Source organism: Trichosurus vulpecula, chromosome 4, assembly GCF_011100635.1.
Source record: "Trichosurus vulpecula isolate mTriVul1 chromosome 4, mTriVul1.pri, whole genome shotgun sequence".
Lineage (NCBI taxonomy): Eukaryota > Metazoa > Chordata > Mammalia > Diprotodontia > Phalangeridae > Trichosurus > Trichosurus vulpecula.
In genome coordinates, this window is record NC_050576.1 from 212,049,011 (window position 1) to 212,608,922 (window position 559,912).

At 39.0% G+C, this 559,912-nt stretch overlaps 3 protein-coding genes and 1 non-coding gene across 6 annotated transcripts; 2 read left to right on the forward strand and 2 right to left on the reverse strand.

Moving 5' to 3' along the window:
• Positions 1 to 21,514: 21,514 nt before the first annotated feature.
• PSMD12 (proteasome 26S subunit, non-ATPase 12) lies at positions 21,515 to 47,882 on the reverse strand. The gene is made up of 11 exons (XM_036756903.1): positions 47,612 to 47,882; positions 39,696 to 39,755; positions 39,483 to 39,611; positions 34,013 to 34,120; positions 30,483 to 30,587; positions 29,258 to 29,407; positions 29,022 to 29,156; positions 27,847 to 27,959; positions 27,087 to 27,261; positions 24,248 to 24,325; positions 21,515 to 22,396 (listed from the first exon to the last, which is right to left on the reverse strand). The coding sequence occupies exons 1-11, from the start codon at positions 47,717 to 47,719 to the stop codon at positions 22,187 to 22,189; spliced, it is 1,371 nt and encodes a 456-aa protein (XP_036612798.1). The 5' UTR covers positions 47,720 to 47,882; the 3' UTR covers positions 21,515 to 22,186.
• Positions 47,883 to 65,556: 17,674 nt separating this feature from the next.
• PITPNC1 (phosphatidylinositol transfer protein cytoplasmic 1) lies at positions 65,557 to 429,318 on the forward strand. Of its 2 annotated transcripts, XM_036756453.1 has the most exons (10): positions 65,557 to 65,860; positions 221,723 to 221,871; positions 238,296 to 238,384; positions 241,808 to 241,815; positions 268,894 to 268,965; positions 343,970 to 344,065; positions 390,200 to 390,355; positions 395,574 to 395,637; positions 416,694 to 416,812; positions 428,973 to 429,054. In XM_036756453.1, the coding sequence occupies exons 1-10, from the start codon at positions 65,813 to 65,815 to the stop codon at positions 428,976 to 428,978; spliced, it is 807 nt and encodes a 268-aa protein (XP_036612348.1). In that variant the 5' UTR covers positions 65,557 to 65,812; the 3' UTR covers positions 428,979 to 429,054. The 2 variants fall into 2 exon arrangements, with proteins under 2 accessions (XP_036612348.1, XP_036612347.1); XM_036756452.1 differs by lacking the exon at positions 416,694 to 416,812 and having other exon boundaries at positions 428,973 to 429,318.
• LOC118849264 lies at positions 172,245 to 172,352 on the reverse strand. The gene has a single exon (XR_005010316.1). It is a non-coding gene; the product is annotated as a U6 spliceosomal RNA (small nuclear RNA).
• A 19,711-nt stretch (positions 429,319 to 449,029) lies between the features above and the next one.
• On the forward strand, positions 449,030 to 485,421 carry NOL11 (nucleolar protein 11). Of its 2 annotated transcripts, none has more exons than XM_036757197.1 (18): positions 449,030 to 449,202; positions 453,974 to 454,087; positions 454,361 to 454,417; positions 455,835 to 455,983; positions 458,117 to 458,174; positions 458,415 to 458,556; positions 459,929 to 460,117; positions 462,237 to 462,313; positions 464,389 to 464,512; positions 464,921 to 465,030; positions 477,780 to 477,854; positions 479,614 to 479,798; positions 479,931 to 480,056; positions 480,319 to 480,543; positions 481,351 to 481,429; positions 481,766 to 481,858; positions 483,961 to 484,068; positions 484,248 to 485,421. In XM_036757197.1, exons 1-18 carry the CDS (start codon positions 449,062 to 449,064, stop codon positions 484,359 to 484,361), a joined length of 2,166 nt encoding a protein of 721 aa, XP_036613092.1. In that variant the 5' UTR covers positions 449,030 to 449,061; the 3' UTR covers positions 484,362 to 485,421. The 2 variants fall into 2 exon arrangements, with proteins under 2 accessions (XP_036613092.1, XP_036613093.1); XM_036757198.1 differs by having other exon boundaries at positions 449,121 to 449,202; positions 453,974 to 454,062.
• The last annotated feature ends 74,491 nt before the right edge of the window (positions 485,422 to 559,912 follow it).

Below are 559,912 nucleotides of genomic sequence, written 5' to 3' on the forward strand. Positions count from 1 at the left end.
GCCATAAGAAATGGGGATGATGCAGACTTCATAACAACCTGGAAAAACCTACAGGACATAATGCTGAGTGAGCGGAGCAGAGCCAGGAGAACGTTGTGCACAGCCACAGATATATGGATTCCGTGAGGACCAACCCTGACAAACTGCGCTTTTCTCAGCAACCTAAAGGGCAAGGATAACTCCAGGGGACTCACGATGGAGAATGCTATCTTCATCGAGAAAAAGAACTGCGAAGTTTGAATACAGACTGAGGCACACTACATGCTCGCCTTTTCTGCTTCTCTTTTGTTTTTGTTTTTGGGTTTTTTTTTTTTTTTGGTTCTGTTTCTTCTTTCTCGTGATTCATTCCATTGGTCAAAGTTCTTCTCCACGACTTGACTAGTGCATAAATTAATTCAATGCGAAGTTATACATGACAGTTATATGAGACTCCATGCCGTCTTGGGGAGGGAGGGGGGAGGGAGGGGAGAAAAACTGGAACTCAAAACTATGTAGAACCGTGCGTGGTAAACTAAAAATAAAGAAAGAAATTTATAAAAAAAAAAAATCAGTTCACATGAATCTGTATCAGTAAGGCAAGATTCATGACCTCGAGGATGACCATGAACATGCCTGAATGGTTCGAAATTAAGAAATAGAAGAAATTTGCTAGGTAGAAGGCAGAAGAAGTATAACATTTATTTAGACACGAGAGAATCCAATCCCAGAGCCAGTAATTCCAATTCCATGTAGTAGCAATAATATTCCAAAATTAGTAAGCCCACCTCAATGTAGCAGCAAGGAAATTATAACACAATATTATAGCAAGGAGCCAAGGCATCCTGTAACCATGCCCCTTGCCAGGGCCTTCCTGTAAACAATCACTCATGAATCCTCTCTGCTCAGCACTCTCTTCTGCACCTCTGTAGACTGAGTTCCTGCTCCTTCTAGGCGGGCTGAATTCCAATTCCTGTAGCTCTCACTGCCTCAATGTCCTCTTGATGTCTGCTTCTGAATCCTGTTGCTCTCAGTTCTGCTGCTCTGAGTTCTGGCCTCTCTTTTTATACAGTCCTAGCCTGAATCTGATTGACTAGAACTCAGCACACATACCACTGGCTCTGGTCTTAGGAACTCCCCTGAGGGCCCTGAGGGCTTCACACCCACTTTGGCTTAACTAGCAGAAGAGTGTGGGCTTGGGGCCTCACATCTAGTTAGTGAAAGTGCCTGCCTCTAATTACGTCTCTCTTTGTTGGCCCCACCTGAGGCCTATTCAATGGGTGAGAAAGACCTTTCATTTACTGATTAGCCTTACGGAATCTTTCCAGGTTTTTCTGAAATCCACCTGCTCATCATTTCTTTTGGCACGATAGTATTCCATTGCATTCATATAACACAACTTGTTCAGCCATTCCCCAACTGATGGGCATCGCCTCAATTGCCAATTCTTTGCCACCACAAAAAGAGTTGCTATAAATATTTTTGTACCATATGGGTCTTTTCACCTTTTTTTATGATCTTTTTGGGATACAGACCTAGCATTGAGGTTTTAGGGATGCTCAAGACCCCAAAATATCAACATGCTGGGTCCTGCCCAAATGAATTTGACCCAAGCTTTCTTTCAGCCAAAGAGAAAAACAAAGTTTATTAAAGATTCACCATATTGGTAGACTCTTGGGGAGCCTGAGCATTGGTTAGACTCTTAAGGAGTCTGAGCCTTTGTGATGCTTGTATTGACAAGCGGGTCAGATTGAATCTCAGCTACATTGAATCTGAGCACCTTGATGGAGGGAAGATGAGATATATACAGAAAGCTTGTCGGAGGGATCTAGGGGTGGTTGAGTAGTCTGGGGTGGTGGGAGGAGGAGTTTAGGGGGGATCTTGATGGGACTGGGGTAACTGGGGGGACCAGGGTGAGGTTAGACTCCAGGAATGGGAATAAGGGTGGAAAATAGCGGAAGGCTACCTGGAGATGACTGACAATGGAGGGCTACCCCAAATGGGTATAGATATTTTGATAGGATCAAGGGTGGGAAGTAGCCGGGGGCAATCCAGAACAGACAATGTGAGGTTACAGACTTGGGCATGAAAAGCTAGATCAGGTGGGAAGATTCAAGGAGAGCTCACGGGGCTTCACAGAGCCTATACCCCATCACTAGTAGTAGTATTGCTAGATCAAAGGGTATGCAGTTTTATAGTCCTTTGGGCATAGTTCCAAATTGTTCTCCAGAATGGTTGCATCAGTTCACAACTCCACCAACAATGTATTAGTGTTCCAATTTTCCCGCATCTCCAACGTTTATTGTTTTCTTTTTTTGTCATATTAGCCGATCTCAGTCACAATCCTAGAAAAAAAAAACTATCTACACTGAATGTTTCCAGTTCCTCTCCTCTCATTCCTTTTAAAAACCTCTGCAATCTGGCATCTGACCTCAACATTCAACTGAAATCACTCTCCCCAAAATTACCAGTGATCTCTTTTTTTTTCTACAGTACACATTTTATTGTTACCCGACTAATTAAAACTTGCAGAGAATAAAATATTTCAATGTTTGTTCTGAATCTGAAAAAGTAATGAAACTATACACATTTAACTAGGAGTAAAATATAGTCTTAAAAGCTCTCCTCCACTAAGTTATCTCCCATGTATCTATTAAGATCTTACATGTTTCCTTGATAAATGAACCCACAGAGAAAACACTGTACAGTAATCTTCTGATTATTACTGTCATTCAAGGCACAAAACTGGAAGAGAGTTATGCTCAGTGGTGGAAGTGATATTTCAGCTCCCTTTTTTATAGATTAGTGGGTTTTTTTCCTTAAAAGTTATTGAAACCATTCTCTAAATATCATTGCATCAGGCAATCAAAGGATTGAACTATCTACATCACTTTCTGATTGCAGATCTCTTAATGGCCAAATCTAAAGACCTCCTCTCAGTCCTCATACTTTTTGACTTCTCTGCACCATCTGACACTGCAGACCATCAAGCTACTTGCTTCTCTCTAGGTTTTGGTAATGCTGCTCTCCAGATTTCCCTACTTATCTACTAACCACACCACTTTCATTCCTATGTCAAATTGATTGAATCTGACCTGGTGCTCATTCCCAGACCCAGGAATTGCCTTAGGCTGACTAGATGTTATCACTTCCAGCCTCTGATTATTTTGTAAATGTCCCAAATTCTCCTCTCCGCAGATTCCAAAGCTTTCTCTAAGGACTTTCCCTTGTTATGCAAAACAATTTACCTTGTAAAACTGCCCCAACCCCTCCCACCTGCACCTGGGCCATCGCCTCCATTTATACCATATATAAACCCTGTTCCCTCCTCAGGGGCACTTGCTGTGTGGTACCCTGAGCTGCACCTCACTTGCCCCATAAAAGACTTCGATTTTTGCTATATTGGCTGTTTTCTCTCGAATTCAGGTCAACAGTCATCAAGTCATCATCCATGTTATGTCTACTAACTCTGGCTATACCCTAAGGGCTTCCCTCTTCCTTCTCTATTCTTTTATTTACAGGGCAGTAGGTGGTGCAGTGCTAGAGCTCCAGCCCTGTAGTAAAGAGGACATGAATTCAAATCTGACCTCAGACACTTAGTTGTGTGACCCTGGGCAAGTCACTTAACCCTGTTTGACTCAGTTCCTCATGAGTAACATGAATTGCAGAAAGAAATGGCAAACCACTCCAGGATCTTTGAGAGGAAAACCTCAAATAGGGTCACGAAGAGATAGACAGGATTAAAACGACTCAACAACAACATTCTTCACTTGGTGATGTCATCAGTTATGATAAGTTCAATTATTTCTATCCAGATGACTTCTCAGATCTGTCTATGCAGTCAGTCTCTCTCCTGAGCTTTAGTCCTGCTTCCCCCAATTACTTGACAGACATTTCAAATAGATGTCCCAGAAACATCTCAAACTTAACAATCTCAAACTTAATAAAATTCTACCTTTCTCCCAAAGCTCAGAGAGGGCAATGGTTGTTTTGCTTTTGTCTTTATATCCTCAGCATTTAGTACAATGTACACAATAGGCTTATCACATAGTAGGTGCTTGTTGATTGATTCTATTTTGTATAAATGATGTGATTTAAGGATGCTGGTGTTGTACCAGAAGCGAGCGAGACATGCCACTGAGTATAAGTTTTAAATGGAGAATTTATTAGCCGGCAGCCATCGGGGCTGCAACCCAAATCAATGGCCCCGTGTTGGGGTGATGATGTGACTTATATAGGATTTTTGTGGGGGTACAGTGATTAATTATCTCCTGGAACCTACAGGACAGGTCACAGGGTGGGGGGAACAGGAACAAAGGTCCTAGCTGATCAAAAGATTCAGTCAGGTTATCCTTAAGTGGGATAATCTTATTGACATTCCTTGGTGGAGTCACAGAGCCCCAGGGATATCTGCTACACAGAAAGGGTCGGCCAGGTTATCCTTCAGTGGGATGATCCTATCTATTGACATTCCTTGGAGGAGTCACAGAGCCCCGGGGGGGGGGGGGGTGCTCGTCAGTAGCTAGGGGTTTCTCAGGGGTTCCTAATTTTTCCAGTATTACAGTGGGACCCCAAGAGTATTAGGGTACAAGGTGGCATGGGAAAATTCAGGGACTGGATTTCTTTCACAGACATGGTATTTTCCTTTTAGGGTTCAAGTCCCATCACTCCATCATTGTAACTGCTGATAAATGTCTTAAGAACCTTTAGAGACTTCTCTTTGAATCTCTCAGCACCACACCACCTATACTTGGAGCCATTGTTTATAGCAAATGTAGAAGATTTGAATGCTGTGAATAAGTTCACTTAGCTTGGCAGTGTGCTTTCGAGGGATGTACACATGGATAATGAGGTTGACACAGGCATTGCCAGAGCTAGCTCAGCATTTGGGAGGCTCCAAAGGAAAGTGTAGGAGAAAAGAGGAATTATATTGACTACCAAACTGAAGGTCTACAGAGCCATTATGATGAGGGCACAGTCTCTGGGAACCCCTTGAACCCTTGAACTCTCCTTGAATCTTCCCACTCGACCTGGCCTTGGCCTGAGGCTATAACCATTAAGCCCAAATGCCTACCTTGCCCAGTCCTCTATTGTCCAGCTGTTTCCCACCCTTAATCCTGTTTCCCATCCTTAATCCTGATCAAAATATCTATACCCTAGCTCTGTTACCCTAGCCCTTTATGGTCTGTCATTTCCGTATAGCCTTCAGCTATTTCCCCCACCCTAGAGTCTAACCTCATCCCAGTCCCTTCAAGCTCCTCCTTAGACTCCTCAGCAAGTCCCTCCCTAGACCCCTCCTCTGGTCACCCCAGACCACCCCTCAATCCCTCCCACAACCTTTGTGTATATAATCTCCATCTTGCCTCCATGAAGGTGGTCAGATCCAATCTAGCTCAGATTGGTCTGGCCTGCTTTCCTTACAGGCGTGGCAAGGGGTGGGATGTCTTGGGGGCAGGCCTATGTGGCTAACTCTTAATAAACTTTATCTTTTCCCTTGGCTGAGAAAGCTTGAGTTGAATTCTTTTGGCAGAACCCGGTGTGTTGGTACTTTGGGGTGTTGAGCACCTCTCACCCCAAACCCTCATCATTTATGCTGATCTTGTATGCCTGTGAAAATCCAGACAGCATACCAGCGCCATGCCAGGAAACTGAATTGCTTCCATTTGAATTATCAGATAAAAGTGCTTCATAAAGAGAAAGCATATTGTTGTTGTGCATCCTTCATTCTAATAGAGGATCAATGACATCACAAGGGACATGTTTTGGCTTGCAAGTGAATTGGATTTAAGTGAGGCAGAGCTGTGCAAAGTCATCAGCCCCAGTCTCTCCTACAGAGCCATAGAAGGCTAGTGGCAAGACAGAAGTCGAGATGACCGGCAACGGCCCAGATACAGCGGGCGACCTTGATTTTTCTAAGTTAAGGTCTTTCCCAGGCCTCAGTTTGTCTGAGACAATGCCCATTCAATGACTAAATGGCAGGACATAGGTCAAGATGACTGGTCATGGCCCACGAAACATACTTTAGAGCTGAAAGGGACCATAGAGGTCTAGATCTGCTCCATCCCTCTCATTCTACAGATAAGAAAACAGATCCAGAAAAGTGGAGTAATTTGCCCAAGTTCCTGTAGGGAGTAAGTGACAAAGTCAATTCCTTTGACTAAATCCAGTATGTCATTTATTCAACCACATCCATCCCCTTCATTCTGCTCATGTGGTTACCATTCCAATTCAGACCTTTTTCACTTTTTGCCTGGACCATTGCAGTAGCTCTCCCTGCACTGTTTTTCCCTTCTTCAATCCAATCTTCCCATGGCTGCCAAAGTAATATTCCTAAAGCACAATTCAGACCATGTCATTTTCTTATTCAATAAACTTCAGTGAATCAAATATAAAACTCCTTTTTTTCCCCCTGGCATTTAAAGCTGTTCATGGACTGGCTCCACTGGTTTTTATCCTTATTACATTTTACTCCTCTTCACACTCTACCCTCCCACCAAAAAGGCCTTCTTGCTGTTCTTCACAAGGACGTTCCATCTTTGATATTCCTAACTTTGAGTGAAAAAAAAAATCCACAGCTGTGAACATTTAGCACTTTATACTATTCTCATTAATCTTCCATGCCTGGAACTCATTTTCTCCTCACTTCTGAGAGTTCTTAGGTTCCTTTGAAGCACAGAACAGATGCCATCTCTTACCTGCGAACTTCCCTATTCCTCCTCCCTATCAGTTGCTAATGCTGACCTCCCACAAGTTACCTCATATCTACTTTACCTATACTTTTAGCATTCCCTCTAGGGTTACTTCCTCAAATGAATACTCATATTCAGAAGCTGTAGTCCAAGGAGGACAATTTCGACTACTGATCTCTCTAAGGGTTCTACGGATAACTGTGATAGGCTGTGGTTCTAGAGCTGTTGGTTCTGAGCCCCCACTGGTGTGCTCCATCCACATCAACAATCAACTTCTATTAAATTTTAGAAAATGGATTTCCTGAGAGGGTATAGCAAGAACATTTGGTAGAAATCACTGTTCCCCCAAACCAGAGCCATATGCCCCCTTGCACAATAAGGTCACTAGATAGAATGGGCTCAGGCTTAAAATTCAAAAGTAGGAATGCACATGAATGTAGAACACATGAAGCAGAGGAATACCTTGCAATGCCTGGCACTCTGAATTTTCTCACATTATGGAATCCTTGCCAAGTTTCCCTGGGTAAGCAGCATAGCTAGTATCTGAGAGTCTGTGCTTCTGCTAAGTCCATGGCCAGCATTAATTGCAGAATGTTATTCCTTGAAGCTGTTTGCCACTTCCACTCTAGTGATCACAGCTAGTTCCACCATTCAGTTATGATGAAACTTCTAATGAGACATTTGGATTTGTCAAACTCAGAAAGAACTTCTGGCAATGGCCCAGATACAGTGGGTGACCTTGATCTTTCTAGATACTTTTCAGAACACTTATCTGCCTAAGATTAGAAAAAATGAATGAAAGAGGCAGAGGCATCCATGTGCTCATAACCAGGGCTGAGTGGACAATAGTGCTGCCACCCAGTGGTGTGCGGGCAAATATTTAATAACCAACTCTCCAGAAAAAAAAATGTATGTGACATACTTTTAAATTAAATCTACATTATTAACATTTTTCTCTGTGACTTTCTCAAGTTCAGATAATTAGCAAAATAGTAGCTCAGTTTCCGATTTGTAGTATTGTGATGCCAATCAGTGATTAAAGATCTTTCCAGCCCATTCAATAGGCCTCAGGTGGGCCCAACAAAGGGAGGCTTGATTAGAGGCAGGCCCACACCTTTGTGATGCCAATCAGTGATAAAAGACCTTTCCCATCCACCCAATGGACCTCAGGTAGGGCCAATTTAGGGAAGCTTGATTATAGGTTTGTTTGTAGGCAGGCCTACTCCCTTTAATTACTAGGCACTAAGCCTCAGGCCCACACCCTTTTGCTCATTGGGCATGAAGCCCTCAGGCCCTAAAAAGAGTATACAGACCCAGAAGGTAGCCATTGAGAACACAGAATTCAGAAGTCGGAAGTCAGAATTGAGAATTCAGAATCCAGCCAAAGAGGAGAAGTAAGAACTCCAAGATAACAGAGCTTCAGAAAGAGTACAGAACAGAGAGTGGAGTAGAAACCAGGAAACTTTGGAGACCTGAGAACTGATGGGGGAGAGAACTCAGGCAAGCAGATAGTTAGGATTCATGAGTATTCAGAGGGAGGCCTTAGCAGGGAGGAAGATTGTAGGATGACTTGGTTCCTTGCTATAATACTGTGTTATAATTTTCTCATTGCTACATTGAGGTGGGCTTACTGGTTTTGGAATATAATTACTGTTATATTGAATTGGAGTTATTGGTTTTGGGATTTGATCCTCTGGTGTCTAAATAAATGTTATACTTCCTCTGCCTTCTACCTAGAGAGTTTTTCATACTTTATGATTCCAAACCATACAGACATGTTCATGGTTATCCTTGAGGTCATAAATCTTGCCTTACTGATACAAATATTTGCAGATTTCCAAGGTATAAACATTCACATTGAAAATGTAATTATTAGGGGCAGCTAAGTGGCGCAGTGAGTAGAGCACTGGCCCTGGAATCAGGAGGACCTGAGTTCAAGTCCAACCTCAGACACTTGACACATGTACTAGCTGTGTGACCTTGGGCAAGTCACTAACTCCAATTGCCTTGCCTTCCCTGCTCCAAAAAAAAAAATACAAAAATTCCTAAAAAGAAAATGTAATTATTAGTTCTCTTGAGCCAGTTTGAACTGGCTCCAGCATACCACTGCTGCCACCCCTCCACCACCTTATTCTTGGGTTTATCTCAAAGTAGTCTTGCTTCCTTCAAAGCCATAAAGGAATGTGAAGGGTGAAATCTGAAATAACTGAGGAAACAAAGTTTTGAGCTTCTGAGCATATCAATTTATTAAGCAATGCATGCCAACTGCATAACAAATCAGGACCAAAACTCCTCATCTTGCCACTGGACCATGAATATAGGAAGAGACAAATTTTTATCCATTAAAAGAAAACAATTAACAGGATATAAACAAGGATACAAGATTAAGTAATCCTATTTCTTTTCTTTTCTTTTCTTTTCTTTTTTTTTTGCTTTTTGGCAGGGCAATTATTTTATTTTTGGAGGGGAGAAGGCAGGGCAATTGGGGTTAAGTGACTTGCCCAAGGTCACACAGCTAGTACATGTGTCAAGTGTCTGAGGTTGGATTTGAACTCAGGTCCTCCTGACTCCAGGGCCGGTGCTCTACTCACTGTGCCACCTAGCTGCCCCAGTAATCCTATTTCTTATTGGAGGAAAGATTAGTGACTTTCCAAGTTTGGAAGGGGAGAATGAGCAGGTGCAATTCCTTGAAATCAGAAAAAGAGGTATCCTACTCCCCCCAAGTGTTTGTATTCAAAGGAACATGGAGACAGTAACGGATTGACCAGTACAGGGCCAGTTTTCAGATAAGACATAGGGGTTGCTTGAGATGTATAACTGTGATAAAACACCTTGCATCGATGTTCAGAGCTCACTAGGTTTCTGGTCAGTATAACCTAGAACCTAAGTTAAGAGTCTCTAAGTAACAGGTAGAGCTAATGCAGCTTCCCAGTCATGCAGGGCTAAGTTCGAACAATGAAATAGTTTTCTAATAATTCCCATATTTGAATAAAGTTTTCTTACAATTCAGAAATTGCACCAGACCCATAATTAAATAGAAAGGGAAATGAACTAGATCTAGAATTGAGTCACAAGATGGAGTCAGTGTGGTTCACTCAATTCCCACAATTCCCACAAGAAAGAAATTGATAGAGGGGCAGACTACCTGTTTTTTATACTCATCACTCCCTTCCAGGCATACTATGGTCTTTGCATACAGGCCTTCTTTGCTGTTCCTTGTACGTAGCTCTCCATCACCTTTCTCTATGCCATTATATTGGTTGCCCCCCATTCAGTTCTGCTTGAGAAATCTCTGAATCTTCAATTCTCCAAAAGCCAGTAGAAGACGTTTTGGTGGTATACATTCTAAGCCCCTTAGTCATGCATGGCCAAACACTGGCTCCCCAGAGTTTCCCATGATGGACTGAAAACAAGAAGTGAAGATCTACTCAATGTTCCAAGACTTGGTTCCCCAGTCTCTCTCTCCCCACTGCCCCCCACTCCCCCCACCCCATTTCACTCTTTATCTGATTAAAAACTTGCTATTCTTAACCAATCAGCTGGAGAACATTTTGAACTGACCGTCCATATCATCAATTCCAAGAATGCTTTGCAAAACCAGTTGCAATAGATTGGTACAGGAAAACATTAACTACAGATCAAACAATTACCTCAGTGTCCCAGGTAATCACCACAGGTTGCTGCATACAGCAAATACACATTAATTATACATGCAAAAGGGGTAGCACAATGTGAAGCATGCTGGAAGAGGCTGCTCCAGTGACTCAAAGCTTAAATTATATGTAGAAGATACACATATTACAACAGTACATGTATATATGCGAAATAAAATCAAATATCCATAGCAGCAAATAAACTTAAATTAATAACATAGTCCTACAAAATAAGCAAAATAGCAAAACTATGTGACCATAAGCAAAGTTAACAAACAAAATAGAGATATAATATAGGCATGATATCAATACAGAGCAAATAAGCATAATAAAAAATAAACAAAAACATCCTTAACCTTTCAGTAATTAATACATGCATCAACACAACTAATATTAATATAGAAGCATTCAAACAAGCAAAGATCGTCTTAGAAAATGGTCTGTCTTTTAAAGGAAACACATTTTGAAATGCTGTCCAAACTACTGTCTAAAACAAAAGAGAAAAAATTATGTTTCACATCTAGCGCATCCCTCAGTATATACCTATGTACATCTAGGTTGTCTCTTTCCATAGAATGTAAACTTTTTGAAGACAGGTATATTTCATTTTAGTCTTTGTACCTCCAGCCCACCTCAAATAATACCTGACACATAATAAATGCTTGATGATTGATCAACCAACATCACTCAGTCAATAGCAGAACTAGGTCAAGAACTTTAGTGTTCTTTCCATTACCACAGACCAATGGGACCACGTTACAGAAAGCCTTGAGTATCAATCAACATGAAGAATGTGGATGTGATCTTATGTGAGGACAATATATGCATTTTGAAGGTGAGGACCGTTTTGTTTTTTTCTTTCTATTCCCAGCAGAGTTCCTGGCACATAGTGTCTTCTTAATAATATATACATGTTGAACTGAATTAAAATCTGATGGGCCCTGAAGATGTGATACCTCCCTAACTTTTTGCAGATGTCGCAGAATCCGTAGGCATGGAATACTACATATAAAGTCAGCTTATTTCTACTTTTTGACTGTGCAGAATTTTCTCTCTTTTTTCTTTTTATTTAATTATTTGTTATAAGAGATGGCTCTCTGGGAGAGGAAAGGGAGAAAGAGGGAAAAAATTAGATAGCAACATAAGACATCAATAAAAATTTATTTTAAAACAGAAAAAATCTGATGGGCAAATAAGACTTTTTTTTTGAGGGGGGAAGGCAGGGAAATTGGGGCTAAGTGACTTGCCCAAGGTCACACAGCTAGTAAGTGTGTCAAGTGTCTGAGGCCGGCTTTGAACTCAGGTCTATCCTGACTCCAGGGCTGGTGCTCTACTCACTGCACCACCTAGCTGCCCCCAAATAAGATATTTTAAATTAGTGAATACAGGTATAACATGACTTTTAGCTTATGTAAGCTAATCTTTGATTAATATCTTATTGTCGAAAAGGACCTCAAAAGATCATCCTGTCTATCTCCTGCAGATAGGTAAAGATATTCTTAGCCCCATTCTGCATATGTATCTGAGTACCAGAGAGGTTAAATGACTTCTCTGGTGTTACATAGGGACTAAGTAATGAAGGGAACTAGAACCCTGGTCTCCTGCCTCCAAAGAAAGTATTTTTTTCAAAGACAGAGTAATTGTTTCATCTCGATCAGGTCCTTATATTTTTATCCAAGTGAAAAGAACCAAGAGATACATACTAAAAACACCAAGCCAATTCAATGCTTCCAGGGGCACATGAATGAAAAATGACGACAGTTTTCAACAGTGAGTATAATTTCCTGTTGAATCTCCAGGACACCAAGAGAACAATCTTGACAGCTAAGTCAACTCTGATAAAATATCTATAAATATTTATCAAAGCCTCTACTTTTGTTTTGAAAAAAAAATTAGAGATTCACAGTGAAAGCACCAATAATAAGAATTTCTGCATGAAAAAATCCTCCAGCCATAAATCATATGGTATGACTACCATCAGTTACCAAGTAACTGATGAAACTAACATTTTAATAAGAATTAAAAACCCTTTCCCCACAAAGAGCATCTAAATGCAACATCATATAAAAGACATATGGCCCTGCCATCACATACACAAATAGCATGAGGATTTTTTAAAAACCAGGAAGAAAGTCAGGGGTGGTTATGTTGTAGAAATATAAATTCCTTACAAAAAAAAGGCAAATAGGTTGTGTTCATTTTCATCTTGTGCAATTTCTTGAACAATAATTGAATTTGTTTAGGATAAGTAGCTTAACTTCAACATCTAATTTGCATGAAGGTATCAAATATGAAAGATCACTTTTAGATGATCCACAAATTCATTCTTAATAGCCTGTAATGTATTTTGAGGTTTTCTGACAATAGGCACATCAGAAGTAAATTATTTTTAGCCCTAGAAAGGTAGATAAGAAGAAAGAAAGAAAGGAATGTCAATGAAAAATTTTTACAAAAAATATACACAAGAAAGCAGAAGGGGATTGAGAAATGGGGCAGAAATATTCCAGTTTTATTCAACCAGCCTTTAATTAAGTGTCTACTGGGGATATTAAGACAAAAAAAAATCCTTGCTTTCAAGGAGCTTATAACTAAGTATTAGATAACTCGAGGAAGGAGGGAGCAACTAAAAGCAAGGAGGATGAGGAAATATTTCCCTACTTGCAGGAACCAATGCAGAAAGAAGCAAGAAGACAATTCACACAATGATAATCATGGAAAGGAAAAGCACCTTTGCAAGAATCAGAACTTCCATCAATTCAGTGACTCATCTTGGTTGTGAAGCTTACTTTGGTCCCCTCAGCAGAGGCAGTGGGTTATGGAAACAGAATGAAGCATATTGGTTTGTTATAAGTATATTTCTTAGTTATAAGGAAGGATTACATAAAGCCAGGGTAAGGGAATCATTAGGAAGTGATGCAGTGTTTTTTTAAAAAGCATCAACAAAGCATATATTCCTTCAAAAAGGGTCTACAATCAGTGCCTCCACTTTCTCTCTTCTAAGGCTCCTGTAGTTTGATTTCTGACCTCATTACTCAATTGAAACTGCTTGTTTTTGCTGATGATTTCTTAATTGCCAAAGTTAATAACCACTTATGGATATTCTCTTATCTCTGAGTTTGGGGGATATGGCTCTCTCAGTTCTATTTCTTGAACTGCTCAGTTTTCTTTGTTGTATTCGTATCACACTCATTATAAGATTCTGGCCTGGGTCCTTTTCTTTTCTCTCTCCCTAAATTGTTTCTCTTGGCGACCTCATCAACTTCCATCAACTTCAATTATCTCTATGCAGATGACTTCCCAGATCTATGAATCCAGCTCTAGTCTCCCTCCATATCGTTTCACCAACAGGCAAACAGACAGTTTGAACTGGATCTCCCCATAGGCATCTCAAACTCAACATGTCCAAAACAGAACCCATTATTAATGCCAAGGGATAATTGGGACCATCCACCTCCATCAGCCCCTACTGGGGAACTAGAGAGTATCTTCTTCCCCATCCCGATGGACAGGAGGAAGACTTATTCAGTCATTTTTCAGTCATGTCTGACTCTTCATGACCTCATTCGGCAAAGATACTGGAGTGGTTTACCATTTCCTTGTCTAGCTCATTTTACAGATGAGGAAACTGAGGCAAACAGGGTTAAGTTACTTGCCCAAAATCACATAGCTAGCAAGAGGCCAGATTTGAACTCAGGAAGATGAGTCTTCCTGACTCAGACCTGGCGCTCTATCCACTGTGCCACCTAACTGCTCAGTAGGAAGATAGACCAGCAATATTTGTTGCCAGGAAGTGGAGCCATGGGTTTATCCCTTCCCCAACCAAACTTTATTACCTCATAGTCCTGTTTCCACCCAGTATAGTAGTCCTACCATCAGGTGGATACTAATCCCCAGGTCCCTACCTCTTTTGGTGATTTACTGGCCCCTCTCCACTTTAATCCTTAAACTCAGTATTCTCTTGGTGATCTGCCTGGCCCCTACTTCTGAAGATCTTCTGGACCTTGTCATCTGTTCTGCTACTCTCCCTGCCCAAGTACTACCTGGCCTTTCTATCGGCCATGAACTGAACATAGACATGAACCCTTCTTTATGTGTTGTCTCCCCAGTTAGAATGAAAGCTCTTTAAGAGCAGGGAAAATCTTGGCTTCCTGTTTGTATCCCCGGCATTTGCACTTTCCTATTCCATTCTATTCCAAGGGCCCTACCATCCTTCCAGTCACCCAGGTTTGAAACATGAGTGTCATCTTTGATTCTTCCCTGTCACTCACTCCACATAACCAATCCATGGCCAACATTTGCCCTTTTTATTCCAACTTCTCTCATAGACATCTCTTCCTCTCCACTTACTTAGCTCCCACCCAGACCTTATCTTCTCTAAAACATTGCAATAGCCCTCTACTTGGTCTATCTCTCTCCATAGAATGTAAGCCCTCTACTTGGTCTATCTCTCTAAGCCACCAAAGTGATTTTCCTAAAGTGAAGAAATGACTATGTCATCTCCTTAATCAAGAAGCTTCACAGTGCTATGTCTAGGATTGAATATAAATTCCTGTTTGGCATAAAAACCTCTTCACAACCTTCTTTTATTTTTCCAGCCTTGTTATCCATTACTCCCCTCCATGCACTCTGTGACATATCCATAAAGACATTCTTATTCTTCACGATGCTCTGTCTTCCATATCTTTGCACAGGCTGGTTTCCTTCAAGATTCAGCTTAAGTTCCACCTTCTCCATAAAAATCCACTTCATCCTCCCTGCCCCTACCCCAAATGGTATCCTCCTTCCCCAAATCATCTTCTATTAATTTTGCATGTATTCTGTACACTCATATATGTTCATATTCTCTCTTCTAGTAGAATATAAAGTCTTTGAGGGCAGGGACTACTTCAGTTGTTTCTGTATTCCCAATACAGCACAGTGCCTGGCACAGGAGGTGGCACATGAGCTGATTCTAGGAAAGCAAGGGATGGTAAGAGGTAGAGGTGATGAGGAAATCTGTTCTAGGCATGAAGGATGGCCTATGCAAAGCTAAGAGATGGAATGCCACATCTGGGGAAAAGTAGGCAAATTTGGTTGCAATTTGTAGTTTATGAAAAGGAATGATGTGAAACGAGTCTAGAAATAAATTTTTGAAATAAGCTTTTATGCATTTCACAAATCAAAATGCCTGAAGGATGAGCTCTTTAGCACTTTAAACTACAATGTTACAATGTTGAATATTCAGAGGTAGGATATAGGAAAAAAATTTACAAACTTCCTGAAGAATCCATTAGTTTTCAAGAAATTCAATTTAATTCAATGAGGATTGTGTCCACTATTCTTAGTGCTGGGGATGTAACAAGACAAAAATTATAGTGCCTATACTCAAAAAAGTTATATTCTAAAGAGGAAAATAGCACATTCATATGAAGTTAAACACAAAATATATACAAATAACATGAGAGAAAAGGGATAGGCACAGATCTAGCTACAGTTAACATAGAAAGAGGGTTCCAGGGGCAGCTGGGGGTGCAGTGAGTAGAGCCCCGGTCCTGGAGTCAGGAGGACCTGCATTCAAATTCAGCCTCAGACATTTGACACACTGTGTGACCTTGGCCAAGTCACTTAACCCCAATTGCCCTGCCTTCCCCCCTCAAAAAAAACACACACACCAAAAAAAAAAAAAAAAAAAAGAGGGTTGCAGAGATCCCAATGGAAGAGGTAGGGTAGCATAGGAGAGAATCATGAGGAATATGACTGAGCCCAGAGCAGAGGCCGGGAAGGGAACTTTAGCCTAGAGCCTGGAGTCAAAGAACAGCACATTGTCATATCTTTCACAGTAGACATGGTCATGTAGATTCGGTTACCAAAAAGATGGATAATGTGGGGGTGGATGGCCAGACTCAATGGTTCTGAAAGCATTAATTTTTCCTTTCTTTTCAAAGGCAATGCCTAACCATTCTAATTTAAATGTTGTTTTGGTTTTTATGCCCAGATGTAAGATTTGGAAATTCTCTCAAAAGCAGGTTAGCAACTTAATCTTCTATTATTATACTTTACATTATAACTTAGTCTTAGTGAGTTGCCTGGGGTCAAAGAAGTCAAAGACTCGCTCCTGTTAGCACAGTAAGTATGGGCAAGCAGGGGTGGGGAACCTGCGGCTGGAGGCCACATGTGGCCCTATATCTAGGTTCTCCGGTGCGGCCCTTTGACTGAATCCAAACTTCCCAGAACAAATCTTTTTATGGAGCCACATTTGAAGACCTAGAGGGCCACATGCGGCCTCGAAGACACAGGTTCCCCACCGCTGGACTAGAGGAAAGACTTAAACCCTTTCTTAAAAGTAGGGTTCATGAAGGCAATGTTTGTACATTTTCCACAGTGCTTAACATACCATCAGCCTTTGTCAAATGTCAAATAATGGCAATGCCATAATTAAGACCATTTAGAAACAAATGCCAAAACTTGGGTGTTTTCATGCCATTTTCCTGCTTGTCTGTAGAAAGATGTGCCCCTAGCAATGAATATCACCATTATTTTGAATGGCCAAATGTAGTTTCTGAAACACTTAATCCAGATGTCTTTCCACTTATGCGTGGATATGTACTCATTTTGAATGACTTCCATTGTTTTTACAGACATATTTCACGACCTTTGAGTTTCATTGTTCTAGAAAACTGAAAAATTAATTCATGACCATATGCTACCAACTACCAAGATGATAGTCTTACTTCCCGTTGTTGGAGTGCCAGAGAAATATGCAACGGAAGGAGCATCAGTTTGGAGACTTGGATTTGAATCCTGATTTTGCTGTCTACTGGCTGTGTAATCATGGGGAAATCACTTAACCTTTGTGCAGCTTTCCTCAGCCACACAATGGAGAAAATATTTGTACTATGGTAAGACCTTTGTAAACCTTAAAGGGCTATAGGTATGTAAGTAGGTATGGTCTGGGCAATGTATAATTCATACAGTTCATACTTGAAAGGTTAGTTTCATTTTGGGTTGAGGTGTGTGTGTGTGTTTTTTAATAGGTTAAAAGTACAAGGTTCCAGGAAGCTAAAATTCGATTTAGAGTTTGAATATTAGCTGTGTGACCCTGGGCAAATCACTTCACACTGAGCTTCAGGTTCCTCATTTGTAAAATGAAGATAACAACGCAAGTACTTCTTTGTAAATTTTAATAGTGGAGAATGGAACAAAACATTTATCTCCTTTTCAAGAGCTTTATAAAGACTCTAGCAAATTACTCCATGCTCCCTATATAGAAATCTGGACTAACATTCACCTGCCACTGAATACTATCTTTTCAAGTAACGTGCTGCAATCTATTCAGTTTAAAGTCAAGGTATGTCAAATACATTCCAAAAGATACAGAAGGATGAAGTAGAGGGTTGGCTTTGAAATCAATGGACTTGAATCCAAATCACGGATCTGTCATTTATTCTGTCACCTTAGGCAAATTACTTAGCTTGGTTAGGCCTTAGTTTCTTCATTTGTAAAATGAGAGGACTGAGCTTGGATGACTGCAGAAATTCTCTCTGGTTTTAAATGTAAGACACATGGGAACAAGTTCCAGAAATGAGTGATAATACAACAATGGCTCAACTTGGATGGACAATAAGCAAAAATGGAATTTTAAATTTTGTGGATTTTTAAAGTGCACAACACTACAGCAACCAAAACATTAGCTTCATTTATGATTTTGAAATATTTTTGGTATCTTAAAATATTTCTTGCCAAAAGCAACATTATGCCTTTATACAAATTAAAAAAGATCATCAAAAAATTTGGTGACAAAATATTTTAAACTATATTCTTTTAAAACCAATAAACTTGGAATAAACCAACTACAAACATTTCTAAAGCCCAAAAGAATGATTTAGTTTTGAAGGGTAGCTTTTTAACATGCATAAGATGTAAAAAAACTAAAATAAGTAAGTCAGGTAAAGCATCAGCAATCATTGCACATACCAAAAAGTAAAGATCAATTTTCCTATCTCTGCAACACCCAATGCCCACAGAAGCCAGTCTGTACACACAGTTCCTAACTAGCTGAACTTTATCTATTTCTTCTAAGTAGAAAGAACAAGAAACAGGGAAATCAGTAGACCTTGGTAGGTTCCTGTCCTGGTTTGACGAATAACTAGTTATGTGACCTTAGGTGAATCACCTGGTTTCTCTGGGCCTTAGTTTTCTCACTTCTTGGGGCTAGAGGTGGTGTTGGACTAGAACAGGGGTTTTTAGCTTTTTGTGTGTTGTGAACATTTCTGGCAGTCTGTTGAAGCCCCCCCCCTTCTCAGAATGTTTTTAAATGCATAGACTGAAATATGTAAGATTCAAAAAGGAAACCAATTATTCTGAAATATAGTCTGTAGACAGGTTAACTGTGATCTAGCAGTGGGTCTAATAGCTATAGTAATTTCAAAACAGTGATGAGTATAAATGTTATTTTTAGATAGTAGCAACTAATGTGATATGGAAATTTGTGATTTCTATTGACAAAGTCACAGGTACTGCTAAGTGCTAACTACTGTTTTTTTTAAATCTATATTCATAATTGAAAGAAATGCTATAAATTTCAGCTGAGGTTAGTGAAAGCAAAGTACTTTTTTTCTCATCGAAGTTCATGGGCCTCCTGAAATCTATCCATCTGATTGAGATATCACCAAAGCTCTGAAAAACTCTAAAATACTATGATGCTTTGGTTCTTTATAGAACAAATACAAGGAGACTAATACAAAGGCATAGGAAAATGATGAGGGAGGGGTTGATTTAGTCATATTTTCTTAAGTAAATATTAATCAATTTCAAAGGTACAGTATGGCTTGGACCCCAGGACAAGAACTGGTCTCAATCACAGCTGCTAGCCCATTCTTAAGCCTACAAAAAATGACCAGCACAAAAATCTCAGACTAAAAGGGAGCCTGCACTTTTGTCATTCTGAACCAGCAGTGCTTCCCAGCTGGCTGACAGAGGTTGAGTCCAGTAGCAGTCTACTGTTGCTCAGAGCCAAACCCAGGTCAGAAACTTGCAGAGCTCAGACCAGGGAGGCAGTGGTAAGATGTTGTCCTCAATCAGACCATTTGGGGAGCACTGAAAACTTTTAGGTCACCAGCCTGAACTGTGCCTGAAATCCTGAAATAATACCCGAAGCAGCAACAAGATCAGCTCAGACCCTCCCCTAAGAAGTGTGCAGAGCCTAACATCAAGTCTGAAGTTGGAAGAATGAACCAACAAAAAAAGAATACCCATCATAAAAAGCCATTATGGGGGCATGGATATTCAAGACACAATTCAGATGACAATGACTCCAAAATATCCACAAGCAAAGCCTCAAGGAATAACATAGCTTGGACACAATTTCAACTAGATTTCCTGGGAGAGCTGAGAGTTAAAAAAAATTTTTTTTTAATAAATGAGTGCTAGAGGAAAATATCAGAAAAGAAAAAGGGAATTATAATTTGGGCACAAGAAGCAGGAAAACTTGCCCAAGTAACAAACACCCTGAAAATCAAAATGAAGCAAACTTGACCTTAGATCATCAAACTTAGGCAATCCTCACTAAGTTTGTAGAGGCCTATGACCAGAAGACTGGTCACCAAATAATAAGTCTTATTAAGCAATGCAAGGAAAACTGAGTTGTGACATGTATCACTGTAAGGAGTCAGCAAGGATCTTTTAAAGTACTGAGATAAAAAGAATACATTCACATATTGAGACTCATCTGATTTAATTGTTAAAATCTGGTGGAGATAGGAGGACTGGTGTTCCTGTCCAGGAGACTCAAGATGACTTTATTCATCTTTATTTATCAAATGAAACCACTTGGGGGAAAAAAAAACACAGATGAGTCTTGAAAGCTGCAAAAAATTTTTCTTATGGGCAAAAATACTGAACACAAAAGCTATCTGAAATAATAGGATTCTAAATATGAAAGCTATGTTACTTTATTTCAATTAGAAATAATTTTGACTTTTTAAACCATTTATTATTTTATCTACCATATTTTTCCTCTTCACACATTGGAATTTCTTCAATGATCTGAAAACATTTAAAACATGAATTTTTAAATTTAACATGTGGAACATTTGGGTAGATAAGGATAACTTTAAAATAAGTTATCTGTCAGCAGGTATAAAGAAAGTGGCAATTATTATCAGGGAGGCATTTGTTAAAGTTTAAAATTCTGAAAAAGTACAAGTTATTAACTGGTATATTAACTGAAGAGCTAATAGATCAAGTACTTTGTCCATATTTTAAAAAGAAGCTTTTTTCCCTATCTGTGAATGTTATTGATAAAAGACAAGGCATCTAACATATAAGAAAGCTTTAATTTTCTCTTGGAACTTTTAAAACATTTAATTTTCCTAATGTGTGCTAAATAGCTCTTTAATATATAGCAAACACACAGAGGAGGTGACAAATACATTCATGATCTTAATTGATTATTGTTTAGAGAGGAAAAAATAACAGTAGTTAAGCACTTACAAATAATATGGGATGTGGGCACTAGGAATATTAGTAAATAGCAAGAAATTAAGATGTGTAAAAAGCATCAGTTTGAGGATAAACAATGTTAAGATTATAAGAGAACAGTACTATAAAAAAAAATTTACAGCAGCATCTGGCCTTACATGGACCAAATTTTGGCAAATTCCATGGGAAGTCCCTTTACCATAAGAATGGAACATGCAAAAAGAGTGTCTGTGTGAGCTTCAACTGCAAGTACAAAACGCCCAAGGCCAAAAGATGTTGCACTTTCTATCCTTTTCACTCAAGAAATCTACGAAATGATTAATACTGACTTTATTTTTAGTGCCAGTGTGAATTCTTGATGTACTGGAGCTTGCCATCTTTTGTGAATTTTAAGTGATAACAGATGTTACAATAGTGACAAATGCATACACTTTTCAACAAAATAGAGTACTTCATTATATTCACACTGAGAACACTAATGTGATTGCAATCTTAAAATTATATAGTCCAGGATTATCTAAAAATGTCTAAATAGAAAATGAATATAAAATACTTCTTCTAGAAAAATCAACTTCTTTAAATGTTAATCTGGGATATTAAAAAACACAAAAATAGTGCCTAATTTGAACCCCTAAAAGGAAAAATATCCAAGACCAACAAACAAAAACAATCTGTTAACATTAAAAGTAATTCAGTAAGGTAAGATTTAACACGACTCAAGCTGTGTGAACATGCCAATACCATCATATGATTTATTAATTTCAAACAACTGGTCAAGACAATGTAAGAGAAGAGTCCAATTGACTGAATGGTAAATCTAGTTGGTGCTTAGGGATACAGTCAAGGAGGTCTTTAATTGCTGAATACAGGCTTAATTAAGGAGCCCAGCACAACTATAAATCTTACATTCATGTAAGCCACTTTAAAAACATTACCTGTATTGTATATTAATTCAACCTAATGAGTTTGCCAGATGATACATTTTACTTTATAAAAACACTTGCCAAATCATTATCACAATTAATTTTCAGAAATAGAAGAAACCATGGAAAGTTTAAAAAAATGCATATACTATTTTTTATTATGGTTGTTAGCTCGATGAAAACAAATGATAAACTGCTAAAAGGATTTTTAACAATAGAAAAAGATTTTTGAGTAAGTTACAACACAATTTTGATTAAACAATACAGTTGTATTATATTCTTGCACCAAATGCAAAAGCAAAGTTAAACAATTAGAAATCAAGGATATGATGTTCAAATAATGTCTCACATATTTTTACTCATGTTTTAAATTTCAGACTAGGGAGTGGGGAATAAGAGGGAAAATACCCAACAGGTACACTGTAATAATAGTCTTTATGCCCTCCAATTGTAATGCTTTTTTAAAAGCTTTAGGGTATCGAGTCCCTCATTGTAGATTATGTATCATCTCCTCTTTTGCTATGAGGTGTGTGGTTTTGTTAACTAGAGACATTAGTGAGTTCAGTTTCTGAGACCAGTCATTTAGTAAGTTATTTGGGTCCTTCGGTCTCTGGAAGTTGATAATTCCTGCCAACCTGTCTACTTTGGCAAAGATGGTCTTATTGACTACTAAGTTTGAAAGAAATGCTTCTGATTCCTGCAAAGAAAAAAGCAAACTTGATTATTACAAGCATGTAAATAAACAAAACTCAACAAAAACAATTCAAAAACTGACACAGATAAGAATAGAGTAGGGATTCATTATCACTAATAAACAAATGCCAAAATCCTAAGTCAGTATTTTAAATAAGAATATAGACAATCTCTATTCTCACGACTTAACCATGAAAATTCTAGGGACTTTATAGTTGATGCAGCTGAAATCCCAACAGGGGTAACCCTTCTCTCTTCCTGAAAGATGGCCATCTATTACTTGCTCATATACTTCAGGTGATTACTACTTCATGAAGCAACTCATTTCACTGCTTGATAGCCCAAATTCTTTAAAAAAATAAAAATTCTTCCTTCTCCTGAGCTGAAAAATTCCTCTTCATATCTACCCTTTGGTAGTTCTAGTACTGCCCTCTATGGCAAGGTAGAAAAAGTGAAATCTTGCTTCCCACATGAGAGCTTTTCAAATATTTCATAATAGTTATGTTTCTCCCTAAGTCCATTCTCCTCTGCACCAGCAGAAAAAAGTCCTTGGTTTCTTCAATTGTTCTTAGGACACAGTTTCCAGTTGCTTCACCATACTGGCTGCCCTCTTACAGATATTTTTTTTTGATGACTGTCAACATTCCTCTCAATATGTGATGCCCTGAATTGGATAGATGCTACTCCATTTGGCTTGACTCATACATACTATCATTACTCTTAACTTCTCTTGATTTTCTATTAATGTAACCTATCATCAAATTAGCTTTTTAAAAAGAAAGACACTCCCCCAAGGTATTTATTGATGGAAATGATAACATTTTTAGGGATAACATTTGGGGGAGTGGGGAGAAACATTTGGTGAGAATAAAGTAGAATTAGACTGTCAGAAATTAACTTTTTTAATAACCACTTAATTTATCCATTCATGTTCACTGACTATCAACTAAAACACCTGGGTTATTTTGACAAAACTACTAGTAACCTAGGCTTTTCAGTCTATACTTGCACAATTTATTGTATTAGCATAAATCAGAATATCAAATATGTGGCTCACATGAGGTCCAAAACACTTCTGAGTGGAGCCCAAATCATATTAAAATGTAATTGGAAAATATTTAACAAAATAAATAAAAATTTAATAAAAAATAGGTAGCATTAACATGGCATTTTTGTTAGCCAATATGCACCCCAAATGGGATCTCTGTATAATTTAGTGGACCTCATTTCTATTTGAGTTTGACAGCATTGATCTAAATCACAACTACAATTTTTTAACCATTTCTGTCTTTATTTAGACTTCAATTAATAAGCACTTAGCTGAAGTAAAATGAATTTGTTATATTGTTTGTATTATTCACCTATTATGGTTACATGATATATAATAAACTAAAATTTCTGAACCAACTTCACTTTCATGTCACTTAATACATTAAAACTTACTATGCCTAAGCAGCAATTTTAAATACAATAAACAATTCCCACAAGAGTCATTTTAATATTTAGGTTAATCTTTGACTACAAGTCATCTCAGAAAATTTTCCTTAACTCAAACTTAATATATAAACGGTCAAGTTTTAATTTAAAATTCAAATTATATTGGATGTTATTTAGTAAGTGTTATACAGTAGAAAGAACACTTGAAGTCAGAAGACCTGGGTTTAATCCTGGCTCTCCACTTACTACCTGGTATGACCTTCTATAAATCATTTAAGCTCTCTAGTCCTCAGTTACCTCATCTGTAAAACGAAGGGATTAGGACAGACAACTTCTAAGATATCTTGCCAATAAACCTGTGAGCCGATGATTCTCAATATAAACAGGAATAGCCTAAATGGGAATAGTTAGTACTTACATCAACAGAAAGATCCAGAAGTTGAGCCATCCTCTTCATTGTTATCCTGGTATAATACTTGGCCATTATCCTAATATTCTGAGGCCAGGGTAGAAATGGGGACAAAGGAAATCAGTTCTTAGGATTACACGGATAAAAATGAATCAAGCCACATCTACATTATAATGGTTAAAAACCAGCTTTTAAGTATGGGGAAACTTTATGTCTCATATTATTTTAAACCACTTAAAATCTTTATTTTGGAAAATTCAACAGTAGTAATGTTACTTTAAGCTCTATTTTAAATGTACATTCAGATAAATTAAAATGACAATCATGTTCTAGGGGAGAAAGCCTTAAGTCTAGCATAATGAAACCAAATAATAAAATTTTAATTGTAGGAACTAAAATACCTAAGTGTTTATTTACAAGCCATTGTAAAGAACTTCAAATACAACTCCTTGTCAACTTCACATCTATCAAGCAAAAAGCATAAGTGCCTATCAGACATTACGCTACGACATACACAGTAAAAACATTATCTTTCTATTCCTGAAAGTTAGAAGTAATCAGATCTGTTAATAAAAAACTTTGATAGTAGAAAAAATAAGTCCTTTTATGAATATCAGGAATCTGAAGATGAATTATGGTCCCCAAAATGTCAATTAAAAAAAACAGTTATTGATATCCAAAAATTGATCTGAAATGAACAAAACTTCCTCCTTGAAAAAGTCCCAAACTATAGTGGTAAGGCATATTACTTGAGACAAGAATTTTGATATGATTTATTTTATAATAGCAAATATCATACATATGTGTTTGTACTAACACTAAGGTGACTCCTAATGCCTGACCTGGACCAGATAAAACTGGATTGAGCTGATTTCTCCACTTATAAGTTAGTTTTTTTCTGTCAGTTTAGTACTAATACACAGGTGTTTAAGTCAAGAGTTTAAAAGCATCTATTCAAATCTACAATGAATGGAACAGTCACACCAAATCACTGAGGAAAGGGTGGCCAAAACATAAAATAATGCCAGGAACCAACAAACTACTGATCAAAACAGCCTAATTAATCCTCAGAAAACAAGTAAAGACTTTCAGGGGAACCAGGCAGCTGGAGGGGTTATTACTGATTCCTTTATAATGCAGTATAAACTTCGTGAAGTTGGAAGACTATCCAGAAGACTAATGAACCACCTAGTCACTGCCATGAAGAAAAACTGCTTATTATGGGCAAGACAACACAAAGACAGAACTAATTAAGACTGGGGGAAAAAAACTGATCACTGATGAAACTTGCTTTTTCATTCATGGCTATAAATACTTAAAACCACTGTTAGAAGTCATAGATATAAGCCTATAAGACCTAGGCATCTTCATTAGATTATAAAACATCCACCCCAAACAATATTTTGGGCATTTCTGATTTCCAGCGTGACAGGAAGTTGTCACCATTTAGGGAATGATAAGCTGATAAATACGCTGAAAAGCAGAATTGTTCCATAATTACAGAAATTTCCAAAAAGAGATGGAATATTTCAACATGACCTTGCACCATGCCATATATCACAAAAGATTAAAATTTGTCCAAGAGATAGAGATTATAACATGCTTCACTGGTGTGAGAACTCACTTGACTTAAAGCCTACTGAAAACCCATGGGCTATAACCAAGGCTGTATTTGGAAAATTGGACTGTTCAGAGGTATGCTTAATATGCAAAGTAATAAAAGTGTGGTTTCATGGAAGAATCAAAAATAGTGCTACAAAAAAGGATGAAACATTGCATATTTTAAAGCGGTAAAAAATTTTATAAAGTTTACTGTTTAAGTAATTTGTTCCAATTAATATGCACACCATTGTGCCTCTTTACTGTTATTTTAAAATAACCTGACAATTAAAATTTCCTTTCCCATTTCATTTGCAAGTTTTCCCATTTCATCACTCAAGTTTTTTTTTTTGAAGGTCACATAATCACTTCTCCATTACTGTCTTTAGAGTCCAAGGGATAAATTTCCAAAACATTTACTTAATTGTACTATGTACTTGATACTATACTATTCTATGGGCTGAAAATACAAAAAAGTGAAAAAAAAAAACTATACAATTCCTGGCTTTCTAGACCTTAGTATCCTGTAAGGGGCATAAAAAATGTGCCTAAGCCAGAATGATAAAGGTCTAACTAAATATCATACAAAACATTCAAAATGGAAAATAATAAATGGAGGAAAGACATATACAAAAATGAGCCTGATGGAATAATTCAATTTGTAGCAGCACAAAGGACATCAAAGTTTTTGGCTAAAGTATACTATGGTTCTAAGTGGCAGTGAGAAAGAAAGTCCATCACTTGCACCCAAAATCCATATCTACGGACAGAGATATAGTCCTATCTATCTATATCTGTATCTATCTCTCTAAATAGCCATTTTAAAGAAATATACCTCGATTTTAAATTATGTAGTTTTGAGATTCTGGAAGAATTCCCTCTCAAAAGTTACTAAAACAGTTTTAGGTTTTGAAGAGCCAAAAATAGAAGAAATATAAAACAGTTGAAATTAATATAAGTATGATCTCAGGAATGACAGATCATTTGAACATACAATAAACTTTAATACATTAGTATCACACAAGATGAGGCTCCTAAAATTATAACAGAAGTGAAAGCATTGTCATCCACTAAAAACTTATTACACTCAAAAAACTAAGTATTTTAGCAGAAACTTAGTAAGAGAGAACAGAGGATGAGCTAATGACTCATTTTCTCTAAGATCACACCAAAAAAATTAAAATTCATTGGGTAAGAATTAAAAGTCACCAAATCTATTACATAGGTTGAAAAAATTGCCATTACTTACATGTTCCACAACCCTGTTTTTCAAGTCCTTCCATCTTTTTTCACCTTCCTCAGTATAACCAAAAACATCTGTCGCTGGACTCTCAAGAGAACCTTCTCTTAATTCCTTTCCATAATCCTCAACTAGTGTGGTCCAACGCATCAATTCCATAGTAGTAAAAAGCTTTAAAAGATCCCTGTTGACAATTTGAAATGTTTATCATTTTAAACCACAAAAAATTACCTTATTTTGACTAAGGGCAAGCCCTCTAGTTTTAATAGTATAACAAACTAAGAAACAATCCAGAGCATTCTACTCATTTGGTTTTTATCAAAAGAAAATATAAATTGTTACTTATTTTCCCTGACCTATTAGTATTCTTTCAATGCTTCTATGAATAGTTTTTCCCTATACAGTAATTGGCCATAACCCTTTCACTCATCAGTTTTCCTGTATCAACCATTACTATAAATGCAATAGATATTAAAGTTAAACCTTAGGTTTACAGAAAAAAAATCTATTTTTATAGATCTCTAGAAGGGTGTATTTCAGCACATCACAAACTCTTTAAAAATATTAACTGCAAAATTTTAACTAGCTAAATAAAAGTTCCTAAAGAATTTTCTTATTAGCTGCGTGAGGGCAAGTCACTTAACCCTGACTGCATCCCTCTCCCTCCCAAAGCCATCACTTAAAAAAACAAAAACAAAAACATATCAAAACAATGTTCCACTAAATAGGATGTGTTAAGGCACAGTATTTTGTCATAAAATGTACTTACTTATACTTGGGAATTTCTTCTAACTTTTTGTCACTGCTTATTCGGTGAACCAAATCTGACTGTTCATTGTCAAAGGGGGACAGAATAACATAAAGAACTACACTCTTCAGAGCCTAGAAAAAGTAATGAATTTAAATCCATAGGTTATATACAAGTTAAACTATGCCATAGGTTACGTGCTAAATATGCATAATTCCACATATATACAAAGTCAAATGACCACATGACTAAGTAAGAATTGAAATTCTGGAATGGCATTTAGAGATTATCATAACTCTAGTTTTTATGCCCTTTTGTCCCTGAAGTTTAATATTTAGTTCCAAGAGATCATTATTTAGTGTGCTCTTTTTCAAACAGCAGCTGCCTGTAATAGATTTTGTGACACATCTATTGGATTTATCACAGGACCCGACTGGTTCACTTTAGAATTGTGAGGAAAAGTTTCTTTAAAAAACTTAACTGTGTAAACAATATTGTAGAGGACATACACAATTTAAGAACATTTTTAAAAGGCAACTTCAAAGAAATTAGTTATATATAAATGGATGCTGCCAATTACAATTTGATGAAAGTTATGCTAGCAACTGAGTTACTATATATTGAATAATAAAATTTTATTTCTTAAAAGCAGTCCATCAGCTCCAAAAGACTCATGATGGAAAGAGCTATGCACATCCACAGAAAGAATTATGGAGTCTGAATGCAGATTGAGGCAAATTATTCGCTCTCTTTTTTTCTTCCTTCTTTTTTGGTTTTGTTTCTCCTTTTCTCATGATTAATTCCATTGATTTTAATTCTTCTTTACAACTGGACTATCATGTAAATAAGCTCAATGTGAGGGTATATGAAGAACTTACACTGGATTACATGTCATCTTGTGGGGGAGAGGGGAGGAGAGTGAGGGAAAGAAAATTTGGAACCCAAAAACTTGTGGATCTGAGTGTTGTAAACTAAAAATAAAAAAATAAATTTATAATTTAAAAAAAAGTAGTCCATGATGTAGACTGGCCATTAGATATGTTAGTCTGAATCAGAAACTAACAAAGATTTACACATGCAAATCACTACTAGATAATTGCAGAAAAAGCAAAGAAAGGTTAAAATGTCTTCTAAATAAACTAAAGATTCTAACATTTTCCAACATGTAGAAATACAATTTCACATAATATTCTTACTTGCTGCCACTTTTCACTTTCAGCCTGGATACAAGGAGTATCATATATAGCTCTGTAGTGCTTACAGATGGACAAATAGGAACCTTCATGTTGATCCAGTTGAATCATTAAATTATAGTATTTCAACTTTAACTTCTGGAAAAAAAACAAAAACACCCATAAAGATTTCATGGGCTGTTCTGTTGAAGACATTTTAAAGTTAAGAACGTAAATAGGGGCAAAGGAAAATAACTTACTTCTGTATTTTCTTCTTGAAAGAATTTGGTGTTAATTTTTTTACTGATAATCTGAGTACGAATGTAATCCTTCACAGCTAGGCAAAGCCTCATTTGTTCCAAGATAAATTCCACTCTCTCTTTCTTTTCCATGGACCCATAGGTTTCCACCTGGGAGAGGAAGTAATTTGCAGATAAATCTCTAACTACTTGGTAACATTTCTAAACAATAAATACTTAGTGATATTTTTAAAAGATATAATTAAATGAAGGAACAGATATAAAAATAATTGTCCTCAGCAAATAATATTTAGGGAAAGCTCCTCAAATATAAGAAACTGTGTAGGGTACTGTATAAAATTAAATCATTCATGGTTAGCTATAGCTACTTATACTCTAAAACATGACAACAAAGATATTTATGTAATTTGTACATTTGGCTCTTGTGACCTTCACATCTACATAAAAACAGTTATTCAGACAAATGAATTGATATAGTTGACAAGGCATCTAGCATTTGAAAAGCCTTATTCAAGCAACAGTATTTACATTAATGAAATTGTCAGAATTATCTAAATCATCCATGATTAAACAAACTTTTAACGTGGACATCTGGTTTATGTGATTACTACAACTTCCCTGTGTGTCTGTTCTTTGGTTCAACAATTATTTAATTAAATTCTAAATATGTGCATTTATGGAGATACCAAGATAAACGAGACATGGTCCATCAAGGACCTTTAAAATCACTGTGTTGATAAATGTATAATTTATCAGAACCACATGATAAACAACTGGATAGGAAAAGTACCTACTGCTGGATTAAGATTCCTTTCCATTTTGAGGTCTTATGCCACATACTGAATTTAATCAATTTTAGATGATAGTTAAAATACCAAGCTAATAATCATTACAATTTAAAACATAGATTCTAAAGGAAGAAACTGCATTACCTGTCACTTAAATCATCTATTCCACTTATGTAGAATTAAATGTTCAAGTAATTGCAGCACTAAGGTTAATTTGTTACATTTGAAGTCTCTCTTCAAAACTTGCTTGGCAGCTAGAATTTGGTTGAAGTGTAATTGCACACTTTACTGCTACTTGATTAAATCTCACGCCTTGTTGCAAATCAATCTTATTGTTGGTAGCTAAGAGGCTTACACTTTAACATAGGCTACCTCTATTAAGAAAATACTGATTTCTGCAGATGAGGATTTGTGCACTCCAAGACATAACTCATTACCTGCAGCTCTTGCAAAATGGATGCTGCCTCTTTGACTTCACCACTTTGTTCTTTGATTGTTGCTAGTGTTTTAGTCAATCGAGCACGTTCGATTTCCACATAAATCTAGAAATACAAGGAATATCTGCTGAATAAAAAATTTTCCCACAGAAATGAGCTAAAACTTCAAAATGCCTAAATTAGCCTATTATCTAAAATGAGTATAATAACATTCAACTTGATGATAAAATCATCTTATTAGTTATATCCCTTCTCATAAAGCAACTATAAAAAAAAGGCTTAAAAGAGAATGCACCTTGATGAATACTTTCAAAAGTCTTATACTTTTATAATTAAAGTCATATAATTGTTTTGGGTCTCCCAAAACATCATCAGCAATAAAAGTTCATTAAATACAATAATTTTGGTTGTTTTCAAATACGTCTCACTTCTTGCGCTTCAATACCAGCTTGAATAGATCTGTGAATCTTAACAATGTTGGTATTTCCTTCACTGGAAGAGACTGACGCATGCCTTATTTCATGGTTTTTGTCTGTTTCCTATAGAAGTTCCCTGAAGTGCTAGAGACCTTTGGAATGGTCATCTGCCATTTTTTTGCTCTCAGGAAATTATTATTAGCACACCATTTTTTCTAATCCTATATTTCCTCGATGATATCCCTTCTGCACTCTTTACATGATAGTCTCCACTAGAAATGTATTTGATCCTACTAGAGCCCACTGTAAGCCTCTCTGTTGCCCTCTGGAACACTACCATTTTTAACTCTAATTTAGAGATTATAGTATCCCAAGGTTTACAACTATCACTGAGAAAATGTTATAAAGATGAGCTTTAATTTGAAATTTTGAAAAAAGGAATCACTCAGCTGTTAGAGCTTTTTTTGGGGGTGGGGGTGGGGTGGGGCGGTGGTAATCAAGGCTAAATGACTTGCCCAGGGTCACACAGCTAGTAAGTGTCTGGGGCCACATTTGAACTCAGGTCCTCCTGACTCCAGGGTGGGTGCTCTTTCCACTGTACCACCTAACCTACCTGCCCCTTGGCTATTCATAGTTTTTAATCAGTGATCCCACTAATAGGTTGAGATCCCAAATATGCCAAAGTTACAACACAATGGGTGGTCACAGAATGGTGACTGGTCAAACAAACTATGGAATATGAACTACAAGAACAAGTATGAAGAATCCAAAAAAAACACGGAAAGACATATGAAGACACATAAATGGAGGCTGAATGAAATAAGCAGAGCTAGAACGATATAAAGAATGACTATGATAAGATAATGTAAACACTAACAGGAAGCTGAACTCACTGCAATTACTGAAGCTGGTCCTGGGAAACAGATGAACAAATATACTTCTCTGTGCTTAGTAGAGAGGAAAGGGAATATGGGTATAGAAAGTTGCTCATGCCATGAGATATTCTGTTTGTTGCTTTTGTTTAACTGATTTTGTTTCAGGGAAGGGTTTGATGGGGAAGGACAGCTTAAAAATACAACACATAAGAAATAAAAACAAAAAAATGGGTTTTTGTGCTGGGGAACATTATGGGATCATGAAACTGCACCACACAATTTTTTATATGCAATCCAAACTTCTTTCTTCATGGAGGCAGTGGATAGAGCAGACTCAAGTTCAAATCCAGTCTTAGACACTTATTAGCTATGTGGCCCTGAGCAGGTCACTTTACCTGTTTGTTTCCTCAACTGTAAAATGGGGATAATAATAGCCCCTACCTCGCAGATTGGTTGTGAGGAAAAAATGAGATGTTTCCGTAAGGCACTTAGCACAGTGACTGGCATACAGTAGATGTTTAATAAAAGCTCGTTCCTGTTCTCCTTCCCCTCTTGCCCTTCCTACTATTCAATTCTGGTTAGAACTCATTGTTTGATTCTCAACGCACCTATCCTAGATTTATGTTCTTAAGTACTACTTCAATAGTTCAGCTACCATAGTTTAGACCAGGGCTGTCTAAAATGCAGCCCGCAGGACATATGCCCATAGTGTGATTTATCCGGCCGGCCTACAAGCATAGGAATTCACATAAATGCTTTAGTAAACTGCAGAGGTCTCACTAAAATGGCAAATCAAAATATATTGTCTATTGTGTCAATAAAAACCTGGTTTAGACAATATTAATTTTTAAATCTATTTAGTTTTTCCTGTACAGATTGTTAGGCCAAAAGCCTAATGCAAAGTGGGCAACCTGTGGCCTTGAGGTCACGTATGGCCTTCTAGGTTCTTGAGCGTGGCCTTCTGAGTCCAAGTTTTACAGAACAAATCTTTTTATTAAGGGGATTTGTTCTGTGAATTATGGATTCAGTAAAAGGGCCATACCTGAGAACCTAGAGGGCCACATGTGGCCTCAAGGACACAGGTTCCCCATCCTTGGCCTAATCTTTTCACCTTTTCAAATACTATTTGGATCAAAATTATTAAGAGCATAGAAAACAAATATTTCTTTGATACTCTGAAGGTCTGGAATCTCACCAGGGAAGGTACTGGTATTCTCTCAACACATATCTTGGTTGGACTAGATCAGCGCTTCTTAAACTGTGGGTCTCGATAGGGTCATGTAACTGAATGTGGGAGGCATGAATAATTTGTCAACAGTAAAAGGGTTCTGAATGCACCACAACCAAAACTTAATTCAAAATCAAACATGTAATGAATCTGAGGCATTTCTGGCAGCACTTGCCCATGTTGCATTGCACAACTTCATTGCAGGCTTAGTTCTGAACATAAAACATGTGCATGTTGCACTGAGCATGCCGTCACACAATGCCAACAAATGCTACCAGAAACACCTTGGTTCAGATTTGAAACTGCTGTATGTTATGAACTGCAGCATTTTTACTATACATACAAAACTGTTAAATGAATTTTGGCTTGGCTAATATTAGGACAGAATTTCCAACAATTTCTGACATGGCCCATGACATTACTTCTGCCATTTTGTACAACGTATTTATGCGAAGCGAAGTTCTCAGCAATGACGATTATAAAATCAAAATACTGATCAACTCTGAAAAACGTTGAAGATGTTCTATGTCCTGCAGTTCAAATATTCTGCCAAGATTTAATTCTCTATGTAAAAATAAACAAGCACAGCCATCTCATTAGTATGCAGCTTTGCTTTCATCTTTAATAAATGGTATCAAAGAGTTTTTTTAAAATAAATTTCTTTATGACTTATTATCAGCAAATGTTTGATTTGTATACTTATTTTATATACCTATATATCTGGGGTTGCATAAAAATTTCTCAGGTGAAAGGGGGTCTCAAGTGGAAAAAGTTTAAGATGGCCTATTAAGTTATTTTCAGAACACCAACAGGAAAATACTTGGTTGAGTATTTATCCTCAACTAGCCAGGTGAATCAGCAGGGATGACTAATTAATCTTCATTTTATTATTTCCACCTACAAAGATGGGATCACACTTAGAATCTTTGTATACAAAAGTTCCTCAACTATAAATAAGATATTAGAAATCATTATATATCTGCCATATATCAATTTATGCCACTAGTTTACCTTTCCTTCTGTCACCATTCGAAGAGTGTCAATTAATCGAAGTTTGATGGGAAGATCTGTGATTTCCTCAACATAAATGCAACATTGTTGAACCATTTTTGCAACTGCCTATATGACAAAAAAAGTTTGTGTAACTAAAATTAAATCAAAATAAAGGAAAGATGTTTATTTTACTAATTAAAGTAACACAGCAAAAATCAGAATCTGAAAAATTTCAAAAGTGTTCCAGACTTGAACATAGCCAGAAATACACACATATATAGCAAAGCAGCAATTCTCAAGTACCCAGTAAAAAAAAACAAAACAACAAAAAAAAAAACCCCCACAGCTGAGAAGAACCAGAGATCTAAAGATTATAGCTAATGCTCTGAATGATTAGTTTGCTACAAGGAAAGAAGTACTCTGATTATTTACATTTATGAAATACATTATGGTTATACAATACACATAGATTATGGATGAGGGGAGTCAATGATGAGACAGACGACTTCTATAGTCTCAGGAGGGAAGGTGAGAGGAACCTAAGAGCCAACTGTATGTGCCTCAAGAGCCTTTCAATGCATTATCACGATGACTAATGACAGTAATTAAGATTTTAGATTCAGAGGAAGACTTGCAACCATGAGATGAAACTGAGACCAGCATAAGTCAAACATGACTTGCTTAAAGTGACAGGGCTGGAATTCAACCCTAGCTATTTTGAATCTAAATCCAGGGCTCTTTCCATTACACCATACTTAATGCCACTACAACATTCACAATGATGACATTAAGTTATCAAGAACAGATTAAATTATATTCAGTTTAAGATTAGGTTCTGTTTAGGATAGCAGAAACACAAAGAGTACATTTTAGAAAGGCTTATCAAAAAGTTCTGAAATGCCAGTACTTAATGAGTTCATTTTTAGACACCCAAAAAAGACTCAAGGACTCATTCACATTCTAAGATTTTACTGTAGTTTTCATATTCTCTTTCAATAAATGCAAAGTATTCTGGGACATATTCCATATTCCCTTGACACTGTAAATTATAAATGATTTCTAGGGAAATATAATTTGATTAAATAAAATTTATGCAAGAATGAGAAATCATACTGGCATGAAAAAACCCACAAAAATCAATATCCTAATGAGAAGAAAAATTTGCTGCTTCTGTGAAAGGCACTGAAGGTAAGTAATTAGGAAGGTTATGGTCTGGGTGAGTTTCATATTCCTGGGTACTGAGTAATAATTAAAAGTCATAACTTTTTAGAAATCTAAAAAATGGTTGCTAGTAAACCTTTAATATTAAGCTTTGCTGAAGCAAAAAATACGATTTTCATTGATATATAAATACAAAAGAAGTTGAATGACATTACAAACCCCTCATTATCTTATTCTACAGCTGGGATGGTATAAAACAGTCCAGTTTAATGGAAAGAATATTCAATTAAGACACAGAAGATCTTAGTTTCTGCTATGCCACTAACAAGCTACATAATTAACTCAAATGCTTCTTCCTCAATGAGGTCTTCTCTGATCATTTCAGCCTGAAGTAGTTTCTACTGTACTCTATAACATATTTCTTTGTTCTAGAAAGAATTGTGAGTCCGGAGACCTAAAATTTGAATACCAGGTCTAACACCAGCTAGTGTATGTCATTTCACTTTTCTGGGCTCAGTGTCTTCTTTCAAAAATGAAGGGTGTGGACTGGATAATTTCTCATTTCTCTCTTCTAAGTCTAACTGTGAAACCACACTTCCTTGCATAAGGGCTTTACCTCTACTACAACATACTGATAGTTTCCTTCTACATGTTTATATTGCTTCCCAATGCCTAGCCCAGGGTTTTTCATGTAATAATTTCTCTGGACCTCAATTTCTCCACCTGAAAAACAGAGGAATTGTATTACATTATCATTAAGGTCTCTCTTAGTTCTAGATTTCCAAAAGATTAAGGTCTAATCTTTTGGTGATACAACTGCCTAGGTTCTTCAAGTTCTCAAACTGTTTTACCAATAAAAACCCTAGATGCTGAGAAGGTGGCCTTCTATTGCTTTCACGGGCTTCTCCACCACCTCTAATGTGAACCAGGGTTCTGTGTGATGGAACCAGGTCTACCAGCTAAAGGGAATTAAGAAAAAGGTTCAATTCACATTGATAAATTTAATATAAAATGTGTAATTAATTTGGATACCCTGATAGTACTAAGGAGCCTACCAGAGTCCTAACACAAAAAGTTTAAACTAATTTCATATTCATATGTACAAGACTATCTCAATCAAAACAATAGGAATTATTAACACTGAATTTTATTTTTACCAGAACTTGAATATCAAAGGAATTCCCAGTGATGAAACTCTCTCCATCAATGCAGAAGAGCATCTCCTCTGCAACTTCCAGTGCTATAGAATTGCTAGGGGCCTTGAGAAGTGAAGTGACTTATTCAGGGTCACAACAGTGCATTTTAAATGCTGCTCAAGACTATAAGAAGAGGCCAAATGCTTGTGAACATCATAGAGGGCTCATGACTATGTATTTTGAATACTTTAAGAATAGAGTTATCAGTAGGTGCTGGATATGGCAACAATCAATTACAAAAAATGTCTTAATAGACAGGAAATGAGGTTACTAATATAGGAGGGATTTCTGAATTAGTTGTCTCTGTACAGCAAACGAAAACCAATTATCAGAAAAACAAAACTAATGCAGCCAAAATTAGAAGGAAACTGGGAAAAAAAATTCTTGCAAGTTTCTCTGATAAAAGTCCTCATTTCTCAAATATATAGTGAATTGAGCCAAATTTATATAAAAAAAATAAGATCCATTTCTCAGCTGATAAACTGTCACAGGATATGAATGGGCAATTTTTAGAAGAAATCAAAGCTATCAATAGTCACATAAAAAAATGCTCTAAATCACCACTGATTAGAGAAATGCAAGTTAAAAGAACTCTGATGTACCACCGCACATCTATCAAATTGGTTAACATGAAAGAAAAGGAAAAGGACAAATGCTGGAAGGAATGGTGAAAAAATTGGGACACTAGTGTACTGTTGGCATAATTGTGAACAATAACCAAAGAGATATAAAACTGTGCATAGCCTTTGATCCAGCAATACCACTAGTAGGTCTGTATCCCAAAGAGATCAAAGAAAAGGGAAAAAGACCTATTTGAACAAAAGTATTCATAGTAGCTCTATTTGTGGTGGCAAAGAATATGGAATCTAAGGAACAATCATCAATTAGGGAATGGCTGAACAAGTTGTGGTATATGATTATGATAGAATACTACTGTGCTATAAGAAATGATAAGCAGAATGGTTTCAGAAAAAACCTGAGGAGACGTATATGAATTGATGCAAAGTGAAGTGAGCAGAACCAGAACACTGTGCACAGTAACACAATATTGTAATGATGAACAGCTGTAAAAGATGCAAATACATAGTCACGAGCCCTCTATGATGCTTACAAGCATTTGTACAAACACTTCTACTCTGATCAAGACAATGAACCAAGACAATTCCAAAGGACCCCCATGTTGAAAGACTGCTTTCCACCTCCAGAGAACTGATGAAATCTGAATGCAGAGTGAAGTATAGTTTTTTAAACTTTATTTTTCTTGTTTTATTTTTTCTGTGTTTTCTTTTCCAACATGGATGATAAGAAAATATTTTTGCATGACTTCACATGTATAATCGATATGAAATTGCTTGCTTTCTCAAGCAGGGAGGACAGAATCTGGAACTCAAAATTTTAAAAACTGTATGTTAAATTTTTTTAAACACATGATTAGGAAATATTTTTAAAATAAATAAAAATATATTAAAAAAAGAAATGGATCTCTTTCTCTAAATACTGACTTAGAAAACCTCAAATTAACATTATCTGTGTGGTTTTATATTTTTATTTATTTTGATGAACTCTACCCAATTAATGTGATTCAGGCCACTTGGGCTCCTAGGATCATTACTTTGACTCTTATGCACTAGATCAAGGCTGTCCAACCTTAGGTTTTTATTGAAACAATAGACAATACATTTTCATTTGCCATTTTGGTGAGAGCTCTGCAGTAGCTCAGCTTCATTTACTAAAGCACTTATGTAAATTTCTATGCTTGTAGGCGGGCCACATGCGGCAGGCTGCATTTTGTATAGCCCTACATTAGACCATGCTGTTACCCATTAATGAATAATCCATACAACTCAGTTATCTAAATAAAATGGTCATCTTGACTATTTATAATTATTGATCCATTACTCTGAGAAAACCATTATGATTGGTTACAGAGCTAGAAAGGATGCTAAGGGTCATCTAAGCCCAACCTCTACTCAGAATATAAGTGGGCTGCTCTAGACCTGGAAATACATCAATGGTCTCTTAATTTTGGAATTAAAGAGTGTAAACCCTAGAGATCACCTAGCCTATCTCTTTCATTTTTATATAACTGATCCAGCAAGGTTAAGGGATTTTCCCAAGATCACAGAGCCACCCAGTGGCAAACCTGTGCCTACAACCAAGTCTGCCTGACTGCCAGAGCATTATGACGTCCACCTTTTATTTAAGCTCCATACCCTGACTGTTACTGTAGTTGTTCAACTCCATGGACGCTGTACATGGGGCTTTCTTGGAAAAGATCCTGGAATGTTTTGCCACTTTCTTCTCTAGTGTTTCCCCATTTTACAGATGAGAAACTGAGACAAATAGGGGTTTAGTGACTTGCCCAGCTAGTAAGTGTCAAGAGTCTGGATTAGAGAGGAGAAGAAGATGTGAATGGACAATGAACTGAGTCTAGAAATAAAGAGGAGAATGTGGGCTGAATTGCATTTAGGAACTTATATGGTATTTTTGATTACTCAAGCTATTTCCTAAAACCAATGCCTTATCTTTTTTAACACCAGTACACCTTTGGTCATTCTGTATTTCTGTGAATCAATGAATACCCATCTTTGAAAAATTAAAGTTGTGAGTTATACAAACAGCAATGGAAAGATGTGTGTTGTGCATAGATTCAATGCAATATATTACCAAGAGAGAACTATGCATCTAAATCAATTTAAGTAACATCATCTTACAAGATGTACTACCAGAAGAGATGTATTGATCACATAGAAGTATGAAGAAAGATAAGTCAACTAGTCCACTGGTGTGCCACACTGATACCCATGTAATGGGAGAACATGGATAAAAGTTACAAGGACAAAGAGTAAATACCCTGAGATAAACTACTGAAGGGAATATCCATGTCAGTAAAGTTAGAGATTTGTCAAATTAGAGCAACAAGCAAGGAGCAGTTACTGAAGGTTTCTGAACAGAGAACTGAGTATTCATAAACAACTTCTTCATTAAGGAGAAAATCAAGAATAGTAACTAAAGCAACTATTAAAATATTATACTTACAAGCAGGTTAGGGCAAATGATCTCTGTACAGAGATCAAACTTCTCTGTACATGCTGGATTGTTTTTTTTCCTTAAAGGAAACACAAAATTACCTGTTTTAATTGGCTCCTCCTTTTTGACAAAAGGATAATATTTTCATTAAGGAAATCCCATTCTTTAGCTTCATAGCACATCTTCACTACTGCAACCAAAATTCGAGATGTAGATACCATATCAGAAGCCTGCAGAAATGGAAATAATTTGTGAATATAAAAAACTTAAGTAAAATCAATGATAAACTGTGATTTCTGATGCAATCTACTCACAGTACGAGTCTGTTTTTCCAAAGACAGAAGTGTTTCAATTACTTCTTGAAGTCTTCCTTCCTAAGGCAACAAAAATCCAGAACAAAAAAAAAAATGTATAAAATGGTTTTAGCCAAACGAGGAGTAGATACCTCTATTCATAATTTTTTCAAATGGCCCACTGAAGAAATTCTCATTTTCATAATGAATTTTCTCCTCAATAGAATACTACTGTGCTATAAGAAATGATGAGAGGAACGGTTTCAGAAAAACATGGCAAGACTTATAAGAACTGATGCAAAGTGAAGATCATTGTACATAGCAATATTGTAATGATGATCAACTGTGAAAGACTTAGCTACTGTGATCAACTCAATGATCCAAGACAATTCCAAAGGATTATTGATTAAAAAAAATGCTATCCATCTCCAGAGAGAGAAGTAATGAACTCTAAGTGCAAACTGAAGTCTAATTTTTTTTTCTTGCTTTTTGTGCAACATGGCTAATACAGAAACGCTCCGCATATGTAACTGACATCACATTGCTTGTATTCTCAGTGGGCAGGGGCGGGGTTGTGGGGAATTTGAAACTCAATTTTTTTTAATGTCAAAAATAAATATATCTTTTAAAATGCCCATTCATATCCTTTGGCCATTTGTTGATTGGGGAATGACTCTTGTTTTTATCTATTTAATTTCCTATATATCTTGGATGAGACCTTTATCAGAGGCAATTGCTGCAAAGAATTTTTTCTTAGTTAACTCACTTCAAAATGGATTGATTTAATTTCTGCAAAAACTTTTGTAATCAAAATTGTCAATTTTATCTCCTATGACCCTCTCTCATCCCTTCCTGTAGAGAACTCCCCCCTTAGGCACAGCTGTTAAAGTTATCTCCTTCCCTGGTCCTCTAATTTGTTTAAATCTAAGTTACATATTCATTTATATGGTGTGAGAAGTTGTTGTAAAAATAATTTCTACCAGACTGCCTTCCAGTTTTCCAGCAGTTTTTGTTGAATAGTGCGTCCTCACCTCAATAGTCTTGGATTACTCTGCTATGTTCGTTCAATAGTTTCAGAAATCTTGTGTACCTAACCTGATCCACTCATCAACTTTTCTATTTATAAACCAAATAGTTCTAATGAACAACACTTGGCAGTATAATTTGAAGCAGAAAGAAACAAAAGAGAATAAACATTTATATAACACCTACAATGTGTCAACTACTATGCAAAGCACTCATTTTATGAGCATTATCTCATTTAATCTGGTACTGCTCGGTCCCCTTCCTTCCCACTTACTTCCATTATCATCCTTGAGATTCTTGGCCTTTGTCTTTCCAGAAGAAGTTTAATATTTTCTAGTTCTACAAAGTAACTTTTTGATGTTTTGACTGGTATGGCATTAAATATATAAATTAATTTAGGTAGTATTATCATTTTCATTTTATTGGTACAGCCTAACCATGGGCAGTTAATAGTTCTCTGGTTATATCTGTCTTAACTTACAAAAAGTGTTTATTGTTGTTCAGTCGTTTTAGTCATGTCCAACTCTTTGTGACCCCATTTTGGGGTTTTCTTGGCAAAGATACTAGAGTGGTTTGCCATTTTCTTTTCCAGTTCATTTTACAGATGAGGAAACTGAGGTAAACAGGGCTAAGTGACAGGTGAGAGTCACACAGCTAGTGTCTGAGGCCAGATTTGAACTCAGGAAAATGAGTCTTCATGACTCCAGGCCTGGATCTCTATCCACTGTACCTCTAGCTGCCCAATATTTGAACTCAAGTCTTCCTGACTCCAGGTCTGGCGCTCTATCCACTACACCATCTAGCTTTGTAGTTACATTCATGTAAACCCCTGTGCTTGTTGGTAGATTACCATCTATTTTCTACATTCTATAGTTGTTCTGAACGGAATTTCTTTTTCTATCACTTCTTGCTGGGTTTTATTGGCAACATATAAGAAAGGGTGATTTCTGTGGGTTTACTTTTGTACCTCTCACTTTACTGAGTTATTGTTTCTATTAATTTTTAGTTGAACACCTAGAGTTCTCAAAGTATATTGTATCATTCGCAAAAAGCAATAATTTGTTTCTTCTTTGCCTGTGCCAATTTCTTTTTCTTGTCTTATGGCTAAAGCTATTGTTTCTGGAACTGCATTAATTAATAAGCAGTGACTTGTTTTACCCTGATCTCATCAGAAAGACCTCTAGTGTTTCTCCATTGTAGGTAATGTTAGCTTTTTGTTTTAGAGAGATACTATTATCCACTGGAATGGTCCCTTTATTTCTATGCTTTTAATATTTTTAACATAAAATGATGCTGGACATTGTCAAAAGCCTTATTTGCATCTATTGATACAATCGTGATTTTAAAAATTGTTTTTATTATTAATATTGTCTATTATGTTTATAGCTTTCCTAATATTAGATCAACCTTTCATTCCTAATACAAATCCAATATAGTTATAGTGTATAACCTCTTAGATAGTGTAACTTATTTGCTAATATCTTTTTCAAGTTTTTTTGCATGTATATTAATTAGGAAAATTGGTCTTGAGTTTTCTAATTTGTAGCAACTTTGAAGAAATTAAAAATACAAGTATACCGATATTAAAATCAATTTACAAAGTTTCTGAGAAATGCCAAATTTAAACTAAAGCCTACAGAAAGATACTGGAAATAAGGAAAATGTAACTCTTTCACTAGGCTCATTTTATGCCAAATGAATTATGCCTATTTTAAAAAAAATTTTCCCTTTAAATGTCCTTAATCTCAGGTTATATATAGAAATAAATATACCCACTTTGTTTCATGTGTTCTAATTATGGAAATTATGTAGCACAGAACAAAGAACATAGTAATAAAATTGTAGGGGCCACACATATGAATAATAGGAAGTCAGACCTAAATTGAATCATGTACGGGTAAGTGAGAATTTTGTAAAATCTAAAATAACACTAATAGGACATTTTGTGGGGCTACTGAAGCTCATTAAAAAACTATTTGCATAATCAGGAACTTTTTGCACACATCTGTGCAAAAATAAAAATAATAAAACACCTTATCTAGAGTCTAGAAACAAAATTAATTTTTATTGGTCAAAGTATTAAAAAAGTGTGGTTGACCTGCAAAAGGTCATAAAAGATGCATTTTAGATGATTACTAAAAGACTATAGAATCCATAAAAACTTACATTTCATTTCCCACATTCCAAGAAAACTACGTATGTTATTTCAAATGAAGATGTTATATAACAAACTTGGGCCACCATTTAAATTTTTTAAAGTAGCCTTGGTTAGTGAACATCTAGAGAAACAAATACTACTCACAAAGAACCAATCTGGCATCAAAAATAGGTTCATGTGAAGCTAACCTTGTTTCCCTTTTGATGGAGTTTTAAAGAGATAAATTAGGGAAATGTAAAAATAGGTAGATTTCAGCAAAAGCATTTGATTAAAGGCTTTCTTGGGACAAAAGCTGGACAAAAGTATGATTAGGTGGATTGGAACTATTCATTTAGGAGTGTATTCCAGACATGACAGCCATTTGTCTGAAGGAAGAGAGGTAGGCAATGGAATGCTCTGTGTAGGGAAGTATAGCAGGCCAATTTGACAAGGATGTGTGGAAGGGAATAATATGAAGTAAGACTAAAAAGGCAGGAAGGAGCAAGAATTTAGAGCAGTTTTTTGGGCTGTCTAGTAAAGTCCATGTATCCTTTTCTCAATAATGTTTTTCAATGTGCAAAGTAAAACACATAGATTACAGAGCAAACCAGTTATATCAAAATAGTTATAAGGTCACAGACCCTAGGTTTAGAAAACTTTTTAGAAGCAATATAGCTTATTCAGGAGTTTTGAGGAGGAGAGTCATGTCTTGTGTTTTAGGAATATCGATTTAACAGGTGTACAAAAGACAGAAGAGGAAGGAATAGCCAAAGAAGGGGACAAGGAAACTGAATGGAGATTTCTCTCCAGGAAAGAAGTTTTGAAGGTCTGAACTAGAGTGACATCCTTTTGGGGAAAGAGAAGAGGATAATGAATATATGCTGTACTAGCAGAATCAACAAAATTTGGCAATTGATTGGATATAGGAACTGAAGAAAGGTATGAGTCAAGGATGATTCCAAGATTGTTAATCTTGATGACTGGAAAAACAGTAGTACCATTCAATTCAATTTAGTTATATTTAACAACTGATTGAGGATCTACTATGTTCCAGGCACCATGCAGGGTACTGGAAATACAAAGACAGAAATTAAACAGTCCCTCTTCAAAGACCTTATAACCTACTGAAGAAACAACATACACATAGACAGTATGTACCTAAAAATAAAGTAATGTAGGTAGATAGAAAAGCACTAACAATGCAGGGGAGGAATCAGGAAAAGACTCTTAGTAAGATATGGCACCTGAGCTTTGCTTTCAAAGGAAACTGAGGATTCAACAAGGCAAAGATAAAGAGCAAGAGTATTCTAGGCATCGGGAAGCATACTGTGTACAAAGGTTGAAATTGGATGGAATGCTGTGTTTGGGGAACAGCAAGCAAGTTAGGTTACTGACTCATAGATGGGAATAACGTGCTATCATTCTGAAAGGTTTGGGTGGACAAGGAGAAGTGTCTATTTGATTCTAGAGACAAGAGGAAGCCACTATAGGGTTTTGAGTTTCAGGAACATCACTTTGGCAGCTGTGTGGACAGGGGAGGGTAAAGACTTGAGGCAAGGAGACTGTTAGAAGTCTATTGCCATATCCCAAGCAAAAAGTGATCAGGACCTGAAACGGGGCTGTGGCTGTGTAACTGGAGAGAAGGGAAGAGATGCTGTGGAGGTATGATTAATAAGACGCCTCCGCTGACTGGATGCGGAGATGAAGGAGAGTTGAGAGATGAGTATGACTCCAGAGTCGCCAATCTGGAACACCCTAAAGAAGGGTGGCAGCTTGGACAGAAATAGGGAAGCAGGTTTGGAGAGGAAGGTATAATGAGTTCTGTTTATGATGAGTAAAAATGCCCATAGGAAGTAGGCTGTGATGAAGACTGAAGCTCACAGAAAAAGGAGGGCTGGATATGCAGTTTTGGGAGTCACTGGGACAGAGATAAATGAATTTGCAGGAAGGAGGAGATCCATCACCAGGAGAGTGTAGAAAAAGAAGAGTGTCCAGGACACAGCTTTAGGGAATGATCACACTTAAGTGGCTTTTTTTTTGGGGGGGGGGGGGGAGGGGAAATGACAATGATGATCCAGTTCAGTGAAAGGAGAACTGAGAGGGAGAACAATATCTTAGAAGCCAAGGTCAATAGTGTTAAAAGTGCAGAGAGGTCAAGATGTATAAGAATTTGGAAAAGACCATTGAATTTAGCAGTCAAGAGAGGGTTGGTAATTAAAAAAAACCCAACAAACCCATTTCAATCAAATGGGGGGGGGGCAGGGCTTAATACAGATTGCAAGGGATTTAGAAGGGAATGGAAGGTGTTCAAGGGTAGGCAAGCAGTACAGACAACTTTCTGAGAAAGCTAGGTGATGTATTAGAATGCTGGGCCTGGAATCTCAAAGACCTGAGTTCAACCACAGCCTCAGACTCCAACTAGCTGTGTGACCCTAACAAAGCCACTTAATTTCTGTCTGCCTCAGTTTCCTCATCATAAAATGAGGATAATGGTACATACCTCTCAAAGTTGTTGAGAGGATTAAATGAGATATCACAAGTATTAAACTATTTGCAAAGTGGTTAGCACAGTGCCTGTCACATGAATGTTTATTCCCTTCTTTTCCCTTTCTTTCTAGAAGTATGGCTGTGAAAGAGGAGATATATAGGGCAATAGTTTGAGGCTATGCCAGGGTCAAATAAAAGGTTTTTTTTAAGAATAGGAATGATCTGGGCATGTTTAGCTATTATTATTACTGTTACAGGGGAACAGTAAATGAGAAAAGACTGGAGATAGAAGAAAGTGAATGATACTAGGGGTAAGCTCTTGGCAGACATAGGAGGGAAAAGGATAAAGATTTGCAAGGTTAGACTTGGCAAGGAGAAGGGACACTTTTTGTCATTCTGAAGCAAAGAGAGGATAAGACATGGTAATAAGAGGTTTTGAAATACGGAGTAGCAGAGAAGAGTAAACTTTCAATGGAAACCTATTTCCTCAGGAAAGCAGAAAGTGAGATTCTCTGCTGAATGAGAAGGGAGAAGGGTGGTATAGAAGGCCTGTAGAGAAAGGTTTAGAACAATCACCATGGAAAATGTGATAGTCAATCAGAGAAGAATACAAGGATTTCTGTGCAGCAGTAAGGGCTAAGCAGAGATCATCACTCAATGTAAATACATAGTGAATCGACTCGGTAGACTTTCTTCAGGAGCTTTTGACACCATGAGTCAGAACTGAGAAAGAAAATGGTGGGAGGAATACAAGGTTAGGGTTCGGCAAAGTGAAAGACTAAGATGAAGAAAGGCTGTGAATGTGGTGCTGAAGAGTGTGACAAGGCTTCAGACTGGGTGATAAAGAGGGATGGAGGTTGCTGAGTGATGGTGGCAAATTGACAACCTCAAAAGAGAATGTGGGGAAGGAAAAACATACCTACTGTTCCCTCTTGGCCTACTGCTTTGGGAGGCTTTGAAAGAAGGGATAACCAGTACGAGAGAGAGTAGCCAAGGATACAGTGTCTTTTGGGGAGAGCCAAATTTCCAACAGTATGAGAGGAAAAGAATGTGAAAATAAGCAATCTTGGATAAAGGGATGTTTGTAAACTGTAAAACAAAAGGGTGAGAATGTAGACAAGGGTAGGATTGAAGTGGATAAGAGATTTCTCCTCCCTATGGGGAGAAATATAAGGGGAGAGGACTTAACCCAGCATATACAGGAGTAGGGGGAGGGAAAGATAGTGGGAAGCTGGCAACTTGCCCACCATAAGAAGATAAACGGCCAGCTGATATTTCAAAGGGAACAAAGTAAACCAAAACAGGAGTTATAAACTGGGAGAGCACCAAAGGGTAGAGGAACAGGTAATAATGAGCGCTAAGAACTGAAAGCCAGGAAGTAATAAAGTAGGGAGAGCTAGTCTTGGAGTCAGGAGAGCCTGGGTGCAAAGCTTGCTAGGGGACACATGGGCAAGTTATTGAACCCCTCAGTGTCCCAGGCAACCCAGGAAGTTCCACATACAGGTGAAATCACACTACATGACACTTAAAACTACATACACTTATAAATACTTCTATATGTGAGTAAAACCACCTACGATCACTACACTCATACCAGATTTATGTTATGGGACGTAAGGGAAACCTAGAGGTTCTTGGTCTATAGCATCTGTTACAACCTACATATCCTTTTTGACAGCTCTGTTAAGTACCTGAAGGTCCCAGCATTCTACCTTCGGCAGTTAAATTGTGTTTTTTCATTGCTCGTGTTTTTTTCCTTCCCAGTTTTTAAAGTAGTCATTTTGGAGTAAGCAGTATAGGAAGGGGCTTGGGAAGTGGTGGTGTAGGCTAATGGGGTCATTTGGGGGGATATTCTATCCTTCAAGGTTCTTACAGACAGGTCCGGGAAACGTTCAGTCACAACACCTTTCAGTGACAAGCGGCTGAACTGGATGACTCCAGATCCCCTCGAATGGGTGACTTTATGCCCCACAAAGAGCAAAGAGTGCTCCCGAAGGGCCTGGACGCTGAAGGGGCCTCCCCAGATCGCACGCACAAAACAAACACCAGCGACCACGGGGCTGATACAAACTGGGGACGGGGAAGGGGGGACTTGTGTACACAGCGGCGTACTTCCCGCGAGGGGTCGGGAGGTGGAGGTGGGTGAGGAGTGGTCTTTCGTCCACCTCCTCCTATGCCAACCCCGGGTTTCCTGGCCTGTGGAAGGCCTGGGGCCTAGGCCAAGCACAGCGCCGTGACTCAGCCCCTGCCGTCCGCCAAATGCTAGTCCGGCTTCCCCCCCTCTCACCTTGGCCATACTCTCGCACTCAGGCAGGCGCTGGTCCACCGTAGCGCTGTAGTCCACCTCCATCTTCACGATGCGCCCATCTGCCCGCTCTGCTCCGCCGTCCGCCATGGTCGCTACCCAAGCCTCAGAGCCTCCTCGGATGCCGAAACCGCCGCCGCCGCCTCCGCCGCTCCACTGGCCCCAAACAGGCTCCGCCGCCTTTCCACAGCCAGTCACGTAAGGTATTCGTACAGGCGCGGAGACGGACGCCCCTTCGGAGGCCCCCCCGAAGGACCCCTCCGCTCAGACAGGCGTTGCGGCGGACACCACGAAGGGGCGGGGCCAGCTCCCGAGATGCTGCGGGACCCCGCCCAGGGATGCTGGCTCTTCTATCGCTGTTGTATTCTTTCTCAGGACGGTGCTGCGTTTTCTTCTCAGCTGCCCCTACATTAACCTACATTAACCTGTCAAACAGTCTTTAGAGATCATCCTTCTTGTGCCTTGTGCCTGACCAAGGAAGGGCCAACGGATAACAACAATAAAATATAATGTCTACAGAGCATTTTAAGGTTTACAAAGCTCTTTACATACATTATCTCAAATTTTTTTTTTAAGTTATGGACACAGTTCAGGATTTTGTCAGGAAGATTTGGGTGTCTGTCTTGTTAGACTCTACTATATCCTGGGCAAATCTCTTGACCTGAGTTTCCCTGTTAAAATGTTGTAAGCCTCATTTCATGAGTGGGGAAACTCAGGAAACCCCCGGAAAAAAGCACAAGAGAGACACCTAAATCTTTCTGACAAAGTTCTGATCGCTGTCCACGATTTAAATATATGCATATGTATATATGTTATCTTTAACTTAAACAGCCCTCTGCCCCTCACCAAAAAAAGGCAGCATTTCCAAACATAGAGCTGAACACCTTTATCCACAAGGAATGCTACTGCCTCTGAATCTTTAATCAAAAAAAATCCACCTCAGTTTAGTCGTGTAGTAACCATAAAAAAAAGACTGCTCCTACATTTCTCCACCATAAACCCACGTTACTGGCAAGAACAAAAGAATGTGCTATTTGAAACGCACTACTGGAGGCGGCTTTTCTTGTGGCCTTAGTATTCTGGCATCTGTGAGCTGTCAAGGTTAGGGGAAGATGATATTCAGGAAGTTTATGTGTGATGTGCTACAAGACAGCTGACTGCAATGGTTTTAGAGTTAAGACCCGCTTTTAAATTCTGATCCAACCCCTGGCTACCTGTGTGACTTAAGCAAACTATTTCACTCTCTGGTTCTCAGTTTTCCTCATCTATAAAATAAGAGAGGACCTTTAAGGACCCTTCCAGATCTCAAATCCTATGATTTTTGGAGCTTTTTTCAAATATGTGTTGTCAATAGCAGTAATTCATTCTCTCTCTCTCTCTCTCTCTCTCTCTCTCTCTCTCTCTCTCTCTCTTTCCCTTCTACTTGTCACCCCCCACATACTACTACTGGTAAATTCTAAAACAATAACTACTTTTTTTTTAAGGTGAATAGAAGGCCAACAAGCTAAGTCTCTACAGCAATAGTTAGCCAAGAGGTAGTATTTCCAGATCCATCTGTGTTAACATCAATTGATAATACTGAATCAAAAGATACTTTGTCATGATAGCACTATATCATAAAATACAACTATAGCGATTTTCTTAAAACTCAGAAGTTCATTTTAAAAGACAATGCCTTCTTTGTTTATAAAAAGAACTGGAGAGTTAAAGAGTGTCAGTTGAATACTGAAAAAAGTTTTTTCTTAAAGGAATGTGGAGGAACGTTGCAGGTGCAATGTTCCTAAAACAAAGACTCCATAACTAGTGATATGTCCTTGAAAAAAGAGTTCAATAACCATAGTGACACATGGTATTTTTATAGCATTTTTTTTAACCTAGGCATTATCACAAAGGGATAAGCTATTTGGCAAAAACTCATGCCTTTTGATTTGGGCCAAAATTACTGATCCACTGCTCTGTTAATTCCTTTGAAGAGCCTGGAGGCAGAAAAAAGTAAGACTTGAATTTATTTATTACTGAAATGTTAACTTTTTAAAACTATACCCCTGGGTACAAAGCCCCCAGGATTCTTTATGTGAAGCAATTTGATTAGACCACATCATTGTCAGTACAGTTTTATTGTATGTGAATTTTACTACACAGCCAAAAGCAATTACACTTTGAAAGGAGTTCTTTATGTATTTATCAGACTCTTGATAAATAGGTTCTACTTAAAAGAACTGCCTTTGGGACATGTTTTGTGAAGTTTTCCTTCTTTTTAGAAAAACTTATTTTTATCTTATTTTTACTGATACATTTTGGTTTTATATCACCTGCATTTCTGAATATATCTCCCCTTCTACTACCCCCAGCCATTCTTTGTAAGAAAGATTAAAGGAAGAGGAGTTCAACCAAACTAACCACTTGAGTAGGTTTCTTGATAAAGGCTTAGACATTTGTGTAATAATTTTACAATGTCAGCCATATAAATATTTTTTAAAAATTATGTTCATGGGGGTGGAGCCAAGATGGTGGCTAGAAAGCAGGGACATGCCTAAAGCTCTCCCCCAGGACCCTCCAAACACCTATAAAAATGGCTCTGAACAAATTCTAGAACTGCAGAGCCCACGAAATAGCAGAGGGAAGCAGGGCTCCAGCCCAGGACAGCCTGGATGGTCGCTGGGTAAGATCTATCATACTGCGCTGGGAGTGGAGCAGAGCACAGCCCAGCATGGGCTGCCCAGACCAACCAGACCAGGAGCTGGGCAGAACAGACCCTAGCACCCTGAATCAGTGAGCTGTGGCAGTTACCAGAGACAACAGAGAAGGTTAGTGGTAAAAAAACTGTGGGGACAGAGTGAAAGGAGTTTGCAGTTAAGCCACGGCCCTGGGGGCAGCTGAGGTGGTGCAGCCACAGAGCTACAGCTGCAGTTGCTTCCAGCCCCAGGCCTACCTGGTGGGAGGAATTAAGTGGCAGTACTGAGCAGTAGTGCAGAGCCTGCTGAGATCTGAGTCACGGTCTGGCTTGGCGGTTCTTGGGGGAGGAGGAGCACTGGTGTGACAGAGCTTGCTGTGTAGAAAAAGCTCTGAAAACAACAGCACAGCCCCTCAAGCTTGGGACAAAGTACTCTCTACTCTACAAGCAGTCATACCCTGATGAAAAACTCAAGGGTCAAGTAGTTGGCTGGGAACATGGCCAGGGAGTGAAAACGGACTCAGATTCAGACTCAGACTTTAGAATCTTTCTTTGGTGACAAAGAAGACAAAAACATACAGCCAGAAGAAGTCAACAAAGAGCCTATATCAAAAGCCTCCAAGAAAAACACGAACTGGTCTCAGGCCATGGAAGAGCTCAAAAAGGATTTGGAAAAGCAAGTTAGAGAAGTAGAGGAAAAATTGGGAAAAGAAATGAGAGTGATGTGGGAAAACCATGAAAAACAAGTGATTGACTTGCTAACGGAGACCCCCAAAAATAATGAAGAAAATAAAACCTTAAAAAATAGATTAACCCAAATGGCAAAAGAGCTCCAAAAAGCCAATGAGGAGAAGAATGCCTTGAAAGGCAGAATTAGCCAAATGGAAAAGGAGGTCCAAAAGACCACTGAACAAAATACTACCTTAAGAATTAGATTGGAGCAAGGGGAAGCTAGTGACTTTATGAGAAATCAAGATATTATAAAACAGAACCAAAGGAATGAAAAATGGAAGATAATGTGAAATATCTCGTTGGAAAAACCACTGACCAGGAAAATAGATCCAGGAGAGATAATTTAAAAATTATAGGACTACCTGAAAGCCATGATCAAAAAAAGAGCCTAGATATCATCTTTCAAGAAATTATCAAGGAGAACTGCCCTGATATTCTAGAGCTAGAGGGTAAAATAGAAATTGAAAGAATTCACTGATCGCCTCCTCAAATAGATCCCAAAAAGAAAACTCCTAGGAATATTGTCACCAAACTCCAGAGCTCCCAGATCAAGGAGAAAATACTGCAAGCAGCCAGAAAGAAACAATTTGAGTATTGTGAAAACATAATCAGAATAACCCAAGATCTGACAGCTTCTACATTAAGAGATCGAAGGGCTTGGAATATGATATTCCAGAGGTCAATGGAGCTAGGATTAAAACCAAGAATCACCTACCCAGCAAAACTGAGTATCATGCTCCAAGGAAAAATAGGGATTTTCAATAAAATAGAGGACTTTCAAGCTTTCTCAGTGAAAAGACCAGAGCTGAATAGAAAATTTGACTTTCAAACACAAGAATCAAGAGAAGCATGAAAAGGTAAACAAGAAAGAGAAATCACAAAGGGACTTACTAAAGTTGAACTGCTTTGTTTGCATTCCTACATAGAAAGATGATGCATGTAATTCATGAGACCTCGGTATTAGGGTAGCTGAAGGGAATATACATATACATATACACATATATATGTGTATACACACACACACACACACACATATATATATATACATATATATATATATATACACACAGAGGACATGGAGTGAGCTGAATATGAGGGGATGATATCTAAAAAAATAAAATCAAATTAAGGGATGAGAGAGGAATATGTTGAGAGAGGGAGAAAGGGACAGATAGAATGGGGCAAATTAGCTCACATAAAAGTGGCAAGAAAAAGCAGTTCTGTAGGAAGGGAAGAGGGGGCAGGTGAGGGGCAATGAGTGAATCTCGCTCTCATCAAATTTGCCCTGAGGAGGAAATAACATACACACTCAATTGGGTATCTTACCCCACAGGAAAGGAGGAAGGAGATAAAAAGGGGGGATGATAGAAGGGAGGACAGATAGGTGGAGGAGGTAATCAAAAGCAAATACTTTTGAAAAGGCACAGGATCAAGGGAGAATGTTGAACAAAGGGGGATAGGATAGGAAGGAGCAAAATGTAGTTAGTCTTTCACAACATGAGTATTGTGGAAGGGTTTTACATAATGATACACATGTGGTCTATGTTGAATTGCTTGCCTTCTTAGGGAGGGTGGGTGGGGAGGGAAGAGGGAAGAGAATTTGGAACTCAAAGTTTTAAAAGCAGGTGTTCAAAAAAAAGTTTTTGCATGCAACTAGGAAATAAGATATACAGGCAATGGGGCACAGAAATCTATCTTGCCCTACAAGAAAGTAAGGGAAAAGGGGATGGGGGGGAGTGGGGTGACAGAAGGGAGGGCTGACTGGGAAACGGGGCAATCAGAATATTTGCCATCTTGGAGTGGGGGGGAGGGTAGAAATGGGGAGAAAATTTGTTATTCAAACTCTTGTGAAAATCAATGCTGAAAACTAAAAATATTAAATAAAAAAAAAAGAAAAAAGATTATGTTCACAACATGCAATGTTACCATTATAAAAACCAGAGGAAAACAATTAGTATACAGTAAACAACAGATTAGTTGATGTTTGGCAAAACACTGCCAAGAAAAACATTTGACATGCTAAAGACAGTTAGCACTACGTTGATGTGTTTAGGGTGACTTGTCCGAAATTTCCCCTTGGAGGTAGTAGAAAATGGAATATGTGTGATGTAAAAGATGATGAAGATATTTCTCTCCCTATGATTTTATATAGCATGTTCTTGGCCCTGATTTTGACAAACATAAAGTTTGAGTGCTCATAAAAGAATAAACTAACATTTAGATAACAGTAACTGATATTTGTGATGATGTATAAGGTGTAAGTGGGCAGAATTCTGGACCTGGAGTTCAGAAGGAATAGAGCAGATCTGTGATTTCATTGGCATGGGGAACTGTCAGGTGAGGGGACTCTAGCAATGTAGACCAATAACTTCTTTGCAACTTATAGTCTTAAGAGAATTGCCTAGAGTTCTGAAACTTGTCTTAGTGACTTGCCTAAGATCACACATCCAGCATTTGTCAAAGGTAGGACTTGAACTCAGGTCTTTCCTGTCTTCAATAGCTGTTCTCTATACATGACACCATGTTGCCTCTCAGGAAGAAAGCTGGGTTCAATCCCAGCTCTGACATTTACTAGCTCTATGATCATATGCAAGTAACTTAACATCTCAGCCTCCATTTCCTTAATGGGGATGTTATTTGTGGTCACAATATTTTAGAATTTAAATGAAATTATGTCTATGAATTGCTTTGCAAACTTTAAGTGCTATGTCAATTACAAAATAATTAAATTCTGTCTTTTAAAAGTTGTCAAAAATTCATTTATATGAAGTATATAATGCATTGCATTATAACATCATCATCATCAACTAGAGCTTAAAGACTTATGGTATCTTCTAGATGGGACTGCAAAAGAATATACATATTTTACAGTGCCTTATGGAACTTTTACAGAAATTAACCATGGATTTAGTGCACAGAGATACTGTAAATAAATGTAAAAAGACAGAAATAGTAAATATATCCTTTATAGGACATAATGCAATAAAAATAGTAATTGGTTCGCACAACAAACACCACAAACCACAGACCACAAACAAAAGATGCAGACCTTAATGGAGACTAAACATTATCCTCAAAAACAATTTTATTCTATACTCTACATGGTATAGTGAAAAACACCTGGAATCTGGAAGTCAGGGGACCTTGGTTTGAATCCTAACTGCTAGTTACTACTCATGTGACCTCAGACAAGTCCCTTCAACTCTTTGGGTCCTGTTTTCCTTATTTGTAAAGTAAGAGAACTTGATTAGATGACTGATTTTTGAGGACTCTTGTAGTCTTTTTTTTTTTAAGCTTCAGTTTTTTTTTTAATATATTTAGTTTTCAGCATTGATTTTCACAAGAGTTTGAATTACAAATTTTCTCCCCATTTCTACCCTCCCCCCCTCCAAGATGGCATATATTCTGGTTGCCCTGTTCCCCAGTCAGCCCTCCCTTCTGTCACCGCACTCCCCTCCCATCCCCTTTTCCCTTCCTTTCTTGTAGGGCAAGATAAATTTCTACGCCCCATTGCCTGTGTATCTTATTTTCTAGTTGCACACAAAAACTTTTTTTTGTTTTTGTTTTTGAACATCTGTTTTTAAAACTTTGAGTTCCAAATTCTCTTCCCTCTTCCCTTCCCACCCACCCTCCCTAAGAAGTTAAGCATTTCAACATAGGCCACATGTGTATCATTATGCATAACCCTTCCACAATACTCATGTTGTGAAAGACTAACTATATTTTGCTCCTTCCTAATCTATCCCCCTTTATTGAACTTTCTCCCTTGACCCTGTCCCCTTTAGAAAGTGTTTGTTTTTGATTACCTCCACCCCCATCTGCCCTCCCTTCTATAAGCCCCTCTTTTTTATCTTCTTCGTACTTCTTTCCTGTGGGGTAAGATACCCAATTGAGTACATATGGTATTCCCTCCTCAGGTCAAATCTGATGAGAGCAAGATTCACTCATTCCCCCCTCACCTGCCTTCTCTTCTCTACCTACAGAACTGCTTTTTCTTGTCACTTTTATGCGAGATAATTTACCCCATTCTATCTATCCCTATCTCCCTCTCTCAATATATTCCTCTCTTATCCCTTAATTTGATTTTATTTCTTTTAGATATCTTCCCTTCATCTTCAACTCACTCTGTGACCGCTCTCTCTCTCTCTCTCTCTCTCTCTCTATATATATATATATATATATGTATATATATATACATACATATATACATACATACCACATTCACTTATACATATATATACATAAACATATATATATATATGTATATATATATATATGCATATTCCCTAATACTGAGGTCTCATGAATCATACACATCATCTTTCCATGTAGGAATGTAAACAAAACAGTTCAACTTTAGTAAGTCCCTTGCAATTTCTTTTTCTTATTCTTTTTCTTGATTACCTTTTCATGCTTCTCTTGATTCTTGTGTTTGAAAGTCAAATTTTCTATTCAGTTCTGGTCTTTTCACTGAGAAAGCTTGAAAGTCCTCTATTTTATTGAAAATCCCTATTTTTCCTTGGAGCATGATACTCAGTTTTGCTGGGTAGGTGATTCTTGGTTTTAATCCTAGCTCCATTGACCTCTGGAATATCGTATTCCAAGCCCTTCGATCTCTTAATGTAGAAGCTGCCAGATCTTGGATTATTCTGATTGTGTTTTCACAATACTCAAATTGTTTCTTTCTGGCTGCTTGCAGTATTTTCTCCTTGATCTGGGAGCTCTGGAATTTGGTGACAATATTCCTAGGAGATTTCTTTTTGGGATATATTTGAGGAGGCGATCGATTGGTGCTTTCAATTTCTATTTTGCCCTGTGGCTCTAGAATATCAGGGCAATTCTCCTTGATAATTTCTTGAAAGATGATATCTAGGCTCTTTTTTTGATCATGGCTTTCAGGTAGTCCTATAATTCCAATGAGATATTTCACATTATCTTCCATTTTTCATTCCTTTGGTTCTGTTTTATAATATCTTGATTTCTCATAAAGTCACTAGCTTCCCCTTGCTCCAATCTAATTCTTAAGGTAGTATTTTGTTCAGTGGTCTTTTGGACCTCCTTTTCCATTTGGCTAATTCTGCCTTTCAAGGCATTTTTCTCCTCATTGGCTTTTTGGAGCTCTTTTGCCATTTGAGTTAGTCTATTTTTTAAGGTGTTGTTTTCTTCAGTATATTTTTCAGTATTTTTTTGGGTCTCCTTTAGCAAGTCATTGACTTGTTTTTCATGGTTTTCTCGTATTCTTCTCATTTCTCTTCCCAATTTTTCCTCTACTTCTCTAACTTGCTTTTCCAAATCCTTTTTGAGCTCTTCCATGGCCTGAGACCAGTTCATGTTTTTCTTGGAGGCTTTTGTTGTATGCTCTTTGACTTTATGAACTTCTTCTGTCTGTATGTTTTGGTCTTCTTTGTCACCAAAGAAAGAATCCAAAGTCTGAGACTGAATCTGAGTGCGTTTTCGCTGCCTGGCCATATTCCCAACCAACTAACTTGACCCTTGAGTTTTTCATCAGGGTATGACTGCTTGTAGACTAAAGAGTTCTATGTTCCATGCTTCGGGGGATGCGCCAGCTCTGCCATACCAGCACTCCTCCTTCCCTAAGAACCCCCAACCCGGACTGGACTTAGATCTTCAGCAGGCTTTTCACTCTTGCTCTGATCTGCTACTTAATTCCTCCCACCAGGTGGGCCTGGGGCTGGAAGCAACTGCAGCTGTAGTTCTGTAGCTGCCCCACCTCTGCTGCCCCCGGGGTGGTAGCCGAACCTCGAACTCCTTCCACTCCTGCAGCTTTTCCCACTAACCTTCTCTGTTGTCTTTGGTGTTTGTGGGTTGAGAAGTCTGGTGACTGCTGCAGTTCACTGATTCAGGGCGCTAGGGCACGCTCCGCCCAGCTCCTGGTCTGGTTTGTCCGCGCCGCTGGGCTCTGCTCCACTCCGCTCTGCTCCCAGCTCCCTGCGGGGTAGACCTCACCCAGAGACCATCCAGGCTGTCTTGGGCTGTAGCCCTGCTTCCCTTTGCTGTTTTGTGGGTTCTGCAGTTCTAGAATTGGTTCAGAGCCATTTTTTATAGGTTTTTGGAGGGACTCGGCGGGGAGCTCACGCTAGTCCCTGCTTTCCAGCCGCCATCTTTGCCTCTTGTAGTCTTAAAACTATAATTTTATGATAGGTGTCCTAGGCCTTACAGTGAATGGAAAAGGAATGTAGGTCTGTGCCCTCAAAAAGCTTATTGCTAACATTGAGTCTAATCAAGTAGAAAAATGTGATATAGACAGTAAATGTTATAGATGATCAAGAAGGGGAAAGTTTAATAGTGACTGTTTAGGAAGCCTTCATGGCTTGAGATGGAGCCGTGTAGAACAGGTATTATTCAGATTAGTGGAGACCTCCTTCTCGTCAAACCTTTGCCCCCTTCTCTTATTGCTGCTCATGTGTGCTAAACTCTAACCCCAGAGTACCCACTGCTATTCAAATGCTGCTGACCAGTGCCAGAGGGTGTAACATAACCATGCAGCTACCCACTTCAAATTTCTGTTATCTAATACAGACTGGCCCTTCATTGCTGCACAGCAATCTCTTCATCTCTGATTGGTCCCATAGTCCCCCATCTTTGTACTGAAGGAAGGGAGGACATTTTCTCTCTTTTCTCCAGACCAAGTTTGGTCATGGTAGGTACATGGCATTCAGTTTCATTTTATTGTTCATTTATATATGTAAAGAGGGGGTGCAAATTTAGTGAATCTTTCAAATCATCCCACCCTCCCTAAAGTAAGACATGAACTCCTCCTGCTACCCCCAACAGAGGACCTAATGAACTTTGGAACTCTCATGGTTCAGAAGACTTCTATCTTCCCATCACCATCCTGTCAGAGTCCTTGAATAAGCTGACAGCCAAAGACAGACTGATTGAAGATTAAAGGCTCTACAAAGAGCCTAGCAAAAAAGTTGCATTGGAAACATTTTGAGGACTCCAGCAAAAGGACTTCCAGGAGCTATGTCACCCCTTCGCCACATTTGTTCTATAAGCAATGAAGCCACTTTCCTCTGTGTTCTTTATGTACTTGGAGAAGACTGTGTCACAGACCTTTGTGGGGATATTTGTACCAACTGGACAACCTTAGTAAATATCCCTTTCTAAAAAGCTAATTAAGTCAGGCTGACTAACTGATAATCAACTAACAATCATGACAGGACGAGCACCGATGGAGGCTCACCAGCCTCACTAGAAATGCAACACCTGCCTCCCCCAACTGCTTAGGGCTACCCCTGGCCTCTGAGGGAACAAGTAGAAGGCTTATTCTGGGTCTCTAATCCTCAAGTGAGAATGGAGGATTTACATGCACTACACATAGTAGTCCTTCTGTATATTGTTTCCCAGGTACTGCTTATTTCATGCTCCATCAGTCCATCTTTCCCCAAAGTCTTCATATCTGTCATTTCTTACTGTTCAGTGGTAGGCCATGACATTCCTGTACCACAATGTGCTTAGTCATTCTTTAGTCAGTGGGAACACCTATGTTATGCCTAGTTCTTTGCTACTACAAAATGTAGTGGTGCTGTGAAAATATGGTATCTATGCTAGCTTTCTTTCTCTATCTTCCCTTCGGGAAGGCTTCAAACCCTAAAGAGACACATATACTCTAAGGGACAGATAGTACAGATTATTCAGATGGACTACCCCACAGCAGATCATCACTTACCTTCTGGTGTTATGTTGAATAGAGGTTGATTTGTTCTCCTTCGAGGAATCTACTGGCTAAGGACCAAAACAAGGCATAATTCCTCTTAATAGTTGTCCAGTACCAATAGAAAAGTACAGGTTCTTCTTTTGGGAACCATGTGGTAAAAGCAGAAATGGAAATAAAGGTTCTTACTAATCTTTTTTTTTTAAAGAAAGAAACCAACCCCAGAGAGGAATCTAGTGTCTCTTCTAATCTCTTTTCTTCTTATTATTGTTTTTGGGTTCCCAACCAGTGCACAGACACTGTTTCCACTATCATGGAAAAAAAAAACAACCCCCCCGCCAACTATTCACAATTTTAGAGTACATCAGAAAAATGCTTCATTGATAGCACAAGTTCTGGCAGGGAGAGAGACTGGTTGCCCCACAGAGAAAAATCCACCATTTAAGTGAGCTCTGATTGCAAGCCATTTTCTATCAGAATATATACTATAGGATGCAGAGAAAAATGAAGGGCAGTTAGTCCAGATCACAAGCTGTCTGCAGTTTGATTTGGAAGTGGGACAGCACAGCTAGTTGTGGTTCAAGAGAAAGAACAAAGGCGATGATCTGCTAATCGGCCATTGGCCTTGGATGCTTTTGTTTTTTTCTGTTTGTCCTCACAGGCCCTTTGTGTTTCAGTTGTGTGGGACTCTTGGTAACCCCGTTTACAGTTTTCTTGGCAAAGATACTGGGGTGATTTGCCATTTCCTTCCCTAGCTCCTTTTACATGTGAAGAAATTGAGGCAAACAGGGTTAAATGACTTGCCCAGGGTCACACAGCTGATGTCTGAGGCCAGATTTGAACTCAGGAAGAGTCAGGTTTCAGAGCTGGTGCTCTATCCAGTGCGCCACCTAGCTGCCCCGGGATAGAGGAAAAATCTAAATACAGAAGAGCTTATATGACTATTCATTTTACACAGAAAGTGAGGTTAATTTTAAGTTGAAATCATTCATATTGAAGGGAAAAATATAGCCCCACTTCTTTGAACCCACAGGTGTGTGCCTAGAAAAACAATCTCTGGGCCAAAGGGTATGGACATTTTAGTCACTATTTTAAAACATTACTTATAATTGTTTTTGAAAATGGTTGGACCAATCGATAACTCCCAACAGCATATTGGTGTACTTGTCCTCCTGCAGGTCCTCAGGAAGACCTAAGTTCAAATCTGGCCTCAGACATTTACTAGCTGTTCGATCTTGGCCAAATCACTTAAACTCTGCCTCAGTTTCCTCAATTATAAAGTGGGAATAATCAAAGCACCTACCTTTCAGGGTTGTTATGAGGATCAAATAAGATAACATTTGTGAAAAGTGCTTAGTACAGTGCCTGGCATATTGTAGGCACTATATAAATGCTTATTCCCTTCCCAATATTGACTATTTCCATATTTTGTCATTTCTGCTGATTTGAAGGGCAGGAATTGTTTTGATTTGAAATTTCTCTTACTGGTGGTTTGGAGCAATCTTTCAATTCTTAAAAAAAAAATTATTTATTTATTTTAGGTTTACAACATTCAGTTCCACAAGCTTTTGGGTTTTAAATTTTCTCCCCCTTCCTCCCCTTCTCCAAGACCACATGCCATCTGATATAGGCTTCACAAATACATTCATATTAAACATATTTTCACATTAGTCATGTTGTAAAGAAGAATTATTACCAATGGAACAAGAAAGGAGAAACAAAACAAAACAAAAAAGAGAGAGAGAGCAAACAGCATGCTTCAATCTGCATCCAGACTCCGTAATTCTTTCTCTGGTTGTGGATAACATTTTCCATCATGAGCCTTTTGGAGTTGTCTTAGAACCTTGCATTGCTGAGAAGAGCCAAGTCTATCAAAGTTAGTCATCACAAAGTGTAGCTGTAACTGTGAACAATGTTCTGGTTCTGTTCACTTCATTCAGCATCAGTTCATGTAAGTCTTTCCAGGTTTTTCTGAGGTCCACCTGCTTACCATTTCTTGTAGCACAATAGTATTCCGTTACATTCATATACCACGATTCGTTCAGCCATTCCCCAATTGATGGGCATCCCTTCAATTTCCAGTTCTTTGCCACCACAAAAAGAACCGCTATAAATATTTTTGTACATTTGGGTCCTTTTCCCATTTGTATGATCTCTTTGGGATACAGCCCTAGAAATGATATTGCTGGATCAAAGGGTACCTGCAATTCTGATAATTGTATTTTCATACCTTTTGACTACTTACTACTGGGGAAATGGCTCTCAGTTTTACCTGATTGGATTAATTCCCTTTATATTTTAGATATCAGAGCCTTACCAGAGATATTTAATGAAAGAAAAATTCCTCCAATTGATAGTTTACTTTCTTATTAGCACTCATTTTGTTTGTGCAAAAGATTTTTAATTTCATGCAATTGAAAAGGTCTATTTTATCTCCCTATCTCCCAGCCGTAGTTGTGGCTTCTGAACTAAAGAGCAAGGTAATTTTATAATCCATTTTACATGTGGGAAAATTGAGGCAGACAGTAAGGTTATCAGTTTTGGCAATGGTTATAGACACATTAACACTGGAATAGACCCCACAGATCCTGTTGTCCAGTCTTTTGGTGCTCTGCAATAGATTTCAATGATGCCTCTAGAAAGAAAGCTAGGTGCCAGAAGTGAAGGCATTATATTTGTTTTCTAGTGGAAGAGAGGAAGGGAGGGAGGGAACAAGGAAGGAAGGAAGGAAGGAAAAGAAGGAAGGAAGAAGGAAAAGAAAGAAAACAGCTTAGATTCTTTCCATATCATAACCTTCTAATGTTATTTTTCAGCACTGCGGTGTCAAATTTAGATTTTCTACCTTGAGCAATGTGACTTAGCTCTAATTTAGTTGCTGTGAATATTTCCAAATCCGGGGGACATTTATGTGAAAAATAAAGTTTTCACTTAAATGAAAAATGTAAAGAACCATGGATAACAGGTGCTATATTCTTCTGGCAGACTCTGGATCACATAAACATAACAATAAATTCTTGTTAATCATATATAGAACCTGTATCATGAGCCCATTATTATTACATAGGAGAATTAATATGCCAATATTCAAATATTCAGATGACTGAGGTCTTGTTGATTTGGATGTGCTCACCCATGAGACAGATCATAAATCACCCATGCCTGAGTATCCTTGGTACTCTTGTCCATTACCTCCCATAAGTTTGACATGGGTGGTGGTGGTGAGGGTGGTGGTAGTGGTGAGGGTGGTTGATACAACATGCCAGGGGCCTTCTTTGTGTTCTCCTGATACCCTAAGGAAGTCAGTGGAACATTTCACCTGTCCAACGGCTAGCTTTTGCTCTCATCACGTGACCAGCAAACCTTCCTTACCGATCAGGCCTAAAGCTTGTTCAAGGTTTAAAAAAATGCAGTAAGCATTAGCATAGCTTAAAAACTGCAATTAAATTAGTTACCACTACTAATAAAAATTAATAAATAATCACTATACTAAACGAGAGGCTAACAGTGTCAATTAGAAAGAATAAAAGCCCTCAGCTCTTCTTGTAGGATCAGCATAGCCAGAAAATAATTCCCTAGAGAGAAACAACAAGCAAGGTGAAGCTTCTGTACTAATTCCCCCCACCGGGCTGCACTTTGTATACCTCAGGCAGCAAAGAGCAAAATAGCCTCTTTGCCACGCTCAAAAGACCAGCCTAGCTTATATTTAACAAAAAAAAAGTGTTTCTCCTTTCACAGCACAGTTAACTGATGGCATCCTTTACTCCAGCTCTTCTTTGAAGTTTTTAATTTGTAATATGTTGTAGCCTGCTTATAACCATTGTTTCTCTACTTTCTTCTATGTGGTACATATCTATTCCAGTTACCTGGCTACTATGATTTCTATGATTTGAACCACCACAAGAACACTAGTATTAAAAAATGGACCTTTGTTTCTGGGAGAAATCTGGGGTCTACTTCTGAGATCCACCCTAGCTCAGGATGAAGAGGCTCCAGGAACAGGGTGGCTTCCTGGTGATCGAGTCTTTGGCCATGGGAACCCATGAAACAAAAGAAAAATATAAAGTGATCCTTATCTCCTGGTGCAGCAGTCTTCTTTTGTTTTTGCATCAATCATGACACTGACAGAAAAAAGGACAGATGATGCTAAGAAATTGGCTCCTTATAGTTAATTATTCATTGATCATGATTAAACATAACATGTAGAAGCCATCTATATTATGGCCTATACAGTTGGGATGTTTGCAGTATTTTAAGTGACTTAATATCTTCCTAATTAAAATTCATATTTAGTGGTTCATTCTACACAGGGGATGTCAGTGGAAAACTCAGTGGGTCCATCCAGTAACTTTTCAGAAAAAACAAGCTTTCAAATACCAGACAAATGAAAAACAGATTTCAGCAGCTACATGCTGCTTCCTGAGTAACTGAAGAATGTGCCTCTTGTGGTTAAAATAAGGGATCTATTTAATATGGATGAAATACCAACACTCCAGGCATTTTCATTGACATTTCACTGTGACTTTTTGAACTTAAAATGCTGACATGAAAACCTATTTTGGTTGTTCTGCAAAGCCTGTAGTTTGATTGCCAAAGTGTAGAAGAATAGGTATGAGTCTCTCCCTTCCTCCTAGCTGTTATGCCTCAGGATCTTCAATACAATTTATCATTTTAAAGTTTTATTTATATATCACTTTATTTCCCAATATGTCTCTCCCTCTTTCCACCTGGAGAGTCATGCCTAAAAATAAACAATTAAAGGTGGGGGTGGGGTGGGGGGGGAGAAGAATAGCATTTCTTGAAAGTTAACCAACACATCAATCAAATCTGGCAGTACATGCAGTGTTCCACATTAATAATTCCTCCTTTCTGCAAAGAAAGCTACATCCTCATTCTTTCTTCTTCAGGGCCAAAGGCAGCCTGTTACAAAGCCAGTTTTGATTTTTTGTTGCTTTACTTTCCGTTTACATGGTTCTAATCAATGCATAGTTGTTTTCCTGGTTCTGTCTGTTTCACTTTACATCCGTTTATGTCTTCTCAGCCTTCCCTTTATTTTTCATATTCGTCTTTCCCCTGTGCGCATAATATTCCATTGCATTCAGGTACCACAATCTGTTTAGCGTTTTCTCAATGAGTTTTTACTTTATTAACAGTTGTTACTAAGAAGAGGCAGCTAGGTGGCGCAGCAGAGCTTGGAGTCAGGAAGGCATCCATTCAAATCCTGCCTCTGGCATTCATAGTTTTGTGACTGTAGCCAAGTCATCTAATCTTTCGACCTCAGTTTCCTCATCTGTAAATGGATTCAAAGCCCTACCTTCTAATTCTAAATCTACAATAAATGAAAAAGTGCTCGCAAAACAGTTTAATTCATGTTCATTTCCCAAATAACTCATTCCACTTTTTTCTCCTTCCAAATAATTTTCCTTACTATAGTGAGAATCAACTTGCTAAAGCAGGGCTCAAATCCATATTTTCTCAGTAGTCTCAAGGGAGACGAGGTAGGTAAAGTATTTTTTCAAACTTTAAAGTGTTATATAAATGTCAGTACAAATGAAGCCCAAGCTCTTTAGCCTGGCATTCAAAGCCCTCCATTAATTTGGACCCAATCTATATCTTTAGTTTTCTGTCTCCAGGACCCACTCTATGCTAGTCCCTTTTCGTCCCTTAATTTGGCACCGCTCCATGGAATGGATTAGTTTAGCAAACCACATTCCTAGTTGGAGCAGTGAAAATGCTAGTTCTGGGACCTGGGAAGAGATGAGAATTCTACCTAAGGATATTATATCCTCCAGAAGCTTTCCCAGAGTAGATCCACAAAAAAAATCAGAGTTTTCGGAAACGTTCACCTTGGGCCCAGCTCTGTGATCCAATGGGCGAAGAGCCAGGGAAGACTCAAGAATAATACAGTCTTGCCCCCACGCCCCCTCCCCGCTCCCAGCCTAGTTCTTCAGCGGCGGGGCAGCTCTGCCTCAGGTCGCTGGCAGCAGCCTCCGAGTGACAAGCTGTTTGGTTTTAATCCTCCACATTCTTTGCTGTACCATACCCGCTTTGGCCGGATGGGGCTATCCTCCCCGCTGCTGCTGATGTCAGACACACGCTCGCTCTCCCACTTAGCCGGGGCAGGAGCGTACTGCAGGCTGCAGCGGGGACTCTCCAGCCCGAGTCCAGGTGGATACAAACTCCCAGGCACGCACCGAGCCCCAGGAAGGGAGAAGGGGGGAGGGGGAGGCGTGGAAAAAAAAAGGCAGCTCCTTCCCGCCCTCCCCTTCTCCAGAAGCAGAGGTTGGGGGAACATAGGAGCAAAGCAATGCTGAGCGGGGATTGTTCCTTCTTTCTACCCCAGCGTTAGCTAAACCGGGAGTTGCTTGGGGTGGGGTGGGGGGGGGACTGGAAATCTTGTTTACCGCCCGAGGAGGAAAATATATCAAGCCTTTGTCTGGTGGAGTCAGCATCTCTCCTCTCTCTTCAGCTGCAATGGGCTCCTGGTGACATTAACATTTGGGAAGACTGGGGGAAAAGGGGTGGGGGGCGGGAGGCGGTGGATTGGTGGATTTTGTTTTTGGAGGGGAAGGGGGGGAGCTTTGTGCATTAATTTAAATTCGAAAATTTTGTATTTCCTTCCCCCTCCTCCCCCGGTGTCGGGCAGGTCTCGATCTCAATCGCCCCCTTTAGCTGCCCGGGCTGCTAATCCCGAGCTATTTCGAGCGGGTCTTCCTCCTTTTGTGATTTTGGCCACATCTCGTTGTGAGGGAGGGGGGGACCTCTTAGGGGGGGAAAAAGGGAGGGGGAAACCCACGAACCCAAACCTTGACTTGCTCTCGGCGTGAGGAGGAAGGAAGCAGCAGCAGCGGCAGCAGCAGCAGCTCCGAACGGTCGGGGGGTGTTGTTTTCTGCTCCGGGCAGCGCTTGGGTGTCTGTATGCTGGCACTCGGTCTCGACCGTGTTTGAGAAAGCTGGTTTGCCTGGGGGGCTGCCCCCCCCAGTGCCCGCTTCGGGGGGCCTGCCTCGCCTCGGAGAGGGTGCAGATAGAACTCGAACTCGCCCGCCCGGCCGTCCCTTCCGAGGTTCGCCGCTCTGCACCAACCCCCGGGACGGCAGGAATATGCTCTTGAAGGAGTACCGGATATGCATGCCTCTGACCGTGGACGAGGTAAGTGCAGCTGGCCGGGGAGAGGGGGGATGGGGGTACACCGGGGTCGCGATTTCATCCACACACACCCCTTTCTCCTCCTGTCCTAAAACCCTGCAGCTCCCTCAATCTTTCCTATATAGTGTATTCCACATTGTCCTCCGTGGTCGCTCTCAGGAAGGCCGTGACCATTGCAAAAGATGAAAGATAGAAAGAAGAAAAAAGCCAGTAAAGAAATCCTGTTTAAACACCACCCCAGAAAGGGGGGGGGCAAGTTTGGAGTGGAAGAGAAAGGAATTCTGCTGTTTTCACTTGTCACCGTAAGGGTGTGTCGGGAGGGAAGGTCTGAGGCGCTTCCTTGCTCAAAAAAGGTCTTACGTAGGTGATGACTTGGGTGGAGGGGAAGAGGGGCAGGAATACACTTGGACTGTGCATTGAAAAAGCTTCCCCCCCCACCCCCCTTGCTCCGAAGTGTAGACGGGCACCCCCTTTGTCTGTAATTAAAAATCAAAACAAAAAACGAAAACGAAAACCAACGCCTCCCCAATCCATCCCAAAACAAAAACAAGATACTACCACCACTACTCAAGTTCTCAGCTCCAGGCTCCTGGAAATCTGAACCGTAAGGCGCACCAGTCAGCCTCCTGTCTACATTCCCTCTCTAAAATGTGAGCAGTCTCACACCCTCCAGGTGCTCCCGGACGTGCCCCAGTGGGGGAGCCCTTTCTCTTCTCTCTCTGTGCCCTGGTGGTTCTGGAGAAGCTGGCATTCCTTACACTCATTCAGCGAAGGAGCAGGAAAACCTTTGGAAGATTTCCTACCTTAATCCCCCTCCCCCTAACCCCCTTTGCTTCTCTTCCTTCTTTTCAAAAAAAAAAATCCTGGAAAAAACTGGGGAGCACAGATCGCTGTGTGTAGCCTCCAGTCACTTAAGCCTGGAAATAGTGTTGCATGGGAAACTTTCCCTCCCTCATCGCTTCTGACCTGGGGAGTTTTGTTCTGTAGGAATTCCAGGTGATTTCAGGGGGGTCCAGCTGGGCCACAGGATGGCGCCCCCAGTACACAGCTTTTCTTCCTGCCTGCGGTATCTGCACTTTCCCCTCCTGGGTCCTGCTGCAGTCTTGTGGTAGTGGAGGTGCTGGCTGACATTCTTCTGCCAAATTGTCATTCCACCCAAAAAACAACCAAGCCTCTCTTTATTCAGAAAACGATGGGCGGATGCACTGAGTATCTGGATCAACCACACGGACTCTTGTCTTCCTTTCTTTCCTTACTCCTTTCTGTCTTTTGATCATTTCCCAGCTGGTTAGCATCTGGGCATGGGAATCGGGGAAACTTAAGTAAGACAACTTTTATAAATTGTTAGGAGCTTTAGAAAGTTTGGGAGAAGCACCAATACAAACTAGTGATTTGAATGGTTTTTCTAATGTGAATGGATTTCCTTGCATGCATTCATTCATTCAATTCAACAAATATTGATTGTGTTTAAATGTGTGTCTACTAGTACAAATCAGCTTGTTGGGCCCTGGATGAGAAAGAGAGGCTGGTGTGGTTTACTGAAAGACTATTGACTACTAGCTAGGAATCCAGGCTCTCTCTCCATCTCTGTCACTAATTAGTCATGCCACTGTTGGCAAGTCACAGCATATTTCTGGACTTCAGGAAGTGGGGTTCAGGATGATACCCAAGGTCTGATGTTTCTTGTCTAGATGTTCACAAATAACTACAGTATGTATCGTCACATTCATGCTACAGTCATAGTTAACCTCAGAGGGTGGGTTGACTTTGGCTGGGGTCCTCAAGGAAGTTTAATGGGAAGAGGTAGCATGTAGTCTTTGAAGAATAGCTGAGGATTTTGATGGGCAGAGAGGGCATTCCAGAGAGAGGGAAATTCATAAGAAAAGCCTTGAAAGCAGGAAGGTAGGAAGCTTGTTTAAGGAACAGTGAGTAGGTCAGTGATTAGGAAAGCCTTGTTTAAATTAATGAATGGACTGGAGTTTGGATAGGGGAGGAGTGGGAGAAAAAAGGATGGATTTTCTTTCCATCTCTACACTATCCCACCAAGACTAATTGAGTTGGTTGAAGTTATGCCATTTCTAGAAAGTTAGTTAATTATCTGATTTGTGGTGAACCTGTGTAACCCTTCATTTTGATATCTTTAATACTGCTTGGAATAGTATGAAGAGTGCAGAAAATTACTGTAGTTGAGTGTGTGTGTGTGTGTGTGATAGATAGATAGATAGAGAGAGAGAGAGAGAGAGAGAGAGAGAGAGAAAACAAAAAAAAAAACCAATTATAAATGACCTGGACAAAGTTAAAAAAATTTTTTAGATGATAACTTGGCATGTTCAAAGATGACTCCAAGAGTGCTTAGTAAAATTTTTTTCACCTTTTGCTATCTTGAAATAAATGCCCAGGGCCATTTTGGGGTAAGCAGTTATTTTATATAGGTGGAGGCCTTTTTTACATGCTAATTAGCAAGGTGAAAGGAACCCCTCCTTTAATGATAGATAATTAATTTGGCCTATATAAAATATGATTCATTATTTGTTAGAGGTCAGATTTTAAAGTAGCTTGCTTCTTTGTCTTTCAGAGTTTTATGGGTAATTTAAAATTTCAAATGTTCCAAGCTGCAAGGGGGTCCAGAGAGTAATATGTAATTCAGGACTTCATTTTATTTAGGAGAGCTGGTATGTACAGAGGGATGAAACTTATGGAAAGTCACCTGACTATTCTCTTGCCGGGGCTGGACTAGAATTTAGGTCTTTGACAACTAGTGCCAATTGTTTGTTCACTCCATCCATATTGTAGTGACATTAGGTAGGTAGCTAAGTGAATAAAGTTCTACACCCGGAATCAGGAAGACCAGTTCAAATCCAGCCTCAGACACTAAACTAGCTGTATGACTCTGGGCAAGTCATTTAATCTGCCTGCCTCAGTTACCCCATCTGTAAAATAGGCATAATAATAAAAGCACTTATCTCTTAGGGTTGTTGTGAGGCTCTGATATTAATTTGTAAAGTTCTTTGCTATATAAATGCTAGCTATATTTAGAAATGTGATATGTGTTTTCCTAAAGAAAAGATATTTACACAGGTGTGTTGTAGACCCCTTTGGAATGCAGACTGATTTCTCCTTCAGCTCTTGATTTAACTTGTTCTTGTATTTGCCCTAAAATGTGATGCTGAAATTCAAACCCCTATTTAACCAACAGTTGGGAATAGTGCTCATATTTTCAGAACCAAACAGACTGTTCTGGTGAGCTATTGATATTGAATGTAATAGAGGCAAGATTCTTAAGGAAGAAAAATTCAGAGTTCCTGACCTCTGCCAGATCAGTGGACCTTTGTATTAACAGGATTAATTTTGATGCCTGCTATTTCTCCAGCCCCATTTTTTCATAGTAAGTGCTTAATACTTCTAGGAAAGAAGGCTGAGTAGCTAGAGAAAAGGAAGCACAAGGAATCTAGGTTGTATTTCTATTTCTAATTTTTGAATATAAAGAGAATGTAAGAAGTTGATGGAATTACAAGAAGTCACATCTTAACTAATTAGCTTGAATAAGAAGCTCTCTTAATGAAATACTCTCATGTTAGCATTTTCACCCCTAAAGTAAGAATGTCGATCCTTATGTTCTTTGTATAGAATTGAAAGGGAGAATTCTCAATGACTTGATTTGATGATTGAGATTATAACATTTTAGAGGTAGGAGAGACTTTAGAGATCAGTTAGGTCCAATTTTCAGATGAAAACTAACCCAAAGAATATGTGACGTGCCCAAAATCATGTAGCATTAGTGGCAATGTGGATAATAGAATCCAAGTCTTCTTGCCAAGTTTTTATTTTATACCTGATTGGCTGTATCTGTCTCCCTGAAAGAATCAAGAATATTTTAATACCCCCAGATAAACAAATCCTTTTTCTTTTTTGCCTCCTTATCTTTTTAACTGTATTTCTTTAAGTCTTGGTAAATTTTAATTTATGTACTCAGGAGCCTTTAGGAAAATGATGTACTAACTGAAAAGATGGAAACTTCAATTCACTTAGTCTAGCTTGGGCCCTGTAACAACAATCTTGCTATTGGCAGCTGTTGAGGCGTAAGACCCACCAAGACCAGCAACAAGAGCTGCCAGCCCAGGTTCTTTTGATCTGCTTTATTAAGGAAAGTAACTTTAAGGGATTAACAATCTCACTTTAATCCAACATACAAATATAACTCACTTAGTTCAGGAGGAAAAGCCAGCAACCTGAACTTCAGAGCAAATACAAACAAATTACAAACATACATTATAAACAGACCAAATACAAACCAACATCTGGGTTAGCAAAGCCGGGGGCAGTTACAACAACTTGCCCAGAGTCACGTGCCAATCTTCCGGTGAGTGAGAGCCCCAAAGGGAAAAACACCAGCCTCTGGGTTTATGTATTCTGTTCGGTGTCAAAGGGCATCACGATGTGCCCCTCAAACCCATGTGACCTAAAAGCATCTGGCTTCAGAAACACGGGACTCAAACCCATGTGCTTTCCCTTGAAGCAAGGAGATCATCAAAGACTCCTGATCCCATCAAAGAATTTACAAAGGCCAGACTCTTCAAGGGCACTTGATTAAATACCTGCTAAAAGAGAAAACAGTAGAAGAAAGTCCCACCTTAATTACTGATACAGGCCCTCAGAGAGACTTGGCTTGCTGAGACTTCTGACAACAGATTTGAAATCAGGGGTAGTACTATTCTCTATGTGGGGTCAGATCACTCACATGTCATAATATAATAATAGCATTTATATAGTGCTTTCAGGTTTGCAAAGCATGTTACAAATATGGCCTCGTGCTCTTCACAACAATCCTGGGAAGGAGGTTCTATTATTGCCCCCACTTTACAGATGGGGAAGCTGTCAAGTGATGTGCAAGGGTCACACAGCTATTTAAGTGTCTGAAGTCACATTTGACTTCAGGTCCACTTCTCTATTTACTTGGGCCACCTAACTGGAGAAAGTTACTGTCAGTGTAGTACTCTTTCTTTTTTTGGGGGGGGGGGAGGGGGGAAGGCAGGGCAATTGGGGTTAAGCAGCTTGCCCAAGGTCACACAACTAGTAAGTGTGTCAAGTGTCTGAGGCCCGATTTGCACTCAGGTCCTCCTGACTCCAGGGCCAGTGCCCTACTCACTGTGCCACCCAACTGCCCCCGTAGTGCTTTCCCAGAAGCAACTTCCCAAGCTTGAATTTTCACTCATAGGTTGGGCTATCTCATAGTGAGTTGTTATTTTAGGCTCTTGTGGTACCCCTGTGGGCCTATACTTCTAAAACTGAGAGTTTTAAAGTATAGTTCATGAGTCTCCACTGGCATGTTTCCCATTAACAATCAGTGAGTAGACACAATTAGCTCTTAGCAAAGGCATTTACTGAGAAGATATAGTAAAAAAAACAGTAGCCACAAAACATTCTGCCCCAGAAAGCTGGAGTGCACTTATGTTTCCATTAAACCCATCCTTTAATAAAATTTAGGCGTAAGTTGACAAATGAAAGAGTTGTTTTAGTTTAATGTTGGTATTACCTCAGCTTTACTTGTAAAATGTAATACCACTGAATATAAAGGTTGTTGTTTGGTCATTCATGACCCCATTTGGGGTTTTCTTGGCAAAGATACTGGAGCGGTTTGCCTTTTCCTTGTCCAGCTCATTTTACAGATGAGAAACTGAGGGAAGCAGGGTTAAGTGACTTGCTTAGGGTCACACAGCTCACTCAGTATCTAAAGCCATCCTTGAACTCAGGAAGATGAGTCTTCCTGATTCTCAATCTTGTGCCACCCAGCTGCCCAAATATGAAGGACAGAAGCATAATTTAATTTGACAAATATTTGTTAAGCATCCACTATTTGCTAGGCAAATATTTTACTGGGCAGTTCCTGCCTTTGGGAAGCTTTTATTCTCATTAGGGGGATATGACCTCTAAAATCCCGCCGTCTACAAGAATCCTTTCTCATCCCCCTTGCCTTTCCTCTATTGATTATTTATAGTTTTTCCTTCACGTAGCTTTTCTATACATAGTTGTCTGTACGCTATCTGTCCCATTAGATTGTGAGCTCCTGGAGAGCCGCATCTGACTTTTTGTCTTTCTTTGTATCCCACTATGGAAGTAGGTACTTTATAAATCTTTATTGGCTATTATACTACTACACACAGTTTTAATTAAACTTTTCTTATTATGAATTTAACAAATATCAACACTTCCATATGCAAAGAACAGAAAAAGAAGATTATATGGGAAACTATTAGTCTATTATGCGCAGCTTATTTTTCCAAGTATAAATTTAATTTAGCATAATTGCCCTGCTTGCCTCTATCTCCTGCGGAATTTCATTCTGCTTTCTTCAGTGTGTTTTAAAAACATTTTGCCGAGGTTCTTTTCTCCATTTTTTTTTGCATCATTATCACTACTATCACCCTGCCTCTATTCCATCTACCCTTCCTTGGAACAAATAAATACAGGCACGCATCATTTTATTGCGCTTCGAAGATACTATCTTTTTTACAAATTGAAGATTTGTGGCAATCCTGCCTCAAGCAAGTGTTTCAGTGCCATTTTTCCAACGGCATGTGCTCATTTCATGTCTCTGTCACATCTTGGTAATTCTCAACAATATTTCAGACTTTCATCATTATTATTATTATATCTGTCACGGTGATCTGTGATCAATGGTCTTTGGTGTTACTATTGTCATTGTTTTGGGGTGCCAGGAACCACACCCATACAAGATGGTGAACTTAATATATAAATGAGGCTTGTTATGACTGCTCCATCCACTGCCCTTTCCTCCATCTCTCTCTCCCTCTTCTTGAGCCCCCCTATTCCCTGAAACATAATATTCAAATTAGGCCAGTTAATAACCCTACAATGGCCTCTAAGTCTTCAAGTGAAAGGAAGATTCAATCCATGTGGCAAACTTCATTGTTATTTTATTTTAAGAAATTACCACAGCTACCCCAGCCTTCAGCAACCACCACCCTGATCAGTCAGCAGCTATCCACATAGAGGCAAGACCCTCCACCAGCAAAAAGATTACAACTAGTGGCAGCTAGGTGGCGCAGTGAGTAGAGCACTGGCCTTGGAATCAGGAGGACCGAAGTTCAAGTTTGGCCTCAGACACTTGACACACTTTACTAGCAGGGTTACCTTGGGCAAGTCGCTTAACCCCAATTGTCTGGCCTTCCCCCCTGCCAAAAAAAAAATTACAACTCGCTGAAAGCTCAGATGATGGTTAGCATTTTTTAGCAATGAAGCATTTTTAAATTAAGGTATATATATATATATATATATATATATATAGACATAGATATAGTATTTTTAGATATAATATTATTACACACTTAATAGTCTACAGTATAGTATAAACATAACTTTTATATAGACTGGGAAACCAAGAAATTCCTGTGACTTACTTTATTGTGGTGGTCTGGAACCAAACACACAATATCTGGATGATATGCCTGTATAATCAAGCAAAACAAATACGCACGTTGGCCGTGTCTCAGTATTTTAATCCAGATAGAAAGCACCACTGCAGCATCAGTTTTCTGGGATCCTGATTGGTCGTTGTATTCATCATAGTCTTAAGTCCTTCACAGCTGTTGTACTTTTCAGTGTTGTAGTCCTTGTATAAATTATGCTGGTTCTGCTCGCTTCATTTGTCATCAGTACATCCAAATCTTATCAAGATTCTTTGAATCAGTACCTTTTGCCATTTCTTATGTCAATAATGTTCCATTACGTTCATATGCCATAATATTTTCAGCCATTCCCCAACAGATAGGCCCTCCTTAATTTCCAGTATTTTGCTACAACAGAAAAAACTTCTATAAATATTTTTGTTCACAGGGCCTTGTTAGTCTTTTTTTGACTTATTTGGATTACCTGCCACTAATGGTCTTTTGGGACCACTTTTAGATATAGTGCCAAATTGCTCTCCAGAACAGTTTTGTACCAAATCATAAGTCCACCAACAGCACATTAGTGCACTAGGCTTCGCCTCTCAAATAGTTGTCTCTTTTTCATTTTTGGTAATCTGATGGGTAAAGGATGGGTGGAACTTCAGGTATCTTAATTTGCAGTTTTCTTGTTATTGGAACTTTTACATTTCATTAAAGCTAGCTTGCTTTTCTTCTTTTGAATACTTCCTGGTTATAACCTTTGAACATTTGTGTATTAGGCTGTGGCTCTAGTACTTATATATTTGTATCAATTCCCTATATCAGTCAACCAATCAATGATAAACATTTATTAAGCATCTGTCATGTGCCAGGCACTGTGCTAAATGCTAGGGATACGAAAAGAGGCAAAAGACACTCCTTGGCCTCAAGGAAAATATATATCTTGCGTACCAGACCTTTATTAGAGAAATTTGTTGCAAATATTTTTTTTCCCATTGTAATTCCCACCTCAGATTAATGTAATCATAGAATGTCCAGAATGTGATCACAAGATGTAAAGTAGGTATTAAGGAATTTTCCTACAGTCACACAACAAGGTCTTAATCAACTGGAGAGCTTTATAGGACCTTGGCCATTGGATGAAGGAGAGTGATACCCCACGGGAAACATCATGTGACTTGTTGAGACAATCACTCACACCCCTGGGGCCCTTTCAAGTTCTGCCCTTTAAAAATATTAAGTCCTGCCCTTTAAAGACAATTTGAAAGATGCCATTCATTCCATAGAAGAGTTTCATTTTGAGAGTTGGAGGCAGTTTTGGGAGACCTCTGCACCTGAACCAAGGGTGGGAAAGGGATGGGAAGAGATTTCCTTCCTTTTCCCCTTCTTCCTCCCTCTCACCCAGCTCTGTTCACTGTGTTAGCAGAGTTGCTGGGTTAGTAGGAAATAGTACATCCACATACCTGAGGACAGATACAGAGGTGGAGAGACAGTCACCCAAGGGTGGATGAAGCTTCAGGCAGCATTACCCCTCTGTCTATGGACTCAACCCTTGGAGCCCAGCAAAGCAGCCTGCCTGGGAGAGATCATAGTCAGAGGGAGCTTGGGAAGGGCTCTACCAAGAGAGAAAGGGCTGCTAGGATCAGATTTGTGAGTTTACCCTTGCCACATGTGTGGCCTCCCTGTTCCAACAGCTTCAGCCCCCATTTACTAGAGCTTTCGCCCGCTTTTGACTCCCTTGGTGTCGCCCCTGAGCATCTACAGGTTTCTCTATGTTTAATGGTGCCCTCACGGACTAGCTGGAGGGGTTTCCTTTTGTTTCTCTTTGGTCTTTTAAATGTTATTAGTAAATATTATTATTTTATTATTAAAGAGTATTACATTAGTAAATATGATTATTATTGTTCTAGCTGGTGACCTTTTAAATCTTGAGAATCTATATTTCATAGTAGATAAAGTGCTTCACTTGGAATCAGGAAGACCTGAGTTCGAATGCTGTCTGAGATACCAACTGTATAAACCTGGGCAAGTTGCTTTAACCACTGTCTGCCTGTTTCCTCACCTGTAAAGTGGGAATGATGATAATAGCACTACCTCACAGAATCAAATCAGATAATATTTTAAAGCAATATGCAAACTTTATTTGTTGTTCAGTCATTTCACATATGTCTCACTCTTGGCGAGCCCTTTTGGGGTTTTCTTGGGAAAGATACTGGAGTGGTTTGCCATTTCTGCTGGAGTGGGACAGTGAGGTGGTGTAAGTGGATAGAGGACCAGGCCCGGAGCCAGGAAGATCTGAGTTCAAATCCAGCCTCAAATATTTATTAGCTGTGTGACCCTGGGCAAGTCACTTAACCCCGTTTGCCTCAGTTCTTCCTCTGTGAAATGAGTTGGAAAAGGAAATGGCAAACCACTCCAGGATCTTTGCCAAGACTATTGATGAATTAGTGGCCATATGCCTGTCTTTAATAGAGAAAATAACTAGAAATGTATGCTTTATTAACAGAGGGTTACTAGGGCCATCTTTTGTATATAAGGACAATACAATTTACCCTTATGATTTGATTGTGACTGTCTGTCATATTAGATACTGTATCCTTTTTTAAAAAAAAAGCAAATTGTTCTTAATTAAAATGGTAATTAAAGCTAGATAATAATTAGTTATTGTTTTTTTCTATTTTTCCCTACAAAGCCATTTTGTAAGATCCTAGGCCTCTGAGGAATCAATTTACAAACTATTTTTGGATTGTGCTTGTGTCACTTAAATGCAAAGAAAAAGGAGAATATCCATTTCAGAATGAATTTCTCCTCATCGTAGGAAATTCTGTTCTTTTATAGCAGCTTTGAAAAATCTAGCTCTGTGCCTAGTAATGCTTGCCCAGACAGCATGTGTGTACGTGTATCTGGTGGTGGGGGCTCTTTGTGTGTGTTTTTATAGCTTAGAAAGTGTGCTTAGTGACAGGCCCTAAAGGCTTTTTCTTTGGGGAGTGAATGCCATTTTCCTTGAGTGGAAAAGTACATCCAGGTTCACTGCTTTCAGTGCCTGAGTGAGGTCACAGGTGCCCTTGTCTGACCTATATGGACTTATCCTTGTTTTTAGTTTTTGGAGGAAGTTTTATGTGTGTTCCAGCTGATTTAAGAAATTGACTTGAAAGTTGGCTGGGGCTTGGGCAAAGCCAAGCAAAGGCTGAGGCTGTCAATATACAAGCGATGAACATCATGCACTTGAGTCTGTTTTTTCCAACTTGACTACTTTAGCCAATTTGGAAAAAAAAAAACCAAACCATACACAAGAAACACAAAAACCCCTTAAGATCAGAGCCTGCCTATAAATAACATTCTCTACATTGACGTTGAAGACCAGAAAGGACACAGAAATCTCAGTGGGTAATTTTTGTGAGTGGCCTGGGAAGATGCAGCCTGCAAATAAGAAAATTGGAAAAGTGTCTGTTGATTGGAAACAGCGACTTTTACCTTCATTCTATTATACAATTTTGCATAATATAAACCGTCTTCCAGGTTCCATCCTGGAACTTCTTCTTTCTGAATACTGTTACCCTTAGTAACTTCATCTTTTCTAATTGTTTCAATTATCACCTGTCTCTGATCTATATTTCTGCCACTGACATCTCCCCAGAGCTCCAGTCCTATATTTTCCACCACTTGCTGTATCTATTTGAGTGTCTAACCAGTACTTCCTAATCAACTTTTTAATACTGAACTCATTTTCATATCTTACTCCTTCTACTTTATTTAAAAAACAAAATGAACTCACTTAAGTTCAAAGTTCTAAGATGCCAGAAGGGTCCATGGGAGGGGGCCTGAACTTGGCCTGTTTCCTAATCTGTGAAACAAGAATAATATTTTATAGAGACCATTTCTTAGGGTAGTTGAGGCTCAAATGAGATAATGTATACAGAGTGCCTTGTTGTTCATTCATTTCAGTCACATCCAACCCTTCATGACCCTATTTGGGGTTTTCTTGGCAAAGATACTAGAGTGGTTTGCCATTTCCTTCTCCAGATCATTTTATAGGTGAGGAACTGAGGCAAACAGGTTAAGTGACTTGTTCAGTTGACAGATTAAGGTCACACAGCTAGGAAGTGTCTGAGTCTGGATTTGAACTCAGAAAAATGAGTCTTCCTGACTCCAGGCACAGCCCTCTATCCACTAAGCTACTTAGATGCCCCATAAGTATCAGATATTTTCACCTAGATTGTTGTAGCTGACCTCTATATATGGTCTTTATGCTTTCAATCTCCCCGTTTCCCATCTGTCTTTCATACTGCTACCTATCTGTTATGCCCATGCCTTTTTACTCAAAAGCCTTTGGTGCCTATTTCTTCCTTTCTAAGTAAAGAGAAACTTCCAACCCTAGGTGTAGGATTCAAGGGCTTCCATACTTAATTGCTCAGCTATATCATGGCTTATACTCCCCTTCAAAAACTCTTCATCATAACCAACGGAATTTCCCTCCTTTCCCAGTTCTTGTCTTCCTTTCTTTCATCTTGTTCACATAGTTCCTACTGCCTGTCCTCTCTGCCCCCTTCCTTCCCATTTTCTCTGTTGATATTTCTCCTTTCCTTCAAGAGTGAGCCCAAATCCTATATTGTCTTCCCTGATTCTCCTCAGGTGAAAATGAACCCTCCCTCTTCAAATTTCTCATGGTACTTTTCCTGTTCCCTTTCATTTCACTTATCTTGCTCTCCTTGTGTCAAATTAGATTGTGTACATTAGATTGTAATCTCTTTGAGAAGAGGCCTTATTTCTATCTTTGTATCCCTAGTACCTATCACAGTATTTCATCCTTGGTAAACACATCATAAATGTCTATACAACTTTACCCAGTCACCTGCTAAAAGACTCCTACCTAGAAGTCCTCCTTCTGTACCTCTCTTCTATTGTTGAGAGAAAAAGATGGAGCTTTTTGAGAATCTGTGGATTCAAAAGTAGAAGGGAAGAGACTTCAAGCAATAGGAAATTTTGAGGAGCTGAACTTGGGCTTATATTTCCAGGCAGGGATTCTGTCTGTTAGTATCTCCTCAACCCCCGAATAGCTTACCCTCAAACTGGGTAAATTTTTTCCCCTTCACTTAATAAAACTGCCTGAAATTCTGCAAATAAGATTCACTTGGCTCACAGCCATCCTATGTTGATGCTTGGCATCTGTCATCTCATTAATGGGAGAATTCTTTTTACTGGTATATATTATCATTACTTTCTGCTTTCTCATCCTATGTAATTCTTGTCTTAGGCTCTACATAAATCCTTCATAAAGGATTCTCCTAATTTACTGAGAGCTTGTCTTGAGAGTGATTAAAAAAAAACTCTTCAAAACTATATATATACATATATATATCATTAGTACTAGTGTAATGCTTGGGCTGTCCAACTCACCTCAGTTGTAGAGGAGGGTCTTTTCTGAAGGAGACTTGAAAGTTTTTAGAGAAAATCAGTGGTTCCTAAAGGAACAGAAGTGAGGCTTCAGCAGAGGAGAAAAAGCAGTCTGAGGTGGAGAAGGGAAGATTTGACCTTTGCCAGGAGGTGGGACAGCTAGATGGTACAGTGGATAGAGCACCAGACCTCGAGTCAGAAATACCTGAGTTCAAATCCAGTCTCAGACATTTCCTAGCTGTGTGACCCTGGGCAAGTCCCTTTTTGCCTTAGTTTCCTCATCTGTAAAATGAGCTGGAGAGGGAAATGGTAAACCACTCCAGTATCCTGGCCAAGAAAACCCCAAATGGGGTCACAAAGAGTTGGACGTGACTGAACAACAAGAAAGGAGGTTGGAGATTAGGAGAAAATGCTTGGATGTGTTGAATATGCAACCATTTTTTGATTGCTTCTGGTTCTTGTGTGACCTAGTCTGTTCCAATAAGTCATTTAAAAAAAAAAAACAAAGAACAGTACCAAATAGTTTTTTGCTGGTTACTGTTTTGTAGTGTAAGAGAATTGGACCTTGAAGACCCAGGGTCTAATCATAGGAAAAAGGCTGATAGTGAGGTATTAAATTAATTCTAAAAATTCAGCCATGTCGATTGGTTCTTTTTTTTGTGAGGTGGGAATAAGACAAGTGGTTGAATTAAAAATGGTACTGTGCCTTAGGAATAGGTTATATTCACCCCTGGGTGACCTTTGAAATAGGTCTATTAATGCACTATTGGTGGAGTTAAGAATTGGCCTAGCCATTCTGTGAAGCAATTTTGAACTCTTCCTAAAAAGTTATTAAACAATGCATACTTTGTGACCCAGTGATAATGCTAATAGGCATATATACTCTAAGGTGATCAAGAGGAAACTACCCTTATCTACAAAAATACTTATAGCAGTTCTTTTTTGAAATGGCAAAGACTTGGAAACTTAGGGGGTGCCTATCAATTAAAAATGAATGAACAAATTGTGTACTCTATGTGAATGTATGGAATGTTATGAACAGGATGGTTTCAGAGAAACCTGGGAAGACTTTTATGAACTGATGCCAAGTGAAGTTAGCAGAACAATTTATATGATAAAAAATTATAAAGTCAAACTACTTTGAAAGTCTTAGTAACGCTGATCTTTGCAGTGACCAGCCATGATTTCAGAGGAGCAATAATGAATTACTACCTATGTCTTGATAGGGAGGTGATGGACCCAAGATATAGAATGAGACATACGTTTTTCCACATGGCCAACGCAGAAACTTTTTTTTGGCTGTGCATATTTGTTAGAAGAGTTTGGGTTTTCTTTTCTTAGTTTTTCTTCCTTTTTTTTCCTAACAGGAGGGAGAGATGAGAGGGAGAGAAAATATATGCTTGTTAAAGTGAAAAAAAAAAGTCTAGGTGGAAGTAGGCTGAGAAGAGAGACATAGAACATGATGACCTCCAAACTTCCACTCCTTAATTTTGTCCTGGGTTTATCACCCTTGCAAAGGCTCCACCCTCTTTCTTCCCTTTTCCTATCTCAACCCCTTGCTGAATCAGCTGGGCTAGAAATGTGGGTTGGGGCCAGTTTGTTTAGGGCTTTAAAAGCTCAGCAGAGGATTTTATATGTTAGCCTAGAAGCATTAGGAAGCCTGTAGCGTTGAGTGAGTAGGGGAAATGCATGATCACATCTGTGCTTAAGAAAGTCACTGATAACAATGTGTAAGATGGACCAGAGTGATTAGAGACCTGAAATAGGGACACCAATTTGGAGGCTGTTGGAATAATCCAGGCAAGAGGTAAAGAAAGCCTGAGCTAAGGTGGGAATTATGTGAGTAGAAAAGGCATCGGATGTGAGAGATGTGTTGAAGGTAGAAGTGGCAAGATTTGACAACTGATTGGCTTCCTGCAAGTCCCTACTACAGGAAACCTTCCCTTACCTCTCTTAATTCCAGTGTCATCTCTCTTTCAGTTATTTCCTATTTATCCTGTATCTAGCTCACTTTGTATGTATTTGTTACATGTTGTCTCTCCTATTAGATCATAAGCTTCTTGAGGACAAGGATTGTTTTTTGCCTCTTTTTGTATCCCTAGCTCTTAGCCCAGTGCCTGGCACATAGTAGATGCTTAATAAATGTTTACTGAATTGGATTGATTAGGGAGGGTAAGGAGTCAAGTCTAATGCTGATATTACGAACCTGAGATACTGGATGTATGGTAGTGCTTTTGACAGAAATAGGAAGGTTGGAAGAAGGGAAGGTTTATGAGGAAATGAGTACTATTTCAGACATGTTGAGTTTAAGATGCCCCTAGGGTGTACAGTTTGCAATGTCCAATAAGCAATTGGTGTAATTGGCTCTGTACAGCAGTTCAAGGGAGAAACTGGGGTTTAAATGGGAATGTGTGTGTGTGTGTGTGTGTACATATATATATATATACACACACATATGTGTGTGTACAGACACAGACATAGACACTAGTTAACCTTTGGGATCTGATAAGATTGCCAAGAGAAGATAGAGGGAGAAGAGAAGGTGTAGCACAGAACCTTGGGAAACAGCTACACTTGAGAAGCGCTGTTTAAACAGGAGTCCAGAGAATAATGTTGTGAAAACCCAGAGAAGAGAGAATATCTAGAAGGAAAGAGGGTTCCACAGTGTCAGATGCAGCAGACTGGTTGACAAAGATTAGGATTAAGAAAAGACCATTAGATGTGGCAATTAAGAGAATATTAGAATTTTGGAGAGAATAGTTTCAGGTGAGTGATTAAGGTGAGAAGCCAGTTTGCAAAGTGCTGAGGAATGAGAGTGGGGAGAATATTTAAGTGAGGGTAGACCAGAGAGGTGTCAAACACAGGCCATCAGGCTGCAACAAAACTCAGGCCCAGAAGCAGATTAAAATGTAATTGTACAATATTTAACAAAATAAGCAAAAATACGAAAAAACATAGATAATGTTAACTTGTAGTTTTCTAAGTCAACATATGGCCTTTAGGGATTGCTAGATTTGATTTAGTGGCCCTTGTTTCTATTTGAATTTGACTTTACTGATATAAACAGCTTTTTTCAAGGAGTTTGGCTGAGAAAGAGAAGACAGATATAAGATGATAGCTTGTGGGTGTGTAAGGTTTTTAAAGATGGAGGAGACCAGCATTTTGAATTTAATTTATTCTTTTCTTCCTCCTCTCTCTCTCTCTTTTCCTCTACTTTGTGCAAGTGCAGGGAATGCTTGTAACAAATATACATAGTCAAGCAGAAACAATTCCCCACCTTGGCCGCGTCCAAAGAAATATATTCTCATGTCTCATTTTGCACCCTAAGTCTGTTACTTCTCTCTTAGAGCAAGATTCATCATTGATCCTCTGGAACCGTGGTTGGTTATTTTGTCGACCGAGTTCTTCAGTCTTTCAAAGTTCTAGGTTTGTTTAAAAGGAGTAGGGGAGGAACCAATTGATGGAAAGAGGTTGAGGATTTGAGAAAGGAGTGGGGTTAATGATTGAGGATGCAGTGTGCTGGAGAACTAGAGAAATCATGAGATGAAGTTCACATGTAGAGGCAAGGCAAGGCAGGAAGCATTTAGTAATCACTATGTGGCAGGCATTGTGCTAAGTTCTGGAATATAATAAATACAAGCCAAAAAGAAAGCCAGCCTTGATCTCAAGGAGGTTACTTTTTGATGGGGGAGGATAATACACAAAAGGGAGCTGAAGAGCACAGGGGAGGAGGGGGTGAGGGAATATAGGCTGGGTCATAGTATTAGTGAAATCCAGAAAGTCAGTGGTAGAGCCTGGAAAAGAATGAAAGTTGGCCAGCCTGGATTCTCCAAAATGGAGGCTCTGGGAGGAACTCATCAGTGGGAACATGGCGGGTAGAAGAGTTGACTGGTCTTGACAAGTAGAAGGACAACCTCTCTTTCAGAGACTTTATCCAAAATGACCAAAGCCCTGGGAAGAGGTGGAAGCAAGAACTTTTCATGATTGAGTTATCATTGTTATAAAAATGCTCTTTATTGACCGGCAAATACTGAATCTAAAGCTCATTAAGATTTTGACATCAACTACTAATGTGAGTCATTCTGCTTTTTTTCTTTGTCTAAAGAGGGCTATTCTTAAATTGAGTCTCCCTTCTTCCCTCCCCTCTTTGACCTAGGCAGGAAGTAAATCTTATCTCCAAATTGGTGACTAACACATGAACATGGTAAAATTCATAAAATGACTCCTCTTCCCTTTCACCTTTCCTTTTTTTCCTTTCAAATTTGGGTGAATCATGACCTTCTGGCATTCTTAGTACTGCTGAGTAAAGGAACAGCCATAATCTCTTAATTCCTCTTGGGTTCTTTTGATTGTCATCAGGAGATTGTTTTATCCAACCTCTCCTTTCCCAAGCCTGAATCATTCAGATAAATAAGGCTGACCAAACATTTATTTGATGACAACCTATGTCTGAGTAGCCTGTGGGCAGCTAACCTTCCAAGAATTCCTTATTTACTATGCAGTTTTGCTCATAACGTTCATTGGATTAGGGCCAGATACCAAACATCTGAGAAATCATTAATAGCCTGAGAAATCATTGTAGTAGCCCAGTGTTTCTATGGTTTTATACAGCTTCAACAATCCGGCATTTGTGTGGGGAGGAAGGTGCCTTGACTGGTGAATGGAACTAAGTCATTCCTCTTTTAGATTGTCCTCTGCCTTTGTGTGGGTGGGATATATTCCTTCTCAGTCCAAGCCTTCAGTGGTGACTCTCCCATCATTCTACCTCTCCTGGGACGTGATTGAGGCAGCTAAGTGGCCCTGTGCTAAGAGCGCTGGATCTGGAGTCCAGAAGATTGGAGTTCACATTTGACCTCAGATCTTACCTGGTGTCTGCCTCTGTCTGCCTCAGTTTCATTCTTCTTCAGTTGTTTTTCAGTAGTGTGTCTCATGCCTGACTCTGCGTGACCCCATTTGGGGTTTTCTTAGCAAAGATACTGGAGTGCCCATTTCCTTCTCCAGCTCATTTGGCAGATGAAGAAACAGAGGCAAACAGGGTTAAGTGACTTCCACAGCTCTGAGGCCATATTTGAACTCAGGAAGATGAGTCTTCCTGACTCCAGACCTGGTACTCTATCTACTCTGCCACCTAGCTGCCTCAGTTTCCTTAACTGTAAATGGGGATAATAACTGCACCTAAGGTCCTGGTTTATTGTAAGTAGCAAATGAGATAACACTTGAAAAGCCCTTAGCATGGTGCCTAGCTAGTAGTAGGTGCTTAATTAATGCTTATTTCCTTCCTTCTTTCCTTTTAAATATGCCTTGGCTAAAAAAGGAAGGTGCCTGAGGCAACTTCCTCTCAAAAGCTAACTCCCGCCTGCTTACACATCTTTTCTCATCAGGATTGCTGACTAACTCATTTGCATCTAGATGTGGATTAGGATTCTTTTATTATTCCCTACTTTTGGGAAGCTATAAACATATGAATCAATGTAATCATTTTTGTTCATCTTGATCCTCCTGCTGGGAAATTTCCAGCATTTAGACCAGGGGTTTTTAACCTTTTTGGGCATGACCCCTTGGGTAAGCCTGGTGAAGTCTATGGACCCCTTCTTAAAATAATGCTTTTAGGGGCAGTGAGTAGAGCACCGGCCCTGGAATCAGGAGGACCTGAGTTCAAATGCGGCCTCAGACACTTGACACATGTACTAGCTGTGTGACCTTGGGCAAGTCACTTAACCCCAGTTGTCCTGCCCCCAAAAAATGCTTTTAAATGCATAAAATAAAATACATAAGATTACAAAGGAATCATGGTATATTGAAATGCAGTTATAAATTTTTTAAAAATGGTCATAGCCCTTAAGTAGCAATGAGTAGAGAATTTCTTTCCCTCTATTGACTAAACCACACTCTGGTCTCAACTCCACAGGCAGGGCGTCTAAAGTCTAAACTCACCATGCTGCAAACTCAAGCCTAGACTGAAGCCATTTCCTTCTGCCTCCTTTTCCCATTTGATTTGAGGGCTGGAGGCTAGAGTACCAAACTCCTCCCAATGCCTGCCTATATAGATAGTTGAAAATAGGCCTTTTTTGCTCACTCCACTTTTTATCTGTGATCTAACTGGTTTCAACTCAATGGAACCAGATGGCCCTGCACAGGGTACCTGCTGGTCTATCACCCTCCCCCTTCATGTCTTGTCTCCCCTCATTAGATTGTAAGCTCCTTCAGGGCAGGGAGCTGTTTCTTTTTTTAATTGTATCCTCAGCACTTAGTATTGGTCTTGGCGCTTAGTAGGCATTTAATACATGTTTATTGGATTGGATGGTTGGATGTGTTTGTGTATGTAGTTTATAGTGTAGTAGGCATATGATAAATGTTTATTGGATTGGATGGTTGGATGTATTTGTGTATATATAGTCTATATCCATATGTGTCTGTCGTTATAAAATTTCCTGATCTGTTGTCTTGTTTGCATTACCACTTAAGGCCTCTCTCTCAGCTCCATTTGCCCCAAGAACACACAAATAAGTAATGCAGTGAATGGCCATATTTTTCAAGGGAAAAATGGGGGGCAGAAAGCAAAGCAAACTTTAGGGATGAAGGGTTCAGGATACAAAGTTCAGTGCTCTCTTGGGTGAGCATAGGAATAGGAGAAAAATGAGGAATGAGGAAAGTAAAGAGTCACCAGTTTTGTTCTCAGCAACAGGGAGGGCGACAGCCAGGGGCTCGCCACCTAGGGTAAATGTTTAATAAGCTGATCTTTGGACCCACTTTAAAGTTTATTAACACTTTCTTAAGTCTACCAAACAATAAGCAAAACAATAAATCAAGCCTTGGTTTGTAGCCTCTGCAGAGATGTAAATACTCATGCTGAAAGTTAACAATTGACCCTTTGGCTCCAGCTGGCTCTAACACACCCCTGGGCCATACCTAGTTTACGTCAGTTCTGAATGGAATCTGTATAGCTTAGTCCTGGCATCCCAGCCTCCTCTCCCCTGCCAGCTCCCTCTAGGTAGGGGCAGTGGCTTCGGCCAAGGTGACCCTTAACCCTACCCTTTGTGTCTTGTCTCTCACCTGGGTTGTTTCTCCTCTACTCCCTTTCTTAGGAAATGGGAGGAGTTGAGCTCTCTAGGGGCTCAAGAAGATAAACATTGTGGAATTCCTGTCTGCCCACATCCGGTTACATTCACATATAAGAAAATGTGACTCAGACTGTGAGAGAGATATTTTATGTAGTCTAATTTCTGAGTTAATTCCCTTTTTAGTTTTGCTGATTGTTTTGGCTTAACAGAGGAAACAGACTTTTCTAGTATTAACCAGAGAATGCAGCCAGCTATATTTTCTTATGTCATTGTTAGTGTTGAGAACTCTAGTCCAGGGGTTCTTGACTTTTTTTGGGTCATGCATCCCATGGGGGGTCCATGGACCCCTTCTCAGAATAATATATTTATTTTGTTTTATTTATTTATTTTTTTGGGCAGGGCAAATTGGGTTAAGTGACTTGCCCAAGGTCACACAGCTAGTACATGTATCAAGTGTCTGAGGTCGAATTTGAACTCAGGTCCTCCAAGCTCCAGGGCCCATGCTCTACTCACTGTGCCACCTAGCTGCCCCAGAATAATATATTTAAATGCATAGGATTACATAGAAAATCAAAGGTTAGTGTGAAAATAAAGATATAATTTTTTCCCATCTAAGTTCTTGGACCACTTCTACTCCCATTTATCAGTGGACCCTTAGGGGTCCATGGATCTCAGGTTAAGAGCACCTAGCATAGTCTGTCCCCTTTCCCTAAAATGTTTTTAATCATACACACACACACACACACACACACACACACACACACACACATAATTGCTGTTTTTAAAGTGTCATGCTCAGACTTTCCTAAAGGGGTTTTTAAAGGACTCATTGGTAACTAGAAAGCTGGCATTGGTATTATGCATTGTTGTTTCTCTGAAATTCCACCATCTTTCTGTCTTGCACGTGAAGGGCGAGTCAAGTGCCCTGGCTCACTTGGGCTTCCTTATCTGATCTAGTCACATTGTCTTATGCCAGAAGACCTTGGTTGAACCTGACCTTTCAGTAAGCTTACCATTATATACTCTCATAAAGCAATCAGGCTCACTGATGTGTCATGGCAGCACTCATGTTCCAGGAAGATACTGAAGAGATGAATTTTGTTTATAAACCCTGTGTTTTGGGGCATCTGTTGCTGTTATTCATTTCAGCTGTGTTCACAGTATCTAGAATTTTGGAGCTGGAAAAGTCCTGGCAGGATTTATCCCAATGCCCTCATTGTTCAGAGGAAGAAACTGAGACCCAGAAGGAAGTTACTTTTCCAAGGTCACCATAAGTATTCTGGAACTAGGAGCTAACTCCTGGGTTTCAGGCAGAGGCTGCCTCCCTCCCTCTTCCATCATACTACCCATTGGCTCAAGGGAATGGCAGACAAAGCTTCCTCACCAGTTGGACTTTCTTGAGTAAGAAAGTCACATTCATTTTTGAAAGTAGCTTTGTGATTTATGTATCAAAAGAGAATGGGGCAGCTATGTGGCACAGTGGATAGAGCACCTACCCTAGAGTCAGGGCTAGACCTAAGTTCAAATCCTCAGCCTCAGACACTAACTAGCTAATATGACCCTGGGCAAGTCACCTAAGCCCAACTGCCTCAACCCTACCATTCCCCCCATCCCCCACCCCCCAAAAAAGAGAGAGCATCTCCTTTCTATTTTGAGGTTGGTCCTATTAAGTGCACTAAAGGACATTGACTTTTAAAGACATTATCAAGCTGAGAAGTTGTTTTTGCAGTGTATTGAATTCAGTTCAACACCTGCATCTTTGTAAATACTGCCTATTTTTAACCAGGACCTTGTTTTAATCACATTCAGATGACATCTTAAAACTTTAAGCTCTTCCTGCACTTAGGGAAATTTATCCTTTTTAGCGTTAGAGATATGTGGTCAGATGGTAAAGTAACTGGAGCTATTTTAATAAACATACCAAAAAACCTCATCTCTCCAACCTAGGGCTCTCCTTCAAAATAGTCACTTTCTGAGGCTGCTATCGCTCAAAATATTTTTGGAATCTCTTCCAGAGGCACTTTACAAGCTACTAAAATGCTTATGATCTCATCCTTGTGGCCACTGCCTCTGCAGGTAGAGATCACAACCTACCTGTGCATTCTCATCCTGTATGATTCTTGTCTATGTGCTCCCATAAATCTTCCAGAGCCAATCCATGCATTGTGCTGGAGTGCTTCCTTTTTATCTTTTAATGTTTTGTGGGGCCGAAATGCTATTACACTCTACTCTTGCTGTGTGACCAACCCATCTCCTTTTCCCACCATATGTGTCTTGGATGGAGAGGTCTTTTATGCCACTTCTTGTGTGCAAGGTGTTGATAATAGGTGGCAGCCTCCTTAAATATTCCCATGTGTTTCCTTTGCCTTTTGTATAATTAAATATTCCTTTGCCTTTTGTACCACCAGCCATTTTGCCTATCGACTATTCGACCGAAGGTCATAGAACATCACTGGGAGAATATTAGTATTAAGAAATGGGCTTTGGTCTCAGAGAGTAGCTTGAGATCTTTGCAAATGCTTTATAATTTTCCAGATAAAGCCCAGACCGCTTCTTTCTTCCTTTCCTGTTCAGTTTTAGGCCCAGTTCCTTGTCTATCCACGATGCCTGTCCTAACATTTCTCTCTTTCTCTGTCTCTCTGTCTCTCTCTTCCTCTCTGTCTCTGTCTCTGTCTTCCTTCCCCCTAACTAAATGGATTTCCCATCCTACCGAATATAATAATTTTATCACTAGGCATTCTTTATCCATTTAGATTTTTATGTGTGGATCTCTTTTGAGTGGCTATGGGGATTTCATTGAAGACATCTTATATTCTGAGACTTGATGTAATCAGTAACTCCTGACCCAGAGGAATAATCCACCAGTCACCTTCTGAAAGAAGCCCCAAAATGAGACTCCCAAGAATACGATAGTCAAAATTTAGATCTTCCTGGTCAAATAAAAAAAATAATACAAGCGCCCAGGAAAAAAGAAAGTTCAGTAATAGGGAACCACAGTCACTATCACACAAGATTTAATGGCTGCCGCTTTAAAGAAGTGAAAATATAGAAGACAACATCCAAAAGATAAAAGATAATAGCCTAATAACGAAGAATAATGCAGAAAAACTGAATATTATACCACAAAGGAAAAATTGAACCTTTAATGAAACAGAGGACTTTGAAACATTTCTGATGAAAAGATTAGGAGTGCGCAGAAACTTTGAAATATAAATATAAAAGAGAAAGAAAGAAGGGAAATATTAATGAACAATCAGAAGGCTTTATAAGGATGAAATGTTTGTATTCTAATGGGCTGTCAGGAGATGATACCCCTAAGAACTGCAGTGTCCTTGTTGTTTGGTCTTTGAAACCCCATTTGACGTTTTTCTTGACAAAGACACTGAAGTGGTTTGCCACTTCCTTCTCCAGCTCATTTTACAGATGAGAAAACTGAGGCAAATAGGGTTAAGTGAGTTGCCCAGGGTCACACTTATGAAAATTAGGCTTCCTGACTCCAGGCCTGGAACTCTACCAACTTTGCCACCTAGCTGCCCTGTGTCCTAGAAGGAATCAAGTAATATGGAAGTCTGGGAGTGATTTTATGTTTTGATGATCTTAAAAGAAGAAAGGAAATGGAGAAAAGGGTACATTAGGGAAGAAAAGGGGAGGAGGGGCAGGGGCAGAATTTCTTACCTCACAAAATCGAGTAGAAGTCTATATAAATAAGGAATGTGTAGGCAGAGTGGGTATCACTTGAACCTCACCTTGAATTGATGCTGAGTGAACAGAACATTGTCAAAACAATTTTGAAAAACATAAGAATTCTGATCAGTGCAGTTATAAACCGTAATGACAGAGGACCAAGGATTTAGAATGTTGCTTACTTCCTGAGAGAGGTGATGGAATAGATACGCAGAGTGAGACACACATTTTTGGACCTGGACAGTCTTAGATTTTTTTTTTTACTTGACTATGCATAGTTGTTGGAAGGGTTTTGTTTTTCCTTTTTCTTTTTTAGAGGAAGGAGAAAGAGAGGGCAGTTACTAATAAAAAAAATTAATTGAATCAATTAATTAAATAAAAATATTGTTTGTGCAAGGGATGTGTGTGTGTGTGTATGTGTGAGAGAGAAAAAGAGAATTTAAGCACAATACAGTGGGTATAGTGGTATGATATGTAGTGTGAAGATTTAGTCAGAATAAGTGGGTTCAGATCTTGACTTGCCGCTTTACCAGCTGCGTGCCCTTGGACCAATCAATTAACCTCTCTGATCCTTAGGTTCCTTATCTTTAAAAGGTGGGAGCTAAACTAGATAACACCTTCCGTCCCTAAATCCTATAATACCAGCAGATGCTCGCCCAAGGTGTTCACGAGTCCGGTACAGAATCCAAATGGAGGAGAAATTCACTATAGATAGTAACGTCCTCCAGATGCTCTTATTTGCATATGACATTTTACTTACGAGCTGCACAGACATATACAAATCAGTCTTGTTACTATATAATCATGCTTTGTTTTGACCAAAAATACATTTCCCAGTTTTATCTCTGTTTTATTCACTAGCTTTGGTTCTAAATGATTTATGGGCTGTTCAAAAAAAAATCATAATCACCCACAGTGGATGAACATTTGTCACCAGTGAATGCATTTTTTTTATTTAAGGAAAATGCTGCTAATTGCTGTCAAAAGAATTGAGAGGAGTTCCCAAACTGTTTTGAGTTGTGGCAGCATTATTGGTCTATAAGCAGAGGCATTGTGGTGTAGTGTAAGACAGAGAGCTGAATTTGAAGGCAGTCACCTAGTACAAGAGGTGTGGGTCTCAATTTTCTCATTGGTAAAATGAAGAGTTTGGTTTAGATCAGACTTCTTAAATCTTTTTTTTTTGTATGTATCTTGACAAATTGGTGAAACCTATGGACCCTCAATAATGTTTTTAAATGCACAAAATAAAATGTATATGATTACAAAGGAAACCAAAGTTTTCCAAAGGTTGGAAAAAATAAAGTTGTAAATTTTTTCCCGTCCAAGTTCCTGGATGCCCCCTCACCCCCTACCCCCCAATTCTGGATTAGATAATCTCTAAAGTACTTCTCTGCTCTAAATTTGTGATCCTTTTAAGGGCATAGGACTCACTTGAAAATGTCATCTGTTTTCAGTATCGTCTAGTTACTCAGAAAGAAAAATGAACCAATATGTTATAGAAATATTTTCTATAAAAAGAGTTTCCTGTTAAAGTGGAGGCCAGGAAATTCACAGCCCCTTCTCACTTTTAACCCCCAATTCCCCCCTATACTAATCAGGGACAAACCAGTATTATGTTGCTGTTCAGCCTTGTTGGACTGTTCATGACCCCTTTTGGAGTTTTCTTGACAAAGATACCGAAATGGTTTGCCATTTCTTTTGCCAGCTCATTTTACAGATGAGGAAACTGAGGCAAACAGGGTTAAATGACTCCCCCAGAGTCAAACAGCTAGTGTCTGGATTCGAGTCTGGATTTGAACTTAGGTCTTCCTGACTCCAGGCCCAGTGTTCTATCCACAGCATCACCTAGCTGCCCTGCAAAAATCAGCATTATAGGGCATTTATTAATCTATTCTCTTCTGAAAATTTGTTAAAATTTAATAATCAGAATAATTTATGGTTTACAAAGCACATTCATGTGCATAATTTCATTTGACCTTCAAAGTAGCCCTGTAGGGTAGGCAGGACAGTTATTTTGCCATTTTTACAGTAATGGCACTGGACTTCAGAGATGTTAAGTAATTTATCCAAAGTCACACAAAGCAGAGACTCAAAGCCAGTTGTTCCGATTCCCAAGCTCAGTATTCTTTACCTTTTGTACCTCATTTCCTCTTGTGGGGAGAGCGGTGGGAGCTGGGGAAGGTGTGAGAAATGTTTATCTCTGGATTGATTTGGACTGATTTCTGTCCTCAAACTTCCTAAAGTTTATCTAAGGTAAGAAGAATACAGTTCACATTAGCTATACATTGGTCAATGAATAACATAATTATCTCTGTTTATGTCTTTTTCAAAAAGTAAAAATTTTATTGATGTCTTTTGTTTTTATTATCACGTAGTTTTTCCTAGGATCCCTCCTCATACCTCTACCAGAGAGCCATCCCATAAAATAAATAGTACTTTTTAAAGAAAGGAAAAAGAAGAGGGGGGAAAAATCAATACAACTGATCAGTACACTGAAAAAGTCTCAAAGTATGTGCAGTGTAGGGCTAGATGGGTGGGGTGTCTTCTCAGTGTATATGTCCTCTAATGAAAATTCACAGAAAAACTTTCTGCCCACCCACCTTGATAGTCACAAAATATCTATTAGCTCAACTCCGTAGCACAACGGAGCCTGCCATTTTTGCAAGTTATTGCCCTGGCACTATTATAGGGAAGGGAGGGGGAGTTGAGAAAAATGGAAGCATCACTGTTTCCACTTCCATTCCAGTCTGAGAACTATTTTCCACTGTTGACAAGTGTCGTATCTTTTTTGGGAATGGGGAGAGGAGGGGAAACCCTAGTCCTGCCTTTGGTAGGAAAGCTGCTTAAGATCTTTCTGTACCTTTTGACTTTGAAGAGGCCAAAGAGGAGCAGCTGTTGGGAGACAAATTCACATGTGACTGACTGTTCAGAATAGGACACTGGGGAGGTTCCAGGGCTAGGATTTGTGCCCCATACCCCTTTTGTGGCGTTGTTTAGAACGTGGGACATTTGTCAAACAGGCAATTGTTGTCTATAGTTTGTTTATGAGTTAGTTCTTTGGAGAACCCATTTTTCCGTAGACAGCAGTGAATGAATGTTATGAATGTTTTCCAGAGTAGCCCCACCTAAAGCCTATTTAGCTTCTGATGTATCTGAAATATTATGCATCTTGGATGAAAAATTATAAGAAACTGTATTATTGCCATGCTAATAATCAAAAGAGAAAATAATAATAAAATAAAATTTAAAAATCAAATATGAAGTCATTTTTTCCTTATATTAGCTAGTCAGTGGTCAAGGGGAAGATAGTTTAATTAGAAGAGGTAAAGGATACAGGTGGAGATTCCAAAGAGGCCTTTTGGGAGTATTGAAAGTTTTGGTGGTTGATTACTCTTGTTTTTTCTTAGGAGGAATTTCTCTTCAAAACTCAGAGATTTCCTTAGATATATGTGTATGTGTATGTATACATGTGGAAATATTATTATATACATATGTATCTATATATGCACACCTATACATATATACTCACATATATATGTATGCATGTGTATATATATATATATATATATACACATATGTGTGCGTGCGTGTGTGTGTGTGTGTGTGTGTGTGTGTGCGTGCATGTCTAGCACTTACCCTAGTCTTGTGATGATCTTTCATGATTAGGGTCTTTTTCTCAGCTCATAAATGGTACTAAAGAATGAGGGAAGTCATCTCTTATGGTAAAACAGGTAAGGGTTGGAAAAGAGAGGGTAAGAGAAGGGTGAGAATATGTCTGTAGGTGCCATAGAGAGATTGCTGACAGTAGAGTTAGCTGGGAGAGGGTGAGGAACAAAAAAAGTATTGTGGAAAAGAGATTTGGGGTCTGCACAGTTACTTGTACTATCAGTCAAGATAGCAGTGGTGCTGAGAAAGTAAAGATGGTGGGTGTAGAAAGCCTTTGGGATAGGTATAGAGAGGGTGAAGTGCAGCCATTTATTTGTATTCTACACCCCCCCACCCCCCAAGAAAAGCTCCTTGAGGCCAGTGATTGCTTTTTACCTTGTTTTTGGAAATCCCAACGCATGAGGCCACCAGACAAGATTTTCCTAGGGCTGAAGTTTGTTATTCAGTAGGTATCTTATTTTAAGTGACCCTCAAAGGGTAGGTGGTATCCAAGTAACATTAGTACCCTTCTGATACATTCAAATATAAAGTTCTTTTTGTTACAACTTGCAGCAATTTAGCACTTTAAAAAAACCCCAATAGTTAAGTCCCAGCACCCACTGAAATTGTTGTGGGTTTTATTTCTTGTGAGTTTTGTACTTTTGTGCTATTTTTCCATTGTAGCTGTTATGAGGATAAAGCAGAGGGTAAAAGTGGTTTTTTAGATGTTTGACAAGGGCCGAGGAAATCAACCACACCGTTCGGTCACTGTAGATAGGTTTTTAAGCAACAAAATGTGGTTATATATTTTTTTCACTTACGTGCAAGGGCTTTAATTGATAGATGCTTTCAAAATTGTTTATGTAGTTTGTGAAGAAAATTGTGCCCAAATTGGAAAGTCCCTATTTTGGGATTGTGTTGGGTAAAAACTTGGGCATAAATTGTTTGTTTAATTAGCTTTTTAAACAGTATAATTTAAGATAGGGGCTTGGCTTATGATTTCATTCTCCTGCATAAAGAAACTCCCTCTATAACAATACAGATAAGCACCTTCTCTGCAGTGGCCAATGTGTATCAGAAGGGGGACTTAAAACTGACTCCTTGTGGCTTTTGGGCCAACTATATCTACATTCTTCCTCTCAGTGTGACTTACAGCTTTACAAAGATGGAAGTTACTCATGTGCCCAGGAATGTGAGAAATAATTCATTTGGACCCCTACTAGAGTTAATACCAATCAGTATTAATCAATTTGATATGATTCCATAGGGGTAGTGATTATAAGTTCTGCATATTAGGCCCCAGAGCTGTGAGGTGCAGATTGTAAAGTCACTTGCTTAATCATAGGAAGCTAACTAGAAGCCGTCTACTCTTGTTTTACCTCATTTTGGTGACCAAACCCAGGGTGGTAGAGGGGACTCAATGACATGCAAGTCCCCCAATTTACTTTTTTTTTTTTTTACCTCTGCACCATTCTCTTTTGTCCATCATGAGCAGGTGACCATCTTATGACCACTTAGTGGAGATACCCCTTGCTTTGCCTGACTTGAGACCCCCCTGCTTATGTACCATTTTTAACTGGTGCATCATTTTTTTGGCCCTCATAGCAAGATGGGATTTTGTACTTTGTATAGCCTCTTTAGTATGTTCGGGTATCAAGTCTGGTGTCAAATCTTATTAAAAATAAGGCCCTGAAAGAAGGGGTGATGACTCAGATTGTGAGGAACATCTGAGGTCCACTTCATTAGAGGGGACCACGGACCCTTTATTTATTTATTCATTAAATTTTATTTTTTATATATATAATTTATTTATGTTTGGTTTTCAACATTCACTTCCATGAGATTTTGAGTTTTAAGTTTTCTCTCCCTTCTTCTCCTCCCCCCTCCCCAAGATAGCATGCAATCTCATATAGGTTCTATTTATACTTTCATATTAAACATATTTTCACATTAGTCATGATGTAAAGAAGAATTAAAACTAATGGGACGAACCACAGGAAAGAAGAAACAAAACAAAACAACAAAAGAAAAGAAGAGCAAATAGTATGCTTTGATCTGCATTTAGACTCCAAAGTTCTTTCTCTGGATGTGAATAGCATTTTCCATCATGAGCCTTTCAGAGTTGTCTTAGGTCCTTGCATTGCTGAGAAGAGCCAAGTCTGTCAAAGTTAGTCATAGCACAATGTTGCTGCTACTGTCTACAATGTTCTCCCAGTTCTGCTCATTTCACTCAGCATCAGTTCATATAAGGTTTTCCAGGATTTTCTGAAGTCTGCCGGCTCATCATTTCTTGTAGCACAATAGTATTCCATTACATTCATATACCACAACTTTTTCAGTCATTCCCCAGTTGGTGGACATCCTCTTGATTTCCAGTTCTTTGCCACCACAAAAAGAACTGCTATAAATATTTTTATACGTGTGGGTCCTTTTCCTGTTTTTATGATCTCTTTGGGATATGAACCTAGAAGTGGTATTGCTGGGTCAAAGGGTATAAGGTATACATAGTTTTATAACCCTTTGGGCATAGTTACAAATTGCTCTCCAGAATGGTTGGATCAGTTCTCAACTCCATTAGCAATGCGTTAATGTCTCCAACATTTATCATTTTCCTGTTTTATCTTGTTAGCCAATCTGATAGGTGTGACATGGCACCTCAGAGTCGTTTTGATTTGCATTTCTCTAATCAATAGTGATTTAGAGCATTTTTTCATATAACTATAGATAGTTTTAATTTCTTCCTCTGAAAACTGCCTGTCCATATCCTTTGACCATTTATTAATTGAAGAATGATTTATATTCTTATAAATTCAACTCAGTTCTCTATATATTTTGGAAATGAGGCCTTTGTGAGAGACACTGGCTATAAAAATTGTTTCCCAGCTTTCTGCTTCCTTTCTAATCTTGGTTGCATTGGCTTTGTTTGTGCAAAATCTTTTCAATTTAATGTAATCAAAATCATCCATTTTGCATTTCATAATGTTCTCTATCTGGTTTGGCCATAAATTCTTCCCTTCTTCATGGACCCTTTAATAAAGTGCCATTGGCTCAGAGCTCTGCCTCAGTCTCTTTTATTGTAGGTTGGACAATTTTAATCCCCACATTATTGGTACCTGAGATGGGACTATCATGCGTGGACCTCAACCCCTTTAGGCCAGCTCCTACAAGGGACCCCAAAAGGAAGTGCACACTGGGAGGAATTCTTGCTAATGGCTCCTCCATGGACACTGACCCTCAGAGGCTGGACTCTCCTTGCTATCTGTACCCAAATTCTCTGAGTCTGAGGTTAGGTCTCTTTAAGCTGAGTCTATCTTGATTTACCCTAAATTCATTTTCTTTAAGAAGGGTCCTTGATTGGGCTAAGAGGGACTGTTACTAATATATCTAAATTTATAAGCTCTGGAGCACTCATTCTATTTTTATCAAAATTATGTGAGCATAATTTTAACTTTTTATACATAGGCTACTGGTTTTTTTCCTCCATTTTTCTTACTTTCATTTTGTTAAGACTAAGGAGATTCAGTAGTGGAATTGCTAGTTCCTCATTTTCAGCCAGCTAGCCATCTAGCTAACTTTAAAACTTCCTGTTGGCAGGGTTAAAATAATTTTTTTTGCCTTTAAATCCTTTTATTAAAAATGAGCTATTACATTATTGTTGTCATTAGTATAGAAATCTCTCAAAGTAATTGAGGGGGAACTCATTTCAGCAGCTTACAGTGGGGTGAGGAATCCATCTAGTCTCTGGATAGGTAGGATTTGGGGGACTGATTCCCCACTTGAGTGCTCTGACAACAGTAAGCTGTCAAGGCATGTGACCATCCAGGGAGCAGTCCCATCCTCTTCTGACCTGAGAAGAAGGCTCATTTTAGTTTTACAGAGATGAGGAAAGGAAAAACGTTATTTTCACTTATATTTACTTAGGATTGAGTCAGTCACTGATGATCAAAGCTAAATTTTTAGGAAGTTTTAAAGGAAAGTAGATATACATTTTGCTGAATATTCACTTATAAAGGACCTTTAGGCCCTAGTTAACTGGTCTTAGGACCCTAGAGGGTAAGCCCAGAAATTAAGAATTGGAAGTTTTTTGGAGCATTTTCCAAAAAGAATCCCTGAAGATTTTAGTGTTAGCTATAGGAAAAGGACTTCCATTTAGGTGGAACTCAGGCAGATAGAAGATTGCCTCCCAGAATCCGTAATCGGAGGGGGTCATCTCTGGCGTTTTCAGTGGGGATCTTACAATGAGGAACTTGTGCAGAGTGAGTTGTTTTTGAGTCTATTTGCCTATCAGTTACAAAAAAAAAAATGTGATTCTAACATTCTAATTGCCCCAAAGCTCTTAAATTGGTATGAAAAGTGCATTTGTAATCACTAAAGAACCAAAAAAGGGTTTACTAGAGGAATTAAGCAAGTAGAAGAAGGAAAGAGTAGTGTTGCATAAGGAAATAAGAAAAGTTAAGAATGAGTAGATAGAGTCTGTTTGCACTGACATAGTGTAAATTCAGAGTTTGAAAGTAAAGGGTCTTGGAGTTTTGAAAAGGAGATTTCAGAAAGGATCTTAATCCCAGAGAAATAGAAAAGATTTAGGAATATTTTTTAAAGCACTGCCTCTTTGACAGCTGCTTCATGTCTCCTTTTCCCAGTCAATATAACATTACAAAACAAGTAGAAATTTAGCAAACAGATATTAACTGATTGATAGGGAAAGGATTGTTTCCTTGGTCTGGTTTCACTAGTTATACTAAAGGATCAGTAGCTTAGAAAATTTAGAGGAATTGATTTAGGTCTTTGGGTAATTCAAAGAAATAAAAAGCAGGAATGAGCAGTTGGGAGTGTCACCATGAATTTTAAGCTAATTAAGAATAATGGAACCTTGTGCAAAATGAAGTTTGGTTACTGCCACTAGTCATTATAAATCAAAATTGATTGGACCAAAAATATTGTGATGGTAGTAAATTAGAGAATCTAATCAGTCCATGTATGTACAAAGGAGACAATAACTATCTACACTTATCTCCCAGGGTTGTTGGGAGAAATATATAGCTTTGTAAGTGCTTGGTACAGTACCTGGCTTGTGTAAAGGATGAGCACTATACTGTTTAGACCTTGTAGGAATACAGTTGAAAAAAATGCCATCCTATTTATAGGTACTTTTTCTAATGGACATGGAATGTTAACAAAATTGAGAAATTATAGACTAAACATTTTAAAATATTATTAAAAACAGGCTTAAGCAATTTTCAAGACACAGTAAAAGCCTGGCACATAGTAGGCACTACATAAACTACTATGATTAGCATGAAAATGCCAGTGTAATAAGATGAATGACTTTCTATGACTTGATAAATTTGACAGGTATTTAACTAAATTATTATCACCTGATTGGTGATGTTTTTAATACAAAAAGGCTAAGAAAAGCTGTTAAAGCAAGTTTCTTCCTCATTTCAATCTGAATAGTTACATTATAAATATCTGTTATATGATTATTAGAGTATATCCTATTTGCAAAAATCTAGAAAATAATAATAATAGTAAATGACTTACCGTTGGAAGAAAAACATGACAAAATCCTCTTAGGAGATCTTTGTCTGTGAGGTTCCTTAGGATGTACTGCCAGGGTATTGTGAAACTCTGCAGCACTGCCATTTGAGCAACTAAGGCCTCTCCCACCCAAAGTGGAGAACTGAAACTCTTGAAAAATAAGTGGGTGTCATTTGGGATCATTTGGAAACATATAATTATATCTTTTAATGCTATTATTGACTATCTATGAACTTGTGGTGAAGAAGTAGAAATAGCAAAATGATGCTGACCAGGTCTCTTGGGTCTGAGTGGATTGAAGAAGGGAAGCCACTCCTCCCCAGAACTTCTGTCACCACATAAACATTTTTAGTTCATAAGGGGGGAGGTCATTGTGGCTCACAACGGATAATAGATTCAATGAAGCAAGAGTAGGTTACTCCAGACACGACCCCAGTGGCAACTTGCATGACAGCCAGTTTTCCAACTTGTGTAGCTTTTAATTAGCTTGAGTTTCAAGTGACATTCACTGGTGGCCACCCTCTAGCTTGTACCTCATTTTGAGCCCAAGTATGTCTCACTTGCCTACATGGACACTGCTGGGGGAATCTCATCCCATTGTATTCTAGAAACGGTCTGATGTTCACCTTTGGCTTTATCTGTGGACCAAGGGGAAGGAATGATGGTTGTGACTAGATGAAATTTGTGAATGATAGTTGTGACTAGATGAAATTTGTGATTAGTTAAAAAATTTTAGATGAAATTTTGAGGCTAATACATGAAAAAAAGAAACCCTAACAACAATTATTTAGCCCTAAGCTGTAAATAGTGAAGTCTTGCTGTTTGAGGAAGAGACTCTTGGGACTTTAGTTTGCTGTTATTCTAAATCTTGAATCTAGGTATAAGTGTCTGATTTCGCATAAGACTGCTGGTTCATCATTCAAAGGAAATGCCATTTGCCCCTGCAGTTTGAGGACTGCCACATGTGAATGTCTGTCCCTGGGAAAATTGAGAGAACAACCTTGTGATGGTGAAGGTAAGGACTCTCTTGACCTATCCCCATCTTGGTAAATAAGACATTTTCCCACCTGGTTAATTCTGAGCCTGGCTATGACATCCTGTCTTACAATTGGCTGCCTATGACTCATACCTGAAATTAAATAGAACTAATGCTGCCGTGTCCCTGCCTTTCTCCTCACATAGTAAATTCCTTTGATAAGGGCAAGTATGAAAAAAAGAAGATGAACCGTATTGGTGATTTTGAATTAAGTTATACATATTAGTATAGTGAGGAATCTATTTGAATCACAAATAATAAAGACCATGAAGCCTTACAATTGGTGGGTTATTTAATTTATAAGAGATCACCCTTTAACATTCTTTCATTATGATAATATGATTAGTGGGAGATGTTACTTAGTGAAAAATGTGACACAATTTTCAAAATAGGATTAAGAATTTTAAATGTAAAAATTGTTTGAAACATCTGTCTAATAATATTAAGAGAGACAAAGACTCATTTTCCAATTCAGGCCCTCATGCTGCAACAATTAAGATTCTCTGAAGTTTCGGGTGAATTGTGTATTCTTACTATAACAATTCTTCTTATAGCTGTATTTTGTATTGAGTTTGAGTTAAGTCTTGGCACCTGAGACACAGATCTAAAAGGAAGAAGCCCCTTCAAAGCTGACCTAAGAAGGTGGCTTGTTCTAGAAATATAAAATTACAGACCTTGAACTTTTTTCATCTACATCAAGGACATGTGATTCTTAATAACTGAATCTGCCATTTTATTTGGCACTTGCTATTAGACCTCATGGGACTGTAATTGATATTATTTTGGGTCTGATTCTAGGTATGATTATCAAGGAATCCTAGTAGGCCAGTAACCCTATGGGGTTGACATTCATGAATGGAGTGGATTGATGGAATGGTGGAGTTCTCACGGCGAAGGCTGGGAGAATGACTCTTGGCATGGGCTGAGATAGGCTTCTCCTGACTCAGTCATACCCAGTATGACATTTCCTCTTAAATGGAGAATATCCTGCCTTTTGAGCCTGTCTCAATACAGTTGGCTCTTTGTATGACTCTAGCCTGGAATTAACATGAAGTTAGGGAAGCATTTTCCCCCTACTATGCAATGTCTCTATTTTTTTCCCCCTGTGGCACATTTCTGTAATCTTGGCAGGTTATCAGTATAAATGCAATATTAAATCCTTATTTCATAGGTTAATACCGGAGCACATCTGAGCTTTTATAATAAGATGCAGGTATAAGATTTGAGCTATTTAGCCTAAAATTTTAGTTCTTCCTAAAATTAATGTAAGAATAATTGGGTATTGATAGAACAATTTATGGGACCAAACTGTTCTATTAATTATGAAGCCTAAAACAGAAATATCTTCAGTTTTGGTTTTAAAAAAAAAGAATGATAGAATACCTTGTGTTACCTAAATGGAAAAAGCCAATTTTATTTGGGTTTATTATTACCACTTGAATGTTTGTGCATGTCTTGAAAGGCAAACATGTTTTATTATAAATAACTTATTTGATCTGTACTGTCTTGAAATGTATTTATACATCCCATCCCAGAACTTTTTCTGATGGTTGCAGTTATTTTGGCAACTTTTAAATGAATTCAGTTGTGTATCAGGGGTCATCATCATAAAAAAAGCATTCCATTTATAATTCCCTAGCAAAATCTTTTCCTCCCAGAGGAGGGATGAGCAGCTAAAAGAGAATAGCTAGAAAGGAAAATAGTTAGAGTGAAAGTTTTCAGTTGGTTTTAATAGATAGTTGTAACAAGATTAGGTTCTTATATAATTATGTAAAATTTGGGTTCACAATTTAAAAAAATTTTTGGTTCTTATTTGAATTTACCAATCTAAAAATGCAAATTCTCTGGTCTAGTGATGTTCATATTAGTGCTATTAAGGTTTGAGCTAGCCCTCACTACCTGACCACGTTATTATAATAGTAAACTAGAACTGTATTAAGAGCTATTATTCTGTCAGAGATTTTTATGTTTGTTTTTATTTTTTTGGAGGGGGGAAGGGAAGGCAATTGGGGTTAAGTGACTTGCCCAAGGTCACCCAGCTAGTAAGTGTCAAATGTCAAAGGCTGGATTTGAACTCAGGTCCTCCTGACTCCAGAGCTGGTGCACTATTTACTGCACCACCTAGCTGCCCCTGTCAGAGATTTTTAAAAGAGAAGGGTGTCTCTGCAAGAGATCTGAACTGGAGAAGCAAATCCACCAGAAGCTGCTCTGAAGTCCCATTCATTCCAGTATTTTAAAAGATTGCTTCGAAGAAACCATATAGCCCCATATGCCACTTCAACAATAATTATTTTATAATTCTTGCTACTTGCCTTAGTTGTGCTGCATGTCAAAAAGTGGGACCATAAGGGGTATACATAAGGTTGTATCTTCTATAGAGCATCATGAAATTTTAATGAGAATCCTTGACTCTAATCTTCTACCATCCACATCCTTTCACATTCTGCTTTCTGTTCCAGTAAGCTCAACATTTTCATCATTATCATCCTCTAGACAAATGATTCCAAATCTACCTGTTCCTGAACCTGCAGTGATTACAACTTTGAATCCTTGTTTTCAGCCTCCTACTTCCTCTTTTCCTCCACAACCACCCATGACTGATAGTTCCTTTGTTCATGGACCTCAGCCTATTCCTTATTTTCCTCCATTCCTTATGTTACAGCCGTTTAGATCTGTTTGTGTTATTTGCAGGGATGTTGCCTCTCTTTGCCATAATGAGGTGGCTATTTGTCAAAATTGCTTGAATCGTTTTCATAAATTCAAAAAGATTCCCAGAATCCGTGTGTAGAGCAAACAGTGCTTGTGCTGATGCTCTTGAACAAATGCCCTGTGGTCCTCTGACTTACATATCTTGTAGCGCATATTTTACTAGAAAGTACCTGTCCTTCATAGTTCTTGGTCAGTGAGAGAGTCACCTCAAAGACATTTATTGTATATTTAGCATATGGTGAGTTAATATTCAATCAAATGGAACATTATCAGTATGTTATAAGTTGTGCCTGTTTCCCTCTTCCCTAATGTCACCTTCGCACCTCAGTAAGGGGACTGTCCCCTTCTGGTTTTGCATTATGCATGGAGGACTGCCCTCCATGCATTTAGATTGTAAGGATCCAAAGAAAGACTGGGGTCTTTCTGTGGATCAAAGGGGGAGAATGTCGATCATTGTACAATATTGCTGTTACTATGTGCAATGTTCTTCTGGTTCTACTCACTTCACTTTGCATCAGTTCATATAAGTCTTCCCAGGTTTTTCTGAAACCCTTCTGCTTGTCATTTGTTGTAGCAAGATGGCATTCCAGGATAATCATATACCACAACTTGTTCAGCCGCTCCCCAGTTGATGGGCATCCTCTCAATTTCCAATTCTTTGTATGAAGTGATCCTTAAAAATGAGGGAAGCTGCATAGTTTTAGATTCCAAGATTCAATGATGACTTATCAACTTTATCATCAAATTTTGAGGTGACTGGAATGGAAGGGAGAGTAGCCAATAGAATAAAAAAAACCATGAGGGCAGGGCCTGTTTCATTTTTTGTCCTTGTACCTCCAGAATCTAGTCTAGCCCCTAGCACATACTTATTTATATGTAGTTTCCCCTGTTAGAATGTGTACTTCCTGAGAGCAGAGATTTTTTTTTTTGGCTTTCTTTGTATCCCTACTGCATACTTAACACTGTCTGGCACGTAGTGAATGTTAATAATACTTGTTTACTGATCCCCCTTAAGGACAAAATGAGGCATTTGTTTGGCTTGGCCATGTCCTGCTCCCACTTTTACTGTAGTCAAAAATTGATTGAGACTTACTAGGTCCAAGTCAACAGGGCTACAAAGGTGGAAGAACCGCATCGTCCTTACCTGCAAGAACCTTTCAGTCTAAGGGGAGATGAAACACACACACAAATAATAGTAATACAAGACAGAATTTGGTAAGGGCAAAAGTGAGGTCTACACAAAGAGTTTTAAGAAATTCAATGAATCATAGAGAAAATTTTCACGGTGGATGGTGAGGGCATCGATTAGCGAAGGTTACATGAAGGAAGTGGTACCTGAACTGGACCTTGAAGGAAGGGAATTTCTCTTTCTTCAATGCAAACATGTGCATAGAGTTTAATTCATCACCTCTCATCTTGACTATTGCAATAACTTCCTAACTGATCTCTCTGCCTTTAGTGTCCCGCCTCTAGCCTATCATCCACTCAGTTGCCAAAGTGATTTTCCGAAAGTACAGGTTTGATCATTTCATTCCTCCACTCAATAAACACCAATGGCTTCCTATTGCCTCCAGGATCAAATAGGCTATTACCTACCCTCCTATACCCTACAATTCTCCTATACTAGCTGTGTGACTTTGGGCAAGCCACTTAACCCCAATTGCCTTGCCTTCCCCCCTTCCCCCCAAAAAACCATACTCTACAATCCAGCCAGACTGCTCTTCTTGCTGTTCCTCACATACTGACATTCTGTCTTCCATTATTACATTGGTTGCTTCTTCCTCCTCTCTTACCTCACCCCGCAACTCCCCCCTCCCATATCTGGAACACCCTGCCTTCCTATCTCAACCTCTTAGAATTTCCTGTTTCTTTAAAAATTGAGGTCAAGTACCACTGCAGTCTTTGCTGATCCTCTCAGCTACTTAGGCCGTTCCCCATAAATTTATCCTGGTGTCTAATTATTTTTATATATAGTTATAAGTATTTTAGAGACATCTTGAATGGATTCTCAAGAGCCCATTGTTAAATTTGTTTTGTTGATTGTCTGTGCTTAAAACAGTGATTGAGAAAATGGTAATAATGCAGATTGAACTTAAAACCATGCTGTGTTTACATTTTCCCCCCTAGAGAGCCAGTTGTTAAACATTTACCAGAACGCTTCAGGCTATATATGTAAATATTGTCTCCTCCAAAATAGTGTAAGTTCATCCAATAGAAAGTTCTCAAGGGCAGGAGGAGCATCTTGTCTTTGATTCCCAATTCCTAGCACCTGTGCCTGGCACTTAGTGGGCCCTTAATTATACATACATGTATATATTTACATACATATATACACACATATGTGTGTATGCACAAACACACTGATTGGTTCCTGGGATGGTTGGAGAAAGCAGGAAAAGGTAGAGAACAACTCAACCAGCAATTTGGCTGGTGCAGAGAATGTATAATGGGAAGCAAGACTAGATGGGTACATTGGAAACTGACTGCTGGGGCCTCTGAATGCCAGGCTAATTAATTTGTATTTTAGCCAGTAGTCAGTGTGGAAACCTCTAACACTGTTTTTGAGCAGGGAAGCAGAATTAGAGGGGAATTAGCAGGTGATCTAGCCCAAGCCATATTTGACTAAACATACCTTCTACATTGTTATTGGCACAAAGTCAATTGAAATTTTGCTTGAAAACCTTCAGGGTAGAATCTATTACATTCTAAAGCAGACAGTGCATTCTCCTTTTGGATGTCCTGATCACTAGGAAATCTTGCCTTATATTGAACCTAATGGATTTGGAGCAGGGAAAAAGCTTAGAGGTCATCTAATCCAACCCCTTTACTTTAAAGATGAGGAAACTGGGGCCAAAAAAGCTGAAGGGACTTGCCCAGGTTCACGTAGGCACTAAATGTCTCAGCCAACTCTGACCCTAGAGCCAGCTCTTTCTACCATCTTCATTCTGCTTTCTGGGGCCAAGCAAACTAGGTCTAATTCCTCCTCTACTTGAAAACACTACTTGAGGACTGCTGTGTCCTGCCTCTCTCCCCCATCTGTCTTCTCTTTGCTAAACTTTCCAGGTTCTTCCATCCATGCTTGTACACCATATATAGTCTCTAGTCTTCCTGCTATGCTGGTTACTTTCTTCTGGTTGTCAGTGTCCCTTTTTAAAAAGAAATCTTGCTGTTTCTGTCTTAACCACGACCACTCCCATGTGATCCCCTCTCTCTGCTTATACAGCTCCCACCTTAGTTCAGACCCTTATCACCTCTCCTAGATTCTTGCCACAGTCTTCTAATTGGTCTGTCTGCCTCAAGTCTCTTAACATTCTAGTCCTTCCTACACAGCTGCCAAAGTAAGTTTCTTTAGCATAGGTCTTACCAGGTGTCTCTCATATTCATTAATCTCCAGTGGCTTCATAATGTTTTTAGATAAAACAGACTCCTCTGAAGCCCTACATGACCTGGCCACAAACTATCTTTCCCAACATTATGCCCATTTCTCCTCCATACTTTCCAATCCAGCCAAATTGGCTCTCTCCGTTCCTCCCATACAGCCTTCCGTGTCCTGTCTGTTTTTACGCTGGCTGTCACCCAGACCTGGAATGCTCTCCTTCCTTCCTTGTACTTCATCTTCCTTTAGGATGGAGCTAAAGTATCATCTTCTATCTACATGAAGCCCATATTCATGCCCTGAACTTCTAGCATCCTCCTACCCAAACCATCTTGTATTAGCTATTTCATATACCTTTGTATTTAATCACTTTATATTTATGCTGCCATAAGCTCATTGTGAGTAGGGATCATTTCACTCTTTGTCTTTGCTTTTCCAGTGTCAAGTCCTGACATGAAGTAAGTGCTTAATAACTCTTGTTGATTGATTTTTAAAATGTGGTATGAAGAACTAAAGACAGTACTCCAGCTGTCTAACCCAGGGCTGACCTAGAGTTTGATGACACTGCTCTAGACACTCTTAATGGAGTCTAAGAGCTGCATTAGGGATGCCAAATCCTACTATGACTTATGTTGAGTTTTTAGTTCATGGAAACTTTGTACTTGAAAGATATTCTTTTGTCAGTTGTGTCATTCTGGATCTGAGAGGGGATAAAATTAGAAGCAGTAGGAGGTCCAAAAGGGATAATGAGGGCTTGAACAGGAACAACCATATTATAGAGGTATAATGCATAGATCTTAACAACTAATTGGATATGGGGGGGTGAATAGACTAAGTCAAAGGTCAGAGGATCATAACTGGAAGGAACCTCAAAAACTATCTAGTACAGCCCTCTCATTTTAAAAATGAGAAAACTGGAGTCCATAGAAGCCAAGTAATTTTTCAGAGGTCACATAGTATTGGAGGTAGAATTTGAACTGAGTTCCTCAGACTCTAGAACCAGTCGCTTTTCCACTGTATCACGTTGCCCTCTCAAGAACATATAAGGATTCAAGTTCTGTGTTGTTAGGGAAAGATAGTAGTGCTGTCATTAGAAATAGGAAAGGGAATGTAAGGGAATTGTAGAAGGGAGAGGGCAATGAATTTGAACCTTCATTATTATAACGTGTCATTCATATTATTACATGGCTCCTTTGTGCCCTTGAGAGTGTAATTTTCTTGCACTAAAAATAAGTGTATTTTAGGGGCAGCTAGGTGGTGCAGTGGATAGAGCACCAGCCCTGGAGTCAGAAAGACCTGAGTTCAAATCTGGCCTCAGACAGTTACTAGCTGTATGACTGTGGGCTAGTCACTTAACTCCAGTTGCCCCCCCACCCCCCGCCACATATTGATTTTTTAAAAAAAGTATTCCTTCCTGTCAATTGAGGAATGGCTGAACTAGTTGTGGTATATGAATGTAATGGAATACCATTGTTCTATAAGAAATGATGAGCAGGTGGATTTCAGAAAAACCTGAAAAGACTTATATGAACTGATGTTGAGTGAAGTAAGCAGAACCAGAACATTGTACACAGTAATAGTAACACTGTGCGATGATCAGCTATCATTGACTTAGTTCTTCTCAGCAATACAATGATCCAAGATAATCCCAAGAGATTCGTGATGGAAAATGCTATCCACATCCCGAGAAAGAATTATGGAGTCTGAATGCAGATTGAAGCATATTATTTTCACTTTTTTTTGAGGCTTTTCCCTTTTGTTCTGTTTCTACTTTCATAACATGACTAATGTGGAAATATGTTTCCATGATTGCACATGTATAACCTTTATCAGATTGCTCGCTTTCTTGGGCGGGGAGGGGAGAGAGGGAGGAAGAAAAATTTGGAACTCAACATTTTATAGAAATTAATATTGAAAGCTATCATTACATGTAATTGGAAAAAATAAAATACTATTTACCAAAAAATAAAAAGCATTCCTTGTCTTCAGGTATGAAGACAATCTATGCTTCCTTACTGTTGTTTTTGCTGTGGTTAGGAGGTTCTTTTCTGCGAGAGCTAATACAAGGTGAAATGTTCTGAACAATCTGTCCAAAACGACACCAGTAGGAATTATGGGGTTTGGTTTTCAGCTATCCTCCTAACTGATCACCTGGTACATGAAATTGCTAGTATCTTTCTCTAAGCAAGAATTTGGATTTGTGCCCATATGCCCTAATGCTAGTGCTTTGCTGCCATTCTGGGCTGTCCCCTATTTCTCATTTGGTGGGTTTGTTTTATTTTTAATTTGAATGGCGGGTTCCTCAGCCTCTTTATTTCTACTGTATCTTTGATGTACAAACTGATGACTTATTGAAGCTATCTTATAGAACAGGTTTAAAAAAGTCAAATTTGAGATATGGTGTCTGAGTTCTTAATAGCTGGTATGGGCCTTAGGGGTTTTATAAATGAGCCAGGTAAACAGTTGTTCTTCCATGGTGTCTGACTCTTCATGACCCCAGTAGGGGTTTTCTCAGGAAAGATATTGGAGTAGTTTACCACTTCCTTCTCCAGCCCATTTTATAGATAAGGGAATTGAGGCAAACAGAATTAAGTGACTTGCCCAAGGTCACACAGCTAGTAAGTTTCTGAGACCAGATTTGAACTCGGGAAGATAAGTTTTTCTGACTCCAGGCTCCAGAGTGCTTAGAAGCAATAGGCTTTTTATCACGTCTCTAACTCAAGGTGATGCTAAGAGTCCAAGTCCAAACCCCTGGGTGGAGGAGCAAGAGCATGAGGGGAACACTAGCAACTGGGGTAGGTCATCTAGGTTGCTAGGGCATTAGGTGGGCAGGTTTTCTGTCCAGTGGGGATGAAGGAGTGAGTGGCCAGCCACATTTCTTTGGAGAGGCTGCTCTTAGACACTGCATATACAGTCTATCAAGCTCTCCATCATCTTTCCTAGTTGGTTGGATGCCTGAATTATACTCGTTTTCAGGCAATACACTGAAACAGCCAGAGGCCATGGATTTCACTGAGAGGGAGTGATATTTCAGTCTGGCCAGCTAGTTGGTTTTCCCTGTCTGATGTCACAGGTGCTGTTAGCCATCCGCTAATCTGAGAAACATTGCTGAAACAAATTGGGATAACAAGCATAGGCTGTGAAAGGGCAAAGGGGTATTCAATCATTTTCAGTCATGTCCAACTCTTGGTGACCTCATTTGGGGTTTTCTTGGCAAAGATAGTGGAATGGTTTGCCATTTCCTTCTGCACCTCATTTTACAGATGAGTTAAGTGACTTGCCCAGGGTCACACAGCTATAAGTGTCTGAGGCTGAATTTGAACTTAGGAAGATGAATCTTACTGATTCCAAGTCCAGTGCCCTACCTACTGCACCATGTAGGTGCATACCCCAGGGTAGAGTTGCCATTTTCTTTAAATTTTCTTTTTTATTATTATGAATTTGACAAGCATGAATATTTCCTTATGCAAAGAAGAACAAAAAGAGAGGATTGTAAATGAAAGTATAAATCTCCATTACAACAGCTTGTTTTTGTAATGGCATGTACAGTATTAAATTAGACATGTTAATCCCAACATTGTCTTGCTTGTCTGTGTCTCCTTCTGAACTTTCTTCTCCTCTCTTTGGTGTATTTTTCTTTTTTTGGTGTTTTGTTGAATCTTTTTTTCTTCTTATTTGGTATTCCTATAATTACTCCCTTCCCTTCCCAACTATCCCCTCCTGCCAAAAAATAAAAGGCATCCTTTTTAGCTATAAATATTGACAAGCAAAACATATCCACACATTGACCATGTCTGAAAATGTACATCTCATTCTGCACCTTGGATTCATCGCTTCTTTGCCAAGAGTGGGGAAGCGTGCCTCATCATCCATCTTCGGGAGTCATTATTGGGCATTACATTAATCATACTTTTTAAGGCTTTCAACAGTTATTTGCCTTTAAAATATTGTAGTTATTGTACATAAATTGGTTTCCTGGTTTACTCTGCAACACTTTATACAAGTACTCCCTGGTTTCTCTGGAGCTGATCCTTTTTGTTATTTCTTATAGGAATAGGATAATACATTTAGATCTGAAAGGGAATCTGTGAGTCCATGAAATCCAAACCCATTTTATAGACAAGAAAAATTAGGCTACGATGGTTATGTGACTTGCCAGGATTCACATAATTAGTAAGTGTCTGAGGCAGTATTTGCATTCAGATCTTCCCAGATCCAAACCCAGTGCTTTATCCACTTAGCTGTCATATAGTACGATTGTATGTTACCATATTCATATGCTATAACTTGTTTAGCCATTCCCAAGTTGATGGATGCTGACTTTGTTTCCAGTTCTTTGTTATAATAACAAGAAAGTGAAGCTGTATAGGTCATTTCCCTCTTTCTTTGGTTCCTTTTGGGGTATAGGCCTAGTGGTGGTATCAACATGTTGAAAGGAATGCATAGTTTAGATACTTGTTGGCTCCAGTTCTGTGGTAGGAGGAATGTCTGCTACTGTCCTCTGCCTTTCCTCAGAAAGTCATTAAGACCGTCTTTGGAAATGGATTGCCTCAATTGTCTAGAGGTCTCTTTCCTAAGCCTTCTGACTGGTAGAATAGGAGCATGACCAACATCGAGAAGCTATGCTCTAATGAATAAAATGAGTAACCTTTTCCAGCCATGGAAAAGTAAACCTTGTCTTATTAACCACTAAATATTCCACAGGTATCTCCTTTATTCCAGTCTTGACCTGAGCTGTCAGATGGTCCTGAGCCTGGCCTGGCCCACTACAACTACCAAATGGCTTTTCTGAATGATTGGATTAATTCAGAACACTCCCAAAAATGCATTAGTGTGCCTCACCTCCCAAAGCCCTTCCTACAGTTTTTTTTTTTGTCATCTTTGAAAAGGGTGAGGTTGTTAAGCAACAGGATGGAATATGCTATATGAACATGTAGGTGGTGAAGCGGATAAAGCCCTGAACTTGGAGTCAGAAAGAACTGAGTTCTGATCTGGCTGCAGACACTTATGAACTGTGTGACCTTTGGCAAATCACTTATTCTCAGTTTCCTCAACTGCAAAATGGGGTTGATGATAGCACCTACATTGCAGGACTATCGTGAGGATCAAATGAGGATCAAAAAAATATTTGTAAAGCACTTGGCACAATGCCTGGCACATAGGTATTCAATAAATGTTTCTCAAATCTAAATGTCCAGAGCAGGGACAGTCTGGTACCAGTGAGCCTTTTGGGTCTCAAGGCTTTTTTTTTTAACCATTATAAAGGGAAGGGGACAATTAATTATTTTTCCTTTTCCCACAGGAGGGATCATCCCAGAAAAGAAAACATTTCTCTTTTCTTTCTGCTAATTAAATGCCATTTTTTTTTGTCCAGCCATCAGAAGTACCCTTATTTCTAATATGTCATATTTGATAGGATGATAGAGCTAGAAGGAGACTTTTTTGGAGGCAGTGATGTAGTGGAAGGAGTCAAAAGCTTGACTTCAATTCCCATCTCTGATGCTTACCACCTGTGTGGCCTTGGACAAATCACTGAATTTCCCTGGGACTCATTTTCCTCACCGAAAAAGTGAAGAGTTTGGATTGAACGGTCTCTAAGGCCCTTCTCAGCTCTGGAGCTATGGTCCTTTGTCTTGTTCACCCCCTTCATTTTGAGGAGGTGGAAACTCAGTCTGAGTGATGTGCTCAAGGTCAGTAGAAGACCCACAGTATGAAGCCCCCTCCTCTTACTACCCATCGCATGTACTTTTCAGTGCATTGTTCTTCATAGTTGGTTTAAAATTCTGGTATTGGGGTATAGTGGATAGTCTCTTCACCTTGGAGTCTGGAGAGGTCTGCATTTGAATCTTACCTTACCTTGTATGATCCTTGGCAAGTAGCCTAATTTCGCTGTGCTTCATTTACCTTCATTTGTAAAAAGTGCAGAATTATAATTCTTAAAACCTCTATAACCCATCTCAATCAATCAGCAAGTACCTACTGTGTGCTAAGACCTTAGGACACAAGCACAAAGAATGAGCCGACCCTCTCATATTCTATCGGGAGAGACAGAATACTCATATATAAATACATACAGGATAAACATACATCTGAAATATGTATCATTGGGGCTGAATTTTTTTTTGACTGAGGAGGGAAACTTCACACTCCCTCTTGAATGGCCCCTAAAAAGGCTGGAGCCTTTTCCTATTTCTCCCCTCAGAGGAGACTTTCTCTCTAGTGCCTGCTAACCCTTGGGTGTGAGGGGTTTTCTTAAGCCTATTCAGGAAGAACAAAGGGACATATGAGGTAAATACCTCAGCTGACTCTGAGGAAAACAATTCTTCCTCCTTATCAAACATGCCACAATTTCAGACTGCTTACCCATGGCTCAGGCTTTGGCTGGGGTCAAAGGTCTGTATCCATTTGGTCTTTACCTTGCTTTAGGGATGTTATGGAATATAAATCAGTAAGATTCTCTTTTCATTTTTAGCTTGAGAGCCCTGAATTGTAAAAGTTTCAGCAATCTCAGACAGTCTATTTTCTCTGGCTCCTTCTCTTTCTCTCTCTATGATATGCTAGCCACCTTCCCCTCTTCACCCCGTTACCAGTAATGAAACACCTACAAATCAGAAATTGCTGTGGTCTACCACACTCTTTATCTCGCGCCCCCTCTCAATGCTAATTGAACAAGTATTTAAAAATTTTAAAGGCAGGTAAGCCTGGATTCAGCATTTGATCTCCTGAGCTGGAGAATGGGGAGGAGGGACAGGCAAATCGCCCTCTGCATGGAAAGTTCTTCTGCGTGGAAAATTCTCCAAAGACCCCATCCTCTTGGACATTCCAACCAGCCCCTCATACCACCCCGCCTCTTTCTGGGACCAGGATGTTCTTCCCGCTGTGGTGGGTGGAAACAGCAATGGCTGATCCCTGGTGGCTGCTCAAGCCCCAGCTGCTTCACATCTGCTCCAGTCTTTCTCTGTTCCACTATGAGAGGACTCTCCATCTTCTCTAAGCAAGTCACTTTCTTCTTATTGCTTCCTGTGAGATTTCTACTACCTTCATCTCTCTGGATAAGGGCAGAGGGGAGCTGTCCTTTCCTGGGTCTAATGTGGGAAAATGCCAGAATCTTTTGTCACCCCCCACACCGCCGTGGACATATTCTTTATGCAAAATACAAGAAGAATAAAATAGGAACTAAATAGATAGTTACACTTAAGTGTAAGAGAGTTGGGGAGAGGGGGAAGGCATTAGCCATTGGTGAGGCAGGAACAGTTTTATGTAGAAAGTAGAATTTAGGTTGCTTCTTGAAGGGAGAGAGGGATTCAGTGAGGTAGAGGTAGAGAGGGAATAGATTTTAAGCATGGGAGACAGCCACTGTGAAGTCACAGAGCAGGTGCCATACATGAGGAACAAAGAAAAGGCCTAGAGTTGCAGAGTATGTGAAAGAGGGTAGGATATAATGAATATGAAATGATAGGTTGGGGCTAGGTTGAGAAAGGCTTTTATTCTAGAGGCAATAGGGAGCCACTGGAGTTTATTGAGTAGGCTAGCAACATGTTTAGATCTACACCTTAAGGAAAATCACTTTAGTAATCAATTTAGTAGAAAGATGGATTAGAGTGACGAGAGAGTGGAGGTGGCGAGACTGATCAGGAGGCCATTGCAATAATGTATTTGAGGAGTGGTTAGGACCTCAACTAAGATAGTGATTATTTGGGAGATGTAGTGGAGGTAGAAATGGTAAGATTAACAATTAATTTTTATATATATTATATGTGTGTGTGTGTGTATATATATATATATATATATATATAAATTTGTAATTATGAACAGAGCTGAGGACAATGAGATAATGTATGTAAAGCACTTTATAATAATAACTAGCATTTCTATAGCATTTTAAGGTTTGAAAGATTCTTTGTAAACATTGTTTCATCTTATTCTCACAACTGCCTTGGAAATTAGGTGCAGTTATTATCCCCATTTTACAGATGAGAAAATCGAGCGACTTGCCAAGAGTCACAGAGCTAGTAAGTGTCCAAGGCTGGATTTGAATTCATGCTATCTCGATTCCAAGTACAGCTTTCCTTATGTAGTGTTTACATGTCAGCTGCCGGTACTAAATGTCATTCGAATAGGCCCAGTCCCTGAACAAGGCAGGGATTGACACTTTCATACACCCTAAATTCCCTTTCAAGTGCCAAAAAGATATACACTCTGGATTGAGGATAGTAGATTATGACTGATGCAGTCCTTAAAGACTTGGAGCAAGCCCCCTAATAGTGTGGCAGTGCCTCTTCCGTGGAGAAGTCAAGGGGCTGGAGGGGAGAGAGGGGAAGAGAGTGGCAAGACTGGGCCGCAGCTGCCTCTCAGTGCCCCTGGTACAGCTACGGCTGCAGGAGTGGCAGTTGTCATGACAGCAAGCTTTAACAAGAGAGAATACTGAGATGAAAGGCGGAGGGCCTGTATAGCTCGTCCCTGGTTCCTTTACAACAACCGTGGTAAAGCTCCCACCTCTCAATAGTCTACTTCCTTTTCCTCATTTTTTTAAAAAGTATTTTCACTTTCTGTATTGGCCGCATGTTTTCAGAAGGAAACCTTTTTCTCTAACGTCTTTTAGCGAGCGCGTGACCTTAGAGGGATTAAAAGTAGGGCATGGTACACTGGTTCACAGAGACAAGGACATTTTCTTTCTAAAATTTTGGGCTGCCTCTCCACCCCTATGGCAGGGGGCTCGAGTCGAATAAAATAGATTTTTATTAATAAACATTATAACTTTGCAAAGGCATGGGAAAGATTAAGTGAATCCTGACAATGTCCAGGGGCTAAATAAAGATCATGAGTCAGCAGTCTTAGGGGTGAGGAGGTTTACTGAGAGCTGAGTTGCTTTTCCCAGAGGCAGTTGCCTTAGTGACCTCAGCCAAACATCCTTCCTATTGTTCTGTTTCCTGAGGCAGGTTGGCCCTTATCCACCCTCCCAGGGAGGTGGAGTGAAGGTATTGACCAAGGCCACCAGGGAATGAATACCTGAAGAGAGGAGTTTGGGAAAGAGTGTTTTTGACCATTTGAAGGGGTAGAGGATCACCTGAGAGAGCTGAGAGGGGCTAGCCAAATTTCCTGCTTCAGCCAAGGGCCTTTAACTACCAGCCACTGTTGTACTAGGAATGCTTTTTCTAAGGTCCATTATACTGTTCCTACAAAGATTAAACGACCTCATGAGAAATTCCAAGGCATTTGTCCCATAGACTGAGCACAGTTCATAGGAATCAAGCCAGATGCTCATGGTTTAGTTAGTTTCCATGACTGCATGGGCTGATCTTTGCTGATCTTAATTTTATTCTCAAACTCCCTGATGTTTATGTTTCTATGGTTATATATGTCTTATTTGGTAGGGGATTAATAACAATAATAGTAATAGGCATGTTACCGTAAAGATTTCTATTGGAAATTGATACACTTAAATAAAAGCCTGACAGGTGGTTATGTTTTATGAGGTTGTTTGTGACACATTTTTGAAGCAGGTTTATTACAAATATTACAATTGTTGCCTCATTTCAACACTTTACTCCTAATACTTCTTCCGCTCTTCCCCTGTTCATTCCTTCACTGATCGTGTTTTGTTTTAAAGCAGTGGTATGCCAGTTTCCTGTAGTACTCCAAAGTTAGGGGGAGGGATGGGCCAATGCTCTTTATTAAGAGAGGCACTTCCTTTCCTTATTTTGTGTAATTGGAAACTACTTCCTAAAAATAACGCTCCTTTTTATAACTTGATTCTTTTTATAGCTATTGTCCTCCTTATTTATATGATTGACCTTCTCTTTCTTACTTTGCTATCTTGGCAGATTATATGTTTTTCCAATGAATAATTATTACTGTCAGGTCTAATCCTCAGTGAATGTGGTAAGAGCAGTTATTTTCACTTAATTTCTTGTGGTTTTTTAAAAAAAGTATTTATACACACAAACACATTTATACACGTGTGTTTGCACATCATAAGTACATACAATGTGCATGCATATACCATATGTGACATATGTTGCAAGTATATGATGTATGCATGTATATGTAACCAGATAGGTGTGTGGTATATATGTCATATGTATATGATGTATATATATCACATATGTGTGCGTTGTTTTGACACAGGACACTTTGCAGAAAACGACTTCAAACTTTTGTGAATTTAATTGAGAAGGAATTTAATATGAATTTAATCAAATTGTATATTGCAATATACAAAGAACAAAAAAGAAAATTTTGTGTGAAACTATGAACTTCTGTTAGATACAGTTTATTTTAAGTGGATTTTAAATTTAACACAGTAGTCATAGAACTTGTTACTTCTTTGTGTTGCCTTCTGAATTCACTTATGCTATTTTTAAAGTGTTTCATGTATGTTTTGCTTTCTTTTCTTTATCACTGTTGCTACTCCCTGCCCCATTATAGAAACCCTGCCTTGTATCGAGTAAAACAAATTCACACATTGGCTTTATCTGTAAATGTATGTCTCTTTCTGCACCTTTAGCCAAGGAAGCATATTTTATCATTAGTCTCTGAAGTTACAACTGGTCACTGCATCGATCAGATTTCTGAAGTCTTTTAAAATTGCTTTCTTTATTTTATTGTGGTCACCTTGTAAAGTATTCTGATTCCACTCACTGTACTCTCCAAGAGTCTTTGGATTGACTGTGGATTGATCTAACACTATGCTACTGTTTTTTCTTTTGCTTCTGTATGTTGTATACCTGAGCTATTCTTCTCATTTTTAACCAGTATCAAATAGTTTTAATGAATTATGCTTTGCAACATGTCTCTCAACCTCAATCAGTGTAACTAACAAGATGATCTAAACCCTGATATTCTTTATTGGGTGAGAATGCATCTTTGATAGAGTTCAGAATCAGTTGACAATCAAAAGAAGAAACTAGGTGTGAACAATTCTTAGATACTTCTATTAAATCAATCAAAAAATGGACATTAATTAAGTACCTACTATGTCCCAGGCACTGTGAGAAGTGCTGAGGATACAAAAAAGGACAAAAGATAGATTCTTCCTTCAAGGAACTTGTAATTTAATGGGAGAGATATTATGTAAACAAATATATACAAAGCAAGGCATAACTGGGATGAATAGGAAATAACTAAAAGAGAGAAGGCACTGGAATTAAGAGTATTTGGGAAAGGCATCTTGTAGAAGGTAGAATTTTAATTGGGATTTAAAGGAAGCCAGGTAGGTCAGTAGTCAGAGTGGGGGAAGAAAAGTGTTCTCCAAACATGGGAGACAGGCAGAGGAAATGTCTGGAGCCCAGAGATGGAGTGTCTTATTTGTGGAACAGCTAGGAGGCCTGTATTACTAGATGGAAGAGTGTACATGTCAGGGAGTAAAGCATAAGAAGATTGGAAAGGTAGTAGGGGGCTAGGTTATAAAAGACTTTGAAGGTCAATCAGAGCATTTTGTATTTGCCCTGGAGGCAATTGGAAGACACTATAGTTTATTGATTAGGTCGTTGACATGATTGGATCTGTGCTTTAGGAAAATCTCTTTAGTGGCTGAATGGAAGATGCGTTAGAGTGGGGAGACGTTTGAGGCAGACAGACCCATCAGCAGGTTATTGCAATAATCAAAGCTTGAGATGATGAGGGTCTGCACTAGAGTGTGGCAGTGTCAAAGGAGAGAAGCGTCATGTTTGAGAGATGTTGTAGACGTGAAATTGATAGGCCTTGGCACCATATTGGATATGGGGTTGGGGGGAGTATGTGTGGAAGGGTGAAGAGATAGTGAGGAGTCAAAAATGATTCCTACATTGTAAACCCGAGGAAATGGGAGGATGATATTGCCCTCTACAGTAATAAGGGAAAGTAGGAGAGGGGAAGGATTTAGAGGAAAAGATAATGAGTTATATTCTGGACATATTGAATTTAAGATGTCTACTGGATATCCAGTTTTAGATATTTAAAAGGCAGTTGAAGATGAAAGACCGGAGGTCAGCAGAGAGATTGGGGCAGGAAAGGTAGATTTGAGAATCATCAGCATAGAGATGGTACTTAAATCAGTGGGAGCTGACAAGAGGGAGAAAAGAAGAGGGCCCAGGACAGAATCCTGTGGGACGCCTATGGTTAGAGGAGTATCCAGCAAAGGAGGCAGAAAAGGAGTGGTCAGGTAGGTAGGAGGAAAACCGAGAGGGTAGTGTCCTGAAAACTTAGAGAGATGTTAGAGCAGCCAAGTGTCAGAGGCTGGAGAGAGGTCAAGCAGAATGAGGATTGAGAAAGGGCCACTAATCTGGCAACTAAGAGATCATTAGTAACTTTGGAGAGAATAGTTTTGGTGAAATGATACGGTCAGAGCTGGAATTGTAAGGGTTTTAAAAAGAGAGGAGAAGAGGGAAAGTGGAGAAACCTATTGTAGATGGCCCTTTTGAGGAGTAGTTGCAAAGGACAGAAGAGATAGAGGACCATAGTTAGCAGGGATGAGGTTCAAGTGAGGGTTTTTTTAGGTTAGGGGAGACAAAGACATGTTTATAAGCAGTAGAAAATGAGACAGTAGAGAAGGAGAGATTGAAAATAAGTAATAGAGTGAGGATGACAAAGTGGGTAATCTGTTAGAGGAGATGGGATAGAACAGGATCACTTGAACAGGTCAGAGGGGTTAGCCTTGATAAGGAGTAAAGACACTTCATCAAGTGTTCCAAGTACTGCTGAATGTTTTTGGCAATATTTAGAAAAGCTGATGTAAATTTTATTTATTTTATTTTATATTTTTTATTTTATTTTATATCCTTTTAAAATTTGATTTTATATCCTTTTACTTTGTTAAAGTTATTGTTTAAATTATTTTTTCTTTAAATCTTTAGGTTTCTCTAAGCAGATCATTGTATCATCTGTAAAACTTAACAGTTTTGTGTCCTCTTTGCCTATGCTTATTTTCTCTTTTTGTTTTTCTTGTTTTATTGCTGTATCAAACATTTTTAGCATGATGTCAAATAATAGCTATGATAATTGGCATCCTTGCTTTACACCCAATCTTATTGGAAAGGCATCTAGTAGTTATCCATTGCATAGAACTTTGGCTCTTGTTTTTAGAGAGGTGTCATTTACTATATTAAAAAAATTTCCATGTAGTCCTATGCTTTTTACTGTTTTTAACAGAAAAGGATATTATATTTTGTCAAAATTAACAGCGTGTGGAAATAAGTCCTCAATTAGTTTGAGAGCATTATAGAGCCTTGGTCATTGGATGAAGGCAGTTAACAGTACATAGAAAACATCTTGTGACTGACTGAGAGAATTAGTCATAGCTTACATATTAAAAAAAAAAAGCAAACATTCAGTGATTGAAGATTCTGAGCTTGGGAGTGCTTTGCCGAATCAGATCCCTTTGCTTGTACCAGAAGGCAGCAAGATTTGGAGATGGCCTTTTCTTCTGTCCAACTCCCATCATACCATTGGAGCATATAAAGACACCTGAGGAGAGATGAGAATGTAGGAAGAAGGTAATATTAAGGAGGAGGTACCTTCAGGAAGCATAATTCATCTTGCTTGAAAAAGTGCTGGCTAAGGAAGGACTGGAGGAGACCAGCCCAGTAACACATGTACCCATAGGAGCATACTCAGGACTTTACAAAGAGAGAAAATACTTCCAGGCCATATGGTACCATAAGTTGTCAGTTCCCTTTTGCTACATATATATCCTCCACAAGGGCTGTACTACCAATGTATTCTTAAGTTTAAACCTGCTCTACTTTGGACACTGAGTGTATTTGTGGGAGAGTGCACACCACAGACCTTTGGAGGAATGTTTGCAGCACCTCTTCTTACTATACCATCTTAGTAAATGCCTTTGCTAAAGTGGTTAACACACTGGTGGGAACTCATGAGTGATAGTAACAGGATTAGCCACATCTAGAGTTACCCCTAGAATTTGGGAGTGGTTGTTATCCAGCCCCTTTGGGACCCAACTGATGAGTGTGAGTAGTTAGGGAAATATCTTAGAGTGAGTGTCATATGCATCTTAGGACAGATGGACTAGAAATTGGGTCTAGAATTGAATAGGTTGAGACAAGAAGGCTGCTCCCTTCAGGAGATTATAGATCTTTAATTACACTAAATTTCTCCCAGACACAAAGATCTAACTTTTTACCACCAGTATTCTACTGGGGTGGTATGGCTGAATCAGCTTCAGTCTCTGAAGAAGTGAAAAGAACAGAAGGCAGGGCAGTGGAGAAGGGTGTACAGCAGGTGTGAGCAGAACTATGAAGAACTGGAATAAGGGGAAAGAACCTTGATATTCAAAATAATTGTAATGTACTGGATAGAATGTTGGACTTTAAGTCAGGAAGATTTGGATTCTTCAAATCCTGCCTCTGACACATACAGGCTATGTATGTGATCATGTGTAAAATAGCTTAAAATCCCTGAGCCCCTGTTTCCATATCTATAAAAAAGGCAATAATAATGACTGTGGTACCAACCTCATAGGACTGCTTCAAAGATTATGTGAGATGCTTAGGCATTTCAGAATTGGGAGTACTACCGATATTATACAGATTTGTATATATATATATATATATATATATATATATATATGCATATATATGTATGTATGTCTTTGGAAACTCTAAGGTACTGTATAAATATCAGGTTATTATTGCCAACTTAAAAATTTTAGCAATTGAAATTCTTCTTGGAAGAAAAGTGAGTAATTTTCTTCCAGGAAACGTAGTGATGTTATTACATGAGCTTGTAGCTGTTTCTGTCATGTATCTTGAGGGAAATTTTGATTGCCTTTAGAATGGATGGTGTCTATGTTTCTGTTCTCTTCCAGCAAGCAGTTTTTGTTGCCATTAAATGGATATTCAGAAATTAAGACACAGTAGAATTTGGATGAAAGTTTGCCATAATCTGAAGATTGATTTTAAATCCGTACTTGAAAAAAGTACATCACTATCAATGGAAGCACATTTCTCTTTCTAAGGGGATTCATTAATTGTGCTCTAATCCCTTCTGTTTCCCAAGTGCAAACACTTGGGAAGAAAGATGAAACAGTAAAGTTTCAAAATCTATTTTTGGAGCACTGAGAGTAAACTACTTTTAATATTTTAGTTGCTAATTATAAATATCAGATTTCTTAAAGAAAGCTCATATTAAGTACACTAAAGACTTTATTGAGGATGTTATAAGAGGAAACCAATTAAATGCTTCCCCCCCCTCTAATGTAGTATTGGGCGGCAGTATATGATTTAGATTTGAATTTACTTGAGAATGATGACCATATCTTCTTCTGTATTACCCCACAAGGCCTAATCATGTAAGTACCCTGGGTGTGATAGGTGCTTAAATGATGTTGACTAGGAGTTTATAGTTTGATTTAAAAGCGGGTTTAATTATTTGTTTTAGTTTGAATAGAAGGGAAAAGACGTGTGTGTGTGTGTGTGTGTGTGTGTGTGTGTGTGTTTTCATTCATTCTTTTTTATTTATGCCTCTTGGAGAACAGGAAGTACCTTGAAGCAAATAATGTTACTCATGAACTAATTTTGCCTTTTCAGTTCTTATTTTTTCAGATGTTTTATTGATAAGCATTGTTTTAAATAAGTATGAGTCCAACAGGTCATTATATAGATTATGTCTACATAGTAATGTCCCTTTGAAACACTTGTTCTTTAGTTGCAGTTTAAAAAAAAAACCTTTTGGTAACTATTTCAATAAAATTGGTTTCCCTTGTTTCTTAGAAGGAGTGGGGTAAAATACTTTCTATCTGTATTTTTGCAGACAGTTTAGGTAATGTTGGAATTAATTGCTTTCTGAATGTTTGATAGAACTCCTTTTATAAATCCACCTGTGCTCTGTGTTTATTGTTTGCTGTATTACTGTTTCTAAGATTGAGTCATTTAAATTTTCTATTTTCTTGGATTGTCAATCTGAATATTTTGTATTTATACTTTTGTAAAAATTCATCTGCTTTATTTAGATTTTCTGGGTTTTGAGACATATTGTTGGCTAGTCTTGGACATATAATTGGCTAAAATAGTTTCTAATAATTTCCTTGATTTCTTCTTTATCTTCTGTCAATTCTCATTTTTGATTATGGAAATTTCATTTTTCTAGCTTCTTTTTAATTCGGATTAGCTAATGTTCTGCCTTTAAAAAAATTAGTGCCCCATTTTATTTATCACTTAAATGGCCTTTTTCTTTTTTAATGCTGTTTATCATATATTCATCTTTAGGAATTCCTTTTTTTTTGGTGGGGGGAGGTTATTTGGTTTTTAAAAATTTGTTGTCCATCTCTTTTTTAAATTATATACTCAATTCAGTGATCTTTTCTTTCTTTTTTCTGTATTTGAAAGTATTTTGAGATAAAAGTTTCCCCTAAAGACTGCTTTGACTGTATACCAAATTGTTTTAGTTCTCCGTGATTTTCACCCATTTACTTTTAATATTATGTTATTTTTGTCTTCTTTTGAATCTGGATTTTTATAGGTTTCCTTTATTGTTCTGTAATGTTTATTTCATTCTCATCAGTAAAGGATGTGTTGAATAGTTCTTTTTTCCCCATTTATGTGAGTTTTTTTATGCCCCCAGCATATGGCCAGTTTTTGTAACATGCAAAACTGACAAATGTGGATATCATTATGAGTCTCATTCGTTAGTTCCCACAGGTCTGTCTAATTTAGCTTTACTAAAATTCTACTTAGTTACTTAACTTTGTTTGTCTTTCTGTCAGATTTGTTTTGATCTGAAAGGGACACATTTTAGTTCCCAGCAATGATTGCTTTACAATTTATTTCTCCTTGTAATTTGATTAACTATCCTTTAAATGTAAGATGTTCTTCTGACAATATGTCATTAGGTAGAGATAGCATTGATATTGTTTCATTATCCTTAATTTCTTTAAATATAATGAAGTTTTGACCGTCACATTTCTAGGTGCATTGAATTTGGGGCAGTTTTATAAGTTGACATATTCCATGTGTATGGATTTTTTTTGGTGGTGGTTCATGGTTTTTAGGGAGTCTTGTAATTTGTAAATTCTCCCTTCTAATTTTGTTTTTCAGGTCAGTTTTTGTTAGTAGATACTTGAGTGATATTTAACATGGGATTGTAATTTTTCAGTCTTTGGATTTGGTCCTAATATTTCTTGTTATATTATTGAATTTTTCAATTGTTTTACTCTATTTTTCAGGGTATCCATTACTTGGGTAAGGTTTTCTACTTTTTCTTCTAAGTTTTGTAATCTCCTTCCAAATACTTTTAATTCATTCTTTATCTCTTCTTAAAACTCTTTTTCATGCCTTCCATCTATTTTTTGTAGTCTTTGTAGCCATCGTGTTTTTTTCTGATTATAGCAGAATTATTTCCTTCTTCCAGAATTTTGTGTCGGAATTATCTTAACCCATAATATTTCTTTATTGTATTCTTTTTCTTCTGTTTTCTCATTGTGGTAGCAGCAATAACTTAGGCCTTGCCACATAGCCTGGGCTAGTTTTTCCCTGAATAGTGGGAACTGACCTCAAGACTTAATTGGTCTTAGGAACTGAGGCTTGGACTATTGGTGTACTTTCCTGCTGTTTTAAGTACAAAAGGTAGCCCGTAAGGATTTAGAAGCTCCTTGTTTGAAACTGGTATGCCAACATGAACAATACAAAGTCAGAGAATCTGTGTTCAGTTGAATCATGCTGTCCATGGCAGTTAAATAAACCTTTAATTAACCCATCATCATTCTCACTACTGTAAGCACTGTATAGTGCTTAAAACAAAACTTGAAGTCTCCTGAGAAAAATCTTTTAAAAATTATGCTATATCTTAGCTATGGAATTAGAAGGATTGGGTTTCTAATTACCTTAGATTGCTTCAACCTGAGTCCATTTCTGTGAACTCAAAGATAACTCTTCTTAAGCAGGAACTATTTGTGAATGGAATTTTTTTTTATCACAAAGAACTTTTGTTCTGTTGAGGAGATAACATGTACATAAATACATGCCAGATAATACCAGGTCATTTTTAGGGAAAGCCCTAGGAATTGAAGAGGAGAAATCAAGAAAAATTTTAATGTAGAAAGTATCACTTGAGCTGAGCTTTGAAGGAAGCAAGAGATTCTAAGAAACAGAAGTGAGGAAGGAGTGCATGGGACAGACCTTGCAAGGGCACATATTATAAATTGAATGACTTGTGAGAAGAATAGCAAGAATGCCAGTTTGGTTGGACCTTAAAATGCATGAATAGGGAGTGAGGTATGTGTAATAAGACTGGAAAGGTCCATTACAGTACAGCCAGTTTGTGAAGTAGTTTAAACGCCAAACAAGATTTGTTCCTAGCGGTAATATGGAACCACTGGTGTTTATTGAGCAAGGGAGTTAAGTAGCATGGTCATACCAGTTTCTTATGAATAACACTTTGCTTGTTGTGTGCAGGAAGATCATAGAATTGGAAATTTGGGGAAAGAAGGGACCTCAGAGATCATTTAGTCCAACTCCATAATTTTACTTGTGAGAAAAGTGAAGGTCAGTGAGATTTACTGAACTTTTCCAAAGTCACTTGGGCAGTAGATGATTCTGAGGTCACAAGTATACACAACCTAGATGCTACGTAGTGCCATTTACAGAAATAGAGAAGTCAGGAGAATTCATAGGTTTTTGGGGAAAGATGAGCAGTTTAATTAGACCTGTTGAGTTTAAAGGGCTGTAGAACATCCCATGAAAGAACCACTCCAGAATCAGAGGACCTGGGTTCAAATCCTGCCCCTGACACTTCTTTGCCCTTGGACAATTCACTTAACCCTTATGATCTGTAGTTGCCTCCACAGTAAAATGTAGCAGCAGATTAGATATCCTCTGAGAGCCCTTCAGCTCTAGGTCTTTTATCTTGAAAATATGGGATTGGAACTTGGGAAGAAGGCCAGGACAAGGCAGGGGTGTATTTTTGTGCATAATAAAGAGGGGGGTGATAACAGAATCCTAGTGAGCCGAAGAAAAAAGGCTAGTACCGAACCTGAGGTGAAGGGGAGGGGTGTGCCTTGTACTAAGGACAATACTATCATAAACTACAAAGAACAGAGATGTGTGTATATGAACATATATTCATTCCAACTAACCAAAACAGAGATTTGCTTGATTTGCTTGTCTCAATTTTTTTTTTAATTTTAAAATACAGAGACTAGAATTTTTCTTGCTCTTTATTTATAGATTTAAATTACAAAGAAGACCTTGAGATTCTGAGATGATCCGGTTTGCCTGGCATATATTAAGATAATCTCATGTGATGTGAGAGGCAGCTTTTGGCCACGTTTATGACTTTCCACTTAACTCGGAAAGTGACAGAAATTTATATTGTTCCTACCCTTGGCTACATCACTAACTGTCCCTTTAGTGAACACTAGAATTAACCGCCCTTTCTTTTGTTGTTGGTTATTTTGTATTGGTTTGGCCTCCAGTTAAACCACAATTAGGTTTTCTTTCTCTGATCTCTCAACTGCATTGCAAACTTCCCATCCATGTCTTTTCACCACAGTGGTAGTAGAATTGAGCTGCAAGAAAATAGCTTTTATAAAATCCCAGAAAATTAGATTTGGAAAGGTCCTTGGAGATCAACCAGTACGACTCTTTATATTGGATAGAGGGAAACTGATACCAGTAGAGTAACAAATTGTCAAAGGTAGTTCTTTGTCAAAGCTAGTTTGAAGAGCTAAGTCCTTTGAGAACAGGGACTATTTTTCTGTTTTTGTCATTATATTCCAAGTTTTTGCACTCTGTGCATTATTTTTTTTAAGTTGTTTTGGGGACCTGTTGGAAGAATTAAGTGGTGTAGGTGTGGGGGACTCCCTGGGTTGATAATTGATAATTGACATATTCATGGTTTCATAGCTGTAGTATGTGTCAGAGGCACATATATCATAAGATCATAGGTTTAAGGCTGGAAGGGACCTTACAAGCCACTGAGTCCAACCTCCTCATTTTACAGATGAGGAAACTGAGGCACAGAAAGGTTAGGTGACTCATCCAGCCTCATACCTCATAAATGTCCAAGGCAGGATTTGAACTTAGGTCTTCCTCACTCCATGTTTTACCATCTAACCACTGTCCCATGCTGCCTCTCACTTAGTAAGCACTTAATAAATATTTGTTGAACTGAATTGTTTGAGATAGTAACCCAGGTCCCCCGACCTCCCTAATTGAGTGTTCTTTCCCATATCCTATGCTTGTTTTCCTGTATTGTTTATTTTTAGTGGCAAAAAAAAAACCCAAAACAAACCCAAACCAAAACTCCTGAGTAAGTCAGTAATTTTCTTGTTTCCAAGTTGCGGGATTTACTGGAGATATTAATAAGGACTTGGACTTTGGACAGAATACCAAGAATAAGGAATAGAAATACTTAAAATAGATATTCTAGGCCTTGTGATTAATTATATGGTAATTTGTGAAACTGAACCGGTTACCATTGCTTTGCATATCATAGATTTGTTCCTTGCCACAATAATATCTCAGGCTCATAAAAGTACAGAATGTCCAGAAGTCTATTGCTCAGTACACATAACCTATTTTATGCTTCTTTATATGTCTAACATAAATCACCAAGAAAATCTTTTTTGATTTAAATGTTTCTTGATTAATATAAACCTTTATGTATATGTACATACACATATTCTTTTTAAAAAAGTTTTATTGATGCCTTTGTATTTATATCATAATTATTTCCCCTGAAGCACCCTCCCCTTTGCACCTTTCCTCTTAACAAATAAAAAGAAAGAGAAACAGCCAATCGACACATCTACCTACCTCTTGGAAGGCATCCATTGCATTCCATATCCACAGTTCCTTTCCCTCCCTCAGTGAGATCAGGAGAGTGTGTTTTCATGATCGGTTTCCAAGGAAACTGATTACTCATTATAGTTTATGAGTTTGGAGTGCTTTGCTTACGTTAGTATAGTCATTATATCTATCTTTCCCTTGGTTCTGCTTTTTTTGACGCTGTAACATTTCATGTGAGTCTTCCCACGTTTCTCTGAATTTTTCATTTATGCATGCAGTAGTATCCCACAATTTGTTCAACCTTTTCTAATCAATGGATGTCTGCTTTGTTTTTTTTTTTCTTTTTGCTACCATTAAGAGTGATGCTATGAGTATTTAGTTATATGTATTTTTCTACAAAATGTTTTGTTTTACCAGGGTCCTTTATTCTTGAACCCCTTACTGATTTGTCCTATTAGGAGTAATACCTTACCAAACCCCAATTCTTGATTACCCCCTATTATGAGCTTCCTCTGCTGTCTCATATCTATTTCATACAGTTCTGGAAGAAGTCACGTAACCACACTGACTCGGTTTACTTACCTCTTTATTATCTGGACGCTCATATTTATACAACAAACCTTTTATTCTTACCGAATTGGTTCTCTAAAATAGTAGTTCTTGGCTGGGGAGGGGAAAAAGGTAGGGTAAGGGGAAAGATGGAAACTTAAAAAAATATGTTTTGATAACTATTTCAATCTCATTTGTTTCTTTTGTAATCTCATATGTTTTAAGGAATGCATTTAAGGACACTATTCTGAGAAGGGGTCCATAGGCCTCACGAGAGTGCCAAAGGGATCCGTTTCACAAAATAGGTTAGGAAATATTGCTCCATGTTGTTCTCTTCAGAAGCTGTTCCAAATCTTCTTTTCTCCCCCAGGATCTTTCTCTGTCATACCACCCCTCTCCACACCCTCTAAGCTGAGAACCTAGCTTCAGACTTTAAGAGAAAATAGAGACTGTAATAGAGGCTAGTGAACTTGCTAGTGAACTCTCAATATATCTCACAACTCCCTAACACAATCTTCCATTCTCTCCTCTTTTATTCTAGTTTTCGTTGAAGAGGTGGCCCTTTTCCTAGGCCAGGCTAACATCTTTGATTGTATTCTTGATCCCATCCCATCTCCACATTAATGTTTATCCCCATAATCATCTCCTTTCTTTCCGGATCTTTTAAATTTCCTTATCCGCTGACTCCTCCCTACTGGCTATTAACACGCTCCAGTCTCCCCATACTTAATAAACCCTCACTTAACTTTGCTGTCTCCTCAAGCCTGCATTTATTTGCATCCCTTTCACTGCCAAAGTTCTGAGGGGAAAAAACAACTGAACTTAAAATACTCTCTTGCTTCGTACTTACCAGAGATCTCTTAATTCCTAAATCCAACAACATTTTCTTAGTTCTCATCTTTCTCAATTTTTCTGTAATGTCTGTACCAAATTCTCCTTTGCTGGCTCATCATCATCCATGACACTGTCACAATTGTGGATACCTTTGTGCTGGATTTATATTGCAAAGTCTAATTTTTGACCATTTCTCTTGTCCCCTCTCCTCTTTCAGGGTATCATGCTTCCCCAGAGTGGGATGCCCTACATTTCGGAAAACTCTGTACCCTACCATGCTTCTTTTCTTTAATTATTTTAACTTCAATCAATTATTGTACCAGATTGTAATATGATGATGCCCTCAGGAACTTTTGATGTCTCTGGGACTGTTGGGCTGTAAGCTTAAATATCCCCAGGCAATGCTTGTTGAATTCTTGTCCTTGCTTTTTATAGTTTTTCTCTCTCTTTCTTTCTCGTCACTTCTGGCTCCTGTCAAGTTTGCCTGGCAGTAGCAGCCCCTCTCTCTGCTTCTGATTTGCTATTTTCAGTCTGCTGTGGGCTTCAAAATCAGATTTCCAAGCTTGTTAGAATTATGTCTAAAGTAAATAGGCTCTGAGAGAGGACCTGGGGAACTCTTTCATGATTAAAGTCCATGAATTTTAATGCAGAGACTTGTGACATCCATTCTGACAGATCAGGCCTTTTTATTTTCCTTCCTTGTCGACTGTGTTACATTTTTTTAGTTGAGCTATGAAATGAACTATGCTGGGATAGGTGAGCTGAACCAAGAAGGTGAAAGCCATCTGCATGCTTGTTCATGACTTTCATGTTCTTTGTCATCTATTGACACTAGGAGTCTTGACGGGGAGAGAGAGAGAGAGAGGGAATGAGGTTCTAGGATACCATTTCAGTTGAATTGTATTAAAATTCTACCAGAAACTTGTTCCCATCGCATACATGGATTTCATTTGAGGTATACAGTATGTATGTACATTAACTTACTAAAGTTCTTATTTCCAATTAAATTTATTGGTCATACCCTCCATAATACACTGGCCATAAAACCTTGGTGGTGCCCTGTTGGGAACAGAAATGATTATTTCTCGGTGCATCCAAGGAAATATTAAAGCTTTTAAGCTTTGACTATGCCCTTGTCTGCAAAACTTCTTAGTTGTCTTTTAAGGATTAAAGTAGTCCCTTGGAGTGTGAGTGAATAAAGTATAGTTTTCACAGGAAATATGTTAGTGGAGCAGGTACCATCTTGGCCTTTTTCTTCATAGCTGTGTTACAGTTTGTTTATCATTAATAGGATTTCTTTTTACACTCAGGTAGTCTGGCCTTACTGGGCCTCCCCTACCCAGGGAAGAAGGTACTACAGCTCTATAAGTAATACAAAAGAAACTCTACCCTTTAGTTTTCTTTAGTTAGTTTACTCATGACTGGTATGTTTAAAAGGCTCCTAGGGGCAGGAGTGTGGTGCGGTGGGAGTGTTTCTACATTTGTTCTCTGAATGTAAAAGAGTTACTACCTCTAACCTCTCTTGTCATTCAGACCTAGCCTGTAGTTCTGGAGAGGGGCCACATTTTCCTAAAACCACTCTCTCAAAGTCCAGGACAGATAGCTGAGAATTTGTGTATTTAAGGATGTTGATTGACATGTGAATTCTTGCACCCTTTTTGTGTGAACCACAATAATCAGTCAACAGGTTTATTAAGTGTTTTCATTCAGTCATTTCAGTTGTGTCTGACTCTTCCATGACCCCATTTGGGGTTTTCTTGGCAAAGATCCTGGGGTGGTTTGCCATTTCCTTCTCTAGTTCACTTTACAAATGAGGAACTGAAGCAAACAGGGTTAAATAACTTACTCCACGGCGCCACCTAGGTGCCCTATTTATTAAGCACCTCTTATAGTCCAAGAAGTTTGCCAGGTGCTGGTTGTTAGGGGTATAAAGATAGAAAAGACACAGCACCTGTTGTCTCTGAGTTTACATTCTGTGGTAAATGACATGCCCTCCCATTGGATCACCTCAATTAAGGTAATCAAAGAAGGCCCAAACATCTCAGTGGAATCCATCAAACAGTGGATATGATTAGGTTTTAGTTTTTAAATGCCCTCTAATCCCTTCATGGGGTGCGAACACCCTTGATTGGGAACTGAGAAGTCAAATGGCAGGTTTGGCTATCCAAACAAGCTAACTAAACCTCTGGGGATTTTAAATAGGTGGAATAAGTGTAGTAGTTGGTCAGTCTAGAAGTGGGAGGGACGTGGGGCCTCAAGGCCACATGTGTCCATCAGGTACAGCCCTTTGACCTTCACAGAATGTTCTCCACCCCAGTCTAGAAATAGAAGAATTCCTGTGTTGAAATCACTAGTTAGATAATTGAAGCCAGCAGACCCTGAGAGGGAATCACTCTTGGGGGTAGGAGACTTTTAGACTTTCTCTCCTGCCCTCCTTCCATTCTTGCTACTGTCTCTCATATTGACTATGAAGTTGGAGAGACTTTGCTCTAAAGTCAGTGCCTAGTAGAGAAACAATTAGGAATAGATTAATATGGAGAAACAGCCCCAAAGAGGGAGGCAGCTTCAAGGAGCATGACCCTTTTGTCACATTTGTTCCTTATGTATTATAAATTAGAATGCACTCTTCCCCTGGACAGGGTGTGTAATTGTGGGAGAGTGCACCCCAAGCTTTTAGGGAGAATATTTTGTACCAACTGTTCTTGATACCTCGCTGTTGAGGTTGTTTAGGGATGCTCAGGACCCCAAAATAGCAACACTCCGGGTCCTGCCTGAATGAATTCCACCCAAGCTTTTTTACAGCCAAAGAAAAGCAAAGTTTATTAAAGATTCTTCATATTGGGTAGATTCTTAAGAAATCTGAACATTGTCTAGACTCTTATGGAATCTGAGCCTCTGTTATACTTGCATTGACAAGCAGGCCAGATTGAATCTGAGCCCCTTCATGGAGGCAAGATAAGACTTATATACTGAAAGATTGTGGGAAGGATCTAGTCAAGTAGTCTGGGGTGATGGGAGGAGGGGTCCAAGGAGGATCTTGAGGAGGAGTCTAAGGGGAGAATCTTGATGGGACTGGGGTGACTGGAGGTCAGACTCCTGGAATCAAGAGAATGGGATTGATAGGATCAAAGATGGGAAGTAGCCTAAAGTAACCAAGATTTGGGCATTTTTCGCTAATGAAAGGCTTATGGCCTCAAGGGAATGCCAGATCAAGTGGGAAGATTCAAGGAGAGTACCCCCATCTCTGCCATACTGGTACCATACCAATCGTAATAAATGCTTTTGATAAAAAGCTGATTAATTCTACTGCTGACAGTTAATGGAAAGTTTAGGAAACTGTATTTTTCAGGAAACTCTATTAATATTATTTAAACCTACCTTTGAATAGCTAGAAATTGTCTGACCCAAAAGCTTTACTGTAAAGGTCATGACAACCTCAGAGGAACTCTCTGGAAAGCTAGATGGCTGGGGGGAATGCTTGAATCCCACCCAAGTCAGGTTTCTGTTCCTTGCTTGTGTTTTCGGTTCCCCAAAGTTGAATGTTTATGCTTAGATCTCAATTGACCTTAATTTGAACGTTTAGGCTTACTGATATGCATCTCAATAGACCTTGGCTGGGAATTGCCCTCTCTACCAAATAGCTTAATTGCTATTCAAGTGCTATTCCTAGCTAAACCCTATATGATTCCTATAAATTTCCAAGAAACTAGACTAGGAGCCTTCTTCCTAGATTTCTTCCTCCACCAAACGACCAAATAAATCTCTTTCTAAAATTATTTCAGATTTTGGGGTTTGTGTTGTCATGACTAACAAGAAATACTTCAATGGAGAGGAGTCTACAGTGTTAGAAGTATACCTACCCACAAGGTTACCCCTAGAATCTTGATTGCAGTGACAGCTCTTCTCTGTAGACCCCAGTCCTCAAATATAAGTTCGAGTTTCAGGAATGGCCCTGGAGGAGGTGCTGAATAACAATTCACCCGATGGAAACAATAAAGACAATATAATTTTGGGAGAGATGTTCCTAAGCTTCTTGAGTCTGAAAGGAAGAAAGGCAAGAAGGTCTGCTTGTTGAGACATCTGAGCCTAGGGAAGTATGGGAAGACAGGTTACTGGGGATACAATGCTTCACTTGAGGTCAGGAAGACCTGAGTTCGAATGTGGCTTCAGACACTCTAGGTAAACCACTTAACTCTGTCTACCTTAATTTCCTCATCTGTAAAATCCGAATAATTATAGTAAGAGTAGTATGCTGCTGGGTTGAATCTCTCCATTGTGCCTTATACCCAATACCATTTTTTTATCCTTAACTCTGTATGTGTCTGCCTCCCTTAATAGACTGTAAGCCCTTTGGGTACTGGGGCTGCATTTTAAATCTATGCATCTCCTAAGGCATGATGCCTTTCGCTTTTGTGGGTTCTTTTGGTCTGGATCTATGATCTGAGCACTGTAAGGACTCTCCCATGAGGAAACTCCCCCAGCAGCTATGCTACGGCTTATAGCCTTAGAGAGTTAATGGATTTGTCCCACATAGACCCATCTGGAGCCCTGGTCTTCCTGATTTTGAGGCCAGCTCTGTTCTCTGAGCCAGAATGCCTTGCCCCTTCTAAGTACTTAGTATTTGAATTGAATTGCATATGTAATTGATGTGTCTAGTTCATGACATGTTCAGTCACAGTAGGATGAATGATGTTCAGAAAAAGCCTTATTTGCTGTTGCTGTGGCTAACAGTTTCTAAATCAGGGGTTCTCAACCTTTTTTTGTGTCATAGATCCAATGGTTATGCTGGTAAATGTTTAACAACCAGCTCTCTAGGAAAAAAAATATACACAAAAATTTAAACTGCATTATTAACATTTTTCCATATTTTCTTTTATCTAGATGGTCAACAAAATAATACATCAGACCCTGGGGTTTGTAACTGTTAGATGATTTCTGAGGTGTTAATGCTCACTCTGAAAATTTAACAACCTTCTCTTTCATGAAACCTACTCTTTGATAGCCTATGGACCCCTTCTTTGACCTATGTTTTAAAATGCATCAATAAAATACATAAGATTACAAAGGAAGCCAACTGTATTGAACTATATTGAAATATATAAAAATATTTTAAAAAACAAAAAAATAATACATCTTGTTGTCACAGAAACACCCAGACCTCATAATTTGCACAAGTTGCAGTGACTTTTCTCCTGGCAGCTACATTTTCAGAGAAATAAATTTCTGCAAAAGTAATCCAATTTTTATAGCTACAAATACACGTACAAGTTTTTCTTTTCTTTTAATGGTGTTTAAATTCTTCTTTGGTGTGTCCTACAAAAACCTGTTCTGTAGTTGACTGAGCATGCTCAGAGGAGGAGTCCTGAGGCACGTTTGTCAAAAGCTGGAAACCTTAGTGGATTCTATGTTTTGAATGGAAGCATTCCAGAATTGCCAATCTTTATAGGTAAAGCTAGTCTGCTCCCAGTCCCTTAATTGCTATCTGGTATGTGGATTGTCTAAACTCTGTTGCTTCCCTTCCCATTCCCTTCTGTTTCTCACCTGTTCTTTTGTTTCCTGCTTATTAGCATCTCAAAACACCCTAAGATAGGTAGGAAAAGGGGAAAAATGATCACAATCTTAAAAAAAAGTTGTATAGAGCTGATAGCAAATGGGGATTATTGACTGAAATGGGATTTTCCTGTGGATTTCATTTTCTGTGCTTCCCAGTCTTCTCTAACTACAGCTAATTATGAACTGGCTTCTGAGGGTAGACAGTGCCATCAGGGAGAATATGAAAGGGTCAGTTGATCAACACTGTATAGTAGTAAAGGTCTAATCCTTTTCTCCGAGATTCAGGAATAATCAACCAGGTAGGAGGCTTTTATTCATTTTAACAGGGTTAGCTCTTGCTCTGTCTTAACTTCACAGGATATCTATGTCCTGGCCTGCACTTTGAATGTTCACACATCAATTCAGTGACTCAATAACTGGTTTCCTGTTTAGTCACAGCTTCTGGCCACAATTTTCCCTGTTGTTCCCTCTGTCATATGTCTTAACCATAATCCCAGGGTACCTAGAGATTTGTAGAACTTGGGTCTAGTGCTTTTGTTAAGGTCTGCTCTGACACTCAGTGCCTACGTGCAGGCTTTGTAATCACCTGATTATTTCCTTTTGATAACCTTTCACTTGTAATCTCCATGTTATGACCAAATCCTATCTCTAATTGTTGAATACAGAAAGGACCCATGTTCTTAAATTCAATTCAAAGTACATTTTGCTGAGCATATAAGTGCAAGGTACCAGGCTAGGCACTGAAGGGGCTACAAAGATGGACCTTTGTTCTCAAAGAGCTTTCATTAAGATATACCCGCAAGTATAATATAAGTAAAGAGTGAAACTACAAAATAAAGCTATATACTGCTCTTAATAATTCACAGGAAAGAGGAATCACTCCTGATTTAGGGGACCAGGGAAAGTTACATGAAGGGATATAGCACTTGAGCTGGGTCTGGAAGAGTGCATAGGATATCAACAGGAAGAGATATGAGTAGAAGGGAAGAGATTCCAAGTATGGAAAATAGCACAAGTGAAGACAAGAAGAGTTGGCTCTGGGCAAGACATGGTTTAGAAATGGTAGGTATGCTGGTTGGGAGGGGCATAGGGTATAGAAAGCAGAATACTGAGAGATAAGGCAAGAGAGGTAGATTGGAGCCAGATTGTGAAGGATATTGAATGCCAGGCTAAGAAAATTTGAGGCATTATTGGGTAGGTAATAGGGAACTTTTGAATATTTTTGAGCTGGGAACCAGGGAGACCTGTGTATTCATCTAGCTGATAAGGAGAATGGTGGCACCAATAATTGCACCTAGAAAGATGAGATTAGCAGATTTCAGGAGGAGGAGAGGGAGTTCAGTTTTGGACATGTTGAGTTTCAGGTGTGACCAGACAAAAGGGCAGTAAGTTGAACGCAGAACTAAACAGGAAGAAGTGACTGGGCTGGATTACACTCGGGCTATTGTAAAGTTTCTTCATGATCTTGAGTTTCTCCTGGGAACAAAGGCTCTTGAAAAAAAATACCAATAGTCTACTCGGATTACTCTCTATGGCAAGGAGATATGGAAAAAATTCCTGAGGAGTTGAAAATTAAGATCAAATAGAAGGCAGGGCAGAGGTACACATTGAGTGTGAGTAGGCTATTGCCTATTGCCAGTGCAGGACTTCAAATAGCAAGAAGAGTTGTGATCAAGGAAATGTCTGATAGGAAGGAAAGATGGTATAGTTGTGTGGTAAAGGCAAGGGGCGACAGCTGAACAGGCTGAATATTCTTCTGGTGTTCTTGGGATGTTAAGAGAAAATGAGGAAGGCCTCCCTACTTGGGTGCTGTCCTGAGCCCTCATCAATTCTCTCTTTATATTATTTCATATGATGATCTCATGATCTCATAATCCTCAGATATGTTTATTCAGCTCTAACCTTTCTTGACCTCTGGTCACACATCTTGCTGGACATCTTGAACTGGATGCCCTGTAGACATCCTAAACTCAGCATTTTAAAAACTAAACTCATTTTGTCTAGCCCCTCCTTCCCCTTCCCTCCCTAGCTCAATACTCTCTTCTTCCTAATTTCTTTATGACTGTCAGTGGTACTACCACCTTCCCAGTCACTTAGGCTTCCTGTCTTCTTTGTTTGACTCCTCACTCCCTCAAAATTCAGTTGGTGTAATTAGTCAATCAAGAAACACTTATTAAGTGCCTACTATATTGTCAGGTACTGTGCTAAGTGCTAGGGATACAAAGAGAGCAAAAGACAATTCTCATCTCTCAAGGAGCTTACAGTATAAATAGGGAGACAACATGCAAACAAATCTATATAAAGCAAGCTATAATCAGGATGAATAGGAAATAATTAACTGAAGGAAGGCACTAGAATTATTAGGGGTTGGGAAAGGCTTCATATAGAAGATATTTTAGTTGGAACTTAGTTGCCAAAGTCCTGTTGATTCTACCTCTACAATATTTCTTGTGCTCCCTTCTTTCCTCTGATGCTGCCATCACCCTGTTGCAGGTCCTCATCACTTCAGCATGCCTTGACTACTACAGTAGCCTTCTGGTCGATCTCTCTGTTTCCTCTTTCCCCCCTCCAGCCCTTTCTCCTCTAGCAAAGTGATCTTCCTGTAAGTGCAGTCTGACCCATGTCACCTCTCCTTATTCAATATATTCAAATTGACTTCCTGATACCTCCAGGGTCAAATATGATATCCTCTATTTGGCTCTTAAAATCTTTTATAATTTGGCCCCTGCCGTAATGTTAATGGGATATGAAGATCTTCCCACCCATGTGGAACCCATTAAGGGAAACTTGCTTAGGGGAGGCTTGCTTGTAGGAAGGCTTTCACACCTTTTGGTACTGATTTGATTAGGCACTGAGTCAGGAGGGTTGTGATGCCTTTGGGTTCTGAGAAGTGTATATATACTCTGAGTTGGTGTTTTGCTTTGGGGGTTCGCTTATGAGAAAGATCTTTTGATTCCCTGGTTGAGACTCTGAGTAGCCGTATGTTCAGAGCTTCCCGACTGCTCAGATGTAAAGGCTCTCTCAACCCAGTGGTGTATGTAAAGTGTGTAGGGTATTTCTTTGGTTCAAGCAGTTAAGAGCCATGTCTGTTGGTCTTTATGCTAGGGTGCTTGCTTTCACACCTGCCTGCCTTTCCAGTTTTCTCACTCTTTACTTTCCCTCTGTATGTTTTATTTACCAGTGATACTCCATCTCCCTACTCTACATTTTCATTGGCTCTTCCCCATGCCTGGAATGCTCTCCCTCCTGGCTTCCTTCAAGCCTGACCTGTAACTCCCCCTATTATAAGAAGTCTTTCCCAGTTGCCTCTCAATGCTAGTGCCTTTCCTTGCAGATTGCTTCTAATTTATCCTGTATGATATTTTGTATATAGAGAGTTGTGAATTCCTTGGTGGCGGGAACTATTTCCATCTTTCTGTGTACCCCTGGCATTTGGTACAGTGCCTGGTATATAGTAATTAATGCTAGTTGACTTTCTGTGACTTGGGTGTGCCCCCTGTGTCTAACTTATGGAAGGACATGGACCAGAATTCCATAGAATGGGCAGATATGAATAGATTGTGATCTATAGCACAATAAATCGACCCATTTGAGTATTTGAGGAAGACCTGAGTATGGTTGAGGGTGGAAAAAGGAACAAGGAGAGAGGGTAAGAGTGATGACAGAAAAAGAAGTGATGATTAATAAAATAAGGTCATCGAAGACGTAGGAGGAGGTGGGATCAAGGATATTGGCTGAGGAGGAGGAGAACTAAGGGAATTCACATTAGAGAGCCTTAATCTCCTTAGGAAAGCAGGAAAAATAATTTTCCATTTAATTCAGCAAGAATTTAAGTGCCTACTATAAATGAGGCACTAGGGATATGAGACAAAAATACATCAAATATGTCGCCTCAGCATGGCCCAATGCACAGAGAGCCAGCCGTGGAGTTAGGTCATCACAGTGCTCTTGTCTCCTAGGCTTCAGAGACTTGGTAATGTGCAGACCTGCACAACTTGGCAGTCAGTAGGGGCCAAAATTAAAATAGGGCTAAACTTCTTCAGGCGGCAGGTAAGTTTTTAGCTGCTCACTTTCCAAGTAAAGGTATAATTAAATGGTTAAACTATTTTGTAAATAAACATTTTTATAAAGGGAAGTTTCAATTAATATTGATTAATTATATTTATTACTTAAGATTTTTATCATGAAATCACATTAATGTTTAAAAAATTAGTTTGCTAAGCAGTACAAATTTTAATACATTTTTCAGGTTTTCTGTTTACATTTACTAACTATGGAAAACAGAGTGAAAAGATAAGGCTCTCTTCTCTTAGACTAGAGACAGACTGAAGATGGTTGGTTGTTGCAGGTCATATGACAAAAAGGAGAGAGTGCCCAGTAGCAACCTACTCACCAAGTTACATGACAGGCACAATGGTGATTAGTGGAAGGAGGGTTAAGCGGGGCAGGGACAAAGCACTTGTTAGAGCTTTACTTTCTTTTACGTTCTTTCCATTTTTTGTGGACTGCCTGAATCGGGCCATATGTTGTACAGGCCTGTAATAATGCCATACTCTTTTTCTCCCTTAACTTTTCCCTAGGTTTCCCACCATCCTCCTCATTTTGTCCTTTGTGAGGGAGAAAGGAAGAAAGGAGGGTTAGCAGGTTTCATTATTCAATTAATTATTTAATTACATACTACTATGAATACAGGATACAATGACCAATAGAAGAAAAGAGCCAAGCCTTGAAGGAAACTAGGGATTCCAAGAGGTCGAGGTACATTTCAGGTGTGGGGGATGGCCTGTGCCAAAGCATAATCAGGTAATGTAGTACATGGGGAACACCATTTGACTGGATTGGAGAGTACATACAGGCAAATGTAATGTGAGATAAATTTGGAAAGGTAAGTTGGTTTCAAATTGCGAAGGGTTCTAAATGCCAGAGGAGTTACTACTTGATCCTAGAGGCAACAGGGAGCCCCCAGATCTTCTTGAATAGGGGAGTGGTCATGATCATTCTTTTGCTTTAGGAATATCACTTTAGCAGCTCTGTGAATTATGTATTGGAGAAGTGAGAACCAGAGGCACAGTGACCAATAAGGAGGTTATTCTGGTAGTCCAGGAATAGATCCTGAAAAAGATGGTGCCCAAGTCTGTGGAAGGAAAGGTATAGATCGGAGAGATGTTGGGATGGAATTGGCCAGCCTTGGCAAGTGATTGGATATGTAGGAGAATGAAAATTCATGGATAGCTTTGAGGAGGTGAAGCTTTGTGACTGAAAGCAATGTAGATGACTGGAGAAAAATAAAGGAACTATGAAAAGGGGGGTGGATTTGAGGGGCAAGACTGTTTTGTTTTGGACATGTTGAGTTTTCATTGTATAAAGGACATCTAGTCAGAAATGTCCAGTAGGTAGTTGGTAGTGTAGGATTTGTTTGGTTGTTGTTCTTAGTTCTCGAAGAGGACCAAAATGACATCACTGTTCTTGAGTTAAGATTCATGTGTCTGACTCTACCACACAAATATTGTCTATGTGAACACTTGGGATGGATACTCCAAACTTGTGCATCTTGTGTTTCCTTTAAGCTATTTCAATTCTGTTTTGCACATAGGACACAGCACCTTCTCTGATGTGGGCACGCCGCGCTGAGCAGTCCTGTGGCAATGTCTCCCATGTCACACGATCAATTCCAAAGTTCTTGAGAGTGTCCTTTATCGCTTCTTCTGACCACCACGTGAAAGCTTGCCCTGTGTGCGTTCTCCATAAAATAGTCTTTTTGGCAAGTGGATGCTTTGCATTCAAACAATGTGGCTAGCCCATTGGAGCTGGGCTCTCTGAAGCAGAGTTTGAATGCTTGGCAGTTTAGTTCAAGCAAGGACCTTGGTGTCTGGTACCTTATCCTGCCAGGTGATCTTCGGAATCTTCCTAAGACAATTCAAATGGAAGCGATTCAGTTTCCTGGCATGGCACTGGTAGACTGTTCAGGTTTCACAGGCATACAACAATGAAGTCAGCACCACAGCGCTGTAGACCTTCAGTTTGGTAGTCAGTCTAATACCTCTTCTCTCCCATACTTTCCTTTGGAGTCTCCCAAACATTGAGCTAGCTCTGGCAATGTGTGTGTCAACCTCATCAACAATGTGTACATCCCTGGAAAGTACACTACCAAGCTAAGTGAACTTATCCACAGCCCATTCAAAACTTCTCCATTTGATGTAACTGATGGTCCATGTATGGATAGTGAGGTGGTGGCTGATGGAGCACCTGTATTTTCTTGGTGTTAATTGTTAGGACAAAATTAGCACAACCAGCAGAGAATTGATCCATACTTTGTTGTATCTCAGCTTCAGAGGCTGCATTGAGTGCACAATCATCAGCAAACAGAAAATCATGCACCAACGCTCCCTCCACTTTGGTCTTGGCTTGTAGCCTTTTCAAGTTGAAGAATTTACCATCAGTGCCATCGCTGACCTTGATGCCGTGTTCATCCTCATTGAAAGCATTTGACAACATGGCTGAAAACATCATGATAAACAGCATGGGAGCAAGCACACAGCCTTGTTTCACTCCATTGGTGACTGGGAAGGCATGAGAGCATTGTCCATTATCTAGAACCCGGGCAAGCCTGCCATCATGAAATTGATGTACAATGCTGATGAACTTCTCTGGGCAACCAAATTTTGACATAATTTTCCATAAGCTCTCATGACTAACAGTATCAAAGGCCTTCGTCAGATCTACAAACGTTGTATATAGACCTTTGGTTCTACTCCTGGCATTTCTTCTGGAGTTGTTGGGCAGCAAACACCATATCAACTGTTCCTTGGCCCTTTCTGAAGCTACACTGGCTCTCAAGTAGATGACCATCTTCCGGGTGAAGGATCAGCCTATTAAGGGGGACTCTGGCAAGAATATGGCCAGCAATGACTAACTTAGAGACCCCCCCCTCCCCGCCCCGATGTGATTGTCACAGGACAATCTATTTCCTTTACCTTTATAGAGATGGACAATGGAGGCATCCTTGAACTCCTGGGGGATAACCTCCTCTTGCCATATAACCTGAAAAATTTTCATCAGCTTTTGTATGAGCAATGGACCCCCTACCTTGTAAATCTCAGCTGGAATAGAATCAGCACCAGGTGCTTTGCCACATGAAAGGAACCTAATGGCATTCAGAATTTCTTCTTCAGTTGGATTTTCAGCTAGGGAGAGATTGACTTCAATCTGAGGTAAATGGTCAATGGCTTCAACATTGATTAATGATGGTATGTTGAGAACACTATGGAAGTGTTCAGTCCATCATGTCCTTATCACTAATCAATGTGGATCCGTCAGCACTGAGTAGTTGAGATGCACCATAGGTCTTTGGCCCATATATATCCTTCAGGGCATCATAAAAGCACTTTGGATTATTACTATTGGCATAAAACTGAATTTCATGTGCCTTCTTCCTGAGCCAAGAATCCTGCATCTCTCTAAGCTTTGCTTGTACTTTACTTTTGATGGAATCAGATGCTGCCTTCTTAGAGATGGATGAGCTATCCTGCTGGTAAACCCTGCGGAATTCCCGTTTTTCATTTAGCAGCTTCTGAATTTCCCCATCATTTTCATCAAACCAGTCTTGGTGTTTGCAGGTGTTCTGACCCAGATAAGCAAATGCAGTGCTATACACCAAATTTCTGAAAGCTGCCCACTCCTTTTCTGTTCCACTGTAGCCAACTGTGTACTGGCTTAATTTTCCCTCCAAGTTGGCAACAAACTGTTCCTGCTTAGAGAAGAGATCTAATTTGTTGACATTAATTCTTCTGGTAGTCATTTGGCCTTGAGCGTGCTGCTTTTGCTGAACGCACATATTAAGCTTGGAAAGGATAAGTCTGTGACCAGTTCAGCACTTTCCACCACGCTTTGCCTTCATCATTCTCATATCCTGTCTGTCTCTTCTCCTTACAATCACATGGTCTATTAAATGCCTTGAACTCTTTGCACATTGATGATAAGTGTCTCCAGGTCTTCATAAAATTTTTCTTTGGCCTCATCAGGGTTCAATAGGTACTGATGAGGTGGCATGATGTTTTCCTGCAAGTGGCAATTGCACTGTCATGAGCCTGTCGTTCACTCCTTTTGGCAGGCATACAAGCTTGTTGACTAGATTAGTTTTGATTGCAAAACCCACGCCTGCTTCATGGCGTTCCCCTTCACTGTGGCCACTCCAGAAGAAGGTGTGTCCAGCTCTGACTTCAGTAAGCTGGCCTTCATTTGCCAGCCTTGTTTCCCTCAGGGCTGTTGTTTGGATGCAATACTATCTGAGTTCTCTTGCAACAAGAGCTGTTCATCTTTCAGATCTACTGGATTTTGTGTTGTCTATAAGTGTGCGCACATTCCATGTACCGATGGTGAGTGGCATCACCTTTGCAGACATTTTTGTACCTTTTTTTGTGTTTTGACTGCAGAATGGGATTCCCCACCTGCTTTGGTAATCAGGCCAGGGTTGGGTAAGCAGACAATTTTTAGGGCACCTTTGCTAGCCCCTTCCTCACACCAGGTGAGCAGTGTGATCCTTAAAATGCTGTGCAGCCACCCCAAATCCTGCTGCAACTTCCAGTAAGAAATGACTCTATGGCCTGGGCCACCTGTGTGTAGGATTGTGACTACAGCTCCCAGTGTATCTGCATCTGCTGCTTCATCACTTGCCTGTTTCCACAGGACTTTGAGATAGGTATAATGGTAAAATGGTATGGGTGATGTCTTTTAATTTGGGCATAAATTAGATTTAAGTGAGGCAGAGTTTCACGAAGTCATCAGCCTCACTCTCTCCTCCAGAGTCATCACAGTCCAGTGGCAGGGCAGAATCAAGATGACTGGTGGTGGCACAAGATGCAGTGGATGACATCTTAGACATCTAACCAAGCTCTATGCGCTCCACTGCACCTGCTTCAGCTGCCTTCATGGCCGTTGGAACAAATTGTTCTAATCTGTCCATTCTGCCAGGAAGTCTTCACATGCTTAAAGTGGACACCCCCCTGACTCGCTGTATTAACAAGGCAATAAACACAACATAGATGATAATTGTCAAAATACCTATGTGGTTCTATATCACAAAATATAAGAGATTCTCCACATAGAAGGTAGAAGAAGTAAACCATTTATTCAGACACCAGAGAACCAGATTTTGAAACCAATAGCCCAATACATCACAGCAGCAAAGAATTCAATACATAATATCATAGCATGGAGCCTTGCCATCCCCAACCATCCACACCACTGCTGGGACCTTCCCACAAATACACTCACAGCCACCATGCGTCTGCTCTTTCCCTCAGCTCTAACTGCTCTCTCAGCGTTTCCTGTGGCATACTTTCCTTTTCTTCTCAGTAAGCTCGTCCCACCATATATAACTTAGGCTTCCTGTGATGTAAGTAGGTCAATGGCCTATTAATGGGTGGGAAAGATCTTCAAATCTAAATTGTCATCACACTCACCAATGGGTTTGAGACCCCTTGGTTACCCTCAACTTGGTTCAGCTTATCTGCTGAAACGGTTTACCGGGGTGTGGCCTCTGCGCATGCCACAGCTTCTTGGAGCCATAGGTGAGAGTTGGGTGAAACAGGTGGACACCAAATGTGGAAAGCAACCTTGAAAAGGGGGTTCAGCAGCCATCACACCAGAGGTACCAGTCCTCCCTGAACACACCCTACACCCCTAATGTAGGACTAAAGCTCAGTAGAAAGACTAGGTCTAAATGTATAGATCTGAGAGTCATATGCATAAAGATGACAATTGAACCTGATGAGAGAGCTTATGAGAGAGAGAGAGAGAGAGAGAGAGAGCGTGAAAGTATGGAGAGCAGAGGAATTCTCAGCTAAAATGCTAAACTTAAGTGAAGTCATTTGTTACTGGTGGCAAGCATTCTGCACCTAGAATTGTGTATCAAAACAAATGTTCATTTATTTTTCACAGCTTGCCTTTTAGCAATGGTATTGTCATCGCTCATTAGAGATAGGTAAGCAGTTAAAGGTGATGAGATCTTTTCAATTTAGGTCACTGTACTTAGGAAGGCAACCTCTTATATTTCTGAGCCAAAGCTTTTGCCGCCTTCTGCCTTAAGCTTTGTAAAAAGTGAAAATTTTACCAGTATAGTCATCACTTGTCAAATTAAAAATTCTCTCCTCTCTTCCACTTCAGTATCTAACACAATATGGCATCCCTCAAGTTTGGCCTGGTTATGTTTAGGCAAACAAGTAGATAGATGTTCTTGGTTATCAGTGACTTGAAAGACCATTGAATTAAGAGTCAGAACATCTGGGTTCTAGTCCCAGTTCCACTGCATATTCTGGGATCTTAGGTAAGTCAGCTTAGGTAAGTCAACAACAACTGGCTTTTGGTTTCCTGGGCTATGAAATGAGCTACTCAGATTACCATAGGTGATTGTTGAGGTTCCTTCCAGCTTTAACCCTATGATTCTCTCTCTATGGGCACAGGATCCATTTTGCTCAGGTAGCAATCACATGTGACCGATTTGTCCATTGGGAAAATTCCTGCAGATCTGAAGAGCATGTTATGGGATGGAATATTCCCTTTAGCTAGAGAGCACAGCACCCTAAATCACTTTTAGAATTGGGAAGGGGGGCAGGTAGGTGGCACAGTGAGTAGAACACCAGCCCTGGAGTCAGGAGGACCTGAGTTCAAATCCCATCTCAGGCACTTGACACTTACTAGCTGTGTGACCTTGGGCAAGTCACTTAACCCTAATTGCCCTGCCTTCCTCCCTCCAAAAAAAAATGTCAAAAAGAATTGGGAAGGGACTTAGAAACCATTGGCTTCAACTTTCTTATTTTCTAGTTGAAGAAACTGAGGCCCAGAGAAATAAAAGGACTTTGTCCAAGGTCACAGAGTATATAAGTGGTAGAATCTTCTGATTCCTGGTTCATTCATTCAAGCAACAATCCTTTGATTAAGTACTTATTATGTTTGAAGTTCTTATTTGCTCTTTCTGCTACACATATTCTTCTATGGTTACTTGGTAAGATCTTAACTACTTTAATAGTATGTTGTTTGCTTTCAAACAAACACAATTTGGATGGTGGTAGATTGCCTCATTTGGGGTTTAGGGGGAAGGAGAGGAAGGAAACATAGTTCCCTCCCCTTTGGCTGTGTTCTCAGAGTCTGGGACCCTCCATTTAAATGAAATGCATAAACCTGGTCCTTTGGCAAAGGGCAGGAGTGGTATTTGTTTCTCTTTCCTTCCTCTGTGGACTTTAGATTTGTTGATCTGGAAAAAGAAATACCCTGCAGTAGATGCTCTTTGCATCTGTGCTAAGCTAGAAAAAATAATTACTTGTAGCAAAGAGTGAGAGTGGGGGATGGTGTTGGTGGAGAGGATGAGCCAGTTTTGTGTATTAGAAGCAAATTAATGTTTTATATATAATCTCCTAAGTTACAAGAAGGCTAATGATTTAGTTGTTTCAGACTGTAATTATATTAAATGAGATAGGTTTCCCATGCTCTAATTATGTATACATATAGATGTGTACTCCTGATGCCTAACATTTATATGTTCAGAGGCTCCAATACTCATGAATTAATCCAGCTTTGCAAACACCTTTCCTCCTGCAGCAAGTAGTTTATATCAGATGAGTAAAAGCATGCTAATTTATTTTGACTTTCCACTTAACCTCTGGGAGGGAAGAATGAGAAAATGTTTTTGTAACCAGATGCATTTTTGGCATTTATTCACAAGACTGCCTAAACGCTCTCCATATTAGGCATTTGGAATAGTTTGATTTTTGAGTCAAATTCTCTCATGCCTGCCCCCAGCTGTGCCTAAGGTATACTTAGTGGAGATTCCATTTACTTTTTCAGTTCACTGAAGTACCAGATAATTTTTCTGTGTGTTTCTATTTGTTTAAAAAGTAGTGTGTCCTCATAGTCTGAAGAATGAAGATAGCTTCTGGAGAGCCTTCTTCTACAGCCAAAGAAAACTTTTGATCCTGTAAGAAACTGCTTAAACTGTAATGTTACATGTGATGGCTGTTATTTCCCACAAAGGAACTATTCTGATTCTTACCTGCCCCACTCCTACCCCATTTGCTAATACACTTTCAAACCCCAGAAATGACTTTGTCTTTATTCTGCATATAATTCATATTTATTTGTCTATACTTCCCTCATCCTCCCAACAAATAGAATTTAAACTACTGTAGGGTAGGGACATTTTTTTTTCTATTTTTAACAGCTAGTACAGTGCCTTGCACATAGTAAGTGCTTAATAAATGCTTGTTTGTTGGATTAATGGAAAATTATGAGTATTTGATATATACATATATGCATATATTAAAATCAATTATATAGAGAATATATACATGTGTGCTTGCTTTCTCTCACATACACACACACCCAGAGGCTAAATAATGAACTACATGCATGTTGTCCAAAGATCAGCCCACCTAAGTTCAGAGCCTTATCACCATGTTGGTTGCAGAGTAATGAATTTTTGGGCTAGAGAAATCCCAGAAGACTTATCTATTAAGTTGTAGAAAGATTGTAATTGATGCTGATATATCTTTGAAGTAAACTTACAAATATGAGAGATAATATAAGCCTCTGTTATGGCCATGTACTCTCTTTTATTCTCTAGTAGCATAATTCTTCATCTGAATGAAATATAAGATCTTTTGAGTGGCTAGCATAATAGTTACTCATGAAGGCATTTTAGTCTGATAGCACTCCCAGAATGTCCAGCCTTTCCGGATGGACCTCATCTATATTTCAATAGATTTCTAAGTGGGAAAAACATTTTCCTTTTGTTTACTTTATTTGGTTTCTTAGTCCTGAAGAACTCATGGTGCTGAACTCTAAGGATTGTAGAAGTTAAAAAAAAAGAAAGAATGTGAAATAGAAAAATGTTTATGATACAACTAGCAAAATAAAAACCTTGGATTAGCATTTACTCGTGCAGTGAATGTATCCTCAAGAGTGAAGATAAGAAGACGCATATAATCATACGTGCATCCAAATAAAATGTTCATCATAGAGACTCCTCTGAGTTAATCATTGTCTTAGCTGGTTATGACCTAGTGTACTCTTTTCAGTCCCAATGTTTATTGAATTTGAAATGATACATATATTGCAACTGGGGCTTCTTACCCAACTTCCTGAGATTTCCATTGAGGGAACTGACGTGTGAGCCAGCTTGATGAAATTCATTCTCCAGGCACCAAAGAGGCATCTGTAGCCTGTACAATTTAAGGGAATTTAATGAAGCCAGATTATAAGGGGCTGAAGAGAGAGTTGATCATCAGGAAGTAAAAGCCTGTGTTGTAAACAACTGCATTGCCCAAGAAATTTTGTAGTTAAGAGGAAGAAAAGTTGCAGGAAAACTGGATGAGATAGAGAACATCCATACACGTGGTTCCAACTCCCAGTTTATTGCCTTCATGAAGCTGTGACTCTGGCCAAGATTCTTTGTTCAGTACTAATGGGAAACGGAGAATAGCAATAAGAACAAGAAAAATCAGTATGTCCTAAGTTTATAGAACCTTGAAAATGAGGCTAGGGAGAGGATCTGAGATTTTAAAATCTCTCTTGTTTAAAGACTTTTACTGTCTAACTTCCAATGGTTTATGGAAGTATGGAGGGTTAGAAACATTGTGGCAAAGGAGCTCTAAGAAGGAAAGGACTATTTAGATACTTCTATATTCTTGTTTCCAAAGCAGACAATGTAAGGTGATCAGTCATTTAGCAGGCATTTTTTTTCCAATTTATTTATTTTTGGTTTTCAATATTCACTTCCATAGGATTTTGAGTTCTAAGTTTCCTCTCTCTCTCCTGTCCTCTCCCCAAGATGGTGTGTAATCTGATAAAGGCTATACATATACATTCATATTAAGCATATTTTCACATTAATAATGTTGTAAAGAAGAATTAGAACCAATGGGAGAAACCACGAGAAAGAAGGAACAAAGAAAGAGAGAGAGAGAGAGAGAGAGACCAAGGAAATAGTATGCTTCAATCTGCATTCAGACTCTATAGTTCCTTTTCTGGATGTGGATAGCAATTTCCATCATCAGTCTTTTGGAGTTGTCTTAGATCATTGCATTGCTGAGAATAGCTAAGTCTATCAAAGTTAGTCATTGTATAAAGTGGCTGTAACTGTGTACGTTTTCCTGGTTCTGCTCACTTCACTTTGTGTTGATACTTAAACCGGAAGAGCCAAAACAGAGAAAGAAAATTATAGACCAACTTCCCTAATGAATATAGATGCAAAAATTTTAAATAAAATATTAGCAAAGAGATTATAGCAACTTATCATGAGGATAATACACTATGTTCAGGTAGGATTTATACCAGGAGTGCAGGGCTGCTTCAATGTTAGGAAAGCTATCAGCATAATTGACCATATCAACAACAAAACTAACAGAAATCATATAGAAATCATATCTCAGTAGATGGAGAAAAAGTTTTTGACAAAATACAGCATCCATTCCTATTAAAAACAATAGATAGTATAGGAATAAATGGAGTCTTCTTTAAAATAAGCAGCATGTACCTAAAACCATCAACAAGCACCACATGTAATGAGGATAAGCATAGAAGCTAGAAGCAATTCCAGTAAGATTGGGGGTGAAACAAGGATGTCCATTATCACTATTGTTATTCAGTATTGTACTAGAAATGTTAGCTTTAGCAACATGAAAAGAAAAAGAAATTGAAGGAATTAGAATAGGCAAAGAAGACACAAAGCTGCCTCTCTTTGCAGATGATATGATATACTTAGAGAATTCTAGAGAATTAAGTAAAAAACTGCTTGAAATAATAAACTTTAGCAAAGTTGCAGGATATAAAATAAACCCACATAAATCATTGACATTTCTATATATTACTAACAAAGCCCAACAGCAAGAGATAGAAAGAGAAATTCCATTTAAAGTTACCGTAGACAATATAAAATATTTGGGAACTATATGAACACAATTACAAAACACAATACAAATAAAGTCGGATCTAAATAATTGGAAAAATATCGATTGTTCATGGTTAGGCCGAGCTAATATAATAAATATAATATAATATAATAAAAATGACAATTTTACCTAAGTTAATTTACTTATTCAGTGCCATACCAGTCAAACTACCAAAAAATTATTTTTATAGAGCTAGAAAAAAGAATAACAAAATTCATCTGGAAGAACAAAAGGTCCAGAATATCAAGGGAATTAATGAAAAGAAACACAAGGGAAGGTGGCCTAGCCATACCAGACCTTAAATTGTATTATATAGCAGCAATCATCAAAACTACTTGGTACAGACTAAGAAATAGCATGGTGGATCAGTGGAATAGGTTAGGTACACAAGACATAGTGGTCAATGACTATAGTAATCTACTATTTGATAAACCCAAAGACTCGAACTTCTGGGATAAAAAAATCACTATTTAACTGGGAAAACTGGAAAATAGTATGGCAGAAACTAGGCATAGACCAACATCTTATACTGTATACCAAGATAAAGTCAAAATGGGTACATGATTTAGATATAAAGGCTGATACTATAAGGAAATTACAAGAGCAAAGAATAGTTTAACTATCAGATTTATGGAGAATTGAAGAATTTATGACCAAGCAGGCATTTATTTAGCATCTGTGCTGTACTGGGAACTGTGATAGGGTTATAAATACAAAAAAGAAAACATCCCTAGTGTTGAGCAGATTGCATTTTTAAATATAATATTGTTTTCCCCCAATTATGTATTAAAACAATTTTTAAACTTTTTTAAAAAAAGTTTTGAATTCCAAATTCTATCCCTACTTCTCTCCTTCCCTCCACTCCCTCCTCCCTGAGATGGTAAGCAATCTGATATAGTTTACACATGTGCAATCATGTAAAACATTTCCATATTAGTCATTTTGTACAAGAAGACAAGGAGATTGCATTCTAATGGCGGGAGATAACAAGGAAGTACATAAGTATGTACAGAGGAAATACAAGGTATTTAACTCCAGGGCATCTATGTGGTATAGTAGGTTCAGTGCCAGTCATCTTCCTGAGAGTTCTCTGCCCTCAGACACTTACCCCTACCATAATAATGATAAGTTACCATTTATATAGCACTACAGGGGCAGCTAGGTGGTCCAGTGGATAGAGTCCTGGGCCTAAAGTCAGGAATTCCTGAGTTCAAATCTGTCCTCAGACACTAGCTGGATGATCCTGGGCAAGTCACTTAACCCTGTTTGTCTTAGTTTCCTCATCTGTAAAAATGAGCTAGAGGAGGAAATGGCAAACCACTCCAGTATCTTTGCCAAGGAAACCCCAAATGGGGTTATGAAGAGTTGGACATGACTGAAATGATCCACCAACAGCAACAATTTAACTCCGAGGTCATTTTGGAGGGATAACACTAGTATATGCTGGGGTCAGAAAAAGCCTCATATTTGAACAGGCATTATAGACCTTTTTTGGGTCATGGATCCTTTGGCAGTCTAGTGAAGTCTATGGACCCCTTCTAAGAATAATCTTTTTAAATGCATAAAATAAAATACATTAAATGATAAAGGGAACCAGTTATCTTGAAGTAAAAATGTAATTTTTTTTCCTTTGAAGTTCATGGAGATTTACCTATATAGTCCTTGAGAGTTCATGGATCTCCAGGTTAAGAACCACTGATATACACTATTGATTAGAGAAATGCAAATTAAAACAACTCTTAGGTACCACATCACATCTGTCAGATTGGCTAACATGACAAAACAGGAAAATGATAAGTGCTGGAGAAGATGTGGGAGATTGGATCACTAAGGCATTGTTGGTGGAGTTGTGAGCTGATCCAGCCATTTTGGAGAGCAATTTGGAACTATGCCCACAGGGCTATAAAAATGTGCATACCTTTTGACTCAGCAATACTGCACTTCTAGGGTTATATCCCAAAGAGATCATACAAATGGGAAAAGGACTTACATGCACAAAAATATTTATAGCAGCTCTTTTTTGGTGGCAAAGAATTGGAAATTGAGGGGATGCCCATCAATTGGGGAATGGCTGAACAAGCTGTGGTATATGAATGTAATGGAATACTATTGTGCTATAAGAAATAATGAGCAGGAGGACTTCAGAAAAACCTGCAAAGACTTGTATGAATTGATGCTGAGTGAGGGGAACAGAACCAGGAGAACATTATACACAGTTATAGCCACATTGTGCAATGACTAACTTTGATAGACTTGGCTGTTCTCAGCAATGCAAGGTTCTAAGACAACTCCCAAAGACTCCAGAGAAAGAATTACAGAGTCTGGATGCAGATTGAAGAATACTTTATTTGCTTTCTCTCTCTCTCGTTTTGTTTCTTTTTTTCTCATGGTTCATCCCATTAGTTATAATTCTTCTTTGCAACATGACTAATGTGAAAATATGTTTTAATGTGATTGTATATGTAGAGCCTATATTGGATTGCATGCTGTCTTGGAGAAGGGAGGAGGGGGAAAGGTGGGGAGGGAGGGGGTGAAAATTTAGAACTTAAAACTTGTGGAACTGAATGTTGTAAACTAAAAATGAATAAATAATTTTTAAAAAAATTTTAAAAAAAGAACCACTGATATAGAAAGTGAAACTTGAGCTTCATCTTGAAGGAACAGAGAGAATTCCATGAGGCAGAAGTATGGAGGGTATGCATTCCAGACATAGGAGATAGTTTACGCACAGGCACAGAGATGAGAGTATGAAGAAGAGAAAAAAGGCCAGTTGGGCTGGATCACTGTGGCAAAACAGAAGTGATGTACAATGTACAATGGTGTACATTGAGTTTGGAAAGATAGTTTGAGGCCATATTGTAAAGAGCTTTAAAAGCTCAACAGAAGACTTTGAATTTTTACTAATGGTGGAATATGTTCATGTGAGTGTAAATGTATAGCCTATATCAAATTGCATGCCGTCTTGGGGAAGGGGGAGGGGGCAAATATAGAACTCAAAATCTTATAAAAGTGAATGTTGAAAACTAAAAATAAATATTATTTAAAAAAGAAAAACAAAGGAGAGTTTGTATTTAATCTTGTAGTTAATAGAGAGATCCTAGTTTTTATTGAGTATGTTTTTGACGTGCTTAAATCCATATTTATGGAAAATAATTGTCAGTGCTGTGTAGGATGGACTGCAGTGGGGAGAGACTTGAGGCAGGGACACTAATTAGGAGGTTATTGCAGTATCCTAGGAAGGAAGTGATGAGGGTCTGAGCTAAAGTGGTAGCTTTGTGAGTACAGCAAAGGGGTTGAATGCAAGAAATGTAGAAGTAGAACCAGCATTTGGCAACTGATTGGATGTGTGGGGTGAAGTGAAGAGTTAAGGATAATGCTAAGATTATGAACCTGGAATACTGAAAAAATGGTGATACCTTTGATAGAAATGGAAATTTAGAAGAGAGGTTTTTGAGGAAAGGATAATTACTTTTGTTTTGAATGTGTTGAGTCTAATGTGTCTCCAGAATATCCTGTTTGAAATATCCAGTGGGCAATTGGTGATACAGGACTGAAGGAAGATCAGGGATGAGACTGGGGGTGGAGATCTGTAAGTCATTGGAGTAGAGATAATTAAAACCCATGAGATTGGATGAGGTCATCAAGAGAGAGAGAGAGAGAGAGTGTAGAGAAAGAAGAGAAGGGGACCTAGGGCAAAGCACTGGGGGAACACTCACAAGTAGAGGATACGATATGGATGATGGAACAACATAGGAGACAGAGGGGCATTTAGACAAGTAGAAAGAAAACCAGGAGACTATTTTGTGTCATGAAAACACAGAAGTAAGTATCCTTGAGAGGGTAGTCAAATAGTGTCAAATGCAGCAATTAGGTTTAGAAGGATGAGGATGGAGAAAAAAAAACACAACAGATTTGGCAACTATAAGATTATTGACAACTTTGGAGAGAACAGTTTGTTTTAATAGATGCTGTTAGAAGTCAGAGTGCAAAGAGTTGAGAATTGAGTGAGAGGGAATGGAAACAATGCATATAGATTGCTTTTTCTAGGAATTTAGCTGAGAAAGGGAGAAGAGATATAGGATGATAGCTTGAGGGAACAGGATGGACTAGTGAAGGTTTTTTCTGGATGAAGAGAGAAGGTGCATTTGTAGGTAGTAGGGAAGCCACTGGTTGATAGGAAGAAATTGACATTCAAGGAAGGGGGGATGGGAGGATAATTGAAATTGCAATTTTCTCTTATTTCTGTTCGGCATTGAAGGAGGCAGGTAGTGGTAATAATCCAGAGCTGAGGTTTGGTGAGTAATTTGTTGCAATAGGACAAGGGAGAAATGGACTCGAGAGTAGATGACAGTGTAGAGTTAAATTGGTTGAAGATTGGAAAAGAACTAAAGTGAAGTCAGAGTAGGGGTGATGGCCTGAGAAAGTACCAAGGGGAGAAGGGATTGGATGTCTCAAAGAAGGCAAAGAATTAGGTGTGGGTGAGGGAAGCCACAAGAAGAGATGGAGTGAGAGAACGTTAATGGTCAGATCCAGTGTGTGACCATCCTTAGGTATGGCTAAGGTTGAGTGAAGAATGAGAGATTTAAGGAAACTGAGGAATTTAAAGGAAGCTTGAGGGAACATCAATATAGATACTGAAGTCTTCCTGTATAAGGGCAGATTGGGAGGAGAGAAGGGTGGTGAGCCAGGTGCTGTACTTCTTGAGAAAGGAGGGAGAATGACCTAGTAGCCATTATACAATGTCATAGTGATCTTATGGATAAACCCTAATAGAGGTCAACTTGATCTTTTAAAAAATTGTCCTCAGAAAAACTATGTAAACTCAATAAGCAGGGCTGTTTTAGATCAAGGAAGGAACACAGTTAGGAGATGTTGACACAGGTTGGGATTGAGTGGGAAATACTTATTTTGCAGCTGAGTCTGTAATGGCCAGTGTATGTCCCAGGATACTTGAAAGATGTAAATATGGGGAAATTCTGGTGACCTGGATCATGACCCCTAATAATAGAAGGGGACTCATGCAATCCACAGATACTCTCTAAAACAGGGTTCTAAGTTAAAGGCAGCTGTTTAGGGCAACCAGGGATGGCATACAAAATCACTTGGCCTGTGAGACACAGAAGAGACCAGTAAAGCAATTCTGAGCCCTGTTTGTCATCAGGCTCTAAAATTTAACGTAGCGAACAAGCTTTGAAGCCCTACTTGTATGTGAGGCGCTGTGGTAGAATATTAAAAGACAAAGATGAAATTCTGCTATTCAGAGCTGTAAGTTCACAAATAATCTTGTTGCTTTGAGGCAAGAGGAAAGCTGCCATCTTAGAATCCCTGAGTGACTTGATTTCAGAAAAGGAGAGGGCTGCATTTCCTTAGGAATGGCTATTAGTGTGCTTGGCATTTGATAAATTTGGTCACATATACCCTTGCTTCTTTCCTAGTTTTGCTCCACAAATAGGGATCTAATCAATACTACCATTGATGTTGGAAAGGTCATGAAAATTGAGTACTCTATGCCTCTACTCACAATCACCGTGACTCTCCAGACCAGATTTCCTTTCCCTAACCACCACTTCTTTATGTGTGAAGTCTCCTCATCCCAAGTTTCTCCCCACTCTACTCCATCTTCCACTTAGCTGGAAGTTATCTCCCTAAAGCACAGATCTGACCATGTCACCCCTACCTCCTTCTCATTCAACAAATGCTATCAGTTCCCTGTTACCTGTAGGTTCAAATATAAAATTTTCTGTTTCACTTTTAAATCCCTTGATAACTTGGTCACTTCTTTCTAAGTCTCCTTATACTTCTCCCCCTAGCCTCCTTGCTGTTCCTTAAACAGGACACTTCATTTCCTGATTGTGTATTTTTACTGTCTATACCCCATGTCTGGAAATCTTTGTCACCTGGTCTCTACCTCCTGGCTTCCTTCAGGTCCCAGCTAAAATTCTACCTTTTGCAAGATCCTAACTTCTCCCTGCCTCATCCCCTGCCCCAAAAGGTTGAATAGTATTGGTAAGGTTCAGATTTGTTTAGAGGGAAGGCTCTTATCTAATTTGCTACTTCTTTCCGACCTCTAAGGCTTGTTGAGCTCCTAATAGTTGGGGGAAAAGGAGGGAATGGATTCTCAGGAGGTAAGAATAGGGTTTGGAATTTTGCAAACCCAATGAATGAATGAATGAAGCATTAAGAACTTTCCATAGCAGTAAAATAGGAAAGCAAGACAGCCCCTGTTCTGAAGGGGCTGACATTCTAATGGTGGTAGGAGTAGAAGACAACACACAGAGGATTTACCTGCAAGTTCGATGGAAAGACCCCGTGGTCTGTAGGATGCAGCGGCAAAACAGATGGATTCATGTTATTTTTGCTGATAAAGGCATATTGTTTTTCTGATGTGGAACCACTTGACATTGTCAAAGAAATCTAGTAGTTGTGGTTGCTGAGGAAATGGTGGCTGCAGTACTGGACGAAGCCACTGGAAGTTGCCTGACTGTGTACCCTCAAAGGTCAATTCCCTGGTAGTCTGATGGGTCCTGCTTACCCCAGGGCTATTGGGTTCAGGGTCCTGGTCTGTCTCCCCTGGGGTCTTATGGGTAGTAGTAGTTTGACTTATGCAAGACATGTTACATCTTATTTCCTGCTCAGGGTGCCTCATGGCTTTAGTTGGGCCGGTTTGTCTGCCCTGTGGGTTGGCAGTAGGTATGATGGCCTGCCCCTTCTTTACAGAGGTTCCTCCCTGGGGAGCTGGGCTAGGCTTAGAAGGGGTCTAAAGGGTATTCCTATACCTTTATAGCATGAACCCATCATAGATGACTACCTAGTCATATCACATATGCCCAAGTCACATCTAGGCCAGATGCATAAGACAAGGAATTCCCTGTTTTCACTTTGTATTAGGAGGCCCTACCTTTCTTCTTCCTTTCTTATCCTAGGGTCCATGAATTTAATGTGGACTCCAGGTTAAGAACCCCTGCAATAACGCTGAGTAGTCGGAGTTTAGAGAGGTATTGTGTGTGTGTGTGTGTGTGTGTGTGTGTGTGTGTGTGTGTGTATGTATGTATGTATATGAATTTTTTAAAGAAAAGATTATTTCAATATGAAAATAATAATATAATTATATTCAAAAACATTATTCTGAGAAGGGGTCTCTAGGTTTCATCAGATTGCCAAAGGGTTTGAGGAAGGAAGAAAGGAAAGAAACAAATATTTATTAAATACCTGCTATGTGCCAGGCACTGTGGTAAACTTTACAAAATATTATCTCATTCGATCCTCATAAAAACCTTGGGAGTTAGGTTTATCATTCTCATTTTACAATTGAGGCAACTTGAAGCAGACAGATTAAATGACTTGTCTAGGGTCACACAGCTATAGAAAGCATCTGGGGGCAAGATCCCTTGGGCCATGACACCACAAAAGACTAAGAATGTCTGAGCTATTCCTCCCAAAGAACCAGATCAGGTGGATGTCATTCTCACTTTACTGTGAGCTACTTGCTTAGAGTCATTCAAAGGCTTTTGAACTTAGGCTAATTCTCTCAGGGGCATCCTCATTCTTGTAGTTACCTAAGTTTGCAACCTCTGGGTCACTTCTGACCTCTCTTTTTTTCTCTGGACTTACCTACTATGAATCAGCTGCCTTCTCCTTCTGACTCTGCTGATCTCCTCCCTTTAGTGAGTTCTTTTCAGAACCTCCAGTTTTGAGGAAGGAGACATATCCTTCATTCTCTGGACTTCATCATACCTCCTTTTGAGTACCTGTCCCTCAATCCCCTACTTTTTAGTTCCTTTTTACATATTGTCTTTCCCTTCTTAAAATGTAGGATCCTTGAGGGCAGAAACTATCTTTGTTTTTCCTGTATTTGTGTCTTCTTAGCATAGTTTTTGGCACATAGTAAGCTTGTAATATATGCTTGTTGACTTGCGTAGGGTCACACATCCGAGTTTGTAATAGATGTAGCCCTAGAATCCCAACCAGTGCCCCAATCTCTGGAACCCCTTAAATTGACCACTGGGAAACGGTATTTAAGACATCTGTTTGTTTGGATTCTTTTTTCCCTAGCCTTCAGACATCATTCATAGCCTTGTTGAATGTGGTATTGGTGCTCCTTTCCATCTGCCCCCTAAGCTTTGTCTGTGTGCCAGCCTTCGCTCCGAGCAATGAGAGCTCCCAGGGCTGATTCTCACCAGCCCTCAACACCCTCCCCACTTCAAAAGCCATAACTAAAACACTAGCAGTCATGGCTTGTTAGCATAGCTGCAGATTTCTGCTGCACGTCAGCAGAATCCATGGTCTGCCTCCGGGTACTTCCTGTTGGCAGAGGTGGTCCTGTTCTTGCTAGATTGAGATTCTATTAAATTAGGAGAGCATAAAAGTTGTTTTGTTCAGCACCTGAGGCTCTGGGTATGTTTAAAAAAAATTCTTTTTAGAAATTTCTGGTCTAGAGAATCCTGGTGTTGTGGAGGAGCTAGGCATTACTTTGGAAATGGAAGGTGCTCAAAGCATTTTTTTGTTCAATCGAATTTGGATTAAACTGTGAAGAGGGGTAATTGGGCATCTGTGAAGCACTTAGCCTCTCTCTAGCTGTGCTTTGGTTTCACCTGGGAGCTCTCTTAACAGTGACTTGGCAACTAGATGGCCCATCCATCAAGGAGTAAATGAAAAAAAATAACCCTCTGGTAGATTTACATAACTCTCTTTTTTGTTTGTTTTTTGTTTGTTTTGGCAGGGCACTTGGGGTTAAGTGACTTGCCCAAGGTCACACAGCTAGTACATGTGTCAAGTGTTTGCGGTTGGATTTGAACTCAGGTCCTCCTTACTCTGGGGCCGGTGCTCTACTCACTGCGCCACCTAGCTGCCCCTACATAACTCTTCTTATGGAAAGAAAAAAAATTCTGTTCATTTCAACAATGACATGCTGTACCGAAGCTAGCCTGAGCTTCTTTAAATTTGTATTTTGGGTAGCCCCTGAGAAGGGGACATGGAAGCCCCAATCTATACTTAGTAGAAGAAAAAAGAGAGACTCGGCATTTTTCCACACATCACCATCAACAGTAAACACTCTGGTTAAGAATTAGGAAGCATATAGTACACCAAAGGGCCATTCAGAAACATGAGGAGTTTGATTTTTTTTTCTTCCTTTACACTCTCTTGTCCCGTATCCCTTTCAAGTCCCTTCTCTCCCTTCCCTTCCTTTCCCCCTCCACCAAACAAGCAGAAAAGCAAGGGAGGTTTGTCTCATTTTCTACATCCCTGCAAAATACTGTATATTTAAAGGTTGCCTGAGTACTTTTGTAGCTTTCCTTTTTGTAGATTTGTCTGAAAGAACTTGAACTTTGGAGAGACTTCAGGACTAATTTATGCAGAGAGACCATTCATTTGGTGCTACTTTTATGAAAACCTTGCCAGTTAATTTGCCATTCCACAGGATTTAGAAACTCTGAAAGGACCATAGGTGGAATTTGCAGCTTTCTTTGGTTTTATTTTTAATTTGGCATTTCTTAATCTCCTCTGCCTCCCCATTTCCTGACCTCTTCTTTGCTCCTTAAAACAGAAGTGTTTTTCTGGCCACCTTCCCAATGCAACACTAGCAACTGTGGGTACCATGAATGGTAGCCAACATCAGATTACCTCAGGGCCCGTCAGGCAGTCATCATTTAGCTATTCACCGGGGCCACATGGAGAAATAGGGTTTTCTTTAAGTCTGTGATTTTCCCAACCAACGTCAGCATTTGGAGGACTCCTCAGAATTGAACTCTCAAGGGGAATAAAATAGGTCCTCATCATCAGTCTCTTCACTGACACCTGCTAAGAGTTGTTTGTGGCTCAGCCATGCTTTCCAAACCTCTTCTTCCTATGAAGGGGTGTAGAAGCTATTGTTTGTTCCTACTAGAAATACTTTGTAAAATTTTCTGACACATTTTCTGACATTGTATCTCTTTTCTAGGATACTTAAGAAATAAGTTTTTCTAGGACCTGGTGCCTTTCTCAGGTAGAGTAGGTGTTATGGAATTAGATAGCTGAATGTTACTTTCACTAGGTGAGTGTTACTTTCACAGCTTCCGCTCCCTGCCCACCAACATAATGGCACCCTTCCTCATATTTTTTAACATTTGTGTGGATACCAGTAGAACGCACAAATTGTCTATGAATTGTCCTTCCTTCTCGTTACACGATCAGGCCAGCTTTTATTCCCTCATCATTCCTTTCTCTGATGATATCGTATGCTACTTTTAATCACATTAAAAGCTAATTTAGAAAAAAAAAAGCTTTTTTTTAATCAACAAGAAAGTGCTAACGTAATCTTATGATCAAGCCAGGAGATTTGAAAAGAAATGAGGCAATATACTCATAGCTTACAATGGAATGATCTTTGGTGACTTTTCTTGAAAATTAGCTTTTGAGAACCATGAGCTAAGGGCATTTTCACTTTTTAAAAAAATTTGAAAGTATGCTCCTGCTTTAAGCCATGATTTTTTTGCAAAGAGGAAAAGAGCAAATGGGAGCCTCTTGCTATTAAAGAAAACAAACCAGAGATTGCATTTTCTGCAGACTATTCTGATAATCTCTTGTCTCGTCTTATTTGTATTTTATGGGTAGGTGCATATTTATCCGTGTTAGTAGTTAAAAGAAAACTATTGAGTTATGTTGGATAACTTACCCTCCGTTCTCCATCTCTGTGTTTTTGTACCAGCTGTGCGTCATGTCTGGAATATACTCCTTCAGTAACATGTCTTAAAATCTCAAATTTCCTTCAAGACTCAGCTCAAGAGCTACCTTCATAAAACCTTTCCTGAATCCCCAGTGCCTTTCCTCCTACATTATCTTGTGTTTATTTTCTATAAGCCTATATAAGTATAGTCTACGTAAGATACAGTTGACCTCTGCCTCAGCAGGTGAATGTTAAGAACCCTTGTTTTCCAGAGTTGTTTTGTATCCCTTGAGTATTTTATCAATAAATAATTCTGATTTAGTTATTAAAAAAATAAGCAATCTATCCTTAACATTCCCGTGTTTAAGCAGTAGCATGATTTTATTTTATTTAGGCAATTGGAGTTAAGTAACATGTCCAGCATCACACAGCTAGTAAATGTCTGAGGCCAGATTTGAACTCAGGTCCTCCTCACTTCAGGGCCGCTGCTCTATCCACTGAGCCACCTAGCTGAGTTTCTTAGTAGCCTCTTTTTCACTTTCTGATTTGGCAATGGGCACATTCACTGCTATGTACAATTTCAGGGAAGAATGAGAGGTGCAAGTTTATATCTGCAAAAAGGAGGAAGGTGTTCTTTAAAGTATTGGTGAATCCACCCCAGAAAGTGCTAAAGTAACTTCTCAAGTGCCCGATAGAGGATTTGAAAAAATGGAAAAGCAGCTAAGTTTGTGGGTAAATGAGATAGTGGTCATCCCTTCCTCTTGCTAGCAATCCCATGAGCAAACATCCAGGCCTGGAATGGCAGAGATGCCTGTGGTGGGATCCCAAGCACAGACCACCAGGGACGAACTCCAAGGTGTGTGCTTTTCATTGGGGAACAGTTCAATACAGAGCAGAAAGGCACATTAGAAATAGCACATAGAGATTCCCTTTTTACCTTTGAGTTCTTCTGACATCACTGCCCCTGCCCCTCCTAGTCCTTTCTGGAGTTGCCCTCTTCTCTTTTATGTGGGTTATTTCATGGTTACTGTGTTAGGAAAAATGCATATTCTCAGGATTAATGTTTTATTGTAAAGGATTATATGCAGAAAACTATTTTCAACGATTTCTAGCAAAAGATGATGGATGTTAGTGTTTGGGGGAACCTAACTCCCTATTTTCCATAGATTTAGTATATCAGCATTTGTGTTTTTGACTTTGGGGCTATTTATTAGGAAAATTTGTTGCTTAGTCGTTTCAGTCATGTTTGACTCTTTGTGACTGTTTTTGGGGTTTGACAAAGATACTGGAGTTGTTTGCCATTTCTTAGCAGAGTAGGTAGGTGGGTCAGTGGCTAAAGCACTGCCTGGAGTAGGAAGACTCATCTTCCAGAGTTCAAATCTAGCCTCAGTCACTTACTAGCTGTGTGACTTTAGGCAAATCGCTAAACTCTATTTTCCTCATGTATAGGAAACTCTAGTTTCCTCATGTATAAAATGAGCTGGAGAAGGAAATGGCAAACAACTCTACTATCTGGCTGATTGGATATGAGCATATGAACAATCACCCATTTCCTTTGTGTCGTACATCCTGAATTGCATATATGTATATGTGTTTAAATATCCTAAGGTAAGAAAGCTTGTACTTTAAGATTTGCGTCACATATGTGGGAAGTTTGCTGTAATGTGGGCACTTTCATTTGATGGTGTTTGTTCACATTTCACTGGTTTGCCACAGTGTGTTTTGGTAATGTTTATTCCTGCTTGATGAGTCATTCAGAGTCACATAAGCAACAGATGTCAAAGAACTCAAGATAAACTTTACCTGAGTTTCTTATTTTTATAAAGTAGCAGTTTTGTTGAACAGATAATTGTCATCTCAGCTGACTGAGATATGTCAGCAGGAAGTAGGGTCCTCCATTGCTCCCCCCCTTCCCCATTGTCCACATCGCCAGCCAGGAATTATACTACACTATACGTTCCTCAGATGGTGAGCTTGACATCATTCTGGAAACTGTCGTCATCTTACTTGTCCTTTCTACACATCTTTTGGCCAAGTGTGGCTATGACAACAGGTAGGGAAAGAGGAACCTATTGAGAAGGGTTACAATGAGATAGATTGATGAAGAAACTAATGCAGCTTTGTAAATAACTGCTAGTAAGTAATTTATGGTGAGCTGTGTGGCCCAATGGATAGAGTACTGGGTCTGGAGTCAGTCAGATCTGGCCTCAGAGATGTATTAGTTGTATGACCCTGGATAAGTCACTTAAGTCTGTTTTGCCTCTGTTTCCTCATCTGTAAAATGAGCTGGAGAAGGAAATGGAAAACCACTCCAAGTCCCATCATGAAAAGTCTGACACAGCTGAACAACAACAAACCCTAACCTGAGACCAAGGGGGACTCAAGGTTCAATATTATAGTTATACTGTTTCTCCAAGAAATTTAAAAATAGTGTAGTCTTTATATGAAAACCAAATCATGCAAATACTTGGTATACTTGGATTTATTTTAAAGCTTGTGCAAATTTATATAAATAGCATTTTCCAAGTTAACAAAAGAAATGTCTCCGTTGAAATCGTTATTACAAATTGGGTCCACTGAAATGTAACATGGAGTACTTCATCTTCAGTTATGATATGAGCTAGTACTCTTGTAAAACCTCTGAATTAGTATGTGTTTTGTTTTGTAGCCAGCATTAGCCAGTATCTAGAAGGGGAAAAAAAAAGCAGGCAGAGTCTGAAAGAAGTAAGGATGAAGACCTGTAAGAATTTTGATAAAATATGAAAATCTCCTGTTAATCATTGCCATTAGAAGCATAATTCTTGTTACATTGTGATGTCAATCAACAGTCAAAAAAAGCATTTATTAAGTGCTGGGAATACATGTAAGAGCAGAAAGACAGTCTGTGTTCTCAAGGAGCTCTACTGTGGGAAGACAGTGGATAAAGGGAAGCTGAAAAATGGAGGGAGGGGAGACAAAAGTACCAGGAAGGGCATGGCAGAGAAAGTCTAGGTTGGATGCCTAGGGAGGAGTGAGATATGGATGGCCTGGGTAGCCCCCTTAAATGGCAGTTTGGGGAGAAGCCTTCCAATCATAGGGAGGGGTTCCAAGGGCAAGAGGTTACTTCCAGTGGACTGGAGTGAGTTTCCAGGATGAAGAGGTTTCTGGGACATGGTAGAGAAAGTCTACTGCCTGCAGAACAATGATGAAGTGATATGTGTGAAGAGCTAATGGAAAATGAAGATTAGCTGCATTTTCATGTGTACTGTTAGGATGGTTAGGTTTTTATATTAAATCTTATCTGCCATGCTGTGAACTTTGTGCCTGGAAAATGCCAGTGGTCACTTCTGGGTTTTTCTATTGGCTATGGGACTGACTCTTGGCCAGTCAATCAAAATCCTTTCAGGTGAAAGTATTATGGGATTACACAGTAGTATTGTTCATCTAAATAGTATTTGTTTAGTTTTTATAAGGAAAAGATGAATCCTGATGTCACTATTCAGGCTCCAGGACTTGAAATATGGCTTCTAAGTCTCTGTCAGTATATTGGATTAGTCAGGAGGATAGATGCTTATTGTAGAAGATTCTCCAAAAATGTTATTTTATCATGAAAATGTAAGTACTTCAATTGAATTTATAAGCAATATAAAAGACTCCCTCTTGGGTGCTGCCTCCTGGATTTATTAAATAAAATATCAAAAGTCACAAATGATTAAACTGAAACTTTAGCTTGTAAGAGAGTTATTAAGCAGTAAATTCTATCACAGGAGGCTTTTATTTTCTTCACTGAGTTGTACCAAGAAAATTATCCTCTTACATAATTTATGGCCATGGCACTGGGGACTTTCTCAGCATCTTGGCAGCATTAAGGACATCCTATCATTTTGTTTGTGTCATGTATAAAATAACTACTCAATATTAAGTTTTGATCATGAATAACATCTTTTAATTGTTGTTAAAGAATTACATCCCTCCCCCCCTCACATTTGGAGGGAGAAAAACGCATTCCTACACATGTGCTGGAATGCCCAGCACAGTTTTCAAGTCAGGTGAGAAACTGTACCTCCCTTTACATTCAATTCAACAGACATTTATTATATAGTGGAAGGTACCATCATAGGTCTGGTAATATAAAGGTGAAAATTATGTAGTTCCTGCTCTTGGAGAGCTACCTGCATATTACTCCCTTTCATGCACCCTATGTTCCAAACACATTGGCCTCCTTGTTTTTCCCTGAATTTGGCATCCCATTTCTCATCTCACTGCCTCCATACAGGGCTGTTCCTCAGACTGGAATATATTTTTTTCCTCACCTCCATATCTTAGAATACCAAGCTTCTTTTGAGGCTCAGGTCCTTTCTCATCTTATAGGAAAGATTTTCCTTATCCCCTTGGTTTTTAGTGCCTTATTTCTCTTCATTAAGTCACTATATATATATATGTATGTGTATATATTATATATATGCATATATATACACATTATACTTATGTGTATATATCTATATGTGTGTACACACAGACATATATATTTATATATTATATATGTATATATTTGTATAGTATTATCTATGTCTAGGTTGTATTTCTTCCAAAAGGGAATAGAAGCTTCTTGAGGCCAGGAATTATTTTTATTTTATCTTTGTATCCACTGTACCCAATCCTTCTAGTTACCCAAGTTTGCAACTGCAACTCCTTACTCTCACCTGTCTCCGATTTCCAACCAGTTGCTGTAAGGTAGATTTTAGTGTGTATAAGGTGGATTTTTGTTATTATTTGTTATAGTTTAGTTCCCAGTATCCATAGCCAAAATAATCTCTTGTTCCCAGGTGTTACACATGAGGTCTCACAATCATGGTTCAAAACATCTCCACCACACTTGCGCAGCATTATGTAATGATAAATAATATAAACACTTGTGCTTAAATTGTAAATGTCCACGGCTACTGCTCAGTGAGATACAAGGATGAGGTAACATAAAATTAGAGGCTATTGATGGCAATATGCCTTCTTTGTCTGATGCCCTATAAAACAGGTGGGTACTGGTAAGTGAGTGGGAAACCCTTTGGGTTGAACATACAAGCTGGAATGCTGTGTGTACCTGGATTGGCTCCCTGTAAGGCTTGGGGGGAAATCTGTGTTTGCTTCAGCTGGCCCCCATCAAGGCTTGAGGGGAGTTAAGGGAATATACAAGCTGTGCCTGTCTTGATTGACCCTATTGAGATGTGAGAAGGTGATTAGGGAATGCTGTAGGAATGTTCCCATTATCAGAAGCTCTTGTGAGAAGAATAGACTAGAATAAAGTAAGATTATTAACCTCTCCAAAGCTGTCTTCCCATCTGACCAGATCAAGAGTGAACCTGTGCTAGCAGTCAACGTGTGTGGTAGTGCTATCTGTCTTACGGTTGCCAAATTTTGTCATTTCTAACTCTACAGCATCTCTTGCATAGATCCCCTTCTCCCCATTCAAACAGCTCACACTCTAATTCAGGCCATAATTCATTAGCTCTCTCCTGGACTGTTTATGGTAGGTAGCACCCTAGTGGGTCTTGCTGTCTGAAGTCTCCCCTCACTTCAATCCATCCATTTCCACAGTCACCAAAGTGATTTTCCGAAAGCGTAGGTCTGACCATCTCACTTCCTACTCACTAAAACTCAAGGGGCTTTCTTTTTTGGGGTGTGGGGGAGGGTAGTAAGTGGTATCAGGTTTGGGGTTTTCCTGGCAAAGATATTGGAGTGGTTTGCCATTTCCTTCTCCGGCTCATTTTACAGATGAAGAAACTGCGGCAAACAGGGTTAAATGACTTGTACAGCTAGTAGTGTCTGAGGTCACATTTGAACTCTGGTCTTCCTGATTCCAGGCCCTGGTGCTCTATCCACTTCACCATCTAGCTGCCCCAACTCCAGGGGCTTTCAGTGGCCTCTAGGACTAAATACAAACCTCTTTGTTTGACTTTGAAAGACTTGGGAACTCTGATCAATACAATGACCTGCCACAATCTGAGGATCATCATAAAACATGCCACCCACCTTCAGTAGAGAGGTGATGAATTGAGAGTGCAGATTGAAGTGGATGTGAGTGAGTGAGAGTGTGTGTGTGTGTGTGTGTGTGTATGTATGTATGTATACAGTGGTTCAGCCTACTTTCTAGTAAGTTCTGACTAAGGTGAATCACATCATTTTTCATATATTTTATCCATTTTGCCCATAAATTTTTTTTTTTGGCCACTAAGTAGATTTAGAGAAAGTTCAGGGCTTTATGTTCTCAAGACATTTGGCATCTGCCTCTGTGTGTGTGTGTGTGTGTGTGTGTGTGTGTGTGTGTGTACACACATACATATACACACATAAATAGATGTAATTTTTATTTTATGTGTATATGTATATATATATTTTTTGACATGGATAATGTGGCCATTAGTTTGCTTGACTATACATGTTTGTAATGAGTTCTGATTTTTTTTTTTTTGCTTTCCAAATGGGGAAGGGGGAAGTAGGAGGGAGAGAATTTAGAGCTGAATTTTAAAAAATAAACTCCTTTGTTTGACACTTAAATCTTTTCATAACCTGGCCTGTCTCCACCTTTCCAGTCTTCTTACATTTCATTACCTTCCTTGTGCTCTATGGCATAATTGTGTTGGCCAACTTATTGTCCCTCATACACGGAGGCTCTTTCTTCTGTCACTTCTGTCGCCTAAAATGTACACCCTTTTCCCTTCCACCTCTTGGAATCCCTCATTTCTTTCAAGACTCAGCCCCACTGTGACCTTTTTATGAGGTTTTTCCTGATTCCCTCAGCTTCTCATACCCTTTCACCCTCCTAGTCTAATACTCATGTTGTATGTATCCTGTATCTAGAACTATATATGTATAATATGTGGAAGCTCCATGAGGGAAGGGACTGCTTCATTTTTTGTCTTTGTATCACCAGGGCTTGGCACAAAGCCTGGCATATTAGATGTTTAGTACGTGCATATGGATTGGTCATATATAAGAAACGTTTAATGTTTGTTGGATTGGGTTAGGTGTAATTTAACAAGGATGATACAAATGAACATTATGCAATATGGAGAGTGTGATGGGGGTAAAGAAGAGATCCCAACAAAGCGTTTTAAGGAAATTTGAGGAAAAGGAGAGCTTTTCAACTTAGAAGGGGATAGTGGTGGTCAGTGAAGGTTTTGTAAAGAAGGGGGCACTTGAGTTAAATCTCAGAGGAAAGAGGAAGGTTTTTTATAGTATGCAGGGATATGGATTGAAATGCATTCCTGGCATAATGGTCAGTAAGCCTGTACAAAGGCGATAGCCAAAGCTGAAGTTCCATTTTGCCTGGGGCTCAGAATTTTTGAAAGGGAGTGTTGTTGTTATTCAGTCATGTTGGCCTCTTGGTGACCCCTTTTGAGGTTTTCTTGGCAATGATTTTGGAGTGGGTTGCCATTTCCTTCTCCCGTTCATTTTATAGAGGAGAAACTGGACCAATCAGGGTTAAGTGACTTGTCCAGAGTCACACAGCTAGTAAGTGTCTGAGGTCAAATTTGAACACAGGAAGATGAGTCTTCCTGATTCCAGGCCTGGCACTCTATCCACTTCCACTGCACCGTCTAGCTAACCTTTAAAAGGGAGGAGTGTGAAATATGTCTTGAAAGTCAGAAAGACTTTTATCTTCTAGTCACTGGGGAGATATTAAAGATTTCAGAGAAGTGAGTGACATAGTGGGAAGATTATTTTGGCATTTAAGCTGAGGACAGTTTAGAAGCTGGAAGACCAGTATAGGTAAGAGGTGACTCGGACCTGATCTAGAGTAGTGGCAGTATGGCTGGAGGAGAAGGTGGGCTTAGAGAGAAGTCAATGACGTAGAGTTGATAGAGCTTGGAGGTTAATTGTTTAGATGTTGGAAGGGATATATGGTGTGTCTAAACTTCCATGTAACACTGAGCACTTCACAGAAGTTCTGAGAATTGCATTGATGATTCCTCTGTCCACATATTCAAGAACTGTACTCTTTTCTTTTACTTTTTTTTTTTTTGCCAGAAATGATGGAGTATGGAAGAATAGCCTTTGATGTCTAGAAAACTGTCATCCCCTTCATGAAGGGAAAGAATGGTATAAAGGAAAAAGGAAAGTGTCCCTCTGGGCCTTGGCATGAGGTGTAACTGATTGAGGGGCAGCCTCTTTGTTTTAAAGTAGCAAGATTAGACTGTGATGTTACTGCCTGTCTTTATCCATCTTCACACTGTGATGCAAAAATGGCTCTAAAAATATTTATAAATAACTTTTTAAAATCGAGTTCCAAAATCTCCCCCTCCCTCAAGGTCCTCTCCTACCCACTGAGAAGGCAAGAAATATATCAGTTATACATGTGAAATCATGCAAAACATATTTCCATATTAGTCATATCACAAAAAAACAAGGAAAATAACAGAGAGAAAATTATACTTCACTTTGTACCAAGAGTTCAACAGTTGTTTCTCTCGAGGTATATAGCGTTTTTCATCATCAGTACTTTGGAATTGTCTTGGATCATTGTATTAGTCTAAAAATTCCAGTTTCTTAAAGAGTACCAAAATGACATGATCTAGGCCAACAATGTTGTTCGTTCCACATGCAATAGGGGTTCTTAATCTTGGTTTTTTTTTTATGTCATGGACTCCATTGGCAGTCTGGTGAAACCTATGGACCCCTTCTCAGAATGTTTTCTAAAAGATTGAAAGAAATGCTAAATTTAATTTAGATCCTGGTAAAATATAAAGACATCATTGTTTTTTCCATACAAGTTCACAGATCCCATGAAACCTATCCCCAGATTAATTATAATAGTTATAATAGTCTTTAAACGTGAAATCCCTGATAGAGTTAAACACACGTCTTGAGCTAGTTCCAACTAAAGTGAGCCTTAGCATTGCTTGTGTATTTTATCCATTTCTAAGCATGACTCAGCCATAAAACTTTTTTTTTTTTGGCCACTAAGCAGATTTAGAGAACATTGGAGGCTTTATGTTCTCAAGAATTTACATAATCACTGCAAATCTGTATTGCTTTTTTGGGGAGTGGGGGAGAATCTGCCTGAACTCATTAAAAAAAGGTGGAACTGGCTCAACCAATGTGGAACACCTGGCATGGATTTTTGGTTCCTCTACAGACTTCTAGAAAAGAGAAAGCTTACTGTGACTTATCAAATGTCAGTCTTTGTGATGAGTCAGCACATCAGGATTTCAGTGCCTTTCTAGGTCAAGACCACGTGTTCCCTTGGTGGTGCTAGACCAAGACTAAAGTGGTGACATTATTGTGAATGACAGTACTTTAGATTTAGGTTACTGGCTAGAGCTTAGTTTTTCTCTATTTGGAGGAGACCTGTCTCTAGGGCATAAGTGACTTTCCACCAGAGGAGGAAAGTTTCTTCAGGCTGTGTGTGTGTGTGTGTGTGTGTGTGTGTATTTATATCTCCTGTGTATAAAGTGGTTCTTTCTCTCTCCCCACCCCCGTGTGTGTGTGTGTGTGTGTGTGTGTGTGTGTGTGTAAAACACACACATCCAATATATATAAGTCTAGTAAAATACAGCGTATTGAACAAAAGAGATTAGAGTAGTATTTGGAAAATACTGTGCAATTTTTTTTTAAAGTACATTTTCCCCAAGGTGTCCCTAATAAAGCATATTCTGAGTACCTCAGATGAAAGTTTTAGATTACTAAGAAGAATGAAAGAATAGTTGCCGGCTGAATTTTCTTCTTAAGGGTTTTCTTTACTCCTGAAGTATAAAGCACAAAAATGAAGGAAAGATGAAAGACAAAGCTGTTTTTTAAAAGCCCGGATCTGTCAGGGGAAAAAAATAGGTGAGAGATTTCTCAACAACAACAGCAACAAAGAATGGTACTACTTCTCTGGAAATTGAAAAGTGCATCACTGCTGAAGAAGTTATTTGAGAACTAATGGTTAAGTTATTTGAGAAGTAATATTGAGAATGACCAGTTGGGTCATTCCAAGGAATGTGTGTTGTCTGTGATCTTTATTGATGGCTATTTCAGGTTGTGTATCTTCACATGCATTTACTCTAGGGAAGGTGGTAGCCATGGTATTTAACATGATTTGAAAGCCCTGCCCTATGACGTGGTTCCATATTGGGAAATAGAAGATTTTGTAATATTTTAAGATATCATGTTTACAATTCATCCTTGCTGCCTTTCACTCACTGACCTTTCTCTGTGTGGGGTAAGTAAAGGTAGAATACAGAGGCCTCCCTTTTAGAAGCGGGAAAACCAAGAACTGAGAACCTAACAGATTAGCTTGAGATTCCGGGACAGGAATACTTAAGCAGAGGTAGAACTGTACCTTTCTACTTTCACGTTCATTTTGTTTCGTCTTTGCACCAGGTTGAATGGGGAAAATGGTTTTATCTCTGGACCTGAGCGCATCAGTTGGGCAACTCAGACAGTGACTGGCCTCCAAGGGCCTGGCCAAGGAGTCGAATGGGAAAAAAACCCCATTATATGCAGTTATGGTATTTTCTGTGGGGTACTTGGCCTTTGCACATCTATTTGTGACTGTAGCACCAGCTAACTACTCCAAGCTGAGCCATATTTTCTTAATCCTTTTCTTCCAATGTAGTTTATTTCATTTTCAATTTATAGAATAAAACAAGCATTTCCATAACATAGTGTAATAAAAAAAGATGATTGCACATGAAACTGCAAATCTATTATGTACAACTTGCTATTCCTTTTAAATATATAATGAAGTTACCATGTAAATTTCTTTTTTCTTCTTTTTTCTCCCCCCATGGCTATGATTAGACACAAATATGTATAAATATGTAAAACCATTTTATGCCTATTTCTATTTATCAATTTTTTCTCTGGATGCAGATAGCATCTTCCTCTATATGTCCTTTGTAGTTAATTTGGATATTTTACAATTGTCAGAGTGACTTAGTCCCTCAAAGTTGTCCCTGAAACAATATTGCTGTTACTGTATACTGCTTGTTTTGCTCTTCAGTATTTTGTGTAAGTCCATCTATCCATGGTTTTGTTTTTTTTTTTTTGGAGGGGAGAAGGCAGGGCAATTGGAGTTAAGGGGTTAAGTGACTTGCCCAAGGTCACACAGCTAGTAAGTGTGTCAAGTGTCTTGACACAGATCCTCCTGACTCCAGAGCCAGTGCTCTATTCACTGCACCACCTAGCTGCCCTGATCGATGTTTTTCTAAGATAGATTGAGCTCGTCATTTCTTTATAGCACAATAGTATTCCATCACAATCATATACAACTTGTTCTGCTATTCCCCAATTGATGGACATCCCCATAATTTTCAGTTCTATGGCATAATATCATTTGAAACTATCCATGTTGGAAGATAAACTACAGCCTATGAAAAATACCCAAATTCTGGAGGGATGGATAAAAGGACTCTTTTTTGTTTGTTTGTTTTAAATGAAGAAGACAGGACATCTAGTGGAAAGAATACTATTCTAAGAGTCTGAGGACTTGAATTCTTACCTCAGATCAGTTATTTCGGAGCTTTGTCAAAACCTTAACCCTGTAGGTCTCTATTTTCTCATCAGGGAAACAAAGGGAATGGGCCAGATGGTTATGGAATAATAGGTATAAAACTGGAAGGGACCTTAGAAGTCATCTAATATTCCCTTCTTCATCTTACAAATGAAAAAACTGAGGTCCAGAAAAGTTATTAAAGGAACTGCCCAAAGTCGTGCAAGTTATAAGTAGCAAATCTCATCTCCAAATCCAGGTTTTCTTATTTTAAACTTAAACTTAACCCACCATAGTAATTTAGTTGTTTATGCTACTCAGTCATCTTTACCTTATGCTGCCTTATTTTTTAATGCATGTTTTTTTGGTGTGTGCTTTATTTCAACAAGGTTATAAGCCCTCAAAGGGCAGAACTGTGTTTTATGCATCTCTGTATTTCCAGTGCTTATTACAAATATGTGTCCAGTACATTTTGCTGTATTTAATGAATGCAATGGGAGGGAATGGGGTACGTGTATTTGGATGGGAGGGAAAATTTTCCACAGGATTGAGGGGACAGAAGAGGATGAGGAAGGTGACCTCTGTCTCATCTCTGAACTATTCGTTCCTAGGTATAGGAGAGCAGGAGATGGCCTGGATGATTGAGTCTGGGATCCAGGCTGGGAGAGAGGCTGAGTCTGGGATAAAGTGCTATTTAGCATTACAAGTAGAGATCAGACTGAGTGTCTAGAGTTTTCAGGGGGATCAGAAGAGATGGGAAACTGAGTAAAAAGGGGGGTCAGTAGTTGGAGGAGGTGTATAAATAGATTCAGGACCTTTTCTCTTCCTTACTCCCCTTTACTTCTTCCTTTCTCAGAAATCTTCTTGGGTTTGTGGATGTGGGAGTGGATAGTCTGCCATCAAAAGTTTTGGAATGGACATGCAGAATAGAGTGTAAGAAGAAAAGAATAACCAAAGGGTAGAAACTGAATGCCTACAGCCCAAATTACAGTTGTGTTCATGACACTAGGAAAACAGCATAGGACACTTCTCAGGAGCCTCTGGCACACAGGAGAATTTGGGTGATGTTAACAGATCTACCAGAAAGCAGCTAGATAGAGTCAATAGAGTGCTGGCCTTGGAGTAAGGAAGACCTGAGTTCATATCTGACCTCAGATACTTGTACTAGTTCTGTGACCCTGGGCAAGCCACTTAGCCCTGTTTGCCTCAGTTTCTCATCTGTAAAATGTGCTGAAGAAGGAAATGGCAAACCTGTCCAGTATCTTTGCCAAGAAAACCCCAAAAGAGGTCATGAAGAGTCGGACATGACTAATAACGACTAAACATTAACGACAGATCTGCCAGATGTGAGAGCTGACCTGAGTCAGGACTGCACAGTTCATTTTGGAAAACACACTCTGGGTCATCTGGTCATAGTGTCTGCATGTCTGAAGTTGAAGACACCAAAAGTGGAGCACACTCCAAATGCCCATGTTCATTCATTAGGATGGTCTAAGGATATTAGCCCTTTGATTTTTCTGTGGGCTGTGAATTGTTATAAACAATTTCTTCATTTTGGTTAGGGGGAATGAGAAAAGAAAAAAAAAAGACTCCTAAATGGCTATGTAGTTTCTGTACACATCAGTAGGGATATATTTAGGACAGGAAGATAATAAAGAGGCCAGCAAAAGCTTTTTATATGTCAAATGACATTTCAGAAAATACCTGTTTTAGTTATGGGTCATAAACAGGTATCTTTCTGTTTTTGTTTTGTTTGCAATATATATATTCCTGAAAAGTTTGATGTAAGCTGATTCTTTTGAAAATCGAGTCATCTTAAGCACATCAGGAGATTTGGACTTTTTTTTAAAATATGGAATGCTTCACGAATTTGCACGTCATCCTTGCACAGGGGGCCATGCTAATCTTCTCTGTAGTGTTGCAATTTTAGTATATGTGCTGCTGAAGTAACCACAAAATCTGGACTTTTAAAAAAGGAACTTCTGGGTAGTGTTTTGAAATGAAAAGAATGCTAGATTTAGAGTCAGAGGACCCCTTTGTGAAGCCTGCATGTAAATTCATTTATCTAGTAGGCATTTGTTAAGCGTGACCTATGTCCAAGGTACTGTGCTAAGATACTACAAGATAGAAAAGACCCTGACCTCAAGGAGTTTGTGTTCTACTGGGGATGGGAACCAAGGGAAACAACACAGATGAAATAAATTTAGAGAGTGCCAGAAAATTGAGATCAGGATAGGCCTCAAATAGGAGGTAACCCTCAACCTAAGCCTTGAAAGGCTTTTAAGAGACAAAAGTGAGGAAAGAGTGCGTTCCAAGCATGGGAAATAGGAACATGGAGAGGAGGTGAAACATTATGAATGAGGGATAAGAAGATGGCCAATTTGACTGGACTACAGAGTGCAGGAAGGGAAGTAATATGGAATGATTCTAGAAAGACCAGTTGGAGCTAAGTTGTGAAGGGCTTTAAATGCCAAAGATAGGAGTTCGTATTTGATCCTAGAGGTAATAGAGAGCCACTGGAGTTTATTGAACAGGGAAGGGAATGACAAAGCTCTGTGCCTCAAGGATATTACTTTGACAGTCATGCAAAGGATGGATAGGGGAGGGGAGAGCCTTGAAGCAGGGAGACCAACTATGATGCAGCTGCAATAGTCCAGATAAGATGTAATGATGATCTGAACTTGGGTGGTGGCCCATCACTGGAGAGAAGGAGAGAGATAGGAGAGGTATTGTGGACGTACAATTGACAAGACTTGGCAGCTGATTGGATAGATGAGGTGAGGAAGTGGGAATTATCAAAGATGATTCTGAAGGTATAACCTTAGGTGATTGGGTGGATAATGGTGCCTTTGACAAAAAAACAGGGGAATTTGAGAAATGGGTGGGTTTGGGGAGATATTTAATGCTGTTTTGAACACATTGAATTTGAGTTGCCCATGGGGAAAATCCAGTTGGAACTATCTAATAGACAGTTGGTGATGGGGGACTGAAGCTCAGAAGAAAGGCTAAGGCTGAATATATAGAACTGAACATCTTAAACTCACGGGAGCAGATGAGCTCTCCAAGTGACATAGTAAAATGAAGTGGGCCTAGGATAGAGCCTAGGGAGTGTACCCACAGTTAGTGCATAGAAAGAATATAGAGGAATATAGATCCCAACAGGGGATATTGAGAAGGCATTCAGACAATGTCATGAAAGCTCCCATATGGAAAAGTATCCATGAGGTGGATAGTCAACATTGTCAGATGTTATAAAGAGGCCAAGAAGGTTAAGGATTGAGGCAAGTCCCTTGGATTTGGCAAACAAGGGGTCATCATGAGGATAACTCATTTTTAAAGAACTTGAGCATGTTCTAAGTGCATACCCTACAGTTCTGTGAGGTAGTTAGAATAAGTACTATTTATTCCAGTTTTACAGATGAGTAAATTGTGGCCCAGACTGAATCAGTGACTCGCCTAGAGTCATTCATCCAAACAAACATTGAAACCAAGATAGGAATCCACGTCTCCCAACCTGAAGTCTCGCGTTCTTTCCCCTGTACAATTTGACACATAGGCACTTAATAAATGTTTCCTGATTTAAACTGAAGTCAGTTTCTCCTAAGAGGGAGGAAATGAAGTAGGACAGGTGATCATACTTATGCCATTTATCCTTACTTGGTTTTTAGGAGGAAAGTACTGTTTGAATGTCAGCTACTATTGTTATTTAAGATTTAATGGTTAAATCCAATATTGGTGGGAATTGCTGATTGAAAGGATACTGTTATAATTCCTGATATCTTTGCAAATGAAATAGATTTGTTTTATAATAAAACAAATTTTATGAGAGCACCATTGTCCTAGTAAGAAAATCACCTGAGTAAATTAACATTTTCCAGAGATGGGACAGGTGTTCGTTCTTACCTGAGTTATTTTTCTTTTCACAAGACTGGCCTTTTTTTTTCCTCTCTCATCCTTTTGAATTTCTGCATTAAGGTTTGGTCTTAATGCTTGCAGCCAAACAGTCTGCAAAAAGTCTATATTGTAATAGATGTTGCCTGAGTTAATTATCACTCCTCTTGTTCGTGTCAGGGTGTATAGACACTCTGCTGTACTCTAATGCCCTTGGACCGTTCTCTCTGGTTAGGTTTATCTTACTTTCTGATTTAGAAGCTGAGTTTGTGCTTGCCGTCTAAGATGACACTATTGATTCACTTTCAGCACTTCTCATGTGTTCATGCCAGACTACCGATATTGTATTGCCTAGTGTCTCTGGTGACCAAGGTCATGTCTTTGCAAAATGGTTGGCCGATTTAGAGTTCACTGCAGAATCTGTGGCCACTGGCAGACGTTTTTTCTCCCCAGTGAAGCTAGAAAGATTGAATTTATGACTTCCTTCCTTCCTTCCTTCCTCCCTCCCTTCTTTCCTTCCTTCCTTCCTTCCTTCCTTCCTCCCTTCCTCCCTTCTTTCCTTCCTTCTTTCCTTCCTTCCTCCTCTTCTCCTTCCCTCCTCACTTCCTCTTCCGTCCCTTCCTCCCCTCCTCCCTTCCTTTCCTCTCCTCCCATTTCACCTAGGCCAGAAGTGCAGAAGTTACTCACAGCCTAATCCCCACTACTGAGCTTTAATCTGCTTTGTTTTCTACTAGGCCTGGTTGGAGGAGCTGACCATATTCATGTTAGATTTAGTGCAGACACCCCATGATCATAGCCTGGTGTAGCTCAGAATTCTCAAGCTCACAAGATCCACTAGCCCAAGCCTCTTGGGGAAGTAGAATTACAGGTGTGTAGCCACCGAGCCTGGTTCTACTGTGAATTTTCAATGCCTGTTTAATTCTGGTCTTTTCACCTGTGACGAGAAAGCTGTTTACCTGTGGTGCAGACGTACTGAGATATGATTCAGCCCTTTGCATTTACATGTATTAATCAATATAAATTCTGTTTTAAGAAAAGAAAGAATGTTATTTTGGGCATCTGCTGACATTTCTAGTTGACAGAATCTTAATTAGGCATTTTTTGAATTCCAGTGATTCATGTTTCTATTTTATTATTAATTATAATTGCTTCAGTATTGTACTTTTTTTTTTAGTCAGAAAGCACTTTGCATGCATTGATCAGCACAGCAACCCTGTGAGTAAAAATAATATTATTTCCAATTTACAGATTAGGAAATTGAAGCCTAGAAAAATCAAGTGATTTCTTAACCACCAATAAGTATCAGAACTGAAGCTACACGCTGGCTTTCTCATTTGAAGTCCAATACTCTTTTCATGCTACTTCCTTAACTATTAAACTTTGAACATGGCCCCTCGACCAAAAACCAAACAAACTTAAGAACATGGAGTTTCTGTTCCTCTGATAGTCTCATACCCAAATACATATATAGAGAAATGTACACCGATGCTGTTACATCAAGCATCAACTCTTTATTAGTTATCGAGTACTGCTGCTAATACGGCAGGAGCTTCACATTTTCTAAAGGTAGAATTATATCACCATATCATGGAATTGAATTATTTACTACGATTTCTAATTTATCCTTTCAATACCTTATTTGTACGTAACTGTTTGTATGTTGCGTCCCCTATTAAGTTACAAAATCCTTGAGGGTAGGGACATTTTTTTGTTTTTTTTTTTCTTTTTGTACTTAGTGTTTAGCACAGTACCCCACAAACAGTGATTAAGAAATGAATTCGATTTGACCTTTTTTTGTTGTTCAGTTGTTTTCAGTTTTGACTTTGAGTTTCAGTCTGACTCTTCTTGACCCCATTTGGGGTTTCCTTGGAGTGGTCTGTCATTTTCTTCTCCAACTCATTACACATGAGGAAACTGAGGCAAACCGGGTTAAGTGACTTGCCCAGGGTTACACAGCTAGTGTATTGTAACTTGACCTTCTGGGCCTCAGAAAATACCCTATTAATATAGTGATTTTTGCCTTTTGGTTATAACTCTGAATTTGTAGGGTTATTAGGTGAGTGACAATAGCTTTCTTGATTTTAATATGAACTTTTATCTAGACAAAGTTCTGAAAAATTGTATCCTTTTCCATAGCCAAGTCTTTTTTTTAAAGAATGGAATGCTATCTTTATTGTATGTTCTTGAAATTGAGTTGTAACTGGTGGTGAAATGTCTTCAGTTCTCTATATTCCAATGTTCTAATTATCTTATTTTTTTAATTAGATTTTTTATTTTTTGTTTACAAATCTTAGTTCTACATGTTCTTGAGTTTCAAATTTTCTTTCCTTCCCTCCCCTTCCCCCAAGATGGCATGCAGTCCAGTATAGATTCTACATAAACCTTCGTATTAAACTGATTTGCACAATAGTCAAGTTGCAAAGAAGAATTGTGACCAATGGAATGAATCATGAGAGAGAAGAAACAAAACCAAAAAAGAAGAGAAAAAAAGAGAGCAAATACTTTGCCTCAATCTGCATTCATACTCCACAGTTCTTTCTCTGAATATAGCTAGCTTTTTCCATCATGAGTCCTTTGGAGTTGTCTTTGAATCTTGTATTGCTTTGAAGAGCCAAGTCTATCAAAGTTAGTCATCACAGAATCAATATACCTGTGGTTGTGTACAATGTTCTCCTGGTTCTGCTTCTCTCATTCAGCATCATAATGTAGGTCTTTCCAGGTTATTATGAAGTCCATATCTTCCCCCTTTCTTATAGCACAATAGTATTCCATTACATTCATATACCACAACTTGTTCAGCCATTCCCCAATTGAAGGACATCCCCTTGGTTTCCAATTCTTTGCTGCCACAAAAAGAGCTGCTATAAATATTTTTGTACATATGGGTCCCTTTCCCACTTGTGTGATCTCTTTGGGATATAGCCCTAGAAGTGGTATTGCTGGGTCAAAGGGTATACACATTTTTATAGCCCTTTGGGCATGGTTCCAAATTGCTTGAAAGGCTTATCTATCATGTAGAAGACTAGTTAGGTTTGTTCTGCCCGGCACTAGAGGGCAGAATCAGGAGGTGGGGTGGAAGTTGTAGGTGGTCATCTTTTATCTTGATATAAAAGAAACCTCCTGCCAACTGGAATAGTCCCAAAGTGGGATAGCCGTGCTGGAATGCTGATAAGTTCTCCGTCACTAGAGGCATTCAAGTAGAGGCTCAATTATAAGTTTAAGTTGGACTAGATAATTCCTGAGATCCCTTTCTTCTTTGAGATTCTGTGATTCCATATAAATTTAGGACACAATTTTTCTTTCTCCATCTCCAGTTGAAGTTTTTCTTATACTTAAAAAAAAACTAAAAAAGATGTTATATAAGTGCGTGTGTGTGTGTGTGTGTGTGTGTGTGTGTGTGTTCACACCAGCAGATGGGAACTGAGATCTGAAAGCAAAATGTTTCTCGAAGGTGTGGAGAACATTTCTGGAATGATGCCAAGTGTAATTCTTGCCCTGCAGAGGACAGAAAGCTTTGTTGTAAAATTTGGATTGGCAGAGAGCAAATTTTAAAAATAATTCCCTTTATTCAAAAAGTAACAAAAACAAAAAACAAACTTATGATAACCTCAAGTCAGCCCTTTGGAGACAGAAAGAGTGAAGGAATCGACAAAGAAAAAAACCCAAACCCAACCCTTTTCATTCCTTATATCCTTTAATTCTTGTCTTACTGTACCTAATTATAGATTCTTAGTAAAACAGTTAAATCTCCAAAGCTAATTATCTGTAAACTCACATTGTGTCAAGGTTGACTTTCCTGACTTGAAGCTTCTGTCTCTTATACCTAGAGGTAAAGCCTTATCCTTACTTGTTTTAGGCAGGTGCTGTGGCTTAGTACAGTCTTTGGCCAGTAATCATCACAAGTAAATTCCTTGTGGGAAAGACAGGTTGGAGCCTCAACTTTCTCCCACCCTCCAAAGAATGACAAGAGGAACGGGCCTGTATCTGATACCTGTGTTTCTCAATCACAGACACATAGCTTCTTGGGCTTTGAACTCTATGAAAGGAACTCCTAAAGAATTTTATCTGCTGGTAAGGTGGGCCAGAAGCAGGAGAATAATCTGCAGAGTAGATAGAGAGCAGGGACATTTTTTTTCCCTTTTTGTACTTAGTGCTTAGCACAGTATCTCACAAATAGTGATTCAAGAAATGAATTTCATTTGACCTTTTTTTGTTGTTCTGTCGTTTTCAGTTGTGTTTGACTCTTCTTGACCCCATTTGGGGTTTTCTTGGAGTGGTCTGCCATTTTCTTCTCCAACTCATTTTACCCATGAGGAAACTGAGGCAAGCAGGGTTAAGTGACTTGCCCAGGGTTATACAGCTAGTGTTTTGTAACTTGACCTTCTGGGCCTCAGAAAATATCGTATTAACATAGTGATTTTTTTTTTGCTTTTTGCCTATAACCCTGAATTTGTAGAGCTATCAGGTGAGTGACAGTAGCTTTCCCAACTTCGAGTATGAACTTTTATCTAGACAAAAACATAATAGCTAATATTTATATACTGCTCGTTATCGTCAACCCTACCAGAACCCGGCCTCTGACCTGTGGGTAGCGGAGCTGAACAGAGGAGGCTAGGGACAGGAGAGTCAGGAATAAGCCAACAATTTAATTTCAAAGTGGGGAAAATAACTTGCAAGCAAGGGCATATGTGCCAGAGCCGTGCCCCTCGTTGGGAGTTGGGGGGGACCCATGTTAGTGTAGGCAGATCTTAATTCTTATACCTACGGCTATGGGGTGAGCTATAGCCCTGACAATGGCGGGGGGGTAACAGCAAATAATGTGACAGGGCCTCATGACCAGAACACGGATACAGCAGGAGCTTGTCTAAGCTCAGAGAATACTTGGTGCTGGTCAAAGCGATACAATAATTATATGAAACAATTCTGGGATTTTGCTGTGGCTGAGATCAGCTGGAGGGTGAGAGCAGAGAATTATTATTATACCAGTCTCAGGGCACAGCTTGCTTGCTGGGCCTTAGCTGTGGAAAACTGGGCATCTCCTAATATCTTGACACTATGTAAGGGATGTTGTGCTAAGTGCTTTACGATTACTGTATCATTTGATCCTTATAGCAACCTTGGGAGGTTATTCCCATTTTACAAATAAGGAAACTGAGACAGGTAGAGGTTAAGTGACTTGCCCAGGATCACACAGCCAGTAAGGTTTTGAACTCAGATCTTCCTGACTCCAAGCCTCCTTCTCTATCCACTGCACCATCTTTGAAAGATTTGGCAACTCCAATCAACATAATGACCAACAATGACTCCAAAAGACTAGCGATAAACTTAGAGTACAAATAGAGATGTAATCTTTTTTGGACATGACTGAATAAGTAATTGATTTTGCTTGACAAAGTGATTTCTATCAGTTTATTCATAAGTAAGAAGGCCCCCCCCCCCCCGCCCCAAGTCAGCATGGGTATAGGAACTTCCCTATGAATTCCTCCTCTATCTCAGTCTGAGTAGCAAATATATCTGTGTTGTGAACTTATTATGGCTTCCCCAAAACTAATTGGACTGATCTCTAGATCCACCAGCATCAGCCATCACTGGGGCTGACTTTGAAAGCCCTGCATTGAATTAGTGATACCAGAAGGAATTAAAAACAGCTTATATCAGTAGCGTGTTTGACCATGCCTTTTACCTCTGCCCTCAGTGTTTAGCCTTTCGCTATGATTTTATCTAGTACTTACTAGTGGAATATAGAATATCTTTTCTCCCAAGTTCATGCCCTAACTTTTTAGGAATTGCCTGACCAATCCCATTATTCCTCAGGCTTCTGCCATGGTTCACTGAAGATTAATTGTACACAAATGATGTCATTCACTATAGTTTATAATAGTAAAAGAAGATGCTAACATACTTTTCCCCCTTTAGTGTCAACATGGCAAACTCAGAGAAAGGAAAAGCCTTGTAAGAAATAACTAGGCAAGCAATATTAATTCATACAATGGTCATGTGCAAAATATATAAACCTCTGTTTCTTGAGTCTATCATCTCTTTCAGGAGATTGGTAATATCCATCATAAGTCTTCTGGATACATGGGTTGCATTGATCACAGTTCTTAATTTTTCAAATTTGGTTTCCTTTCATTGTTGTTTTCTTTGTATAATTTTTTTCTCATTTCACTCTGCCTCAATTTATACTAGACAAGGTCCTTTGAAATCATCTCTCTTTGTTTCTTGTGGTTCAGTAATATTCTATCAAATTCGCATACCACGATTTTTCAGCCATTCTTCCTCTGATAGGCATCCCTTTGATTCTGGTTCTTCCTTCTTTTCTTCTTTCCTCTTTCCTCCATTCCTTCCTTCCTTCCAATTTATTCCCTCATCTTTTAAACAGTAATAACTTCACAACCTTCTTCACAGGGTTATTGTGAAGATCAAATCTAATAATGTCATGGGCATTGGAAATATAATTTATTATGCAGAACAGCATAGGTCTTGTCTAAAGCAGCTAAAGAGGTATAAGAGGGCAATAATTACTTTCATATTCCAGGAACCAACAACCAGATGTGTAGAGAGATAGAGAAGTCATGTAATAGCTCAGCTTAAGGGCTATAAGGAAGTGGTTGAAAAATTCATAAAGAAGAGACTGCTTTCTAGGAATAATAATTGCTAACCTCTTTAGTGCTTTAAGGTTTGCAAAGGAGTGGAGTCCTTTGATTCTCTGAGGGTAGATGCTGTTATTATCTTTATTTTAGAGATGGGGAAATCCAAGAGAGGTTAAGTGGTTTTCCCAGGGTCACACAGCTGTTTGAAGCCAGCTCTGAGCCTAAGTTTTCCTGGCTCCAGCACACCACTACCTCTCCCATGGAAAGACATTTTACTTCCAGAAGGAAGACTTTAAAAACACATTTCAGCAAAAAACAAAACAAAACAAAAACATGCCTCTACTGCTGAGGGGCTCTGAATGGCACAATGGGGCCTCACGTTCCCTAATTTTCCCCTTCTCTTCCCTTTGTCGCCATCCCCACCCCACAAAAACAAAAAAAAAACCATAACAAAACCTTAGCAGCTTAGACAATTCCCAGATATAATTTTAATGACATGGAAAGCAGTGGAATACCATGGAAAGAATACAGGATTTGGAACTGGAGGGCCAGGTTGGAATCTTGGCCTGCCATTTTCTACCTGTGTGATCTTGGATGAATCACTAAATTCTCCAAGCCTTTCCTCATCTTTACAATGGGCAGGTTAAACTAGAATAGGACGAGGTTCCTTTCGACTTATAATCTGTATATGAGCTTGTGATTTCTAGAGTCAGAGGGAATTTTAAAAACAGTTATATCTCCGAGAAGTGGAGCAGTCTAAAGAATATTGGATTTGGACTCCAAAAACCTGGATTTGAGTCCCAGATCAGCTGATTGACTACTTGTGTTACTTGGGAAAAGTCACTTTTTCCTTGGGCCTCTGAGATCCAGGGTCCCTTCCACATCTAACTCTTGTAGTTGTCAAATGATTTTGCTAAGGTCATACAAGTAGCAAGCAGTAGAATGAGGACTTGAAACCACTTCCTCTGAAGCACTTTTTTATCTAACTAAATTTCTCAGGTCATTTGATGCAGCAGGCGCTGGGTTTGCAGAAGCATCCTGCTCAGGCCCATGTGCAGCCCCATCTGTAGATTGAGACCCTCTTCTTTTCCAATCAGTCACAGTTCTGAGCCTTTCCTTAGATTTCATTCTCTTCAAGACTATATGTGGAGCTAAGAACTGTGGAAAGGAGTGTGTCTTCAGATTCAGATTTGTTCCTAAGAGCCACCCTGGGGGATTAAAAAAAAATACCAGACCTCTCCATTAAGAAATTTAATTACTGTTTGAAAAATTAACTGAAGTGGAGACCTGCCACAGTTGTTACAGCTGTGTTTCAGTCAATGACTCAAGTAATAAGAATAAAGAAACATAGATTTACAGCTAGAAGGGGACCTCTGAAGTCATCTATTGCAGCCTCTTATTTTTAAAGATAAGGAAACTGAGGCCCACAGATATTAAATGATTTTGCTATTGTCTTACAAGTAGCAAGTGTTAGAATGAGGATTTCAAACCACTTCCTCTGAAGCATTTTCTTATCTTACTAGTGACCTTAATAAATAATACTTTTCAGTTTTTCCCTTACCTTCCTCTACCCTGCCTTCTTTTTTTTTTGTGTGTGTGTCTAGGCAGTCAGGGTTAAGTGACTTGCCCAGGGTCACACAACTCATCATAAGTGTCAAGTGTCTAAACTGAATTTGAACTCAGGTCCTCCTGACTCCAAGGCTGGTCCTGTATCCATTGTGCCACGTAGCTGAACCCCCCCTTCTTTTCCTCATGTTTTTTCTCCCCTCCTCTTTCTTTCCTCTCCTCTGTAATAAAAACCACACTGGCATACTCAGAATAGTGGCTAGTGCAGGTTCTCTTGTCTGGTTTACTAGGAAAGACAGCTGTTTCAGGCATCAACAGTCTTCTTCAATTAAACAGAAAAAATACAGAGAAGAGAAATAAAGACCAACAGACTGAATCAAAACTTTATATCCACCACTGAATCAAGAGAGCCTTTACCTCTGAGGAGTCAGGGAGCTCTGAACATTCGGCCACTCAGAGTATCGACCAGGGAATCACAGCATCTTTCTCATAAGTGAGCCCCCAAAGCAAAGGTCACCTCTCAGAATATATACTCTTTAGGTTCAGTACCTAATTAGAAATTAACCAAAGATGTGTAAATCTTTCTACAAGCAAGCTTCCCTTAATGGGCTCCACATGAGGCCTGTTGATGAGTGGGGAAGATCTTATTCCCCGTTAACCTTACATCCTCCTTCAAACCCCGCCCCCCAACTCCCAATAGCTGAGTTTTTGTGAATGTATGAGGGTCAATGAATATATATTGAATGAATGAATGAATAAAGCATTTATTGAGTGTTTACTGTGGCCTAAGAACTGTGCTAAATAATTAGAATAAAAATGCCAAAGTGAAGACAGTTCTGCCCTGAAGGGACAATGGAAGAGAAAGCACTTACAGGGAGTGATGGTAAAGGAGAGATATTTTGACTTGGAAAGTTGCAGAGATAGGGCAGCATATTGGTATATTGGCACAACCTTTCCATGACATAGTTGATTCGATTATGATTTTCAGAATAGGATTATGATATGGCGACTGATGTCCAGGGAATGAAGTGAATTGTGGCTAGTGCCAGTGGTTAGTGGGCAACTGAGACATTTGTCAATTAGCATAAGTGAGGTCAGCGTATGATTTTCATCTTTTTTTTTTAAATTACTGCTGCTGTTAGGTTTTTTTTCCTAGAGACTTCTTTGAGAATAGCCTCCTTCCTCCTTAATTTTCCATTCTCTATATTAAACATATATAAATAAACTAGAACAGTTATGAGGTTTCTCCACACAGTGTTAAATGTTGGAATGTAAGGGTTAATCCTACCCTAGGATTTTGCATAACCACTGCTATTTAGTTCTTCAGAATGATTGGATACACAGATGCATGAGAATCTGGCTCTAATTTGGAGGAGATCTCTATTCTCTTGATGACAGATTTCAAGCACTCATGCATCCTACTCGAGTCATCAAGAATATCAGCTACATCAGGGGCTCTTAAACTTTTTGCATGTGTCGTGGACCCCCTTGGCAATTTGATGATGCCCATAAGCCTAAGGATACCTTCTCAAAATAACGTTTTTTTAAATCCATAAAATTACAAAGGAAATCAATTATTGTAATGCTGTTATTAAAAATTTTTATACCCAAGCTTATGAATCCTAGGTTAAGAACTAGATAATTTTGCAGATATTATGGGACTGGAGTTTTTATAAGAAGCCTAAGTAAATAATTGAATATACCAAACATTTCATAGGCGTCTACTATGTGCAAAATATTATTCTGACACTTAGAATTCCTATTAAATATGATCAGTCTCTAGTGTAGATGAGGAAACAATTTCCTGGCATTTAAACCCAATTTGTCTGAGCCTAAGTTCAGTCCTTCCTCCCTGTTCCCTGCTTCCCCTGCCCCCTCCTCTTCTTATAAATGGATAATGTAGTGCTCTGTAACTTAAAGTTTGTAAAAGTCTTACTGAAATAGAATTTAATTCATTAAAAAAGCTCTTTGCCAGCTGCATTATAGCACAACATTAGTCAAAAATAAGAAGCCAGACAGATTTCTATATGTTTTTAGGTGAGTTAGTGGAAAGAGTACTGATTTTTGAGTCAGAGGAACCAGGTTTAAGTTTTGCCTCCTGTGTTTACTACCTAGGGCATTTCACTTAACCACCATGGGCCTCAGTTTCTTCATTTGTAAAATGGGGAGAAGGGGTTTGAATTACATAGTCTCTGAGAGTCTTTCCAGCTCTAGAAAAGATTACTGTGTAATATTTTTCAGACAGCACAACAGAAAAAAAAATTTTTCTTATGAAAGTTACAAACTTACATGCTATGTTTAATTCATCAGCTGTGTTCACAATTCACAAACCCAAGCCATCTGGCTGCTTCTTCCTAGATCTGGGTGATTTCTTTAGAGATTCAAAAAAGGAGGTCAGTCATTGAAGTGCAGCATACCAGAATTGAATTACGTATTTTATTTGTTTAATTCTCTTTAGTTGCTGACTGGAGCTCTTAAGAGTTACAGGAGGGCTGAGCTACTGGAGCTTGTGTCTACCTGTGCTTTCAGGAAGGAATTGTAGAAAGGCATAAAAGTCTAATTTTAATAACAGTTAATGATAATACCTTGCATTAACATAGAGCTTTAAGGCTTGCAAAGCAGTTTATATATTGTAAACCTGCTGAGTGTGGTCTAAGAAAGACAAAGAGAATTAGGCTGTATGTGTGTTTATTCTCTCAGAGTGGGTGGGCATACATTTGCATGGGAGCTGCAGTTGTAACTGAGCTCCCTTTGGGGTTAGGCTGCGCAGTTTATGTACCCTTTCAACAGGGACTGCTCTTACTCAAGAATTTCACCCCTGGACTGAGAAAATATCTCTATACCAGACCACTCCCAGTCTTGGACTATCTAAACAAAGAATCTACACCCAAGCTTGTGTAGAACTCTGTGGGCTTCCCCAGTTTAGATTAAATTTCTTGCAGGCTTTGGTGGTAAATGAGCAGGAAAAGGAGAGTCAATGCAATCTCATTATCAGTAATGTCCTTCTCAAGAAAAACTCAATGTAAAGTCAGGACTTTGGAAAGGGGTGGGAGTGGGGTGGGGGGTAGGGGTGGGGAGAGGGGTAGCTCTGAATCTCCCTAAGTGGTTATTAATAATCAGTTTGTTATAGTAGTTTAGAGGGATTTCTGGGTTTAACAAGTGAATTTGCAAGGATCTCAGGTATGTCTTGAGGGATGTTCAGTTTGCCTCGTTGGCTGATTCTGATTTCCAGGTTAGTTTGGCCTCCTGGTTAGTAAGGAAGCTCAAGCAGACCAACATAGTTAAGTCATTAACCATTTGATTTTCACAATTCCCACAATATATTTGATCCTCACATCAACTCTGTGAGATAGGTACTATTATAATCTCCATTTTACAGATGAAGAAACTGAGGCACAGACTTTTCCAGGGTAACATTGCTAGTAAGAGTCTGAAGCGATTTGTCCTCAGGTCTTCCTGACTCTAAGTCCCCTAGTTGTTTCCACTTTTCCACCTACCTGCTCAATTGTAATTGTTTGTGCTCAGGTAAGGAGCTGCGGTTTCACCTGTCACCACTATAGCTCCTTGGGTTTTGCTAACAGATTTAGTCAAGGTGGAGTTATGAGGTGGCCCTTCCCTCTCATGGACTTAAAAGGGAGAAGGATAGTGAAAAATTGAATGCAGTAAGGGAACATTCCGGAAATGTCTATCTGCAGAGATATCAACAATAATACTTTAAAAATATTATTTTCAGTGTTTAATTTGTGTAAATTTTTTTTGGAGTATCTAAGCCTTTTCCCTCTTCTACTCCAAGGTCCACCCTTATAAAAAAGGACAAAAAAGAAAGTTTTAAAAAAAGGCACTTTAGCAAAATTCAACTGAGTGTGACCTCTGCAATGAAGGAAGGGAGTTGTTTCTTCTCATGCTTTCTCTGGGGATAAGCATGGTCCTTATAATTATACAGCATTCAGATCCTCTTTTTTCCTTTCCATTTTCATCCTTGTAGCCATTGTATTTTTTTTTTGTCATTTTTTCCCTGGTTCTGTGTACTTCACTCTGTGTCAGTTCATATGTCTTCCTGGGCTTTTCTGAATTCTTCCTATTCAGTGTATCTTACACAGTAACTAATATTCTCTTGCCTCCATTTGAAGTAATAACATTTAAATTTGAACCAGTCTCCAACCCTGGAAACCCCGTGTTGTGTGTTTCCTCCATCCTTATTCTGTGGTACCAAAATTGGGGTTAAATGACTTGCCCAAGGTCACACAGCTAGTAAGTGTGTCAAGTGTCTGAAGCCCGATTTAAACTCAGGTCTCCTGACTCCAGGGCTGGTACTCTACTCATTGTGCCACCTAGCTGCCCCACTGGTATCTCTTTTGATATATTCTTAGAATGTTAGAGCTAGCTAGACTATAGAGACCATCTAGTCTAATGCTATCATTTTATAGATAATTCCAATATTTCAAGTATGGTAGAATGGTGATAGAAACTACATAGAATTGGGAGGGGAAACATATTAATATGTAAAACCAAATCTTACTGGCACATTGAAGTACTTCAGTTTGCCTTCATTGCATGGTATTACAGCCTCCAACTTAAACTTTATTGTAAAAATGGAATTTATTTACAAACTGAGCACCCTACTTCAAACAGTTAAAATCAGATTTCTCTGACTTCTAATTTTAGAAGGAATCAAGCTGACCTTCAATTTGCAGTTGCTAACTGAAGCCCTGTTACCTGGGTGACTAGATTTACAATATGTCAGTATGCAAATAACATCTGCCCACAAGGAAAGAGAAGGACCTTGTCTGGGGGATGTCAATTAGTCTGGGAAAAATTCTTTATTTGGTATTACAGTGGGAGAGGCATCTAAAGGTAGGGGAGAGATGGGAAAGGAAACCTGGAGAAAAGGTTTTGATGTTTGAGTTTTATAGCTTTCTTCTTTTAGGTAGGTCTGAGGGGGCCATATGATTGGGAGCAGTGCATAGGCCAGTCTCGGAGTCAGGAGGACTTGGGTTTGAGTCTTGCCCCTGACATAGATTCCTGTGTAAGCATAGCACCTCTCTGTTCCTTAGGTAAATGTAATCTATCAATCAGCAAGCATTTATTAAGAGTTTACTATCTGCTAGACCCTCAGCTAAGCCCTGAGAATATAAAAGAAATAGCAAAAACATCCCCAAGTCCCTGGGAGGTTACATTTCAAAGTAGAAGACAACATATGCATCAGTCCTTACATGTAAGGTCAATGCAGAGTAACTTTTGAGGGGAAGATGCTGGCAATTGGGGGACAGGATTGACCTCTTGCCGGAGGTAGCATTTGAACTTGGTCATAATCTGATTATAAATTACAAATGAGTTTCCAGTCAAGGGAGTTCTCACACTGGAAGTCCCTACACCAGACACAGGTCCAGCCAAAAAACCCCAAACCAATCCAAAGAGAAGGTATGTAGACCTAGAAGACGCAGACTTTCATCCCTTGAAATCAGAGTCTCTATAGTCAAACATTCTCGTATTTAGTAACCAGAAATGGCTCATGTGTGATTTAGAATGGTTCTTTTTCCTTCTTGTAAAGTTATTAAAAGGGGAGCAAAAACCACTTAGCTATTTTCTAGATAAGTTGGAAGAGTTTAAGGAAGCCTTCAAAAATTGGATTCTTCCTTTGCCTGTTAGCATTTGTAATCCAAGTACCAATTGATAAGAAGTTTGGTTTTTTTTCCCTAGTACAACATGAACTAGATATCAGGAATTAGGCCTCCAGAATAGTGGAGAGGATTTTCTATCTCATTCTGTTGCCCATCTGGTTCGTGGCATAATCTGTAGGAATTTTCTTCTGCACTGGAGTGTGTGTACATCACTATGCCTACACATGCTCTCAGGCTAAGGTTTAGAGTTAAATTTGGAAAAATTCAAATCCGGAGGCAGCAAACTTCTGAAATCCTTTTTCGTTAATTGGTGTCTGTCACATCAGCTATCAGCTGTAGGAATATCTTTCACTCTTCTATTGTGTTCTTTTCAGGAGTCTAATTTTATTTTTTACTTCAAAGTAAGGGTCTCCTAGCAAATTGATAAAGATGCTCTTGGGCTCATTAAACTGACTGTTGAAATGCTTGAATGTTGAAATTTTATAATATCTGGCATGTGATTTCTAGGACCCCTTCTTGTTATGTGTAGAAGGATCTATTTGCTTCTTAGTTTTGTAGCTGCAAATCCTGTCTTTGGGGAATTTAAATGAAGCTATAATGTTTGTTATAGAATATTTACAGATTTGTGTAAAAAGTTAAAGTCTTTTTAGGATCTTTGTTTATTGTAAGTTTATTCTTCCTCTCCTATAGAAACTGAATTAGTTTTCCTGTTATAGAATACTGAAAGGGGGGGGAAAAACCATAAACACCTTTATAAAACCTTTGATTTTCCACATTAGAGAACAACTAGGATCATTCTTCTCCTCCTAGGCAGGGAATTTAAGAGGCAGAAATTCCTGGGAAGATTTATGTCCATATTAGTTGTCCAGGACACTGCAAGAGCTAATTGTCCTCAATTTGTTTTACTTCCACCCCAAGGTCTTCTCCTCCTCACTCAAAAATAACTTAATAAATAAGACTATACCAGCATCATGGATAAAAATCCAAAAGGCTGTACCAGCATCATTGATAAAAATCCTCTACATTTTCCTTGTTTAGAAATCTTTCTCAAAATTATCATGAGCTTGGTAACTATCAGCAAATATGATTATTTCCCCATACAGAGAAAAGTAGAAAAAAAGAACTGCAAAAGAAATTATGAATACCTGCAACGCACAGCTTGTTGTTTTTTAAAGTGTAGTTCAAATTTAACGTGTTTGTTTCGATGTTACCCTGCTTGTTTATGTCTCCTGAATTTCCTTCTGCTCTTTTCTTGTATTTTTCAAATGATTCATTTACCTTTTGCTTTCTTCTCATTCTCTTTTGGTATTATTCTCACTTTTCCTCTCACTTTCTCCCTAATGCCTCAGCCCCACCCCCTCTGGAGTTAAGATTGAACATGGAATTGATCATAGTTCTTAAATCTTCCACAAGTGTTTTTCCTTACATCTTTGTAGCTAGGTGAGTTCAAATACGATTTCACTCACTAGCTGTGATGTATAGTGCTTACTATAAGCAGGACTAGTGCAAAGTGCTAGGAATACAAATACAAGCCCAAAAGAAAGACAGTCTTGTCCTCAAGAAGCTTATATTCTAATTGGGGAAGATAGCACTTAAAAGGAAGCTGAGAAGGGTGGAGCAGGGCTGAGCAGGTAGCTGAGTGGGGGCAGAGTGGAGAAAATCCTGAGTGTCAGTTGTGCAGCTTGGAAAAGAATGAAGACATAGCTAGCCTGGATACTTTCTTTAACATGGAGATTCTGGGAGGAACCAGCCAATCAGAGGAAGGGGCCACAGGGGTGGCAAGTACTCCCCCTTTGAGAAGTCCAAGGATGGAGTAAACTTTCAGGGTAAGGAAGCTTCAGTGGCATGGTAGATAGAGTCCAGAGTTAGAAGTGGAATCTAGATATGAATGAAGACATGGCTGATCTGGGCATTTACTTTAAAGTTGACTTATTTAACTATGTTATGTTCAAATATCACAATTTCCCCAATCATTCCTCAGGGGACAGGTACCCACTCTGTTTCCAGTTCTTTGCTACCAAAAAAAAAAAAACCCCAAAATGTCATTATAAATTGAGTCTATAATATGGGCAACATGCCACACCCATAACACCCTACCTCTCCGAAGAAGGGAAGGAGAAACATTTTCTCATTTCAAAAACAAGCTGGATCATTATAATTACATAGCATACAGTTTAGGATTTTTTGTATTCTTTCCATTTACATAGGCATCATTGTCTATATATCTTCCTATGTTTCTCTGAATTCTTCCTATTCATTGTTTTTTCATTATATGGTGTCAACCTTCAGAGATTGGTCTAAGAAAGACACACAGGATTAGGTCGTATCACTGTTTATTTCTCTCAAAATGGGCAGCATGCATGCCTCCATGCATAGGAGCCACTTTAGAGCTGAGCTCCCTTTGGGCTTAGGGTGCACATTTTATAAACCCTTTCAACAGGGGTTGCTGTCACTGTATCATCATTTCACCCTTACTTCCAGCTATAGCAGACCACTCCCAGACATACCAGAACACTCCCAGCCTTGGAGTATGTAGACAACCTGTCTAAAATCTGGCTCCACCCAAGAGCTGGAGTAGAACTCGGAGAGCTTCCCTACCTTAGATTAAATTACTTGCAAGCTTGAGTGGGGGCTGACCAAGATAAGGAGAATCCATGCAGTCTCATTATCAGTAAAGTCCTTCTGAAGAAAAGCTGAACTTAAATTCAGGATTTTTGGAAGAAGGGGTGGAGGAAGCTCTAAATCTCCAAGATATTGATTATTAATAATCATTTTCATAATGGTAATATTCAATTTACATTACTATACAACAGTTGCCCAAATGATAGAAATTTTATTTCCAGTTTTTTGTTTTTGTTTTTTTTTTTACTACTGGAAAAAGTGCTGTCAGTATTTTGGTATATATATATATATATATATATATATATATACCAATATACTTCCAAAAGTCATATATATATATATATATATGACTTTTATTCCTGTTTTTGATATCCTTGGGAGATATGCCTAAAAATGGGATCTCTGAGTCAAAGAGTATTGGCATTTTAATCCTTTTTTTTTTTAAAGCATAATTCCACATTTGTTTCCAAAATGACTAGATCCCTTCAGACTAGCGAAGTACTATTACAGCATTCTGATTTGAGGTTTGAATCTGCAAGGCTTTGCCTTCCCCACCTAGCTGCATCCTTATCCATTCTTTTAAAAAGTGTAGACATAAACTCTATTTAGTATTATTTAGCCATCTATTAAATATTGGTGCACTATGTGCTTCATTTTTATTAAGGCACCTAAAAAATCTAGTTTTGGATGGGTGTAAAGGAAGAATGAGAAGAAGGAATTCATAGAATTTAGATTCATATCATCTTCATTCCTTCTTTACCTGTTCTTGGTATTTCTGCTATGAGGCTTTCTCATTGTCAGAGGCCTGATTTTCTCTGTAGTGAATGTTATTTGTCCTTCATTTTTGAAAAGAACCAATGATATCACAAGAGTGATGTCTTGACTTGTTCATGAATTGGATTTAAGTGAGGCAGAATTGCACAAAGTCACCAGCATTACTTAATGCCTTAGAAGAAGGAGATCTCAGCAAGCAGCTGAACTTCCGAGGCAGGCACTTTTCATCAAGGATGTTTTTCCCTTGTTCTCTACCACTCCTCCCCACCTTGATAGACAGACAGTAGTAGAAATTACCCTTGGTTTGGAGTCCTATTACATTCAGTAGAGTGGATTGAAATGTGAGATTTGGTGATCCTCCCTGGGAATATAGCCAATTTACCATACTTTGCCTGATTTCATATACTAGTCCAAGAGAATTGGAATTTGCCTTGATCATTTACTCTTCCCTTTCTGTTATTTACTTGATTTTGCCAAGGAAGAGGTAGACTCAATTTACTGTTTCTAGGGAGAAAGGTAAATCATTCTCTTTGATTATTTCATCCTATGTACTGATTCCTATAACCTTTTAAGTTCTGTTCAAGTAAAACCCTCCCTGAAGAGTAGGATGGAAAATGTACCCTGAGATATCCCAGATTTAGACCATTGGGCATAACTTAGGCCCTAAGAAATTCGTTTGTTTATTTATTTTTTTTGGAGAATGAGTCTCCCTGTCTCACTCAGGTTGGAAGAACTGTGGCAATGGCCACTCATGGACTAATCCCAGTAGTGGTTGGCACATGAGCTCTGACTTTGACTGTTTCTGACCTGGCCAGTTCACTCCACCTTAGGCAGCTAGGACACATTCTCTCCCTTCTCTCTCTCTCTCTCTCTCTCTCTCTCTCTCTCTCTCTCTCTCTCTCTCTCATACTCTCTCTCTCTCTTACTCTCTCTCTCTTTCTCTCTCTTTCTCATTGTCTCTCTGTCTCTCTCCATTTCCCCTCCTCCCCCTTATTGATCCCAGACTTACTACAGATGAGATCTCCCAGTACCAGGGATTACACCACCCTGCTCTGCTCTAAGGAGTCTTTATAGAGGACTTTAATGGAAAAAGGGTCTGGGCCAACCAGGTAAGAGAATGCCTGTCCTAACTTGAGGTACTGAGGTTAGGCATTGAAGTCACATGTCAGCATAGCAACTACATGTATATCAGGTCAGCAGTTCTGAGAGAGGCAGCCTAAAGTAAGCATAGTATTATTGCTAAATAATTATTTATTATTATTAAAGAAGTGCCAGCTGTATGGTGTTGGATAAATCACTCCACCCTCTCTGTGCCCTATCTAATCTCCTCATCTGCAGAACGGAGAGGTTGAATTAGGTGATCTATAAAGCCTCTTCCAGATATGGTGTGGGGAAAAGAACACTGGCCTTGAAGTCAGGACGCCTGATCCCACTAACTAGCCATGTCATCTTAGGCACATAAAAACAACAGCAATGATATTAATTATAAACATAAGCTTTACTGACATTATTCCATTATCTGGAATCAGTTACCTTCTTTGAACCTCACTTTATTATCCGTAAAATAGAATCATAGACTTGTCCTGCCTACCTCAAAGAGTTGGTGCAAGGTGACAATTATTTGTATATCCAATCAATCACTATTTTCTTAAGGATTGGTGCTTTCAGCTTTGCAAAGCACTCTGCAAATATTATCTCATTTTATCTTAACAACCTTGGGAGAAAGAGACCATTCATTATCCCCAGTTTATAGACGAGGGAACTGAGACACAGGGATTTGCCTATGGTCATATGGGGGGTGGGGAGGGAGAGTGTTTGACCTGAGCTCTTCCTAAGTCCCCTTCTCTGTCCGCTGCACTACCTAGCTACTATTTCATCATTATGAATATTTTCTCCACTAACCTAGATAACAAATTAACAAATGGTCTCTCTGAATTGTTATTATCGAAAAACTCTTGCAGACGGTTAGCCTCCCTGAATTTAGCTGAGTTGGTCTTAGCAGGACTATCTTTTTTTTATTTGTATCCTTTGTCCTTAGCGCAGTGCATGACACAAAACAGGTGCTTAATAAATGTTTATTTGTTGTATTGTATCATTAGGATCATAAATAAGATGGTAGAAGGGACCTTAGAGGTTCACTAGGCCATTCAGACTCTTCATTTTTTTTTTTTTGATGAGTTAACCGTAAGGCCCAGCGTGTCAGTTTAAGTGACATGTATTATGTGTCAAAGGTGGAATTTGAACCAGGACACCCATCCCTTCCCAATTCAAAATCCATATTTCTTATATTGCCCTCTCTGAAAATAGCCATCAAGTCTGGCACCTCATCTACAATTGATCAATAATAATAGTACGGATAGATAACTCTTTGTGATTGGGAAAACATTTCCCACGTATTATTCCATTTTATCCTATGCTATTCTTCTTCTTCTTTTATAGTTGAGGAAACTGAGGCAAACATGAGTTAGATGACTTCCCCAGGGTCACAAGGCTAGGAAATTCTCTGAGTCAGAATTTGAACTGAGGTCCTCTAAACTCCAGATCCAGCGCGGTGCCAGTTGGCTGCCTACAGCTCCTGCCACTTATTAAGAACTTGCTACGTGGGAGGCACTGTGCCTGAAGCCTTTTAAAGCTTGTTGGCTTCGATTCCAAGAACCCTAGATCACCTCTATATCATCAAGAACTGTCAGGGCAGGAGGATCCTCCCCTATTCAGGTCTTCAGGATGCCTCATTTCTGACTCTGGTATTGTGTGTGAGCTTTAAGCAAGAATCTTTCTCCAAATTCTTTCAATACGATGAACTAGTGGCTTGAGCACAGCTATTTTGTTGTATTGGCAAACCTTATAGCAGTTACTTATTTGAAACATTTTGACAATAGTACATTTTATTCTGTAGCATTTCGTATACCTTGGAGAAATCTGTCAAGTTACAGGATACATATGTGTGTTGGGGGTGGGATGGGGTGGTATAGTGTGAGTGAGTGGGGAAATGTTTTAAAAAGAGAATAATTCATTTATCAAATGACAAAATAAATTTCTCATTTTGTTTTTGTTTTTGGTATTTGAAAGAAATACCTCCCTCATTAGTGAGCATGGACCCTAGGGCAGCATTAACTTAGGTGTCAGCACTTATTTGGAAAGTTTGATGACGTTGAAGCATTCTCTGAGATCTTGTTGTTCCAGGAATGAGGTGGCTTGAATAATTTTTCTATATATTATCAACGCTCATTATCTAATTCTGCACAAAGTAGCCAGTTGCTTTGCATCCAGGTAACTTTTTCTCTCCTATCCTTCCAACCCCTGAAGATATTTGTGCAATGTTTATACCTTCCCTCTATGCTATTCTTCATTTTCTTAAAACAGAATGAATAGGCACAGTAGATCTCATAAAGAAGGGCCCACTTAGCTCTATAAAATCATTTCTGCTGGGGCAACAAAGGTGTTCTCTTTCCCTCCCCCCACTTAACCCTCTTCTCCCCACTGCTGTTCATTTTACTTCCCTTGGAAAGATAACTGGCCATGAGGGCAAGGTTAGTGAGAACAGGACATCTTTCTGTGCTGACTTTGTCCTTGGAAGGAGCCAGGCCACAGTGCATTTCCTGGAATAACTCACTTTCCAGAGGGTTGGGTTTTCTTGGTCTTGTGATTGGCTACATGTTTACATTCTGTAGTAAACACAGGGGCCTTTGATTGCTTTCTAAAGGTCATACCAGTCACCCTTTGTCTATGGATTGAGGTTGGTTTCACATTTCAAGCAGTTTGGTGGCTCTAATGCCTATGTAAAGCTTTCTGGGGCCTGTAGAGCTCTTTCCCTTTTCTTCCTTCCCCCTTCCCTCCCCCTCCCTTCCCTCCCTCCTCCCCATTCTCTTCCCCTTTCCCTCTCTTCTCTATCTTCTTTCTCTCCCTTTCCCTCTCTTCCTTCCCCATTTCATTCTCTCTCTCCTCTCCTTTTCCTTGTCCCTTCCCTCTCCTCTCTCTTTTCCCTTCTTTCTTCCCTCTTTCCTCTCCCTTCCCCTTCTTTCTCTCCTCTCCTCCCTCCCCCTCCCCTTCCCCTTCTCTTCCTATTTCACTCAGGTTGGAAGAGCCACTACTACTGATTCCCCATAAGAGCTTTGACCTCCTCTATTCCTGACCTGAGCTGGTTCCTCCCCTCCTTAGGCAACTTGGTGGCCTCTCCCCCTTCTTCCCATGGCTTACCATGTTGATGCAAAACTTAGTGTGGACACTCAGTTTTGAGCCCACTGCAGCTTAGAATTCCAGAGCTTAGGAGGTTCTCCTGGTTCTTAGGAGCCTTAACCTCCTCCCCAGGAGCTGAGATGACAGGTGTATGATGCTGCCATGCCAGGCCAGTAGTTAGATTCTTAAAAGCCATTTAGAGATTGTCCCTGTTTCTACTCCCACTCACAGATTCTTCTTTAGTCAGGGATAGACCAGAATGGACAGGATTCTTAGAACTGAGACGATCTCAAAGACTTGCTTGTCTAGAACAAGGGAAGTCATTCTGTTCACAGCTTTAGTTGATGCTCATATTGCTGTACATGAGTACTATATAATTTACCATTATGGCTTTCCAATTTGTAAGAAGTCTTCAGGAGCATATATCTATTCCAAAGGCAAGCATGTTTTAGAAGATGTGCAGAAGCGATGGTCAGCCATGATAGACTTAGCCCTTCTCAACAATACAGTGATCTAAGACAATTCCAAAGGACTCATGATAGAAGATGCTATCCACATCCAGTGAAAGAACTAGGGTAGGCTGAGTGTAGATCAAAGCATACTATTTTCACTTTCTTTGTGTCTTTTTTTTCGTGTTTTTTCCCCTTTTGTTCTGTTTCTTCTTTCACATCATCACTAACATGGAAACATATTTAACATGATTACACAGGTTTAACCTTTATCAGATTATTGCCATTTTGAGGAGAGGGGAGAGGAGTGAAGGAGGGAGAAAAATTTGGAAGTCAAAATCTTATAAAAATGAATGTTGAAAGCTATCTTTACATGTAATTAGAAAAAATAAAATACTATTTACATTAAAAAAAGAAGAAGCACAAAAATGTATCCGGCTTGCTTTTAGTTTTCCTATATTTCATGTAACTATTGTACTCAGGGGCTCAGTTTAGTGAATTTGTCTCATCATGCTAAGTATACTTAGAGGAACTTGTGTACTCCTCTGGTTACCAAGGGATTGCCACTCACTACCAGAATAAAATTTAGCCCAGAGCTTCTTTTCCTAGCAGAAGTGAACTCTTCTGTCTGTTTATCTCTCCTTTGAACTTACAGGATGTCAGGCCCTCTGTATGCATGACTTTTGTATTCATTTTCAATCAAAGAAAGATCTTTGAATTAAACATTAATAACTCATCTGCATCTGAAATCATTCTACCTTTCTCTTCATTCCCACACCATAGCACACATAGCTAGTGCGTCATCCAGGGACCTCAAAGGGCTGCATATAAACATCGAAGGGGAAAGATAAAAATGTAGTGATGCATTCACTGATATACCAAAATATGAGCTGCAGGTTTGTATTTTCTTCGTGGGATCGGATATTGGTTTTGGTAGTTTATTGATTTGGCAGGGAAAGATCTGATAGAACACGGAAAATCTTTGTACTTCTCTTTTAATCATAGTCCAAGTTGAGAAACTGGAGGCCCTGCCTGCCCATTGAATTACAAAGCTGAAATGGACCTTGAAGGGTCATCTGGCCCATTCTCCTGCCTGATAGATGAAAATTTGAACTAGTATCAATTTCCAGGGAAAAAAATAAGTATGTTGCAATCACTCCTGGCTTAAATTCATTATCTAATAGAACCTTAGATGGGTGAATAGTCAGTCCGGTCAACAAGCACTTATTAAGTGCCTACTATGTACCAGTAATTGTATCATCTCTGTGATATGTGGCAATCATATTCATCAAGGAACTCTTTCCTTATCAGCACACTACTAGAGTTGAAGTGATCAGGAAATAATTTATAGTCTGTTAATCTCCCTTTTTATCCTTTTATAGCCCCTACCCACATACAACATGTCACAGTTGGGAGACATCATTTGAGGAGATTGATAACTTGGATATGCAACCAGTAAAGGTATTAAAAGTAGGAAAAAAGTCAAGTCACCTGGTAGCACATTGTGTCAGGATTCTGGTCCTTGAGGTTCTGTCTTCTTTAATAGAAGCAGCAACAATGATAGCAGTGACTACAGCCATAAGAGTAAGGTAGCAACTTGTCTGAATGCCATCCCGGAAGATGAGAATGAGATACTCATAACTGACAATATACAGCATTTGCTTTGAATGTTGCAAAATACTTTGTGTACCTTGTCTTTTATGAGGTTCGTATTCCGGGTACTCCAGGTACCATACTCATTAATTGTTCATTAAATATTAATAACTCATCTGCAGCGGAAATCATTTTACCTTCCTCTTCATTCTGGCACCATAACACATCTAGTGTGTCGTCTGGGGACCTCAAAGTCCTTTGAAGGGAGAAGATAAAAATATAATGCATTCACTCATATAATAAAATACAAGCTATAAATTGTATCTATGAGGGAATCGAGGCTAGAGAGGTTAAGTGATGTGCTCAGTCACACAGCTTGTGACTATGCAGCTAGGGGTAGAGTGCCAGGCCTAGAGTCAGGAAGACTTATCTCCCTGAGTTCAGCTCAGACACTTATTAGGTATGTGACCCTTGGGCAAGTCATTTAACCTTATTTGCCTCAGTTTCCTCATCTGTAAAATGAGCTGGAGAAGGAAATGGCAAACCAGTCTGGCAAGTCATTTAACCCTATTTGCCTCAGTTTCCTCATCTGTAAAATGAGCCAGAGAAGGAAATGGCAAACCAGTCTAGTGTCTTTGCCAAGAAAACCCCAAATGGAGTCACCAAGAGTCAGACACTCCTGAAAAATAACAAATGCAGCTTATAAGTTTCAGAGGCAGAATTTGAACCCTAGGCCTTCTTCACTTCAAATCCAGACCTCTGTCTTCTGAGCTGAGCTGCCTCATTGCATGAGGCTGCCTTTCCGGTACCCTTTATTAAAGGATACTTTAAATTCTTTTACCTTGCTGTTGGATAGCTACTCTCACTAGTGACTAATCCTTCCATTTCCTGTGGTCTCTATGATTTTACCTCTAGTTATCTTTTTTTTTTTTTTTGGTGGCAGCTGGGGTTAAGTGACTTGCCCGGGGTGATACAGCTAGTAAGTGTCTGAGGCCAAATTTAAACTCAGATCCTCCTGATTCCAGGCCTGATGGTCTATCCACTGTGTTACCTAGCTGTCTCTCTTCCCCACTCCCACCCCAAGTGACTTTAAATTGAAGTTTTCCCTTTCATCATTTAGTTTCATTATTTCCTCTTAGCCCAGCTGACTCAATATGGACTCATGGCTCACTATGCTTATCTGTCAATCAATCAACAAGCATTTATTAAGCACTGACTGTGTGTCAGGAATTATATTAGGCATTGTGGATACAAAGCCAAAATTGAAACAGCACCTGATCTCAAGAACTTACATTATTCTGGGGAAGAAAATTGAAACAGCCCTTGATCTCAAGGATTTACATTATTCTGGACCAAGAATATAGAAAAGTATAATAGGATATCTACAAAGGAAATATAAGGTAATTTTGGAAGGGTGGGCTCTAGGACCTGGAGGATGTCTGCATGTAGAAGGTGAGCTGAATCCTGAAGGAAACAGATTTTAAGAGATGGAGGTGAAGGTAATGCATTCCAGGGGGGATAGTGAATGGAAAGGAAGAGATGAATTGCTACATTTGAGGAACAATCAGAAGACCTGTTTGACAGGATTATATTGTGTTTGGAGGGGGAGTGATGTGTAATGAGGCTGAAAATATAGTTTGGGGACAGGTTGTGAAGAACTTTAACTATCACACTGGGGAGCTTGTATTTGAACCTAGAGGCATTAGGGAGTCTCTGGAGTTTATTGAGTAATGGAGAGACGCGGTCAGCCTTGCACTTTTGGAAGAGCTCTTTGGCAACTATGTGGAAAATTAATTGCACGGATTGCAATAGGAAGACACTTGAGACAGGGAGGCTAATTAGAAAGCTATTGCAGTAGCCTAGGAGAAAGGTGAGCATGAATTAGGGGAGTAGATGGATGAGTACCAAAAATGAGGCATATGAAAGGATGGCTGTGGAGGTAGAGGTTACAAAATTTGACAGCTGATTGGATATGATGGGGATAATGCTGGGCTTGTGACTCTGGGTGATGAGAAATTCAAAAAAAGGGTAGGTTTAGGCCAAAAGATAGTGAGTCCCATTTTGGACATACTGAGTTTCACATTTGTATGGGGCAGTCAGATTGAAAGGTCTATTAGGTTGTTAGTGATGTGGGGCTAGAGCTCGGACACTAGGGCTAGATATACAGATCTGAGAGTCATCTTCATATAGGTAACAGGAGCAGATGAGGCTACCACGTGACAAGTAGTAGCCAGAAGGCCTATGACAGAAACTTGGGTTATATACACAGCCAGGGTGTATGATTGGATAGAGTGCCTGCCAGGCCTGCAGTCAGATAGACTCATTGTCCTGAGTTCAAATCTATGCTTAGACACTTACTAGCTGTGTGACCCTGGGCAAGTCACTTAACCCTGTTTGCCTTAGTTTCCTCACCTGTAAAATGAGCTGGAGAAGGAAAATGGCAAACCACTCCAGTATCTTTGGCAAGAAAACCTCCAAATGGGATCACAAAGAGTCGGACACAACTGAAAAACGATTGAAAATCAACAAAAGAGTACTTGATGTGGATAGTAAAGCAGCAAAGATTGAGAAGGATCGGTGAGACAAGAAGGAGGAGAACCTAGAGACAGCATTATACGTGAAAACCCAGAGAAAAGAGACCATTCAAGAGACCATTCAATAGAACAGTCAACAGTGTCAGACGTTACGAGGTAAAGAAGAGGTTAAAGTTAATGTTAAGAGGTTAAGAAGGATGAGGACTGCAAAAAGGCCATCAAATTTGGCAACCAATCTGTGGATCTGGCTACACCTTAAGTTTCTTCAGGGACCTCAGTTGACTGACACTAAGGGCTTCATGTGGATCCCACACAACTCAGACCTTCTCTCTGTTATTCACTCAGACTCTGACAGTAAGTGAGGCCATTCTGCATTTTGTTCCTACTTGACTCAGCACATTGGAATATATTCCCTAAACGAAGGTTCGTCAACCATATAAATCTTTGTTTTGTTTTTAAAATTTACCAGTAACATACAGAAAGTCTATGGGGATTTGAATTCAGGAAGAAGATAAGGATTGCTCCCTATGGAAATGATATGATACCAAGTCACTCTAAAGTACTTTTGGAAAATATCAGAGGTGAATGCCATATGATGACCTCTGATAAAATTTTCTACTAAAGAAATAGGTAATCTTAGGGCACATTGTAATCAGTCAATCAGCAAGCATTGATTAAGTGCCTCCTATATGCCAAGCACTGCAGTAGGGGTGGGAATACAAATATGAAGGATGAAACAATCAAACCCTGCTCTCATGGACCTTGAATTCTATTATAATAAGTTCATAAATAAATATACACTGAATAATTATAGAGAGAATAAATAAAATAAATGGGCACTAACAGTTGGAGGTGGACAATCAGACAAGGCTTCTTGGGAAAGGTGAGCTGAGTCTTGAAGGAAGATAGAGATTCTTTAAGGCAGAGATGAGAAAGAAGTGTATTCCAATATGCAGGAATGGCCATTGCAAATGATAAGGTCATTGTTAGTCTCTGGGAATATAGCAGATGCTTAATTCTTATAGATTTCAACAACCTCTAAGTTTTACGAAGATAGAGAAATGGATTAAGTGAATGTTGTCATGGAGCTATTATTAGATATGGCTGCTAGACACACCAGGAAGAAAATCCTAGTTGAATAACACCTTGTCTGTCTCATCGCCTCCATGGGAGATCAGGCCATATTCCCTTTCCCCAGAAGATGAGATTCTCTAATCTTGCCTAAACCTCTGCTGTATTGGACCAGCTCCAGGGCAGACTGAATTCTCTAGGACAGGGGTAGGGAACCTGGGGCCTTGATACCACATGTGGCCTTCTAGGTCCTTGGGTGTGGCCTTTTGACTGAGTCTAAGTTTTACAGAATAAATCCTTTTATTAAGGGGATTTGTTCTGTGAAGTTTGGGTTCAGTCATTTGAGGACCTAGAGGGTCACATGTGGCCTTGAGGCCCCAGGTTCCCCATCCTGGCCCTAGGACAATCCTAGAACCTAGAACCAAATTCCTGAAAGTCCATTAGGTATAATGAATGTCCTGGAACCCCATTCAATTTAGGTGGAGCTGAACTAGAATTAGGCATGAGGAGAAGAGGGGTAAGCCCTGAGCATCTGCATGAGGGCAATATTTGCCTTGCTCTGGTAATACACATTGAAACTACCATCTTTTTCTTAGCTTCCTAAGAAGAGATTATTAAATTCTGGTCTCAGAGAATTTATTTCTTGGATGAAACTGCTGTTTGAGCTCTTGGGAGTGGAGTATTATGTACTGCTTTCCTGGCCCCGCCCATGGGTTAGGACCATCCTGGCCCTGTGGCTTGGGTCAGATGGGGGCAGATGGAAAGATGCTGATATCTAGAGCAAAGTGCAAGATGCAAGCTGAGGGCAGGTCAAGGCCAAGGAATACTTATCAAAAGATAACAAGAATATGAAGGTCAAGACAAGAGGAGCATCTCCAGTCCAGACATATTGGTTCTGGGGCATTTTTATTCAATGGTCCAAGGGTGTGGTATTCAAAACAGAACTGAGCTCATCCCCAAGGTTTCCCATTTTTAGACTCGTTAGGCTGTATGATCATGTAGCAGTTCTTTTAGGTGCTGCTGTTTAGGACTAGCACCAATCCATCGATGTTAACAGCTCCTCACCACTGTTCATGCTCCCTGCACCAGAAAGAGCTAAATTCTTGTGGCAGTAGACACTAGTCTGGTAACTATAATAGTAGCTGACATTTATATAGCATTTTGCAATTTCTAGAACATTTTATATGCTATTATCTCATTTGAGCCATGTAAGTATTCTTTACATTAGGCAATCTTGAGTGTTGATATTCCAGATTTGTAGACGAGAAAACTTAGTCTCCGTGAGGTATTCCTAATGAACTGAGGATCTCAATGTGTGTCTTCTCTTTCCAATGTCTTTTCCACAGCAGATTTAAAAAAAAATTTAAAGAAGTGGAATGATGGGTAAGAGAGCTGGCCTTGGCATCAGGAAGACCTGGGCTCAAATACTGCCTTAGACTCTTAGTAGCTTTGTGACACTGGGCAAATTGCCTAATTTTTCTTAGCCTCTGTTTATTTCTTTGTAAAATCGGGATAGTAATAGTACCTACCTCAGGGGATTGTTGTGAGGATCAGATGGAATAACATGAAAACCTCATAGTTCTATATTCTATTATTCTATATTCCATATTATATCATTATGTATCACTATATGTTGTATATTATATCATTATTCTCCTCCTCCTCATTATTATTGTCATGATTGTTTGTATATGGAGGCATTTAGCTTTACTGTGTTTTAGGGTCCGTAAAGGGTCTTCTGACAATAGCAATAGTTAATGCTAACACTTTGAGTGTACACCTTAGGGCTTCTTCTCCAAGGAGCTCATGTTGTACCTCCAGTTCGAGTCCACAAATATTTATTAAGTATCTAACATACATATCAGCCAGTCAGTCAGCAATCAATTATTAAATGCTTGCTATATATCAGACACTGTGCCAAGTGTTAGGGATACAAAGAAAGGCAAATATAGGGTCCCTGCCCTCAGAGAGGATACATTCTAATGGAAGAGACAACATGCAAATATGTCCATGGAAGATTATATAGAAGGTGGATGCATAGCTAGTATTTATATAGCACTTTAGGGTTTGCAAAGTGCTTTGTGAATCTCATTTTATTCTCACAACAACATTGGAGGTAGGTGCATTTATTATTTTCATTTTACATTGAAAGGTAGAACATTTTATATGCTATTATCTCATTTGAGCCATATAAGTATTCTTTACATTAGGCAATCTTGAGTATTGCTATTCCAAATTTATAGATGAGAAAACTGAGTCTCGGCACTTATAAGCCCACGTCCGTCCCAGAGCTCATAAGTGAGCTTGCAGTTGATCCCAGGTCTTCCTGACTCCAGGTCCAGTGCTCTGTCCATTATACCATCAAAGGCACTGTGCTAAGTACTAGGGATACACAAAAACAAAAGTCTCTGCTTTCAGAGAACTTGCATGCTTCTTATGGGAAACAATAGGGAATCAAGGGAAACTCATAGGGGGAGAGAGTCACTAACAACTGGGTAGGGTGAGGAAGCAGGGATCAGGAAAGGCTTCGAAGACTTGAATTGAGCCTTGAAGGAAAGCCAGGACTTCTGAGCGGTGGGGATGAGGAGGCAGAGCCTTTCTGACCTGGGAAGTTTGTGCTATTGTGAATCCTGGAGGTAGAGGATGGAATATTGAGTGGGTACAAGAGCTAATAGTGCAATTTGGCTAAGACATGAATTTCATGAAGTGCAATAGTATGAAGGTGACTAGAAGGTAGGTAAGAGCCAGTGAATGTCTTTAAATGCCAGGCTAAGGAATTTTGTATTTTATCCTGTAGTCAATAAGGGACCACTGAAGGCTTTGAATAGGAATGATATGGATGCCTAAAAGAAAATTACTTTGACATCCATGTAGTATAGATTGGAGAAGGGAGACCAATTAGAAGACTGTTGTAGTAGTCTAGGCAAGAGTGACGGTCTGAATTACAGTTGAGGTGAATAGATATGAAAGACATTGGGTGATTGGAAAGATGCCATTACACAAGGAAATTTGGGAGTGGGGTAAGTTTTGGGGAAAAGATGAGTTCCATTGAGATTGATTGAGTTTGAAATGCCTACAGGCTATGCAGATTGAAATGTCTGGTAGGGAGTTGGTGGTGTGGGAGGGAGATGTGGATGCTTAATTCAGAACAAACAGTGAATTAATTGGGAAATTCTTCCCAGGAGTTTAGCATCACCAGGAAGTAGGGTTAGAAGATAATGGCTTGAGGAGCAGGGTCAAGCGAGTGGTTTTTAAAAGATTGTTTTTTGTTTTTGCAGCGTTTGGCACACGGTGACCAAGTGTGTTTTTAGGCTTTGGGGAAAAGAGAGTCAGTTGGTAGAGAGATTAAGGATGAGAGAGGGGGCATGATTGATGGGATAAGCTGCTGGAGGAAAGGGAGGTGACTGAGGGAACAGTGAGTAATACGGGCAAAGAAAGTGGTCACCTCTTCCTCATTAGAGGAAAAGAGATGAATGAAAAATGTAGAAGGGTTTTGAGGCATGGACTCAGGGGGGAGAGAGAGTTCAGGGTTAGTATATATTTCTTTTTAAAAATTCTCATTCATATCTTTTTTTTACATCACCTTCATTCCTGATTATGCCTGTAATCCTGCCCTACCCAAAGAGCCATTCTGTTTGCCACCAATAAAAAGAAAGTACGGAATAAAAACCAGTTCAACAAAAGTAACCAACACATTAAATGAGTCTGGAAGTGTAAACAACATTCCATACTCATAGTCTGCACTTCTACAAGAAAGGAAGCACGATATATTTTCCATCTCTTCTTTAGGGAGGGTGTGAAGCTTCATCATTATAATTATACAATATTTAGTTTCAGGGGTCTCTTTTTTTGTTTGTTAACTTGTTTTTGTTCTTTCTGTTTACATTGTTGTGGTCATTACAAATACTGTTTTCTTCATTCTCTTTCATGCTATATCACTTTGTATGTTTTTCTGTGCTTCTCTGAATTCTTCCTGTTTGTTGTTTCTTACAGAACAATATTCCATTACCTTCATGTACTAAAATTACTTTAGGTAGTTCTCAAACAATGGGCATCTACTTTGTTTCTAGTTCTTTACCACTTCAAAAAGCTACTTTGAGTATTTTGATATATATGGGACTTTTCTTTAACCTCCTTGGGAGAATTTACCTGGCAATATAATCTTTGCTAGGTATTGATTTTTTTGTCATTTGTAGTTTTTTCTACCATAATTCCCAATCTATCTACTTTACTGCCTAGCTGCCCTTTGATCCTGGGCAAGTGACTTTTATCTCTATCAGCCTCAGTTTCCTCATCTGTAAAATGGAGATAAAAATAGAACCTCCTTCACGGTGTTGTTGTGAAGATAGAATATTTCTAAAGCACTTAGCACAGTGCTTGGCGTAGTGCCAAGATCATCGTGCGTGGATCCTATATCCAAGAGTCAGGATGCTGTTTCAACAATCCAGCTAGCAGCTGTTGTGGGGGTGGAAGACCAACCCAAGCCCAACAACAAGAATGCTACCAGCACGCGGCAAAAGCACAGGTTCTTTTGATCTGCTTAACTAAGGAAAGCTACGTGAAGGGGTTGACAAGCTTACTTTAATTCACTTAGTTCAGGGGGAAAAGCCAGCACCCTGAACTTCAGAACAAGTACAAACAAATTACAAACATCAACAGACAGACCTTGTCTGATTCAAATCCCAATACATAGTTACCAGAGTTTAACAAAGTCCCAACATCCAGGTTTACAAGCTGGAGGGCTTCTTAGCTACAGCTGTCCAGGAGTCTCCAAACGCCACCAAGAGTGAGAGCCCTTACCCAAATGGCTCTGTCTTCTCTTCTTATAGGGTTTCAGACGTCATCGAACGTCATCTGAATGACCAGAACTTAGGGTGCTATGATTGGCTCTTGAGTTAGCCCCTCCCCTTAGGACCCTGGGAGGTTCACATCCACATAGGTTAGGTTAACACCTAATAGGGGTTAGAGCCTGGGGCTTAGCACTTAGACTCAATGAAATACACTGAATTACTCAAAGGAAACAAAAGCCAAACTCTTCAAGGGCACTTGTTGAACTAAGTGCTAAGAGCCCATTTTGCTTACTAACATAGATACCTGGCTTTGAATCATAGCTTGTTCCTTTTCCACCGTCTCCCCCTCCCCAGAAGAAAGTGAGGCCCAAAGATATGAAGTGATTTGTTCAAGGTCCACACAGGTGTTAAAAAGTAACATAGTCAAAGCAACATACAAAGCTATTTAAAGTGTCTAAGGCCATATTTGAACTCAGGTTCTTGGACCCCAAATCCTACTCTATTGAACACTAAAGGCTCTGTGAATGAAAATCACTCACAAATAGATCTAAGTGTGTCTGAAACCTGAAACATCCTGCCCATGAATTACCTCTCCATCCTGTTCATCCTTAGGGCAGAGATGGTACCTGGTATGTATCTGGCACTCAGGATTCATTTACCACAATCAGAAGTACCAGCTTGGGGGTAGTTTGTAATGACATTAGTAACAACTCATTTGGTGTGCTGAGGTTAAAGGATGAAACAGTTATTAAGCAAATTGATGGTGTCTGATCATAGTGTTTGCAGAAATACAAAGCAGGCGTCAAAGCCATGATTAAACGGCTTGTCTTAAGTGAGTGCATTATGTAACCCTGCTATCACCCAGATTTCTCAGTTCTGAGGGAAGAACAGTGCAGTGAGCCTAGGAAGATCTATCTCTCGACATCATGTATTTGACTACATGGATGATTATTTTGGGTGACTGCTCTGATAATAGCTCGTACTAAGCCTCAGCCTACAGCATGGAGCTGTCTGTAATCATGATTGCCAGTAATTATGATTACCTAAACTCTGGGAATTATAATAATAGATTTGACAATGTTGGAACTTAATTGCTATACAGCTCCAACCGAGAGCAGTTCCTAGGACTGACATCAAAACTCAGGTAACAAAGGTTATCTTTTGAAAAATCAAAGCTTAAGCCACTGACTTTACCTATATTCTTTTTTTTGGGGAGGGGAAGAGGGGTTATATCCAATGCCTAAACGCTTAAGAACAATTTATCTAATAAGGAAAATAGCTTCTTTAGTTTTTGCTTTCATTTATCCTGGTTTGATTAAATTCCACTCCTCTTTGTTGGTCCCCTGTGTCACACATATGCTTCTCTGCTCCAGGAGTTACAAAAGTACATTAGTTCTGGTACTCAAGGGTATAGTGAAGGGGGATAAAATGTCAGTTCCAAAGGACTTATGATGAAAAAATGCTACCCACCTCGAGAGAGAACTGATGAACTGAGTGCCAACTGAAGTATAATTTTTTCATTTTATATTTCCTTGCCTTTTTTTTTTGAGTAAAATGGCTAATATGGAAATGTTTTACATGATTTCACAGGTGTAATGGGTATCATATTGCTTGTCTTCAAAATGAGTGGGGGAGAAGTTGGGAGGAGGAAGAGAATTCGGGATCCAAAATTTAAAATAAAAAAGAATGTTAAAAATAAATAATTTTAAAAAATAATGCCAGTAGAATCACCAGATTGGGGTTGGAAGGGAGCTCAGAATGCATGTAATCTCTCCTAAAGATGCAGCTGTGGTGCCCTCTACATCTTTGACAAGTGTTCATCCAGAATTCAGGGGTGGGGAGCCTGCACCCTTGAGGCCACATGTGGCCTTCTAGATCCATAAGTGTGACCTTTTGACTGAATACAAATACTGTTCTGTAAAATTTGGATTGTATCAAAAGACCTCACTTAAAGATCTAGCAGGCCACGTGTGGCCTCAAGGCTGCAGGGTCCCTACCCCTAGTTCAGATCCTTTTTGAAGACCTCTGGTGACAGAACTTAAGTAGCTTCTCCATTTTGTCTAAGTAACTAGTATTTGCTAATATAAAGTTAAAATCTGTTTTTTATGTATTCCATTCATTCCACCATCTTCTGCGCTCTTGGGCCAAGTAGAACAAGTCCAAAGTTTTCATCCATGTGACAGCCCTTCAGTCACATTCATACTATATAATGTGGCTATACTCATGTAGTCAGTCAATAAACATCTATTAAGTGCTTACTTTGTGCTAGACACTGTACTAATGTGGGGATATAAGGAAAGGCAAAGGACAGTCCCTGCTTTCAGGCAGCTTACAGTCCAATAGGAGAGAAGGGGTAAACAGCTATCTACAAACAAGATATATACAGGATAAATTGGAGATAACTAATAGAGGGAAGGCATTTGATTTAAGGGGTACGGGGAAGGACTTCCTGTGGAAAATAGTATTTTAGTTGGGACTTCAAGGAAACCCTGGGCGAAGACAAACAAGGAAAGCATTCCAAGCATTGTAGAGAACCAGTGAAAATGCCTAGGTTCTAGAGATTGAATGTCTTGTTCAAGAAGGCCATTGTCCCCAGATCACAGAAGATATGTTAGGTAGGTGAGTATAAGGTGTTAAGAAGACTGAAGGGTGGGGCAGTGGTGGTGGTAATGACAGGTTCTGAACAACAAATAGGGAATTTTGTATTTGATCCTGGAGATAATTGGGAGCTACTGTGCTTTATTGAGTGAAGGAATGACATGTACAGAATTGTATTTTATTTTTAAAATTTATATTGACATTTTTTTATTTTTATACCACCTTCCTTTCTAAGTATATCTCTCCTCTCAGTCCTTTTCAGAGAGCCATCCCTTGTTACAAAGAATAAAAAAGAAATAGGGAGAAATAATGGTGTTCTTGAAAATCAACCAAGTCTGATAGTATATGCAATATACTATATGCATGGAATATTCTATATACAAAGTTTCCCACCTCTGTAAAGAAAGGAGGGTGGTGTATCTTCTCTCTGTGGTGTGGTAGATAGAGAGTTGGGTCAGGAGTCAGGAAGACCTGAGTTCAAATATGGCCTCAGATACTTAGCTTGGTGTGATTAATCAGTCAGTAAACATATTTAAGTGCCTACTGTGTGCTAAGCACTGGAAATACCAAAAAAGAGGCAAAAGACAATCCTTTACCTCAAGGAGCTAATAATTTAATAGGGGAGACAATAAGTAAAGAAGTATATAAATATAATACATATAATACATATAATATATAAAATAATAGAAAACAATGGAGAATAAATAGAAAATAATAAGGGAAGCACTGGAATTAAGAAGGATTGGAGAAAGCTTCCTGTAGAAGGTGAGAATTTAGTTGGGACTTAAAGGAAACCAGGGAGGTCAGTAGTTGTGGAACAGGAAGGCAAGCATTCCAGGTATGAGCCTGGGCAAGTCACTTAACTGCTCTTTGCCTCAGTTTCCTCAAATGTGAACTGGAGATGATAATAGCACCTGCCCCACAAGGCTGTTGTGAGGATAAAATGAGATCGTAAATGAGTTCAGTACAATGCTTGGCACGTATAGATGCTTGTTATAAGTGCTTATTAGCTCACCCTCCTTTCACTTTCTTTTAGGAACATACTTGATCATAAGCATTCAGTTTTGTGTTTTTCTTTCTATTTACATGATTATAGTTATTATATACATTGTTTTCTATAGTAAAACTCCCAAAGCCACCTTATTTTGTACAGTAGTCATTTAATCTACCCACTTTTAAAATAGCTATAGTGCCAGCAGGATGTGATAAATTCGCTAAGAGAAATATAAGATGCTATAAGAATCTAGAGGAGAGAAAGACCATGTCTTGTTGGTGAATCAGTGGGTATGTTTGGTCTGGGCCTTGAAGCATTGATACAAAATCAGTGAGGACAGATATGGGTGAAGGACCTTTCTAGTGAAGAGAACACTGAGATAAGAAGGTGTAAAAATATAATTTGTGGAGTATGTATTGGGAGGTATGATAAGATAAAATGAAGATATGATATGACCTTTGTGCTGTTTGCATTTGGAATATGAAGGTGAAAATGGAAGGAAGAGGTATTCACCCTTTACTCTGGCCCTCACCATTGGAATGTGGGCTATCTAGAGACAGCTTCTCCCACTGAGCTGTTCCAACTCTGTCTGTCCTTACCACCTTCAACTCTATCCCTGCATTTGGGTAGGAGGAAAAAACAATGAACATGATCCTATATAACCCAGGCTCCTCTCAGATAGGCAACCACCACTCACCCACTTTTGTCTAAGGGCAGGGAAATCTTGGGTTGTACTGTTAGCCAGCTTTGGGACATTTATACAAAATAGGAAAAACAAATCTATATCCGTAAAATTGTCTTTCATTTGCTCAGAGCCCCCAGCTAGGTTAGAATCCTAAACAGATGGCTTAGGCTACTATCTCTCTGTATATACCAATGCCAGTCACTGTCTCTTTCTAACCACCACTATATTCCCAAATAACAAAATACATAGATTAAAGGAAGTTATAACTGATTATAATTTTATATCTGGAGTAAGCCAGCTTTAAAATACTAATTAAAACAGTAGGTAACTAACTTTAAAGAGCCACAAAACTCCGAATTAAACATCTATCCTGTCTGACAGAAAGTTTGGTGGGGTTGAGTAAAGCGGTTAAAAGCCCATCTTCTGTAGGAATTCTGTCAGGGCAAAAGTTCCCAACTGATTGAACATGCCCACATTATGATCACAGTTGTCCTATCTTTTGGTGGACAAAGGTACCACAAATGCTGCCATGATGGAGCCTGTTTGCTCTCAGTACCAGTCATGACTGGACTGGCCATCCCTCTTCATTCTCTCTGTCTCCTTAATGCAGGTTTCCTTTGCTTTTCTCTCCCTTGAAATGAGTGCACAGCGTTCTTTTTCTAGTCCTGTATTTCTGAGTATATCTCATTCGGGGATCCCGTAGTATCTCATAAGATGGAGAAGAAAATGCTGATTCTTTGAGATTACATTTGCCAGAAACTTTTAGAACCTTGTTTCTCTGTCTGCAGAGAAATCAGTCTCTCCAAAACCTGGCTACAAGAGGTTGAGGTTATATTGGGAAGGCCTTGAATTTCAGGCTGAAGAGTTTTCCCTTTCACTATGGGGAGCCATGAAATGTTTTGAGCAGTTTTGTGATGATCAAAGCTGCACTGTATGAAGATGAGTCTGGCAGCAGTCTGTCTGATAGAGTGGAGTAGGGAAAGCCTGGAATTGGGAAAAAAACAATTAGAAAGCTATTTTAGTAGTGCAGGCCAGAGCTAATGAACGTCTTAATTTAAGGTGGTGACAGTAGATAGGGCAAGGCAGGGAAGGCTGGAGGAGAAATTACATGAGTAGAATCGATAAGACCTAGCAGCTGATTAATGGGTGAAAAAAGGGAGTAAGTTTATTAAGCACCTGCTTTATGCCAGGCAATGTACTAAATGCTTTATAAGTATTGTCCATTTTAATCTTCACAACCACCCTGTGAGCTTGTTGGTATGAGGAGCTATCACTGTCTCCATCTTGCAGTTGAGGAAACTAAGGCAGACAGGTTGCCCAGGGTCATACATCGGGTAAGTGTCACACTGGAGTTGAACTCCTGTCTTCCTTACTTCAGGCCCAGTGTTCTATCCATTGTATCTCATAGCTGCCTTGGGGGGGGGGGGGCAGGAGTGGGAAAAATCAAAGTTTGACTATAAAAGTTTTGAGCCCGAGTGACTTCCTGAGGGAAGTTGAGAAGGTCTAGTTAGGGCAGTTTGGGATAGGTTGAGTTGGAGATGTCAATAGATATCCAGATGACAGTGTCCAGCAGCAGCTTCGGACCCTTCAGAATCTTTGGAACAGCATCATTAATTTTATTTTCCCATCGCCATATTGGTGATGCTCAGTCATATGTGGGTCATTCACACAATAAATTTAGGTAGCATTATGGTTAAAGAGCTAGTCTTGGGGTGTGAGAGTTATGAGTTCAAATCCTTCCTCATTTACCGGCTCTATGATCCTGGTCAAGTCATTTAACCTCTCTCAGCCTCAATTTCCTCATCTGTAAAATGAGATAATAGCACTTACCTTCCAAGGTTTCTGTGATGATCAAATAAGATATTACAGGTAAAGCATTTTTCAAGCCTTAAAGTGCTAGCTATTATATTATTACATATCAGGTTTGAGGCACTGTGCTTAGTTACTAGAGATAAGGCCTAATGGACGGAATAAGGGAAAAGACATAGACCGTTAGAGCTTTTGCCTTCAACGAGCTGACATATGCTGTCTAAGGAGAGAGAATAATTGGGGTTGTGTATTTCTGTCATTGCTTTAGGTTGGATTTGTATATTGACGTAATGGATGGAGGGAGGATGGATTATAGGGAATACAATAAAAAGTTATGAAGGAAAAAAATGAAGACATATCCCCATTAAAGAGATTGTACAGTAGGCTTAATAGCCACTGAGCACTAGCCATCCCCACTGACCACAACCTTGGCTTGCAGGCTTTCGAAACAATCATTCATCCAACTTCTTTATTAATGCTCTCCCCTACCCCTGGCAGCTGAATGGTCAGCTCCTCAGAATGGATCCTCCTAAAGGGGGAAAGGGAAAGGATGACAGCCATAAAGGCCCTGTTGCCTCTCTCATTTGCTAAGGACAAGCTTCCCTTTGCTTTCAGCATCACCAACTCCATCCCCGTATCTAGGGGATGTGAGTTAGTCTGTCAATTTCAGATTGACATTATTAAATTAAGACTGGTGGGTCTTTTGTTTCTTGGCCAGTCTGCATTGCATACTTCCTGCGGGCTGCCAGAACTGTCATAGAAGAAAACCTATTTGATTACTATTTGGAATAGTAGTCAAGTAAAAGGCTGGATTTAATTTACAAGCCTAGTTAGGGAAGAGACAACAGAGAAGTATGCCTTGATGGGGCTAGTGGGTTTCTGAACACAACCCATTTCCCACAGTATTTACAGCATGTAGAAAAGGAACAATCATGAGGGTCATGACCAGTCAGTCATTGACCTTGGGACTATTTGTGATTCGTTTAGTTTCAGGGGAGGGGAGACAGAGACTTTCTAATCTGCTGGTCTGTCCTTGGCCTTGGGAGTCTGAGATACAGAGAACTCAGCTTGTCTTTTGCTTGGCTTCATATAAAAACTGGGGTAAGGGAAGGCAAAATAAAAGAGTTAGATGTGGCTGTTCATTTAACAGTGACATGGAGGTTTATTCTACAATGCCATCACTCCTGTCAAAAAAGGGAAAGTAAAGCCAGGAGGCCACCCCCACACCACCCCTTTTTACTACCACTGCAGCAGCCTAAGACGAGGTCACAAGGTTCTTCCTTGACTACTACTATGAATTGAATTTGCTTCTTCTGAATGCTACTGCCCATGCATGCATTCTTCTGTTAGAAATGGAAAGAAAGTACCACAGGTGAATGGTGCCAAGTCCTTGAGCCTGCTTGCATTTTTTGTGGCTTCTTTTATTGTAAACTTGATAGACATCAATAAACATGAATAGTTCTAAATACAAAGAACAGGAAAAAAGAGGATTGTCTAGGAATCTGTGAATATTATACACAATTTATTTTAAAACATACATATGTATATTAATCAATATTAATAATAATAGCAAGCATTTATATACCACTTTATTTTGAACTTTTTAAATTTTTTTTTTGGAGGAGGGAAGGCAGGGCAATTGGGGTTAAGTGACTTGCCCAAGGTCACACAGCTAGTAAGTGTGTCAGGTGTCTGAGGCCACATTTGAACTCAGGTCCTCCTGACTCCAGGGCTGGTGCTCTAGCTCACTGTGCCACCTAGCTGCCCCAAAGCACTTAACAAGTATTATCTCATTTAGTCATCAGGACAACCTGGGGGGTGGGGTAGATTTGTGTGACTTGCACAGGGTAACATATCTAGAGGCAGCTAGTTGGCTTAGTGGAGAGAGTGCTGGGCCTGGAGTCAGGAACATCTGAGTTCGAATCCAGGTTCAGACTCTTACTGGTTGTATGACCCTGGACAAGTCACTTACCTCTGTCTGCCTTAATCTACTGGAGAAGGAAATGGCAAACCACTCCAGTATCTTTGCCAAGAAAACCCAATATAGGGTCAAGAAGAGTCGGGCAGGACTAAAAACAACAATACATCTAGGAAGTGTCTGAGGTCAAATTTGAACTTAAGACTTCCTAATTCCAGGTAGAACATAGAACACTGTGCCACCTACCTGCCCAAAGTAGTTCTGGTTGTATTTTTCTTCATCTGAACATTTTCCTATTCTCTTCTGTTCATTTTTAATTGTTTCATTGATATACCTTCCCTTCCTTCCTTCCTTTCTTCCTTCCTTCCATCAATATCATTAATCCCCCTCTCGTAGCTTTTCTTTCAATCTTCTTGATCATAGGTAGTTAGAAAAAGGTTGTATCGATGCTTTCTGTTTTTACATTGAAATTATTTCTGAAACTACCCCTCCCTCCATCCCTCAACCCACCCTCCAAATTGAACTCTTCCTTACAGAAAAAGAAATTGTCAAAGATTACATTGTCTTGGACAAAAAAACCTGAAGACCATAAGGGCATTGAAAGCATTTTTCTCACCATCTCCCATTAAGATGAGAGAGAGAAAAATTGATTTAGAAAGTAAAGAGTTGGCTAAGAAGGCATTGTCTGAGAATGGGATTTAGGATTTGGATTGGGAATTCTGTACCATGGCTTAAAATACAGGCATGACAAATTCATGGACAGAGATGGAATATACTTACCAAACGTTGCTAAGAATGTATTTGCTAAGTATTTTAGGATCTTAAACTGGAAAAAAGATGGTGTAGGAAGACAACTACTTATGTGTATGTTTTAACAATCCGGCTAGCAGCTTCTGTGGGGGTGTAAGATCCACCCACAGCCAGCACCCAGAAAGCTGCCGGCACGCTGGGAAAGCACAGGTTCTTTTGATCTGCCTTAATAAGGAAAGCAAAGTGAAGGGGTTGACAAGCTTACTTTAATTCAGCATACAAATATCATTCACTTGGTTCAGGGGAAAAAGCCAGCACACTGAACTTCAAAACAAATTACAAACATCAACAGATAGACCCAATACAATTCATAGTTACCAACACCTAGGTTCAGCCTGGGAGCTCGGAACAAGGGCTGGCCCAGAGTCACCTCGCCACCACTGCTGCAGGTAGAGCTCCAACAGAAAAGGATCTTCAAGCTGTCTTCTCTCCTCCTATAGAGTTTTTAACATCATCAAGTGTCATCTGAATGACCAGAGCCCAGGCTCTGGTGATTGGTTCTTGAGTTGGCCCCTCCCCTTAGGACCCTGGGAGGTTCACATCCACATAGGTTAACACCCAATAGGGCATGGCTCTGGAGTTAACACCTCCCCTTAGCCAGCCCCATCTTGGGCCCCACCCCAGTCACCAATCGTACCCACATAGGTTCCACACCTAACAGGGCTCTGGGCCTGGGGCCCAGTACCTAGCAAGGCTCAATGAAATACACTGAGTTACTCAAAGAAAACAAAGGCCATTTGCTTCCCAACACAGTGTACCTACCAAGAGAGATACTATAGAGAGGACAGGTAGAATGAAATAAGAATAACAGCTGACATATCCAGAAGTTCACAGGAAGCAAAGTCCCAGAAAAGAGCTAGTAGAAACACCATTGGCTAAAATGTGTATATACAAACTCCCAAAAGATTATAGAATCACGGAATTTGACAGTTGCAAGAGACTTTAATAACTTTCTAGTCCAATCCATACATGAAAGGAATCCTCACTATAATATACCCAACAAATGGACATCTGCTGTAAGAGGTCCTGATGCAAGGAAGCAAATTTTATTTCACTGGTATAATTAAGACTTGGTAGGATAAAACCCATAAAAAAGGATGTGGGTCTAATTATGCATGCTTGATTCAAAAGAAACAGGATAGGGAAAAGAGGGAAGAGAGATTTATTAAGATATTAAGATTATTAATTCTAATTAATTCTGTATTAAGATATACTAATGGGAGAAAATCTAGGAATCAGGGTGGAGAGTCCTGGTAGGAAACAGTTGAGTGAAAAGACAACAGAAGGCAAAACAGAAAAGACTTTGTCCTTGACGTAGACTATAGACCATCTGGAGAGAAAGAAAAAATCGATGAAGAATTGGGCAATCAGCTTTATAGTCTGATACAGAGAAATATAGAGTATGTATGTCTGGAGCATACGTCTAGAGTTTTCTCTGGTAAAAAGCAGAACAGCAAACAGCTCCTTTATTTTCTCCAATAAAAATTTCATCTTTCAAGTCATGGAGGAACTAAAAAGGAAAAATTCTATTCTGGATCTGATTCATATTAAACAGGAGGGACTGGTTACTGAGATGGGGGAGATGATGCCTCCATCCTAGGGTTTCTGACTGTTGTTATTGCTGAATTGTTTCAACTGTATCCGACTCTTTGTGACCCCATTTTCTTGGGAAAAATACTGGAGTAGTTTTCCATTTCCTTCTCCAAGAGGAGAGGAAAGCTGGTATAGTTTGACATGCGTCTTAGATTTTGGGAAAGCAAATTTCAAAAGGTTCAAAGAAAAGACATGTAGGATCATACGGACTAAAATTCTACTGGGAAAGTCATCCCAGGAGGAATGGGGTTTGCTTCAAAAGGAGATTTTGAAGACATGAAAGAGAAATCATTCCACTGAGGATGAAAAATAGGAGTTACTTTAAAAATCAGTATGACTGCATAGGGAACTAACCTGACCAACTTGTATTTTAAAAAGAAACGTGCAGAAATATTTGACCTTATCAGAGGTGCTAATGTTCAAGAATGAGCTGAACCTGGAAAGGAAGCTAAGGATAATAACAAAAAAAGACTATATTGGAGTGAACAAGAAAGATGAGAGAAACAGTAAGACCTCTCTCTGCTTGGGGGTGGATTGACTGGTAGCTCTGTAACTGACAGCAGAGCAAGTAGTTGCCTAATACTTCTGTTTGACCCCACAGGGAAGAACCAGGAGAGGAAGCTGCAAAGAAAGGGCAAATTTAGGGTGGAGGGAACGCTCATCACAATTACAACTATCTAAAAGTGGAAATAGGCTGCCTTGAGAGTTGGTAGATTTCCTGGTCTTGAAGGTCTTTAAGAAGCTGAGCGACTACTTGTCAAGTTTTTAGGATAGAGATTCTTTTTGCGTGTGTGGCTTAGACCAGGTGGCAATGGAGACAGAGCCCTTCTAACTCTTCAATTTTGTGATTTCGTGGAAAACAGTTTAGTAAGACCATTCCCTTAATGACTTGATATGACGTTGTCCACGACATTTTGCCCCTGAAGAGAGAAGAGATGTGTGTTTGTTTAATCTGTTCTCTAAGATCATCATTGGTTTTTAGCTACTCAGAGTTCAGCTGTCTTTTAGCAATCATTTATTTCTTTCACATTGTTGTAGTTACTGTGCATAGTTTTCTTGTCAGTTGATATAAAACTTCCTCTTTCTCCAAATTTCTCACTTTTGCCATTTCATGCAGGTCCATAATATTCCATGACATTCATGTATCCATTCCCTAATCCGTGAGTACCCACTTTGCTTCCATTTCTTGGCTACTACCAAAACAATGCTCTTATGAGTACATGATATATCCTTTCTGGGGTGATTTGGCTTGATTTGTTCATCTGAGGCAAAAATAGTTGGTCTTTTGGGTCAGGGCAGCAGCCCTAGACACTTCATTGATTTTGTCTGTCTACCTCTCTTTTCATATATATCTATTGGAACCTGGACTGCTAAAGCAGTTCGCTGCTGGGACGCTATTTGGATCTCGTTTCAGCACTATCTGTTTCAGTTCACAAATCTCCAATTCACGGGGCAGCTGAGTAACTTCTACTTGCTTTTCAGCGTGTATTTCTTTATAGAGTGAATATCCAGATAGCTTTCTAATCTGTGACTCTTTTCTTCTCTAGGCAACCTTGGTCTTTGAGGGAAAAAAGAAAAAAAAAGACTATTTAATACATGTATGTTAGGTATGAAACAATAACTTGCACATACCTAAATATATGATATATACATAATATACACACGTACATTTGTATGTATATATAAATTCACACACACACACGCATACATACTAGTCAACAAGTAACTTATTTTAAGATTTACAAAGCTTCCTCAAACCAATTCTATTCACATTTTACAGATAGGGAACCTAAGGATCAGTCATAGAGGTTAAATCACTTGTACAAATGGTCAAAGATGAGTGTTAGAAATAGGATTCAAACCCAAGTCTCTTGACTCAAAGCCCTGTGTTCTTTTTAGTATTTATCTTCAGCTGTTTTAAAAATACACTTTTTTTTCATTTTCGTTCTCTGTCTTTTTCCTATCTCTGCCTTCAACCTCCCCCCTCCATCCCCCCCCCCCCATCCTATGGCAGCCCCTTAGGGCCTATTCCCAGTTACCATGACAACAGGGGACAATAACTACTAACATCCTTAGCTTTTTGCTTCCTTGCTTGGCCTTGCTTTTTCTTTCACATCATCTGTTCTAGTCTGTGTTGATGGCAATTCCTCAAGAATATATGTAAACGAGACTTTTTCAACATGAATGTTCCAATTACCCTTGTTGCTACCTTGTAGTTTCAGAATTATTTATAATCTTTTATTTACTTTTCCAGAACTACATTTGGTCTTTTATTGATTTTTGTTCACATCCACTTATTTAAAATTTTATTTTTCTCTTACACCCAGTGACGAGGGCTATGTGTCTCTCCTGATTTGATTTCTTTTTTGAATGGCTAAGAGCCACTTCAAGTCTAGTGTCCTCCTTGAGTCTAAACAGAGTCTTTGGTCTAGAAGGGATCTTAGGAGGTTCTTCATTTTACATTACTCACCTGCACACTCTTATGTTCCAGCCAAAATGGCCTACTTGCTGTTCTCCCTATGGCACATTCCATTTCCTACTTCTGGCCTTTGCGTAGGCTTTCCCTATGCCTGGAATCCTCTCCCTCTATATCTCTGCCTTTCAGAATCTCCGCCATCTGCCTTCCTGAATCCCTAGGGTAATGCCACCACCTACCTTAAGGCCTTTACTGGTTCTACTCTCTCCCTTCCAAAATAATTATTTTGTAGATATATTATGGGGCAGCTAGGTGGCACAGTGGATAGAGTGCCAGGCCTGGAATCAGGAAAAATGATCTTCCTGAGTTCACATCTAATCTCAGACACTTAATAGTTGTGTGACCCTGGGCACAGTTTTGCCTCAGTTTCCTCATCTGTAAAATGAGCTGGAGAGGGAGATGGCAAACCACTCCAGTATCTTTGCCAAGAAAACCCCAAAAGGGGTCACGAAGATTTGGACATGACTGAAACAACTAAGCAACAGCAAATATATTTTATGTTTGCTTGTCTATGGAATTGTTGTTTCTCTTTGGAGAATGGAGTTTCGTTAAGGCATAGACCATTTTCCTTTTGTCTCTTCCATACTCTTCCTCTGTGGCCATCATTTAGCATCTTTTACTCAGTTGAGATTTGCCATACCAAAATTTATGACCCAGGCATATCCTGATGGCTGTTAACTATGGGAAGGCAGAAGTTGACTAATGAGTGAATATTTCTTTCTGAATGAGTGGCCATAGCACGTGTCTCATTGAAAGAGGCCTTATTATGGATCATTAGTAAGGGCCAAGACACATATTGATAGCCATGGGAACTACACCAACCAGAGCAGATCAGAAGGGCTTCCTTAATTATCCTTCTTAGAGTAGGAAGGGGCTACTTTGTGAAGAGCTCCAAAAATAAAAAAGTTTATATTTTATCCTATAAGTAGTAGACAATCTCTGGAGTTTGAGGAGTTCAGTGATATGATCCGAGCTGTGCTTTTAGGAAGGTCACTTTGGTGACTATGTGGAATAGGAATTTGGGGTAGTCTTCAGGCAGGGAGACCAATTAGTAGTAGACTATGATGATAGCTTGGTAAACAGGTAACAAAGGCCTGAACTAAGGTGTGGCTTATGAGTTGAGGTAAGTGTATGTCTATGAGAGATATTGTGGTGATAGAAACTATAAGATTTGGCAACTTGTTGAATATGTTGGTTGAGAAGGAGAGAGGAGTCAGGTATTGAAAGAATTATGAGAATTGTGTGAACCAAACAGACTCCATCTTGTAAAACAGACTCCATTTTGAGAATGAAATTTCATTTTTCTGTAAATTCCACCTGCTTGCTAATTATGGGAATTGAGTGACATCCTATTTTACAACTGGGAAAGTCTACCTGCTCCCTTTCCACCTTCCAGCTCCCAAAAATTGCTCATCCCTCCCCGCCCCCAACTGAGAAATTCCCTAATCTTTCCTCCAATTAGAAATCATATTAACCAATCTTATGTCCTGGTTTATATCCTGTTAACTGTTTGCTTTTAGTGTATAAAATCTGTTTCCCCCAGTATTCAGGGTCCAGTACTTTTGGGGGGAGCCTGGTCTCAATTTGTTATGCTATTGTACACCTTGCCAATAAATCAATATGCTTGGGAATGTCAACCCTTTGTTTCATTAGTTATTTCAGATTTCACTCACAACAGGATGACACTGTGGTTTCAAGCCTAGGTGTTTGGAAGGCTGGTTGTATCCTCACCCCAAATAGGCAAGTTTGGAAAAGGAGTGTTTTGGTAGAAAGAGAGTGAATTCTGTTTCAAACATATTGACGTTATGATGCCTATGGGACAGCCAGCTCAAAATGTCTGATAGATTGAAACATATTTTTTCTTGGACATTGCCAATGTGGGAATTTATTTTGGTTGACTACATGTTTATAACAGCGATTTTGTTTTTCTTGCTTTGTCAACAGGGGTTAAGGGTAGGGAGGAACGGTATGAGGGAGAAAAGGCACATATTGGTTTGAAAATAGAGCAAAATTTAATTTAAAAAGACCCTGAATGTCTAGTAGATGGTTGGTGATGTGAAGCTGGAGCTTGGGAGAGATTGTAGGGCTGGATGTATGGATCTGGGATTCCTCTGCATAGAGATGATAACTGAGAAAATATAAGATCAGGGGGCTTTGGGATTGAACAGTGCACTAAATATCTGACCTCTATGTGTTATATACCAGAAAAAAAGAGCCCCAAAGAAATTCAGTGACTTGTCTAAGGTCACATATGTGCCTCCATGTGACACTGTCATCATCACGGTGACAAGGGGGATTACAAGCCACCCCACACTAAAACATAACTCCTCTGCCTCCAGTCTTCAGCCTTCATGGACTGTATACACTGATGAGTTGAAGGATGTGTGGCTAATCTTCTAGAAACATTTGAGTTGCTCCTTTCAGGGTTGTTGACGAGAATCAAATGAGAGAACAAAGGGAAAACACTTTACCAACCTTAAAGTGCTGTTAAAGTACCAGCTGTCATTATACTAACTGTGTGACTCTGGACAATTTATTTAACCTCTCTCTCTAGGCCTCAGTTCCCTCAGCTGCAAAGTGAGGACGATGACAGATAGCATCTCTCTCAGAGAGTTGGTGTAAGGATCAAATGAGATTGTATTTGTAAAAAGCACTTGGCACAGTGACAGCATATGGTAGATACTTTATAAATGCTTTTTTCCTGGCTAGATGTTGATGAAAGGCAGTGGAATTAACTTCTCTATTTCTTTTTTCTTTGCAGTACAAGATAGGACAACTGTACATGATCAGCAAACATAGCCATGAGCAGAGTGACCGTGGTGAAGGGGTAGAGGTTGTCCAGAATGAGCCCTTTGAAGATCCTAACCATGGCAATGGGCAGTTCACAGAGAAGCGGGTGTATCTCAACAGGTGAGACCTGCCGGCTGCTTTCCCTCCTTTGGGGACTTCTTGATCAAATGTGAATATATTTTTTTTTGCCTCTCTGTATTTTTCTTTTCTTGTTTTTTTTTAAAATTAATTAATTTTTAGTTTTTAACATTCATATTTGTAAGATATTGAGTTCTAAATGTTTTCCCCCTCCCCCCCTCCTCCCGAGGACAGTATGCAATCTGATATAGGGTATTAATTCAAGGAGCACCTCACACATAACCTGCTCTGATCAAATTTAACTAGAGATAATGATTCCTAGTATAAACCATTTTCTGGGTTAAAGTGATAACTGTCTTTTGCTTGGTATACCAGCTAGCTTACTTGATGAATTTACCTTCTCAGCATATGCAAAAACTCCTAAACTTTTATTTTACTTTGGAAGTTTTAGGATTGCCTTTTCTTGTTTCATGTTTGACTAAGAATGAAGTCATCTCTGCCTTGCTGTCATCTTCCTGTTTTTCCAGTATTGGTTCCGGATACTGTTTGGGCACCAGCCATGCTCCTTGATTCTCCTACCTCATCTCCTCACCCCACCCCCCAATGAAAATGACATTAAGATTAAATCCTGTCTTAAATGTCACAGGACTTCTTTTTGTTCCTTCAATCAAATGATAGCATTCATAGGAAGGAAAATAGTTGGGCCTCCAATTTTCCCCCCCTGGGATTTTAATTTTAATGTTTTGTTATTCTAAACTTGACAAACATCATCAAACATGAACATTTACATTTACAAAGAACAGAAAAAGAGAATAGTGTGTGAAATAACTAATCTCCATCGTGTTTTTCAAAAACTATATAATAAATTCAACAAAATAATTCCAAAACTGTTCAGTTTTTCTGGACTTCCTTCCATTCTTTCTGGTGCATTTTAAAAAAAATCCTTCTTTTTTCTTTTCATCACCAGTCTCCTTTCCAAAAAAAGTAAAAAGCTCTCCCTTCCAACAAATAACCATAGTCAAGCAAAACAAATCCACGCATTGGCAATGTCTAAAAATATCTTCTGCCCATCTAGAGTATGACATCTCTGTGAAGAGGTAGCAAACCTGCTCGAGGATCATGAATCTTCAGGGGTTGTGGCTGGTTGTTTCATTGATCAGAATTCTTAAATCTTTCCTTTTTTTTTCTTTTCCACATAGTGATTGTACAAGTTGTTCTCCTAGTTCTGTTCTCTTCATTTTGCATCGGTTCATACACATCTTCTCTGGTTTTTCTGAAACCGTCCCTATTGTCTACTATTTGCAAAAAAAAAAAAAATATTAGGAAAATTGGAAAGCAGTCTGGCAGAATTAGATATAGACCAACACCTCACACCATACACCAAGATAAATGCCAAATAGATACGTGAATTAGACATAAGTATGACATAAACAAACTAGAGGAGCAAGAGATGGGGGAAGAGTTCACAAAGGACAGAGAAGATCACAGAAGATAAAATTGACTGTTATAGGGTAATAAAGTTCTATTATATTTATATACCATATTTTGCTCAACCATTCCCCAGTTGAGGGGCACCCCCTTTAAAATTCTTTGCTATAGAAAAAAGTTCTTAATAAAGTTATCTCATTCTCTGCTCCTTCGATTGGCTTATATTGTGCTTTCTTATCGCAATGTCATGTATCCAGTTGGTACTTATTGTAGCATATGGTGTGAGATGTGGATATAAGTTTCCTTTCTCCCAAATTGCTTTCCAATTTTACTAGCATTTTTGTCAGCTAGAAAGTTCTAACTCATAGTATATAGCATTGAGTTTATGGAACACTACCCACTTGCCCCTGGGTCTTCTGTGCCTAATTTCTTCCTTTAATTAATCTATTTTTTAAACCAGTATCAAATAGTTTTGATCATTACTGCTTTTTGATAGAATTTGAGAATGAGTACGGCTAGTCTCTCTTGCTTCCCAGTTTTTTCCTTGATTATTTCCCTTGGTATAGTTCATTTGTTCTTACAGATAAATTTTGGTTTTTCAGTTTTTTTTGTCTAGTTCTATGAGGTGACCTTTTGGTAGGTAGATTGAGATGGCACTGAATCTGTATATTAAGTTACATAGTGTTATAATTTTTATTATATTGGATGTGGGAACCAGGTCTCAAACTATACTGCAAAGCAGCAATGATTAAAACTATTTAGTACTGGTTAAAAAAAATAGAGAAGTTTATTACTGGAAAGATTAGATACATAGGATGCAGAAGTATGAACACAGCCAGATAAATCCAAAGACCCCAGCTTCCAGATTAAGAAACCACTATTTGGGGCAGCTAGGTGGCGTAGTGAGTAGAGCACCAGCCCCGAAGTCAGGAGGACCTGAGTTCAAATCCATCCTCAGACACTTGGCATACTTACTAGCTGTGTGACCTTGGGCAAGTCACTTAACCCCAATTGCCCTGCCTTCCCCCTCAAAAAAAAAAAAAAGAAACCACTATTTGAAAAAAAAGTATTAGGAAAATTGGAAAGCGGTCTGGCAGAATTAGGTATAGACCAACACCTCACATCATACACCAAGATAAATGCCAAATAGATACGTGAATTAGACATAAAGTATGACATAAATTAGAGGAGCAAGAGATGGGGGAAGAGTTCACAAAGGACAGAGAAGATCATAGAAGATAAAATTGACAATTTTGATTGTATAAAATTTGAAAAGTTTTGAACAAACAGAACCATTGAAGTTAAATTTAGAAGGCAAAGGTAAAAAAGGTAAAAAAAAAAACCTTTGTAGCAAGTTTCTCTGATAAAGATCTGATGTCCTAGATATATGGCGAACAGATTAAAACATAAAGAATGATAGACATTTCCTAATCAATAGGCAGTAAGTTTTTTTCAAAAGAATAAATCTAAGTTATCAATAGCCACATGAAACGCAACTCTCAAGTTCTGCCTCATACCTATCAGATAGACAAAGGTGAAAAAAAGAAAAGGAATGGAAAATGAGAATTGTTAGAGGGATTGAGGGAAAACAGGCACACTATTGCAGTGTTAGGGGAGCTGTGAATTGGTCCAGCCATTTTGGAAAACAATTCAGAGCTAGATCCAGAAAGTCAGTGAGATTTTTCAGTACCACAGTGACCCTGGTTTATTGTCACTATATAATGAATGGCTTGTAAACCATTGACTTCCGGCAGCAAAGTAATAATCTTAAAGCCCTGATTGCCCATGTTTCTTTGATGCCAGAATGATACATCCTTCCTCTTATAGGCCAGACCTGCCTCAGGCTGGTCTGGTGCTTCAGGTTTGTTGTCAAAATGAAATGAGACACTTGCAGATCATCTAAGACTTAACAAAATGAGCTTCATTCAGCTGTAGCAGAGAAGGGACATTCAGCAAAGACGTGATGCATTCATTTATGTGCATCTTCCCTCCTTTGTTGGCCATGATGGTCTGCTGGTCAGAAGCCAGAAAAGAGGAGTCTCTCTAAGGAGACTCTTCATGGGATGGCTTTTTCCTTTTCATTTAGGCCACCAGGAAGGTATGTGACTAGCCTTAACCTTAGTTCACTCAGCCAGTTAAGTCTTGAGACAATCTCAATACTTTTAAAGGAAAAAATAGCCTAAGTGCTTGGGATTGTTTCTACAACTGTCCTCAAGGGAGAGTTTGTCTTTCCTATGTGCCTGTCGCAGATTAACATAATAGTAGCTTAATAAATGCCTATGTATCTCTATATCTGTCTAATAATTGTGCATTTCTTTTGCTTTTGCTTACTCCATTCTGCCCCAGTTTATATGTAGTCCCTTGTTTTTCTGAATTTCTCATATTCATCATTTTTTAATACCACATTAATATTCCATTACATTCATATCCCACACTTTGTTCAGCTATTCCTGCAATTGATGGCCACTCGGCTTTGTTTTAAGTTTCATGATACCGCAAAAAAGTCTTGCTATGAAAATTTGTGTATTGATTTTCCACAAAATTCCTTCCTCAACACTTCAGTTGCTTTCCCAAACTAAGGCCCTCCCATTTGGCCCACACTGTTGTGAATAAAAGTTGGAAAATACCCAAAGACTGATTCATTGAGCATAGTGACCAAGTATAAGCGCCAGGGGAATAGTCAGTTCTTTCAAAGAGAAGTAGTCCTCAAACTGCTCACTTGCCTTCATCAGTGGACCTTCTCCCATCCACTACTGCTCTTTCCCCATTGGTTAGTAAACTTCCACCCCTTCCTACTCTCCCAATCCCTGTGATACTGAATCCCCAACTGAATTGGACTGTTCTTTCACTGCAGAAAGAATTGGGTCCTGTTACCAAGGTTTCCATGAACTCTCTCAGGATCTGTCCTTTAACTGGAGAAACTGTGCTCTGATTAAAGTAAGCTCTTCTCATTTGCCCAGGGATGTAATACTAGGGAATTCCTGCATCATAATGAAATGCAAATGAGATTGAGCCAACTCAGTTATTAATAGCTGTGAATTCCCAGGATTTGGAGCCAGTTCAACAACCAACCAGCTGTTGCTTTGCAATGGTAGCTGAGCTATGGGCTGGGCCCTGGAGGATATTTCCCTAAAATAATTAGTTCTTCACTCTCCTGCTTTGGCATCCCTAATTCTGAAGGGCAGAGTGGAAGGAAGGACAGATATGGAGCAGGAGTTCTCCTGGAGCAAAGAGGGCTGAAGAAGACACAGGAGGGCAGGCATTCATCAGGTTTTTTGGTAGACGATTCCACTCTCTTTTCCCTGGTATTCCATTAGGGAAGATACTGTACTCATAAAGAATAGAGAAGGCTTAGGAGGAAAAGCCTCTGTTCAGTCCTAGGAGAAAAATGGTTTTTAAGATGCTATCTTACCCTCCCTTATGATGTTTGATGGACTGTGAGACTGTAAAATGAGCCCATCCCACATTGAAGATAAACTCTGAGGCACAGAGAACAGTACAGTTATTTTATTTTTGTGCATGTTCAAATATACAAAAAACTATAAATCTTTATGGAGTCTTTCACTATATGAGGTATTTGCCATACACAGAAGAGCACAGATTGAACTGTGCCCTCAAAGAACTTCTGTTATGATGGGAAAGATACCACAGGCAGATAGGTTTAATGAACTATATATATATAGTATATATATATATAATGAATTATAAACTGTCCACCGTTGACCAAATGTGGAAATGACTTCTCTGGTCAGTGGATAGAGTAGACCAGGGATGGGAAACCTGTTGCCTCGAGGCCACATGTGGCCCTCTAGGTCCTCAAGTGATGCCCTTTGACCGAATCCAAAATTCACAGAACAAATCCCATTAAAAAGGGGATTTATTCTGTAAAACTTGGACTCAGTCAAAAGGCCTCACCTAACTAGAAGGCCACATATGGCCTTGAGGCCGCAGGTTCTACACCCCTGGTGTGGGGCCTGGGGTCAGGAAGACTTGTCTTCCTGAGTTCAAATCTGGCTTCAGACACTTATTAGCTGTGTGACCCTGGGCAAGTCACTTAACCCTGTTTGCTTCGTTTTCCTAATCTGAAAAATGAGCTGGAGCTTGAGAAAGAAATTGCCATTTCCTTCCCGTATCTTTGCCAAGAAAACCACGAAGAGTCATGCATATTAGGATAAATCATTCTCATTGGAGAAGTCAGCTCTTAGCAACCCCTAGGGTGCAGGTGCTGAGAATCAAGGGGCATGCTGAGGGGACCATCTCTTCTCTCTGAAGCCCTGATTCACTGCTTCTTCAGTCTTTCTCAAGTCTATCTCATTGCAGGCATGCAGCAACATTGAGCTCAGTGGTCTTCTGGCCCAATCAGAGATCACTTCTCCTTCTACATACATAATAAGCAACCCTCATACAGTCTGTCTTTTCTTTATTTTCAGGGTGCATTCCTGGAGCTTTTTAATTTCTTCTTCATCCTTAGCAGAAGGTACCTCACGTGCCAGAACTAGCTAGGTGATGAAATAGAGCGCCAGACTTGGCGTCTGGAAGACCTGAGTTCAGATGTGGCCTCAGACACTCGCTAGCTGTGTGAGTCTGAGCTAATAACTTAACTTCCTGCCTCAGTGTCCTCAACTGTAAAGTAGAGATAATAATAGCACCTACCTCCAGGGTTGTTAAATAATACTTATAAAAGTGCCTAGCACATAATAAATGATTGCTTTCTTCCTCCTATATCGATAGAATGCTTTAAAGTTTTCACAGCCCTTTTAATGTTCACAATATCCCTACGAAGTAGGTGCTATTATTACTGCTTCCATTTTACAGATGAGGAAACCGAGGCTGAGATGGTAAGGAACTTGCCCAGGACCACTGGATAGTAAATGTCTGAGACAGGATTGGAGCTCGGGTCATATGAGTTCCTAGGCCAAAACTCTATCTATCTTGTCACCCATCTCTTTATCCACTGTGCCATGGTGCCTGTCTCAAGATTAGACATTATTAGACTTTTTTGTGTGTCATGGATCCCTTTGGCAGTCTGGTGAAGCCTGTCGACCCTTTTTAAAAGTTATATTTTTAAATGGATAAAAAAAGGCAGAAAATCACCATGGAAACCTGATTATATTGAAACATAGGTATCAATATTTAAAAATAAAAACAAGTTCATTGAAGCTCAGAGAAGAACTCTTTCCCTAGATAATGACTGTCACCCAAAATCAGATGGGAGCAATATTTTTAATTTTACCCTTTTTTGCAACAACTCTTTACATACCGTGTTCCTAATCCCTTCCTGCTGGAATGCTTTGGGGGAGAGAATCTGGTCTGGAGTTAGGGTAGAGGTGTGGCTAGCATGGGGGTTGGAATTGGAGAAAAGATGGAATCTATTTTGGGGTTTGTTTTTCAGTCATGAAGTGTCATGTTCTTCATCAACATGGATGCTAGATTAATTAGCCTGTCCTGGCAGGTGCCCATCAGGGAGTGTTGCCAACTTCTAACTATGATGCCTCTCTAATATCTGATTTGATCCATGTGGAGAGAACAACATATCTCCCACCAGCCCTAAACACCACACTGTGTCTTTGCTGCATAAGGAAAGAACATTCTGTCTTTTCTGTCATTAAGTGTAAATGGCCCCTTTCTGCATGACATAGGAACCCTTGAATGGTCCTTAGGGTTTGAGGATGTGAGATTGTGTAAGTTCCTTAATGTGACTATGTATTGTTGGCATTAAATGAGAAACTTTGGCTAAAATCTCCTCTGTTTACTTCCCAAGCTGAGGAACTGGCTCTCTGCCTTCCCCTGTATTTCATGGTGGCCTACACAGACAGGCCAATGAGAAAACCCAGTTAAGATCACAATTGTTGTCCTATCTACTTGGGAAGCTTCTGGTTAGAGAGAGAATAGATGCCAGGACAAAGTGGGATTGCAGACTTCATCCACATATATGGAATTTAACTCTAGAAGAGACCCTAGACACCATTAAGTTCATCTTTTCATTTTATAGATGAGGAAATACAGGCACACGGAGTTGACTTGACCAGGCCTCAGACACAAACTGAGTGACTATAGCTGAATGTCTCATTTATACACATCCTCCTAGTTCATTTTCATCACTAAACAGTGGCCCATAGCATATGTGGCCCTGTGGGATTTGTACTATTCAGGTGAAATATTCTATCCTCAAAAGTAGTTTATGATTTAGTGGAACTGAAGGGGAGGCAAATGTGGAAAATGAAGAATGGAGTAACAGTGTATAGGGTGAGGAAGAAGAATTGACTGACTTGGAACCCGAGGTGCATGGTGATATCAATGACTACACCCACTCTTACAGGTTCTGCCCTCGACTTTTATTATTTACATTACACAGACACACACACACACACACACACATACCTATATATACGTGTGTAGGGATGTGGGGAAGTGTTTTGGAGATGTTTGCTATACCTTCTTTTTTTTTTTTTTAAACGTATTTCTACATTAGTCATGTTGGAAAGAAGAATCAGAACCAAAGGGGAAAACCACAAGAAAGAAAAAACAAACAAAAAACCCAAGAGAAAATAGTATGCTTTGATTTACATTCAGACTCCATGGTTCATTCTCCAGAGGTGGATAGCATTTTTCATCTTTAGGCTTTTGGAATGTTATACCTCAACCTGTTCTGAACACCCTTATTTCCAGGGTATTTATACCAGGATAGCTGACCTGCATTCCTTTTCTCTTCCTAATTTCTTTCCTGGAGGAAAGAGGAGCTAGGTAAAATCTAATTAGTCCAAGTATTCCTAAATGGTTTTTTTGTAAGTTGGTGGAGAGTTCCACTCAAGTTCAAATCTCTTAGAAGACATGTGGCCGGAGTCTGGGCCTGTCTCTTCCATCTGCTGTTCCTGTTGCCAAGCTGTTTGAGCTAAGTGCAAAATTATTCCTATTGCTCGTTTTCTCCCACTGCAGCCTCTGTTTACTGATCTTGGGCTATTTGGAAAGGGAGCCCATAAAAGAAAGTGGCACCTTTGGCATGGAGAAGAAGTTGAATCAGTTCTTAATAAACACTGGAGTCCAATTACAGAAATCAATTGACATAATAGCATCTTATTTACATGCTGTTTTTCAAAGGATTAGCATATTTATTGTTTACCTACAGAATGTACAGGAACAAGCCTGCTCCTTCCCTTCATGAACACCTGTCTACTGTCTGGTTGAACTCTCCATTGAAAGACTAGAAAAGTGGTGGACATATTATTTCATGTGGACAGATTTTCCCCACAGAACACCATAGATATTTTAGGTCTAAAACAGGCCTCAGAGATCATGTAGTCTAATTCTCTCATTTTACAGATAAAGAAACAGATCCTAAAAGATAGATAGATAGATGACGGATATAGACAAGCTCTTTTTCATTCAGGACTGGAAATACAAATACAAGCAGAAAGACAGACAGCCCCTGCCCTCAAAGAGCTTGAATTCTAGTAGGGGAAGACAGCACATAAAAGTAGGGGAAGGAAAGGGGGAAGATTTTGCCAGCTCAGGGACAAGCTTGAATGGAGGTTCCAGGCAAGAATTTACCAATGGCAGGAGGAGACTTCAAGGATTTGCCAAAGATCCCACAACTATTTAGTGAGAGAAGTAGGACATGAAGAAAGGTCTTCAGATCTCTCCTGATCGGTGGTTTTTTCTTACATATTAACCTCTCTTAAAGTGGATGTTCGCCTCTCAGGAAGTAGTAGGAGACAGACAAATCCCATTTCCCTCATAGCCAAAAGAGAATCTTTGCATCTCCATACCCAACAAATGGTCTTAGAACCTCTGAATGAAGACCTCTAAGGAGGTGGAGCCCATGTCATGTCAAGTCAACAAGCATCTATTAAGCACCTTACTATATGCCAGGCCCTGTGCTAAGGACACAAAGAAAGCCAAAGAGACCCTGTCCTCAAGGACTTCAAAATCTGATTGGAGGGGGGGTGCAGCTACATGTAAACTGCTAGGTATGAACAAGATATCCACAGAGTTAATTGGAGGTGATCTCAGAGAGAAGGCAAGAAAAGTTTCTTGTATAAGGTAGGATTTTAGCAGGGATTTGATGGAAACCAAGAGGCAATGGTGAGGAAGGGTAAAGAATTATAGTCCTGGGGTACATAGTCAGTAGAAATTTAGTATTAAGAGATGGGGTGTCTTGTGCTAGGAACAGCAAGGAGGTCAGAGTCACTGGATTGAAAGACACACGGGGTAGGGTGAGTAAAGTGTAAGAAGCCTGGACAGACAGAAAGAGCCCAGATTATGAAGGGCTTTAAAAACCCTTCATAAAAAAGGTGATATGGAAGTGGTTGAGTTTGAGGTGCCTATGGGACATCCATTTCGGGTGTGACTGTAACTCAGCAGAGAGAATAAGGCCAGATATATAGATCTAGGATTCATCTGTATAAAGATGATCACTGAATCCATGGGAGCTTAGGAAGTCACCAAGTGAGATAGTATAAAATGAAAAACAGAAGGGAACCAAGGACAAAACCTTTGGGGACGCCTGTCATTAGAGGTCATGACATGGAAGAACTACCAACAAAAGGGACTGAGAAGAAGTGGTCAGAAAGGAAGGAGGAGAACCAAGAGAGAGTGGTGTCATAAAAGCCTAGAAAGAAGAGAGGACCCAAAATGGGTTGCTTAGTGATGGAGAGTGGGAAAAGATTATAAGCTCATGGCAGATGGCTCCTATTTCCTTTGAAAATAGGGGGTGAGACCCTCTGCTGAGAAGGTACTTCAAAGATCCAAGATTTTATACTCCCTCTACTGATACATTAGTTGACATTTTTCATGAATGCTGTGTTTGAAAAATTTACATGGACAGCCTGGCTGGTGGACAAACCTCTCCCTCCAAATTTAGGCTGGTCTTGAGATGACACACATTTAGTCAGTGGGCCTGGATTCAAAGCCTTTGTAGCTTGGTAGGACTTCTCGCAGCTTTTACTCTGAAATCTAAGGTCCTTTCCATACCACACTGAAGAAAAGAACTTTAATGTAGAGAATAATAAAAGTAGATGCATTTATATAGCAATTTTATGGCTGCGAAGTACTATAACCTTTCATTTGATATCTATCCATACTACTGGGATATACATACACACATATAAATACACACACACATATATACATATATATATATATACACATATGTATATATATAATGTAAGTTAATTTGGGGGGTGTATAGTACAAATACAGTCTCATTTTATGGAAGACAAAACTGAGACAAGGTTCAGGTTGCTCATCTGGTGAAGGGCAAAACCATAATTCCAAACTAATAATAATATCAGCTGTCATTTATATAGCATCTTAAAGTTTTCAAATGACTTTAATAATAATAATAACTAGCATTTCTATAAAGCTTCCTACGTGCCAGGCATTGTACCTATGCTTTACAAATAATATCTCATTTGATTTTCACAACAACTCTGGGAGGGAGGCGCTGTTATTATCCCCATGTTATAGATGAAGCAAACAGAGATTAAGGGCCTTGCCAAGGGTCACAAATCTAGTAAGGGTCTGATTTGAATTCTGGCCTTGTTTACTGGGGCTAAAGGCCCAGTGGTCTATCGCTGTGCTGCCTAGCTGTTTTTATATATATTTACTAATTTGATCCTCATAAGAACTTTGGGAGGTAGATACTATTATAATAATATTTTGTTATATTAAATATGTAAAATTAAATACTATTATTATTATAATTATAATAGCTTAATAAATGTTTGTGCTTTCCTTGATTCCCATTCCCATTTTACAGATGAGGAAACTGAAGCCAAGAGAGATTAAGTGACTTGCCCAGGGTCACCTAGTCAGAGAATGTCTGAGGCAGAATTGGAACTCAACTCTTTCTGACTTTTGAGTCCTGCGATGTCACTTCTGCCCAAATGGAATTTTCTGGCTCCAAAGCCAGTGTTCGTTCCACGGTGCCACCTTTCTTTTCTTTTCATGGAGAAGTAGGAGACGTTATTTGATCTACTAGGAGACTGGAATATATTTCACACTAAATGGAGAATCTGAATGGCAGAGATGACTCCTTAGAATTGTAGGACACATGACAGCTGAGATCATGAAAGTGGCAGCAACCGTGGGAACTAATTAAATTTCTTTTTCCTTTTTAGACAGTGATAAGTTCTTGATGTCGGGAGAAAAAACATTTACGTTCTCAGGGGAATTAGATGCAAATAATGACTCTCCAAGGGGAATTGGATGCCTAGGAAGAGGCTTGTTAGGAGGTTTAAAAATTTACAGGAGGCTTAGCATAGAAGATGTTGCAAATTCCTTAGGCCCAGGTCTTATAAATAACTGATAACAGGATGGCTTCCTTTCGAAACTCACCAGAATAGAGTCAAATAAAATCTTATTGTCAATGTCAGATTTTCCTTGTTCGGGAAAATGATAGCCTTTTATGAATAACTCACTATTCCAATATTTCCAACAGAGGGCTTAGAGTCAGAAGGCCTCTTCTTGAGAGCACTGGTTCCCTCAGCTCCATCTTTTATAAAATTGGGACAGTATTTGGATTACCTAGCTCAAAGTTGTTGTGATGAGAATGCTCTCTAGGTCATAAAAAGTCTTGTAGGGACAGATGTGAGTTGTTTTAATGAGGAATGGGACTATGCCAAGAGATTTTTTCAGATGGTTCAAAAAGGGAATGAAATTTGATGCTGTGTAAAACTCCTGGGGGCAACTAGGTGGCACAGTGAGTAGAGCACTGGCCCTGGAGTCAGGAGGACCTGAGTTCAAATCCGATGTCAGGCACTTGACACACTTACTAGCTGTGTGACCTTGGGCAAGTCACTTAACCCCAATTGCCCTGCCTTCCCCCCTCCAAAAAAAAAGGTGCCTGAGACTTCTGGCAGAGGTGGTGTGCCCAAGATACTAAGGTATGTTGTAGAAGGTGGTGTGGTGCAGAAGAAAGGCCATTGGATTTGGAGTCTGAAGACTTGGGTTTTAATCCTCACTTTGCCCTTTACTCCCTGTGTGCCCTTGGGTAAGCTCCTTTATTTCTCTATACTGTGTTTCCTCTTCTCTACAGTGGAGTTGTTGGAGGAGGTGATCTCCAAGGTCTCTTCCATTTCTAAATCTGATCCTTGGATCCTTTAAGTAGATGTCAAAGATTCAGCAGGCTCTTTTTGTGGCTAAGAAGGATAAGCCAAGTACGCCCCAACCTCTTGGACTCTTGTGCCTAAGACCTCACATACAGCAGGGAAATCCACCTAAGTAAACAGACTCCTTAGAGTTCTGCTCCTTCCTTCCTTCCTCCCTCCCTCCCGCCCTTCCTTTCCTTCCTTCCTTCCTTCCTTCCGTCTTTCGTTCCTTCCTTCCTTCCTTCCTTCCTGCCTCCCTCCCTCCCTCCCTTCCTTTCCTTCCTTCCTTCCTTCCCTCCTTCCTTCCTTCCTCCCTCCCTTCTTCCTTCCTTCCTCCCTCCCTCCTCCTTCCTTCCTTCCTCCCTCCCTCCCTCCCTTCCTTCCTCCCTTCCTCCCTCCTTCCCTCCCTCCCTCCCTTCCTTCCTTCCTCCCTCATTAAATTTCTTCCATGGGCAATCCTTACTATCAAGGAACTTAGTTTAGGTTTAGGGGGAAGGGTGTCTTTCTTTTCAGCACAGTCAGTTTTTAACCACAGTATCAGGCTCATTTAATGAATGCCATCACAGAGGGCTGATCTCTCTGCTTTTATAAGCTGCCTACTGGTAGTATGGGAATAAGACGATGGCCCTCTTTAGGGCTGATTAGTAATAGCTTATGCTTCCTTCCTCTTCCAGATCAACCTATTCATACCCCTTAGTGTAGATAGCATTTTTCATCTTAAGTCCTTTGGAATTGTCCTGGATGTTAGATTTCTGAGAATAATTGACTAATTCACAGTCGATCACCATACAATATCGCTATTACTGTATACAGTGTTCTCCTGGTTCTGCTCATTTAATTTTGCATCAGTTTATGTAAAGGTTTCCATGTTTTTTCTGAAAGCATCCTACTCATTATTTCTTACAGTACAATATTATTCTATTACAATAATATACTATACTTGGTTCAGCCATTCTCCAATTGATGGGCGTCTTTTCAATTTCTGATTCTTTGACCTCACAAAAAGAGCTGCTATAAATATTTTTGAACATATAGGTTCTTTTTCCTTTTCCTTTTTTAATTTTTAAAATCTTCTTGGTGTACAGACCTAGTAATGGTATTGCAGGGTCAAAGCGTATCCCCTTTGGGCATAGTTCCAAATTGCTCTCCAGAATGGTGACATTCCATCTTCTACCTTTGCATAAGTTAGTATGGGGTGGGGAACCTATGGCCTCAAGTAATCCTGTAGGTCCTCAAGTGTGGCCCTTTGAATCCAAACTTCATTGAACAAATCCCCTTAATAAAAGGTTTTGTTTTGTTAAACTTGGACTCAGTCAAAAGGCCACACCTAAGTCCTTGAGGCTGAAAGTTCCCAACCCCTGGTGGCTGACCCCATATCCAGCATGTCCATCTCTGCTTTGGTTAATCTCTAATTTCTCTGATTCCTTCTTTCTCCTCCCAGTGGGAATGTAAGCCTTTTGAGTACAGGGCCTGTTTTGGTTTTTTTTTTTTGTCCTGGCATACAGTAGGCATTTAATAAATGCCTGTTGAATTAAATTGAGGTGGCAGTTTTCCACAGGGGAAGTGAACATCAGTGACTTAAGCCTCTATAAGTTGTGTGGTTGCCCTGAAGTCTTGGAGCTTTGCCTGGTCTGTGTTGGGTGGGCAGTTGTCCAACCCTGTTTCAGTAAATTAAACCCATGAGAACACTACTTGCCAGTGAGTGGAATCCATGGCTTCCGACATAGCCCAATATTGCAAAACCGTGTGGGGTGGGAACAGCCAAAAGTAAATTCATGTATGGTTTTGGTTGTGGCCTCATCTCGCCTGAAAGCTCAGTTTTATTTCCCCAGTCGTGAGCACTAACTCCCACTGTACTCAAACCCCAATGACTTATGGAGTCAATCATTATTAGAAGCTTATAAACCCTCTTCCAGGGGGCAGATCTGCCCATTTCAGCAGTATGAGTGTAAGGTAAATGGACAGTTACTGCTGGGATGATTTTCATAGGAGTGCAAGAAGAATTGCTAGGTGAATTATAAAGCTGCTTCAGCTTGGCTTCTCACATCCCACCTGAGAGCAGTTGCATTGGTCTGATGCTCTCTCCTGTTTGGAAAATTTCGATTTCATCATTTGGTTTAATCCTGGTAAAGATCCCAGGTATGTGTGTAGGGTCTGAATAGCTGTCTGAAAACAAAATAAATCATGGAAACCTTCAGCCATATGAAAAGAAGAGAATTTGAATGTTTCTCCATCCAGGGGCTCTCTGTGCTTCCTGAATTCTGGTTTCATTTGAATCACAAATCCAGGAAGAGTTGTTGGGCTTTGTGTTGTTTTTAAAAATCTCTTTTGTTGGTTATATCTACTTGGAATTAAAAACTGCTTCCTGCCTTGCTCCCAGAATGCAATTCTCAGGAATTGAAAGACTGTGACATCTTTCCAGGTTTAATGTATTAGACATTAGACACCAGCAATGTCCTACAGGTGTTAAAGTGAGAAAATTGCAAAATGGTAATGGGAGATTAAAAGAGAGACTTCTACCTTGATCCAAGATTCAGCATTGAAAGAAAAAGACAAGCAAGTTCGAGTTTCATGGAGGATTCTCAGGGCCTGGTCTGTGTAATTCATGAACATTCAATGAAATTTTTATTAAGTACCTACTGTGCGCAAAGTGTTGAGAATATAAAAAATGAAGAAACTGGGACAGGCTTTGCCTTCCAGGAATTTCCATTCCACAAGGGTACTGGGAAGATGACTTTTAATTTTAATTCCATGAATCATTTATTACATGTTTACAGTGTGCCAAATACCGTGCTAGTACTGGACTTAAGATAAAAACGAAAAATCTCTATCTTCAAAGGGTTTCCATTCTTCTGAAGGAATGAGTGTAATACGAAGTGTTTGGAGCAAAGAAGAGATTTGATCAGAAGGTGTCCTTGAGGAGGTAGTACCTTGAGCTGGGCAGGATACTTGAAGAAAGCAAAAAATTTAATAAGTGGAACTAAGTAACAGTTAATATCTTCCAGGCCTTGGAGGCAGCCTGCAGAAACCCATGGTGGTAAAAGAAAACACATTGAAACTGTAGCACAGCCATGGCTAATGCAGAAATATGTTTTCCCTGACTTGATGTGTATAATGGGTATCCTATTTCTTGCCTTCTTAATGGGGATGGGAGGGGCTGGAGAGAGAGAGAGAGAGAGAGAGAGAGAGAGAGAATTTGGAACTGAAAATAAAAATAATTAAAAATAATTTTTAAAAGTGATTGTAGAACAGCTAATAATCCAGTTTGTCTGAAATGTAAATTGGATCAAGGGAAAGATTAAGCACTCATAGTGAATAGAAAAGAAAAAAATGTTTAAAATTTTAGGTTTACAAAAGAATTTGGGACTGATGTTCTTTTAAGAAATCTCCGAAAACAGCTGCCTCATGCATGAGTTCAGTGAAGTGTCCATGTAGTCAGGCCCCATATATATTATGGCCCTTCTTGCAAAACCCCTTGTTTCTCTTTTCCACTCTTAATACTCAGAGAAATTAAAAGGACAGAGTCTGGCTTTTGAAATCTGTGTCCCCACTTACCTGTGCTTATTCACTCAACACCACATAAGGCTATAGAGTCTCAAATCCCAGGAGACCTATCCTGTGGCAGAGGCCATGTTATTTCCACGAGATGGCCTTCCTTCAACACCACCTTCTTGATATGGCATTACTGTCATTTTCCTTGTCAAATTAGCGGGAGTGAGTTCAATTGCAGACCTTTCTTTTTTTCCTAATCCATGAGCAACTTGTATCCCTTTTGTACATATTAAGAAGATGCGACTATGTGTATGAAATAATTAGTCCTTCTTATATAGCAAAAAAGACCATAGTCAAGTGAGTATGTTATGTGTGTGACAAAATGTTCCCACTTCCTCTAGGAATGGCTTTTTATGGCCATTATATAATTTCTAATTTATTTTTTCCTCTTCCTTGTAGCAAATTGCCTAGCTGGGCTAGAGCTGTTGTTCCCAAGATATTTTATGTTACAGAGAAGGCTTGGAACTATTACCCTTACACAATTACAGGTAAGTCTTCAATCAAACCAATCTATAAGCACCTTCAGGCAGTGAATGTAAGGATGTGATGAAAGTGATTGTCTAGGCCAGTGGTCTCCAGCTAGGGGTTATGGGAACGTTGTATGTTCAGCAAATCTGAGGGTGAGCTGGGTCCATCCTGCCTACTCCACAAGAACCAATTGTAGAACGTATCTTGAGCACAACCATACTTATCCTTTAGCCATTATCTGCCCAGCACTCCTCCACGTTTATCCCCCTCCCTCCTTTGTGCAAGCCCTCAACTTTCCTTCTCTGCCCATATTTTTTTAAAGTGCTAGCCCCTCATAGAATTTATAAGCTAACCATAACAGATGCACTCACAGCAGAAACTGCCTTTGGGAAAAGTATATCTGCATCTCCCTCCTCTCCCCAGACTCTTCCCCAGCTTCCCCTGAATTACTTCATGACAGTATTGGACCCCACTCAGAGGGAGATGGGGTATTAAACTTCCTGGGAATAGGGATTATTTAATTCTTTCTGTTTCTATCCCTAGCACCCAGCATGGTGTCTGAATATAGTAGATGCTTATTGATTACATATACGTTACCTATTTTGGGTAGTACAGAATGAATTGCACAGGATAAGCAGGCATGGATGGGCCGTCATCTTTCTGTCCAAGCTCAACCATCATCTGAACTTCCCTACGTTGGTCCAGAGTATCCCCTCCTCCTGGTCACCCAAGTTTACAACCTCATCATCATCCCATACTCCTCACCCCACCACAGATCCAGTCAGTTGCCAAACCTTGTTACTTCTAGCTACACAACATCTGTTTCCCTTTTCTCTACTCCCACAGCCACCACCCTAATTTAGGCACTTACCGCTTCTCCCCTAGACACTTTCAACGGTTTCCTACTTAGTCTTCTTGCCTCAAGACCCACTCCATACTATCTTCCCCACAAGACGATTTTCCTGAAACACAAGCCTGACCCCTACTCAAGATACTCCAGTGTCTCCCTGTTGACTTATGGAACAAATACAAACCTCTATTTAGCATTTAATACCCTTCAGAATTTGACTCCTCTCCAGTTTTTTTATGCATCACTTTTCCTTCCTTACACTCTAGAGTCCGGCCAAAATGGCTTTCTTGATGTTCCATACGCTCAGACAAAAACACAACTAAAGTATCCGAGCAATAGGAAATTAAAGTATGACCCTATCCATTAAGCAAGCTCATATAAAGCAGAATGCATTTAGATGGAAAACTTCCTGCTGAATTCAAATAAGAGGCCATTCATTTTTCCTTGTTTTTGCATTGCGTGTGATAATATCTACACATAGATAAAAATGATTTGTGTTTTAAAGCCATTATGCTCTAGCTGTTATGACCCAAGATATTTTATGTTACAGAGATTGTTACATTATGTATCTTCTAATAAAAAAGTAGCTAAAAAAGGAAATTCATCTGTTTAGTTGGCTAGCTACGGTGATCAAATTAACTGAATCATTAATTACTAACAAACAATTATTATTTACAAGTTTGCCCAATCCTCCAGGATATACATAGAGATTTTTCTCAAATAATGAAGCATATTTAATCCCATTACTCTCACTAAAAAGAATAATTATTTATTTTAAAATATTATTTATTTCATCTTTATCCCGTAAACTTTTTCTTCTTGTATGTCTTGTAATAGCAGAGTAGCACATTCATATAATTTGTATACTCTAACCTCTCTCTCCCCTTATCTCTTCTACAATTGCTGGGAGAAATATACAAGGGTATAGTAGGTATAGGTAGTTAGGATAGAGGGATTAGCCTTGGAATCAGGAAGATGTGGGTTCTAGTCCTGTTTTTGACATATACTCTGTGTGACCATGGGCAAGTTATTTAACCTTTCAGTGCCCCCAGGAAACTCTTTAAATCTATAAATTACAGGTGGAAGGAGTTAACATACTAGTTGTTTCATACCGTGAAAAAATTGAAGATCTAAACTACAAAAAAGAAAAAAAAATGTGAGGTGTATGAAAATACATGTTTTGCTAATGGGGTGCAAGGTGAAAAAAGTGTGGAGACCACTGGTCTAGGCATCAGACTCTTTAGTCCTATAGATGCACCTTCTCTTCCTCTTGCCTGTTACAGAAGCATAGTTCTGCGTGTGTGTGTGTGTATGTGTGTATCTGTCTCTTATAAAGTTATGAGAATCAAATGAAATAACATATCTAAAGGACTTGGTAAATTCTAAAGTGTTCTACAAATATCATCTGCTATTATTAGTATTTATTATTGCATTCCAATTTTAGGTGATGCCATTTCCTAATAGCGTTTATCTTTACCAGTCGCTAAGGAGAAGAAAGAAAGAAAAAGAAAATTAAACTAGCCCATCTTAGGATCCTATGGTCATAGAAACCGTTTAGCTTAACCATTCCATTTTACAGATGAGGAAATTGAGTCCCAAAAAGTCAGTGACATGCCCAAGGTCCCACAGCTGTAAGCAACAGAGCAATGAATTGAACTCAAGGCTTCTGATTTAAAATCCATTGTTCTTTCCGTACCATTACTCAGCCTTCATCCCTATTCCAATATATCATGGAGTAAATTTCTTTCACAGATAGACATATAAATTGTCCACGGTAGTCCAAAATGGTCACTAGCACCAGAAATTTCCCTTGTAATCTGCTTATGCATAAAAATCTACCTCTTGCTCCGGGTGAAGTAATGTAGATTTATTCTGGAAGAATTTGAATGTATATTATATACTCAGCCTTCTCCCAGAAATTGTGGAAGAAATAAGTAGTTAGAGAGAGGCTCCTTAGGATAGAGAGCTAGCCTCGGAATTACGAAGATGTGGCTTCTAGTCCTGCTTCTGACACATATTCTGTGTGACCATGGGCAAGTAATTTAACTGCATGGTGTTTCCCCCAGGAATCTTTAAATCTATAAATTATAGGGGCAAATTGTTTTCATACTAGGAAAGAAGAAGGAAAAGGATCAATTCTTTCCATAACTTTGGCACCAATAGAATAAACTTTTCCTTAGTCAATGGATGATATTTTTCCACTTAAAAATTGAACTGCAAAAATTTCTCCAACATTCTATTCTTTACCAAGACTTTTTACCTGAGATCTAGGTTCACATTCTGATTTTATGTTAGCCCCTTGGTGTTTAGTTGGCCACAGATTAATTGAATCTCATCCCTTTTCTGCCCAACCAAGAGAAGTGTCATTATTAATTTTGTATGCGAGAGCATTCCAAGAGCAATTTTGGTGGTCTGGTCACTTAATGTAATTGGGAGGGGGATGGTTTTCTTTACATCTTTAATATCTTTAGAATTCACTGGTATATTTATTGTTTATATAGTTTATATTAAGTGGAAGTAATGGCATTTATCATCATATCATCTCTTTTTTCCCCCCCACACTTCTTTCCTCCAAATGAAATTCTGGGACCAGAATACACAGTAAGTTTTAATCATTTTCAAATTCTCCGGCTAAGATCAGTGAAGTAATTAGAATGTCTCTTGTGTCTGTTCTTGTAAGTTCCATGAAAAATAGAAGAGTAGTTCAGAATAGGAAATATTTAAACTCGGGCAGTAACTCAGTTATATATAATGCATGAGCTCGAGTGTTCTCATTTGTTCAGATGGATTGGTGTTAATTTAAAGTGCTTTTACATTTGCTTAAGAAAATCATTTAACATATTTTTGTGATTTAAAATGATGTGTGTATTTTATCTGTGTCAGTTGTGGTCAGTGGAAATGCAATTTTTGGAAAGACTTTTTTAAAATCTTGGCTGTTACTTGGGAACAGAAACTGAGGCTACATACAGTACATGGACCTATAATCTGTTTTATTAAATGGCTAGGTATTAAAATGATAGGTCAACAGCTAAGGTGGCTCAGTGGTTAGAGAAGTGTGCCTGGAGTCAGGAAGACCTAAATTCAAATCCTGCCTCGAGTACTTACTGTGTGACTCTGGGCAAGTCACTTAACCTTTCTGTGCCTCAGTTTCTCATCTGTAAAATGTAGGGGTCATACTAGCATCCACTCCCCAGGATTATTGTGAGGTTCACATGAGATAGCACATATAAAGCATTTTGCAAACCATAAACTGCTATGTTAATATTAACCTTTTTTAAAAGTTGCTATGACCAATATTATCATCATGATTTTTTTTATTAAAATAGCAAGGGCATATCACCAAAATGTTTCGAATCATAGTTCTGTAGGGAATTTCTCCAGCACTTTCGACTGGACCATTTTTGTGTCTAGGGGTAGAGACAAATCATTTAAACTTCATTCTGTAGGTTTTCGGTACCCCATGTCTGAATGAGACATAATTATACTTGCCTAGCCCCTTGAGAAGAGCAGGAGCATTATAAAAAAGCATTAAAAGAGATTCTTTCCTGGCTTTCCTGTCTTCACTTTGTTTCCTCCTTTTCCTCTTCTCCTTTCAAAAGTTCTTAGAATTAACGCTGGGAAGGGGCTTTAGAAGCCACCTAGACCAACCCCCTTGCTGACTGATGTTTCATTGCCAGGTGTACTTCAGGTCAAAGCTGCTCTTGTTAAAAACAACCCAAAGTTTGACTTGGCATTACAGCCTGCCTTCTTCCCACAGACATTTCCTGATCTCTTCTCTGTTCTGGACACAGAGCCTGTTTATAGCTTTTCATGGCTATGTCCTCATCAGTTCCTGCTTTTTTAATGCTTTCCTACTGTGCTGATTGCTTTGGCTCCTTCAGATCTCAAGCAGCTCATCTTGGGACGTTTCCCAACCTATCTTTCCCTTTGTGTTGGAAAAGGACTCAAGGTCCTTTACAACTAACTCTCTGGGGGTCCCAACTCTCACCCAGGATTATTTTGCCTCACTCCCCTTTGGGGGGTCATTCACAAAGCCCTCACCTCCATGTCGTCTTCTTAGATCCAAGCTTAGAACAGGAAGTCTTAGCCTTTTTTGTTTTTTTGGACTGCTCTCTCTGAGTATTTTTAAAGTCATAAAATTAAAAAAAAAACAATTATATAAAGGTTATAAAAATATCTTTAAAATGAGTTCACAAGCTCAAAGGTTAAGAACCTTGAACTTCAAACAATATTGTATGTATAATTCAATTACATTTCAATTACCCAGATTTCAGGATTCTTCACTGTCTTCCTCTCTTCCCCAACTCCTGTCCTTAAACTAGGGGACTTCATCGCTTATGTTGATGCTCCTTCAAACTTTGATATTATCCGGCCATGCCCTCCTGTCATCACTTCCCTTTTCCTTATCCCTCATCTCTCCTCATGGAGACCTCCAGTCCCTCCATCCCTCAGTATTTTCTTAGGTCATTTCTCTTTTCTCAGACTTCATTTTCCTGTTTTCCCAATCTCTACCTACAGTTAACCAACTTAGTTACATACTGTCATCTACTTGTAGACCCTTCGCTTCTTTGTCCTCATACTTTGCCAAATTCCAGCCCTGAATTATTTCTGCCGTCTACCGCCTCAGTTGGACCCTCACTGAGACAACCGCTCCTTTCATTCTTCCCTCATTGAATCCCTATATCTTTCTTCATTTTTAAACCAATTCTGAATCTCCTCTCCTGTAGCTTCCCACACCTTGCTCCTAACCCTGACAGCCTAGGACTTTGACTCTGACTTTGCCAAGAAAATTGAGACCATTCTCCACCAGCTCACACATCCCCTGTTTTCTCCTTAATGCCCCTTGACATCATTCATTCACTCTTCTTTTCCTCCACCCTCTGATAGTTGAAGTCCTTCTTCTCACCCCAGACCTGTCTTTCTCTATTGTTCCCTTGATCTAGTCCTGTGTTCTTGTGATCTGTCATCCCTCTGTAATCTCGTCTCTCCTTATCTGCTGGTTTCTTCTTTACTGCTTTCTTGCTAGTCTCCCTTATTCTTAAAACAAAACAAAATTAAAAAACCTTCAGTGAAACCTGTTGTTGTTCAGTTGTGTGTGACTCTTTGTTGACCCCCTTTGGGGTTTTCTTGGTAAAGATGTTGGGTTGTTTTGCCTTTTTCTCCTCCAGTTCATTTTACAGATGAGGAAACTGAGGTAAACAGGGTTAGGTGACTTGCTCAGGGTCACAGAGCTAGTAAGTCTCCCTGACTGTAGGCCTGGAACTCTATCCACCAAACTGCCCTCACGACCACCCACGGCCTCTCAGTCTTGGAGCATACATCTGTCCTCATAGTCTCAGCCAAATTCTTAAAAAAAGTTGTCTATGTTGCCTTCACTCCCTTTTCCCAAGTACTCCTAAGTCTTTTGCAGTTTGACTTCTCACCTCATCACTCAATCATAACCATTCTCTACAGGGTTACCATTAACATCTTTATTGTCAAATATGACATTTTTCTTTACCTAACTGGTACATTTGACCCTGCTGATCCCCCTGTCATCCTGGATACTTTCTCTTCTCCCTGAATCTGCTGCTCTGCCTCCTTTCAACTCCAATGGAGCAAGGTCTCCTTCTCAGGCTAAGTTCATCACCTCTAAACTCCTCTGCATGCTACTAACTTAAACCTTGAGTGATACTACCTCCCTCTGACCAGAGGGCTGGAGGTTAGAGTACTGATTTCCTCCCACTATCTTCCTTTATAGGGGGCAGTAACTGGACTTTTGGGGCTCACTCCATTCTGTATCTGCTGCTCCATGGATCAAGATGACCCCAGGCCAGCGACCCCCTTGTTCTACTCCCTATTCCTCTGCCCCACTCTCCGTGCCTCTTTTTGTATGTTGTCTCTCCTCCAATTAGATTGTAATCTTCTGGAGGTCAGGAACTTGTTTATTCTTATTTATTAATTGTATACCCAGCACTTAGCACTTCCTGGCACATAGTAGGCACTTAATAAATGTTTATTGGATTGGATATTCGTGACTCTCCTTTCCTAGTTCTCCCACCCATCTTTCACTTGCTTCTCCCTTTCCTTTGCTTATTCCTTATCTAGAGCATACCAGATCACACTAATTATGAATGGTCACTGAGGTGTTATCTTGGACCCTCTTTTTTTCTTTTTTTCTACATTTTCTTTTACTTAGTCAACTCTCTCTTTTCCTTTCCCTCTCTGACTTTATGATCTCATCAGCTCCCTAGAATTCAACTCATATCTCTAGGCAAATGATTCTAAAACTTAATCTGTCCCAAGCAGAGCTTATTACCTTAAATTATATTATAGAGGGCAGTGCCATCCTCTTCCCTGCCACTGTGGCCTGCAGCCTTGGTGTCATTGTCAGTCCTTCACCCTCCTTTACCCCAGATAGCTAATCTGTTGTCACATCTGTATATATTTACCTTTGCAACACTACCCCCCTCATACAGGCCCTCATCCCCTTGGGCTTGGACCATTGTAATAGTCTTTCGATGGCCTCTTTCCTCAAGTCTGTCTCCATCCCAGTCCCTTTTCTACTTCCCAAAGCTGTCTTCCATAAATGCAAATCTGACCGTGTCACCTTCTCCCTCTCCCTTTAGCAAAGTCCACTGGTTCTTTCTTACCTCAGTGATCAAATAGAAAATCCTCTGTTATATTTAGATCTTTCATAACTTATCACCTTTTTTCTCTTCAGTTGTCTTATACTTTGCTCCTCTACAAATATTCTATGATTCAGTTCTATTTGCATAGTTGCTGTTCCTCAAATATAACCCTTTATCTCTGACTGTGCATTTGTTTTTATTTTCTTCAATTTAATACTTTATTTTTTTCCTCCAATTATATGTAAAAACAATTTTAACATTCTTTTTTTCAAACTGACTGCATGCTGCCCCCCATTCCTTCCTTACCTCCACTTATTTCCCTAGCTTCCTTCTTGATTCTGCTTAAATCCCACCTTAGAAGGCCTCTATCCTATCCTTCCCTCCTTCCCTCACTTCTTTCTTGTTTTTTAAAAAATTTATTTTATTTTCAGTTCATAGAATAAAACAAGCATTTCCATAACATAGTACGATAAAAAAGATAATTGTACATGATACTGCTAATCTACCCTGTACAACTTGCTATGGTGTGTCATTGTGATAGAATACTACTGTGCTGATGAGTTCAGTGATCTTAGGAAGGCATGGAAAGACTTGCATGAAATGATGAAGAGTGAAATGAGCAGAACCAAGAGAACATTGTATACAGTAACCTCCCCCACTTCTAGTCCCTTCCATCTTTAAGTTTACCCCTCTCATTAAGTCATGAACATACCTGATTGAGTCAGAAGGAAACAATACCATTGGACAAAGAAAGATAGGCCACAACTACTGGTGACCCTTAAAAGATACAGTCTGGGACCAACCTTGAGGAGTTCAAATACTGCGGTGAAGGGGGAGGAGGGGATTTTTTTTTTTCTGCTAGTCTCCTATACAATGGTGTCTAGTGTTGGAGACACTCTCCTAGAAGGAGACTCCTCATCCAGTAATTGGAGAGTGAGTTTGAGAGTGTCAGTCAAAGGCACAGTCGAAGCAAGAGAGACACTTTTTAGACAGAGAGAGAGATACAGAAAGGCAGTCCCTTGAGGCTGGAAGCAGCTTCAGGGAGCTGAACCTCTGTTGGCAAAGAAGAGATCCTGTTATGGACTCAAGAACTAGGCTTTTCAGCCCATAGTAGAACCGTGCACAGGAGCCAACCCTGGGAACTCAGCTGAATAATGTACCCAGCACAGACACTGCACCCCAGGCAGGGACAGTGTGAGAACTCTGTGAGGAGTGAAAGGACATCAAGGCCCTGCAAGGCCAGACTTGTAAGTTGCTTTGGGCACATGTTGTTCCGTGTGTGTGTGTGTGTGTGTGTGTGTGTGTGTGTGTGTGTTTGTGTGTATGTGTGTGCCCCTCATTACCATCGAGCTCTAAATTGCGGCCCACTCTTCTCACAGATGCTTTGTGTATTTGTGGAAAAGAATACTCAAGATTTCACTGTGCCATCTTAGTAAATACATTTTTGCTAAGAGCTAATTGTATACACTGGTTGACTGTTAATGGAAAGCACCCAGGGGTACATGTGATCTATAGTTTTTGGAGTGGGTACCAGCAGGGTAGCTAGGTAGCCCAGTGGGTAGAGTGCCAGGCATGGAGTCAGGAAGAAATCAGTTCAAATCTGACCTCAGGCACTTACTAGCTCTGTGACCCTGAGCCAGTAAGTCACTTTACCCCATTGCCTCTTAAAAAAACAACAGCCATCAAACACAACTGAACAACAACAAAACCCAGCAGGGTACCTTTAATATGTGAGATAAGAGCTGCCCTCTGGAGATTCAACCCATAAATACAAATTCTAATTGGAGGTGGAGGGTGGACATAACCCAGAGGGAATGCTTTCTATTTATTCTTCATATGTTTTACATATGGGTGATGCTGTGGGCAGAGTGGGAAACCTGAAATAAGGAAGATTCGGTCTTCCTAAATTCAAGTCTGGCCTCAGACACTTATTACTGTGTGACCCTGGGCAATTCACTTAACCCTGTTTACCCCAGTTTCTTCATTTGTAAAATGATCTGGAGAAGGAAATGGCAAACCACTGCAGTATCTTTGCCAAGAAAACCCCAAATGGGTCACAAGAGCTGGACATGACTGATAATGACCAAACAACAACATTTGTGTGTGTGTGTGTGTGTGTGTGTGTGTCCCTTGGCAAAATTTAAGTTCCTTGAGAATAGGGATTGATTCATTGTTTGTCCTTATATCTTTAGCATTTGGTACAGTGTCTGTCACATAGATGCTTAGTAAAAATTATGATTTTGTTCATGCCTTTGGTCCAATTCTTGCCCTTCCTGGTAGGTCTGCCACCATTTGAGAGGAATTCTGACTTGGAGAGTCTTTAGTTTAGGAGCTCTCTTGGGGTCTGCACTTTCAAACAGTTACATAAAAAACTAAAATCATGTTCTCTCACTGTAGAACATTTTGTAGAAATATTATTTTCTTCCCAAAACAGAGGGATGTGATTAATGGTGCTAAAAATCTCTTCAGGAAAAATCATGGGTTAGAGATTGACCAGAATCAATTAATCATCAAGCATTTATTAAGCTCTTACCTTTTCTTTTTTTATTCTTTATTAAGGTCTCATTATTTATGTTATTAATGTATAGCAATTATTATTTATTAAATTTATTATATTAAATTAATTATAGTTCATTTTATCATTTACTAAGCTCTTACCTAGAACTTATGGCAGGTGCTTTGCTAAGCACTGAGGACACAAAGGGGAAAAAATACATTCAAGGAGCTTGAATTCTGATGAACAAAACTATATAGGGGTGTGTGTGTGTGTGTGTGTGTGTGTGTGTGTGTTTTATATTACAAGATACATGCATAGTAGATATGAAGTAACCATATTGGGTAAGGTACTAGTATCTGGGACACTAGGAAAGACCCTCCTGTAAAAGTCAGCTCTTGGGGTGAGTCTTGAAGGAAAACAGGAATTTTAAGAGATGGAGATGAGGACAGAGATCATTCTAGGCACAGGGGACAGTTACTGAAGAAGCCAGAGATAGGAGATAGAGCATCATGAGTAAGGAATGGTAAGTAGCTCAGTATGTGTGGGCTATATAGTCCATGGGAAGATGTGAGGAGAATAATGTGTGATGCTATAAAGGTAGGAAGGGGCCAAATTGTGGAAGGATTAAATGCCATACAGAGAAATTTATCTTTGAACCTAGTGGTAACAAGGAGCCATTGGAGTTTATCAAGTAAAGGGAGTGAGTCAGACTTGTACTTTAAGAAAATCACTTTGGCAGCTGTATAGGAAGCCCCTTGAGTCACGGAGACCAACTGGGAAGCTTTTTTAGTGGTCCAAGTGAGAAGTGTTGAGCACCTAACCTGGGTGGTCATTATGCAGGTGTAGAGAAGAGGACCTATAGGAGAGATGTGGAGATAATATTTGGGGGGACCAGAGCGATGAATTGTGGATGACACTGAGATTGTAAACCTGAATAACTGGAAGTTAGGAAGAGTGGGTTCATGGGGAAAGATGATTAGTTCTGTTTTGGACATGAGTTTGAGATGGGACATCCAGTTCAAAGTGGCCAATAGACAATTAACAGTAAAAGAATGAGTGACCCAGTGATGTTTTTCCCCCAGGGAAAAGATAACCAACCTAATGAAAGGCCTTCATTTCTTCCTGAATCTTGTAAATTAAGAAAGGAGCAAAGACGGATTGTAGTTGGTGTTGTGGTATTTCAAGGATTAAAAATTAGCACTTAAATATGGACATAATTAAATATACTCAGACAAGTCTGTACAACCATAAGGAAATATTAATCCCTCTTTATCTGTTGAGCTTCTATGAAAAAAAATGAAAGAATGATAAGTAGATCTAGAAATAACCTAGAAAACTGGCACATATCCAACTCCTACAATCGCTACCATCACTTTCCACCCACCAGATGAGCTTTTAATAAAGAATCCTCAGAAGACACAATTACATGAAATAAGCTATCATCAGATATTCAAGAGGCGGTAAGGCATAGCAGATAGAGAGCAGGTAGACCTGGATTTGAGTCCCACCACTGACAAGACAATGGCTGTTGTGACCCTGGGTAAGTTGCTGAAACTTTCTGTCCCTAAGAAACTCTCCAAAACCATAACTTGAAGAGACAATGCTGACCTGCATTAGTACAGAAAATTTCATCACTAGGGAGTTCCCCATTGCAGTGAAATCTCTGGTCCAGTCCCTATCAGTCTTACCACAAAGTGCCAAAATAATTCTGAATATTGTATAAGTGAAAGAAGCCAAATAGTGAACAGCTGTTACTCAAGAAGTGAAGTCATTGGTGGGCTGGACTGTATTATTCAGCACTTTAATTATTTAGAGGGAGGAGGTGGTAGAGAAAACCTGGTGAAATTGACCATTTACAGTGAAACATTACTGTTTAAAGAGAACCTCAAGGTGGATTGAACCACAGTGAAGAATGTGTCTACCAAGGGTAAAATTAGTGAAGCTTGGATATATGTTAACTATTACACATATCCATCTACCCACTCACCACTGTCTATAATAGTGGGCGGTCATTACCCCACTGCCCACCACCACATAATACTGGCACATTAACAAGAAGAAAGGGTCAATTTTTTTTAAAAAAATGAATTTTATTCTTAACTTAAATAAAAGAAGCATTTCCATAACATGGTAGAATAGAAAAAAAAGATTGTACATGAAACTGTTTATCTATTATGTACAACCTGTTATTCCTTTTAAATATATAATAAAATTATCATGTAACTTTCTTCCCTCCCCCCTTTTTTCTCCTCTTCCCTGTGCCCTAGATAAGGCTACCATTAGACACAAATATGTATATGTGTGTGTATGTGTGTGTGTGTGTGTGTAGGTATATATACATATACATATACATGCATATATATGTATATGTAAGCCCATTCTAAACATACCAAATCATTAAGAATACGAGTCATTCCCTAATTGATACATACTCAAAGGATATGAACATGCAGTTTTCTGTTTATCAGTTCTTTTCTTTGATATCGGTTTTCCAGAAATAATGATGGGAGTTGTGCTGAGTTACTCATACTTTTTAGTAACAGTGATGTTATTGGCCAATGATGCAACTATATGAAAGAGTTGGTCAAATTGGGAGCACATTTCAGGGAATTTTTTTTTTGCATGGAGCTAATTGTTAGATTATCTAACCCCCAATGTCTTATCTGGATCCAGGCTTTGGATGGGCTAATCTCTTTTAGGAGCAAGAGGGCACATGTCAGCAACAGTAGTTGCTATGAGTGGCAGCACAGTGTAGTAGATAGAGACTTGGAGTCAAGTCGACCTGAGTTCTAATCCTGCCTCAGTCTCTGAGCAAGTAACTTAACCTCTCCAAGAACTCGGTTTCCTCATCTGTAAAATGAGGGGCTTGGAATAGAGGACCTTCAAGGCCAAGCATCGTGTGCAGCCGATGATGGTCAAGAGCAGCCCTGACACTAACAAGTTATTGCATCCAAATGCTTTTATCCAGTTATTATGTTATTGTATAATTACACACCTATTATGTTCCAGGCACTCTGCTGTGCACTGAGGATGCAAAGAAAGTCCAAAGACAGTCCCTGCTCTCAAGCTTCCAGTCTAATTGCACAGATGTGCCTGGTTGATTTCTTGAGACCCTTTACAAATCTAAGATTGCATTGTCTGTTGGTGCTTACTATCACCATTCCCCATCAGTATAGAAGCACTGCGATTATACTTTAAAGGGAGCTAGAGGAAATCTTGGCTAACTTTATGATTGTGTTCACTAAGCCAATAAGACTTTTTGTTACTCTTCAGGGCATAAATGAATCATCTTAGGAGTCATATGGTAAGACATGAAATATGACCTCCACTCCACAAAGAACATTGCATATCCAAGGAGGCATGTGATGCGTTTGCAGTTAGGGAAGTTTGCTTCCCCAGAAATGAAGGAACTAGAGCCAGGAACAAAAGACCACCATGTTGGAAACATGCTAGGAACTAAACTTCTGGTTTGGGGCATGGCCAGGGTAGGGAGCAGGCACAAGTGATAAATTCTTTCAGATAGGAAATGAGTTAGTGGAGGGTGTATAGCATCATAGGCAATGGAAGATAACGAAGTTTGAATTGGAGACAGTCCATCAGGCACAGAGCCAAGTGGCTGTTATCTAGAGGATCAGATATATGTCTGAGGAGAACGATCTAGCACCATGGATAACTCTTTGGATGAGAGGAGTCATTCTGACAAAATAGTAGATCTGACTTGCCTGTTTTGTATTGGAAGACTAATTGAAGCTGTTATATTCAGAGCCTAATTTAAGACTATTTGGATGATTTTATTCTCAAGATCTCTAGATAAGGTCTCTAGACTTATCTGTTTGGGCTTGAGTTTGTCTCCTTGAGGCTGGGTAATAATTCTCATTCAATTCTGGTTCAGTTAAAAAAAATTAGGTGTAAGGCAAGGTGAGTTGCATTCTGGTGGGGAGATATAACATGTGTATAGTTAAGGATATGGAAAGAGATTAGATCTGTTATTTCCCTGGTACAGAGAATTCTTAGGTGATCAAACTCCCTCTAACATTGCTGGTCAGCACCTTCTCTTCCACTTGACAGTCTTTAAAGTTGTTTAGAACACTGAAGGGTTACCTGACCTTTCTAAGATACCATAGTCTCTGTGCCCGAATGATGATCATTGTTCAGGTAGTCTTAGTATTGGACAGTTAAGTATAATAAAAGATAAATTATGGATGGAGAGGACACAGAGGCGGTTGACAACCCATCAGGAATGTTGAAGAGAGATTCTTGTCTAGAATGAGAGGTAAATTAGGGTTACTCGCTGCAACTAAGAATCCTCTTTGTGAATTCCTATATTTGATAACTAAAGCATCTCCAAACGAGTGTTAACTCAGTGACTCACTAGAGAAGGGAAAAGAAGACAAAGCCCACATACAGGATACCTGTCATGTATTAAAGGATATTCTTTATAGTTGGCTGGAGATGGATGGGATGCTGCTATCTTTTATATTTGCAACAATATTGGAGTGGTCATATAGCAGCTCAAAAAATGTCTTCTCTTCTTTCCTGTTTTGAACAGAAAAAAATCTCATCTCTTATATGTGTTAGAGGTTCTCCTTCCTTTTGGAGGTTCAAGGATGTGCTTTGGTGGCTAGCAAGATATCTGTTCTCTCCGTTTCTGGATCTAAGCTTGGAGACCTTTGAGAGCAATAATTAATTCAGGGGGATGAGGAGATGGAATTGGAATCAGTCCATCAATTTGTAAGGATTTATTAAGCCCCTTCAGTGTGCCAAACGTTATGCCAGGTTGTTGGGAATATGAAGATAAAAATGGAATGGTCTCTGCCCTCAAGGAGCTTATAAAATGTAATATTAGAAGATATCATTGGCGGTGTTTCTGAATTTATTGAGGGTTGGCTCATAACAGAGATGTGGAGGATATTACTTATTATCCCAGGGGCCATTTGGGCCCAGGTAGACACTAACCTGTGAAGTTATAATTCAGAAAATAAGGGGAGACCTTCTTATCTCCTTTCAGGTTTAAAAGCAAAAGAATAAATAACCAATTTAAAGTATATAGATAAACAGGATAGTAGCCAATTAATCTGTACATGAATCCTCCCAGGGAATTCTGCTAAATTTTCTGGTCATTGTCACTCAGCAGTCAATAAGCATTTATTAAGCTGGGAGGAAGGCCCTGAGTGGTTCTCTCAAATAAGGATCCAGGGCCTTTTGTGGAGTTGCTTATTACTTTTTTTCTTGAGAGGGTGTATTTAAATGGTAATTCAGATTTTATAGGACAGGATGTAAAAAACTTCTAAAATGTAGTTCTTTATAAGGGAAGAAAGGTCTAGATTATTAATATACTTATATTCAAATGTGTGCACTCAAGTTATATATTTTTCTCCCAAACGATTTCATTTCATGTACGTTCTCCAACCTTAAGGTAGTGCTTGCATTCACAGAATTCCAAGAGGCAAATATATATCTGTATACAGTCATTACAAAGGCCATAGAAATAAAAAACAAGGCACTGTAAAAGAAATCACAACAGTCATTGTTTTTATGGGCCTTACAACAAAGAGATCTAAAGACTCCTCCAATTCCAAGGTTTTTATTTAACCTTAAGTTAGGCAAAAGATAGAGGGCAGAAACTCACGGCAAACTCTGCTGGGGCCTAAGGCTGACTTTATGGTAAGATCAAGAGACATTGAGAGAGAGGGAAATAGCAAAGTCAAATGCTTTGTCATAAGATACAGAAACAATCCTATTATAATAAATATATTGTAAATGCTTTTCTCTATCCTGAGGACATTTCTTACCAACCTGAATCCCCTGAAGGGTAATAGGTAGGGATAGAAACTTCCATAATTCTCTAAGAGCTTTAGGCATCCTGATCACATGAAAGAGCTATACTTTCTTTTTTCTTTTCTTTTTTTTTTTTTTTGGTCACTTTCTGTTTTATTGTTGTATCTTCTTTTTTAAATTACATACATCTATAGATTACTCCCACTTCTTGAGAGTTCTCTTGAAATAAGGTAAGACAGTTAAATAAAACTAATAATACACTTTTGTCTGAAAATGCATTTGACATTTAACATCTGTAGGATTCCCCTCCTACCTCTCTATTAAAAAAAATAAACAGAAATCTATTTTCTTCCCTTCACCCACTCTCCACTTCTTTAAAAGAATAGAAAAGAAAAAATTTTGTAACAAATGAGCATACTCTAGTCAGCAACTCTAGTCAGGCAAAACGAATTCCCCCAATGGCTGTACATAAAAATATTTGTATCTCATTATGTGCCCTTTCTGTAACGGATAGAATGTTTCATCATTGATCCTCTGCAATCATCAATTGTCATTATATTGATCATAGTTACTATAACTTTCAAAGTTGCCTGTTTTTACAGTATTGTTGTCACTGTATCAATTGTTCTCCTGGTTTGACTCATTTCATTTTTTTTATTAATTTATAGAAGTCCTCAAAATTGCTCAATTTCTAAATATTGACATAATAGTGTAAAGTATTCCTCTGGTCCTTTTACTCACTTAATTTTTGCATCAGTTCAGTCTTTCCACGTCTTTTTGAAATCATTTATTTCCTCATTTCTTATAGCACAGTAAGTACTTTCACATACTTTCATTTCATAAATAAATTGTGGAACTTATTCAACCATTTCTCAATTTTTGGACATCTTTAGTTTCAGGGTATTTTTGTTAAACAAAAAGAGTTGCTGTGAACATTTTTGTACAAATAGGACTGTTCTTTCCTCAATCTCTTTTGGGCATAGGCCTACCTAGTAGTGGTATAATTGGACTAAAGTTACTGGTTAGTAACTTTTTTTGTGTGTAATTCCCTATAACGTTGTCTTTTTTAGCATGACTGAGATCATGCCTCTACATCATGGGTTCTTGACTCTTGCATGTCATGAGAGTTGGAACACTAGTGAAGCTTGTGGATGGATCCCTTTTCAGAAGAATGTTTTTCTTTTTTCTCCTCCCCCACTTGATAGTATTTTATTTTTTATGATTACATGTAAAGATAGTTTTCACCATTCACTTTTATAAGATTTTGAGTTCCAAGCTTTTTTCTCTCTCCCTCCTTCCTTCCCAATATGGCAAGCAATCTAATATAGGTTGCACATGTACAGTTGTATTAAACGTTAGTCATGTTGTGGAGCAAGAATCAGAATAAAAGGGAAAAACCACAAGAAAGAAAAAAAAAACAGAAAAGAGAAAATAGTATGCTTTGATCTGTATTCAGACTCCATAGTTCTTTCTCTGGATATGGATAGCATTTTCTATCATGAGTCTTTTGGAATTGTCTTAGATTATTGTGTTGCTGAGAAGAGCTAAATCTATCATAGTTGATCCTCACACAATGTTGCTGCTCCTGTGTACACTGTTCTGGTTCTGCTCACTTCACTCCGCATCAGTTCATATAAGTCTTTCCAGGTTTTTCTGAAGTCTGCCTGGTCATCATTTCTTATAGCACAAGAGTATTCCATTACATTCATATAACACAACTTGTTCAGCCATTCCCCAATTGATGGGCATCCCCTCAATTTCCAATTCTTTGCCAAGAAGAATGTTTTTTCAAAGCATAAAATAAAAATCGGGGCAGCTAGTTCATGCAGTGGATAGAGTGCCAGGCCTGGGGTTAAGAAAACTCATCCGTGTGAGTTCAAATCTGGCCTCAGACACTAGCTTACTAGCTAGTGACTCTTGGCAAGTCCCTTAACCCTGTTTGCCTCAGTTTCCTCTTCTGTAAAAATAAGCTAGAGAAAGAAATGGGAGAACCTCCAGTATCTTTGCCAAGAAAACCCCAAATACGGTCGCAAAGAGTTGGACACAACTGAAACAACTGAACGACAACAAAAAAATAAAATATACAAGATTGCAAAGGAAACCAATGATATTGAAATACAGTGGTCAGAATATTAGAAAAAGAATTTCACAGGCCCCAGGTTAAGAACTCCTTCTCTAAGCATTTATTTATGGTTAATATCAGTGAGGTATGAAGAGGCCTCCATGAGAAGGTGGCTCACTGTTACCTAACTAGGAAAGCTTTTATGAGAAATCTATCCTTTGAAGTGTTTTTAGTATCACCATTCCACTGTTTGATGTTACAATAAACTCTGTTGATATGTTTTCTTCTGTTGTTCTTTCATCATTCTATGAGAGACTCGGGTAACTTTACTAAATCAGACAGATGACAGTGAGCCCTTCCATTCTGATTTGTTTAGAAGACCAGTCAGTTGTCCAATCATAACTCATCTTATTCATAGATGTACACCTTTTAGCTTATTGATACTTGATGGATGGCTTATCTCCTCCTCCATCTGGTAATAATCCAGTGAACTTTTATGGAAGTATTAGCTTTGGCAAGGTCTTTATTCAGATTTTCCCATTTTACTTTACTTTGGCATTTCTGAAGCCTTTATTTGTACTTCCAAGAAAACTTAGTCATTTTTAAGTTAGAAGAGCAGAGAAAAAAGTACTTCCTTAACTTTAAAGATCATTTAAAAATTATTTAGGATTTTAAATGCAAATAACTCACACTTACTTGAAAATAGATCAGTCAGAGAAAAGTGTTTAAGGAAATGTTTCTTGGGGATAAAATAAATGCTCTTGGATTGATTGACGATTAGAGCAAAAGATCTCCCTTTCTTTCTCTGTTTTCCATTTGCACCAAAGGAAATCCAAATTAACTTTTGCTATTTACTTAAGGCAGCAAATTTGCCATTCTATGAGCAGAAGTGATTGATGGGGGCAGATTTATTTTTTTTTAAAGGGAGGGATGGTAAGGAAGAGAGAAGAGAAAATAGAGAGAAAAAGAAGAAAGTAAAAAAAATGTGCAGATAATCACGAATACTCTAAGGTGCAAACAACTGCCAATGATTGCAAAATTGTACTGACTCATAAATTTTATAAGAGTGAAATGTCTTATAGATGTTTCTAATCGTAGACAGCAGGGGATGAGATATGAGTATCATGGCAACAACGAGCATGAACTTGGACAAACTTTTAGAGATAATGGAGGATAAAAGGGCCTGGTATACTCTGGTCCATGGGGTCACTAATCACTAAGAGCCGGGCAGGACTGAATAACAACAATCATAGAACATGTCATGTGTTTAATTGTTACAAGATTTTCTGCTTTCTGTGAATTCACAATTTAAAAACTAATTTGATATAATCATTGTTAGAAGATATTTCTGGTCTAGTTTTTATTTTTTAAATGAATTAATTGGTCTAATTGGATTAAGAGGGTTGTTCCTTCAGTTTATCCTAACTAGGAAAGAAAGTGACCTGGAATGAAGCCTTTCTTTCTGGAAGAGCTTCTATTGCATTTGACAATGGTTGTTCTGTCTCTTTAAATTGGCCTCCAGCCCTGCCTTGTATAGTTGTCAGAATTCACAAGCATCCTCAGCTTGTTTTTGTCTTTGACAAACTGAGTCGGATTCTGTATGAGCCTGTTTTCTATGTCTGCTCTTGGTTTTAATAGACTAGGCACTAGCAGCAAACTACCTCCCAGTAAGAAAACAACGTACTTTCATTCATGCATCCTGCTCCCTGCCCCTCTTGTCCTTCCTTATCCAATAAACTGGTGTTGCACAGCATGTTAGAGAACAAGAAGAGCTTCCATCAGGGAATGATTTAATGAGTGACCAGAAGCATCCTTGTTGGGTTCAAGCTGGTGAGAGTCAGCTTAGTAGTTGACATTCATCTCACTGTTTACTGATGCACAAACAGCTATTTTTTTCTGTTTATTCTGTTTATTTTCTGCTTCTAGTACTCTCCTGTCTTTGCAATTCCCATTCCCTTCCTTTTCTCTCTGTTGAATTTGTGGTAACTTTTGCCTTTGTGACCTCATTCTCTGTCTGTGATTGGTGTGTACACACATAATTTCATCCACTTTGTCCTTTCTTTACTTCTTTTTCACTTTTCCCCCCACTTTGCTTATTCTTCTCACTCTGCCCTATTCTCTCTGTCATTCCTTTTCAATTACCTCGCCATGGCCCCATTTTTTCTACCTCCTATATATATATATTTTTTTTTTCTTATAATGTTATATTTAGGGAGCCCAATAAAATCCTGACCAAATCTGAGTCCAGTAAAAAAAAAAATGGAGGTCTGATCCAGTCTCTCTTGTCCACACATACGCATACTTTTTGAGTTTGAGACTTAGGATTGCTGTCTTATATATCTTTTAGGAACTGACATTTAAATTTAGGGATTCTGAAAAGGAAACAAATCTCTTTTTCCCTTTCTCTGGGACAGGGTTTCTATTGGAGGGGAAAGATAAAACTGAATTGGGAAAATGCTCTACCTGGTCTAGTTGTACATTGCCTCTCTTTAAACTAGCCTCAGCAGAGAGAGAATTGATGAACTCTGAATGCAGATTGAAGCATACTTTTTTGCTTTGTTTTTCTTCCTTTTTTTGGTCTGTGTTTTCTTTTTGCAACACGGCTAATATGGAAATACATTTTGCATGACTTCACATGTAAAAAAAAATAAACTAGCTTCAGCATCATCATCGTCATCATCAATCATCATCATCATCGTAGCTAACGTTTATATAGCACTTACTGTGTGCCCAGGCACTGTGCCAAGCTCTTTACAATTATTTTCTCATTTAATCCTCACAACAACCCTGGGAGGTCAGTGCTATTGCAGTTGTTCACTTGTTTCAGTTGTGTCTGATCTTTGTGACCCCATTTGGGTTTTTTCTTTGCAGAGATACTGGAGTGGTTTGCCGTTTCCTTCTCCAGCTCATTTTACAGATGAGGAAACTGAGGCAAACAGGCTTAAATGACTTGCCCAGGGTCACGTAGCTAATAAGTGTCTGAGGCCAGATTTGAACTCAAGAAGATGAGTCTTCCTGACTTCAGGCTGGGCACTCTTATCCTTTGTACCAGCTGACTGCCTTTTATAATCTCCATTTTATACCTGAGGAAACCGAGGCAATCAGCAGTTAAGTGATTTTTTTCCCGTGGTCACACAGCTTTTAAGTAAAGTGAGGTCGGGTTTGAACTGAGATCTTTCTGACTCCAGGTCCAGAGCTTTATCTAGTGACCTAGCTTGCTGTACCAACACTATGAAAGCTAGTATTCATGTAACACTTTACAAAGTGCTTTAGAAATGTTACTTCATTGAATACTCACAATAACCTTGTGGAGGTAAGTGATGTTATTATCCCCACTTTATAGATGAGGAAACTGAGGCTGAGAGAGGTTAAAGTGATATTCTCAGGGGTCACACAGCTAGGAAGTACATGGGGTGATATTTGAACTCCGGTCTTCCTTGTTCCCTGTCTAGTGCTCTTACTCACTGTTCCGTCATAGTAAGTGTTTCCCAAAATCAAATAACTCTTGATTCTTTCAGCTCATTTCCTTTAGCAGCTCAAGTGCCTAATTTCCCAGAAGAATTTTTGCTGGGACTTCCCAACCCCCCTGCCTCCCTTCGCTAAACGCTTCTATTCCCAGTCCTTCACATAGAGAGCACAAAGCTCAACCTTTCCCTGCCTCTCCCTCCACTGGCACAGTGAGATATACCACCAGCAAATCTCATGACAGTGGAAAAGGTTGAGGCATTTGAAAACTGATTATCATTGATGGTTTCATCTCAAACAAAAAAGTCCCCTTATGGTCCTGAAGTACACTTAATTGTTCAACATTAGGGAAGTCACTTTAATTCCCTGGTGACACAGGAGACATAGGAGAAGTCACTTCAGCCGTGATTTCCTCTACTATTTAAAAAATAAAAAGAGAGAGGTTGCACTAGATCAGGGGTTCTTAATCTTTTTCATGTATCACAGTCCCCTTTAGGAACCTGGTGAATCCTATGACCCCTTCTAATAATGATGCTTTTTATATCATTGAAGAAGATGCAGTCACGGAAAATAAAGATGTAATTTTTTTTTCCTATCCAAGTTCACAGACCTCCTGAAATCTATCCATGGACCCAACAAAGGCTTGTGGACTCCAGGTTAGGAACCTCTGGACTAGGTGGGCTCTGAGGTTGCTTTCAGCTCTGATAGATGATAATTAAATGAGACGAATAGCAATATGAGCCGTTTGGCAGCTTTCTCGTTAACAGTTTAAAGAAGTAATTCCCAACCTTTTGATAATTGTAACACTCTTTTTGTTAAATTTCACAACATCCTCGCCCCCATACTTCTCTGTAAAGTGCTGCCTAGAATATATTACTTAAATTAAGGTAAATTAACATGAAGAGGTTTTATTTTTGTTTTGCTTTGCTTTGCTTCTTTAGAATCTAGTGGCATCTTTTGAAGTAACAGTAGATGCTCATTGATTTTGCAAAACCCAAGTCTGAAATCATAAGTTCATGGAATTATAGCTGGAAGGGACCTTGTGTCTAAGACCCTTATTTTACAAATGAGGTGCCTCAGACCCAGAGCAATTTAAGTGACTTAACTGTGGTCATGTGGAAGAGTTGGGTGGGACTCTTACCCATTTGATTTAAAGTAGGGTCCTGAGGTCCTCGGACACTCAAGGGATTCATGGATAGATTTCAGGAGGTCTGTGAACTTGGATGAGAAAAAAAAATTATATTTTTCTTTAAATATACTTGGTTTCTTTTTATAATTTTTTTTATTCCATTCACTTAAAAACATTATTCTGAGAAAGGAATCCATAAGCTTCACCAGATGGTTAAATGGAACTATGACAAAAAATTGTTTAGAATTCCTGATTTAAAAATTATTTATTTATAATATTAATAAATCAATAACTAAAATAAATTAATAAATAATTTGATTGTTTTCCATGTTTTAAACATTAGACTGGAAAGGAGTGGTGCTAACTGAAAGGAGCATGGGGAAGGGGTTATGAAAGAGAGAGAGAGAGAGAGAGAGAAAGTATATATGTTTGTTTTGGCAAAAGAATCTGAGCCTTTGAAGTTTGTAGATTTGTTCAATTATAAGTGACTGCCTAAGGAGCAAGGACTACGTTCAATCAGCTACCTTTAACTAGGCTACTATAGGACGCTATGAGAGATCAATAAATATTTTGGATGGCGCTAAAATTAATAACAGCTAGCATTTTTATAGTGCTTTACATTTTGCAAAATATTTTACAAATATTCTCTGGTTTGGTCCTCACCCCAACCCTCAGAAGGAGATCCTTTTATTACCCACATTTGACAGAGGATAAAACTGAGGCAGAAGCAGGTTTAGGGACTAGGGACACATAGCTAGGAAGTATCTAAGTTAGGATTTGAACTCAGCTCCCTTCGATTCCGAGTCTAGTATTCTATCCACTGGCCACCTAGCAGCTGCTGATGGGGAATGATAATCATCCTTTAGAAGTCCTACTATCGTATCATTAAGAGGAAAGGAAAGAGACAAGCATTTATTAAGCACCTACTGTGTGCTATTATGCTAACTGCTTTACAAATATTATCTCATTCGATCCTTACAACAAGCCCAAGAAGTAAGGGGATATGACTATTTTACAGTTGAGGAAACTGAGACAGAGGTTGCATCTTGCTGAAGGTCACACAAGTAGAAAGTATCTGAGGCCAGATTTGAACTCCGGTGTTCCTGATTCTAGACCCCTCACTCTACCCAGCTGCTGGAAATAATAGCTAACAATAGGCAACGTTTATATAGTGCTTACTAAGGTCTCATTTGATCCTCACAACAACCTTGCAAGGTATGCACGTTTACAGGAAACTGAGGCAAGCAGAAGTTAAGTGACTTGCCCAGGGTCACACAGCTAGTAAGTCTCTTCAGTCACATTTGAACTCAGGTCTTCCTGACTCCAGGTCATACCCTAGCTGCTAATGATGGTGAATGATAATCATGCTTCAGAGGTCTTTCTATTAGACTGTTAAACTCTACGATGCTTAGCAACTCAGGTGCTTCTTCTAACTTAAAGTATTGAATAGGTCGGTCCCCTAGTGTCCCTTCAGTGTCCTGTAATCTTTACCAGTTATCATCACTCCCTTTCTGGCTTCAGACACACAGTCTCCGCAAAATTGCTTTTGGCACTATCTTGAAAGTCATGAGATCTATATGCTTTTGACCCTGTCACTTTAAGACTTTAGCTTGCTTACATTTAATTGCGTTCTTGTAAGTGTTCCTTATTGCCATGGCAACGCTAATCAATCATTGTGCTAAAAATAGGCCTTTCATGTTCCCAAGGATGGTCTGTAGTGAATTGAAAAATTCAACCCGGCCAGTGCCGGTTTTGCATAGGCTGCTTTCATTTCCCGAAACTGAAACTGAGGATTCAGGAGTTTAGGTAGGGTAATTATTCTCAGAGAGTTCCAGGCATCTCTCTCTCTCTCTTGCCTTTCCTGGCATTGTTCTTTTCTACAACAAATCCTGCCACCCCCCTATTCCTCTGCCCCCACCCCCCACAATGCACAAACACACACCCTCGAAAGACACAACTAAATACAGATAAATCTTTTTTGAGCGAGAGCCATCCCTCTGCACACTCAGTTTTGGGTGTCAGGGATTTCATAGGATAAGGTTACAGTGGGGTTTTGCTCAAGTTCATTGGCCTTATTCTGTGGATTAGAGAAGCCATCTTGCTTAGCCGCTAGATAGAAAAGAACTTGGCTGGTAGGGGAACAGATGGCAACAGAAATTAATGAAAAGGTTATAAAGTTCTACTTTTTATATACTTGGAGAGTTAAGAGAACTCAATTCAACCAATATTTATTAAGAGTTCTCTCTGTTCACCGCTCAGTGTGATCAAGATATGGTAATAGGATCTTCCACCCTTTCTCTTTGTTTTCTGTGTGGCCTTGTCCCAAAGGACAAAACACCCAGAGCTGACAAGGTGAAAAGTAGATTTTTTTCCCTTTGCTTTCCTGCTCAGCTGGTCTTTGAGTTGGAAAGATAAGAAAGCTTCTGAGCTAAAAAGAGGATTTTACACCTGGAATTCGTCCAGTGTAGGGTAGAGTGCTGTGTTTGTGCCAGAGAAACTCTCAAATGAGCCCGGAGTCACTTATCCATCCCATCCTAGGGCTCTAGAGAAAACAGAACCACTCCCACCCCAGCCTCTTCCTGTGGCTTTTACCTTGCTTCTTAGACATACCTATTTGTTATGGAACATATACACTACATTTGGTGAGACAACGGATTAGCCTAGCCAGAGTCAACATGTATTTATTAAAGTTTCACCTTCTACAGGAAGCCATCCCTAAACCCTTTAAATTCCAGTGCTTTGCCTATTAATTATTTCCGATATGTCCTATATATAGCTTGATTTGTATGCATTTGTTTGCTTGTCTTCACCATTAGATACTAATCTCCTTGAGGACAAGGGCTCTCTTTTGCCTCTTTTTATATCCCCATTCCTTAGCATTGTGCCTGGTACCTTGTAGGCTCTTAATAAATGTTTGTTGATTTGACTAAGTGCTTACTGTGTGGCCTTAGATATGTAACTAGCTGTGTGACCCTGGGCATGCCACTTAACCTGTTTGCCTTAAGTCACCAGAGAAGGAAATGGCAAACCACTATAATATCCTTTGCCAAGAAAACCACATGGATAGTATTGGCCTGCTGTGGTCCATGGGGTCACAAATAGTCTGACCAGACTGAATGACTAAACAATGTGTTTAGCTCTGGGCATTCAAATGTAAGCAAAAAAAAAAAATAGTCCCTGCCCTCATGGAGTTTATATTCCAATGAGTGAAAGCAGCATATAAAAGGGAACTGAAAAGGGAAAATGGAGGGAGATGGTAGAACCATCTGGAGGGGTAAAGGAGAAAGCCTGGTTGGCCTGAGCACCTCCTTAGAGGAGGAGGAGATGGGGATAGATTGATCTTTATGGGTAAGAAGGCCAAAGGAGTGTGATGGTGAAGTCAGAGCTGGGACAAGAGTGAGGGTGTACTCTGCCACTCATTTTGCTAGAATGTCACTTAACTAAAATTGTTCCTCAGTTTTTCTAGTGAGGCTGAGTGAAAATCTTAGGCTCCTAAAGAGGAAAAGGCCACAGAATTCCCAGAGTTCTCAGGTTTCCTTGTGCAGTATTGGCCTGTGGGAATCTGGGAGGACAGGTAAAGGGAATGAGTAAGGAGTGTCCTTACATAATAAAGAAATACAGTCATTTAGAAAACAGAGAAAAGCAGAAGGATTGTCTCCTGGCACATGTCATATTGTACAAATTTCCTCTGCCAGCAGAGCAGGTTGGTGAGTCAGAGTAAGCAAGTCTGAAGGAGCCTAGAATCTGTTCTGTGACTTGGCCATTATCCCAGTGCCCTGGAAAGAACCAGTCGGGCTTCCTTGCCTGTCATTCCTGCTAATGCCTACAGCTGGTGCTGCTAAGAGTCATGCTGTACTCCCTCAACACCACCTTGCAAACACATACGAAACAACTTGTCAGCCAATAGACTGGATTTCTCCATTCACAGGGTTATAGATTTAGAACTGGAAGGGAACTTCTAATCCAACCCCCTCATTTTATGATAAGGAAACCCAGCCCTTGACATTTCACAGCCCATCATTCTTATCAGATGGTCTTTGAGTTACTGTGGTCAAAAAAAAAAAACAACCAAATCTATAAATGTTCATTAAGCACCTACTGTGTGCTAAGCATTGTGCTAGGAAGAAAGGCCTAAAAAACAGTCCCTGTTCCCAAGAAGCTCACAGTCTAATGAAGGAGGTAACGCATAAACAATTATGTGAAAACAAGATAGACAAAGCAAGTTGAAGATAGTCTCATAGAGAAAGTGCTAGCATTAAGGAAAGACCAAGAAAGTTTCCTTGAATTAAATGGGGTTTTAGCTGAGCCTTGGAGAAAGTCAGCAGGTGATGGTAGGGCCAGGCATGCCAGTGCAAATTCAGTGTCGAGAAATGAGGACCAGTAAGGAGGCCAGTGTCACTGGATCATGGAATATGTAGAGGGGAATAAGGCCTAAGAAGACTGGAAAGGTAGCAACGGGCCAGGTTATGAAGGGCTTTAAAAGTAAAACACAAGATTTTATATATTTTAGATTTGATCCTAGAAGAAATGGGGAACCAGTAGAATTTATTGAGTTGGCAGTCAGGATATAATATCATAAGACCTGCACTTTAGAAAGATCATTGATTGATAATAGAGAATGGATTGGGGTAGAAAGAGACTTGAAGCAGGGAGGTCATCCAGAAAACTATTGCTGTAGTCTAAGTGTGAAGTAATGAGGGTGCGACTAAAGTTAGGGACAGTGTCAGAGGAAAGAAGAGGGCCTATATATGAGAGGTGTTAGAAGAGGAAGAAAAGATAGGAGTTGGCTACTGATTGGATGTTGGTGTACACCTAGTTCATCAACCTGGGGTCCTGGAAGTACTGTGGCACCCTTGACAATTGTTTGTCTTTTCTTCTTGAAGAAGATCATGATGTCAGGGAGGTGATGCCATGACATGCAAGTGAATTTGATTTAAGTGAGGGAGGGCTGTGCAAAGTCACCAGCTTCACTTTCTCCTCCAGAGCCATCTCGTTCTAGTGGCCAGATATTCACCAGGACGACTGGAGATGGCCCTGGATGCAGAAGGAGACAGCCTTTTTAAGCTAAGGTCTTTCCCAGGTCTCTCTCAGTTTGACTAAGGCAACACCCATTCAGTGATTAAGGCTAGGTAAGAACTGAGACAAAGAATAGCTTCCTACTGCATCCCTTGACAGGAATAGGCAAGTTAGGAAGAGGGGAGGGCTTGAGGGAAAACATAATGAATTCAGTTTTGGACATGTTGAGCTTACAATTTCTACTTCCAGTTTGAGATGTCCAAGAGGCAGTTGGACATGTGAGACTGGAAGTTAAGAGAGAGGGCAGGGCTGGATAACTTAAACTTGACAAATCATTTGCACAGAGATGATAATCGAATCTGGGGAAGCTGGTGAGATCATCAGCCAAAATAGTGTAGAGAGAGGAGAGAAGAAGGTCTAGGACAAAGCCTTGGGAGACATCCCTGATGAGATCACCAATAAAATAGTTTAGTGGGGGGAAAAGAAGGTACAGGACAAAGCCTTGAGAGATACCTGCAGTTATTGGGCATGACCTGAATGAAAATCCCGGTTAAGGAAAGTGACAATCAGACAGATAGAAGAAACAGGAGAGAGCAGTGTCACAAAAACCTAGAGAGAAGAGAATATCCTGGAGGAGAGGGTGATTGATAGTATCGAAGGCAGCAGAGAGCTCAGGAAAGATGAGTACTGAGAAGAGGTTGTTAGATTTGGCAATCAAGAGATCATTGGTAACTTTGGAGAGATCAGTTTCAGTTGAGTGATGAGGTTAGAAGCCAGATTGCAGAGTTAAGAGAGTGAAGGGAAAGGAAGGAAAGACACTAAATGTAGATGACCTTCTCAAGGAATTTAGCCACAAAAGGGAGGAGAGGTATATAGATATCTGAAAATTCAAGTCTCTTCTTGGACAGGGAGTCTGTATATTTTTTTTTGTTTATTTCTTTAATTCCATGTCCTCTGAAATCTTATTCTAGTGGCTCGCCATGGCACAAGAGTAATTTTGGCTTCTTGGAGCACAGTCTAGGCCTGGTTCCACTAACTTGGAGAGCCTCTTAATAGAGGCCTGGCCCTTTTGTTACCATAAGCAATTCCCTTAACTTCTCAGGGCCAGGCCTCAGCTAGTATAAATGAGACTTGACCAGTTCTTCCTGCCTCCATTGCTGGCCCTTCATCCACTATTCCATGCAGCCTCTCTGGTACGAATTATAGATAAGAAAATACCATCTCTCTAAAAGCTTTTAAAAGGGTTTCTCAACAGGTGCAACTACCTGAGTTCCTCTAACAGTAAAGCATCACTATGGTACTCTGAGATGCCTTATTTTGTTCAGCAACCCAAGAAGTCATTTCCTGTCTTTTACTTCAAAATTCCTTGAGGTAGTATGTAAGCTAAGCTAAGAAGCTCCTGAGAACCTCCTTAGATGTGTGACACATTTGGCAGGAGGCAACAAAGAAGAGGTTAATGGATAATTGCAATGTATCATTCTTCATAAACATAATTATTAGGATTAATTGTTTTCATGTTTTCTTTGGCACAGTTTATTTTACTTAGATTAAGGGAGATGAATGCAGAAATATGCACATGCATGTGGTATCAGGAAGTATATTAATAGCATGTCCGAGGACACTGACATCATTGTTAGGGAGGGAATGAGGTGATAATCCCTTAGAAATGAGTAATAGAGGTGAAGCTGATGTCCTCTCAGACATTGAAAGCCACTTAAGATGCCTCACCTACTTTTACTTAAAATTGTCCCAGCCTCTTAGGATTTTAATTATTCCAATTCTTTCTTACCTTCCCTTGCATCTGCAGCATTTTCTAAGGGCATTTTTTCCCCTTGAGAAAACTGCAGGCACATCTCTGGTAAAGAAGCGTCAGTTCGTTGACCCAGAGAGTTAAGGCTAGGCTCAGTGCCAGCTGGTGAGAGGCTTTACCAATGTGAGTCAAGAAATTGTTCTCAAGGTACCTTAGCTCCTGAAGTCTGTGGAATAAGATGAATGAAACTGCTCAAGATGATCCCGAAAATGTACATAAACAAGTTGCCTCTTGTTGTCAATTCGGCATGTTAAGGAGATGACATTTTACCCAAGCGATTAATTAAACTCCACGTCTAGAACTGGATCTGTGGCTGGAGGGCTCCAGAAGTTGCCATCCAAGGGTAGACAGCCCAGGAATAGCTTCCATTTTCTGTAGCTAAACCTGTAAAAAATAAAATAAAATGGAATGGAATTTGAATACACCAAAGCATATTTGATTTGTAAAATGTATTTGCCCCAGATAAAAAGTTCTGGCTCTTCTCACAAATTGTCTCAAGTGTTAGCCTTAAGCTAGTAACTCTATGCTCAGCTTAAATGAGGTCACTGATCCTATAGTTGGACCTTTCCCAGAAGCTGCAGAGTTTGACACATGTCTCTCATACTTTGCACAGAAGATCTGGGCTTGAACCCTAGATCATCTTCTTACTGTCTGTGTGATCATGAGCCAGTCACTATAACTGTTTGGACTTTAGTTTCTTTATCTGTAATATTTTGGAGGGGAAGAGATTAGATGCCTTGAATATGGTTTTTGGGGTTTGGTTTTTTTTAACCCTCATTTTAGAATGAATTACAACTTATTTCCCCTATAGTTTCATGGGATGCTCAGACAGTTTAGATCATAAAGTTATTTCTTTTCTAATCATAAGAAAACCTCATTTCTAAAATTTCAGTGGTGGGTTTTTTTTTACTTTTTTTAATCCTTTTTTTTTTCAGTACCCTTTTTTCTCCTACCCCTCCCCCAACCAATAAGAAAGCAAGGAAAACAAAACTGATTACAAATATGTATAGTCATACCAAATAAATTTCTTCATTAGCTATGTTCCTTCTCCCACCCCCACCCCCAAAAAAAACAAGGAGAAAAAAATATGCTTCAGTATGTACTTTAGTTCATCATTGGATAGCATGTTTAATCATAAGTTCTTTGAAATTGGGGTGGGTCATTGTATTGTAGATGCCTTGAATTTTGGCTACTATTTGTTTATCTTATTGTTCTTGCTACAGATCAGATAGTTAGGTCAGTAGCCAATATGATATATTAAACATGTGAATGGATGGTGCCTTTAACTAATGGAAATTTTTTCTTCTGCAGTGCTCATTTTTGCCAAAATTCTCCATTCATATAGAAACCAAGTATGAGGACAACAAAGGAAGCAACAACAACGTGAGTATTTATTTTTTCTGACCTGCCTGTATACATGCTAAATCACATGAATCCATCCTGATTGGGCAAACACTGAATGCAATGCAGCCAGAAACAGAGCAGGACCAGAGTCAAGATCACATGCAGTTTTTACTTTTTTGTAGCCAGAAAGGTTCTGTCCATAGGCCTTGGCCTTTGAGACAGGATTTGTCTATATAATTACCTTTTTTAGTGTTTTTTTTGCTAGAGTTATTAATTCCCTGGTGGCGATTTTGTTTCTTTTCATTTCTAACAACTTTCTTTAAGCTTGTGTGTCATTGCCTTTTTAGAAAGCTCTTGAGAGTTGGAGGGAGGGATGTTTTCCTAGGGGAGAGATAAAGGCATTGGGATCCAGGACTCCTGGGTTCTGTGCCTGACCCCATCAGTTATTTGGGACAGATTAGCCAACCTATCAGGGAATAGGGGAATGGAAGGTCAGCTTTCCTTTAATAAAATGCTTATGGATGCTTTTACTCCACTGTCCCTTACCTAGAACCCTCCCTTGTATATACAAACCAAAATAATTAAATAAAACATTATCCAATGTCATATCTAACTACACATGCAACATTTGACACCTATAGTCTACCCAGCTCTACCAGGAAAATAAACCAAGATGAGTGATTTCACATAATATCATTTCAATCAGTCAGTCAACAAACATTTATCAAGTACCTACTCTGTGCCTAGTATATGGATGTCTTTTAGTGCTGCTTTCGTTTAAATGAATACATTACCTCTATGTGTTCTTCTCATGATTCTACTTTTTTTGCTCTTCATCAGTTAATGTATTTATATATCACAGTTCATCTAGCCATTCCCCAAAAGAAGTTTCTACTGTTTTGCTGTCTCCAGTAAATTTTGTTGTATATGTGAGACCTTTCTGTCTCTGACATCCTTGATAGTTTTTTAATCACAGTTGGTAATGTTTCTAATAAAATAATAGTGTATATGGAAATTCCGGTTTTATTTGGTGTTTGTTAGGTTTAGAATTTAAGAATTCGGAATGTAAAATATTATATTTTCTCAAGATTGATGGTACGTATACTGTGTGCACAAAGCTCATAATCTAATGAATGAGTCCTACCTTTTGGAGAATCTTACTGTTTCAGCAAAATCTGATGATGTCTCTAAGTTGAAAAGGTTGCTATATGTCTCCTCACAGAAAAAGGACCAAATAATGAGCTGTTACACTAACTGTAAAATGTGGCCACACCAGAGATGATCCCTTTATGAGGCATGAATGAGGCTCTTGAGTGAATCAGAAAGGAAGCAGCTCAGTAGAGTAAAGAGTGGTAATTCATTCCTCTGGGTGACCGTTGGAAGTCATTTCGTTGAGTCAAGGAGACAGACTCAAAGAGGAACCCAGTTTCTGATGGATCAAATAGAGGATGCCTGGAACTGAAGAATGGGAACCTGTAGAAAGCATGTGGAACTGGAGAGCACAAATACAGGCAGTGGTAACTTCACTAGGAAAAGGGCCAGAACTTTGAGAGAGCCTCTTTGGATTGATCAGGCACGGGCTGGTCTGGAACCCAGGCTGTATGGCTGAAAATACCCAATGAAGTAATCCTAAATCTCCGTTTTCCTCTTAAGCTCCTTCATGGGAGCCTGAACACAGTTTTCGTTGCATCCAACTCTGTGACCCCATTAGTGGTTTTCTTGGCAAAGATGCTGGAGTGGTTTGCCATTTCCTTCTCCATCTCATTTTATAGATGAGGAAACTGAGGCAGACAGGGTTAAGTGACTTGCCCAGTGTCACATAGTTAGTAAGTGTCTGAGGCCAGATTTGAACTCAGGAAGATGAATCTTCCAGACTCCAGGCCTAGCACTCTATTCACTGCACCACTTAGCTGTCCATAAACAATATTAATAATTAGTATTACCTAGTCAGGCTGTACTTAATTAAAATATATTTAATACTAATAATTAGTAGTTTGAAGAACAAATTATAGAAACAATAAATAATTTCATCAAAGAAATTGACAATTATATAAATTTACTGAAACTTTTGAGAGCAGTCTTTAGAAGAAATTTTATTCCCCTAAACATTTTCATGAACAAAAGAAAGAACAGATAAATGAAATGGATTTGAAACCAAACAACTATTTAGTACAACAGATTTTTAAAAAATTCAAACCAAATACCAAAATAGAAATTTTAAAAATCAAAGAAGAGGTAAACAGAGTTGAAAGCAAAAAAGACATCAAATAGATCGACAAAACGCAGTTTTTTGGGGGAAAAAAAGATAAACAAGTCACTCCAAGATTTGATTAGCAATAGTGATGGAAAAAAAGAGCATAAATAAAACATTTAAAAATACACAAACAGATGGGCCAAATTGAGGGAGAGAACATAGACAAGCAAAGCAATTTTGATACTATCGTGTAAAACTTAATGCATACTTAAAGGAATAAGTTGTTAAGGTTTGCAGATTCATATACATTCTTCATCATCTGGCCTTTGTAGATGGAAATGCTTATGTTTATCCATGATATTCCAGTTCATACAACTTTTATAAGTGCTTTATCAAAGCAATTTCCAGTAAAGTTTTTCCCCTAGGTATCTTTCCCTTTTAATTATAACAGCTTAGATTTTGTTTTGTGAAAGCTTTTCAATTTCATATAATTGAAGTTATCCGTTGTATTTTCTGTGATCAACTGCCCTTTCTTTAGTTAAGAATTCTTCTCTTATCCAGAGTTGTAAACAGTTTCTTCACTTCTCCTGTAATTTATTTTTGATCCTTCCATTGGTGGCTTGTTGTGGCTTCTGTGTGAGATGCTAGCCTAAATAATAATTTCTGCCAGTCTGCTTTACAGTTCTTCCACAAGTTTTTGTTAAATAATAATAGCTAACATTTATATAGTGCTTACTCTGTGCCAAGCACTGTGATTGGAAGTAGGCGCCATCATCATCTCCATTTTACAGATTAGGAAACTGAGTCAAACAAGGTTTAAATGAGTTCCCCAAGGTCATACAGCTAGTAAATGCCCGAGGTAGGATTTTAATCCAAGTCTTCTTCACTACAGGCCTGCTGCTCTGTCTACTGTTCCTCCTAGTTCTCCATAGTGACTTATTACCCTAGTAGTTTTTGTCCTTGGATTTCTCAAACACTTTAATATAAATAGTATTTTCATTTTTTTATATTAATGTGGCCCAAATATGGGCAATTGCTTTCTCTTTTATTCTTTGGTCTTCCTTTATTTCTATAAAGACTACATTCTTATAAGTCCTCAAAGTGTTTTAGTAGATAGATTCCCTAGGATTTTATGCAACCTGTAATTATTTTCAGTTGAATTTATTTTTCTATCACTTTCTTTGGATTTTATTAGTAATATGTTAATTATTTTTGTGATTGTATTTTATAGTCTGTTGCTTTAGTAAAATTATTTTTAGTTAGTTTGCAAATGAATCTCTACAATTCTTGATGTAAACCATCTTATCTGCAAATAGCAAAAAACTTTTTCTTTTTTACCTATGTTTATTCCTCCAATGGCTTTAGCTTGTCTTATTGTAATAGTTAGCATTTCTAGAACCATATTAAATAATAATGATCCTCTTTGCTTTGTCCCTGATCTTCTTAGAAAGGCTTGTAGTATTTTTCCATGACATAAAATGTTGGCCCTTGCTTTTAGATAGAAACTGTTTTTCATGTTAAGAAGTAAATTTATTCCTAACTTGTACAATATTTTTAATGTTTCCATTATATTTTTTTTTCCAAAATCTTTTATTGCAAATCTTAATAGTAATTCCACGGCTTTTATTGTTTTTAAAAGTAATATGATGTATTATTTATAATTTGGCTAATGTTGAACAAGCCCTATTCTTAGTATATATATAGTCTGGCCATTGTCTATAATCCTTTTAATAAGTGATGGCCTTTTGGCTAATCTTTTATTCAACATTTTTGCATCAATATTCATTAGAAATAATTGATCTATGCTCTTTATTTTTGGCTTGGAGTTGTTGTTATTGTTGTTTTAAACCTGGACATTCTAGACATTGGCTCTGACATTTCTGGGTATTTTCAATTTAATTTTTCTTTACAGTGGTGACCTGTGGATTCAACTTTAATTTTTCTTTCTTGGTTTGATAGTTCTAGACAGTTCTATTGTATGACTTCTTGAAATGTGGCATCCAAGTTTTCTGTTTGGTAATCTTTCTTACTTAGTCCTATAATTCTTAAATTCTCTCTCCTCAAACTGTTTTCCAGGTATCTTGTTTTTCTTAATAGGTCCCTTATATTTTCTTCTGATTTTTTGATTTTTGACCCTTCCCCCCCACACTTTTTTTCTAACATTTCTTGTTTTCTAATAAAATCGTTAATTCTTGTTATTGTTTGTGTGTTTTTGTATAGAGCCTACTCTTTGGATAAGGTTTTTCACCTAATGATCTAATATTTTTATCTCTTAATGTGTTCCTCAGAAGCTATAATTTCACTTTAAAAAATTTCCTGCTTCCTTTCTTCTACCTAATCTTGGAGTCCTTCTGGTCAAACCATTCTTTTTATTTTTTTCCTTTCCCTGGGGGAGAACTTGTAATTATTATATATTGACTCTCTTTTAAATTTCTTGCATATCCATGTATTTAATCAGTTACTAAGTTTTCTTGTTTTTACCTTTATGAGATCTCACGTGTATATCTCCTTCCTAGAAAGGAAGTTTCAATTCAGTCAAAGGGCCACACTTGAGGACCTAGAGGGCCACATGTGGCCTTGAGGCTGTGGGTTCCCCACCCCTCTAAGGCTCTCTTCCATCTACTCTATATGTATCTATTTATATAAGTGTTTGTATAAATTCCCCATATTTATCTTTGGTGCAATGACATATATTTTGCGTCTCCCAGGAACTGATTTCTTGCCTTTGTTTGTATGCCTAATGCCTAGCACAATGCCTTATAAATAGTAAGGGCTTAATAAATATTTGACAGTTTGATTCTTCTGGGTTTACCCCTTGGGCTTCTCTTAACTTGATAATATTTCTTCATTAGATCAGGAATTTTATATTCTCTTATGTCTCATGTCAGCTTCAGTTCCTGTGCTGAGATTTGGGGCAAGGGTCAGGTTCTCCCTCTTCCTTCACCCTCTGGATTGGTGACTAGACCCAGGTTTTATTCCCACTGCAGTCTGGATGTCACTACTGCTATTGGGCTCCCGTTCTGGATGGGTTGGTAAGGTCCTAAGCCCCCTTCATGCCTTATTCCTCATCCTCACCTGAGACAGGGAGATAGGTCCAGACCTGGTACCAGGGCTATCCTCTGATTCAGTGCCCCCTCTCTGTTTTAAACTCTTGGTCTCCCATCCCTGTGTCCTCCATATACAGTAGCTTTAGGTAGGGGTAGCTTTGTCCCCGGATGTAGCCCTGATAGCAGGACTCCAAGTGGATTTCAGAAAGTATACTCTGATTTCAGTCATCTTAGAGCCCCCAAAGTATATAGATTTGGTGTCTCATTTCCCCCAGTCTGCTTATAATCACCTGCTGAGTGATGTGATTATCCCCTGCTGTAGCTCCAGTAAGATAGGCTAAGATCTTGCTGATTTCAGACCCTGTTTACCAGAAATCATGCTGACTACAAGAATCCACATAGTGCTCCAATCACATCTCCTGCAGCCTTCCAACTGGCTTCTTATATACCCATAGTCTGGATGGAGGAGCTTACTCATGTTTAATTTGGGTTTCATTGTGTTTTTAAATTCTGCTTAGAGAGCTCTGATTTCCAACGAAATTTCATTCCTGCTTTCTACTTTGCAGAGTTTTATTTCTATTTTGAACCATTCTGGAGATTGTAATTATTCTTCCATGATCTCTGGGGAGCCCGCAGGATTCTTTTTCTTAGGTCGTTTTGGTTCATTTACCCTCACATCAGTGAGATCCGGCCTCTCTTTGAAGCTTTATTCATTCTTCCTTCTGTCTTTCTGATCCATTCATTTATCCGCTTAGAAACTAAGTTTTTGACTTGGGCTTTTTTTCTTTTGAATCTTTGATCTCAGCTGTTTTCTTGTATTCCTAAACACTTGTTCATTCTCCAGTGTTTGCTGAGTGATTCCCCACTGACCAGTGTGTTCATTCTGGGGTGCCTTTCCCAGCTGAGACCAGTGTGTTCATTCTGGGGTGCCTTTCCCAGCTGAGACCAGCATGTTCATTCCCCTGCTGAGACCAGCATGTTTATTCTGGGGAGCCTTTCCCAGCTGAGACCAGCGTGTTCATTCTGGGGTGCCTTTCCCAGCTGAGACCAGTGTGTTCATTCTGGGGTGCCTTTACCATTTGAGACCAGGGGGTTCATTCTGGGGTGCCTTTCCCAGCTGAGACCAGCATGTTCATTCCCCTGCTGAGAACAGTGTGTTTATTCTGGGGTGCCTTTCCCAGCTGAGACCAGTGTGTTCATTCTGGGGTGCCTTTCCCAGCTGAGACCAGCATGTTCATTCCCCTGCTGAGACCAGCGTGTTTATTCTGGGGTGCCTTTCCCAGCTGAGACCAGCGTGTTCATTCTGGGGTGCCTTTCCCAGCTGAGACCAGTGTGTTCATTCTGGGGTGCCTTTCCCAGCTGAGACCAGTGTGTTTATTCTGGGGTGTCTTTCCCAGCTGAGACCAGTGTGTTCATTCTGGGGTGCCTTTCCCAGCTGAGATCAATGTGTTCATTCTGGGGTACCTTTTCCTCCAGCTGTGCATAGGAACTCAAGTGGATTTTGGGGAAGTAACCATGAGTATCCATGTAGTGACCATCCATGATTCCAGAGGACTGATGATCAAGCATGCCATCTACCTTCTGACAGGGAGGTTTTTGAACATAGCCAAAGAGGGAATTTATTTTGTTTGACTTTGCATATTACAAGGATTTTTTTGTTTCTCTCTTTTTAAAAAAATTGGGGTAATGGGGTGGGAAAGAAAGAAATAGATTCTGTTAATTTAAAAAAATCTAATTTATAAAGAAAAGGGGAAAAATATGACCAGTAACTCTGGCTTACAAAAAAAAAAGGTTGAGGACCCCTGCCTTTAATTATGAACTTCCTGAAAGCAGGAATAACCAATGCCCTCGCAGGCTGTGAAAAAACAGTGACTTCTGAATATTAGGTTTTTGTTGCAATAGGCAGAGACTTTGTTATCTTCAAAGAAAGTATTTCTCTATGTCAGAACATGCCCTGGGTTAAACAAACATGGGAAGAAGGCCCTTTAAAATGTTTTCACTAGTACAAAGTGAGTTTGTTCATTGGGCCAATGTACATGTGCAATATTTTTCAAATGCCCTTGTCCTTTAACATTTTGGTGCTGTGGAAACTATGCTGGATTTAGAGTCAGGAAAACTGACACCTTGGGCAAGTCACTTAACTTCTGAGCCTGTATATTTATAAAATGAGGGTCTTAGACTAGAAGACCACCTTCAAGGTCTCTTCCTGCTCTATGTCTATGGCTCTATGATCCTTGATGTTACTTATTTCTCATGTGTTGTGGGTTTTTTCCATCCTCTTCCCCTCCCTTCTTCTCCCTCCATGTCCGCATCCCTGTAGTTTTCATCATCCATGTGGCACTCCTGTTGAATGGAAGCACAGGGACAACAAAGCGATACATAGTCAATATGACCAGATGGGTCTTTCTGGCTATTTTAGGAGGAAATGTTTATTTTGCATTCTTATCAGTTAAAATGTCCAACAAAATCCAAAGTGTTACTATTCATTATCTTCCTTCTATCCCATTACCCTTTGATAGACGCTACTTCTAAAAGCCAAAGGTATAGTCTTTTTCCTACATCTAATACTACTTTTAGTTAGAAGCACCAGATTACATAACTAGACATGCTAAGTTTCCTTTACTTTATTTCAGCTCCCAGTTAGGCAGGATGGATGGCTTCATCAATTTCAATTCAGAACATGTCGTAACTGTGAGGAATATATTACTTACCTAATAATAATGCAAGAGTAGTTCTAGCTAATCTAGACTTCCCCAGTAGTCATGCCTTTCTTTTTACCACTATCTGAAATCTTGTCCTTCTTCCAGCTGCCTATGATTTAATGAAATTGATGATGAGGATGATAAAAAGCAATAATTATATTAAAGGAAACTAGTGGTGATTCTATTGATTACTGGCTGGAAAAATGTAAAAATATTTTCATCCTTTTATTTCATCCTTCAAGTAGCATAGGAGTAAATTAAGTTTTATATTTAGCTCTTCATGTCTCATTATTAGTAGTAAAATTAAATGTAGTTACGGTAGTGACTAGATATAAATATCTACTTGACTTTCTTACAAAAAAGACTAATATAACAATTATGACAAAGGAACTTGCAAAAGGGACAGTTATGTTAACTAGTGCATAATGGGAAAGCCTTTAAAATGTAGAGTCATTTATCTTATGTAAATATTAATATGAGTTTTTTTAAGGGCACAGTTAGTCCTACGAGGGAAGGCTTTATGCTAACATTAAGTGCTATTATTTGTCTAAGGTTGTGAATCTAAATTTTTGAGGGCTGGTGCTTATTACTGCCAAGGGGCATTTAAAATTGGGTGTTTACTTGTTTGGGGAAAAGTTTGTCATCATGGAAGCTGCTGTTGCCTAATTATTGGTTTTGGATTGGCCTGAGAGTTGGCACCTTCATCTCTGTTTCCTTCCTTAAATACAACATATCCCCTTGTAAAGGTAAATTTTCAAGTGTTAATTAAAGCCAACTTATAAATTTCAGAATTGATGAGCGAGTTATTCTTTAGTGATCATGTATTTCCTCTATACATCCGAAATGGGCTATTTACAATGAGTTTGTTTAAACTCCTCAAATAAAAGGACTTTTGAATGCACAAATTGTTTATATTAACCATATTTTCAAATCATATTTATTTCACTAGGACATTATTGATGAATAAACAGTGAACATTATTCATAAGACAGCTGAAGTAGTCCATTCTTCATTGTTTTTCAGTCAAGTATTTATTAATTGTCTACTGTGTAGTAAGCACTGAGGATAGCCAAGCCAATGAACATTTATTAAGCACCTACTGTGTGACAGACACTGTGCTAAGCACTGAAAATATTCAATCTAATAAAAATTTATTTAACATCTACTATGTGCCAGCCACTGCACTATGCCCCTGGGGATATAAATACAAAGAATGAAATAATCCCTGTTTACAAGGAGTTGCATGTTAAAGAGGGAGACAAGTTTATATATAAATACATCCTGAATAAGTAGAGAGAGAATAAATACAAAATGGATAACTACAAGGTAGTTTGAGAGCAAAGGCATTGGCAGTTGGGGGACATCAGGAGAAGCTTCATGTAGAAGGAAGTGTTTGAGTTGCCTCTTAAAGGAAAAGAGGTATTCTCTCAAGTGGAGATGAGGAGGGAGGAAATTCTTGGCATGGGAGATAGTTAATGCAAATGCACCAAGAGTGGAGATGGAGTGTCATATGTCAGGAAAAGAGAAAAAGCAAGTTTGATTGGATTACAGAGTGTAATGAGATGAGAGATACCTTGGGCCCAAATTGTGAAGGGCTTTAAAAGCTAAAGAAAGGTGTTTATGGTTTACCTTAGGGGTAATAGGGAGCCTCTGCAGTGTTAGTCTTTCCTGCATCGCTTTTTCATTGATTCTCTTAATAGAAGCATTTGGAAGTTATTTGGTTTCCTGGGCTGCCTAGGTTGGAATAAAGTGTTGAATTCTCTTTTGGTAGAATCTGACTAATGAATAGCCTCCTGTGGAGTTCTGTTTTTGATTCAGAAATTTCATTCTAACTGTTGATAATGCTGTGAATGGATTTTCACTGTTGCTACTTCTGGGTAAGACAGAAATTCTGGATTCTGAGTAGTTTGTTCTTTTGAAAAAGTGGCACCATAATGTGCTAGAAAGATTTGGAGTCAGAGACCTGATTCTGAATACACCCTGTTAACACCTTCTAGCTTCAGTACCATGGACAAAGCACTTAACCTCTCTGAGCCTCACCTTCTTCTTCTGTAAAATGGGAATGGCATGTATAGGTGCCTGCCTCGCAGATTAGCTGTGGTTGAATGAGATGGTATTTGTAAAGCTATCCCCACCATTCTCATTCCCTCCCTCTTTCCCCCTGTCCAAAAGACTTTAAAAGCCAGAATTTATATAACATTTTAAGGTTTGCAAAGTGCTTTACAAACTTAAAATGCTATATAAATGTTAAATTTTACTATTGTTGTTATTACACAGATTTATTCTTGAAAGAACTCTCTATTTGACAAGAACTACTCTGAAAACTGGAAATCAATTTGACAGAAATTAGGTTTGAACTAACATTTTAGACCATATACTACTGTAAATGAGTTTTTATGGTTTTCCTCCCCACACCACCTTTTGATTATTAACTTTAAATTTATTTAAGCCCTGAATTAATTTTGAGTCATGGAGCTGTGTTTGATTTTCCAGGTAATGAAGCTGGACATCTACAAAGGAGTATTAATTAGGGAAAGGCTTGTAGGAATTCTCTCCATCATTCTCATTCTCTTCACCCCCATCCCCACCTCTACCTCCTTTCCCCTGTCTACAGGCCTTTAAAAGCTAGAACTTACATAGCACTTTCATGTCAACAAAGGACTTTATGTATATTACCATGTTCCCCCATGTATAAGACACATCCTTTTTTGAAAAATTTGGGCTCTAAAAACTGGGTGCGTCTTATACAGTTGTTGTAGTTTTTTTACTTGCATTTCCCACTTTTTCACGTTTGTTGTCTTTGAGCTCTTTGTTTTGCATTTGTTACCAATATATTAGGTTACGTTTTGCCATGTTCTGGCCAGAAATGGCTCAGAAAAGATTTTTGTATGGTGCTGAATTAAAGTTAAAAGTGATCCAGTTTGCAAAAGTGAATGGAAATTGTGTTGCTGAACATAAGTTTGGTCCTCCTCCAACTGAGAAAACAATCTGAGACTTGCTATGGGAAGCAGAAACCATACTGAAAACTCCATGGCAGAAGAAGGCCATGAGAGGCAAGTCAGCAAAATGGCCTGATTTAGAGAAGGAATTGAAGATATGGATTGAAGAGCAAAGGGCAATTGGAATTCCTGTGTCCACAAAGATGGTTCAGCATGAGGCAAGAAGAATTGCTGATGAAAAAGAAGGTACTGATTTCAAAGGAGGACACAATTGGTGCTTCAGGTTCATGAAATGGAATGGACTAAGCATGCGTACACACACCAGACTTGCCTAGAAGATTCCTGAAAGCTATGAGCAGATACTGTTCGATAACTTTATGTAATACATTTTTTTTTCAAACTTCAGGCCCCCAAATTAAGGTGCGTCTTATACATGGGAGTGTCTTATACACCAGGAAATATGGTATTTTATTTGGATGGAATTCACTAAGTACTACTGATCTTAAAAAAAAAATGCCCCAACAACCTCTCTTCTTGGTTACAAATAATTTTCATGGGGTTCTCCATATGACAGATGGTTTATGTCAATCATATTTATTGAAGATTTGCTCTCGTAGTAATTTTTAAACTCATCAATTCCAGGGGGTTACAGAATGACATTACAGCTGATGGTTATGGGAATGCACTCTAATATATATCACATACTCCAGACTATATCGAAATTAATTTATAAAGCTGGGATACCCATGAGAACTTTAGGCATCCCTGTTTATTGGTCTCTGAACTTGATTATCTTTTCCTTAAATGACCTGTAACTGAGGATTACAGAGAGTACTTATTTATTTTTAGATAGGCTTGCAGTAGCCTTCATCTTTTACAATCCTATTTTTAACCTTAAACTGTTATAAGCAGCTGCCGGCAAAGTCCGTGATTTCCTCTGCTTTCCTCTGAGCATTCGCTAGGATGGAAGGCTTGCAAAGAACATCTATCACCATTGTCTTCCTGTTTGTCCTGCCAAACTGTTGAAGACATAATTAGGAAAAATGAACCACATCACTATCTATTTTAAGATTAGAAAGTAAGAATCCCTATTCAGATATAAATTTAATTCTGTTAATTTTCAGGATAGTGGAGAGTTGGTCTTGCTTGGTGCCTTTAGAACATTTCCTTTACTGTTTATGGTGTTCTTGATTAGAGATTGAATATTAGTACCATGTCCCCATGGAGTTGGGAAGAAAGCCTTTCTTTGTGTCACGAAGACCGAAACTCTGGCATAGACGACAATGTTACGTTCTTAGGACAGCCTTCCTCTACATTTGAAGATTGCTCTAATGTGATACTCTAAGCATCTGTAATTTTATCCATTTGGACACTCCCTCCACTAATAGGTCACAACACCTTTATAACTTAGCAGTTTGTCTTCAAGCGTTGCTCTGCAACAAATTCATATCCCTGTGTGCAAGCTGGTGATGATCCTCTCCAAACTCAGCAAAGCTCATGCTCCAGCGACAAGCAAAGACATACTTTATAATGCCTTTTGCTTGTGTCATCTGAATGAATTTGCCAAAAGAAGCCATTTCCTTGGATCATGGACTGGTGTTTCCTGACTGGTTTTAGTTCAGACACACCAAGGAAAGGCAGATGTGGAAAGACTCCTGAGGAAAGAGGCAGCTTCAGGATGCAAGACGACTTTTGGTAGAGAGAAGTGCTAGTCTCAAGAGAGGAATACATCTTTGTAGTCTTTGTTGAGTGGTCTGCCCAATAGAGAACTACACCAATGGAAAACTTAAGGAGAACTCAAAAAAAAAGGGATTTTCGATACCAGGAATTGTGAGTTATTCCTCTCTACATATGTCCACTAAATACATGTTTCACTACCATTGTACTTAAAGTTCAGTTCACCCTTCCAATGAATCTTTGTGTATTTATGAGAGTACACTCCAGGCTTTGAGGGTTTGGGGTATTTGTGGTTTTATTTTGTTTTTAGTTTTGTACTGATTATTTTTGCTGGTTTTCATATTAGCAAATGTCTTTGCTAAAAGCTAAGCCTATTAATCATTAATAGGAAGAACCCTAGTGGACCCTTAGGAACTACAATGTTAGGAATAGCTATTCTGGAACTTGGAGTAACAGTTACCCTTCTGAACACTCAACCTGCTTGTGCAAATGTGAATTGAGGGAATAACCTATAACAGGCATTGCGTTTTTAAAGTACTTTTTGCTATTTTTCTAAAACATTTTTATTTTTAATGTTAATCACTCAAGAAGTATTTATTCAACACATACTCTATTCTAGGCTCTGTGCTTAGTGCTAGGGATATAAAGACAATTTAAAAAAAAAACAGTCCCTGCTATCAAGTTGCTCACAGCCTTAATGGGGAAGCCAACATGAAGACAACTATGTACAAACAAGACATATGCAGAATAAATGGGAGCTATGATGGTATTTTTACCATTTGGCAAACAAGAGATCTTTTACCTTAATGTTATTGCATGATTTTCCCAAGATCACTCACATACCAGTTAATGATAGAGCCAAGGCTAGTGTAATTTTCCTTCTGTAGTTCTGAAGAAAACATTTTGAGTCCTTTCCGTCCCTTTCTGTGATATTTAGACTACAGAATTGCCCTGTTTCATTATTTTTTTAAATGGAATTGATACATGACCCATGTCAGTATCATCTTTGCTCACGTGAAGGAGGCTTCCAGGAATCATATAGAACTGAATTTGCCTTCTTTTTAGTTTTTCACTTTGATCAGATAAGCTCTCAAAGAGAGATTCTGTTCATGGAAGTCCATGCTTCTAGGTTACATTTCTTTAACCCTTCCATCAAAATGCAGTGAGCTTCCAAACACAAAAACAAATGAACATCTCATTTACAGAAGGAGCAGGGGAAATAGTGGGGAGAATCACATGAAATAGAAGGAATTAAACTGACCAAATAGAAACATTGGGCAAAATAAGTCTTGCAGATTGTCTCCAAATAAGACTTTAGATCATCTATGTGGAGAGCAATTCAACAATTTTCATTAGTAACCTTACTATGTTGTTGGGTCCTTATTTCTAACTTAATTTCCTTTTACTGTTTTTGATGAGTTCTCACAAATGGCTAAAACTTGGCTTAATATCAAAAGGATGATCCCACAGACCAATTGCAATGAATTTTGTGCCTTTTAGCACACCTCTCCCTCAACAATTTCTTATGTCCTTTGGGAGGATAATAATAGCCACTATCAAGCCTTTTATGATATTCAAGCATCAGGTGCGTATAATTACCTGTCAGTATGCTTTCACCATAAATCTAGGAGGAGAAAAAACAAACAAAAAAAAAGCTAGAATTCAGATTGCTTCGTTATATAGAGCTCAAACTCTCTCTTTCCTGTATTTATTCCCAGCTCCAACCAATAAATGCCTCTGTACTTCTGTTTCTTACACTTATGTATTCATTCATTCAGAATTTATTATTCCCAAATGTTTAGCCTTTTCCTACTTCTATAAAAAAAAACCTGATTACTGTAGGGGGGAAATGTACTTCTCTATTATTTAAATGATTTTAAAAAATAATTTCCTATTCATTTTAACATGATTTATTTTTTCCATTTAAAAAAACTTAACTTTTCTGTTATATCTGTTATATCTATTAACTCTCCTTCAGAGTGATGGATACTTGTCTATAGCACAAGGATACTAAAATCAGCTCTGGGTTAATGTAGAAAAATTCAGGAATTCATACTTTGATCTTAGGCCTTATGGCCTAAGATTTTTCTTAACATCAAAGATTTGTTCTAGAAAGTAATCTTAATTTTAAAAGTTCCTACACAGTTAGAGTGCATGATTTTCTTTTCCAAGCATTCTGCATGGGTTCTGTCCTTTGACAGCCAGGTCATATAGAGTAGAGAAGTTCAGATGACAATAGGATGCATGCCCCAGGGTTTTTTGGGTCAATCTATCTCCTTTCTAGGAGAAAGAAGATGTAATGTATGGAACCAAACAGAGTAAGACTAATCTCTCTTCAGGCAGCTTGGTGGCTCAGTAGATAAAGCCCTGGTCCTGGAGTCAGGAGGACCAGAGTTCAAATCTGGCCTTAGATACTAGCTATGTGACCCTGGGCAAGTCAATCCCAGTTGCCTCCAAAAAAGAAAGAAAAAAGAGTAATCTCTCTTCCACATGATGGCCCTTCAATACAAGACACATAGAGTAAAAACAAGGTAACCTTTGTGGCAAATGCCTTCTGCAGAAAGTGGCATTGGAACTGAATCTTGCAAGAAGCCAGCTATTCTTTTTTAAAAAATATATAATATTTTTCTCCAATTACATGTTAAAACAATTTTTTAACACTTTATAAAAAGTTTTGAGTTCTAGGTTCTATCCTTCCTTCCCCTCCCCGCCCCCACCCCGAGTTGGTAAATAATCTGATATTGGTGTGCAATAGATGTACAATCATGTAAAACATTTCCTTAGGAAGACTCGAATTAAAAAAAAAAGAATGAATGAAAGAAAGAGAAAAATAGCATGCTTCAGTCTGTGTCCAGATAGTATCACTTCTTTTTTGGAGGCAGATAACATGTTTCGTCATGAGTCCTTTGGGATTGTCTTGTATCATATTGTATTGCTGAGAATAGCTAAGTCGTTCACAGTTCTTCATTATACAGTATTGCTATTGGTGTGTACAATGTTCTTCTGGTTCTGTTCTTTTCACTTTGCATCAGTTCATGTAAATCTTTTCAGGTCTTTACTGAAATCATACTGCTTGTCATTTCTTACAGCACAATAATATTCCATCACAATCATATACTACAGATTGTTTAGCCATTCCCCAAGTGAAAGGCATCCTCTCAATTTCCAATCCTTAGCCACTACAAAAAGAGCTGAAGGTAGATATTCTAAAGAGTCAAAGGTGAAGAAGGAGAGCATCCCAGGCATGAGGGAAGCCTCCAAGAAGGAACTGGCACAGTAGATGAAGGGTTGTGTGATTAGATTGTAGAATGTAGTGGCAGTGAGTAACAAGTAAGAAAATTAGATGGATAGAAAGGGGCCAGGTTGTGAGGAGTTTATCTTGGATCCTAGAAGAAATAAGAAGCCTTTGGAGTTTATTTAATAGAGGGTGACATGGTCAGACCTACGCTTTGAGAAAATCAGTTTGGTAGCTTTATGGAGGAGAAACTGGAGTGAGAGAGACTTGAGTCAGAGCGACCAATTAAGAGGTCATGACCCTAGTTTAGGTGAGAAGTGATTAGGGCCTGAACTAGAGCTGTGGCTATTTGAATCGAGAGAATGTGATATATAGAAGATATGTTGTACGGACATAAATGACAAGATTTAGCAATTGGTTGTATATGTAGGATAAGGAAAAGTAACAAGTCCAAGAAGGCACTAAGGTTGTAAACCCAGGTGATTGGATGACAAGGGGTGCCCTTGGCAATAGCAGCAAAGTTTTGGGGGAATAGATGATGCATTCTGTTTTGGACATGTTGATTTTGAGATGCCAACTGGACATCTTGTTTTAAATGTACAACAGACTGTTGAAGATATGAGACTTAAGCTCAAAAGAGAGACTAGGGCTGGATATATAGATCTTGGAATCATCTGCATAGAGATGATCATTGAACACTAAGAGCAGATGAGATCATTAAGTGAGATCATATGGAGAAAATAGAGGGCTAAGGGCAGAGCTTTCAGTTAGACCCGCAGTTACTCAACAGGACATTGGTTAAGACCCAGCAAAGAAGTCTGAGGAGTGGTTAGGAAGGTAGGAGTAGTTCCAAGAAACAACAATGTCATGAAAATCCAGAAGAGAATATTCAGGAGGAAAAAGTGGTCAGTAGCATCATATGACTTAGAGAAGTCAAGAAGGATTTGGCAATTAGAAGATCTGTTTGTCATTTGGGAGAGAGCTGTTTCAATTGAATGATGAGGTTAAAAGTCAGATTGCAAAGGATTTAGAAGAAAGTGAGAGAAGTAGAAGTGTAAGCACCAAGTATAGAAAACGTTTTCAAGGAGCTTAGCTGAAAAGGGGAGAAAAGATATGACTATAGCTTGTAGGGATGGTGGATCGACTGAGGGTTTTTTAAGGATGGGGGAGACTAAAATAAAATAAATCTTTAAAAATTTTTTAAAAGAATGGGGGAGACATTGCCATGTTTGTAGGCAGCAGAAAAGGAACTAGGAGATAGGAAGAATTAGAAGAGTAGAGGTGATGATAGTGGGAGCAATTTGCTAGAAAATAAAAGGGAGAGGTTCAGATCAGGGCACTGGTGGGCTAACAAATGTTTAACAACCAGCTCTTGGGTGGGGAGGGGGAGGGGGGATATGAATGACATTTTTTTTTCTGTCTGGCCAAATGCCTCTGTGTGTGTGTGTGTGTGTGTGTGTGTGTGTGTGTGTGTGACAAAACCAAAACAAAACAACAATAACAACAGCAAAAAGCCTGAACCAATATTCTGGCTTCTTTTACTGTGTTCTGGCCAGAACAATATGTCTTTACCTCCCAGTATGATATGAATGCCCCACAACTAATTATTAAGTAGAAAATGCAAGAACTGATTCTTCCTATGTAACAAGTCATTTTGATTAAAAAGTCAAACCAATTGGCCAGTTGTTTGGGCTATGTAAATATGACTATGGTTTCCTTGTATTTTGCAATCAGGTTCTTAACAGTGATTCTGAATGGCATGATTTTGTGGTCCTACCTTTTCTTAAAATTAATTAATTAATTTTTTGTTTTCAATATTCACTTCCATAAAGATTTTGAGTTCTAAATTTTCTCCCCCTTCCTTCCCTTTCCCCTCCCCAAGGCAGCATACAATCTGATATAGGCTCTCTCTATATATTCATATTAAACGTATTTTCATATTAATTACATTTTTAACTTAATCTGCATTGTTAACATTTTCTTCATGATTTTCTTAAGTCTAGGCAGTCAGCAAAAGTATAAATTAAGCCCAAATTTCTAGCCTTTGCCAATTTTCGAGGTATAAATGTTCACACTGGACATTTAACAACTGGTTTGAACTGGTTTCAGTACACCCCTGGATCAGAGAGCTGACCCAACCCTATTTAATGGGGTCCTGAGCAAGGAGAAGGACCACCTCTTCATTAGAGTCTGGAAATGTAGATGAAAGAGATAGTAAGAAATAGTTTAAGCCAAATGTGAAAAGAAGAGAAGGCTAGAAGAGGGAGCTTGAATCCAGGGAGCTTAATTTGTTCAATGAAGTATGAGCTAAGGTCCTTTGCTGTGAGACTGGATTTGGGGTGAGGGGTAGTAAAAAGGAGTAGGAAAAGGTGGGAGGATTTAGGAAAGAAGTTTTGAAACAGCCACTGTTGTTAATGGAATAGAAAATCATTTAGGGATAAATAGAAAGATTGCCTTGCTGTAGTGAGGGCACAATTGAGAGAAGATAACATATTTTTAGTGGATTACACATGGCTTTGCAGACTTCCTATAGTTGTAATCTGCAGCACATAAATAGGAGTGAAAGTGGCAAATAGTGGGAGTAGTCCATGGTTGGAGTTTGGCAAGAGAAAATTACCAGTAGCTCAAGGGAAAAATGGATCCAGTCGAAGAGGATAGTCTAGAGTCAAACTGGTTCACAAAAGGGTCAACATAAGGAAGAGAAGAGAGTGTATCCAGAACCAATGGCCTAAGAAAGTACTGAGGGATAGAGGGATTGGAGGTCATAGTGATGATGAATAGGCTTAGGGATATTAAAGGATAGGGAGAGATGGAATAATTAAGGGTGTTGATTGGATAAATGAAAATGGAGTTCTTGGCTCCTAGGATCATTGATTTAGAGATAGCCAATAAGGTCCCTTCCAGCTCTAAATCTAAAATGGATAGTAGTTTGTTAATTATAGAGCTAGAATTCCAGAGGGTACAGTGAAAGAGGGAGGCAGATATGGAGTCATATATTGGTGGGGAGGACAGGGTTAAGGTGAGTGGGTATAAGGAAACAGATACCTAGAGTTGGGGTGGGGGAGTTTCTTTGACCTTCAGAGATTTAGTATCATTGAGATGAGGGTTGGATAGGGGTAGGGTAAGCTAATCATTAGGGAATGAGTGCAAGCAGCATCAGCTAATGAGAGCAATTCCTCTGATGATATCAGTTGAGTAGAAGGTTCAAGTTCTCTGCAAGGCCTAGTAACTTGGTCTATCCCTCACAAGAATGGGTTTAATTGTAGCAAGCTCCGAAACATGTTTACCTTTCTAGGGTTGCTAAATCACAGAATGCCACTACAAGTCCTAGGGAGACTATATAGGACTCTGTGGGAAAATGGGACTCCCTGGAATGATTAAAGAGAGTTGCTGTGAAAGCAGTTTGAATTTGAATTCACTTCTGGTGGGGAGCTGATGGGCTGTTTGAATGGTATTTGTTCATGGGCCTCTGTGAGTCGTCGCTAGCATCTTATAATTTTTTAGTGGAGTATAATAAAGCTCCTGTAATCAGATTTCATTTTGAGTACCTATGAAGGATCAGGAACCCTACTCATTTTTGGAACATCTTTGACCAAATTTATCCTTAAGTTTCATTTTCAGGGCTTTTCTGGAATTGTGTGAGTGGGGGCCATGAACCATGGGGTCAAGTCCTCAAATTGGGACCCAGGTTGAATGAGCATTGGGGGATCCTGGACCATAGCTTACAACCAAGAGAAAGATTGTAAAGGGAGAAGAACAGAGGGCCCAAGATAAAGCTCATGAACATAGTAGTCAGAGTACAGATGATACTCCAGCAAAGAAAACTGTGAAGTGGCCAGATAGGAGAGTGAGGAGGATGGTAGCAGTTACACTTGAACAATAGTAAACCATCAAATCACACTTATCTTCTGTTGTTTATCAAGGGATTGTTAACCTGTTTGCAGCCATTTTGAACAGCACATCAAGAGAAAATAGGGTGTTAGAAAAATGTTTGATTCAATTATATTCCAATAAAACTAGTAACTTAAATGACAAGAATATAAAATGCCTATATGTACAGAATGAAAAGTAATAAAAATTCCCAGAGTTAGGAAAACTAAATTCCAATAAAACTAGTAACTTAAATGACAAGAATATAAAATGCCTATATGTACAGAATGAAAAGTAATAAAAATTTCCAGAGTTAGGAAAACTAAACAGAACAGACCATATTAATAAGAAAAATTATTTAAAAAGCAATTATCAATTCATGCAGGAAAGGCCTTTGACAAAATAGGACATCCTTTTAACATTAAGAAGCATAGAAGTGAAATCATCTGAAAATTTCGAGAACAGAATATTTCCTCTTCTGCACTGGCCTTTGGACAGATGGTCATGAATACACAAGGATTGTTTCATTTTTGTTTCTGTGTCTTTATCACCTAGCCCTCTCCCTGGCACACAGACCCTTAATGAATGCTTGATGATTGAAGTAACTGTGTTATATTTAGGCATGCTAATCAAGTTATTAATAAATAGACCTCGCAAAGCTTCCACAAGAGTTGATTTCACCAAATCACTGCAATCAAATAGTATCATTGATCCTTCAGAAGAAGAATATTTTCTTACCATCTATACTTAAAGCTCAAATGAAACTTAAAATATTCCAAAAATTATAGGGGAAGACCCAGTTAAGATGGCAAGTTCGTAGCAGAGCCCAGCTCTCTCCCAAAGATTTTTTAAAAGAGCATCAGGTTAAGAAATCTAGAAATCCAATGAGAAACAGACAATTCTTCCATTCAGCTCAGGATTACAAAAAAGAGCTGGAATCCTGGGAATGAGGAAAAGCCAGAATGATCTCAGGTATATAGGCTTATATCTTTCCAATCCTGTGACTGTGGAATGGGATAGTAAGGGCAGACCTGAAGCCTGCAGTGCTGACTCAGAATGCTATGGGAGCCAGGAACCCATTGAACTCTAACCAAATATACTCCATGAGTACTTAAAGTGTGAAGATCTCACTAGGGTCACACAAGGTAGTTTGAAGCCTGACCACAGACACGCAGAGAAGGGAGAAGCCAACAAGAGGACCACTGGAAATCAGGAACAGGATCAAATAGAGCCTGACCATGCCACAGAAGAGTATAGAAAAGGGCAGAAGTCAAGTTAACAAGCATTTACTAAATGCTGCTATGTGTGAAGCTTTGTGCTAAGTGCTAGGAATACAAATACAAGCCAAAAAGGACGGTCCTTGTCCATAAGGAGTATATATAACTCCATAAGAAGTACAAGCAAAGCCTAAGCGGAGAGAAATGGATTGGGTAAAAGGATTCTAAGAGTGGATGGAAGAAATGAAGCAACAGATTAAAAAATGAAAGTATAAGTAAAATATGTAACCAGGAGGGAATTTTTTTGGGGGAATAAGTAGTTTAGAATAGAAAGTGGAAAATCCACCCAACTAGTGGATTACATAAAATACAGCGGGCCAGACGGATCTCTGTGACAGTAGGAGACCATAAGAAATATGAAAATAAAGTAAAAAAAATTTAAATAGAAGAAAAGTCATTTTCTTTCAAATGCAACTAACTTATAGTTCAGGTTTAAGAAGTATAAATAAAGAATCATTGACTCCCTGAAAACTATAACAAAATAAAAAACCTAGATACCATATTTCAAGATCTCATAAAAGAAAACTACCCGTATGTATTTTAGCCAAAAGGCAAAGTGAAAATAAAAGGAGTCCGTTGGTCATCTCCTAAAAGAAAATATTGAAAATATTTAGGAATATCATAGCCAAAATCTAGAGGAGCTTGGCATAAAGAAACTACAAATAATTCAAACACCAAGAAACCACAGTCAGTATTTTAAAAATAATATATTGGAACGATAACAAAATAGAGAAAATCTTGAAACGTGATATTCCAAAAGGTAAAAGATAGAGGTTTGGAACCAAGAATAGTTTACCATATGAGACTAAGTTTAATCCTAGATTGAAAAAATTGAACCTTTAATAAACTAGAAGGCTCTTTAAGTATTTGTGATGTAAAGATTAGAGTTGACCAGAAACTTTTAAATCGAAATGGTAAACATTAAGGAAAAACTAGAAAGGTAAATACATCTGAGCTATTGGAAGAGACTACATAATAACGAGAGGGGAAGAAACAATTGTTCCTTCCGACCTCCACTATCTTTAAAAGTCACAACAGAAGTTCAGAGGGACAAACACAGAATCTGGTGATAGTTTAATTCTGTTTGGATGATTTTAACAAAGGAAGGAAAAGGTAAAGCAAAAGGAAAACATGGAAGAAATGGGGAAGATAGGTGAGCAATTTACTATGTTTAATATGATTACAATGTGTAAGAAGAAGAGTATATATAAATATGGAGGGAGGGATAGGGAAAGTTAATTAACCTTACTCTTATCTGAACCAGATAAAGGAGAGTTGAACACACACAGAAACCCACATACATACAATGAGTTCGATGTCAAAATATATCAAACTCATCTTTGGAAATAGGCCAGCAGGGTGAGGCCATAAAAGAAGGTGGGTATAAACAGAAGGAAAACAAATTTCAACCTTAGACATTGGTTCATAAGGTGGGGGTGAGGATTAAAAGGAAAAAAAAAAGTAAGAACCAGGGAGTGGGTTAGATGAAGAAACAAAGGTTAGAATATTGGAAGCAGGCCATTTCAATTATCGATTCCTATTTTTGACCACATTACTTCTCTTTTTCCATTTTCTTCTTTGTAAAGGGAAAAGGGTGGCAGGAGATGAGAGAGAAAAGGATAGGAGTATATGGTCTCAAGAAATGAGCAATTGACAGTCATAAGCCTAATTGTGACTGGCATGAACTCACCCATAAAATGGAGCAGGGCAGTGAGATGAATTAGAAAACAGAATCCAGCATTATGTACTTTACAAGAAACATACTTGAAACAATGATTTGCACAGAATTAAAATGAGGGTTCTGAGCAGAATTTATTATGTTTCAGGTGAACTCAAAATAGCAGGGGCAGTAATCATGATCTCAGATGAGGCAACAGTAAAGATAGACATGATTAAAAGAGATAAACAGCGAAACTATATTATGCTTAAAGGTACCACAGATAATGAAATAATATTATGTTTAGTAAAAGGCATTCAAATAAAGAATTCAGGCTTGAGTGGGGACTAAGTAATTTAGTCCTGAAAAATCTATGCCTTAAAGAACAAATCATAGAAACAATAGATAATTTCACTGAAAAAAAAACAAAAACAGTGAGAAAACATATTCAGACTTTTGAGATGCAACCAAAGCAGTCTTTAGGGGAAATTTATACCTTTAAACATCAGCAAAAGAAAGAACAGATCAGTGAACTGAATATACAACTTAAAAAACAGAAGCAACAATCTTTTAAAAACCCAAATAAACATAAAAGTAAAATATTCTGCAAATCAAAAAAGAAAGAACAAAATTAGAACAAAAACCTATTCAACTGATGACTGAAATTAGTGCTTTGAAAAAAAACAGAAAAATCAAATAGCTAATATCATGAACAAAATAGAACAGCACATGAAGAGAAAATAGGGTGTTAGAAAAATGTTTGATTCAATTATATTCCAATAAAACTAGTAACTTAAATGACAAGAATATAAAATGCCTATATGTATAGAATGAAAAGTAATAAAAATTCCCAGAGTCAGGAAAACTAAACATAACAGACCATATTAATAAGAAAAATTATTTATAAAGCAATTATCAATTCATGCAGGAAAGGCCTTTGACAAAATAGGATGTCCTTTTAACATTAAGAAGCATAGAAGTGGTTGGTCCTTTCCTTTATATAGTAAACAGCATTTATTTAAAACCAAGAGCCAGAGTCATCTATAATGGAGAAACTAGTGGGTTTTCCAATAAAATTAGGGGTAAAGCAAGTGTAACAGAAATACAATAAAGTGCAATGGAAGCGTAAAGTATAATAGAAATACAATAAAGCAAATTAAATTAAAGATAAATGGCAATAAGATAAAAAGAAATTGTAAGAATAAACACAGGCAGAGAAGAAATTAAAACCTCACTTTTTGGCAGCTGTTATGGTACTTTACCTAAAGAATCTTACAGATCTAACAACAAAATTAATCGAAACATTTAATAACTCTAGCAAATTGGCAGAATATAAAATAAATCCACCAAAAGCATCACTCTTTCTTTATATTACCAATAAATCTCAGCAAAGGAAATAGGAAGATAAACTCTTCATAATAAATACAGAGTATATAAGACATTTGAGAGTCCACCTACCAAGACTCACATAGAAATCATATGTATATATGTACATATATACATATATATACATACACATATACACTTACTTTTACTTACTTTTATATTAGCATGGTTGGGCCATGCTAATATAATAAAAATTAATTTGGGAGTCCACCTACCAAGACTTACATAGAAATCATGTGAATACCACCTTAGAATATAGAAATATCAGTAGACTTAAATAATTTGAGAACTGTTAATTACTTTTAATAACTTTTATACTTTATATATTTATATATATAAAATATATATGCTATATATACTTTATTAATACATGTAAAGTGTATGTGTATATATATATATATATTTTAATTACTTTTATTTACTTTTATATTAGCATGGTTGTGCCATGCTAATATAATAAAAATTAATTTACTACCAAGGGTTTACTTTATTCAATCAGGGGTGGGGAATCTACGGCCTTGAGGCCTCATGTGACCTTCTAGGTTGTTTAGTGAAGCCTTTGGACTGAATCCAACTTTTACAGAACAAATCCTTTAATTAAGGGGATTTGTTTTGTGAAGTTTGGATTCACTCAGAGGGCCCCATTGGAGGACTTAAAGGGCCACATGTGGCCTCAGCACTGCAGGTTGCCTTCCCCTGAGATGAAATAATAACAAAATTCACTTGAAGGAGCAAAAAGTTTAGAATCTCAAGGAAAATAATGGGGGAAAAAAGTGGAAAGGAACCAAATCTGGAGATGAGAGATCTCAAAATATATTAGACTAATTGGTCCTGGTTAAAAGAAGAAAAATTGATCAGTGAAGCATCTCTGCTACATGAGATTCAGAATCATAGAAGCATAGTGGTGTAGTGTTCAATAAACCCAAAGGTGCACACTACTGGGGCTAAGGATTGTCACTCTTTGACAAAAACTGCCAGAAAACTAAAAAGCATTCTGGTGGAAATTAAATTTAGGCAGACATCTCATACCACATATTACAATAAGCCCGGGATGGAAGCACAGACTTATATAAACAGACATAGAAACAAATTAGAAGAATTAGGATGGAAATTTCATTCACAGCTATGGATAGGGAAAGAGTTCTTGACAAAACAAAGGATAAAAAGGCCCACAGGCTATAAAAGGGACAGTTTTGCTTACATAAAATTGAAAAGTTTTTTGCAGAAACAAAAGCAGTGTAGCTAGAATTAGAAGGCAAACAGTCGCCGGGGAACAAATCATAGAATCTTAGTTTTAGAGCCATAAAATACCTGCGATCCCTCACAGTCCAACCTCTTCATTTTACCGAGGAAGAAACCAAGAATCTTTACAGCAGATTTTTCTAATAAAAGTCTGGCATCCACAATATATAGAGAACTAACTCAAATATATATAGATAGAGAGATATAGCTCTCTCTGTATATGAATGTTCCTTAATAGATAAATTGTCAACCGATAAAAACAGGCTTTACTCAAAAGAAGAAAGGCAAACTAACAGTAATCATATGAAAAAATGCTTCAAAATACTAATAATAGAAGAATTGCAAATTAAAATAATTCTAAGGCTCTATCTCATGCCCAACATCTTAACAAAGATGACAAAAACAGAAGATGCAAATTGTTGTAAAGATTGTAGCAGGATAGGAACACTAATACACCATTGGAGGAACTATCAACTAGACAACCATTTTGGAAAGCCATATGTAATTTAAAAAGTCACTAAAATGTGTATGCCATTTGACCCAGTAGTACCACTACAAGGTCTATACCCCAAAGAGGTTAAAAAAGAGATGAAAATGTGGTTTATAGCAGCATTTTCTGTTTGAGCAAAGAACTTGAAGCAAACGTAGAAAACTAGAAACAGATTGGTCAGTTGGAGAGAGGCTAAATAAATTATGGTATATTAATGGAACGGAATATCATTGGGAAAAGGATGTATTCAGAGAAACCTGTAAGACATATAAAATGATGATGCAAAATGAATTAAGCAGAACTTGAGAACAGTTTATACAATGATGATAGTGCTCTAAAGGAATGCAGCTTTAAACCAATCAAGAAATCTGATTAATTAGTGCTGGTCTTGAAAACAAGAAAAGATGGGTTCAAATCATGCTTTAGACGCTGATTTTCTGACCACAGGCAAGTCGCTTCCCCCTCTGTGCCTCTATTTTTTTATCTGTAAAATGAGAGGGTTGAATTTTATGGCCTTCAAAGTCCCTTCTACATCTATATTCCTATGGATTATATTGTTCTTCTCGACTACTTATATTGGTTTCGGAAATGTAATTTCTCTCTCTTTTTTTTCTTTAAGTCAGGGTGGGGAGGTGAGAAAAATGCTTATAAATTGAAAAAGAGATGAAAATTTAAAAGACTCAGTGCTGACGAATACTAGCATGTCCTCTCATGCATGACCTCAAGAATTCAAGTAAGAGATTCATGACAGAGACTTGAAAACAAAACTTTATATATAAAAAAAGAAAACTTGTAAAGTCATCTTCAGGGCGAGTTGCTACCTTCCCTCCTTCATCTCCACTAGCTTGGAAAGTGTTGACACCCACTAATGGTAATTCCTGTGACTGATAAGGTTGTTGGTAGCTTTCTCTTCCCCACAATTAGCCTTACCAGCCAGTCTGAGACCATACTCCTCAGTGCTGCCCAGATAGCCGATGGAAACCTATTGGTGGCCTTTCCTCTCAAGATCTCTAGGAATTGCCACCAACTTCTCACTTGCCATTTGGAGAATGTTCGTCTTTTCTTCCTTTCCATTGGCTGACCTGAGATTACGTGTCACTATGTTGCTCAGATAGTTCAAATAATTGGAAACCCAACTTGAGATATAGACCTTAGAAATATTTCTTCTCATCTCTAGCCTTCTGGAGACTTCAAGTGAGATGATAAAATAAAGTGGCTTGTAAGCTCTTAAGTGGTATATAAATGTTAGCTGTTAGTAATATTATTATTAAAAAGACTGACCTTTGGTGTACCATAGTAGTATTCATAAGTGCTACAGTAGGCTTTATTTCTTTGAGCGTGGGGTTAGCTTATCATAAAATCACTCACTCAGACCAGCTACCTATAGGAATTAATATAGGACAATTGGATTGATTCCAGTTTTCACTGACTTTCTACAAACCACAAAAGTAACCCCAACCAGTTGGAAAGCAGGAAAACATTTAAACATCACCATGAGGTGGTCCAGCCTAGGAAGAAGGGCCTCAATCCAATTTACCAGGTATTTACTGATCCTCACAGCAGTAGTTCCCCCCATCAATGAAATAACAGGTCCAAACAAAATAATTGAATGAATGAGGTAGGATTTTGGATATGGTTAATTCTTTACTTTTGTGGATTTCATTTTGTACTGAACATCTGCTCTTACCACATTGAAGATTTAATCCTGGTACCTGCTCCTCAAATGTGTACCGTAAAGTGTTTGGGGAATAGAGTGTTCGCTGGTTAAAAATACCAGTGTGTATTTGTTCAAATAGAAATGCTCAGTATATAAATATTTTTTCAGCCTTGTGTGCTTTGTCTCCTGCAAAACTGAGACAAAGACTTCAAAGATAGGAATGATTTGATTACAGTGGAAAATGCAGAGAAGTAGTTTTATTGGGTAGCTTTTAGGAACTTAAACATGTGTCTTCTTCCTCTTCCCCTCAGTTGTAGTTTATAAGAGTTTGCAAAGGCACGCAGCATCCTCTGAAGTGGTCAACGGGTAGTGCAGCATTGTTGATATGTTAAACTCATCATGTCCAAAACTGAACTCATTATCTTTCCTCCCCCAAACCCTTCCCTTCTTCCAAACTTCCCTATTTATGTTGAAGGTATCACCCTCCTCCCAGTGTCTCACATTCATAGTCTCAGCATTATCCTCACTCTCCCTCTCTCCACGTATATAATCCATTGCCAATTCTTGCCATTTCTACTTTCTTAGATCTGATCCCTTCTCTCCACTTAGATCATTACCACCTTAGGTCAAGACTTCATCACCTGTCACTTAGTTACTGTTAACAGCCCCTTAAATGGCTCCCTGCCTCATCTTTCCTCACCTCCAGTCCTTACACTTGATTGCCAAAGTCATTTTCCTTAAGCACAGACCAGACTACACGACTCCTTTATTTATCCAACTCCAGTGGCTTCCTTTTGCATCTATGATGAAATGCAATATGTAAACTTCTCTGCTTAGCTTTTAAAACCCTACACCAACCGTGGCCCCAGCCCATCTTTTAAGCCTCAGTGGAAATTATTCTCCTTCATCCACTCTAGGATCCAGAGAAATTGACCTCTTTATTCTTCACTTAGCACACTCCATCTTCTTGCTTCTCGCCTTTGAATATACCCCATGCCTGAGATACACTCCTTTACCTCTGCCTTATACCTTGATCCCTTCCACATTGTGATTTTCCTCATCTTGGATTGAATGTATCACAGGTTGGCATAAGAAATGGGAATTTTGGGGGAGTTTTGTGGAAGCCACAGATAATTCAGAAAAAGTTTAGAAACTCAGAAATGCATAAAACATACGTATAGTATTGTGTAATGTAGCCTATGACGGAATACTTAACCCAGATTTTACAATAAATACTCCATAAAAGAAAAAAAATCAGACTTCTTCTCTGGTATGAAGGGAGGGCCAAAATATTTTCTGCAGATTTCCCAGATCACAAGGGTGCCATGCCTGTAATCCCTACAATGTGGAAGGGATAACTATAGTCTCTTTCCCTCTAAGATATAGCTCTGGCATCATCTTCTGCATAAAGCCTTTCCCAATGGCTGGTGTCCTCCCTACCAAACTATGTTATATCTAACTACTTTATATATATTTGTATTTTTTTTACTTTATATTTATGTTGTACATATTTTAAATCTACTGTTTGTCTCCTCAATTAGAATATAAGGTCTTTGCCACGAGAGATTGTTTCATTCTTTGTACTTATATCTCCAGTTCCTGAAACATAGTAGGTGCTTAAAAAATACTTGTGCGTTGATTGATTGTTTCCTTTACCCACACACTTTTCCTATCACTAGGGGTAGTGTCTTTCTGGATCCTCTTGACTGTTTTCCACTATGCATTATTCTAAGAATAGGGATCTGTCTTTTAAAATAAAAGGAATGCCTCTTGCCCACTCAGCTGAATTCCCTGGGTTAATTAATTTTTTTACGCCCAGAAGTGAAGAATGCCCCAGTGCTGCAGCCAGCCACCTTTAAAAAGTGATGGCTAATTGCCACGTGGCTGTGGCAGTCCTGGGGCAGGTTCCTAGCCGAGACAGCTCAATTGATTCATTTGTAAATAGACACAAATGCAGAATTCAGTAGTCTCCCCACCTTTCCTTCAGCTCCAGTTTAATAGGTTCCTGAGCCAGGAGTGAGAAATGTTGAAGTGGATGATGAGGGCAGCACCCCACCTAATGGTCCCTTTGCAAAGTACAGGCAGGAAAGAGGATCTGTTGCCTTATTTGCCTCCTTTGCCTTCACACTGTTCATTTCTACAAAAGGAGAACTTGGGGGCCCACAAGAGCAGCTTCAGCTAGTCTGTGGCCTTCTCCTTGGCTTCCTTAGAATTAAATCAGAGATTTGTGGGATCTTCATTTTCAGGTTAAAAAAAGAGAACTGAGGGGAGCACAACAGGAACAGGGGCAGAGAGGAACCTCTATCATCTTTACATAGGGTAGCCTCTCCCAATAGATTGTGAGGGCAGGAGCCGCCTTTTGCCTTTCCTCATATCCTCAGCTCTTAGCAAAATGCCTGGAACACAGGAGGTGCTTAATAAATGCTTATTGACTGACCAAAACTCAAGCCTATGGAACCCAGATTTATTCTTCTCTTTCCTACTCATTTCCTTTTCAGATATTCCCCACTGGCCGTTTTTCTTTTTTCTTTTCCTTTTAAATAGTATTTTATTTTTTCCAATTACATGTAAAGACAATTTTTAATATTCATTTTTGAAATAAAATTTTGAGTTCCAAGTATTGTCCCTCTTCCCCTCCCCTCCCTCCTCCCTAAGACAGTAAACAATTTGATATAGGTTATAATATGTCCCTCTGTCATCTTTTGAATCCAGTTGCAAACAAGGACTTCAGAGAGACATTGTAACTTCTATTTCCCACTAAGACTCTAGAGCAGCAAACATTGTAAATTGTGACTTGTGATTATACTCCTTAATAACAGTGGGTGGGGGGTTGTCATTTTTTAAAAATTTAAATGAACTTCTTGTTAAGTAAATTGTATCAACTTTCAGTAAAGAGATCATATGAACTCTAATCACTGCCAGAGTGATGGTCCCCAGTCCATATACTCCAGCCACCTTGTGGCATCAGCTATGAGGCTGTGGCTACTGCAGATTTCGTTTTGATTCTGGCATCTGGGCTCAATGGGACTAGAAAGTGAGGATGTGACAGAGGTTGGTTACTAGGAGTAGAGATAACAAAAAAATATTTTTCTCATGTGAAAAGAAAGGGAAAAAAGGTGGCGGGAAAAAAGGAAAGAGAGGCAGGCAATTCTGTGCTGTGGATCTAGCTGAGGACTTAAAAGCCAGAAAGCCTGATGCCTCCTCCCGGCTCTCTCACTTAATCTTCCTGAGTTTCCTCACTTATAAATCAGGGAGATGTTGGAGCTAGGTTTAGAGTTGGGGGTGGGGACGTGGGAGTGGGGGGAGGAGAAGATGACAGGTTGTGTTTTGCACATGTTGAGTTTGATATGTGTATGGCTTTGAAGTGTCATTGGTAATGTGAGACATCTCTGGTGAGAATGAGGCTGACTATGCAGTTATATGACTGCAGCTGTATAGAGATGATAATTAAAGCTATAGGAGTTAAAGCAGATATGTGGCACAGTGCATAGACTCCTGGGGCTAGAAGCAGGAAGGCCTGAGTTCAAATGTGGCCTCAGATACTACCCTGTGTGATTTTATGCTGAACTTCTGTCTCAGAATAGATCAAGATAATAATAGCGCCAACCTTCCAGGGTGGTTGTGTGGCTCCAGGGAGATAATGTATTTGCCAAGTACCTGACACATAGTAGGCACTTAATAAATGCTTGTTTCTTTCTTTCCTTGATGAAGTCTCCAAGAGAATGAAGAAACACAGACCCAGAATGGAATTTCCTTTTCAAACATTGAAAAAAAAAAAAAGGTTTCTTTCAAATATACAAAGTGACATTTTCCTGAAGAAAAAAAAAACCCATGTAACCATAGGGTTTCCATTCCAGCAGTAGGAACACTTAAGGGCTTTTTTCCTGCCAATCAGGTATACAAGGAAATACCTAGATCAAATAATAATAGCTCACATTTATGACACCCTTAAGGTTTTCCACAATACTTTTCCTAACAACAGCACTATGATGTAGGTAGATAAGTTTTATCATCCCCATTTTACAGATAAGACAGCCAAAGCTCAAATGAGTCAAGGGGCTTTCCCAAGGTCCCTCAGTAAATATCAGAGACAGGGGCCCAATCTTTTTTATCCTTTTCAGTACATATCACATGCAGCCATCTTTTCCAAAAGTTCCCAGAAGACATATGGAGACATAATATACTATATGTGTGTTTGTATGAGCACATACATGCACATGGGTATGTGCCCAGATCTAGAAGAAAGATCCCTATGCAGACCTCTAAGTCTGCGTGTCCATCATACCCTACCAATATGCTTTTTAATCTGAACATCATAATGGCGCCACTAACACAACCTCCTCTCAGGCCACCAAGATATTAAATTGGCATAGAGCCGATCCCAGTGAGTGATGTGGAGCCAGTAAAAGGAGGCTAGCCTCACAAGTAGTGGAGTCTGGGCTCACAGCTCTTCTTCCTTCTGGCCTAGCTTCTTGCCATGAATCCTCCATTTCAGAAAGGAGAGGTGTGGCCATAGGAAATTCTTTGCAGCTCCCAGTGTTGGGAAAAAAATAGACAGTGGAAGAATTGAAACCCTAGCAAGGTCCTAACTACCCATTTTCCTTTCCCAAAACCTAAGTGTCTCCAATGTGTGCCTAATAGTATTCTCTATACAGAGCCCAAAGAGACTGTCACCTGGACAGTGCCTAGATCAGAGGATCAAAGATCTAAAGCTGGAAAGAAACTTAGTGGCCCAATTTGGTCCATCCCCCTTGTTTGATAGATGAAGAAACTCAGATCCAGGTGAATTGATTTTCCCAAGGCATAGATAGATAGTAAAACTCAAAGGCAGGACAATTTTTAAGCCTCTGGCAAAACCCTTTCTCATAGTTTCCCAGTCTCTATGTAGTTGCTACTTGGATTTGTAAGAATTTGGAGTTCACAGGACCACAGTTCTTTTAGAAGAAGAAAAGCATGTTGACCATGTTGGTGTACCTGGTTAGAAATCTAAGAGAATACTCCTTGACTCTTTGTGCCATGGAATTTATTATTAGGCCACTAGGACGTTACATCAACAAAAATCTAAATCTTAGCCCCCTCAGCCATTTAAATGAAAAAGAGGGTTTCAGTACCTTTTAAGGAAATAGTAGCCTATCCTGCATGGAGTAGATATTGCTCTTATGGCATCACTCCAGTTATTTAAGGTTTTGGGTTTTTTTTTTTTACTTCCTTAAGGAACATTTTGTAATTATATACAGGTATTGAGTGTGCTTTGGTAGATTGAGTTCCAGATATTTTATGCTTTTTTTTGTCATTCTGAATGGGACTTCTTTTCCATTATTCCCTCCTGGATTTTGTTATTGCTGTATAAAAATGTTTGTGGGTTTATTTTATAACCTGTTACTTTATTTGAAGGTAATTAATTGTCTCAATTAATCACTTTCCTGATTCCCTAGGATTTTCTAAGTAAACGATCACGTCATTAGCAAATGAAAGCAGTTTACTCTTTCCTGATATTTAAGCCTTGAATTTTCTTTCTCTTATCTCATCACTATTGCTAGTGTTTCTAAAATAATGTCCATTGATTGGGAAAGGGGGGCATCCTTACACCTCTGTATTAATTAGGAAAGCTTCTAATGTTTTTCCGTTGCATATATTGATAAGTTTTGGTTTGGGGAACATTTTAAAAAGAGACTCTTTTATGAATATACTTCGTATTTAATATAAATGGTTATCATCTATCATCAGAGGATTCCCTTTCTTCCCATTTTATTTCCCCTACCCCTTCCTTTGTTGATATAATTGTTTGGTTGAGATGTTTATATTTTTAATGTGATGAACTGTGTTCATTGTTTTCTTTATGTTGAACCATCCTTGCATCCCTGGTGAGTAAACTGAGACTAAAAGAAGTCTCCCTCCAATCTCTCCCCTCTCAAATTTCTCTTCTCCATAGCTGTCAAATTGATAGCCCTATAGCAGCAAGCTTACTATATCACTTCCCTGCTCAGGAAGCTCCAATTAATTGCCTCTAGATTAAAATACAAATCCCTCCATTTGGCATTTAAAACTTGTCACTATCTGACTTTATACTACCATTCTAGGATTACTACACATTATTCTCCTCCCTGTACTATGTGTTCTCACCAAACTAACTTACTTGCTTATTCCCCATACACAATATTCATCCTTTCCTGTCTGTACCTTTGTTCAAGTTATACTCTTTGCCCTCAGGCCTGGAATGCATTCCCTTCCCTCTTGTAGAATCCCTAACTTCCTTCAAGGCTAAGTTCAAGTGCCACCACAACCCCACCCTGCCCCCCAATTTTATTTTTGCATTTACTTATCTGTTTGTGTTATTCCACCCCTCACCGTCTCCCTTTAAAGTGTAAGCTTTTTGAGGGCAAGCTTGGTTTCATTTTTGTCTGTGTATCCATGGTGCCTAGTACAGTAACTAGCACATTGGCACGATGTAAATGCATATTGAATGAATGCCTTACCCAAGGTCATGCCACTAAGTAAGAGACAGAGATATAAGTCCTAGTATTGGGAGGGAACTCAGAAATTAGCTAGTCCTTCCCTAAATTATTCATGTTATGGATGAGGAAACTGAGGCCCAAACAGAAACTTTATGACTTGCCTATAGCCATACAGCTAATGAAAGGAGCAGAATACAGTCAGGTCTTCTGACTCCAAACCTGGTACTCCTTCTACAGCAGCATTTATGGAGGGCAGCAAGAAGACCAGCATGTCTGGATTGAAAAATTTACACGGGTGAGCTGTGGGAGACAAAATTGGATAAATGGGGTACAGGAAAGATTGTGAAGGACTTTTTTCTGTAGATACTAGAGGGGCATTGACATTTTTTTTAATCAAGGCAGTGACATTAAGTTGCTTTCAGAAGATAAATATGGCAGCAATATATAAAATGATTTGGAAGTGGGAGAAACCAGAGGCAAAGAAATCCTTGAGACAAAGAACTAATCTCAAAGTCGGAAAGACCCACTCTAAGCCATGCTTCTGACATATACTACCTATATGACCCTGGGCAAGTCATCTAGCCTCCAGGCCTATAGGAAACCCTCTAAGACCATAAGTCACAGAGATTGTGCCAATGTGTATTGGTAAAGGGAGCCCCTTCATCTGGGAGTTCTCTATAATAACAAAGTCATAGGTCCAGTGCCTGTCTCTATCCCTGTCCCTGTTCCTAAGGTAGTAAGGATATAAAATAGGGAGGCCAACAGTAAGAATATAAAGCAGAAGTACCCAAATTTATTTGGCCTACTTCCCCCTTTTAAAAAAAAATTGTTCAGCACCCCCCTGGAAATCTACTTTCTTTATCCCTTTAACCATTTTTTAAAAATTTGTGTCATTTCAAAAAGAATAAGATTTTTTTTTAATGATGCATCTTAAATTTAATAATTCATTGTAAATTTGTGGGGTTTTTCCTGTGTTGAAATTTTGATGATGCAATATTGCTCATGTAACCATATAGTATTGTATTGTAAACAAACATTCCATGCCAATGCATGCTGGACTTCCCAACAATGTGTGACACACTAACCTGCCAACACTTGCTTGTTAAGACCTGTCAGCAGACTTGACCACTGATTGGTTATAACTTGCATTTTGTGTGTTTACTTGGAAAATAATGTAACCACTATGACTTTAACTCTGTTAAACCACAGATGAAACATGTATGAAGAGTTTTTCAAAATGTTCTTATCTTTCTCTTCTTTCCTTATGCTTCTACTGCCCCTTATTTTTATTCAACACCCCCCAACTGTACCCAAGGCTACTACCACCCCTCTGGATCATTCCAGTGCCCCCCAGGGGGCAGTATTGCCCACTTTGGGAACCTCTGATTCAAGGAAGAGATATGTGTATATATGTACACATATGTGTGCATATGTATGTATATGCATGAAAAGTATAGATGTTAAAAGTAGGAGTATGTGTGTGCATATGTTTGTGTGTATAACGTATATATGTACACACATATATGCATAGATATACATATATACATACACATGTCTCTGTGTGTATATACGTATATATTTCTGTGTCTATAGATAGATAGACAGACACACATACATATATTAGAGTCATCAGTAGGACCTAAAAGTGATAACTTGAATATGATGATAACTTTTGGGGGTAGAGTAGAGAATCAGAAAAGAAATTAAAAATAGCCCAAGGTTTCACTCCTGGACAAACATCAAATGCAAAGATCAAACAAGACTTAGTGCTGTGAATCATTAAAGTTTGACCAGCTCGGTTCTCTCTGTGAATACTTAGTTTGGAAAATTCGCGTTTATCAGATTCTGAAAAGAAAATGTAGCCCCACCTCACCCACCCACAGTGGGTTCAAGATACTTTCTAGGTCCACACTTCTAAAAGCCATATGTGTTTACTCTTGAACTCCAAAGGACACAATTAGTTCAAACGATAGACATTTATTGAAATTACATAGTAATTATAGTAGCAATACACTTTGCGCATAAGTCTGGGGCATATTCTCTCTGTATGTTTATTGTCTATGGAAAGATGAGTTTCCCATAGAAGTCACAAGTGAAGGGACAGTTTATAGTCAGATATTGCAGAGTTGCTTGTGCTGACTCTATACTTGCCAACCTCGGTCTTGTGGTCTCTGATGGATGCTGCTTCACTACTTAATTTTATTCACCACTGCTTCCGAATTCAGGCTTAGCCAGAATCTTGGCCTGAACACTGCCATGAACTTTCAGAAAGACCTAGAACCAATCACAAGGTCAAATCTGAGGCCTGCCACTTTGAGCAGAATCCCAGGTCCAACTCTCTGCTCCTCTGACCAACTCCACTGACCAGACTCCTTAGCTGGATTCCATAACAGACTCCAACAATTGGATTCTTTAGCTCATTTTAAACTCTCAGTGTCTCCTGTTCTCTCACATCATTGGATGGGTGGTATACCTTTATAAGCTGCAAGTGGGCCACCCAAAAAGGCCACTTCGAATGCTTTTACAAATGATCTGGAGAAAATCATGAAATCATGCTCACTGGATTCACTATAAATTTATGTTATATAATCTTGACTGGGCTCTCACTGCAGCAAGGCAATCTTTTTAAATTTCCCTAAATCAATTTGCTGTTGTACCTTGTACAGTTATTGGCTATTCCAACTTTTAATTCCCTTTCAAGCTTTCCATTGAATCCCTACCCATCCTCTGAGCCATAGACTTTGCCTCATAGTTCATTAAAACAGTTGAGGCCATCTCCTCCTCCTCATCATCTCCCATCTCTCAGATATCTTCTGCCATTTTCTCCTCCTTCACCCTTGTCTTGGTTGAAGATGTGAGCCGCCTTCTTGCCAAGGCAAACCCCTCTACATACATACAACTTTAATCTTATCCCCATTTTCTAATATTCTGTTTCACTTTCTCTCTCTCTCTCTCCTCTCCCTCTCTCTCTCTCTCTCTCTCCCCTCTCTCTCTCTCTCTCTCTCCTCTCTCTCTCTCTCTCTCTCTCTCTCTCCTCTCTCTCTCTCTCTCTCTCTCTCTCTCTCTCTCCTTCCTTCCTGCCTACAAACACGCATCTCCTACATCCTTAAAAAACTTTCACTTGCTCCAACTACCCCACTAGATGTTTTTCTCTACCTCTCCCTTCATTTTCAACTATACTCCTTGAGTAAGCCTTGACCTCTTGACCTCTAACTGGCTTTTAAACCTTCTGCAGTCTGACTTCCAACATCAGTCAACTAAAACAGTTCTCTCCAAAGTTACCAGACATCTCTTAATTGCCACATCTAATGACCTTTTCTCAGTCCTCCTCCTTCTTGACCACTCTGCAACCTCTGACACTGTTGATCACCCTCTTCTCCTGGATATTCTCACCTCTTTATATTTTAGTGACATTGCTCCCTTCTGGACTCTTTCTCCCAGATTGTAACCTCTTCCCAGGAGTGAGTACAAGCTAATGTCCTTTTTATCTCATAAATATATCAGAGTTAAGTCTAATCAACATAGACCCAGGGATCTTGAACAGAGCACCCCAATCACGTTTTGTAATATATTAAAAGCACATTTATGAACAGGAAAGAAACAAAATAAACTATACCAAGGCAACATAACAATGTTTTCCTTTGTACATTTATTTTTGAAAACACATTAGATGCAATCTCCTGCGATTGTTGAACAATTTTGGTCTGGTGCCCATCTCTTTGTCTTACATGGAAATCCAAGCCAGATATGAGCTGGATGGAAGACACAGTTCTAAAATATCTCAGGACTCTTGTTTGGTGAATTTAGAGGGGGAGAAAACTTTCCCAAGAGTACAGTTAATAATACATATTCTTGCAATACCCACTTTTATCTTTTGGGTACCCTATTGTCAGCATGACAGAATAGATAGCATGCTGGCCTTGGAACCAGGAAGACTTAGGGTTTGAATCCTACCTCAGATATATCTTTGCTGTATGCCTCTGGGTAAATCATTTACTTTCTCTTAGTTTTCTTTAATGAACCTTAGTTTCCTCATATCTTAAAAAAGGACTAATAATAAAACCTACCTCACCAGGTTGTTATGAGGACTAGATAGCTGGAAATCCCTTTGTAAACCTTAAACCATTATATAAATGCCAGGTATATAGATTGCTCAATCTGCCTAATATTCTTGTTCCTCTCACAAGTTCAAGGTTATAGCTTCTCAGGTGGTAACCTGAATAATTTTTCCATGTCCAAGCTATCACCCAATGAAAGAACTTCACTGTTTCAGGTTTATTTAAATTGAAAAAAAAAAGGCTTAGATAGAGCTGGTGAGTGGAATTGCCAAGGCATACAGAATATACTTGTGGTGCTACAAGTCTGAACCAGTCAGACAGTGAAGCTATTGAGATCTGATCCCAACTTAAAATAATTCTTTGCATTTTCATGTTAAATTTTGTTTCATTAAGGCTTTACAAGAGGTAGCTTGGCTTGGTGTGGTAGATGGAGAATCTGACCTTGGAGTTAGGGACACTGACTATGTCACATAGTTATCATGAGGACCTAGAGAAATCTCTTAACCTCTCTGTGTCCCATACAACTGATATAAAACTATATAAGTTGCAGAGAAATTGTTGATTGTATTAATGGAAGGTGTTTCCTTACTGGAAATAACCTCCACCAATGAGCATGGGGCTGTTCCCCCTGAAATAAGGGTTTATAGAAAACCAGCAGGCCTTAAGACTCACACCTCTGTGAATTGCAATAAAAGGAAACTTGACATAGTTAGCACTATTTTTAGTTCAGACAGTTTCTGCGATTTATTTTTAGAAAGCCTCATTGATCCCTCAGCACAGCAGATAAGCCATATGCCACCTTTTGTGCAAACACACACACATGCACATACATATAAAGATGTATTATTTTCCCAAACTCACAACAGACATTTTGTGGTGACCTTTGTCTCCAAAACAGACTGGATTCTCAAGGAAGGATTCTAATTCTAGTGTCTTTGTACTAAACTTGAAAATTAAAACAGAGATGTAGGGAGGCCTCTTTTCCGCAGGGAAACCTAATTTTAAATTTGGACACTTTAATGAATTTAAAGCCTCCATACTAAATTAATTAAACCCCAACATTGATGACCCTGTATGTTGCTTTACTGTGGCTTTGGGTGCTTCTGTTAATTAGTTAGTGCTTCTTATTAAGACAATTCCTTTAGGCTATTATCTTTTCTCATAGGTCACTACATCATTTCTATTGCCATCCCTTGAATCTTTCTGTCTTTGATCTCACCCTGTGGAACACCTCATGGTCCTCTGCTTAGGCCTTTAGGTCAGAGTATGAAATGGCTCTCAAACCTCTGGTGTTTGCTCAAATCTCTATACATATCAATCCCAGAATAGAATTGGCCTTTCTGTCAAAGTCATCACACTGTGAATTCATATCCACTTTGTAATTCACTCTTCCCTCTAAATCTCTCTTCCTTATTGCTTTCTCCATAATAATCCCCTAATTTATCTCTGTTACTGTACAACACTAGGTGCATTTATCCAGGGCTTTTTATATCACCCTTAATCTCTCAGAAGTTGGAACCTTGCTCTGAGCTGTGTCCTTTTGTCTCTCTAGTGTATTGTTATGACTTTGTCCCCTGCCCAAGTGTCCTCTGTTGTTTTTAAACATCCTCTGTAGCTTAGAGGCACTTGTACAAAGACAGGAAAGGAAGATCACTGCCTAAGGTGAGGCTGAACTCTGCATTTGTTTTTTTTCAGAGTTTTGAGATCCTTTCTGCCATCATGCATTTGATAGGAATGCAAGGGGGAGAAAAACTCTCACATACAATTACATGAAAAATCATGAAAATTAGGCATAGTCTCCCTATGCCATGTTGGCTCCCTTCTCACGTTGTTATTATTTATCCTTTGTTTTCAAAGAGGACCAGTGACATCACAGAGTGATAGATTGACTTGGACACAAATTGAATTTAAGTGAGGCAGAGTTGAGCAAAGTTGTCAGCCTCACTCTCTCCTTCAGAGTCATCTAAGTCCAGTGGCAAGAAAGGCCTCCATTTTGGGTGTTCCCAAGCTGGCTGTGCTTCTGACTCTTTTGGTCTTCACCACCATGATTGATTCCACTGCCTTTTAACCTTAGAGCTTCCCCCAGGACCTGTGGCCTTCTCACCCTGAAAAATTTCTCCCCTATGCTGATTCCCTTCTCTCCATTGATTGGGGCCTCCATTTGGAGGAAAGACCAAAGACAGCTGTGCTTCACCCAAGCTATGATTCTGACCTTCCAGCCTTCATTACCATGCCTCCATGAGATTTTATTCTCTTCCCTCTTTTTCCCTACGACTTTCAGTACCTTTTTATGATTAGTCTTCCCCTTTTAGAATATAAGCTCCTTGAGGGCAGGGATTATCTTTCCTTTTGTTTTAACTGTATCCCTAGTACTTAGCACAGTATCTGTCATATAGTAGACACTTAATAAGTACTTCTTGCCTGGACCCTACCTACTTTCCCTAGAAACAGTTCTTTCTAGTTCTAGTAACCTAGAATTTTCATCTTGATCTCAAATTAAGATTTGTCTCAAATTAAGGTTTCAATTTATAAGGTGTAAGGGTAAGGTTCTAATCCTAACTCAGTTAACATTCTCTGTAGCTTAGAGGCATTTGTACAAAGACAAGAAAGGAAGATGACAGAGTAAAATAGGTATTAGTTTTTTTTTCCTATAACCTCATCACAATGTACAGACAGACCCTTAATTTAAAAGAATTGTAGAAATTTTGTCTATCGAATAAAATAGGAAAAACCTTGTGACTAGTTGAGAAGATCGAGTCACACTTTGTACTATGTAGGTAATATTTATATGGTTGGTAGCTATCTATTATGAGAACAATTAGCCAATGTGTAGCATAGATAGATCTCTTGAACTCCCTCCAGTCTTTCCTAAGTCTTTGTCCACCTATGCCTATGGTAGAAGTAATATCTTAACCCTTCCACCCATGCAAATTAGGTTAGTTTTTCTTTTTTTTTCATTAAAATGTTATTTATTTTCAATAAAAATTATAAAATACAGAAATGTAACATGATGTATTGCAAATGACAATAATCATGTGAAGTCTTGCTGGATTACTTCTTTTAATTTTTACAGAATGCCCCACATAAAATTTGTAATTATTTTATAAAGTTTTATGATTTTCTACTGAGAGTTTTCATAATGAGAGGCAAAATAAAATTTTATATTTTAGTTATATAATGTAGATTTTAATTTGGTGCTTTTTTAGGCAAAAATTATTATGGTAAGCATTTAATGAATAAATCTAAAACAATATTGTGAGTAGTTTATTGAATGGCCCAGATCACTTTTTGTTGTTGTTGTCAAAAGGAGTTCATGGAACAAAAGATACAGGGAACCACTAATTTAGCAGACAGCAAGATATTTGACTAAGGGCAGCATGCTACCTATGATCTATGTGGGGACCTAGAACTTAAACAAATAAAAAAAAAAGTAAGAATCTTTTTTACAATATCAGGCCCACTATACCACCTCTTAATCATCTCCATGTTATGCTGCCGCAATACTCTCTCCACCCCTCTTCAATCCTAGCTCTAAGAACAGTATAATCAAATCAATGCTACTATTCCCAGAAAGAATGTATTAATCATTTGCCCAGCAGTTTCAGTAACCATCCCTATGACTTTTGGGTCCAAACCACTACTCCCTGGATACCTCTCCCCTGCATCTTTCCCTATTAGGATGTATCACGAGGGTAGGGACTGTCTTCCTCACTTGTATTTATTTGTTTGTTTTTTATTATTATTTATTTAATATTTTTAGTTTTCAGCATTGATTTCCACAGTATTTTGAATTACAAATTTTCTCCCCATTTCTACCATCCCCCCCCCACTCCAAGATGGCATATATTGTGATTGCCCCATTCCCGAGTCAGCCCTCCCTTCTGTCACCCCCACTCCCCTCCCATACCCTTTTACCTTACTTTCTTATAGGGCAAGATAAATTTCTATGCCCCATTGCCTGCATATCTTATTTCCCAGTTGCATGCAAAAACAACTTTTTTTTTGAACATCTGCTTTTAAAACTTTGAGTTCCAAATTCTCTCCCTCTTCCCTCCCCACCCACCCTCCCCAAGAAGGCAAGCAATTCAACATAGGCCACACATATATCATTATGCAAAACCCTTCCACAATACTCATGTTGTGAAAGACTATTTTGCTCCCTCCTATCCAGTCCCCCTTTATTCGATTTTTTCCCTTGACCCTGTCCCTTTTCAAAAGTGTTTGCTTTTGATTACCTCCTCCCCCTATCTGCCCTCCCTTCTATTGTCCCCCCTTTTTATCCCTCCTTCTTTCCTGTGGGGTAAGATACCCAATTGAGTGTGTATGTTATTCCCTCCTCAAGTCAAATACGATGAGAGCAAGATTCAGTCATTCACTCTCACCTGCCCCCTCTTCCCTTCCAACAGAACTGCTTTTTCTTGCCACTTTTATGTGAGAGAATTTACCCCATTCTATGTCTCCCTTTCTCCCTCTCTCATTGCTTAATTTGATTTTATTTTTTTTAGATATTATTCTTTCATACTCAACTCACCCTGTGCTCTCTGTCTATATGTGTGTGTGAGTGTGTGTGTGAGTGTGTGTGTGTGTGTATGCATATGTATATTCCCTTCAGCTACCCTAATACTGAGGTTTCATGAATCATACACATCATCTTTCCATGTAGGAATGTAAACAAAACAGTTCAACTTTAGCAAGTGCCCTTGCAGTTTCTCTTTCTTGTTTACCTTTTCATGCTTCTCTTGATGCTTGTGTTTGAAAGTCAAATTTTCTATTCAGCTCTGGTCTTTTCACTGAGAAAGCTTGAAAGTCCTCTATTTTATTGAAAATCCATGTTTTGCCTTGGAGCATGATACTCAGTTTTGCTGGGTAGGTGATTCTTGGTTTTAATCCTACCTTTGTTGACTTCCGGAATATTGTATTCCAAGCCCTTTGATCCCTTAATGTAGAAGCTGCTAGATCTTGTGTTATCCTGATTATGTTTCCACAATACTCAAATTGTTTCTTTCTGGCTGCTTGCAGTATTTTCTCCTTGACCTGGGAACTCTGGAATTTGGTTACGATATTCCTAGGAGTTTCCTTTTTGGGATCTTGATCAGTAGATTCTTTCAATTTCTATTTTACCCTTTGGCTCTAGAATATCAGGGTAGTTTTCCTTGATAATTTCTTGAAAGATGATATCTAGGCTCCTTTTTAAAAGAACGCAAGGGCAAAGCAAAATAGCACCAGTCATCTCTTGAAGGAGACTTTTAAGTGAAGACACACAGAAATGCCACAACCAAAATCCAGAACTGATAGGTAAAAGAAAAAATATTGCAAGCATCCAGATCGACTTCTAAGCACTCAGGAACTACAGAGAAAAATTTGGAGTATAATATTCCAAAAGACAAAAAAGACATAAACATGAATCATTTACCCTGAAAAATGGAGTATAATCATTTGGGAGAGGGGAGGGGAAGAAGGGTGGACTTTTAATGAAATAAGAATTTTTTAATATAGCTGATGAACAGACCAAAGCTGAGTAGAAACTTTACCAGCAAAACAAGAGCAACGTAGAAAGATAAATCCATTTGAGCAATTGAAGGGAACTAAATGATGATGAAGTACTAGCATTCTTTAATAGAGAGAAAAGACAAGTGACCCTTCAGAATTTCAGTGTTTGGAGGGTTCACAAAAACAATGTGGGGGGAGGGGAAAGAAAGACAAACAAGGGCCTGGGTGAGATTTTCTTGTTTTTTGCTGGTCTTAAGTGAAGGAAAAAAGAAGAGAAAAAGAAAACAATAAGAAAAATTCAATAAGGGGGATGAAACATCATTTCCGATAATTGGGTACATGAGAATAATATACAAACACGGAGGAGAGGATGAAGGAGTAGACATCTCAGAAACTTCACTCTTATTTTCACCAAGCAAAAGAGGGTTTGAACAAATACATTCATAGAGTTTAGTGTAGAAATGCATTCAAGAAGGAAATAGGAAGGACGGGGGGGGGGGGGGGGGGGGGGGGGCGGGCGGAGAGGAGAGTTTAAGAGGAAAAGTAGAATCCAGGAAGGACGACTCATAAGGAAAATAAGTTAAATTCCTCATGTTGGAGCATCAAGTTGGGATTAAAGGAAATAAAAGAAAATATAAGAAGCAGCGATTTGGGCCTGGAGGAGCAGAGGAAGAAACAGAGAAAACTTCTATGATTAAAGACTACTAGAACTGATTCCATTTCTTTCTTTTACCTCTTTCTTTGTAAAGAAGGGGGAGGTTCAGGACACAGAAAAAATGTGTGAGAATATGATGGAGGGAAAAGTACAATTAATAATCATAATTGAAAATGTGAATGAAATAAATTCACCCATAAAATGGATGAATATAGAAAAAAGGAACAAAAAAGAGAATGTAATAATATTTTGTTTAAAAGAAATATACACTCGAAACATGAATATTCACAGAGTTAAAATAAGGAGTTGGACCAAGATTTTATCATGCCTCAAGCAAATTTTAAAAAGCAAGATTTCAAATCCTGATATCGGACAAAGCAATGGTAAAATAAATAGGATTAGAGAGATAAGCAGGGAAACTACACTGTACTTAGTATAAAATTCTTTTTTTCTGATATTCCTTGTATATTGAAATGTACATATCAAGTTCATAATTTAAAAAATTATTTTATGAATTAATCTTAAAAATTCTGTTTACCTACTATACTCTTTTTTATTTTGCTTTAAGCTAAAATTTTATGTCAAACAACACTGCACAATTGTTATTATCATACAAATTCTAAGAATTGCAATAATCAATATTGATTATACATGTGACAGTAGAAGGGACCCCAAAGTAGAACTGAACCAAGATTTCATAGCTCTTTTCTCTTCTCAGGTTTTTGTCATCTGCTTCTGAATATGAGCAAACCAATTATCAATGTGTTCAAAGGGGGGAAAGCATGATATCTTTTCCTAATAAAATCACCCACTCCTCCTTTACTAGCTAGCATGAAATCTTGAGCCATCCATAAAAGTTCCATAAATGGTGATGAAGTACTAGCCATCCTGTTCCATAGTTTTATAGTCCCAATAGCAATCATTTTTGCTATAAATGTAGGGAAACAGTTGCATGATTACTTACTTGCTGGGGCCAGGGAGCAGGGGGAGTCATATTTTTTAGAAAGCTCTAGCTGCTTTACACAATGCAAGTACTTTGCTACCAAAATCATTTTCCCCTGGAGATCCCTCTTAAATCTGTAGGGATTAAATACTCTATATAGCATGATCCTATATAGCAATTTGCAGGTAGCTGTGGGTTGGCTTGAATACTACAAACATAATAGATACCTTAAGGGTCAGAATCAGTGCTGGAAAAGAATTAAAATATAGACGAGTAAATACTGTGATGAGAATGAACTCAGAACTAATTAGAGTATAATTACAGTGACAGGGGCCTGCTGGGACTCAACCTTTTTCAGGCAACACATAAAAGACCAACAGTCTATTCAGACAGACACATAGGGTACTCCAGTTGCATTTTTCTTTGATGGCATTGGATAAAAACACTAAATAAAATTTCTATCTTTCCATTCAGAGGTATTTAACAGGTGGTAACATCTTTATTCAGTATAGAGTTTCTATAAATGGCAACAGTATACATAGCACTTAGAGGCTCTCTTCCAGCCTCCATTCCAATTGACAGGCAGGTTGGGTCCCCAACCCCTTTGAGTTCTAGGGGTAATGAAGTATTGTGGAGTTGTTTCTCTGATGCTTTTTACTCAAGCCCCTTTCTTGTATGTTCCCCCAGTAGCATTTGCTCAGTTAACATTTCCCCAATATTAATTGCCTGCTGATCTCAATATCAATTTGACCTCAATATGCCTCAATATCAAATAGCCAATTAACATCAATTAGCTTTAACAAAGAGATATTTATGGAGAAAGTATAGCAAGAACAGAGTTAGAAAAGGATCTTCCCTCAACTGGGGTACACTCTCTCCTTTACATACCTACTTGGTCCCTGAGAAAGTGGACCCAAATATCCCACCGACTTCAGTTCTGAGAGTGGCACATCAGTTTGCTTGCAGGATATGCTGTCTCAGCTGCTGGATTACTGCACTGCTGGCCAGTCAAGCAGTTCACTTCTTAAGGCTGGTTCCTCCTCTGGCTTAAAACTACAGCAACTATTGACAAATTGCTACGAGCTCCGTTTGCTGAACCAATGAGGGCTCTTCTAACCTTTTGGAGTTCACAGGGTCATAATCTGATCCATCCCATCTCTGATACTCATTCACCTAAGATCAGAAAAGAATAAGCACAAGGAAGAAACATCAGCTTCATGCGTTCATGGCTACATGGTGGTCCTTGTGAGGAAATGAGGCTGCCCTAGCAGTGCATGACAGTGATACTCATGCTACCTCTATCCCTACCTGGAGGTCTATATGTATGTATATGAGGAGTAAGTAGGTCAGTCTTATTCTGATAGCTGATCAGTTTGATTCCAACAAGTAGTACTGAGTAATGCAGATCTAACCAAAAGATAATCAGCTCTATCCATTTTGGAAACAGGAGTTAAATAAAAATCTTGGGCTTTTTTTTTTGTCCGGAGGCCATAGTAGGAATACTGTGACAGATAAAAAAAAAACTCTTCATCCTGGCTAGATAATATATGAAAGTAAAATAATTGAATGTTTGACATATCCTAAGTTTTGCTACTTTTTCACATATTTGAAAGGAAGTTATTAGAATAATCACTTATGAGGCAACGGTTGTGTGTCTAGTTTTTGTTGTTAAGTCATCTTTCAGTCATGTCCAACACTCTCTGACCCCTGTTCTGTCCTCTGTTTTCATCCCTTTAACCCCACTTAAGCAGATATATTCAATACCAAACTAGCATGTGTGCTCATCCCTTCTTTTTTTTATTTCAGATAAGAGTGAGGTTCATCTGATGGTTATTTCCTACTCCTTCCTCCATGTTTTTATATTATTCTTTTCATGGACCCCAATTATGGGAAATAGCGTGTTCCACCCCTCCCCCCTCTTTGGTCCTTCTGCATTAGTGTATTCCTTTTACCCTTCCTTTTCTTTCCTGTCATTAAACCCTCAGAACAGAAAACAGCCACCCCAGCCTCTGTTTGTTTTCTTTAACTGTTTCAATATGCTTTGAAAGCATTAAGGTTCTAAAGTGGCACGCTTACTTCTTATCCCCCATTAGAATATCAGTACTATATCATTATAGATCCCCTTCCAAATGTTCCAATAAATTTTCCTTTCTAGATTTCTCTTGACTTTTGAGTTCTTATGTCAGAGTTTCTGCTTAACTCTGGTCTTTTCATCATAAATGTTTGAAAGTTTTCTATTTCATTAAAGGTCTATTTTTTCCCATATAGAATTCTAGTTAGCCTTGCACCATACATTGTTGTAGATTTTTCTCTTTTGCCTTTGGCAAGATCTCTCCTTTATAGTAGAAGCTGCCAATTTTCTTACTTGATCTCGCGTTCCATTTCTTGATACTTGAACTACTTCTTTCTGGATGCCTGCAGAATTTTTTTTTCTTTGACATGGAAGCTCTGGATTTTGACTGTGACATTTCAGGGTCTATACCTTTTGAAGTTTCTTTTAGTAGGTGGTCAATAGATTCTTTCTGTCTTTGGCCTCTCTTTCTAAGAAATTTGAGTATTTGTGATTTTTTTTTTGAAGTATAGTATCCAGGCTTTTTAAAAAAATATGATTCTTCATTTTTGTCATAGTTATCTAGCTTCATTTCTTTTTGGAATTCATGCAGTCTTTGTGGGGGGAGAACATCTTTTTTCTTTTGAGTGTATGTACAGTTGGTACAGAATTACTCTTTCTAGGCTGGATTTTTTTTTTTGGCAACTCCAGGTCTATGATAAATTTTTAAATTAATCAGTGTCTTCTGGCTTTACTCATCTTTCCAGATTTAGTTCCTGAATTGGAGATTCATGCCAAAGCCAATTTCTGCTCCCATCTGTGCTTTCGGGTAGAGTGATTAACCCTTCTTGGTCTCTTCTTTGGTCACCTGGGTTGCTGTGTTGGCCTCTGCCTCCCAGAGTTAAGCCCTTCTGAATCTTTGAGGTTCAGAACCTTCTTTTGTATCTCAGGGAAGACCTCAGAGCCCCTGAACACCCAGGATGGTCTGAACTGATTGCTGTCATATCCCACACTGGTCGTGGTTGCTCCTGGTTGTTTCCAAGATGTCTGCTGCAATTCTGTGACCATACTGGGGCTTTCTGGGGGAGCTTTCATTTCTTTCTTTTTTAAAAAAAAATTATTTATTTATTTTTAGTTTTCAATATTCACTTCCATAAGTTTTAAATTCTCTCCCCCTCCTTCCCCTCCCCCCTCCCCAAGATGGCGTGCAATCTGATGTAGGCTCTGCATATATATTCTTATTAAGCATATTTTCACATTAGTCATGTTGTATAGAAGAATTAAAATGAATAATAGGAACCATGAGAAAGAAAAAAAAACAAAAGAAAACAAAAGAGAGCAACTAGTATGCTTCAAACTGCATTCAGACTCTATATTTCTTTCTCTGGATGTGGATAGCATTTTCCATCATGAGTCTTTTGGAGTTGTTTTAGGTCCTTGCATTGCTGAGAAGAGCTAAGTCACCACACAGCGTGGCTGTTTCTGTGTACAATGTTCTCTTGGTTCTACTCACTTCACTCAGCATCAATTCATACAAGTCTTTCCAGGTTTTTTTGAAGTCCATCTGTTCATCATTTCTTCTACCACAATAGTATTCCATTACCTTCATATAACACAACTTGTTCAGCCATTCCCCAATTGATGGGCAGCCCCTCAATTTCCAGTTGTTGGCCACCACAAAAAGAGCTGCTATAAATATTTTTGTGCACATGGCTTCTTTTCCCCCTTGTATGAGTTCTTTGGGATACAGACCTAGAAGTGCTATTGCTGGGTCAAAGGGCATGCACATTTTCATAGCCCTTTGGGCATAGTTCCAAATTGCTCTCCAGAATGGTTGGATCAGCTCACAGTTCTACCAACAATGTGTTCCAGTTTTTCCCATGGCTTCTCCAACATTTATCATTTTACTGTTTTGTCATGTTAGCTAATCTGGTAGGTGTTATATGGTACCTAAGAGTTGTTTTGATTTGCATTTCTCTAATCAATAGTGATTTAGAGCATTTTTTCATGTGACTATAGATAGCTTTTAATTTCTTCCTCTAAAAACTGCCTGTTCATATCCTTTGACCATTTATCAATTGGCGAATGCCTTGCATTTTAATAAATTTGACTCAGTTCTCTATGTATTTTACAAATGAGGCCTTTATCAGAGACACTGGTTGTAAAAATTCTTCCCCAGTTTTCTGCTTCCCTGCTAATCTTGGTTGCATTGGCTTTGTACAAAAACTTTTCAATTTAATGTAATCTAAATTATCCATTTTGTATTGCATAATGTTCTCTAATCTCCTGTTTTTTCTCCATAAATCTGACAGGTAAACTATTCCTTGCTCTCCCAGCTTGCTTATGGTATCAGCCTTTATATCTAAACTATGTATCCATTTGGACTTTATTTTGGTGTATGGTATAAGATTTTGTTCTATGCCCGGTTTCTGCCACACTATTTTCTAGTTTTCCCAGCAGTTTTTGTCAAATAATGAGTTCTCATCCCAGAAGCTGCGGTTTGGGGTTTATCAAACAGTAGATTACTGTAGTCATTGACTACTGTGTCTTGTGTACCTAACTTGTTCCAGTGATCCACCACTCTATTTCTTAACCAGTACCAAGTAGTTTTGATGATTGCTGCTTTGTAATACAATTTAAGATCTGGTATGGCTAGGTCACTTTCCCAAGCATTTCTTTTCATTAATTCCCTTGGCATTCTGGACCTTTTGCTCTTCCAGATGAATTTTGTTACTGTTTTTATTAGCTGTATAAAATAGTTTTTGGTAATTTAATTGGAATGGCGTTGAATAAGTATATTAATTTAGGTCAAGTTGTCATTAATATTCTATTAGCTCAGCCTACCCACGAGCAACTGATGTTTTTCCAGTTATTTAGATCTTTCTTTATTTGTGTGAAAGATGTTTTGTAACTGTGTTCATATAGTTCCTGGGTTTGTTTTGGCAGGTTGACTCCCAAAGGTCTACAGTAACTTTAAATGGAATTTCTCTTTCTATCTCTTGCTGTTGGGAGCCCTCCTTTCTTACTGCCTCTAGTTGTGGTCTAGCCCTGCAGGCTGCACAAGTCTCTAGTCATGCTGGGTGGCTACAGACTTTTTGCCTGTACTACCTTTGCTACTTGAATACTTTCCTATTGACCATGGGCTTCTGGCTGACTTTTTGGAAGTAGCTTCTCACTGAATTTCTTGATCAGTTGTCAGTCTTAGGTGAGTTTTAGATTTTTTCTTGTCTACATTTGTGAGTAGCTATGTGGTCTTCCTCTCTTTAGATGACCATTTTGGTTGACAATCCACAGCTAGCTTTTGTTGTTATCATTTATCTGTTTTTCACTTTTAAAATTTAAATAGTTCTTCCTGCTCTGTAAACTTCAAGAAGGCTGTACTATACTGAAGAGAAGTCAATGACAAATATTTCCTAGCTTCCAGGACCTTCTGAAGGTCTTCACTTGTATTCTAGGGATGAATTAGGATGCTTTGCAGGAGTAGTTTGTCAGTTCTTGGAATTATATTTTGGTTTTGATTACATTTTCCTTTGCATTTTGATGCAACTAATCTTGTTTTTTGTTTTTTTATGGATTCAAATGAATCTTTGAAACACTGGACTTCTCCACAACAAGAGTCTCTGCAATATCTCCGTCAATAATTTGCTTTTTAAGAGTTAAAACTTTCATCTTTTCCTTAAAGTAATACCTGTTCTTTAAAACTACGGAAGTAGAAATACATATCTATACATATATATCTATATTTGTGTGGGGTGGGGGGCACGAAATCCAGCATGTAACTAACAAAGAACTGCCTCAAGGTAGGGAAACCAACTCCATCCAGGTTCATCTGTTCCATGGCAGACAGTATCTCATTCTGAGACATGGCATACAGTAAGCTGAGCCAGTATCCTAACTACTGTCATAACAAACTTAAACCTTAGCAAAATTTTTGCTTTTCTGGGGCAGTTAGCTGACACAGTGGATAGAGTGCACAAGGTATTGAGTTAAGAAGATCCGAGTTTGGATTCTGCCTTTAATGCTTAATAGTTGAATGATGCTGGACTGTCTGCCTCGGTTTCATCGTCTGCCTAATACTAGCCTCTAACTCGCAGGGTTTTTGTGAGGATCAAATGAGATAATATTTGTAAAACACTTAATAGTGCCTAGTCTATAGTATAGTCCTTTAAAAATAATTATTCTCTTCCCCTTTTCTCAAGTAATCTACCGAACATTGCATATTAGCCTCACTACCAGCAGCTAGGGATGATCCTGATGGAAGAGATGGTTATTTATTGTCTAGTGTCCTGTGGATCTGATGCCTTCTTATAATGGCAAGTTTGGATCAAAATTGGAAGACCTTGGCACTTTAGTGTTGGGGGAGGGGGAAAATTCAGTATGTGTGTTCCTAGTGGGTTCTAAGGAGGATTTCTTGTTGTGCCTTCATGTGAAACCTACTCACTAGACTGCATAGAATGACAGGGCTCCTCTCATTCTCTGGGCAAGGAGCTTGCATGAGTATGTCAAATAGCTTTCACACATGTCATTAGTGCTTTATAATAATTCAAAACTATATTAGTTGTAAGTCAGGCTTGCACCTTACAGTGGCCACCACAGGGACTTAAGTAGGAAGTCTCAAGGGTCTGCCAAATAGTATTTTATGTGTGCAGCCTTTTTGTCAGCAGAAGATATTGTGCTTGTGCTCATGAGAGTTTTGGGTAGAGGATCTCTCCATATAAGTCCAGTGTTAGCACACGTTTGATTCTTAAGAATTCCATTTCATTATTCCAATGCCCAGAAAGACTCAGAGTGGTAATGGGTGTAAATGGGCAGTGAAAATGCTGTCAAGTCTGTAAAGTCTTGAAATTTCCTTATAAAATAAGGGTCTCTGTTTTGTTTGATGCCAGGTAAAGAAGCCAATCTATGTATTGGAACCCCATTATACAAGGAGTATAACCTGGTCAGATATCTGGACTTTCTTGTTCAAAAGTAGAAAAATGAGGAAATAAATGGTCTTGTCACTACCTTCATAGGACCATAGGACCTTCTCTTTTAACTTTTTCATAGCCATCCAATCCTTCCACGTAAAACCTATTTGAAATTTTAGATGTTTGTATTCAGCATTCCACATGGTATCTGCTAACAATTTCCGTTTACATGACGGGTTGCTGATTCATCAGCATAAATAACTTTTCCCCCAGGATCCAAGTGAGAGAGATAATATGTAACAGATTAGTCAAATTTAAAATCCTGGGAGAATTTACTTCACACAGCAAGTTCTAATGCTTACAATGAAAGCAGAGTGTAAATATCCTTTAAAATGTTAGTATTAGTAGATATTGGCTTGCATTTGTAATATAATACATAATCATCATTAAAATATCCATCTTTTGTACCAGTAGATTGCGTGCCCCTTGAGGGCAGGGACTGTCTTCTGTGCATTTTTGAATCTCCAGTGCTTGGCACAATGTCTGGCATGTAGTAGGTGCTTAATAAACGTTGATTGATTGCACCCAGTGAATTCAAACTATATCCTTCTGAAAGCTTCTGGCTCACTCTTTCTTACTTTTCTAAGCTTTCAGCTGACACATCTCTTCATATCCACATACTACATCTTTTCATTACACATGCCAAAATAAATATTGATGGTGCAAATGAACAGTCACGAAGATGAAACAGTGACATTGTGGACAAGTAATAAAATTTATAATATTTCACATTGTACAAAGAGTTTTCTGGCAGGAGTTATAGTACAGAACCTTGATGGACAAGTGTAACAGGTTTTTAGGTCCCCACTGTTCATTTAAAAATATTTTTAACCTAGAAAAGGAGGTGGTTTAACAAAGCAGCCCCAAAACTAACCATATAAATGCACTACGTATTTTGTTAGATTCATGACTCCTAACCCCTCCTAGGGTTCCCTCCCTTGGGATTTTGGGAGATAATAGTATAGAGTTCATAATGAGGAAGAGGGGCATCATTCTTGCAAATACAAATTGTCTCAAGTTGTTTTTGTGGGGAGGGGAGAAGGTTGTATGTATGAACTCTACTGTTTATAAGAAATGTGAGCTATGATCTGAATGAATTTTGGATCAAATCAAATCTCAAACTCACATTTTGTAGAATTATGGTCTTCCCATTGTTATGGAGAGAAAGAGAATCAGATATCTTTAGTATAAAAGGAAATCAATCAGACAAACTCACATCAACATTTTTACATTTATAAAATCTAAGGTGGCATTTTAGACACAATCTGGAACTTAAAATCCAAGAGCCAGTTTCTTTTATCATCATGATCAGATGACCAACAAATGTCTATTAAATATATATTAAGTGTATATAATTATATTTCTGATTTCAATTATTTTTTGGTTTAAAACATTTTCTTGATTGTGTAAAAAGTGCTTCTCAGAATCAGAGGAAGATTTTTTTTTCTTATCAAATTTTTCTTTGACTATTTATCAAAACTAAATTAAGTTCAATGTTAGCATAGCAAGGTATACATAGTTTAAATTTAGTTTAGGCTTTGATTTTTCTCAGACATCACATTCCCAAATAGATACGTAAGTATTATTTGATGAGACTAAATTCACATTGTAACATGAATGACATCTTTAAATGTCATGATTGTTCTTTTTCTCTATTGAGGGGTACACAGAAACAAGATTATTTGTTTCTCAGCACTGCTTGCCTTCCAATTTTGAAATTCTGGCTTACCAGGGGTAGAGAACCTGTGACCTCAAGGCCACATTGTGGCCCTCTAGGTCCAGTTTTGACTGAATCCAAACTTCATGGAATAAATCTCCTTAATAAAAGGATTTGTTCTGTAAAACTTGGACTCAGTCAAGAGGCCACACCCAAGGACCTAGAAGGCCACATGTAGCCCCCAAGGCCAAAGGTTCCCCACCCCTGGCTTAGGCATTTCAGATTATAACATTCATAATTTTTGTCCAGGTGACATATGCAGCTTACATTCTTACAGTCACATCTTTTTAAAAAATGCAGATTTTCTGAAATAAAACATAACTTATGAGAGAAAACATGACATAGTGTAAAAGAAAACTGACCTGAGAGTCAGGAAGGACCTGGGTTATAGTCAGTCCTCAAACACATAGTGGATGTGTGGGTCAGATTAAGACACTTCATCTCTTAGTATTCTAGGCCAGTCCTGTCAAATTCAAATAGAATTGGGCTATTAAACACATAATATCAGGAAAGAGAGAAAAGCCACATGCTGACTTAGAAAAGCACACATTAACAATATCAACTGTGATGTTCAAGAGGGAATGATCCTGAAACCTACATCCAAGTCTTAAAGCACAAACTTTTCTTGGAACAATGGAACAAAAGTATCTGCCAAATAAATCAGCACTGACTGTTTCTGTGTATCTCACTGTAAACAAAATCAGCTGTACAGTATTTATAGTCTCTTAATCTTCTAATAATCCTAATAAATTTGACCTTTAAAGACAAAGAAGAGGAAAGCAAAGGAAAGATAAGAAAAGAAAAGAAGTTCTTTATATACCTATCCTGAAAAACTACACCTTTGTCATGTTTAGGGAGATTTTAGCTCAAGGATAAGCATGCACATTATTATCAGCAAAATGAGAATTAGTTCAGTATTTTAGTAATTAGTTCCCATGACAGACTTATTAATTTAAACAGCTTCTGATAATAACATACATAGTCTGCTTTAAGTCAGAGCAATAAAAATTACCACTTCACTTATAGGGAAACACATTTAAGACATGAATGTATATCTATCACATAGGAGTTAAGTAAAGGTAGCATTGGGTTTGAGAGCTTTTATATTCTAGAATCTCTACCTCTGTGGTCACTGGAACTCATTATCAGGAAAGAGAAAAGTGATTCTCACTATGTCATCTCTCTGTTATTAGAAGATAAGCCCTTGAGGGTAGGGATTTTCTTGCTTTTCTTTTTCTATCCCCAGCTTTTAATGCATAGTACTCACTTAATAAATACTTTTTATTCATTCATTCATTGTAAGGCTGGATACAATTATCTGACAATTCCCAAATTTACCAAATTTGTGAAATTTATCCATAAAACTTCACTAGGAAGTTCAATGCATGAATTCAATTTTTCCATATAATTTGGAATTTCATGTTTTAAAAATCATGCATGGTTTTGATTTAAATACATTTGCTTCTTCTAAAGAAATTTATATTTATGTATAGTTGGAGAGGGTTGTTTTTCTGTTTTCTTATGATTGGCCAGAACAGAAAGAAAAGATAAAAAAGTTAGATAAAATAAGTGCTCAAATTAAGTTTAAATACCATGTATTTTGGAAGCTTTAGGGGCTACCTACTGAAAAAGTTCTCATTCTTCTTGAAAATAGGATCCAGTTTATTAGAGCTAATTTAACCTTCCTCACTTAAGGGTTAAGTATATTGCTCAGAGATTTGGAGTCTAAGTAACTATACGGCAGCTGTCTTAGGTTTTAGTCATATGGGAGTCCAAGCTCCTACTACTGTAACTCACTAATGTACTTCCTATTAACAATCAGATAATAGATACAGTTAGCAAAGGCCGGCAGCCATTAAGTGTCTTGCCCAGGGTCACACAGATAGTAAACCTCTGGGATCAAATTTGAACTCATATCTCCATAACTCCAGATTCAGCATTCTATCTATTGTGTCTCCTGAGTAGGTGTGTAGCATGGTTACTTGTGGAAAATAACTTAGGCAGCTACAGGGGGGCCTTGATACAGAAGGTCCAATCACTGGGCTTTCCCTATTGTCCAGGCAAGAAGTGATAAAGCCCTAAACTAGATTGATAGTTTGGGTGGTGAGTAGAGAGAGGGTGTTGTATGCAAAAGATATTGTGGAGGTAGAGTGACTGGATATGTGGAATAAGGCAGAATGCTATGTTGAGGATGACAGTGAGGTTGTAAGCAAAGATGACTGGAAGTATGGCAGGACCTTCAACAGAACTAGGGCATTTTAGAAGATGGATGTACTGGGGCGGGGGGGAACCTGACATTGTAGTGTACAAACGTAAACCATGTAAGAGTATTTATTTGGTAAATGATGATAAGATGATAAGTAGCATCTACCTAAAACTTTCAGCAAGGATTATATGTAATGGTGATAAGCTAGAAGCATTTGCAGTGAGTTGGGGGTAAAACAAGCCTGTCCATTATCACCACTGTTATTCAATATGGTACTGGAAACATTAGCTTTAGCAATAAGAGAAGAAAAAGAAATTGAAGGAATTAGAATAGGCAAAGAAGAAATTAAGTTATCACTCTTTGCAGATGATATGATGATATACTTAAAGAATCCTAGAGAATCAAGTTAAAGACTACTTGAAATAATAAACAACTTTAGCAAAGGTGAAGGATATAAAATAAACCCACATAAATCATTAGCATTTCTGTATATTACTAAGAAAGCCCAACAGCAAGAAATAGAAAGAGAAATTCCATTTAAAGTTACTGCAGACATTATAAAATATTTGGGAGTCTACCTGCCAAGACAAACCCAGGGCCTGTATGGACACAATTACAAAACACTTTTCACAGTAATAAAGTCAGATCTAAATAATTGGAAAAACATCAATTGCTCATGGGTAGGCTGAGCTAATATAATAAAAATGACAATTCTACATAAATTAATTTACTTATTCAGTGCCATACTAATCAAACTACCCAAAAAAATTATTTTATGGAGCTAAAATATCAAAATTCATCTGGAAGAACAAAAGGTCCAGAATAGCAAGGGAATTAATGAAAAATGCTTGGGAAGGTAGCCTAGCCATATCAGATCTTAAATTGTATTACAGAGCAGCAATCATCAAAACTACTTGGTACTGGTTAAGAAATAGAGTGGTGGATCACTGGAACAAGTTAGGTACACAAGACACAGTAGTCAATGACTATAGCAATATACTGTTTGATAAACCCAAAGACCCTAGCTTCTGGTTTAAGAACTCATTATTTGACAAAAACTGCTGGGAAAACTAGAAAATAGTATGGCAGAAACTGGGCATAGACCAACGTCTGACACTGTATACCAAAATAAAGTCCAAATGGGTACACAATTTAGGTATAAAGTCTAATACTATCAACAAATCGGGGAGCAAAGAATAGTTTATCTCCTAGATTTATGGAGAATGGAGGAATTTATGACTAAACAAGAGATAGAGAACATTATGAAATGCAAAATGGATAATTTAGATTACATTAAATTTAAAAGTTTTTGTACAAACAAAGCAATGCAACTAAGATTGGGAGGGAAGCAGAAAACTGGGAAAGAATTTTTACAACCAGTGTCTCTGATAAAAAGCCTCATTTCTAAAATGTATGAGTCAAGTCATTCCTCAATTGATAAATGGTCAAAGATATAAACAGGCAGTTTTCAGAGGAAGAAATTAAAGCTACCTAGAGTCATATGAAAAAATGCTCTAAATCACTATCGATTAGAGAAATGCAAATCAAAACAACTCTGAGGTACCACATCACATCTGTGAAATTGGCTAACATGACAAAACAAGAAAATGATAAATGTTGGAGAAGATGTGGGAAAGCTGGAACACTAATACAATGTTGGTGGAGTTGGGAACTGATCCAACCATTCTGGAGAGCAATTTGGAGCTATGCCCAAAGGGCCATAAAACTGCATATCTTTTGATCCAGCAATATCACTACTAGGTCTGCATCCCAAAGAGATCACAAAAATGAGAAAAATACCCACATGTACTGAAATATTTATAGAAGCCCTTTTTGTGGTAGCCAAGAACTGGAAATTGAGGGGATGCCCATCAATTGGGGAATGGCTGAACAAGTTGTGGTATATGAATGTAATGAAATACTATTGTGCTATAAGGAATGATGAACGGGCAGACTTCAGAAAAACCTGGAAAGACTTATATGAACTGATGCTGAGTGAAGTGAGTTGAACCAAAAGAACATTGTACACAGTAACAGTCACAGTTTGTGATGACTGATTTTGATAGACTTAGCCCTTCTCAGCAATGCAAGGACCTAAAACAATTCCAAAAGACTCGTGATGGAAAATGCCATCCACATCCAGAGAATGAACTATGGAGTCTGAATGCAGAGTGAAGCAGACTATTTTCTTTTTTGGTTTGTTTTGTTTTTCTTTCTCATGGTTTCTCCCATTCGTTCTAATTCTTCTGTGCAACATGACTAATGTGAAAATGTGTTTAATAGAAATGTATGTGTAGAGCCCATATCAGATGCCATCTTGGGCAGGAATGGAGAGGAAATTTAAAACTTATGGAAGTGAATGTTGTAAACTAAAAATAAGTAAATTAATATTTTTAAGAGTATTTTATTGGGGACCTCTGATATTCGTACTTTAAATCTATACAGGCTTCTATTTCAGAAAGACAGAAGAGGGAAAGACTTAAGAGAGCCATTTATATTGTTGGAAGAAATTTCATAAAAAGAATCTCACAATAAAATGAATGAAGAAGCATTTATTAGGTGCTTACTATGAGCAAAGCACCATGTTAAGTGCTAGGGATACAAATGGAAAAGCAAGAAAGTCCCAGATCTTAGGAGGCTTACATTCTGATGGGAGGAGCTTAATACATAGAGGTATGAGCCACAAGTCATATGGAAAGGCCCAGTGGTCCTTAGATTGTAACAGCAGAACAAAGAGTAGTCTGTCTTCTTTAATGTTATTTCTAGCAACAAAACCATATCTATTTCAGGTGCTGAACTATTTAGACAGTGCCTAGGACTGCTGTGATGAGAACTTTTTTGGGGGTGTCTTCAGAATCTGTGGCTGCTAAGAGTTAGGGGATGCATCATCTGCAGCAGTGGTTTTGAGTCAGGTTTAGTAGATGTATTTATTTATCAAACAATAACAGGGAAGTTTCATTGTGAGCGTAGATTCCTTGTTGCTACTCGGGAATTCCAGCTAAGGAAGGGAATCTGAGGGTTTTTAATACCTGAGGCATCTCGGAGGCGGAGTAGATTGAGCACTGGACTTGGAGTAAGGAAGACCTGACTTCAAAAGATGGTTGCCAGGGTGCCTCACCACAAAGTTAATCCCCTGGATGATGGCTGCAGAGGCAGACCTGGTGGTCTGGGAACCAGGAGGCAGCTGCTATTCTTGGAACACTTGGGCTTATGGTTGTGGGCTATCTCCATCAGGATCTGAGGGAAGGAGGTGGAGGTCGAGGTGACAGTGCTGGTTTGACTCACCTTGCCCATGATATCTCCTGTCTATCCCTTACTGCTTCAGGTAGGCCAGCTTGCCTGCCCCTGTGGTTGGCACTTAGCACAGTGCTTTGCTCATAGTAAGCCCTTGTTGTTATTCAGTCATTTATCTTCAGTCATATCTGAATCTTTGTGACCATAATTTGGAGTTTTCTTGGCAAATGGACTGGTGTGGTTTGCCATTTCCTTCTCAAACTCATTTTATAGACAAGGAAACTAAGGCAAACAGAGTTAAGTGACTTGCTCAGCATCACACATCTAGTAATTGTCTGAGGCTGGATTTGAACTCAGGAAAATGAGTCTTCCTCCCTCCAGGCCTAGGTCTCTTATCCACTGCACCACCTAACTGCCCATTAGTAAGCATTTAATAAATACTTTTTCACTTTGCCAGAGCTCTTGAATTTACTTTCTCAACAGTGACAGTTGGTCAGAGGTTGGTGGTGGTGACAGTGATAGTTATGGTTATAAGGATGAGAGGATTCATTCTCCCTGGGAAGTGTTCCTATCCAATGGCTACAGGGGGCCAGTCTAGAAGCAGGGCCAGTGGTCTGGCAAGTACTGCTCTTCCCAAGGCTCTTAGGCTGTGTGAGGGGTGGTAGTGGTGGCAGTGGTTTGGCTCAGTTGGTAAGTGCCACCTTCTGTTATACCCTCAGGATGACTTGTAGAGAAGAGTTAACCCCAAATCACTCAGTCTTATTCCAGGTATCCCTCTCTTATAAAATTAAGGAAATAGAAAATGGAAAGATTCATTGCCTATGGCATCATAAGTTTCCATGAATACTCTTGACATTAAAACGCATTGGTCCCAATGCCAGCCTCACAGTGCATTTGGCAGAGCCAACATTGGTTTAATTATTACACCTGGGTAAAAGACTCAAAGGAGTATCTTAGGCATGGTTTTTCAGGAAGGCACACTCAATCCCACATCAGCCAGGAAAATTTCATCCACTCCCTAAGTCAATTGATCTCAGTTCATATATGGAAAATAAACTGGGTAAAGAACTTTCAGGAGCTCTGTATCATTTTCAACTCAACTAATTCAGGATTGTTGATATTAGGAAACAGAGAAGACAAACTCATATACTCCCTGATCTCTAGCTTTACCCACTGAGATCGAAATTCAGTTCATTTGGAGATAAAGTCACTGATTCCACCTAAAACTTTAGTGCTAATCCCACTACTCTGCCATAACAAAAACTTCTTACCTAGAGGAATAATTCTAACAGAACCAATATTTAAAAGTTAGGTCAATACATTCAGTTGTTTTCAGTCATGTCTGACTCTTTGTGACCCCATTTGGGGTTTTCTTGTAAAGTTACTGGAGTAGTTTGCCATTTTCTGAAGAAACTGAGGCAAACAGGGTTAAGCGACTTGCTAAGGGTGATATAGCTAGTAACTGTCTGACTGAGGCCAGATTTGAACTCAGGAAGATGAGTCTTCCTGACTCCAAGCCCAGCACTCTAGCCATTGAACCCCCTTTCTGCCAATAGCTCAGCATAAGCCCAAACAAAATCTGAGAGGAGGGGAGGGTGGAAATTTCCTTACCAAAACCTTGTAAAAATTTTAAAAGCCTCTTTTCTCTATTATTGGTGTCTAAGTTTCAGTGAAGAAGTCTGTACAAAACCAGCCTTTTGTGGAAACAGTCCTTCCTAGTCATAGCACCATATTGTCAAGCCAAATAAATTGAGTCACACTGTGTTCTGTTTGGGATCTAATAGAAACACAGATTTATTCATTTGCCAAGCAATAGCCAAGAAGTTTCCTGATGGGTAATTGCTCCTCTCTACTCAAGGATTCCAACTATCACAAGGGAGTCTTAGGGTTTTTAATAACTGAAACATCTGGGTGGCCGAGTAGATAGAGCAATGGACATATAGTAAGAAAGACCAAAGCTCAGATCCTACATTAGACACCTTTGTAGCTACATGACCTTGGGCAAATCACTTAATCTCTCTGTATCTCAATTTCCCCATCTGTAAAATCTGGATAACAACTAGCACCTACCTTACAAGATTATTTTGAGACTCCAATGAGATTGCATATGCACAGCACTTTACACACCCTAAAATGCTCTATAAGCACTATTCCTACCTAAGGGACTTCTAAAGAAACCTTAGTGATTATCTCCAACTATGCCATCTTGCATTATAGTTGCAACTCAAGAACAGAGTGTTTAACAGAAAAATAAAACAAGTCAAAGATTCATTGATGGTATTAAATCATAACCAATTAGTCACATAAAGCTTCCAGGACTACATGATGAGATAAAAGTATTGCAGATTAGAAATCTAAACAATTGCGGAGTTATTTAAACAGGAGCTATTTGTATCTATAATATTACTGAATATACTCTGGCATTCTAGTCATTTGGAAGAGAGACAATTAATTTTGTGATCAATATCTAGTGGCTTTGTTAATGGCCTAGTTATTATGTTTTGTTCAGTCGTTTTTCATTCATGTCTGACTCTTTGTGACCCCATTTGAGGTTTTCTTGGCAAAGACACTGGAGTGGTTTGCCATTTCCTTTTCCAGCTCATTTTACAGATAGGAAACCTAAGGCAAACAGGGTTAAGTGACTTGCCCAGGATCACACACCTAGTAATTTTCTGAGGCTGGATTTGAACTAAGAAAGATGAGTCTTCCTGAATCCAGGCCCCACACTCTATTCCCTGCACCACCCAGCTGCCCTAACGACAGTTATTATAATTACAGTATTAAAGGCCTGCAAGTTGAGCACTGTAATATTTTGCTTCTTCACTACAAGGAAGATCTAACCAAAAAGTATTTTTGCATTTAAGTGCATATTATGTGCCACTCTACTCAAAAAGAATGAAAGTGACAACAACATGTAATCGTATATACAATATAAACATAAAGTTAATGAATAAAAAGTATGTACAAAATTGTTAAATATAAGGCAGTTTGATAGGGAGGGCACTAGCAGTTGGGGGGAATCAGGAAAGGCTCCATCTTAAAGTAAGAGAGAGACTCTGAGATAGATGTAAGAAAGGGAGTATCTTCCTGGCATAGAGTTGGGATACGGCAATACAGTGTATGAGAAACAGAGAGAAGACCAGTTTGGCTGGATTGCAGAGCGTGGAAGATGGAGTGATGTCTAGTGAAGATAGGTTGGGGTCAGGTTGTGTAGGGCTTTGAAAGCCAAACAGAGATGTTTATGTGTGTCCTAGAGGCAATAGGAAACCACTAGATTTGGTTGAATAGGGGAGTCATGTGGTCATATCTGTGCTTATGGAAAATTATTTCAGCAGCAGTGTGTCAGAAGGACTGGAGTAGGGAGAGACTTGAGGTGGGTTTGACTATGTCCATGAAGAAATGGGATCAGATGCAAGAGATGCTATAAACCCCAAAATGGTTAAGATTTGGCATCTCATTGGCTACGTGGGGTGAAGAGGAGTGGGTGAGGAGTCCAGGATAGTGCTGAATTTGGAAGGGTGGTAGTGACTTCGACAGAAATAAGGAACTTTTTAAGAGGCAAGGATTTAGGAGGAACGTTTTAAGCATGGAGAGTTTAAGTTGTCTCTAGACATCCATTTTGAAATGTCCAAAAGCACAGTTGGTGATTCAAGACTGAATCTAAGGGGCTGGTGGAATGGAGGAGGGGGTGGAGAATGGAGGGTAGGGGGGTATGTGTCTTTGGATGTTTTTCCCTGCCAGGTTCAGGTGGCCCTACTCTCCTCCTCGGTGGCTAGTAGAGGGTAAAGGGTGAGGACTTTGGGAGTGGTAGTAAACACATATGAGGGGAAAGCAGAGATCAAGAGAAAATTCTCTAGAAAAACGTGGAGAGAACATTTTTTCATGTCCTAACGGCTATAAGCCCTCCTGGCCTAGGTTCACTGGAGATGCCTAAAGGCTCTCCAGGATTCCTGTAATGCCCTCCATTCTTGCCTTCAACTTCTTTGTTTTCCTTACGGCTCAACTCAGATCCCAACTCCCATTGGAAACTTATTTCTGATCCCTCTAAGGGATCTTTAATCACATCATATTTGTGTGTTTTAATCATGTTACCAGTAGAAAATAAACTCCTTGAGAATAAGAACTCTTTCAATTCGTGTATAGTTGTCTGCTTGCAGTTCCAGATGAAAATGTTGAAAAGGACTTGAGCTTTGCTCTTCTATAGTCAAACCCAGCCTCTTTCTAAAGGTAGCAGCACTGAGGTCACCTAGGGACATTAGTCTTTTTCTGAACCTGAAGCATAGACGAAGTAATCAACTAGAGGACAAAAGAGACAGGCAGTTCACAAAAATATTTCCCTGCCCGCTTATGCAGCCCACAGATTGATCCAGCTCCCTGATCCCTTCTTAGCTCCATCTGTCTGTTGCCACCATTCTCAAAAGGCACAGGGAATAGGTGCTTTAGTTTGGAAAGTTTTCCCTAAAATGTACCTTTAAGGTCCTATGAACTTATATAACCAGCATTAAGCACCCTGCTTTGTGTCAGGTATTGTACCAAGTGCTGGAGATACAAAGAAAGGCCAAAAATAGTCCTTTTTTTCTCAAGGAACCTCACAATCTAATGGGGGAAACAGCATGCAAACAAGATAGAGGTGAGAAAAATTGGAGATAATCAATAGAAGGAAGGAACTAGCACTGATGGGGATGGGAAAGGGCTTCTTGTAGAAGGTGTGATGGTTGCATAGCATCATTCACCAGAGGACGTCAAGCACATCACCCACATTGATACCACTGTTCTTATCACAAAGTCTTGTGGATTTCTTAGGGTAGATGGTTTTAGGGGAAATGGAACTTGGAACTTTTCCCTTGGTTACAAACTGGGTTAGTGCCTGAGCTGGAAGTAGAGAAAAGTTTTTAATCACCTTTCAACTATAACATCTGCAGTCGTGGAAGAGAACAATGACCCAGGCCACCCAAAACAGCAGACAATCTCAAAATCATTTAAAAACCACAAAACTTTGAAATGTATAAGGTGATGTTCTTTCAGAAGCTTTGACACCACAATCATATTATACATGACCATGGGCAAATCACTTAATCCAACCTCCACAACCTTGAAGATGCCTTCTTGCCCCTAGTCTATGACTCCATGAGCTACATGATGGTCATAATAATCCTAGAGCATCTATCTTACAAGATTGTTGTGACACTTAAATGAGATGATGTATGTGAATCTCTCTGTAAACTTTAAAGCTCTATCAAAATGTCTGTTAAGGGCAGCTAGGTGGCACAGTACACAGAGGGCCAGGCCTGGAGCAAGAAAGACTCATCTTACTGAGTTCAAATGTGGCCTCAGACACTCACTAGCCCTGTGACCCTGGGAGAGTCATTTAACCCTGTTTGCCTCAGTTCCCTCATCTGTAAAATGAGCTGGAGAGGGAAATGGCAAACCACTCTAGTATGTTTGCCAAGAAAACCCCAAATGGGGTCCCAGTCAGGCATGACTGAAAGTGACTGAACAATGGCAGCAACAAATGTCTATTATTATGTTGTTGTTCAGGTTCATGTTTCATGACTTTGTTCTTCCTAAACACATACCCAACTGACCAGTGGTGGGGTGAGGCAACCAAGAAGTGTATGAGGTGGTCAGAGAAGTGGGGATGTAACTAAAAATCCATAGCAGATAATGTACAAAGTGGTAAACCACATATAGATGGGGGAGGAGTAGAAAAGGAAGAAGACGTGAAGGAGGAAAAAGGAAAAGGGTCTGATTTCTCCCCTTTCTCCACACACCCCAATGCCTAGTGGGGAGAGATAGAGGGAGGGAAGCAGGAGGAGGAGGAGGAGGAGGAGGAAAGGGGGGGGAGAGAGAGAGAGAGGGAGAGGGGGGCGGAGAGAGAGAGAGAGAGAGAGAGAGAGAGAGAGAGAGAGAGAGAGAGAGGATAGCCATAGTTAATAGACTGGTATAGTTGATAGATGATTAATAGATATAGATGATAGAGATGGAGAGATACGTAGAGATAAATACAGATAATAGATGATAGATAATAGAAATGATAGACATAGATGACATATACAGATGATAGATAATAAATGATTAAGGCTGATGATGGAGATGCATATATAGATGAGATATGATTAATAGAGAAGATAGCTATAAATGACAGATGATTGATAACCATGGATAATAGAAAGAGATAAATCGATGTAGATACAAAGACTGAAAAATTAGTGTTGTGCAAGGAGACAGGGAAAGAATGACTTTTCTTCTAAATTTGAGCCCTGTGACAGCTCAGAAGGTGAGAATTTCTGCCCAAGTGTCTGAAGGGCCTGCACCTGTACAAGACTGCAGTGCCAGGTGTGATTCTTGTCAAAGCCTCAGGTTTATGCGATGACATGATACATTTTTTCCGGGAGTGTATCTCAGCAAGTGTCTCCCTAGACCTGAAAGGAGCTGATGATTGAATCAGGCTTCTGGTAGCTATTTGGAATGTGCAAATGATTAGTTACTCTTTGTGGAGTGTTCTCCTGTGTCACAAGGTTAGACCTTTTGGCTTAGTGTGCTTGAGCATAATTCTAAATTATGCCCAGTCTGAGTGTGGGAGATAGCAGCCATTTTATACTGTGTCTTTCAGTCGATGTTTCCATCTGTTCCTATCATATTATTGAGAAAGGCTGCTTTTCTTCTCCTTAAAGAATCAGTTGTTGATGGAAATGGGAATACAGTGTGTAGACCCTCTGCTAAGCTCTACCTGCCCTGAGGAAACTGGTCAGTTTCTATGAAGGTTAAGCATAAGGTATATAGCAGGGGTTGAGCCAAATAGGGCACCAGGGTGTGTGTGCTGGCTAGAAAGACCTAAAGTCACATAACACTATTAGCTTTCTTTGCCCTACCATTCTTCACTTACTTAAACTAAAGGCACCTAGGTGGCATAGTGAATAGAGTTTTGGACCAGAATTCATCATGATCTGAGTTCAGGTCCTGCCTCAGACATTTACCAGCTGCATGACCCTGGGCCAATCATTTAACTTCTCTGAGCCTAAGCTTTCCCATCTATATAGTGATCATAGTAACATCTGCCTCCCAGGATTAGTGTGAGGACCAAATGAGATATTATCTATAAAATACTTTGCAGACCTTCACTAGCTGTAGGACCATGGGTAAGATGTGTAACTTGTCTCTGCTTCAGTTTCCTCATGTATAAAATGGACATGATAGTAGCAGTTACCTTACAAGGTTGTTGTGATGATGTAAGATAATATATACAAAGGGCCTTGAAAACCTTAAAGGGCTATGTAAATTCTAGCTATTATTAGTAACCATAGCTATGGAATGGTAGAGAAAAGGGGAAACAAGACCTTTGATTTGGGGAAGCTTACAGTTTGTTATTCAGTCATGTTTGACTCTTCGTGACTCTGTGGATCATACTGTCTATGGGATGTTCTTGGCAAAGATAACTGTATTGATTTGCCATTTCTTTCTCCAGTAGATTAAGTCAAACAGATATTAAGTGACTTTGTCAGGGTCACACAGCTAGTAAGTGACTGAGGTCAGATTTGAACTCAGATCTTCCTGATTCCAGGCTTAGCACTCTATCTGCTGAGCCACGTACTAGGCAAACAGGTTAAGAGAGTTGCCCAAGGTCACTCAGCTAGTAAGTGTCTGAAGCTGGATTTGAACTCAGGTCTCCCTGAGTCCAGGCCCAGTCCTCTATCCACTGAGCCATCAAGCTGCCCCAGTTTACAGTTTGAGAGACAGAATTCAATTCACTAAGCATTCATGAAGCCCCATTTGTATACAGGTGCTTGTGCTGTGTGCTGGGAGGACAAACACGAAAATGAAATGCCCCCTGCCCAGAACATACACACATGAAAGAGTCAAGGATGCTTCCAAAGCCGCATATCGACTCTAGCCTTCACTTTGGACTAGAAAACATCATCCCCTTGGTGAATGAATACATCCTCAACTCTGAAGTCACTTGCAGATTTGCTACTTAATGGAATGAGCCTTAGTGAGATGCTGCTGTGTTGGAACATGTTATCTGAGGCCTTGGTCTGAAATCCCAAAGAATATGATAGGAGCCCCACACTTAAGAGTTTGGGTAAAAGTTATTTATACATGCCGACTCTGCCTCTCCACTATTTGCTTTGTGCTGACACGTATTTGATGAATTCTCAGTGAAGGGGGTAAGCATGCCTTTTAAGTACAAAGGAGAAAACTAGATTGAAATTCATCTTCCTAACTGAACATCCTGAGTTTGTGGATGGGAGGCTGTGTGAGATCATTTATGATAGGTGACAAATGGTTGATCCGCTCTGATGAGTTGTCTTGACTCTTTGTGATCCCATGGCCCTTCTGTTCTCCCATCTATTGAAGCCTGTCTAAAATCATGTTCGTTGTTTACATGATACTATCTATGCATCTCATCCTCTACCATCCTTTTCCCCTTTTGTCTTCCATCTTTCTCAACATCAGAATCTTTTCCAATGAGTCCTGTCTTCTCATTATGTCGCCAAAGTATTTAAGCTTCAGTATTTTTCCTTCCAATGAGTAGTCTGAATTAATTTATTAAGTATTGACCGACTTGATCTCCTTGCTGTCCAAGAGAATCTCAAAAGTCTTCTCCAGCACCACAATTCGAAAACATCAGCCCTGTGGAGCTTAGTTTTCCTTATAGTCTAACTCTTACAGCCATATATTGCTACTGGAAAAACCATAACTTCCACTGGATGGATCTTTATCAGCAAGGTTATGTCTCTTTGTCTTAGCCTGCTGTCCAGATTTGCCATAGCTTTCCTTCCAAGGAGCCATGTGTCTTTTAATTTCTTGGCTGTAGTCATCATCTGCAGTGATCTTTGAGCCTAAGAATATAAAATCTGAAACTGCTTACATTTCTTCTCCCTCTGTTCGCCAGAAAGTGATGGAACCAATTGCCATGATGTTAGTTTCTTTTAACATTAAGCTTCAAAGCCAGCTTTTACCTTCTCTCTTCTTTCACCCTTATCAAGAGGCTTCACAATTCTTCTTTACTTTCTGCCATTAGAGTGGTATTGTATGTATCTGAAATTGGTTTGTTTGTCCCAGCAATCTTAATTCTGGCTTTTGATTTGTCCAGCCTGGCATTTCACATGACGTACTCTGCATATAATTTAAATAAATAAGTGACAGTATACACCCTTGTCATACTCCTTTCCCAATATTAAAGCAATCAGTTGTTCCATGTTCTGTTGCTTCTTGACCTACGTAGAGTTTCCTCAGGAGACAAGTAAGATGATCAGGTATTCCCATCTCTTTGAGGACATGCCACATTTTGTTGTGATCCACACAGTCAAAAGCTTTAGTGTAGTCAATGAAGCAGAAATTGATGGGTTTTTTTTTCTGGAACTCCCTTGCTTTCTCCATAATCCAATGAATGTTGGCAATTTGATCTCTAGTTCCTCTGCCTCTTCAAAAAGCCAGTCTGCACTTCTGGTAATTCTTTGTTCACATATTGCTGAAACCTAGCTTGCAGAATTTTAAGAATAACCTTGCTGGCATGAGAGATGGATGCGATTGTTGGGCAATTTGAACATTTCTTGGCATTGCCTTTCTTTAGGATTGAGACATAAACTGGTCTTTTCCAATCCAGTGGTCACTATTGAGTTTTCCAAATTTGCTAGTACATCAAATGCCCACTTTTAAACAGGTCATCTTTTAGCTCAGCTGGAATTCCATCATCTCCACTAGACTTATTGCTAGTAATGCTTCCTAAGGCCCACTTGGCTTCATTTTCCAGGATGTCTGGCTCTAGATCAGTAACCATACCATCATGGTTGTCAGTGATGTGATGATTTTTCTTGTACAGTTTTTCTGTATATTCTAGCCACTTCTTCTTAATTTCTTCTACTTCTGTTAAGTCCATGCCACTTTTGTCTTTTATCGCTCCCATTTTTGCATGAAACAATCCCAAGATATCTCTGATTTTCTTGAGATCTCTTTTTTTTTTTGAGGACATCTCTTGTCTTTTTCATTCTATTGTTTTCTTCTACTTCTTTGCATTTAAGAAAACCTTATCTCTCCTTGATATTCTCTGTAATTTTGCATTCATTTGGGTATATCTTTCTCTTTCCCCTTTGGCTTTCACTTTCCTTCTTTCCTCAGCTATTTGTAAAGCCTCATCAGACAGCCATTTTGCTTTCTTGTGCTTATTTTTCTTTGGAATGTTTTTTGTTGCTGCCTCAGTATAATATTGCAAACTTTTGTCCGTAGTTCTTCAGGCACTGTTTCTACCAGATCTAATCCCTTCAATCTATTCATCTCTTCCACTTCATATTCATAAGGGGTGTTATTTAGGTCATACCTATGTGGTCTGATGTTTTTTCTGTACTTTCTTCATTTTAAGTCTAAATTTTGTAATAAAGATCTCATGATCTGAGTCACGGTCTGCCTCAAGTGTTTTTTTAATTGTCTGCCTGTATAGAGCTTCTCCACCTTTGGCTGCAAAGTACATAATCAATCTGATTTGGTGTTATTTCTGGAAGATGTTGTAGGTCTTCACAGAACTGATCAACTTTGGCCTCTTTGGCATCAGTGGTTGTAACATAAAAGGGCTACGGTCTCCCATTGCATCCTGGGTCATCTCCAGTCACCCTGATGAATATCAGATCATTGGATCCAGATGGCTCTGGAGGAGAAAGTGAGGCTGGTGACCTTGCACAGTCTTCCCTCACTCAAATCAAAGTTAACTGCAAGTCATGTCATCATTTCCCTGGTGCTAAGGTCCTCTTCAAACACGAAGGACAAACACAACAACAACCTGGAACATAGACTTCTATTACTGTGGTGCTGAATGTTTTTCTTGGATTCAAATAATTATCATTCTGTCCTTTTTGAGATTATACCCCAGTAGTGCTTTTTTTACCCTTTTATTAACTAAGAGGGCTACTCCCATTTCTTCGAAAGGATTCTTGCCTACAGTAGCATATATAATGATCACCTGAATTAAGTTTACCTATTCCTGTCCATTTACATTCACTGACTCCCAAGATGTTGATGTTTAATATTTTCACCTCCTGTTTGACCATGCCCAGCTTACCTTGATTCAACATTCCAGGTTCCTATATAGTAGTGATCTTTTTTAAAACAATATTTTATTTTTTCCCAATTACATGTAAAAACAATTTTTAACATTATCATTTTTTAAATTTTGTGTTGCAAATTCTCTCCCTCCCTCTCTCCTCTCACTCCTGCCTAAGAAGGTAAGCAATTTGGCATAGGTTATACATAAGCAATCATGCAAAACTTGTTTCCATATTAGTCATGTTGTACCAGAAAACACAAACCCCTTCTCCCCCCTCCAAAAAAAGCATGAAAAAAATAAAGTGAAATACAGTATGTTTCAATCTGCATTCAGACTCCATCAGTTCTTTCTTTTGAGGTAGATACCATTTTTTCTTATGAGTCATTTTGAATTTGTCTTGGGTGGTTGTATTGCTGAGAATAGCTAAGTCATTCATAATTGATCATCTTAAAATCTTGCTATTACTGTGTACAATGTTTTCCTGGTTCTGCGTACTTCATTTTACCTCAGTTCCTGTAAGTCTTTCCAGACTTTTCTGAAAACATCCTGCTCATCATTTCTTATAGCACAATAGTATTCCATTACAATCATATACCATAATTTGTTCAGCCATTTCCCAGTTGATGGGCATCCCCTCAATTTCCAATTCTTTGCCACCAGAAAAGGAGCTGACATAAATATTTTTTTTTACAAATGGGCCTTTTTAAGTTTGAGATAAAGACCTAATAGTGGAATTGCTGGATCAAAGTTTTATACAATTTTGTAGCCCTTTGGGTATATTTTCAAATTGCTCTCCAGAATAGTTGGATTAATTCACAACTCTGCTAACAGTGTGTTAGTGTCCCAATTTCCCATATCCCCTCCAACATTTATCATTTTCCTTTTCTGTCATATTAGCCAACCTAATTAGTATGAGGAGGTTCCTCAGAGTTATTTTAATTTGCATTTCTCTAATCAGTAGTGATTTAGAGTATTTTTTCATATGACTATAGATAGCTTTGATTTCTTCCTCTGAAAATTGCCTATTCATATCCTTTGACCATTTATCAATTGGTCACTTATCAAATTTATCAGTTAGTTTATCAACTAGTCTTCCTATAAATTGACTCATATATTTGAAAAATAAGGCCTTTATCAGAGACACTTGCTGTAAAAATTGTTTCCTGCCTTTCTGCTTTCCTTCTAATCTTGGTTGCATTTTAAAAATTTAATATAATCAAAATTTACTATTTTCTACTTCATAATGCTCTTTATCTCTTGTTTGCTCATAAATTCTTCCCTTTTCCATAGATCTTACAGACAATCTATCCCATGCCCCCAGTTTGTTTTGGTATCACCCTTTATGTCTAAATCATTTGTCCATTTTCACCATATCTCAGTATACAATGCAAGATGGTGGTCTATACCTAGTTTCTGACATACTGTTTTCCAGTTTTCCTAGCAGCTTTTGTTAGATAGCAAGTTCTTGTCCCAAAATCTTATATCTTTGGGTTTATCAGACACTAGATTGCTATGGTCATTTTCTGCTATATATTGTGTACCTAATCTATTCCACTAATCTACCACTCTTTTTCTTAGCCCGTACCAGATTGTTTTGATGATTACCCCTTTATAAATCACTTATTATATGGCAAGACCACCTTCCTCACCTTTTTTTATTAATTTCATTGATATTTGACTTTCTGTTCTTCCAGATGAATTTTGTTATTATTTTTTCTAGCTCTATGAAATAATTTTTGGTAGTTTGATTGGTATGGCACTGAATAAGTAAGTTAATTTAGGTAGAATTGCCATTTTTATTATATTCACTTGGTCTACTCATGAGCAATAGATATTTTTCCAATTGATATTTTACTTGTATGGAAAGTGTTTTGTAATTGTGTTCCTATAGTTCCTGGGTTTGTCTTGGCAGCCAAGTATTTTATATTGTCTACAGTTATTTTAAATGAAATTTCTCTTTTTATCTCTTGCTGCTGACCTTGATTGGTAATATATAGAAATTCTGAGGATTTATTTGGGTTTATTTAAATCCTTCAACTTTACTAAAGTTGTTAATTATTTCTGCTAGTTTTTTAGTTGATTCTCTAGGATTCTCTAAGTATACCATCATATCATCACAAAGAATAATAGTTTTGTTTCCTCATTGCCTATCTTAATTCTGTCTGTTTCGTTTTCTTCCATTAATGCTATAGCTAGCATTTCTAGAACAATATTGAATAATAGTAGTGATAACGGGTATCTTTGCTTCACCTCATCTTACTGAGAAGGCTTCTAGCTTTTCCCATTACAGAGAGTGCTTACTGATGGTTTTAGATAGATGCTACTTATCATTTTAAGGAAAGTTCCTTTTTATTCCTGTGCCTTCTTATGTTTTTAATAGGAATGGGTACTGTATTTTGTCAAAAGCTTTTTCTTTGTCTCTTGAGACAATCATATGATTTCTGTTGGTTTTCTTATTGTTATAATCAATTATGCTGATAGCTTTCCTATTATTGAACCAGCCCTGTATTCCTGGTATAAATCCCACCCAGTCATACTTGGTGAGTTCTGTGATATGTTGCTGTAATCTCTTTGCTAGAATTTTTGTATCAATATTCATTAAGGAAATTGGTCTATAGTTTTCTTTCTCTGTTTTTGCTCTGCCTGATTTAGGTATCAAAACCATATTTTTGTTGTAAAAGTAATTTGGCAGGACTCTTTCCTTGCCTATTTCTCCAAATACTTTCTATAGTATTGGAATTAATTGTTCCTTAAATGTTTGGTAGATGCACTATTGATCTTTATAGCATCACACTTTCCTTTCATCACCAGACACATCTGCAGCTGAGCTCCTTTGACCCAGCTCCTTTGTTCTTTCAGTACTGAGTACTGAGTACTGAGGGAGAATTCTCATCTTGATGTTGTATGAACAAATTAGAATTCTTCTCTCTGTTCCCTAGTTAGGTGGGCTTGTCACCTAGATAGGTTATTTGAGCTTGTGGCATTTATTTCTCCATTCTTCCTTCAGCAAGTATCCCCTCCTGAAAGAATCACTGTAGAGTCAAACTGTCATCAGTGGTCTCTGCCCCTGATTTTTCCCTTCTATTAGTTTCAGTCCAGTGAATTTAATGTGAGGAATCCATGATGTCTTCAGTGTAGGGTAGGAAGCCCGAGAGCAGGAACCTTCTGCCTATGACCCTGAAACCACGAGCCTTGGAAAGAGCAATGCTTCCAGCCCAGTGCGCAGAGTCACCATCCTGAGAAGCAACTCCTTGGTTCTACAGCCAAAACTACTAAAGTCCCAGGAAAGAAAGTTCTTCACACCAAAGTCAAATGATTCAACATCAGAAGCTGTTATGATTTTATCAGTGGGAATGACATTAAAGAAGAAACATTGCCATCTGTTTTGCCACTGTACCCTAAGGACCATGGGACCTTTCCATCTGACTTGCAGCTGAAACCTTCCATACGTCTTGTCTTCCCTATTAGAACATGAACTCCTTGAGATCAGAGACTATCTGACTTTTCTATTTGTGTCCTTAGCGCATGCCACAGTAGCTGACCCATAGTAGGGGCTTTAGTAAATGCTAATTGACTTGACTGATTAGTAAGCGATTAATAAATGCTTCATTTAGTCTCATATTCAATGAAGATCAAACTCACTCTGAGATAAGTCCTAGAAGGTTACCTGAGAAAGATAAAGGTTAAATGACTTATCTGATCCATTGACTACATTGCTAATCACTCTGCTGGGAATGTCAGGAGCAGAATTTGAACCCAGGTTTTTACTACTTCAGGCCCAATATTAATTCAATCTGCCTGTCCTGTGAATTTTAATTTCTTTTATTTTCAGTTTCCAAATGAAAAGCCTCCTCAGCTTCTCTCATGATCCATAATATTGTCAAGCCTCCCACTTGGTTTTTTAATGATCTCACTGACAACACAAATCTCTCTGTGGTTTCTTTGTGTATATCTACAAGAGACTTGCAGACTGGTAGCCTTATGTTTCATTTCGTGGTCAGACTTGAAAAAACACTTCCCTTTCTTCCTATTGAATGGGCAAAACAAGCCAGCTGCTACTCCTATGTTGGCTTCAGGAGTGGCCTGAAGCATTTTATTTCAAGTGCCAGTCATTCCAGAAATCAGTCTTCGACTTTAAAGAAATGTACTTTCTACCTCTCATTCAACCAGAGGGTCAATTTACAAATCTGAAGGCAATAATCTCGGAAAAAAATATAAGAAGAAAACACAGGATATAGAATAGACACTACTTAAGATGCTAATTGCTATCAAGAATTTTATCTGTGCAGCTTTTGGAAAGGAATAGTTGGTTTGGTTTGGAATACCAAGAAGAGAGTTTAAAATTCAAAGACGATTGAACATCAGGCCATATTAGCACCAATCTTCCAGCTATAGTGTGTTAAGGAAATGGCCTTTTAAATGTCAAGACTGGTTGTTTTCCACTTGTGATTGAGTCTGTCTCATTGGGTTTGGGTTTTTTTTTTTTTGCTCCATTTCCTGCTCTTCCCTTTCTAACTTCTCCCATTTCCAAAGTCCCCTCTGAAAATGAATTGCCAAACACTTAGGTATCTTAGAAGGGTCTTGTTCCCTTGCTATTGTGCTTAAACATGGCCCCCATCCTCTCACCTCTCACTCATTGAAGGTTCTCTGTCTCTGGTGTGAGAAAAACTAACATCTAGGTAAAAGTCATTTATGGTTTTCACAGCATGTCCCATAGAGAGGCAGAAGGCATCATCAGAGATACTCTGGGCTTGTAACCCTACCTAAGGCACTTACTGGTGGGTGCTAGCCATCTTTCTTCTTGGAGGACATCACCTGGTCTGACTGACTTTTGAACATGTGCTTCTCTTCTTTCAGATTTTTGACAATGAAGCCAAAGATGTAGAACGAGAAGTTTGTTTTATTGATATTGCCTGTGATGAAATCCCTGAGCGCTACTATAAGGAATCTGAGGTAAGCAACAGGTGGGGACTGAAGCACAAGTGGATGCTGTTGCAGAGGGGCCTGAGAAATCTTTTATCCATTTTTAAAAATGAATCAATATTGTACATGTAGCAGTTGTTTAGTAAATATCTGTTAATTTGAGATATGTGGTCAGCTAATATATTTGAGATCCCCACCTGACTTTGATAGAATAGATGACTCGAATAATAATAGCTAACATTTATTTAGTGCTCCTATGTGCCAGATACTGTGGTAAACACTTTTTAATTAAATCTGTGATCTCACTGATTTTGGAGTTTATATTTATATATAAATATATAAATATATGTATATAGCTAACTTACTATGTGCCAGATTCTGTGCTAAGCACTTTACAATTACCCAGATAGATCTGTGCACTCACTGATCTGGGAGTTTCCTCCATTATCCCATTCATGTGAAATTTCTGTCCATGTTCTCCAAAAAGTTTGCCACAATGGGGTCTGGTTCACTCAATTCCGGAGGCCTTCCTTATTTTCTCTCAACATTGTGAGGTACCAATAGAGTGTTCTAGTTACCCCCCTCGATGGTACAATGGATTGGGCAAGTAGGCCTGGAGTGAGGAGGCCCTGAGTTCAAATTTGGCTACATTCACTAGCTGGGTTACCCTGGGCAAATGACTTAAACTCTGTTTGCCTCAGTTTCTTCATCTGTAAAATGAGAATTATAATAGTACCTAACTCCCAAGGTTGTTGTAAGGATCAAACGAGATAATCATTGTAAGGTGCTTAGTACAGTGCTTGGCATATAAAAGGCACTATATAAATGCGTGTTTCCTTCCGCCAATCATCTCTCACTTTTGTTACATGACTGTTTCAACTTCTCTTCCTGTCATACACTTCCTTGATGAAGTCATTTACGTAGGATTTTCAGAATTTCTTCTTGATTATGTGATATAGTCTGCCCACACCTACCATATACCTCCCTATTTCTGGCTATGAGATACTCATCTTTAGTTTTTCTAGTTTATTTTATTTTTATTTATTTTATATTCTTTTCTTTTTAAATTTTGAGTTCTAAATTCTCTCTCTCCATATCCCTTTCCGTACCCACTGAGAAGGCAAACATAATATCAATTATACACGTAAAATCATGCAAGAGATATTTCCATATTATCCGTGTTGCAAAACAAAGCAAAAAAAAATAAAGTGAGAAAATCATACTTTAATCTGCACTCAGAGTTCCTCATTTCTTTCTCTGGAGGTAGAGAGCATTTTTTCAATCGTTGAATCTTTTGGAATTGTCTTGGATTGTTGTAGTGATCAGTCTTTCACAGCTGAATATCTTTACAATGTTGCTGTTGCTATGCACAACGATCTCCCAGTTCTTACTTCACTTTGCGTTGATATAGGTCTTGCCATTTTTTCTTACCGTCACCTTCATTATTTCTCACAGCATAATAGTATTTCATGACAATCATATGCTACCACTTGTTCAGCCATTCCCCAATTGATGGGCATCCCCTCAATTTCCAATTCTTTGCTGCCAAAAAAGAGCTGCTACAAATATTTTTGTATATATAGGTCCTTTCCCTTTTTCTTAGATCTTGTTGGGTACAGACCTGGTAGTAGTGGCATTGCTGGGTCAAAGAGTATGCCCAGTTTTATAGCCCTTTGGGCATAGTTCCAAATGGTTCTCCAGATTGGTTGGACCAGTTCATAACTGTACCTATTAGTAGCATTAATGTACTTATTTTCCCTCATCTCCTTTAGCATTTGTCATATCTTATAGTTGTGACATGGTATCTCAGAGTTGTTTTGATTTGAATTTCTCCAATCAATAGCAATTTAGAGCATTTTTCAATATGACTTTAGATGGCTTTGATTTCTTCTTCTGAAAACTGTCTGTTCATCCCTTGACCATTTATCAATTGAGGAATGGCTTTTATTTTTATAAATTTTATGCAGCTCCTTTATATATTTGAGAAATGATGCCTTTATCAGAGAAACTTGCTCTAAAAAATTTTTTATATTCACACCATTCACATTCATAGTTATGGTTACTAATTATATATTCCCTTCCATCCTATTTTCTTCTGTTTATGCTTTTCTTTCTCTTTTTATCCTGTCTCCCCTCAAAAATCTGTTTTGCTTCTGACCACTACCTCTCTTTAATCTTTCCTCCTTTTTATCATCTCCACTTCCCCCTGCCTCCATATCTCTTATTATCCCTTTCCCCTCCTATTTTCCAGTTGGTTGTAAGATAGATATCCAGTTGTGTGTGTGTGTGTGTGTGTGTGTGTGTGTGTGTGTTTCCTTCCCTCTTTGATCCAATTCTGATGAGTGAGGTTTGCTTGTTGCCCATTACCCCCTCCCATTTTCCCCTCCACTATAAAATCTCTTCCTTGCGTGCCTCTTTTATGTGGGAAATTTTTCCCCATTCTACCTCTACCTTCCCTCTTCTCCCACTGCAAACCTCTTTTTCACCCTTTTTCTTTTTGAGATCATTCCAACATAATTGCTGCATACTCATGCCCTCTGTCTACTTAAACTCCTTTTAACTGGCCCTAATAATGATACAATTCTTAGGACTTAAATGTATCATCTTTCCATATAGGAATATAAATGGTTTAACTTTATTAAATCCCTTATAACTGCTCTTTTATGTTTACCTTTTTATGCTTCTCTGGAGACTTCTGTTTAAATGTCAGATTTTCTATTCGGCTCTGATATTTTCATTAGGAATGCTTGTAAGTCCTCTATTTCATTAAATATCCATTTTTCCTCTGATGGATTATACTGTTATGCTGGGTATGTTATGTTTTTATTACTGCTTTGCCTTCTGAAATATCATATTCCAAGCCCTCTACTTCTTTAATGTGAAAGCTGCTAAATCTTGTATGATCCTGACCACAATATTTGAATTGTTTCTTTCTGGCTGCTTGCAATATTTTCTGCTTGACCTGGGACCTCTGGAATTTGGCTATAATATTCCTGGTAGTTTTCATTTTGGATTTACTTTAGGAGGCGATTAGTGCATTCTTTTGATTTCTATTTAACCCCCCCCCCACACACACACACACCCCTTGATCTAAGATATTGAGCCAGTTGTCCTTAATAATTTCTTGAAATATGACTTCTAGGCTCTTTTTTTGATCATGGCTTTCAGGTAGTCTAGTAATTCTTAAATTATGTCTCCTCAATCTATTTTCCAGGTCAATTGTTTTTTCAGTGATATATTTCACATTTTCTTCTATTTTTTCATTCTTATGACTTTGTTTTGGTGTTTAAGTCTCATTGAGTCATTAGCTTCCACTTGCCCAATTCTACTTTTTAAGGATTTATTTTCTTTAGTGAATTTTTGTACCTCCTTTTCCATTTGGCTTATTTTGCTTTAAGGAGTTCTTTTCTTCAGTGATTTTTTTATGCTATTTTACCATTAAGCCAATTTTTTTAAGGTGTTATTTTCTTCACTATTTTTTGTGTTTCTTTTTATTGTTGTTTGCTCATTTCAGTTGCATCTGATTTTTTATGATCCTATGTGGGATTTTCTTGGCAAAGATACTAGAGCAGTTTGCCATTTCCTTCTCTAGCTCATTTTACAGATGAAGAAACTAAGCCAAACAGGATTGAGTGACTTGCCCAGAGTTACAAAGCTAGTAAGTGTCTGAGGCCAGATTTAAACTGAGGAAGATGAGTCTTCCTGACTTCAGGCCTGGCACTTTATCTGCTGTGCCACCTAGCTTCCCCATTTACTAACCTGTTAATTCTCTTTTCATAATTTTCTTATATCATTCTCATTTCTTTTCCTAATTTTTCCTTTATCACTTTTACCTCTTTCTCTTAACTCTTTCAGGAATTCTTATTAGTCTTGGATCCAATTAGCATTTTTCTTTCACGCTTTGTATGTAGCTGTTTTCACATTGTTATCTTCTTCCAAGTTTATGTCTTTGGTCTTTCCTGCCACTGTAGTAACTTTTTATGATAAAATTCTTTTCGTTGTTTTTTTTTTTTTTACTAATTTTTAATCTATTTTTTTTTACTTTAAAATTTATGTTAAACTTGGACTTCATTCACCTGGGGATGGGGAGGCACTATGCCAAGCTTCAGGCTTTTTCATACTGCTGTTTTCTCAGCTCATTCCAGGGGTCTGCAAGTTTTTGGTGCTTCTAAGGTGGTATGGTTACTGCTCTCCTAGTCTGTGCTCTGGTCTTTACTCAGGAAGGGCTCCTGGTCCCCTGCAGTCACAAGTACTAGTGCTCTCCTTAGCCCTAGAACTATTACCAGGTCTGGGAATCTGCTCCCTTGTGACTGATCACAAGCACTTCTCTCCACCCCAGAACTGTGACCCAGAATGTTTCTGGACTGAAAGCTCACAAAACTGCTGTTGTTGCAGTTGCCTCTAAGGCCTACTGCTGGTGCCCCTGATGTGCTCCAGGTGTGATTCCACCCCAATGTTTCAAACCTTCTCTGAAGATCTTGTTAAGCTGGAAAAATGTCTCCCTATGAATTTTTGTTGTCTCTGCTGCTCCAAAATTGGATTTGAGGCATTATTTTAAAGTTGTTTAGAAGAGAATGTTGGGAGAGTTCAGATGGGTTCCAGACTGTACTCCACCATCTTGGTTCTACCTCTCATCTGTAGTAGAAATGTTCCATATTTCACTGCCATGTAGCAATAGCAATAAAACGTTAGTAGTGAAAACATGGGTCTTTGAGATAATATTTGTAGAACACTTAGCACAGTGCCTGGCACATAATAAGTACTTGTTCCCTTACCTTCTCTTTGCTTTTATGAGAAGTTCAGGGGGTCAATAAAAGTAGTTTGCAGTTCTCTCAGAGCAATCCAGCCCTCTCCTTTTCAATTCTGGGCCCAGATCTTTGTCCGTGTCTCTATATTATCTGACCCAGATATATGCCTTTGGACAAGGTGTCCATTGAAATGCATGGTGAAATCTGACATTTTTCATCAATTTAGTCTTTCTTTTGTGGATGGACAGGCCAGACTTCTTTGAGAAGCTCTGAAAAGATCTGGGACTTAATGCAATCAGCACAATCCCATCAATAAACAGAAATATCCAGAGATCCCTCTGGAGAAGGATCCTCAGGGAATCCCTAAACTGTTACTCTGAGTTGCATCTCTCCATCATTGTGGCCAAAACCATATTTGAGCATGTATCTCTCCATTTTGTGCCATACCTGCCTAATGTTCTACCTAATTCCATTGAATAAGGTTATTTCTATTTTTATATTTTCCAAGAAATCCTGAATCATCTTGATGTACAGGTGGAAGATACCTTTTTGCAAAGGAGCTCTTAGGCAGTATTTTGTTTTGTCAAATTGAATGCTTTTTTTGGTGGGGGGGGGGGGCATGGATAACCAGCAGACAGTAAGCACAATGAGTTCTCATATTCTCTACAACTTTCATTTAATTGCAAGATGATAAATATGTTGTCCACTGTTGAAGATTGCTTGTGAAAGCCTCCTCACCCTGATTTGTATATAGATGGCTCTCATAAAGATTTTGTAAACGTGGGACATTAGGCATATAGATTGATAGTTATTGATACTCTCATCAAATGAGATATTCATAAAGCACTTAACACAGTACCTGGCACATAGTAAGAATTTAATAGATTCTGGTTACCTTCATCCTCCTCACTTCCCCCCTTCTCAGTCACTTTTTTTTCCTACTATTAATAAGATCAGAGATTTTTTTCTACACCTTTGTTATCTTTTCCTCCTTCATATAAACTTGTCTATTTGCCCTTCGAAGCTCTCAGAATTGTATTGCCTGAAGTCCAGATCTTTTCCATACATATTCTTAGCATCTTTTTTTTCCTCTTTAGCATCCATATCTAGGATTCTATATGAGGATTGTAATGTTGAGGTCAAGTGGGATATTAGTGTTCAAGTGGGGCATGTTAAAGTCCAAGAAGGATATTAGAATCCAAGTGAGATGGTAAAGTCCAAATGGGATGTTTGAGCCCAAGGGGTATTTTAAGGTCCCAGTGTGATGTAAGGATTCAAATGGAATATTATGGTCCATATGGGATGTTAGGGCCCAAGTGGGATGTTGGGGATCAAAAGTGGTGCTTCCAGTATCCTTGATAGAGAAAACAGTTTGTTAAAATGGCTTTTGCAAATCTTGCCCATTTTCCTTCTATAAAAAGTCCTTATTCCCTTTTCACCTTCAAGTCCTTTGGGATGACTTGGCTTACTAGGCTATCTTGCCACACTTTTCCTTAAATTGGTTTTATCCTTGCATTAGCAAGGCAGTAATCACAATACAGACAGTAATTGTGCCTATGTGGTTCTGTGTCAGAAAATATAAGACACTCTCCATATAGAAGGTAGAAGAAGTAAACCATTTATTCAGACACCAGAGAACCAGATCCCAAAACCAATAAGCCCAATCCATCGTAGCAGCAAAGAATTCAATACACAATATCACAGCAGAGAACCACCCTATCTCAAAACAACTGCCCCCCCTGCTGGGGCCTTGCCACCAACAATCACTCACAGCACAGCACACATCTGCTCTCTCCCTCAGTTCTAACTGCTCTCTCCTTGAGCATTTCCTGTGACACACTTTCTTTCTCCTCTCAGAAAGCTCCTCCTGCCACATATGACTTTGGCTTCCTTTGACATGAGCAGATCACATGGCCTATTAATGGATGGGAAAGATCTTCAAATCTAAATTGTCATTACAATCCTCCACTGTTTCTCTCTGCTTTATGAAAAAATATTGTTCATTAATAATCTATTATCATAATATAATATACAATTATGTATCTACAAACAATATTGTCTGTTATAGTAATCTATTATATAAGATTTTACAGACAAGTTTATGCTCTAACTCATTGTTGCCTTTGGCAGTCAGCTCTCTTTGGCAAGTAAGTCATATGTTTGCAGACTAAGGTACTTTGTGGACTCCTTTCATCTCCTTGTTGTGACCATTATTCCTTATTAGAGGCAACTAGGTGGCACAGTGGATACAACACTGGACTTAGGAGTCAGGAAGACCTGAGATCAAATCCAACCTCAGCCGTTTATTAGCTGTCTGACCCTCAGCAAGTCAGTTAACTCTTGTCTGCTTTGGTTTTTTCACCTAGAAAATTGTGATAATAATAGCATCCAACTCTCCCTCCCCTATACCCCTCCACAAGGACAGTTGTGAGATTAAAGTGACATAATATTTATAAAACATTTTTATGTTTTAAGTGGCGAAACTTTGACATGAAATTATTATAGTTGTTGTCAATGTCCTATCTGTTGTCTGTTTCAGATTTTTGGTTTTCAGTTACTTGTTTACATAATTCAGAATTCTATTGTTCACATGTATCTTTTTCTCATTATTCTGGTGGTTTTTTGTTTTACAAATTCTTATCCTGGCTCTGATGGTCCAATTGCATATAGACAACTGACCCAGGGATAACTCTCATATGGATAACAAGTCTTTTCTTGTCTGCTAAAATCTATTTCATTCTCTTCAGTGTTTCTTGGTGCTTGCTATATCCAGTGTCTGCCAGTTTTCCTTTTTCTTTTTAGAGAAAGTATTCATAATATACTAGCAAGAGGCTTCTAATACAATCCAGAAGGCTTTGCCCTCTCCCATTGCTTGTTTCTGAACATATAGTTGCTTACATTTCTCCCTATTTTCACATTTTTCCATCTTTGTCAAATATTACATTTATTTATGTTGATTGGATTTGGAGGATCTTAACAAGTTAAGTAAGCCAAGTTCAGTGGCTATCAGTATGTTTGTTTAGTTGTTTTTCAGTCTTGTTGGACTCTTCATGACCCCTTTTGAGGGTTTCTTGGCAAAGATACCGGAATGCCTTGCTATTTCCTTCTCCAGCTCATTTTTAAAGATGAAGAAACTGGGGCAATCAGGGTTAAGTAACTTGCCCAGGGTCACACAGCTTGGCTCTGAAGCCAAATTTGAACTCAGGTCTTCCTGATTCCTGGCCCATCACTATTCACTGTGCCACCAAGCTGCCCTTATTAATATGTAGCCGGATAATAGGAATGATAAATTGCATTTATGTAGTGCTTCAAATTTATGAAAGGGCTTTCCACACACAGTCTCATTTCAGATGACTCTAGGACTCAGGATCTAAAGTCTTTATTTCCCTCATCTCACAGATGTGGAAACTGAGGCTCAGAGGGGAAGTTACTTGCCAAGAGTTGTGCAATTATGAAGGGTCATAGATGGAATTTGAACCTAGATCTTCATGACCTGAAATCCAGCATTCTGTACATTGTACATCTATTTAGGACAGGATAGATGTGGTTGAGTGTGGAGTGTAGGATAAATAGATGGTATTACGAGTCCCTTCCTTTGGGTTACTTTGTGAACTGCAAGGAAGTGATTCATACCAACCTATCTTTCTTTTCCACCCTGTATCTTCCCATTTCATTTAAGGATAGCAGCTGCAGAAATGATTCCTGCATTTAAATAACTAAACATTTGACAAAATAGGGTTAGATATATATATGTATATGTATATATATATATATATATATACATATATATATGTATGTTTCTTTTTTTAATTTTAAACTTAACAATCACTAATAAACAGAAACATTTCAATATACAAAACAAGGAAAACATGTTTAAGAAACTTAAGCCTCTGCTATGTAATTTGTTTATATATTATATATAGAATATATAATGTACATATATACACACATAAATGACATACATTTAACATAGTAGTAAACAAAATCATTCTATTTGTGTCCCCTTCTATCCTTTTTCTGGTTTCTTTTGTGCGTTTAATTTTTTTTTTACGAACTTTATTATCCCATACATAAGGAAAAATCTAAACCCCATTGGGAGCCACTTTGCTCCTGTGGCAATGAAATTCTTCAACAGATTTATTTATTACACCATAAATCTGCCTTAATGGTACTGAGATAAGAGTTTCAAGGTCCATGTGTTGCATCTCAAGGACAAATCTGGGTCCCTGATTCCAGATATATTGTGATTGGTTGGACGTTTGCTAAATAACAAAAATAGCCATGCATCTGTTTTAGCTTCAGTACTGGAGCATTATTTATGAGTGGGTCACCCAAGTTCCTTCAGCAGCCAATAATAAGATACTAACTATATATAATTAGTCAACTTGAACACTGACTTTCCCATCATTTTTCAGGTTCATTCAGAAACAAAGATAAAAAGGGGCAAGGAGAAAACTAAGTACTATGTCATTAGCGCAGTGGCTTCAAGCACTATAATAAACCCAGGCTTTGAACTGAGACTACATCATGCACATGTGACCCATGGATGCTTGCCTCTGTGGAGCAATCTGGCAGGGGTGGGGGTGGGGTGCTTTTTTTACCTCCCAACAGATTGATTTGTCCAGACCATATGCATCTCTGCCCATAGAGCTTGGCTTTGGATAGAACCTTCCCTTTGGGCACCTCCTTCTCCTTTTGTTCCAGTCTCCCTTTTCTCAAGTGGTAGAGAAAGGTGGAGGTTCTTGTCTCATGCACCTGCGATTCTTTTGAGCTTCCATCCTTTCTGAAAGGAGGAGGGGAGGAGAGAAAAGAGGTTTTTCACCAGCCACTAGGATTTTTCTCAGATTCTTGCTTAGTAAGCAGAGGTATGAGCAAAAGCTTTCAGCTCCTCAAAACAAATCTCAGCCCCCATTCAAAGTGACCTCCATCCCCTGATGCTCTTCCACTTATGCTGCTCCCCTTTCAATTCATTCTGGTTACCTCAGCCATATTCCAATTTCCTCATCTGCAGAACTCCACCCATTGCAGTCCCAACCATAAGGAAGACTGCAAATTATATATTACCAGTCCAAGCCCAGGTTACACATTTGAGATGGGCCAAACAGACACAGATGACAAAATAAGGAAACAGGTCTGACAGTTTCCAGAAATAGCTTCTGAGAAAAGGTTAGGGTTTTTTAATGGAGAACTAGATCCCTTATCTCAAACCCAGAACCATGGAACTCCTGTTGGCAGAACAAGGAAGTCAAAACAGTTGAACCATGTATGGGAGTTAGAAGGGATCAAATACAGTTTTTACTCTAGAAGAGTAGAATACCATTTCTGCACCTACAAGAAATATGTAGATCCAAAGTGTTTTAAATGGTAAAGAGTATGCAGCCATTTTATTTTGTATTATTTATTTTAGTTACTTGCCCCATTCCTGGTTTATTTAAAACTATCCCTTACCATGCCCAGGTATAGAGCCATCAGAAGACCTGACTTCAACCTCTGACTCTTCCATTTGCCAGCCATATGACCTTGATGTAAATGACTTCTCTATTTGGGTTTTAGTTTCTTCTACAAAATGAATGCCTTGGATTAAATGATCTCTAAAGTCATTTCTAGTTCTTATATCTGTGATTCTATGATCTTAAGTGCAAGGGAAGAGAGGGGAAGAATCAGGTCCAGCTTCTGTTGTGGTAAGGCAGTATAGCTAGGTAGTAGTTTAGGGTCGCAGAATATTTCCGTGTGTGTGTGTATGTGTGTGTGGGTGTGGGTGTGGGTGTGTTCTGGTGTGCCAAATATTCATATGCTTTTTAAGCTTGAGCCCACTTTCCTTTGGACTTTGTATGAACTTACTGGGGAATGTGCCCCTGATTTGGGGGAGATGTTTTGTACCACCTGTTATGACTATGCCGTCTTTGCAAATAACCATTTCTTAAAGCTAATTGAACTCTGACTGGCCAGTTGATATCAGTTGATAATGTGGGAACCATATTGGTGGGAGCTTATGAGCAGTGACATTAGAAAGATATCCCTTACTCTTCAGGGTTACTCCTAAGCCCTACATGGGGAAGTTGCCAGATGCCCTTTAGGAACCCAACCTAAAGATGTGAATGGGGGTTTACAGTAAGTAACTCTAGAGTCTATGTTATCTAACAAAGAAAATTATTTCATTACTGTCATTAGGCTAACATTTGTCAACCAGTGTTATTTACTTTTCTCTCTGAAACATCTGACTTTATGGGGTTTTTTTTCTTCAGATTAGTTTTTACAAATACCAAAGAATAGGAAAAGCTGAACCATGTTTAGAATGTATTCATTTTTAGATGTCCGAGTGCTTACAAATCTAAGTTTGGGTTATCTGGGTCACTCACTTATTGGCATTTCTTTCCACATGTTGTCATCCCAGGCAGAAGGAAGGAATTTGAAGGGCTCTCTCATCTCTTTTTCCTCTTTTCCCCAAGACAAGTAACAATATCTCCAGAAACATCCAGACTATAGATTTTCAAATCAACCTTTTCATGAAGATGACTAGAACCAATAATTTTCCACCAGAAACTTATCTGTCTGTCTTGTGCCATCACCAACCTAGATCTGGGAATTATACTTGGGGGAAATTGGGATAAGCGAATACCTTAAAATAAAATCCTTTCACTATATTTTAATTTTGTAAAGCTAATGCTTTTGTAACCAAATCTCCCCAGCTCCTGTTCCTAAGAGCCACTCACTCCCCAAGTTCTACTCTCATCTTGGTATGCACACCCACAGGGCATCACAGTCAGAAATAAAATATATGATCTCTCAGGCAAAGACATTATCTCTGTTAATCTCAGCATGTTGCCAACTACAAAGCCCAGTCCTTCAGTGTTTGCATCAGAGATCTGCTCTCTTTCCCCCTGAGTCACATGGTGGGGGTGGGAGTTGGGGGGGAGAATTTAATAACTGCCGCAGATGCAGTAAAGTAACGCAATGAAGAAAGAATAAGCAAGTGGTACTTGTTGTGTGGTTGGGAGGTAGATTCTTACATTGGCCATAATTAAACTCCAGCTCCCTAATCCCTTGCCACTCAAGTTCCAGGTACACTTTAAAATATGTCTTGGCATGTTCAGAGGTAGTGATCCCATGTCTGGAAACAAATTACTACAAGGTTGAATGAGTAGAGGTTAGGTTTTGTAATGAATCTGAAAACCCATAGCAGAATACTGTACTGCTCTTGCCTTGAGAGAACCTGTGAAAGGATAGCCCCAGCCAGAGCCACAAAAATGTTTCGCCTCTCTATTTCAACTAATGCCCCAGAATCCACCACAACCATTTGTAAAGCCCATTATTTTGACTTCTGTTAGGGGGTGAGTGGTCGGTGTGATCAGGGCAAATGGCATATGATCACACTACTGGTCCCTGGCATCCGAAGCATGTCCAGGAGACTCAGAGGTGATAGGCCTATGTCAGCCACACTATCTTGTCCAAAACGTGGCTTCCAGTAAAATGGAAGCTCCCTGAGAGCTGACTCAGCCTTTTTTTTTTTTATCTTTTTATCTTTAGTACCTAATATAGTGCTTGGCCTGCCGCAGGCACTTAATAATTAATAAGGGTGTAACCATAAAAAAACATAGTGAATTCTTTTGTGTATGTGTATGTGTGTGTATATATATTAGTAGAATCTTCTTTTAAAAAAATTTCTTTTTTATTACACCCTTAATGGCTCACATTTATATAGCACTTTAAAATGTATACATTAATATTTTATCCTCACAACCATTAGGTAGGTAGGTATCCTTATTACCCCCATTTTACTGGACAAACAGAAGTTAAGTGACTTGCCCAGGATCACATAACTGGTATGAGGCTGTATTTACATTCAGACATTCCAGAGTCCGCGTCTAAAACTCTATCCACTGTGCCACCTAGCTGCCCAAGAAAGCCAAGCAAAGGAGAACAGTATATTCTGTCTTTCTTAACTGTATCCATCAGCACAAAATGCTTTATGCAAACCATATTTCCAGTCTCATTAAAAGTGTTTTTATTTTCTGTCCTGCTAAGTGGATGAGAGTGGGCAGGTTTTGCAGTTTCCTCCAAGTCATCAGATTTATAATCTCATAGCAGTAAGAACTGGAAGGAACCGTGGGGAACATCAAGTCCATCTCTCATTTTACAAATGACAACATTGAAGTCCTGAGTAGTGAACCAGGATCCAAACCCAAGCAACTGCCTTTAGCACAATTGCTTCTTGGGGAGGAGGGGGTGACATTCTAATCAGTCTCTTGTGTTGCTTCTGTTGTTTTTCGCCCCTTGAGACGAACCCCCAGTTCATCTGTCTTTCTGAATGTAAACCGGCTGTTTTGTGATGTGTTTCAACTTGTTGTCCCACACCCTGCTTCCCCCACCTTACATCTCAGATAATAAGATGACCAATCATATCTCTTGAGTGAAGAAAGAACACAGCTGCTGCTGTTCCCCCAAGAACAGCATATAAAACTATGAAAGATAACAGCCTCTGGTGAAGGTTACCCCCCAGTGTCCTCTACCTCTCCAAGTTCTGGGTAGGAGGTTCAGGATGATGCCTTGGATGGCAGATCTTGAGCTCCAGCGCTGTTAGAAGGGATGATGCATTTGTAGCCTTCCCTGGAACTAGATCAGTCAGAGAGGATGTAGCTCGTAGAGAGAACAATATAGGGAAGGAAAAAAAAATTTTTTTTTAAGAATTCGAGGCAGGCTTTCTTACCAATTCATCCAGGAGACAGCACAAGAACACTGATGACATTTTCCCCTGAGATCTCTTTATTTCACTGGCATCGGGAGAAAAGGGAACTATTGAAGCATCAAACTTGAAGAAGATGTGTCTGTAGAAAGGATACTGGCAGTGTCCTGGGTCACTGGTTGTAGTTTGTTGTTGGGGGTGGGAGTGGGGGTTGGTTGGTTCTCCTTTTTGTTGTTTGGTCGTTTCTGATTCTTCATGGCCCCATTTAGGGTTTTCTTAGTAAAGATACTGGAGTGGTTTGCCATTTCTTTCTCCAGGTCATTTTACGGGTGAGGAAACAGAGGCAAACAGGGTCAAGTGACTTACCCAGGATCACACAGCTAGTAAGTGTCTGAAGCCAGATTTGAACTCAGGAAGATGAATTTTCTTGATTCCAAACCCAGTGCTTTATCCACTGTGCCACTCACTCAGTTGCCCTTTTTGTGGTTATTTTTATCAAATGAGGAGGAAGTACAGTGAAGTAGAAATGTAAAAAACATTGAATTTGGAAGAAAAAGACTCAGATTCCCAGTCCTGTTGTTTGCTGGCTGTGTGATCTTGGGCAAATCATTCCCCTCTCTGAGCCTCCATTTTCTCATCTGTAAAATGAGGAAGTTGGATTAGCTTCTCTCCCTTAAAATCCTTTCTACCTCTAATATTCTGATTTCCACACCTGTCATTACATTGCATGTGTCCAATTTTGCCACAGAGGAAATTCAGCATCTCCCAGATGTAGGAAGAGAAATACCTGAGGAAAGTATTTTTCATAGGACCATAGTTCTAGAGCTGGAGGGGACCTCGTAAGGCTTTCTAGACCAACCCCTTCATTTGACAGATGAGGAAACTGAGGCAGATAGGGGTAAATGACTTGCTCAGGGTCACACAGCTAGTAAGTGTCCAAGGCTGCATTTGAATTCAGGTCTTCCTAACTCCAGGCTCAGCCCTCTATCCATTGTACCACCTAGCTTGTCACACCGGGATCAAGAAAAGTAGTCCATGATTAATTCACAAGGTCTCGGAGTTGGAAGTGATCTCAGAGATCATTTAGTCTAATACATATCTAGGACCTCTCCTTGAATCTCCCTACGTTCTTGCAGCCTATGCTTGAAGTCATGCAGTGAGTTTATATTCATAACACTTTGGTGCAGGTGTAATCAATCATTAGGAAACTTCGCCTTCTATGAAGCCGAAATCTACCTTTGCTCCTCATTCACCTGTTGACCTCATGCTTGCTCCCAGGCTCAGCAAAACAAAGTCTAAAATCCCAGGATTTATGACAACAATTATTGTTAGAAGAAGTCCTAGATTGCATGCTCCATCCTGAAAGAGATAATGTCTCAATGATTACTTTTATTCTTTCCCAACACCTAGCCCAGTGCCTTATGCCCAGTAGCTGCTTAATTAATGGTTATTTGGAGGGATGCATGAGGTGCTATTTGAGCTGGACTCCAAAGGGGACCTAGGACAGGTAAGAGGGAAGGTTGTGACCTCTCAGCAGGTGATATGACAGAAACAGGCAGGAAGGAAAAAGCAAAGGGTCTGTGTGATTCAAAAGATGAATAGCTGGAAACAAGGTTAGAAAGGCAGGCTGGTACCAGTTTGTGGAGGGCTTTGAATGCTGGGGTAGGGAGTTTGGCTTTTAGCCCACAGTAACTGAGATGCTGTTAAGGGTTTGTTTGTTTGAAGCTGTGGTATGACATGACTTCATCCATATCAGATACTTAACAGTATCACGGCACATGCAGCTTATCTTATGGCCCTCTGGGAGAACCTGACTCATAATTACTTACATTTCTACTGTGCTTTAAGGTTCTTCAGTATAATTCTCAGCTCTTTTAATGAAGGGCAGGTATCATTATCACTATTTTACAGCTGAGGAAACTGAGATCAGGGTATTTACCCAAGATCACACAACTGAAGTCAGAGCCTGGAAATTCATCCATGTCTCCTAACTTCCAACATTATTACTCTTTCCATTTTTTTCTCTGACATTTTTTGAGATTTTTAGGTGTGGGGGCTTCCCACATATTTTAATAACTTTATTTCAAAATTACTGGTTTCCTTTATAATGCTGAATTTTATTTTATATATTTGAAAACATTATCCAGGGGAGGGATCCATAGGTTTGACCAGACTGTAAAAAGAGTCCACAACATGAGAAAAAATTAGGAATCCTTGCATTATGCCATGGTGCCTTGGATAAGAGCCAAATCCTGTGATTCCAGAGTAGAAAATTATGAAGTCCTAGTCCCAACATTCAGCTGTTTCAACAGCAGCAGTCATGTGATATATGCTAAGGAAAAATTAGAAAGAAAAAAAATTAAATAGCCTCCCATTCTGAGCGATTCCAGTGTTGGCATTTTAGCCACCACTTGCCCTTTCTTCCTGGGGAAACAGACAAATCTGTTTTAGGTTCCCTTCCTTCTCATTAGAAAAGTACCATGGTAAAAAAAAAAAGGAAGGAAGAAAAGAAAAGTACATCATGATCAGACCAATGCCTACCATACCATAATTTGTGTGGATCTGAAGGACAATTAGCTTTTTTGAAATCCCAGTACTCATTTTTTTGGTCTTGGAGCCACTGTAGCCTATTGGACAAAGTTCTTTTTCACAAGGAAACTATAGTTTTCATTGATCTTCTGTTGCATCAATGTGTAGGTCTAGCAGTGGTTTATGCATATTTGTGCTTTTGTGGATGGTGAGCAAAGTTAATTATTCCCTCTTGGCTAGGCCCACTCTTATATAGTTGTGTTTGTCCTTCGTTTTCGAAGAGGACCATGACATCAGGGAGATGATGACATAACTTGCGGTTGACTTTGATTTGAGTGAGGGAGGGCTGTGCAAGGTCACCAGCCTTTCTCCTCAAGAGCCATCTGGGTCCAGTGATCTGATATTCACCAGGACAACTGGAGATGACCCAGGATGCAATGGGAGACCCTGGCCCTTCCAGGCTAAGGCCTTTTCCTGTACTCACTTGGAGTGAGGTAGCGCCCATTCAGTGAATAGACCTCTTTAAGAAGAGAGTCCAGGCATTGTCCCTTTAATTAGAAAAAAAGGAAAAAAAATCAAGCTGGGAAGGGAAGACCCTCAGGGTTGCTGTTCCAAAGAGAACCAGTTACGATTGACATTCACTCTAAGCCAGGAGGGCCCAAAATACATCCATTAAGTGGAGCTTGGGCAGGGACCAAGGAGGCCTAGGCCAGGTAGAAAGGGAGTATTCTTGGCAGATGAGATGACAAAAACAGAAATAGAGACAGGAAGGAAAAAGCAAAGGGTCTGTATGATTCAGAAGATTGTGTGAGTCGACCAGCGTGGCCAGAAGATTTGAAAAGATGAATAGTTGGAAACAAGGTTAGAAAAGGCAGGCTGGTACCAGTTTGTGGAGGGCCTCAGGTACTAGGTGGTGCTGCTCTTTCCCAAATACTTTATGAGGGCATGACTTTCTTCCTAATCATCTCTTTCAGTTCTGCCCTTTGTTGGACTAATTTTCCTTTAAAGGGAAAGAGAAAGTACCTAAGGTGACTGTCTGAGAAAGACTAACTCTAGCAACACCCTAATCTCTCTAATATCCAACTGCTAACTCCTTTGCCTAGGGGAATCTGGATCCATATGTTCCCTGTGGTGGGAGGTTCTAAAAACATGAGCCAACGGGACAGCTAGTTGGCACAGTGAGTAGAGCACCAGCCCTGGAGTCAGGAGGACCTGAGTTCAAATCCGGCCTCAGACACTTGACACATGTACTAGCTGTGTGACCTTGGGCAAGTCACTTAACCCCAATTGCCCTGCAAAGAAAACAAAAACAAAATAAAAACATGAGTCAATAAAATCTCTCTTCTATACAACTCTGTGCCCCCAACAAGGAAGATCCCTAGCAATGGGACTAAGAATCTATCTTCTTCAGCATCATTTGAGCAATGGAACATGCCAATAAGCAATTCAAATGGTCAGTCACTTTGTATTAATGCTGGCTTAAATGACTTGATGATTGGAGTTTTTAAAAAAAAAAACTGAAGAAAAAGGATAGTGTTGGATCATAAAGGTACTATAACAGGGATGGTATGGAGAAAGAAAAAGTGGGAGTCTCCATCTTGGATCTACCCCTCTGGGTGCGTTTAGCAAACTAGGATCTGTTTAGACCTACCTCTTGACCCAGCATCTGACACTGTCTATCTCATCACTGAGGTGCCACTCCCACTTCCATGGCCACTACTCCCATGGCTTCTTCTCTCCCAGCTGCTACTTCCCTGGACTCTATCCTCATCTGATGAGATAATAGTTGTAAAAGTCCTTAGCATAATGTCTGGTACATAGCAGTTGTTTAATAAATGCTTGTTCCTTCCCCTTCCTCTTCATGCTCACCAGTGCCTAGCATAGGTGGCAATAGTGGCAGCTCCATTTTCTTTCTCCCAAACCAAACTTCTCTCTCTCTCTCTCTCTCATACCCCATTGAGTCACTGATGGCATCAGTGACTGTGGCAGCTACATGACAGTAATGATTGGTGGTAGTCGCACACCTGGCACCCTGGACTGCTTGCCCAAGCTCTCATCTTTGCCTCTCTCTCACCAAGTCTCCCAGTCCAACATTGTCACCTCTAGGTCTTTCTCTTCTCATGAGGGTTTCCCTTCCTTTCTTCCTTCCTTCAGAATGGGAAGAACTAAGTTTTCTAAGAGTGCTGTAAATTAAATGATGGCAATCCCCGTCTGCCAGAAGACATAGATCTTCCACCAGTATCTGGTTACATTTATTTATGAGATCTCCCAGAAGAGCAATTGAAAATTTTCACCCATCCAACTTTGGGCTAAAATGCCAGCTCTAATAGGTTAAAAAAAAAACCATGAATTTCTAAATACTAGATTAAAAACTAGTTGGTTTGAGCTTCATCCAGAAAGTTTTGGAGGTTGTACAATTGGAGGACTAAGGATCTGAATACTAGTGGGAAAATGGCACAAGTTGCAAAGAAACAGAAGGTGAATTTATCTCTGAATTCCCCTCTCATAAAAGGGAGACTGTGGTGGGCTAGATGACCTGCTAATGCTGTGCATGTCTGAATATTTCAAACCCAAAGGTCAGCAGAGGACATAACTCTGGTGTCCTCATCTTTGTCCCATATGAGAGTTTGCTTCTCATGTACACATTTATACAATTATGTAGAAGTTGGCCTGCATTTACTCTTAACTTCATGTTAATTAAGATTTAGCAAATATTAATATAGTATTCATATTTTCCCTTGTGTACTGTGGTGTCTTTATCTTTGTCACACATGAGAGTTTGTTTCTCAGGCATGTTTATACAGTCATGTGCAAGATGACCAACAGCTATTTGACTTCATCATAACTAATTAATATTAGGATTTGTTTCTCACATACTCTGGTCTCCTCATCTTTGTCACACATAAAAGTTTGTCTCTCCTGTACAAGTTTGTACAATTAAATACAAGGCTACTAGCAGCTATTTGACTTCATTATAACCAATTAATATTTTCTAATTAATATTAATATTTGTCTCTCACATGCTCTGGTCTCCTCATCTTTGTCAGACATGAGAATTTATCTTTCAGGTACAAGTTTGTACAGTTATATGCAAGATGGCCAACAGCAATTCTAAGTTCATAGTCACTAATGAATATTTTAGCAAATATTAATATATTAATATTTATCTTTCATGTTCTGAGATGTCCTTATCTTTGTCACACGTGAGACTTTGCTTCTCATGCACAAGTTTGTACAGTCTTGTACAAAATGTCCAGAGGCTATTCTAACTTCATCATCACTAAATAATGTTAATATTTGTCTCTCCTATACTCTGGTGTCTTCATCTTTGTCACATGTGAGAATGTATCTCTCATATGCCAGTTTGTATAATTACGTACAAGATGACTAGCAGCTACTCCAACTTTTTCATCACTAATTACTGTTTACTAATTAACATTAATATTTATCTCCCATGTACTCTGGTGTCTTCAGCTTTGTCTCACATCAGAATTCGTTTCTCCTGCACAAGTCTGTACAGTCATGTACAAGATGACCAGCAGCTATTACAAGTTTATCCTCACTTGTTAATATTTACAGATTCGTTCCTTTCCCTAGTCTGCTAGCAGCTACATAAAATGAAAGAATGGCATGTAGGAACTTTTCCCTTTCAAACTCCTTCTGCATTGGCCTCAAGGATGGAGTGAGAGGGATGACACTCAGTGAAAACAGGAGGTCTTTATGAATCAACTGCTATGAAAGGTTTAGTCAGAGAAGGATTTTTTTAGACATAAGGAGAATGTAAGCTATTTGAGGGCAGGAACTACTTAATTTTTTTCTCTGTACCTCCAGCACTTACTTGGCATGTGGCCATCTAAGCCAGGGCTATCCAACCTTAGGTTCTCTTAGGGCCACATTAAAATAAAATAATTATTCAAGGGCCACACCCAGAATAAAAAATACAGTACACTAATAGAAAGTGGGGGGGAACGCGCACCATCAATACAACAGGCAAAGGCAAGAAAGCAAACACAAAACAACAAAGTGACAACACAGCAGTATAAAGGCAGGTGCATACTGGTCTGCATCGCAACACATCCCACAGATTGATTGAAAATTCCATGCAATATGTTCCATCCATAATATGGCTTAAAAACGCCAAAGAAAATTAACATCAACGAGATTGTTTATTAGTGATGGAATTAAAAAATCTATTATGCATTCCATGCAAATTATTATTTTATTTTTTCACTCGTGAAAATTAAGACCCACCGGTGGGCCATCTAAAATTGCTCTGCTGGCCAGATTTTGGACAGCCCTGATCTAAGCCTATGATTTCATTGGTTTCCATTCTTCCCTGCATATCCTTCCCTGTAACTGAGCCTTAGTGAATTCTATGTAGTATTAAGAGGTTAAGTGAGTCATCCCTGGTTACACAGCCTGTATTTGAGACAATGGCTTTGAACCCTAGTCCTCCTGACCCTAAAGCCAATGCTCTATCCTCTTTGCCGTGTTCCCTCTCCCCTTACACATAGTTAGGCATTAAATAAATGTTTGTTGAATTGAATTATACAAACAACTCCAGCATTACAGGCCTTTTAGTATGTAAGAGCCCCACTCTACTCCCACCTTTTGGGCCTATGACCCCTTTCCAACATTAGTTACAGACCATCTGCCCTGCCATTTAACCCCAAGATCCATGGAACCTTATCATCTGCTCTGCCTGCTGGATGCTAAGTACCACCTGACTTTTCCATCTGCCATAAAACTGATCCCCTCTTTATGTGTTGTCTCCCCTAATTAGAAAGTGAATTTGAGAGCAGTGTCTTCATCTTTCTATTTGTATCCCCAGTGCTTAACTCGGCATATGACACACAGTAAGGGCCTAATCAATGCTTTTCCATTCTTTTCTATTTTAGTCCCCAGAACACAACACACAGTGCTTGAAAACAGAAAACTATTGGATTGTCTTTGTTTTCCCTACCACACTTCCAGGTACCACACTTCCAGGAGTGGAACCTGTGGCGTTGAGGCCAAATGTGGCCCTCTAGGTCCTCAAGTGCTGCCCTTTGACTGAATCCAAACTTTACAGATTTGTTCTGCAAAACTTGGACTCAGTCAAAAGGCTGCACCCAAGGACCTAGAAGACCACACATGGCCTCAAGGCCACAGGTTCCCCACCCTTGTGGCACCCTGTTGCTTAACCAGTAATACACATTTTGGTTTCAAAAATGGTGTCATGTGCCTGTTATCCTTGCCACTAAGGTCTCTTGTAGGTTGAGCTTGGGAGCTCAGAGCTGCATTAGGACCAAAGCCAAAAGGGTGTCCGCACTAAGTTCATCATTAATATAGTGAGCCCCAGGGAGTGAGCTCTGCCTGAGGAGAGGTGAATCAGCCGGGGTCAAAAATGGAGTAGGTCAGAGATTCCATGCCCATCAGAAGGAAAGTCTGACTGCGAGTGTCCATCGTACTTCTAGCCTGGACGAAATAATAACCAGTCTTAGGGAGAGAGAGAGAGGTAGAAATGAAGAGATAAAAAGAAAAAATAAACAATTGCCGTACCTCTCTGGGCCTCAGTTCTTTCTTCTGTAAAATGAGGAGTTGGACTATAGATAACCCCGAAGGTCACTTCTGATTCTAAATCTATTATCCTTTAATGAATGCTGCTATTTTTTTTTAACCAGTGGGCTTTTGTTGTTGTTGCTGTTGTCTATAAATGACCCATAGGAAATGACAGCATGTGGGGTGAGGTGAGTAGCCTTGAAGATTTCCTGTGGTCCAACAAAGGAGGCTGTTTGCATTAATCCAACTGACAGAATTAAATAGAAATAGGAGAGGAAGAGGATGAAAAGATAATGAGTGTTTATAGAGTGCCTACCATGTGGCTGGCACTGGGCTGAGCTCTTTACAAATATCTCATTCGATCCTTACAATAACCCTGCAAGGTTTTTTTTTTTACAGTTGATGAAATGGAGGCAAATGGAGGTTAACTGAGTTCCCCAGGGTCATGCAGCTAGTAACTGTCTAAGGCTTGACTCTCTAACTCCAGGCCCAGGCACTCTCTCTCTGCTGTACCACCTGTGAGAGCAGATTATAGGCCTGCAAGAAATCCTTGTTGGATTGAGTTAAACCACTTTAGTTTCGTCTTCATTAGACTATCAGCCGGCTGAATTATTAGTCACAAAGATGCTGCGAAAGAGGGCAGGCTTCCAGGCAAGAAAAGTTCAAGTCTTGCTTTTAACTCATACTGGCAATGAGATGCTGGGCAAGTAACTTAACCTCTCAGTGCCCAGGTAAATCTCCTAGACTATAAATTACAGAGAAGTTGCCAGTTGGCATAGGTTGACAGAAGCTCCCTCAACCATTGAAATCACAGATGTGGTCCAAAAGCCAATAACCAGAATGAAGTCTTTTCTCCTACACTTGAACCAGCCCCTAGATCGGGGTGTCCCACACATAATAGTTTATTAATGTTTGGTCCTGTCCAGAAAATCTATTTGATTTTCATGTATGTATGCTATCTACTGATTTCATATCATCCTTTCCTCAGATTTCTGGAATTTACGTGGATTCTCCCTAAGTTTTGTGTCGACATTTTTCATTGGGAAGGGAGTCAGGATGGCACAATAGAAAGCAATGTACCAGTTAGCATTTAGTAAGTATCTGCTATGTACCAGGCACTGCGCTAAACACTGGAGATACAAAAAGAAGCAAAAGACGGTCCCTGCCCTTAAGGAGCTTACAATCTAGAAGGGGTACAAATCACTCGTATTTCCTTCCCTCCCTATGTCACCTTAGGCAAGTGGTTAAGCCTCTTTGGATCTGTTTCTTCATTAGCAGAATGATGGGGTTGGATTAGATGACCCATAAGGTCCCTTCCGCCTCCAAATCTACAAACCTGCATAACATCAGAGATGGGAGGAAACTTGGTCATCATCTGGTCCAACATCTTCATTTAACAAATGAGGAAAGTGAGGACCAACGCGAGAACTAAAATGCCTTATCAAAGGTCATACAGTTCATTATTGGCCTTAGAGCTATTTGCCACAGTGATTTGCTGGAAACCTTGCTGTGGATGTCCAGTTAAGATGGCAACCATAAAAGGACCTACCAGAGCCTTGGTATTCAGTAAACACCTTGGCAGAGATTTCAGAGAGTACCAGATGATCGAGAAGAGCAAAGACAAGTAATAATCTCCATCCAGTCCAAGACTGTACAAAAAGACAGCTAGAAGCCTGTACTGTAGGCACTAGGAAAGGGATCCACCAGGAGGCCTGGAGCCAGCATCCATTGAGGTGAACAGCCTGAAGCCTGGGAGCCCCTCTGAGTCAGGGATGCCCTTCTGAAGCCAAAACTCTTCTGCACTGTTTTCACAGGCCCTAAAACCCTGCTTTGAATAGGGACTTGACGAAGGTCCTCATCCAAGCCCAATCTCACTGGGACCAAAATGTAAGAGTGTTTAATCACGTCTGCCAAGAGGGGTAGAAGATTTGGTGATCAACACCTGTAGCCAGCAGGATTTTGACCCTGGCCTATTGGAACAGCATGATGTAGAACCAGTCCTCAATACAAAGAGAGAGAGAGGGAGGGACCTTAGGGCTCTTGAAGCCACCACAAGTGAAAAGGATAGCTCAACTATCAGGGGATCCTTTCTGGAGACCTGGCATGATCTCCAGCATCTAATTGTGACCAGTAATGGCCACAACAGGAGGGAACCATTTCCTGATTAAGAAATCTACAAGGAGGAAAAAGAGAGGGGTTACCAAGGCCAGAACTGGACCACCAGGAATGAAGGCAGACACCAGGGATTATAGAAGAGAATTGAGGCCTAGGCCCAGCCAACTCATCCAGAATTGCAATGTCAGTAATTTCCAGAATACAGAAGGGTCAAACAAAATGTCCACTCCATCTGTGAGCTCGGTAGGGGCCAAACCCAAGATTTACAATGCCCTGAGAATTTACTTCGGTCAGAGTGAAATAATGAAATTTGTTGACTTATACAATAGGCCTGACAAACTTTTATATCTTAAAAAAAAAAACTTTCAATGTGTAGTTCTTCACTATGTAATCATTTCTTTTACATGATTTGTCATTGAATTCGTAAGATTTTGACACAGATTTTAAAATTTTTTCATCACAAAACCATACTTTTTATCACATTGGATATTAAGCTTCCCTTTGAGGAATGGTTTCAGGCTACAAAATAACCTAAAAAAAATCAATAGCTTTCCTATAAAACAGTAACCAACTCCAGAAGGCAATAGTAGATAAGATCACAGGATCTGGAGACAGATTTATTATTAATTGATTGGAGGTCATCTAGCCCAGTCTGCTCATTTTTGTTGTTGTCCAGTCACGTCCTCCTGTTTGTGACCCTATTTGGGGTTTTCTTGGCAAAGATACTGGAGTGGTTTGCCATTTCCTTCTCCAGTTCATTTTACAGATGAGGAAACTAAGGCAGACAGGGTTAAGGGACTTGCCCAGGATCACACAGCTAGTAAGTATCTGAGGCCGGGTTTGAACTCAGAAAAATGAGTCCACCTGACTCCAGGCGCTGCGTTCTATCCACTTGCCACCGAACTGTCCCACCCCACCTACTCATTTCATTATTGTTCAGTTGTGTCTGACTCTTCATGACCCCATGGACCATAGCATTCCAGGCCCTTCTATCCTCCACGGTCTCTTGAAGTCTGTCCAAGTTCATGTTCGTTGTTTCCACGACACTCTCCATCTCATCTTTTATCATCCTCTTTTCCTTTTACCTTCAATCTTTCTCAGCATCAGAGTCTTTTTCCAATGAGTCCTGTCTTCTCATTATGTGGTCAAAGTATCTAAGCTTTAATTTCAGTATTCGACCTTCCAGTGAATACCCTGAATTAATTTCTTTAAGTATTGCTCATTTGGGGGTAATTGAAGTCCAGAGGGGCGAATAAATTTGATCCAAATTATGCCACGGAGTAAGTGGCAGAAGTGGGATTTGAACCCAGGCCCTTTGACTTCAGAACCAATGAGCTTTCTACTGTACAGTAACACAAAATGAGAGAGTTGTTCTTATTAACATTTTTAATTAAATTTTATTTTATTTTCCAATCTGGATTCTTCCCACCCCTCCTCTATTTAATTAAGTAAGCAAGAAAAACAAAAACTCTTGCTAAAAATATAGTAAAACAAAATAAATTCCCTTGTTGGCCATGTGTCCCCACCCCCCTGCCCAAACCTCCCACCCTCAAAAAAAAATCTCAATGTGCACTCTGGGTCAATCACCTCTCTATCAGGAAGTGGGCAGCATGTTGTCATCTTGAATCCTGCGATTTCAGTTGGTCTTGGTGTTGATCAGAGTTCCTACTTCTTTCAAAGTTGTTTGTTTTGACAGTATTGTATAAATTGTTCTTGGGGATCTGCTCCTTTCACTCTATGTCACTTCATTCAAGTTTTTCTGAAATCAGTTCCTTCATCATTTCTTATAGCATAATAGAACTCCATCACATACATATACCATTACTTCTATATTATTTTGTACCATTATACATGTACATATATACATTATACATATACATATGTATGCATGCATATACATATATACATATATAATATAGTGTGTGTGTGTGTGTGTGTACTCGTATACCATTCTCCGACTCATGGGGACTCCCTTAATTTCCAATTCTTGGTCACTGTGAAAAGAGCTGCTGTAAATATTTTTTGTACATAGGTATCCTTTTATTCTTTCTTTGATCTATTTGGGGTATAGACCTGGTAGAAAAATCCCTGGGTGAAAAGGTACCACACAGTATAATAGGTTTGGGAGCTTAGTTCCAAATTGCTTTCTAAAATGGCTGGACCAATTCAACACTTCCAACGGTGCATTAACGTAACTATTTTCACACAGGCCCAGTACGTTATTTTCCTTTTTTTTTTCCCCTTTTTTGGTCAACTTTGCCAAAATGGTGTGTGGGATGGAACTTGAGAGTTGTTTTAATTTGCATTTCTAATTATTAGTGATTTAGAACATTTTTTCATATGGTTATTATTAACTTGAATTTCTTTCGTTGAAACCTATTCATATCTTTTCACCATTTATCATTTGGAGAATGGCTCTAATTCTTATAAAATTTAATCATTTGCCTATAAATCTTAGAAATGAGATATTTGTCAGGGAAACTTGTGCAAATTTTTCTCCCATTTACCTGCTTCTCTTCTAATTTTACATGGCATTGGTTTTATTTGTGGAAAAACTTTCCAATTTTACATAATCAAAATTTCTAATAATATCTAAGGTCATATTATATTGTCCAGCTCTAGTGTTGCAGTGTAGGACTTGGAACCTGCAGAGTGCTTTATAAATGCTTGTTGATTGACTGACACACTCTCAGCTTTTATGGCTCAGTGGCTGGCAAACTTAAAGGATGTTGCTGCATTAATAATGGCTGACATTTATATATCGATTTAAAGTTTTCGAGGCTGTACATATAATCTCATATGATCTTAACAACAACTTGTAAGATGTTGTTCAGTCATTTCAGTCATGTCTGACTCCTCATAACCCCATTTGGGGTTTTCTAGGCAAAGATACTGGAGTGATTTGCTATTTCCTTCTGTAGTTCATTTTACAGATGAGGAAACTGAGGCAAACAGGTAAGTTAAGTAACTTGTCTAGGGTCACACAGCTAGTATCTGAGGCCAGATTTGAACTGATGAAGATGAGTCTTCCTGACTCTGATCTTGGCACTCTATCCACAGAGCCACATAGCTGCCTAAAAGTAGCTCTCAGGGAATTGAACCCTGGTTGCCTGTGTGACAGGCAGGGACGTGGACAGCAATACTAACAATTTAGCAACGTGTAGAGGAAGAGTGCTGTTATTATTCTGGTTTAACAGATGGAGAAACTGAGGTTGATCCAAGTCCAGTGACTTTTCCATAGTTACACTATTAGTGTCTTTTATGAATTTAGGTGTTCTTTTTTTTTTTTTAATTTCTTTCTTTATTTATTTTTGGTGTACCACACACGGTTCTACATAGTTTTGAGTTCCAGTTTTTCTCCCCTCCCTCCCCCCTCCCTCCCCAAGACGGCATGGAATCTCATATAACTGTCATGTATAACTTCGCATTGAATTAATTTATGCACTAGTCAAGTCGTGGAGAAGAATTTTGACCAATGGAGTGAATCATGAGAAAGAAGAAACAGAACCAAAAAAAAAACCCAAAAACAAAAACAAAAGAGAAGCAAAAAAGGCGAGCATGTAGTGCGCCTCAATCTGTATTCAAACTTCGCAGTTCTTTCTCTGGATGAAGGTAGCATTCTCCATCATGAGTCCCCTGGAGTTGTCCTTGCCCCTTAGGTTGCTGAGAAAAGCACAGTATGTCAGGGTTGGTCCTCACAGAATCCATATATCTGTGGCTGTGCACAACGTTCTCCTGGCTCTGCTCCGCTCGCTCAGCATTATGTCGTGTAGGTTTTTCCAGGTTGTTATGAAGTCTGCATCATCCCCATTTCTTATGGCACAATAGTATTCCATCACCTTCATATACCACAGCTTGTTCAGCCATTCCCCAATTGATGGGCATCCCTTTGATTTCCAATTCTTGGCTACCACAAAAAGAGCTGCTATAAATATTTTTGTACATATGGGTCCTTTTCCCGCTTGTGTGATTTCTTTGGGATACAACCCTAGAAGTGGTATTGCTGGGTCAAAGGATATGAACATTTCTATAGCCCTTTGGGCATAGTTCCAAACTGCTCTCCAAAATGGCTGGATCAGCTCACAACTCCACCAGCAATGCAACAATGTTCCAATTTCCCCACATCCTTTCCAGCATTTATCATTTTCCTGTTTTGTTATTTTAGCCAATCTGACAGGAGAGATGTGGTATCTAAGAGTTGTTTTGATTTGCATTTCTCTAATCAGTAGTGATCCAGAGCATTTTTTCATATGCCTGTAGATAGCTTTAATTTCTTCCTCTGAAAACTGCCTGTTCATATCCTTTGACCATTTCTCAATTGGGGAATGGCTTGTATTCCTATATATTTGGCTCAGCTCCCTGTATATTTTAGAGATGAGGCCTTTATCAGAGATACTAGTTGCAAAGATTTTCTCCCAATTTTCTGCTTCCCTCCTAATTCTTGCTGCATTGGCTTTTTTTGTACAAAAACATTTCAATTTGACATAATCAAAATTATCCATTTTGCATTTGAATTTAGGTGTTCTTGATGGTAGAGGATAGATGATATTCTAGCCCCTATACCACGGAGAAGCTTAAAAAACAATTTTTTTTTCTTTTTGATAATTTGGTGTCGGTGTTTCTTTCCTCCCACTAAAAAGTACTTTTTTAAAGTAACAATTGACTTTTCTTTCCTCTTCTTTGTTTTGTCCTGTCTTCTAATTTTATTCAAAACCAGACCTGAGGCTAGAAACTTGGAAACCTTAAGTGCTATTAAGTCCCTCTTTTCTGTCCTTCCCTACTGTAAGGCCTATTTAACACCTCTTTGATATGGATCAGAGCACTTTATACTTCTTTGGAAAGCTATAAATGTAATTACCTGGTCATTAGCATAGATTTGTTTTAAAAAAAAACGGAGCCTCCTAGTCTCTCTTACTGAATTGCTTAGACTTTATCCCAATTCCTATATAATACTTGCATTGCTTCTTTTTTTTTGGGGGGGGGGACCTGGAGGGAAGTGATAACCCTTTAGGGGATGGTTAAAAATAGCAATAAGTGAGATGTGAGGGTTAATTGGGCAAAAAATAAATCACTGAAATAATGAATTGAGAAGTGGAGAAAAGTGAGAGCTGCCTGTATCCTGTAAATATCCATATACAAGTTTGAGAACTGAGACTTAAGTTCTAGGCCCAGTTATGTGTCCAAGTCTTTGCCTCTCCAGGACAAGTTTCCTTACCTATAAAATGAGGGAGCTGGACTAGCTAACCTGTAAGGCCATTCTAGCTCTAAAATTCTGTGCTCTGTCATTCTCCTAGTCTATGTAGCATATACATACATACATACATACATACACACACACATACATACATACACACATACACATATAAATATATACATATGTGTATGTGTATATACATATGTATATATATACATACATATCTATATATCTATATAGTTTTGCAAATTTTCCAAATTCAGCGTACCCGAGAGAGCTCCCTCTATTTAAACAAATAGGTAAAATTGAAAAAGGCCTCAGGAGAACTGTTTATAATCAATCCTGAAGGCTAAATCCAAGGCCTTCCCAAGCCATTTCCCCAAATTCACTCTATAATACATCTTCACTAATTGTGGATTATACAATCACAAAAGGGGAAATCGTTCCTTTTTCCCGGACTGATAAATTGTTGACTAATCTCTCAACACTATGGGCCATTTTTTCTCTTTAACAAATCATAGTGCCACACTTTGTGGAGGCATTGTGGTACCACAGTGAAGACAGCACAGGCTCTTGCATCTGAAGGTGGGGGTTCAAATCCTGCCTTTAACACTCTTTAACCTATGGTATATTTATTACCTGGGGCAAATTCCTTAACCTCTGTTAGGACTCAGTTTTTTCCCTCCTGATTCTAAAACCATGATCCTATATAGGGCCATGTTTATCAATCCACTACTGATCTTAATGACAGTAATAACTCCCATGAATGTAGTAAGGTTCCAGAGTGCTTTCTCAATAACCATACTGTGAGTATTATCATCATCATTTCCACTTGACAGGTAAGGAACTGAAAATCATATTGTCGAAAATCAACTTTCCCTTATTCACATAGGTGATGAATGTCAAGAATCAGGATATGAACTAGGGTCTCCTTAATCTTAGTCTGGGGGGGCGGAGCCAAGATGGCAGCTGGAAAGCAGGGACTAGCGTGAGCTCCCCACCCAGTTCCTCCAAAAACCTATAAAAAATGGCTCTGAACCAATTCTAGTACGGCAGAACCCACAAAACAGCAGAGGGAAGCAGGGCTCCAGCCCAGGACAGCCTGGATTGTCTCTGGGTGAGGTCTATCCTACACGGAGCTGGGAGCTGGGAGCTGGGAGCGGAGCAGAGCAGAGCCCAGTGTGAGTGGCTCGGACCAACCACACCAGGAGCCAGGCGGAGCGGGCCCTAGCAGTTACTAGACTTCTCAACCCACAAATACCAAAGACAGCAGAGAAGGTTAGTGGGAAAAGCTGCTGGAGTGGAAGGAGTTTGAGGTTCAGCCCCTGGGACAGCAGAGGTGGGGCAGCTGCAGCTGCTGTTGCTTCCAGCCCCAGGACCACCTGGTGGGAGGAATTAAGTGGCGGATCAGAGCAGGAGTGCACAGCCTGGTGAAGATCTAAGCCCAGTCCCAGTTGGGGGTTCTTGGGGAAGGAGGAGTGCTGGTGTGGCAGAGCTGGCACATCCCCCACCCCAAACATGGAACTTAGAACTCTTGAGTCTACAAGCAGTCATACCCCACTGAAAAACTCAAGGGTCAAGTTAGTTGGTTGGGTATATGGCCAGGCAATGAAAACACACCCAGATTCAGTCTCAGACTTTGGATTCTTTCTTTGGTGACAAAGAAGAACAAAACATACAGCCTAAAGAAGTCAACATAGTGCAAGAGCCTACACCAAAAGCCTCCAAGAAAAACATGAGAAATCAAGATATTATAAAACAGAACCAAAGAAATGAAAAAATGGAAGACAATGTGAAATATCTCATTGGAAAAACTATTGACCCGGAAAATAGATCCAGGAGAGAGAATTTAAAAATTATTGGACTACCTGAAAGCCATGATCAAAAAAAAGAGCCTAGGTATCACCTTTCAAGAAATTATCAAGGAGAACTGCCCTGGTATTCTAGAGCCACAGGGCAAAATAGAAATTGAAGGAATCCACTAATCACCTCCTCAAATAGATCCCAAAAAGAAATCTCCTAGGAATATTGTCGCCAAATTCCAGAGCTCCCAGATCAAGGAGAAAATACTGCAAGCAGCCAGAAAGAAACAATTTGAGTATTGTGGAAACACAATCAGAATAACCCAAGATCTGGCAGCTTCTACATTAAGAGATCGAAGGGCTTGGAATACAATATTTCGGAGGTCAATGGAGCTAGGATTAAAACCTAGAATCACCTACCCAGCAAAACTGAGTATCATGCTCCAAGGCAAAATATGGATTTTCAATAAAATAGGGGACTTTCAAGCTTTCTCAGTGAAAAGATCAGAGCTGAATAGAAAATTTGACTTTCAAACACAAGAATCAAGAGAAGCATGAAAAGGTAAACAAGAAAGAGAAATCATAAGGGACTTACTAAAGTTGAACTGTTTTGTTTACATTCCTACATAGAAAGATGATGTGTATGATTCATGAGACCTCAATATCATAGTAGCTGAAAGGAATATGCATATATATATATATAAGTGAATGTGCATGTGTGTGTATATTTATATATATATATATGTGTGTGTGTGTGTGTGTGTGTGTGTGTGTGTGTATATCTATATATATAGAGAGAGAGAGAGAGAGAGAGAGAGCAGGCACAGGGTGAGTTGAAGATGAAGGGAAGATATCTAAAAGAAATAAAATCAAATTAAGGGATGAGAGAGGAATATATTGAGAGAGGGAGACAGGGAAAGATAGAATGGGGTGGATTATCTCGCATAAAGGTGGCAAGAGGAAGTAGTTCTGTGGGAGGAGGGGAGAGGGCAGGTGAGGGGGGAATGAGTGAATCTTGCTCTCATCAAATTTGGCCTGAGGAGGGAATACCATACATACTCAATTGGGTATCTTACCCCACAGGAGAGAAGAGGGAAGAAGATTAAAAAAAAAGGGGGGGATGATGGAGGGGAGGGCAGATGGGGGTGGAGGTAATCAAAAACAAACACTTTGGAAAGGGGACAGGGTCAAGGGAGAAAATTCAATAAATGGGGATGGGTTGGGAAGGAGCAAAATATAGTTAGTCTTTCACAACATGAGTATTGTGGAAGGGTTATGCATAATGATACACATGTGGCCTATGTTGAATTGCTCAACTTCTTAGGGAGGGTGGGTGGGAAGGGAAGAGGGGAGAGAATTTGGAACTCAAAGTTTTAAAAACAGATGTTCAAAAACAAAAAATAAAAAGTTTTTGCATGCAACTAGAAAATAAGATACACAGGTAATGGGGTGTAGAAATTTATCTTGCCCTACAAGAAAGAAAGGGAAAAGGGGATGGGAGGGGAGTGGGGTGACAGAAGGGAGGGCTGACTGGGGAACAGGGCAACCAGAATATACATCATCTTGGAGTGGGGGGGAGGGTAGAAATGGGGAGAAAATTTATAATTCAAACTCTTGTGAAAATCAATGCTGAAAACTAAATATGTTAAATAAATTTTTAAAAAAAGAAAAAAAAATCTTAGTCTAGCGTGCTCATTCAAAATAATAATAGTTTTAGCATAGCCTTATATTATTATGCCACCATCCTACCCCTCCCAAAACTAAACCCTTCCTTGTAACAGAACAAACAAAAACATGTATACTAATCCAAATGACACTGAAACAGTGTCTGGCAGTGTACATTGCATTCCACAGCTGTATACCCCACCTCAAAGGAGTTGTCATAGACTTAATATTGTAATCATTTATTGTGTGTTTGTCATCATTTGGCTTTCTCCACTCTGTATCAATGTATGCAAGTACTTCCATCTTTCTCTGACTTTCCTATAGTTGTAGTTTTGTTATAGTGCAGTCATATCCCATTACATTTTGATACCACAGTTTGTTCAGCCATCCCCTAATCAATAGGCACCCATTTTGTTTTCAATTTTTGGTACCAAGAAGAACCTTATTATGAATTTTTTTTAAGTCCTAGATCCTGTAGGTACCATCATGTTCTTACCACATTGCCTCCTGATATGTACCTGGTTTTATACTATTGAGAAAAATATGAGAACCCTCTGCATTCTGGCTTCTGACCCCATCGCTCAACTTGAATCTACCCTTTTTCCAATTGTGTCTTAATTTCTAAATTGATCATTTTTCTCAGTCTTCTTCCTTTACTCTGCCTACCTACTACATTGACATGTTAACTCCCCTTTTTGAGTAGAGACTGTCTCATCTCAGCCATCTCTGTCAGGTAGCATTAATTAAGTGCCTGCTCCATGCCAGGTGTGTAGGAATGGCACATGAAGGAAATGGCAAACCACTCCAGTATCTTTGCCAGGAAAACCCCAAAGAGTCAGACACTACTGGAAAACAACTGAACAACAACAACAAACATGCCAGGCTCTGTACAAAGCGCAATCAATCCCTGCTTTAAAGGAGCACGCGGTCTAATGTGGGGGACAGCATACAAACAACCATATTCAAACAATATATTTACAGGATAAATTGGGAGTCTCTTCAGAAGGAAGGCACCAAGATTAAAGAGGACTGGAAAAGGCTTCTTGTAGATGAGTTTTCTTGATACTACTTTCTCCTAGTTCTCATCTGTCTGTTTCTTCTCGGCTCCTTCATATTATGTCCCCTAACTGTGATTGTTGTTCCTCTTCTTCCTCTTCCTTCCTTCCTTCTTCCTTCTTCTTTCTTCTCCTCCTCCTCCATTTCCTTCTCCACCTTCTTCTTCTTCCTCCTCCTCCTCTTGCTCTCCCTCCTCTTTCTCCTCTTCCACACCATCATCATCATCATCATCATCATCGTCATGAGTGTCCATAGGTTTAATTTTCCTCTCTATGTATAAGACTCACAAATGTCAATCTTTCCTCTGAGCTTCAGTACCACAATACCAATTCTTCCTGCCTATTGGTTATTTCAAATTGATGTCCCAGAGACATCTCAAACTTAACACGTCCAAAACAGAACTGATTTTCTTTCCCCAAAAAAACCCAAGTCCCTTCCAAACTTCCCTGTTTCCCAGCACCATTTTTCTACTCTTCCAGGTTCACAAGCTTAGCCTTCTTTATCCTAGACACCTCAATCTCCCTCAAGCAACCTATCACCACCACATTTCTCCTGCCCACCCCCTTCTCTCTGCTCATACAACGACCACCTTAGTTCAGGCCCTCACCAGTTGTCTCACCTAGATTACTGCAACATTCCCCTAATTGGACTCCTATCTCATCTCTCCCCACACTGGTCCATCCTGCACCCATCTGCCAGAATTATTTTCCTTAACCACAGATGTGATTGTGTCACTCCCCTCTCAATAAATTCCAATGGCATCCTACTGCCTCTAGGATCAAATATGAATTCCTCTGTTTAGCTTTTGAAGCCTTTCACAACCTGATTGTTTATTATCACCCCTCTCACACTTGGTGATCCAACCAAACTGGCCTTTTCTCTGTTTTTCCACACATGGAGCTGAATTATGACTTTGCACTGCGCATCCCCCATGACGACATTGCACTTCTTCCTCATGTTTACCAGTGTCTTTCCTCCCTAATTACCTTGTAATTAATTATTCCCTTATATTTATTCTGTATGTACTATTTATGCACTTGTCTCCTTTCCCCAGCGTAAGTTCCCTCAAAGTAGTAATTGTTTCATTCTTTACATCTGTATCCACAGTGCCTGGCAAACAGAAGCTATTTAACCAATACTAGCCAGCTGAATGATCGATCACATAGTGTAAGAATTTGTTCATCTTTCCATTATTCAGTAAATAGACACTGTCATTGAGTGGAAAGAGATAGATGTAGATCTGGCTTACAACTCTGGGGCCCAGGTTTCTCATCTATAAAATGATTAATGTAGACTAGATGTCCCCACTGTCCTTTCCAGCTCCAAATGTGTGTTCCTTTGATCCTGTGCTGATTTGGAAGCAATGTCAGAACACTCCTGTTGAAAGCGCAGTTGGGAACATCTGTTCTGTGGTGGATGGAATCTCACCTTGAAATGATGCCTATAGGGCTATGCCTCTGAGCATCCTTCTTTTAAATCTTTCCAAAAAACTTATGTGAATTGGATGTGCAACATTCACTTTGTAAATAGGCCGGCCTCCTTGATGACGATCATGTAGCCTTTACCAGGAGCTGACTTTGGAAACAGTGTATTATATAGATGAGCTATTATGGAAGGAGAAGCTTAGAATGAATTATAATGAAACAAAAATTGTTGTACTTTGTGGGCATGTACTACTAAGTAGTAGTATAATGGGGCAGCTAGGTGGCACAGTGGGTAGAGTGCCAGGCCTGGAGTCAGGAAAACTCACCTTCCTGAGTTCCAGTCTGACCTCAGACACTAATAGCTGCATGACCCTGAATCAGTCACTTAACCCTGTTTGCCTTCGTTCCTCATCTGTCAGATGAGCTGGAGAAGGAGACGGCGAACCATTCCAATATCTTTGCCAAGAAAATCCCAAATGAGGTCAAGAAGAGTCAGACATGACTGAAAACGACTGAATGACAACAAAAAGCAATCTAAAACAACTCCAGTCAGCAGATTAATTCATTTATTTTGGAATATCTTTCATAGTATAGTGAAATTAATGCCAGACTGTCAGGCTGGAGACTTGGGTTTTTATCTGACATTTAATAACAATAAAAATGTAATAATAGCTGGCATTTATATGGCATTTAAGAGTTGCCAAGTGCTTCTCAAATAATATCTCATTTAATTCTCACAACACCCCTTTGAAGTAGGTACTATTATTTCCCCTCTTATACAGATGGGGAAACTGAGACAGAGAGAGGTCAACTGACTTGCCTAGGGCCACGTAGCTAGTAAGTGTCTGCGACTGGATTTGAACTCAGGTCTTCCTCATTCTAAAACCAGCATTCTCTCCAGTGGGCCACGAACTATCTATCTCTGTGACCATAGGCATGTCATGTTTTACTGAGCCTTAGTAGTGTCCATCATTGTGCCAAAGTTTTGGTCCAAAGGAACAAACAGAATGGGTTTCCCCCTTAACCAAAGGTTTGTCTTAAAAATGAACAGAATGGGGTCCCCCTTAACCGAAGGTTTGTCCAAAGAATAAACAGAATGGGGTTCCCCTTACCAAAGGTTTGAACAAGGAACAAATAGAATCAGGCTGTACCTGTGCTATAACATACTTATTTATTCTCATTAATCCAGAGAATCATGCATTATGGAGTCCAAAAATAGTTCTAAACTCATTACAGGTAAACAAGCTGAAGGAGAGCCTTTATACACTTAGAGCAATCCAAACTCAGGACACCTGTGTCAGCTAAAATAATAGCCTCCATATGTGTCAACCATAATATGAGAAAGGAATTTCTTAATAGGATAGGTTGTGAATACAATAAGATGAGAGAATGTCAAGGTGTCAATTGAAATTACAGATCCAGGATGTCTGTGTTTCTTCCATCATTAATATGACATAATATAACATAAGAAAAGTCCCATTACTCAAGATAATGTCTGGTTCAAGGCACCTTCTCCTTGGCAGTCATAAACAGAAGAATGCTGCTGGTCAGCTTCATCTGGCCTTGTAGTTGCTGACCCAGAAAGGGGCATTTTGGGTTCACTCAGAGAGGGAAGCAAAGAATGTCTGTTATGCCAGAGCACACAAAGGTATGGCAGGTTTAGCTCAGAATGGGCCAAAAATGTCTTTCTCTTGATTGGCCAATTCAGGTTTTAGGACTTTCTCAGGTGATTGGGAGGCGAAGGGGTGGGCAAAATGGTTCACAGTAGGGACAATAGTATTTGTGATGCCCACCTCATCTGATGATTGTGAGTACTCTGTAAGTGTAAAGTTTAATCATTATATACCCTTTACCTTTCTCAGATGGTAACTATGACTGACAATAGTGTCCTGAAAGCAAAACTGTAGGTATAAACTTCTGCAGTCTTCAAAAATAAAAACATTTTGCTCCAAGTCCTGTAAAATGGGTTCAAACATACTGTATTGTTGTACTGTGAAGTGTGTGTGTGTGTGTGTGTGTGTGTGTGAGTGAGAGAGAGAAAGAGAGAGAGAGAGAAAGGAATAGTGTGTGTGAATGTGTGAGACAAGGCAAGTCGTTAGGAAGAGGAGCTTTTATTAGGAGCAGCCATTAGAAATAGCAGGACATTGCTGGTTGGAGGCTGAGGCTGGTGGCTGTCTTGAGCTCCTGATTTCTGAACTGCAGTAAAGTAAGCTAAGCCAATTTTTGGTATCCACACTTAGTTTGGCATTAATATGCTCAGTCCATCCCAAGTGGAAAATGAAGCAAGTCAGAGCTCCCATGCTGATCAAAGTGGGATTGGACCCCATGAGTGGGGGGAGGACTGGAGAGAGACAGAGCTGGACACAGATTAGTTCATATGGTTTAGTCTCAAAGAAAAAATTGCTGTCTATAAAGAAGAATTTGTATACTTTCTCTTGTTAAAAAGTTGAAATGTTACCTCATTTCTTTTCGCATTTTATATTAGCTACCAGAAAACTTAGAACCAAATTCATTTGTCTTTACCTAGCCATCTCTAAGACCTACTGCCATCTTCTTCCTTTGGGTGGTCTTTTTTCTGTCTTCTCAATCAATCCACATGTATTTATTAAGCACTTAATCTAGCAACAGGCATTTATCAAGTACTTACTGTGTGCCAGATGTTTTATTAAGTGCTAGGGATACATTAAAAAAGCAAAACTTGCCTTAGTCCAAGGTCTATTTCTCATTTTTGTTCATCATGTTTTAACCATTAAGTCATATCGAGACCATTTAGAAGTAGGGTATGTATGTTGTATCCATAAATACAAACAAAAAATATTCTACTTTTTCTGGTTCCGTCATCTCTTTATTGTTTTGTTGCAAGAATCAAATGAGATAGTATTTGTAAAGGGCTTCCACAGTGCCTGGCACGTAGTAGGTACTTGATAAATGCTGGTCTCCATACTGCACCTTCCCTTAACTTATTTTTTCCTCCTTTTCTGTTTTCTCCTTTTCTTCTGCATATGTTTTAGGCCTGCCAGGAGCCTATTGCTTAGGGCAGCTAGGTGGCGCAGTCAATAGAGCACTGGCCCTGGAGTCAGGAGGACCTGAGTTCAAAATGTGGCCTCACACACTTACTAGCTGTGTCACCTTGGGCCAGTCACTTAACCCCAATTGCCTCAAAAAGAAAAAAAGAAAGCAAAAGAGGCTATTGCTTAGACTTCCTGGTGGCCCTTGGGGCCAAGTAAGTGTTCTTTCAAATTATGTTTTATTTTATTTTCAGATCTTGCATTTTCTTCCTCTCCTCTCACTCTCCCCCTTCTTCCACCCAATTGACAAAACAAGAAAAATAAAACACCTGTTACAAACATGTATTGTCAAACAAAACAAATTCTCACATTAGCCATGTCCAAAAAGAAATATCTCAATGTACTTGAGTCCATCACCTCTCCATCAGGTGATGAGTATAGCATGTTCATCTTGAATCTTCTGAAATTGTGGTCAGTCATTGTGTTTTTCAGAGTTCCGAGTCTTTCAAAGTTGTTTAAATTTACAATATTATTGTTATGGTTTAAGTTGTTCTCCTGGTTCTGTTCACTTCATTCCGTATCAGTTCATACAGGTCTTCTGGGGTTTTTCTAAAACTTTCCCCTTCATCATTTCTTATAGCTTGTTAGTATTCCATCATATACATAGACCATAGCTTGTTCAACATTGATGAGCACTCCCGCAGTTTCCAGTTCTTTGCTATTGGGGAATAGCTCTTATTTTTATAAATCTGAATCAGTCCGCGTATATCTTAGAAATTTGAATTTTGTCAAAGAAACTTGCTGCAAAGATTTTTTTTTGCCAGTTTACCTTAAATAGGGGCTCTTAACCTGACATCCATGAACTTTTCTTTTTTTGTTATTGTTAATAATTTTTTTTAATTAAGATTTTTTTATTTTTAGTTTACAGCACTCAGTTCTACATGTTTTTGAGTTCCAGATTTTCTTCCCCTCCCTCCCCTATCCGCTCCCCCACCCAAGACGGCATAGAATCCAATATATCTTGTACATATAACTTCGCATTAAACTTATTTACACAATAGCCAAGTTGTAAAGAAGAATTATGACCAATGGAATTGAAGAGATTTTAGGTTGAGAGGTGCTGGACACCCCAAAATATTGACGCACTGGGTCCTGCCGAAAGAATTCAACTCAAGCCTTCTCAGCCAAGGGAAAAGAGAAAGTTTATTAGGGATTCACCATAATGGGCTGTCTTAAGAAATCCCCCCCTTTGTGACGCCTGTTTCCACAAGCGGGCCAGATTCAACCTACTGAATTAGATTGAATCTGAGCACCTTCATGGAGGCAAGATGGAGATTATATACACAAAGATTGTAGGAGGGATTGAGGGGTGGTCTGGGGTGACTAGAGGAGGGGTTTAGGGAGGGTCTTGAGGGGAAGTCCAAGGAGGGCTAGGTGAGGTAATGGAATTAAGGGTGGGAAGTAGCCGAAGGCATGGATCAAGGGTGGGGAAGTAGCTGGACAACAAAGGGCGAGGCTAGGTAGAGATTTGGGCCTAATGATAATGTGAGGCTTGTGGCCTTAGGGGAAGGCCAGATCCAGTTGGAAGATTCAAGGACAATTCAAGGGGGCTCCCAGAGACTGTATTCCAGATTCAAGGGGGTTCCCAGAGATTGTGCCCTCATCAGAATGAATCATGAGAAAGAAGAAACAAAACCAAAAAAGGAGAGAAAAAAAAAAAGAGAGCAAACATTTTGCCTCAATCTGCGTTTAGGCTCCGTAGTTCTTTCTCTGGATGTAGATAGCTCTCTCCATCATGAGTTCTTTGGAGTTGTCTTTGAACCTTGTATTGCTGAGAAGAGCTAAGTCTATCAAGGTTAGTCATCACAGAATCCATATATCTCCGCTCACTCAGCATTGTATCATGTAGGTTTTTTCGGGTTATTATGAAGTCCATATCTTCCCCATACCTTATAGGATGATGGTATTGCATTACATTCATATACCATGACTTGTTTAGCCATTCTTCAATTGAAGGGCATCACCTTGATTTCCAGTTCTTTGCTACCACAAAAAGAACCATTATAAATATTTTTGTACATATGGGTCCCTTTCTTTTTTGGTAATTTTTGATAATTATTTCAATATAGTTTATTTTCTTTATCATCCTATGCATGGTATTTTATGCATTAGAAAATATTCTTCTGAGAAGGCATCTATCAGCTTCACTAAACTAAAAAGGGTCCATAATACAGAAAAGGTTAAGAACCTTGGGACAAAGATCTTTGGCTTCTTTTCCATTTATCATACTTGGTGCTCTCCCAGTGCTTTGCATTCCTTATTCTCCTCATTATATTCTCTGTGTGTATTGTTAATTCACCCAAGAGCTGCCAAGGCTTTGCCTCTAGGCTGAGAAAGACTACAACCTGCCCTGCCCCACCCCATCACTCATTCTTTTTGCTTTGATGTCCGGACTCCCGAACTCTTCACCACTAACTGGAATTTTTAGGATGAGTCATCTCAGCAATCACTACTGAATTACTTAGAAATCCAAATAGCTCAATGTTTATCTAAGAGGGAGGGGGAATAGGAGTGGTACCCACTCAGGTATGGGTGGAGTCCCCCTTTCCCTGTTCCTCCTTTTGGGCATCCTCATGGGTGTGCCTTCTTCTCTTAGTCATTACCCTTACTCCACCCCTCTGTGAGGGAGATAGGGCCCCTTAACTGGCTTTTGTTGGGGAAAAAAGAAACTAGCTGGGTGGCTATTGGATGAAATACCAGGCCTGGATTCAGGAAAACCTGAGTTCAAACCCAGGCCTCAGACATCTTCTAGCTGTGGGAGCCTGGGCAATTCACTTGACCCTGTCTGCCTCAGTTCCCTCATCTGAAAATGGGGATAATAGTAGCACCTACCTCCCAGGGTTGTTGTAAGGATCAAATAAGATGATAACTATAAAGCGCTTTTTATCTCTCTAAGGGAAAAGCATCCAAAGTGATTACAGAGCCCAGAAAGACAGAAGACCCTGATGAAAACCTCATCTTACCAAAACTCATTTTATCCAGTGGAATCTGGGATTGTTCTGTTTCATTTAATCTTTTCTCAGCTCTGGAAATTAATAAAATCTCTTTGGTTGCTCTCAAGCCCCCAAATGGTAATGCTGACAACAAGAAGGATAGCAATCCATTTTTTTCTATCCTTGGGTGATCATCACCTTCTCCTCAGTGCATTTAATTCACATAAACCAATAAAAAAAACCACACGGTGTTATTTTTTTTAAAGTCTCTTTTGAAAACAAATGGATACAAAGCAAAAAATCCAGAAAGCAAACATCTTAGAGAAATGGGGAATGGGACCTAGGTTTAACAGAGAGCCAGGGTAATGGAAGGAGTAAGCGGGGTGGGGGTGGGGGGTGGTCTGAGTTTCACACATTTAGTTCCCACCATCAGCTACCCCTATCCTGCATGGACTCTGGGTAATCCTGCATCATTCATCCATGTTTTTCCCCCAGTCTTACCTCTTGTTAGGGCAATAATAGAAATAATAAATAATAGGTATGGTTCTATGCACTAATGCAGCATGGTAGCCTCCCTCTTTCGCCAGTTCTCCCCAGTCATTGGATGCCCACGCTTAAAGAGCTTCCCAGTAGCTAAGGGCACAGAAGTAGAATTGGGAAAGTCCAAATTCGCATCCTGCCTCAGACACTCACTAGTTAGGTAACCCAGGTGAAGTCACTTCAACTTCCTTTTCCTTAACTGTAAAATGGGTGTGATAAGAATTCCTACTTCACAAGGTTATTTTATGTATCAAATGAAATAACATCTACAATGCATTGCAAAATTTGAAGTACTTTGTGAATGGTATCTTTTATTCTCATTTCAATTCTCTCCTCATCCACAGGTCTTTGAGGGACCTTCTCATGAGGGGCAGGCTCATGGCTATCTGGGGCTAGCACCCTAGGAAGGTGCTAAGTCACTGGAAGCCTCTGTCCACATCAACAGACATTGTCTCGGTTTCTGAAACTTAAATTATGGCATTTCAGTGTCTTGCTTATTTTTAAGGTTAGTGGTGACCAAGGTTTAAATGGAGAGCTCCGAGTTGGTTGTTTTTGTGTTCAGTTGGTTATCTTGAAGAAGAGGTCAGCTTAGGCCAGACACTAGACCAGGTGACTGCATCTGTCAGAAAAGTGTGTATGTTGCCATCTCTACCTTAACTTTTCCTCATCTGTAGGCCTCTGTAGGCTCTGTAGACTCAGTTGACTTTCAGCCTAGGTCAAGCTCTCAACCTAGGTGTCATCTTAGACTCCTCATTGGTCTTCACCTTGTGTATCTAGTTTATTGCCAAGTCTTGCCATTTCTACCTCCACACCTTTTCTCAAATATGTCCTCTTCTCTCCACTCACATAGCTGCCATCTTGGCATATGTCCTCATCACCTCTGATTGGTCTCACTGCCTCAAATCCCTCCACACGTCACTCCATGCTTCATTTAGCTGCCAAAGTCACCTTCCTAAAGTGCAGCCTGATTTTGTTACTCCTCAGTAAACTTCAATGACTCCCTATTACCTCCAAGATCAAATATAAAATCCTCTCTTTGGATTTTAAAGCCCAACATAACACAGTCCTTTACTAGTTTTCCAGTCTGCTTACACTTCACTCCCTTCCAAGTATCCTACAATTCACCAGTATTGTCCTTCTTGGGTTCCTCAAAAATGGCGTTTCATCTCAACTTCATCCCTTTTTTGCCAACTGTCATTTGTGCCTGGAGAGTCTCCTTCCTCGCCTCCTGGCTTTCCCAGCTTCCTTCAGATTTGTTCAGATCAGATGTTCTGCAGGAGACCTTTCTGAATCCCAGCACCATGGCCAGTGCCTCCCCTCTGAGATTACCAACTGTTTGTACTGTGTTTATCATCTCCAATGTCCACGGTTAACTTAAATGCTCACATTCTAGTGTTGAGGGGCAGGGAGTAGGTTTTTCCCTTTCTTTGTATTTCCAGCATTTAGCACACACAATAAGCACTTAATAAATTTTTCTTGACTGACTTGGTATCACCTCTCATTAAGATGAGAGAAGAGTAAAATCAGCTGAAGATGGAATAATAGGCCTCCTCAGTAATGGGGACCTCTCTTTGTTGACAGTCCTTGGGGACACTCCCCCACTCCCGCCCCGGTCCCATTCTTGGTCACTAGCCCTTTGACCTCCTGCCTTGTGTTGGTCCTACCTTCACAACCTCCTTTCCTTTTTGGCCCTCCAATACTTCTTGTTGTTTTCTGTTTACTGACTTTGCTTCTGAGCCAGAGAGAGGTTAAGCCACTTAAAAATGGGGGTAACATTAGTACCATCTCATAAAGTTGTCAGGAATGAGATAATACATATGAAGCATTTTGCAAAACTTAAAGAGCAAAATTGGATTAGATTTTATTATTTTCCTACAGCACAGTGCCTGGTGCAGAGTAAGCACTTAATAAATGTTCATTTATTGATTAATTGCACTCTGACACCATTGCTTCCTATACGCTCCAATTTTCCAGTGCTGGTTTCCCAACCCCTCAGTGTGCTGTCATCTACAACCCAGTACAACCTCCTGGTATTGTTATACCTTTTAAATAGCTGATATAAGGGCAGCTAGGTGGTGGAGTGAGTAGAGCACTGGCCCTGGAGTCAGGAGGACCTGAGTTCAAATTCGGTCTCAGACAGTTGACACATTTCCTAGCTGTGTGGCCTTGGGCAAGTCACTTAACCCCAATTGCCCTGCCTTCCTCCCTCCAAAAAAAAAAAACAACACAACTTTAAATAGCTGATATAGCAACATGCATGCAAGAATTAATAGGCAAAGGACAGATTCTGAAAGTTTTAAAAAAAATAGCTTCTTTACATTGCCCGACACACTTCAGTTCCTGTCTTTACTCAGACCACCATAAACTGTCTAGAAAACTAAAGGTGCCTAATTTACAATGTTCAGTGCTGCCATCTGCAGTTAAGTGTTCACAAAAAGACAAAACCACATCCTCCTCTTGCATGATGCTGTTAAGGTCTCATTCTGTGCCATAATGGGTTTTTTCCCCCCTTGCATTTTGTAGTATAGGAGGAAGAAGGGGGGCTTGGAGATGGTTGGGCTGAACCACTGAATCTCCTACTAAGTTCTCCCAAATTACAGAAGACCGTTTGGAAAACTACCTAGCATCTGTGCCCTCTGCCTTACAGACAGGAAACCACATCTCACATCTGTACTTTACACCTAATCTCAGGAAATCACAACTCACATCTGTACTTCTTTGGAAATGCAAGCATTGAAGTTTGGGGGTGTTGCTTTCTGAGAAGGAGCTATGAATGAACCTCAAGCAGAGGTTTCTCAGTTGACATAAAATGCCAAAGGTCCAGTGGCTAACCACAGAATCCATTGGTTGAAAAAACACTATCCATCTGGAAGGAAGGAAATCAAACCTTTATTAAAGTGCCTACTATGTGTCTGACACTTTGCAACTATAATCTCATTTGATTCTCACACTTGTCCTGAAAGGTAGGCACTATTATTTTCCCCATTTTATACTTGAGCAGACCAAGGGGAAGTGATTTGCCTTGGGTCACCCAGCTAGTCAGGGTCTGAGGCCAAATTTGAACACAGATATTCCTGACTCTAGGACCATCGCTCTACCTACTGAGCCATCCATTGCCTTACCTTCTAACCCAAAGTTTCTGCCACTAAAGCATATGCCCCAAGAACAATGACAAAGAGGAAGGCCCCACAGATACCCAAATATTTCTAATAGCATTTTCTGTAAACAAAGTAGATGCCCATCTATTGGGGAATGACTAAAGAAGTTGTGGTACATGAATATATTGCAGTATTACTGTGCTATAAAAAACTTGAATACGTCGAATATGGCAAAGCTTGTGAAGAAAACGCGATTGAAACTCAATGTCATGAAATTGTCATGACCAATCTTAACCCCAAAGAAGAGTTGTGAGAAGACAGCTCCCCTCTCCTACCTTCTTTGCAAAAGTGGGGTGTCAGGGGTGTGGAAGACTGCATAGAATGTCCAGCTTTTTTATGTGCTGGCTAGATTTGATGAATTATAAAAATAGTAATAGTAAGTCAGGACCTAAGAGTAGGTCTTGAGTGTCCATTATTGGGACAGAGAATTATGATCCCACACTACTCGCAGCACAGCCCTAGGAGTGGATTTTACCACTTGGCAATGGGTCTTAGAAGACAGATCTGCTGTAGCATTGCAAGATTGTTTTTCTAGGTGGGGAAAGAATTGAAAATCAAATTGTTAAAAAGCAGGTTGCAAGCACAGTCTTGCTTTCTTCTCTCCAGGACTCTACTTGGTGAATTTCCTCCCACATAACACAGAGAAAATAAAGCTCAGTGAGAGTGAGCGACATATAATACCTAATGCAGTACTGTGCTCCTAGTGGGTACTCAGTAAATGTTTCCTCGAGATAATGGCATATCATGTTCCCTTTACATATGAATATCCACAAACAGCCAGAACCTAGGAATCTGCCAAGGCAATATCCATGTCATTTTCAGCAATTGCCTAAATATTTAGAATAAGAGTTAATATTTATACAGTGCTTACTCTGTGCCCGGCACTGTAACTAAGTGCTTTACAATTATTATATCCTTTGAACTTCACAATAACCCTGGAAGGTCGGTGCTGTTATTACAGAGGAGGATACTGAGGCAGGCAGGTTAAAATGACTTGCCCAGTGTCCCACAAGCTAGTATCTGAAGCTGGATTTCAACTCAGGTCTTCCTGACTCCAAGCCCAGCACCTTGTCTATTGTACCACCTCTTTGCCCACCAGAACTGATTGTTTTAGATGCTCGACCACATGGGCTTCATTTTTAGGGCACTGAAAAGAGTCTAATTGACAACATATGGATAACTTAAGATCTGTAAATTGCCTGCCTCCAGTGGTGCGAGGCACCGTGGTATGCGATGCCATTGTGGACAGAGTCGTAACTAACATGGGGTGATTCAGTTCTTAAACTTCATCTTACTCCAACAGCCTGGACAGATTATACTGGAACCACCTCCATGCTGCCATCTTCAGCATCCTGATAACAGGATGCTAAATATGGGTGCCTGGCTTCCACCTTCTCCCCCAACCCAGACTGTCTGGGGGAGGATCGACCTCCTCTCCTGGCATGACTATACCTACAGTCAGACTGTGCTCTGTGCCGCACTCCCCACCCCAAATTGATCTGCCCCCGGCACAATTATTTTTAGCTGTGGCTCTGATTATAATAGCGTCTTTTCCACGTTTTAATTTAGTACTTCTTGAGATATTGTTTCTTAGAAAACAAGTTTCTGATGAAATGGCCAGTGGCTGGTTTCCACAATGCATACATAGAGTTACTAGTATTTATTAATTGTACTTCTAAATCGTAATTTTCCCCTTTTTATTTTTTAGGATCCTAAACATTTTAAATCAGAGAAAACAGGGAGAGGACATTTAAGGGAAGGCTGGAGAGATAGTCACCAACCGATCATGTGTTCCTACAAATTGGTGACTGTGAAATTCGAAGTCTGGGGACTTCAGACCAGAGTAGAACAATTTGTACACAAGGTGAGTGAAAGCCGTGCTATTGATTTAAGCAGGGGCCAAGGAAAGCCGCCATATTACTTAAGATCTGGCCAGGGTGGATAGATGTATGTGCAAAAGTATAAACTACCTCTACAAGCCAAATTGATTATGAAATCCCATAGCACCCCATTCATAAAATGCTTCCACCGTTACAAAATGGGCAGCTCGGTGGCACAGTGGATAGAGCCCCAAGCCAGGAATCAGGAAGACACGAATTCAAATGCAGCTTCAGACACTAGCTATGTGACCCTGGGCAAGTCACATAACCGTATTTTGCTCATCTGTAAAACGAGCTAGAGAAGTAAATGACAATCCACTTGAGTATCTCTACCAGGAAAACCCCAAATGAGGTCGTGAAGAATAAGATACAACTAAACAACAATAAATGTGCCAAGAACTGTGCAAAGCACTGGGGATACCAAAAGGGTCGAAAGACAGTCCTTGCCCTCAGGGAACTCACAGTCTAATAAAGGAGACAACATGTGAACAACTATGTACACACAAGTCATAGAATAAATTGGAATTAACCATCCAACTAAACCTATTGCTAAAGACCATTTGCTTAGCTTTTTTGGTTTGTATTTTGGTGGGGGAGGGAATTGAGGTTAAGTGACTTGCCCAGGGTCACATAACTAGTAAGTGTCTGAAGCAGAATTTGAACTCAGGTCCTCCTGAATTCAGAGCCGGTACTCTATTGTGCCATCTGGGTGCCCCAAGCTGCTTAGCTTTTTAAGGAATAGGCCCTCATCTATACAGGAAAAGTGAAAAACGCATCCCCTACTTCCATTTTTTTCCCGTTTTGTTAGCCTGTGCATTATTGGGGATTGCAGGAAAAGCTACAGGTCTTTTCATTTATCTGTGACACAGGGTGAAAAACTGAAATTCTGACTTGAGGAGCCAGAATCCAAATGATTTTTGCAGAATTCTTAACCAAATCAGATGCTATATGCAAGGCCTTTACAGGTAGTATAGCACAGTGGGTAGAGAGCAGGCCTTGAAGCCAGAAAGACCTTGATTCCAGGCCTCACTCTGACATGTACTGGCCATCGGACTCTAGGATAAGCTATTTAACCTCATTGCTCTTCCAGAGGTATCCAACTCAAGGCCCCTTAACTGGGAAATGTTTAATAAAATCAATAAAAATATAATATAACATAGATGTTAATTTGTGATTTTCTAAGTCAATATGTGCCCATTTTCTATTTGAGTTTGATGCCACTGCTTTAGGCAGTTCTATATATGGTAGAGAAGGTGCTGACCTGCATTAGTGGAGAGAGTTTCCTCACTCAGGAGTTCCCTTTAACCAATATACGCACAGATCTACCCCAGGTCCCTTGTCTCTATGTAAAGAACTTTGCAAACCTGAAAATGCTATGCATGTTACATATGTTAGCTATTATTATTAGCACTTAAAAAGCGGTGCTAGAATTGAGTGCCCAGAGAACAGTCTCCAGCTGTCTCCACAGTTCTCACCCTTGGAAAATTTGGTGTCATAAATAGCAGCTAAATGTGGATTGAATTTGAAAACTCTTAATGTTTTAATTAATGAATAAGTATTGTTGACGATGTTGTTGTTCAGTTGTTTCAGTCGTGTCTGACTCTTGTTGACCCCATTTGGGATTTTCTTGGGAAAAATACTGGAGTCTTTTGCCATTTCCTTCTCCAGCTCATTTTACAGATGAGGAAACTGAGGCAAAAGCATTAAGTGACCTGCCCAGGGTCATATAGCTAGTAAGTTATCTGAAGCCAAATTTGAACTCAGGTCTTCCGGACTCCAGGCCTGTAGCTACCCCCAATGAATAAATATTCCAAACTTTATTCTGGAACCAGCTCCTGGACCGTTGCAGAGCCTATAGTGGTTAGTGTGGTGTGAAACACATAAAGGCCTAACTCCCCTTCTGCCGCCAGTCATTCAGCTGTAATATAGTCAATCAGTAAACATTTATTAAACATCTATTTGCCACACACTGTGCTGAACGCTTGGGATACAAAGAAAGGTAAAAGGCAGTCCCTGCCCTCAAGGACCTTACAATCCCACAGAGGAGACGATATGCAAACAACAATGTATAAACAAAATATATACAGGAGAAATTGGAAATAATCAACCGAAGGGAGGCCCTGTCATTAAGGGGGATCAAGAAAAGCTTCTTGTAGGAGGTAGGATTTTATCTGGGCCTTGAAGGAAGCTAGGGAAGCCAACATGGGGGACAACTAGGGAAAAAGCCTGGAGTCAGGAGATGGAATGTCTTACTGGAGGACCAGCAAGGAGGCCAGTGTTACTGAATGGAAGAGTACAGCTCAGGGGATTGCTTTCAGAGTTAAAAATTCCACTTTCCAACTCAGCTTTAGATCATCTCTAAAATCATTCCCAAGCCATCTCTTCTGTGTAACCCTCGAGTCCAGTGCAATCTTCCCTCCCTCAGGCCACTTCCATTAGGGAGTTTTATCATTCCCTTTCCTGAAACTAATAATGAGGTAGCCCCAACACTTGCCCAGTAATTTTCCCATGGGTGATTCAGGCTAATCTTGAGAATTTTATCCTCATCTGTAAAATACCTACCAGCATTGTACAGGATTATGAATTTTCCCTGGTGCCCATTCCTAAATAGAATAAAGTGTTATCAAAGCTCAAAAAACACACCTGCTGTGGCATCGAAGGGACTAATTAGTATCTGGGGATGGCATTTCTGTGGGTTTAAAATTCCAAGGATGCTTCTCTATGAACACCTTTGTTTCTTAAGGATCCCTTCACAGTCAGAAAAACCATTAAAATGTGAACTCTTAAAGCATTATTGAATGCTGGTTTCCGACAGGCAGCTGTGTTGTGCCTAATGTAATGGGTGTATTTCCCGATGCCGTGGCTGCTTTTTCTTTGAGTCTTACCAGTTTCACATACTCAGCACTCAAGTGTCTATTGTTGTATGTTGCTGCTCGTTTTCATTACGTGTGTTTTCCTCCTTCCGTGTCATAAAAGCCTCTTTAGCTACTCAGATGCCCTGAGTAATAAACACTTCATTATAAGTACTTTTCCTGCTTCACGAAACCCCACAAAATTCAAATCTATCATTTGCTGAAACATGCATGAGAGGAGAGGTTTTGTCATTTGCTAAGTGGGTTTGGCAGGACTGAGGGAATGTTAAGACACACTGAGTACGTCATGGAAACATACAAGTGCACACATGTATGTGCAATAAACAAGTATGCCATAAATACACACATGCAGGTGTACTATATGAACAAGTCAGTCAATAAATATTTATTAATTTGTAATAGGCACAGCAAAGAATATTTATTTTAATGCTTCACAGAGCCCATAAATTTATGTATTTTTAAATATATAAATGTAATAATACTCCCAGAACTGCAGACCGCAACCCATCCATGCCACCTCTTCTGGCACAACAGTTATCTATATCCTCCTGCAAATCCTCAACAGGGGGTCCAGCCATCATCAACATACATATACTTGATGTTGCAGCCTCCTTGGTGTGGGTATGATTAGCCTGAAATATGAAGGATGTGGTTCTGGTTATCTTATATTTCTTATATTCTCCTACTGTCTAATCTCTTCCATGACAAACTGTGGGTTCCTTTTCCTTCTTTACCTGTAAGTCAAGCCAAGTCAGCAAGTATTTATTATGTACCTACTGTGTGCCAGGAAATGATCTAAGCCCAGTCAGTAGGCATTTATTAAGTGCCTACTATGGGTCAGGCATTGTGTTAAACACTAGACATGTAAAAAAAAAAAGGCAAAAAACATTCCTGCTGTCAGGGCACTCACAGCATAATGGAGGAGACATGCCAACAAATATATGTAAATCAATAAAATGAAGGTGTTGGAATAGAATTTCCAACACCTGTTCCAGCTCTTTGGAAGAAAAAAGTCAAACCATGAGGGTATTTGTGTTAGAACTTTATTCCTGTGTCCTCGGTATATTTTTTAAATGCAGTTTACTCAATAAATCCAATTTGAAATGTTAACAAGATTTGGAAGTCATTCAAAGAAAAGAGAGTTAAGTTCAGTAAAGTTGAAAGTCAGCCAACACAAGCACTAGGGTAGGAAAGAAGACACAGACACTCTCTGCCCTTTAGGAGCAGGCTCCTTTTAATGGAGGAGACTCCATGCAAATAACTGTGTGCAAACAAGAGACATACAGGGCAAATTGCAGGTGATTTCAGAGGGCAGGTACTAGCATTAAGAGGGACCAGGAAAGGCTTCCCTCACAAGCACAAGATTTGGAATATAACATAATGTAATGTCATAACATGACATAATATAACAATAATGGCTGATGTTTTTTATGGGGCTTGATCCTCAAAACAGTTCTGTAAACTAAGTTGTTATCACCCCACTCACGGGGCCCTTGTAAGGATCAAGTGAGATCAAATACATACAAAACACTTTGTAAGAGCTACATAAATGTCAGCTATTATTCTTAAAGAATATAATGGCTCTTAGCCTATATTCCAGTGTGCACATGATTGGGTTCTTTTCCAACAATCGCACCTTAGCCGTCTTGGGATAATGACAGACGCCACCCTGACTCAGTAAGTGAAAAGCATCATCCATTTTAATTGAAGATAAGTGAGGACTGACTTTCACAGGTAACTAACGTCAAAGCTAATTGCTTTGCTGAATTGCTGCCAAAGGGCTTGTCATTAGTACATCCCTTTAAGACCTAAACATATACACACAGTGAAAATGACCCCATGATTCTCAGATACACTGCTATACCCTTTTTTTTAAACTGCCATTACCTTTTTGGTTTTTTTCTGAAGCAATTGAGGTTAAGTGACTTGCCCAGGGTCATATAGCTAGTAAGTATCTGAGGTCAGTTTTGAACTCAGGCCTTCCTTACTCCAGGCCCAGTGCTTTATCCATGGTGCTACAGAGCTACCCCGCCATTACTTTTTAATAAATAATAATGATTGGGGCAGCTAAGTGGTGCCGTGGATAGAGCATTAGCCCTGGTATCAGGAGGAACTGAGTTCCAAATCTAGCCTTCAGACACTTGACACTCACTAGCTGTGTGGCCCTATTGCCTCACCAAAATAATAATAATAAATAATTAATAATGATTGCAATTGTATGTAGCAAGAAGGACTAAGAAACCCATTTCCCCCAGGAAACCAGAAAAGAGGGTGGTTTCTTTCTTATGAGATTTTGTGACAAGGAGTTTTGCTTCCTTCCACTTTTTAGGTGGTCCGAGATATCCTGCTGATTGGGCACAGACAGGCTTTTGCTTGGGTTGACGAGTGGTATGGTAAGTCAGTCCATTTCCCTTAAGCAACTTAGAGAAATCCCAAAATTTTGATATCTTTTTGGTTCTGTTTCAGTCCATCTGATTTCCACTGTTGCCTGGATGTTAGGAGAAAAAAAAATTCAGGAGTACTGTTTCCTTTCTTGAAAAGAGTGTGGTCCAAGTGAGCCTGTTAATGAAAGATGTAATTATAAACCATGGTCTAGACAGAGAATAACTTTAGAACCACTGACTACTGACTAAGTAGAATCCCAGGAAATCCTATTCTTGCCTGTTTCACAGGGAATGACCCATACCAACTTCTGTAGGTAGATTTCAAACTTCTTCTCTTGCTATATTCCTAGACGGAAGGGTTTATTCTAAATGGGAGGTGCTTTTTTTTAAGATTTGCAAATATTTAATCAAATAGGAGTGCTTAAAATTATCTATGATTAGAAGCTAGAGCACAGTAATAATAATGGCTTAGCATTCAGATAGTTCCTCAAGGCTGGAAAAGAGCTTTGTGCATTATCTTATTTGATTTTCCTTCTCATAAACACGAAGATTTTATAAAGGCTTTGGATAAAGAAGCAACCTCCAAGGGTACAAACAAGGTTATTTGGGAAGCTTGGGAGTTTGGGGTTCATTTTTTGTTTGTTGGTTGGTTTATTTACATAATTTAGGAAGAGCTAAATCAGTTGTATCTGTTTCTAGTAACTGATCGGACTTTATTATTTCATTTCTTGGTTGATGGACCATCTCTAAATTTTATCTGTTTCTAGTAACTGATCAGACTTTATTATTTCATCACTTGGTAACTGATCAGACTTTATTATTTAGTCATTTGGTTAATGGACCATCTCTCAATTGTATCTGTTTCTAGTAACTGATCAGACTTTATTATTTCCTCACTTGGTTGATGGACCATCTCTCCCCATAATATCACACTGTCCTCTGAGAGGGGGAGCCCAGTATAATAGAATGAGCTCTGGTCTTGGAGCCCAAAGATGTGAATCCAAGTTCCAGTTCAGGCTCTTAGTGTCGTCATTGCATTGTCTGAGCCTTCAGAGGATGTAAAGTGGGGGTACTAATGCTAGCACTTCCTCATAATTAGAGTGGAGATGATGCTGGGTTTTTCTTTGAAAGTTAATAATAGCATTTATATAGCTTCTCAAATACTGTCTCATGTGATCCTCACACAACATTTGTATATAGTCAGAGGGAGGGAGGTGCTGGTGTGATCCTGGTTTATAGTTGAGGAAACTGAGGCAGATAGAAATTAAATGTCTTGCCCAGTGTTACACAGCCAGTAAATGTGTCAGATTTGAACTCAGGTCTTCCTGACTCCAGTCCAGCGCTCTATCCATTGTGCCACCTGGCTGCCTTTAGGTTGATGGGTTGGAAGCTCTGGTAGTTTCTACCAAGCTGAAAGTTTTCAGTGAGTACTTAGGGATAGACTTTATGTCTAGTGTCCCAGGATAAGCGTAACTTGGCCATAGGGTGGTAAATGATAAGCTATTTCATCTCTTAAAGACCATTTCCTAAGTTATAGAGGGTAGAGGGAGACCCCACATGAATGAAATTGCATATATCTGAAGTCTTGAAGTTGTAGGAAAGCCTTTTGTAAATGGTAAAGTGCTATGTAAATGACCTGAAAAAAAGCCATCAGTGTTCAGGTAGTGTTCCCACTTGTAAATAGGAATAAATGCATTCTATTACTAGTTTGGATTAGATCTGAATTTCTTAGAATCTTAGGATCAAAAATGTAGAGCAAGAAGGGAACTTGCAAATCATCTAGTCCAATCCCTTCCTTTTGTTGATAAGGAAACTGAAGCCCAAAGGTTGATTTCTTAATGAAATCTAGGTACCTGTGTGGTGCAATGGATGAAGGTCTGAGATCAGAGGCGGGAAGTTCTGAATTTGAATCCTGTCTCAGACATTGACTAGCTCTGTGAACTTGGACAAGATGCTTATCTCTCAGCCTCAGTTTTCTCCCTCCTTCTATCCTTCTTTTAAGAAAGGATGTTCAATCAGATTAAATGGTCAGAGATGGTCAACAGTCGCAAACGTAGCCACTGCTTTGAGTCATTTAAAAGTAGACATGCCTCCATAAACAGTCCTATCTTCCTGGGTTTGCGGAGATGGGTAAGACATTAGAGGAGATCCCTCTTAAAGATTAGTATTTGCTGTTCCCTTTTTTTTGTTTGTTTTTTGTTTGCTTACCTCTAGGGTCTATCTAGACCACCAACACAAAACACTGCTGAGATTTTTGAGACAGCCAAAATGTGGCTACCCTCTACTTCATAAAGCGAGTGATTCTTCTGGTTTCTAACATAAACATTTATGTAGTCATGTCTGGGCTGCTTTCAAGGTCTAGGGCCAGAACAGAAAGTCCTTCCCACAATCTGTCCAAGCCTTGCCCAGAAACATACCTCTGAGTACATCATTTTCTTACCATCAGTCCTCTGATCTAAGAGATCATAGGCTCCAATTGATGGTTTGGCAGTGACAAAAAAGGAATTCAACAACCCCAAATGGGTTACTTTGAAGATTAGGAGATTGCCCAGGTTGATAGATTTCTTCACAATTCCAGGGTCTTAAATGGAGAACCTTTTGATAAACATCAGAATTTGTAATCAGGGAAACTACTCCAGATCCAATGTTAAGGTTTTTGTAAATAGGATTTATAAAGACCTACTGAGATGGTGTATGTAAAGGGCTTTGCAGGCTTTCAGGTATTATATAACTGTCACAGCTTAGGTGGCACATTCAATAAAGCCCTGGCCTTAGAGTCAGGAAGGCCTGAGCTCAGATCTGGTTTCAGACACATACTAGATTTGTGACCTTGGGTAGGTCACTTAACGTCTCTCAGCCTCAGTTTCCTCCCCTGTAAAATAGAGATAATAATAACACCTACCTCCCAGGGTTGTTGTGAGGATCAGATGAGGTATTTGTAAAGTGCTTTGCAAACCTTAAAGCGCCATATCAATGCTAGCTATTACTGTTGTGGTTCTTTATGAGAGGCCAGTTGTGAAAAGAACTTAGAGGGAGCCGTGAAGGACTGTTACACAGAGAATGAGAAATGCCTTTTCTTCATCAATCAATCAACAGGTATTTATTATGAACCTACTGTGTCAGTCGGTCAGTAAGCATTTACAAACTACAGTTTGCCAGACACTATGTTCAGTGCTGGGGATACAAAGACAAATGTGAAACAGTTCCTGCCCTCAAGGAATTTACATTCTAACTGGGGAGAAAATTTGTATGTGTGTGTATACACACACACATACACACCCACACACACACACACACACACACACACACACATACACACACCTGATACAAGGGAACCATAGAGGGGAAGGCACTAGAACAGGAGTGGGGAACCTGCACTAGATGCAGGGGTATTTGGGGGATGAGAGACCAGGAAAACCCTCTCACTGAAGATAGCACTTGAATTGAGTCTTGAAGGAAACCAGAGAGTCTAAGAGGTGAGGAGAGTGACTGTTCCAGGCTGGGGTGGGGTGGGGGTGGGGGGTGGTGAAAGGAAACATCCACATAAATATCGAAGGCCTGGAAATGAGAGATGAGTGTCCTATATGGGGTACAGCAGGTACGGCAGAGTGGCTGGACCTAGTCAGTTTCACATCCTCCAGTTTCATTCTAGCACTTGAGAAAGAATGGAGGAGGCAGATAGATGGTGGGCAATAATCCTGGGATGAACAGAGGTGGGACAAAGGAACAAGGGATTCAAGAACAGAAGATAATGTAGAGTTGAACTGGTTCACTAATGAGTCAAGACTGGGCAGGTAAGAAAGTGAGGCCAGAGCAAGCATGATGGCCAGAGTGGCTGAGGGATGAGAGGTCACAATGAGGACAAAGAAGAGGCTTAGAAAGAGCAAGGCAGGAAAGGTGCTGGAGCCAGATCAGATTGGCTTGAGAGAGAGCTTATTGTCAAATGTTCAGTGCAAGTATTTATATTCCATGATGAAACCAGTATTAATTGTTCTTTGGATTGTCTAAGTTAGAAAGTGACAAAGAAAATGTTGATAATGGAGATTAAACTTAAAAGTGTGTCATGGAAGGGATCAGGAGCCCTTCCTGGATGAGGATCACCTCTCCCCAGATCTCTCTAACCCCACCTCTCCCCATCTTGGAAGCACTGAAAACTTCCAAACCCCTACTCTGAAAGCAATAGTTCATTAAAAAAAAAAAAAACCTTAATGCTTGAGATATGTTCCTCCACCAATAACAGAGCCCAACTTTAAGACAAAGTTCAAAATCAAGAAATAGAGTAGAAAAAATGAGCAAACAACAGAAAAAGAACCTGACCATGAAAAGGTACTATGGTGACAGAGAAGATCAAGACTCAAACTCAGAAGAAGACAATGAAATTATAACAACTACAAGTAACGCCTCAAAGAGAAAAAATGTTAATTGGACACAAGCCCAACAAGAATTCCTGGAAGAGCTAAAAAAAATTTTCAAAATCAAATGAGGCGCCAATTAGGTGGCACAGTGGATAGAGCACTGGCCCTAGAATCAGGAGGACCTGGGTTCAAATCCAGCTTCAGACACTTACTGGCTGTGTGACCCTGGGCAAGTCACTTATCCCCAATTGCCTCACCCCCCCCCAAAAAAAGGAATGAGAATGGTAGAGGAAATATTAGGTAAAGAAATGAAAACAAAGGAAGAAAATTATGAAAAGACAATTAACATCTTGGCAAAAATGGCATCAAAAAGTACCAAAGAAAATAACACCTTAAAATAGAATTGGTTAAATGGAAAAGGAGATACAAAAGCTCACTGAAGAAAATAATTTCTTAAAAATTAGAATTGGGCAAGTGGAAGCTAATGACTTGATGAGATATCAAGAAACAAAATCAAATGAATGAAAACCTTATAAACCTTTATGAAAGTTGACTATATGTCAGGGCATGAAAACTTCACAAATGCAGAACTGCAGAAATAGTAAGTATGTCCTTTACTGACCACAACATAATAAAAATTATATGCAGTAAATAGCCTTTGAAGAAAGTGTCAGAAATTAACTAGAAATAAGACAAGAAAAAGAGAGGGAATAAACATAGGCAAAGAGAAAACAAAATTAATCTGCTTTTTGCAGATGATATGGTGGTTTATTTAACTCCAGAGAGATAACTAAAAATTAAGTGAAACAATAATTTTTGAGCAATTTAGCAGTATGCAAAATAAATAAAACCACAGAAATCATTAGCTTTTCTGTTTATTACCAACAAGACTCAGAAGGAGGAGAAAGATGAATTCCATATAAAATAACTACAGTATGTATTGTATGTATACTTGGAAATCTACCTACCAGGATGTTACACACTGGGACTATAAAAATACAGCTACAAAGTACATTTTACATAAATGCAGAACTAATTAGAGAAATATTCATTTGCTCATGAATAGACTAAGCCAATAAAATAAAAACAACACTACTACCTAAAATAATTTAATTATCCAATGCCATATCAATCAAACTGCCAAAGAATTATTGTATATAACTAGAAAAAAATATTAATGAAATTTTACTGGGAAAACTAGGAAGCAGTTTGTCAAAAATTAGGTTCACTTCACAGCATATACCAAATTAAGTCCCAAATGGATACATGACTTAGACCTGAAAAATGACATCATAAACAAATTAGAGTCTGTGGATAGGGGAAGAGTTCCTGACCAAACAAAGGATAGAGAGAATCATAGACAATAAAATGGACAATTTTGATAATGTAAAATTAAAAAGGTTTAATTTATCTAAAATTAGAAGTAAATAATTAACAGAGAAAAAATATTGCAGTAAGTTTCTTTGATAAACACCTCATATCCAAAATATATAAAGAACTGATTCAATCTATTTAGAAGTAGAACCATTCCTCAGTATGTAAGTGTTCGAAGGATATGAACAGGTAATTCTTAAAAGAAGAAATCCAATATATCAATACCGTATAGAGTATATTAGTGTCCCAAATCACTCATAATGAAATACAAGTACATCCAATTGTACAAGATATGTAGAAATTCTTTTTTGTAGTGGCAAAGAGCTAGAAATGAAGTGAGTACCTCTCAATTTAAGGAATGGCTAAACAAATTAGGGTAAATAGATATAATGGAATATCATCACATCATAAGAAATGACTAAAGGAGCATTTTTTAGACAAACCTGGGAAGGCTTTGTGAATTGATATTGAGTTTAGTGAGCAAAACCCAGGTTACAACTTATGCCATCACTTTACTGTTGTTAAAAAAAAAAAAACTAACAAAAACTTAAGAACTCTGATCAGTGTAATTGGAAGCCATGATTCCAAAGGACCAGTGATGAAATATGTTACCCACACCTCTTAATAGAAATGGAACGAACTTGAGATATAGAATGAGATATATATATTTGGTCGTGGCCAATGTGGAGATTTGCTTTGCTTGACTATCCGTACTAATATAAGCATTTTTGTTCTTTCCATTTGGAAGAGAGAGTTGAGGGAACAGGGAGGTGGGAAGCAACAGGGTAACCAAAATGAAAAAAAAAATTAAAAGAAGGCCATTGAAGCATTTTTTTAAATGTACAGAAGAAGAGAACATAAGAAAGGTCAGTGGGAGACACAGACTAACAGACAACTTTGAAAGTAACATGTTTATTTTGTTGTATTCATGGAAAGAGATTCAAGCTAAAAACAGTATAGATTCATGACTACATGCCCTTTTTCTGATCTGCCTTGAATACAAAAATGATATTTTGTTGTCTGTTAAGTAGAGAATATTTTTTTAAGGAACAGACTGTTTCAATTACAGATTATTAGTACTGATCAGATTTCTTCTTTCTCTCTCTGCCATCTTCTTTGTAAAGATCAGGGTTATTTGGGGTGAAAGGGAGTATGGAAAAATGAAATGGTAAAAGATGTTATGATAGAGGAAAACAGTTAACGTTCACGACAGTGAACATGGATAGGATACCCTCACCCATAAAAAAGAGGAGGGTAGCAAAGTAGATTAGAAATCAGTACAACAATAGTTGCTTATAAGAAAGACATTTGAAATAAAGGTTTCATAGAGTTAAAAAATGAGGGGCAGGAATAGAATTTATGAGGCTTCGAGTGAATTCAAGGCAAAGCGACAATAAAAAGAGACATGGTTAAAAGAGAAAAGCAGCAAAATTGAATTATGTTTAAAGGTACAGTAGATAATTAAATAATGTCAGTATTTAATATGTGTGCATGGAACAGCATAGCAACTAAATAAAGGAAAAATTAATCAAATTACAGGGAAAAGTAAACTATAAAATTCTAATAGTTGAGGATATTAATTTGTTCCCTTCAGACCTTTCTGACCTAGATGCAGTAATAAAATATAAAGGATAAAGAAGTTAAGGACCTGAGTAGAATTTTAGAAAGCTTAAATATAATAGGTTACTAGCATTACTGAATGAGAATTGAAAGGAACATTCATATTTCTTAGCTATGGGTAGCATCTTTAAAAAAATTAAAAGTGCCAGGGCATAAACAAATGCAAAAAAGCAGAAGTATTAAATACATTTTCTGATGATAACAGTACAATAAAATTACAATCAACGAAGGGTATTTGAAAAAAAGATTGAAATTTAAATGGAAATTACATAATTTAATCCTATAGGGAGTCAAAGTTGGTGAGTCAAAAAACAAATTATAGAAACAATAGATAATTTCATCAAAGAAAATGAAAATGATTAAACAAATTAAACAAAATTAAAACAAAAAATTAAACAAACAAAAAAAACTTTTAGCAACCAAAAGTGGTCCTGAAGGAGAAATATTATATCTCCTAAACACTTTAACAAAAGAAAGAACAAGCCAATATATTTGACTTGAAACTAAAAATGAAATAGGAAAATAACAAATCACAAAATCCTAACCAAATATAAAATATAGAAGTTCTGAAAGGAAAGCAAAATTTAAAAGAAAAAACATTGATGTCATGACTAAAACTGGGATCTAGTTTATAAGAAAAATCAGTAAAATATACAAGCCGTTAACTAATTTGATTTTTAAAAAGAAGGAAAGAAAACTGCTAGTTTAAAAAAGAAAAATGTTTCATAATAGGTGAAGCAGATATAAATGAAATAATTTCAAACTATTTTGCCTAACCATATTCCAATGAAACCTTTAACTTTAGTGAAATGGATGAATATTTACAAAAATACAAAATAACTACGTTCAAAGAACATGGAAATAGAAGTGTAAAATAATGTAATTTTTTTAAAAAAATAATTAGACAAGCCATAAATGAACTGCTAAACTAAAAACCCAGAAACAGATAGAGTTACAAATTAATCCTATTAAATTTTTGAAGAACAAGTAGTTTTAGTGTCAAAATTAATTCCAATGTTGGAATTGTTTGCAAAAAATAGAGAAAGAAAGGATTCTAACAAACTATTTCCATGAGACCAATATAGCTCTAATACCTAAACCGGGGAGAAATAAAGTAGAAAAAGAAAACTTTGAACCAATGCCACTAATAAATACAGATTCAGATTTTTAAACAAGTGTTAGCAACAGGACTATAACATATTAAAAGGTACATACAATGACCAGGTTGGATTTATCTCAGGAATGCAAAATTGATTTAATACTAGAAAATACATAAACATAATAGACCTGATTAATAACAAAAATTATAAAAATCACACCATTTTTTCAAGAGATGTAGAAGAAGCTTTTGACATAATAAAGCAACAACCTTTGATGTTAAAAACATTAAAAAAGAACCCTATGCATAAACAGAATGTTCCTTAGTATTATAAAGCCAATTGCTAGCATTATCAATAAAAGAAAAATGCTTAAGTCCCTTCTAGTTAGACTAAGGTCAGATAAAGTATGGCTGTCTTTTATCATCACTAATTTTTTTTATCTAGTTCTAGAAATACTAGCTATAGAAATAAGAAAAGAAAAAGAAATTGAAGGAATAAGCATAGACAAAGAAGAAACAACTCTCACTTTTCATAGATATTTACTGAGAGAATCCTAAAGATTCAACTAAAAATTAACACTTCAGCAAATTAGCAGGTTATAAAATAAAACCACAAAAATCATCAACCTTTATCTATATTACTAACAAAATCTATCAGAAAGAGAAAAAAAAGAATTCCAGTCTAAATTGTTACAGAATGTATAAAATATCTGGCACATAGTAAGTGCTTAGCAAAGCTTTATCAGACATTCAGTTTTGATTACATAAAACTGAAAAGGTTTTACAGAAACAAAACTAACACAGTTAGAATTAGAAGGGGGTTAACTAGGAAAAAATGTTTCCAGTGAGTTTCTCTGAGAAAGGTCTGATATCCATATAAGAATTTCATACAAATTTGTGAGAACTATAGCCAAAAGATATAAACAGGCAGTGCTCAAAAAAAGGAAGACAGGGGATCAACAACCACATTAAGGTTCTCTAAGTCATTAATAATAAGATAACTTCAAATTAAAACTACTCTAAGTCTTTACCTCACAACTGTCAGTTGGAAATGATGACCCCCCAAAAAAAGACAGCTGTTGGAGGGATTGTGGGAGATCAATCAAATTAACGCATTATTGGTAGAATGTGAGATGTGCAAATTTGGAGACATCTCTACTCCAAACGTTCAAATGGATTATTTGTGCCCAACCTGTGGTAGAGCCTTCTGAGTTCGTATTGGTTTGATCAGCCACAGTTAGGCACACTGTACCTTGACCCCAACATAGTAATATCATGAACAAAGGACAACAACCAACCAACTATTGGTGGAGCTCTGGAATTGATCTGACCATTCTGGAAAGCAACTTGGAACTGTACCCAAAAGGTCACTAAAGTGTCCTTCTGCCACTTAAAAGAGAACCAATAGAACAAATTCTAGAACGACAACCATATTGTAAAGGAAAATAATTGTGAAAGACTTTAGAACTGCAATCATTGCAGTGACTAATTACTACTTCGGAAGACTGACAATGAATAATGCTTCCCTCCTCTTGGCAAAGGAGCTAGACTAAAGATAAAGAATGAAATGTATATTTTCAGATGCAACCAACATATGGATTTATTCTACTTTACTATATTTGTAACAAGGAAGGGCTTTGGGCCAAGGGAAATTATGGAAGGATAAGAGGGTAGTAGTAGTGATAACCAAAAAAAGAAGAAAGGACCATCAATTAACCACAAAAACATATTACAGGGGCAGCTAGTTGGTGCATCAAATAAAGCACCAGCCCTGGAGTCAGGAGGACCTGAGTTCAAATGTGGCCTCAGATTCTTGCTAGCTGACCCTGGGCAAGTCACTTATGAGAGCAAAAGGAAGCTGAAAAGGAGATAGAGGTAAGCAGAGTGATGGTGGGATTAACGTGTTAAATTTAAAACAGACTTTTAACAATGAGCATCATATTTCTTTGGGAGACTTCTTTTTCTCTTCTTTGCATGGGGAAATGTTGGTGCTTATTGATTTTTGTCAATATTGTAATCACAAAAAGGAAAATTAAAATTGAGCAAGAGCAGTGGACTGCAGAATAGATAGCTTCATGGGATTTGGGCTATGATAGGAGTAAGTAAAATATGATTAGAGAAGCTAAGCACAATCTAAGGAATCCATCTTTGGAGGCTTTTAAGAATAAAATACCTTAAAGTTGAAGTGGAAAGAATGCTGGATTTTGGAGTCAGGCAACCTTGGTTCAAGTCGTGGCCCTGCCTCCTACTACCCGTGTGACCTCAAATAGACCCCCTCCCCTCTCTTGGATATGATTATTCATCTACTACCTGTGTGACCTCAAATAGACCCCCTCCCCTCTCTTGGATGTGATTATTCATCTACCACTTGTGTGACCTGAAATAGATCCCCTCTCTTCTCTTGGATGTGGTTATTCATCTATACAAAAGGATGATTGAACTAGTTGACATCTGAGGTCCCTTCAGCCCTACACCTGTTAGCCTATGACCCTCAGGATGATATGGACATCGTCTTGCTGGGGAGAAGAATGTGTTGACTAGAAGAAAGTTGCTCCCAGCCTGAGGGGGTCTGACCAGAAACTCCTTGCTAGGTTTTAGCATCAGTGAATAGCCTACAAGATGATGGATGGGGATTTCAGTGTACGTTCCAGTCCCCTATATCTCTTCTTCACTTCTGACAACATCTAAACATATACCTCTGAGAGGGACCTGAGAGCCACCATCATTATGACGTAGAATCCTTGGGAGCCCAAGCTGAGGGAAGGTGATTGTTGTTGTTTGTCCTTTGTTCTCAAGGGTGATGTCTTGACTTGCACACGAGTTGGATTTAAGTGAGGCAGAGCTGTGCAAAGTCACGAGCCTTACTCTGTCCTCCAGGGTCATTGGAGTCCAGTGGCAAGACAAGAGTCAGGGTGACTGGCAGTGGCCCAGGATGTAGTGGATGACCTTGTCCTTTTAAAATTAACATCTTTAGCTCTTACTTGAAGGAAGCCAGGAAAACCAGGAAGAGATGAGGAGGGAGAGCATTTCAGGCATAGGAGACAGCCAGTCGAAGTGCCCAGAGCGCTTTAGGTAACCTTTTTCACAACCTAAATCAGAGACATCCTGTTCCAATCAGCTGTATTCTTTTCATCCCAAACTGCTGAGAATGTCCATCCTCAGACCATTTGGGAAAGGACATTAATGACTTGGGACATTTTTATTGAGGCCGGGTCTCCACCAGCCCAGTAATTCACTTATAATTACCCAAAGTCTTTTTTATTGCTTGCCTGTACACCCCCCTGGTGAGTTTTTAATTTTCATTTTCATCAGTACATAAAAGATTGGGATTTGGGCAGCTCACAACTCATCTGTGAATCAGTAGCTAATTCCTGGGTAATTGAGTCTCAGAGAAGTTAAGTGACTTCTCTAGAAATCTATACGGGGTACGTAAGTGGCGCATTGGGTAAAGCATCAGACTTCTAGTCAGAAAGACTCATCTTCATCAGTTCAAATCTGGCTTCAGATACCTAATGGCTGTGTGACTCTGGGTGAGCCACTTAACCTGGTTTTGCCTTAGTTTCCTCATCTGTAAAATGAGCTAAAAAAGAAAAAAAGACACTCTAGTGTCTTTGCCAAGAAAACCTCAAATGCGGTCATGAAGAGTCAGACACAACTGAAAAATGACCGAATTGAAAGGAATCTATAGCTACGAAGAATTAGAAATGGGATTTGGACCAAAATCTTCCTGACTTGGTGGCATTAAATGGATCTATTAGACCAGGGGTGGGGCTTCTGCCACCTTGAGGCCCCACGTGGCCTTCTAGGTCCTTGGGTATGGCCTTTTCACCGAGTCCAAGTTTTACAGAACAAATCCTTTTCTGAAAGGGATTTGTTCTATGAAGTTTGGATTCGGTCAAAGAGCTTCAACTGAGGACCTATTGGGCCACACGCGGCCTCAAGGCCGCAGGTTCCCCACCCAGTATTGGACGATAAGAAAAGCCCCATGTGCAACTAAATCAAGTTAACAAGCATCTGAGGGCTTACGGTGTTAAGTGCTGAAAATAAAAATAAGGGGGGAATTTTTTTTTAACTGCAAATAAAGGCATAAACACTCCCTGCTCTCAAGGAGCTCACAGTCTAATGGGGAAAACAACATGTAAATAACTATGTACTAGCAAGATGTATACAGAGATATAGAATAGCCAAGAGAAGGCACTAAACACGTTAAGAGAGACCAGGGAAAGCTTCTTGCAGAAGGTGGGCTTTTGGCTGAGACTTCAAGGAAGCCAAGGAATCAGTTTCAGCCATGAAGAAGTTTTCTTTTCTAGTTTGGATAATTGTAAAGGGCTTCCACTCCTCTACACCCCTACTTCCTGCTCTTATTTAATAGGCTAAAAAAAGGCAGTATCAGTAGGATATTGTGGCGAGATTTACCCTCCCTAGTTGTATTACTTGTGTATCTTTTCTTAACCAAAACATTGGGTATCCTATAACTGTCTCCTTGAACAGATTTTACTGATGTTCACTATGAAGTGTAACCTCTTCCCTTTCAAAGTTCTTAGCACCCTGGCCCCTTCCTACTTTTGCACTGTTTTTACACTTAACCCCTCTTCCATGTATACTCTACAATACACCCTACTAGCCTTCCTAGTATTTTTCATATACCACACTGCACTTGCTGTCGCCCTGTACCTGGAAGACTGTCCCTCCTGCCTTCCCTGGTTTCCTTCAAGACTCAGTTCAAACACCACCTGCTGTGGGAGACCTTTCCTGGTTTCTCTGTTCCCCTCCCCATGCAGTATTGAGTGCCTTCCTCCCCTCCCCCCAAGGTTACCTTGTATTTGTTTTGTGAGTCTTACATATATATATATGTATATATATATGTGTATATATATGTATGTATGTATGTATACATATATATACATACACACACACATATATATGTCTGTATATATATATATATACGTACATACACACACACACACACACACACACACACACACACACACATATATATGCCTACATATGTACGTGCCTGTCTCATTAGAATGTAAGTTCGTTGAAAGAGGAATTGTTTCACTTTTGTCACTGTATTCCACAACACTAGCGCATGGTAAAAAACAAACAAACAAACATTTAATACTTGGTTGCTTTATTGATTGGTTGAAAAGATTTCCAGATTTGCTATCAAATGACTGATTGGTACCTCCAAAAGATCATTTGATCATTTGATCCCTCCCCTCCAAAAAGAGGGGGGATACTCTATAGTGTCAGGATATAGACAGGGACACTTAATTACAAAAGTGATTTATTAACTGTACTAAGAGCAGGCACTAGAATAGCTTGGGTAGGTTGAGAGAAGGGATAGAAGTCCTCTGAAATATGGCTTTGGTCCTTTAGGCTCAATGCTACAGAGCAGCTAAGTGGCACAGTTGATAGAATATTGGCCCTGGAGTCAGGAGGGCCTATGTTCAAATCTGGCCTTAGACACTTACTAGCTGTGTGACCCTGGACAAGTCACTTAACCCTGAGTGCCTCCCTTCTCTCCCCACACCTAAAAAAAAGTTCAGTGAGACCCAGCTCCTGCCCTTGTCTGAGTCACTCCCAGGCAATGTCTTTTTTTACATATTCCCTCTGAGAATCAGGGATCAGGAGTAAGCTAGGCTGGTAGAATTCAGATGAGAAACTCTACTGTCTCTGACCATAGCTTTTACCATTGATTACTCTTTAGGGATGTAATATGGAAAGTTTCAGTCCCAGGGCTGCCAATGACTACCTTTCTAGTGCCTTAGGCAAGTAACTTCATTCCTCTGGGCCTCAGTTTCCTCATTTGTAAAGTGAACACGTGGGCTAGAAGACCTTCAAAGGACCCTTCCAGATCTAAATCTGTAATCTCATTTCCCCAGCTCTGGTCCATACCATGTATGGGCTCAGGACCAGCGTGAGCCAAAAGCCCCAACTGACTGGTGAATGCTCTCGCCCACTGTGATGACTCAGGGAGAGAAAACCCAGGAATCTTCACCTCTATGCTGATGACTCATAAATCTATATATCTATTGCCTGTCTCTCCTCTGAACTCTAAACTGACATCACCAATTACCTGTTGGACATTTCAAACTCTAAGCCCCAGAAACAGGTCAAGCTCAACATGCCCAAACCTGAACTCGTTACCTTCCCCCCCAATCTACCTTTCTTCCAAACTTCCTGGTTTTGTTGAAGACACCATTTTTCTAGTCTTCCAGGTTTGTAACGTCAGCATCACTGACTCCTCACTCTCCCTCACCCCCACATAGTTATTCAGGTGCCATAGCTTGCCATTTCTACTTCCACATCTCTCAAATAGACCTCTTCCCTCTACTTACACAGCTATCGCCTTCATTCAGGCCCTCATCACCTCTCTTATAGATTATTGCAAAGGCTTCCTCACTGGTCTCCCTGACCCATGTCTTGCATCTCCAGACCATCCTGTACATAGCTTCCAAAATGGTTTTCCTTAAGTATAGATCTGACTGCGTCATTCCCCTCCTTGGTAAACTGCAGGAGTCTCCCTGTGCCTCCAAGATAAAAGTTAAACTCCTTCATTTACTTTTTAAAGTTTCTCACAAGGTGTCCCTGACCTCTCTTTCCAGACTCATTATACATTACTCCTCCTCTCACACTTGGTGATCCAATCAAACTGACGTCTCTGTTTCTTATACCTAAGATTCATCTTCTACCTCTTAACTCCTCATCCCTTAGACTTGGAGAGCACTTCCCACCTCACCTTTTTCTCATAGAATCCTTCTTTTTCTTCAAGGTTGTGCACGGGCGCACGCGCGCGCGCGCACACACACACACACACACACCTGTAGGAGGCTTTTCCCAATCCCCTTAACTGCTAGGGGCCTCCTCACCAAACTACTTTGTAATTCACTACCTTTATTTGTATTTCTCCTCCCTGTATGTATCCTGATAATTATTTATGTACTTGATGCCCCCCATTAGGATTTAAGCTCCTTATGAGTTGGGATTGTTCATTCATTGTATTTGTATCCCCAGCGCTTGGCACAGTGCCTGGAATTTCATAGTTTATACATACTTGCTTACTCATTAGGGAGGTAATATGGTACAGTGCCAATCCCAGCTCTGCCAATTACTACCTTTCTAGTACCTTAGGCAAGTAACTTCATCCCTCTGGGCCTTGGTTTCTTCATTTGTAAAGTAAACAGGTAGGCTAGAAGACCTTCAAGGACCTTTCTGGATCCAATAAAGGATCTTATTAATTGGTTGACCCAATATCTCAGTTTCATCTTTCCTAATAGCCTCAACCAGTTTCTTTATACAACATACTCTTAATTTAACCCAACACAATCCAGCCCAACAAACATTTATTAAGCACCAGAGTCTGTGCTAGTCACAGGGGAATATAAAGACAAGATGAAAACCAGTGCAAGTCCTCTTAGAACTCATATTCAAAGAAGAATAGCAAGCATTTATATAGCGCTTTAAGTTTTGCAAAGTGTTTTTACACTATCTTGTTTTTTCCTCTGAGCAACCCTGGAAGATTAGATACTATTATGATCCCTTTTTACCAATGAGGAAATTGAGGCATGGGGAAACAGGTCATGTGACTTGACCAGTGTCACACAAGTAACTGTGACACTAAAGTGTCTGAGACCAGATTTGAAGGCAGATCTCTTGAAGTCAGGTGGGGATACCACATATTGGTCGGTTCATTCCAAGATATACCAGCAAGCCCCCTTTCAGATAACGATCTAGGGCTCACTAAATATTCTGGCAGCAGTGGCAGTGTAGTTAAATGCCAGTTGATTTAGCTCTTTTCCATAGTCCTGGTTCTCCAGGTCTTCAATTTCCCAAGGCGTCTTCACTGGCTTCAACCCCCATGAGGTGCCCTGTTCTCTCTACTGCAATGACTGCAGTCTAGTGAAAGGAGGCTGATGGAAAGAGTAAAAAATTTGGGTTCCAGTCCTATTTCATGTACCTAGCACACAGTAAGCGCCTAATAGATACTTGTAGATTGACTATTTCAGTCACTGATTTGCTGATTTCTTCATCTGTAAACTGGGGAAACATTCAGTTTAGTTATTTTTTAACTGTGTCCAACTCATCATCATCCCATTTGTGGTTTTCTTGGCAAAAATACTGGAGTGGTTTTCCATTTCTTTCTCTAGCTCATTTTACAGATGAGAAGACTGAGGCAAATAGAGTTAAGTGACTGACTTGCCCAGGGTCACACAACTAGTAAGTTGTCTGAGACCAGATTTGAATTCAGGAAGATGAGTCTTCCTGACTCCAGGCCCAGCATTCATTATATTATTATATTCCCATTATATTCCCCTGTGCCACCTAGCTGCCCCAAAACGAGATAATATTTGTAAAGTACTTTGCAAGCCTAAAAGTGCTATATAAATGCTACCCATTATTACTATTATTATTATTAATACCTTTTAATAATAGAGTAATTATGTAAATATTGTTATATAATCAATTATAATATTGATACTTGGTATTGTTATCTCAATACTAAAAAGTAAATATTATATTAATGTTATCTCTTCATTCTCTTATTTTTCTCTTAACACCAAAGAATAGTGATAATAACGGCTAACGTTAAAATATAGCGCTTAAAGGTTTAGAAAGTTGCTTTACAAATACTGTCTCATTTCTTCCTTACAAGGACCCAGAGAGGTAGGTGCTATTATTAACCTCAGGCCAGTAGAGATTAAGTGACTTACCCAGGGCCCACACGTAGTAAGTGTCTGCAGACAGATTTAAACTCAGACTTCCTGATTCCAGTTTTCTGTGGCACCACTTGATTGATGGAAGATGGCAGCCATTTTCTGAGAGGTGAAATAGTATCAAACCTAATCCTTTGGCTCGTGGATGTCCTGTGGCTTGTTCCAGTCTTCCATTTTCACTTGATAATAGCCACACTGAAAATACTGCAGAGAAAATTGAGTAGTATCTGGATGAAAAAATATTTTGAGAACCAAGCTCCTTTTCACAAAAGTCAGCCTACTTGTGAAGGAGTTTGGGGTGAAATTTTCATTTCCTCAGCACCTCAGTGGCAGCTCTTTTAGGTATCAGCTTCTTAAAGGCAAGTCAGGGACCAAGCCTTGCTAAAGGCTCTACAAGAGTAGAATGATCCAGTCACCTGTGAGTTGAATAAACATTGTCAGCGATATGGTTACGTGCATTCTCTCCCTCACTGAACTGGGCATTTTTCAGAGAAGGGTAAGAGCATTCATTGAATAAGCATGAACAAACAGGGCCTAGGTCACTGTAGTATATTTCACCTAGAGGGGCGCAAAGAAAGGGGTACCCTGCCAAAGTGAATTAGGGAGGTAATCTACCTCCAGTCAACACTTAATAAGCGACTACTGTATGCAGGGTACTGTGCCAGGCATTTGGACAAATACACTGTTTAGATAAGATACGATCCCTGTCCTCAAGGAGTTTACAGTCTAGTAGGAGAAACCATAGGAATGCATCCCTTTGCTTAATTGTGTTATTCCTGCCATTGCTAAATTGTTGGAGGGAGGGTGTTTAATTGCATCATTGGAATGTATCCCTTTTTTAAAAATGCTCTTAATTTAGATAAGGAATTCTTAGCCTTTTTTGTGTCCTGGACCCCTTTGAAAGTCTAATGAAGCCTTTGGACCCTCAGAATAATGTCTTTAAATGCATAAAGTAAAATGTATAATCTTACAACAGAAACCAATTATATTGAAATACAGTTATCAAAATATCTTTTAGAAGCAATTTTAAGATCCCAGGTTAATAACCCCTGTCTTAGGTAGATAGAATTGAATCTGAGCATGTTAGAACTAGATGGAACCTTCAAATTCAGGAAATTAAAATATACATGTCATTCTTTTGGAAAACTCCAAAATACATAAATTCAGGGGTGATTAGTTGAGAGTTACTTTGCAAAGTAATTTTTCTTAGGGGTTCCATCAAACAGGGGCTTTCTGGATACCCAGAAGTAGTGTTGTGCTGATAAGTGTTTTAACAGCCAGCCCTCCAGAAAAAAAATGCATACAGTACACTTTTACGTTTAATCTGCGTTAATAACACTTTCTTCATCACTTTCTTAAGTCTAGGTAGTCAACAGAATAATAAATCAAGCCTTGATTTGTAGCATTTGCTGATTTTCAAGGTATAACTGCTCACACTGAAAAATTTTAATAGTCAGCTCATGAGTTGAAGCTGGCTGGCTTCAGCAAACCTCTGTATGTGTTTATAAAGAGGCTGGGAAACCTAAAAGCTTAAAGGTTACTAGAAACTACTGTCAAGTGAAAATCAGTCATCAGCAAAAGCCATCCCTGAAAACATAATGTAAGTCAGTGGCAAAATATGTATGATTCTATCTGCAAGTTTCTGATTTACTTGTGGCTTTTTAGGACCAAGTGTATTAAACGGAGCATAAAGTAGCCTGGATAGATAAGCTTGCCCTTGATTTATTGTGTTCTGTGTTCTTTGCGTAAGCTGAAGAATATGAAAATAGTCAGACTCATTTGTAAGAGCATTTGTGTTATATCAGGGTGTTTTTGAGTGGAATTTGACCCAGCCTGTCCACCACCAGGGGGATTAAACATACATCATCTTTTGGAGAGCAGCCCAAAGTACATTCAGATGGAATTATTGGCTCTTTTCTGGATGATCTTTTTTCCCCTTCTAAAATGAGGTCTTCCCAAAATTTGGATTCCTTTCTGCTCACTCATATAGACAAAGAATTGCATTTCTAGGATGTCCCACACCGAAGAGGCTCTGGGTGACTTCTCCCTCTTTATGCCCATCCTATATCAACAGGAACAAAGACAGGTACCCTCTCAAAGTTCAGCCTTGACCTTAATGTTATTAAAGGTATTTTAAAAAAAAAAAACTCTCCTAACTGGTTTCTACTGCTGTTTAGAAAAAGAAAGCAATTTAAAGTTTTTTGCTTTCATTTTCCAAATAAACTGGGTAAGAACTTAGTTGAATAAGATGAAATGCCTTGAGAACTTATGATGCATGGGGGAAAATCATTTTTAATATGATAGGTTTTTAACTTGAAAATGACTTCTTAGTATTTCTTAAGCTATACTTATATGTAAGTAATATTAATAAGATAAAAAGAAACCAAGACTATAAAGTGCTAACATTGATGGAATGTGTTTTTAATTGATTAATGAGATGTACATGAACTTATCATCAAGTAATACTTACTCGTTTGCTTTTACTTTAACTTTCTAACAAAAGAGCATGCTCTTTGCTTGGCCAGACCGCTTTTTAACACCCTGGTACTTACATTGCTTGTGGATAAATAACTTCTCTGATTGAAGATAATGATGGGGGGTGGGGGGCAGGCTAAATAAAATAATGACTAAATCATTAAAAAAATTCACTTAAAAAACTGAATCAAATGTGCCTGGAGACACATGTAGCCACACTTTATTTTGGCTGGGTATCACGTTGAATCATATCATAAGCTTCTGGCAAGTCTGCCCCTGGTGAGTGAAGCAAATCTCACATGACACATGGCATGTTAAAAAAAGATACAAAGCCACATGATGCAGAAAATATTTAAGGAAAAATTCTAGCTGTGAATGCCCACTCTAAATTTTTACCAGGCTACTTAGGGATCTGGGTAGTAGATGACTGTCTTGTCTTTTGTTGCAATCAAAACTGTCTGTTAGATACAACATCCTTACAAAAGGGCACATGAAAAGCTGAAGCTATGGAATTGAGTTAAGCCAAATGAGCAAGTAGGAAGTATCCATAGTGGTAAATTACAGAAAAGAATCCCAAGAGGGACATAGGATACCTTTATGCATCTCACAGGTCAGAGAGGAGTACCATGTTCAGTCTTTCATTATTTAGGTTAGAAATCAAATGCCCTGAAATCAGCTGGTTAACAGTAACCCCAAAATCATAATTATGTCACCGCAGAGATAATACCAACTATCTTCAAACAGACGAGGCCGGGAAGTTTATTATCAGCCGGTTCTATCTGACATAGGCCTGCATGATCTGATACCATGCATTCTTTCAGAGAACTTGCATCAAAAAAAAAAATCTGTAATTAGTTAGAACTGTACTAAGGCTCCTGACATTTGTGAACAAAGATAATTTCCCTGTCTTCTAAAGCATGTCTTCTCTAGCAGTGAAAATGTCTTCTTGTTGTTAAGTGCATTGCATTAAAGAGAATGATATTAAAGTTTCTTTCAAAAGGGCTCTGGAAGGTAAGTTAAAAAAAAAAGATAACTCAACCAACCAGAAGTATTTCTGACCCTTTCTTCTTGAAGGGATCTTCTAAAAAAAACCATTTTAGAAGATCTTTGCCACTGGTGCTACCCACATGTCAACACTTTCCATCTAGCTCACTTCACAGAGATACCTTGAAACAATTTCCACTCTTCTCACACTTCCTTTGACTTAACCTTGCACTGCACTCCACCCCACCCCACCCCCATATCCCCCATAACCCGGCTGGTTCAACTAACTTTATGACTCATGTTTTATAAAGTTAGTGGATTCCCTGCTTTATGAAATCCTCTTTGGCTTCTGCAACACTACCGCCTTTCCCTTAAAACACTCCCTCTGAAAGTTTGCATTTAATAATGGAAGTTGCCACCATCTTGACCTTCTTTCAGATATGACAATGGATGATGTTCGGGAATACGAGAAAAACATGCATGAACAAACCAACATTAAAGTTTGCAATCAGCACTCATCTACTGTGGATGACATAAACAGCCTTGACAAAACAAGTGTATGTAGACTTTTTTCAACATATCACCCATCCCTTCACCAAATATGCCTATTATATGTCCACTGAAGAATTACAAAAGTACTTCTTTCCTAACTTTGCACATACAGAATACACTGAAACCTCACTGCTTTTGGTAAAGAATTCAAACCACCTCTCAATTGGGCAATGACAGTTTAGGGACATTACTAGCCTTTTGATTGCCTTAAGGATACTTAACATTTGGATTGTTGCATTGATCATAAAGTTGTATTGACCATGGAAGGTGAAAACATATCCTGCAGCATTAGTGGAAAATCCTACACTGAGATAGAAGAAGGGGGAAAACCAACATTTCACTGGTCCAAAATCTTACTCTAGGTGATTCGTTTTTATAATGCAATGAACTCTTGATTACCTAAAGGCCAATGGCACAGATGATCAAAAACATCAAATGACTCAGAGATCACTCAGGTTTATTTGAATATACCATGAAACTTTTGTGCCTGTTTGACTTTGCTAGTTCTGTTGCCTTAGACTAATCTTGGGATTAATCAGCCTTTCACATGTCCACACTGGCCAAGAAGAGATGGGGAAGTGATCTGGATATAGGTTAGGTAGTGAAGTAAATATAACCTTAGGTAACAAAAAAAAAAAAAGATTCACAAATTTAGTAATTTACAAATGAGTAGTAAAGACTTGGCTAATTTAATATTTTGTTGAGAGGCAGCTTTGGAGTCAAGAAGAAGTGAGTTGTCCTATCTGTAATATATACTGGCCATGTGACCATGGACAGATTACATAAACTCTCCTTGCTCCCAGACCATACTCCAATATTATAACTTACAGACAAGTTGCTGATTTGTCTTGGTGGGGGCAATTTTTACACATTACCTTGATGAAATCACAGGTGCAGACCAAAAAAATCCACTGTTGTTTCAGCCCCTAAAATGTATAGCTTGTAAATGTATGTTATGCTCAAGTGGGGAGAAGAGGGACAGATCTTTTTTTAAAGGACAATTTCAGCATTATTTATATGTCTCTGAAATCCTCTCAAAGATCCTTTGCTAAGGCATACAGGTAGATAGACTCACAGGTGTGCCCACTTGCCAGGTATCATGGCCTAGCCATTATTGGATTTAGTAGCCCAACTCCCACTCCCTACCCCCCAACCTCTAGACTACCACTTACAATCTACAAAATAAGCAATGCGTTTTGAGATAATTAAGAGTTGGCTTTAGTCCTCAGTGAGCCCTTTGGATCTACAAAGACCTTCTTTGTTGGCACTCTGGCCTTTTGTTGTTACTGGATAGCCTGCTTATGTTCTGTGTGTGTGTGTGTGTGTGTGTATGTGTGTGTGTGTGTGTTTTCCTGGGGAGGTGCCTTGTTCTCCATTGGACTCATGCATTACCCTTAAATGTATGTGAGAGAACCTAAAGTTGGATTAGACCTGATTATCTGTCCCCCTTTTTCATGCATTGATTGATGATTCAGGAGACCATTGAACAGAAGCTTAACTAGTTTTTCTCTCAGTGTAGCATTATGGAAGGATCTTGTTTTATTTTGTTTTGTTTTTTATTTTACCTCTGTGTCACCATAAAGCAGAAGCACTATGGTAAGATAAAGTGTTGTTTGGAAGGCTGCTTCCAATCCAAGTCAACAAAAATTTCTCAGGTGCTCACTGTGCTTGCTATAGGTCTTGGAGGACCAGAACAAAAAGAACAGTTTTATATTGTAGTGTTTTAAAAGAAAGTAAGACACATAGCTGCTCATCTCATCTCAGGAGATGCTTATAAATGAAAGACCACATGGAGTGTGCGTAGGCCAAAATTAGGCCATGGGCAAACACAGTGTAGCTTCTAGCTGGCACAATCCAGTGGGAAAATGCCCACAGGTAGATGATCTCGGATTCAGCCTGGGTCCTCTTGGGAGCAGACGTAGGGAGCAGAGGGGCCTGTCTTGGGAACATATCAAGAGTGTCCTGCCTGCCTCTTAGAGAGCTTCTCAAACCTTATGTGAAGGATTATACAGCCCTCAACTACTGAGCAGGCCTTGGAAAGGAGGGGAGAGAAAGCCTCGATTTAAAAAAATACTATGGTACTAGGTACTATGATTGAGTGGTTATTATGCCACATGAGAAAGAACTCACATGCCCACAACAAAATGGCCCTGGCTCAGTGGCTCATGATTTGAGAGGAGCAGTAATCAAAAAGAACTGATTCCCTTCATGCCAAGATGGCCCAAAACAAGTCCCTGGTATCCAGTCGCCCAAGAATCATGGTTCCCCTGGGGGGGAAAAAGCAGGTGGATAAAACCAGCAAGCATGCCCCTTTAAACCTAAGGACCTAGCCCTTCAAGGAATAGAGGGACAGGACACTGTAAGGAAGAATACCACCCGATAGTCCTCATGGTCATACAAAAACTGAGGAGGCAAACAATCTGTCTTCATAAGGAGATAGATGCAGAGTGGGATAGAGGGCAAATGAAGCGCAGTCAGCCTGCAGCCTCAGGTCAGAGCAAACCTCACCCCCACCCCCATACACATGGCATAGGAGAAATGAAAAGAATCCCACTCAGTCACTAGTGCCAGATTAACCACAAGCAGTTGTAAGACACAGCCAAGGACCCGGACTGCTTAAGAAATAGATTCCAGCGCTGGCTGGGGCATAAGTTGCTCTCCTGGCACCTTTGCCTGTGGGACAGAGGCACAAGCCATGCTAAGTTAATCAAAGGAGGAATTCACAGGTCTAGACATATAAACAATGGACCACTTGCTTCACATTCAAATGGAAAGGATCCCAACCAGAGTCCTACCCACATTAGAGTGGTTAAGTTCTGAATGCTTACTACTTTTTTCATTGTATTCCTTGGAATTTCATAAAGTCAGGGATGGTGTTTTTTTCCATGGTCTCCCTCATCTATGATCCAGTGTAATCAGGAAGTATTCAAAGCACTGGCTGTTACCTTTATCAAGAGAAAAAGCATATGGGAAATACATTTTAAATCATCGACTCCAAACCATTCTGAATTAGGTCAAAATTATGTCCTATCCCCAACCAATAGAGGGAGGAGATTTTTCTGAAAACTGTATTAGGCCATCATTCTGACTGCTGGGTAGGAATTTCCTTCCTGATGTGTTGGATCTTAAAAAAATAATAACAACGACATTAATAATAATAACAACAAAGCCCCACTCTGTCCCACAGCCCTGACCATCTTTCTCAGCAGAGTCAGACTGAGCCCAGACCTCCTAGAAAGAAATCTGCCCACCAGTGGCCACCTCATGACTTAGACATTGCTTTGCTCCCAAACCCAAGAGGCAGAAGGTTAAATGCTGGATAACATGTTGGAGTAGTGGTGGCAAATGGAATTGGAGAAAGAAATCCAGGGGCTTGCCCCAATTAAAGAGAAAAGAAAAGAAAAGGAAAAAACCCTAGGCAATAGAAGAGGCTCTGAATACCCTCTCCCCCAATGGCACCGCTGTGCTAAAAAGCTGCAAGGAGAGGTATACAATGGCAAAAACCAAATATGCCTAGTTTGGGTTTAGCCACACCATGCCCCATGTAGGGAAGAGGAGGCTCTACCCTAGGGGGATGATAAAGTAGGTGGGAGAGAACAGTCCTCTCCTACCTCCCCCGTTACTTAGGTCCTGAGATAAAAGGGTTTGGAGGAACAAACCACCTCCTTTATTTATTGGAATACTGTCAAATCCTCTTTTTGGGACTGTATTAATTTTATTTTCTAAATTTGAGAGTGAAATAAGAGGTCTGTTGTTAATCTGTCTATTCTTGTGAATTTTCCTTTGGTTAACAGCTAGGGTAAAAGTTAGGTACTAGCTATTCGAATCGTGACAAGTGCCCAGGGATGAGGGAATAGAAGAGAAATCCCCAATCAATATGATACCTCATAGCCTAGGGGAAGGCTGATAAATGTTCAGCAACCAGTTCCTCAAAAAAAGGAAAATGTACTCTGAGAACACTTTTAATTTTGATCTGCATTATTAATGTTCTCTCCATCACTTTCTTAAGTTAGACAATCAACAAAGCAATAAATCAAGCCCTGGTTTGTAGTTTGCTGATTTCTGAGGTGTAAATGCTCACACTGAAAATTGAACAATCCTGCTCTAGCACATCCCTAACCCACCTATTCTTAAATGTTGGCCTGCTATCGTGGCGTTAGTACTTAATGGACCTAAGCACCCTACCCAGGGGTAGTCTTTCCTAGGAGTACCACTAAGGTTCCACTGAATCTTAGGCTTAGCTTCACTCCTTCTCCTTGGTTTAAGCAGATCTAGTCTCATTCTAGAATGACCTTATAAGGGTTGTTAAATACCAAGTAGAAATATGGATACTCCCAGGGTGATCATAATCTTACTAGTTACCCTAAGCAAAAAAGAATGCTTGTGGGGAGAGAGTGGGAAAGGATAGCCCCCTGTTGTTTTACCCCTTAGTCTAGGTCCATTTCAGAGGGAAACTTTGTGGGAACCAGAAAGTGATTTGGGTAAAAGGTCTTTAGGATCTTGAGTAGATATTGTGAGCCTGGAAACATTGAGTGGGTGGCCTTAAGCAAGGACCCCAAATACCGGCCAATTTCCTTGTTTCGGCTACAGATAAAGGGCATAGATCTATCAGAACAACCATGTGGCCCATTTCTCACAGGTCACTTCTGTGTCAGCCAATATTTGTACATTGAATTGTATTAAGTGTATTTACTTCCTGTATACCTACCACCATTTGCAGCAGTGACCTTAACCACCCAGATGGTAGGGACAGAAAATCAAGGGATAGATTGTAGTAGAACAAAATTTGACCACAGGACAACATGGATCAGATTGTGGCCCCTCCCCTCCCTTGGAAGATAGAAGTTGCAGGTGTGGGCGTTTGTTGGGGCCACCACCTGAAGGGGAGAATCTTCTCATAGAAGAAGATGCCTTTCTGCCCTTCAGATTGGTCCTCAGACCATGCAGAACAACAGAGTGGGTTCATTTTACCCTGGGTTATTGACCAGAAGGCTAGGAGCCATGCTCCATAAAAGAACGGCATTAATTTAGTTAAGTATTGTGCCCATGAGACCTTTATTGGACCAAATGAGAAAGACTCAGTTCCTACCTACAGCAGAGTGGTTGAATTTTGAATGCTTAACTAATCTTCTTATGTTCCCTGTAATTTCATAAAATTGAGGATTGTTCATTTTCTTCCATAGCCTGTCTTATCCATGATCCTAACATAATCAGGAAATGTTTCAAAGCACAGGCTGTTCCTTATATCAAGTATAGGTGGGAAATATATTTTAAGTCACCAATTCAAAACCATTTCAGAATTAGATGAAAATTATGCCTTAATAATATCCATGAAGTGACAAGAAGGAGGTGACATAATTGCTCCCACACATTTTAAGAAGTTTCAATGTATTCAAAGTGAGTATTACTTCTAACAGACTGCAAATTTTTTGCTGTGGCATGTAAAAATCAAACCTTGAGTACTTTTGATAGATTCTGCCCCCTGCTGGACAAATGCAGTGGAGTGACATATTCAAGCCACTTCTTTAGGAAGTCATTTTTATTAGAGAAACATATCCAGTTACCGTAGGGTAGAATCACAGAATCATAGATCTAAGAGGAAGAAGGGACCTAAGTTGCCTTCTAGAACAACCTCTTCCTTTTTTTTTTGAATGTGAACATTTATACCTCAGAAATCACCAAGGGAAGAAACAGGTGAGGCCCAGGGAAGTTATATGACTTTTTTCAGTCACACAGGTATGAAGTGTAAGAAATAGGATTTAAACCTATATCCCCCATTGTTTTTCCACTGCCTCCTCAAATACTATCCTTTGATCTCTGTATTCCCTTCCCTATTAGTTAGTGAAAAAAATGAGGTACATGATAGATGAGACTCTAACTCTATTTCCTTGATACCCAAATAACATATTTGGGTCCTCTCATAAGATTATCAGCTGTCTATTGGATTCTTCAAATTAGATGTCTCAGAGACATCTCAAACTCAACCTATGCAAAAAAAGAACTCCTTATCTTTCCCCCAAAACCTACCTTTCTGCCACATTTGGCAATTTCTGTTGAGGGCACCACCATCCAGTCTCCCAGGTTCACAATCTTGTGTTGTCCTGGACTCCTCATTCCCCCTTGCTTGATATATCCAGTCAGTTGCCAAATCTTGCCATTTTTACCTCCACAAATATTGTGCAACTATCCCTTTCTTCCCCTTCTCACTATTCATTCAATCAGCACCTTCTTTCCAGCCCTCCTCTACTCGCTCGGACTATTGCAGTGGCCTTCTAATTGACCTCTTTGCCTCCAGTCTCTTTCCCACTTTGATTTGTCTTCTATACCATTGCCAAAGTGATTTTCCTTAAGTGCAGGATGTAGGCCTGATCTTAGGCCTCTCCTCAATAACTTCTTGCTTTTAGGATAATGATATAAACTCTGTTTGGCTTTGAAAGCCCGTCACAGTCTGGCACCAGTCTATATTTCCAGACTTATTATGAATTACTTCTCTTCATGAACTCTCTACTTCAACCAAACTGGCCCATTTGCTGTTCCCGACTCAGTATTCTATTTCCTACCTTAGTGTATTAGAAGCTACCTTCCTTCCAGGATCAGCTCAGATTCCACTTCCTACAAGAGAGCCATTCCTGATTCCCACTAAATGGTAGTGCTCTCTCTCCACCCCAAAATGTCTTGTACCTCAAGAGAAAGTAAGCTTCTTGAGGACTGAGACTTATTTTTTGTTTTTTTGACTTTATATCCCCGGCTCCTAGCACAGTGATTTGGGCATTGTAATGCTGTGGCCCTTCACTGTATTCAAGTAGAATAAAATGTTGCAGGGAATATCAGCCCAAGAAGGATGGGGAAGGCTTAAAAATTAAATTCTGAATATACAAAAGGAAATAATTCCAATGAGGGAAATGAGATTTGTCTGAAGAGACCAATATGGATGGACTGGAAACTGACTGACTCAGATTTTTTTTCAACATGGCAGCAAGGCCAGCTAACAGTCTAAATTTATGAGTATGGCACATTCTGAAAAAAATAGTATTAGGAGTCCTTAAGTTCAGAATGAGCCAGCCAAGGAAGATAAAGACAACAAAAAGGGTGGGATCTTTTAGCCATATTAAGGGAAAAGGAAGATTGAAAAAGAGATAAAAGTCGTTTGTTCAGGGTAGGGAGAAGATGAGTGTTAGAGGTGACCAGATTACTATAAATGACCACAGGGCTACCCAGTCCTTACTTTGCTTGTGTATCCTTTGCTAAGGAAAATGACCTTTGCACAGGATATGACAGGACAATTAACAGAGAAATGATCACTAATAAAATTGAATAGATATTAAGAAAGCACCACCTGGTCCAGGGGAACCACATCCTTAGGTACTGAAGGAACTGACAGATGTGATCTCTGAGCCACCATCACTGAAATTTTAAAAGTCATAGAAAATGGGAGAGCTACTATAAGATCTAGAAAAGGGAAAATTATGTTCCAATATGTTTTTTAAAAATTTCCTTCAAAAATGTTGGCATTCTCTAGGCCAGTGAGAAAGACTGATTTCTTGAGAATTTCTAGAAGGATCATTAAAAAGATGGCTAGCAAGCATCTAGAAAAGAAAGCCATGATTATCAAGAGCCAACAAGGTTTCATCAAGAACAGGTCATTCCAGAATAAATTCGTTTCCTTTTTTAACAGCATTACTGAACTAGTAGATGAGGGGAATATAGTAGATAGAGTTTACCTAGATTTTACCAAAGTCTCTCATACTAATTCCTTTGGAGAAGATCAAAAGATGACAACTAGACAATAATATAATCAGAACTGGCTGGAAGGTTGAAATCGAAAAGTTTTTGTAAATGATTCAGTGTCATCATGGCAGGAAGTCTCTAGTGGAGTATCTCAAGGATCTATACTTGACCCTGTGCTATTAAATATTTTGATCAGTGACTTAAAGGCATAGATAAAGGCATAGATGGTATACTCATCAAATTCAGAAGATGACACAAAGCTGGAAAGCATAGTTAACACAGAAAACAATAGAGTCAGCCTCCCTGCCCCCCTCTGATGCACACAATCGTAACTGCTTAAGCATTGGACTACATCTAGTAAGATATTTAAACTAACCAGGTGGCACACTGGATAGAGCCCTCTACTTGGAATCAGGAAGATCTGAGATCTGCCTCAGATACTTTGTCACCCTGAACAAGTCACTTAACCTCCCTCTGCCTTAGTTAACTCGTGTGTAAAATGAGGATGATGATAATAACCTCAGTCTTCTGGGCTTCTTCTGACGATAGGGTGAAATATTTTAAAGGACTTTCGAAACATTAAAACATTACGTAAATGCTAGCTATTCATATTAATTATTTTTATTACAAGCTGAAATTCAGTAGGGATAAATGTAAAGTCTTCCATACAAAAAATCAGCCTCACAAATACAAGATTGGGGCGTGGTTGGACAGCAGTTTGCCTGAAAAATATCTGGGAGTTGTAGTGGACCGCAAACTCAATATGCATCAGCAACGTGAGATAGCAGCTAAAAGATTTAGTGTCCTCTTGGGCTACATCAAAAAGCTTCCTAGAATGAGAGAGAGATAGTCCCTCTTTATGCTACTGATATTAGACTTTATCCAATGTGCTAAGAGTCTAAAGACATTGCTAAATTGAAAAGTAACTAGATTAGGGCAACCAGGATGAAGAAGGTCCTTGAATTCATGTCATATGAAGATGGGCTGAAGGATTTGGGCATGTTTAACCTAGAAAAGACTCAAAAGAGACACGGTAGCTGCGTTCAAGTATTTGCAAAGCTGTCATGTAGAGGCCACCAAGAGTATAGAACCCGGAGTGATGAATGGAAGTGTCAAAACTAAAGCTAAATATCAGGAAAAACTTGCTAACAATTCAAAATGTCCAAAAGTGGAATGATTTGTCCCAGGAGGTGGGTCGTTCAAAGAGTGTGCTCTAAATGTTTAATAAACAGCTCTTCAAAAAAAAAATTGTATACACAACACACTTTTAAGTCTAATCTGCATCATTAATATCTTCTCTGTCATTTTCTTAATCAGCAAAACAATAAATCAAGCCCTAATTTGTAGCATTTACCAATTTCCAAGGTATAAACATGCACACTAAAAATTTAACATTTGACTTTAGAGAATTTTATGTTAAGGATGGAGATCCCTTCTACCTCTCAGATTCTGTGACTCTGATCTATTGAATTGATGTAATACCTTCACATTTGGAGCAGGGCTACAGCATTGCAATTATGGTTGGAGAGCAGTTTGTCTGAAAAAAATGTGGGAGTCTCAGTGGACTGCAAACTCAGTATTATGAGTTAGGAGTGTGAGCCAAGAGAGGCTCCATCAAGGATAACTCATAGGAATTGTGAGCTGGGCTAGCCAGTCGGGACAAGGTTTCAGTGGTTGGGAAATACTTGGTTCCACCAAACGCCAATTTGCTGAGTGAGAGAGAGAGAGAGAGAGAGAGAGAGAGAGAGAGTTTGAGAAACGAGGGATAGATGAGAAAATTGAGCCAGTGTAAAAGCAAAAGGGCAGCTAGATGGCGCCATAGTGCATAGAGTGCCAGTCCTGGAGTCAGAAAACTCATCTTCTGAGTTCAAATGTGACCTCAGACACTTACTAGCTGTGTGACCCCGGGCAAGTCACTTAAGTTTGCCTCATTTTTCTCATCTATAAAATGAACTGGAAAAGGAAATGGCAAACCACTCCAGTATTTTTGCCAAGAAAACCCCAAATGGGGTCACAAAGAGTCAGACAAGACTGAAAACGGCTGAACAACATTAAAAATAAAAGATGTCAATAACATTTTAGGTTTTTTTCATCTATTTTTTAAAAAGAATGAGATATGTGTACAGAACTGATAGACTTGGAAGTCTCTAGCCAGCTAACCTCACTAACTTTAATTGTGATTGAAACTGAATTTCTGGAGATTCTTTTATCACTTTGGGGGGAATTGGCCCCTACTTTTTTTTTTAACCTTAATTATATTTCTTGGCCTATTGAGCTTTTCTTTTTTTTGATTAAACAAAAACTGAAGAAACAACAAATTGTAAGTTTTTCTCACTTGACACATTCTGAGTTTTAGGGGTTTTGTTGTTTTAAGACTGGGTCTTCGTATTTTGCCTAGGCTAGAAGTACAGTAGCCACTCCTGAGTCCAATTCCATTACTGACCAATATAGGAGCTCTGACCTACTCTGTTTCCAGCCTGGGTTGGTTCACCATTCCTTAGACTAACCTCTCCTGGGGACTCACCATTTTTGTGCCAGACAGTGCAGATACCCAATCAGCAGCCCACTGCACTTTTGCTTCACTGATGGGATGAAGAGCTAATTAGGATTGTGACAATTTACATATAAAATTAAGCAGTATTTCCAAAACAGCCTTATTATTATTCCACTTCATTTATAATCTGATACTTCACTTGTGCAGAGGTCACTTATCAGCAGGGATGTGCTGGTAAATGTTTAACAACTGGATGTTTAACAACTGGCTCTCCAGTGGCACACAATACACCTTTACATTTAATCTACATTATTAACATTTTCTCCTTCATTTTAAGTCCACACAATCAATAAAACAATAAATCAAGCCCTGTTTTGTAACATTTGCCAATTTCGGAGGTGTAAGTGCTCCCCCTGAAAATTTAACAGTTAGTTCATAGGTTCATGCTGGCTTCAGCATACTCCTGCCTAGTCAACCTTAACTATACAGAACAAAGTCAGAAACCAGGAAGTTAGAAAGCAGTCTCTGGGCTGCCAATGACACAAATCCCATCCTTCACGGGAAAACCCCTTAGGCCCTTGGTTTCCTTTTCAACAGGGTTTCTGTAAGCTGGACTGACCTCAGTGCATAGCATTGTTTTCCTAGCCACGTAATTTGCAAATGATGGTGGTGGTGGTTGTTGCTAAATGTGGAAGGTTATCTTTGTCCATAGGATATTAGAGGCAGCATAACTGGAAGGAAGGAAAAGATCTGCAGTTAGAGAGACATATAGTAACAGTCCCAAGAAATGATGCTTGAGAATGAGAAAGGATAAGAGTAATAAAAGAAGAGGCCCAACTCAAAAGCCAGAGAAGTCTGGGGACATTTACTGTAAAGATAAAAAACATTACATACCCCACCCCTAAAACCAGGCATCACTGCCTTGTTGCCTATACCCTAATAAATAAATGTTCATGAGTGATGATGGCAAGTCATAAAGAAAAGATTGTTATGTCCCACTTACTCCAAAAGAAGGGAGGGCATTTAGAAATATTTCTATTAAAAATTAGGACTTAAAAAAAGTTTTGCTGCTTAAAGGGGTAAATTATTTATCTAGAAAACTCAGATATGGGGAATACTTCCTTCCCTCACAAGGCTGTATTTATTTCTTGAATTCCAAATCATGATTTTGTGGAGTTTGGGTTAATTTTTTTCAAAAAAGCTCAATACCCATCCAATGATCCTTTCCTGGTGTTGGTTTTTCCCCATTTTTTTTTCCATTTGAGCATACTGAGAAGTGTTCCAGTTTTAGAGATAGCAAGTTCTTTTCACTGCAAGGTGGATCAGTTAACACATAGCTGCTAAGAGTGTTGGCAAAGCACAGATTTTCTTCCACATGACCAGTAACTAGCCACCAGATCTTTGCACGCCATCTTTGTGCAAAAAGGACACATTATAAACTGTGACGTGATAATTTTTTTAAGTGAATAATTGATCTAACTGGACAAAAATATTCCAATCAGCATAGTTAGTTGCTCCATCCATCAAACCCTTGACTTCCCATTTAAGAAGAGATGACTAGATCTTCTCAAACATACATAACACACCCATACCCAACATACCACACCCCACACACATACACACACAAAACCATATGCAAACACAAACATATATTGTTTCTCTGCTTTCCTGATAGAATCTTATTTTTCATGTTTGGAAAATACATTGAGAAGTGTCCTGGGAAATTCTGAGTAAGTATTCAGAAAGACTACTCTGATTCTGAGATATCTGGCTGTGCAGAAAACCCAAGCAGCTGATACTTAGGGGAGGCTCTGTCTCTCTTGATTTCGAATCTGGACAGATCCCATTAAAATAGAGGTAACAGATTTACCTTTGAAATGGGTACAATGAATAGAAGTCCATCTTATAACCAACTAATTGTTTGCCTTTTTTTTTTATTGAAGACATGACAATGGATGAAGTCCGAGAGTTTGAAAGAGCAACTCAGGAAGCCACCAACAAGAAAATTGGAGTTTTCCCACCTTCAATTTCTATCTCCAGCATTTCCCTGCTGCCTTCCGCAATCCGCACTGCTCCTTCTAGTGCTCCGTCTACACCTCTCTCCACAGACCCTCCAGAATTCTTAGCAGTTCCCAAAGATCGACCTCGAAAAAAATCTGCCCCAGAAACTCTCACTCTTCCAGACCCAGAGAAAAAATCTACACTGGATTTACCTGGTGTACATTCTTCAGACAAGCCATGTCAGTCCCAAGAGTAACAATGAATAAAATTTCATGGTTTTTTGGGTGGTTTTTTTTCTTCAGTTTTTTTCTTCATTGGTGGGGTTTTGTTGGTATGGGGGTTTTTTGGGTTGGTTTTTTTTTTTAGGATTCTTCTGATAGAGAAAAACTGCTTTGTTACTCAGACTTGTTCCTTCAGATCTCTCAATGAGCATGCATGTGATTATGTAATTCCATATATAATCTGAATTCCAAAGTACACCATACAGCATTCATAGTACATGTCAGGAAATAGTCTGATGATAAATTGCAAAAGACAAAAGGAATCTTCTGTTTTAATGATTGTAAGCCAGGAAATAGACTCTGATGTCAATATGTGATTAAGTTGATAAGGACTCCAAGGGTAAACAAATGAATACTCAGTGAAAAGGACAATAGTCCATCTTCTTCCCATTAAACCTGAATTTCTAAAAATATATATATTGAATAGTCTCAGGCTTGACATACTTAATTATTAAACTTTGAACTGATTATCACCAATACTTGAACACCCATAGTGATTGTCCAGATTCATATTTTGTTTAATCTGACTCAGGATTTGGGGCCTAATTAACTCTTTAAACTTTAAAAAAAAAAATAGTATTAACATACCAAGGCTCCAAGTGCAATTATCGATAATTGACTTTATGGCCATTAATCCTATTTATATCTTACACAGAATTTGTAATGGAAAAAGATTCTACTTGTTTCTACCTTTTAATAACTTTCCATTCTGCTCTCTTACGGCCTCAAACTCTAGCTGTTGCTTGAATGAGGGAATCGTTAACTGACTGCTGGGCATGATTTAGGAATTAGAAGGCTTAGGTGAAACCAGCCCTTTCATTGTCTAAGATCTCCATCCTCTGACTTTTGGACTCAAGCTACCCACTGAAGATGTCAAAGTTCTGCATTAGCAAAATGGAACTAATAGATCATTGTGCCAGTAGGAGTTTATCAGAAATATGGAAGGTAAGGTAATATGTCAGTAAAGTCCTGTGAAAGAGTCCTAAAAAAAACACCTTTTTGGTGTTATTTCCTGCGTCCCGTTTTCTTCCATCGCAGGTTCTTGGTAATAGCCACTCCTCCCCAGGACCTCTTAGGCATCCTCTGACCTTATGAAACTGTCATTCTTAGTATCTTTCCTTGAAGTCATAAATGAATATGTCACTGGAGCTAAGTGAATAGCAAGAGGGAAGTGGGGGGGGGGCATGAAGAGAGGGCTGTTACTGATAGAGTAGGAGGCATGGGTGGAATCATTGACCTCTACTTGCAAATTAAATAGTAAAATCAAATGAGGTTATATCTGTAAAGTACTTAAGCACAGTGCCTAACACACAGTAGGTGCTTAATAAATACTTGATCTTCCCCCACCCCCAGAAATAATAATAGATGAGACTTTGCCAAATATTCTTTGATTTTAACCAGGTGGGGCTAGAATTGGACTAGAGGGATGTGGGAGGTATAATCATGAAGTGAGACAGCAAGAGAATTCTAATGAATCACTGGACCTAATCTATTTAATTTCACACCTCACTGCCTTGAAACTCAGGAGAAAAAAAAAGTAGAATCTTAGAATTTACATTTGACCTCTAAATGAGGGTGATCCAACAGGTCCCCAGGCAACACCCCAACTATGACCTTTTTAGCTCAGGAAAGGGGCCTTCCCCCAGACCAGGATTTCCAAGACAAAAAGACTAAGGGAAGGTATTGTAATGAGCCCTATCTAAAGTCCAAGACCTGTTCCCTTCTGTCCCTTATTTACAATATTCTAAGTAGTCTCTTGCTAATAGTTACATCCTCAGTGTACAGATTTTACCTATAGAGGCATATTAATGTTAGGTTCATTTCTTTAGCACTTGATTGAAAGGAGGTAGAACAAAATGTACTAAGATCCAGACTTTAAGGAATTAAACAGTTGTGAATAGTTTGGGTACCTGGATCATCTCTTCCCCCTAGAGTGATGGTGTTTATAATAAAGCATCTTCCCAGCATAGTACAATCACATGATGTTTGCTTGTGGAAAGTTTTCTTTCAAACCCTTGGAACTTCTGAAGGGGTATGCTGGAGCCAGATCATACCCACTCTAACCAGTTATTAAATTTACAGAAAAATTTTATTTACACCCCAGAAATTGCCAAACACTACAAATCAGGGCCTGGTTTATCATTTTGTCATTATCTAGACTTAAAAAACTTAATAATTCAGATTTAAATTAAAAGTATAAAAATAAGAATGTATATCACTATACATTTTCTTTTTTTCAGAGAGCCGATTGTTAAAACATTTACCAGCACACCCCTTGTAGAAGATAAAGTAAATGTCAAATTCTGATGAGTGTAATTTTAGAAATGGGAACACAAAATCCATTGACAAAAGATAATGAAATGTTGAGTGTACTTGTTTACAAGCCAAAACCAGAGCCGGAAGCGAGAGGGAGTGAAGGAAGGCAGAAATAAATCATTTGATATGGGTTAGCATGAATTTATTTCTTTTATCTTGGTCATACATACCTAGTATATGTTTTTTCCGCCACTACCATCCTTGAGGTCAACAATTCTATGTGCTTTAGGAAGCTATTTTAAGATTTTCTTTCATGATTTATATTTCTTCCATAGCCAGAAATGAAATGCAAAGCTACCCTTCAGTAGTTTAACACTTAGCTGACAGATTAATGGTCTTCAAGTCTTCACACTTTTTTTCCTGTCTAGGAGTGGCACCTATGTATAAAAAAAGGGGAGAGGAAATACAAATATTCCTTTGGCTGCTTTGAATATTACCACAAGACATAAAACAACTTCAGTATTTTACATACCTATGTCTTAAAGTGTATCATTTCACCAACTCCATAAATGAATTTGCTATAGGATTTTGCTATATGCTATAGGATTGTGTGATTATATATATAAAATACATATATGTAAACAGTTGCATTTCTCATAAAGATGAAAATAAAATGGCTGTATGTTGGAAATTTAGAAAGAAAAAAAAGCAGTAACTTGAATTCACTAAGCATGTTTGGGGAAAAAATAGAATTCTTTACTCAGTGCCTCTGTATACAAAATGGTAATCTTCAGCTTTTTCACCAAAATTGTATGATACATGTATATAGAGAGAGTATACCGAATCTCACACTAACAATTATAAGTTGCTAAGAGCTGAATTAAAGTAAAAGATCCATGATTATAGCACATACATTTACCCTTTCTTCATCCCTGATGCTGGTGAAAGTATTGAAAATATTATTTAATCTCCCTACTTTGGGTCATCACAGTAACAAGATGCCACCAAACTTCCCATCCACTGTGATTATAGGTATCTTACTCCTCACCTTGCTTTCCTGGGAAGATAATCTCTATTTCTACAACTATCTCCTCAGTCCCAAACCAGCACCAAATCCCAATGCATTTTTCTTTCATTCAGGAAATAGGGATATCTCTTTTCTAATGATCTCTCAAGAAATGGAAAAATGGTGACAGAAAAGTGGCCTGTGAAAGAAAGCTGTTGGCTATCACCATGCCAGTGATTTAGTTTCATGTGTTTTTGATGGTGGATTAATCTGGAAAATCTTTTGTGGTTTTGAATCAGTTTGTGGGGGAAAGAGTGGTTCACACATTTAATTAGAGTATTCATTAGTTACATTTCTTGGGAAAAATCACTCTAGCCAACATGGTTGCTGAAGGAGGGGGCCAAGATTCAAAACCCTAACAATACCCAAGAGGGAATTCTGTGGTTTTCTTTTAAGAGATTGCAATAATTGGCTAATAACAGCTCACTCAGAAGCTCCCAGAGTTTTTTTTTCTTTTTAGTTAAAAGTTTCACTGTTTTAATGTAGGTCAGATTAAATGAAGGAACTTATAGTTTTCTTCATCATAGTCCAAAGTCAGTCAATGGTTCAGATCACTGGCATATTGGTTTAGGAGAAGAACCAGATTATAATTTGAATCAACTCACAAGGCCCATTAGAAAAGAGGAATTACCCAACATCTAGACTCATTTTTATAATCTCCATACTAGGTGGAAGAAATGGTATCATGCCATTTGGAACAGAGCCTTTTGAATTTAAAGGAAAAATAGCTGTCCAGTGATGGCAGTCTGAAAAGAAAATAAATTCTTTAGGCCACTGGCATACACTCTGCTAAAACTAAACTGTAGCACAGTAACAAAGAATTGGTTTGCTTCCCAATTTATCAGGTCACTCCATGCTAGGTCTTTAAAAAAAAGATCGCTTTTAAAACACAAGTGTATGCGCTTTTAGGAATTAGTGCAGTAAGAGAAAGTAAATGTTAACTTCTCAGATGCCATTATTAAAATGTAATTTTGCTGTTTATGTTAACAGATGCTAAACTCAAATGTTTTTGCTTTAAATGAAAAGCATGTTTGTTGAATTACGTTTCCAGTTTGTGTGTATCCCAAACAACAGATTGGTTGCGCTTTTTTGAATACCGATGACAGCTCTATGTAAATTCAAATGTCCTGTAATATCTGCTGTTTACATTTTAGATTTGGGGTTTTGATTAAGTTAGTCAATAACCTACTGCCACTGCTGAAGGACCAAGTTTAGAAATGCACAGTGTTACAGAATACAAAGCAGAGCAAATGAATTTGATTCCCCCACCTATGCCATACTTCTGTGTCATCTTATGACTGTTTTTGTGTTTTCCCCCTAGTTATTTATTATTGTTAATAACTTACTTTTTCTTACATTCTGTTGTAAATAAACTACCAAGCAATCTTCTTTACAAGTGTAGATTCTTTTCTTTTTCTGAGCAATTCCCCAACAACAACAACAACAACAAATTTGTGAATTTTGACACATCTCTGAATTCCAGGACTTTGACCTGCCCTAGAATTGCTAGCAGCCAGAAAGGGTGGGATTGTCCCATTAAGGTTTGTCCAAAGCAAGGGATCTTTGCTTTTAGGGATGTCAAAGATGACTACACTCCTTATTTTATTGGCTTGCTGACCAATCTCTCAATGAGAGGTGTTTGGTTTTATTTATAATACAACATACAAGAAGTCAAACTAAATGCACTATTATTGGTCCCAGAAGACAATTGGTGAAACCTAATTCCCTTCTCTCAGTTGAGGAGACTGGGGTACATGGGAAGTGAAAAGGTTGCATTCTCTGACAGATGCAGTTGCTGTTATTCGGTTATGTTTAACTGTCTGTCTTTGTTACAAAGGAGGGTACTATTTTTAAATTTTTTTATTAATTTATTTCTTTTTAGTTTTCAACATTCACTTTCATATGTTTTAAATTTTATCCACCTCCTTCCCTTCCCCCTCCCCAAGATGGCATGCAATTCGATACAGGCTCTACATATACGTTCTTATTAAACATTTTCACATTAGTCACGTAGTATAGAAGAATTAGAATGAATGGGAAGAATCATGAGAAAGAAAAAACAAAACCAAAAAAAGAGCCAATAGTATGCTTCTATCTGCATTCAGACTCCATATTTCTCCAGATGTGGATGGCATTTTCTATCATGAGTCTGTTGGAGTTGCTTTAGGTCCTTGCATTGCTGAGAAGAGCTAAGTCTATCAAAGTCAGTCATCACACAATGTGGTTGTTACTGTGTAGAATGGCCTGGTTCTGATCACTTCACTCAGTATCAGTTCATATAAGTCTTTCAGGCTTTTCTGAAATCAGCCAGCTCATCATTTCTTATAGCACAATAGTGTTCCATTACATTTATATACCACAACTTGTTCAGCCATACAAAGAAGACACTATTGCTGGGCATGGGGATGGGGAGGTATGTGTTAGGAAATAACTGTAGTATAAAAACCAAAAGAAATTAAACTTCTATAAAAACAAATTACAGAATGAATCCCAGAAGGGAAGCCCTTTGAAATACATTCTTTAACCAGTCTTGCTTCTGGTGAAGTTGGAAAACAGAATGCCTCTACCTAGGATGGTGCTTTGCATCAGTCCAAGAAATAAAATACTTATTCTTAGCATGGAGTGGCCAAAAAATGGGGTCAGATAGAGAAGCTGAACAGATTCTCAGCTTCTCCTAAACTAGTTTTTATAACATAGTACATTATTTGGTTGAAAATACATGTGGTTACAGTCATATTCAAACAAAAACATTCCAATTCAAATAAATGTCAATTATTTATTTTCCCCTTCATTAACTTGAATGATGTTGGGATTGGACTATAATGTTTCAGAGTCAAATCTGGTCATTGGCACTGTTTTTACTCAAATTCAAAAAAAATTTATGCTCCAAAGGATTCTTTGTGTGCAATAATATGCAGAGCCAGCTGCCTATTAGTGACACTTGGAATCCATTTTGTACTCTTAAGTACCCAAGGGATGTAATCAGTGCATGATAAATGTCCATTCTGAAATCTCATTTATTACTTTGTACCTAAAATTTGCAGTTAGAGTTAATGTTCAGGCCATTAGTTTTTTTTTTTTAAAATTGTCTTTTACGACACTCAGTAGTGTGAACATTTAGAGGTAATCTTGGGTTTTCCTTCCATCCTATTCAGATACCTATTTTTTTAAATACTTTCCAGAATTTCCTTAGAATCCACCTGTTTCCCAAAATATAATTTTTATTGGTCTCTAATTCAAAGATTCTTAGCATTCCTCTGTGTCATGGACCCATTTGGTAGTCTGGTGAAGCCTATAGACCCTTCCTCTGAGTAATTTTTTTAAATACACAAAATAAAAAACATGCATTTACAAAGAAAACCAATTATATTGAAATACATTAATCAAAATATTTTTTAAATAAGTTCGCAAACACCAGGTTAAGAAACCCTGATTTAATCAATCACAGCCTATGGAAACCACAGCCCTATGGAAATCACTCAGCAATCAGGTACTTAGTTCCTAGTACGTTCCAGGCATTGTGATTTGTGCTGAAAATCCTTATTCGCAATGAGTTTATACTTTAACAGAGGAAGTAATGAGTTAATAAGCACTTAAAGGCAGCTAGGTGGGCAGGGACTGGAGCTCAGCCTGAAATGAGGGAGATCTGACTTCAAATTCATCTTCAGACAGGAGCTGTGTGGGAGTTGGGATAAGTACATCCATAGCCTATAAACTCTATAGAATCAATTGATCAGAACTATAAACTAGATATGTGCCGGTCCTGATCAATTTCAGAGAAATGTAGTACTTTCATCATTAGACAAAGCACCTTATGATAAATAACACCATGAAGCAGATATCTTGTAATTGACTGGGAGAACCAGACATACCTCCTGACATATAGCAAACCAGCTGAGAATTGCACATTCCAGCAGCTAGTCAGTCTAATCTCTAATGGTAAAGAAGGAAATTGCTTGTGAAGGAGGTAAGAATTTCTCTCTTTCCTCTCTCCCATACCCAAGTGACTGGTAGTAGTAGCAGTGGCTTCCAAGGCAATAATGCCCAATAACGAAGAAAGCATCTGCAGACAGATGTGGAAAAGTACATGGCCAAATGAGACTTCAGGAAGACTCTGAAGGAAAGAGAGGACTCCTAGAAACCACCTTTGCCACAAATGTTCTCTGTACCTGTGCCTCACCATCATTCTAAGTGTGATCCCGGGAACCTCTTATATGTGAGGTGAATGTGTTCCTGATTTGGGAGGATTGTTTTTCTTTGCTATACCTACTTACAGATAGCATTCTGAAGGCTAGTTAAGTCTGACTAATAATCCTCGTGACAGGGGAGGGGTGGGAGGGCAGGCAGCTAGGTGGCACAGTGAGTAGAGCACTGGCCCTGGAGTCAGGCGGACCTGAGTTCAAATCCGGCCTCAGACATTTGACACATGTACTGGCTGTGTGACCTTGGGCAAGTCACTTAACCCCAATTGCCCTGCCAAAAACCAAAAAAAAAAAAATCGTGACGGTTGCTAATGGAGACTCATGAACATAACCAGAAAACCCTAGGTCGTTGGAGTTAACCCAAGAACTCTGAAGGGAGAGGTAATCTTCCATTCTCTAGGGTTAGCTCTCCAATTCAATTAGGAGTCAGGGAACTAGCCTCAGAGGGGGTTCTACTCATGTCTTGTGTCCAATTATGAGCAAAGAAAATTTGGTGCTTGTGACTCTTTGGGTGATTAATGCTGATATAGTTAGAGACTCATGAAGAAGGTCTGATCCCTTTAGAGAATCAGAAGACATAACTCTCCTTCAGCATAGCACAGGCTGAGACACCAAGGGGCCATGAGAGGGAGGTAACATCAGGGAAGAAGAGGCACTGATCTCATCTGGAAGTCCCACATGTAAGAGAGAGATATTATTAATATTGTACTCCTAGGTAAACATAAGTTTTCCATGAACAGGGAAAGCCCATGAGCAAAAGTCATAAATGTATAGGCATACCCCCATAGCTAAAGGAAATAAGCCTTTGAGACATGTATGAGCTATGCCTGAGCAGGACCAGCCTCCTGGAGTGGCACCACAGAACTGTTGCTGCCACTCATACCACTTATAGGTAGGACATCCCACATTTTTCAACAAACAATCATTCTGTTCTGAGACACCACCTATTTAGTAATTTATGAGGGTAAAAAATGCAAAAATAGCAAGGAAGCAGTGAGACTATGAATTCATTTCTTGGAGGACAGAATGAAAAGAGGTATAATGAAAACAGAAAAAGTTCTCAGAAAAAAACGGGGGGGGGGAAGTACAGGAAGCAAAGCAGATGAAATGGACAGATTTGGAGATCAAGAAAGAAAACCTCAGAACTATTGGGGTTCCAGAAAATAATGAGCAAATAAATGAATTTGACTAATATTTTTGGAAACTGTATAAGAAAGTTTCCATAAAAGCAAAAAAAAAAGTGATATTCTGATAATAAAGAAAATTCACAGACTATCACTAAGAAAGAACTAGCCATTGGAGTTAAATGATAGAGGGGTGAAGCATGGTAGAGGATGGGCTGAAGTGAGGGAAAACTGAAGGCAGGGAGACCAATCAAGAGGTTATAGCAATAATTCTGCTGAGAAATGACAAGGGTGTGAATTAAGGTGGTAGCTATATATGAAAGAAGGAGTGTGCTTCACTGTTCCTAATTATGAGTTGATGGAGGTAGGGGAGGATAACTGAAGGAAACAAGGCTCCAGGCAAGCTCCCTAGTCTCAATCCAAGTAAAAGAGAAATAGCTTGGACAAAGGAAGGAATGCCACCCAGAATGGGTCATCCTCAGATGGAGAGTAGCTCCAGAGATATGGCCTTGGCAGGGACTTGTATAGGAACTAAAACTCTAAGCCAAGGGATACTATCTGCATGGCCAAGGCCTAATATCAAATCAGTCCTACCCAAATGGGGTGAAGAGGTGGGGTGGATAAACAATGCTGAGGTCCAGATATGCTAACTAGGCAACCTTAAAGTGTCAGAGAAGAATCCTAATGGTGAAAAGACTGGGCCTTCTTACAGGGAACTCCAGAGTAAACAGGCCAAAAGGATCATATGGGAAAGTTGTGGAGGTAGGAACAGTAAGATTTATCAACCCTGATGGGGTTCCAAACCCACTGGAACTTATAAGGTCACTGAGAAAGAGAGTAGTATAGAAAAAGAAAAGAAGGAGGTCTAAGATGAAGGATGAAGACTAAGAAAAGAACAGCAGATTTGGGAATAAAAAGATGGTTGATAACTTCAGAAAGAGAAGCTTCAAAACAACATAGTAGAAAGCCAGATTGCAAAGGGCTGAGGAGTGAGAGGAGAGAAAATGAAGACAGCAAGCATAGACAGCTTTTTGGAGGAGTTTGGAATAGAACTATAAGACAATGGCTTGAGGAGAAGGTAGTCTATTGGAGGGTTGCTTTTTGTTTATTTGTTTTAAGAATGCGGAGGCTTAGGAAGATTTTAAGACAATAGAGAAGAAACCAGTAACTAAAGAGAAGCTGAAGATTAGAGAAAGGAGAAGATTAAGGTTACAATGTAGTGAAAAAGAAGGGAGGGGATAGGATCAAGGCACGTAGAAGAGTTGGCCTTGACAAAGAGAAGGGATACCTCATTGTCAGAGACTGAGGAAAAGGAGGGAAGAATGGTCATGATGGAAGAGGTTTTGAAATGAAAAAAGAGGAAGCTCATTTCAAATGGCCTTAGTTGTCTCAGTAAAGTTACTCCTCAGGTGAGAGAGAAGGGAAAGGAAGGCGTAAGAGGCTTGAAAAGGGAAAAGAAGATCTGGAATAACCTCTGTAGAAATGAGATAGAGAATTAATTAGGGAGGAATAAAAGGATTCATTGAGGCAAAGACCCAGTCAAAGTTGGAAAACATGAATGTATAATGTATCATAGCAACAATTCGGCTAGCAGCAGCTGTTGAGGTATAAGACCCAACAAGACCAGCAATAAAAGCTGCCACCACAGGTTCTTTGATCTGCTTTACTAAGGAAAATAACATTAAGGAGTTAACAGTCTTACTTTAATTCAACACATACGTATAAATTCACTTAGTTCAGGAGGAAAAGCCAGCAACCTAAACTTCAGAGCAAATACAAACGAGTTACAAACATACACAATATAAATAGGCCAAATCACAATTCATAGTTACAAGGGAAGCATCAACATCTGGGTTTACAAGCTGGGGAGCTCATAATAACGGCTTGCCCAGAGTCTTGAACCACTCTTCCAGTGACTGAGAACTCCCAAACAAACAACTCTGTTGTCTCTTTTTATACAGTCCTTAGCTGACTAAAACATCATCTGATTGACCTGAACTTAGGCACATACCATTGGCTCTAGTCTTAGCAACTCCCCTTAGGGCACTGGGGGCTTCACACCCACATTGGCTTAGCACCTAGTAATTAGGGATTTGGGGCCTACTTAGGAGTGAAGATCTATTCAGACCTCCCTTCCTTCTCCTACCTGGAGCCCCACCTATTCAAATAGGCAAGAGGTGGGGCGAAGATCTTCTCATTTACTGATTGCCTTTACATGTATCCAGTCATGTATGAGTTCTTCCAGCTGCATTCAGTGGCTCCTGAATAAGCAAATGGTAGGAGCAGTAGAGGGCAGAGATCTGGCAAAGGATGAGCAGCAACAGGACCAGAGTAATAGGGATTCAAGAGTAGAGGATTACAAAGAGTTCAATTAGCTATAGTCAAGATTAGAAACAGAAAAACATTAAATCAGATCATACACAGGAATGACCCGAGAAAACAGAGGGGTGGAATGATTGGAGGTTTCAATGAAGGTGAACAATGGGCTTAGGAGGGGCAATACATGAGGAGAGATGGAATGTTAGGAGCTTATTATAGTCAATTAGCAGAGGTATAGAATTCACAACCCAAAGCCTGAAAAACTCCAGGGCATGGCCCAAACCAGGCTAAAATGTAATTGGAAAATGTACAACACAATAAATAAAACTATAACATACAATATAATTTGGGGTCTTCTAAGTACAGCCAGTGGTAGAGAGGATGATTAGGGTGCTAACATTGTCAAGGAAGAGACAGGTCTCAGTAAAGATTAGTAGATAGAAAGAGTATGAGAGAAAAAATTATAGAATAGAAGGAACTCCAGAGGTGTATTGGAAGTAGGGCAATGGGTTGGGTAGGATTAGGAGGTTGGGGATAGTTTTGGGAGAGACACTGGTAGTGTGAGGTGATAATTCATGGGAGCAATAGTGTGTGGTAGAAGAAGAATAAAGCTCACAGTTTTAAAGGGATGTTGTTTCAGGCTAAGATTCAGGAATGCAGAGACTTGATCATTCCTGCCTCCTTCTTGTATGTGGCTGGAGGAGTGTGTGTTGAGAGGGAAGTATGTGGGGTGAGGTAGGAGGGTAAAGGGGGGAGAACCACTGGTGTTGTAGTTGGGTGTAAGGGGCCTGATTGGCCCTGGCCCTCTGCTTTCACTGAAGTATTGGGAGGGAAGGGAAGGGAAATACAGCAGGGAAGGGAATAAAATGTTCTTGTTTCAGGATTATCCTTACTAATTTTGGAAGGTGAACTTCTGGTACAGATGGTATCTACTTTCTTTGTTGAATGATTCTATTGGCCTAATGTGCTAGCTGGTCAGTGCCTGGATTTGAATAACATGGTGCTGGGAATGGCATGGGAAAGATTTGCACTTGCAAGGCTTGAGAGATTATTGAAGGATACACAGGATCAGGTGGAAATCAACAACAGGTCTAGTCTCACTTCTGAAATGGTAGCTCCAACCAGTGCAGTTCACCCCGGACCTCAGCTTCCTGCACTCTGAGACATGCTATAAGCTTCGCTGATATCAAATGTTTTAACAACTTTGATGGATAGAGCACTGGGCCTGGCATCAGGGAGATTAGTTCAAAACCAGCCTCAGACACTTAACCAGCCTCAGATTTTGTTGTTCAGTCTTTCAGTCCAGACCAACTCTTCTTGACCCCATTTGGCGTTTTCTTGGCAGAGATACTGGAGTGGTTTGCCATTTCCTTCTCCAGCTCATTTTACAGATAAGGAAACTGAGGTAAATTGGATAAGTGACTTGCCCAGGGTCACACAGCTAGTAAGTGTCTGAGACCAGACTTGAACTCATTTAGATGAGTCTTCCTGACTCCAGGCCCTGCATTCTATTCCCTCTGCCACCTAGCTGCCCTGCCTCAGATTACCCACATATAAATGGGAATAATTATAGCACCTATCTCCCAGGATTGTTGTCAGGATATGAGATAATATCTGTAAAGTGTTTTGCAAACCTTAAAGCGCAGTATAAATGATAGCTAGGGTAGGGACACAAAGGAGGTTACTATCCGAGTTAACATCTAATCAATGTTCTCTACTTAATGCCTCTGCATCAATGCCTAATCACAGCCTGTTAATTGATATAGTCCAGGGCTGGGGCCAAACTTGAGAACTTAGATAGCCACATGGGACTTGAGCCCAGGTTCCCCACCCCTGAACAGTCAATTGACAATCTGAGTCTTCTGTGATCACATTGAAATGAAGGTGTGGAAGAAAAAAACTTCTCCTTTCAATTAAAAAGTAATGTATTACTCACTTAATTTTAAATAATAATAAAACTAAATAAATATGAATTTATAAATACTTGTACTTAAATCATTTCTGCATGCAAAATGTCCATAATAGCTAGTTAGTTGTTTCCCAGAGTATTCTCTTTGCTTCTCTGTTCATTCATCTCTGTGTTTATTATACATTTTCCTGCTTACCTAGCAGTAGAGATCATACTGCTTTTGCCTCTACTGCACATGACTTTATAATGGCAGCTAGGTGGCATAGCACCAGACTTAGAGTCAAGAAGACCTGAGTTCAAATCCTCCAGAAACTAGTTTTATGATTCTAGGCAAGTCACAACCTTTATGGGCCTCAGCTTTCTCATCTGTAAAATGGGGACAATAATAGCATCTATCTCACAGGGTTGTTGTGAGGATTAAATGAGATGGCATTTAGAGTGCTTTGCAAACTTTAAAACACTAAATGCTGGCTAATAAGGGTAAGCTGGAGTTAGAGAATCTTAGATTTAGAAACAGGTGTTGTGAGGCTCAAATGAAATATGGTTAGGAAGCACTTTGCAAACCTTAAAGAGCTACAGAAATGCCAGTTATCATCATCATCATCATCATCATCAATCCCCAACCACCAGGTCTCCAGTCTGGTGATGACTTCATTTATTTTTTGTTGCATTTTAAGTTCCAAACTGCCTCCCTCCCTCCCTCCCTACTTGGCCACTATTTTGGCATAGATATGGGGGGCGGGGGGAGAAAACCATACTATCCATACTTCTGGTTATCAGTTCTTTCTCTGGAGGTAGATAGCATCTTCCTTCATGGGTCCTTTGTAGTTGATTTGAGAATTTATAATATTCAGAATAACTTAGTCATTCACAGTTGCTCTTTGAACAATATTGCTGTCACCATATACAATGTTCTCTTGGCTTTGTTCTTTGAACAGCTGTCACCGTATACAATGTTCTCCTGGCTTTGTTCTTTGAACAATATTGCTGTTTCCGTATACAATGTTCTCCTGGCTTTGTTCTTTGAACAATATTGCTGTCACCGTATACAATGTTCTCCTGGCTTTGTTCTTTGAACAATATTGCTGTTTCCGTATACAATGTTCTCTTGGCTTTGTTCTTTGAACAATATTGCTGTTATCGTATACAATGTTCTCTTGGCTTTGTTCTTTGAACAGCTGTTACCATATACAATGTTCTCTTGGCTTTGTTCTTTGAACAATATTGCTGTCACCGTATACAATGTTCTCTTGGCTTTGTTCTTTGAACAACATTGCTGTTTCCGTATACAATGTTCTCTTGGCTTTGTTCTTTGAACAATATTGCTGTTTCCCTATACAATGTTCTCTTGGCTTTGTTCTTTGAACAATATTGCTGTTTCCGTATACAATGTTCTCTTGGCTTTGTTCTTTGAACAATATTGCTGTCACCGTATACAATGTTCTCCTGGCTTTGTTCTTTGAACAATATTGCTGTTTCCGTATACAATGTTCTCTTGGCTTTGTTCTTTGAACAATATTGCTGTTATCGTATACAATGTTCTCTTGGCTTTGTTCTTTGAACAGCTGTTACCATATACAATGTTCTCTTGGCTTTGTTCTTTGAACAATATTGCTGTCACCGTATACAATGTTCTCTTGGCTTTGTTCTTTGAACAATATTGCTGTTTCCGTATACAATGTTCTCTTGGCTTTGTTCTTTGAACAATATTGCTGTTTCCGTATACAATGTTCTCTTGGCTTTGTTCTTTGAACAATATTGCTGTTTCCGTATACAATGTTCTCTTGGCTTTGTTCTTTGAACAGCTGTTACCATATACAATGTTCTCTTGGCTTTGTTCTTTGAACAATATTGCTGTCACCGTATACAATGTTCTCTTGGCTTTGTTCTTTGAACAATATTGCTGTTTCCGTATACAATGTTCTCTTGGCTTTGTTCTTTGAACAATATTGCTGTTTCCGTATACAATGTTCTCTTGGCTTTGTTCTTTGAACAGCTGTCACCGTATACAATGTTCTCTTGGCTTTGTTCTTTGAACAGTATTGCTGTCACCCTATACAATGTTCTCTTGGCTTTGTTCTTTGAACAATATTGCTGTTTCCGTATACAATGTTCTCTTGGCTTTGTTCTTTGAACAATATTGCTGTTTCCGTATACAATGTTCTCTTGGCTTTGTTCTTTGAACAGCTGTCACCGTATACAATGTTCTCTTGGCTTTGTTCTTTGAACAGTATTGCTGTCACCCTATACAATGTTCTCTTGGCTTGTTCTTTGAACAATATTGCTTCCACCATATACAATGTTCTCCTGGCTTTGTTCTTTGAACAATATTGCTGTTTCCGTATACAATGTTCTCCTGGCTTTGTTCTTTGAACAATATTGCTTTCACCGTATACAATGTTCTCCTGGCTTTGTTCTTTGAACAATATTGCTTTCACCATATACAATGTTCTCCTGGCTTTGTTCTTTGAACAGCTGTCACCGTATACAATGTTCTCCTGGCTTTGTTCTTTGAACAGCTGTTACTGTATACAATGTTCTCCTGGCTTTGTTCTTTGAACAATACTGCTATTACTGTATACAGTGTTCTCTTGGTTCTGCTCATTTCACTCTTCATTATTTAGTGCAAGTCTTTCCACGTTTTTCTGTAGTCAACCAGCTCATCATTTCTTAGAGCACAGCAGTATTCCATCACAATCGTACACCACAACTTGTTTAGCCACTCCCTAATTTATGGGCATCCCCTGAAGTTCCAATCCTTTGCCATCACAAAGAGACCTGCTATGCATATTTTGGAGCATATAAGTTCTTTTCCTTTTCCCCTGATCACCTTGGGGAAAGACCCAACAGTGGTATTGTTAGGTCAAAGGGTATAGGCAGTTTAATAACTCTTTGGGCATAGCTCTGGATTGCTCTCCAAAATGTTTGGATCACTTCACAATTCCACTAACAGTGTCTCAGTGTCTCAGTTTTTCCACATTTCCTCCAACAGTTGTCATTTTCCCCTTCTATCATATTAGTAAATCTGATAGGTATGAGATGCTATCCCAAAGTTGTTTTAATTTGCATTTCTCTAAAATTATTTGGAGCATTGTACATATATATATATGTTCATATTCTTTGGTCACTTATCAATTGATGAGTGACTCATTTTGTTAGACAAAGTTCTATATGTATTTGAGATCTGAAACCTTTATCTGAGAAAGTATAAAAATTTTTCCCCAATTTTCTAAAGCTAGGTCATTTTACCAGCAAATGTATACTGGAAGCGATTTGGACTGTGCAGAGCCAATGTGAAATGTAAAATGCCTAATCAGTAATGCTGCAAACTGCTTTATGTGATGATAAGATTTAATTATCAGCCTTCTAGCAGGTTGTAAGAGTAGTTACAACATTGTTACTGAATCCTGTTTTGTTAAAGTGCTGCTTGGGAATCTTTTATTTTTGGCATTTGGGGAGGAATCAATTTGGGGAGGGGAGGATTAAATTAACTGTCTCATACCTGATTCAAATTGTACATCGGAGCGCCCTTTTTATTTTCACCATTTTGGGAGGTCCCTAAATGGGATCTATATGTAACATCCCTAGGAAGGCCAGGATAAGGTGCTTTAAAGAAACCCCAAAGTGTGAGAAAGTGGAGTTCAAGCCAGGACTGAATCTCATCCAAACCATATGCTTGGGTACGGAGTAAGGAGTGGGTACAGTAACCCCAGCCCCTGTAGTGAGCCAATACATGTTCTCTAAGATTTGAATAGTTTCCGGTTAATCCCATAAATAACTCATTTGTATATATTAGCATATCCTCCCTTGCCCCTGTAGTAGAAATTTAGATTTGAAGATCTTTCCCACCCATTAACAGGTCATGTGACCTGCTTATGTCACAGGAAGCCTAAGTCACGTGATGGAAGGAGCTTCTTGACAGGAAAAGGAAGTTACATCACAGGCAATGCTGAGAGAGAGAGAAAGAGAGAGAGAGAGAGAGAGCGCGCGCAAGAGCGAGAGAGAGCTAGCAGTTATGGCTGCTAATGGCCACCCTCTGATTGTTAGAACTGAAACTGATTTAGCTGTACTGTGAATTTGTCTTTGGGAAGACCCCAGCAGGGGGTCAGAGAGGTTTTGGGATGGCGAGGCTCCATGTTATGATATTGTGTATTGAATGTTTTACTGCTCTGATAGATTGGATAAATGGCTTGTGGGATATGGTTCTCTGGTGTCTGAATAAATGGTTTACTTCTACCTTCTATGTGGAGAGTCTCATACACTTTGGGATACAGAACCACATGGGCATTTTGACAATTATCATCTACATTGTTATTATTGCTTTACTGATACACTCCCTCATCAGACTATGAGCTCCTTCAGGGCAGGAACTGTTGTTGTTTTTTTGGGGGGAGGGGGCGTTGGTTTTTTTACCTTTCTTTGTATCCACGGCACTTAGCAGAGTAGCTGGCACATAGTGGTATCTAAATAAATGTTTACTGACTGACAACTAGCTTTTTATTGGACCTTGTCCTATCAGCTTCTTCTCTGGTCTCTGAATTTCCCTAGAACTCACACTTTATATCTCTGCATAACAAAATGTTTTTTATTTCTCCAAAGCCCATCTCAGTTGCCACAGCCTTTTTTTTTTTTTTGAGGGGGGAAGGCAAGGAAATTTGGGTTAAGTGATTTGCCCAAGGTCACACAGCTAGTAACTATGTCAAGTGTCTGAGGTCACATTTGAACTCAGGTCCTCCTGACTCCAGGGCCAGTGCTCTATTCCCTGCACCACCCAGCTGTCCCTGCCACTGCCTTCTTAAAGTCTTCCCTCATCTGTCCAACTGAAAATATTTTCTCCTTTTTCAAGTTTTCCTCAACTACTTTGTCTAGATTTCTTCTTTGTCCTAATCACATTCTATCTTGCATTATACTTATTACTTCCATATCCATTATGTCCCCCCTCTCCCCCCACTAGATTGGAAGGTTAACTAAAGAGGTTTAACTTTGCATTTCCATTAACAAATAGCTGCTTTTAAAATGTTTAACGAATTTGAACGTGTATTTATAGGTCCAGCCAAGTCACTGAGGATAGCAGTCTCAGCCTATTCCTGTCGATCCCCCATCTAGCTATGAAAGTGATTTTTCTAAAGTACAGGTCTGACAATGACTCCTTATCCCCTCCAAGATGAAATATAATATCCTTTATTTGGCATTTAAAGCCTTTTACAACCTGGCCCCCTCCTACCTTTCAAATCTTCTTAAACATTACTTCTTTCACTCTACTGACCGGCAACATTGGAGTGTGCTTGCTGTATCTCTCATGAGAAGCATCATTCCACCTCTTGCTCTTTGACTTTGCACTGGTGGTCTCCAGTGCCTGAAATACTCCCTCTCCCTCCTCTTCTCCTCTTGATTACCCTGATCTTCTCCAAGTCTCAGCTCAATCCCACCTTTTGCTGGAGCCCTTGCCCCTTTTCCCTCCTCCATCCCCTTCACTAGATTATCTCCAATTTACATAGCACACCTTTTCCCTCCTCCATCCCTCACAGATTATCTCCAATTTACATAGCACATATCTTGTATGTACATATGCATCTGCAGGTTGACTCCCATGTTAGAATGTGAGCTTCTTGAGGGCAGCACCTAGCACTGTGCCTGGCACATTATAATTGCTTAATAAAATCTTATTGACCAATGAACTGACTTAACAATCTGCAGATTGTTTTGTTGGGTTGCTTGGGCCCTAGACCTAAGATCCTGTCTCTGGAAGCCTCCCAATTTCTTAGTAAGCCCCGTCCTGTGACAAATTTTTCTCTTGTTGCAGAACACACTCTCTTATCAGAATGGACAGAGGGATGCCTATAGCCCAAGGATTTTTTGTCCCTGGCTGGCCCAAGGACTCTTCCTCCTGCCAGATCCCCAAGGTCCATGCCTCTGACAACTCCCTCATTGTCTGGTATACTCCCCACACCTTCCCATCCATAGCTCCCAAAGACACCTGGACCCCTGGATTACCTAATTAGCATCCCTAGCATTCCTTCCCTTTTCCTTATAAACCCCAACTCCATCCTCAGTCTCTCAAAAGTTCCCTAAAGGGACTTTGCCTCCTTCTATTGGCATTATAATAAACTTTCCCTTGACTGAAAGACAGCATGAATGTGCAAATGCATTCCAGGTGACTCTGCCTTGGCATCCTCGGGATCCCAGTACTCCTAAGCATCCCTAACCTCTACCCCAACCCTCTTCCGTTTTATACGCATTGTTTCCTACAGGAGTCTCACAATAACCCTCTTTGATGTAAATAAGGGGTCACTATGCCCATTTTACAGACGAGGAAAGTGAGAAACAGATGAAATAATAATAGTAATAGCCGGCATTTGCAAAATGCTATGTGCCGGGCATTTTACAAATATTATCTCAATTGATCTTCGCAACAACCCTGGGAAGTAGATGTTATTATTATCTCTGTCTTATAGATGAAACTGAGGCAAATATAAGTGAAGTAACTTGCCCAGGGTCACACAGTGTCTGAGGCTAGATTTGAACTCGGGTCTTCCTGACTCTAAAGCGCAGCTGCATTTGAACCCAAGCCCCCTTGAGGTTAAGAGCAATACCTATGCAGTCTGCTAGATTGTGCTTTCCCACGGGGGAAGAGTGCTGAATCAGCAATCCGAGCACAACTCCCGAGTCTCCCTCAGCCTTAAGGCGCCAAAGGGGTCTGACTTGGGGGAGGGGAAGGGAGAAGGGAGGGAAACGGCGATGCTGGAGTAAAGAAAGTCTCCTTCCCCATCCGCTAGGGGTCGCACCATTCGCCACTCGCCACTCGCCCCTCCCCGTTGGCCGCTCCCTCAATTCTCGCGAGAGGGAAGCGGGAGCGAAGCCAGTTTCCCCTAAAATGGCGGTCCTGGAGGAAGATTTTACGCTGGGCGGTCTCGTGCCGGGCGCCGGCCTCGATGGGCTGCTGGGTGTGGAGCAAGGCCAGAAAGCCGACCTGTTCCTGGTCACCGACCGCGGCCGGACCGTCATCCTCTACAAGGTGAGCGGGGCACGTCTCGGGGGAAGGGGCGGAGCGGCGGCGAGGCCGGCCGGGACCATCGGGCTCTTTGCGCCTCGAGGGGGCCTCCGGGAGGGGGCGGAGGGAAGGGTCGTGGGCCTGGGGGTTCGACTACGAGCCCCGCTTATCCCGCTGTCCGCAACTGGGGCCGTGGTGCCGGGCGCCCCTCGCTGGCGGCCCGGGCTCCACGCGGACCGACCCCACGCGGACTCCACGTTCGCGTCACCCTCCCGGTGCTTCCCCTTCTCTGCTGCCCCTCCCCCACGCCGGGTTTCCTGTGGCTGAGCCCGTGGTCCGGCCAAAGCCACACAGAAGGCGTAATTAAGCGATTACCATGTACCAGGCACAGTGCTAAGTCTACAGGAATCCATTAAAGCGCCTACACCATGCTAGTCTACAGGAAATCTGTTAAAGCCCTTACTGTGTGCCAGACTCAATGCTAGTTAACAGGAACCTATTAAGGTACTTACTGTGTGCCAGGCACTGTGTTATGTCAACACGAATCTGTTAAAGCATTTAGTGTGTGCCAGGCACTGTGCTATGTCCACAAGAATCTATTAAAGCACTTACTGTGTACCAGATATCACACTACTTCAACAAGAATTTATTAAGTGCTTACTATGTGCATGTGCATGGCACTTTGTTATGTCAGCAAGAATCCATTAAAACACCATGTGCTGAGAACTCTGCAAAACACTGGGGATGCTAAAGTTTTGGCTGTATGGCTCTTTCCCCCAACCCCAAGCACATTACTTCTGCCCAGAAATTGTCTCCAGGAAAGAGGCTTCCCTCTGCTGACAGCCCCTTTGGACTAAAATTCTCCAGTTACGGTTAAGTTCTTTTGATCCTGATCATTCCCCTTAATTAAATGATGTAATATTTGTAAATTGATTATCACAGTGCCTGGCCCATAGAAAGTATTTAGTAAGTGTTTATTTCTTTCCTCCTCTCCCTCCCAGTGGATGAGCCATGCGCTTCCTAGTCCCTTCCACCTCTGTCCCCTTTAATGCTAGTGCCTTCTCTCTGAAATTCTCTCCAGTTTATTGTGTGTATATATATCTTGTTTGTGTGTTGTCTTCCCATTAGATTGTGAGTTCCTCTTTGGCAGGGACTGGTTGCTTTTCATTGTATCCCCTAATGATTAGCATAGTGCCTGGTACCTAGTAGGCACTTTAATACTTGACATTTTCAGAGGGCAGAATTTGATAGGCATTTTCAGATGTGGCCAGAATGTGTGTTTGCTTTAACTGTGTGCTGAGCAAACTGCTCTTCTTGCAGGATGAAAGGAATCAAAGTCAAATGATGCTTTTTGTATTAGTGCTTGGGTAAGAATTTTCAGTCCAGCTCTGGGCTCTTAGAACAGAAGAAAAATCAGACAGTCAACAAGCTTTTATTAAGTCTTTATTATATGCCAGGCACCTTGCTAGGTATGTTTAGGATACAAAGGTTGGCAAGGAGGTCATCCAAAACTCCTGATCCAATCAAAGAAACAAAGGCCAGACTCTTCAAGGGCACTTGATTAAATAAGTACTAAAAGTGAAAACAGTAAAAGAAAGTCCCACCTTAATTACTGATCCGGGAGCTACTTGTGTTTTTTGACTGGGTGACTTGGTCAGGCCAGTGCATTAGGAAAGTTACTTTGACAGCTGAGCGGAGGATGAACTGTATATGGAGAGACTTGAGGCAAGGAGACCAACATTTCAGTAGTCCCAGCTGGAGGTGAGGAGGCCTGCCCTAATGCTATGCAAATGGAAATAAGGAAGCATACATGAGAGTTGTGATGAGGGTAGAAACTTGACAACAGATTGGATACGTGAGGTGAGTTCAAATGAGGAAATGAGGATGATGCCACGGTTGAGATCCAGGCTGTATAGTAGTGCCCTTCACAGTGATAGAGAAACTGGGAAGAAGGGAGACTTTGGAGGCAAAGATAATGAGTTTTGTTCTAGGCATGTTAAAGGTGGGATGTCTGGAAGATCTAGTACAAGATGTCTAATAGGCAGTTGGTGATGCTAGATTAGAGGTTAGGACTAGATAAAAAGATTCAAGAATCATTTACATAGGAATGATACTTTAACCCATAGGAACTGATGAAATTATCAAATGAGGTAGTATGGAGAAAAAGAGAAAAGGTCGCAGGATAGCCCTTTGTTTTGGGGAATACCCATAGTTAGTGGGTACATATGTCCTCAAGGAAGAGCCAACGAAGGAGGCTGAGAAGGAGCAGTCAGCCAAATTGGAGGAGAAACAGGAAAGAGTAATGTCATGAAAACCTAGAGAGCAGAAAATATACAGGAGAAGATGGGGATCAACAGTTTTCAGAAGCTGCAGAGAAGTCAAGAAGGATGAAGACTAAGAAAAGTGCATTAAGTTTGGCAACTAAGAGGTCATCATTAACTTTGGAGAGAGCAATTTCAGGTGAACAGTGAAGTTGGAAGCCACTGAGAAGAGGGGAATTGGAGGCAACTGATTGTAGATGACTTTCTCAAAGAGTTTAGCCAGGAAAGGAAAAGGAGCATAGGACAGTAGCTATTGGGGATGGTCTGATGAAGCAAGTTATTTTAAGAATGGGAGAGACGTGGAGATGTTTGTAGGCAGCAGGGAAGCATCCAGTAGTTAGGGAAAAATTGAAGAATTGTGAGAGGAGTAGGGATGACAGAAGGGGCAGTTTACTGGGAGAAGATGGAATGAAATGGGAAAATGACATGTGTACAAAAACATAATAGGAATTGTAAACAGAGTTGATGTCCATCAGTTGGGGGGATGACTAAACAAATTATATTAATGTAATAGATTATTACCCCATGAGAAAATAATTCAGAAAAAAACTGGGAAGACTTAGGTGAACAGCAGCAAAGTGAAGTGAGCCAAATCAGAACTATTTTATGACCACAACACTGTAAGGGAAAACAACTTGGAGAGAGTTAAGAACTGATCAGTGCAGTGACCAATCACAGCTCCAAAGACTGATGATAAAACATGCTTCCCACCTCTCAGTGGAGAGGTGATCAAATTATAAGTTAGAGACATTTTCAGATGCAACAAATGCTACATACTTTTTTGTTATACTATTTATTTCTTATAAGATTGGGTTTTTATGGAAGGGGAGAGGGTAAGTTAGTGATTTTGAAAAAAAGGAGGAAAAACATCAACAAAACATTTTTTAAATACAAAAACAAGAAAAAAGTTCAGAAGAGTCCATAGACAGAAAGTCATCACAGGTGCACATCAAGTATATATGAAAGTATGTTTTTTTATATACTAGATTCATGATTTCATATATGATCTCCTTCTTAGGGTCTTATTTGTATATGGAAATGTTTGTGTTTGTTGATGATTTTTTAGTTCACAGTAAAATGTTTTTACAAAGGGAAGTGGGGAGCCTGAGGTGGAATCTGGAGACCTAAAAGAATTCTTCTGAGCATGTTGAATGTATCCAACTTTAAATGATTCTATCTTAAATGATTTTCCAGATTTAGAAGGCATATAGGAAAAAATAACTTTTGCCCAGAAAATTGAACATATGTTTTCCAGTATCTGACTTCTCGAAAGGTGTAATTTATATTTGTTTCCTTTATGCTTACTTGTTATGCCACCTGAAAAAGTTAGCACAGATTCTCATCCTTACCTTCTACGGCCACAGAATCTGGCATCCTAACTGAAAAAGAAAAGGGTAGGTTTTGAAAATGGCGTGATCTTCTATGTATCCCTGAAGGATTTACCATTGCAGCCTCTATTTATCCTAGGTGACTTTGGGTGTGTGTGTGTGTGTGTGTGTGTTTTAAAACATTGCTTCATTTCCCACTGACTCCTCTCCCCATAACTTAAATACAGTTAAGAAAAATGAATCAACATTTTGTCCATCTCTAAAAATGTGTGCCCCTCTCTGGAGGTAGGAAGCATGCTCCATAGGTAGTCCTCTGAGATCAGGATTGGTCATTCACTGCACTGGCAAGCATTCTTTTCTTTTATATTGTTGTGGTTATTTGGGTATTGTGCTTGCTTTGCTGTCAGTCATTTCATACAAATCTTTCCAGATTTCTCCCTCTTACATTCATATGCACAGTGGTTCAGCCATTCTCTTAGTTAATGGAAACTCAATTTCATTCCATTTCTTCACTACCTCAAAAAATTCTTCGATAAATATTTTTATGTATACGAGACCTTTCCCTTTGTCTTTGACCTCCATCAGTAATATGGTTACTAGTGGTGTTATCCAGAGGTTTAGAAACTTTTGGGGGTTTTGGAAGGCAGAATGAATTCTGCTGTTGAATGGTGTAACTATCTATAGCTATGGAAGGGAAAGGGATGAGCATTTATATAGCACCTACAATGTGCCGGGCACTGGGCTAAGCCCTTTACAAGCTCATTTGATCCACCAACAACCATGTGAGGTAGGTGCTGTTGTTATTTCCATTTGCCAATTGAGGACACTGAGGCAAATAGAAGTCAAATGACTTGACCAGAGTAACACAGCTAGTAGAGTAAGTATCTGAGGCTACATTTGAACTCAGGTCTTCCTGATTCTGTGTTCTGTACTACTAGTTGCCTCTATGTAAGTACTATTTTGGATAGAACAATAAGTTGTATCACAGTATTCTTTAAACTTGGTCTAGCATGGATCAGATTGAAGCCTTACTCTTTCATTACTATTGGTACTTTCTGATTTATTTTGTGGATTATAAATATCTTTGCTTTAGAATTTTTTAACCTGATGATATTAAGCATTTTGTGTTTGTTTTTATTTAATTAGGTTTCAGATCAGAAACCCTTGGGTTGCTGGTCAGTGAAGCAAGGTCAGACGATAACATGTCCAGCTGTTTGCAACTTTCAAACTGGCGAGTATGTTGTTGTCCATGATGATAAGGTGGGATTTTTTTTCCATTGATTTATATTAGTAGATCCTTCATAAGTAACTTCCTACTTTAAATCAGCAACTTCTGTTATAGCTAAAGTGCCTCAAAGAAATTTTAGGAACATTCTTTTAACATTGCCTCAGATTCTTAAAATTTAATCTACTTATTGCTAATGGCATGCTACTCAAATAACATTTTAACAGTTCAGATATGTGTTAATTCATATATTTATGCTGTAGTTTTTAGTGAATGGTATTCAATTATAGTTTTTTTTTCTATTTTAGGTTTTGAGAATATGGAAAAATGAAGATGTAAATTTGGATAAAGTTTTCAAAGCAACAGTAAGTTGAAGGATTAATAGCATAGATATAATTGGGCTATTTGGACAGTAACTGTATTACTTGTTTATACTTTAACCTGTTAAAACTTTAAACTCCTCTAAGACTTTTGGAACAGTTGTATGAGAGTTAACAACAGGACTGTCCTACTTTAAGAGAAACCACAAATACAAATAGATTCAAAAAAAGTATTTTGAAAATGTAGATTTGGGGGATGGAGCAAAGAGGAACTTAGACATATTGATTTCCTGTGTGAACAACTTCTGGAATAGAAGCTCTCCACTGATACAGTTCAGCAACTCCTTTGTAACTTAAAGTTGCCTGGGGCACTTGAGAGGTTGAATGAGTTGTTCACTGTATTTCAGAGGCAAGATTAGAAGTCACTATGTGATATAATGGAAAGACTCGGGGACAAAGAATCAGGACTTACTTTGGATTGTACCCTACCTTGCCATTGAGTCACTTGGGCAAATCACTTAACTTCTTTTCTATTTATTCAGATGTAAAATGAAATGGTTGGATTACATGAGCTCTAAGGTTCCTTTTTGCTCTAAAAATTACATGGTTTGAAATATATATGTATACATACATACATGCATACATATATATGTGTGTGTGTGTGTGTGTGTATTTTTTTTTTTTGTAGGGAGGAAGGCAGGGCAATTGCCGTTAAGTGACTTGCCTAAAGTCACACAGAGCTAGTAAGTGTGTCAAGTGTCTGAGGCCCAATTTGAACTCAGGTCTTCCTGACTTCAGAGCCAGTACACTACTCACTGCACCATCTAGCTGCCGCTGGTTTGAAATATTAATGGTTGAATTTAGACATTTAAGTGAGTTATGTGAATTAACTTTCTTTGCAAGGATTTTCTGCTGAGGTAAACATTTATTTTTTGAGTAAGTGAGCATAGTTATCAATTCACATTAGCTGTAAATGGATTCTGTTACTGCAGGTGGGTTGACTTTTTCCCCTCCAGAGTAAAGTTCTAGACCTAACTTTTTCCTGGTAATTAGCAATATAACCTTAGGCAAGTTACAGAACTTCATTTGACTTTGATTATTTAACCATAAAATGAAGGAATATGGTTAGAAGATGGTTTAAGATAAGTGAAATAGCTCTAACCAAATATGGGATTCTTTGTGTTCTTTTCTGCAATTATGAGAGGTTTTTTTTTTTTAAAGCAATTCCTTATAAAGGAATCTGACTTGTTTAATTCCTGTTATTTACCGGTTATGGGATTGTAACTATAATGCCACAAGTTTGTGACTCAGTGATAGCTGAAGTGTAGTCATAAGCTGACAAAACTAATTAGTAATCATACTGAAATTTCAGGAAGCAATATTGGTTAATTTTGAAATAGTTTTGTATTCTCCACTGTAAACTCATTTAGAATGAAATTAAAATACGTTGTTTCTCCTGCAGCTGTCTGCTGATGTATACAGGATACATTCAACACAAAATACTGAACCACTTGTGTTGTTCAGAGAAGGTGCTGTTCGAAGGCTAGATGTTTTGCTTGCAGAACCTCAACAAAAAATTGAAGCTGTAATTTCAGATGAAGAAGTTATTAAGTAAGTTGCCTCACATCCAAACTGCTTTTAACCAAATCAGATACACTTCAACAACTGCTCTGAAAGGCATCTTTTTTCCCCATGTTAAAATCTTATTTCTCTCAGTATATTGGCCGTCATTTGAATCTTTAGTTTTGTCACCTTTAACATTTCCATTTCCTCACACCTGCAACCACACAGAATAGGTTCTTTTGTAGAGGTTTGATAACCTAGTACTATACATATTACCCAAACATAAGCTTCCTAGTGCTATTTAACTCAAATGCAGAACTCTTGTGTATTTGCAGAGTTCTTCAGAAGAATTCTGCTCCACAGCATCTGGTGACTATTCACAAATGAAACTTGGTGAAACTACAGGAATTTATAAGTCTTGACCTGAGCTAGAAAAGTTACCGACATTGGCGTCTGGGGAAGGTGGTTTCAAGATAGTCTTGACTCTTTTAAAGTGATTCTTTCTAAGGCCTCTGTTATCAAGCAGTAGAGAGAACAGGTGGGAAAAAGACAAGTCTGTCTATCAATTTGTGGGATGAGTACAGCCTCCCTTTATGCCTGAGATTTAGCAGTGGAGTTCAGTCATTAACCTCCTTTTTTGTTCTGTCACTCAGATTTTCAATCAATGCCAGTGTTACAAAGTATTACTGTAAAATAATTTGACTTCAGAGCTTGTAACAGATTATCTTGCATATTCTTAATGGCAACATGTTTTTATTTTAGGCTTACAGACAGGTTCTGGAGGTAATTCCACAGGATTATGAAACTCATTTGAGAAGTAGCAAATAGACATTTAGAGACAGAGATAGAGGGGTTCTGGTATATTAGAGATACATATACCCCAGAACTTCATCCAAGCTACTGTTGTCCTTTGAAGTGTGTATATATATATATGTGTGTGTGTGTGTGTGTGTGTGTGTATACACACACACACATACACATGTATATAAATATATATAATATATAAATAATAATAAATATATAATCTATAATATAAATATATGCATATATGTATGTAAATATGTATGTATTTAAATACATCTGTGTATTTCAGTCCTACCTTGGATCTTACTCACTTCTCATACAGAAAGTAATATAATGGAGAAAGGCTTAGATTGTGAGTTAGAGGACTGAGTTCAAATCTCACCTCTGTCACTGCCTATGTGACCTGGGGCAAGCTTACTTCTCTGTCCTCTGTTTCTTCATCAGTAAAATGAGGAAATTGAAGTATATGGCCTTTAAGGTTCCTTCCAGCACAATTGCCAAAGCATAAATAGATGACTGCCTATGATCTTCATTCTGCATGTATGAACCCCAGATACTACAAGAGAACAGATTGCTTTCACTTTCAAGATGTAAATAAGTGGTGTTGTCTAAGTTGTGGATAGAACGAGGAGGAAAAGAGACAACCCAATCAGAGGACTGAGAGGAGCCTTCATTTCAAAAATTTGTTGTAAATTGAATGTTGTAGTTGAAAGCAAATGCCAAAAGTTCCCATTACATGGATAATATAGGCAGTAATGACTCCTTAGGCTAATTTTGTTGGTCCTGATTTCAGGTTTTTTACCATTGATAAAGAGACAATAGAGCATTGGCTTAAGAAATCAGACATTCTGTATTCTAGTCCCTGCTGCTATTCTGCTAACCGATGTAACTGGGCATAGGATAGTAGATTTAGAGTTTGAAGGGATCTTTGAAGCAATCTAGCCTAGCCCAGCCCTGCCCCTTCATTTTACAGATGAGGAAACTGAGCCAGAAAGGTTAAATGAATTCACTTAACTCAAACTTCAGCTTAAATTGTGTGCTCATCATCACACAAATATTAAGTGACAGAAGCAGAATTTGAATCTAGCTCCTTTAACTCCAAAACCAGTACTTTTTTTCCACTAGAAAAGCACTTAGACGCTCTTGTCTTAGTTTTCTGTGACACTCATAAAAAGATTAGACTGGATAGAGGTCTTTTTTGTTTCTAGTTCTTTAGATTCTGTGATACATTGAAATAAAAGGCTACATGTATATTAATATGCATTTTAACATTTTTAGCTTTATGCCAGTATCTAGTTTTTCTTAAGCGTTTATCTTTTAATTTACTGTGCTTTAATGAATGCATGTATTTCTTTAAAATTGCCATTTTATTTTCAGATGGACAAAACTTTTCTTGGACTGTAATCAGCCTGTTTTAATATTTGTTACAGAAAAGGTAAGTGTGTCCTGAGTGGTTTCTTGGCCAAATTTTGTCAAATGCAAAACAACCTATAGAGAGAATTAGCTTGATAATAGACAAAAGTATTTTGAAGATGGAGTCAAAAGATAGTTGTATTCGGTTCTTTGAGTTAACATATAGTTTGTATGAACTACTTACAGTTTAAAATGCAGTTTTAAATGCAATTTGTTATACTTTTGTTATTTCTATTAATGAAACAATATCTTTCTCTTCTAGCATGGAAATTATTTTGTGTATGTGCAAGTATTTAACCCACATAATTTATGCAAATATACCCTTTTACGTGGAGAAGAAGAACCAGCTACACTGAGTTTTGCTGCATCTGTGAATAAAAGATTAGTCACTTTGCTATGTTTGAGTAAGTTGTTTTCTAAACTTAAGCTAAGAACTTCTTTCTTTTTAAAAAATTTATAATTTTGTTAACTTCACATTCTCTTCTGAACATATCCCTTCCTTTCTTTATAACAAAGATTCAAAAAGAAAGAGAAAGTAATCAACAAAATTACCATTATATACTAGGAACTAGGTATAGAAAGGCAAAAACTGTCTTACTCCTCTTCTCCCCTTGCCCTTTGCCCCTTCAGGGAGTTTAGATGCTAAAGGAGAAGCAACATGAAGAAAAACAATAGTTCAGCAAAACTTAGCAACCATATGTAACAGTATATGCAACATTCTATACCCTCTGTCTTCCTTAGGTTCCCAGAAGCTATGCCAGTAGGGTACAAGTAACAATACTAGATCATGCTACAATAGAAGGGCTTCACTTTAGGCATGGAACAATTGGGATGAAAAGTGAGTGTACTGTTTCTGTCACCTGAGGGACCAACTACCTAAGTCTAAATAAGCTTGTTACTAGAAAGCCTGCCACAGCAACTCAGTGAAATTTTGTAATACATAGAGCAGTTGTCAACTGCGTTAGTGGAAAGGGTACCTACTAATGAAATTATCCATATTTCAGAGTATTGTAAGAAATACAGTTAGAGTGTCAGTATAGGTTAAATTTATGACATAATGGAATTTGTATATGTTGTTTGTTCAGTAGTGTCCAACCCTTTTCTCTTTTTGACCCCATTTGAGATTTTCTTGGCAAAGTGGTTTGCCACTTCTTTCTTCAGCTCATTTTACAGATTAGGAAACAGCCAAACAGGGTTAAGTGACTTCCACAGGGTTACACAGCTAAGTATGTGTCTGAGGTCACATTTGAACTCAGAAGGATGAGTCTTCCTGATTTCAGGCCTGACACTGTCCACTGTGCCACCTAACTGTCCGGTGTATGTTATACCTTTGATTATAAGGGAATCCTCATCAGAGTCCATTTTATGTAACTTAGGTGCACAATTTAGATTTTTTAAATGGTTATTATAAATGCTTGTTTGTATTATTGGTCTTATCCGTGATTTCTTTGATACTGAGTCCCTGGTCAAGAACTAAGCCTCTAATGAATTAGCATTGTTCTCTTTAGTGAAACATTGGCCACTTTGCTATATAGGTGGAAAGCAAGGACTGGTAAGATTTTCTTGTCTTTGTGTTAAAAAATGTTGCTAGTCTGTCAACTAAAAGTTTGATTTTAAAAAAAAAACTACTATCATGTTACTGGATCTGAAGTTTTATGAATTATTGATTTTGGTTAAATTGTATTGGTATATTCTTACCTAAAATTGTGAGAAGGGAAGGAACCCTCCCTCTCTCCCCCTCATAATTAACCCCCAAACCATTTTTCTTTCCAATAGGCTGTAATGGATGTATATATGAAACCCTGATACCATTAAATCAGGGTCAGCTTGAGGAGAAGCAAGTACTGGCCACATCCCTCCTACTAAAAACTTATGTATCTGGTAATGTTCTAAAGGGTGTGTCAGTTGCCATCCTTGATAAGGATCATGTGGCAGTCATGGGAACTTCACTCAAGGCTCCTAAAGGTAACTGTCTCCAGTCTGTCACCAAGCTCTGTTGCTTCAGAATGTCTTCTGTAGATGAAAGGACTGAGAAGGATACTATTACATCCCTACTACTAGCTGGATTATGTCACATCTGAATTTTTTCAGTGTTTTCCCTAACTCATCTTTTTCCATATGGCTTCCTAAAACACTTTAAAAAAAACCTCATCTCTATCTTGCTCAGAAACCTTAAGTAATTCCTCATTGTCTACGTTAAGTTTTCCTTCCCATATCTTGAGATCCTGATGCTTCTGATCCCACACCTCCCTTTCGTCTCTGTGGCATTTGATATGTCACGAGGGAGGTGATGTCCATTGCTTCTGGACCCAGCAAACTTCTCATTGGGAAGGCTTGCATAGGAAGGAACTTGAAATTTGAGTGATTATTCCTTAGCTTAGCAATTTGGAATATAAAGTTCTTGTAGCTTAGCAAGAGAGGAGGGCTTCTTTGTTAACAACCCTCACTCTTAGAAACACTAAGTAATTGAATTATTTCAGAGCTGAGGATGTCTTTAGTGGTTTGTGTGAAATTTTGTTCTCTAGGTTCTCTGTGTAGTATTTAAGAAGCCTGATATTTTGATCCCAACCTGAATTTGACTTGTACTCCCTACTAGGGACTTTCTGCTTCAGCAGTCAAGTTAGTGTCATTGTTACCTACACCTCTCTCTTCCCTCCCACAGTAATTCTTTGCTCTTTTTTATTTCTATACCTTTGTTCACACCTTTCCATCTATCCAAGTACTGCCTTTTCTTCAAGGGCAAACAAGTTTTTCTTTCAGTTGCCTACATACTCTCCTTTCTTTGATATGTTATTTATGTTTTTAACGCTTATTTTGTCTGTTTAATAGAATTGTAGGTTTAGAGCTGCAAGAGACATTAGAGGTCATTTAATGCAAGGCCCACATTTTTCAAATAAGGAAACTGAGGCTCAGAGAGATTAAGCAAATTGTCCAAGGTCACCTGGTGGCAAAGCTGGGATGGAAATGCGGGTCCTGATTTGTATTGTCCTTTAGCTGCATATAACTCAGCATATCCAAAACAGGACTTACCCTTCTCCCTAAATCCACCCCTCTAAACTTCCCCATTGTTGTTAAGAGTACCCAGTACCTCAGGTTCATGAGCTTGGTATCATCCTCAGATCCTCGATTTACCCACATATCTAATCCACTGCCAAATCTTTTTGTTTCTATCTGCACGGCAACTTTTATATACATCCTCTTCTCTCTGCTTACACAGTGACCACTCTAGTTGAAACCCTCATGATCTATTGCTTGACTGTTGCCTGCCTCGAGTATCCTACCATTCCAGTCCATCCTCCAAAGTGATTTTCCAACACACTTTTTCTCCTATCCCACTTCCCACTTCCCCACCCCTAAACCCTGCTCACTCTAGTGGCTCCATAAAGGTTCTCTAGTGTCAAATAAAAACTGCTGTTTGGCATTTAAAACTCTCCATAATCTCTCCCCTTACTACCTTTCCATTTTTATGCTTGACTTCCCCCACACATTGTATAGTCCAATCATCCAGGCCTACTGGCTGTTCCTCATACACTCCATCTCCCAGTCCCTCATGTCTGGAATGCTGTCCCCCCTCGGTCTTAGAATCTTTGGCTTCCTTCAAGAATCAGCTTAAATCACCCTGGGTATTAATGCCTTGTCCTCTAAAGTTATCTCCTGGCTGTTCAATAACTACCTGGTCTATTTTGTCATGTCACTTCCATTAGAATGTAAACTTTTTGAGGCTAGAGACTACTTTTACTTTTTCTTTCTGTGCCTAGCACTTAGCACAGGGTCTGACATATAATAAATGTTAAATAGGTGCTGTTGAGTGAGTGGACAGAGAACGTATTTTATATTTGTTTTAAGCCCTACAATGGTAATAATAAACACATGGTGCTTAATACTTTAAGAATTACTAAAATAAAATCAAGCTCATATTTTATATATTTGTGCATATATCTATATCAAGCTTATAATGAATTAAGACTTAAGATAAAACTGTTGATATGAGTTTGGAAGACTTTATAAGAAAAATTAAAAATAATTCTTTGTTTTTACTATAATGTCAATACTTTTATTCTAATACCATACTTTTGTTTCATAGAAAGCATCTCTATTTGGAATATAAAGTTCCAAACGTTACAAACTTCAAAGGAATTATCACAGGGGACCAGTGGTCAGGTAAGTCGTTTTGTAATCTTTTCTGGTTTATTTAAAAAAAAAAAAGTTTAGTTCGATAGTATGCCTGTAACAAGCAGTATGGTATAGTAGATCAAAGGTCAGCCTTAGAGTAAAGAAGACCTGGGTTCAAGTCCCACCTCTGATATGCTAGCTTTGTGACCAGTGGATAAGCCTTTTACTCTGTCACTGTCTCAAGCAACTCTAGGATTATAAATTACAGACAAATTGTTAATCTGTGCTAGTGCAGTTTCCACATAGGAGTTCATCAACACTGGACATTACGAGTTCTGACTCCTTAAAATTGCCTATACTTATTCCATACTTTGGATCTGCCATTTCATTACTGTTATTCCTTAAATGACATAACTCGTAGTTTATCCATCTCTTCTAAACTGGTGGTGACTAGCTTGGCCCTGGCAAGATCAACATAATCGGTTTCTAGGACTCTACTTGATACCTTTCCAGTGTGGGTAAACTTTTCCAGGCTGTTCCCTCTTCTCACCTTCAAACCACAATGAGGCATCACAGTAGGAGCTTGTGTGTGACAAGGAAATCTTGAGCTACTGATAATCAGGAAAACCAGGCAGATATTCCCACCTCAAAGATTTTTAGTTTATTAAGCAACTTAACATTTAGCTATGGAAGAAAATGATTTCAAAGTCTGTCAGACACATTTTTTATCAGATCTACAAATTAGGGGAGGGAGAGGTTCTGGTTCACCTACTGAGTCCTTTGTCAGCCAGATAATATTGTAAACAATTTTCTACTAATGCATAGAGTACAAAGTGAAGAAGTAAAAATTAAAGGTTAGTCTTTATTACAACCTATTTACCAAATAGAAGAAAAGCTATATTCCATACAAAGAAAGGTATAGATGGGGTATGCATTTGCTCGATAGGATTTTGTACCATTTTATAACATTGTCTGTCACAGTGATGGATCAGTCCAGTTGAAGCTTTGTGTTTTTGTTTTGATTGAGTTGACCTGTTACCACAGTAGTATGTTTGCTCACTGGTGTGAAGTTTAAAATTTAAGATGTGCAAAAACAGTTTAATTTGCTGAGAGTATTAATCATGGCAGAAAGAGTTCATGATTTGGCTTTAGAAATAGAAAGCCAAACAGAAATACAAGACATAAATTTACGTATTGGACTCCTATTACAGGTTTAAGTCTAGCCATTATACAGAGAGCTTTATCTTTTGAAATAAGCTGACTAACCTGTGATTTGATATTCTGATCTTTTGCATTGTAAACTCCAACCTAAGATTTATTTTGCTCTTTAGTGAACTTAAACATTTTCTTCCTCAAGAAGTTAAAAGTTCTTATGGAAGCAAGTAAAGGGTTAGTCAGAAATATTAGAATTATAACATTTGAATGGTAAGAGTAACATAGGAATAGCCATTGTAATTGAAAAATGAGGCCAGAGCTTCTGTGAATATAATTTTGAAGCTACCCTTAAAAATAATTGAACTATTTACATTAGTCAGATTTTGCACAAGCCAAAGGTATTTTGCATTCTTAAGGTTGTGTCATCTGTGTGTTGGCATTGTGCTGCGTTCTCAGGCACTTTATTAAACAGTCCAATAGATTTTCCTATGTTCTGAAATATAATAGAAGTGAAGAAGGCAAGAGACCCATCCTGTATGGCACCATACAGGTATGTCATAATAAATGGCTAACATTTATGTAGCATTTAAAATTTACACATATACCAGGTCCTCACAAAAACTTTCTGAAGAAAGTGCCCTTATTCCCATTTTACAGATGTGTAGACTGAGGGTTACACAGCTAGTCAGTGTCTGCAGCAGGATTAAATCTCGGGCCTTCCTTACTCTTCTGGACAGAGCTTGATATCTTCTATGCAGCTAACTCCCTCTTTCATGTAAAATGTGGCTGAGCTTTGCCTTGTCCTCCTCCTAAAGCATCTTTTGTACCCAGCACAGAGCCTAGCACATACTCAGTAAATAATTTGTCAAACTAAATTGAGTTGTCAGGCTTTACTGAATTAAAATTTAAGAGAGGAATAATGAAATTGCAAAAAAGATTTTGTTTTTAATAAAGTTTTTTTTTTGTAGCTCTGGTGTTATGGAGGGAAATTGTTTATGCTGCATGGAAAGTTTTTGACTGTGATTCCATTTAAATGTGAAATATCATCATTAGCAGCTGCTCTGGGAAAACTCAAGCATATTAAAGCTCCAGGTATGAGTTGTTATATCAATGTAAACACGCATTTTTCTTACTCCCACTCTAATACACTGGCTTCCATAGTTTTCCTATAGGCCATGCTTCTACCTTTGACATTTGCAATTAATAGTAGAAAGTATCAGGGAGTGCTACTCTCCTAGAAAAGCCAGCGTCCAGGGACAATAGGAAAATCCCTAAGGCAAGGTAGATACTGACTTTCTGGTTGTCTCATGGACCTCATCTAGTTGCAGAATCATATCCCTGAGTTTATACACTTTCATTGTGCATGATCCTGTGAAGAAAAGTCACCAAAGGGAATTTTATGGTCTTTATGAATTTTTTTTTTTGTCGAGGGATCAGGGTTACGAAACTAGAGTATCAGGCAGCATGATTACAGAAATGGTGTATTTTGTGTCTTCACAGGTGCCCAAACTGTGTCCCACTTTGTAAACTGGGGTACATTTCAAGGAGATGGACTTGAATCACAAGATTCAAATAATTTAGCACCCCTTAAAGGACAGTCAAAGAGAAGTGTAAGTTGGAGAGTTTTTATGAAAGTGTCATTGCCCAGCATAAATGTCCAATGAGAAGTATACCAGAAAAATCATCATTTCAGATCCAAGCATTTGTTTACAATTCAGTAATCCATTTATGCATTAGTCCACCAAACATTTATCAAGTACCTACATGAGTAGGCATCATGCTAGGCACTGGGGATACAAAACTGAAGTGGTCCCTTCCAAAAAGAATATTTCGTTCTACCAGGGACAGAGTGCTGGCAAATTTGAACTAAAGCGCAAGCTTGGAAGGCAGTATGGCATAGTGGAAAGAAAAGTGTGCGTGATGCCGTGTCAGAGGACCTTGCTATCTGGGTGACATTGAACAAATTGCATAACTTTTCTGTGCCTTGTTTCCTCATCTATGTGAGGCAGTACTGTCTAATGGATAAGGTGCTAGACTTGGAAGATGACCTAGGTGTTAAAATACTATCCTAGACACTTTATTAGCTGTATGGTCTCAGGCAAGTCTCTTAACCTCTGTGTGCATCAGTTTCCTCATCTGTAAAGTGAGGAGTCAGTGTTTTCCAAAGTCCTTTCCAGTTCTAAATCTGTGCTTGTATGATCTTAAAGGGGCAGGCGGAAGGGGAGAGTGGTACAGGTGATGAAGGTCCCTTCTTGTTCTGAATCTATGAATTAGTTTAGACCTTTATCACTTTCATTTCTCACCGGGACTGTTGCAGTAGCTTTCTAATTGGTCTCACTGCTTTCGGTCTCTCTTCTCTCCAATCCGTTTTCCATTTAGCTGGCATATTAATATTCCTAAAACACAGGCCTGACTGAGTTGCTTCCTTGCTCAAGAAACTTCTGTAGTTCCCCATTGCCTCTAGATTTAAAAATACAAACCTTTCTCTATGGTACTTAGAAGTCTTTATCATCTGGTTTTAACCATAGAAATCACAGAACTGATAATTGAAAGGCACCTTAGTAGCCATCTATTCAAAATTAACCTGAAATGAATTCCTGACTGTGCTGTACCTGTGTCATCCAGCATCTACTTGAAGGAGTGGGGGCCCACTGCTTTTCTTTTTTAGTTTATTACACTCAATTCCACAAGTTTTTGAGTTCCAAATTTTCTCTCCCTCCCTCTCCTCTCCCATTCCCCCCAAGATGGCATGTGATCTGATACAGGTTCTACACATACCTTCGAATTAAACTTATTTACGTAATAGTCAAGTTGTAAAGAATTATAACCAATGGAATGAATCATGAGAAAGACAAAACGAAACCAAAAAGGTAGGGAAAAAAGAGAGAGAGCAAATAGTTTGCCTCAGTCTGCATTCAGACCCCACAATTCTTTCTCTGGATGTGCATAGCTTTTTCCATCATGAGTCTTTTGGAGCTGTCTTTGAACCTTGCATTTGATGAGAAGAGCCAGATCTATCAAAGTTAGTCCCTACAGACACCATGTGTCTGTAATCGTGTATAGTGTTCTCCTGGTTCTGCTCCCCTACTCAGCATCAGTTCATATAAGTTTTTCCAGGTTATAATGAAGTCCATCTGCTCCTGATTTCTTATAGCACAATAGTATTCCATTACATTCATATACCACAACTTGTTCAGCCATTCCCCAATTGATGGGCATCCCCTTGATTTCCAATTCTTTTCCACCACAAAAAAAGCTGCTATAAATATTTTTGTACTTACTGGTCCATTTTCAACTTGTGTGATCTCTTTGGGATACAGCCCCTTAGAAGTGGTATTGCTGGGTCAAAGGGTGTGCACATTTTTATAGCCCTTTGGGCATACTTCTAAATTGCTGTCCAGAATGGCTGGATCAACTCCATCAACAATGTAACAATGTTCCAATTCTCCCACATCTTCTCCAGCATTCCAGCATTTATGATTTTCCTGTTTTGTCATGTTAGCCAATCTGACGGGAGAGATGTGGTATCTAAGAGTTGTTTTGATTTTCATTTCTCTAATCAATAGTGATTCAGAGCATTTTTTTTGTATGCCTATAGATATCTTAAATTTCTTCCTCTGAAAACTGCCTGTTCTTGTCCTTTGACCATTTCTCAATTGGAGAATGACTCTTATTCCTATAGATTTGACTCAGTCCCCTATATATTTTAGATATGAGGACTTTATCAGAGACACTGATTGTCAAGATTCTTTCCCAGTTTTCTGCTTCCCTCCTAATCTTTGTTGCATTGGCTTTATTTGTACAAAAACTTTTCAATTTAGCATAATCAAAATTACTCATTTTGTCTTTCATAATGCTCCCTATTTCTTGTTTCATCATGAATTCTTCCCTTCATAAATCTGACAGGTAAACTATTCCTTACTCTCCCAAGTTACCTATAGTATCAGCCTTTATTCCTAAATCATGAACCTATTTTGACTTTATTTTGGTATATGGTGTAAGATATTGGTCTATGCCCAGTTTCTGCCATACTGTTCTCCCAGCAGTTTTTGTGAAATAGTGATTCTTAACCCAGAAGCTGGATTCTTTGGGTTTATCAAAAAGTAAATTGCTATAGTCGTTGACTACTGTTTCTTGTGTACCTAACCTGTTCCATCAATCCACCACCACTCTATTTCTTAGCCAGTACCAAGTAGCTTTGATGACTGCTGCTTTATAATATAGTTTAATATCTGGTATGGCTAGGCCACCTTCCCTAGCATTTCTTTTCATTAATTCCCTTGATATTCTGGACCTTTTGTTCTTCCAGATGAATTTTGTTATTATTTTATCCAGCTCTGTAAAATAATTTTTTGGTAGTTTGATTGGTATGACACTGAATAAGTAAATTAATTTAGGTGAAGTTGTCATTTTTGTATATTAGCTCGGCCTAACCATGAGAAACTGATGTTTTTCCATTTATTTAGATCTGACTTTATTTGTGTGAAAATTGTTTTGTAATTGTATTCATATAGGTCCTGGGTTTGTCTTGGCAGGTAGACTCCCAAATATTTTATAGTGTCTACGGTTACTTTAAATGGAATTTCTCTTTCTATTGCTTGCTGGTGGGCTTTGTTAGTAATATATAGGAATGCCAAGGATTTATATGGGCTTATTTTATATCCTGCAACTTAAGTTATTTATTATTTCAAGTAGCTTTTTACTTGATTCTCTGGAGTCTAAGTAAATCATTATATGATCTGCAAAGAGTGATAACTTAAGTTTCTTCTTTGCCTATTCTAATTCCTTCAATTTCTTTTTCTTCTCTTATTGCTAAAGCTAACATTTCTAGTACCAAATTGAATAATAGGAGTGATAATGGACATCCTTGTTTCACCCCCGATCTTACTGGGGATGCATCTAGCTTATCCCCATTACATATAATGATTGCTGATGGTTGTAGGTAGATGCTACTTATGATTTTAAGGAAGACTCTGTTTATTCCTATGCTTTCTAGCGTTTTTAATAAGAATGGGTGTTGTATTTTGTCAAGCTTTTTTTGCATCTATTGAGATAATCATGGTTTCTGCTAGTTTTTTGTTGCTATGATCAATTATGCTGATAGTTTTCCTATTTTTGTCATAAAAAGAATTTGGTAGGACTCCTTATTTCCCAAATAGTATATAAAGTATGAAAATTAATTGTTCTTTAAATGTTTGGTAGAATTCACATGTAAAACCATCTGGCCCTGGAGATTTTTTCCTAGGGAGTTCATTGATGGCTTGCTCAATTTCTTTTTCTGAGGTGGGATTATTTAGGTATTTTGCTTTCTCTTCTGTTAATCTGGGCAATTTATATTTTTGTAAATATTCATCCATTTCCCTAAGATTGTCAAATTTATGGGCATACAATTGGGCAAAATAATTCCTAATTATTGTTTTAATTTTCTCTTCATCAGAGGTAAAGCCACCCTTTTCATTTTTGGTACTGGTAATTTGGTTTTGGTTTTGGTTTTTTTTTTTTTTTTTTTTTGGTTGTTGTTGTTGTTTTTTTAATCAAATTGACCAAGAGTTTATCAATTTTATTGTTTTTTATTTTCCGTAAAACCAGCTCTACGTTTTATTTATTAGTTCAATAGTTTTCTTGATTTCAGTTTTATTCGTCTCTCCTTTGGTTTTCAGTATTTCTAATTTGGTGTTTAATTGGGGATTTTCAATTTGTTCTTTTTCTAGCTTTTTCAGTTGCATGCCCAATTCATTGATCTCCTTTTTCTCTATTTTATTCATGTAAGCATTTAGAGATGTAAAACTCCCTCTAAGAACTGCTTTTGCTGCATCCCATAAGTTTTGGTATGTTGGTTCATTATTGTCATTCTCTTGAATGAAGTTATTGTTTCTATGATTTGTTCTTTGACCCGCTCATCCTTTAGGATTAGATTATTTAATTTCCATTTAATTTTTAGTCTATCTTTCCATCTTCCTTTATTACAAATAATTTTTATTGCATCATGATATCAGAAGGATGCATTATTTCTGCCTTTCTGAACTGGATTGTGACATTTTTATGCCCAAGTACACAGTCAGTTTTTGTTTATGTGCAGCGTACCACTGAGGAAAAGGTACATTCCTTTCTGTCCCCTTCAGTTTTCTCCAGAGGTCTATCATATCTGCCTTTTCTAAAACTCTGTTCACCTCCTTAACTTCTCCCTTGTTTATTCTGATTAGATTTATCAAGTTCAGAGAGGGGGAGGTTGAAGACCCCCACTAGTATAGTTTTGCTGTCTATTTCTTTCTTTAACTCCCTTAACTTCTCCTCTAAGAATGTGGATGCTATACTACTTGGTGCATATATGTTAAGCAATGATATTACTTCATTGTCTATGGTGTCTTTTAGCAGGATATATTTTCCTTCCTTTTCTCTTTTAATTAGATCTGTCTTTGCTTTTACTTTGTCTGAGGTTAGGATTGCTTCCCCTGCTTTTTTTCACTTTAGCTGAAGTATAATATATTCTACTCCAGCCTTTTGCCTTTACCCTATGTGTATCACCCTGTTTCAAATGTGTTTCTTGTAAAAAAAAAACAACATTGTAGGATTATGTTTTTTAATCCATTCTGCTATCCACCTCCGTTTTATGGGAGAGTTCATCCCATTCACATTCACAGTTATGGTTACTATCTGTCTTTTTCTTCATCCTGTTTACCCCCCTGTTTGTGCTTTTATTTCTCCCTTCTCCCTTCCACTCCTCAGATGAGTTTTGCTTTTGACCACTGCCTTCCTCAATTTTTCCACACTATTAACACCTCTCCCTTATCTTCTTACTACTTCTTCCCTCTTTCTAACCACCCCTCCCCTTTTCTTTCCCCTTTCCCCTCCTACTGCCTATAGGACAAATTTGATTTCTATACTTTTTTTTTATTTTACTTTTTATTTTTAGTTTACAACTCTCAGTTCCACAAGTTCTTGGGTTCCAAATTTTCTCTCCCTCCCACTCCTCCCCCAAATCCCCCAAGACAGCATGTAATCCAATGTAGGTTCTACACATAACTTCACATTGAAATTATTTACATAATAGTCCAGTTGTAATGAAGAATTATGACCAATGGAATGAATCATGAGAAAAGGAGAAATGAAACCAAAAAAGAGGAAAAAACTCTTCTGCATCTGCATTCAGACTCCATAATTCTTTCTCTGGGTGTGCATAGCTTTTTTCATCATCAGTCTTTTGGAGCTGTCTTTGAACCTTGCTTGATTTCTGTACTTATCAGAGCATGTTATTCCCTCCTTGAACCAAACCTGAAGAGAGTAAAGCTCAAACCTTGCTCTCTACTATAATATGTTTTTGTGCCTCTTCATGTGATGTAATCTACTGTTTTCTACTTCCTCCTTATGTCTTCTCCCAGACTAATCCCTTGGCACCCCTTAATTATGTTTTTTATCATCACATCAGTTACTTTATACTGACACCCTCAGTCTGTGTATATCCCTTTTAATTATCATAATAACTGTACCAGTCTCAAGATTAACATATATAATATATCTCTGTGTGTGTGTGTGTGAATGTAAACAATTTGTCCTTATTGAATAACAAGTTTTTTTTTCTTCCTGCTTACCTTTTTATGTCTCTCAGGTTTTATATTTGAAGATCAAATTTTCTGTTGAGCTGTGGCCTTTTCTTCAGGAAGGTCTGGAATTCCCTTATTTCATTGAGTGTCCATCTCCTTGCCTGAAAAATTATGCTCAGTTTTGCTGGGTAGTTGATCCTTGGTTGTAGTCCAAGCTCCTTTGCCTTTCAGAATATCATATTCTAATCCCTCCTATCTTTTAATGTAGAAGCAGCAAGGTCCTGCATGATCCTGACTGTAGTTTTGCGCTGTTTGGATTGTTTCTTTCTGGCTGCTCTCAGTATTTTCTCCTTGACCTGATAATTCTGGAATTTGGCTACAATATTCCTTAGAGTTTTCAGTTTGGGATCTCTTTCAGGGGGTGATTGGTGGATGCTTTCGATGACTATTTTACCCTCTGGTTCTAGGACCTTGGGTCAGTTTCCCTTGATGATTTCTTGGAAGATACTGTCCAGGCTCTTTTTTTCATCATGGCTTTCCTGTAAACCAGTAATTCTTAGATTGTCTCTCCTGGATCTGTTTCCCAGGTCAGTTGTTTTTCCAGTCAGATATTTCACGTCGTCTTCTATTTTTTCATTTTTGGGCTTTGGTTTGGTTGATTCTTGATGCTTCATAGAGTCATTAGCTTCTGCTTGCCCGATTCTGATTTTTACGAATTGTTTTCTTCATTTAGCTTCTGTACCTCCTTTTCTATTTGGTTAATTTTATTTTTCAAGGAGTTATTTTCTCCAGTTAGATTCTGTACCTTCTTAACCATTTCGCCAACTTTACTTTTTAAAGATTTGCTCTTATCAGTGAATTTTTTCTCTATTTTTTCTTTTACCTCTCTAATTTGGTTTTTAAAATCTTCCTTGAGCTCTTCCAGGAATGCTTTTTGGGCTTGAGACCAGTTCACATTCCTTTTTGAGTTTTCAGATGTGGGTATAGTGTCAATACTGTCCTCTTCTGAATTGGTATTTTGATCTTCCCTGTCTCCATAATAAGAATCAGTAGTCCTTGTTTTTCTGGATTGCTTCTTCATGTTGGTTATCTTTTTCCTGGCTTTTAAAGTGGATCTCTGCTTCTAGGTCCCAGGGGGCTCTGTCCCAAGCTTCTTGTGCTGGGAACAGGGGCCTAATTACTGGCTTTGTGTGCTGTGGCCTCTGGTTTTGTCATTTAGAGGTTATATGATGCTGCCATTCACCTGGTGCTGAGCTGGCTGGTGTGTGAAGGTCAAGGCCAGGTGGATGTCTTTCTGAGTTCCCCTGGGTTACACTGAAGCTCCTGATGTGAAGTGTGCGGGAAGGGTGGTCTGGCTACTGAAGTCTCCTTTTCTCCTGGGGCTGCCCTACAGCATGGGTGATCTCAGCCGTTGTCTGCACTGGTGTCTTCCACTTCCCCTGACTGTGTCAAGCCATGTCAGGGGTTCTGGTATTGGCGCTTGCAGGCTCCACCCCCACCACCTGGGCTCAGGAACGCCTGCTGGTCTTCTAAGGTGGGGCCTGCTGAGACACCTCTCTTCCTGAATTAGTCTCCTTCCGCCTCCACAAGAGGGGCCCGTCTTCCCAGCCTCCTGAGATAAAAGGCTACTGAAGCCCCACTTCTGGCTCCTCTATTCTAGGGTTTCTTTCAGGGCAGTATTCTCTGGGGAGGAAGCAGGGTGGGACAAGAGCCGTTTTACTTGGTCATTATGGTTCCTGGAAGTTCAAGAAGGTGAGTTTCAAACCTTTAGACTGTGGCCTGAAAGCTTCAGGAGTAGCTGCTGCCGCTGCCTCAGGCTCTGCACTGCTATCTCACCTAGCTCTGACAGACTCCTGTCCTGTGTTGAGAGGCCTGGGGATTGCCACCATAGCCGGCAATTCAGTCCTGGGCCTACTCCTACTCCAGCTCCGATATGGTTTAGTTCTGCATGCCTTGAGCTCTCCCAGCCCCCACTGCTTTTCAAGGTAGTCCATTCCACTTTTTGACCAATTTAATTGTTAGGAAGTTTTTCTGACATCAGGCCTAAGTTTTCGTCTTTCACTGTTGCTGCTAGCTCTGCCTTCTGGGCCAAACAGACCTAATCTAATCCTTTTTTTTTCTTATGATGGCCCTTGGAGACAGCTAGCCTGCCTCCCCTGAGTCTTCTCCAGGCTAAACATCTCTTGGTTCTTCAAGCCTCATATGACATGGACTGGAGACTCTTTACCATCCTAGTTTGCCCCCTCCTGGATACTCTTTGGCTTGTCAGTGCCTTTCTTAGGCCAGGGTGCCCAGAGCTAGACACATTTCTCTAGATGTGGGCTGAGAGGTATAGAGCGCAGTGGGATTCTCACCTCCCTATTCTGGGGAACTTTGTGTCCTCTTAATGCAGCCCAAGATCACATTAGCTTTCTTAGCTGCCACATTGCACTGATAAACTTACATATTGAGCTTGCAATCCACCAAATTTCCCAGATCTTTTACAGACAAATTGCTATCTAATCATATACCTCCCTCATATTATACTTGTGAGGTTTGGGTTTGTTTTTGTACCAAAGCATACCTACCTTACTGAATTTCATCATATGAGATTCAGCCCAGTCTCCAGCCATCAGTCTCTGTTTGTATCCTAACTCATCTAGCTGTTAGCTATCCTTTCCAGCTTTGTTTTATCTCTAAATTTGATAGGCATGCCATTTATATTTTTATTCAGGTTACTGATCAGAATGTTGTATACAGGGCCAAACATTGTACCTGGGCTACTCCATTGGAAACCCCCTGAGACACTGTTGTTAAACCATTTACAAATATTCTGATTTCAGCTATCCAACCAGTCCTGAACTTGTTTGTATGTTTACATCTCTTCCACGAAAACAATAAGAGATAAACTTTTAACAAAAGCTTTGTTACGGTTCCCCTCATCAACCAGTTTTTTGGTTCTGTCATAAACAGAAATGAAATTACTTTGGCATGATCTGTTTCTGATGAAACCAGACTGGCTCTTGTAATCACTGTTTCCCTTTCTAGATGTTCACCAATATCTCTTTAATGTTCCATTCCAAAATGTCCCCAGGAATTGAAATCAAGCTCACTGGTCTAGAATTTGTAAATTCTCTTTCCTTTTTTGGAAATTATGGTATTTGCCCCTCTCCATTCTTGTGGTGGCCTGTTTTCCGTATTCTTTTAAATGTTACCTACAGTGGATTAGCATTCTCATCTGCCAGTTCTTTCAGTCCTGGACTAGGTGACTTGTATCCATCCAGGGCAGTCAAATTCTTTCTTACTTCTATGGACTTATATTGGGTCCCAGCTCCTTGTTAGCCATAAACAGAAAGAAACTAAGAGTTGAACAGCTCTATCTTCTCATTTGTGTAGAAACAGTTGGACCCATAAGAACAGTTGAGATTTATTAGGTGGGTGACTAGAAAGAGGTCCCCTTAGGCATAGGCCTCTTCTTAGGGAATGGGACTTATCAAAGAAAACTGAGAGGAGTGGGGAGACAGATAGGAAGAGAATCCAGAAAACAGTGTCAGGGAAACCAAGAGAGGAAAGAATATCTACATCAGCCATATGGTCAGCCATATCAGAAGCTTCAGAGAGGTCAAGGAGCATGAGACTTAAGAATTTTCAGTGAGAATAAGAATTTTCAATTTGAAGATTATTGGTAACTTTGAAAAGCATGATTTTATTGGAATGGTAGGGGTGGAAGTCAGATAACAAAGTGTTGAGAAGTCAGTGACAGGTGAGAAAGTGGAAGTAACACATGCAAATGGCATTTTCCTATTTTGGTTTCAAAGAGAGGAGATAGAACGTTAGCTTGAAGTTGGATGAGTCAGTTTTTTAAGGTTGGGGATATCTGAGCATGTTTTTAAGTGATAGAGAAAGAGACAGTAGATATCAGTTGAAGTTTATAATGAAAGGGCATCATAAAGCTCTCAGGAGAAAAGATCAAGGGCACAGGTAGAGAGGTCAACCTTGACAAACATGACTGACTCTCTAACATTGGCATCAAGTTGTTGGTTCTGTGTTCTCGAAAACGACCAATGGTGTCACAAGGATGATGTCTTGAGTATGAATTGGATTTAGGTGAGGCACAGCTGTGCGAAGTCCTCAGTGAAAGGGAAGGAAGCTGGTCATTTTCCTGAGGTGATCTGAGATATAGAAAAGAAGAGAAGAGGGAGCTCTTGTGTGCAAGTGACTGGCCCCAGTTTCTTGGTGAAATGTGAGATGAAACCCTTTGCTGAGGAGGAATTAGGGAAAGGTGGTTCACATAGCTTGGGGAAAGAGGAGATTTGGAATAGATCTTACATGGAATGAATAAATGACGTAATGAAAATTATTAAGGATGTGGTATGTGCTAAACACTGTGCTAATTGCTGGTGTTACAAATACAAAAGCAAGACATACCTCAAGGATCTTACATTCTAGTTGTGGTAAACTACATATATAAAGAAGTCACTGCCCGGAGAGAACATTTTGATTTAAAAAGTCCTGGAGTGAGAGGTAGAGCGATGGATAAATCAATTGAGGCATAGTTTAGAAGAATGATAGTATTATTTGGTATTTGCCATTTTCAGAAAAAGAGACCTGAAAGTGTCGTATGGAGGGTAGGGTGGAAAGAAGAGTTACAAAGGGTGATTAGCAAAGAGTTGGCCGTGGTGAGCAAGGGTTGGCTAAGATGTGAAGCGCAGTCTGGCCCCACCTAGCTGTATATAGTAGGGAGTTGATTGAGAGGGAGGGGGAGATTGGTGTGTGGATGTAAAAGCACAGTCGAGACTAGATAACAAATCTGTTTTGAACCAAAGCAACACTTTGGCATGTCTTCTAGTAATGTTCAGCTGCTTAAAGTAGATGTTGGGAGTAACCCAAGGTTGTAGTTTGGCAAGAAATGAGGGTGCTAGGACAATGGCAAAGGGTCCAAGAATGGAACACAATATAAAATTGAACTGTTTAACTAGAGCATCAAAAGGAAGGAAGGTGAGGACAGTAAGTTGCAAGTCTGGCCTTTATCACCTCTTGCCTGGATTGTGTGAGGTACCTAATAACTCTCCCAGTCTTTCCCTTCTCTGTCAATCAACTAGCATTGATTAAGCACCTACTAAGTGCCAGGCACTGTCCTAAGTCCTGGGGATACAAAGAAGGCAAAAAACAACAATAACAAAAAAAACCCCAGGGCTCGTACTTAAGGAGGTCAGAGTCTTAGGGGCTTGAAGGGAGACAATATACAAACAAGATATTTACAAGGTCCATTGAAGTTGCTAAGATAAAGAAGGACTGGAGGCAGAGATGAGGAGGGAGAGGGTCCTGAGCATGGTGGACAACCAGTGAAAATGCTGGGGAGTGGGAGTGTCATCTTTGAAGAACAAGGAAGCCAGTGTCCCTGGATCAGGAGTATATGAAGGTGAAATAATCTTCTAAGGCACAAGTCTAATGATACTTAAATATCTTCAGTGACTCCCTTTTTTCTCTAGACTAGAAAGAAAAAGTTCCTCAGTATTTAAAGAACTCAGCAGGCTGACTCTAACCTCATTTTCCAGACTGATTTCTTTCTTACAGTCTATGTTCCAGCCAATCTGGACTGCGGTCAGGTCCTTGAAATCTCTGTCATTCCATTTGTGGAATGAATTGTGTATTTACACAAGCCACCCCTTATTCATCCTTCTCAAACAGTGTCACCTCTTTAGGGATTGGATTTGCACATAGTAGACACTTAATAATTGGATTGAAGCTATATTATTCACATCCTAATTACCAAGTCGTGCTGGCTCTCCTCCATTCAACATTCACAACCCTTTCTCAGGCCCACCTCACCTCTCTTTTAGTGGATTCCTATCATGAGTATGTTCCTAAGTGACCTTCCTGCATTCTGTCTTTTACCTCTAATCCATCTTCCCACATAGCTGCCACAATAATCTTCCTAAAACATAGCACAGATCTGACCATGTCCCTCCTTTACTCAAAAAGCTTTAGTGGCTTTAGAATAAAATACATACTTGTGGCATTTAAAGACCTTTATAGTATGTCTTCCACCTATTTTTACAGACTTATTTGACATCACCTCATCTCATGAATTCCAGCCATACTAGCATATTTTCTCTGGCCCTTAGGCAACATTACATCTCCTGCCTTGGTGCCTTTGCCAAGGCTGTCTCCCTTGCCTGAGATGCTACTCCTCCCTTTCCTGTTGTGAAATTCTAAGCTCTATTCAAGGCTCAGTTCAAGTGCTACCTCTTAAAGGAGGCCTGTACTGATTCCTTCTGATAATAATCTCTCCTCTCACACCTCCCACTCCTCCCTCATACACTTTGTATTTACGTTAAATTTTGTATTGACTTCTCTGTGAACATGCTTTCCCCACATTAGAATGTAAGCTTCTTGAAGTTTGGAACCACTTTCATTTTTGTCTTTGTATCCCCATCACTTAGCACAGTGCCTAGCATATAGTGTGCATTTAATAAATGCTTATTAAATTGTCCTCAAACAGCCTGGACTTTTAGATAACCCACACAGAAGGCAATAAAGGAAGAGGATAGGAAGAAGAAACTTAAAAAGGTTGGGGGGGATGAGAAGAATAGGTGCATAGCAGCACCTCGCTATTGAGTAGGGAACGTCCTTTTCTCTTGCTGATCTACCACAACCTTATAATGCTAGCACTATAATCATCATGACAAAATTTCACAATAACAAAATAGTTTAGATGTCCCTGAGTTTATTTTGCCTGTGATATAAACATACATTAATCTTTTGAGGAAGTTTGTTTCTACTAGATCTTTTTTTTTAAACTTCTCCAAGGTCCTAATCAATTTATTTAATTCTAGTTAAGGACCAGAAGAAATGAGACCAGGTCTCAGCTGGAGGATTCAACAAACAAGGAGTTTTTATCAGGTATAAAGGTAAGTAAATAAAATATTTCTCGGCAAATTGCTAAATTTGGCAAATTTCAGAAATATATTGTTTTTATTCCTAAATCAATTAAATTTTTATTTTAATTTTTATTTACATGGAGAAGTATTCAAATATAGAAACAAAAACAATGACTGAAAAAAAAGATTAAAATCGTCCGTTTTGGTCAGTCAAGCATTTATTAAGCCTCTGTTATATGCTAGGTACGGTGCTAAACTATGTCTTGTTCTTTACAGATTAATTTTTCAAATATATATTCACTAACAGCCAAATCTATATGTTTCTCTGACTCCCTTTTGAATTTTTTTTTTCCTATTTTTCTACCTTGTGTTTTGACAAGCACAAGGTTCTATTAGTTCAGCACAACTTTTAAGTGTGGATATTAGGGTAACTTTCCCATGAAAGTGTGGTTTTCAGGGGCACTAAAAAACTTAGGCCTTATGCAGAGGAAATGCAGTAAAACCTCAATTAGAATTTTTTAGGAAGCAGAAACCTCTGCTTGAAAATCTTAAGTGCATGGTTCTACCTGGCATAGTGCCTGGCACATAGTAGGTGCTCAGTAATGCCTTTTGCTTGCTTAGTACAGTGTTATAATTGAATCTTTATTTGCTGATCTTTCCCAATACCCATTTCCATTGTGTAGATTTAGAAGCATAGGATACTGAATTGAGGTTGTACTGATACCAGACCACATCCTAGGGAAGCTGCTTTTTAACATAAACTTCAAATAATAATTTGTTTTCTTGGAGATTTGTCTCTTATAAGGTGGAGTGCTAGGTAATAGTACCTCTTGTTAAATGAAGTTTTTCTATATTTGAAAACATGGCATTACTTGGAATTCTAATTTTGATCCTGTGTCTCTCAATCTGAATCCAGTACTTGATGATAAGAAAGTATATTTTATAGCATCATCCTAACAGAATGAGAATTGGAACCTCTTAGCACTTCTTTTTTGAACACTGATTCTTTACAGGATGTGATCCTTTTCTTGTTTTAATATTTTGAAATTTGTGTTTCAGCACCATTGATTTCCTTTGGATCCTATGAATTTAATTCTTTGCATTTAAAAACATTCTGAAGAGAGGTCTCTGTTTCATTCACCAGCTGCTGGAGGGGCCTCAGAACCTCCATTTGAGATAAAATTAGCTTTCAGTACGGAGAGGACTAAGTTATCCATAGGGTCTTAAGAAATATAGAATCTTGAGAAACAAAATCTGAATATGAAACTGGCAACTAAGTGTTCTTGATTAAGTTCTCTCTGTCTCTATCCCTGCATAGAATATTTAAACTTGCACAAACATTTCTTTTTGATCTTATGAATGAACAGATTCTGGCTTGCCCTGTAGTCTCATGCAATGTATTCCTCCTGTGCCTGGAGTGTTTCCCCCTCCCCCCCCCCCCCTTTTTCCTTATCTGTAAAAAGAGCCAGTTGGACTAAATCACCGACCAAGGTCTTCTCCAGGTTATTAGTTTATGATTCCAAGTTACTTATAGATAAACCATTGAGTCATACATTGACTAAAGCAATAATTTAGTTGTCCTCCAAGGAGTTTAACTCAGAATCCACTTTTAAACTGCAGCTTTGTTAGAGTGCAGTCTTTATTTATAGTATATCAATTTTCATTTCATAAGTATGTATTAATGATGCCACTGCTGGTAACTGAGTGAAAATATTCTATTCATAATACTTTAGAATTTTGATTTAATGGCATGTTATCATAATAGACTGGGTTTCCGCTGGTCTTTCAGGATGCTTCTGAAAAACACCTTGAACAACAGCTGAGTAAGTTTTTGGCTGATAAACGGACACCTGGATTTCAAATTACTGTTGGGCACATAGTGACAGAACTGGTGGAAAGGTGTAAGGCAGAACCAGCATTTTACCCTCAGAGTAGTCTGGTACACCTCATCCAAACTCAAGTACTTTCTTACAGGTAAAAACTACATTCTTGTAATATGTTGTATAAAATCCAACTTCCATATTTTAGGAGGGAATTTACAGAATATTTTCACAAGTTAAATTTGTGTGGGATTTTAATATATTACATCTATTATTTTGCTCTCAGTTTGTGTCCTGACTTGATGGCAGTTGCCTTGGAAAAGAGAGATGTACATTTATTACAGCTCTGTCTACAGCAATTCCCTGACATTCCTGAATCAATTACATGTGCTTGCTTAAAGGTTTTCCTAAGGTATGTGGGAAACAAACTGGTTTTTCTTTCCTTTGTTTCAGTTCTTAGTATACGTTATCATTGTTAATGTTTAACTACAGAAATTTTAAGAATGCTTAGAAAATCGAGTCTTTGGTATTTCTCTGACTTGGAAAGAGACTGTTATTTTTGGTTATAGTAACCTGTTATTAGGGACGGAGAGGAAGCATTGTGGAATCATCAGAATTAATTTCATGCTTATTGATGACATACCTTTTTTTTTTCCATATCTTTCTTCTTGTAGCATTGGTGATGACAGCCTTGAAGAGACAAATGTGAATATGGAGTCAGTTATTGGTTACATTAACTTTGCCCAAGATGGGAAAATGGGAAAAACAGAAATTGTTCAAAATGGTTTCAGTCCAGTACTTTTAGAAGAGAATAACTTCGATGACAAGTTAAATAAACTGGATGACAAGATGAATACTCCTCTAACATGTCCTGTAACTCCCCAAAAAGCAGCTTTACTGTATCCTTTGAAACATGAACTTTTTTTGTGTCTTTTACCAAGTGGTAGCCTTACTCTATAAAAAATATCTTAGAGTAAATCAAGCTTATTGTTTGATGTTTTAGAATGTTAACTTAGTATTAAAGTGGTTGAGAGGCATTATTTTATAATGGATAGAGAAGCCAGACTCAGAGTCAGGAATAGTGTGGATTCAGGTTCTGCCTCTGACACCACTTTGTCACTGTACCATCATGAAGAAGCCACATAACTTCTCAGTGTCCCAGAAGACTCTCAAAGATTCTAATTACAGAGAAGTTGATGTTCTGCATAGTGGAAGGAGTTTACACAGCTAGGGACAGTGATGAAATCACAGCTTTGTACCAACTGAAATGGTTTGCTTTTCTTTTTAAGTGACGTGAATTGTAATAATGGGTATATTCAGGGCTGTTTACCTAAACCCAGTTCTTTTAGCCAGTTAAACTGAATTCTTCTGAAGGGTTCTAATTTCTAAATGTCATAATCAATGTTCCTAATGTGAAGTCTTAAATTTTAATATTTAAGTGGCAATTCATAAAACTTCCACCAGACAGCCCAAAGTACCTGCTTTCTTAGTGTCAGTTTGCTGACTAGCACTTATAAAACTATCTTGTTATTGTTCTAAATAAGAGACGCATGCATGCAGTTCAGTGTCTAAGGGTTTAACACAAAAATACTTGATAATAGTCCTTTTCCTTAAAAATTTCATACAAATTTAAGAAAGCCTTTTTATAATTTAATCTTTTTTATACATTCTTAAGGTGATGTTTATTTTCCTTTAGTCATAAATAGAAATGCAGTTCTCCATTCAGCATATAGTGAAACATTTCTTTTGCCAAATTTGAAAGACCTCACTGTGCAACATGTCATTGTAAGTACTCTTTCATGAAGAACTTTTGTTGAAATTAGATTTCTCTTTTAGGTTTTGTTATCATCTAGTCTGCTTGTGAAAATAATAGCATGGCACAGCCGTAATGTTGAGTTAAAATTGCGTTTGAGAAATTGGGGAACTTGGGGAAGACAAATCAACATGTGGTATTACTCCAAGTTGAATCTCAGAGCACAGCTGAAAGTAAACAGATGCTAAAAAGATAGAGAAGAGATAAATAAAGCAGGAGAAAGGGTTGAAGGACTTCTCTTGATGAACTAAGTATTTGCATTGGAGTAACTTCTATAACAAAAATGTTGTCCCTTTTCTTTGTCTTAGCTTTTTCTCCAGTATTTGCATTTCCTTTATGAGAAATGTAGTGAAAATGCTAGTATGACTCTTCCTGGACCCTGTCCTCCAACCCTGAACCAGGTGAGACAGTGGCACATTTGTTTTGTTCTGAGTAGCTACTGGTTATGGGCAGGGGTTGGGAGGGAAACATGACTGGTGACAAAAACTGGGTTCCATTGAAGAATTTCATAGGACTCTTGGTCCTCATACGTGACCATTACAACAGATCTTTTGTTCCTTATCACCCCAAAACAGTGATATCCACTTGGCAGTTGTATTTAAAACCTGATTTTTTTGTAAACTTCCTGTCTCTGTAGCCTCTTGTTCTCCTGACCAATTCATTGAATTCATGGAATAGTGGAAAGAGTGCTGGACTTGTGTTGACAGATATGGATTCAGTTCCCACAGCTGATGTTAGTCTTGTGTCACAAGTTACTGAACCTGTCTAAGGCTCAGCTTTATCATTTTCAAAATGGGAATGATAATTGTATTTAATCTCATAGTGAAGCTCAGATGAGATTGGGTTTGATAGCACTGTGTAGATATTAGACTGCTTTATGGATGTCAGTTACTGTTTCTTGTTTAGTGGAGTTTAGAGAGAAACTGTTTGGGGACAAATACAGCTACCTAGTTCTTCTGCTTGATATTTAATAGACAATGGTGAAGAGAAGCAAGATGACTTTTTAATTGAACAGAAAGTCTATATATTTGAGAAATGAGGCCTTTATCAGAGACATTATAAAAAATTTTTCCAGTTTCCTGTTTTCCTTCTAATTTTTTGACTATTAATTTTGCTTATGCAAAAACTTTTTAATTTCACATAATCAAAATTATCCATTTTACATCATGTGATTCTTTGTATCTCTTATTCAGTCGTAAATTCTTCTCTCATCCATAGATCTGACAGGTACATTTTTTTCCTTGCTCATGTAATTTACTTATGATATCATCCTTTGTACTTTAATCATTATCTTGGTTTATGGTATGAGATGTTGTTCTGTGCCTAGTTTCTTTCAAACTCCTTTCCAGTTTTCCCAGCAATTTTTGTCAAATGGTGAATTCTTCCCCCAAAAGCTTAGGTTTTGGGATTTATCAAACACTAGATTGTGATGATCATATACTACTGTGTATCATATACCTAACCTGTTCCACCGATCCACCACTCTATTTCTTAGCCAGTACCAGATTGTTTTGATGATTACTGCTTTGTAATATAGTTTAAAATCTGCAACTCCTAGGCTGCCTTTCTTCAAATTTTTTTTCATTGATTCCCTTGATATTCTTGACCTGTTGTTCTTCCAGGTGAATTTTGTTATCATTTTTCTAGCTCTAAAATAATTCTTTTGTAGTTTGATTGGTATGGCAGTGAATAAGTAATTTAACTTAGGTAGAATTGCCATTTGTAATCTCAGCCTACCCATGAGTAATTAATATTTCTCCAGTTATTTAGATTTGTATTTGTGTGAAAAGTGTTTTGTAATTGTGGTTATAGACTCCCTGGGTTTGTCCTGGCAGGTAGGCGCTCAAGTGTTTTATATTGTCTGCAGTTATTTTAAATGGGCAAATAATGTTTTGAGAGGATAAAAGCATATGATGTAGATCATGTGTTATAATCTAGTGTTTTTAATAGATAAAATATTAGGGCTTTAAGTAATAGTATAATAAGTTTCTTTGTATTCTAGCATGTGTTTAAGCCCCATACTGTTGCTTTCCCTTCAGGCCTTTGGAAACAGTGTTTTTTGATGAAAATTATTAAGTGAACTATGCAGAGTTTGGAGGATATAAAATTATGTTACTGTTTTGTAAGTGCCTAGGAATCACCACTGTTATGGGGTTATGGTAACTTTAGTCCCACATGATCCCGTGTTTATAATCTTTTACCTTTCAGAGTAGGGGAGAATTGGGTCACAAAGCAGAACAGTTAGATCATTTCAAAGAAGAGGCAAGTAGTGTCTTAGCTCAAAGTCTTGAATACTTTCTTTGGCTTTATTGGTGTTAATCATATCAAATAATGCAATAATCTTAAAGTGGTTCTTGAAAAGGACCTCTCTATTTCTTAGGATTGTCTTTCTGTAAACTAAAAAGTCCAGCCACAAATTAAAAACAACTTCTTATTCTGGAAATTGTCAGACATGGCAGGTTCTGCACATTCCAACAACCTTTATTTTTCTGTTTGTCTTCAGATTATGGATTGGATCTGTCTACTGCTAGATGCTCATTTTACGGTTGTTGTGATGATACCAGAAGCAAAAGGAATATTGACAAGTCTTTACAAGTTTGTGAAAGCCCAGGTATGTGAATATTGGATACATAACAAGATTCATTTCTGTTTCCCTTTCAGTAAAGTGCCAATTATCACCTAAAATTCAACCGATAATTAAAATTATGGTGCTGAATAGCTACTAGCCAGATGAGATTTGTTTACACATAAGCATTATTAAAATATTATTTTTTTAATTCTTCTCTTTAGGTATGGGTTTATTCAGAACTCAACAAAATTGAAGGAAGTTTACAGCAGCTACAAAAATTGCACCAGCAAAGAAATATGGGATTGTATTCCATTGAAGTGCTTGAACTCATCTGAGATTAATATCCATTGTGCCGAGACTTTTTATGAGAACTTTTTCTTGAGTGGACACTGTTTTCATACTCATCCAGTTCAGCAAAAGAATTTGATGTATGAATTTGTTTTGATGTCAAGACAACTTTCAAAGACCAAAGGGATCAGACCTTGCTTCTCACTTGATGAGAGATCTGGGTTTCATACTGACCTATTTTAATTTTATAGATGACTGTTGAAGAATGGAGAGTCATGTTCTGGAACTAACTTAAAAGTAAAATTTGGTTGATTTTAAGTAAAGTTACTTGTGTGTGGCTAAAAATCTAATTTCTTACAAAATTTTTTTGGATAGTACTTCTTAAAAAAAATTACCATTGAAGTAATAGTTAGAAGAATTTATTTTAGTTGAATGAGAAAGCTCCCGCAGCTCATCAGTTCTCATGTCCAAACATTTGGAATCGAAGTTGAATCAAAGGGTTTAACTATTTGCTAGTCATCTTCTAACTCTTATCCTTTTAAATACTTATTGATTATTTGACATAATCTAAAAGTGTGTAAAAAGCAAAAGTAACAAATTCCAACAAGACAAAAAAATATTTTAACTCTCCTCCTCCCCACATGGTACAGAGATGGCAACCATATCCCAATAAGTACACAACACCTTTAATTTAAGCCTATTCTTTACTCCAGTTCTTTATATCTGTAAGTTTCTAAATATTCTTATTCCTCCACAGCCTCTCTAAGGTAACTTTACATATTATATTCAATAACAAGAAATATTTTTTATTTCTAGTTAAAATAATGACCAATTTGTATTCTGTATTTTGTTTTTATAGCATCAAGAGTATAAATACCAAATGTAACACTTGTAAAATACTGTCTTCATGGTTGATTGAAGTATATTATACTGTTTGGATAAAAGAAAAGTTTTTTGTGGAGAGAAATTATGGATATTTTTGCTTCTTGGGAATACTCCTTGAATTATTTGTTAACTTTAGAATAATGAGACGCTGCAGTTCTTTAGATCACTGATCTCTAAGCTTTTTGACCTTATACTTGTTAGTAAAAAAAATTTTGCACATACTCCCTCATATATATGTTATGAATTTATTTATATATATATATATATAATATGTCCTACTGTACTGATAGTTTTATACATTAGAAAACTTAAATGAAAATAGAAATTTAAAAAAGATGAAATAGAGGCAAAATCATATTTGATCCTAGAGTCAGTAGGGAGCAGTGGAGTTTTTTGAATAAGAGAGTGACAAGATCAGACCTGTACTTTAGGAAATTTACTTCAGCAGCTCCTTGTGCCGGATTGAAGAGACACTTGAGTCAAGGAGACTAATTAGCAGGCTATAACACTAATCGAAGTGATAGGTGGTGAGGGCTAGAACTGGGATGGTGGCTGTGTGATTAGAGAGCAGGGGAGAGATTTGGAAATAGAAATTACAAGATTTGTTAACTGGTGAGGGAGAGTGAGGTGCTGAAGGTGACACTGAGGTTGTGACATACCTGGTTGCCTAAAAAGTTGATAGTGCCCTCTAGGGAAATTTGGAAGAGGGATTGATTTTGAGAAAAAGACAATGTAGTGAGATCTGTCATCTGTCCCAACATATTCATGCTTGCTCATTTTGTACAATTCATTCTATCCTACCTAAAATTAAATAGGGAGAGGAGGTTGTTATTCATATGGGTCACTTCCACAAAATGCAGAACTTGTTGAAGATTCCTGACTCAGCCTCAAGGTTATTGGAGAAGAGGAGGAAGAAGCAATAGACTGAGTGAAGCAGAAAAGGCAGAATTTTCCTTATAACACCTAGTACAGCAGGTTATAAATACCTGGGGGGCCAACTTATAGTTCAGAAAGAGAAAGACTTGGAGCTTGTGTGTTGGAGGAGACAAGTGGTGTGGTGTTGGGAGAAAAGGGTAGCTATGGATGCATGAGGGGCAAATCCCACAATTAGATTTTCTGGGGAGGGCTGATTGTGCCCATCTTCCTACCCTTTGATGGGTTGATAACATGGTCCCTTTGTGGTCAGGCCCCAGCCCATAAATTTCGAGATTGCTATTCTAGATGATGAATTCATTTTCATTTGTGGGGAGTATAGTAAGCCAAATTATGAGATATAAGTATGTAAAATAAATAACTTGAAACAGTACATGAGTTGATTGCCCAGTAGAGAGGGTTTATTAAATACCAGATACTGTGCTAAGTGTTGAAGATAAAAATACATCAAGAAAGAAGTCACTTCCCTCAGTGATCTTATAGTTTTATAGAGGAAGACAATATATGTAGGAAAGTAGAAGTTAGGGAGGTATTTTTGGGGTTGGGAAGGCCATAGGATGGTGAGTGGTGCCATAAGGACTGTCCTGTCCTTTCTCAGAATTGTGGCACTGAATGGATTGCTTTTCACGGGGCTAGAAGCAGAAGGGGTGAGAGTTGGTAGAAAGATTGCTGCAGCACAGCTAGGCCAGAGAGCAGCTTCATGGTGAGTTTGGTTAGGCTAGTTCTGGAGAAAACCCTCCAGTCATGAAGACGGCCCCAGAGAGGTTGCAAAAGTGAGGTGGCGTGGCATGAAACTGGCCAGAGAGCAGCATTGTGGAGAGTCTGGGTAAGTCTGATATGGAGAACTCTTACCAACCAGGAGTGTAAGTCTGTGCTTCAGAAAAATGGGGCTAGAGGAATGAAGAGGCCCAAGAGATAGAATTTAAAAATTTTGGTTCTATTTTAATAGAAATGCTTTTGGTTTAATTCAGAAAGTTGTTTTTATGCAAATTTCATATCATAAATGTACAATTACTTCATAGTAAGAGATTTCTTAAAACAATTCAGATTTTCTTTAGTACTAATTTCAACCTGTTGTAGGCAGCCAGCAAATAGGCTCTCATCTGTTCTGAAAGTTTTGTTTAGACATGAAGAAATGCCTTAGATGATAGCTTTAAAAAAAAATACTTGGCAAAACCTTGCCCTTTCAAGATCAGATTTTTTTTTTTTAAGTGACAAAAAACTTTTGTTACAGCAAAGCCATCCTAGAGTGGACAAGAGCATCACTTCTCTGTGCAAGCATAAAAAAATGGGCCATAGGAATCTCTTCACAAAGTGCATCCTCCTTTTAAAAAGGAGAATAAACAATGAATGATGTAGTTTGGAGAGGAAAGTCTGGGACACTGGCCCCTGTGTGCAGAGACCCTGGCACACTGGAGCCTACTCCAGGGGCAGATTGAAGGAGGTTATTTACGTGATGTTTGGCTTGGGGAGCAGGCCACCTTGTAACTGTAGTTTAAATTCATTGTTCTTGGTAACTAGATAGTATGGATTGTGGATAAAGAGCTGGCTTCAAAGGCAGAGAAACCCAGATTCAAGACCCATCTCTGCTATATCCTGGCTCTATGACTGAGCAAACCACCTACTTTCCTAGGACTCTAGAGAATAGATTTGTACCCATACTGGTTGAGGAAGTTTCCTCATTTGGGAGTTCCCTAAGTCAATGAAATCATCAGGTCCGTTCCTTATGTCTTTTGTTGTAATCCTATCAAATTACAAGACCAGTGAAAAGTTTTCCTGGCTTTATAATGCTGAAGGAATAAGTGCTGTTAGCTTCCTCAATTTCAGTGACCTAGAGTTAGTTATCTCATCATAGTTAAAGCTTTGGTTAACTTTCTTATAGCTAGCAAAATTAATGCTGGCTAAGAGAGGGAAATTCACTTGCTTTCTTAAAAACCAGTTATAAGGCTCAGATTTCATCTACCTCAGATGGAATCTGGACCGCTTGTGAAAACAAGCGTCACAAAGAGTGAGATTTCTTAAGACATCCAATATGGTGAATCTGTAATGAACTTTGTCTCTCTTTGGCTGTGAGAAGGCGAGTCAAATTCTTTCAAGCAGGACCCGGCTTGTTGGTATTTTGGGGTCTTGAGCACCCCTAAAAACATGGTTCCCTGACCGGGAACAATTGCTAATCTCAAGTTCTTCTCCAGCCAGGAGTGGAAAGTATGTAAGCATCCCTCTCTCTCTCTCTCTATCCCCTTCTAGCCCTTTAGTTGGGGTTGCTCTCCAAGTACCTTGGGGGTGCTTTTTTCGAGCCTGACCTCGCAGGTCCTAGAAGGTCAGACAGCTAGGAGGCTGTCTCATATTCAGCCTGATGCTCTCAGGTTGTGGGTCCAGTGCTTATGTTGGAGACCATGGACCTGAGCACACTTTCTGAAGCATGGAGGACAAGGACAGATGCCCCATCTGGAAGTGTATGCCCGATTATTTCAACTTTCTTGGTGCTAGGGAATTGGGAAAATTCCAGGTACGTTTTTGTGTTTTTATTGTCTTGTTTTGTTCTGTTTGTTTTTCAACACTTACTCACATATTCTCCTTTACGGAGGATAGGACTTCCAGCCCAAATGCCTGAAATGGCTCAATCCTTTTCATTTCCTACAAGTTCGCCTTTAGGTTGTCTTTCACAAAATTGGGAAAAATCTAGTTTCTCTGAAGATCTTAAAAAGAAAAAGTTGGTGTTCTTTTGCAACACTATTTGGCCTCAGTATCACCTAGAGGATCACGAAGTGTGGCCCATTTTTGGGACTTTAAAACGTAATACTCTCCTATAGTTAGAATTATACTGTCACAGAGAAGGAAAATGGATATAAGTTGCCTGCATGATGGCCTTCCTGGAGCTCTCTTGGAACCCTCTTCTCAGAAAAGATTGTGCTTGTAGGTAGAGCTGCCACACAAAGGGGCAATGGGGGTGAACAGGACATTTTGGATGATCCCCTTCTTATGGTTCCCAGGGCTTCAGCCCCTCCCCCTTCAGTGACTCCTGCTCAGATCCCAGCCACAGGTCTCACTGAGGCAGCTCCTCCTTCAGCCCCTCTCCCTGAGGTGGCCCCTACTCAGGTTCTGGCTTCGAGGCCTGCCACTACTGCAGGCCCTTCAGTATCCACCACCACGGGCCTTGCCCCCATGGCAGTCTCTGGGGTGTTTCCCCCTCTGACTCCTTCCCCTCCTCAGGTGCCAGCTGACCCTTTCCCTTGCCAAGCTGGATCCCTGGCCTTGCAGTCCAATCTAATTCAGCCAGCACCCCCCAGCCCCTCCCTCACAGGAAGCTGGACTTCCTATATCCGTCCCCAAGCTCCAGGCCCCACAGAACCTTCAGGGCTTTTTCCCGAGGGAAGTGCCTGCCTTCCCCACGGGGACATGGAGAGTGCACGTTCCATTCTCCATTTTGGATCTCATTCAGGTTAAAGAGAAACTCGGGAGATACTTGGAAGACCCCACTAAGTTTACTGGGGGTTTTAGGGATCTGTCCCTACAGTTTGAGCTTTCTTAGGGTGATTTGCATATCTTCTTCTCTACCTGTCATACCACTGAGGAAAAGAGGATCTGGGAACAAGCCGAAAAATTTGGGGATTGTTTGGCTAGCGATAACCCCATGAGATATCTCCCAGGAATAGGTGCTGTTCCCACTAGTCCCACCAGGATGGGACTATCAAAAGAGTGAAGATGGGGGAAAGAGAGACCATATGATAATTTGCCTGTTAGAAGGCCTAAGAATGGCATTCCAAAAGCAAATAAATTTTCAAAAAATTAGGGAAATTACTCAGGGAGAAAAGGAAAACCCTGCCTTTTTCTAAGACCAGCTAATAGAAGCTATTGAAAAGTATACAAATTTGGATCCTGATTCTGTAGAAGGGGTGGCAATTCTTAGCATGTATTTCATTAATCAATCTGCCGCAGATATTAGGAGGAAATTGGCAATGGGACCCCGAATACCTCAGGCCCAATTACTGGAGACAGCCTTTGGAGTCTTTAACAACAGAGACCTGGTTGCAGCAGAGGAAAGAGAATGCAGGGAAGGAGCTAGAGACAGAGAACATGCTCAATTCTTGGCTGCTGCCATGGCCAGGAAAAGACCCAAGGAGCACCCCTCCAGGGCGCCCCCTTGGAGGAAGCACGGTGGCTTGGGCAGTGGGGAAACCTGCTTTCAATGCCACAAGGAGGGTCACTAGTCAAAGGAGTGCCCCTCCAGGGTGACCCACAGAGGAAGCCCCCAGGACCATGATCCAAGATGTGACCAGGAGGGACATCGGAGGAAGGATTGTCCCCCCAGTACCCTGTCCTCCAGTCTTCTCAAGACTCACAATGACGGGGGAGCCTGGGGCTTGGCAGTGTTCCCACTTTCTCTACCTCTCTCATGGAGCCCTGAGTGAAATCGAGGCAGACGGTAAGGTTACCCACTTTATCATGGCTACGTTCTCTTGTGTTAACTAATTACTCTGGCCCTACCTGCCCCTCGACCCATCAGGTCAGGGGCATTGAAGGGGAAATTAAGGGATGTCTCCAGACATACCCCCTCCCTAACCTATTTGAGGATCTGTTGTTTGAACACTCCTTCCTTATGCTCTCCTCTTGCCCTACCCCCTTGTTGGGAAGAGACCCGATGGTGAAATTGGGAGGCCAATTTCCTCTAATTCAGCCTCCCATTTCCCTTTTCCCTCTGTTAACAGAACTCCCCATGTTCCACTGAAAGTGTGGGAGACAGCTGAGACAGTTGTTTGGGATCAGGAAATTCCTGCCATCCCAGCTGTAGTTAACCTCAGAGATCCTAAAGTGTTCCCCCATGGCAGTCAATATCCAATTAAGCCCAAGGCCTGGGAGGGACTGAAACCATTAATTGCTACTCAAGGCCCTGACTCAGTCCCTGTAGAGTAGAGCCAGGACCAGGCTGAAGTTTTGGAGACTTTGAAAACTAAAGTGACCACCACTCCAGCATTAGCTTTACCTAATCTAGAAAAACCTTTCACTCAGTATGTTGAAAAAAGGAGAAGACAGGCTTTGGGAGTCCTGACCCAGTACTTAGGACCTGGCCACAAGCCACTTGCCTGTTTTTCAAAACAATTAGACTCGTTGGCTGCTACAGCCATTCTAACTGAGGAAGCTTCTAAACTTTCAGTTGACCAGCCATTAGAAGTTCTGACACCCCATCAAGTTCAGAGCATCATGGAAGCAGAGGACCACCACTGGCGGGCTAGCCACAGGCTCACCAGATATCAAGCCTTGCTCTTAGATACCCCTGACCTAATTCTTCGAGTATGCTATACACTCTTGAACCCCCAAGTAGTGTGGTACACAGAACAAGTGGTTAGGAGAGCTAGGTATGAAACAGTCATCTTTAATTCCCTCCAGGGAAATTGTCAATTCTCTATACTCCTGTACTGCTTGTTTGGTCCTTGTTTGCTTAACCTCCTTGCCAGGTTAACCCCTTGAACTGGACCCATCGAGGCAGGGACAGCTCTACACTCCTTGCCAGCAGGAAGAAATTTCAGAAGTTGAGACCTTTGCCCTTTACCCTAAAGGAATTTGGGTCCCATTTGTTTGAGGGGGATATGATAAGGTTTAGATTGTGGGAGTCCCCTTGAACTCCCCTTGAATCTTTCCACTAGATGAGGCATTTGCCTGAGGCCACAAGCCTTTCATTTTTGCTAGTCCCAAATCTCTAGGCTAGGTTACTCTTAACCTAGCCTAGCCCTCCATTGTCTGGCTAGTTTCCACCCTTGATCCTATCAAAGTGTCTATGCCCAAATCTGTTACCCTTAAACTAGCCTAGCCCTACGTTGTCTGTTATCTCCAGGTAGCCTTCACCTACTTCCCACCCTTAATTCATTCTCTTGGTTCCTGAAGTCTGACCTCATCCCAGTCCCGTCAAGCTCCAACTTAGACTCCTCCTCAAGATCCTCCCTAAACCCCTCCTCCCATCACCCCAGGACCACCCTAGATCCCTCCTACAATCTTTGTGTATATAAGTTTCATCTACCAGAGATGGAATCTGGCCCGCTCGTGAAAACGAGCATCACAAAGGGTAAGATTTCTTAAGACAACCCACTATGGCGAATCTGTAATAAACTTTGTCTCTCTTTGGCTGTGGAAAAAAAAGCAGTTATAAATTGTCTTATATCTCCAACCCATTTATTAACTTTTAAATCTTTGCGAAAGATTACTGTTAGCCCACCTAAGATTCTACAGTGTTTGTTTTCCTCAAGAGTAAATCACATGGATTTTAACCATTAAATAAGACTTAAGGTTAGACTTTTCCACTGAGCTAAATTATTACGAATTTATTTTCGATGCCATGTGCCAGAAGGGCAGTTCTCCATTTAGGAAGTGGGTTTCCTGCAGTGAACCTCATTTCCTCTAAAGAAAGCCTGACCCAGCAAGATATTATTGCAGCTTAATCTTAAGCACCTTTTTTCTCTTGCCCCTTGTCCTTTCTGTGTTAATTTTTGCCAGACATTTCTATGTTCAAGTCTGTTCTGGCTCTATGTAGCTTCCCCATATGTGGGAAGCAGACAGTGTCTTCAAAAAGCAAATTACGCCAAAGTCAGAAGAAAAAAGAAGTTGGAGACACACTAGGAGGTTCAGTTCAAGTCAGTCAGCATTTATTGAGCACCTGCTATGCTCCAGGTGCCATCAGTGCCAGGCACTGGGGAGACAAAGACAAAATGGAACAGATCCTGCTTTTAATGAGTTTGGTTTTAAAAAATCGTTTTCACAGACAGGATGGGAGAAGCATGGTTAGAGAGCAGCTTTTCTGAAAAAGTCTTAGGGCTTTTACTGATTGCAAACTCAATCTGAATCAGCAGTGTGTTGTAGCAGCCAAAAAAAATGAATGCAGGAGGGCTTCCATCAAAAATGGCTTCCAGAATAAAGGCAGACAGTCCAGCTCCTCTATACATAACACAGCAAAAACCTGAAATTCACACGCAATCAAATAATGATCAAGAAATCCAATGAGAAGCCACAGTGACTTCTTCCACTCCCAGAACCACAGAAAGTTATTCAAAAGCTCAGGGCCATTAGGAAAGGAGATACTTGCAAAGCCAGTACTGGCTTAATGAGGTTAGAGAGAGACACATTGGGTATCTTGGAAACTCTGAAAAGTAGCAAACAGTGTCATACAGCAGTATTCAGAGCAACACAGCCTAAGTCCCTAGTACTTTGATCTATATCCAGTCCATTTAGGGCCTTGAAGATTTAACATCTCATGTTGATCTATATCCAGTCCACTTAGGGCCTTGAAGATTTAACATCTCGTGAAGATCTAGGGTATATGGCCAACTTCAGAGATGGAGATCAGCAAAGGAATCTAGATCATCCAAGATAAGACCAAATAGGTGCAACTGCCCCACCCAAAAAAGCAGCAGGATGCAAAAGCCTGGCACCGTCACAAAGCCCCAATTCAGGAATTGAAGCTGGAAATGAGTAAACCACTAAACACTTTAAAAAAAAAAAAAGTTATTGTAGATCTAGAGGTGCCCAAAAACACTTCCTAGAAAGAGAGAATTCCAAAATTGCAAGCAGAAAGTTGGGAGAGGGGGTTTGATTTTCCACAAAAACTGTGCCTAAAAGAAATGAAATGCAATTTAAAAAAAAAGTGATAGCTCTGGAGAAAGGAATAAGAAGAATAGTTAGCTTAGAAAAGAAATTGATAAACATTGCCCATAGTTGTGTAATTTCTGAAGTCATTATAAATCATTGACTGCATTAGGCAGAAATATTAGAACAGAATCAAAAGATTGAAAAAAAATAAAATAAAATGTCTATCTTCTCAAAAAACAACTGACCTGGAAAACAGCATCTCAAAATGAGGTTAGGAATCATTGGAGTCCCTGGAAACCATGATTTAAAAAAAAAATGCTTAGACATGGGGCAGCTAGGTGGCTCAGTGAGTAAAGCACTGGCCCTGGAGTCAGGAGGACCTGAGTTCAAATCCAGCCTCAGACACTTGACACACTTACTAGCTGTGTGACCTTGGGCAAGTCAACTAACCCCAATTGTCCTGCCTTCCCCCCTCCAAAAAAAAAATGCTTAGATACTATATTTCGTGAAAACTGACCAGATTTATTAGAAGAACCAGAGGATTAATTGAAGATAGAACCCAGCCACCTCCTGAAAGAAATGCTAAAAGGATAAGTCCCAGGAACGTGATAGCCAAAATCCACAACTCAACTCCTATATCAAAGAAAAAGTACTATGAGCCTCCAGAAAGATGCAGCTTAAGTGCATCTTAAGCTGCTTAATGCAGCTTAAAAGAAAGCACTTTTAAGATCACATAAGAGCTGGCAAGTTCTACTGTAAACGAGAGGAAGCCTTGCAATGCAGTATTCCAAAAGGCAAAAGGATGGAGTCTTAAGACCAAGAGTAACAGCCTGTAAAGCTGGTTGTAATGCTACAGGGGAGGAAAATGGACCTTTAATGAATATAGGACTTTCAAACATTTCTGAAGAAAAGACAAGAGCTGAGCAGGAACTTTGAAATACAAACATAAAAGTCAAGAAAACCTAGATGGGTACATTTCTTTGAGCAATTGAGAGGCTATATGATGATGGGCTAACATTCTATTGAGGGAAAAGAAACAAGTATCCTTTTAGAATCTTCAAAGGATACTGAAATTAAGTAAGAAAAACATTGGTCAGAGGAGGGAGAAGATTGGTTCTGTGCTGAAAGTTTGAAAAGAAAAGGGAAGAAAAGATAAAAGGACAGAATACATTTGTTAAGGGAGAAGGAAGTGGCATTTGGTATTTTTCATTTTTGAGTCATGGAAGAATAGACAAACATGGAGCAGAGGGAATGTGGACAACAGATGAACCTTGCTCTTATATGAAACAGACAAAAAGAAGGTTGAACAGCAACACAAAGTATTTAACAAGTGAGAATAGGGGCTGAGTGAAGGTAATATTATAGAGTGGCAATGAGGTGGCACAGTGGATAGAGTGCCAACCTAGAGTCAGGAAGACTTATCTTCCTGAGTTAAAATCTGGCCTCAGACACTTCCTGGCTGTGTGACCCTAAGCAAGACATTTAATCTTGTTTACCTCAGTTTCCTCATCTTTAAAATGAGCTGGAGAAGGAAATGGCAAACTGCTCCAATATCTTTACTAAGAAAATCCCAAATGGGGTCACAAAGAATTGGACATGAGTTGGGGGGGGGGGGAGAGAAGCAAGCAAAACTTTCCCATCCTGAAATAGGGATTAAAAAGGAAAAAGAAAAGAACCATTATCTAAGAGGTAATCTATTAGTTACAGGATGATTTAAGAAATAGTGGTATATGGATGTAATGGAATATTACTGTACTATAAGGAGTAAGAAAAAGTGAATTCAGAGAACTAGTAAAGTGAGCAAAACCAGAACAATTTGTATTAGGACAATAACAATGTAAAGCAAAACAACTTTGAAAGACTGAGAATCCTAATCAATGTAGTAATCCCACCATGACTCCAGAGGACCTACAATGGAGCATATCACCTTCTGACGTATGATCAACTCAAGGTGCCAAGATAAACATTTTTGTACATGGCCACTGTGTAGATTCATTTTGCTTGACGATTTGTTACAAATTTTAACTTTTTTTTTTTTTAATTCATAGGGCAGAGCCAGGGGAGGGAAGTTAGCAAATGATTTCTCACTGTCCTTAGAAACGTTTTTAATATGCACAAAAGAGAGCAAAAGGAGGTGTAAAAGGGAAGCACAGTCAAGCAGGACAGTTTCGAAAGTAAGGTGTAGAATTTAAACTTTGGGGTCTTTTAAAGGCAAGTGGTATGAAATGGAGATTCAGTTTCATATAATCTTCCTTTTGTGTTTGTGTGTATGTAAATGCCTATTATTGGTGTTTAGGTTCTGAATCAAAAAATAAAATGGGCTCTGGGACAGCTTTTAAGTTCTAACTACATTAGTTCTCTCCATAACTTTTAAAAATCTAGTCAACAAAACAATAAATCAAGACCTGATTTATAGCATTTGCCAACTTCAGAGATGTAAATGCTCACGCTGACAGTGTGAGAGTCAGCTCTGGCCCACCCATGGGTGAAGGACCTTCCCCCTCCCACCATTATGTACCTTCTCCCATTCCCCCTGGGGAGATGAGACACTAAACTAGCCATTTAGTAACTAAAGACAAATGTGAATATGCTGTCTTAAGATTGTACTCTCAGGACAACTGTGATAAGTAGTTATTTGTTAAGTTTGCCTAATTTTGGTATTTAGGGGTGATAGTGATCTGCAGGCCTGCCTCTCCCACTCTCTCTCTTCTGTTAGGGGCCCTTTATGGAGTTCAGGTCCCAGGTGCCCTCCCCGACCCTGATGCAAGTGACAACTGCTTATTCCTGGCAAATACAGTACATGTACTGACCTAGAGTAGTCTCTGATTAGTTTGCTTTGGATCTCTTTTCTTGAGCCTGGGTGAGGGATCCTGAGTTACGACAGTGCTGTCTTTGGCAGCCACACTGTTTTCAAGACTTCTGGGTACCCTAGAACTGACTTAGAGCAGGAGGAATGTCAGAGAATGACTACTGTTGTGTGAGGAGAGTACCCAGATCTCTAACTTGGGTAGCCAGAACCAAAGTAAAGTGGGGGAGGCAGAGCGCAGTCCCCAACATTGGCAATGCCCATGGCATCTCTCTTGTTTCTCTGACACAGGAATACAGTGGCGTTATGGCATTATTCGGGGCCAAGAAGCAATAGTGCCTAGCACAAGGTCGGTGGTATCACCTAAGGCCATGGCCCTGACATTGAGGACCTATTACTACCCCTCATGCCCTGCACAGGAAGTGAAGCAGAAGCCCAAGTGGCAACACAGTGGGTACTAGTGTAGACAGTAGCTATATCTTTTATGAATGTCCTTTTAACTGCTCTGTTATTCCCATACTAGGGCTAAATAAACCTTTTACTAACTGTTGAATTACCTAAAGTAACTCATTTCATTCAAGTCTTGGGTCTGAGCCAGCTATTAAGCAGGGGAGGTTCTAAGTTAAGGGATAAGGACTGTCATTTGCTAACCTGTATTTTCTTTTTTGTATTTGAAGTTGTATTCTTTTAAGTTAAGTGACTTGTAAGTTTGATTATTGGAAAGAAATTTCCTTAGGACTTAGTTCCTTTTACAATTCATAGGTTTCCAAAGTGGGTGATACCACCCCCCAGGGGGTACTGGAAAGATCCAGGGGAGAGTTAGAAGCCTCAGGTGCAATTGGGGGGCACTGAAATAAAAATAAGGGAGTGGTGAAAGCATAAGAAAAGAAGATAAGAAAATTCTGAAAAACAGTTTGTACATATTCATCTGTTGTGTAACAGAGTTAAAGTCATAGTGATTACACTATTTTCCAAATAAACACACAAAATGCAAGTTATAACTGATCAATGGTCAAGTCTACCTACAGGTCTTAACAAGCAAGTGTTGACAGATGAGCATGTTGTACACTGTCTGGAAGTCCAGCATGCATCGGCAGGAATATGTGCACGTAATGACTTGTTCAAAATAAGATATTATATGGTTACATGAGGCAATGTTGCAACATCAAAATTTCAATGCAGGAAAACTCCCACAAATTTACAATAATAATTTAAGATGTTATTTTAAAAAAATTCATATTTTTTTGAAATGATGCAAATGTCAAAAAAAATCACTAAAGGGATTTAAGAAAGTAGATTTCCAGGGGGGGCAATGAGTAATTTTTTTAAAAGGGGGCAGTGGGTCAAATAAGTTTGGGAACCTCTGTTCTTTGTGATCTAACAACTTATTTCTTAGACCTGCAAGACCATCCCCAGAACCAGTTCTACACCTGTGTTTGATTAATGTGCAGTGGTATGTACAGCAGGGGTGTCATTCTCAAATAAAAAAGGGTAGAGCTGCATATTGGCTTAGAAAACCACAAATTAACATTATCTATGTTTTAGTGTATATTCTGTTAAACATTTTCTAATTACATTTTAATTTGATTCAGCCTAATGAAGTAAAAAAAAAAAGAATAAACATAATAGACAAAAATACATGGTAATCAGTAGGAAGTTGTCAAGGAAGTACATGGGACCATAAAGAACATAGCGCTTAAACAGTTATGAATTCCAACCCTGAGCACCCAAACACCAGGAATTTACTCAAATGCAGTCCTGAACTCCCTGTTCCCCTACTCCTAGTTCTCTGTTGGTTTGAGAAAAAACATGCTTCAGATGCTCAACCCCAGAGCTGCTTCCCATTGGCACTATCCTTCCACATAGGAGTTGGAAGGACAGAGGCCCATGGTAACTGGCACTTTGTTGTCCTATGCTAAGCAAATTCCTACCTCCTGTTCCTATATCCCTAGTGGATGTCTGCCAAGTAGACAACCCATCTCCTCAGTTAAGATTCCCCTTCTCCTTATCCTCGTTCAGCTCAACCTCACCCCTCCCCAATCTTTATTCTCTGTCCTCCCCCACCAACCGTGTCCTCTGGAATCCTCCATTCACTTTTATTCTAAATCTCTTCCTCTCATCTTCTGGCATAAAAAACGAAACGAAACAAATGAAGAAAAAAGCCCTGGTTCTCTCTGAAAGGCACTCATTGTTAGTGGGAAGTGACGTTTTAGACTTGGGCTTTAGGAAGATAAATTTGGTAGCTATGTGAAGGGCAGATTAGAAAGGGGAGGCCACTTGGGAGATCTGAACTACGGCAGTGGCAGCTTTGGGGTACAAAAGATACTTGAAGAAGCTCAAGCAGGTGAGACAGAGGAGAAACAGGAGAATCACGGGAGAGCAGTGCTATGGAAGCCAAGGCAACCAGGCTGCCTGAAAACTACCCCTTTCCCCTGAGACTGTTGAATTATTATTTCCTATTTTTTCTTCATCATCCTTCTCAGCCCTACTCCCATGTCCCAATACAGTCATGTCTATCTTTTCTATTGTACCTCCTGAAGTCCCCATTCTATTGTCAACAAAATTTCCTTCACCTTAGACCTCTTCTTCTCATGCTTCTTTTTTTCTCCTACCACTCATGAGACTTGGCTCCCCAGAATGCACTGTCCCTGACCATCCTTTCTATAATTAGTTGCACCCATTCTTATGCTCCATGTGGTCCTATAGAGAGTCATCTATGTCTTTATCCTTGGGAACTTCAGCATCCATGTTGATGTTCTTTTGAACACTTTGACCCTACTCGCTTGACCTCAAATCTCATGACCTACACTTTCATTCCATTGCAACCCACTTCAGTGATCAAGAATTGTGAAATTCCCCCATGCAACCATAACCTATCATTCCATTTTCTCCTGTTCTTCGTCCACAATTTTCTCCTATTCTTCATCCACACTGTGAACTCCAAAACCTCCAATGGGCCATCATTCCTGCTCTAGGATGTCCTGTCACAGCTCAACCCTAGCTAAATTCCAGCCCTGGATAATCCTAATACCACTCACCTCCTCCACTCCTACTCAAACACTGTTGAACAATGCTGGAGGTGATGCAACTGCACTGATTAGCTCCACTACAAATTTTGACATTTTGTACAGATGCTATATAATACTATTCATTATAGTCATATGCCATATTTTTTCAGCCATTTCCCAATTGATGTGCACCCACTTTATTCTCAAAACTATTCACATTCATCATGATCTCCATCTCCATCCTTCCCTGTTCTCCCAGTCCATTCATTAACTTTGGTCTGGTCTAATTTTCTTCCCTTCATAGTCTTGACTTTATAGTCAGACTGTTTGATTCTGTGCTGTCCTCCACTTTTGAATCTTTTGCCTCTTTGTTCTCCCATTAGCACCATGTTCATCTTCAACCTTGGATCACTACCACCATCTGCATTCTCTGCTACCATTTCTGTGTTTCTTTTCAGTCGCTAAACTAAGCTGAGTCCACTACAAATTCACATTATATAATCTGCTATTAAATTAAATATAGTTAAACTTTACAACACATGGATGATGCTAATACAAAACAAATGCTCATGAGAAAAATAATAAAACAGGAGCATACAACAATTAATATGTACATCCATGAACATGACATGACAGGTATTATTTTTGACATTCTCAGGAATCCATTGAACTATTTGACCTCTTCATGGGAAGGAATGCTCTAAATCACCATTAATAAGAGAAATGCAAATCTGAACAACCGGAAATTTCATCGCCCACCCAGCAAATTGGCAAAGATGATAAAAGATAGGAATATTCAGAGTCAGAGGCGTTGTAGGAAAATAGGTATTATTGCACTTGTGCAATTTTGGTAGAGCTGTAAATCAATACAATCATTTTGGAAAGCAATTTGGAATTATGCAAATAAAGTGACTATAATGTCCCATAGTTTTTGATCCAGAGATTCCATTACTAGGCATGTACCCCAAGGAGATCAGTGACAAGAAGAAAGTATCCATATACACTAAAATGTTTATGGCAACACCTTTGCAGTAGCAAAAAACTGGAAACAAAGTAGATGCTCATCAGTTGGGAGAATGGCTGGCTAAATAAAATGTGATACGTGGATGTAATGTAATACTATAGTGTTACAAGAAATGCATATGATGAATACAGAGAAACATGGAAAGATTTATGTGAACCGACATTGAGTGAACTACATAGAGTCAAGAAAACAATATATACAATGACTGCAATGAAAATGGAAACGACAAAACAATTGAAAGTGAAAGTAGAAGAATCACAAAGAACACACTTGGCCCCTAAGAGGAGATGTGAGAAGGCACCAGCCCCTACCCTTTTGCAGAAGTGGGAGCTCCACTCATGTGGAACACTGATATATTTTCACATTTTCCTCCATAGATTAATCGGGTTTGATGACTTTTCACCTTTTTCTTTAAAAAATATTCTTTGTTATATAAGATAGCTTTCTGGAAGGGGAAAATGAGATGGATACTGGGAGAAATTTAGTCGATGTGAAAACAAAACATAGAAATAAATGTTTATTTTAAAAAAGAATCTAAGGTTTTTGAGAGCGATGTAGAATCAAATAAAACTGGGCCTCAAATTGTAAACTAGAAATCAAATCCTTAAAATTAAAGTCAAGCTAAAAGCTAAAAAGCCAGGGATCAAACTGTAGATTAAGGTAAAAAAGGAAGATAAAAGAAAGCGATAAACAAGAAACAAATGCTATTGCTTCTGAGAATGTTAACCACAAATTGAGGGTGTTTGTTTAGAAATTTTTCCACCTGTTTCTAGTCCCTCCCCTCACCCCCCACTTTCCTTCTGAGATTACCTTACATTTATACCAAATATAGCTAGCATGTGTTATTTATTGATTGATTCATTCATTCACTAATTGACTTATTTTCTTATTTCTTTACTTATTTTTGCATGTTGGGTGCTCAATAGAATGGGATCTCCTAGAGGGCAGAGACTGTAATTTTTGCCTTTTTTGTATTCCCAGCACTGAACACAGTGCCTAGCATATAATAGGAGCTAAATGACTTGCCTGACTCTTCTTGTATCCTTGAGACTGAATGTTATAACTTGGTTTGGTTACACTATAATAAAGTTTGTGAGCTTACCTCTTTGAGATGATGAACAGTTTTATCCCAATTTGCAACATTTTACATGTAGATACTCAACCAGAAATAACTGCCAAGGTTACTCTTAAGAATGTATAAAGCTATCAGGACACATTTGTCACTGAGAGCTCTCTCTCTTATGTTATGGCATCACCAAGTGGCCTGGGAGACTGCTCTGTGAAATTGCATGATTTATGTTTAAAGAAAAAAAAAAGGCAGCCAGGTGGTACAGTAGACAAAGTGCTGGGCTTAGAGTCAGGAAGAAACAAGTTCACATTTTGCTTCAGACACTTACTAGCTGTGTGATCCTGGGCAAGTCACCTAACTGCTCTCTACCTCAGCTTTCTCATCTATGAAATGGAGATAATAAAGGCACCTATCTCCCAGGGCTGTGAAAAGGACAATATGAGATAATATTTGTAAAGTGCTTTGCAAGCCTTAAAGTGCTCTATAAATGCTACCCAACTATCTGTGTCAGAAAAACCAACAACAACAAACTTGAAATCTAATAGAGCTAAATACAATGCAGAGGTTCCCTTACTTCAACATCAAGGACTTGTGTTTCTCACCTTGTATCTCCTGTGCAATTGCTGGCATCAGGTCCTTGATAAATGCTTTCACTGAATTGACTTTGTCTGTCTGTCTGTCTCTCTCTGTCTGTCTGTCTGTCTGCCCCCCCCCCTCTCTCTCTCTCTGTCTGCCTCTCTCTCTCTCTCTTTCTCCCATTCTCTCTCCCCCCACCTGTACATTGAAGTTAGTATTTTTAAAGCAACTACTGCTATATTTAATTCATAGATGAACAAGTTTCCATTGCACATAACCAAAACGAAGACTTTCCTATGTACTCCAAATGCTCCCATTTGCCGGTGACATATCAATGGCATGGAACCTTGGAACACCACAAAACCTCCTTAGTGAAATCCAATGTGAGACTAATGGAAGAAACAAAGTGAGAAACACATGCACGTTGCCCACATTGTGGCCTGCAGCTAGATGGACAGCCTGATTAGTTCATTCTGGATTGTTTTATCCTGGACAAACAATGAGCTGGGCCCAGAATGGATCAGAAGAAGACAGGGCTGCACTGAATTTGGAAGGCTGTGCACGATGTTCAGCAATCCCCAACCGCCTTCCAAGAGGACATCCCTTTAACACCAGTTTTAACGAGCCTGGTGACTTGAATCATGGAATGTTACGCTCTCAGAACTACGAATGATAGAAAGTGATAGAAAGACAATATGGCAGGTGTGAGCAGGCTACAGCATGTCATGTGGCACAGGGGAGAAGATGTTGGACTTGGACTAATAAAGACTGAAGTTTGAATCCTACGTCAGACATTTACTTGCTGTGTGACTGGGCAAGTCACTTAATCTCTCTCACTCTCAGCTTCCCCTTCTGTAAAATGGGGATAATAGTAGCATCCAGCTTCCCAGGATTGTTGTGAGGATCAAATGTGAAAAAACCTTAAAACACTTCATAAATGCTAGCAGCTATCATTAATAGCTATTGTTAATTACTTTGTTGTTGTTCAATCATTTCAGTTGTATCCAACTCTTTATGACTCTATTTGGGGTTTTCTTGGCAAAGATACTAGAGTAGTGTGCCATTCCCTTCTCTAGCTCATTTTACAGATGAAAAGACTGAGGCAAACAGGATTAATGTACTTGCCCAGGGTCAGGCAGCTAGTATCTGAGGTCAGATTTGAATTCATGAAGCTGAGTTTTCCTGACTTCAAGCTTGGTACTATTTGTCACCTAGCTGCCCTATTAATTACTATATATAATAAATTTATTATATTATAATTTATATTATAGTCATAATAGCATGATTATTATAATTAATTTTATTATTATTATCACTTGTGTGTTAAAAGAAAAAACCTTGAGAGCAAAGAATGTCTTGCTTTTGTATTTGTAACCCCCAACTTTTAGAACCAGTTCTCGTCCCTTAGTAAGTGCTTAACAAATGCTTTTTCATTCATTCATTCCATGTAATAAAATGTGTATGACCAGAAGAGAAGGGTGGCTAGTTGATAGTAAGAATGAAAGACAATACATAGACTGCCTGAGTAGACAAATGCTACTTTCAAAATAGTATGAGATCCATCAATCGGGGAATGGCTGAACAAGTTGTGGCATATGACTGTAATGGAATAGTATTGTACTACAAGAAACGATGAGCAGGAGGACTTCAGAAAAACCTTGGAAGACTTCTATGAACTGATCCTGAGTGAAATGAGCAGAACCAGGAGAACACTGTATATAGTAACAGCCACATTGTGTGATGACTGACTGATAGACTTAGCTCTTCTCAGAAATGCAAGGACTTAAAACGACTCCATAAGACTCATGATGGAAAATTTTATCCACATCCGGAGAAAGAACTTTGGAGTCTGAATACAGATGGAAGAATACTATTTGCTCTCCTTTTCTCTTGTTTTCTTTTGTTTCTTCTTTCTCATGTTTCCTCCCATTGGTTCTAATTCTTCTTTACATTATGACTAATGTGAAAATATGTTTAATATGAATGTATAAGCAGAGCCCATATCAGGTTGCACACCATCTTGGAGAGGGGGGAGGAAAAAGAGGGGGAGAAATTTAAAACTCAAAATGTTATGGAAGTGGACGTTGAAAACTAAAAATAAATAAATTAATTAATTTTTTAAAAATACTATGAGAATAGGAAAAGTGGTTCTAGCAGGGGTGGGGAACCTGTGGGGCACAAGTAGCCTTCTAGGTCCTTGGGTGTGACCTTTTGACTGAGTCCAAGTTTTGCGGAACAAATCCTTTTATTAAGGGGCTTTGTTCTGTGAAGTTTGGATTCAGTCAAAGGGCCACACTTGAGGACCCAGAGAGCCACATGTGGCTTTGAGGTCATAGGTTCCCCACCGTGATAGTTCCTCTAAGGAGGATATACAGAAAAGAACAAATAAGAAACCCACAGGGGGGATTGATATCTGCCTCAGTGGAAAGCGTGCCCATAATGATGAAGTAATGTTTGGAAGTATCAAAATTTTAAAAAAAAATGGAAAGTAATAATGAGGAAGTCCCTTCCTACTGAGCCACTAAAAATGAATGAATGAAAAAACATTGAAGTGCTTACCATGTGCAAAGCTGTGGAGAAAAAAATGCAAAAGGGAACAGTCTTGCCTTCAAAGAGTTTACATTCTAATTGGGAGAGACTACACAGTATATGGGTGGTGGGGAGGGAGTGGCCAGGTAGAGAGGTATTTTTTAATAGGGGTAAAGGGAAAGAGAGTTCTTGGAAGAGTAGAATGATTCCCTTCTTCCAGGAACAATGATAGAGCTAATTTGATCGTGGTTGCAGAACTGGAGAGGCTTGGGGCAGGCTGTAAATTCCCAGTGGCAAGATTCCTGGAGAGACAATCCAGAGGATGGCCCCAGAGTGAAGGGAAGCATAGCTGGGATGTGCCTGAAGTAGTGGGCCACGTGAGCAAGTCACCAATTAGGACAGTAGGGACCTAGGGCAGAAGATCCGGGGATAAAACCTCCAAGTCATGATTTCTGTTCTAGGTGGCAAAGCTGCTGTTGAGGCTTTGGAGAGCATAACTAGGGATTAGGGATGAGATCAACACTTTTAAGATTTGCTAAGTACTTCACAAATGTATCTCATCTTGCCCTCACTACCAGCCCTGAGAGGTAGGTGCTATCATCAGTCCCATTTTACAGATAAGGAAAATGAAGCAAAGATTAAGTGATTTGTCCAAGGTCACACAGCTAGCTAATGTCAAAGGCAGAACTTAAATTCTGGTTTTCCTTACTGGAAGTCCAGGACTCTCCAATGTACCACCTAGCTGCCTCTAGTAAGCATTTTGCTCTGCTCACTCTGGGTGTAGCAGCTAGTCATCTTCTGATTTTAATTAGGGTACAATTAGAAGTTGTGGCTGCTGAGAGAAAATGAACAAAAGGGAACAACCTAGCATTAGTGTGAGGGTACCACGTAGAAAGTTTGCTTATGAATGAAGGAGATTGGAGCAGAGAGGACTCTACTTAGGTTAGGTTATTGAAAAAAAGGCCCAGATAGGAGAGTTAGGCTCTTATCCACATGCAGTGGTGTGCTATAGCTAGCTTGACCAGCTTCTTAAAGCTGGTTGTTAAATTTTCAGTGAGTGTTTATGCCTTGGACATCAGCAAATGTTACAAATCAGGGCTTGATTTATTATTTTGTTGATTATCTTGATTTAAAGAAGTGATAGAACAAGTATTAATAATGCAGATTAAACTTTAAGTATAACCTCTATACTTTTTTTCCTCAGGGAGCTGATTGTTAAACATATACCAGCACATACCTGTACCATATTTCTCAAACACCAGGTACAGAGTCATAGGTTCAGTGTGCAGCTCTCTTACTCTTCTGCAAGTTCCCAGAGGCATAGGATATCAATGGCTGGAAGCTGGAAAGAATCTTAGAGATAATTTAGTATAACCCTTACCTGACACGTGAACCCTTTCCACAGCATTCCTGGTAAGCGTTCATTCAGCTAATGCTTGAACAGTCCCAGTCAAAGAGTCCTTAATAACTTCTAAAGTGCGGATTCCAGAAAGAATGCTGCAATGATAAAATTAGAAGAACTGGGTTCAAGTCCTGAATCTAATAAATACTCCCTGACCTAACTTTGGACAAGTCAGCTAGGTGGATAGAGCACCAGGCCTGGAGTCAGGAAGACCTGAGTTCAAATCTACCATCATAGTGCTTATTAGCTGTATGACCCTGGGCAAGTCACCTAATCTCTGTCTGCCTCATTTTTTCCTCATCTGTAAAATAGGGCTAATAATAGCACCTACCTCCCAGGGTTATTATGAAAATCAAACTTGATAATAAATGTAAAGTACTTACCCCAGTGTCTGGCACATTGTAAGTGCTATATAAATGTTAGCTGTTGTTACATAATCTCCTTGGGCTTCAGTTTTTTCATCTGTTAAATGGAAGGATTTTAAAAATCTGGACCACAAGATCCATATGAGTCAATGGCATACTATACTAGCCAAATAACTGAACGTGATGTGTGGTTAATGTCCAAGACCAGGAAGGTGATAGTCCTCTGGTACCCTGCCCAGTCACAATACCAACAGTATCATGTTTAGTTCTGGGTGATACATTTGATAAATAGGAGAGCTTCCAGAGGAAGATAATGAGAATGATAAAGGGCCTCAAGATTAAATCTATATAAGGATTAGTTGAAGGACCTGGGAATGTTTAGCTTGCAGTAGAGTTAGGGGAGATATGACAGCTGTCTAATCAGGGGTGTGCTAGTAAATGTTTAATGATCAGGCTCTCCAAAAAGTATAACATATTTTAATTTTATTCTGCATTATCAACATTTTCTCTATCATTTTCTTAAATCTCGACAACCAGCAAAACAATAAATCAGACCCTGATGAGTAGTTTGCCAATTTCTGAGGTATAAATGCTAAGACAGAAAACTTAACAATCTGCTGGAGCTGGTAGGAGCTGGCTCCAGCACACCCCTGGCTGTCTTCAACTGTTTGAAGGGTTATTGGGTGGAAGAGGGATTAAATATCTCCTGTTTGGCTTCAGAGGGCAGATCTAGGAGCAAGGGGTAGAAGGTGCAATGATGTAGATTTAGTTGATGCATGTTGAAATTATAGTTCACTGGATGCTGAGTGAAGTGAGAAGAACCAGGAGAACACTGTATATAGTAATGGCCACATTGTGTGATGACTGACTTTGATAGACTTAGCTCTTCTCAGAAATGCAAGGACCTAAAACGACTCCATAAGACTCATGATGGAAAATTTTATCCACATCCAGAGAAAGAACATTGGAGTCTGAATACAGATGGAAGAATACTATTTGTTCTCCTTTTCTCTTGTTTTCTTTTGTTTCTTCTTTCTCATGGTTCCTCCCATCGATTCTAATACTTCTTTACATGACTAACATGAAAATATGTTTAATATGAATGCATGTTTGGAGCCTATATCAGATTGCATGCAGGCTTGGGGAGGGGGAGAAAATTTAAAACTCAAAAGCTTATGGAAGTAAATGTTGAAAACCAAAAATAAATAATTTTTTTTTAAAAAGAAATTACAGTTCACTAAACACTGCCCCCCCTTTTTTAGACAAACTGCTATGTAATTATCCTTCTCCCATCATACACTTGTGAAACTGATTTTTGGAACCCAAGTGTAAGACTTGATCTCTATTTCTTGGAGGCTCAGCTCTAATGCCAGAATCCTCTCAGGTGCTGGTTCAGTTCTGGGACAGCCAATAAACATTAAGCACCTACTACATATAACATATTGTTCTAGGTTTTGGAAATACAACTACATAAAAAGAAAGACCGTTTCTATCACTAATAATAAGAGAAATGCAAATCAAAACAACCCAGGGTCTTCATCTAACACCCTGCAAATTGGCAAAGATGACCAAAAATAGGCAACGCAATGTTGGAGGGGTTGTGGAAGGTGAGCCACACTAATACATTGTTGGTGGAGTTGTGAAATGGTATAACTATTTTGGAAAACAATTTGGAATTATGCAAATAAAGTGACTAAGATGTCTATAACCTTTGAATAAGGGACATTATTTGGTTTATACCTCAAGGAAACCACTGACGAAGAAAAGAAAGTCCCCATAACTCCAAAAAATTTATGGTAGCACTCCTTGCAATAGCTAAAATCCATCAGTTCTCTATGTGGAAATGGATTGCATTTTACATCATGAGCCCTTTGGAATTATAGTGGATCCTTGCATTACTCACAGTTACTAAATATTTTGGAATTGATTATCTAGAGGATTTTCCAATAAGATCTAGAGTTAAGTAAGGATGTCATCAATATTATTTGATAAAGTTCTAGGAATGCTAACTACACCAATAAGTCAAGAAAAAAAAGAAATATGGGAATGATTATTCACAAAGGGGAAATAAAATTATCAAATTTTGCTGACGATATCAATGACAAGTAAACAGGGAGTATGCGGCAATGGATAGAGAGCTAGTGTGAGAGCCACAAGGCACAGGTTCAAGTCCTGCCTGTGACGTAGACTGTTTCTCTGATGTTAGGCAAGTCACTATCTCTCAATACTCTAGGTAACTGTCCAGGATTGTAAAATGCAGAAAAGGTGCCAATTGCATTGGTAAAGGGAGTTCTCCACGCCAGTGAAAGCACTGGTCTAGACGCTAGCCTTATCCCTATGATAATTTATTAGAGAACCCTAGAGATTCACCTAAAAAATTAAATGAAAAATTAACTTAGCAAAGTAGCAGTATATCAAACAAATACACAAAACTGACTAGCCCTCCTGAATATTACTAACAAAACCCAGAAGGAAAAGGCAGAGAACAAATTCCATTCAAAATAATATGCAGATATATAAAATATCTGGGAGTCTGGCTACCAAAACACAGAGAAATTATATGAATACAACCACAAAGTACTCACTAAAGAAACATACAAACCTAAATAATCAGAATCATATTAATTGCTATTAACTATCTAAGCTAGTTTACAGATTCAGTGCCATAGCAAACAACCAAAGAATTACTTTATAGACTTTGAAAAAAAATTCATCTGAAAGATCAAAAGGTCAATAATCTCAAGGTAAATAGTGAAAAAAAGTGGGAAGAGAGGGGAACTAGAAGTACCAGATCTCGAACTATACAATGAAGCAGCAATTATTAAGAACTATTTGGCACTGGTTAGAAAATAGAAAAGCTGATCAGTGGAACCGATTAGATTCACAAGACCTAGAAGCAACAAAATTTAGGAGCATAGTGTTCTGTAAGACAAAGAATAAGAGTTGCAGGGGTGAGGACTTGTTATTCAATGAAAATTGCTGGGGAAACAGAAAAGCAGTCCAAGAGAAACCAGGTTGAGGTCACATCATAAATAAATCAGAAGGAAAAAAGGAGATACATTTTCACTACTATATTGCAAATTTTTAAAACTCTGAGGTTCGGGGCAGCTAGGTGGCTCAGTGAGTAGAGCACCGGCCCTGGAGTCAGGAGGACCTGAGTTCAAATCCGGCCTCAGATACTTGACACATGTACTAGCTGTGTGACCTTGGGCAAGTCACTTAACCCCAATTGCCCTGCCAAAAAGCAAAAAAAACAAAAACAAAAAAAAACTCTGAGGTTCTACTTCATTCTAATTAGATTCTAAACTCTGAGGGCCAATGGGAAAATAGACACACTAATGCATTGTTGGTAGAGCTGCGAAATGAACCAAACATTCTGGAAAACTAGTTGGAGCAACACTCAAATAGGCATCGAACTATGTACATTCTTTGGCCCAGCAATGCCACTACTAGGCACATACTCCAGAGTCAGAAAATAAAGATAATAGTGGCTACTATTTACATAGTACTCTAAGATTTGTAATGTTATATCATTTGATGCTAACAATAATCTTGAAGGTAGGTGCTGTTATCATCCTCATTTTACAAATGAAGAAAATGCGTCTGAGAGATGAATGACTTGCCCAAGTTCTGTTGTTGCTCAGTCATGTACAACTCTACATGACCCCATTTGGGGTTTTCTTAGCAAAGATACTGGAATGGTTTGCCATTTTCTTCCCTAGCTCATTTTACAGATGAGAAAACTGAGGCAAACAGTGACTTGCCCAGGGTCATAAGTGTCTGAAATCGGATTTGTACTCAGGTCTTCCTGACTCCAGGCCAGACACTCTATCCATTGAACCACCTAGCTGCCTTTAATAAGTATCTGAGGCAAGAATCGAACATATCTTCCTGGCTCCTAGTTCAGCACTCTATCCACTGTGCCTCCTAGAAAGAATAGCACCCATCTATTAAAAAAAAAAATTATAGCAGTACTTTTTGGTATGGCAAAAAAAAAAAACTGGAAACAAAATTGATGTCTTCTCAATTGAAAAGTGGCTGAACAATGTGCAATATCATTGTGCTGTAAGAAATGATGAAAACTATGGATTCAGAGAAACCTAGGATGATTGGCAGGAACTGATGCAGAATGAAGTGAGCAGAGAACCAGGACAAGAGTTTGTATAAAAGCAAACAGTTGAGAAAAGCTTCTGAACTTTGATCAATGAAATTATTAATCATGACTTAAGAAGGCTTATGATGAATCAAGCTTCCACTTTCTGCCAGAGGACAAAGGCTAAAGGTGCAGAATGAGACACATATTTTGAGACATGGACGATGTGTGGATTTGTTTTGTTATTTGAATATGTTATAATGGGAGAGACTTGGTGGAGCAGGGATGATCATTGGGAGGTCATAATAAAAACAGGGATTGGACCTATGATTTCATTGGTACAGGAAACTTCCAGATGAGGAAACTGATTCAGGTTGGTAACTAGTCTTGGGGAGTTACTCAGAGCAGCATCACACAGATTGTAAATGTCAGATGTGGGTATTTCTGTTTCTGAGTTTGGCTCTCTATTTACTATGGCATTTATTCTTCAGAGACAGTGATATTAAAAGAAAGGGGGGGGAAGTATTAATGAATTATTTTTTTTAGATTTTTTTAATATATTTAGTTTTCAGCATTGATTTTCACAAGAGTTTGAATTACAAATTTTCTCCCCATTTCTACCCTCCCCCCCACTCCAAGATGGCATATATTCTGGTTGCCCTGTTCCCCAGTCAGCCCTCCCTTCTGTCACCCCACTCCCCTCCCATCCCCTTTTCCCTTCCTTTCTTGTAGGGCAAGATAAATTTCTATGCCCCATTGCCTGTGTATCTTATTTTCTAGTTGCATGCAAAAACTGTTTTTTTGTTTTTGAACATCTGTATTAGGAGGGCAGAGTTTATAATCTCAAAGAGGATCATAAACATGTCTGAAACGTTCGGAACCGCCGGATATAAGAAACTCTCAAAGTAGAAGGCAGAAGAATCAAAACATTTATTTAGGCTCCACAGTAACCAACCCATGAACCAGCAACCCCATTTTGATATATTGATCAAAAGCTTCCAGGCCCAATAAGTACGCCTTGAAAGAGTAACCAGGAGGCTACAGAGAAGCATGATTGCGTAAAGCAAAATCATGTTTCCCCCTCTATGGTAATAAGATTACCCACTGGACTGAAGTCTTTGTTCAGCTTCCTCCCGTAGGTCAGCTCTGCTACTGGCAGCTCCTGCTTCAGCTGTGGCTGTGGCTGTAACTGTAGCTGTAACTGTCGCTGTAACTGTCGCTGTAACTGTCGCTGTAACTGTCTCTGGCTCCAACCGGAAAAGGAAAAGAGGATCTTCAAGCTGTCCTCTCCCCTCTTATAGAGTTTTTGACAACATCTGTTTTCAAAACTTTGAGTTCCAAATGCTGTCCCCTCTTCCCTTCCCACACACCCTCCCTAAGAAGTGAAGCAATTTAACATAGGCCACATGCGTATCATTATGTATAACCCTTCCACAATACTCATGTGGTGAAAGACTAACTATATTTTTCTCCTTCCTAACCTATCCCCCTTTATTGAATTTTCTCCCTTGACCCTGTCCCTTTTCAAAAGTGTTTGTTTTTGATTACCTCCACCCCCATCTGCCCTCCCTTCTATCATCCCCCCCCTTTTTTTTTATCTTCTTCCTCCTTCTTTCCTGTAGGGTAAGATACCCAATTGAGTATGTATTCCCTCCTCAGGTCAAATCTGATGAGAGCAAGATTTGCTCAGAACTACTACAGAACTGCTTTTTCTTGCCACTTTTATGAGAGATAATTTACCCCATTCTATCTCTCCCTATCTCCCTCTCTCAATATATTCCTCTCTCATCCCTTAATTTGATTTTATTTCTTTTAGATATCTTCCCTTCATCTTCAACTCACCCTGTGCCCTCTCTCTCTATATATATATACATATATACATGTACATATATACATACATACATACTCACATATACATAAATATACATAAACATATATATATATATGCATATTCCCTTCAGCTACCCTAATACTGAGGTCTCATGAATCATACACATCATCTTTCCACGTAGCAATGTAAACAAAACAGTTCAACTTTAGTAAGTCCCTTGCAATTTCTTTTTCTTGTTCTTTGTCTTGATTACCTTTTCATGCTTCTCTTGATTCTTGTGTTTGAAAATCGAATTTTCTATTCAGCTCTGGTCTTTTCACTGAGAAAGCTTGAAAGTCCTCTATTTTATTGAAAATCCATATTTTGCCTTGGAGCATGATACTCAGTTTTGCTGGGTAGGTGATTCTAGCTTTTAATCCTAGCTCCATTGACTTCCAGAATATCGTATTCCAAGCCCTTCGATCTCTTAATGTAGAAGCTGCTAGATCTTGGATTATTCTGATTGTGTTTCCACAATACTCAAATTGTTTCTTTCTGGCTGCTTACAATATTTTCTCCTCGATCTGGGAGCTCTGGAATTTGGCGACAATATTCCTAGGAGATTTCTTTTTGGGATCTATTTGAGGAGGCAATCGGTGGATTCTTTCAATTTCTATTTTACCCTCTGGCTCTAGAATATCAGGGCAGTTCTCCTTGATGATTTCTTGAAAGATGATATCTAGGCTCTTTTTTTGATCATGGCTTTCAGGTAGTCCAATAATTTTTAAATTATCTCTCCTGGATCTATTTTCCAGGTCAGTGGTTTTTCCAATGAGATATTTCACATTGTCTTCCATTTTTTCATTCCTTTGGTTCTGTTTTATAATATATTTATTTCTCATCAAGTCACTAGCTTCCACTTGCTCCAATCTAATTTTTAAGGTAGTATTTTCTTCAGTGGTCTTTTGGACCTCCTTTTCCACTTGGCTAATTCTGCCTTTCAAGCCATTCTTCTCCTCATTGGCTTTTTGGAGCTCTTTTGACATTTGAGTTAGTCTATTTTTTAAGGTGTTGTTTTCTTCAGTATATTTTTCAGTATTTTTTGGGTCTCCTTTAGCTAGTCATTGACTTGTTTTTCATGGTTTTCTTACATCATTCTCATTTCTCTTCCCAATTTTTCCTCTACTTCTCTAACTTGCTTTTCCAACTCCTTTTTGAGCTCTTCCATGGCCTGAGACCAGTTCATGTTTTTCTTGGAGGCTTTTGTTGTAGGCTCTTTGACTTTGTTGACTTCTTCTGTCTGTATGTTTTGGTCTTCTTTGTCACCAGAGAAAGATTCCAAAGTCTGCGAATGAATCTGGGTGCGTTTTCACTGCCTAGCCATGTTCCCAGACAACTTACTTGATCCTTGAGTTTTTCAGTGCGGTATGAATGCTTGTGAAGAGTACTATGTTCCAAGCTTGGGGGGATGTGCCAGCTCTGCCACTCCAGCACTCCCCAAGAACCCCCAACGCGGACTGGACTTAGATCTTCAGCAGGCTCTTCACTCCTGCTCTGATACGCCACTTAATTCCTCCCAGCAGGTGGGCCTGGAGCCAGAAGCAACTGCAGCTGTAGTTCTGTAGCTGCCCCACCTCTGCTGCCCCCTGGATGGTGGCTGAATGGTGAACTCCTTCTTTCACTCTGTCCCCAGCAGCTTTTCCCACTAACCTCTGTTGTCTTTGGTGTTTGTGGGTTGAGAAGTCTGGCAACTGCCACAGCTCACTGATTCAGGGCGCTAGGGCCCCTTCTGCCTGGCTCCAGGTCGGGTTGGTCCCCACGGCCCACGCTGGGCTCTGCTCCAGTCTGCTCCCAGCTCTGTGCGCAATAGACCTCATCCAGCAACCTTCCAGGCTGTCCTGGGCTGGATCCCTGCTTCCCTCTGCTATTTTGTGGGTTCTGCAGTTCTAGAATTGGTTCAGAGCCATTTTTACAGGTTTTTGGAGGGACTTGGCGGGGAGCTCACACTAGTCCCTGCTTTCCAGCTGCCATCTTGGCTCCACCCTTAATGAATTATTTTTTAAAAAAAGAAAAAAGCAAAAGGACAGAAGGAAGTTCAGGTGGAGACACACAATTTTGGAATGGCCATGTTAAATTTGAAATATACAAAAACCCCAAGCTCTCCCCAGTGGAGATTCATGGTTTCCTGTGCAACTCTCTTTTTCTGTCCTTCATGTTCATGTTTCTTGATATTTTTCAAGTTCACCATAATAAAATGCAAAAGAAAAATTTAAAGAAGATTAATAGAAATTCCTAAAGCATATGATAGACAAGTTAAAATTTGCATAAATATTTTAGATAAAAAGGCTTTGCTTCACAATATGAAGGCAATTTTATAGGCTGATAATAGGGTAGCATGCCACTGTAATTCTTGAATGAAACAGAAAGTGGTTCACCTCTAGAGGGAGCTTCTGAAATGGCTGAAGCTCTTCCATGGGCAACATCCACATGAATAACATTCAACAAAGAAGCAAGAACCAATGGCTGCCATGAGGATTCATTTATGGAAAGGGGATTCAGGATGAGGTTGTCACCATTAAAAATCACAAAAGAGTTTTCGGGAAGGATCATGAACTTACCGATCAATGCAGATTATCCAAGGACATAGTAGAAACTGCAAAACATCTGGCTGGTAAACATTTAGCACCTACTGAATACTCAACAAAATGATCTGGTGGCTAAAATTATAAGTCATAAACTTGCTATCTTTCATGAAATAACAGACCAAATCCTTATACTGCCAAAAAAAGAAACCCTCAAAATATTTTTGAGAATTCAACAAATAAACTGTGCTATAACTGGAATCTCATTATAGATTTAAAAAAAAACTTGCTCACAATTGCCAGAACACAATCCACAAACATTTAAGAACGATGTTTTTAATACATGTCACCATGCTGAATAATCTCCAAGTTTGAGTGCAGTCACTGGTTGAGGTGGAGGACAAAGGGAAAAGGAGTTCCTGTGGTCATTAAACCAGCTGTTCCTCTCTCAGGGACATCTGCAGTTTAGATTGATTTTATTTTAAGCCTGGAGACAGGTCAACCCTAAAAATAGTCACTGACCTCTCCAACACTATTATCTTGTTCCCTGTAGATGATTTTGATCAAAACATTTTGATCCAAATATTTCTTTGGTCATCCAATTTCAGCCCACTCTATTAAGGAAATGGACATAGTTCATAGAACTCAAATACTCAAATGAATCTGATCTCATCAGAACATCCCTATCCCCATCTTCCCATAAGTTAATCACAAGGGATCCACCCAATAGGCTGCAGGCAGGCCTTCCTCGATTTCTCCTGATTTCAGAAGTAATAAGGAAGTGACTGGAGTATATTGGTATCATTTCCAAATTTTCTGAAGACCGTTGTATTCCACATCTTATGGCCCTTCAACACCACCACAATTTCAGAAAACACTGCTTAATTAAGCCTCATGATAACACTGCTGAGTTCCCTGCGGGCATAGGCTGTATTGTAATTTCCAGTTTAAAAAATAGACACCCAGAATAAATAACTCACTCTTCTAAGGTTGCATGGTGAGTCAGAAGCCATGGGAGGAACATAGCTAAAGCATTTCCTTAGGATATTGAACTGTTCCAAAGGTCCCAAACTACTTTAATTCCTAAAATAAAAAGGAAAGTTTACATTTCAGAAATCACTCTACAAGCTCAGTTACATTTAACCTGAATATGCCTTTCCGAATGTTCTTTCAAAAGTATTTATTCCTGAGCTATGTTGAATTAATTTTTATAAAATTAGGGAAGGCAGGGCCTGAACTCAATCATTTATTGCACATTTATTATGCACAACATATTATTGGGATAGGAGGCAGCTAGGTGGCTCACTGGGCCTAGATTCAGGAAGACCTGAATTCAAATCGGCCTCAGACACTTGCTAACTCTGTGACCCCAGGCAAGTCACTTAGTCTCTGTTTGCCTTAATCCCCTGGAGAAGAAAATGGAAATCTCCAGTATCTGTGTCAAGAAAACCCCAAGGATAGTATGGTCCTCAGTGTTGTGAAGAGTCGGACACAACTGAACAACAATTTTTTTGGATAAAAAGGTGAATTAAATTTGATCCCTGCCCTCAAGAAATCTAGTTGGGTTGAATGTGGGACATAGATAAGTGGCTATAAAACAATACAAGACAACAATATAAGAAATGTCAAAAAAAATGACATAATTCTGTACCAAATGAGAACTAGAGATGATAGTTGCTATAGGACTGGGTGTCAGGAGACCTGAGTTCCAATCCCAGCTCAGCTGCATTTCCCATCTGTCTGCACTCCTCTGAAATTCATTCTACCCCTCATAAACTCATCTACCTGAAAGGTCACACATCAACACTGAACTCATACCTCTGTATTCCCTGGCCCTGGATCCCCTTCCTCCCTCTGATTGGAGAGGATGGAGAGTGGAGAGCAGAGAGCTCCTCCCAGATGCCTCATCATGCTCAGAAAGAACCAGGTGCCCCTCCCTTCCTCCCTCCTCCCCTGCTATTCACTTTCTTTTTAAATGTTGTCTTCCACTGTTAGATCGAGGCTCACTAAGATCAGGGACTGTCTTTTGCTTTTCTTTGTATCCCTAACCTCTTAGCACAGTGCCTGGCCCATAGTAAATGCTTAAGAAATGCTAGTTGATTGATTGACTGAGCTACTAACTTGCTTTGTGACCTTGGACAAGAGGTCTTTCATTCAATATAGTCATTCAACAAGTATTTATAAGTACTTGCTATAATAAGCAAGCGATTTTGTTAGGCTCTGGAACTACAAAGACAAAAGAGAAAGAGCTCTCAAGGAGTTTACCTTCTACTAGGTCAATTGATCAACATTAATTAAACCTACTATGTGTCAGGTTTTGTGCTAAGCACTGGGGATACAGAAAGAGGCAAAAGACAGTCCCTGCCCTCAAGGAGCTTATAATCTAATGAATAGGTGACTACATTACTAGGTGACTACAACATGCCACAGATAAATAAAAAGTATATTCAAAGTAAATATGAAATAATCCCATGAGGTGGGGAAACACTAACAACTAGGAGGGGGAAGGCATTTTTCTTGTGTGGGGGCCTCAATCTCTTCCTCTGCAAAATGGAAAAGTTGTATTAAATAATTTTTTAAAATCCCTTCAAGTTCTAATCCTCTATAACTCAGTGAATTAAGACACAGAAGTTACTGTGGGCTACATTGGTCTGGGAAAGCTTTACTAAACAAAAAATTATCTTGAGTTTGGTTCCAAAGAACAGAAAAATGATAAACAGAAGCATTTCTCTATGCATACATGTTCTGCATACTCATATTTCAGCTAAGCAGCCAAAATAATTGTATTAATAACTTGCTAACATGCTTATAGTGAATTACACACATGCCAGATTCCTTGACACCTATTATCTCATTTGATGGAATTCCCAACTAGGGCAATTGAAAGGAATGTGCAGTGAATGATGGGAATAGAATTCCAGAACTCCAGTGACACCCAGTCCTGGACTAGTGCCCAGCACTAGGCTTGAATGGAGTGATTCTCCTTTCCACCCGCACTTAAGCCACTGCTTAGAATCAGCCTCTCCTCCATTCAATCAAACTCGATTTCTGTGCAACAGTAAAATATCCACAATCAAAAAGGCAATGATGGGGTGTAGGAAGGAAAGAGACAAGAGAAAAAAGAAGAGAGAATGTAGATAGCTTTCTTCTCTCTGTCATATAAATTGTCTGGCTTTTAGACCGTAGAATTACAGCTACAGAGCTGGAAGAAACTGCAGGCATCATCTAGTCCAACCATCTCATTTTACAGATGAGGAAACTGAGGCCCAGAGAGGTTTAAGTCACTTGTTCATCTAACTGACAGAGTCAGAATTCAAACTGTGGTCCTTCAGCTCTAAGTAAATCAATCTTCCCACTGCACCACAATGCCTCCTAAGATGCTTCTATGACAGTTTTTTTTGTTTTTGATGGAGACAGAAGCTCTGCTCACCCACTTGAGGGAAAATGGAAAACTAATATTATCTAAATGTCAGACCCAAACACATTTTGGCAACTCATCATTACACTTCACATAAAAGTGATTTATTCTGGACAGATTTCTCAAGACAATGACCTTAATTTTCCATTTTGCTTTGCATGTACAGACATAGTCATTACAGGCAGGTATTTTACTTATTAAAAAAAAAACCCAAGGAATTTTTCTTCCTCTAGCCTTGCACTCTTCAATAAATACCATCTAACCTCTATGCGTTTTCATAATAAAATCTGTGCAGAGCAGGCTAGCTGTGCTTTCTTTTTTTCTCCTCAGTTAATCCCCTGTGAAGACTCTGTTCCATAAAATGGAGTTAATGACACTGTTATTGTGAGGAAACCATTTTGTAAACTATAAAATGCTATGTAGGTATGAGTGATTATTCTCATTACCGAAGGAAGTAGTAGATTTCAGCAGGAGAAACATTTATGAAAGGAAAATTCCATTTGCAAGGACTCTGCCCGTATATTTTCATACATAACCATAATATGCTTATAAAGGTTGAGGGGTATAGTGGAGAGCAAGCTGGGCTTGTAGTAAGGAAGCTCTGGAGGCAAGTCTTCCCTTTGCCATTAAATAGCAGTGTGACCATGGGCAAGTTAGCTCCCATGGGGTTAATTATCATCTCCACGTGGATGACTCCCAGATCAATTTCTATGGTATCCAACCTTCTTTAAAGCTTCAGTTGTGCATCTCCCACAACTGTAAGACATTTTAAACTAGATATCCCCTAGGCATCTCAAGGGCAGCTGGATGGAGATGCTGAAGTGGAGTGGATGCTGGGAGGCTCAGGAGGACTTGAGTTCAAATCCAGACTCAGACACTTACTAAGTGTATGATCCTGGACAAATCACTTAACCCTGTTTGCCTCAGTTTCCTCATCTGTAAAATGAGCTGGAGAAGGAAATAGTAAACCTCCCTGGTATCTTTGCCAAGAAAAGCTCAACAAAGAGTCATGCATGCATGACTGAAATAACTGAACAACAACAAAGGCATCCCAAATTCAACACCTTCAATCAGAACTCATCTTTCCCTCACAAATCCACCACTTTCCCAAACTTTCTTTTTTCTATTGTGGGTGCCACTATCATTTTAGCCACCCAGATTCACAACCTTGGTGTTATCTTCAGCTCCTTACTTTCAATCACTTCAAATAGCTAATCAGCTGTCAAAACATTTCTTCCTCCACAGTGTCTCTTGCATCTGTCCCTTTCTCTTGATTTATGAGACTGCTGTCCTCGTTCAGGCCCTTATCTCCTTTAACTGGCCTGTTAGAATTTTGTCCTAACTGGTCTTCACACCATAAGTCTTTCCCCACTCCAATCACAGAACCACGTTAAAATCCCCACTGAATTATCATTCAGTTTCTATTTGACATGAGGAGTAGGAACCTACCACCACCACCTCTCAAAGAAGACCATTCTACTCTTGCATAGCTCATTTTATCCTCTACATAGTAGTAGTGACTTTCTTAAAGTGCAAATCTGACCATGTTACTCCCCTACCTCATAATCTGTAATGCTTTTAGGATCAAATAAAAGACTTCTGCATAAGATAGCCATGTGCGAAATAATATAGAAAGTGTGTTGGATTGAACAATGTCCAAGAAAACCAGAGATGAACATCACTATGTTCCTTCAACCAGCTCAGGACTTCCCAAAACCGGAAGCTGCAGACACTGGAAGAGGGGTAAATAGACTGAACTCCACAGCAGCATCCTGAATAGGGAAACCCCAGAGACAACAGATTACCTAGCTCTCTGATCAGGGAAATGGGAGGGAAGCAAGCATTTATTAAGAGCCTACTATGTGCCATTTGATCTTTACAACAATCCAGTGGAGCAGATGTTATTATTATCCCCATTTTACAGTTGAGGAAACTGAGGCAAACAGAGGTTAAGTGACTTAGCCAGAGTCACACAACTAATAAGTGTTTGAGACCAGACTTGAACTCTGGTCTTCCTGTCTCTAGCTCCAGCATTTTATCGATTGTGCTACAGCAGTACCCTGATCCCCTAATCTCTACATCCCTATGTAGAGTTCTGACCAGAGACACTGAAGACTGTACAGACTCTGAGTGCAGGCACTCCAAGGGAAGTGGAAACTAGCAGAAGGAACCTAGGAAAATGTGATCAGCACCAAATAGGATGTGACCATCCCATTTAAAGAGTACCAGAAGGAAAGAGCCTGACCTGTCACAAAGTCCCAAAATAAGAACTGAGGAAAGAGGAAATTTGTGAGGAAAGAGAAGAAAACATTGAACACTGTTAAAAAAATTCTAAGTGTCGAAAATCACTGAAGAGGAAAACCCAGATGAAGAGTAACTATAGAAAAAGTATGAGCAGAACATGAGGAAACAATGACTTAGCTACAAGGACTACAAGAGTATCAGGAAGACATGGAGAAAGAGATAAAAAATGAAATAAGTACCCAGAGGAAAAAAATGAATGGAGAATAAATCCTTTCGAACAGATGATGAAAAAGCTTATCCAAGTAGCATATTTCCTGAAAAATTAGAAGACAAAAAGGAGCTCAAGTTACTTTATGAGACAAGAAACAAACAAAAAACAAAAATTGAGATTGAAAAGTGAAAGAAAATGTAAGGTGTCTATTGTTGAAAACAATTGACCCAAAAATGAAGATGATGAAAGACAATTTAAGAATCATCGTACTCCCTGAAAACCATGACCCTCCCCCCAAAGCCCATGTCATATTTTAAGAAATTATAAAACTTTTTAAATTATATGAATAATGCAATGATATTATTTTATATAATTATATATAATTATGAAAACTGTCTCATTTTATCAGAACCACAGAGCAAAGCGAAAATTGAAAGAATCTACCAATCACTTATCAGAAGCAATCCTTAATTGTTATAACCAAAATTCAGTTTTGAGATCAAAGAAAAACAAATTCCATAAGCAGACAAATCACACAAGACTTGGCAGCAATGACATAAAGGAGAGAAAATCTTAAATTACAATATTCCAAAAAGTAAAATAGAAAGGTTTACAACCAAGAATAACTTGTTCAGCAAAACTGAGTACAATTCAACATGGGGGGAAAATGGACATTAATGGAATGAAGGACTTTCTAGCATTCTTAATGAAAAGACCATAGCTGAGTGTAAATTTTGATGTTTAAACACAGGAGTCATGAGAGACCTAGAAAGGTTTTTGAGCATTTGAGCAAATGGAAAGATACATATGGTTCTGAAGTGCTTACATTTGTGAAATTCCATTTAAAATATCTACTTTCACAAAATATTTTGTATTACACCTACCAAGACAGAGGAATCATATTAATATAACTACAAAACACTCTTTACAGAAGTAAAAACAGGCTTAAATAATTGGAGAGATATTAATTGATCTTGATTAGACAGTGCTGATGAGGTCAGGGAAACATGTTTTTAGGGGTGCACAAGACTCCAAAATACCAATATGCCAGGTCCTACTCTAATGAATTCTACTCAAGCCTTCTCATAGGCAAAGAAAAACAAAGTTTATTAAAAGTTTGCCATATTGGGATGAGTCTTAAGAAATCCCAACATTTGTGATGCTTGTTTCCAGATTCAATCTGAGGTAGATTGAATCTGAGCACCTTCATGGAGGCAAGATGAAACTTATATTAAGGGTGGGAAGTAGCTGAAGGCTACCTGGAGATAACAGATGGTGTAGGGCTAGGCTAATTCAAGGGTAACAGATTTGGGCATAAGCACTTTGTTAGGATCAAGGGTGGGAAGTAGCCAGAGAATGGAAGGCTAGGCTAGGTTAAGAGTAACCTAGAGAGTTGGACCTAGTCAGAAGCCTCCTCTGGTGGGAAGATTCAAGGAGAGTTCCAGGGGCCTCCCACAGTCTAAACCCCATCAGTGCCAATATAATAAAAATGACAATATTACTTAAATTAATTCTGTGCTATACCAATCAGACTACTAAAAGTTTACATTATAGAGAAAGAAAAGAAATTTTAATTCGTCTGAAGGAACATCAAAAATTTCAAATTATGGCATTTAAAAAGGTTTGAGAGATGTAATTTAATCATCTTATTAATAATGCCAGGATACTTATTAATAAAAGGATGGTCATTTGACCATCTCTCTCAAAGACAATCATGGCGGTAGGCTCATGTCTTATATCCCCATTGGAAGAGGGGTGTTCCCTAGGGTGGCAATCAACTCTGATTTGTTAACAATTAATGAGAGAATGGGGGCAGCTAGGTGGTATAGTGAATAGAGCACCTTCTCTGGAGTCAGGAGGACCTGAGTTCAAATCCAGCCTCAGACACTTGACACTTACTAGCTGTGTGACCTTGGGCAAGTCACTTAACTTCAATTGCCTTGCTTCCCCTCACCCCTCCAAAAAAAAAAAAAACCAAACCAACAATTAATGACAGAATGAATATTATAAGGAGGTGGCTGAACCTATTCAAATGAACTTTGATTATGTCATCTACTTGTATGGTACTCCCAGCCTTGGGCAATCTATTCAAAGAATTTATCCCCACCAAAGCTGAGTAAAGCACAGTGGCTTTCCCACCTGGGTGGGGTCTGAACAAAACTGTTGAGAAAACTAGTCCAATCTCATTATCAGTAATGTCCTTCAAGAGATTGAACTTTTGAAATCAGGACTTTAGAAGAAGAGGAAGAGGGTGGGGTGGGGTGGAGCCAAGATGGCTGCTGGAAAGCAGGGACTTGCCTAAAGCTCTCCCCCAGGACCCTCCAAACACCTACAAAAATGGCTCTGAACAAATTCTGGAATTGCAGAACCCACAAAATAGCAGAGCAAAGCAAGGCTCCAGCCCAGGACAGCCAAGGTCTATCACACAGAGCTGGGAGCGGAGCAGAGCAGAACCCAGTGTGGGCCGCGCCAGACCAGGAGCTGGGTGGAACAGGCCCTAGCACCCTGAATCAGTGATCTGTGGCAGTTACCAGACTTCTCAACCCACGAACACCAAAAACAATGGAGAAGGTTAGTGGGAAAAACTTCAGGGACAGATTGAAAGGAGTTGGAGGTCAGCCACTGCCCCAGCATGGTGCAGCTCTCAGGCTGCTGCAAGAGCTACAGCTGCAGTTGCTGCTGGCCCCGGCCCACCTGCTGGGAGGAATTAAGTGGCGGCTCAGAGCAGGAGTGCAGAGCCTGCTTGGATCTGAGTCGCAGTCCCTGTTGACAGTTCTTGGGGGAGGAGTAGTGCTGGTGTGGCAGAGCTTGCTGTGTAGAAATAGCTCTGAAAACAACAGCACAGCCCCTCAAGCTTGGAATGAAGTACTCTCTACAAGCAGTCATACCCCAACGAAAAACTCAAGGGTCAAGTAGTTGGCTGGGAACATGATCAGGCAGCGAAAAAGGATGCAGATTCAGATTCAGACTCAGACTTTGGAATCTTTATTTGGTGACAAAGAAGACTAAAATATACAGACAGAAGAAGTCAACAAAGTCAAAGAGCCTACATCAAAAGCCTCCAAGAAAAATATGAATTGGTCTCAGGCCATGGAAGAGCTCAAAAAGGATTTGGAAAAGCAAGTTAGAGAAGTAGAGGAAAAGTTGGGAAGAGAAATGAGAAGGATGCAAGAAAACCATGAAAAACAAGTCAATGACTGGGTAAAGGAGACCCCAAAAAATACTGAAGAAAATAATATCTTAAAAAATAGAATAACTCAAATGGCAAAAGAGCTCCAAAAAGCCAATGAGGAGAAGAATGCCTTGAAAGGCAGAATTAGCCAAATGGAAAAGGAGGTCCAAAAGACCACTGAAGAAAATACTACCTTAAAAATTAGATTGGAGCAAGTAGAAGCTAGTGACTTGATGAGAAATCAAGATATTATAAAACAGAACCAAAGGCATGAAAAAATGGAAGACAATGTCAAATATCTCATTAGAAAAACCACTGACCTGGAAAATAGATCCAGGAGAGATCACTTAAAAATTATTGGACTACCTGAAAGCCATGATCAAAAAAAGCCTAGATATCATCTTTCGAGAAATTATCAAGGAGAACTGCCCTGATATTCTAGAGCCAGAGGGTAAAATAGAAATTGAAAGAATCCACCAATCACCTCCAGAAAAAGATCCCAAAAAGAAAACTCCTAGGAATATTGCTGCCAAATTCCAGAGCTCCCAGATCAAGAAGAAAATACTGCAAGCAGCCAGAAAGAAACAACTTGAGTATTGTGGAAACACAATCAAGATAATACAAGATCTAGCAGCTTCTACATTAAGAGATCAAAGGGCATTGAATACTATATTCCAGAGGTCAATGGAGCTAGGATTAAAACCAAGAATGACCTACCCAGCAAAACTGAGTATCATGCTCCAAGGCAAAATATGGATTTTCAATAAAATAGAGGACTTTCAAGCTTTCTCAGTGAAAAGACCAGAGCTGAATAGAAAATTTGACTTTCAAACACAAGAATCAAGAGAAGCATGAAAAAGTAAACAAGAAGGAGAAATCATAAGGGACTTACTAGAGTTGAACTGTTTATTTACAATCCTACATGGAAAGATGATGTGTATAATTCATGAGACCTCAGTATTAGGGTAGCTGAAGGGAATATACATATATAGAGAGACAGAGGGCACAGGGTGAGTTGAATATGAAGGGATGATATCTAAAAAAATAAAATAAAATTGAGGGATGAGAGAGGAATATATTGAGAGAGGCAGAAAGGGAGAGATAGAATGGGGTAAATTATCTCGCATAAAAGTGGCAAGAAAAAAGCAGTTCTGTTGGAAGGGAAGAGGGGGCAGGTGAGGGGGAATGAGTGAATCTTGCTCTCATTGTATTTGACCTGAGGAGGGAACACCAGACACACTCAGTTGGGTATCTTAACCCACAGGAAAGAAGGAGGAAGGAGATAAAAAGGGGGGATGATAGAAGAGAGGGCAGATAGGGGGAGGATGTAATCAAAAGCAAACACTTTTGAAAAGGGACAGGGTCAAGGGAGAAAATTGAATAAAGTGGGACTGGATTGGAGGGAGCAAAATATAGTTAGTCTTTCACAACATGAGTATTGTGGAAGAGTTTTGCGTAATGATACACATGTGGCCTATGTTGAATTGCTTGCCTTCTTAGGGAGGGTGGGTGGGGAGGGAAGAGAGAAGAGAATTTGGAACTCAAAGTTTTAAAAGCAGATGTTCAAAAAAAAGTTTTTGCTTGCAACTAAGAAATAAGATATACAGGCAATGGGGCATAGAAATTTATCTTGCCCTACAAGAAAGTAAGCGAGTGGGGTGACAGAAGGGAGGGCTGACTGGGGAATGGGGCAATCAGAATATATGCCATCTTGGAGTGAGGGGGAGGGTAGAAATGGGGAGAAAATTTGTAATTCAAACTCTTGTGGAAATCAGTGCTGAAAACTAAAAATATTAAATAAATAAATAACAATTTTTTGAAAAAGAAAAAAAATAATAAAAAATAAATGAGTAGCAGACAGACTTCATTATAACCTGGAAAGACTTATATGAACTGATGCTGAGTGAAGGGAGCAGAACCAGGAGAACATTATACATGATCACATGTATTACAGTATCTGTAAGGACTAGCTTTGATAAACTTGGCTCTTCTCATCAATGCAAGGTTCAGAGACAACTCCAAAAGACTCATGATGGAAAAAGCTATGCACATCCAGAGAAAGAATTACAGAGTCTGAATGCAAATTGAGGCAAACTATTTGCTCTCTTTTTTTCCCTTCTTTTTTGGTTTCATTTGTTCTTTCTCATGATTCATTCCATTGGTTAAACTTCTTCTTTACAATTTGACTATTATACAAATAAATTTAATGTAAAGGTATATGTAGAACCTGTATCAGATCACATGCCATCTTGGGGGGCAGGGGAGAGGAGAAGGAGGGAAAGAAAATTTGGAACTCAAAAACTTGTGGAACTAAGTTTTGTAAACTCAAAATAAAAAATAAATTAAGAAAAAAAGAAGGGGGGAACTCTGGATCTCCCCAAATCATTGGTTATTAATAATGATTTCTCTCAAAAGGAAATAATGAAAAAAAGGTGAGAAGGAAAGGACAGAGTAGTACCAGATCTCAAATCATAATACAGAGCAGTAATCACCAAAACTGTATGGTTATTGAAAAAAAAAATTTAAAAGTTGATCAGTGGGATGGATTAGGAACACAAGACCCAGAAGCAAATAAACATAATAGAACAGTGCTCGACAAACTGAAAGACCCCAATTACAAATGGCAAAATCTGCTGGGAAAACTGGAAAGCAATCTAGCAGAAATCGCTTGTTAGTTATTAAAACAACATCACATATGACATACCACAATAAACTCAAAAAAGACATATTATCTTGATATAAAAGGGTCTCATTGCAAACAAATTAGAGAAATGTAGCTATGGATAAGAGGAGAGTTCTTGACCAAACAATGGATTAGGACGATGACAGGAAATAAAATGGACATTTTTGATTATATAAAAATGTTAAAGCTTTTATACAAACCAAATCAAGGCACTGAAAATTCTAAGTTTGACAGTTAAATGTGAAAAAAAAATTTGAAGAAATTTTCTCTGACAAACCAAAGTCTGAGATCCAAGATGCATAGGGAAATGATTTAAATATATAAAAAGAAGAGTCAATCCCCAGGAGGATATGAACAGGAAGTTCTAAAAAGAAAAACAAAAGTTCTCCAGATTGCTTATAGTGAAGGAAATGCAATTTAGGAGGTTCTGCTCAGATTGGCACAGACAACAAGAGAAGCAAAACAGTCACTGTTGGTAGGGGCTGTGAAAGGACAGAGATACTAAAGCATTGTTGGTAGAGCTGTGAGTTGGTGTGGTTACTCTGGAAAAGAAATTGGAAATATACCCTCCAAATAATCACTTGACCCAGTGATAATCCTACTAGGCTTCTGCCCCAAAGAATAAAAAGAAAAGATGCAGGAACAAAGCACATAGGAACAAAAATATTCATAGGAACACTTTTTCTGGTCATAGTAAAGAGCTGAAAAGTAAAGTGATGTCCATCAATTGGGGAAAGGCAGAACAAATTATGGCATGCCATTGTAATAGACTATTACTGCGCCATAAGAAATGTTAAAAGACAAATTCAGAAGGCGGCAGCTAGATCTCACAGTGCGTAGAGCACTGGGACAGGAATCACGAAGTCATGAGTTAAAATCCAGCCTCAGATACTCACTAGCTTTGTGACCCTGGGCAAGTCAGTTAACCTCTGTTTGCCTCAGTTTCCTCAACTTAAAGTGGAGATGATAATAGTACCTACCTCCAGTACCGTTGTGAGACTCAAATGAGATAATTGGCAAAGTGTCTGGCACATAGTAGTCCTGTGCAGATTACTATCGCTGTTGTTTGTCAAAATTTAGAAAAACAAAATATACATCAGCAAATGTCCATTTCCATATACAAAGAACAGGAAAAAAAGGCTTGTATGCAAAACTATTAATGTCTATTATATATCGCACTCTTCCCCCACCCCACCCCCACCTCCCAGCAACCCCTTTGGCTTTAAATCACTTTGACAATCTGGCCCCAATCTACTTTTCCAGTCTTATGATCATGCGCTTTTCTGCCACACTGGCCTTTTTGTTGTTGTTCCTCACCCACAATTCTCCATCCTCCATCTCTGTCCCTCTTCACTGGCTCATTGACCATACCCCGCCCCCCCATGCCTGGGATGCATTCCTTCCTCTCTTCCACCTGTGAGAAATAATTGTTTTACCAAGAATTCCACCCGGACATGAGTAAATTTGGAAAAAAAAAAAAAAAAGATTTTTATTTCATGTCATTTCTGATGGGTGACCTGGCCCTTAACCCCTTGTGAAAAAGGGTCACTTCATAGGTGCAAGCACACCTCAAGACAATTACAAACCACTTTTATAATCATCCTGATTCGAATTCCCGCCCCACGCATCTCATTGGTCAGCATACAAGGGTTCACAGACCACGTAAACCCCACCCCTGGTGGGTCTACCATTTCTGATTACATCTTTTCATTTCTACATTTCAATTCCCGCCCCACCCCCTTACATCTTCATATACTTTATTCTTTATTTAATAAAGGAAATGCCAGGCCAAAAAATACTTTTAGTCTCCTCCCTGTTTGTCTGCATCAGATAGCATGAGAAAGGAATTTTCACAATTACTAAGAGAATTGACAAAAGCTGTGTGTTTGAAGATTCGAACCCAGGATATCCATGATAAAAAGTGCCATTATCTAAGATGGGCTCCATCCCCAGTGAGCCACATGTAGCCTGATTCTCTTTTTTTTTTTTTTTTTTTTTGATACACAGGAAAAAGACCTTCTCAGAACAAAGACAAGGAAATAGGCTGATTGTCAGGTGGCCAACATCCTCCACTGCACTCTCCCCACCCCCAAACCCCCAAGCAGTTTTCTCTCTTACATTAGCCACCAGTATGATTTCAAATCATGTTTCATGTAATTTCTGTGGAAACAAAATTCAATCATCTCTTACACACCTATAGAATTTCTTGATTCCTTCAAAACTCAACTCAAGCACAACCTTCTTATGTGGAGCCTTTCCTGATCCTCCAGTTGCTAGGGCCTCTGCAACCACCTCCACACACCCCCGTACCCCACCCCCCCAATTACCTTTCTTTTTTTGTATACACTTATTTGTATATGTTGTCTCCCTCAGTAGAATTCAAACTCATCGAAGGCAGGTCTTCTTTCACTTTTGGTTTTGTATCTTCCTCTCTGGCACAGTGCCTCGTACATAATAAGCACTTAATAAATGCTTGTTAATTGAATGAAATCACTTCACCTCCGAGCCTCAGTTTCCTCAGAATTTGAATAGTGCTACCTATTTAGTTCCTACCTCATAGGATTATTGTGAGGCTCAAAATGAAGTAAAGTGTTTTTTTTTTACCTTTAAAGTACTAAATAAATGTCAGTTACTATTTTTAATGTAGTGAATACTTATTTTATTCTCCCTGCTATTTCACAAAGTCCCTGAGAAACTAAAAAGTCAAAGATGTTAAATCTTTTGTGCTGGTACACTTATGTCTTATTTATATAGTGGATAGAATACTGGTCCTGGAGTCAGGGAGACTCAAGTCCAAATCTTGCCTCAGATATTTAGTAGATGGTGTGGCGGATAGAGTATTGAGGTTACTTAGAGTCAGGAAGACCTGAGTTCAAATCCAGCTTCAGACATTTACTTGCTCTGTGATCCTGAACAAGTCACTTAACCCCTTTGTTTGCCTCCCTCCCTTCTTCCTTCCTTCCTTCTCTCCTTCCTTCCTTCCTTCCTCCCTTCCTCCCTTCCTCTAGTGATATAGTAGCTAGAACACTGGTCCTGGAGTCAGGAACGCACATAATAGGTGTTTATTAAATGCTTGTTCTTTCCTCCCTTGTATGACCCTGGATAGTCAATTTCTTGGACCTCCAATTTCCTCATCTGTAAAAATGAGGATTAGTAATAGCACCTCCCTCCCAGGATTATTGTGAAGATCAAATGCTATAATATTTATAAAGTGCTTTGTGAACCATAAAGCACTATAGAAATGAGAGGTAGTAGCAGATTATTGTGTGTATTGGTCATATTGCCAAGTTCTTATAAATGCTATTTGACTTTATTTAAAAGCCAGATTACATACTCTGTAATTTACTCTCTCTCAGAAGGAAACAATCCATCCAAATATATTATTTCTTACCCCCTTCCATATACTACAGTATGAGATATATGTTTATATATGGGAACATTAATCAATTTCATGAAGGAGAAAGGAGTTTTCATAGAGGCAGGCAGTGGTTCTGAATTGCAGCAATTAGAGAGGAACAGGAAAGAGGAATTTGCCAGACACATGGCAGGGGGGGCCTAGTAAAGAGAAATTTATAGGAAAAATGGGCCCCAAGGTTCCAACAAGCAACATTGGGGCCAGCTAGGTGACAAAGTGGACAGACCACTGGCTCTGGAGTCAGGAGGACCTGAGTTCAAATTAGGACTCACACTCTAGTTGTGTGACCCTGGGCAAGTCACTTAACCTTGATTGCCTCAAAAAAAAAAAGAAGAAGAAACATTGGTGTCCAAGTGCCTCTGTCCCAGGTGGAACTGGAGGGGAGGGTGAAGTTTTATATTGGATAAGGGTAAGGGTGAAAGAAGGGAGATTGATATTGATTTAAAGGGGGACTTTTATGATACTAATTTGTCCTTATGCATGGGGAAAGGGACATCAGTGTCCAAGAGGCATCCCCTCTTCCCTATTTTGGAATAACTGACCTTTGGTCCACAGTTTAGAAGAGTGATTGACCTTCTAAATAATTGTACAGAAGTCATTTCTTATGCAAATGCGATAATAATGATAGTTAACATTTATATAGCTCTTCACAGTTCACAAAGTGTTTCATCGGATTCTCACACCAAGCTTCTGAGGTTGGTATCATCCTTGTTTATATGTAAGGGAATATGTGCCCCTGCAAGATAGATGATGTAGACATAGACTTAGATACAGATCCCCATGGGTTACATAGACATATAACACATAACATATAGACATATCTTTTGGGGAAGCAGGGACAGACAACTCTGAAGAAAGGAGGAAAGCCAGTATGATAGTGATAGAGGAGAGGTGGGGAGAGGCAGTTAAGCCCTACAGCACCTGGAGACTGGGCATTCAGTGTTGTTTCTCTAGTCTTTGGGAGAAGTACCAGACTAAAATTATATATGTATATATACCCCTCTAAACGTTGCTGGATTAAGGACATGATTTTAGGTTCAAAACAAAAGCCTCTAGCTTCTCTGGTTGCTATCTCTTAAAGGGGAAGAGGAGCCCTTAGCTTATATTCACCATTTTGAAACCTTCCTACCAAATACTAGTTACACAAAAGACTATCACAAATAGTGAATAGCCAGGAAACCTTTTTATCTTTGCAAATAGTAGAAATAAGAGAAATTATGCAGTTTAGAATATACAAGAAAATACACACAATGAATGAATTCTCTTGCTGTGACAATAGGCAATGAATATGTTATATTTTGGTGTACTGGGAACCCTGAAATGCATGGGTACAGGGCAGGTCTGCCTCAAAAGAATTCGGTCACCCAAGCCTTTTTTCAGTGAGAGTAGTGAGGTTTATTTTATACCACTTGGGCAAGAAAGCTTTCTAGTAAATCTGCATATTTGTGATGCCAATACAAGCAGGAGAGATTCTAAGAATCTGTGCAATTTAATCAGAGTAAGATTGGTACTTTTATATAGAAAAAGACTGTAGGATTGTCTGGATGGGATCAAGGAGTGGCAAGTAGCCTGGGATGGTCGGGGGCAACAGAGGAAGAGTCTAGATGAGATTAAGGAGTGTCAAGTAAGCTACTTAAGTAATCAAGGTAAGCTGGGGTGGGCCAGATGCCTTGGGCTGAGGCAAGAGTGACCTGGGCTACTGAAGTGTATGGGAAAATTCATGGACTGGGTTGTCCTTTTAGGGGTCCAGCACAAATCCAATAACCCCATCAGATAGGGCATTGGACCTGGAAGATCTGAGTTCCAATATGGCCTCAGATACTTACTAGCTGTGTGACCCTGGGCAAGTCACATAACCTATGCCTCAATTCCCTCATCTAGATAAGAGGGAATAGTAGTAGTACCTACCTCCCAGAGTTGTTGTGAAGATCAAATGAGGGATTACTTGTAAAATACTTTGTAATCCTTAACATATTATATTATTACCACGAGGGCAGCTAGGTGGCGCAAGTGAGAGAGCACCAGGCTGGAAATCAGGAAGACCTAATGCTGTCCCTGGCAAGGAGCTTAACCTCTGTTTCCCTCATCTGAAAATGCGGACAATAATAGCACCTACCTCCCAAGGTTGTTGGGAGGATCAAGTGAGACAATAATTATGAAGCACTTGGCTCAGTTCTTGGCACATAGTAAGCACTATATAAATCGTTGTTACTACTACAGTGAGATATGTCATCTCAAACCAAGTGAAAGTCCCTCATCTTGCTCATGGGGAAATTTCTCTAAGGCTCCAGGGAGGAAACCTGGAAATTAGGAAACATGCTGAGGATCTGGTTTCTCCTATGTATGTACTATTTCTGAAGTCTGTGTGTGTGTGTGTGTGTGTGTGTGTCTGGAGCTGGTTCCCAAGAGAGTCTGGCACCAAGTGTGCTGCTATTAAAGAAAGCATAAAAAATGCCTCTCCTCTCCTAAGCTCTGAGGCCAGCTCCTTGCCCATTCAAAGCATTTTCTCCTCCAATGAGGAGAATCTCCTGCAAAATACTCCAGGCTTGGCTAGAAACCCCGATTATACAGGTAAGGAATCAGAGGCCCACTATCACAGAGCTAGTAGAAACAGAGCTAGAATGAGAACCCTGGTCTTTTGGCTTTCAAGTTATTAGAACCCCAGCTTATCCACTGCAGTTCCCTAATCCAAACACCCCCATCTTCTCTCCTTCCCCAAACCATGGTATGAGGGGAGGCAGTATGACTTTTGCTGAATTAGGGAAAATGTTTTCTTGTAGCACAGGGTCGAAGGACAGAATGTGTTCTCTCTCTCTTCTGTGAGGTTATACGGTGGTTTGTTGTAGGTGAAAGGGTCAATTCAATTCAACTATCATTTATTAAGTGCCTACTGTATACAAGGTGTCAAAGCGTGTTCCATGCGATGGGTGATGCTGAATATGTGAGGTCCACAATGAGTCTCCTAAAGCACAGTGGTAATGGTGAAACAGAGCAACCCCAAGAACGTCAGAGTTCCAGCACAGATGATGTCACCTCCAGCAGAGTTGTAGATGTTTTTCTTCTGATGCGAGGTGTTCATGATAAGCAAGAGCATGTCTAGGAACATCAGGGCCTCTGCATGGACACTTCCGACACAGTCACTAATTCTTCATCCTGCATCAGGGTCATCTGTAGTAAAGTGGCTAAGAGGTCATGAGCTTCTTGCACACAAACTATCTCAGGATCTAAGTTGACAACAAGGCTCTCTCTGTAGCACCAATGATTCAGTATTCCCTGCTCCACCTACCAAACTTCCTCCTCTCTGAGAGATTTCTCAGGGGAATGACAAGAAAACCAAACTCTTTGTTCCCTTAGAAGCCTCTGAAGAGCTGCCCTCTTCTTTCACAGTGGCTAAATAAGGGCTCTCCTTCATCCCCATCCAGTGACTCAGAATTACCACTAAGTCACCTAAGGGATTTTTTTTTTCTCCAGATAAACACATACCTATCACAAGTTTATAAAAACAATTTCACCTCCCTCATGCTATGAGAAAGTAAGACACCTCCTGAATACCACCTTTTGATCATCCAAGCCTTTTCTGGGAAAGACTTCCCTGAACCATCCCAAAGGAAAAGAGGCCTGCCAATTGAGAGGGGCCTCAGCTACTTCTCTATGGTGTGTGGAGCTCCTGAGAGGGCAAGAACCTTGAAGCTTAAGGAAGGACTGGAGAGGATCAGACAGAGCAATGTCCAAAAATAGACCATTCTTATTGGGTAAGCCTTCCTGGAGACTGGATCCAAGAAATCCCTTCATTTTTCAGACTCAGCTTTTAGAAGGTTGGACACACAATGTGGGTAGTCAGATAATAATGGTGCAAATTCATTAGTAAGGGTAACCCTCTTACTCTGAGTTGGGAGAGTCCATTTTGCCAGTTCGGGGACAGGATGAAGGCTACTTGGGTCAGGAATAGCTGTTTTTTACCTTAGTGAGAGGGATCATGTGATCTGTACCCAGCACAACATGGTATCACCACCCAAATGTCTGAACTGACGTTGGACCCACTCCCCAGCCTCTGTTATTTTCATCACAACTCCAACCTGTTCTTTTTTTTTTTTTAAGATATGTCTCTGATGGGTGCTGACATGCCCTACAAACAGTTGTATACAGTGAGAGGCATCAGCAAAATTCCTGCATTGGTCCTGATCCCAAAGGGAGAGCCTTTAATTGTCCACGCCTGTGCACTGTAGGCCCTAGACCTCTTGTCCAGACTCATGGTCACTGCTCAGGAACTTGTATAGATGAAGATCTTCTCTGCTCCATTCTTCAAGGCCTACTCACATGCCAGCCATGCAGCCTGGAGCTCAGCCAGCTGGAAGGACTGAACCAGTTTGTGATTGTTGAAGTCTAGTTGCGCATGACTCTCTTATAGTGTATAGTGAATCATAGATACCAGGCAAAAAGACATTCCTTGGGAGCCAGATCCCTATAGGTTGGAGCCCACTGGGCCAGGGGAGGAGGCAAGATTCTAGGGTCTGGACTGGAGGCCCCGTCTCTGGAATAGTCACCACTTGTTTGTGAAGAGCACTAACACCAGAGGGTCCCAGGTAAGCATGATTTCTATTGCACAATTTCCATTTAGTAATAGAAATATCCTGTGTTCTTTCCATCTTGCTAAAGGCTCCAGCTTGTATCGTTCTACACATGATAAGCAACTCTGGACAAAGAGTGATTGTATGACACTGTGTCTTTTGCTCAGTAGCAACTAGGGCCTATTAAGAGGCAAGAGACTGCATTTCAAAAACAGTATAGTGAGTGACCACCCTGGGGAGCTTGGAGTTCCAGAAGCCTTTCAGTGGCCTATTTTGGCCATACCTTCCAATGACTTTACCCAATGTGGTCTTAATGAGCAGAGAACATGGACCTCCAGAAACATGAGCCTTGAAGGGTCATGAGGGCCCAAGAGGAGACACTGCTAAACAGTTTGCTTTGCAACTTCCGGGGTTTTAGCCTGTTCTGTGCCCCTCTTGAAATACATTGATTTGTGGGTGACTTGGTAAGTGGGATCCATTAGGATATCCTGGTGGGGAATATAGATTTTCAAAAATGTAAGGAGTCCAATAAGTCTCTAGGCTTCCTTCTTAAATCATGGAAACAAGTGTCAGTAGCTTCTTCCAGACTGTGCCTGGAATCCTCTGGGCCTTTGAGGGGAATCCACAGTATTCCCTGACATTTGAGGGAGCAAGCTAGACTCTGGATTTTCTTAGGGTTGATTTCCCACCCCTTATTTCTTATATGGGTCACCATCTGATCTAGGGCCTCTACTACTGCGGCCTCATTTGGTTTGGTCAATATTATGTCATCATTATAGTGATGTATACCAGTTCCCTCAGAAAGGGAGGCCTCTTTCAGGTCTCTGTCCATTTTATGTGGCAGTATGAAGGGGCAACTAGGTGGCACAATGGATAGAGTGCTGGGCCTAGGGTCAGCAAGACTCAACTTAGAATAAAATGTCACAAATATCAAAAGAACTAATGAAAAAAATGTAAAAGAAGGATGTTTAGCAGTACTAGATCTTAAACTATATTATAAGGCTGTAATTATTAAAACTATGTGGTACCGGCTAAGAAGTAAAATGTAGACCAGTGGAACAGAGCAGACATACAATTTATAGCAGCAAATAATTATAGTAACCTTGTATTTGACAGGTGTAAAGACTTAGGTTTGGGGGATTAGAATTCATTATTTAGAGGACAGCTAGGTGGTGTGGTGAGTAGAGGGCCTACCTTGGAGTCAGGAGGACTTGAGTTCAAATCCAGCCTCAGACACTTGACACACTCATTAGCTGTGTGACCTTGGGTAAGTCATTTAACCCCAATTGCCCTGCCTTCCCCCTCCAAAAACAAAAAAACAAACAAAAAAAGAATTCATTATTTGGTAAAAATTTATCGAGAATAGAAAGCAGTCTGACAGAAATTGGACTTAGACCAATATCTTACACCATTTGCCAAGATAAGATCAAAATAAATACATGACCTCTAGGTATAAAGAGAGAGATTACAAGAAAATTTGAAGAACATGGAATATATTACCTATCAAACTTGTGGATAGGCAACAATTTATGAATAAACAAGAGAGAGAGCAGTTTGAGGTATAAAATAGGTAATTTCAATTACATTAAATTAGAAAGTTTTTGTACAACTAAAACAAATGCAGCCAAGATGAGAAGAAAAGTAGAAAATTGGGGGAGGGGGATTTTTACAGATTCTCAGATAAAGGTTTCAAATTTCAAATAAATAAAGAATACAGTCAAATCTAAAAGAATATGAGTCATTCCCCAGTTGATAAATGATCAAAGGATATGAATAGGCAACTTTCCAATGAAGACATAAAAATAATTTATAGTCTGATGAAAAAATGCTCTAAATCATTATTGATTAGAGAAATGAAAATTAAAACAAATTTGAGATATTTTGCACCTATCAGATTGGCTAAAATGATTGCAGGGAATAGCAACAAATGTTGGAGGGGATGTGGAAAAATTGGGACACTAATTCATTGTTGCTAGAACTGTGAACTAATCTAATCATTTGTGAGAGCAATCTGGAATTATGCCCAAAGAGTTATTAAACTGATTATACCCTTTGACCCAGCAATACCACTACTAGGTCTGTTTCCCAAGATGACTAGGGAAAAAGGAAAAGAACCTATATGTCCTAAGATATTTGTAGCTGGTCTCTTTATGGTAGCAAAGAACTGGAAATTGTGGGGATGCCCATCAATTGGGGAATGACTGTACAAGTTGTGGTATATGATTAGGATAGCATACTATAGGAAATGATGAATTTGATGATCTTAGAAAAACATGGATAGACTTGCACAAAATAATGAAGAGCAAAATGAGCAGAACTAAGAGAACATTTCATACAGTAGCATCAATGCTGTTTTAAGAACAACTTTGAGTGAATATTTAATAAATACCCAAAATAACTACAAAGGACATATGAAGGAAGACATTATCTGCATCCAGAGAAAAAACTGATAGATAGAAGTATGTATAGAATTGTTTTATACACACACACACACACACACACACACACACACATATTTGTGCTTAATGGTAGCCATCTCTAGGGCAGGGAGGGGGAGGGAAGAAAAAAAGAGAGAAAAAAAAGAAAGTTACATGATAACTTTATTGTATGTTTAAAAGAAATAGCAAATTGTACATAATAGATTCGCAGTTTCATGTACAATCATCCTTTTTTTCTATTCTACTAAGACATGGAAATGCTTGTTTTATTTCTTAAGTTTAAAATAAATAATTTTAAAAAAAGACTAATCTTCATGAGTTCAAATCTGGCCTCAGACACTTACTAGCTGTGTGACCCTGGGATGGAAATGGCAAAGCACTCCAAGAAAACCTCAAATGGGGTCACAAAAAGTTGGACATGACTAAAATGACTGAACAATGAAGGAGAGTTCTGGTAGTCCTGGGAAAGGATGGTAAAGGTATATTGGACTCCTCATGTGAAAGCAAATTGTTCCTGACTAGTTTCAGCCACAGCGATACAGAAAAAAAAGCATTGGCAAGGATGATAGTCCCATATCACTCAACCTAGGCCTGAGACACCTGTCTACAACATTGAAGAGATCAGGAACAGCTATAAAGATAGGTGTGATGACTTCATTCAACTCCTTGTGGTCAATTGTAACTTGTGAGCTATCACCTGCCTTCCTCACAGTAACAGAGTTGTTGTAAAGGGATCTGGGATAACAAAGTATTCCAATTTCTTTCATCTTCATTACTACAGGAGGAATATCTTTCATGCTCCCTCCTGGAGTTCCAATACTGTATGGTATTAACTACATGGAATGACTCAGGTGACTCTAAGAGTTTTCATTTGACCCTACCCACAGTTACACATCTAGAGGTTATTGAACAGGTGCACACCAATACTAAGCCCATAGAGCAGGGCTTTGGATGATACTTCTGGCTCAGAAGGGACTGAAGGGGTTCTAATGCTTTGGTGCTTAATTCCCCAGTATGGTTTTACGAGCAAAGTGAATTCTCCTGCCGTCCATCAGTTACTTTCTTTTCAACTCCATGTTTCAGGAACATCTTCTATGCAAACACTCAAACTAACAATGCATACTAGAAGCACAGCCTTTATTTCCCCCAAGAAAGAATACAAAAAACAAGATAATTTGCCTCTCCTCTGTAAGTCCCAATTCCCCTAGAAAATGGTATGGCCTAGCAAACCTCTAGTATCAGCCCAGTTTAAGATTGCTCTCGATTGGAGGTTCTTAACTTTGTTGTTTCATGGCTTTTTTGTCAATGTGGTGAAGGCCTTCTCAGAGTAATGTTTTAAAATAATTAAAGGAAATGTCAAATTTCAGTTAGAGGTTAGCAAAAATGTTTTTTAAAGGATGTACATTTTTTCCATTAGAGTTAATGGATTCCCTGTAAATCTGATATCCATGGACCTCTTGGAGGTCTCTAGGTAGATCCCAGGTGAAGAATCCCTGCTTTAGAAAGAAAACAGTTGAGAGATGACCCTGTCTTCTAGAGTGGGCCTCAATTTCCCCTAAAGACATATTTAGTCCTTCAGGTTTAGAGTGCTAATCTAAGGTTGGGGCTTTTCTGCAAGGAAATATTTCACTTGGGGGTTGCTTTGGGTATAATCCCCTTTCAGTGAGATCTGCATAATCCAAGTAACTCATAGTAACAGTTACAGACAAGATCTGCATTCACTTTATCACATTTTGGCACTGTCTCTTCCTGTTTTTACAACCGTAGGTATGCCTGCTTTTTCCTCTGCTCCCCATGAAGCTTAATTTAATAACTTCTTTTCTTTCCAGGAGACTAGCCCTAGGAACTCAGGGTTCTCTTTACTTCCCTTCCCACCCCCTACCAGGATGGATTTAGGACTTGTCACTGCTCTGTTGCTGCTTCTAGCTGGGCCCATTCCTGGGCCCAAAGACTTCCAAGAGGAAGGGTTATTCAGATAGACTGGTTTCCCCTCCCTCAGGAACCCCCACTTAATTCTCTGATCACTAATCTCTGTTCATTATTCCCCTCTGGATGTCTGCTCTCTTCTCCAGTTTTGTCTGCACTGTTTTATAGATCCAAAATCAAGGGGTCCAGCTCAGCTTTAGATTAGGTAGAACTCAGTGGCACATGCTTAATGAAGTGGCAGAGTCAACAAGTACATAACTCATTAAGAAGATATTGCTAATATTCTCAGCTTGGTGCCCATCCCTTTCATTGGAAGATGTCTTTAAGACCAGAACAAAAGCCTCGTCCTTTAACATTATTAAAATGACGAGGCTACTATTATCCACACCCCCAAACACACAATTCAAAAGAAAGAGCATTCTGATCCGAAGCGTTGATGAATTATAGACACTGAGGTCACTTCCTAAGGCATCTGGAAAAAAAGGTGACAGATGCCATCTGCTGGAGGGTAGTGGGACTGCAGAAGCCAAAAAGAGAACTAAGCCACAGCAGTGCCAAAAGCCGAAGAGATAGAGGAGAGGCTCTGGGGAATATCAAATATCAAGCAAGATCTGCAGAGAACTATCCTAAGTCACTAGTGGTTGAAGAGAAGCACAGGGACCAGAGAACAGAATATGATGAGAAGCAGTGATCTTGGATGTTTAGAGAGGTCTCCCCAGGAAAGGGCAACAGGAATGAGAAGATGGAGTCAAGATGGCAGAGGGAGAGGTAGCATTTTTGTCTTGGCTCCTCCACCACAGCCTGGGAAGCACACCAGACTGAACTCTGATAAGAAAAGCCAAAAAAATCACAGTAATTTTTCAGCCCAGGGCAGCTGAGGGATGCTGGGACCAGGGCTGACTAGGAGCTCAGTGGTGGTAGCAGTGGGGAGCATTCCAGTGCCCAGAGACAGAAGGGGACTGAATACCAGGGCAGAAAACACCTGGGCAGAAAAAGATCCTAGGGGGCCTTATGCCAGTACTGAGAACAGGAACAGTATCATTCGGCAGTTCTGTCACCCGTTACTCAGTCCTGGGTCATAGTTCCAAGGTGGAGAGGAGTGGTTGCAAGGGAGCAGGTTTTCCATCTGTGTAAAGAGCAAAGATCAAGATCCAGAAATGTAGCTTTTTGGCTTTGAGGTCAGGAAAGAGTAGAGACTCAGTTCTAACTTTTAGCCCCACACATAAGTCTGTGGTGGACTGAATTAGATCAGCAGACTAAACCAAAGAGGAACCAGAAGTTCAGTTGCTCTGAATCCACAGAAATTTCCAGTGGGATAACAATGACTGAGTCCATCAGCAATCTACAGAAACTCAACTGTTCACAAGGTAAGTGACCCAAACCTAGGTCAGGACTTTGCCGAGCTCAGACAAAGAGGGTAGAGATCAGACTTCTCCATATATTACACCACTTTGTGAGAACTGAAAACTCACAGGATCCCGGACATAGCTGTGAAAATAGCAAGACATAAAAGGATGGAAACTCAGGCCAGATGTTGCCTCACTCTCTGGAGGTGAACAGAGCTCAATTCTAACACAAAATGCAAAATTAAGAAGTAGGCTGGAAAAATGAGCAAACAAAAAATAATCTGACCATAAAAAGTGACAAGGAAGTTCAAGACACAAACACAGAAGACAGTGTAGAAAACATCTATAGGCAAAGCCTAAAAGAAAAATGCAGATTGGATTCAAACCCATCAAGAATTCTCAGAAGAACTTTTAAAAAGCAGAAAAATGATTTTAAAACCACGTAAAAATGGTAAGGGAAAAATTGGGAAAATAAACGAGAACTATGCAAGAAAAGTATGAAAAGAAAATTGACAGCTTAGTAAAAAAAAAAAGTACAAAACAATCCTGAAGAAAATAGATCCTTAAAAATTAAAATTAGCCAAGTGGAAGCTAGTGACTCCATAAGACATCGAGAAGCAATAAAAAAGTCAAAAGACTGAAAAAATTTTAAAAATGTTAAATGTCTCATGGGAAAAACAACTGACCTGGAAAATAGATTGAGGAGAGATAATTTAAGGCATGCTTCATCATCCATCTTTTGAAATCATGGTTTATCATGACATTGATCAAAGTTCTTAAGTTGTTCAGTATTCCTAAAACTCATTTTCTAAGGGAAGGATGAGGTGAGCCTGAGAGTTCCTTCTCTGAAATCTCTCTGTGCCAAAGGCAGGCCATTCAGTTAGCTTGGTAGAGAATAGCCCATTGGGGTATTCTTGACTCTTAAAGGCTTGGATGTTTATTTTGTAAATAAAACTGTTATGAGTCTTATTCACCTCTATAGTTGGAAAGAGACCTGGTAGCTACCCTTGTAGGAACGACAGATAATGAAGCTCCCAGGCTCCACCTCAATGAGGACAAAGTCCCCAAAGTACACAGGATTCCTCAAGTCAGAAGGGGGCCTCTGACCATATCTCTTCCCAAAGAGGAAGTGACTGTGTGCTCTGGAGAAGCAGCTGCATTTCCTGTAAGGAATGATGTAGCTCCATAGGTGTTGGCAGGAAAGAGATGATTGCTAAGGGTAAGAAGAAGAATAGAGAAGTAGTGGTGGTTGGGGATTCCCTTCTGATACATAAATAAGATAGCTTCTATTTGTTGACCTTATAGCAACAGTGGAGAAGCCTGCTATCTCTCCAGTTAGGTGTCCAAATTGGGATAGACAAACTTCCAAGACTTGTCAAAGAGGATGACTTCTTTCTACTTCTGATGAGTGCCATGGGTACAAATGATACTGCTAGATGGAACCTGGAAAGCATTGTTGAAGATGACAAAATCTTGGGCAAGAAACTGAAGACCTTAGGAGGTACAGATGGCATTTTCATCCCTGTTTCCAACAAACGGCAAAGTATTTGTCAAATTGAATGAGAAGCAGATTTTGGAAATAAGCAGCTGGTTGGAAGACTGAGAAGGGATTTTTGATTTCTAGACCAGGCTTGAGGAATAGTCATTCCTATTCCTGGATTTGAATTCAGATCTTTCTGACTCCAGGCCTAGCTCTCTATCTACCCATCTAGCTGCCCCTAAAGAGATAAACAAAGAGAAAAACCTAGAAGAAGACAGTAACTCCATAACAACTACAAACAGATTTTCAGGGAAGAAAATAACTTGACCACAAGGACTATATTCAATTAATCAACTACTATTTATTCATGAGCCCTTGCTATGTTCTATGCACTGTGATAGGTACTGGGTATACACAGAAAGGCAAAAGCACAGTTCTTGCCTTCCAAAAGTTCATATTATAATAGGAGAAACAACATGCAAACAACTATTGCATTTTATGTCATGTTATGTTATATTACATTATGTTATGCCATGCCATGTCATATATCGTGTCATGTAATATGATTATGTTTTGTCATGTCACAATCATATCACATCATGCCATGTCATGTTATGACATGTTATGTTATATTGTTATATATCATGTCGTATCATATTATGTTATATCATATCATGTCATATTGTGCTATGTTATACCATGTCATGTCATATTGTGTTATATCAGGTAATATATCACATCATATCATGTCATATCATGTCGTGTCATGTTATATTATTTCATATCATGTTATGTTATGCTATATATCATGTAATGTCATGTTATATTATGTTTTTATTACATTACATTCTTATATGTCATGTTATATCATGTCTGTCATACATGTCAATGTAATGTATGCCATGTCACAGCATATTGTGACACATTGTGCCATATAGTATATGTCATGTCATGTTATGTCATGTCATGTCATGTCATATTATGTCATTTCATATTAAGTTGTGTTATGTCATGTCATGGTATGTCATGTTATGTCATGTCATGTTGTGTCTTGTTATGTCATATTATGCCATGGCATATAATGTTATATTGTGTCATGTTATATTATGTATATCATGTCATGTGATGTCATATTATGTTATGTCATGTCATATTATGGTATATCACATTATGCTATGTCTCATTATATCATGTTATGTCATGTCATGTTATATTATGCTATATTATATTACATTACTTCCCATCGTGTCACGTCATGTCATATTATGTTGTGTTACATATGTTACGTTATATTATGTTGTTACATTATGTTATGTTGCATTACATTATGTTATGTTACATTACTTCACGTCACCTCACATCACGGCACATTATGTTACATTATATTATGTTATGTTATATTATGTCATTACATTACATTGTTACATTACATTATGTTACATTATGTTATGTTATGTTACATTATGTTATATTAGATTACTTCACATCACCTCACATTATGTTACAATATATATTATGTGATGTTATATTATGTCATTACATTACGTTGTTACATTACATTATGTTACATTGTGTTAGTTACGTTACATTATGTTATATGACATTACTTCACATCACCTCACATTATGCTACATTATATTATATTATGTTATGTTATGTTATATTATGTCATATTGTGTTACATTATATTATGTTATATTATATCATATTATAATTTGAAAATAGGAGGTAATTTCAGAGAGAAGACACTAGCAGTTGTCCAGCGGTGGGGAGACTAACTGGGGAGACTAACTGTCCTGCAGAACTGAATGATGAAATTAGAAGTCAGACTGAACAGTTTAGAAAAAAATGAAAGGAGAGGAAGTGAAGGCACTGATTGTAGATGGCTTTTTCAGGGAGTTTAGACATGAAGGGGAAGAGAGTTATAGGACAAGAGCTACTAGAACTGGATCAAGTAAGGATTTTTTAAGGATAGGAGAGACATGGGTGTGTTTGTAGGCAGCAGGAAAGTAGCCAGGGAGTGACTGAATATTAGTGAGAGAGTAGAGATGATTAGAAAAGGCAATCTGGTAGAGAAGATGGGATGGAGTGGAATGAAAACAACATGTAAACGGGTTAACCTTGGCAAGGAGAAAGGCCACCTCTTCATGTGAGACAGGGATGAAGGAGGAGATTGTGAGATAAAGTATCTGAGTGATGTGAAGTGAGGAGGAGGGGGGATCTCAGAGAATGGCCTCAAATTTTCAGTGAACTATGAGACAAGATCATTAGATGAAATGGTGGGGCTGAGAGGGTGCTATTAAGAGACTTGAGGAAAGATAAAAAAAAAAAATTTGGAATAGCTGTTGTGGTGAGTGGGATAGGAAGTTGCAAAAGGATTCGCTTCCTGAAGTAAAGGGCCAGATAAGATTATAACACATACATATGTAGTTGATCTTCTTAGCATGGTTTCATGATTTTCTCCAGTTTTATCAAACAGCCATGAATAGTAATGAAGGTAGTAAATAGTGGCAGGTTGGGACTTGACAAGTCATGATAAGCAACAGAATAAAGGAACCAGAGACTTGAGTGTAGAGGATAGTGTAGAATCAAACTAGTTCACCAAGGGGTCAAGAAAGGGGAGGAGAGTGTAGCCAGTACAGAGTACTCCTAGGGAAGAACTGAGGGATGATGGGATTACATCATGGTGAGGATGAAGAGCAGGGTTAAGGATGATAAGGCAGAGAGAAAAATGAAGTGATAAAAGAGTAGGACAAGATAAAAGAACTTCAGAATTCATGAACATGGAAGAGGAACACTCAGAGGTGATGGCAAGATCAAGGGTTTGACCATCATTTTGTGTAAATGGGATGGAGTGGAGCAGTAGGTTATAGGAATTCAATAGATTGAGAACCTGGAAATTTAGAGTGTTTGAGAGAATATCAATATCTATATTTAAGTTCCCTGGTATGGGGGCAGGATTTGGGGAGGAAAGAATGACTGTGAGCCAAGTTTTGAACTCATTGAGGAAGAAAAGAGCATCCTAGGGGATGGTAGATAACAGTTACCAGAATCTTGATTGGGTAATTAATTTGGATTAAATGAATTTCAAAGGAGGAGAGTGATGGTAATAAAAGGAGAGTCTGGAAGTGGCAATGGTGAGCAAGGAGTATTCCAATTTTCCCGTGACCAGGGAGTCACAGAGTGTGAGTTAAAGTGCAGCCAATACTGACAAGGGTAAGCCAGCATCACCATATCATTGAGGTTAGATCTCAGTGAGAGACAAAAGATGGATAATAGTAGCTAACATTTATGTGGCACCTACTGTGTGTGAGGCACTGTGCTAAGCCCTAGTGTTGTTATTATCCCCGTTTGACAGATGAGGAAACTGAGGCAAATAGAAGTTAAGTGACTTGCCCAGGGTCACTCTGCTAGTAAGTGTCTGAAGCCAGATTTGAACTCAGATTTTCCAGACTTTAGGGCTAGTTCTCTATCTACTGTGCCACCTAAAGGGAAACGTTTAAGATTAGCAAGTTTTTAAACTGTGGAGCAGACATTCCAGAGAGCACAGTATAAAGGGCAGGTAAATCCGGAATGGGACATTTTGGGAGTAAGGTTGTGGGGGATAGAAGTAAGGGAGCAGCAGTTGGAAATGGGGTTGTACAATGATAGTTAGGAATTCAGAATCACTGAGATGGGGAGAGTCTAATGGGGAGAAAGAATGCTACACATTGTGAAAATGGGTGAAAATTTACCAAGCCTATCTCCACGCACTGCAAATGGTTCATCTCCTGACCATGTCTTAAGGTCTCTATTACTCCTCCCCTTTTTTCTCTTCAGAGGGAGAAGGAAAACTTAAAGAACACTGGTGTGAAGCTCCCTGTCTGCTTAGAAATAAGGAGATTACTGTATTTCCTCATGTATAAGATGCACCTTAATTTGGGGGCCTGAAATTTGAAAAAAAAATGTATTACATAAAGTTATCGAACTCAAGTTTTATTCATCTGCTCATAGCTTTCAGGCATCTTTTGAGCAAGTCTGGTGCATGTATGCATGCTTAGTCCATTCTCGTTTCATGAACCTGAATCACCAGTTGTGTCCTCCTTTGAAATCAGTAACTTCTTTTTATCAGCAATTCTTCTTGCCTTATGGCTGAACCATCTTTGTGGACACAGGAATTCCAATTGCCCTTTGCTCTTCAATCCGTATCTTCAATTCTCTCTCTAAATCAGGCCATTTTGCTGACTTGCCTCTCATGGCCTTCTTCTGCCGTGGCGTTTTCAGTAGGGTTTCTGCTTCCCGTAGCCGGTCTCGGATTGTTTTCTCAGTTGGAGGGAGGACCAAACTTACATTCAGCAGCACGATTTCCATTCACTTTTGCAAACTGAATCACTTTTAACTTGAGTTCAGCACTGTGCGAAAATCTTTTCTGAGCCATTTCTGGGCAAAACGTGGCAAAACATCTAATATACCGGTAACAAATGGGAAACAATGAGCACAAAGACAGCAAGCGTGAGAAAGGAGGAAATGCAAGTAAAAAAATCTACAACCACTGTACAAGATGCACCCAGTTTTTAGACCCTAAATTTTTCGGAAAAAGGTTGCATCTTATACATAGGGAAATACAGTTAAGTCTTTAGGGTTTTAGGCTAGGGTAAAGGATCCAGTTCAGGGGTGGGGAACCTGTGGCCCTCTAGGTCCTCAAGTGTGGCCCTTTACTGTCAAATTTCTGTCAAAGGGCTACACTTGAGGACTTAGAGGGCCACAGGTGGTCTCAGGGCCACAGGCTCCCCACCCCTGATTCCAGTTCCACATGGCTTCCTTTCTCTGCAAAAAATGAAACAAAATAAAACCCTTAAAATACAAATTGCAAATAAAAGTCATAAAATGCTCCATGCTTCCATACAATCTATTGATTGCCAGGCTGGGAGGGTGATCTCCCAGCTAACTGAATCGAGTGTAATCAATTATCCACACAGGCTTTCTCTCGCTCTCTCATCACACTTTCTTTTTATTTATTTATTTATTTCGTTTTTTTTAGTTTTCACCATTGACTTTCACAAGATTTTAAATTACATATTTTCTCCCCATTTCTACCCTCCCCCCTCTACTCCAAGATGGCATATATTCTGATTGCCCCATTCCCCAGTCAGTTCTCTCTTCTGTCACCCCACTTCCCCCCATTCCCTTTTCCCTTACTTTCTTGTAGGGCAAGATAGATTTCTATGCCCCATTGCCTGTATATCTTATTTCCCAGTTGCATGCAAAAACAAGTTTTCTTTTTTGAACATCTGCTTTTAAAACTTTGAGTTCCAAATTCTCTTCTCTCTTCCCTTCCCACCCACCCTCCCTAAGAAGGCAAGCAATTCAACATACGTCACACGTGTATCATTATGTAAAACTCTTCCACAATACTCACGTTGTGAAAGACTAACTATATTTTGCTCCCTCCTATCCAGTCCTCCTTTATTCAGTTTTCTCCCTTGACCCTGTTCCTTTTCAAAAGTGTTTGCTTTTGATTACCTCCTCCTCCTATCAGCCCTCCCTTCTATTGTCCCACCTTTTTTATCCCTTTCCACCTTCTTTTCTGTGGAGTAAGATACCCAATTGAGTGTGTATTATTCCCTTCTGAAGTCAAATCTGATGAGAGCAAGATTCACTCATTCCCGCTCACCTGCCCCCTCTTCCCTTCCAACAGAACTGCTTTTTCTTGCCACTTTTATGGGAGATGATTTACCTCATTCTATCTCTCCCTTTTTCCCTCTCTCAATATATTCCTCTTTCATCTCCTAATTTGATTTTATTTTTTTAGATATCATCCCTTCATATTCAACTCATCCTGTGCCCTCTGTCTATATGTGTGTGTGTGTGTGTGTGTGTGTGTGTGTGTGTGTGTGTGTGTGTGTATTCCCTCCAGCTACCCTAATACTGAGGTCTCATGAATTACACACATCATCTTTCCATGTAGGAATGTAAACAAAACAGTTCCACCTTAGTAAGTCCCTTATGATTTCTCTTTCTTGTTTACCTTTTCATGCTTCTCTTGATTCTTGTGTTTGAAAGTCACATGTTCTGTTCAGCTCTGGTCTTTTCACTGAGAAAGCTTGAAAGTCCTCTATTTTATTGAAAATCCCTATTTTGCCTTGGAGCATGATACTCAGTTTGGCTGGGCAGGTCATTGTTGATTTTAATCCTAGCTCCACTGACCTCTGGAATATCATTTCCAAGCCCTTTGATCCCTTAATGTAGAAGTTGCTAGATCTTGTATTATCCTGATTGTATTTCCACAATACTCAAGTTGTTTCTTTCTGGCTGCTTGCAGTATTTTCTCCTTGATCTGGGAGCTCTGGAATTTGGCAACAATATTCCTAGGAGTTTTCTTTTTGGGATCTTTTTCATGAGGCGATCGTTGGATTCTTTCAATTTCTGTTTTACCCTCTGGCTCTACAATATCAGGGCAATTTTCCTTGATAATTTCTTGAAAGATGATATCTAGGCTCTTTTTTTGATCATGGCTTTCAGGTAGTCCAATAATTTTTAAATGATCTCTCCTGGATCTATTTTCCAGGTCAGTGGTTTTTCCAATGAAATATTTCACATTGTCTTCCATTTTTTCATTCCTTTGTTTCTGTTTTATAATATCTTGATTTCTCATCAAGTCACTAGCTTCTACTTGCTCCAATCTAATTTTTAAGGTAGTATTTTCTTCAGTGGTCTTTTGGACCTCCTTTTCCATTTGGCTAATTCTGCCTTTCAAGGCATCCTTCTCCTCATTGGCTTTTTGGAGCTCTTTTGCCATTTGAGTTAGTCCATTTTTTAAGGTGTTGTTTTCTTCAGTATTTTTTGGGGTCTCCTTTAGCAAGTCATTGACTTGTTTTTCATGGTTTTCTTGCATCACTCTCATTTCTCTTCCCAACTTTTCCTCTACTTCTCTAACTTGCTTTTCCAAATCTTTTTTGAGCTCTTCCATGGCCTGAGACCAATTCATATTTTTCTTGGAGGCTTTTGATGTAGGCTCTTTGACTTTGCTGATTTCTTCTGGCTGTATGTTTTGGTCTTGTTTGTCACCAAAAAAAGATTCCAAAGTGTGAGTCTGAATCTGAGTCTGCGTCCTTTTTTGCTGCCTGGCCATGTTCCCAGCCAACTACTTGACCCTTGAGGTTTTTGTCAGTGTATGACTGCATGTAGAGTAGAGAGTACTTTGTCCCAAGCTTGAGGGGCTATACTGCTGTTTTCAGAGTTACTTCTATACAGCAAGCTCTGCCACATCAGCGCTCCTCCTCCCCCAAGAACCGCCAACCAGGATTGTGGCCCAGATCCAGGCAGGGCAAAGCGGGCTGTGTACTTGCGCTCTGATCCACTGCTTAATTCCTCCCACAAGGCCTGGGGCTGGAAGCAACTGCAGCTGTAGCTCTGGAAGCAGCCTCAGAGCTGCACCACCTGCGCTGCCCTGGGGCGGTGGCCTACCGCGAACTCCTTTCCCTCTGTCCCAGCAGCTTTTCCCACTAACCTTCTCTGCTGTCTTTGGCGTTTGTGGGTTGAGAAGTCTGGTAACTGGCACAGCTCACCGATTCAGGGCACTACGCCTGTTTTGCCTGGCTCCCAGTCTGGTTGGTCCCGGTGTGGCCCATGCTGGGCTCTGCTCTGCTCTCAGCTCTGTGTGATAGACCCTTCCCAGCGAGCATCCAGGCTGTCCTGGACTGGAGCCCTACTTCCCTCTGCTATTTCATGGATTCTGCAGCTCTAGAATTTGTTCAAAGCCATTTTTTTATAGGTGTTTGGAGGGACCTGAGCAGGGAGCTTAAGCAAGTCCTGCTTTCCAGCTGCCATCTTGGCCCCGCCCCCTCATCACACTTTCTTCAGCAGAAACATGCAGTGGATGACCTTGGCCTTTCTAAATTTAGGTCATTTCCCAGGCCCCAGTTTGTCTGAGACAATGACAACAACTTATCCAGCAAACCATTATTGTAATAATATAAATAACCAATAAGCAAAATTTTTAAATGGCAAAACAAAATCCTTAAGTAATGAACCCTTCTGTCTGCTGCACCAGCTGATAAGACAAAAGGGAGAAAAAGAGAATGGCACCTTTGTTCTCAGTAGTTTCTCTAAGAAATCAGAATTCAGTCACCCTTTGTTGGGTTCTCTTTATAAGAGATGTTTCAGGGTAGGGAAAGGAAAAATTCTTGTTGCTACAAGGCTCAATTAGTTTCTTTGGAAGTGGCCCTCATCTGCTGGTGCTGCCGCCCCTGCTTCTCACTGCTCCTGCCTACTGCCTCTTTCTAATTCTCACTCCCACATTTTTCCTTTATGCCTCTCTAGAGAGATTTGAAAAAAATACTGTTGTAGTGGAAAACTTCACTCTCCAGTTCTGAAACCGAGATAGTCTTCTCTTCCTAAGCTGGAAAAAACTCAACTCCCATGGTCTTTACTGACTTAGGTCCCCCTCACAGGGCAGCCAATGCAAGCCTTGCCAGGACTATTACATAAGTATATTCAGAATACATACAAAGTAATTATATAGCTGTTGGAGGGTGTGGCACTAGCAATTGATAGGATCAGAAGAGGCTTCATATAAAAGGTGGTGTTTGAGCTCTTGGGAAGGAGGCCTAGAAGATCTGAAAGTATATTACAAAGTAATAATAATCAAAATTATTTGGTGCTGGTTAAAAAATAGAAGTCAGTCTGTGAAAGAGATTGTGTATACATGGAGATGTTGTTCAGTTGTTTCAGTCTAACTCTCTGTGATGCCATTTGGGGTTTTCTTGGCAGAGATACTGGAGTGGTTTGCCATTTCCTTCTCCAGCTCATTTTATAGATGAGGACCTGAGACAAACAGGGCTAAGTGACTTGCCCAGGGTCACATACCTAATAAGTGTCTGAGGCCATATTTGAACTCAGTAAGATGAATCTTCCTGGCTCTAGGCCTGGCACTCGATCCACTGTGCCACCTAGCTGCCCCAATCATTGGTTCACATCCAACTCAGGTGCTCCTGACTCCAGGGATGGCACTTTATCTACTATGTCACCTAGCTGGCCTGTACATGTGGAAGACCCTGTACAATGAGAACCTAGTCCTTAGAACATGCTTGGATTTACCCTTCCTGGTGGATCATACAGAGCATGATCGATATTCCCTGCCTGATTCCAATACAAAACACGGAGGCTTGGTGAGCCTGTTTCTAGCTGTGCTTCCAACTCATCCACTACTGATGAGTTGGCCCAAAGAAAATTTTCTGGATCTTCACGAAAGGAGAAAAAGATCCCTGGGCCAGGAGACACAAGGCACTCCTGAACCTTCTGTGTTTCCCATATGAATGCCTAATTATCTATCCTATTTGATTAACTTTTCCTATAAACATTTAGATACCATGTTATTAGGTAAATAAATATTAAGAACTGACGTTGATATGGTCCCTTTGAGAAAAGTATAATTTCCTTGCTTATCTCTTTTTACAGAATGTGGTTTAGCATCTCTCGTTCTGGGAGTTCTCATACAGCTAGATGCTTCAGTAAATAGAGCACTAGAACTGGAATCTGAAAGACATGAGTTCAAGTCTGGCATCAGATACTTTCCATCTATGTGATACCAGGCAAGTGACTTAGCCTTTGTCTGCTACAGTTTTCTCATCTGTAAAATAGGGATAATAATACCCCCTTCAGGGTTGTTGTGAGGACAAAAAAAGATATTTCTAAAGTGCTTTGCAAACCTTAAAGTGCCATATAATTGCTAGTTGTTGTAATTACAGCATTTTAAAGCAAATTTTTCTATCTCTGCATTGTTGCATTCCAATTCTGACTTTTTTTTTTCAGAGAACCTACTGATATAGAGGGTATCTGTATTTTCTGCTCTAATTTTTCTAGTCTTCATTTAGATTGGTTAATATGACAGAAAAGGAAAATGATCAGTGCTGGAAGGAATTTGGAAAAATAGGTATACTAATACATTGCTGGTAGAGCTGTAGAGAGGTCCAGCCATTCTGGAAAGCAATATGGAACTATGCCAGAAAGTTATCAAATTCTACATACCCTCTGATCCAGAAATATCACTACTAGGCCTCTACCACAAAGAAATCAAAGAAGAAGGAAAGAGACTTATATGTGCAAAAATATTTATAGCATTCTTTTTGTAGTAGCAAAAAAATTCCAAAATGATGTACTTCTTTTGAGGAATGGCTAAAAATTGTTTTATGCAACTGTGATGGAATACAATGGAAAATTATAGAGTAAGAAATTATGAAATGGGCAATTTCAGGAGAAACAAGGGAAACTATTATGAATTGATACACACTGAAGTGAGAACCAATCATTTATGTACAATTTATACAATGACAACATTATAGAGATAAACAATGTTGAAAGACTTTAGAAGTGATCAACACAATGATAAACCAATGTCCAAAAGAATAAAGGTGAAAAACACCTGATGGGAGGTAATGAACTTAAAATGCAGAGAGAGACAACATTTTCAGATATGGCTAATGTGAGAATTTGCTTCACTGGATTACATAGATATGTATTGAAGGATTTGTTTTTCAGGTTTGTTTTAATTTGCCTACTGGAGTAGGTAGTAGTGAGATAGAATCATTTTATTTGTTACTTGAAAATTAAATTTTAAATAATAAATTTATTATTAAATAATAATCATTTTATTTGTTACTTGAAAATTAAATTTTAAATAATAAATTATTTAAAAAGAGAAAAGTAACTAAACCATCCATATCTTCTTACTCAAAAATCTCACTACTATACATATACTGTAAGGCAGCAAAAGACAGAAATAAAGGTTGTGTATGTATTAAAATACTCATTCTGTTTTCTTTGTATTAGCAAAGAATTAGATAAGTAACCCCAGTCCCAAAGCCCATTGATATGGGACTCCCTCCTCCTTGGTGGAGAAGATTGTCCTGCCCTGGTGAGAGGTGGGATAGAGTTGATGACAGCAGAACTCAAGTCTCTTTAGTTCCTCTTATGATGGTCTTCAGACTTTCTTCAAGCTTCAGACTGCTTCAGATGCTTCTGGCTTCCAACTTTCAGAAGGAAGACAGACAAGGTCAACCTCACTTCAGGTTGCTGAAGGAAAAGACACTGGGAAGAAGCTGACAAGAGATGAGCCGGTAGTCTCCATCATTCCTGTCCCCAGCTTGCCCCACTAGACCCTTCAGGGGGTGTGCCATGTGAAGAACAGCAAAATTTAAAAAAAGGCCAATCTGGCTAGAATACAAAATGCAGAAAAAGGAGCAATAATGTTAGGAAGGTAGATGGGTCCAGATTTCAAAGAGCTTTAAAAGCCAAATAGAGAAGTTGAAAGGCACAGGAGGAGAGGATATGTTCTACATGAGGACCAACAAGAAAGTCCATTTGGGTGGACCTGTAACAGAGTGAAGGAAAGGGAGTAACAAGTCTAGCGCAGCGGCTAGCTGAGCCCACAGGGGCTGGTGACCTGCTACAACCCCTGTCCTTTGCCAGTCACAGAAGTTCACCCAGTGTTCAACTCTTGGGGAAAGTCTGATTTCTTCATAGGGAAAGCATTTTCTCAGTTCTCACATTCATGGGCTCATCACCACCACCACCCTGTCTTCCCAAGCAAAATTGCTAACTATAGTAATGCTATTTTTAGCTCTAGTCTAGGGTTTCCCCAAGAGGATAATCAGTCAAAAAGGTACCCCACGTACAAAGATGGTATGGAACAGATAGTTTATCCACACCCTGTTACTGGGGCTATACGCCAAGAAGATCAAGGAAACAGGAAAAGGACCCATGTATACAAAAATATTAATAGCAAGTTTTTTGTGGTGGCAAAAAAATGGAAAATGAGAGTGTGCCCATCAATTGGGGAATATCTAAATAAGTTATGATGTATGAATATGGTGACATTATTGCAGTAAAAGAAATAATGAAGGGCAGGGTTTCAGAGAAACCTTGGAAGACTTGTAGAACCAGGAGGACAATTTATACAATGGCAAAAATATTATAAAGACAACTTTTAAAGACTTTGGATCTCTGACAAGCAGAATGACCAACCATGATTCCAAAGGATTCATGAGAAGAAATGCCACCCACCTCCTTACAGAGAAGGGATAGATTCCGAGTACTTATTAAGACATATTTTTTTTTTAATTTGGCCAATGAAGGACTTTGTTTTGTTTGGCTATGTATATATCTATGATAGAAGTATTGTTTTTCTTTCTTTCTCAGTTGGGGTGTGTGTATAGGGATTTTCATTGATTGAAAAAAAATTAAATTTCAAAAAGTCAGTCCCTACTCATGAGGAGCTTACATTTAAAAAATTAATATCTCTTGTTTTTTACACTACTGAACTTTCTCCTAGGATCTCTCTCTCTTCCCCCCTTCCCCCAAGACAGGATCTTATACAGGGTGTTCCTAAAGTCTGGACACATAGGCAATTGATGGCAATGTGGAGTTATTGCATCGAGTTCATGTGAATCTTGCAAAACGCATCAACCATTGCATCATAAATGAATTGAAGATGTTATTTGTTAATATTCCAATTAAATAAAATGTTGTTGAAAATTTCATTTATTTCAATTCTTGAAAATATGCATTTTTGCATATGTGTCCAGACTTTAGGGACATGCTATATATTATTTTTAGATAAAAAGGAAAAAAAGAAGAGAGAAAATCAACAAAATTGATGAATACATAAAAGTCTGAAAATATATGCAACATAGCACACCTTTGGACCTTCCGCTTCTTCAAAGGAGTAGGGTAGGAATGTCTTCTCATTTATCTTCTTTGAGGCTATGCTTTTTCTTTGTATTTTTGCAATTTTTACTTTTGAATGCTTTGTAATTTGTCTTCATAAATCTTTATCTACTTTGTTTCCAAATCTTTACTACCCTCAAAAGTGCTGCTACAAATGTATTGGTATATATGGGGGCTTTCTTCTTTCCAATGACTTCTGTGGAGTACAAACTTAGTGGAATCTCTGGATCCAAGGGTATGGGCATTTTAGTCACCTTATTTGCATAATTCCAATTTTTTTTCCAAAATGGTTGTACTGATTCATAGCATTACCAGCAATGCACTGTCATGTGTGTCTATCATCTCATAGTCATTCTAAGATTAGGTCTAATGGTCCTGAGACCACCATGACAGTCTCCCCTTAAAGGAAGTTGTAGCTTATAAAGTCTATGCATGGCAAAATACTGGCAGTAATAATTTTTTAAGGTTTGTGCAGCTGTGTATCCAAAAATAATATCTTTCCAACAATTAGTTTGTTTTTCTCTGCACCTGTGTACCCCCCGAATCCCCCATGTTCCCTGAACCTTGACATGCAAAATGGCCAGCTCCAGGTGGCCAGGCCATCAAAGTCAAGGTATAAGTACCCTACTCTCAGAAGGGCAACTTGGAGTACACCTTTCCAGCTGAATGGACCCTGTCTCTGTGCTCCCCAATGCAACACTGCCCTTATGCGAGTTATTCATTATGTTAGTGTGTGTCTAAGTTTATATCAGGTTCCCTTCTTTCTTTCCCTTTACTCCTCTTCCCCATTGCTTGCCAATAAAGTTTTGCATTGAACTGACTCCTGTTATTTTATATATTATTCTTAGCATCTGAACTCATTAAGGGTTCTTTTCCTTGATGTCTCTGGCTGGCCCATAGGCCTTCCTTTAGTTTAGGCATAAACCAGGTACTCAGACAAGGACTTAGCCTATTGTCAGTTGCATCTACATTGGGAGAGCATAGTGCTGAGAGGCTATTTGTAAAGCAAGGATCAACAGGGGAAACCTACATACTCTGAGGGAATCCCTTATGCCAGGATATTGTCACAAAAGACACTCCAACGTTGATTAGTGCTATCTTTTGTCATCTTTGCCAATTTTCTGAGAGGGAAGTGAAACCTTAGCATTGTTTTGACTCTCATTTCTCATATTATTAGTTATTGGGAGCATTCTTTCATGTGGTTGTTAGTAGTTTGCAATTCTCTTGGAAACTCTTCATATCCTTTGTACACAAAGGATATAGATATGACTGTCTATGGGGGAATAGCTTTTGATCTTACATGTCCCTTTCAGATGTCGATATTAGTGGTGTCAAACTCAAATAGAAGCAGATCCCTGAGGGCTGCATAATGACTTAGAAAACCACAAATTAACACCTATATTTTGTTATATTTTTGTTTATTTTTGTTAAACATTTCCCAATACATTTTAGTCTGCTGCAGGCCAGCACTAGGAAGTTTTATGCAGTCTGGACCTCAAGTTTATACTTCTGGTCTACATATCTTGGCTACACCTGAACAATATCCAAGAGAAATTAACTGAGAAATTTGATACAAAGATTCCCCCCCTCCCATTTGACTACTTACTTTCTTATGCTAGATACATTAATTTTTGTTTGTGTGCAGAAGCTTTTCAGTTTCACATAATCAAAGTTGTCTTTTTAAAAAAATAATTGCCTCTATCTCTTAGTTAAAAATATATCTCTTATCACTAGCTCTGAATCTGCTTTACTTTTATTTTTCTATGGGATGATTTTTTTAAATTCTAAGGTAATATACCATTTTAAATTTATTATGGAATACAGTGTAAGGTGTTAGTCTAAGCTCAATTTCTGCCAGACAACTTTCCAGTTTTCCTAGTAACTTAAAACAATTCTAATAGGGAGTTCTTTCCTAAGGACTTTTTTTTAGGTTTATTGAACACTGGGTTATTTATTTCCATTGTTTCTCACTCTCCCTTGTCTATTCTGTTCCATTGATCTACTTCTCTATTTTAAAACCAATACTCAATGGGTTTTGATGACTCCACTTTATTATACAGTTTAATTTAAGGTCCAGAGGGGCTATTTCCCCTTTATCCTTACTTTTAAAAATTATTGCCCATAATAGTCAAGATCTTGTTTCTCTAAATGAATTTTGCTCTTATTTTATCTACTCTGTAGAATATCCCTTAATTATTTGATTGGTATGGCATTAAAACTGTAAATTAACTTTAGCATTGTTATTATTTTTATTATATTTGGCATGACTCAGCAATGGGCACTGAGTATTTCTCCAGCTATTTAAGTTGTTTTTTAAGTAGTACTTTGTAATTTACATAAGTATTTCATGTGTTTTGGTAGATTGATCCTCAAGTATTTCATGCATGTTGCAGTTATTTAGAATGAGATTTCCCTTTCTATTATTGCTTCATGGCTTTTGTTATTATCACATAGAAATGCTGTTCATTGTGGGGTGGGGGTGGGGTGGGGAATGATGTGGTTATTTTGTAGCTGGTAACTGATGATGCTATTGTATCTATTAGAATTTTTGCTGATTCCTTAGGATTTTTTAAGTAAATCATCACATCATCAGTAAATATGGACACTTTTATCTTCTCTTTGCCTATCTTTATGCCATTAATTTCTTTGTCTTGTCTTATCACTATTGCAAACATTTCTAGAATGGTTATCAAAGAATAATAGGGAGAGTGGGCCTTTTTGCTTTATTCCTATATTCCCTATATCTTCCTATATATTCCTATATTTCCTTATATCTTTATTTCCTATATCTCCCTTAAATATGATACTTGCTCTTGGTTCTAGATAGATACTTTTTATGATATATTTTTTAAAAGGCTCCATCTATGTCTATTTGGTAGGGTTATGAGCATAAATGAATCTTGTCCTTTGTTAGAGGCTTTTCCTACAACTACTGAGATAAATGTGGTTTTGGATGTTTTTGTTTTTAATGAAGCTGATTGTTTTCCTAATGTTGAGCCATCCTTGCATCCCTGGTATAAATCCAACTTGATCATAATGAATGATTATGAATTGCTGCAATATCTTAGGCAGGATTTTATTTAAAATTTTGGAACTGATTTTCATTAATGATATTAATTTATAGTTCTTCTTTTGTCCTTTATCCTTCCCTGTTTTAGGTATTAGGACTATATCTATCTCATAAAAGGAGTCTTACAGAGTGCTTTCTTTCTCAATTTTTGAGAATAATTTTGTATACTGTTGGGACTAATTATTATTTAAAAGTTTTATAGAATTCTTCTAGGAATACATCAGGACCAGGAGATTCCCCCCCCCCACTTTGACAGCTTCTTTACAGCTAGATCTATTTTCTTTTTTGATAATTGCTTTCTTAAGATCTCACTTTTGTCTTTCTTTTAGTTTCAGTATTTCAATTTTTTGAACATATTCCTTTTTTTTGTTTTGTTACTGTACATCATAGGTTCATATAATTCTTTTTATTTCTCCTAGTTTTGTTGTGATTTAAACTTGTTTGTGTGCTAGTATGTTGATTTGATTTTTTTTCTGCCCTCTTCTTAATTGGTTGGCTAAAGGTTTATCCATTTCATTAGTCTTTTCAAAGATCCAGCTTTTAGTTTTATGTATCATTTCTAGAGTCTTTTTGGTTTCCAGTTAATCTATTTCTCTTTTAATTTTCAATATTCAATCAGTCAGTCAATAAAGATTTATTAAGTGCCTACTATGCACCAGGCACAATATTAAGCATTGAGGATACAAAAAGAGTTAAAAAACAGTCCCTGACCTCAAGAAGCTCACAATCTAATGGGGGAGACAACAAAGAAACAAATATGAACACACAAGCTATATGGAGGATAAATAGGAAATAATTTTAAAAAGGGAAGGAAGTAGAATTAAGAGGGGTTGGGGAAGGTTTCTCGTAGAAAATGGGATTTTAGTTGGCACTTAAAGGTAGCCAGGAAAGTCAGTAGGCAGAGTTGAGGAGAGAGAACATTCCAGGCCTAAAGAACAGTGGGACAAAATGCCCAGAGCCAAGAGAAGCAGTGTCTTGTTGGTTGAAAAGTCTGGAATTCAATGTCACAAAATTGAAGAGGAAGGTGTAAAAACACTGGAAAGGTGGTAGGGCACTGGGGCAGAGGTTCCCAAATTTATCTGGCCTACCACCCCCTTTAAAAAAAGATTACTCAGTGCCCTCCCTGAAAATCTAATTTCTTCAACAGGTTTATTTTTTAAATTTGCATAATTTCAAAAATATATAAAATATTTTTAATGACACATCTGAAATTTAATTATTTATTGTAAATTTGTGGAGTTTTTCCTGCATTGAAATTTTGATGATGCAATATTATGTCATGTAACCATATAGTATCATATTGTAAACAAGTCATTAGATGCACATAGGCCTGCTGATGCATGCTGGACTTCTTGACAATGTGGGACAGGTTTGCCTGCCAACACTTGCTTGTTAAGACCTGTTGGTAGACTTAACCACTGATTGGTTATGACTTGCATTTTGTGTATTTATTTGGAAAATAATGTAATCACTATGATTTTAACTGTTATACAACAGATGAAACATATATGAATGTTTTTTCAAAATTTTCTTCTCTTCTTTCCTTTGCTTCCACTACCCCTTTATTTTTATTCAACACCCCCAATTGCACCCAAGCCTACTACTTACCCCCCGAATCAGCGCCCTTCCCCCCAGGGGTGGTGTTGCCCACTTTGGAAAACTCTGCTAAGTTATGAAGGATTTTGATTGCCAAACAGAGGATTTTGTATTTGATTCTGGTGGCAATAGGGAGCCACTGGAGTTTATTGAGTAATGGGGGGAAGGTACAGTGTTTTGGGAAAATCACTTTGGTAGCTGAATGGACCATGGGTTGGAATGACTTGAGAATGGCAGATCCACCAGTAGGCACCTGTAGTAATCCAAGTGTGAGATGATGAGGGTTTGTTCTAGAGTGGTGCCAGTGTCAGAAGAGAGAAAGGGATGTATTTAAGAAATGTTGCAAAGACTGGATATGAGAGGTGAGAGATAGGGAGGAGTTGAGGATGACACCTAGATTTTGAGTCTGAGGGACCAGGAGGATGATGTTGCCTATTACAATAAGAGGGAAGGTAGGTGGAGGGTAGAGCTTAAGGAGAAAGATAATAGTTCCGTTTTGGACATTTTGAATTTAAGATTTCTACTGGACATCAAGTTTGAGATGTCTGAAAGGCAGCTGGAGATATGAGACTGGAGGTCAGCAGAAAGGTCAGAGCAGGACAGGTAGACTAGAAAATTGTCAGGATAGAAATGGTCATTAAATCCACATCTCCTCTTTTGTTCTTA

Excerpts from the sequence above, each read along its gene's own strand:
- PSMD12 (XM_036756903.1), bottom strand. The coding sequence starts at position 47,719 with ATGGCGGACGGCGGAGCAGAGCGGGCAGATGGGCGCATCGTGAAGATG. Across the intron at positions 39,612-39,695 it reads TGGAAAAACAGACTCGTACT|GCTTCTGATATGGTATCTAC; the intron begins GTGAGTAGATTG and ends CCATTTCTGCAG. Across the intron at positions 29,408-30,482 it reads CCATTTTGCAAGAGCTGCAG|GTGGAAACCTATGGGTCCAT; the intron begins GTAATGAGTTAT and ends TTCCTCTCCCAG.
- PITPNC1 (XM_036756452.1), top strand. The coding sequence starts at position 65,813 with ATGCTCTTGAAGGAGTACCGGATATGCATGCCTCTGACCGTGGACGAG. Across the intron at positions 221,872-238,295 it reads AAGCGGGTGTATCTCAACAG|CAAATTGCCTAGCTGGGCTA; the intron begins GTGAGACCTGCC and ends TCTTCCTTGTAG. Across the intron at positions 268,966-343,969 it reads ACAAAGGAAGCAACAACAAC|ATTTTTGACAATGAAGCCAA; the intron begins GTGAGTATTTAT and ends CTCTTCTTTCAG.
- NOL11 (XM_036757197.1), top strand. The coding sequence starts at position 449,062 with ATGGCGGTCCTGGAGGAAGATTTTACGCTGGGCGGTCTCGTGCCGGGC. Across the intron at positions 454,418-455,834 it reads ATAAAGTTTTCAAAGCAACA|CTGTCTGCTGATGTATACAG; the intron begins GTAAGTTGAAGG and ends TTTCTCCTGCAG. Across the intron at positions 465,031-477,779 it reads AAGGACAGTCAAAGAGAAGT|TTAAGGACCAGAAGAAATGA; the intron begins GTAAGTTGGAGA and ends ATTTAATTCTAG.